The 576,716-nt window shown below is 38.8% G+C and overlaps 1 protein-coding gene and 2 pseudogenes across 1 annotated transcript; 1 reads left to right on the forward strand and 2 right to left on the reverse strand.

Annotated features, from left to right (window-relative positions):
* Nucleotides 1–28,318: 28,318 nt before the first annotated feature.
* Nucleotides 28,319–333,466, reverse strand: SUCLG2 (succinate-CoA ligase GDP-forming subunit beta). Its single transcript, XM_004457048.5, has 11 exons — nt 333,285–333,466; nt 258,918–259,059; nt 176,812–176,911; nt 175,944–176,034; nt 159,112–159,264; nt 156,930–157,019; nt 149,024–149,120; nt 139,871–140,032; nt 127,171–127,313; nt 50,069–50,189; nt 28,319–29,401 (listed from the first exon to the last, which is right to left on the reverse strand). The coding sequence occupies exons 1-11, from the start codon at nt 333,366–333,368 to the stop codon at nt 29,286–29,288; spliced, it is 1,299 nt and encodes a 432-aa protein (XP_004457105.1). The 5' UTR covers nt 333,369–333,466; the 3' UTR covers nt 28,319–29,285.
* A 62,636-nt stretch (nt 333,467–396,102) lies between these two features.
* On the forward strand, nt 396,103–429,664 carry LOC101447819 (WD repeat-containing protein 82 pseudogene; annotated as a pseudogene).
* Nucleotides 429,665–532,767: 103,103 nt separating this feature from the next.
* LOC101411197 (DET1 homolog) lies at nt 532,768–548,168 on the reverse strand (annotated as a pseudogene).
* Between the last annotated feature and the right edge of the window lie 28,548 nt (nt 548,169–576,716).

The raw sequence follows: 576,716 nt of genomic DNA on the forward strand, positions 1-576,716 counted from the left end.
CTATAATTATAGATGCATCTATTGTTTCACTTAGTTTTTCCAGCGTTTGTCTCACATATTTAGAGGCACCCTTGTTAGGAGCATAAATATTTATGATTGTTCGATCTTCTTGACAGATTTTCCCTTTCACTAAAATGTAGTATCCTTCTTTGTCTCTCACAATTGTTTCACCTTTAAAGTCTAATTTGTCTGATATTAATATAGCTACTCCTGCCTTTTTTTGGTTATTGTTTGCTTGTATGATTATTTTCCAGCCATTCACTTTCAATCTCCATGCGTCTCTGGGTCTAAGATGGTCTCTTGTAGACAGCATACAGATGGGTCATATTTCCTTATCCAATGTTCCAGTCTGAATCTTTTGATAGGTGAGTTTAATCCGTTGACATTCAGTGTTATTACTATCAAGGAATTATTTGTGTTAGTCATATTTTGATTGGATTTGTGTTTGTCATATTTTGTTTGTATTTTTTTCCCTTCTATTTTTTTCTTTTTTTTTGTTCTTATACTATCTTCCAACTCTGCCTGTCCTGTTTTTTCCTTTCTTCCTGCAGAACTCCCTTTAGAATTTCTTGAAGGGGAAGTTTCTTGTTGGTATACTCTTTCAGTTTCTGTTTATCTGCGAATATTTTGAGTTCTCCATCATGTTTGAATGCTAGTTTAGCTGGATAGAGTATTCTTGGTTGGAAATTTTTTTCCTTTAGTACTTTGATTATATCATACCACTGCCTTCTTGCCTCCATGGTTTCAGATGAGAAATCAGCACTTAATCTTATGGAGCTTCCCTTGTATGTGATGGTTTTCTTTTCTCTTGCTGCTTTTAGGATTTTCTCTTTGTCTTGAGCATTGGATAATTTGACAAGTATGTTTCTTGGGGTGGGCCTGTTGGGGTTTATGACTAGTGGAGTGCGCTGTGCTTCTTGGATATGTACATTTGTCTCTTTCAGTAGATTTGGGAAGTTTTCAGCCATTATCTCCTGCAACACTCCTTCTGACCCCTTTCCCTTCTCTTCTCCTTCTGGAATGCCTATAATACATATGTTTGAGCGTTTTGCATTGTCATTCATGTCCCTAAGTCCTAGCTGGATTTTTTCTATCTTTTTATCAACCCCTTCTACTATCTGTTTGATTTCTGATGTACTGTCTTCCACATCACTAATTCTCTGCTCTGCCTCTTCTAGTCTGCTGATATTTGCTGCAAGTGTATTTTTGATTTCTTGAACTGTGGTGTTCATTCCCATCATATCTGTTATCTTTTTGCATATGTCTGCAATTTCCCCTCCGAGTGTTTTCTTCATGTTGTTAACCTCTTTCATTACTTCATCAAATTTGTCGGTGATAAATGTTCTGAAATCTTTCATTGCTTGAGCGAAGTTCTGTTCCCCTTCCTGATTTTTAGTTTGTTGATTGGATTCAGCCATGTTTTCCTGAGTACTAGTTTGGTTTGTAGGTTTTTTTGTTGCTGTCTGGTCATCATTTTATCTTGACGGGTTTAATCAGTTCCTTAGCTTCTTTGTCTACTCTTAGAGATTAATTAGCTGTTGTTTTTGCATAGGTGTTATATCTTCTCTTTGTCACTTTGTTCTTCTTATTCTAATTTCTTGTTGCTGGTTACGTTCACTTTAAAGGAAAGTATTAGTGCCGGGGAAAGGTAATTGTGTAAGCAAGGAAAAAGTGTAAGGTAGTATTGGTGATATATGTTAACAAAGCAAGAATATGAGATCTGGGAGGATGGAGGTTAGATTCATGTAAAATTGTGTAGAGTTATAGCAGTAGGTAGAGTACCTATTATGAGGTAGCTGACTGAATATGGGAGGAATATGGTATGAGCTAAAAAGCTATTGTTTTCATGAGAGAGGGAAAGAGAAAAGAAAGGTAATAGTTTCAAGAGTGGATAACAGACAGAAAACAAAACAAGGGTATTAGGAATTAAGAGTTAGATACTTTGTGGATCAAAGAAAGGGAGATGGGAGGTGGAATATAGGAGAGACAGTAGATGATGGCGGATATCAAGATGTAGGCGAAAGGGGATAGTGTAGGTAGCCTAAATCAGTTCACTTAGAAATGAGGCAGTGGAGGATCAGAGAACCCAGCAAATGTGAGGTGTTCCCTGCAGCTCCTATTGTATAATTGAGTTAAAATAAAATAAGTAGAAAATGAGGGACAAGAGGGAGAGCAAAAACAGAAAAAGAAAAAATAAAAAATGAAAAAAAAAAAGAAAGAAGAGAAGAAAGGAAAAAAGAAAAAGGGGGGTGTGCAAAGGGTGGGGAACAGGTAGGGGTAAGAAAAAAACAGATATACATGAACCACAATTGCAACACCAACTACAACAACAACAACATAAAACCCTAAATACCTGAGTAAAAAAAAAAAAAAGACTTTGGGGGATACGCTGGGAGAAAAGACTAGGGGATAATGCACTATTAGCAATCAGGACATTAAAAAAGTAAAAAATAAGATAAAATGAAAATAAAAACAAAACAAAATGAAATGGTAAAGAAAAAAATGCAAACGTTGAAGGCTAGGGCATTCAAAGACCTCAGATGGACCTCAGGGTGTGGTGGATTGAGGGATGGAAAGTCTGAGATATTGAAAACTCAAGAGGTGTGAGTCTCTGGGGTGTGGGCCACCAGAGTTTAGGGGATTCAGACCTGGCAACCTCTAATCTGGTCATTCCCTCAAAATTGAACAAAGAAATCACCTGGAAATGGGAGTAAAGAGAAATAAAATCCTTTACTCCCCGCACATCAAAGGAACCAAAAGGTTGTAAATTAATTCTGTGTGAGTTCCCTTAGCTCCAGCCAAAAATCTTAAAAGCAATAAAAATAAGAAATGTAAAATGATGGAAAGCTTAACAACCATACCAAAAAAGTAAGAGTTATGAGTCAAATTAATGAACTTTATGTTTCTGTCTGTGTGCTGTAACTCTTCTTGTGTTTGTCTGTTTGTTCAATGTCAGTATATATATTTTCATATCTCCAGATCATAATATTATGTAAAATGGTAAACTTTAGCTAGAATAAAACTAGGATGTCAGATCAGTTGACTAAAAATGTGTAAATAGAAACCAAAATAAAAAGAGCTCATATGCCATCAATTAAAATCAAAGAATTCCTAAAAATGCTAAAGGTATAGAATTTTCTCTTGTTTTAATCTGTGCTTAACTCTGTGTTCAACTTTAAAATCTGCATTTAACTTTGTCAGTTTGCTTATGCCTAGAAAATCAGACTTGGAGCTCACCTGTTAAAAATTAAATAGTGGTACAAGATAACCTAAAAATAAATCTTTAGATGTCAATACTGTCTTGCTAGTGAATTTAATGCATAAATCCTGAGTGAAATTTATTTAATTGCTGAAAAAACAGAAAAACCTTGCAAAGTTGTTACTAGTAAAATTGTTTTAATTGCTTAGTTAATAAATAAAGGTGCCCAAATTGATTTTAAGTGAAAACTTTCTAGAAACTAAGAGTTAAGATCATTGTATAAATGTCTTTATATATAAAACAGAGAAAAATAATAACTGAAATTGTTAGGGTGGAGTGGATGTAGTCTAGATTTTGGCTGTTGTAATGATAATCTTAAACTAATTTACCTTTGTTTATGGCTACTTCAAATCTATCTTTTGCTTCCTATAGTAATGGTAAATATAACTTAAACTTATCTTTAATTATGGTTATTTTTTAACTAGCCTCACCTCGCCCTTAAACTTCAGCTATTGTGATAATAATTATAAACTGAGTTTGCCTTTGTTTATGGTGACTGTAAGTCTGGCCCCACCCCTTGCTCTGCTTATGGTTATGTCTTAACAACTTCTGCCCCTATGGCTCAGGAAAATCAAATTTGAAACATTGCTGTCTCCTGCTCTACTAGTATTAGTAACCCTGCTCTCTTGTGTGGCTCCAAGTGTGGACTAAGTTACTGCTTGGTGAAATTCTTAACCCTCAAGGTTGGATGTCCACTCTTCTGTCTTAACTGTCAGGGTTCCTAAAAGTAGCAATCCATTAAAGAAACTAGTTCCCCTGAGGCTTTGATAGCCTCAGTGAATATGCATATAATTAGCCTCGCTCATCCAAAGTCTGCTAAAGTCAAAGTAAAATATAAAGTTCTGAAGCAAAAGAAAATTGCATTAAAGCATTAGGGACATTTTGGTTATAAGCCATTAGTTAAGAAATAAAATTCTTGTGTAAAACTGCATGGTCATAGTGCAAATTAGAAAAAGCCTTCTGGAAAATCTTTCAGATGTTGTTTTACAGTTAAACTTGTTTTGTAAAAAAATGAAAGTTTTAAGTAACTAAGTTGTGTTTCCATGTCAAACTATTCATGTCTGCCTATTTACTCAATGTGTATCTTCATATATCAGAATGATAATATCAAATTAACAAATAATTCTTAAAAGAGCTCTATTCAAATTGTTAAAAATTAAATATGCAGTTATATATGTGATGAATATTCCTAGAGTCCAAATTAGGCTAAAGTCATACAGAAATCTAAATATATCAACTACTGAAAAGGGGAAAAGGATTTTCCTGAGCTCTTTAACCTATCCAGCCCCCAGAGCCTTCTCTTTACAAGAGCTCTGAGGCAGGGCCTAAGAGTAACAGATTAAAACTCTTCTAAACAGAAGGAATTAAGAATCAGTTTGTATTAAAAAGGGGTTTAGCCCTCTGTAAAACAATTTTTAAAAAATCCTTTGTATAAACTATAACAGTTTCAGTTTATTTAGCTTGGGTGTTATCTCTTTGGTTTATAAAATACCAAGTTAATAAATTAATATTACATGTATTAAATTTATAATATGATAAAAATTCTAAGTTCATATCTAATGAAATTAAGTTAAAGAAATATAAATATGCCCTCTCTTAAATGCATAAAGTAAAATCCATCGGTTGCTAATTACAATCTAAGGTAAATTAACCAGTCTATGTGGTTGTGATTAATTATAAAGAGTTTGTAAAAGCATCTTCTAAACTGAAGCATTTAACTGGCTAGTTCTAAAAAGCCATTATTAACTAAAAACCTAAATTAATGTTAACGCAGAGGGTAACTTCATACCAATAAAACCTGTTTGGAAGTCACCTCAATGAGAATATTCAAGTGGTAGTAATGAAAAATTACCTAAATTCCATTAGGAATCTTCAGTTTTCATTTTAAAAATAGAAAAAGTAGTTTTTCCTCTACTGCTAAAGTAAAATACCTACTATTCAATGTCTTCATGGTAAAAGTATAAAGTAAAAAAAAAAGTACTAAAAAATTCATTTAATATGTAACACATTGCATTGGAAATGTTTAAAAGGTATATAAAAATAAAAAAATTAACTTCAGCATTGTCAAACTTTCTTGTGCATTCAAACCAGGCCTTCCATACACTGCAGGTTTGCCTATCCATATGAGTTATTGACTAAGTTGGTCATTGACCCCTAAAACAATAAAAATATCTACTACATCTCTAGTTGTGCTCCTGAAGTGGATGGAAAGTATGTTGCAGTTTCAAACTCCTGCAGCAGGCAATGATGGCTCAATACAGCCAAATGTACAATGGATATCATCTCCAGACGGGTACTGTTTCATAGTGCCAAAAAGCACTATGCACCAGGCCAGTGGAATACTGGAACTCTCTAGGGTCAGTGGTGCTGCAGCTTTTATTCAGAACATGCCAAGTGGAGCAATGATCACCAGAATACTGTGAGTAAAACTTAAACACAATTGGCATTATGGCCTGCTCCCATGGAGAGATAACATGTAGAATATTACAAACCTACTAATTATAGCACAAAGAGAAACTTATGTATTAAATAGTACATTAATTAGTATTAAGTACTGTACCTATATACTATTCTAAATTTATGTCTGATGATTATGGTGATATTTCTATTAAATCATATGCAGAAAGACATTGAACATGTTAACAGTCATGGTAAACTTCATTCTATAAGTAGTTAATGAACATATCTATGAAATAAAGAAATGGCTACCTTGCCTGAAATCAGTGGAGCCAACAGGCCTTTTAATTTAAAAAGCCACTAAATTAGGTTGGGGGCAACCTTTCACAGTCTTCACCCCATACCAGGTGAAGGATGTGCTTAAAGCCAGGGGCCATCAGCGGTTTACAGGTAGCTGGTTAATTAATACCGGACTCAATTGCTGGATACCCTGAAGTGCAGATAAGGGTGTGTCAAACTCTCAACCCAGCCACCCTACTACCAGTAGAGGGCCCAAAGTCAGATCCTGAGGGGCCCCTTCTCCACTCCTACCTTAAAACTCCTACCCAGCTTAGCCAAATGGATTTTCAAAACCAGAGCCTAGCAAAAACAGTAAAAAAAAAAAAAAAAAAAACATTACCAGGAATTACTCAATTAAAGCCCAAAATGTAAAAAACTTTACTCTGTAGTTCTGATGACTCCCATACCTATTAAGGCTAAAAGAATGTTCAACTTGGTGCACTAATCCTGAGTGAAGCCAGTTGCCTAAGACAGTAAGAAAGTATCAGTTCACCAGAAGCACCTAATGAAAGGTACAAATGCCAGTTACTGGAGGGCCTGAAATACCTCTTCAAAAACAAACAAACAAAAAACTAAGTAGTGTCTGTGCCCTAACTCTAGCCCAAATGCCTTAAAACAACAACAACAACAACAACAACAACAAAAAAAACTTGTCTGTTTTCATCTCCTTTACCTTAACTAAAAAGCAATGATTCTTCCCATTCTACTGAAAAAAGAATACTGTTTCCCACCAACTTTGAAAAAATGCAGCCTTTGCAGGCACCTGACCTTTTCAACTTCTGTGGTCCAATATTCCCCTCGTAAAACCACATATTCTCAAAATTCTAATCAAGTTTATTTCTTCCAGAACAAACATCTTGTTAGCCATATGGAAACAACATCCAGCCTCACCCAGGATGACAGATCCAGCTTCCTCCAACTGAAATAGAATAGTAAGAGAGTTTATACCTTGTCAGGTAGAACCTACTGCTCCTAACCACAGGAAGTAGCTACAGAAAAAAGATCATCTCCCTGCAGCACCTCTTTAAGATTAAAGGTGTAAACTCTCTGAGGAAAAAAAATAAAGCAGGCTAGTTAGATAGAAAATCAATAGATGGATCTGAAACCTGGCAAAAAGTCCATGCAAACACCAATAACCCCCAAAGTAACAGCTGGAAGACCCTCCCCAAAATTCTGCCTCTGGGAGAAAGACTTCCTCTGGAAGCCTGAAAAAGCCCAGAATATTCCCCAAGAACTTTATCATTAGAGCCTCCTGGAAAATTAATGAAAAAAAAAAGCAATCAAGGCAGTGAGCAGCTGGCACTCCTGCCATGCTTTCATCATACTTCCCTGCTTCTTCCTCTTACTAATAGCTAGGGTACACACTTTAATAAATGATGCAGTAAGAACACAGACAGCCACCTACTTCATGACTCCAACAATAGTGATGCCAAAGCTTAACAAGTTAAGCAGGCATCAAAGGGGGGAATGATATGGGCTGTGTGTGTGGGCTGTGTGACCTGGGCTGTGTGTGTAAACTCACAAAACTTAACATTCCGGTATAAGCCATTTGTGCATGCAAACAGTAAGAACTACAACCGTGCCCCTTGTAACCACACCACCCAGTCCAGCCTGCCTAGTTCACAGAAGTCCCCAAGCCCCGGGAAACTGAAACCTAACCCTTCACGCCAAATGCTTCCTAACTCCACCCCCCATACTCTCTGTATAGAAGCAACCTACAAGACTGACTCAGGGCTGGGTTTTATTATGACCAGCCAGTCATAATAAATCTTCCTTCTCAGAGAATTCTCACATCCTGGCCTTCAATACTGTGAACACCAACTTCTCTCTGTTGCTATAACATATGGAAATCCCCTATATTTTTTAATGTAACATTTTATGTAATTTATGTATCTTTTAAAAACAAATTTAAAAAGATTTGTTTAAAGATGTTTCCTTTGAGTTATAATTGGATAAGAGGTGTTATCTGTCTTTTTTTTAACCATGAAGAAGTGTTGAATCTTATTACTCTTCCAGCATCTGTAAGATAATTATGTGATATTTCATATATCTGTTAATGTGATATATTTATTGATATTTAAATGTTAAACTACCTTTTCATTTTCAAAATAAATTCCACTTGGTTGTGATTAAAAAAAAAAAAAGTGAATTAACATGAGGTCTCAGTGTCCAGCTGCTGAAACAGGCAACTGGAAAGGGGGCAGTGGGGGGTAAAGAAGAGGGAGGGAGGGTAAAGCAAGAAAAACAAAAAATTAAAATACTGATATTTTTGCAAGTGAAATTTGTTTTACAAAGGCAATCTAATAATAACCTTAAAATAATCTTCAGGATATTTAAGGACAAAATAAAAGTATGCTGTTTTTTAAAATTATAAAAATAAATGAAAGGGAGAATCATAGATGAAAAAATAAATAAAGGAATAAAAGCCATTAAAGTAATAGATAATGATACACAGACTTGGGAGATAAGGAACAAAGATGAGCAAAAAAACTGATAGAATCTATAAGTAAATTTAATTAAGTACTGACTATTTTGGGTGTGTGTTAAGGAACATTGTGTTTAGACCTGAAGAACAAGTTGAGGGAAGGGAGCAGTTTGGTCCATTAATTGTATTAAGGAAGACACAAATAATAAAAGTAAAACAACTTTACATTTGTTTAAAAAATTATAATAGGTATGTAAACAAATATTAAGGGCTGCTACTAAAAATCCAGATTACAATGTTTGCCTTCCATGTTAGTTTCCTATGGCTTTATAACAAATCACTCTAAACTTAGTGACTTAAGACTACATAATTTATTGCTTTACAGTCTCCATGGGTCAGGAGTCTGAGCAGAGTTAGCTGGGTCCTCAACTGAGGAGCTCACAAGGCTGAAATCTAAGTGGCAGCCAAGCTGCTTCCTCATCTGGAGGCTTCACTAGGGAAAGATCCATTTCCAACCTCTCTCTCTTGTTGGCAGAATTCCTTGCTTTGTGGCTGTATGCCTGAGATTCTGGTTTTCTTGCTAGCTTTCAGCTGGGGACTGCTCTCAGCTCCTAGATCAGAGGTTCTTAACAAGGGGTCTGTGAGCTTGAATTGAAATTCAGAAAAATATTATTCTTGTGGGGACATGTTGGTGCGGGTATGGTATATTAATATTTACTAAATAATACACAATAGAGTATGGACTTAGTAAGGGGTCCATGGTTTTCACCTGACTGGCAAAGGGGTCCGCAGGGGGTTGGGGGGAAGGGTTAAGGACCCCTGTCCTAGAGCATGTTCTTGGGTCTTTGCCACAAGATCCCTCCCCAGGCAATTCACAATCTGACTTTTTCTTCAAGGTCAGAAGAGACTCTCTAATTTCTATACCTTTTTGTAAAGGGCTCACTTAAAATAAATAAATAAATAAATAAAGGGCCCACTTCATTGGATCAGGCCCTACAAAGATAATCTCCTTTTGATTAACCTAAAGTTGACTGATTAGAGACCTTAATTACAAGGGCAAAATGCCTTCATCTTTGCCATATCATGTCATCTAATTACTGGAGGGATGTTTTGTCGTATTCCCTTGACTGGCCCACACTCAAGGGGCAAGATTATATGGGACTTGTAAACTATAGGGAGGGACTCTTGGAGGCAGTTTTAGAGTTCTGCCTACCACAGCCTGTCCTCTGGTTCCCAACAATTCACACCCTCCCAAGTGAAAATTTCATTCCCCCTTCCCAAGGGTCCCAAAGTCTCATCCTATTACAGTGTCAGCTCCGAGTCCAACAAGGGGGGAAATCAACCAAACTGAGAGATGGGATGGGGGGAGAAGGAGAGAGAAATATGAGAAACAGAAAATGCCAAGTAAAGTTGCAGAAAGAAGTACAAATAAATCAATTATCACAACAAATACAAAAATTAAATTCACCACTTTAAAAATACAGAGTTATTCAAAACGAATAAAAGACAAAACCCAACTGTATGTTTCTTACAAAGGACCAATTAAAACAAAACCAGAAGGATTGAAAGTTAGTCAATGAAAAAGATATGCCAGTAAAATAGTAACCCCTTAAAATCTGGGGTTGTAATGTGTAAATCAGACAAAATAGAACTTAAACTCAAAAGCATTTCTGGGAATAGAGAAGAATGCCAACAATGATAATACAAGGAATAACTCCCCCAAAGATATAATAATCATAAACTTACACACATTTAACAACACTGCCATATGCATACACATACACATACACAAAGACAAATTGACAAATTGGCAAATCGCTCCTGGGAACTTTAAACATAACTCTATTAAAAATGGATAGACCAGAAAACGGACTTGGCCCAGTGGTTAGGGCGTCCGTCTACCACATGGGAGGTCTGCGGTTCAAACCCAGGGCCTCCTTGACTCGTGTGGAGCTGGCCCATGTGCAGTGCTGATACGCGCAAGGAGTGCCCTGCCACACAGGGGTGTCCCCCACGTACCACGCACAAGGAGTGCGCCCTGTAGGGAGAGCCACCCAGCGTGAGAGAAAGTGCAGCCTGCCGAGGAATGGCACTGCCCACACTTCCCGTGCTGCTGACACAACAGAAGCGGACAAAGAAACAAGACACAGCAAATAGATTCAGAGAACAGACAACTGGGGGAGAGGGGGGAATTAAATAAATAAATAAATCTTTAAAAAAAAAAATGGATAGACCAAGATGACAAAACTTATTAATGACAGAGAAGATTTAGACACAGAATTAATATCTTTGACCTAATGAAAATACATCGAACCCTGTACCAGTACATTCTTTTCAAATACAAATGGGCCATGTATAGTAATTAACTGTATTACAAAAAGTTTCAACAGATTTCAAGGTTTTAATATCATACATTGTTCTCTTTCATGAAACTAAACTAGAAATGAAGAATTAAAACATATATAAATCACCACATATTTAGAAACTTAAAATTCACTCAAATAATTCATGAGCCCAAAGGAAAATTACAGTGAGACAATTGTACAATATCAGGACAGAAAAACAATGATAAGGCCACATAATTAAAGCAGTAGGATGAGGATAAAAAAGTACCTAGAGTAAGTTTAAATGCATCTGTTCAAAATCAAGACTGACTAAAAATGAGTAAAGCATTTAATTAGATGAGCTAGAAAAAGATTTAAAAAATAAATAAATACAAAAAAACTAGAAAGAGAAAATAATAAACATTATCAAGAAATGAACAAAATAGAAAATGAAAATTCAATAGGGAAGATTAACAAAATCAAAAATTGGTTCTCTGAAAAACAGAACTCCCCAGCAAGACTAATAAAAACTAATAAAAATAAGAGAAGGCATAAATAGACAATAAGAAGAACAAAAATGGAATTGATGCATTACAGATATTAAAAACTTATTAATCTGTGATGGGCAAAGACCATACCAAAAACCAGAGAGGATCTACAACTGCAAGCAAGACAGTTCCATCCTTCTGCCCCATGGGATCTAAGCCCCCTCTCAGTCAGAAGCAGATGGGCATCACCATCCCCAAATCCTCAAGATCGAGGTATAAACAAATGTAAGAGGGAATGCAACTATGGACCAAAGTAGACCTATTATTATTCTAGTAATGGAAGAACTTGTAACATTGATATACAGACAGTGATCACCAGAGCTTCTGAGCAAAGGGAGAGGGAACAACAGATGTAACAGGGGCATTTTGGGAACACTGGGATCGTTCTGCGTGATATTGCAATGACAGATACAGGCTGTAGCAGTTTGATATAATTGATGAATTCCAAAAAGAAATATTGGATTATGCCTGTAATCTGATCTGTACCTGGGCATGACTGCATTATGATTAGGGATTTTGACTCTCTGCCCCTTGGTAGGTGGGGACTCACAGATAAAAGGCATGGGAAAGGACAGAGTTAGAGGCTTTTAATGTTGGAGTTTTGATTTTGGAGTTTGATGCTGAAGACTTATATTGGAGCCCTGGGAAGTCAGCATGCAGAGAAAAGAGAAGCCAGCTCCAGGAAGGAATGAACCCAGGAAGCCTGAACCCTCGCAGATGTCAGCAGCCATCTTGCTCCAAATAGACTTTGGTGAGGGAAGTAACGTATGTTTTATGGCCTGGTATCTGTAAGCTCTCACCCCACCTAAATACCCTTTATAAAAACCAACTAATTTCTGATATTTTGCATCAGCACTCCTTTGGCTGACTAATACACAGGCCACTATAAATTTTGTTAAAATGTATAAAATGATGTGGTGTAAAGTGTAAACCATTATGTAAGCTATAGACCAGGGCTAGTAGCAATGCTTCAATATGTGTTCATCAATTGTAACAAATACACCACACTAATGAAAGATGTTGTTAATGGGAGAAAGTGGGGTAGGGGAGGGGGTAGAAAACCTGGGGATCCCCTATATTTTCAAAGTAACATTTATACAATCTAAAGCTTCTTTACAAATAAAGAAAAAAAATCTAAAAATAACTTATTAATCTGAAAATTGAGGTAATTCCATCTCTCTTGTTAGTTGACATGACATTTCTTGTAGGACAATGAGACAAAAGGGGAATTCTGGTAGAAGCCTTCTAAGAAACTTTTCTAGATTCTTAGGAAGGGTCACAGATAAGGGACACCCCTTTTTGCCTTGTGACATTGTCTGAAGATGAGATGCTTGGTGTTGTGGCAGTCATATTAGGATCATGAGGGCAAAGACAAAAGAATCAGAAAATGACAAGGACATTATTTAATCCCTGAAGTAACCAGCCCCAGAACTTCTCTGCCTTTAGATTCTTATGTGAGGACATTGTTTAAACAGCCCTTATAAGAGTAATCTGTGACTTGGAGCTAAAAGTGTCCTAACAGGCATAGCATTCTATAACCAGTTTCTTTTATTTTAAACATCGGAATGCAATACAAAATTTCCACTTTTCTTCCCAACCAGAATGGAATAATCTGAGTGCCCTCCTCTTGTGGATGACAAATGTGCTTCAGGAGCCAGGGTTGGAAAGGCTTTGACGGGATGATGGCTGGTAGAATCTTCTGAACCATTTGCCTCTTTCTCATCAAAGTATTGAACAATAGGTGGGACTCATGAGCAATGTCACATCAGATGTCTAACAAGAAAGAACCAATGGCCCGCTCCTCATCAAATTAAGAAACCAAGATTTCTGGCAAATCTGAGAATAGTCTCTGATTAAATATTCTCTTCTTGTCCATTGCTCTTCAAATGTCTTAATCAAATAAGTACATTTCTTGTGCAAACATTGACCTAAATATACCCCTAAAATATTCTTGGGAATTCAACAGGTATAACCTATGCTGCTCAATTTTCCAAATATATTAGCAGGTAGCTGAACTTAAACATAAAATAAAAAAATTATGGTGCCGCACACACGGAGAGCTGACACAACAAGATGACTCGACTAATAGAAACATAGATTCCCGTGCTGCTGACAACAACAGAAGCAGACAAAGACAACGCAGCAAACAGACACAGAGAACAGACAACTGGGGTGAGGGGTGGGGAGGGGGAGAGAAATAACTAACTAAATAAATAAATCTTTAAAAAAAATTTTTGTGAGAATTTTCATTAATTTGTCAAAGTGATTTTAGTAACAGTAACCTAGCAAAATCAATCTTAAACATTTAAAAACTGCCAGTGGCACAATTTAGATTTTGGTGAGTGACATGATCTCAGAGACAGTTCATTCCCATTTGAGTTTTCTTTTTTTTTTTTACTTTAAGTATGTACACCTTTGTTTTCATAATAGTATCTGAGAATGTAGTCAGATTCCTTTAATGATTTTTCTTGCAACATATTTAGATATACTGGACTATGGGATCCAGACTACCCTGTTACTTCTATGCATTGATGAAACATATTATATTTATGGTTCTCCTTCCACTGGAGTATGCTTTAAAGACTGAACCTCTTCTTTTCAGACTCTCATTTGTTAGAGAGACATCTCCATGGTCCTCTCAAATTGCTGGCATTTGGACAAGGTAGCATGAAACAGATGAATTTTCTTATCCCCAGATAAAAGAAGAAACTACAGACAAGATTTTTTTTTAAATGTATAAAACAGAGAATAGAATCACTATAATAGAATCTAGACTAGAAGTCAGGATTCTTGGGTCTGATTGTTGAGTCTTAGACTAGTTCTGAGATGCTGAAAAAAATCACTCAAGAACCTCTTGGTATCTCTCAGGGCTGTACCTGTAAATGGTAATTAGACTTTTCTATTATAGAGCTTTCTACCATCTATTGTGATACAAAACTACCTTAAAGGAGCATTTGACAGCAGGTAATGCATGGAGTATAAATCACTTGGAGCTTCTCACAGGAATGCAAAATGTACTTTAAATGCAAAGTCTAGCAGTACAGGAAGAGAAACAGAAACATAGAAACTGTGAACCACGAACATGGCACTCACAGATGTCTTAAGATAGAAGTGTCTTAGTCTGCCAGGGTTACTATGACAAATACCACACATGGCTTTACATAACTGCTATTTATTGGCTCACAGTTTCAGAGGCTAGCAGTCCATGCTTTCTCCAAAGCCTGTAGAGTTCTGCCGATAACAACCCTCTGTCATGTGGCAATCTCCCTCTCTCTCTGTCTCCCTGGCTTCTCCTACCTCTGTGTCCAAATTCCTTTGCTTATAAGAATATTAGTATATTGGAATAAGGCCCGCCCTCATTCAGTTTGACCACACCTTAACTAAAAATAGCATCCAAAAAGGTCCTATTTACAAATGGGTTCACATCCAATGGACTGGGGATTAGGACTTGAATGTGTGTTTTTGGAGAGAGATGATTCAATCCCCAACAAGGGGTTATGTGGCATACTACTGTAACCTGGTGAAAAAGGAAAATGATACAACAAGATGGGATGTGTTATTCTCTAAGGCTGGGCTGAAAAGATAGATGAGGCATATTTGTACCACAGACTTGACAATGGGCAAAGTGGAACTTGGCAACTCTGGTCAGGCTTCCAAGTTCCAGCATGGTCTGGCCCCTGCCCACTTCTCTGTGCTAGGTAGATTAAATGAGTGGACCAATTCTTCAGCCTTTCCTATATTTATGCTGCCTTTTGCCATGGGATTGTAACTCCCGTCAAGAAGTAAAGTATATTTATGGTATTTTGGATTTCATTTTGGTCATGTGATTTGCTTTGACCAATGGAATATTAGTAGTTGTGATGCTGTGATGCAGAGGTCTAAAAAATGCTTGCATTTTTTTTTAAAGGAGGTACTGGGGGTGAAATTGGGACCTTGTACACATAAAGCAGGTGCTCAGCCACTGAGCTATACCCGCTCTGTGATATTTTGGTTTTGCTTTTGTTCCTCTGGGCTTATGATGAGAACATGCCCTGACAAGACTGCTGAAGGATGAGTCAGGTGGAAAAGAGTCAGGTTGCCCAGATGTCCTAGCCAAAGCCAACCTAGATCAACCATCAGCCAGCTAATTCCCAAAAATGTGAGTCAGCCAAACCAAAACAAGAAGAACTGCCTAGTTTTATTACCTTTGAAGAACTGATGGACTTATAACTTCTTGGACATAAGCAACAAACTGTTTCTTATCTGCAAATTTGTGTAGCTGCCTTTCCTACCTGGGATTGTCACAAGTCTGCATTATCTAAGCCTTTGTGTACTCCCTTAGAAACTGCACGTAAAGACTCAGACATAGATTTAAGAATTGCTGGATCTAATAGGTATCATTTCAATGTTTGTATGAGTCATGTGGCCCTACAATACTGGGAGAAAAGGCAAAACCTCAGGATTCAGTCAAGTTCAAAATTCGTAAGAGCTAGATGAAAGGCCTTTATTTGCAGAGCCAAAAAATGCCAAATACAATCAAGTGATGTCAGCAGCTGAGTAGGGGGTTGCAGACTTCCAAGAGTAGATCCAATTGTAACTATATGGACTACAAGGGCCACCAAACCATCCCCTTATTCAGGTTAAATAGTCCTTGTTTTCCCCTATGAAAAGGGCTCAGTGAGTCCCACCTGTGAAGCTGACAAGACTCTAGTCAGAATGTAGTCAGTGTCCAGGCCAAGGCCATTAGCTATTAGAAACTTCAGGGAGATTCAGAGTGAAGTGTAGAAATATTTAAGACACTGAAATGTACAATATTTTTGTATATGATATTTTATGTACTTGAAATGTTTAGATTGACAGATCAGCATTGTGTTCCTAGTTTAACATGTGTGATTGAGCACTTGATAAATTCTTGGGATTTTAAATTGAAATCTTACTAAGTATACAAACAATATCAGGATAGTTAAGTTAATTTAATGATTTTTTTTACTTTTAATTATATTGGTTAGATTTACAAGAATTAAGTGCTTGGTATGGCTTGTCATAAAATTGAAAACACTTGAAAAGAAAATGGAATATTGAATTTATACAGGCAGTTTGAATGCTTAAAGGAGTTTAAGTTTGAAAATAGATCTAAACATGAATTCCTTTAAAAGTGATTTGTGAAAATTAGATTTAGTTATAAATAGAATAAGAGCTAAAAGTTTAAGTAAGTTTTACAATTTATAAATTAATAAATTACTAACATTTAAAACAATGTGAAGTTCAGAAATTTTTTTCAGTGTATAAACTCTGCCCCAAAGACATTAAATCTTTCACATTGCATAAATGTTACATGAAAATATGGTCTGATTGTCATGTATGGGAAATTCTTGTCAGGTTTGTCTAGTATTTCATTTTCTACCACTTCTCCAAGTCCTTCCAAGTTCCAGTTAGTACCTCTATTCCCATCTGAATTATCCACTCCTTGAATAGAGTGGCTGTCTTTATTTAATCTGTTTTCTCCAAGAAGCTGCCATGTTGTTAGGAAAGAGCAGATGTTAAGTAAACATTTGTGTGAATTAAACTTAATTAGCTATATTTTTCCGGCCTTGTTTAAAATGGTGTATCCTGGCAGCATGATCCTGAAGAGGTTTGTGTTCAAGGCACACTTTCAAACCCTAGCATTTTAGATATCACATATCAGAGGTTGAAAAGACTCAGAAGAACCTGGTGACAGTTTGATATTATTTATGATTTCCAAAAAGAGATATTAATGCTGCTTATAAATTGGTCTGTTCCTCTGGGCATGATACCTTTTGATTGATTTAAATTCAAAGGCTTTATGTTTACTTCATTAGTCAAATCTAGGGCTTTGATTCGGCCATGTCATTAGCGTGTGCTGGGTTGAGTCCCTGCCCCCTTGGTGCGCTTTATAAATGGATGCTCAACTGAGAATAGGGAAGTGGATATGCAAGAAAAGAAGACGGGAGCTCCATAGACATGGAAGAGGATGCTGAGGCCCTGGGAAGAGAGAGGAGCCATTCGGGACCTTGCAAGGGTATCTATTTTACTCCAAATAGATATCCTTTATAAAAGCCAACAGATTTCTGATACTTTGCATCAGCCCCTTTGGCTGACAAATAGAATTTGGTACCAAGAAGTGGCGTTGTACTTTTGCACTTACCCAAACGCTGGAATGGTTTTATAAAAGGGTCAAGGGTATTTTTTGAGGGAATTGTGAGATGCTTGATGGAAAAGGCCTAGACTGCTCTGAACAGACTGTTGGTAGGAATATGGACACTAAAGAGACTTTTGATGAGGCCTTAGAAGGACATGATGAAACTATTATTGCAAACTGGAGGAAAGATGATCCTCTTGCAGAGAACCAAGCAAGATTGACTCCTGATGTTATAAGGAAGGCAGAATTTGAAAACTAAGAACTTGGACATTTAGCCAAGGAGATTTCCAAATTAATGTGGGAAATGCAGCCTGGCTTCTCCTTGCAGCTTATAGCAAAGGGTTAGAGGAAAGAGATAAGTTGATAACAGAATTGTTAGGAACAAGGCAAACAAAAACTGATTTCAAAAATTCTAAGCCTTTGGAAATCAAGGCCCCAGATGATAGAGCCCCATTTGAGGAATGAACTAAATTTGGAACTTGTAAGTCAGAATTGAAAATGCAGTTATCTAGGAAAGACTTGTGGAAAGCCTTACTGTCTGATGGCTTGGACTAGTGCTTCCTGCAGGCCAAACCAACAAGGTTTTTGAGAGAGTTGTATGAACAAAACTACTGTCAGCTTGGACTAAAAGGGACATGGAGGGGAGAGATGGAAGAGAAAATGGCTTTAAGAAGAAAACCATGGAATTGAGGTCTGGAAATAAGATATCTCCTTGTGCCAAGAGAGGAACCCCACATGTGCATAGAGAGAGGGTGAGTTTGCCTCAGCAGTTGAAGAGGGTGCATGTTCCAGCCAGCTGTTCAGGGAGAGTTTTGCTGCCCCAGCTACAGAGAGTGTGGAGCACATTCCCCAAGGGTTGCGGGGAGTAAGGTCAACACCTCACTGGTCTGAGAGGGGTGGACTTTTTTCTCATAGATTAGGGAAGTTCAGGTGGCCAACTCATTGCTCTGAGAGGGTTGGGCTCCTATGCCAGAGAGTAGGGAGAATATTGCCTCCACCTCACTGTACTAAGGGGGTTAGACTCCACACCAGAGATTGGGTAAAGTATGGCCCAATCACCCCAACTTTCTTGGAGGGTGAGGTCTGGAACTTGGTTACCACCCAGATGCTTGATGAGGGTAGAACCAAGAAAATGGGCATTGGGCAAGCCTGTGGAAAGGTTGGGCCCCCATGAGGTCGCAGGAAGAAAAAATCACTATCTTAAGAATGACTCTCAGACTTTGAAATCTAATGGAGTATGCCCTGAAGGTTTATGGAACTGTAGGGGATAAATGACTCATGTTTCCCTCCCAATTTCTCCTTATGTTAAAGCAAATGTTTATCCTTTGCCTGTCTCTTTGTATATTGAAAGCAGATAAATTGTTATAAGTTTCACAGGTTTACAGACAGACAGGACTTTGCCCCAAGACAAACTGTATTTCTATAAATAATTGATATGATTTTGTACTTAGCATTGCTAAATGAAAGGATTAAGGTGTTTCTAAAAAAAATAATGTGTTTATTTATTTATTTTTGGAATTCAGAGGGTGGAGTGTGGAGTTTGATATTATTTATAAATTCCAAAAGGACTAATACAAAACTGAAACACAACAGCCGTAATTGCAACATGAGCACTGGTCTGATGATAATTTAAGGCAGTCCCCTACAGCATTCTGTTGCTGCTTGTGAAGAGCTGTTGGCTGCCCTGAGCATGCCCTTTTATCTACTCAGGGGGAAAAGTTCTACCATGTTCCCTTTAACCAATGATGTTTCTTAGGTGCTGGCTTCTTCTTAAGACTTTGCCTCTTCCTAAGCAGCAGATTTTATTTCCACTAAATACCTCTACATAGATCAACAAACTGTTTGACATTCATCAGTGGAATGCAAAGTACCGCACTTTCAAATACTAGAATTTTGGACACCATGCACCAAAGGTTCAAGAAATTCAAAACAGGGAAACGGACTTTGGCCCAGTGGTTAGGGCGTCCGTCTACCACATGGGAGGTCCGTGGTTCAAGCCCCGGGCCTCCTTGACCCGTGTGGAGATGGCCATGCGCAGTGCTGATGCGCGCAAGGAGTGCCCTGCCACGCAGGGGTGTCCCCCGCGTAGGAGAGCCCCACGTGCAAGGAGTGCACCCATAAGGAGAGCCGCCCAGCGCGAAGGAGGGAGCAGCCTGCCGAGGAATGGCGCCGCCCACACTTCCCGTGCCGCTGATGACAACAGAAGCGGACAAAGAAACAAGACGCAGCAAAAAGACACAGAAAACAGACAACCGGGGGAGGGGAGGGGAATTAAATAAATAAAAATAAATCTTTAAAAAAAAAAAAAAGAAATTCAAAACAATGCAACTAGAAAAAGACCTTGAATAAAAGGGGAAATGGTAAAGACAAATGAGTTTTACGGCTAAGAGGCTTCAAAATGAGTAGGGAGGTCATCAGAGGGGTTGGCTAATGAAGTGAGATAGGAAATCTATAGATGGATCTAGAGCCTGGCAAGAAGTCCATGTGGACATCAATAACCCCAAGATGGCTGCTGGAAGACTCTCCCCAAGATTCTGTCACTCAGAAGAAGGCTTCCTCCAGAAGCCAGGAGAAGCCCCAGATATTCCCTAATGACTTTATCATTGGGCCCTCCTGGGAGACTGATGGGGGAAATAAGCAATTAGAACAGTAACCATCTGGAACTCTTTCCCTGCCATTAGCAAAAAGGTAGGATAATTAACAGCTCAAAAGCCGGGTGCAAGGCCTGAACGAGCTCTCTTGCTCTCTCTTGCTCTCTTGCCTCTGGACCCGGACTCCAGCTACCTTCTCCCCAGGTTGGATCACCACACAAGTAAAACCTGGGCATTTATAACCTATAATGGGAAATTGTAGCCTGTAAACCAGACCTCTTTATCACTTTTCAGCCGCTTCCTCTCTTCCTGGGACCTCTATTCTGTTATTTTCTCCCATTTCTCTTCCCTCCCAACCTGAATAAATTACTGGCCTAACTCACCTGGCATGCTCTTGAAATTCATTTCTGCAGCATAGCCAAGAACCTAAATGAAATCCGGTAACACTTGCGCATGTTTCAGCAGGAGCTGAGACAGCCAAAGCAGATACAACCCCAGGTAGTGGTGCTTCTGAGTGTTATGGTGACACACAGTTTCTATGGTCATGACAGATGGCTCTGGAGTTCAGTGTCTTGCCAGTGGGCCCTACTTTGGAACTTGTGCTCCTGAGTGTGATGGAGTTGGACTCAGAAGCGACCTCTCTACACATGCCTCTTCTGTCACTTTTACTGAGCCTGTGGTTGGCGCCGGGATTGGTGTATGCTCAGGAGACTTGAATCTCTGGACTGTCCATGTGCCAGCTGGGCCCTGAGCCTCAGCAGAGTTGCAACACCTACTCTCCGGTTTTTTGGACTTACCCAGGTCAGCTAACAGGGAGGTGAGGATGGTTAACCACCACACTAGGGAATCAAGAGAGTCTACAACTGCAAGGAGGAGAGTCCCATCCATCAGCCATGTGGGATCTAAGTCTCCTCTCGATTTACAGGTGGCATGGACATCACCATCCCAGGGTCCTCAGGATGGAGGAATAAAATATGAATCAGAGTGGACTTACTGGTATTCTACTATAGAATTATTGTGGCTCTAGCAATGGAAGAAACTCTATCATTGATGTGGAGACAGTGTTCATGGGAGTTACTGAAGGCAGGGAGAGGGAAAAAGAGGTGTGATATGGGGACATTCTTGGGACTTGGAGTTGCCCTGAATAAGATATTGCAAGGACAGTTGCAGGACATGCTGTGCAGCAGTGTTCCAAACATATTCATCAAATGCAATGAATGTGCCATACTGATGAAAGAGGTTGCTGATGTGGGAGGAGTTGGGGTGGGGTGGGGAGTGGGAGTATATGGGAACCTCTTATATTTTTTAATGTAACATTTTGTGTGATCTATATATCTTAAAAAAAAGATAATAAAAAATAAACTTAAAAAATTCAAAACAACATGAAACACACCATCAATAACTGTAATGTATATTGTAGAAAAAATAAGTTGTATATACTGAATAAAATTGGGTGGCATATCCATGAAATATATACTAGTTGAAAGCCAGGACCTACTTACTCCAACTCAAGGACGAAAACTAAAATGAGCATTTATTTTGCAACTCTAAAATGTAAAGTGAAGGAAATTAATTAGTGAGAATCACTAAGTTAAATGCAAAGGAAACAAAATTACCAGTTTGATCTACAATTACATATTAGTTTATATCCTTATGATCAATTTTCTAAGTGTATGTGTAAATATAAAAACACATGTATAAACTTCAAAAAATGATCTCATATATTGCTTTGTTCCTGCTTTTTGCAGCACTTTCCTAGTGCCTGATGATGTTGTGCATTTTCTCATGTGCACTGATGATTTTTATACCTTCTTTGAGAAAATCCTTTGATCAATTTTTAATGGGATTACTTGTGTTCATTGTTGAACTGTAAGAGTTCTTTATGTATTCTGTGTACAAGTCTCTTCTTTGATACATGGTTTGGAAAAATCTCCCATTAAGTGAGTCACCTTTTCACTTCTGAACCACACATTAAAAATTTTTTTGAAATCCAATTTACCTAGTTTTTGTTTTGTCAGTTGTGTTTTTAATGCAGGGCCTTCTAAAACTTTTTTTCAATGCTTAGGGCAAATTGTTATACTGTTTCAAGTGTGTGCCTGTTCAATATTAAAAGAGAGAACGAACTCCAAACAATAGCCTTCCAATCTGCCAGTCTTTCCCATTCTCTGCCTGATCTCTAAATAACTGCGACATCATGACTTTCCTTTAGAATTTTTTCCTAGCCAGAGTTAGAAGAGCTCCCAGTTAAATAAACATGTCCTCATGTTATTGCCTCTGAAAACACAAGAGAAGAACAAGAAAAAAATATTTTCCCAGGGTTGGCATATAAAATCTAATTAATTTTGGATTTGTGAGGTTTGGCATAAGGTACCTGGGAATTGCCCATGGCCTATATGCAATATCAAAATATGAGATAAGACTGCTGGACCTAAACCTCTCCAGAAAAAGAGTGAAGGCTTTTTCAATTAATGCTGTGATAATTCAGTCTCCAGTTTTCACCCCTCCTGCCCCTCTGCCTTTTGTCTTGTGGGTGATCATGATTTTGTATTTTGGGGAAGGTAGTGATAAGGCACTTGGGATCAAATCTCTAGAAAATGGTCCTCACTTATGCATTGTGCAAGCCCAGGGAGGTGCCGCTCAATTGCAGTCCATGCAACCTGCACAAACGTCAACACTTTGTTGCTCAAACTTGCATCCCGAGGCATGGAGTACAGTAAACAGGTAGCACATTTAAGAGCCTATCTTGGGAAGTGGACGTGGCTCAACTGAGAGAGCATCTGTGTACCATATGGAGGGTCCAGGGTTCGATACCCAGGGCCTCCTGACCCGTGTGGAACTGGCCCACGTGCAGAGCTGCCACGCACAAAAAGTGCCTTGTCACGCAGGGGTGCCCCCCATGTAGGGGAGCCCCACACACAAGGAGTGTGCCCCACAAGGAGAGCCACCCTGTGTGAGAAGAGCACAGCCAGCCCAGGAGTGATGCTGCACACACAGAGAGCTGATGCAGCAAGAAGATGCAACAAAAAAGAGATGCAGTTTCCTGGTGCCACCTGGGAATGCAAGCAGATGCAGAAGAACACACAGCGAATGGACAGAGAGCAGACAACAGGAGAGGAGAGAGAAATAAATAAAATAAATCTTAAAATAAGAAAAACCTGTTTTTTTTTTAAGAACCTATCTTAATAAATGTCTTTTCCTTCAATATTCTCTCAAATTATCCATGACTATAAGCAGCACAACTATAGTGACTTTGGGTCCTCACAGGCATAAACCAAAGAACAGTGGCTTTGGCTCAGATCAATTTCAGTTAGCCGCATACTAGTTGCATGCTCTTGCTCATGTTACTTAACTTCTCTGAAATACAATTTCCACATATGTGAGGTAGGAAAGATAGGTTCACAGAGTTGCTAAGAGGATTAAATGAAGTAATATAGGTAAAATTCCTGGCACACTATAAGTAGTTAATCAATGTGAGTTCCTTTGCAGTGAAAGGTATACATCCTAAAACTCATTAGATTCAGATGATAAAACTGCAATGTCCAATAGGGTAGCTACCAGCAACATGTTGCTATTAATTAATTGAAATTAAGTAGACTTAAAAAGTCAGTTCCTCAGTGCTCAAGAGCCACATTTAGCTTGTGGCTACATATTGGACAGTGTAGATATTTAACACTGCCATTATCACAGAAAAGTTCTATTGAGCCTTGATGTAATAGAGGTGATGAAATTAACCAAGAGCTGGAAATCTAAAAGTCTGGGTTTTTGCTAGCAACTCCGTAACTTTAGGTGAGAAACTTTGTCTCACTCTGTCCCTATTCCTCATTTGTAAAACGGAATAATGCCTTTGCAGGAATGTTGTGGGGATCATGTGCACTGTCACGTTTCTTTCTGTTTTCTCAGCATCTTCCCAGGAATCCAAGACCAAATAATACACAGCATAGTATCACAAGCAAGGACCACCGATGATGACTTGATGGGCACAGTCCTTTGGAAATTTTATATTCATAGCCATGATTTGATATTATTCCAAGGTCCCTGTAAGTAGTTAAGAACAGCATATGCTCAAAAGCACAATAAGCTATCTGTAGACAGTTCTTGTGGTGATGGAAAGATACAGTCGAATTAACATTGACTGTTTTCATTGGCAAGTGGCCTTTGTATTCTAGGAAGTTCTCAAAGCATTTAAAATGGAAGTTCAAAGATCATATTTTCTGCTTTTTCATTTCTGCTTGACTTTTTTTTCAAAATTTAAAATGGCCTATATCCATTATTGCAAGATCATGCAGAACAATTCCAATGCCCTAAAAATGCCCTATGTTCCAGCTATTCTCTTCTGCTTGACTTTAATGCCTGAATCTGCCTTTCCCAGGTTTGGAAACTATAATCTGTTGCTGTCATTTTGGGGCAATGTATTTTTAAAATTTTTAAACCACACAGAGGACAACACTATACCCCCTACCCAGATTTCCCACTTTTAACATCTTATTTCCTTCCTTCCCCCCCACCTCTCCCTTCCTTTCCTTCCTTTTTTCCTTCCATCCAACATCTATTTTCTGTACATTTGAGAGTATGTCGCACATATCACACTCCTTTAGTACTTAAAACTTGTCTATTTCCTAAGTTCAAGGATATTTACTTATGTAACCACATAGTACAGTTATCAAGTGCAAGAAATTTCACATATAAAGTGTATAGTCTATGTTCTAATATTTTCAATTGTCCCAATAATGTTTCTCCTCCATTATTAGATCTAGTCCTGGACCTTGTATTCCATTTAATTGTCATTGTCTCTTTAGTCTCTCTGTATAAAATTATGGTAACATCTATACAACATAAACCTTTCCAGTTTAACCATTCCCAGGCATGCGGATGGTTCAGAAGCATTATACTCATTCACAATGTTGTGCTTCCATCACTGCCATCTATTATCAAAACGTTTCCATCACCCCAAACAGAAACCCTGGACCCCTTCTGCATTAACTCCTCATTCCACACTCTACTCACATCACCCCCACCTCCTGCTCCTGGTAACTTGTACTCTACTTTCTCGATAAATTTGTTTATTCTAGATATTTAATATAAGTGGAACCATATCTTTCTTGTGTACATGATTTATTTCACTCAACATGATGTCTTCAAGGCTCATCCATGCTGTAGCAGGTGTCAGAACTTCATTCCCTTTTATGGCTGAATAATATTTATTCATATATATATACAAACACACATATATACAAACATATATACACACACATACACACATAAACACACATATATCGCATTTTGTTTATCCACTCATCTTTTGATAGTTGATGGACACTTGCGTTGTTTCCAGCTTTTATCTATTGGGAATAATACTGCTATGAACATTGATGTAAGAATATCTGAGTCTCTGCTTTCAATTCTTTTGGGTATATACTAGAAATGAGACTGCCATGTTTTATAGTAGTTCTGTGTTTAACTTTTCGAGGAACTACCAAACTTTTACCACAATGGCTGTGCCATTTTACATTCAGACCAACAGTGTACTAGGGTTGCTATTTCACCACACTTGTTAGTTTTTGTTTGTTTTTTTAACAGTAGCTAGTCTAGTAAGTATGAGGTAGTATGTCATTGTGGTTTAGATTTCAATTTCCCTAATGGCTAATGATGTTGAGCATCTTTTCGTGTGTGTACTAGCCATTTTATATCTTATTTGGAGAAATATCTATTCAAGTCCTTTGCCCATTTTTAAAAACTGTGCTGTTTATTTTTTTGTTGTTGAGTTATACAGGGTTTCCAAATATTTTCTCCTATTTGGTAGCTTATCTTTTCTTGATAATGTCCTTTGATGCACCAAAGTTTTAGATTTTGATGAAGTCCAAATTTTCTAGTTTTTCTTTTGTTGCTCATGCTATTGGTGTGTAATCTAAAAATCCATTGCTGAATTCAAGGTCATGAATGTATTTTCTTATGTTTTCTTCTAAGAATTTTACAGTTTTTGGCTCCTATATTTATATAAATTGATTCATTCTTAGTTAATTTTTGTATATGGTGTGAGGTAGGGGTCCATTTCTTTTCTATGTGGATATAGTTTTCTCAGCACTATTTGTTGAAGGGACCATTCTTTCTCCACTGAGTGGAGTTGGCACCCCTGTCAAATATCCCTTGTCCATACATATGCGGATGGGCAATGTAGCTTTTAGTTTATCTACAGCGGGGTTTGGCAAGTGTTTTCTGTAAAGGCCAGAGAGTAAGTAGTTTAGGGACATAAGATCTCTGTCACAATTATTCAATTCTGTCATAGCATAAAAGCAGTTATTAACATTATGTAAACAAATGGGTATGGCTGTGCTTCAATAAAACGTAATTTAGGAAAATCAGCCCTTGATCATAAGTTTGCCAGTTCCTGATAGAGAGGTATTATTTAGATAAGAATACATTTTCTTCACATTTTTATCACCACTATATGTTTTCTCATTTATTTTTATTTTTGAAAATATATTGTATCCTGCAATTGATCACAATTAGACTTTAAAAATTTAACTTAGAAATAATTTTTCTTATTTTTATTAAGGCCTTGTATAAAAAATATAATGCTTTTGTATGATTTTCTTTCTGAGAACAAAGGGAGAGGGATGGACACAACACATAAACTGTGAGAAAACTAATTAAAAATGATTCACCGATATAATAAGTTCATTTAAAAAGTTTCTGGTTCTTTTACTAATTCATGAGTTGAACTACAACTTAGAATACCAAAGTAAGCTTCAAGAGCCTCAACACAATTATTCCTTGAGTGGGCATTACTGCTCAAAACAAATATACTAAAGTCAAGTATTTAGATGAATCAAGTAGCATCTATACAAAAAGCCTTGTAAGTTATATTCATGAGTGAAAATAAATCCCCAAATCTAATATTCATTATGCTTTTGCGGTCATTCACTGACATGTACAGAATGGTGAAAATTTTGAGTTGCCTGACATGCATGCTCCCAGGTGAGGTTGAACAAGGAACTCTCTACATTCTTGTTTCAGCTTTTATACTAATAAACAAATGTCCTTCTTGTGATATGTTTAGTGACATGTTTTCATACTGTTGTGCTTCCTGATGATTTTGCTGTTTAGAATGATTCAAAGTATAGTGCTGAAGTGCTATTTAGCATTCCTGAGCACAAGAAAACTGCAATGTTACTTATGGTGAAAATACATGTACTAGATAAGCATCATCAAGTCATGAATTATAGTGTGACTGGCCATGAGTTCAATTTTAATCAATCAGTAATATATATTAAATAAGAGTCTTTAAACAGAAGAATAGATAAAACATGGTTATGTTGATCAGTTGATAAAAATATTGTAATCAGAGGCTCACAGGAACCTAACACTTTATTTCCCCTAAGATCAATGGTTCAGTACACACCAATTCAGTGTTGGTACGTCTAATTGCCAAAAATATACCTTACTTCTTTAATCATCGCTGCAATCAGCTCATAATACGTTGGCTCGAAGGGAAGGCAATGCAGAACTTTACAAAATAAAGGACAGAGAGAGACACACAAGAGAGGAGATAAAGATGGGACCAGGCGACTCACAGCTTCTGGAACTGAGAGCCTGGACTCTGGTTTCCACCTTGTATTTATTGGAAACTCCAGAGCAGCTGTTTGCTATCAGAACTGCGACATCATCTCTAATAGGGAACAACTGCAACATCTACAATAGAACAGGTAAAACTCTTTTTCCCACAAATCATACTAACTAGTTATTAGACTACCAAAAAAGCCAAACATATGTACAAGAACACTGTTATTATTGTACACTCATTGCATAACATTTAAGAAAGGACCTAAGACTAATCTACCAAATGGTTTCAATATGGATCGATAAAATAATGACTTTTAAATTTTTTCTCAGGTTAAATTTATGAGAACAATGGAAGCTGGTAAGAAACAAACAAGTTTGGTCCACACACATATGTACTTTGAGAGGAAAATTGTTAATGGTGGCATCTGAAGTTGGTTAGACAAGGGGAGTTTACAGCATTGTATTTCTTTTAGTACTATGTGGACTGAAATCACATTTTAACCTGTTAGATACCTGCAGTACTTACCTGGGTTTCTGGTTTGTATATAATTTTTATTCTTTTATTGAACAATCTCCCAACATAAATATGGTTATCCATTAAAGCTGAGTGGAACTGGAATAATCCTGGGACAGCTCAAATTTTGTAATTTTAGGGATAAGCCTATGGCAAGGGTAGTGTCTCAGTGAAACAAAAAATGTTTAAAGGAATAAAATTGACTAAAATGAGACATACAGATTTTAGAGCTTACAAAACATAGGATTTTATTCAAATTTGTGTACAGATAAAAATTTATCAAAAGTTAAACAAAAAGCTAATTCAAATTCTTCCCCAGTACAAAAATGGACATTATGGAAAAAACCACTTAACTTTCAATCACATCTTTCTACCACAAGCTGGTAGGTTGTTAAGAGGCAGGGGAGAAGGGAGAAGGGACTGATCATTCATAACTTGATCTTCGGTGTTGTCTCTTCACAAAATGACTAAATTAAAAAGATTTCCATAAAAATCAAAGTTCTTCAGCTTTGATATAAAAATGGAACTGTTAATTCCAAAGTCACAAATAAGGCTTCTGGCTTTATATTTTGTGTGAGGTAAACAGTATATATTCAATATTAAGGCAGATGGGTAAACTATACAGACATTAATGTGGGCCTTTCATTATACTAAATATTTTGGAATATTCATGAGTCTTCCAAACATGTGCTAGAATTAGAAATTTGTTTAAAAAAAAAGCAGCATCAGCTATTTGTTTCAGTGTCTTAGCTACACCTTTTGGTAATAGATATAATTTTGTTTCATGGACTGAAATTTTTTTTTATTATATGGGACTAAACGTCCACTAAAATTCTTATAAATGAGCCAGGGTCCAATTTAAAATTCTACATATATATGCACATTGTTTGGTCCTATAGATTGCTCCCCCAAATCAGCAAAACACTGCCTACTATGCAGGCTTATCATGACAGAAAATTATGAGGACACGGTCTTTTGGTAAAGACTATAAGTGAAATCAGATTATTTCGGCAGTCTAGATATCTTCTTCAAGAAAATTATAGACTTCAGATTTTTCATACAGTGATTTTTCCTTACCCTCCCCCCTCTTTTTTCCCAATGGAATAACCATTTCCTTCACAGTGATGAGAGAAACATCCCTTTTTTCTGGAAAATCTGACTTCTTTCCCCAAGGATCAGGAGGAGGGCATCACTTCTTGGCCACACTGGCCACAGCCTTCTTGGCTGCATCCTCCAAGTTGGCGGCCGAAGTAATAGGGAGTCCACTGTTGTCGAGTATGCGCTGAGCCTCCTCAACATTGGTTCCTAGAGAGAGGGATGATGAAAAACATTGAAATGCAACTGGAGATGACGCTCTGGGACATTCTGTACAACCTAAAATCATGGGATGCCTGGGCTCACCTGACACAAACACAACCTTAACAGTTTTTCAGTTTTATGTGATGCTGATCTAGATCTGCCACTTAGATATATCCAGATGACAAATTTATTTATTTTTTCCTCTTTTCAGCTTGGTTGTCTAGCATTAAAAAGATACTGACTGCATCTTTTCTTGTACTATGAAACTGAAATAATGAACTTCTTATAAGACTGTGCATAAAGAAACATTAAAGGCCACTTGATCAGCTAGTTTGAACAAGGGAAATCGTCTGAAATGGATTTGTCCCTTGATTGAATAGTCTGAGTATGGAATCGAAATAAAAAGCCTTGTGTGAAAAACAAGCCAGAGAAAGACAAATCAGGGTGTTGGGATGGTTTAGAATACTGTGGGTAAACATGGGAGGACACACAAGAGTAATCTGTAGTATCTACAGCTTGTCATCAGGAAATGAATTAAATATAAGCTCTGATTAATTCCAGTGAGAGGAAAGATCATGTGACAAGAGCTATCCAAAGCTGTGGTGAAGAAAAGAAGGAAATAAAATCTAGAAAAGAAGATGGAAGAGAGGCTTCACAAGAAACATGAATAGTTTTTACTGATAAAAGCTGAAATTTCTTCTGATAACCCAGTTAGGTAGATTTAATGTGGTTTTGGCCCATACTAGAAGTCACCTGCCTTAGGGACCTCTTGGATAGAAGTCTGAATGGTGACCTCATTTTGGGTGTACGTATAAAACCCTGAGAATTTGCCTCCCTGTGCTAGTGAATCTACTACCATTGAGACTCTCCAGTAGTCAATCTGTCCATTTCTGCTTCCTCCTCACTCTATGTAAGGAAAAGGGCAGAAACCCAGAAAATAGGCACCGCAGCCTCTGATGGCCTCTCTTGGCTATTCCTGGTGGATATGCAGCATTTGATGGCTGAGACACCTCATTCAAAGGTATGCTTTGGTGACTAACCCCCTAGAAGGAATGTGAAAGAATTTAAGAGTCTAATGAAATATGCCATCTTCCATCATTTCCTGTGCTTTTATCAAATTAGCATGATAGAGCCTATTTATAAAGAAAACTTTGAAAAATAGGCCTTGAAGGGTCTGCTTTACCACAGAGTACAAACAAGAAGAGGAACTTCTGTCAACATGTTTCATACAAACAGGCAGGACCGAGTCAAAGAGAACAGTTGGCTTGAAGAGGTGATGTAGCGCTGATTCTCCTGGGACCTTGAGTCCACCAAAGCAGATGTGTAAGAGATCTGGCACTGCCTCTTCTGCTCAGGGCTTATTTGTTGCTGCTCTACATAGGAGTCTGAGAAATGGCTTCTTTGGAAAGCATGAACTTGAAAGTTCTCCAGCCTCTCATCTTGGCTCTCATCTATTAGTTATGTGGTTTTGGGTATTTAAACCTCAACTTCTTTATCTCCACACATAATGCAGAATTAATATTCATTAAGCACTTACATATGCCATACATAATGCTAAATGACTCATATGAAATTCTTATAATAACTGCGTAGGTCCTATTGTCCCTATTTTACAAATGAGGCAACTGAGACACAGAGAAGTTAAATAACATTTCCATCACCAGACAGGTTGTAAGTGGCAGAGCTGGGACTTGAACTCAGTTCTCTCTAATTACACAACCTTAAATGCTCTAAAGCAGGAGTTCTTAACAAAGGGGCCATGAGCATGAATTGAAATTCAAAAAAATATTATTCTTATTGGTGTGGGTGTGATATATTTATTAAATAATATACAGTAAAATGTGAACTTAGTAAGGGTCCATGGTTTTCTCCTGACTGGCAAAGGGGTCTGTGGAACAAAAAAGGTTAAGAAAGGAATGCAGATAGTATAGGTTGCAATGAGGAACAAATCAAGTAATATATGTGAAAGCATCCGTGACAGGGCAGGCTGGCTCTCCCCCAATAACCATGCTCCCTTCTACAGTGGAGAGCTATTGCTGGGAAGTAGCTGCCCAGCCTGGCACCTACTTGGATCCAGGTGGGGTCATATGGCTGAGTTCTGACCAATAGAATATGAGTGACTATGATAAACGTGGCCATAAAAATGTCTAATATGACACTCCATACTCAGTTTTCCCCATCTATCTTTGAGAATGTTACTAGCCTGGGCACCCATGGAAAGTACCTTTTAAAGCTGGCAATAAGTCTAAAAACTCATTTTGAGCAAAGCACACAATCCAATCAGTCACTCAGACTCCATGTGAATAAGAATCTTCTATTATGTTAAGCCCCTGATATTTCCATATTCATCTGTTTTTTTTAAAAGATTTTTAAAAAATTTGTTTCTCTTCCCTTCCTGCCCTCCTCCCCTAGTTGTCTGCTCTCTGTCCATTTGCGCTGTGTTCTTCTGTGTCCACTTGTCAGCGGCACAGGGAATCTGTGTCTCTTTTTTGTTGCATCATCTTTGCTGCGTCAGCTCTCCATGTGTGCGCCTGGGAAGGCTGCACTTTCTTTTGCGCTGGGCAGCTCTCCTTACGGGACGCACTCCTTGCACACGGGGCTCTCCTATGCGGGGGACACCCCTGCGTGGCAGGGCACTCCTTGCATGTGGCAGCACTGCGTGTGGGCCAGCTTATCACACGGGTCAGGAGGGCCCTGGGTTTGAACCCTGGACCTCCCATGTGGTAGGCGGATGCTCTATCAGTTAAGCCAAATCTGCTTCCCCATATTCATCTGTTTTTACAGGTCATAATATCACTTGAACTAACGTCACTTTATAGAGGTTATGATAGGTAACCTTCTAAACTGGCTTCCAATTGATCCCCACCTCCTGTTATTCACACCCCCGTGTAATACTCTTTCCCTGAATATGGGTTAGATTCAGTGACTGGCTTCTAATGAATAGAAAATGGCAAAAAGTGATGGAAAATCACTTCCGAGATTAGGTTACAAGAGCTGACATCTGTCTTGTTCGCACACATTCTGACTCTTCATTTACTCACTCTGATGAAGCCAGCTGCCATGTTTGTGAACTATCCTAAGGAGAAGCCCTTGTGGTAAGTAAATGAGGGCGCAGCCTGTGGCCTCCAGTCAGTGAGGAACCAGGCCTTCCCTCCAACAACCCATGAGGAACTGCATTCTGCCAACAACCAGGGGAGCATGGAAGCAAATTCTTCCCCAGTCAAGGCTTGAGATGACTGTAGCCCTGGCTGATAGCTTGAGTGCAGCCTGTGAGAGTCCCTGAGCCAGAAGACACAGATAAGCCATGGCCAGATTCCTGGTCCAGAGAAACCATGAGACAACGAATGTTCTTGCTAAGCTCAGTTTCAGGGTAATTTGCTACACAGTAATAGATAACTAATAGAGATGTAAGGATTTATTATTTCTTTAATATGACCTTAGTGTGTATTTTGATTCATTCGGTAAAGTTTTAGTCAAGGTCCCAGAGGTTGAAAGGTAGGACAGTGGCAGGTGTTAGCTACCAGGCTAAGGAATTTAGACATTAATCTGCAGGCTTGACTTTCATGAAGTAGTGACATGGCGTGAAGCAAAAGCCCTTACTGACACAGAAGCAAATTGGTCCTTGGACCACAAGGTGAATACAAGTAGTTAATGTGTAAATTTCTATCTCCCTCAACAGAGACAGGGGCCAGAATTCGCTCCCAACTGTCCTCCAATCTGCCAAGGAAGAAATATAAGTGAAGATACAAAAAGCTCTTCTCCCTCTTCCCTTTCTCTTCAGAGTGCCCTCCAATCTCAACAAATAGCTCCCAAGACCTTCATGCATCACCTCAAGAAGCAGACTCATCTGCCTGAACATTCTTTATCATCTGACTCTATCTTTCCTCTCTGAGTCCTGCTGTTGGTATGCATCTTAGCTAGGACTGTCAACCTCTGTTGAACTGGATTGATACAGGATGCTGCAGTGGTAGTAGGAGTAATCATAGTCATGCTCATAACCACAATCAATAATGGCAGCTATCACTTGGCAAGTATCACATATTTTTCCAGGAATCTATTAGCTCCTTTATTGCTCAACAGCAACACTGAGATAGCAATTATTACCCTTATTTACAGGAGAGGAAACTGAGGCACATATAATTTAAAAGTCTTGTCTAAAGGCTAGCTAGCATTGCTAGCAATAGTTAGGAAGTGCTGGAATGAGGGTTCAACTTAATTTCTCACTGCTCTGAATGATTTGTGGAAATCATGCTTGAAACATCCATTGTGAACTGTATATAATGCCTTCTAATAATTTTATAAATATATACAATAATAAAATGAACAATAAAATTTCTGTTTTTGTGGTTTTATAAAGTTTTCTCACATGCCACTTTATTTGACCCTTACAATGATCTTGTTGTGAGTTAGGTGTTTACAAATCAGCTCTATTTTTCAGCCAAGAGCCCTGAGGCTCTGTGACTGGCAGAAGTCAGTCTCAAAATCCTTTGCTCTTCTCACTTCACATTAGCTCCTTGGTAACTCTAGTCTGTCATTTTACAATTTGCAGCACTTTCTCACGCATCATAAGATGTGAACCTCAGGACAACCATCTAGATGCTATACATTATTTAAGAGCAAGGATCAAGTCTGCTATTAGACAGGTTCAACCAGGATCTTTGCTCTGTCTAACTTCCCTCTGGCTACACCTGCCCTACTCATAGTCACCTACCCAAGGAGGGACCCTGAGGATGTTCTCTGTCCTGAGGCAGACACTAATTGGCCCCAAATGGGCACCTGATCCAAGGCAGGGTCCATCTACTGACTGCCCCAGTCATTAGCTTGTCCAATTCATTCACGTTCTTGCACAGGGATGGCAGATATGAAACAGAAATTACTTTCATAAAAAGGATTTGCCATCTGTGAGTAAGCAGGCAAGATAAAGGCAGGGCAAATATGCAGAGAGTTGTGGAATCAAGTGAACAGACAAACAGTGGAGTGATGCTCCTGAGATTAACCTTGATCTCAATCCTGCTCTTCCTGGGTCTAGCCTTATAATGTTCCCTGCCCACAGGGAGAACAGTTTCTTCAGTTTTACTTGCGCTCCCTTCCACACACATGGGTGAAATAAGCTCTTGACCAAAGACAGGATTTTAGAGAAATTAAATGGGTTGCTTTTCCTTGCAACCAAATAGCCCAGTTAAATCAGTGCCTCAATGAATACCCTCTTCAGAATATAACCTGCCATCAGGTATTCCAAGGGAAAAAGACTGATTTAGGAGTTCATGAACTTCCAGATGCATTCGTGAGGTGTCTGCCTAAATGACCATTCTTGGAGGATGCCTTCCTTGTCACCAACCCCCAAGGCCCAAATTAGAGCAGGGGCTTTATAATAAACTTCTAGAATACCTTGTACTTCCAAAATCATAACAGGATTACATACTACTGGGATTGCTCATGTTTGCCTTGTCCCCACCAAGCATAAGCTTCATGAGGGCTGACACTTTGTCAGACTTGCTCACTGGGTTATCTTCGGGGCTTAGCACATCTATCACACAGTATGTAGTTGTCAGCAGACTGAATAACTGGGTCATTCACATATACAAAATATGTTGAGGAGGTGAGGTGTGGGTGGATATGTCCATGATCACCTTACTGGCCCAACACCCCAAACTAACCCCTTTTGTATAGAGTTGGAATAGAAAGCCCTAACTGCCTAAGGGAGAAAAAAGGAATGATTATTTTTGAGCTCTCTTAGGGTTCTCTAGTGGCCTCTTTCTTTAAGAAGGGCCATGCAACAGCTGGCGTTGTTCACTGCCCTTGACTCCAAGCTGCTGCCACTCTCTCAGCTCTGTAGTGCCACATGGCCCAGGCGAGTGGAGGTTAGCTCAAGTTTACCAACCAGTGGGTAAGAAAAGGGGGCGTGGGGGGGTGGGGGGGTAGAGCTGCTATCTAGAAAAACACTGCCTTCCCTTCACCCAGCTGCTCCTTCAGTGCCATGGCAAAATGTCTAATTGCTTCCTAATTACATATCCACTAAAATGACCTTTAATTATACGTGCACTTATACTTTAATTATAGCCTTATTTATTAAGCATAAGCCAGGCAGGCTCAGAACCAAGGAGTTTTTGAAGGGATTCTCATATTCAAATATAAAGCTTGGGCAAAGGACTATGAGATGAGAAATAGGTCATGTACGGAGGCACTGTGACAAGATGAGAGAGAGAGAGAGAAATACAACACAGTCATGAGAAAGTCAGGGGCAGGAAAGAGAAAGAGACAAAATACACGGAGACAGAGAGAGGTCAAGGACTAGGAGATAGAAAGGGGCAGGGGAGAGATGAAGAGGGACAAGAGATGTACAAAGGGAAAAGGGGAGAGAGAGGTGAAAAGAAATAAGACTAGAGGCAGGAGAGAGGAACAAAGGAGATTAAATGAGATCAAGAGACACAGAAATGGAGAGACAGAGAGAGTGAGAGAACATGTGCATGTAAGAGAGATGAAAAGAGAGATTTATAAGGAATATTCCAGAGAGAGACACAGACACATGAAGAAGAGAGGGAAAGACAAAGAGCCAAGCGGAGAAGAGACTGAGGGGAAAAAGTGAACTGCCAAGTCCCTTTCACGCCAGCCCCACCCTGAGCCTGTCACCACCTCTCTTCCAAGTGCTCTACCTGGTTTTGCTTTGGGTGATGTGGCTGTGGACAAGTCAGGGAGAAGCGAAGCCAGGGCAGGCTCTGCTGCCGGTTGACAATGCGCTGGACAGAAATGAGGGCTTGCTGTTGAGGGAGCAGTGGAAGGGAAAGTAGGTAAATCAGAGAAGAGAAGAGGGGTTAAAGAGAAAAAATAGCAGCCACTGAAACCAGGGAACAGAGGAAGCCTTTGGCAAATGCTTGCTAGTTATAGATTTTTCTTTTCTTTTTTTTTTTTGAGTATTGGAAGTTAGTTTCTTTTCGATTCAGCAAGTGGCTGTATTCCCCACCCCCTTCCTTGCCTTTATTTCTAAATAGAAAGTATCACAGCTGCTTTACACACCAAGATGGAATTATGTGTTCCAAAGAGAGTGTTCATGGCTGTGTACTCAATTACAAATGGTGCTGCTGACATACTCTAATATTTATTAAATGCTGCATTGCTGTTGCCTTTTTTTCTTTTTAGTCCAATAGAAATAATTTATTTGGGAAATGGAGGAAAGAACAGAGCTTGCTGAGACGTGGGAGAGAAAGACGGAAATACACTCCAAGATTTGGTGTAGGCTCCTCTAGGCAGAGAGAGCCTGTTTTTTCCTTTTTGAAGGCACAGGGGACTGAACCCAGGACCTCTTATGTGGCTCGACCTGAGCTACATCTGCTCCCTATACACTGGTGTTTTTTGGTATTATTTTGTTTTTTTTTCTTATTTTTATTTTCTGGCTCCCTCATCTGTTTGCTCATTGTCTGCTTATTGTTTGTTTTCTCTAGAAGGCACCAGGAACCAAACCTGGGACCTCCCATGTGGGAGGTGGGTGCTCAAGTGCTTGAGCCACATCTGCTTCCCTGCATTGCTTTTTTCTTTCTTTCTTTTTTTAGGTCCTGGTACCAGGGATTGAACCTGGGGCCTCATATTGGGGAGGCCAGTGTGCTCAACCACTGAGCCACACTGGCTCCCCTGAATTGGCTCCCTCATCTATTTGCTTGTTGTTTATTTGTTGCTTTTCTTCATAGTCTTTTTTTTTGCTCATTGTCTGCTCACTGTTTTTGCTCGCTATCTGCTCACTGTTTTTGCTAGTTGTCTGTTTTCTTTAGGAGACACCAGGAACTGAGCCTGCTACCTCCCGTGTGGGAGGCGGGTGCTCAACTGCTTGAGCCACATCTGCTTCCCCCTGCATTGCTTTTTAATGAGGTTGCAGGACAGTTACTTTTAATCATCACCTCTACAGATAACTGATCACTCCTGCTGGTCAAACTTCAGGCACTTTTTAGTGTCTGCTTGTTGAAAGTCACTCGGGTAAATTGTTATCTACCTACTGCAGGCCTTAATAAATGGTAATATACAGAAAATCAAAGGGGTATGGGTTTAAAATAAAATCATGCTATACTGCCAGAAGATTCTGAATGAAAAAATAATTATAAAAATCTTTTACATTTTTTTACCACTGACTTCTTACCACTGGGTGGAGCGAGAGAGCTGTAAACAGAGATGCCAGGGTCATTTATCAAAATAATTTGCTCTTTGCTTTCATTCCAAGTGAGAAGATAATGGAAGTGGACAAAAATTACAGGATTGTGTTCAAAAGGTCCCCCTGCCCCACCCCAGTCAGCTTTTTCTCACAGGGCTGGGAAGAGAACCACTCTCTGGTCTGGAACAGTGCAAAAGCTGTCTTTATTAATTATTTTAATAAGAATGATAACAGGTTTTAAAAAATAAATAATACTTATTGGGTGCATACTAGGTGTAAAAAATGTTTGTTGAATACATGAGTTAAAGGTTTCGCTAGCATCATTTCACTTAATGCTCACTGCAACCCTAGAGTTGGCATCACTTCCCCATTTTACAGATGAGGAAACTGAGGCATTGGGAGGCTTACTAACTTGCCCAGTCCCCCAGCAAGTCAGAGGCCAGGATAGGCCTAGAACCCTGGTTTGTCCGAGGACAAAGTCCTTAGCAAGCATGCAGTCCTGTCTTTTAGTGCGAGAAGGAATCCTAGAGATCCTTTTGGATAAGTCTCTTGCTTTTACTCAAGGCAACAGAGGCCCAGAGATGTTAAATAAATTGTTCAGGCTAAACAGCCAGTGGGTGGCAGATATTTAAAGATGACCGACCTGGCATGCTGTCTAGTGTACTAAGTCAGGGCTTGCAAACTATGTCCCTCGGCCAAATCCAGTTTGCTGCCTGCTTTTGAATTGTCCATGAGCAAATAGATTTTACTTTTTTAAAGTTGGGGGGAAAACTCAGAAGAATAGTATTTCATGATACATGAAAATGACATGAAATTCAGATTTCTGTGCCCATAAATAAAGTTTTATTGGAACACAGCCATACTCATTCATTTACATATCGTGGATGACTGTTTTGGCGCTACAGTGGCGGAGCTAAGTAGTTGTGACAGAGACAGTCTGGCCTGCAGAGCCTAAAATATTTGATCCCTGCTGTAAGTAACTGAGTTTATTTTGGGGAGGAGAGAGGAGAGTAGTGGAAACAGCCAAATCCTAATTCCTCCTGAAATATTCCGTACCGATCCCCTTGATCCTCCTCCGTTATTCTCAAGCAACAACCAGATGGAGGAGGTCCGTTTTCTTGGTGACATGTGAATTTAGATAACACATCCCTTGTGTCTTATTGTACTGTTAGAAAGGGAACAGTCCATTGAGACTGAGCGGGAAAGCCCCTGCTGTGTCGGCAACCTCAGCTGCCTAGGATGACGTGCATCCAACACCCAGCGCCTTGCTGGGCACTCTGCAGGCAGCCAACGGCGACCAAATGGCTTTGGCGGAGTTCTGACAAGTGTCCAGATAATAATAATGACAGCTAACATTCATCGAGCCAGGCACTATTCTAAGTTACTTAAAACTCATCTGCTCCTTAACAACAACCCTATGCGTTTACCCTAATTTTTATTCTCATTTTATGGAAGAGAAAACAGAGGTGTTAAAGCTGGCTCTTGTGCCAGCTAGCTGAAGGACCCTGGGAGAGGGGCTGTGGGGCTTTGAGGTTTTAGATTCCTCCTTGGATGAGCGTCTTGTATCTAAGTCACTTGCATTCTTCACATTTCATAAAAATTAAGGATGACAAAATATCCAAGTGGGGCTGTATCATAGGCACAGTTATTGTCCTGGATATTTTCTTCTCCCAGGGGTGAAAAGAAATCCATGCCCAGGACGTGAGCATTAGTTATCTGTATGACGAGAACAGTTTAGGGGTCACCAATTTGAGAGGGCAGGAAGCTGATGGCCAGATCCCTCTCCACAACATTTCAAAGGACAGAGTGCATGTGCTCTTAATCAAGTGAGGCTTACAGCCGAGTCTAACATACATTCACTGAGGACTTATCCTTATGCCCTTGATTTTTTAACCTCTACAAAATGCAAACAATATATTAATATGAACCAAAGGAATGGGAGGCTTTAATGTAAAACTAGAATGGCATGAGCTTCTCTGATAAGATGAGCACATCACCACTCTGTACTCAAGCCTCATCGCTTGCTAGGAAGTGGGCAGTTCTTTTAAAGAAGGAATGTTTTATATATATACCTAAACCTCTGCATGTGGACTTTCCTTTCATCTCTTCCTTGAGTCTTTCAATCCATGGATTCTCTAATTAATGGGTGACTTAAGGACATTTCACACGTAATTTTGATGGTCTAAGACTTTTATGTCAGATGTGTTGATTTTAGAACACAATTGCTGCCTAGGAAGTGATATCACTGTGTACAGTTTTGTACTTTTGTGTGTGAAATGATTAAGTGGACTCCACTGCCAATATTTTCCTTGTGAAGAAGTCAGCTTCCAAAAGGTTAATTTTGCCTGCCAAATTCTTATTTGACTCTAATGGAACATTTCAGAGCTGTGGAGGGAGGAGATTTAGACACAGATAACAGGGAGTGTTCCTAGAATTCTAGCCCTTGCTATTGGCCTCTGTTATACATCAGGGTAAGCAAACTACTGCCCACTTGCCAAATCTATCCCACCGCCTGATTTTATAAAAAAAAAGATTTATTGGAACTCACTATGCCCATTCCTTTATGGACTATCCACGGCTGCATCTGTGCTACAATGGCAGAGCTGAGTAGCTGTGACAGAGAATAAATGGTCCTTTACAGAAAAAGTTTATTGACCCTGCTCTGTACCATCCAAGTTTCTGGAGATGTGTGCCTGGCTCTAATGTGCCAGGCAGAAGATAAGAACCTGGAAGTCATCTGGTGCTTTCCTGGCTTGCATTGCCCATTTCCTGCTTTTGATATGGTGGGCAACATTGCTAAGGGAGAAAATTCTACCTATTCTCCCTTTGAATCAAGAACAAATACTAGGCTCAAGTACCTCCATTTTCCTTTCTTCCATCTGTGGCAGACAACAATCTTTGATCGTAGAACTCTTTTCCATTGAGCTGGGATATAGGCTCAGACTCTTTATGGGCCCAGCACTTCAGGCAGCCACTGCCAATAAAAAGGTGGCACAACATGAAGGCTATTTGTACTACCTGTTGTAAAGCCTTCTTAGGGTATCTTTCTGTTCAGGTGCTGTGCCTGTGTCCCTGACAGTTTCAAGGTGGTGCTCTCTGGAGAGTCTTATTAATAGAATACACCTGTTACCTGTAAAATGATACTGACTAGATCTACCTGTATGTCCCCTACCTGAGAGCAATGTGTTCTGTCTCTTTGATGGATGATCAAATATGACTATGAAGTTTTACATGAGGAAACTAAGGTATAAGGAAATGAATCGACTGGTCATTCGGTAAATTCACATGGAGCCAATAGTGGCGTTCTCATGTTATAGGGCAGGACTCAGGCTATGCCAGTAATAGGGGCGTTCTCACTTTAAAGTCCCTTTCATTACAATTGCCTTACTCAGAGCTTCTGCTCAGGGAAACAACTTAGGGTTCTTCTTTCTGATGGGGCAACCCACTACCTAGACTGGGGTGGACACCTGATCAAAAGGCAGCCCCCTCCTTGGACAGACTAATGCCCTCTGATGTGCGTTAAGGGTTTGTTTCCCTCATGCAGAGAGACACTGATTAGCATAACATTCCTGGCCTCTCTCTTACCTATTAGCCACTCCTCCCTAGGGAGGTGAGTGGTGGAGAGACTTATCTGATGGGAATATATGAAAGGAAAAAGTTGGCATGCATAGCCAAATCCCTTCCTCTTCCCTTCCTTTTAGGGGTATGCTGCTCAGAGTAAGCCCAGGTTACCTGTAGCTTCTTAAGGTTTTTCCCTGGGGATGGGAGTCCTGCCCATGTCCAGCAGTACTTGTGTAAGGCTGCTTATTTCTGGGTTTCTGGTACACAATAAGGCAAACCCTTCGATCTATTCTTTGTCAGTAATGAAAGTGATATTTTGGGCTCCTTAGTCCTTTACCTTATTTCTCACCTGGATCAGAACCCAGATGGGGAAGAATCAGTTGGGGCCTCTCCAAGACCACAACAACACAGCCTGGATGGGCTGATAACAGAGTGATGGTTTTCAGCTAGGCCAACGAGACTGGTCATCTGTGGGGGCTGGACACTAGGGAAGACAGAGGGACCAGGCTGGCCAGGAGCATGAGGCCAAGGGTGCAGAGGCACCAAGAATGAATGTGAAGGCGTGAGAGAACCTTCTGAGACTGAGACTATGTAGGAGAGCTGGAAAGAAGAGTCAAGAGGCTTTCCAGGTTCAATTCCTTTAATGCCTTAGCAATAAACCTCCTTTTATTAACATGGCTGGAGAGTCTCAGATCATTACATCCCCAAATCCCGACATAATGCAGATGCCATCTTTCCTAAAGGAGCCTCGATTCTATGTTACAAGGACTACTTTCTTAAGGTGCTTTAGAAAGCTTTTTCTTGTGTAATACAGTGAACAGCCAACGTGGTATAAATTTCAATTATTTACATGGTCTAGTTAAGAGAGGAAAATGAAAACTCCGAATACCAAATATACTGGATTACGTGCTCATAAATTTATTACATCTAGAAACGCTTTCACTGGCGTTTCTAGACTTTAGGTTAGGTCCCGTGACCTTAGTATATGGTTTAAGTGTAACAAACATTTCAGCATTAAGAGATGTCTATCAACTTGGACAATGGAGAGGATTTTAGGCTTAATGACGGAACAGGAGTCCCTCCAATGTCTTACTTGGTTTAAATTGGAGACAATGAAGTAAATGCTAGGAGGATCTAGGACCGGGACTGCAAAAGGAGAAAAGGGAATTGCCCATAATTAAAGGGAGGAGAGGCAATAGACATGCAAGTGAAGTGAAACTGGTCCAAGAAAAGATATGTCCAAAGGGACAATGAGGAGGAAGGAGATGGAAAGAAGGTGAGTTGTTTCCTCGAGGCAGAAAGCAAGGTGAGGAATGGGGTGTGCAAACAGGGAGCAGAAAAGGCAATGAGAATCAAATAGAGTGAGAGTCAGGCACCAACAGAGAATCCGTCCTCTCCCTCGCCTCCAGGGAGCCGCCTTTCCAATGACAGCAGCAACAGAACTGAAAAGGGGGAAGAAGGGGGGAGGTGTTTCTCACCTTGCAAGGGAACAAGGATTGAGAAAGGAAAGAGAGGATGACAACTTGGGACAGGGTAGAAGTTGGAAACAAGCACTGAGAGAAAACCAACATCTGGAAATGTGCAAAGAGACCAGGAGATGTTGCCAGCAACAGAGCCAGCACCTCTGGCATTCACCAGCCCAGATCATTCTAAGACTCAGTTGGGGTTCCCTTACACTGTGTTTATTCTGGGGTTAAGCTGAAAACTAGGGCTCAAGCATTCTTAATGAAAACTTTTCCAAGCCTGTCACAGTTAATCTACCAAGGCTGCCTTTTAGATAAGAAATAAAGGAATAAGTCTACTCTCATCTCTTGCTTGGTCTTATACCCTAGCATGACTGAAAACTTGCAGAACAGCCTGGCTACAAGTGCATGGACCAAGCTGGAAGCTCTGTGGCTGTTTAAGCCTTTAATTCTCTTAGGATCCACCCTGCCTGCCCTTTAGCAGACCGAACCATCACAAAGCAGTTTTACTCTGCCCACGCTAAAAAGGACACTTGATTTGGATTCCTTTAGATGTAGCTCCAATTTGTCATTATCTCAGAGAGCAAGGGTGAGGAAGGGTTCAGAGAGGAGAGCTGCTGGCACCTTGGTCAACAAAGTAAAAGACATGGAAGGCAAAGCTTCTGAGTTAGAGAGGTTGACATTCTCAACTTCAGAGGGCTCAGATAACATTGGGGCAATGGTAAGGAGGAGGAAGGTAGGAAGGAGGAGGACTGGAAGAAACTCTAGTTTCTCAAGGGGTCTGTCAAAAAAGAAACAAAATATTTACATTGCTAAGCCAAACTTTTTGGCATTGGTGCAAAGGCCAAACTGAGAAGAGTTGGCTAAGAGAAATGGGATCCAGTCTAGAAAGTATTTAGGCACACTGTAATTATTATTATTTTAATGAGTTCAACTTGAAATCATAATGAGCACCTAAAAGAAAAGCCAATTCCTCTTCAGATATGTCTGTGACATAGAAGCTTGTTGTAGATTTAAATAGGACAATAAATAACCAGGAAAAATGAATACTCAAAAAATAAGTCAGTCCTTTTTATGATATGGCCCATTATGAAGTTCCCTAAGATGTTGGTAGTCTCTGGGCCAGAAAAGTAAAATCCAAAGCTCTGGTTAAACACATTTGTACAATGAATATACAAAACTGTCATTAGTAGATGCTTATACGTTTCTTCACTATATTATGAGTTGGGCTGAATCAACTATTTAGGTAATTTTTGTATATATTTCAAAAAGGGGGAAGAAAACAACTAATTTTGGATAATTTGTTCTTTATTCATGCCAGAAACAACTGTCTACAAAATCTAAACTTTCCCCAAATATGTGGTTGTTCAATTCACCCAAGAGTCTTTTAAATAAAAATAATCCTGCACCTCAGCTGCTGAGTTCTGTTCTGATAAGGCAAGCAAATACATGTAATTATAAAGTTACCATTTTCAAAGAGGAGAGTAATCCTTTTTTTACCCACCGGTAAAAGAGCTTGTAATTATTATACAGCTGAGAACAAAGATTTGTCCACAAAATCCCACTAAATCAAGCCTGATTGGATTGATTAAAATTTTTCTCATCAGGACATTTCTAATGCACTGTGTGTGGGCAAATGAGTCTTTGAAAGGTGGGCCACACACTGTTGACACTTACGGCAAAGATCCTGGATCTTCCAAATGCCCACATAACAACCAAGAGGGGCCACATTCTTTATTCACGTGAAATCAATGTTACTAACAAAACAGACTATCTTGATTTGGAAATGCCTGTCATCACAGTCACTAGAAATCTAACATTTATTCAGACTGTAACACAATGTGGTTGAGCACCTGAAACTCAGAAAGCACTTAATAATAAATGTTAGCAATAATAACTGTTTGTCACTGGAATCCAGACTCTGGTCATGTAGAAAATGTTTCTACCAAGCCCGGCTTCTCTGTGCCTCCTGGCTCTGTCACAGATGCGTGGGAAGATGGGCACTCCTCTGTCATCTCACTATCCCTGGCTAGATAAGGAGGTGTGTAATGGGAACATGAACCCGATTTTAGTATTAATCTGAATAATGATGACTTGGAAGCTTACATTAGCAAAAAGAGAAAAAATGTCATGTCAGGTCAACTAGAAACTACACTTGGAGATGTTCAAAATGTTCTTGCCTTTAGTACCACTTTATTTTTCCTCTGTCACCAGAGACAATGAAGAGTTTTCTGTGTAGATAAACAGATGGAAGAAAATCGTACTTTAAGGTTGGGTAAAATAAAACTAAATGTGGGGAGATGTGTGCAATGAGTGGAATTATGTTCCCACTGAAAGGAACGCAAATATAAAACTTAGATTGAAGAAAAGAGGAATTCCCCAGAGGTCCTTGTAGTTAACATGGTTTTTTGGAAGCACTGAGAACCTGATCTTCTGTGAGAAGACTTTTGTTTTTGGTTGGTTTCTCATTTTAACTAGCTGTACTGCAAAGGAACAACTTACAGTGCAGCAAGTCCTGAGTGTGGTCAACTAGGAGTTCAAAATGGGGGTGACTCGTGCATTTACCACACTCTCTCTTGAATCACCCTCTACCTGCCCACAGCTCCATCCACAGTCTCCTATGCAATTCAATCTACCACCATAGTGTCATCACAAATTTGGGTGACTATCATCAAAAAGGACATTTTCCTAGATCTCTATCTAGTTCTCACTTTTGACATTCCCAAGTTGATAAACTCTGCTATCAACCTCTTGGTCACTAGATTTAAAAACGTAAGCTTCCCTCTTTTATCTCTTTTCCTTTTCTAGTTCATCTGTGCGGCAATTTTGCCTGGATTTTGGAGTCTACCTAACAATATGGACTCTGGCTACTAACTTGTTTATATTGTTTTTTGTTTGCTTGCTATTTTTTAAAGATTTATTTCTCCCTCTCCCCCTCATTTGTGCTCACTGTCTGCTCTCTGTGCCTGTCCATCATTTTTAGGAGGCACCAGGAACTAAATCTAGAACCTCCCATGTGGGAAGCATGTGCCCAACTGTTTGAGCCATATCTGCTCCCTATATATTCTGCTTTATAGTCCTTTAGCCATAACACATGGCTGCAAAGCCATTACTCTCTCCATACAGCTTTCTAATACCTACCTAGGTCCCAAGTTTCCATCTTTACCACTGTTATCATCGCAATACCAACTCCCAGGTATGGAAGAGGCCTGATGACTTGTTTCTACTCTTTTTTCTCTTAGGTTCCCTTTTTGTCTCCAATGATTTAATTCTTATTTATCCTTCTAGGTTCAACTTGGAAATTCTCCTTTTACAAGGATTCCATGCTTGTGCACATCTCTAAATATATTATAGAGTAGTCAAAACTGGGTAAGCTTACGAAGCGATATGCCAGTGACAGCAGGCGGAGTCACAACAGGCACTCAGCTTAAGATACACATACTTTACGGGGATCTGCATTGCTGAGCCCATGAAGCACTGGAATGGTTTGCGTTTACTTCCCTTTGAGGGCCTTTATTAATAATACCATCTCCAAATTTTTGCACTTTGCTATCCATGATCAGTGCCAAGGGTACAGTTAGATAAAGCAGAATTCATCTTTCCCTTGTCTATTATGTGGACCTATACAACTTTCAGGTTGGTTTTATATTGGTGTGGGGTTTCTGGTTTCCCAGAAATCAGAAATGGATATCATGTCTCTGGTACTATGATGCTGGATGTGAGAGCCTGTATCTATCTAAGGATGCCAACTTCCACAAGAGGAAGAAAAGAACACCTATGAGAACTCTAGAAGAGAAATAGCAAAAGCTCTTGCCCCTTTTGCTCTCTTGATAAATGTTCCAGGTGCTAATTATAGGATAGGGGTTTTTATGGTGATAGGAGGGTAATGGCAAAGAAGGTCACCATAGATATTTTTAACCTACATCAACTTGGGGACTGTTTCCTCCTTGAGTTCATCTCGAGACAGCACATTCAATTCCCAATGACACTACTGGACATTGTAAGGTCATCAACATTCCTCAAAACAGGCTGATGGTTGTCTGGGATGCCATGATGGCTAGTGCTACTAAAATAGCAGCTGGTGCTATTAGGGCAAACACTTAAAATTGTATATATATTCTTATATTGTAATTTTTTGTTTTTGTTTCTCTAGTTATTGTTTTTAACTGAGATAATTTCTTATATTTCTGCACATCCTCTTTAATGTCTAAAGCTCAGCAACTATACAAAGTATTTGTTAATATATTAATAAGTTAAAAACCACAGAGGCATATAGCTTTTAAAGGCATTAAACTAAAAGTTGTGAATGCAACTGCCTAACAAATTTTGAAATTTCAAAGCTCTTCTTAGTTGCTCAGATAGACCTTTGAAACAGCCAGCAGAGATTATTAAAGGAGTTTATGAAGGAATGTGGCATTTTGCATTATTTCAACATGTACCATCCAGGTATTATTAGAGATCGCCTAATACTCCTGGAATATTAAACATAATGTGAAAGTGAGAGAAGTGCTTCTTTTAATCTTTTGAGAAAAATTAAAAGTGGGGTAACATTCTTTTCATATTCATGAAGAGCTTTTTCAGATTAGGGCTGGGAATACACAAGCAACGAATAATTATGGGCCTTGCTGACCACCAAGGCACATGGACGATCATCAGAAAGTTCCACGATAGCATGCACTCATTTCTGGTCACTGCCATGTGATAGATGCTAGCTAGTCTCATTTGCCTATAGGGATATGCTCTCCTTTAAAACATGAAGAAGTTGACTTTTAGAATCTCAGGGGCATTGGTCAGTTTGATCCTGAGAAGAGCCTGACACCAATATTTTAATCACAATTATACCAACACTAATAAACTGTTTACTTCTTGACCAAGTTCTTTTCAGGGCAGCTTTGCTAATTGCTTTTCTTTTATTGAAATTATTTCTATTGGGATCAACTATGTTTTATTCACACTGTTATGAAGATTTAATTTATTGATACATTTTAATGTCCATATTAAGTTTTGCCAAATAGAGCATCTATTTTGAATTTTCTTTTTTTAAAAAAATTTATTGTGTAACATACACAACACAAAATTTCGCATTTTAAACATTTCCACGTATACAATTCAGTGATATTAATTATATTCACAGTTTTGTGTTACCATCACCATCAACAATTATACCAAAGTGTGTGCATTATCTAAAGTAGAAACTCTGACCTATTAGGTATTAACTTCTTCCTCCCCACCACCTGTTAGTTGCTGGTAACCTGTTATCTACTTTATGAATTTGCTTATTCTAGGTATTTCATATAAATGAAACTATACAAAATTTGTCCTTTTGTGTTTGGCTTATTTCACTCAGCATAATGTCTTCAAGGTTCATTCATTTTGTCACATACATCAGAACTTCATTCCTTTTTATGGGTGAACAATATACCATCATTGTGTGTATATATACCACATTTTGTTTATTAATTTCTTGGTCGATGGGCACTTGGGTTACTCTGGTGAGCAATATCTGTTTAAATCCCTACTTTCAATTTGTTAAAAACATATACGTAGGAGGGGAATTGCTGAGTTACATGGTGGTTCTGTCTAACTTTCTGATCACCACCAAACTGTTTTCCACAGTGGCTGCACGGTTTTCTATTTTCTTTTGTGATCATTGTTTCTATTAGGTCCATGCTGTGTAGATCTGAGTTTGTGAGGCAGAGAATATCAGGGAGGGAGGGAGAAAGGAGAGTGGCAGAGAATGAGAGAAGAAAGAGATGCTAAAAAGAAGCAAACAGAGACAAAGAGGCTGCAGTCGTCTAGAGTACTGACTCCAAAAGATGGGGATACATAGCAGGGTCAAAATATCCCTGGAGGTTATTTTCAGGAGAAGAAGGTCTCTAGGGAAGTACAGCACCAGCACAGAGGTTGGGGAAATTACACTTTCCGAGGCACTATACTGTTGAAATATACTCAAGGGGACTGCTTGATTACTGCAATCTGAATTTGTTGATGATGTGGACAGGGTTTTGGATAGTCTTCACATTAAAAAGTCTGTTTTTATTTCTCTACAACAGTTTGGTTCTCCAAGTATGTTTCAAAGAACTCTGGGGTTTCCTGGGATATAACTATTTCAGAGTAATAATAAAATAACAATACCGTGCTGCCATTTGTACTGATGGAGCTAAAGCAATGGTGGGTAAAACTGTGGACTGACACCTTACCACACATCAAGGCAGTGGCATCAAACTGTACTAGCAGTCACTGTATTTTTCACCATCACACATCTCTATGCACGTTGTAAAGAAATTGCCAATTTCAAGTAAGAATATCCTTGGTGAACAGTAAAACTATTAATTTTGTTAAACTTCAACCCTTGAGTACATACATGTCTTTTTAATATTTTGTGTGACCAAATGGGAAACAGGCATTTATTTGTATTTATGCAGCACTTTTGCGGCATGATGAATTGCAATGGTTTTTCTGAGGAAATTCATTGGTGCAATGGTTTGAATAGTGAGCTAAACTACCTATTTTTTTCCATGGAACATAATTTTTACTTGAAAGTAAAATGTTCAAATTTTTTGTTTAGATTTGGTTATTTGGCAGTCATTTTCTTGAAAATGAATAAAGTGAATGTCAATTTAAGGAAAACTGACAGTTTTATGGCTAATGATAAATTTTGCACTTTCAAGTGAAAATTTGAAATTTGGGAAAACTTGTAAACTTGACAGCTTTCCAACACTTAAAGAGGCTCTTCTGATGAGATCTGTGGTGGTATTAACATACTGGATTTTTAAAAAATATTTTCATATGTTGAAATATGTCATCCTTAGAAGATGTGTGTAACCCAATATTTTCCAAATGATTAATTCATGATGTTATTAAAAAAAACAGGTAAATGGTCCATTTAATTTGCAAAACAGACCAGCAGATAATTCGGCCAGATATTAAAAGGATTTGTAAAAATGCTGAACAATGCTGTTATTCTTACTAAAATTTAAGAAGATAGTTATTTTTGCATAAAATATGATTTTTATGGTAATATATAATAGTTTTTAGTTTTATAAAATTAATAAATATAAAAAATGTTTCACATAGTTATACCAAGTACTAAACGATTAGTCAATTAAATTAATAAATATTGATACATAAAAGCCAAAATATACCCATCTGTTTGGGGTCCTCAATTTTAACAGGTAAAGTCCTAAGACCAAAAGTTTCAGAACTACTGCTCTCCCATGATGAACAATTCTTGAAGCAACATTTCTCAGTTATTTTTATCAGAGAACACTAATTTAATGGAATGATTCCTATAACGGGGCTTGAAAATTTGGAGAAACACAACACATGCCATTCTTGGGAGAGTTGTAATCTATATTAGCCTGTCAGAAGCTATCAGAATTAATGCTGTATTGCATTTGCTTCATCTTATTATCCAGTGCTCCTTTAGGTTATTTTGGGAAGTTGGTGAGCCCAGAACATGCTGGTTTTAGGTAAGGGGAAATGGCACAGTGCAAATCTATCATAACTTACCTTCAAGCCGGACCACGAGGGGTACTTTGAGTTCTAGCTCCCGGCAGGCTTTGGTGATGCCATTTGCAATGATGGCACAGTTCACAATTCCTCCAAAGATATTGACGAGGATGGCTTCAACCTGGAGCCAAAAACAGGAAGTTGTCCATCAAAACGCTAACAGTGGATATTCTGAAAATTACTGGCTAAAGAACGGAGACAATTTTTTAAAAATTCCTTGGGTGTTTTTTTCTTTTTCTTTTCTTTTTGACATAGAGCATAAACTATAAAACAAAAGCCTCAGTTAACATAAAGGTGAAATTTAGTACTGAATTAATAATTGTCAGTATGTAACATTACCATGTTAACCCCTATTATACCATCAACCACTCCCATGAACTCAAAATAAATTCAATCAGCATGTATTTGTCTATTTATTATATATTATCTTCTGATTTTTCTTTCAGTGTTCTTTTTACAAGTATTCATTTAAAATTTCATGCACTTTTATCTTTTCTCCCTATAGTTTATACTTAAATTTTTATCTGTCATGGTGCCTCATATAGTATTTCAAAACTAGAATTTATTATTTGTTGTTTTGTATTAATAAGCAAAGATTCAAACTTTGCTATGTATCCTTACTACCTCTTTGATTTGTTAGAACTATATACTCAAAAGTTAGATAGTTTAATTATCTTAGGTAACAACCTTCTTGATTAAAATAATAAAAAAATGGACCCCCTGAAAAAGAGATACAAGCTCATACCACATGAAAGGATATAAGAAAAGCCAAGCCACTGACTGGAATTTTCCAGAAATGCAAATTTAAACCTATCATCTTAACCTGTTTGTACATATTCCATATTCAAAGATGTGTGGGCTGAAAAAAATTGTACTTGTCCTGACTTGACAAATAGAAAGAAGAAAATCCTTTATAATTAATATGAAGAATGAGGTAATGAAGAGAATTCATTACCCAGATTAATTGATAAACCCCACATAAAATGGCTATTCATCAAGTTGGAGGCATCAAAATTCCAACAATGGAGTCACAATTAAATTATGCTGCTCTAATTGCAAAGCATATATGTATGTACTGCATGCCATTTTAAAATCCCATTATTTCAATATATAAATCAACTCCACAAAACATATGAGAAAAAAAACCATTTGTACAACACTTAACTATTTAGAATGTGCCATTACGTGAACTATTACTTTTATTTTAATCTTTACCAGAGCCCTGTTCAGTAAATATGGTGATGATTAGCTCGCTGTAGCTGATTAAGAAATTCAGAGAATTAACACTAAGTGTCTGAGCTCCCGTAGCTCACACACAGCAGTGACGGGGCTCAAGGTCACTTCCTCAGGTTGTCTACTGGTTCCACTCAAGGCAGCTGTTAAAGCTGGGACCTTGGGCAAGTTACATAAGCCCTCTTGAACAGAGTTTCTTCACCAATAAAATGGGTAAAATAATAGTTCCTGGATCCTATGGTTGCTGAAAGGCCTAAATGAGATGATATATGTATATCAGAAATGCTAAGCTCCTGTCTGTAAAAGTGCTTAATGGAGATTTGTACACGCATTTATTCAAGCAATGGTGAAGGTGGGACAGTATGTAGACAGCAAAGTAAGAAGTAAGGAAACCTCTTTCTGTAGACTGCAACTAGGTTGAATTTGAACATAATGGGAACACAGACTTATTGAACCTCAATAAACAGGTACTGTCGTAGGAATAAAATAAATAAACAATATTTTTCAACTCAATTAGAGATCTGAGGCTACTCCCCCAAAAGAACTCTCATATTACTATGCACGGCAGTGCCATTACTAAGCAGAAGCTTGCTTTTTAATGACAGCTATTAAATGCTGTTAACACTGAAGTTTGGTATAGAAGTAGTTTCCAAATAGCTGTGGGATAGTGAGGAACTTGCCAGAACAATGGAAGAAAAACACTCAAGAGCAATAATGACTCCACAGGGGCAAGGCAGAAACTCAGGAACTGCTGAGGCTCACTAAGGTTTGTGTAGAAAAACTAGGCTTTCTAGGAAAGTATACTTGGCACCTGTACATCTCTGTCTGTGTTACAACCTGATTTTTCAGGGGAAACATTCCTGCACAATCTTAGAGGACAAGTTCAAATGCCTCACCAAGTTAGAATGAATCGCTTTTTTAATCCATCTAAAACAGTGTGATCACTCTATAGAGCTACAGAGTAGTTGTATGTGATACAACTAACTTATGTGAATTAAAGGGGTGGGAGGAGGTGGGAAGATGCCCTTGATCCTATGATTCAATCTATTCAATGGATGCATGCCTGGAGCGGGTGTCAAAGACGAGCTGTCAATCTGGCGTTCCCTCAGTTGCTATCCGTTCCCATGAGTCTCTCCCACGTCACTTTCTCGTTGTGTTTCATCAGAGTTTGACATTTAAAGACACTCTTCAGATAACAACTTGTGCCTAAAATGAGCCACTCTCTTCTACTAGTGCTAAACCCAAGGAAAAGCCCTCTTTCCCAACACTAGAGGAGTAACTAGCTTTGTTACTTCCTGAGAAATGGATTGTTTTGTTGTCCAATGTAGTTTATTCTCTGCTCCCCATCCATCCCCTACTCCCAAATGCAACTTTCTTGTCTGTGTCACCTTTTTGCTCCTCCACAATAAGTACTATGCAATGTCCCCATCTTTTTTTCTAATCCGTAGGTAGCATAATTCAAGACACGGAGTAATTTAATAAATAGTGGTTTAATGAATGAATGACTATTGATAAACACTTAATGACTATCTCCTATGTACCAGGCACAGTTATGTGCTTGGGATCCAGAGATGAATAAGACATCATCACTGTCCTCAAGGAATTCAAAGCCTAGGATGAGAGGCAGACCAGTTACTGGCAATTGCAACACAGGGCATGTGGGTGACTCACAGAGATAAGACCAGGAGAGCGGCAGTGGCCTCAGACTGCTGGGAGAGAGGCACTTAGGAAGAGGTGATGTTCTAATCGACAAAGAGAAGGGACTGGCAGGATCTCAGTAGAAGGGAGCAGCCAAGAGGAAGGTAGAGGTGGTAACCTGACTCGGTTTACTGGGCACCCACAGGTTGAGTGGGAAAGGAGCCAGAGAAGAGGCTGGTGAGGCAGAGTGGTAGGTGCCAGCAGGCAGTGACGGGATCTCGGCTCTCGTGCTTATTCCTTTCTATTCTAGGGCTGGAAAAGAAGCCTCCTTTTGGGATAGAGGTGGTATGATAGGGGAGGGACACATGGACAGAGGGGGAGAGAGGGAGTGACAGAGGACGTGAGCAGAGAGAGGAGCGAGCCAGAATAGAAAGAAACAGAGAGGGAGATTGAGAGAGAATGCATGTGGGAACACACAAAGGGAGGGAGAACATGAAACAGACAGCAAGAGACAGCCAGCAGCGGGAGAGAAAGAGCTTGTAAGCAATGCTAAGAAGACAGGATTTCTCCAAGGAGAGTGAGGAAAGAGGTCCACAGGCTGCTTAGCTCAGGGGAAGGGTTGGTTAGGACTTGCCTGCCACAGACACTAAAAGGAAAATCACGGGGTGGGGCGGGTGTTGGCAGCAAGACCCCCTCACCCAGAGATTATGCCATTCTTTCCCACTCTAAAGTAATTTGCTGCAGTCATGCACTTTAATGGAAATCTGATTTAAGGTTTCACTCTGGGCCAATTTCTATAATTAACTACTGTTATCCACAATCTCAAACTGAGAATGAAATTAAGACAGTTTGAAAATGAAAGTCTCGTGGCATCATCATTATTATTTAGCATTTATAAAGCATGTCAAATTTTCAATGTGTGCTTCGGATGTTCATTCATTATTACAACCACTAATTGCTGCTCCATGACAATAGCAAAGGCAACTTTTAATAGTCTTTTTTTTTTTTCCTGGCAAATAATTTTTTTAAAGGCAGTTCGAGGGTTATTTAAGTATCCAGGGACTCTCCCAGAAGATTCCCAAGTATTTTTAGGAACAGAATTCTCATGCGAGAATTAGGAGGGTTGCTATTTACTATTTCACGAAAGCAAATATCATCAACCCAGGTGGTTAAGGAGCCAGACACAGTCCCCAGGTCCCCAGGCCCTGGGCAGCTGCTCCCAAGGCAAGGCCAGTGGCAGCCATTGGGAGCTGTGCAGGTGTACGGGCCGTCCAAATGTGGGGTCTTTAAATGTCCCTGTGTGTTTGACTTTGCAAAAAACTCCAATGACTGTAGATTTTGGTCCACAATTAAAAGCAAAGAATGAACATCAAAAGAACAGCTACAGTTTCTGCTATTTATCAAGCTTTCCACCTCCCCAAACAAACCAACAAAAACTAATACTAAAAAACAACACCCTCCCCCCTCCCCCCCCCAAAAAAAGAAATAAAATTTAAAAGTCCGTGCTAAAACCCTTTTTATTTTTTGGATAATTTCACATAAGTCCTCTGACTAAACTGCTCTGAATGGATCTGGTAATACAGGTCTCAGAGGCAGCATACAGGATAGGGGTAGAAGTTTTGTGGGAATTATGAATTCTTTGCCACTATCTATAAAATTTTGTTTGAATGTGTACTTTCCTGGGAAAAGTGCCCATAATCTCTAAGACTCACTATGTGGATAATGGTCACAATTATAACAATAACTAACATTTACTAAGCTTAGTAGGTGGGAGGCAGTATTCTAATGATTTTACATGTATTAACTAGTTTACTATGAGGATGACATGAGGTGGGTATGATTATTAGGTACATCTTATAGATACGGAAACTAAGGGTCTTGGAAATCTGGAAGAATCACCAGGCCCACAGCTTTATCTCTTGTCAAATGTCTTCTTCAGAGCCAGCAAACCCATTATGAGCCCCTACAATACGGATGGTGCTTGGTATTTTCTCATTCATCACCACAGCCAATCCTGCTGTAAATGTATGAGGTAGATACTACCTATCCCATTTAAAGGTGAGCAAACCTAGACTCAGAGGTAAAACTTGCACCAAATTATATAGCCAGCAGTTGCCTGGCTCAAACCTCAGTTCTTTTTCTTCAATATTATTCTGTCTCCTTTAACAAAGTGCAAATATTGTCTTGATTGCTCAATAAAAAGTGAGTCATTTATTCAATATATATTCTTGAGGGTTTTACTCTGCTAGGCACTCTTCTAACCGCTGATTACAGTCAGTGCATAAACCAGTGAGGAGGATTTAAAAAAAAAAGACACAGGGAAGCAGCTGTGGCTCAACCAGTTGGGCTCCCATCTACCATATGGGAGGCCCTGGGTTCGCGTCCTGGGGCCTCCTTGTGAAGGCAGGCTTGCCTGCACGCTGCAGAGAACCGCCTGCCTGCAAGCGCCGCTGAGAGCCGACTCAGCAAGGTGACCCAACAGAAAAGGAGACAAGTAAAAACACAGAAGAATGTGCAGCAAATGGACACAGAGAGCAGGCAACAAGCAAGTCATAAGGAGGGGTAAGGAGTAAATAAAAAAATAAATACAGACACACAGAAGAACGCACAGCAAACGGACACAGAGAGTAGACAACAAGCAAGCCACACGGCGAGCAAAGGGGGTAAAACAAAAACAAAAACAAAAAAACCCAGAAAACAAAATAGACATATTTTCTACATCGATATGTAAAATTACAAACCAGGCTGTAAATGGGAGGGAAACACTGGGTACTACAAGAATTGGGTCAGAGCACCTATTAGCCTAGATGGTCAGGGCAGGCCTCTGGGAGGCAGTGATAATTAAGTGAGGATTTGGATGGTCAGGAAGATGCCAGGCAGATTAAAAGGCAAAGGAGGAATATACAAAGACATGAGAACACCTTGGTGAAGGATGTGGGACAGACAAGAGCTTGGCGTGTTTGAAAAAGTAAACAGAAGCTGGATTACCCAGTATCTAGGGCTGAGAAGCAGAGTGAGGCGAAATGAGGTGGGCAGCTAGGCAGGGGCCAAATCACACAGAGCCTTACTCACCAAAAGCCAGGATACGGAGTTTGAGAAGCCTTAGATTTCAAGGCACCTACAGAGCTGCCAGAGAGACAGGGAAGGAGCTACCATTTATGACTATTCACAATGTATTTACATAAAACTTATAAGGTAGGCTTTATTATCTCTCTTTTATGAATGAACCAAGACTCAGAGTTTAAGGTCTCATAGCTAATATTAAGTAGTCACAGTTCAAGAAAGGTCCCACACATGCAGGGCAATCTTAGACACAGACTAAGGATCAGCAAACTTGTCATATTAGGGGCAAAGCAGTAAGTATCTTAGGTCGTGTGGGCCAGTCTCTGTTGAAATTAGCCAACTCTGCTGTGGCAGCATGAAAGCAGCCATGTACAATATATAAATAAATGAGCATGATTGTGTTCCAATAAAATTTCATTTCAAAACCAGTGTTGGGCCAGATTTGGTCTATAGGCCAGTTTGCCAAGCCCTGACATGATTTGGTTCACAGATTTTCTCAAATTCTCTGCCAGTCCACCACTGCCCCTCCTTCCTTGTATCATTTGATATTTCTTTGATAATGCTTTTTCAAATTCTAAAGCTGTTTCTTCTTTTGTTGCATCATTTTCTTGCCATCACTGACAACACTAAGGTATCCAGACTATAGCAGTGGCTGATTAAATAAATGTGTCCGTTTCAACTTAAACATCATTTCTTTTAAACAAAGTCTGTACCTTTAACAAGACCATAAAATGACTTGAGTGCATTTACTTTATTCTCTTTTCCTCCTTGACATTGGCTGGAAGTGAACGAATAGGAAGACTCTGGCAACAAGCTAGCCATTTTGCAGAGTAACAGTTTTTGCAAATGGTTAAGTACTATACTGCACCTAAAATATACTGTAGCATATACATTAAGCACAGTTTAAGTGTGACTATTGGGTTTTGTCTCTACTTTTTCCAATTCCACATGCTTATTTTAATCTCACTGTGGTGGGCCTTGGGCTGATAAAAATCAAGCAAGCACATTTATATTAGTCAAGATAATGAATTTTTTTTTAAAGCACAAGTTATTTTAATTCTGAGTGCTGTTGCTTTTGCTTAAGCAAGCATCTGTTTTTGTGGAATTTTCTCTTTTTTTTGGTTGTGTTTTTGTTTTCCTGCTAAATTCTAATCATGTCTTCTAATCCATTGGCAGCTGGCAAAGAAAAATAAATGGTGAAGGAAATTAGATGCAGCTTAGATAATTGATGTTTGTATGCCTGGCTTTAATAAAAATACTCTACTAAATTAGAGGGGAGTCTAAATGGATTCAGTCAATAAGGAAGTGATTCAGGTGAGGAATTCAATTTGGGGCTTTGTTGTAATCTTATAAATAAGCTAACAGATCAGTTCGATTGGGACCAGATTTGCCTTGTGCTGAAATCTGGGAGAGCTGATCTGTCTTACTTCTCTTTCTTTAGTTTGTTCTTGAAGTTTGAAATTATTGTTGTTGGTTTTTTTTTCTGGTACTAATTCAAGCACTTGGATCCTAGAGGGGTAAAGCAATTGGTGCATCCCTGAAATAGCTACATGGGATGTGGTAAAAACACTATTTCTTGAAAAACACCCTCCCACTCTGCCCTTCTAATTTCTTACAAGGAAAAAAAAAGAAATACTTTTAATGAATTCACAATCCAGCCTGAAAACCTCGGAATCAATAGGAAATTAATTCAAATATCTTTTTTTTAAAATTCAAATATCTTAAACATCACCCTTAATACCAAACAGCATGTTGGCTTTTTAAATTAATGTATTAAAATAAACCCAACCATTTTATTCTAACTTTGCCATTCTGATGACATGGAAATGACAAGAGGTGGATGAATCCTCTAGGAGCAAAAATTCTGATGGAGAGCCAAGTTTCCATTAAACTTGACCTCTGAGAACAACCAAGATGAACCTAGGGAAATGTGTCTAATTTGCCCTTGATCCAATTTCTTCTCCTGAATGCTTCACCCTCTAATTATCTTGCCACTAGAATAAGTAAAATTGTATGGAGATTAGCGCTTATCTAATGTTAGTGTTCCTAAGTGGTAGAATTATGCACCACAACCTCCCCTAATAAGTCAACAGAGACTCAAGGAGATTGACTCATGAGATGACTTGTTTCAGGTCACACTGGTTCTAAATGATGGAGCCAGTATTTGATCCCAAGTTGGTCTTACATCAGTGTCCATGCTCTTTCTACTCCTGTGGCTCTCTCTCTTTAACCAGTGACTCCCATGATAAATCAAGAGTCCTAGCTCCATTCTAGTCCAGTTTCCAAATCTGGAGGTCACGTTTCTGAATCCTGTGTTCGGGTGTCCAAGTATGTCTTGCTTTCAAATCTCATTGCTCAGTTAAATGGATCAGAGAGAGTCTATCTTTTATACTGGGTTTTTGGTTCTTTACAGCCTAAGAGGGCTTGCAATCCCCTGTCTCGGGCTGGGTGAGTAGTGATGATTTTAAGAATGGGTTGTGACCTTCAAAACCTAGTCTGGCTTAACTAGAATAGATGTCCCTATTCCTCTGCAAAGGATCAACAGGTTGGAAATTTGATCCCCAGTGAGTTTCCAAGAAAGGTGTTCAGAAGCTGGTGATTTTGTGATCAGGTCGCATAGGGGTCTAAGGTCCTTCTACCAAAGATGCCAGTCATTTCACTATTCGGGTCATATTTTTAGTACCTGGAATACAGAAAAGCATACATAATCAAGAATGGCAACCACGAATGCCCTGGCCAGTCTGACTGTATGATACAAACATATCTCCTGTTGCCAGGAAACAGCTTAAATCAGCGGTCAAGGTTAAATCACCTATTAATAGGTATTTGGCAGAAAGCAAAACCCAGAGGTGGGAATACTGGTTGGCATTACCAGCAGGCATGAGAGACCAAGGGTTAAGAGGAGTAAAGATTACAGAGAATTGGGGGTATGGTACAAACGTGTTTCTTTGAGCTGAGAATCAGAACCATCGCCATGATTATGAAAGGCTGCTTGGACATTTAGAGTGTTAATGCAGGGTGCTTTTTTGAGTGCCATGCTTTCAAAATAGCTCTCACAAGAATCAAATGTATAATCTGGCCACAAAGCCATTTGAGGCCAGGGCAGGGGTGGGGGGTGGGGTGAATCAAGGAGATTTTGGCCATATTATTTTATGGAGAGGTTAGCATCAAAAGGCACAAGACAAAAACAAACAAAAGCTGACATACAATTCTCGGTTAAGAAATGAGCTATTAGAGTTTACTGTTGAGAAATATTTTGGTTACGGCTTCCTTCCCACCTTAACAGATAATGGTTTTCAAGGCAAGATATTCATTGCTTATTATGTAATATCTATATTTTATTGGTAATGGGAGTTACATTGGTGCAGATTAAGAATATTTATTGATACATTCTTTCTGAACAGTATTTTGTCCAATCATCTCAGACTTATGCTTTCTTGATGAAAATGAATATGTAAACTCCAGTATTGTTAGTTAAATGATACTGAGTTAATATAGGCAATGCCCATAAAATTGGCAAATTTGTGAAAGACCCATTTATTAATCTAAAAAAGGATGTCTATCCATCTATTGTTACTATGTAAGAGTCTCCATAGGGTAACTGTCCCTACAGGAAAGAAAAAAAAAAATCCTTCTATGGATGATATTTTATCCTTTATTCATGACTGACATCAATTAAAAAAAAAAAACAGCTAAGCAGACAGAGCCAAAACTAAGAACCACACAAATTCACATTTCACACCACAGAGAAATGAGGACAAATTTAGTTAATGGCAAAACCCACTGTTTCCCTAAATAGCAAGCCTAATGTAAAAAGAAGGTGGAATATAATGATTCTGTGATGTGTCACACATCTGTTCAAACAAACCTATTTGATCATTTAGCTTTATGGAAAACAAAGGATTGAAGAAGATTCATTTCAAAACCACAATCAATAAATATCTGACTGGAAGAAGAACAACTATAAGCTTCCAGCTAAGATTTGAATAAGTTATAAGCTATTAATTGTACACTAAATTTCTTATTAAAATTTTTTTAAGTAAAATGATTTTAAAAACACATATATATGGTTCTAATCATAACCAATATCTGTGAGAATAAGTTTACTGTCAAATTTCACTTGAGAACCAGTTTCCAATTCATTTCCTAAAATCCCCACCCCTTCCATTCATTCCAGTAAAGCAGGCTCCAATCTTGAACCACACACCTAGAATCTTTTTTTTTTTTTTAATTATTTATTTATTTATTTTTTAAAATTACATTATGAAAAATATGAGGTCCCATTCAACCCCACCGCCCCCGCCCCCCACTCCCCCCACAGCAACACTCTCTCCCATCATCATGACACATCCATTGCACCTGATAAGTTCATCTCTGAGCATCACTGCACCCCATAGTCAATGGTCCACATCATAGCCCAGACTCTCTCACGTTCCATCCAGTGGGCCCTGGGGGGATCTATAATGTCCCATAATTGTCCGTGAAGCACTATCCAGGACAACTCCACGTCCCGAAAATGCCTCCACATCTCATCTCTTCCTCCCGTTCCCCACACCCAGCAGCCACCATGGCTACCCTTCCCACACCCATTCCACATTTTCTCTGTGGACATTGGATTGGTTGTGTCCATTGCACATCTATGTCAAGTGAGGGCTTAGATTCCATATGGGTACTGGATGCACTCCTCCCGCTTCCAGTTGTAGACACTCTAGGCTCCATGTTGTGGTGGTTGACCTTCTTCAACTCCATGTTAGCTGAGTGGAGTAAGTCCAATAAATCAAAGTGTAGGAGCTGAAGTCTGTTGAGGCTCTGGGCCTGGGTGTCATATTATCAGTCCACACCTAGAATCTTAGACCCTTAAATTACCACTGCTATAATATTCTCAGCATCAGAAACTTAAATTAAGCAAAAAAACTTCAGGAAAGTTACCCATTGAACCATTTTTAATTATAAAAATCCTCATCCCCATTTGAAGTAGCACTCCTTTGTAACGCCTGGGCAGACTAATGCCAGCCACCAGAAGGGAATCTCTAGAATTCATTCTCTGTCTACCAGCAGCATCAGATGTCACTGTCTCACACACACACATACACACACACACAAAAGCATCTTCAGCTGTAGACAATATTCTAAAATTACTGATATCACTGTCTGACCTTGCTGTAATCTGTTGTGTTGAAGTCTGATCCATTTATTTAGCTGTTCAGCAAATGTCAGTATACCATGTCTGCAGCAAATTAAAATCTACATTGGCAAAGCACTCCCACAGCCTGCTAAGAATGAAATTTAACAAAACTCTTTCCACCACAAAGTGTCTAGGTTATTGATTGGCCACACCTCTCTCCCACACGTTTAACCTTTTGTGGACCATGGTAGAGGTTTTAAGCTGTGAAGCCCCTTTTGTAAAAGGATTTCAGAATATTCTATTCCCTATGGCACATGTTCAACAGATAACTAAAAGGATCTTCTGTGTGCCTCTCCAGGCCCACCTACATTTCCCCCCCTGCACCTGGCCTTAGGAGGTGGACTCTAGGGACAACATCAATGGGCTCCATTAACCTTGGCCTCTGGGAACTTCCGGCAGGAGGAGAGGGAAGTTAGGTGTTTATTCCCCCAGCTCCCTTCCAGAGAGGTCGCTTTGGGTGGTAGTGGGACAATACAGAAGGTCTCTGATCCTCTCAAGGAATTCTTTCATTACAGAACTTTTTGCTTCTTCTGGTCAAGTAACCACCCCCTTCCCACCTCTTTTAGGTTAGGGATAGATGAGATTCCAGGCTGCTAGCCCAAGGTTCCTGCTCTTTCCCTTGTGGTTCCTATAACTTCAACCCATCCCCTCATAAGCAATCTCCTTGTAAATGAACATTTCTCCATATACAGTAAACTCAATGAGCCATCCAATTCCTGTTCAGACTGTCTGGTAACAACATCCTATTTGAACCAAGTTGGCTTGGTCTAGGGGAAACCCATTCACTGTGAAAACTAAACCTTCTAAAATTGGAAGGTTTGTTTATTTATTTTTGGTGCAGTTTTCTTCTCTCGACAATTTATCCAAGGTCATGAGTTAAAAAAATAAAATAACAGCAAAGTAAATCTGAACACTCAGCACAAGCCATTAAATGAGTATTATCAAACATTTTTTTTCCTCTGGTTCTCTTGGGAGATGGTTAACACTTAAGAATCTGAAATTATTGCTCATTAGCTGTCTAGATATACATCCAAGCTAAAGGCAGAAAAAGGATAACAAGCCAAATGCTTTATTATCCCGGGCCCTGTCCATTATAAAAGACAGATGATGGTTGTCAGGTGAAAATGAGCATCTCAGCACTGAGATGGCTTCATTTGGTTTATTAGGCACAAATAAAAACGAAGGAAGACCCATCTAGAAGGTGACTTGCAATTCTCACTTTCAGAGTAATGAAGATAGACTCAGTAAGTCTGACTGTCCCAGTCTGTCTAATGGAGGAATACAGGTAACATGGAGATAAACCAGAGAAGATGGTTAGTAAGGTAAAAAAAAAAAAAAAAAAATGTAGGTCTACAGCCTTGGACAAAGGTGATGTTTAAATTCCATGAAGTTCCAATGACACTGTTGCATGGAGTCACATTGCATTTATCTTTAAAGCTGCATTATTCTGTTATATAAGCAAATAAATTGTGTCATTGTGCTGTTAATGGTCAACAACAAATATGCCTAAAGGGAATATGTACCGGATGGCTTAACAACCAAGAAAAAACACAGGAAAGAAACAGAATCTCTCTGTTACTATTAATGCCTTAGCCTCCATGTAGCTTTTCCATATAGAAGTGAGCATTTGCCTTCTTGACAGGTTAGAGCAGGGGTTCTTAACCTTCTTTGTTCCACGGACCCCTTTGCCAGTCAAGTGAAAATCACGGACCCCTTCTGAGACTGTAGCAGCAGACAGTTTAATGACACTCAACATCGGTATGTCTTTAAATTAAATTTTAGGATAATTCAAAATTATGTTTTATAACTTTTCCATAATTTCAATACCTGATAACCTCACACAGTTCAACAGCTATTCAAATTGTCATTTTCGGCAAATATTTAGAAACTCAAGTTTTTCCATGGAGTCATAAAAAACATCTCTGACATCCTTACCAACCTTTTTGCAGGCAGTTGTCTACTGCACTCAGAACATGCTACAACAAATAAAAATCATACTAAGTCTAGACTATACTGTGCAGTATTTAATAAATATATCATACCCATACCAACATGTTCCCACAAAAATAATGTCTTTTTGAATTTTCCTTTCAAGCTCATGGACCCCCTGAAATCTTTCCACAGAACCCTTAGGGGTTTGTGGACCTCTGGTTAAGAACCCTTGAGTTAGAGCTTCCTTCCGCTTTCCTAAACCTATAACAGCCCTTTTATGTTAAAACATCTGGACAAAAATCCTTTTCTTTGCAGAAGCCTCCCTACTTCACCCACTTTGTGACATATGTCCCTCGGCATAGGTTTATTTCATGAAGGTGTATTTCCTACATGCTAGATCCAAAAGGTAGTCTGGAATCTATTTAATGCTTACTTATCTCCTACCAAAGAAGAAACTCCTTGGATTGACCAAAACACTTTATAAATGGTTTCAAGTGTCTCTTTATTTTCTTCTTTTTAAAAGATCAGCCTGAATATCATGTCCAGGATCTCACTTAGTGTTCTGGGTTGCTCAAGACTAGCTAAGGTCATCTCCCATTTCCTGTCTGCCCTGATGAAGTAATGTTTTCTGTTATACCCATCCCTGCCACACGGGGCTATCTGTAAAGGTTCCTTTCATACTCTGTCATCTTGCTACATTCAAAAGTTCTTACCAGCTAGCTGGGAGGTCTGTAATCTCTGCCCAGGTAGATTTGAGAACAGAAATTCTACCTAGTCATTTCAAATGGCTGTCTGTATAGATGCTTGTAGTACCTTAAAGGTGGGGAGAGCTACCTTTGGGAGACTGTGTTAAGTAATGGTACCTGCAGAAAGCTGAATTCCAATTGAGAGTGGGGCTGCCAAGTCAATGCCCTCAAAGACCAGACAGGTTAATAAATGAGTAAAGAGAGCTGGGATTAAGATAAGAGAAAACATTCTGATGTAATAGACAGGACATGTCTTGGTTGAAGGGGGCAGTGGGTACCTAATCCACCCAATTCCTGACCTGGGAGTATAGGGCCAGTGCTCCTAGATCTTTCCATTTTCCAACAACAGAACTCGTCATTCTTAAGAACACTGAGTTTACCAAACAAAACATATCTACGAACCAGCTTGTAGCATTCCACTGGTCAGATGACTCATCACCTGGGACAGTGCCTTCCAAATTAGTACACTTCTTTCCTGCTGCTGTTGCCTGCTTCCCCAACCCAGTTTTCTGATTTACCTCTTCCCCAAAGGATTTGAAAATCTCTACCTGTAATGAAATATTCCAGCTGAGAAACTGTTGCATACATGAATGAAGGGATACAGAATAAAGCTATAAAGGAAGAAAAAAAAAAAAAAATTGAAGAGGGGATCCAAAAGGGAATACTTAGGGTAAAGAAGAGAGAAAAGAAAAAAAGAAAAATTACAGAACATGAATCTGCATATGGTGGCAATAATACTAATGCTGACAGTAGTAGCTTATACTTATTGATCACTTGGGACCCCTCAGGGGCAGTTTGAGATTATTTTGTGAATCCCAAAAGAAAAAGATTATGTTTATAAACTGATCTATTCTTCTGGGTGTGACAGCCTTTGATTATACTGGATTCAGGTGAGAGATCTTGACTAAATTATCTGTTAAGATTAGGGCTTCGATTCAACGGCATCAGTAAGGTGTGAGTGAGGCTGAGTCCCCAACCCCTTGGTGGGCCTATGTAAACGGACACTTACTCAAGAAGACACACTGGGAGAGAGAGAACTCTTGTCATTTTTGATCCTGGGGCCCCAGGGAAAGATAAGTTATTTGTGGCTGACCTTGTGAAAAGAGACCAGAGCACCTGAGCAGGCCCAGAAAGAACCAAGTCCCAAGCGGGAGACTTACATAGGAACCCCTGAGAGACAAGCCCTATGTCAGCCTACAGCTGAGATTGGGAAGAAACTGGGCCGACGGAGCCCAGGAAGGAGAAGCCAGGCAGAGATCAGTGACCATCTTGCATCACATGTGACACTGACTTTGGTGAGAGCAAGCTTGAGTTGGACTTTTTAGGGCCTTGTAACTGTAAGCTTTTACCTCAAATAAATACCCTTTAAAAAAGCCAACAGATTTCTGGTACTTTGCCTCAGCACCTCTTCGGCAGACTAATATACCTAATATACCCTCCAAGTTCACACATCTGGTAAATGGTAGACCTAACCTGATTCCAGAGCTATTACACTATACAACTTGCCCTATGTTCTTTCACAACCTTAGTCATTCCAGTGATGTGATTTGGTTCAAGTCCTTGGCACAGCCTGACATGTTTTTTCTATCATCCAATTCCAACATTCTTTTTTTTTTTCTCTCCCCTTCCCCCCCCACCCTGGTTGTCTGTTCTCTGTGTCTACTTGCTGTGTCTTCTTTGCCAGTTTCTGTTGTTGTCAGCGGCACAGGAATTTGTGTTTCTTTTTGCTGCGTCATCTTGTTGTGTCAACTCTCCGTGTGGGTGGGGCCATTCCTGGGCAGGCTGCACTTTCTTTCGTGCTGGATGGCATTCCTTGCAGGGCGCACTCCTTGCGCTGGGGCTCCCCTATGTGGGGGGCACCCCTGCATGGCAGGGCACTCCTTCTGCGCATCAGCACTGTGCATGGGCCAGCTGCACATGGGTCAAGGAGGCCCGGGGGTTGAACCGCAGACCTCCCATGTGGTAGACGGACGCCCTAACCACTGGGCCAAGTCCACAGCCCCAACACATTCTTTAGACTTAGGACAAATCCTCTCATGAAGATCTCCTTCTATAGTGGTTTAAAATATGTCCACAAATTATTTAATGTTCCTCCCTTCAAGATGCGGAACTTAATTCTCCTCCCTTTGAATGTGGTCTGGACTTAGAGAGATTTGCTTCTAACACTAGAATATAGTGGAAGAGAAGGTGTGTGACTTCCCACATGAGGCCATAAAAGGCTCGTGGTTCCTCTTTACTTTCCTGGATCTTTCACTCTGGGGAACACTAACTGCCATATCATAATGACTCTCAAGCAGCCCTACGGAGAGTTTTACCTAGCAAAGAACTGAGGCATCTTGGAAGCCTTCAGGTGAAAGCAGACTAGCCAACTTCATAAAAGACAATGAAGCACAACCACCCTATAAACAAAATCCAGATGTCATTTATCAAATAATTAGAGGTCACAATGTTGGTTCACTGGTGGGCAGAAGGCACTCTTTCCTCTAAAAGTATAAGGAGACTTATGGAAAACATGATAAAATTGGGTTCTTTCAATAAAATACTTAACATTTGAATTTACAGCAAATTTCCATGTAAACATGGATATACTTTTACTATTTACTGATTGTATATTAGAAATAAACTTCAATCCTTTGTCATATTGATTTATCTTTTGTAATAAGATGACTTTCTTAAATTTCCTATGTGTAAATATTCCACTATGACGATATCACTTTGGAAAGTATTAGCTTTTTTGTTTGTTTTAATGAAGACTATGTCTGGGGAATATAAGAGAATTTGTAAATGAGAAGTGCTGTAGAATTAACATTATAATTCCATTTTTAAAATTTGCAAGGAACAGCCTACATTTGTTAAGTACACTGCTAAGTCTGGGCTATCAACAAAAAAGTTTACTCAATTTCATGATGAAATCTATTTTAAACCCCAACAATCCTGCTTGTGCCACTTAAAAAAGATTCTAAAAATTATTACAATATGTGGTTCAGTGTTACAGTAAGTGAGTTAAGGCAAGATCAATAGGAAACATAATTGTGACAGGTATTCACTAGAGGCCAGTGTAATTCAGCATGGAGCAGGAATTTATAATCAATCTCTGTGGAAAAACCAACATTATTTCTTCCACTTAAAAGTGAAGCTCTTGTGAACTGGAGAGAAAAAAAAATGATGAAGATAGCTTTTTTGATTCTCTGAAGAGGAAATTTCAAAGGCTAAGAAAGATGAGTTAAGAAAGGATGAGTCATGAAAAATAGGAGCAAAGAGAATTCTTGTCTTATGGGAAAAAGAAGTACTACCCAATAATGTTTGATGTTTCACCAATGTAAGGATAAATTTTTAAGATACTTGGTTTAATTGTAAGCTTTTCCATAAATGTTTCATTTGGCAATGACATTAGAAATAATTAAAGATCTAGAATAGCTAGAAAGTGCCATAGTAATCTTATTTTCAAAGCAATCATCATTGCTGGCTGCCTAGACAATGCCCGGGGTTTAAAAAAGGGGTAGAATAACTGTGTATTTGCAATTTCCTTGCCTTAAACAATTTTATTCAGAACAAGTACCACATTGTTCCTTCTCAAATATGGAATAATTCATATAAATTCACCTAGCACTATATTCATACTGTATAAATACATTTCTTAATAATGGTGCTACATGATGCTTACAATACTTTTTAACAAGGAACTGAACCAGTTTCTTAAAACTAAAATTAGAAGTAAATGAAAATCCAATTCTCTGGTACAGCTTAGACAATAATAGTTGGTAGGACCCTGAGCAGATTTTACTTGTAAGACTGAAGCTTGAGCTATTTAACACAAAACCCACAGTGTACTCCTCCTCTCCTCCAGTAGAGAAAGATGCCTTCTGTAATGTGGGCATGCCGAGGAGATTAATGAACCATAAAATTTTAGAGCAGGACAGGACTTTAGAGGTCAGCCGGCCTCAGCTTGAACCTTTTCAAAGTCAGGGAGCCACCTCCTTCTAAAGGTGGCCCATTCCATTGTTGAGGCAAGAATTGTTTTTAAAGTTATTCTTTAATCCATCCATTAAGGGACCTCATCCAACATGCGACAACCAAATGCTGTTCTGGGTCCTGAGGTCTAAAAGAGAAGGTGACATACAAAGGTAGCACAATGATCCTGACTTTGAGGTGCTGCAAAATTCTACCCAGTAAATTCTGGTTCTGATCTCTGACATGTAAGTACTGGCTCTATCACTTACCAGCTGTGTGAGTTATTTAACTTCTCTGGGCCTCAGTTTCTTTACCTGTAAAGTGGAGAGACTGACAGTACCTACACTGTAAGACTGGTACCAGGATTAAATGAGATAATTCAAGTAAAGTACTAAGACCAGTACCTAGAAAATGGCCAAGTACTCAGTAACTATTAGCTGTTATTACTAGGCACCATTTACTTGATAAATAAGGCATCCAGTCCTTATCAAACTTCTATAATGTATGGATTATTATCACTTCTTTTAGAGACAAGAAAACTGGGTCTCAGAGAGGTGAAGCTGCTTGCAAGGACAAGCATTTGGTTAGTGATTGGACTGGGATTTGAACATAGGTTTGTTTTAACTAATAATGCTTTGCCTGCTACACTGAATTGCTTTGAACATAAGATGACTTCCTATTTCATGAGCCAGTGCTGGCAAACTCTGAACAGGGCAACTATATATCCCCAATGCTCCCTTTCTCTGACCTACATATGGTTAGTCCCAAAAGTTAACCACAAGATCTCTCCCTTCCTAGTCATGGGAAAATAAGGGGTCCTGGTAGTGGTGGTGGTGATGGCAGGAGGGGGGTAAATTGAAATTTGAAGACCCTGAGCACTGCTTCTGGTGGGCCGCATTGCCTGAGGCTCAGAACTCTGCCTCCAGTGTTCCTATCCTGGCCAACTGCCCTCTGTGGAAGCAGGGCATCTGCTGCCTTTATTCCTCTAGGATAGGCAGAAATGGCTCCGACCGAATCTAATAAAGAGCAGTGAGAGAGAGCTCTTGCCTCAGAGAGAAAGAACAATCTCATTGGGAATAAAGACAGGCAGTTCAGTGTTATGGGAAACGTGTTCAGTGCTAATAACCCTCCTGAGTTTGCATCTTTAAAAAAGTTGTATGCTCTCTATGCTTGGTCATGGATTAAAAAAAAAAAAAGTTCTACAGCCAAGGCTAATGGCCAGGCACTGAGGCATGCCACCCAAGGGAGCCTTCCAGGGACTGGCTTCTTGATATTACAAAAGCATAACGAAGTCAGTCATCTTCCAAGAACAGGCACTCACTATGTGCCAAGCATTGTGCTGGGCCCAGGGTCTAAGTGGCTGATGAACTCAGTGCGATCCTGATGAAGTAGGCATTCTACTTAAACCAGTTAAGTTTACAAAGGTTTTCTATATATAGTCAGTATAGAGGAACAAATTAAAATAGCTTTTAGTCACACATTTTTAATTTTCTGAAGAGATTCCCCTTCTATATACCCCAACTAAGAACACCTGGTCAGGGGATATCTTGGTCTCTCTCACGATATATTTTCCCCCATCCAATTTATCTTTCAGAAAGGCATATTTCTGTTTTATTAAGAGCACAAAAACTTGGCCTCAAAATGACATGCGAACCCAACTGTCCTCTTGTCTGCCTCTGTCTCTAAGAAATGTAGCTAGGACCATGAATCATACATTAATAAAAAAGTATGCTCCTTGAGACCATGAACATCTTCTCTCAGATATGCCCTAATATAGCTGGTAAGGCCAGAGGAAACATAATTTAAATTAAGTATTAATGACTGTCTCTTTAAAGTTTCATATTTGGAGTATTTTCTCCTTCAAATGTTAATGACAAGAGAAATACATATTGAGTTGATTCCCAGTTTAAAACAATATGATTTGCAATTTCCTGCTCCATGTCAAAAAAGGGGCTCTCTAAAAAAATTTCAAACTGATTTATAATGGCTTTGACATAATCTGTATGAGCTATAGCATGAAGTGGCAATAAGAAGAAAAAGGAAAGAGGATGGTTACTGAGGTAGGAAAAATTTAGACTGAAAAGATGCATCATCAGATTAGACAAATCAAAATTTGCTGAATCATACAATGATTTCACAGAGGCATGCTTCTCTTTAAGATGCTTGAGAAAGGAGGAAGAAACTATCAAATACATTAAGTAGAAGCCAAGGATGGTTTGATGGCTTCATGAAGATAATCAACTGGTGAATATTAGGGTTCATGAGGAAGTTGTGTGCATTAAGATAAGCAACAACTTCTAATTAATTTGACTTATTATCATCAGCCAGAAACCAATTACTTCATCAGGCATGGAGTACATGCTTGCTGCCCTACGTTCAGAAGAAAAATGCAGTGGAATGGGAAAAGAGAAATGGAATTGAATTAGTGTGAGGTGACTTATGATCCAATGTAAGGCCAGGTATTTGCCACAATTGGGAATCTCACCCAGAACACAGGCAAGAAAATTGATTGACCTAAATATTTTCTGAGATTTTCTATTATAACACTGTAACATACCATAATGATATTCACTGAGGAAGGTGTCCAGAACAATGTTTTCTAAAATAATTAGAGTCTAGATAGACAATTTACCTAAAGTTTTCATCTCTGACTTCAGAACAGGTAAGGGAAAAGAGTAAAAAAGAAAAAGGGAGGAGTATTTTTATTAAACATGAAGGCGGGATAGGGTGGGAAATAGTAAAATATTTCCTTATTGTTGGTATGAGGTCCATGCACTCAAAAGTAAAACTACTGACATTTCTCTGTTAATTTTCTTTAATAAAATAGGATACATACACACACTCTAAAGAAGGAGCTTGTGTGTTTCAAAGAGAGTTAAAAAGAAATGACTATCAGCTTGTCTTTTTCCATTGATATAATCCTGCTTTCACCTTCAAGCAAACATGGGTTTCTCAATAACCATAACTCAGATGAATAAGTAACATCTAAGAACAGTTAACATTTTATGAAGGGCATTATTTTATATCAGTTTGTATGCTAAGAACATATAGGTATTAGGTAATTTCATCCCTACAACAAATTTAGAAGTTAACACTGGAGGACATGGCACTGAGAAACTGGCCCAAAGTACAACAGGTGCTTAATGTCTGAGCTGGAATTTCGATTTGAGGTCTACCTGACCAGGAAGCCCAAACTCCTACCTAGCATGGCACTGTGGCTGCTACTTTCAATAGATACCCTGTCCTGCTACAAGAGGGCACCCTAGATACCACAACTATGGCAAAATATGACCCCAGCCATGATAAGTGGAGTCCTTTTAATATTTCCCCAAATGATCCTCTTTGAAGAAAGCATGACATAGTACAATCTAAGCAAGGAAGCTATCATTAGGCTACCTTTCACTGGTAGCCAGTGTGGAAGACTTAGGGTGTATTCTTTTTTTTTTTTTTAATTTTTATTGTATTTTTTGGAAGATACATAGATGACAAAAAATGTTATGTTAAAAAATATAAGAGTTTTCCATATACCCCACCCATCATCCCTCACTCCCACTCCTCCCACATCAACAACCTCTTTCATCATTGTGGCATATTCATTGCATTTGGTGAATATATTTTAGAGCACTGATGCATGCATGGATTATAGTTTACATTGTAGTTTACACTCTCCTCCAGTACATTCAGTGGGTTACGGCAGGATATGTAATGCTGAGCATCTGTCCCTGCAATATCATTTAGGACGACTCCAAGTGCCCAAATGCCCCCATATCACTTCACTTCTTCCCTCTCTCTACCCTCAGTAACTACCATGGCCACTTTCTCGACATCAATGCTACAGTTTCTTCCATTACTAGTCACAATAGTTCTATAGTAGAATACCAGTAAGTTCGCTCTAATCCATATTTTATTCCTCCATCCTGTGGACCCTGGGATGGTGATGTCCACTCTACCTCTAGATCAAGAGGGAGCTTAGATCCCATATGGTTGGTGGATACGATTCTCCTGCTTGGAGTTGTAGGTACTCTCAGCTCTGAGGTGTGATGGTTGACCATCTTCACTTTCCTGCCAGCTGACCTAGGTAAGTTCAATGAACTGGAGAGTAGGAGTTGCAACTCTGCTGAGACTCAGGGCCTAGCTGGCACATGGCCAGTCCGGAGATTCAAGTCTCCTGAGTATACACCAACCCCAGCACCAACCATAGGTTCAGCAAAAGTGACAGAAGAGGCATGTGTAGAAAGGTCACATCTAAGTCCAACTCTATCACACTCAGGAACACAAACTCCACTGACAAGGCACTGAACTCCAGAGCCACCTGCCATGACCACAGAAACTGTGTGCTTCCGTAGCCCTCAAGAGCACCAGTACCTGGGGTTGTATCTCCTTTGGCTGTCTCTGGGATCCTGCTGAGGCGTGCATAGGCACGATCCCTCTGATGACCTCCTGAGTCTTTTTTGAGGACTCTTAGCCTTATAAACTCAATTATCTTTACCATTTTCCCCTTTTATTCAAGGTCTTTTTCTAGTTGCATCACCAGTTAGTGATTGGTAGTAATCCCTCGGAGCCAGGGAGGCTCATCCCCGGGAGCCATGTCCCACACTGGGGTGGGGGTGGGGGGAGGTAATGTATTTACATGCTAAGTGTGGCTTAGAGAGTGGCCACATTTGAGCAACATGGAGGCTCTCAGGAGGTAAATCTTAGACACCCTGAAACTCTAGGCCTCATTCAAATTTCAAGCACACAGGCTCCTAGGAAATAGTCATCAGTATCAAGGGCTCATCATTGGACCATCCTTCTTCACTGGTCTTTGCCCTTGCATTTGGGGGATTGTTGCTATTCCACTGGGGAATGTGACAGAGCTCCCCTGGCTAGGAACTCAACACTCCCTCAGTTGTTGTTTGTACCTATAACTACTATGAAAATACCAAATGAATATTTGAACATTTTTATATACCCTATATACTCTGCCCTGGGTTAGGTACAGGACCGTGGTAACATCTCTTCACCCCGTGGGCTTCAAATATGTAACGCACTTAGGAAAACATGGAAAAATTTCCTTGCTTAAATATTCTAAATGTATAATCAAGTAAAATGTGCCAATAATGAGATTCCTGAAGACCTGTGGGCCATCAGCACCAGGTTGCTACTTTTAATTCCATTATGGTATGTTTATATAAGCTTTTTAGTACTTCAGAAAGGAAAGACGACAAAGTAATATTCATTGGGAGAATGGGGTTTAGAAACTCAATGTTTTGCTACTTACCACTACATATCTAGGTCAAATTTGGCTTTATGGATAAATGAAGATTGGAAAAAAAGAATTGCAAATTGGAAGAGTTTAATTAGGGTATGAAGACACTGTCAGGAGAACTGAATTTCATCTTTTGACATAAACTGAACTGGAAAAATAATTAAAATAGGCTTTTTAAAAAGCCCATTTTGGGTTATGTTGAGGACCTGAAAATTTCAGTGAGAAGCACTTTCAAATCTTAGAACAAAAGCATCTAAGATTTGCATGTTTATCAGCTTGAATGTATGTATATTACTTTAAAGTAGGAAAAAGTTTACTCAAATGAGGCCAGTGAATGCAAAACAGGAGTGAGTAACTGTCAGCTCTACCTAACTCTCAGAGATTAAGTTTCACAACTTGTTTTTCACCTGAAATACCCTGGGGGAGCAATAAAATATTGCATAGATACTCAAAGAAAAAACATTCAACAAAAATTTTCTAAGGTTTTACAACTATGTTCACAGGAGGTCAGTGATCAGAAAGTCAGTCTCTGTCTTCATTGATTTCTTTAAAAAAATTATTGAAGAATATCATTCATACATGATAAATAATAAGTGTATAGTAAAGATTATGAACTTACAAAATAAACATACATAACATCACACAGGGGTCTCATACATTACCCCTCCACCAACTCTTTGCATTGGTGTGAAACATTTGTTACAAACTATGCAAGAGCATTGTCAAAATATTATTACCAACTATATTCTTTATCTTACATTTGGTGTATTTTTCCCCCAAATCATACTATTTTTTAAAAATATTTTTGTTACATATATTGTGAACTTGCAAAACAATCATACAGATGTGTAGATTTCCCATACAACTCCACACCCTGGTGGAACATTTGTTTCAGATTATGAGATAATATCATCAGACTATTACTACCAATCATGGTCCACAGCATACATTTGGCACACGTTTTCCATATACTTCCATTATCAACACAGTATAGCTTGGCATTAATGCAAGAATATTATAGTATTGCTGTTAACCACAGTCTATAGGTCACACCAATTGTAGTTTTCCCATGTTTCTCCATATTCCCATCACCCTGCAATAGTGATGTACATCTGCTCTAGCTAACAGAAGGACTCTCTTGCATTTGTACCCTTAACCACAATTCTCAACTGCCTCTGGGTTCAGCCTTCACTGATTTTATAATCCAATGGTGAACTTGTGGAGAGTGTGAAAAGGGTTTTCCAAAGGCATCGTTCAACTAAGAGTATCTCCTTACGTTAAACATTTAATAGTTATTTCACTACCTACTTAGAATGATGTCTAGGAGGAAATGGCTATGCACATTTGTGCCTCTTATTGAAGAGTGAGCAGTTGACAGATATAGTATATAGAGAGTTTACATTGAGTAAATTTCTTTGTCTACACCAAGAGGGTAGATAAACATCCATGATTTTCCAGAACATCCATCAGATCAGGCTGAGGCTTCCACTGGGATTCTTTACCAGAATGATCAGAGAATGGAAGTAGGGGGATGTGGCCAGCACCTTAGGAAGAGGAGGGTAGGTTTCTTGGGCTGGGCTGCCAGGGCTGATCTGGTCTTACTTGAGGATGGTTACTGGGTATACCCTAAAGGAATGATTTTACACAGCCTCCACCAGGCTAAGCTGATATGAGTAACCCAAGTCTAGACAATAGGGTTCCCTCCTCCTAGCATCCACTAATTTTATTTTGGCCCTTTCTATGGCTGCCTTTCAATTCTGTCTTTATTTCTCCCTTACCCCTTAGGACCCAAATACCCACAAATCATGCCGCCTTTGCCAGTATTTGCCTGGTTTTCTCTTATTTTTTTCCCCATGAAGGCTGGAGGCAGAAATTCCTTATTCCCTCTATTCTAAGAGAAAAGATTTTAGACATTTTAATATTTCTGAAGACAGAATCCATCTTAGAATGGATGTGTGCTTTTCCTAAAGTGTTTTATGTCCTGAAGTGCTGTTATTAAAACAGTGACAAATCTTAAAATATTGGGGTTTTGTTGTTTAGGTCCTGGTCAGCACTAGAACAAGCATGGGTTCTAACTGCACACCAGCATTTCCTCCTCTCCCTCCACTTCATGAAACTGCAAAAGGGCTTCAAGTGTTCGGCCAAATGCAACTGCAGAAATTGGTAGATACCTCAATTCTTTTTTTTGTGTACCCAATTTTCAAGTATTGCTTTAGCAGAACACAAAAGCAAATGATGCCTCACTCAAAAAATATCACTGAATGACATCTCTGAGAAACTCTTTTGTCACTGGCAAAAATAGTCTCATCCATCTGGAATAATCTTGTAATTTCCTTGAACATTTTTACATAATTCCCTCAATCTTTACACCATATAATGGGGAGGAAACTGGGTTCAGTGGGACGGGAGAAGAAGAGAACAAAGGGAGATACAAAGCCATATTTATTACTTTTTCTCACAAATATGATTATCTTCTAGACATCCATTTTTCTGTTCACATAGATTATTTTATCATACTTATCATTCTCCTTTGGATAGACTCCAGTTACCTGTAGGACTTTAGGTATCTAATCTTATTGTATCACCTCTGCTACAATGTAGCACCATTATGCTGCCTTAGAACTGCTGCCCTCTGCCCAGAGGACATACAGAGAAGGGTTTAAGCATGTGGACTAGGGTATAACATTGCCTGGGCTCAAATTCTAATTTACAAATGTGTTATCATGGGTAAATTATGAATGTCTTCTGAGCCTTTTTTCCTTGGCTGTAAAATAGATAACAATCCACAAAAAGTGTAAGAACCCAATGCCTGGTACCTAATTAAGAGCTCAATAACCACTGCTAATAACACCAGCACCCTTATCTCTACAAATGCTGCCTGATGGAGGATTCCAGATGAACACTCCTTCCGAGCATCAACAGATAGGGAAGTGACAACAGCTTTCCTTGGCCTCTATGATTTGGACCCTTCTTACCTAGCTGAAAATCTTGTTTACCATTCCCCTTTATTCCAACTTCAGCAATCTGTTCGCTGTTCTGTCCTGATTAATCATCCAGTCTATAAAAAGCCTTTTTCCTTCTTCTGTTCCACTCTTCGAAAGCTTCCCCTTTTGTTGGGGATTGAATTATGCCCCTAAAAAAGACATGTTCAAATCCTAATCCCCAACCCTAGAAACCTGTTTATGAATAGACGCTTTTAATATGTTATTATTAGTTAAGGTATGGACTCATTTGTGAGTAGGATCCTTGAAGAGCCTATTTAGATGAGGCCAAATTGAGTCAGGGTGGGTCTTAATCCAATATGGCTGAAGTTCTTATAAGCAAAGGAAATTAGACTGGAAGCAAAGCCAGAAGTCAGTGGAAACCAGAGGAGCAGACACAGGAGGGAGAAAGAGTGCCATGTGACTGAGGACCCCATGGATTGTAGCAAGCACCAGAATGCTAGAGACTCTGGGACAAAGCCTGGCCTGTCAAGACTTGATTTAAGACTTCTAGCCTCCAAAACTGTGAGCCAGTAAATTTCTGTTGTTTAAGTCAATGCACTGTGTGGAATCTATCATAGTAGACATGAAAAACTAAGACATCTACCATCAAGAATCAGCTGATTATACTCAGCTAATGTCTTCAACCTATAATTACCACACTTTCAGCCAGATAATCATTTAGCATCTAATTAAATGCTCTTCTAGTTTTAGATTCAATACCATGTATGATTACTTTGATTTATGGCTTCTTAATTGACTCATGAATTTGCCCTGTCTTTCTAATTACAGGAAAAGGAGTTTCTTATTTTTATTTGCTATTACCTTCTTGCATCTAGCATCATTCTTGGAACACAGAATAAAATCTAGTTAGTATCAGTGAGTTAACTCACTTACATTGTAAATGAGGTAATTATCCTAGAATTAATAGAGGGACCCTAGGAAAGTGAATTACATCTTCACTGGACATTATGGTACCACTCAACATTAGTCTTACTGAGTTTCCCAGCAATCTAAAATAAGAAATTTAGTCTCAAATCGAGACCTGTAAAATGGTACCATAAGCTCCACAGGAGTTTAATGTATACTCAGAGAGTGGTTCCAGCTCAGGAAGACTCTGCCTTCCTATATTTACTAAATGACTCACTTTAAATATGTAATTTACAATTCCTATGTGAAAGGTTCCATATTAGAATGTAGTAGGGAATGTTAAGGAGTTAAACTCCAGGAGATTAGATGAGAATGGATGATAGTCAAGTTTTAATATGTTAAAGTACTTTCTCCTGAACTAAAAAAATAAAATAAACAAATAAACATAACAAAATCCTATAGTCACTATTATTTAACTACTTACAAAACCCAATGTCATATTAGCACTTGAGTCATTAAAGATGGTTTAAATAATTTTTTAAAAAAGGGACAGCATATAAAAGACATATAAGGAAGGACATGTTGGCTAAAAGTTCACTCTGATTGTTACTCAAAATGCTATTAACGTCCTTTTGCACAAAAAGCTAAAACTCCTCATTTCAAACTCTAAAATTTAGACAGGGAATTGTCTGAAATTTACTTTGGCATTAACTAAGAAAATATTAAAATGAGATTGCAAAGAACATATTTAATATATTTAAGAAAACAAACTTTTCTCCAGCACCAAAATGTCTCATTTATTCAAAACATTTTTTCTATTAGTTAAAATAGGTGAAAAAAGATGTCCACATGACCAAGTATCTTTTGCCTACTTTAAACATATAAAAAGAATAAAACGACATTTTAAAAAAGTTAAAATTCACAGTGGGCTCTCTTCTTGCTTATTGGCCCCATTATGAGATTGAACAAAAAAGCTTTTATAAGCAAATATTAACAGATGGACAGAATAGGTTTTCTTTATGTTATAGTCTGATTATTAATGATGGTTCCAGTCACCTAAAATAATCATGGATATTTTATTGTTGTTCTTTTTTTTTTTTTTGAAGTAAATATCATTTTCCTTTAGAAGTAACCCAGCAATTCACATGTGAACCTGAATCTATTGCTTTAAAATCAGGTTTTAAAATAACTTCAAGGAAGAGAGGCCCATGACAGGAGAGTTAACAATAGAAACCAGGTCACCAATTCAAGACCCAGCCTTTCTTTGTTCACAAAGTCTTGGGCTTGGAAGTGCATCGTTTTCAAGGAAGTACCTGGCCAACACTATTTCTTTGGGTAAATTATATCCCTGGAACTAATGTGGTCAAATGAATTTTCCTACCAACTCTGTGGGAAAAGTCAGTTCAACCTTCAAACACAAATTAAATATAAGCAAATAATAAGCACGTAGGAGCCAGTCACTGGTGGCTGCTTGGGCACTGGAGGCTACTTCTGCTCTCTCTGGGTGGTAGCGTGAGGGTGACTGACCTTGTGAAGGGCAGGAGGGAATGATGGATGGTCTACTCAGGTCCCCTTTGTCCCAACAGCATTTTTCAGCTGTCAAAAAAGGAGCTGTAGCCAGGGCCAGATTTAACAATGGGAGACCACCTAGGGTCTAACAACCTATTCAACTATATATACCCTTGGCAGATGACAGTATCTTTACTTTCCAATTCAGTGAGGCTGGGTTGCTATCATTGTCTTACTGATTTATTAGATTTGTTTCAATAAACAAGCAGCAAGTAAATGATATAATAGACTGAGAGCTCCTCACAGTGATTGGTCTGAGTAATGCTGCATCCCAGCTGCCTAGGACAGTGCAATAGGCAATAAAACTAGTTTGCTGATCACCAAGGCCACCATAAAAATGGTCTAACTTCAAAAACAATACATGCAGTGGTGAAACTGGATAAACAGCTTGTGAAGAAAACTTTCTTAGGTAAGCAGTGAATGTTCCAGCTACACTATAATACTCACCTACTCCATATTTCTTACCTACCTTCATACCTCATTCCTTTCCTTATGCCTAGAATTTTCCTCTCCCTTATCTTCACCTAGTTAAATCCTGTGTATCCTTAAAGGCTTCATTTAATGGTTCTTCTTTTGACCCCTTTGGAAATAATTACCCACATTTATCCAACAGGGGGACTCCTGTGTATTAGGTTCTATGCCTCTGGATTTTATAATATGCCACTCCACTTCTATCCTTCTCTCTTTTATATCCCCAAGGCTTTTTCAGCAGACTATATGGAGAACACCTATCAAATAATCACATTATATGAGTCTCTCTCCAGTTTCTGAATTTCCTTAGGGCAAAAAGGAAACTTAGTCATCATTATAACCCTTTTCCTAGCAGCCCCTTCCCCCAACACTAAAGGCAGAGTTTTAAAAGGAAGAGAGGCTTGGTACACATTTACTGAATTGAATTAAATTGGAAGGAATACCTAATATCTCCTGAGTTTTCTTAGGGGATAGTTGGTCTGTCTATTGTCTGTCCTTTTCACTGTCCTTCTGGGGAAAATTTCTTCTAGTCATTTCCCCTAGTAAAAGTTCAAAAGAGCATTTCTGCAAAAGCTACTCATTTAAACATTATTTTATAATCATATTAAAAATCCTAAAGTTGGTTTCATATGGCTTCCTCAAAACCCTTATTTAATGAGTCTTAAAATATGTACCTGGAATGTTATTTGAAGTTTATTTCCTCATTCCATTACCAGTTGTGACCTAATCTGAGATTGGAGTTGGCTGAAGAGAATCAATTTTATTCAGGTAAAAGACATTTCAGATGGGAGGTATGATGCCCTCTCAATAATAAAAAGATGTTGAGGTAGAAGATAGGCAGAAAACAAAAGTTGGAATCAACCCAAATGCCCATCAACAGATGAGTGGATCAATAAAATGTGGTATATACACACAATGGAATACTACTCGGCTGTAAGAACAAATACACTACAAACACACGTGATAACATGGATGAATCTTGAGAACCTTATGTTGAGTGAAGCAACCCAGGCATTGAAGGACAAATACTACATGACCTCAATGATATGAAATAAGAAAGTTGCCTCAGAGAGCTAGAGACTGAACGATAGGCTTACAGGAAATAGGGAGGTGGAGGAAGGATGTGAGCCGACGTCTGCAGGGGTGGAATTTATGATGAGCTGGTGGTAAGTATGAACACAAAGAAGAGATAAAATGGGGGCAAGGGGTTGCCTTTGGGTGGGGCTTTGCGGGTTTGAGGGGGGCTCAGGATGGGCGGATGGGTAATATTGCCCAAAAGTGGGGGGAGGGAGGGGTAGCATACGAACATAGGAGAGTGTCAGGTGTTGGTTGAGAGTAAAATGCTGAGAAAATCGTATCAAAATATAATTAAGAGGGTTACTTGTTTAGGATGCTTGGAGGGGAAGGTCTGATGCGGGACAGGCTCCTGGGAAATGTCTGAATGATCATTTTCCCAGAGTGGGTGGTGGTACCATTGGGTAGAGACCCAAGTAGTGAGAGTGGGGGTGGACCCACATCCTGGGGAGGACTAATGTCATCAGATAGAGGGAACTGTATCTCTCGAGAGAAAGGGTGGCTCCCAGGGCATTGGGGCAGTTGAGCAAGTTGGGCCCTGAACACTGTTGCAAGTGTCTCTGGATGTGGCTCCTCGGGAAATGGAGGTTGGCTATCACTGTGGGCACCAAGGGGATGGGAAAATGGATGTTAAATGTGTGGAAGCAAAGTAAAGGTGGGGTAAGAGAGGAGTTTTGTGAGAGTGCACAGGGATGGATATAAAACATGTAATATTACACCATAAACATATAGGGGACGACAGACTAATAATGTAAACCATAATGTAAAACATAGGATAACTAAAAATTAAGAAAATTGTATATCCTAAAGCATGGACCACAATGAAAGCACGGATGTTGCCTTGTTTGAAAGCTATTGTCTCAGAGTCTGTACATCACTTTAAGTAAATATGATATGAATAAGTTATAAGAATATCACTGTGGAAGGGAAGAGGTTCTATGGTGGATGTGTGGGAGTACTGTATATTGTATATATGAATTGCTGTGGTCTAGGGCTCTTGTGAAGAGAAGCTCAATAAATAGGGAATAAAAAAAGAAAAAGATAGGATGTAGAATTTTTCCAAGTCAACAGGTATTCTGTATCTGACCTTTAAACCCATCGCCTTATCCCATTTTGCTAGTAAGGGATCCTGACATTATATTGGGCTTCAATTTTCGGGAGGTTTTGGATCACAGACTGGTTCGGCAGTGGCGGTGGAGGAATACTGGTATAGGACACTATTGACAGGTGATATATGGCTGACAGGGAGCTATACAGGGCATAAGTCCAGGGTGCATGATAATATTTGGATATACTCATAGTGGCAACAATTAAAAACTAAAGCTGGGGGGGCACTGGGTTCCTGGCTGGGGGTGCTCTGTCATGGCCCCTAGGGGAGCAGCGGCAGTCCCCCAGGTGCAGCGGTAAGGAACAGGAAGGAATGAAGGTCCAACAGTGAGAGCATGATACTAATGACTATGCTTGTGAGCCTATACGCCTGAAATAAGAACAAGGCCTAGAGCAGCAATGTGCCTGGGAATTTCCTCCTGACAGCCTTCATGTTACTCAAATGTGGCCAGTCTCGAAGCCAAACTCAGTATGTAAATTCAATGCATTCCCCCAGCGTGGGACATGAAACCCGGGGATGAGCCTCCCTGGCACCGAGGGATCACTACCAAGTACCAACTGATGATGCAACTGGAAAAGGACCTTGAATTGAAGGTTCAATGCGGATCAGCAGAATATCCCTGTCTACATATAATAACATGACTTTAAAATGCTGTTTGACCTAATGTAAGGGGGAAATGGAGAGGAGAAATGAGTTTATAGGGCTATGAGTCTCTAAAAAAGAGTCTGGAGGCTGTCAGAAGGATTGCCCTTAAGCACAACTGAGCAGAGTCTAAGAGACAGATAAAGTAGATACAACCCCAGGTATTGGTTCCTTTGAGGGCTAAAGAGACCCACGGGTTCTATGGTCATGGCAGATGGGGTTCACTGCCATATCAGATGGCCCTTCTTTGGAGCTGGTGTTTCTGCGTGATGGAGCTGGACTCAGATGGGATCTCTCTGCACAATACTTTCATGCTACTTTACTGGAATTGTAGTTGGTGTTGGGGTTTAAGATATATTTAGGGGATTTGAATCTCTGGACTGACAATATGATAGCCAGGCCCTGAGCCCCAACAGACTTCAGCTCCTACAATCTGATTTATTGGACTCAACCCACTCAGCTAAGATGGAGTTGAAGAAGGACAACCACCACACACCATGGAGTCTAGAGGGCCTACAACTGAAAGCAAGAGGATTGCATCCAGTATCCATGTGGAATCTGAGCCTCCTCTTGACATAGAGGTACAACGGACACAACCAATCCAAGGTCCACAGAGAAAAGGTAGCATCGGAGTGGGAAAAGTGGACATGGTGGCTGAGGGGTATGGGGAATGGCAGGAAGAGATGAGAGGTGTAGGCGCCTTTGGGACTTAGAGTTGCCCTGGATGGTGCTTCAGGGGCAATCACCGGACACTGTAAATCCTCCCAGGGCCAACTGGATGGAATCTGGGAGAGTATGGGCCATGATGTGGACCATGGACCATGAGGTGCAGAGATGCCCAGAGATGTACTTACCAAATGCAATGGATGTGTCATGATGATGGGAGTGAGGGTTGCTGGGAGGGGGGGGAGTGATGGGGTGGGGGTGGTGGGATTGAATGGGACCTCATATTTTTTTAATGTAATATTTTTACAAAATCAATTAAAAAAAAAAAAAGAAGATAGGCAGAAATATTTTGTCAGTTATAGAAAAGAGGAGACAGGCCCTGGTTCAAGTTATTGCATGAACTTTCTCTTTTTTTAGCAGCTATGTGGGAAAGAAAGGTTATTTCTTCCTAAGGAGAACCAGGAGGTGAGGTAGAGTCTGAGTAATGACAAAGAACTAACCATCCACTCTAGCTGATTAAGCAAACTGATCAAATTCCCAGAGGCAGATAGTTCCCCAGAGAATTAACAATACTATCACAAGATTAAATAAATTAAATTTAAAGTCTGAAGGCTAAACCAGCGTCACATTAGCCAGGGATTGTGAGGTGCAGGATTTAGCAAGAAGGGAACTAATGTACACAGTGATGCCTGGTTTAGTCTACCTCTATAAAAAATCTATAAAATACAGTTTTTTAACTGTCAACTGGCCAGTTTAACAAGTAGCTTTATTTCTGCTCACTAGGAAAAAATAAACAGTGCAAAGAAAAAGGTTTTCTATGTCTGTGGAAATTTGTGCCTAATTTAGCAGTAAGGGCTGATCCAAGAGGCCACCACAGACCTAGAGGTAGACAAAGTACATGGAGAGAAAGTAGTCAGAAATACTGATTGTGCAACTCCAAATTATTAAAGTGAGAGGAAAGGCTACACATGCAAACTGATTGAATGAAATAATCTCTAAAAATCTATTTAAAAGCAAAAAGGTATATACACATACATTTATAAATACATAAAGGATGATGATTAATAATTACAGCAGTCATACAGAATCATGAAATAGGAAATAGCTAAAACAAGCTCAATTTTAAAACACGGTACTTGGTAGAACACAGGAAGAGTTGTTAAAATTTTTTTCAACACTTGGGATAGGTTAAAGGGAAGGCCAGCAGGGATATTTTATACTGGTTGGGAAGAGGGGTAGATGGTAGTCAAATCTGAATACAAACCAAACTATTTCCTCCTTATCAATTCCTATACATATGTGGGTACTCATTCTCTGCCATATGGCAGGATGAGATGCAAAGGCTATCTTTATTTTTTTTCTTTCCAAATAAATAGGCGAGAAAACTATATCCAGGAAGAGGCAAGCCAAATCCAATCTCATATTTTATACAAGTTCTCAAATGTGGATTCTTTAAATGTCTCATCAGCTAGTTGTTAGGCAGATCCATCACAAGTAACTGATAAAAGTTAAATATATAAATCTGTGAATGATTTTCTTGTGCTTCCTGATAAAGAAGAAACGACTGATGAATAAGAAGACTCAAGGTCGACCCTATGATGATTTTACTCTTACTCCCTCACGAGTCTATGTATTTGCCTGTGGGAAAGAAAGCAAGCGACAGTAACCTCGCTCCTCCACTGGGTGGCGTAGCTACAGCTGACGAAGGCTGGAGGACCACTGTTCTCTATAATTCCAGCAAATCACAAGTGCACTTGCACAAGAGCAGTGTGCTACCTTGTAATATGATTTAGACCCAAACAATGTGCTTTCAGGATCTTTTAACCATTATTTTCCTTTCAAACAAAACACTGAGAGAATAGGTTTAGAAAACTATATCTAAATCCTTTGCTTCAAGTGCAGGCTGTTCTAGGCTGAAGCAGAAAATATGTATTATTAACATCAGCAGTTGTTAATGGTAGTCATGATAATATGTCACCTCCACTACACAAAGACAATTTTATTATTACTATTATTATTAAAGAAAGTTGTGGCCTTTATTCATAGACATTAGTAAAATCAGATAAGATGAAAATGCAAAATTACATCATAGCTCAAACTGCAGAAGCTTTTAATTTTCAGCAGGGAGCGTGAGTGCATGTGCATCATCTTATAGATTAAAAAGAGCACACGTTATTTTAGTCTATGTTATATCCATACAAAAGTGGCCCAAAGGCTGCAGGAATAGGAACACTAGTCAAAATAAAGAAAACATTCTTTTACTATGTGATTTCTTAAAAAGGAAAATTGGTCCTAAAAGTAATGCTATTTTTAAACTAACATAGAACAGACAGGAAAACATAAGCTCTTCTCAAATTATGATTTTTTCTCCTTTAAAATTCTTTTTTTCTCACTTAGGAACAAATATACTCATAGCCAAATGGAATTTGCACTGACCGTTTGATATAGCTTAATGTTTTCTTCCTCGTGCATTTTAGAGTGAAGCTCCATTATAAATATTATCTGCACTGTGATTGTGTGAGAAATAGTATCTCCCAAAATGGCCACTGAAAATGTATTTGCTGTCAGAAGAGATGCACAGTATGGTCTATTTTTTGAAAACTCAGAATTCTGGTAAATTTGTTTCTTGGGAAACCATTCCATTTAGTCTAACCAATTCAGAAAATAAAATATAAAATAAAATAAAAAGAATAAACACATCGCAAAAAGATATAATGAACCCAAATCTTAAAAAGTTTCAGGTTATATTAAAAAGAAAGGGTTTAAGAAGTGGAAAAAAAGACAATCTGGTTTTCTAAACGTGATGTTATTGCAAATAACAAATATACAAGAAAAGAAACAAAGCCTTGCTTTGTTTTGGTTCTTGCAGGGAAAAAATTATCTGGTCTCAAACAACCTGAAACAATTTAATGTTCCTGCTTGCCAGCCCTTCACTGGACACTTGTATCACAGTGACCTATAGCAGACCAAATGGAGAATCCCACAAGGAGATGGAATCAGTCATGATGGAAGGCACCAGCATGCTACAGAAAGGAGAAAAGGGAGGAGTAAACCAACATCAAGACAGCCAGACAGCAAAGAATCACTGAAATGCTATTTACAAAAATCCTCTTGACAAACAAGAACAACAATCCAAAATCTTTACATGCTGAAAGATGCAGATTTTGGAGGAATGAACTAGCAAAGATATGCTAATAAAGTCTGCTGCCTAAATTACGATAGCAGTCATACTAAATTGTCACTAAATTATCATCTGTAATAATACTAAGGATTTACATTATGCTTTTTGCATGTGCTACGTAAAAATTAAAGAGTGATCGGTATTTTTCAAAAAACACCTCATTTATATTTTAAACTATAAGTGATGTATGATCACTAGACAAATTTTAAATATTTCATAATCATGAATCCAGAAGTACAAATTCATGTTTATCTCCCTAAACAACCAAATATTTTCCAAATGCTATATGAGTTTAAATACCTACATTAATTTGTCCTTTTTCCTCTAATTTTCTTTATCTTTTATCCTTGTTTAATCCTTTTGTTTCTCCATTATAAAATAATGTATGATCATAACAGGGAATAGAAAAATGCAGAAAAGTAGAACAAATCACTCACAGTCCTAACACTCAAAGACATGCAGCATCATTATTTCCTGTATTTCCTTTCCAGTACGTTTCAAGAGTGGAGAGCAGACTGATTCCAGGTATAGTTGAAATCATATATACTATGTATAAAAATTTTACTTTCCATGATACTTTAAGTCATAAGTATTTTTGGAAATTATTCTTTCCATGATACTTTCCATGATACTTTAAGTCATAAGTATTGTTTCTATATTATTACAATATCTTAAAAAATGTCATGTGTTCTGACTGTGTAATATTTCATGAAGAGTGTATATAATCAATATTCAGCCAACTTTTCTATACTGGTGTATTTTGCTGTTCAGTACTGTACTAGTTATTTATTGGTGAACAACAAACATTTATTGTCTCACAAAGTTTCTAAAGGTCAGAAATTGCGAAGCAGACTTGGCCCAGTGGTTAGGGCGTTTGTCTACCACATGCGAGGTCCGCAGTTCAAACCCTGGGCCTCCTTGACCCGTGTGGCGCTGGCCCATGCTAAGTGCTGATGCGCGCAAGGAGTGCCGTTCCACGTTGGGGACACCCCATGCACAAGGAATGAGCCCCATACGGAGGGCCGCCCAGCGCGAAAGAAAGTGCAGTTTGCCCAGGAATGGTGCTGCACACACGGAGAGCTGACACAACAAGATGACGCAACAAAAAGAAACACAGATTCCTCTGCCGCTGACAACAGCAGAAACAGATGAAGAAGATGCAGCAAATAGACACAGAGAACAGACAACTGGGGCAGGGAGATGGGAAAGGGAGAGAAATAAATAAAAATAAATATTAAAAATAAAAATAAAAAATAAAGGGCAGGAATCCAGAAGCCACATAGCTGGGTGACTATTTCTCTGAAGACTGCCAGGTGCCGGCTGGGGTGGCAGTCATCTCACACTGTGAATGGGGGAGGACCTGCTTGTAAGCTCATCCACAAGGCTGTTGGCAAGATCCATGTCCAAGCTCACTTAAGTGTGGGCTGGTCCTTGTGGGTTGTTGGACAGATACATCAATTCCTCGCCACGTGGGCCTTTTTCCATGAGGCTACTCATAACACAGCAGCTTGCATCCTCAGAGTGAGGGATCCGAGAGAGTGAGTGAGAACGCGCACGCCCCCAAGATAGAAGCAAGAGAATATAACGTATTCTCAGGAGTGGCATTCTACTCCTTCCTCCATTTCTATCTGTTGGAAGTGAGTCACTAAATGTAGGTTATACTCAAGGGGAGGGGAATGCACAGAGCATGAAGTTCAGGAGGCGGGGACCACTGGGGGTCATCTTAGAGGCTGCCAACCACAAATACTCTCCTGTGTTAAACATCTTTTGCATCAGAGATTTTGGTATTATTTTCTTAAGACCATATCTTAGAAATTGTTTACAGGGCCAAATGGTTGTAATGATTTTTAAGATACATACATGATGGTCACCATCCTTGTATTTTAGAATGATAAACCTTACTTGGTAAAGCAGCTCATACTTTTAATAGCTGCTGAATCCTATTCACTAATAAATTATTACAGATATTCACATCCATATTCATAATGTTACCAGTCTATAACTTCTTTGGCTGTATAGTCTTGTTTATTATCAGATGGTTTCCTTACTTAAAAAATGAAAGGCTTTTATGATCTGACAGTTTATAAAACATGGATTTGGGTGGGGAGAGCTTCACACATCAGACAGTTTGGTTGAGGGCAAAGATCTTCAGGGATGACCATTCTCCACAGAAAGTCTATAGAGATTATTCCATTGATTCATTATCTTCTGCCCTTTAGGACCACAAAGGAAAAAACTGAAGTAATCTGGTGTTAGTGATGATCATGTTGATAATGAAAGATGATTATGATCATCATCATAATTAAATAATAGCTATTATTGGGCCCTTATCAGTTCTCTAATGAGCTCATTTCATACTCAGTTTCCCATTTTATGGATGAGAAACTGATGCATATATTATATGATGTTTTAAAGCTATGCCCACAAATACTTCACTACTCCATTTAAGAGATGGCACTTAATTCCCTTGCCCTTGAGTATGGGCTGGTCTTAGTGACTTGCTTCTAGTGAATACCAGACAGTAGAAGAGACACACTGTCATTTCTGAGATTAGGTTATGAAAAAGGCAGAAGCTTCCATCTTAAGTGTGCTCTCTTGCCATGTTATAAATGCCCCCATAAACAGGCACACAAAGTAAGACCTCTTGTAAACATCCATATGAGTGAGTGTGAAAGTAGATACTATAAATACTTCCGAGACAATAACCCTGACCAATAGCTTGAATATGGCCTCATGAGAGATCCCAAACCAGAACAACCCAGCTAACCTGCTCTATACTCCTAACTCTTAGAAACTGGGACATGTTTGTTATTTTGCTATATTTGGGAATATTTTGTTACACAGCAGTAGATAACTTACACATAAAATAATGTGTCCAAGAAGTGGTAGAATTCAATCTTGCAACCACTTCAATTACACCTGCTCTTAGGAAAGATGGAAAAGGCATGAAAGGTATTAAGGAAGGATGATTTCAGAATGGCTCCTCCCACTCTCAGAAGTAGACAGACAATCATACTGGCTTTTCATCTGCTCCTCTTGCCAAATCTTATGTAAAACTCCTGCTCTTTGTTTTACCTGACAGTATCTTGTTTTGAAATACCTGTAATACCTGTAAAATGGTCCAGGTTCTAGCTATCTTTCAAATCATGACTGAATTCCCTGTAACAGTGGTTCTCAAACTATGGTCCCCAGACCCACAGCATCAGTATCAGAGGGAAGTTTGTTAGAAATGAACATTCTGGGTCCCTACTCAAGGCTACTGAATAACAACTTCTGAAGTCAAGTCAAGAATCTGTGACTTAACAGGCTTTCTAGGTGATTGTTATGCACACTGGAGTTTGAGAATCTCTGCTCTTCATTTAAAACTAGTACGAAAGTGACAGTGGCCACTGTCTGGCTTTGCTTTGTGTCCACTGATATATTAGAGTGTTTTCAAGATGAGAGCAAAGGCTTCGGGGGGCCTTCAGTCTAATTAAAATGTTTAAAGAGATTTAATTGCATAATGCCACCCCATACAAAAGTAAAGATCTTTCCTACAAAGACTATGTGATGAATTGAATGCATTTTTTAATCGACTTCTTGGCAATAAGTATGAGTTTTCTCGTTTGTGAACTGTACTATACTAGTGCTAAACATATTTATTCACAATTTGACAAGAAATATTGTCCTGTAATGAATCATTTCCTAGTCTTAATTCAGAAAAAACAAAAATACAAACTCAAAACATATATTCCCTTCTCATTATAAAAGAGTCACATACATAAATAATAATTAGATCTGGTATCTACATAAGTACAGATATTTTTAGACAAAACAATGTCCAACCCAAAAAGGGTGTTGGTCATCTCCAAGATATTTCTCTTAAAAAAATTTATATATGTATTCTATATATATATAGAATATATACAAATATATATGTATTTATATATATGAGAAAATCACTATTCATTTGAACCAATTATATTATTAAAACCAGATTATTTATTAATTGCAGACTTTTGTTAATGAATTTATTAAGCTGCCAAGTTTTAAAAAATCATCTATGTGAGGAAAAAAATGGTTAAAGTTCAAAGATTATCATGAGTTTTTTTAAACAGTTTAAGAAAAAGAATACCTAGCAATTAGCTCATGAAAATACATTGTTCTCTGGTTCACTATTTTTATTTAATGTATATTCTCAAATGTGTACATGAACAGGAATCGCTCTCAACTGGGTAATATGCTAGAATTCAAGGTCTATAAAACTGAGTTAATTTTTAAAATTGTTTTACTTACTCACCTCTAGGATTTCTACCTCATTTCCCAAATGTAATAATATGAGAAGTGCCATAAAATACTGCAATTAAGCACAAAATTCACTATAAAGCTGAACTCCAACAATGAAAGCAAATGCTATCAAGTCCTCACAAAAAAGCAACTGTTTGAATATTTAAAAATATACATGATTTTCTAGTGTATAGTAGTGGTTTCCCCCCCATGTTTGCAACATCCATGGAGCAAGTAATACATGGCAGGCACTGGGATAGATATAGTTAGGTGCAAAAATCAGTAAACTGAATGTGCTTTCTTCTGTGGGTGGGAAGTGGGGAGGAATGTGAAGGGGGGAAGGAAGAGTACTTGCAGACTATAACACAATGTGCAAACAGAGCAAATATGAGCAAAAATATGAAAAGATTATACTTTGACTTCCACCATAGGAATGCTGGGTCATTCAACTATAGTCTGAATCAACATATTTGCTAACGGAGAAAAAAGGTCATAAATACTTGAGATAATTTGTTTTAAAAAATGGATACAAATTTAAGATATTCACAGAAATGTTACTTTTAGTAATTGCGGTAGTTTGAGATTATTTTATGAATCCCAGAAAGGAAAAGATTATATACGTAAACTAAGCTACTCCTCTGGGTGTGAAACCCTTTGACTGTATTAAATCCAGTTTGTTCTTTGATTAAATTACCTGTTAAGATTAGGGCTTTGATTCGACCACATCAGTAAGGCATGTCTTGGGTTGAACCCCTACCCCCTTGGTGAGTCTGATATAACTGGACACTCCCATAACAAGACACAAAGAGGAGAGAACTTTGACATTTTTATCTTGCACGTGACAGAAAGGAGAAAGCTCCAACGGCCAAAGCCCGGGGGAAAGATGGCCCATTTGCCCTGGGAAGAGAGACGAGACTGATACAGGAAGCCCTGAGAGACAAGCCCTGTGCCAGGTTACAGCAGAGATCTGAAAACCTACAGGTGAGATCGGGAAGAAGCTGGGCCCGGAAGCCTCAGAGGAAGAAGCAGCCCAGAGGGGAAGGCTGGAATCCAGCAGGGCTAACCTGCCAGCTTGCTTCAGCGTGTGGCAGCTGACTGTACTGAGAGTACTAGTACCACATGTGGTGCCCTGAGTTGGACTTTCCATGGCCTTGGGATTATAAGCTTTTACCCCAATAAATACCCTTTATAAATGCCAATATAAATATATTTATCAGAACTATACATAAATGTTCATAAAGATACATAGTTGACAATTGTACTTAATATAGTTATGTAATTGAATATCCTTTCCTTAGGAAATATACATGGAAGTATTAGGTACCCAAGGAACATGATGTATACAACCCACTCTGAAGTGGTTAGAAAATAGACAGACAGATAAATAGATGGATGGAAAGATAAAGCAAATGTGGCAAAATGTTAAAAGTTGATGGACCTGGGTATCTTGGCAGGATGTATGTTAGAGTTTTTTGTACAGGTTTTTTAAATTATCTTTACAAACGTCCTGTAAATTTGAAATTACTTAAAAATAAAAAGTTAAAAATAAAGACAATGGTGACATGGTCTCTGAGATGGTGATATATGGAAGGAGGAATCAGGAAGAGAGCATGAGGACCGAAGACCACAAATGCGGGGACCCAGGAGGGACTTTGCCTGCCCTTCCCCCGCCCTCCACGATATAATGCAGCAAAAGTCCAGCGATGCAAAAATAATCTCTAAGAGGTTACCTTCAACATTTTAGGCCTAGTGATTTTACATCAAGTTTTCCTAGCAGACACTGTCTTTCAGTTATCCTTGAATTCTTGAGCTACTTGGCATAATCAGCAACAAAAGGATTCTATTAAAATGACTGTTTTTGGTGGATATACATTTCTTTTTTTTTTTTTAAAAGATTTATTTTATTATTTATTTCTCTCCTCTTCCCTACCTCTGCCGGTTGTCTGCTCTCTGTGTCCATTCGCTGTGTGTTGTTCTGTGTCTGCTTGCATTCTCAGCGGCACCAGGAATCTGTGTCTCTTTTTGTTGCATCATCTTGCTGCGTCAGCTCTCCATTTGTTCAGCGCCACTCCTGGGCAGGCTGTGTTTTTATTACCTGGGGTGGCTCATTGTGGGGCACACTCCTTGTGTGTGGGGTTCCCCTATGTGGGGGACACCCCTGCATGGCACAGCACTCCTTGTGCGTGGCAGCACTGCGCATGGGCCAGCTCACCACACAGGTCAGGAGACCCTGGGTTTGAACCCTGGACCTTCTATATGGTAGGCGAATGCTCTATCAGTTAAGCCATGTCCGCTTCCCTGTACATTTATTTTTCAACCTCTTCCTTATACTTTTTGTTTCTGGGGATACTGCTATTATTACGTTAATTTAAATTGACGTCCAGATCTTTCAGAGTATCTGTGGTAGTTTGGAGCTGCATATATCCTGGAAATACATGTTCCTAAACTTAATTCATTACTGGGCATGTATGCCCATTTTAAGTAGGATCTTCTGATGAGGTTACTTCAGTTCAGGTATGGGCCAATTCAATCAGTATGGGTCTTAATCTTTATTACTGGAGTCTTTTATAAGTGGAATGGAATTCAGAATGAGAGAGAGAGAGAGCCACAGTAAGCAAGAAGCTGAAATTCAATGGGGCCTGGAAGAGAACAGAGAGGCCGGGAGAGGCTGTCATGTGCACTGCCATGGGACAGAGGAGCCAAGGGCCACCAGCTGTAGAACTCCAGTGGTCAGAAAGAAAGCACTGCGTAGATGATGCCTTGAGCTGTATATTCCCATTGTTTAAGCCAACCCATTGTGTGATACTCGCTTGAGCAGTCTAGGAAACCGAAAGTGTCCATAATTTAAGATTACTTTTGAAGTAACAGCTCATAGATTCATGGAGACTTACAGTTTGAAAAGACTTTAAAGATAGTATAGCTCATGATAGGTTGGTAAACTGGCTATGAGTAAGACGGAAAGGACTGATTTGTATTGATTACCAATTTCCAGAGTGTAAATACTCCCAGCATGATCAAATTCAAGTTTCCATTGGCTAACAACATGTTCACAAACTTCCTGAAGACTCAACACTCCTGATGGAGTCTACCCCTGTACTGAAAGGATGAAGATTCTGAGGACCAGAATAATGGAGCTGTTCAAGGTTGCAGGAAAAAATGCTAGTGTCTGGGCCAGAATTCAGGTTAACTGACTTGCTCTAACCCAGTTATGCTCAAACCATTAGAAGTTTCTGGAAAGAAACTTAGGTCCACTTTCACTACAGACCATTAAAAAAGAATCTCTGGGGTTCCCTACCTCAATAAAGAAAAACAAACCAAAAAACTACTCAGGTGCTTCTCATAAAACCAAGTGCAAGAACCCCTTGAGTGCTGCTCCCCCATCTTATGCTGGCTTGGAGGAGCCCTTCATTTCATTATGTAACTGGGGAGACAAACAAAATATATATTAATAAAAAGCCAAATTAAAATATCTTAAAATGTTATAAGGTTCATGTATATTCCATGCATAGTCATAAATTATACCTATTGGTATATTTTCTAAACTTCTGGGCCTGCTTTTACAAAAACAAGACTGATTTGTAATTAGTACATTGGTTTTATGCAAATAAGTGTTCCTCTATTGCTTATTAAAGGACTGATATAGATTACTTCTTGGGAAGCAGATGTGGTTCAACTGATAGAGTGTCCGCCTACCATATAGAGAGTCCAGGGTTCGATCCCCAGGGCCTCCTGACCCGTGTGGAAAGCTGGCCCACACACAGTGCTGCCGCATGCAAGGAGTGCCGTGCCACGCAGGGGCACCCCCGCGTAGGGGAGCCCCACGTGCGAGTGCGCACCGCAAGGAGAGCGGCCCTATGTGAAAAAAAAAAGCACAGCCTGCCCAGGAGTGGCACTGCACACACGGAGAGATGATGCAGCAAGACGACGCAACAAAAAAGAGGCGCAGTTTCCCAGTGCCGCCGGGATAATGCAAGCGGACACAAAAGAACACATAGCAAATGGACACAGGGAACAGAATATAGGGGAAGAAGAGAGAAATAAAGAAAAAAAGAAAAAAAAAAGATTACTTCTTTTAACAGATTAAAAATACTTTTTCTTCTCTTAGTTTATCAAACACTTTATTAAACCTTTTCTTATATGTAAAAAGGAGATAACTTTCAGTTAGTAGTTTAAATTAATGATTGTAAATTTTGCATCAAGTTTATTAAATAACTGCATATCCTGTTTAGCTCTTCATCTCGTCCTTTCTTCCTTACAAATATTTATGGAGTGCTTACTTAGTACAGACTACTAAATCTAACTCAAGGCTCTCTGGATCAGAGATAACAGCCAATAAATTCATTTAATTGTCATTCTGCAACTGAAATTTTATTCAGATCTGCATTTTTCAATTATAGGTCATTTAGTAGCTTTGCTTACAAGTCACAAATACCATTTTAATTTTGCGGATCTTGTGGATATATATGACTCTTCAAGCCAAATCAGCTGCATTATACAACTACATAATCTAGTGTATTTTATAGGAAGCTCCTGGAATTATTTCCTTCTCACCTGGAATCATAGATTAAGGTCTAGAGCAGACCTTCCTATTTACTTTCTGAACTCCTTTACATTCTTAAATTTATTATAACCCTGAACTCCCATCATCCGTTTCTTCTGCATTACCCTTCATCCTCAGCACAGTTCTCCTTACCTTGTCCCTGATAAAAAAAAGGACTTTATGTAACACTGGATTTGAAATGCTATGATGTTTGAATTATGTGAGCATTTTCTCCAGGGTAATAATGGGAAGAAAATGTTTAGTGTAACAGTACTTTTTTGCTTTTCTGGTTACCTGGCTACAAATCAGAAAGCAGAAAAAAAAATCTGTCAAAGAAGTTATTTTCAGGTGGTGGGAAACTCTTGATATACTTGCTGGAGGATCCACACTAACCAAAATGGCTCCCAAAACGCTTGAAAAGGTGTGTGTACATTGGTTACAAATGTGTCTATTTAATTTAAACACTATTCTATCTGCAAATGTTAGAAATATTTCTAATCTATAACAAAAGCTTCCTGCCCAGAATGCTATGATACACTTGGGCAAATCCCCAAGGTAATCACTTTCACACTATTTTAGTGATCAAACAAAACACCTTAAACATATCCAATACCACCTATTGTTCTTACATGAAACTTATCAAGAAAATTAGATGTTAAAGGCAACAACAGCCCTAGATGGAGATAAATTAGTTAAAAAAATTTCTAAGGCTTAAGCCGATGAAAATTTTTCTTTCCATTTCTATGATTTTTATAAGAATTTGACTTTAAATTGAACAAAAATAGCAAAAGAAACATACTGTATTATGAGTTATTTGAGAACAAGGACAGTACCTTATTTATATATGTCTAGCCCTTGGAACAGTACCTAGTATATACAGTAGATATTTGATAAATGGTAATAAAAACTAAATTTTGAAACTGGGGAAGAGGGGAGAAGCAAGCATGGGGTTGGTCTGGTGGATATTAAGGAATACTTTCTCACACTGTGTATAATGAAAAACTTTAAATATAATATATAGAAAAATATAGAAGTTAAAATAATTGTATAAAATACCTGTTGCCTGCACATAAGAACGTTTAATCTTTTGCTATATTTGCTTTACATCTTTTTATATCTGTATGTGTTGTTGCTCTTGAACCATTTCAAAATAAGTTGCCTATATCATGACACTTTGCCTCTGAATATTTTTGGCATACATCTCCTGAAAATAAGGGTATTCTCCTCCATAATCACAATGTCATTATCCTAGTTAAGAGAACAACCAATATTTTCCTGTTACCATCTATAACGTAGTCTGCAGTGAAATGTCCCCCTTATCCCAGGAATGTCTTACAGAATCGCATACCCAATCCAGGGTCCATTCAAGGTTCATGCCTTGCATTTCACTCTTAGGGTCTATTTAATCATGTTCATTCTTTCAGATTTACTTATTTCAAGTCCTTCATTTCCACGAATATCTGACTCCATTTACCTCTGAATTGTAGCAGGTATTTTGATATCCGAAAGCTGAAACTGAGCTTTGCACATCCTTAAATTAAGGACAACACTGCAGAGACCTCTGGCTCACGCTCCCGATCCTTCCCATAGCTAAAGGTCATTTGGGCCATCCTCCTGCAGGGAAGGTTTGCTTTGCCTTGGGCATACACTTGGGATTTGGAACATTAATCACTATAAGAGCGTTCATGTCTGCCTAGCCAACTAAGTTAAATCCCCTGACTGAAAAGGGATCCAGCTTTCTAGAGTTAAATTGGAGGAAATGGGAAGATTTAAAATTTCTTCTTGCTTTAAAGTGATACATTCTGGAAATGTACTTTTAGTAGGGAGAGTGGGTAGGAATTAACTTTCTAACTGAACAATTTCAATTTTAAATACACTATAATGTGCTCCAGGCGGAGAATGGATGCCGATGGGGTAGAGATGTAGTTAGGGAAAGTGGCAGAGGAAGTGAAAAAAAATAAAAGGTGGGGGAAACAAGATTCTCAAATGTGGGTCCTTGAAAGGGTGGGCCTTTCCCCATTTTTGTTCTACGACTCAGTGTTCTGATCCCACAGAGAACGCCAGGTACTTACCATACTGCTCTCACGCCTGCCCTGGGGAGATATGATGAAGGGGGCACTGTCTTGCTCAGTGCTCTTCAAATTAAAGGTTTCATTAACACTTTCTATTTTATTTTTTTAAAGTAATACTTCTACCACTGGAAGTAACATGACTGTTTAGGGCTGTTTCACTTCTGAGGCATTAATGGGTATAAGGCAGAGGCTACTGGGATATCCAATATCAATTCTTCATGTCTTGCTTAGCTGCAGAATCATAACAGGATGTGTCAAGTCTGACATTTTCCAGCTTCCCTTTCAGCTAGGTGGAATCAAGTGACTGCTTTCTGGCCACTGAAATGTAAGCCAAGGTATGGTTTTGGGAATTCTGCCACCCAGTCTGGCCATCATGTCACTCCTCCCAGTAACTAAATATCTTAGATTGAACTATAAGCACTCACTGCCCTCATTACCAATCAACAAATTGGGTCAAAAATACATGGCCTGAACGGTACACTTAAAAATGGTTAACATGGGGAATTTTCTGTTATATATATGTTACCACAATAAAAATTACATATATCTTCACCCCATTTTATACGAGGCTTAAAATACTGGCAGATCTTAGAGGGAATGAAGACAAAGGAAAATAGGCTTGTCTGAGGGAAACCAAGGCTCCTCAAATATTACTGAACAAGATGTTTGTCTGCTCAGTCCTGCCATAAACCGTCATTCAAAGGTTTTCTAGAATACTGGGTTGAGGATAGATAGGGGAGGGAGGATACAGCCGATAATAGGAACAGAGCTGCTATGCTGCCTATGGTATGTAAGGGCCCAGAAAAAAAGCATTCTCTACTGAAACAAAGGTATGGTAATCTCAGGCTTCATTAGAAACACAAGGAGGTGAAATCAATGTAAGCCAGACAAGAAAAAAGTCAGAATCAGCTAGGAAAAAATTGCAACGTCACGTTTCCAAGGGGAGAGTATAAATAATGCAAAGTTTAAAACATATTAGTAAAAATATATCATGGTATCTCTCAAAACAGCTTAACTTGGAATATTCTTGAAAACTTTCAGTTGTGAATATTTAAAAGGCAGATGCATACATTTGTTAGAGAGGGAAAAAATGTTTTGGGGCAAAACATGAAAATGAAAAGTCTGGAACAACACACCCAAAATATGAATGACCTGGATGACTCCAGGTTATTTTCCTTTTCCTCTTTATGTCTTTATGTATTCTTTGAAAAATTTAAATTGTGAATGTAAAATGTTTATAATTAGTAGGACAGAGTTTTGAAAACAGAAAGGTCAGGGTAGTTATATAATAATGCTGTATGACCATTAGACATGGAAAGTTTATCAAATCTAAGCATTTCACAATATTCCCTACAAATGATATAGTGAATTCTTCTTAATGAAGGCATGCTGCCTCCTAGTGGTAACTTTTGGATGCTGCTGGAAGTTGAGACCAAGGTACTGTAGACTAAAGTCTCCCTTTTCAAAGTGTGGTTCCCTGGGACAGTGACATCAAAATCACCTGGGATTTATTAGAAATGCAGAATCTCCTGCCCCAACCCAGGCCTGCCTGAATCAGAATCTGCATTTTAATATTATTTGATATTATTTATTTAAGAATAATTTAATCTTGTTAAATTCAGGTGATTCATATACACAATGAAGTTGGAAAAACTCTGAGTTAAGGAAGAGATTCTATCCCTTATTGAAAAAATTATTTTTCCTACCTATAATTTTATAGCAGATCTCCCAGGAAAACCATGGATAGTGATGTTAGAGATTTACAAGAGATAAAGAACAAAACTTATTTGTAAAACTTCTCTATGAACAATTTTCTATCTATATTTGGAACAACAAAAACAGAACAACCAAAAACTACTACTACTACTACTACTACAACTACTACTACTACTACTCAAAAGAGAACAACTATTGTCTGGAGCTCTTAAAATGCACCAGACACAGTGGTACATGCCTGTGGTATCTGTTATACTGGTGTCCACCAATGAAGCAGCCACATTAACATTTATACCCTGGTGTAGTGCCTTCCCCCTGAATTTTGGCTGGGCCTGTATCTTGCTTTAACCAGTAAAAGATGGCAGAATGGATATGGCAGGACAGCTTCTGCTTTTGCCTTCTTGGAAGCCCTTACGTGGCGTGTAAGAAGTCTGGTTACTCTGCTGGAAAGAGTATATAAAAGACCATATGTAGAGATCACATGGAGAGGGAGAGGTCCCGAGACAGCACAAGGATGGGAGAAGAACTCAGTTCTCCAGCATCACAGCTGAACGCAACTACTGGCCAGCCCACCAGTTGAATGCAGTCACACAAGTATCAACAAGAACAGAAGAGATGCTCAACTGATCCCAAACCCATTTGCAGAATTATAAGAAACCAAAATGGTTATGTTTTAAGCCACTAAGATTTAGGGTACACAGAAGAATAACCAAAACAGTGATTTATAGACATTTATCTTACTTCAATCTTGCAATAACCCTAAGAAATAGGCTCTAACAATATCTTCTTTCTACAGAAGAGTTGAGCTAATTTGAATTAAGTCCACATTCAGTAAGTGCAGGGGCTGGAGCTAGGGCTTCACTGTGTAAAAACACCACTGGATATTAGCCAACATGCATTAGATCAGTTTCTCTTCACAAGTATTTCCTACCACTAGGTTCACATCTCCTGATCTGTAAAACAAATTAAAAGTGAACTCACTGAGTGTCTAAGGTCCTATTCAACTCTGAAATTCTGACTATACTTACAGTAGAAGACCCAGGTTTGTTGCCTTTATATGGTGGTCTTAATTATATCACATACACACAAATGGAGGAACAAAGGTCAAAAAGACAAAAAAGCCCTAAGGACATCCCATCCAAGTTGTCTAGGAAATGAGAATCACAGGAAGAACTCCAAAGTCTAGAAGGTAAGGTTCAATGCAGATCAAGCATTTTAAATGCTGTTCCCTTCTAGAATGTCTTTAAACAACTCAGTCTGTCACACAGTCCTTAGAGACCTTCAATTAAAAATAATAATAAAAGGCCCATGTAAATTTAAAATTTACTGTCTTTTTTAGTCTGCCAATCTGTGTTTAGGAAAGTCTCACAACAAGAAAAACACATGGTTAATCACCTCTGAGACCCAATACAACAAAGCAGCCTAGAAAGAGGAAAGGCCTTTTTCATTATTTAAATTGTTATGTAACAATCAAGTTTAATCTAGTCTAATTTATTCACATGGAAGGTCAATTATCCAAATGCTCTTAATTCAGCCTGCACCTGATCTTGGTGGCCAATGGACCATTCAAAGGGCAGCTGTTTTGCGTGTGTATTTTAATATAAATTAGATATCGCATTTTTAGAGAATCCTCTTTTTCTACTGTTTAAGCTAACAGGATCTGCTTGACATAGGACATTTTGGTAGAGTGCATCTTCAGATTCTGGAAGGAAAAAAATATTTTCTATGGCCTTTCTCTAGTCAATGTAAATTAAAACCTACCAGATTCACAAAACAAACTGCTTGAAGGAAAACACCGCAACAGCTTTAAGGAAATATTGGAACCACCTCTAGAAAACCCTGTACTGGACAGCAGACCACGCGGCCCCGCATTTCCACTGGCAGTGAAGGAGCATGGACCACAAGATGAGCAACCGGACTGGAGTTCATATGCTGAAGGGAGGCAGGCAGCAAACCTACTTCACAAACGTATTGTTCCCTTCTCTAAAACTATTTTATCTTCAAAATAAGTCCAAAGTGCATGCCAAGGAATAGTATACATTTGCCTTTACCTTTGCTCTGAAGACTCTTGTTTGTTCATTTGCTCAACTAGCTTATTTGTGTAATACTGGCGGAGAAATTTACCAGGGAAGAACAAAAATATTGGAAGTACTCCATGTTAAATGAGAGAAACTATGCCAAAACTATCAGGAGAAAGTCTGGATCAGTCAGGAATTGTATTTGGATGCTAGGAACAAAGAAACACAGGAACTTAAAACTACAAAGATTTATTCTTTCATAGTCTAATGGTAGGTAGTCCAGGGCTGGCACATAAACTCCCTTAAGTCAACTGGAGCCTGAGATACCTTCAGCCTTTCTCCTCCGCCATGCAAGGCTACCATTCATAGGATATCTCTTGATGCAACATAGCTGCCAGAGCTCCTGCCATTGTAAAACCATTCCAAGAAGTTGGAAAGAACAGAAAAAAGGGCAAAAGGGATCCCAGCTGCTTTAGGTTCCTTTAAATAGTCTTGCCGGAAGTCCCACACTATACTTTTGCTTATATCTCAGTGGCTAGGAAGCATGATTCCACCTAGCTGAAAGGGAGGCTGAAAATGTCATACAAATGACATTCTGTTGCTTGATATTTGATATCCCAGTAGCCTCTGCCTTACACCAATTAATGTCTTGGGAGTGAGTCATCCCTGGTGGAGGTCTTATTACTTCCAGCACCAGAAGCTTAGCTATGTATGTAAGCAATGTAATTTCTTAAATTTGAAGAACTTCCATGTATAAGTTATAATTTGGGTCATACAATAATCATTTGATAGTAATAAAAATGACAATAGTAATTAATACTATTTTAAATTATTAATAGTAGTGCCTATAATTTTCTGAATATCAGGCTCAGTACCAAGTGCTTTATATACCTTATTTTAGTTGATCTTCACATCAACTTTGCAACGGTTTTGTTAACTGCATTTTATGGAGAAAGACATTGACCTTAGAGATGGGAAGTGGCTTTTCTAAGGCTATAAATCTCCAGGAAGAGACAGAGCAATTCCACCAAAGACCTCCTGAACACAATGGTACTAATCATTATCCTGATAAAGTCATGAATAGTCTTATTTTACAGTTGAGGAAACTATAGTTCAGAAAATTGGAGTGCTTTAATTTACTAAAACTATAAGGTACTGTAATTTTGAACCAATGGTAGGACTTTGCTTGTAAAAATGATTATTAACCTATTGCTCAACTGGAAGAATTAGAAAACCTGGCTTCTTGTCTTGGCTCTCTCTTAGCAGTGATTTTGATTTGATTGTAAAAGTAATACCATGGCTAATTGGAAGGAAAAATTTACACAGTACAAAAAAGACAAAAGACAGTAAAAATCACCCCAAATATCACTAATCAGAGATAATATAAAAATGTAAACATCTTGGTATTATTTTTTTTTATCAAGAAATGAAATAATGTTGGATTTAGGTGTTTGAGTGGACTGCAAGCTCTATATAATAAAAATGGGGAGGTTACTCAAAGGACAGCTACCTGATGTACACTTAGGGAAAAGCAAGTCCTTGTTTAGCTGCTGTAATTGCTTTAGAAGCTAAGGACAATCGCCAATTATCTCTGGACCCAAAGTCCTCATCTGTTAAAGAGGGGAAAAGAGGACTCAATTTTCTAAGTCTAAATTTTCTTTCAACTGTAAAGCACCTTCTATATTGTGTCATGACCCTACAAAAGCATGTTCAAGTCCTAACTCCCAACTGTATGGGTGTGCATGGATTTGTAAGTAAGACCTTTGAACATCCTAATTGGATGCAGATAAACTTAACTCAATAAGGCTAAAGTCCTAATAAGCAGAGGAAATCTGGACACAGGAGAAACCAGGGGAGTAACACAAGGAGACAGATCGCCATGTGATGGAGGCTTGCCAGAAAGCCATCGCCAGAACATTTCAGGCTTTGGAGAAAGCATGGCCTTGCCAATACCTCCATTTGGACTTCCAGGCTCCAAAACTGTAAGACAATAAATTCCTGTTGTTTAAGCTTACCTGTCTGTGGGAAAAGCAGCTATGGCAAGCTAAGACATGTACCTTGGTTCTTTCCTATAACTTAAGCTTAAAATGCTACTGCATGCATATAAATTAAAGCTTTCTCTTCCTCATCAAAGCAAGTGGACACTGAGGAAAGCTAATCAAATAGACACTACAATTCCCAACTGGAAATGCAATACTCTGATCTCAGTTAGCTAGAACACTGGCCAAATTTCATCATTGGAGTGTAGAGGAAGTTCAAGGGGAAGGAAAAGGGGTGAGGCCAAAACAGGAGGCTAAGTGAGCAGCAGAGAGAGTGGTCAAAGTAGAAACAGAAAGTTGTGCAGAGGGACTGTCAAAATCCAAATGGGGAATTATTGACAGCTTCAGGGCTGGCAGGCTCAGAGCCCACTCTGGCCAGTATATGAGCAGGATTCTTCAAAGATATGCTAGTAGCTATGGATTATTTCAGGAACTGCTACCTGCAACAGAAGGGCCCAAACTGAGAGCACGGACCACTCATGGAAATTTTTGTTTGATCTGCAGAAGGACCAAGAAATCAAACAAACCAAAAACCCATTTCTTAGGGACCTAGCAATAGTATAAAAACAATTAAATAGTAGACAGGCAGGTCGATGAAAGAACAATAAATACATTTTTTTTCTTTCAAAGTACTTGAGTAGCAGTACATGTGGCATACCAAAAAAGTTGAAGTAACTCATGGATGATGTGCTACTAGAAACACAACTGCTCTATACCATCACATGCATGGTGGTTGAGGACACACAATCAGTGTATTTACATGCCATCTTTGCCACTTAGAAACAAGGTACTTCACTCCTAAAAGCCTCAGTTTCTTCATCTGTAAAGCAGGCGTATAAGAGCACCAAGGCTGCAGGCGTATAAGTGCACTGAATGGAATGGGAAAATATACACAAAGTACCCGCAGCAGTCCTGGGCACAAAATGTGACCACAATATATGTTATCCTGACATAATTGGTATCATTGGAACAGCAACATCGAAAGCAAGTGGATTCAATGCTATATCCCGGGGCCTAAAACAGGGCATGGCACATAGTACTTGCTCAATGATTTGTTGAATCATCAGCAGTTGCTAACATGGGGTAGGACCAGTCCTAAGCTCATTACGTGGAAAACCTCTGTATGGCCCTTTGAAATTATTATTGCCTTAACATCCATTTTATAGGTGGGGAGGGGGGCCTAAAGTGACAGGGTTAAGAAATTTGCCTAACGTCTCACAGACACCAAGCTAGAGAGCCAGGGCTCAAGTCTCCTTTACCCAACACCCTGGTGCATTCTCTCACCCAGGCCATTAAAAAGCCTTACCTCTCCTGCAGAGACACATTCCATATAACTGCATGACTTAAAATTCTATAATAGAGACTATCCTTTCTTTTAATGGGATTTGAAGAAAATACCATTTTATGTCTCTTCCAAGCATCACAACGAAGAAAACTAAAACATGATCATTAACAAACTGCTCATGCTGTGTATGAGCTAAACTCCCCAAATAAGTCTTTCCAAGGTTTTGAGCATTAACAATGCACCAAAGCCAACTCACTTCTCATTTACTTTTGCCAGTTCCATAAATGTGCTTGAAATCTTAAGCACAGATTATATATATGTTTAAGTGACTCTGGGATTCTAGCAAGTGAAAACCTAACATATAATTAGGTCTCCATATAACTAAACAGAAGAAGCACAAAGTAAGATGGAGTTCTGAGGAGCAAGGGGTTTGTGCATTCATTTCAACATTGGATAATCATCTGTTACACGTCAGGCACTGGAAGAAAGAAATGAATCTGAAAAAAGAACCTTCCACTTAGCACAGGGCCTTTCAACCTTGGCATTGTCGTCATTTTGGGTCATTTGTTGTGGGACACCGACCTATGCTTTCGAGGATCTTTAACAGCATCTCAGGCCTCTTAAAAGTCATTAGTACCCTACCCCCTTGTATTAGTCAGCCAAAGGGGTGCTGATGCAAAATACCAGAAATCTGCTAGGGCATTATAAAGGGTATTTATTTGAGGTAGGAGCTTACAATTACCAGGCCATAGAGCATAAGTTACTTCCCTCACCAAAGTCTATTTCCACATGTTGGAGCAAGATGGCTGCCGAAGTCTGTGAGGGTTCAGGCTTTCTGGGTTCCTCTGGGCTCAGCTCCCCTGTTTCTTCCACAAGGTCAGCTGTAGACTATGCGTCTCTCTAGACTTTGTCTCTCTCCACAAGGTCAACTTTAGACTATCAGATGAACAGCTCTGTCTCTTTCCCCGGGGCTCCAACTTAAGAGTTAGGCATCAAACTCTAACATCAGAAACCCTCAACTCTGTCCTTTGTCATGCCCCACCAAGGGGTGGGGATTCAATGCCCTAATCCTAACTCAATCATGCCCAGGTACAGACCAGATTACAAATAGAATCCAATATCTATTTTTGGAATTCATAACCATATCAAATTGCTACACCCCTCAAATTGTGAAATCCAAAGATGTCTCTGGACATCTCCAAATGTCCTCTGGGGAACATTAGTTAAGACCCACTGGCTTGACAGTGTGACACAATTCACACAATCTAGGAAGATTCCAAGAAGGTGGTGATAACCGAAGCAGGCAGAGGAGCAGGGGAAGGAGCATTACAAGGACTAGGGTACTGAGGACAGATGGCAGAGTCTATGCCAGCAATGAAAGGTCAGATCATCTGGGGCCAGATAATGTGAGCTTCTGGGTCTCTGACTCAGGAGTTTAGAATTTGTAACAGAGAATGTAAAACAGGAGAGATTTTCCCTATCTTCAAATACTGTTACAAATGTTTAAATTTTTTAACACTTTCTATACAACAAAGAGAAGAGAAAATAAATCAGAGTTTATCATTTTTGAAGCAGATCATTTGTTGAAGAGGCTACCCTTTCCCTGTCCTCTCTCATGTCTTCATATTGGTGACTCGTTTATACTTAATTGATTTAAGTTTGGAAAACATTGCCATGATCAGGCTGATGGGTCACATGGAAAAGACCTTGGCTTTGGTACCCAAAGGTTATGCAGAGGCCAGAGCGCCATCTTGAAGTAAGGAGAAAAAGTCATCACTGTGAAAAGGTGAAGAAGAAAGGCTGTCTGCACACACCACTCCGAAGCAACCAAGTAACAGAGAGTGAAACAGCAAAGCGGGTATTAAAATAGCATGGGCGCCAGAAGGCTGGGGAAACTAATCTGCAAATACCCATACAATCGGGTACCACTGGAGGGGGAGGGCCATCCCTTCCTCAGCATTTGAGGCAGTTGTCTCCTGTGACACACACTGTTTTGTCTTCCTGAACATTTAACCTCTGGATTTGGGCAGCAGAGTCCAGCCCCAGGCCCGTTCCTTTTGGGAGTGCTCGAGTGGTTACTGAAAGTGACACTTTTCTAATTATTCTGTCAAGCATCAATCTCGGAAGTTCCTAGTTCCTCAGAGCTCTGACTGACAGGGCAATCAGTGCTTTACTTAAACCATAAGCAACAACTTATCTTGGCCAGTGTGAATGCCCTACGTGCAGGAAAAAAACAAACGAACAAAAAAACCCAGAAAATAATATAACTCCAAGAAGGAGCGAAGTCCTCCTGGGTGGGAAATTTTACAAAAAGTGTGTGCACACACCCTTCTTGGAAATAGTGCTTCTTTTACCTGGCATCCCTTGGAAATGGGGGACATTCCCAATACCAAGGAGTGTATTTCCAAATCTCAACCATTATGCCAAGGATTTATTCCCCACTCACTATGGCTGCTGGAAACTCAATCAAAAGGACAGAGCAAAAAAGCCAATCTTGAAGACCTCCCTAAGTCAGGTCAAGACAGACCAGGATTTCCATACAGGGAGCAGTACTCTGGGCACCCCAAATCCAAATCAAATACTTTCACGTTTCTTACCTGATGGGCTTCTAAATGGGGGGTGGGGGGTGGGGTGTTACCATCATATCCAGAAAAATTAGCCATCTTCATCAAATTCAGGCAAATTCCACTCATTTTCCTCTAAAAATTATCTCCATATATTTCACTTTTCTGCTTTAGTTTTGCCCTTAAAAATCATATTCCTTATGATTTCTGAGATAAAACGTAGGAGGAGAAATGAGATTGGCGAGATCAGGATTTCAACTGGTTTGAATGTGATGGGAAAGGTCTGTGAGAGCTGCCTTAAAACATGAGGCTGAGGCACAGAGTAGCATTAAAGATCATAGTGGAGGCTGCACAGCTCAACCCAATAGTATCCCTAGACCCCCATCACATCCCTTCACTGCACTATTTACCTTCACCTTTGAGAGGTGGAGTGGGCATTGCCACCCTGGGGTCCTCAGGATGGAGGAATAAAATATGGATCAGAGTGGATTTACACAATAGAATTATTGTGACTATAGCAATGGAAGAAATTATATTATTGATATAGACACACTGGCCACGGGAGTTGCTGGAGGTAATGAGAGGGAAAAGGAGGTGTGATACTGGGGCATTTTTGGGACTTGGAATTGTCTTGAATGATAGTGTAGGGACAGATACAGGACATTATATATCCTGCCATAACCCACTGATCGGAGTAGGAGGAAGTGTAAACTACAATGTAAACTATAATCCATGCTTTGTGGCAATGCTCCAAAATGGATTCATGATGTGCAATGAATGTACCACACTAATGAAAGAAGCTGATGTGGGAAAAGTGGGGGGTGTGGGCAGTGGGGCATATGGGAACCTTCTATATTCTTTAATTTAACATTTTGTGTAATCTATGTATCTTTTAAAAATAAATAAAAAATACGTTTAAAAAAATCTGAGATTAAAGGAGTTGGGGAAACCCTATGTTTGACAAATACTAAACAACTAAACATATTTCTTGGATAAAAAAAAATCAAAGTGGGCATACAGTGGGGACAAGGGTTACAGGATGACTGAAAGCAACCAGGATAAATCTGAAGAGAGGCTTGAAAAAATGACTACCTAAAATAGATTAAGCAGGGGAAGAAACAGGCACGAGAGAGCTGTCCGGCCATTGACACCAGGTTGCACTTCCTGTGGGCGGCTCCCAGACAATGACAAGACGAGGAGGGATACCACTGGCAGGCCCGTTTCTAGGAGACACAGGGCTCCTCTAATGGCTCAAGGACTCCCCTAATGGCTCAAGGACTCCCGGACAGCAGTGAAAACCTTCCTCAGATTGCACAGGAATCTAGGATGCTTCCCCACCCAACCTTCCTTCCTTCTGGGTCAGACCAGCATGGCAGTTGTAAGGCTCTCCGAGCTGCTCCCCTCTCCCTTCCATTTTCCTCACAGGCAATTCTCCTAATAAAATCCTTGCACATTTAGCCCATTTTTGGTGTCTAGCACCCAGTCAAACATATTCACTCTTACCTCATTCTGTTTTATTGCCTTAGCACTTACCAGTAAAGAAAATTATCTGGAGTGGCACCCAGCAACCCTTCCTCCACGTGGTTCTGAGGCATGTTCAAGTTTGAGAGTCAACAGCCTAATATCATAAACCTAATTATAGTTATAAGGGTCAGAACCCAGCCCCAGACCCAGGAATTCTGAGTTGCTTTACCAGCCAGTACTTTTTTTTTTTTTCAAACTTTTAATTGTGCAATATAGAAAACTGAAAAACACAAGAAGCAAAGAACACAAAAGTCATCCAGAATCATAAGCAGTTTAGTTTGACATAACCTTTAGGTCCTGTGTGTGTATAGACACAACGAAGCATACATTTTTATCTAGTCAAGATCTCACAGAATGTATCATGCTTTTTCATACATCATGAATATTTACCAATTCACAGCCCCAAAGCCATGAGATATTGTGATGACCAAGAATATATGACACCATCTCAGGGGGAAAAAAATGTATTCTTTTCTTGGGGACAAAAATTTCCTAAGACAAAAATAGCAACAGGCCTCTATAGATACTGGCAGAATTACAAATACTGTGCTCCCTTAATTATGCTCAATTTAAAGTGAGACATAAAGCAAGAGTACAGTAAGTATAATGCTTCTAAGAAAATTCATTATCAGATCTACATTGAATTATTAGCAAGAACATATGTTTCTATTGCATTAACGTTTTTCCTATGGTATAACCAAGAGATGCTCACACACTGATGTTAGCTTCAAATGGAAATATGAACACATCTGCATATACCCCTCCCTGCCCTTCTGCAGCCAATTTAATGAACAAGTCCTGGTGCATACTGCTCAGAGGTGATTTAACAATTCCATGTCAAAAATGCTTCTATTAATTAAAAAAAAAGATATTTATAAATTCATTAATTCACTAGCTCTACTTTTTATCATACTTTGTCACCTCAAGATATCTAAAAAGCTTAGATGTGAAGTAAAGTATGAACCCTATCTGCAATTAACACAGGTATTTTTAGCAAAAAATGTACTTATAGAACTATGGTTATAATCTACAACTGTCCTCTAGATATAGAGATTCTAGCAAGGAGCCCTTCCCTTTGCCCTTCCTCGTCTTCCTCACCCACCATTTCAAAGTGGACAGACAGCGGTCACTCCCAGAAGACAGTACATCCTAAAACTAACACAAGAACCTTTATATAGGGATTATTTTATTACCTCTATTTTTTACATAATTTGGACATTAGGTCTTGTCCTGTAATACACAGTAATAACTAAAATGCCTAGAGAACAATGGTCAGACAATCTGACCTTGTCTCACAACTCACAGGCAAAGAACCTTCCCTGGGCACTTTCTTCCCTGCTCCCACCACCACCCCATCAGCATCCTGCTCCAAGACATCTAGTTTAATCCCATTCTGCAAATAGTCATTCTTACATATTAACAGAAAACATATCTGAAGTATTGTTTTACACTTTCTACTTTAACATGTTGTATACTTCTAAACATCTAGAAAGACTAGCTGTTTCAAACAAGGACTTAAGCTTGTCCACAATACACACAGCAACACTGAATAAACCACACACATAATAAAGGATATAACCCAAAAATGTCTTCTAAAGAGGAACATTCCGCCTATAATCCTTCCCCTTCTGACCTCTATCAATTTAGTGGTTTGCATTTGCAATGCTTAGAGGGGATTTTTTTTTTTTTAACAATTTTGCTTTCACAAATTTAATTCCGTCGTTTTCAACAAAGTCTTCCCTATGAATTTTAACAAAAAAAGTACAAAATGCATTAGCTTACTAACTCTACTTCTGTAATACACTGGCAACCTCTTTAACATCTAGAAAGACTAGATGATATAACATTAGGACTAGTTTGTCCATTATATACACTATATACACAGAAAAGTAAAAGAAAATGCACAGAACACAGATGATGGTTTATCTTATCTAACTACAGACTTACTGACTTAGAGCACTCGGCACTTTCTTTTCCCTCCTCCCTGAAACAGCACATAATATGTACTGCTGTGGAGGTGCTGTAACCACTCCATTTCCAAAAGATCTTTCATATGAAATTTAAGAAAACAATATCTACAATGTTACTTCACTACCTCTACTTCTAACATACTTTGTGCACGTCTAAACATCTAGAAAGTCTAGATGTTTCAAATAAGGACTTAATTTGTCCACTATACAGTACTCTTAATAACGTGCACAGTCCTTAGGCCACATCTTTGTGGATGAATTCTGCTTTAAACTTTAAATTCAAATGCTGGTTGTATTTTTACATCCTTTTTAAAAATTGGATTTAATAAATGGACATTAGCTTAAGTTACTGGGAAAACTGAAGGCATATCTACAACACTGGTTTGATTGTGGCTGACTGCCTCTATGTATCTAGCTGGCTTTATAGCTTTTAGGCAGTAAAAATAAACTTCTCAATTTATACCCTTCTCTTGTGAGGGAACCTTAATCTGATGTTCTGCCATTACTAAAGTGGAAAAGCAGTAGCACTATCAAGATGGCATCTGGCAAGATGAAATGGCACTGAAGTTTGTCGCTATCGATTTCTATGTGGCAAAACCTGTGTCCGGTTCTCCTTTTTTTCCTTTCAGATCAAAGACTATGATCTCCAGGAAGAAATGCTAAAGGTTTCAGTGAATGGTGACTGCCCAGCCACAGCTCAAGCAAGTATGATAACGACAAATGGATTGATTGCAAGCAGGAAACTTATGGATGGTAAGATATGAAATATTATCCAGCTGAATATCCAAGATAAGGATAGAACATGCGTTACTGCTTACAAAAGGGAGGCAGCAGAAAGTTCCCTTTCTAACATGAATCCTTAACTATCTTTGGGTGGTAGGGGAGTTGTGCATTGAATCTAGCCCATTACAACATTCAGAAACAAGTGAGGATTTTGAAAAGGGAAAACTTAATTTGTTTTTAAGAAGTGAGAAAGGAAAAGTTTTGATAACAGATGGTGGTGATGGTAGCACAACATTGTGAATGTAATTAACAGCAATGAATTATATACTTGAATGTGGCTAAAAGGAGAAGTTTCAAGTTGTATATATAGTACTAGAATAAAAATTTTAAAAAACAACACAGAACTGTACAACACATTGAACTCTAATGTAAACCATGGACTATAGTTAATAGTTCAATTATAAAAATGTTCTTTCATCAATTATAACAAATGTACCACACTAATTCAAGGTGGCATATGGGAACTCTGTATTTTTATGCATAGTTTTTTCTGTAAACCTAAAACATCTCTAAGAAGAAATAAAATAAAAAGAATTGAGAAAGGGAACTTCCACAATGATGTAAATTCAGAAACCAAAGTCCTTCCTTACTAATTAATGACGCTGTCCTGCACAATTATCTTAGAATTTCTAAATGTTCTTCACAACTCTTGTTTCTTCTCTTAACTCTTGAAGGATATACAAATAAGATAAGAACTATCATCCTGAAGACAGCAACCACAGCCACTACTTTTATGGACTGAACACCAAGTTCCAGGACTGCTACACACTTCATGTCATTTAGCATCTAACACCACAAGCTATTAACTCCATTTTATAGATTAAACAAGTGAGCTATATGGAGGTCATTCAACTTGCCCAAGGTCACACAGCCAGGAACTAGCAGAGCCAGGACTCTCTGGACCTTGGTCACTGAAGTACAATCTCTTAGCTACCATATAATGAGCCTTCTGGCTGGAGTTATGTATTTCCACAAAAACTATAATGTGCACGATGAGAAACAGAACAATTTCTTGGCCACCAGTTTTCACTGACCTCTCCATATTTTCACGAGCCTGTTATCTGGTCTGATCTTACACATTAAAGCTGCATCACACACACATTTGATTTATATGAAACCAACCATACAGACACAAGGACAGAATGGCCAAGTGTTTGTTTATTTATCATGGGCATCCCCACTACCACTCCGTTCAAAGGACACAGGAGAGAATGCACTCTCATGTACCTCTCATCAGGTCAGCAACTCATCAAGCTAATGGGACGCTTGTATTTAAAGGTACTAAAATGCATAAGTAATTTAGGACATTTTCAAAGCTAATTTTGTTTATAAACATTTTTTTTCACTTTATGAACTCTCTTTAGAGCCTCCCTCTCACATAGGATGCAATTCCATTGTACAGTGGCTCCAGAGAGCTAGACACAGAGGAACTTAAAACAGGAATGAAAACTAGCTCATGTCCTGTTTCTTTTCTGGTCCATCCTCTAAGGGAAACATGAACACCAATAACATGGTACAACCACAGAGGTTGAAAAAGCAAGCAATAGTGTCTCAGCCTTGATATTTAACATGCAAATTAAAAGAAAAGCAAGCAAATCTCAAGTCCCAGATGGTCGTAAGCATAAAGATGACTTGTCAAATAGCTAGAGTCACACGCTGATTCTCTGACCACAGAGTAATCGGTAAAATAAACCAGGAGAAAGAGACATAATTATGAAATATTAAATTATAATTTTTAAGAAATGGTGACTTTTCATTCCTTCAAAATATGAAAGAAAAACTCAGCAAAGACCTTATCTCACATACCATCATGTATCAATTTTCTTAGCCAAACATAAAAGTTCATTCAATATTTCCATCTTGAGCCACTCTATTATCATGACATTTGTCAAATACTGATACTGAAAGATCTGACCACTTCCCTTTTCCCAAAATAGAACAAGGAACCCAACCCAAATACATGGAAGGTTGTTATTTTGTAACCAGAATAGACAAGAGACTGAATCACAGCAAAACACTTAAAATCAAGAGAGGGAAGAAAAGTACCCTAGAGAGATTAAATGCTTGGTGAGCAATAATAGGAAAGAAATCTCTTATTGAAAGAGGAAGCTGATGGTAACATAATACGGGTAAAAATGAATTAGATCTACTTCAGCAACTGAGCTCAAGATGAGGTAATTGCATGAAGTTTAAAGAAAGTCACTTGAAAATTATACAACTTGTTGTACACTACTTTTACAGAGAAGGGAAATAAACGTACTCTGTGAGGGAGTTAATTTACTTCAGAAAAATGCATTTATAAACCCAGTTGAAGAAATTTATCTATTAATTAGTATGTTATCCTTAATTCTCATTTGGGTGGAAAAAGTCACGTTAGCATTAATAAAGTTCTCTGAGTTTCATGGAAAGATTATGTGAAAGAAAGAAAAGAGAATAAAAATTTTCAAACACACCAGGATGTAAAATGTAGGAGGAAAAATAAAAATATGTTAACGGAGCTGAGCCTGAGATCATGTTACGGTGTGATGAGTGTATGGAAGTAAATTCTTGGTGGGGTAAGCACAGTCCTCAAAGTTACACTGAACAGGATTGCTGTCATTGACAGGAAAAAAAAAAAAAAAACGAATTTAAGGGGGGAAAAGGGAGAAGTGGGCTCACAGAAGGGAAGGATGCTAAAATAGCTTACAGAAGGAAGAGCTACAGAGCTACAGCAATGATTCTCAAATGTGAGCCAACAGATTGCTGGGCCCCACCCTTAGAAATTTTGAGTCAATAGGGCTGACATGGAGTCTAGGAATCTGCATTTCTAACAAGTTTTCAGGTGATGCTGATGCTTCTAGTCCAAGGACCACACTTTGAGAACTAATGAGTTATAGAAATCTAGGTTTCCAGAACTAGGAAGCTCTTTGACTAAGGGAGTCTCTAGCATACAATGATGCTTCTAGAGCTTATACAGTTCACTAAGTGATAGTGGTTATAACCTCCTAGGCTACATTGTTTTAGCTCTTGACTCCAGAGGCAGAGTTTTTTTAAATGAACTTTTCAAGAGAAAAACCTGGGGAGGTATCTGACTGGCCTGGGGGGCTTGCAACCACTTCTGAAAGAGACTACTATGTTAGGGGATGGACTAAAGCAATTGGTCTGCCCTGGGCACAACTGAGGGCAGGAGGGAGGAGAGGAACAAAGTGGGGACACAGGGGAAATGGAGCATCAAATCTGATGGCATCACCACGGACATGGGGAATGGGAGAAATATCTTCAAAGGGGTAAGAGAAAGAGGCATGGGAAAGCAAGAAGAACAAAGAACAATATGGTATCACAGTCTATGATAAATTTCACTTTGGTGTCAAAATTCACAGTGTACCAATTCCTTTATGACACTGTTACACACAAACATACCATCTTTATCTATAGAGAAGTGCTTCTCAATCTCTGGTGAAGGCCCGACTTCGTGTTTTTAATTCTCTGACAGTCACTAACTAATATTTTTGTAAAATACAAGAGTATAGATTAGAAAATTCATCTGCCACTTGGATATCATGACAAAAACAATTTGCAATAAAAGTCTCTAAACACTTTGTCTCAGTTTCTGTGCTTGTCACAGACCTATAAAATTTCATGCACTGGCACTGGTCCAGCATCACACTTGAGCATGACTAATTTAGACCAGGGGAGGCTCTCTGCTGCAGCTAGTCAGCTTGATGAGAAAATGAAAGAACGTGGCTGTGTTCCAGTAAAACTTTATTTACAAATGCAGGCAGTGAGCAGGATTTGGCCTAGGCTGGAAGTCTGCCTGGTCCTGCTCTAGACCAGTGCTTTTCAAAGAAACAGCCTGGGGATTCAGAAAAGCTAATTTTGAACAGTAGAGAGGGGCTCAGAGTCCACATTTCTAACATCCTTCAAGTGGATGTCAATATAGATGGGCTATAGCCCACATTCTGTAGAGTCAGGCTGCAGACTCAGTAGTGACCCCAGAGAATGGGATGTGACCTCAAGTGTAATAGGTGCTTTACACTGGAACTTTTATTGAGCTTTTAAGAGATGACAAAAAATGAGGCCCTGAAAGGGAAGATTACAGTCAGAAAAAATTGATAAGGACATCCCCATTGGAACCCATAACATCAAATACTGGATGGTTTCCCATCTCTCAATTAGACCAGAACTTGACATAAAGTAGGCGATCAAGAAATGTTTGTTGACTGCTGGCTGAATGCAGGAATACCAAGCTGTGCCCACTAGAAGGAAGCAGCAAGGATGTGGGGCTCTAAATTCTGTCCTGATCGCTTACCTAACTATGCATATTTTTGTTGTTAATAGATTGGCACAGCATTGTACAGGTAATACATTTAAGATTGTACCTGTAAAGAAAAATTGAACCATGGAATTTATTCTTTCAGTAAACTTTCGTCAAAAATTGAATCATGGAATTTATTCTTTCAGTAAACTCGTCATACTTTTTAACTTTTGTTTCTTTCTCCTTTCTAAATTTAAATATTAAATACCTCTTCTTTGGAATGCGGTCACCATTGTCAGCATTTTGATGAATTATTTAATAGTGTATGCAATGGAGAAGAAGTTCCATTGATAAAATGTAGTCACGTGTCACAGATCAGAGAACACAGAAAAAGATCACAAGTCATCATCTAAATACTGGTTGCAAACCTCGAATTGCATTTCCCGTCACACTTACTAGGCAAATGCCAGCATTCTTGGATCACAAACACAATGAAGATTCTAAGTTACTTATGTTTCAGAGAAATGTACTGTTTTGGATTAACGAGCAAGTGAAATCTAGAAGTTTAAGGGTTAAAGCTCCAAATGGATTTTCTCTTAGCTGCTTACAAACTTAAGGCCTTTGTGTATTTGAGCAGATACCTAAATGTTTGCTCAAAAATATTTTACTAGAGTTCTAACTGAGAAAAAGGAATGTGTCCAGAATGCTTACAGATAACAATTAATGAAAGAGTCCACAGATAAACTGGAAGAAAAATAATCAACTAGCATTTGTGCTGGCTGGCCCTTGGGATTGCTAGCACGTGTGTTCAAAGTGCTCCATTTCAGAAGCCCTCAAAAGTGGTAACAGTGCATTCCCAGGAGATGGTCCTGGATATGCAGATAGGATGCACATGGATGTTCAGAAAGAAGCTCGAAATGCAAAGAACCTCAGATTGCAGTACCGTCCATATTAGGATAAAGTTGCAACATAAATTACTCAAGTGGGCAATTTTTAAAAAAGATCTGTAATAAAGCAAACAACATTGCTTAGAACACTCTGGCAAAGAAGCAAAGTAAAACACAAGTGAAAGAAGAAAAGTTTCTATGGGGAATAGGCACTGGACAGATTCCTTCATTGACAGTATCCATGTCACTGTCCTCAAATCTGAATTCCAACTCTCCTGGGTAAAATGATCAGAGAAGTCTTTTGGGACAAACCTTTGGAAAATAACAAATCCTGGTTACTCTCAGGTCCCTTTCCATTTTTAATTTTCAAGCTAACAAGGATTATAACCTGATATATTAAATATTTACTTAATATTATGTATTATTTACTCATTGGCTTTATTGTCTATCTGTCCTCTGTAGAATGGCAGCTCCAGGAAAGCAAGACGTGATTTCACTTACCACTTTATCCTCATTGCCTAGACGAAAGCCTGGCATGTTATGAATAGTCAATAATTTTTAATCTGGCTGAGCTTTGGAATAGCTTAGTCATTCTAAGAGCTGGAGAACAGTCTTGACCTCATGTGGGACTCTTAAAGGAGGCTTCTCCCCATATTCCGGGAGACCCCTTCCCCACTGAGTCATTCTTACTGTGGGACTCATTCTCTCGCCTTGCACCCTGACTTGTTCCCATGGCTGACTTCCTGTCTCAGTTACCTGCCAGTACCTAGAACCTGACTTCTGCTTATGGGATCCTTGCATTGAATGGCATTTGGCCCCTGCTCTATAGCCAGGGAACTGTGGTCCTGGCTATTTGTTAAGAGAATTCCCTAAATGTTGACTAAATGACTAAATTTAGAGGAATTGCCTCCTTATGTCTGCGCTATATCTGTCTTTTACTAACATACTGCTTCACGCAAGTTCCCCTCCCCACTCCCTGTATGGCCAAATCTCGTCAGCACACACTTCCTCTAGCTGCTCCATGGGAGCTCATCCTACCCTCTGCCAATAAGTCCCTTCCTTCTTCCATTGCTTGCTGGACTTGGTGGACATGTCTAGTTCTAGGCTATCATCCCTACCAGGATGACACATTCCATTGCAGTCATGCCAGACACATGGCCCTGGCTTCTAGCTTGGGAATTCAATTATTTCAGAGGGGTAATTCATTAATTTATTATTCCTTTTTTTCCTGGTTGCAAACTATCAGCTATATGACTACATGGAAATAATGAAATGTGAACTGTCAAAATGAATTTGTGGTGAAAAGACATTTTTGGAGCACTTACACATTGGAATAATAGTTGAGCAAAAACAAAACCATGGCTGGGAGGAAAAAAAACTTTAGGGAAGTGTATCTTTAGCTATTTTTAAAGAATATGGAATACATTGGAAAGTCTACTGAAAAAGTAGTTGGAAAAGGGGAAGAGGGAGAAACTAGGCAGTTTTACAGGATTTAAAAAGAAAACAATAAAGGAGAAAAGAATTAAGTAGTGAAAAGTATAAATTATAAATTCAACATGGGATGAATTATAACTAAGGTGACACCTGATAGGGATTATAGAGACTAAAAATATGCCAATTTTAGAAATTCCATTTTCAGTGCCTTAGCCCTTTACAAAGACTGATTTTGGTACAAGGAAAAGTTGATGAGAATACATAGAGTAATCGACTGATATAAGATCTTTCAGTAAAATACCTCAATTGAGAATTCAGGCAAGAAAGAGTGGAATAGTAAAGGTGAGTTTATTTTCTTCCTGACAATTAGTCTCAGTCTTGTTTCCCTCTCACCACAGAGGACTAAACACATAAGGATGACTCTGAATTAAGGTGTCAGGAAAGAGTAGTAGGCCATCCCTGAAATTAGATGTTTCAGAATCCAGGCGCTTCAGAATGACTGCATCAAATATTGATGAATAACTCACCACTAATCCTGAGATAATTAAAGGAAACTTAAATTAGCAGCCCATGAAGGTAGTAAATATATAAAATGCTCAAGAGGTACCCAGCTTGACTCTGTATTAGGGTGATTTCCTTATTTTCTTGTTATAAAAAATCCATGTATACCACTAAGTTCTTCATGCTTGTTACTACTGAATTTATTTTTTTAAGATTTATTTTTATTTATTTATTTCTCTTCCTCATTGTTCGTGCTTACTGTCTGCTCTCCGTGTCTGTTCATTGTGTGCTCATTTTCTTTTTATGAGGCAGCAGGAACTGAACCCATAACCTCCCTAGTGGGAGGGAGGTGACCAAATGGCTTGAGCCATCTCTGCTACTGCTTGTTGTGTCTCTCATTGTGTTTTCCTCATTGTGTCTCTTCGTTATATCATCTTGTTGCATCAGCGCACCATGCCAGCTGTCACGTCAGCTCGCTTTCTTGCTCATCTTCTCCAGGAGGGAAACTGAGACCTCCCATGAAGTAGGCAGGTGCCCAACCTCTTGAGCCACATCCATTTCTCCTACTACTGAATTTAATTGTAACCTATACTGCACTCTAGTTTAAACAAATCTGATTTACAAAGTTCCTAGATTTTTGAAAGACCTTTTAAATAACAAGGTGCCTTTAAAATGCTGCCCATTAATAATACTGCTAATAAAAATGATGATCAGAGAGACCAGCTAACAATATGGGAAGATGTTTATCAGGTAACAGTGGATTGGGGGGGGGGGCATTAAAAGGAAGGGCATTCTAATTATAACCTTGCAAAGAAAATATGCATAGATAATGCTGCTAGAAGTTCTAACAAAATTCTAATAGTGGTTATGTAAGGGGAATAAATCAATGAAAAAAAATTTTATTCCATATTTTTAGTAGGAAATGTAAATTTATAAAAGTGAAAAAAATGATCAATTTTTTAATGTAAGGAAAACTTTCAAAAAAACCATAATGTGAAGTGACCTAAATTTATATGAAAATCATTTTCCATAACTGAAGAGTAAAAACCTAAATTAAAATTTCCTTAGTTATATTCACTTAATCAACATAAGTATAAAGGCAATATGTCTAAAAAGCCATTACTGGTATAGTCTGAAGGTTCCCATAATTGAAATCCTTCCTTTTAGGAAACAAATAAATACGAATTATGAAAGGAAAATACTTTATTTTACATTCAGATTACAGATATCTAACTGTCCCTTCTTAAAACAGAAACTGAGAGTATCTATACTGCTTAATTTCTAAAGAGGTATCCATAATTACCTAAAGTATTAGACTAAACACTATGAGAAAAAATGCATATTGAGTTACACTGAAATTCCTTAATACTTCTAAAATCATTCCTTGGAAAGAGCTAATGATCTTATTAATAATTAATAATAATACCACTACAAATGATAACATTCATCTTGCATTAAAAAGAATTGTCTCTTTTGCAAGAGGGAAGAGAAAGAGTACCAAGCTCTGACCTGAAATTGTACCCATAGTGGTGATTCATGAAACAATTTTAAAAGTCTTTATAAAATTTTCATGAGATTGCAGCAGTATTGTTTTTCTCAACTTTAAAATATTTCCTTTAATTGATTGAAATTGTAATTAGAAGAGAATAAGATATTTCCATTCATTACTCCCATACATATAATTAATTATTTTGTTAACACTAGATAAATTTCACACCACTTCCTAGATACCTACAATTGAGAAGCACTACATGATTATTATCTTACCTTTAGTCTAAAACAATGTCACTGTAGCCTGGACAGATTATGATAAATTCATATATTTGGAATAAAATCTCTGAAAAGATTAAGCATTTTTAAATGGTATTAAATTCCAGAGTGACAGGGCTTGAGTGTGTTCACACTTCAGTTAATATATATTTATTTGGATGATGGTATTCCTTGCTAACATATTAATATTAGTATTGTTATTGTTTTCAGACATAATATAATTTAAAATTTAATGTGAGCATTTGTTAAATTCACAGAAAATTTAGTGATGTTCAAATTCTCAGGAATTAAGGACTAACTATAACATTGTCAGTTCTAATTAGATTTCGTTAAAAGATACCAAGTTTGTTACCTCTTTTGTGTGCCCTGTCAGCCCCCTGTTCTAAGAGTAGCATACAACATGTATAAATGTCAATAAATGTAATTAACATATATTAAGTAGTCTCAGTACATTCCACATAATAATATTTCAGATGTATATATTCTACTATAATGGAATATAAAATTTTTACATAAACCAATTTAAAGACAGAAGACAGTATGGAGAAAAAAATGACAAGATATATAACAAGATTCATTCTTTTGATCTCAAACACACATACACACACACATTTTCTAAATCATGGTGAAAAAACAGTGATATAACTAACAATGGAAAACTGGGCAAAAGACATGAACAGGCAAGTCATAAAAAAGCAATCAAGAAATGCTGCATACATGAAAAAGAATCAAAATTCTACCTCTCACATTGGTTAAGAATAATAGTAATGATAGGCTATACAGCTGATGAGATTCCTCTACATTTCTTCAACTAGTACTAAAAGAATTAAATGGTAAATATGAAAACCTTAAAATCTGCAAACACCTTTACCAAACTCTGGTACTTCTAGGGGTTCATCTTATACGAATAATCTGAGCTGCATGTAAAACTAGGTGTATAAAGAGATTAACAGCAGCATTATTTTAAATTGGAAACAAACTTAATACCAAACAACAGAAGACTGCTTAAGTTCACTTGTATATTCACCCAGGAAAGCATTTTTTAGTTACTATAATGATACAGAAGTTATACAAAGTGAAGCAAAAAGGTACATTAAAGATGAAGAAAAATGGGATATAAAATAGTACCAATAACACAATTCTAATTTGGTCAAAATACTTTATATTCACTAAAACAATAATATATCTAGGCAATTTGAGTTATTTTTATACTTTTCTATGGTTTATGCTTCCCTAGCTAAACAATTTAATAATTAGGGAAAAGGGAATGCTATTTTATAAAATTCCCTAAAACAAAGACAAAAGCTATTTAGCATCCAACCACGAGTCAAGCCAATTACTTAGGCACACCCGTGCAGGCATGTTGCTCATTTGGGAAGAAGACACTCATTCCTTATTCTTTGGTGGCTGGGGAGGCAGTGGTGGGAAGTGGGGGGACAAGGGGCTTACTGTACTCTCAGTCTCCTGAATCTAGCAGAGCTCCTCTCCCCCTACTGCTCACCACTGTGAAGAAGAAAAAACAGAGACATCCCCCCAGCCAAAAAGCTTTTAACCTTAATCTGAATAATTTTTCTGAATTTACTCCCTACATCCAGTGATTCTGCTATCAGGCTTTATTTCAATTATAAAATAATGAACTATTACAGTAATATTATAATTTAGGCAAAGAAGGTACTATATCAATGCTAAAGGTAAAAAAAATATATGGGACGTAGTTCATCAAGCTTTTTTTTAACCCTATCTCCTTCATTAACAAGGAAACCTTGGTAATGTCATTTTACGAACTTGTAATCATTTGTTCATCTTTTGGGGCACTGAAGAAACAACTAAGTTTGTTTTTAGGATTAAATAAAACAAATGTGCCTGGCCAGGATTTATTAAAATAACACTTCCCATAATTTATTAAACTGCCTTTGTCTGTTTTATTTTTTGAAGTTGAAATAAAGTTTAAAAAGTAATAAAATAAAATACCTTAAAGATAATAATAATGTGAACTACAGGGTAAACTATTATCTATGTGGTGCAGCAGTGCTCCAAAATGTGTTCACCAAGTGCGATGAGGGTGCCACAATGATGGAGGAGGTTGTTGGTGTGGGAGGACTGGGGTGGGGGAGTGGGGAGTATACGGGAGCCTCATATTTTTTAATGTAACAATTTTTTGTGTGTGATGTATATATCTTCAAAAAAATACAATTTACAAAAATGATGGGGAGGGGGGTGGGGAGCGGGGTATATGGGAACCTCTTCTGTTTTTTATGTTTATTTTATGTTTTTTTAATGTAACGTTCTTTGTGATCTATTAACTTTAATAAAAAAATGTAAAAAATTAAAAAAAAATTTTTTTTCAAATGTCTTCATCACTCCCATCATAAAATTATCCTTGAGCTCCAGAGATCACTGATATTATTCTTCGACTTCATCTTGCTAGGAAATACACTATCTTCTAATTTTTAAATTCAACCACTTCTTTTCTCAATATAATAACATTAAAGAGAAGGGGAACAACTTAACTCTTTCAATTATATATTTCCAATCTACATGACATTATAATTCGATTAGTGTTCCATTTCTCTTTAACAGTCTACCTAGGCTTATCTATAGACGATTCATAATCAGTTACTAAGAACAATGGACTAATAACAAAATTTACTAAGACATCTCAAAGCTCGTTAAATTCTTCAAATCACTTACCATGAAACAAAATAAGACACAGTAAAACCTGAATTTTGACAAGAACAGCAGAGGGTAGAAACCTTTATTTTTTGTTTCTGGGACTTTGTCAACAAGGAACATGAAAACAGATGTAGAGTGCTCTATTAGGGATGCTTTTAAAATGAAGTAGCTATCAGACACACTGATTTTGTGTAAGATGGAACCAGCTGCTATTGCCAGGACTCAGTTATTACTGAGAAATATTGGCAGATAAAATGGGACGAGTGTGTGCTGGGCATGGAGAGCCAGACATTCTTTGAAATTCTGATCAACTGGACATCAGGAAAAGAAATGCAAAATCAACAATTATGAATCCATGATAGTGGGAAAATCACTGCGAGGGTAGGAAGAAAATTTAGCCCAGAAAAATGAGGACAGGTGGTTCTACATTTTCCAGCTAAGCACAATGGTTACAGCACATAGTGGCTATTCTAAATGAAAGGGGAAGCCAAGTGACAGGTTGTGAATCCATACAAATGAAATCATTTTTATTCCTCTCCAACTAGACTATCAGGTAGAGTATCACCATAAAGAATGGCTGCCTAGACTTTTAATACTCAGCTCTACATGAAAATAAAATTTGTTTTCAAATAGGCCCCTAAGAATAGAAATGCAGGGCAGACAGTCATTTCAAAAATAATGCTCATAATGTGTGAAGTATCAGGCATTATATTTCAATAAATCCCTGCAAGAGTTCTATTATCCCAGCAAGCAAATATTCCCTTGTAGATATGGTATTTCAGCAAATATATGTGGTATATAATGAACTAGGTTTTGCTTCATGCCTCTGATATGAGTGTTTATAGGAAAAAAAAAAAGATATTCTGCTTTGATTTTAAATACTCTCTAAAGGTAAAATACTTTTTAAAAAAAGTGAGGCATTTAGCACATATTTATCCCCAAACATATTCACTAAAGCTTAATGCATTTGTATAAACCTGATACTGAAAATAGGACATGTGGTTTTACTTCTCTGGCCTCAAATTCTAATGGTTTTGAAGTATATACCACAGAACTAAAAGAGTTGGCCTCTTTTCAGATTTACATCAAATGATATTTGATGGTTCATTCAAATCTGAAATTATGTTTTCTTGGTTATCTAAACACAGAATCACTGCAAGCTACTGAATCACTTACACACTTTATCAATTTCAAAACAGCATATGTAGTAACACTGGTGTCAGTGATCCTGCTTCAGATACCTCATTTTTCTAGATGCTCATTTAATTTTTACTGTTTTGATAACTTTAAATCTAAGCTCTGGAAATAATGATAGATTGAACACACACACACACACACACACACACACAAACCAACCAAAACTAAAGTTCTCATTATGCTTTAAAAATTTTGTCATGTATTTCCACATATGATATGATATGATCAGGTCATACTCAGAACAATGATTTGGGGTATTATTTTATTACCCACTCTACAGATGAGGTGATGAAAGATAGAGAGTATATCCAAATGGCTAATAAATGTATGAAAAGATGTTTAACCTCATTAGTCATGAGGGCAAGCACATTAAAACCATAATGAGATACAACAATTCATATATCAGAATGACTAAAATTGAAAAGACTGATGGCAGCAGATGTTGGTGAGGGTGTGAAGAAACTGGAACTCATATATTTCTGGTAAAAATGTAAATTGGTGCACTTGGAGAAGTGCGTGACACTAAAAATCCACGCTGAGTATACGCACAACCTAGGACCTGGAAATTCTGTCCTAGGTATATATTTCACAGACATGTGCTCTAAAAGGCATGCATTAGGATGTTCATAATAGTGAAAACTAAGGCTAGCAGAAATGTCTATCAAAGGAAGCATGGATACATAAATTGAGTCATACAATAAAATACTATGATAATTTAAGTTAGGATAGTGGTTATCTTTGGGTAATTATTGACCTTAAGTGGGAAATATAAGTATGTATATGTATTTAACTCATGTAATCAAGCAACACTATGAGGTACTATTATCTCCATTTCACAAATGAGGAAATGAGACACAGAGCAGTTAACATGGTAAAGATCCACAAGCAATAACTGGTAAAGATGGGATTTTAACTAAGGCAGGCTTGCCTCAATGCTCCTCTAAGAATTTCTCCATTCTTAAACTAATATTTAGTATTTATATGGCATATTTCTTCTTAGATATATAAAGAGCTTTGAAAATATGACTGTAAGTTGGATCCAAATGAAGTACAGTCAAATCAAGTGAGGTAACTTCACAAATGTCAATTGAATACAACTGCTTTTCAAAATCAGGCCTGCCTGCAGAGGGCAAGAAATTTGTTTTAACTTTGGCCAAAAGAGTTGAGATTATTGTTATTATTCATACCAACTTTCCTTTTATTCATTTACACAAGAAATTTTACACACTTCAGACACTGTACACATTTTCTACACCTTTGAAATTCTAAGGTAAGAATTAGAAAAAAGAGCCATAGCATAATTCAGGAAAACAAAACCCTATGAAAAATATTATATATGTTTTTCCTTTAAATGTCTTCAAATTCTTAACAGAGTACCATAAAGTCCTACTCTTACTCCCTATTTCATATCATTTCTTTCTCCCAGTCTTGAATCCTTTAAGCATAAATGTTAAAGATAAGATCAGATATATTTTATCAATAGCACAACAAACTATTACCCTCTTTTGTCCTAAGTCCAGATGGAAAATAAGAGAATTATAAAATATTTTGTGATACACTTCATGTGCATCTAGTTTAGTAAGTGAGCTATCAGAAAGACAAACAGTTTAGTTTGGCAGCAGAACTCCATTTTATATATATTGTAAACAAAAAAGGAACACATTCATTATAAAGTCACTCATGATAGGTTCAAATGAAAATTAGTGTTTTGAAAATCAGGCAAAATAAATACAAATTAAGTTGCAGCTTTACAGCTGATAAATTAAGAGTGAAAATACGTTAATCCATAATATTTTACTTGAATAATTCTGTTTATTACTTGATCAATAGAATTATCTTGTACATATGACAAACAAGTAGTTGTTAGTAGCAGTTGATTAAAGTTTAACAACAACAGGCTTTTTGTAATTCTGAATTTTTGTATTCAACTGACTAATCCTTGTATCTAACAAGAAAATCGATACCTTTGAAATAATTAGCTTTGGGCGCTTGGGAATCTCTACTTCTGGGCAGCTAGATGGGATTCTATTAATACTTGAAAGAATTATTGCCAGAAGTACAAGCATTTTCCCTGCAAAATAAAATCAACTCATCTATACTGTTTTTTAGCCTCTGTTCTCTGAAATTCATGAAACATGCCAGGATTGAAAATACATATTACATTTCTATCTTTTTAACCATCTCCGAAATTTCAATTTTGGAAAATATACTGTGAGATGAGCTATGCATTCATTTTCCTGATATAGCTTGAGAAAAATAAAATAACTCCCACAAAACTTTATCTATCCAAGAAGACAGCCAATCTCAAAAAAAAAAAAAAAAAATTAAAATACTCCAAGCATTTGAAAATATTCCATAGGGTAAAGTTAAAATTTTTGAACTGAATGTTAAAAAGATAAAATAAAAATGGCTCTGCAAGTGATTTTTCTTTCCTCTCTGGTATTTTGACAAAAAAATTGGGATCAGTCACTGAAAGATGTTTCAAAGAAAACCCAACAATTGTTTTCTCAATAGTTCACTGTTATTCTTAGTACTAACTTTTAGTAAATGCTTAAAAGTTCAGTATTTTATTACAGTGGTCAGTCCTCCGGGTATTTTGAGGGTCAAGTGTTTAAATCGCTATGTTTTTATGTACATGGTATTTACAGATTTTAATTGGTTTGTGAATCTCTGGGAAGAAAATGCTTCTTTCCTTAGAAAAGAGTAAAATGAAATAGTAAGTGAATTAATAAATGAATAGGGGGCCACTGATAATATTCCTACTTAACTAATGAGAGCAAGGTGCTTATATCAAAATAATCAACGGCAAGCACCTTCTTCATGGCTGAGTGACTTTGGACTTCAATGACTTTGCTGCTCCTGAACAGCCTTAGAAAACTGAAGATACATTGCTGGTAACAGCTTACCATTTATTTTGTGAATCAGAAGAAAAGAGTTGGTGAAAACGTAAGGGATCAACGATCTAAGTCATAATGAAAACAGACAAGCATACTAGTAACATAGAATGAAATTTTATGCATATGAACCAAAACAGGCTATTGCCAATATACTTAGGAGAAGCTTCCATATTAAGTTCAGACCACATTTCTTTAAAAAAAATATTATCTGGTATTGTTTTCATTTGTGACTTCCTTAGCAAAGGTTTTGATTTCCCATGCCTTCAGATACGTCAGGATCCAAAAGAATGTATTAGATAATCTAACAATATCCAGCTAATACTTCTCAAATAAAGTTTAATTTATCATCAAATCTACCTCACAGGACTGTTAAGAGAATTAAGTGAAAATCATGCTTATCAGACATTCAAAACATTTTAGTCTTTTCTACGTAAGAAGCATCTGCTAAATCTTGTTATTATAGACAATGAAGTACCTACAGTTGAAACAGATACACTGGCATTTAACTTGGCTACTAAGCTAACTGATTACATGTTTATTGAATGCCTACTATATACACACCTAGCATGGGTATGTTAGCAGATTGGGATATAAAACCTCCACATTCAAGAAATCTATATTCTAGCTAAGAAATGGTGCATATGCAGCAAAAGTGGAAACTATGAAACCTTGTACATGCTACTTAATAAAATGTCATAATAACCTGCAAGACTGATGAAAATTTTAAAGGCTACAGAAGGTCATAAGGTCCTTTCCCAGTGATATATGATACTCTAATTTTCTTCCTTCCCCATATTTTTGAGACTACTTTCAGCATCTCTGTTGGAGGAGTCTGAGGCTGAGTGCTCCCTAAGTCATATAAGCATAGGACGCACCACTTCAGTGTAACTCATCCACAAAATGTTTCATGCCAATGTTTCACTGTTTGGAGCGCTGCACCTTTTTAATTTACTCCTACCTGTCAGGATTTTGTAAGATCCTGGAGAGTGTTTATAAGCCTTGCACCCAAGATGAGTTAAATCATCTTGGATTCCAATGTACTATACATCAAGATTTGCATGCAGGGCTGCAAAGTACCCGTGTTACCTTATTAACTCTCAGCAGCAGGAAGAAGGCAATTCTTGATGGGAGTAAACACAATATTCTGCAATATCCCTACAAATGGAGTGGTTACCTTAGGATCAGCTGTGAGCAATTTGAATGCTTGATATACTTGAGCTTCCTTTACACCACCACCAAGATCCAAGAAGTTGGCTGGCTTCCCACCGTTAAGGGAAATGATGTCACAGGTAGCCATGGCGAGCCCAGCACCATTCACTATGAAACGCAAACGTAAAGAGGTGATCAATTTTGTAACACGACAGTGTACATAAACTTTTTCCCTCTCACGTATTGCTTGTCTTATTTCTGTTTGGAATTCTGTTTAACCAGATACGTTCATAGACTTTCAGGATAAAGAACCAGGACATATACAAACGAATAGTAAACCTAAAAGACTTGAATATGAGAAGAAGGATCTACTGAGAAGTTAAACAGATCTGGGAAATAAAAATAAGGAAAGAGGTTTAAGTAATAAACTTCACCTAGTAGAGGGGAGGGAGTTTCAGGTGCTGGCAAGTATAGAGTGTAATAAAATTGGGAAAGAACAAAAAAAGCTGTGTGAATTTGCTAGGGCCTATGTATTTTTAATTATCCTTTAAGAGACTCAAGTAAAGGATGTAATTCCTTTCATTTTTTTGCTTACTGGGCATATGCTCCTTTGAATGTGGCATCCCTCTAGAAGTGAATTTTGATGTCCTACCTTCAATAGGATTTTTACACTTAATGCAAACAAGCATGTTTATATAACATTATCTGCCTAAATTTGGAAAGCAAATGAAAAAATGACAGTGCCAAAAATAGTATTCTTACCCATTGTTCCTCTTTCACATTAATATTAAATATATTCACAAGCATCTTGATCATTAAAACTAGAATCAAAGTGTGTTAACATCTTAGGAGCTTTTCCTAAGACACGAAAGACTTTTTTTTTTAAGGAACTGGGTCTGGGGACTGAACCTGGGACCTCATAAGTGGGAGGCCAGCACTCAACCAATGGGCCATATCGGCTCTCCTGAGTTGGCTCCCTTGTCTGTTTGCTCATTGGTTTGTTCATTGTTGGCTTGTTGATTTTGTTCATTGTTTGGCTCTTTGTTTGCTCATTGTTCATTTGCTTGTTTTCTTTAGGAGGCACTGGGAACCAAACCCGGGACCTCCCATGTGGGAGGTGGGCGATCAACTGCTTGAGCCACAACTGCTCCCAAAGTTTTTTGACATAGAAATTTTTGTTTTCCAGAGCTAAGTTTAACTGGTCAACTGAACTTCCCGCCCCCCCCCCCCCAGATTTAAGGCTGCACAAACATTTAATTTTTTTTTTTAAGATTTTTAAAATTTATTTCTCTCCCCCACCCCCCATTGTCTGCTTTCTGTGTCCATTCACCGTGTGTTCTTTCTGTGTTTGCTTGTATTCTCATTAGGCAGCTCTAGGAACCAATCTTGGGACATTCCAGAGTGGGAGAGAGGTGATCCTTCTCTTGTGCCACATCAGCTTTCTGTTCTGCTATGTCTTCTCATTTTCTCTCTTCTCTGTCTCTTGTTGTGTCATCTTGTTGCACCAGCTCTTTGCGTCAGCTGGCACTCCCATGCGGGGTGGGATTCCCCTGAGGGAGGCAACACTCCTGCATGGAGTGTCACTCCCACGTGGGCTGCATGGGCCAGCTCGACGCATGTGCCAGCTTGCCTTTTTATGAGGAGGCCCTGGGCATCAAACCCTGAGCCTGGAGCCCAACTGCTTGAACCACATCCATTTCCCTAACTGTATGTTTTTTGCTTCTTATATTTAATTATATAGAATTCTTTTCCTAAAGTTAGAAGGCATATTTAAAATAAGAAAATAAAAAGGAAATCCATTGTTGTTGTAAATATAAGGCTACCTTTGAATTAAAAAAAAAAACAAAAGGAGGGGGGGAAGATGGCGTCTCAGTGAGTGCACCTTATAATCTCTCCTGCAAAGAAGCAGCTGAGTAGGGTTGGAATCTTGCTGGGCCAGGCTGTTTTGGGTGTTTGCAGGGCAGGAGGTGTCTGGACATCGATTTAGTGGGACAGAGATGGAGGAGATTCTTGTGAGAAGTGGAATTTTGGGTTTCTGACACAGAGGTCAGAGCTTCCAGCTAGAGCCCCTCCCCCTAGGGCTGGCGGCCCATCTGCGGTGGTCCCTGAATTGTCTGTAGTACAGTGGCACACCCAGCAAGCTGTTTCAGGGGCTTGCAGGGCGGGAGGTGTCTGGAAGCCGATTTGTTGAGACAGAGACGGAGGAGATTCTTGCGAGACGTGGAATTTTGGGTTTCTGACACAGAGGTCAGAGCTTCTGGCTGGAGCCCCTTCCCCTAGGGCTGGCGGCCCATCTGCGGTAATCCCTGAATTGTTTCTAGTACAGTGGCGCTCCCCAGTGGGCTGTTTCGGGGGCTTGCAGGGCGGGTGGTGACCTGAAGTCGATTTGGTGACAGAGTGACAGAAGAGACTCTTGTGAGAGGTGGAATTTTTGGTTTCTGACGCAGAGGTCAGAGTTTGCAGGCATGACCCCTCCCCCTAGAGCTGGCGCCCAGCTGCGGGGATCCCTGAAGGCTGTATTGCACTGTGATGCTCCCAGGCTTCCTGTTAACCAGATGCGTGGTTCCCAGGTCTGTGTCCCCTAAACCCTGGTGGCCCACACCCCAGAGACACACATCTCTTGAGTCTGCAATTTCAAAGACTTCCCATCCCTGAATCCACCATGCCCTGAGGTCCATCTGAGGTCCTTGCTTGTCCTAGTCCTCAGCGCTTGTGGGTTTTTTTTTCCTTTTTCTCTTTTGTCTTTTTTAATAGTCTTGGTTACTAATATTGCATTATCTCCTGGTCTTTTCTTCCATTGTATCCCCCAAGGTCCTTTTTCATTTATTTAGTTTTTTTTCTTTCTTTCTTCTTTTCTTTTTCTTGCTTGTTACCCTCTCTTTTCTTTGCCCACCCCCCTTTTTTTCTTCTTTTTTTTCTTTTCTCTCTTTTTCTTCTTATTTTATTTTATTTATACAATAGGTGCTGCAGGGAGTGCCTCACATTTGCTGTGTTTCCTCATCCTCCATTTCCTTGTTTCTGTATGAATTGATTTTGGACACCTACACTATCCCCTTTCCCCCACATCTTGCTATCCTCCATCATCTAATGTCTCTCTTACATTCCACCTCCCTTTCTTTGGTCCCCAAATTGTCTAACTTTTAATTTCTAAAACCTTTGTTCTGTTTTCTGTCTTTTATCCACTCTTGATATTATTGTATTTCTTTTCTCTTTCCCTCTCCCATGAAAACACTGGCTTTTTAATTTATACTATGTTCCTCCCCATATTCAGTTGACTATCTCATTATAGGTACTCTACTTACTATTATAACTCTACACAACTTACATGAGCCTAATATCCATTCTCCCAGATTTCATATTGTTGCTGTTAACATTTATTACCAATGTACTTTACACATTTTCTTTTCTTACACAATTTCCTTTCTCTGGCCCTAATACTTTCCTTCAAAGTGAACTTAGCCAGCAAAAAGAAATTAGAATAAGAAGAGCAAAGTGACAAAGAGAAGACATAACACTTATGCAAGAACAACAACTAATTAATCCCCAAGACTAGACAAAGAAGCTAAGGAACAGATAAAACCTGTTAAGATAAAATGATGACCAGATAGCAACAAAAAACTACAAACCAAACCAATAATCAGGAAAACATGGCTCAATCCAATGAAAAACTAAAAACCAGGAAGAGGAGCAGAATATCAGACAAGTAATTTAAGATCTCAGAACATACACAAGAGACCAACTTAATGAGGTAAAGGAAGAGTTTAACAATATGAAGAAAACACTTGGAGAGGAAATTGCAGACATACGCAAAAAGATAACAGATATGATGGGAATGAATAACACAGTTTAAGAAATAAAAAATAGACTCTCAGCAAATAGCAGCAGATTAGAAGAGGCAGAGGAGAGAATTAGCGACGTGGAAGACAGTACATTGGAAATCAAACAGATAGTAGAATTGATCGATAAAAAGACAGAAAAAATCCAGCTAGGACTTAGGGACCTGAATGACAATGAAAAACGCATAAACATATGAATTATAGGCATCCCAGAAGGAGAAGAGAAGGGAAAGGGGACAGAAGGGATGTTGCAGGAAATAATGGCTGAAAACTTTCCAAATCCAATGAGAGAGATGGATGTACATATCCAGGAAGCACAGCACACCCCAAACATCATAAACCCCAACAGGCCCACCCACCCCAAGACATATACTTGTCAAATTATCAAATGCTCAAGACAAAGAGAAAATTCTAAAAGCAGCAAGACAAAAGAGAACCATCACATACAAGAGAGGGTCCATAAGATTAAGTGCTGATTTCTCATCTGAAACCATGGAGGCAAGAAGGCAGTGGTATGATATAGTCAGGGTACTAAAAGAAAAAAATTTCCAACCAAGAATACTCTACCCAGCTAAACTAGCATTAAAAATGATGGAGAATTCAAAATATTCACAGATAAACATAAATTGAAAGAGTATGCCAACAAGAAACCTCCCCTTCATGAAATACTAAAGGGAGTTCTGCAGGAAGAAAGGAAAAAACAGGAGAGGCAGAGTGAGTTGGAGGAGAGTGTAAGAGCAACATAAAAGACAAAAAGAGAAGGAAAACAAACAAACAAAATATGACAAACACAAGTCCAAACAAAATATGGCTAACATCAATAATTCCTTGAAAGTAATAACACTGAATGTCAATGGATTAAACTCACCTATCAAAAGATTCAGACTGGGACATTGGATAAGGAAATATGACCCATCTATATGCTGTCTATAAGAAACACATCTTAGACCCAGGGATTCATGGAGGCTGAAAGTGAATGGTTGGAAAACAATCTTACAAGCAAACAATAACCAAAAAAAGGCAGGAGTAGCTATATTAATATCAGACAAAATAGACTTTAAATGTGAAACAATTGTGAGAGACAAAGAAGGATACTACATATTAGTGAAAGGGACAATCTCTCAAGAAGAACAAACAATCATAAATATTTATGCTCCTAACAAGGGTGCCTCCAAATATGTGAGGCAAACACTGGAAAAACTAAGTGAAAGAAGAGATGCCTCCACAATTATAGTGGAAGATTTTAATACACCACTATCAACTTTGGACAGAACATCTCAAAAGAGAATTAATAAAGAAACAACATATTTGAACAGTATATTAGAGGAGCTGGATCTAATAGACATATACACATCATTACACCTGAATACAGCAGGATATACATTTTTCTCAAGTGCATATGGATCTTCTCCAAGATAGACCATATGCTAGCCAACGAAGGAAGGCTCAATGAACTCAGAAAGATCAAAATCATACAAAATAATATCTCTGACCACAGTGGAGTCAAGCTGGAAATATGCAAGGGCCAGAGGCCCAGATTTCACACTGAGATATGGAAATTAAACAGCACACTCTTAGAAAAACAGTGGGTCAAAGAGGAAATTTCAAAAGAAATCAATACCTACTTTGAAACTAATGATAATGATAACACAACATACCAAAACTTATGGGATGCAGCAAAAGCAGTACTGAGAGGGCAATTTATAGGCATAAATTCATACATCAAAAAAGAAGAAAGAGCAAAAACTGAAGAACTAACTGTACATTTGGAGGAATTAGTAAAAAGACAACAAAGTAACCCCACAGGAAGAAGAAAAAAAGAAATAACAAAGATAAGAGCAGAACTAAATGAAATAGAAAATAAGAAAGCACTTGAAAAGATAAACAAGACCAAGAGCTGGTTCTTTGAGAAGATCAATAAAATTGACAAACCCTTAGTGAGACTAACAAAGGGAAAAAGAGAGAAGATGCAAATACACAAAATAAGAAATGAGAAAGGAGATATCACCACTGACCCACAGAAATAAAGACTATCATAAGAGGATACTTTGAAAAACTATATATCAACAAAAATGACAATTCAGAGGAAATGGACAAATTCCTAGAAACACATAAGCAGCCAATACTGATGAAAGAAGAAATTGATGATCTTTAACAAACCAATCACAAGTAAAGAGATAGAATCAGTCATTAAAAACCTCCCACCTAAGAAGAGCCCAGGGTCAGACAGCTTCACAGGTGAATTCTACAAAATATTCCGGAAAGAACTAACACCAAAACTGCTAAAACTCATCCAAAAAATCAAAACAGAAGGAACATTATCAAACTCAGTCTATGATGCCAAAATTACCCTAGTAACAATGCCAAACAAAGACACCACAAGAAAGAAAAATTACAGACCAATTTCTTTAATGAATCTAGACACAAAAATCCTCAACAAAATACTTGCTAACCGTATTCAACAACACATTAAAGGAATTATACACCATGACCAAGTGGGATTCATTCCAGGTATGCAAGGATGGTTCAACATAAGAAAATCAATCAATGTAATACACCATATAAACAGATTGAAGGAAAAATATCACATGATTATATCTATAGGTGCAAAAAAAGCATTTGACAAAATACAGCACCCTTTCTTGATAAAAACACTCCAAAAGATTGGAATACAAGGAAATTTTTTGAACATCATAAAGAGTATATATGAAAAACCCACAGCCAACATCATTTAAATGGTGAAATCCTAAAATCTTCCCTCTAAGATCAGGAACAAGACAAGGATGCCCACTCTCTATCCTTCTATTTAACATTGTCTTAGAAGTACTTGCTCGAGCACTGAGGCAAGAACCAGATATAAAAGGCATTCAAATTGGAAAGGAAGAAGTCAAAATTTCATTATTTGCAGGTGACATGATCCTATACATAGAAAACCCTGAGAGGACTACAACAAAGCTTCTAGAACTCATAAATGAGTTTAGTAAAGTCACATGTTATAAGATCAATGCGCAAAAATCAGTAGCATTTCTGTTCACCAATAATGAGCAAGCTCAGGAGGAAATCAAGAAATAAATATCATTTACAATAGTCAATAAAAGAATCAAACACCTAGGAATAAATTTAAGTAAAGTTGTAAAAAACTTACACACAGAGAACTACACAAGACTGTTGAAGGAAATCAAAGAAGACCTAAATAAATGAAAGAATATTCCCTGTTCATGGATAGGAAGACTAACTATTATTAAGATGTCTATCCTACCAAAACAAGTCTACACATTCAATGCAATCCTAATAAAAATCAACACAGCATTCTTTAAGGAACTAGATAAACTAACTAGGAAATTTATTTGGAAAGCAAAGAGGCCCCGAATAGCCAAAGACAGATTGAAAAAGAAAAATAAAATTGGAGGAATCACATTACCTGACTTCAAAACATACTACAAAGCTACAGTAGTGAAAACAGCATGGTATTGGCATAAGGAGAGACACACAGACCAATGAAATCGAATTGAGAGTTCTGATATAGATCCTCATATATATAGCCATATAATATTCAATAAAGCCACTAAACCCTCTCAACTGGGAGAGAATAGCCTATTTGACAAATGGTGCCTGGAGAACTGGATATCCATATGTAAAAGAATGAAAGAGGATTACCAACTCACACCTTATACAAAAAACAACTCAAGATGGATCAAAGACTTAAATATAACAGCCAAGACCATAAAGACTTTGGAAAGCAGTGTAGGGAAGCATATACAAAACCTTGTAATAGGAAATGGCTTCATGAAGTTCACACCAAAAGCATGAGCAGCAAAAGAACAAATCGATAAATTGGACTTCCTCAAAATTAAAGCCTTCTGCTCCTCAAAGGAGTTTGTCAAGAAAGTGAAAAGGGAGCCTACACAATGGGAGGAAATATTTGATAACCATATATTGGAGACTTATAACTTGCATATATAAAGAACTCCTATATCTTGAAAATAAAAAGTTAAACAACCATTTAAAAAATGGGAAAAAGATTTAAACAGACACTTCTCCAAAGAAAAAATACAAATGGCTAAAAAGCACATGAAAAAATGCTCCAAATCTCTAGCTATCATGGAAATGCAAATCAAAACTACAATGAGATACCATCTTACTCCCATAAGATTCGCAGTTGTGAAAAAAACATGACTACAAATGCTGGGGAGGATGTGGAGGAATGGGAACACTCATCCACTGCTGGTGGGAATGCAGAAGTATCCAACCATTCTGGAGGACAGTTTCACTGTTTCTCAAAAAACTAACCATAGATTTGCCATATGACCCAGCAATTCCACTGCTGGGTATATACCCAGCAGAACTGAAAACAAGGACAGAAACCGATATATGCACACCAATGTTCATAGCAGCATTGTTCACTATTGCCAAAAGTTGGAATCATCCCAAATGTTTATCAACAGATGAATGGATAAATAAAATGTGGTATATACATACAACGGAATACTACTTGGCTTTAAGAACAAATACACTACAAACACACGTGATAACATGGATGAATCTTGAGAACCTTATGTTCAGTGAAGCAACCCAGGCATTGAAGGACAAATACTGCATGACCTCAATGATATGAAATAAGTAAACCAAGCTGCCTCAGAGAGCTAGAGACTGGATGATAGGCTTACAGGAAATCAGGGGGTAGAGGAAGGATGTAAGCTGACATCTACATGGGTGAAATCTATGATAAGGTGGAGTTAAGTATGCGTACACGGAAGGGATAAAATGGGGGCATAGGGTTACCTTTGGGTGGGGCTTTGCAGGCTTGAGGGGGGCTAGGGATGAGATGATGGGCAATATTGCCCAAGAAATTGGGGGGGGGGGAGGGTGGGGCAACATACTAACATAGGAGATTGTCAGGTGTTCGTTGAGAGTATAATGCTGAGAAAACCTTTCCAAAAATATAATAAGGAACGTTACCTGTTTAAGATACTTAAAGGGGATAATCTGACACAGGACAGGTTCCTAGGGAATATGTGAAGGCTCATTTTGTCATAGTGGGTTATATCACTGGGTAGAGACCCATATAATGAGAGTGAAGGTGTACCCACATCCTGGGGAGGACTGATGCCATCAAATAGAGGGACCTGTATCTCTCAAGAGAAATGGTGGCTCCCAGGGCATTAGGGCAGTTGAGCACGTCAAGCCCTCAACACTGTTGCAAGTATCTCTGAACATGGCTCTTCAAGAAAATGAAGATTGACTGTCACTGTGTGCCCTAAGGGGAGTGGGAAATAGGTAGTGAATAGATGGAAACAATGTAACTGTGTGGGCGATAGAAGTGTTTCACAAGAGTACGCAAGGATGGATATAAGACATGTAAAATTACACCAAAAATACATAGGGGCTGATAGGGTAAAATGTAAATCATAATGTAAAACATAAGATAACTAAAAATTTAGAAAATTGTATAGTCTAAAATATAAACTACTACGTAAACACAAATGTTACCTTGTTTGAAAGCTATTGTCTCAATATTTGTGTATCAGTTTCAGTAAAAATGGTATGAATATATTAAAAGATTATTGCTGTGGGAGGGAAAAAGTTTTATGTTGGATATGTGGGAGTACTGTATATTGTATATATGAATTACTGTGATCTAAGAGTCTTGTGAAGATAGGCTTAATAAATAGAAAAAAGAAAAGAAAAAGATAGGATGTAGAATTTTTCCAAATTAATATGTATCCTATATCTAACCTTTAAGCTCATCGCTATATTCCATTTTACTATTAAGGGAATCTGGCAATATATTGGGTTTCACTTTTCAGGAAGTTTTGGATCACAGAGAGGTTCAACAATGGCAGCGGAGGAATACTAGTGTGGGATGTTATTGGCAGGGGACACATGGTTGACAGGGAGTTCTACAGGGCATATATCAAGGGTACATAAAATGTTTGGATTTTTCATAGTGGAAACTTTTAAAAACAACAACTGAGGGAGTGCTGAGATCCTAGCCAGGGGAGCTCTATCACAGTCCCTAAAGGAACAGCAACAATCCCACAAGTGCAATGGCAAAGACCAAAAAAGAATTAAGGTCCAACAATGAACCACTGATACTAATGACTATGCTTGTGAGCCTGTGCACCTGAAATAAGAATAAGGCCTAGAGTAGCAGTGTGCCTAAGAGTTACCTCCTGAAAGTCTCCATGTTGCTCAAATGTGGCCAGTCTCGAAGCCAAACTCAGCATGTAAATTCGTTGCCTTCCCCCAGCATGGGACATAACTCCTGGGGATGAGCCTCCCTGGTGCCGAGGGATTACTACCAAGTACCAGCTGATGACATAACTAGAAAATGACCTTGAACAAAAGGTTCAACTCGGATCAGCAGAATAACTCTGTCTACATATAATAACAGGAGTTAAAAATGCTTTTTGACCTAAATCAAAGGGGAAATGGAAAGGACAAATGAGTTTATATGGCTATGAGTCTCTAAAAAAGAGCCGGGAGGTTATCAGAGGGGTTGTCCTTATGCACACCGGAGCAGAGTCCCAGAGACAGATAAAGTAGATACAACCCCAGGTGTTGGTTCTTCTGAGGGCTACAGAGACCCACAGGTTTTATGGTCATGGCAGATGGAATTCACTGCCATGTCAGTTGGCCCTTCTTTGGAGTTGCTGTTTCTGTGTGATGGAGCTGGATTCAGATGTGATCTCTTTTTACAAGCCTTTCCTGTTACTTTACCAGAATTGTAGTTGGTGCTGGGGTTTAAGATATACCCAGGGGATCTGAATCTCTGGACTGACCATATAATAGCCAGGCCCTGAGCCTCAACAGACTTCAGCTCCTACACTCTGGTTTATTGGACTTACCCCACTCAGCTAACATGGAGTTGAAGAATGTCAACCACCACACCATGGAGCCAAGAATGCCTACAACTGAAAGCAAGAGGACTGCATCCAGCATCCATGTGGAATCTAAGCCCCCTCTTCACATAGATGTGGAATGGACACAAGTAATCCATGGTCCACAGGATGGAGGAATAGAATATGGATTAGAGTGGACTTACTGATATTCTATTCATGAACCATTGTGATTAGTAATCGAAGAAAATGTGGCATTGGTGTGGAGAAAGTGGCCATGGTGGCTGCTGGGTGTGGGGAATGGAAGGAAGAGATGAGATGTGGAGGCGTTTTCGGGACTTGGAGTTTTCCTCGGTGGTGCTACAGGGACAATTACCAGACAATGTATGTCCTCCCATGGCCCACTGGGTGGACTGTGAGAGAGTGTGGGCTATGATGTGGACCATTGACCATGAGGTGCAGCGATGCTCAGAGATGTATTCACCAAATGCAATGAATGTGTCATGATGATGGAGGAGAATGTTGCTATGCAGGGAGTAGTGGGGTGAAGGGTGGGGGTATATGGGGACCTCATATTTTTTGAATGTAATATTAAAAAAATGAATTTAAAGAAAAAAACAAAGCAAAACAAAAAATATAAAGTTAGAAAGAAAAAAAATGTCAAGCACAGCAGAAATTCTCAGGGTAAAGTAGCCTTTACTTTAAAAAAAATTTATTTTGAAAGAAGCTTTAGGTTATGTCAAGGTTACATAGAAAATATAGGGGAATTCCCATATACCCCACCCCTTCCCCTCCCCCCTTCACTTTTTCTGATCCTTGAATTCCCCAGACAATCCTATGGACTGTGACTAATTTAAGTCTGGGGTAAATAAATTGGAAATGGTTTATATAGGATGTTAAAAAAATTTAAAATGTGTTCATCACATCTTTCTATGCTTCTAGGCAGTCATGCCATGCACATTCCTACAGAAACTACAAAGTCTATATTTAATTTGTTCTAAACACACCATTTTATCTGTCCCCTTTCTAATACTTGCAAACACTGAGAGTGCATTAGTTTATCAGAATCAGAAGGAAGTGAGTGATCTAGTACATTACATTTATTGCTCCAATATAAAGCAAGGTCTTTTGTAACGTGATGTCACTTTCTATTGTATTGATCTGCGAACTGTTGGATAAGGTCTCTTTAGTTCTGAATATAATGATACCACTGGTTTAATGAACTACAAATCTTTTTTATTTTAATTTCTTTAAGATTAAAACCTCAGTTGTGCAATAAACTGGTTCAACCAGAAACACAGCCTCTTGCAATTGTCAAAAGAGTATAAAAATGTCAGCATTATATGCTGCGGACAATAACAGAAATTGTATTGCTTCTATAGACCTATTCTTATCTCAGTTGAATAAGCCATTTTCAAAAATTTAGATGAGAATGATGCAATCAATTGGTTTATCAACTGGCATAATGGATTAAGTAAACATTTTATCATTTGCTTACCTCAGAATCTGAACCTTTAGTACAATGATTAAAGTATATGTTCTCTTCGACTTCCTTCTGAGAAAACGATTTTATTTTAAATCCATGTTTCAAAATAGTTCCTAGAGCACTGACATAGACTCAAGTACCAAAGTGTCTTATTTTTACTATGCAAAGTTTAACTCAGATGGTTTAGACCCGTGGTTCCCAACCAGGGTGAGTCTGTCTCTCAGAAAACATGTGCAATGTCTAGAGGCATTTTGTCACCACGACTTGGGGTGAAGTGAGGCGTACCTGGAGTCTAGTGGGTAGTAGCCAAGCGTGATGCTGAACATCCTACAATACACGGCACAGCCCCCACAGCAAAGAATTATCCCATACAAATGTCAACAGAAACCCTACTTAAAACCAGTGATCACTGACTAAAATGAACTTTGGGAAGAAACTTAGGACTTTTTTCCCTAAGGATTTCTGGATACACGTTTACTTGCTATTAAGGAAATAACATTTTAGAAAACAGAGGTTCTACAACTCTAAAAGTTCGCAATTCTTTTGATATAACTATTTTCTTACCAAAGCAGGCAATGTTCCCATCCAGTCCTATGTATTTTAGATCATATCTGGCAGCTTCGTTTTCAATGGGTTCATTCTCTGACTTGTCATCCATGGCAAATATGTCCTTTTGTCGGAATTCTGCATTATCGTCAAAGTTTATCTTGGCGTCAAAACAAACAACTAAATAAAGAAAAAAGAACACATCTAAATATCTCTTGAGGATCTACAAATTAAGTTCTCCAGGATGGCAGACGCAGGAGAAAAAATGGTACGGTATTATTTTTATTCATGCTACAGGCAGAAGATGTTCTGGCTTTCCTGACCTTTAAACTTTAGGGCTACAAACAAAAAAGCAGGATCCCTGTTCTCAAGGGATCCATATTCCAGTAGAAAGAATAGTAATTTACACCTGTTGGTCTCTGTCAGTAAAATAACAACGGAAGTACTCCTCATCCATTAAAAGCTATATACTGGTATTGCTCACACAGCTTTAATTCACCATTTTTTATTTCATTCTTTGTCTTTAATATTTAACTGCTGATCATAACCTTTCTCTTTAATGCAAAGAGAGACTAGAAAACAATATTTAATCCTATTATTCTCCTTTGTACTTATTCTGAGACTGCAAAATGACACATTTATTTAATCAGTATCCTCACTAATATTTCCAAAAGATTTACTGGAAAGAAGACTGGGCCAAAATCAAAAGTTTTCTATTTGAGCAGGGGTGTCCCCCGCATAGGGGAGCCCCACGCCGCAAGGAGTGTGCCCCATAAGGAGAGCTGCCCAGCGCCAAAGATAGTGCAGCCTGCCTAAGAATAGCACCGCCCACACGGAGAAATGACACAACAAGATGATGCAGCAAAAAGAGACACAGATTCCTGTGCCGCAGAAGCGGACAAAGAAGACCCAGCAAATAGACACAGAGAACAGACAATCGGGGTGGGGGGGAAAGGGAGAGAAAGAAAGAAAGAAAGAAATCTTTAAAAAAAGAAGTTTTCTATTTGATTCTTAACTATCTCTGTACCTTCGATAAAATGAATTTTTCCATCTGGGCCTTGGTTTTCTTATTTGGTAAATGAAAACAACCAGCCCTTGTCGCTGATATACTTGCTTTGGGGTCTGCTAAAACTAAGATGGTTGCCTTGATTTTCACAGAACCATCTTATGGCTCTTGATCCAAAACAAAACACTGTGACACCAAGACTGGTCAGGATCCCAGAAGTATCAGCACTATTGCCTCCATCTTCTGCTCGATGGTAGATTTCTCCAACTATGTTAATGACCAACAGCCCTGGAACCAGTAAGACCCACTTGGTGACAGGGGTGGACCACAGAGTGCTTTCTTGACAGGACAGAGCCCGTGAGTACAGCCAGGCAGAGGTTGTGGGGGCAGAGAAGCATATCTGGGTGTCTGATTCTGACTCCTTTTATTGGTTCCCTCAGGGTAGAAATTAGTTGTCTGCAACTACACCCAATGGTAACATTCTTTTACTTTATTGGATGTTGATAGGCAGGACTCTCCAGCCAGGAATTTATAAATGTTCCCCATTCTCCTCCAGCATTGCTGCCATGCACTAACTCTTGAAATGGAAAAATCACCTCTGGCCTATCTCCCTCAAAAGCAATGGCCAGAGACTGTTAGTCACAGCTGCTTTATATGAAAAGAAACTATTCTGCATTACAGGATCATGAGGTTACAGGTCCTATGTAGTGATTTTTCCAAGGGTCTCCCTACCACAACACTCAAGTACCTTGTGATGGCTGGGAGTTATGTGCCTCCAAAAAACATGCTTTCAATCTTAATCCATTCCTGTGCATGTGAATTCACTGTAAATAAAATCTCTTCAGATGTTACTTGAGTTAAGGTGTGGCCCACGTGAATCAGGCTGTGCTTTAATCTGGATTACTGAGGTCCTTCATGAGCAGAAGGAAAGTCAGACAGAGAGAAGCCATGCTGAGCAGCCAAAAGCCAGAAGTCAAAGGACCCCAGCAGAGAAAGGAGAAGACAGAAGACACTGCCATGTGCCTTGACATGTGACAGAAGAGCCAAAGAACCCCAAGATCACTGGCCAGTCAGAAGATACCCATCCAGGGATGAAACTAGCCTTCTAGCCTCTGAAACAGTGAGGCAATAAATTCCTGCTGTTAAGCCAAATCATTGTATAGTATGTTTGTTTGAGCAGCTGGGAAACCAAAATACACCTTGATACAAACCTGTGACCTGTGCAGAGCTGGCATATTCACATCTAAGGATACTTGACATAAATAAAAGTCCAAACTACAGATCATTTAAAGAAGCACTGAACTGACAAGGGACAATCTTATAAAGAAGTTAATGTCTGCCTGAGTCCTTCATCTTGCCACAAAATGCCCAAACACTTTGACCGCACACTGTGAATACATGTACCAAATGAGTAATTACTTTTAGAATACTGAAATCTTAATGATGGAAACCTAAAATTGCCAAAGGAACTGGCCAATATTCTCTGCTCGCTGCCTTGGCATTTTCTCAGCAGTTAATGACCAGCTGAAAAATCAATAGGAAAGCAACTTCATTCTTGGTTTTCCACTAGTTTATAAATATATTTTAATGAATTTATTAGTAATTTTCGCCCTTCCATTACTCACTGGCAAGACTACTTGTAACTGACACCTTCATAATGAATGGGCAATGGCTATCAAATTGACTTCCTAAGTGAAGAGTTCCAAATAAAAGAATTCTTGGTAGAGATCAATAAACCAGTAAATCAAAATAGTTTCAAGCTGATCTTTGCCCCTTATAAAGACTACAGTTACAAGCTACTTGAGAAAGCACATAATTAATGGACATGTATGCAAAGTTCAGAAAGCAGTCCCAGCTAAATGCTTGCAAAGCCAGATTTTAAAAAGACGATTACCTGCAGCTATGAAATATGTGCCAAGTACAGAAAGTGAGTTCATTGTTTGCAGACCACCTTGAGAGAACTTTATAGTTAACCCAAGGCCTGAAAGCAGTGACTGTGGGATAAACAGTTGTTTATCTACAATGGCCCCTTGCCAACTGTATGGGAATTTAAAAACACTACATAAACAGGAGGTAAGCAAGGGAACTGAGGAATTAGGAATGGTGATCTAAAACCAAATTGCCATCATCGAGGCCTAAACTTTTTTGGGGGGAGGGGGGCGGAGGTAGGGGTAGGGAAATACTTTTAAGGAGGTATATGGACTCTCTCAGACACATTTTGGTTATACATGATAATATGAGTAAAAGCAGTCCAAATACACAAGTGATTCCCTGTCCTACTGCCTCGTTCTACAATGTTCCATCAACCTAAATGCTTTTCCTCATCTTGATCACGTGATGTACAAATTTGGCATCAAAAATCCCTAGGTATGGATTACAATTCTTGCCATTGACTAGCCAGGGGACTCTGGACATTGGACCTCTCTTAAGCCCCAGTGTCTATAAAATAGGATTATTTTCAACTGCTTGTTCCTGGTGGGAAGAGAGACTATGTAAAGTACGTAGCCTAAACAGCACTCACCACTGCCATCCTCCCACACATGCCCAGTGCTTTCTCATATGTGGAGCTTCCAACCCTTGAGACCGAGGCTACAGAATTCTTCTCTTCCTATCATGAAGTACTACCTGTCCTTTGTTTCATTTTCTTATAATCCCAGGCCTCTGTTTACAGTAAGCCTAAACTGAAGTCTACTAGACTTTGCATATGTACAGCAGACCAACGGTTTTCAATAAAAAGCCATCTTCTGAATACAAAAGGCTTTTCTCAAAGGAAGGATTTTCATAGTTGGCAGAGGTAAGTCTGCCTTTGCATTAGGGTCAGGGTGACTACAGATTGATACAAGCCAGTGAACCCCAAATGAGAAGCTAAGCCAGGAGTTAGTAAACTATGGCTCTCAGGCCAGCTCACTGCCTCCTTCTGTAAATAAAGCTTTACTGGAATGCAGTCATGCCTATTCATTTATGCATTGTCTAAGGCTGCTTTTCCAAGACAACAGGTAGGTTGAGCAGTTGCAATGGAGACTGTACAACCCACAAACCCTAAAATAGCGTTTGTGTTCTTTTGAAGAAAGTCTGTCAATCCCTGCTAAACCAAAATTCTCAGTCATTTGTATCCTGCTCTAACCAACTGACACAATAGTCACAGGTGTCATATTTGTTCCAGTGAAGGAGAAACTTAGGAAAGAGCATCTTAACAACATGAAAACAAAAAAACTTAACAAACAAAATAAACAAAAACCTAAAACTTACACAAAAGGAGTAGATGAATTCCTGAGTACTGACTGACTCTTAGATGCTTATTTACCCCTCATCAGACCCCAGGTTATTCCCTTTCAAACACACTTCTAGAACTGGTATGCTAAAAATGGACTGATGTCTATGTCAACAGCAGGGCAATATAGTAAACTTGCTTGCTCAAGCCTTAGCTTTGTCTTTTAGTAAAACAACAAACAACTATGGTAAAACCTATTTTTGTAGGGGCTGAGCTTGGTTCAGACATTAAGATTTTCAATGCCACATTAATGAAATCTCAATTCTATAGAAAATTCATCTTGAATAAAGGCCAATCTGTGCACAAAGTGGTTGAAAAAAACATACCTATTAATATTTATAAAACAATTTTCACCATCAAAAGCACATTGTTACATGCTTGATAGGTTATACAATTGAATTTTCTTTCTGAACAAATCAAAGAATGCTGCGGTACTTATATTCATAAGGAGTTTTTGTTGTTTTGTTTAGTGGTGTGAGATTTTGTGAGCTGCTAATTCAACAACCTTGATGGAGAACATGACTGGCAGTTAAAGGCCTCTGACCTAGAGTTTTAACAGAAGACTATGCCACAGAATTTAAAAAAAGAAAAATACATTTCAGAGGGGTGACTCACACATAAAAGAAACATAAAAACAGCAGGAAATAAGACTGTCATAATTAGTTTGAAAAATAATCTGTCTTCAAGCAATGTACTGTGTTTGATTTGTGATGAAAAACCATAATGTGCTATTGAAACGTGCCTTGCCAGGATGGCCTTAAAATGCTGATACTTTCAAATTAGTTCCACTTTCCATTAAATATTGCTGTTCCAAGAGTTTTATACTTTTTGGAACTTTTCTTTAGTTGCTGTGAAAAGAGAAAATAGATACGAGTTGGGGAGGGGAGGGACGAGAACTCAAAATATTCTTGAAAATAGAGTCATGTGTATGAAGAGAGAAACAGAGAAACACCCACTAACAACATGGGCACTTGCAAACACGAAGCAACAGGGTGGTTATTTAGGGAAATCAATCTGAAGAAAGAAAAGAATCTGATGTGCCAGTTAACTTTGGATCACCCTGCCTCAATTCTCAAGGAATCTTGGCCAGATAGTCAGTGTTTTAAATTTTATCTCATTCCTTTAGTCCAGTGAATGAATTTTGGATCCAACTAATTGAGAGCAGGAATCTTGGGACAACTGACACATTGGGTGAGATTTTTCTATGTTGAGGGAGCTATCCCGTTCATTGAAGGTTGTGTAGCAGTATCCCTGGCCTCTGCCCACTAGATGCCACTCCCAATTATAATAACCAGACATGCCTCCAGAAATGTCAAATGTCTCCTAGGAGGCAAAATGATCCTTCACCTCCCCAACTGAAAGCCAGTGCCTTAAGGACACCAGAGAATGGAGTCTTTGTATAGGCAGGCAGTGCTGGCTAAAGGTGGGAAGAAATGAAATATGATGCAAAAGCTCACCATTAATTGCAAAAGAAATGAATAAATGCATTAATTAATTAATTATTGCTAATGAAAGAAAACATTATTTCTTACTTGGCCACAGGTTTAATGGATTAACTGTGGCATTGCCATTACACATGTAAGAAAAATACATTAAAGTTCTCTTTAGTAACAGTTTACTTTCATTTTAATAAAATAAAAAAGTAGGTCATTCTAGTAGACATGGTTTGATTCAGTGTTGCGTTTTCTGTTGCCAAACTGCCTCCCTCCTCCACCATGTGAGTCTCTCTCAGTGATTGGTCTAGAGGTGGGCATGTGACCCAAGCAGGGCCACTCATTGAAAGGACTGCTATGGTTGCTGGAGGAGAATGATGGGCTCTGGGGACCTTCTTGGCTGCCAGCTCCAGAGACCCTGGGTGAGGAAGAAGCCAATTCACAGACAAGCAGAGCTAAGGGAAGGAACACCAGAGAATCTGATTCCTTTCCCTTCATGCCTGAAGCCAACCCACTCCTTAGATGCCCCTGTTAAAGGAGTCAAATAAATACACCTTCCTCCATTTTTTAATGAAGGGTAATGTAGGTGAGCAACCCATATAGTCCTAATAGTCCCTCATCTACATAACAGTCAGAAGAGCCAAATTATAGTCTTTGAATCAGATTATTGGCATATTGAAAAAATAGCTCTTTGACCATAGTTCTTTATTCATGTCAAAAATTCCCCACAGGAGGCCTAACAGCATAGATGTTATAAAGGTTACTGCCTCACCATGTAACCATGCAGCATCTGTTATATAAATATATGACCAATAACCTGAATTTTTTGAAAAATGCTGCTTAATGAACAATGGAAGACTAAATGAATCCTTTTACAAAGAGGCTGTGTGACGAGCAGGTTTAAAGTAAAAATTTGTGATGTAATGCTGAGTTCCTTATACTTCTAATTAAAAGAGTAATTATTAAATCAAAGTTTAATGTGAAAGGTCATATGTTCTGCTAGTACTGATATAAAAGGAATAATTTCAAGATTAAGATTATCAATATTGCAAAGGTAGAAATGACTAGTCTTATAGGTCCTAAATAAAGGATTGCTTTAGGGGATTGTGACAATGATGAAGACCAATTTGTGCATTTGGTCATTAATCACTATTTCCTAATTGGGTTTAATTTGGCTACTGCTCATTGGAGTTATAAACCAATACACTCATTTAATTGTGATTATAATTCAATAGCTAAACTTTTATGGTACAATGAACAAATTAATAGCTAATGATAATTTTGCTCTTAAAAATATCACAAAAGACTTAGGTTTTAATGAACTACATACAAAGAATGTATATTATGATGCTTCCGTCCAAACAAACACTCAGTAATTTTCCTTTATCTTCATCTTAATAATGAAGAGGAAAAATTTAGATGTCATGAAATTTTGCACCCACATCTAGGAAAAGGTTCCTTGCACCCCTGCTCTCTGCCACCAGATCACAGCCTGTGACTGACTAGTCCTCAAAGGGCTGAATGAATATAGTATTACAGTCTGATTTTTATCTTACTCCATGGTTGAATATCCATTTTTTAAAAATAGAAATAACCCTGTTGCTTGCAATACCATTTTAAAAATATATGCCCTTAAAATCTTTTATACTGAACTTCTTCTCTCTCATTTCTTGGATTTAATTTTCAGTCACTCAATGCAGCATGAATTTTGACTGGCATTCCCAAACAGGAGACTACTTTTAGGTCACTCTGATGAAAACAATTATTTAAAAGGGGGTGGAGGGAAAAGAAAGATATGAAGGCAGGTCACTGTAAGTCATTCTGGCATTTTGGAATCAACATGTTAACAGTCCTCATAAAGACATGGGTTCAAGCCCAGCTTCAGTAACTAGCTGGTCCCCCATGTGGAAGGCAGATTAATTTTTCTAGCCTCTATAAAACAGGCATAAGAACTCCGAAATTTGTAGGGTTGCATTAAAAGTAAAGAAGAATGCAAATAAAAGCTTAGCACAGCATCTGGCACATGAGCTTAAGAAATAGTCATCTTCCCCTTCCTTTCCCATCTCTAGAAAATACTGATGACTTTACAGCCACAAGTAATTTTTAAAATATTTATGAATAAATGTGATTATGTCTGGCCTAGCACAGATTTTTATCTGGCAGTCAATTGAACAAACCATGAAATATATTATTTCTAAGGCTTCTGAAACAAGAACTCTTTGCCTGCTCTAATCTGAAATCCATACCTTTCCTGGACTCCTCTTTTACTATCTAGAAAGAGGAATTGTATTTTATTACTGTTAGGGACTGGACTATTCGGTTGTCTGTCATTGGATGCTTACACATGCACCATCTATCCTCATTTTTATAAACACTCTATGAAATAGCTACCATTTTTACCACATTATTGAATTAAGAAAAACAGGGGGAAAAAAGAGCTCAGACTTAGGTAGGTTAAGTAACCTGCCCAGGCCTTTGGACAGAAAATGGCAGCTCCAGGTTTTGAACCGAGGCCTCTGGGTTTTAAGTTTTCTGAGTCTGACCAAAAAGTCTCTGAAATATGTTGAAAACAAAATATTGTATCATCCACCTTGGTACCACAGCTTGATAGTGTCTGTACATAGTAACTCACTCCATTTACCAATCCAGTGGGGAATCCATACTTACTGACTGCCTTCAACACATGAGGCCTCATCAGAGACACTGGGGGTAAAACATCATTAAAAGGACCAGGTTACCAAGCTTATATTCTGGTATCACACTCCCATATCCAACTACTAATCCCCCTCAATTACCCTCCCCTACGTTCACAATCTTTTGTTATTAAATTAATAAAAACTCATTGAATACTTGCTGTATGAAAGACATAATGTAATATGCTGATAAAGAAAAGGTGCTGAGATATACTCTATAGCTACCTGAGAGATAAGAGAAATCTCTCCACAAATGTCTCCTTCCTCCATTTTCAGCAGATGCTCAAGTGTAGAATAAGTGAAGAGTGAGACTCTGGGGCACAGGGGCTTCACCAGGATGAAGGAACACCAGCACGGGGCACAGGCTGACACTGCATACAGACTTAGATTTTTTCTAAAAAGCTTCAGAAAGTTCAGTTCCACAAATGCAGGGGCATTCATTACACCCAAGTTCAATGGTGCCCATTCCCACCCAAATCTTTATCACATGAGTAGCTGTGACAGGCCTGAAAAAATGAAAGGAAGTGGATGGATGTTTCTAAGTTAAACAAGTAGCCTCCTCTGAGGCTTGGCATTTGGCTGCAAATTAACCCGAGTACTAAAATGTTCAATTGCATCATGGGAGCATTTGAAACTTTGGCAGAAATTAAATTGCTGAAAGAAATTAATGGAAAGCTGCTGCTACAGTCTTTCGTGCAACTTAATTTATAGTTTGCATAAATAATTGTAATATTTTTTTTTTTTCACTCTCTCTTTTTTTGTTTTTACCTTGTCCTTCTGGAGTTTCACCAAAGGGATTCACTTCCACCTGAGTAGCATCAATTTTCAGGAAGAGATTATACAGCTTCTTAATTTGATCTGCAGCCTAAATGTGATCAAGAGAAAGGAATTACACCAAAGCAACAAAAGAAAATTTATTTGTTATATTAATGAGAACTTAAAATAGCAAGTTACATCTTTATTTTCAGTTAGGTTTTCTGAAGAGAGAAATGGAAAAGCATAATTATTTTAATTTCCACTGCTAGTCATTAGAGAAATTGCTCAACTTTCCTCCAGATACCAGAAGAAACCATTATGAAGAAAACAAAATATTTTCAGTAGACTAGAAACACTGTTAATCTTTTTGTAAATTATCAAGTCCCTGTTAGCCTAGCTTTGCTGCAATATGAGCTACAATCATTAATACAAACAAGTTTCACTTAAGTAAAAGGTAAATATGATTTGGAGTTTATAATGACTAGATTTTCCCTATTATGCTGGAATAAAATGGTTATTATATTCATCAATCCAAACCCGTAATCTGTGAAACAACAATTACTGAGTGTCTAATGGAAATTGTTGTAAGACAGGAAGATGAAAGTTCTCGACAGCGGAGTTACTGAACAGCAGAGTTCCAATTAAATACAGCTTATCCCAAAAGCACAAACCACAAAGGTCAAGAATATTGAAGGTTTCCCTGATGATGGGCCCTTGACTTCATTTTTCACACTCTGCTTGAAATTCACTGTCATTATTTCTTTCCAATCGACATTGATTAATCACCCATGTCACGGCAGGCTGAGTTCGTGTGAGCTGGGGCTAGGGATGACATGAGGGAGGCATGGCCCACTCTGGAAAGCTCATGACTATAATGAAGAAAGTCTGTGATGTAACAGAGCAATCACAGCTGAATGTGGGGGACCATTTTGTTTCCTGCCATGGTTCACCCTTTGCCACATTTTGCTGATTGTTCCAGGCCTGCATTATTTGCTATCAAATTCATTTCCGGCTTTCCCCACCTCTAATCCATGTATCAAGGGAGATAACTCTTAAGGGTTGAGTTTCCAAAGTTCCTGGGAAGCAGTGTTGGGAGAATGGAGGTGGGAGGAAGGGAAGAGATGCTGCCTTGGGAAGCATCTCCTCCTCTGGCTCCAGCACCCATCGAGACCCACTAGGTTGCCTTCTGCACCCTGGGGTCCAGGAACACCACTATTTCACTGTGTTCTAGGTGCCTAAGGATAGTAACTATTTCTTGTTGTTTGGCTCTAGTTGCCTCTCTGTCCAGTGTTCAGACTTCTCAGCCTTTGCAACACCTATGTAATCAAGCCCCTAAAATAAATCCCCACTGTGGGAAATACTGAGAGTGGTTTCTTTGTTCCAGATTTGACTGAAGAACTCATATAAATTTAGTTCATTATATGAATTGATTTTATGTATGTTTGTGAATTCCCTTAAATTCTAATTTGAAACCCAATGGATGGAACTAAATGTACATACATAATGAGTAAAACTGAACATTTTAAAAAATGAATTCTTTTCCCTGGCTAGACAATACATGGTACAAAATTTCCAAGGTACACCATGGCCTCCCTCTGAACCTTGACAGTATTGCCCAGTCAAAGTTACCCGTTACCCTTCCTACAGCAGCCACATTACCAGTTTGTGTTTCATCTGAGAAGTATTCTGGGTGTGTGGAAGCAGTACAGATGTTTTTCATCTTTTTTTTTTTTTTTAAGTATTTTAAATGGTTGCATAGTATCTGTATTATGCAGCCAAAGGGAAGCTGATGTAAAGTACCAGAAATCTGTTGGCTTTTATAAAGGGTATTTATTTGGAGTAGAAGCTTACAGTCACAAGGCCCTTAAGAGCCCAACTCAAGGTACCATAAGAGGTACTTTCTCGCCCAAAATCTGTCACCACATGTTTTTTTTTTTTTTTTTTCTCATATTCTTTTTTTTTTTTATTTTTTTTATTTTTTTTTTATTTTTTATTGACTTTGTAATAATATTACATTAAAAATATATATGTGAGGTCCCATTCAACCCCACCCCCCCCCCCCTCTCCCCCCCCCCAACAACACTCGTTCCCATCATCATGACACATCCATTGGATTTGGCAAGTACATCTTTGGGCACCTCTGCACCTCATATACATTGGTTCACATCATGGCCCATACTCTCCTCTATTCCATCAAGTGGGCCCTGTGAGGATTTACAACGTCCGGTGATTACCTCTGAAGCACCATCCAGGGCAGCTCCATGTCCCGAAGACGCCTCCACCTCTCATCTCTTCCTGCCTTTCCCCATACCCTTTGTCCATTATGTCCACTTTTCCCAATCCAGTGCCACCTCTTCTATGTGGACATTGGAATGGTTGTGTCACCACATGTTGACGCAAGATGCAGGGCCATGTCTGCAAGGGTTCAGGCTTCCTTCTGATTTCAGCTGTAGGCTGGAGGGCTCGTCATTCTCCCCAGGGCTGTTTCTTTCCGGGCTCAGGGGATCTGTTCTCTCCACAAGGTCAGCTGTAGACTATCGGGGCTCATCTCTCTTCCCGGGCTGTGTCTATGGAGCACTCTCTCTTCCTGCATTTCTGCTTCTGTGTCCTCCTTTTCCATGTGTTTATTTCTGTGTGAGTGTTTCATCCCTCCCAAGAGGGTGGGGACTCAATCCTGCATGCCCTAATGATGTAGTCAAATAAAAGCCCTAATCTTGATTTAGCAAAGTAAAAGTGAAACCTCTTAATCTAATAAACTCTAATATTCCCAAAGCAACAGACCAGTTTAAAACCACAATCAATTTCTATTTTTGGAATTCATAAACAATACCAAACTGTCACAATACCTTATTGTATGGATGTACTATAGTTTATATAACCTGTCACTTAAATAGTGGCCATTTTCTTAGTTTCTAAGGGTTTCATATTATTTCATGCATGTTATGTGGTTCATATTTGTGATTAAGCATTTACAGGATAAACTCACTAGAGTGACAGTTTAACTGTTTTAGGTAGAAGCTGTCTGTAATTTCCACTCCCACAAACCAGTACCCCAGACTTTAGTTCTCTGCTCATGACCATTAACCACCTGGATTTTTGCCAGTTTGTTAGGTGAAAAAAGGTATCTCAAGTATAATTTTAATTTCTCTTATCATGAGTGAGTTTGAACACCATGTATAAGCTTAAGAGCAATTTCAATTTCTTTTTCTGTGAATTTTGCCTATTTTTCTTATGTGATTTTGGTCTTGTTTTGTTTTTTCAATTGATTTATAGGAGGTGTTTTTACATAAAGGAAAGTAGCTTTTTATCTCATGAATTGCAAATATTTTCCCCCTTTGACCTTTATCCTTTGACCATGTTTTTGGTACTTCTGCCACATGGAAATTTGATAAAAATCATATCATTCTTTTCTTTTATGACAAATGGTTTTATGTCAGACTTAGAAAAGGCTAAGTTCTTCTTTGAGAGCACTTAAAAAAAACTTCCACTATTTTTTCAAGTACTCTTTTATGACTTCCCTTATTGAATGTTTACAACTTTTTTTTTAACCCAAATGGAATTTATTTCAAGAGTAATGGAGACAACTCACTGCTAAATACGCTTTATATTTGGGGGGGTTTCTAGGCCGTCAGGGTGAGCTGGCAGTGGGAGCGGTGTGAGTGAAGCACTGGACCACCCTGGACTGTGGCACCTGCTTCATTCACACGGCGTCTACAGGGAGCCAACATAACGCACTTTGGTTGAATTGATGATTAATTTAATAATAGACTGACTGCCCCTGGTCTGAGAGCCTTTTGAGAAGAAGGGTTATAAGTTACACAATAGAAGTGACTTTTAGGTGTTTGCAAATATATATATGATCTCATCCCAGTCACTTTAAAACTTCTTAAGTTTAAATCAACTTAGCTTATCACAAAGCCAGAGTTTCCACAACATTAATGGCACTGTAATTTTACAATAACAGCATTTTTAGGGGGTTCACCGTTATAATGTTTTATTGTTGTGCAAAGATAGACTATAAACATTTTTTGAATAGGGCTGAGGTGTGATTAGATCTGTATTATAAGATCTTACAGTGGATATGTATTATAAAAAACCTGTTATAAGATCTATAAGGGGGAGCAGATATGGCTCAAGTGTTTGAGTGTCTGCTTCCCACATGGGAGGTTCCGGGTTCAGTTTCCAGCACCTCCTAAAAAGAGAAGAAAAGGCAACAACAAGCAAACAAACAAAAAAAAACCAACTCAGGGAAGCCAATGTGGCTCAGTGATTGAGTGCTGGCTTCCCACATATGAGGTCCCAGGGGTCAATATCCCTAATACCTCAAAAAAAAAGTACAATCTATAAGGGAGAGCCAGCCTGGCCTGGAGACAGGATGTACCTTATCCCATGGACTATAAATTTAAAGGCTATAAGAGTTACAAGAACTAGGCAGGCAGAATGTAGCCAGGGATATTAGGGAATGGTGGGTCTTGGGGCAAAGTCGAGGCTAGCTCTACTGCTTTTTAAATGTGTTCAAAGTAAAACAAAGAAAATGAGCACATGTCAGAGAAAACATTCTGCTGGCTAACTTGCAGTCACAGCCAGTTTCTGCTACTGCCACCTGCTTTCTCAGTTCAAAATCACCCTTTACAAAAATAAAAACAAAATATAAAAAATAAAATAAAACTACCCTTTACAGAAAAGTTTTCTATGCTTCTTCAAAAATATTTCAACTGCTTAGAAGCAATTAAAAACATTTCTTATATTCTAGAAAATACTATTATTAACAGTCACATATGGTTCTCAAAGCTCGCCAGAGGTACAAACCACTTCCCAGAGTTTCAGGGGTCATGTATTGACTTAGCCCATCAGATCTTGTCATCAGCCTAAATCCTAGAGGCATACGTTGACAACTTGTGGAGCCTCTGTTTCAGAAATTAATAGTATAAATGATAATTAAGATACAATAGAGAAACTTGTAAAATTTTAGTCATATCAAGTTTTCCCATGGCGTTAGTTTTTTCAATAAATTCTTGCTGAAATGGATTTTACATTATATATTTGGTGGTTTTTAGTCAAGGTGATATTTATTATTTGTTAAGGCTAATTAATAAATCACATTTTAGAGGCAAGAGGCATGAGTCACAGGAAAGATAATAATTTTACAGATAATCATTTTATGTGTTGCTCATCCATGAGTGAGTTACCTCTAAAATGCCTCAACCACATCCCAGATGAAAATTAAGTAACTTTCAAAGCCACAGTGAATGTAATCAGCCCCTAAAATACCATTTCTTTATCAAAGGACCAGAGAGTGATAATTATTTAAATATGTTTTCTATTCTCAGGACCCTCCTCTGCTCACTCTCCTCTGGCTCTCGGGGATATTTCTTCCATCCCCATGCCTTAAGGAACCATCATGAGGCAGAATTTCCCAAATCTACAAGTCCAACCCACAGCTTTCCTTGAGCTCAGTGTCACAGATTCTACTTTGTGGCATCCCTAGGAGATCAAATTTCAATACCTCTATAACTGAGACCAACATTCCTCTCTCCTTCCCATTCCCTCATCAGCCTCTCTTCCTCAATACACTATATTGGTGGGTGCTGCCCAGGCTGACCACTGTGGTCTGAGAGCCTTTTGAGAACAAGGGCTATTTCTCATCCTCGCTCTTTTTCCAGGGCCTAACAGAGTGAGCAGCTTGCCGTCCAGGTTCACTCCACGCTTGCTGAGTGAATAATGGATTAAAGACTTAGACATGATTGGCAATGAAAAAAGAAAAAATGAATTAAAAATTTCTTTCCTTTTTTTTTTTCTTTCCTTTTAATGTAATTCCACTTCTCTTGATAAATTAAAATAATGTAACAATAATATAACACCTTAATGACCCCTGAGTACTTGAATGTTAACCTTCATTCCACAGGTAACTTTTTAAGACCTGGAGTGTTTGAAGAACTGGGAAATGATTATTAAGCCATTGAAGGCTATAAATAACTCTTAATTTTCTCATAATTTGGAGAGGGAAAAGTGCCTGGCTTATAATGTGCATAATACTATTACTGCCTTCTCTAGAACTTTTAATTATGTTAACCTCCTGAGCTTCCAAAAATCATGTGGTCAGCAGATTGCTCCCTACTCCAGATTCATTCTTCTGCCATTTATAGTCAACTATCACTGACCCCCTTAGGAACTTTTTCAAAGTGGATGTCCTAGATGTACTTGTTTCACTTATTCATTTATATGACAAATGTTTGTTGAGCAGCTAATACATACACAAGTACTTTGTAAGTTGCTGGCAACACAGCAATGAACAAGATGGACAAAGCTCTGCTGTGGTGCAAATTAGGACCTAGAGAGGTGTCTATAAATAAAGAAGAGAACTACAGATGGACTTGCAAAGTGATATGGAGGAAATAAACAAGGTTACTAAACACACTGTGAACTGACTATAGGGCAGTGTAACTAGAACAAGTCATTGTATGGGAGCCTGGCTCTCGGTACTGCCACCCCTACACAAGAAGCAGATTAATAAATGTCAAAGGAATTACTAGTATAGTTAGTAGCCTCTTGGCTCAGGAGGTGAAACCAACCTCCTCAGTACATACCCAGGAACCCTCCAGTATCTTCTCCTTTCAATACATAGCTGCTCTGACATCTTTTGGCCAGTCTCAGAAATGGCAATTCATTCCTCTAATTGTCCACAGAATCCTGGCCCTTTCTACCTCCTAATGAAGTTTGGTCTCATTGAGCGTGTCCCATTCTGCCATCTAAAATCTTTACACTCCAAGGAAAACTTTCCTCCCATTTTCAAATAAGTGAAACATGCATACTTTTTAATTTAAACATACATATATCTTTTAAGTCAGCCTGCTTCACCCTTGACTTGCTTTTATTTTCATCTTCAAACTGCTACAGATGGAGCTGAGCAAAATAAAAAGGCCTGAAAGAGTACAAAATCTACCATTTCCTGGAATAATGCTGCCCAACCAATTAGAGGAGATAACCAATAACCATCCTGGAACCCAGGCTAGGGGAACAAACACAACACACACACATGTGCAAGTTCTACACGTACAAGTTCAAGTAATAGGATTACTCTCTGAGCCACAGGAGAGGGAAAAAATAGGCAGTAAGTCCTCTGATTTAAGTGGGAGAGAAGCCAGAATTCCTATGAGACATAGAGTGAGGCTCCACGGAAAGGGCCAAATGCAGTGCAAGAGAGAAGAGCTTGGAGGTAAATTTTTATTTCTTTGAAGCTAATGGACATCATTACTAAATTGGCATGTTTTAGACTGTTCCAGTGAAATATCACCATACCATTAATATTCACCATAAATTCCCACTGACTATGAAAGAGCAGCACTTAATTAAGTAATGTGTATTATTATTAATAATAAAAACTAAGCTTTATGGAGTACCATAATAAACTTTTGCACACCATCACACTCAATTATCACAATAACCTTCTTGGTTAGGAGCTGTCACCATTCCCACTTTATAGGTGAGGAAACTAAAGTTCAGATGGGTTAAATCACACATGTATTAGGTGGTAGTACCTGGATTCAAACCAGATCTGCCTGACTCTATAGTCTGTGCTTTTAACAGCAACATTACCTCTTATAATTCATGGGCTAGAGCTGCAATGCTACAGGAAAAATAAAAAGACAAACAAACCTATCCAAGTGTATGTGTGTACATATACACTCTCTGTCTCACACTCACATATACGCCCTGATACAAAAATAAACACACATCATAAACATTCTTTTATGGAACACCCAGAAAATATTTTTCATCATAAACAATTGGAGGGAAAAATTACAAAACAATAAATAATCCTGGTTCCTAGTAATCACAAACATTAGAGGCAATTAAGCAAGTTACCAAATATTTTCTAAAACAAGTCAGACACACCATCCTCCAATTGCTCATGTACCTGATTTTTCAAAGGCCCAAGGAAGCCTAGATTTTCTGCCATCCGCTGAGCTTGGCTGTCCTTTATCCCATCAAAAATGTCAATTTTCTCCTAATAAAAATGAATCAAATAAACAAAATTAAGACAGCCAAGTGTGAAGATTTACAACCTCAAAAGAAAATGCTTAGTATATATTTGTAAATGAGTAATTAAAGTATGGCACCTTTCCAGAGATCTCTGAGCAGGACTACCACAGCTGCCTATAGGGTATGTTTTAATTAGCAGACCATCTATGAAACAGCCCTTCCAAAACTATATAATTCTTCAGGGTGGCATGCTGACAAGACAATCTGATGCCAGTTTTCACTTTTAATTACTATACAGATGGCATTGATGAATATTTAGTCAGTTAATTTTTATGACATCTTTTGGAAGGCTTCCAAAGTAAGGTTTTCCTGCCTAATATTCCTGTGAAGTTTAGAGCTTGTCAAGCATAGGTTAAATATTACCTTATGATTTAAACACTACATTGATGATGATAATTACTAATACCACCTTCGCTCTACAAACTGCCTTTCTTCCAAAGACAACGAGCACAGTCCACATACATTACTTTATATATTTTCCTAACAAACAAGTGGAATAGCTTATTTTAAACGGCGTTAATTTTGAAAATGGCTAAGTATTACTGATAAGCCAGTGTGTGAACATGAAGTCTCAATTTAAATTCCAAGGTAGTTACATTATATATATAACACTGGTGAAAATATTTTAAAACCAGTTGCAAAGGTATGAGTATATTATCTAGACAAAGAGATTCAAGAAAGGGAAAAAAAAATCACTTTTTAAAAGAAATGTTTCTGCTAGAAATTTTGAATGGAAATTTTTTGACACTAAGAACCCAGAATTAAAAATTATAGTTCTAATATAAGTTAATTCTGATTATTTGGGGTTTTACATGCCGTACTACACAGTAAATTCTTCTAAATGTCTCTTTGGGTAAAAATGAAATAATTTTCTAGTGTGTATATATACTTATGAAATTGCTTATTTGAGGGAATATAATGAATATTTAGTTTTATGAAATATCGCCAAATTGCAATCAAAAGGATTTTACTAATTCATACTCCCACAGGCAGTCTAAAAGAGTTCCTATTTTTCCACTTCTTGCCAACTGCTTGGGATTATGCAAACCTGATAAGTATCCAATGATATTTCATTGTTCTTTTACTCTACATATCCCTGATAGTTTGAGAGGTGAAAGTGCTGTGCTCGCATGTCTTTACTGACCATTTGTGTTTCCTCTTTTGTGAATGGCATTTTCATATGTCATGCCCACTTGCCTACTTGTTTTTTCATATTGAACTGTAGGAATTCTTTGTAAATTATTGCTATAATTAATTGCCAGCTTTCTTCATTGTAAATAACTACTCCAAATCTGTGATTTGTATTTCAACTGGCATATCTTGAAAATCTTTAATAAAATCAAATTTACTAATTAAAAAAACAAGAATTATAGTTCCAAAGACTATGGGTTTTTCTTCTTACAGCAATTCTGAGGCAAATTAAGAAACACTTTATACACATCACTCCATTTAATTCTCACAGTTCTATTGGTGTAAATTACCCCATTTCCATTTTACCGGTTTAATAAATGAGGCTTCGAGACATTAAGGAACTTGTTGTTAGGATCTGGACTTATACCTCTTTGACTAGAAGCTAATCTTAATATCAAAATAAGGAACAAAGTATCAAGGATGGAAACGAATTAACAGAATCTGGACCTTAAAAAAAATTCTATTTTATACCAATAGTATGGAGAAACATCAATGTAGCCACTTGTTCAAATCTGAACTCTAAGCAGAGAATTTCTGAATTATAGCTGCTGTTAAATAGGGCAGAGTTAAACCAAGAGGAAATGGAAATATCACAGTCCTCTCCCATTGGTTAATTCTTGGGACAGGATAGATCAAAAGGAACAAGGGAAGAAGAGGAGGCAGGGAAGGTAAAAGGAATGAATCAAGCAATTCGATCACGAATTCCTTGGCCCTACCCAATCTTCAGCTGTACATCTCATAAGAAAAAGGTCTCGACAGTCTCATACCTTAAAGTCTAGAAACCAATTTATTGCTCCCAGTCTCAGACTCCACAGCTTTTATAATAGCAATCAATTAACACAGCACAACCAATAATTTGACCATACCTTAAAAATAAGTTCTGGAGAAGAAGCCGCCACCTCCTCAATGTCAACGCCTCCCTGGGGACTGCCCACCAGCACCGGGCCATTGCAGGACCGATCCATCAGAATCGCCAAGTAGGTTTCTCTGGAAATGTCCAAGGCTTCAGCAACCATCACCTACCACATTAGGGGGAAAGTCAAATTAATTCAGTATCAAACTGGTTTACACTTGGAAATCTCTACAAACTTGCTACACATATCAAATGGATTCATTTTCAGGCTCATACCACCCTGCAAGTTAGCTTCCAAAGATTTGAGAGTTCTGCTCTTGTGGTGCACAGCACCCATTTTCACCTCCTTAATTGATCCTGCTAAATTGTAAAAGTGACAGGTATTTGGTTTGCCTCAAGGAACCTTCCCACTTTAATCTTTTTTTTTTTCTTCCTTGAGAAATTCTGTCACTTAAGAAAAACTCCAGGGAAGCAGCTGCTATTTTAATTTGAGACATTAACAGTACATATATATTACTACCCTAATTTTTCTCAGATTTCACGGGTAGAAAACCAAGTTTGACTGCCAAAGAAGGATTCTTTTTACAGTATGTCTGATGCTTCCTATGTTTGCATACTCTGTTCTCTTGAATCACTGTATTTTGTTTCATTTTGTACTTCCTTTACAAATTATAAACATAATACCTGCTTTTTCAAAAATAAGGCAAATTACACCAAAAGGTAAAAACTAGAAAGTGAAAGCAATCCCCTTAGCACACACACAAACACACCCACAAGCTCCTGTAGTCAAGAAGACCGCTAGTCTTTATGGAATATCTGTGACAATTAGGAAAAGACACCTGTTCCTCTGGGAGGTTATGGCCATGTGCCACCACCATGGCTGGTCAGGATGGACTTCATTCCCTATTCACTACCTCAAGCAGGTTCCTTTTTACTCTGCACATCTTCATCAACTGAACATAACAGCCCTGCCAGGAAAAACACCACAGCAAACCTTTTTGTTGTTTTTTTTAAGATTTATTTATTTATTTCTCTCCCCTCTCCCCCCACCCTGGTTGTCTGTTCTCTGCGTCTATTTGCTGCATCTTCTTTGTCTGCTTCTGTTGTTGTCAGCGGCATGGGAATATGTGATTCTTTTTTTGTTGCGTCATCTTGTTGTGTCAGCTCTCCATGTGTGCAGCACCATTCCTGGGCAGGCTGCACTTTGTTTCACGCTGGGTGGCTTTCCTTACGGGGCACACTCCTTGCACGTGGGGCTCCCCTATGCAGGAGACACCCCTGCGCGGCATGGCACTCCTTGTGCACATCAGCACTGCACATGGGCCAGCTCCACACGGGTCAAGGAGGCCCGGGGTTTGAACTACAGACCTCCCATGTGGTAGACGGACGCCCTATCCACTGGGTCAAGTCCACTGCCACAGCAAACGTTTTAATCCTTTTCCCACCCATCTGCAAGCACTACAGTAATGGAATCATTCTACAAAGGGAAGCATATTATTCCCACTGGAATAGAATGCCTTTTGGTCTTTTTATTAATGAGAACACTATAATTTAGACTCTTTCCAAGGTCTTCTCTCTTCATTATGTCTGCACAGAGCTTATATGTCAACATTTATTTAACCACGTCCCTACTGACAAACATTTACAGGGACTTCGATTTTTCTGAACTGTTACTTCAGGAATATTTTTGCATATAGAGCATTGTTCATTTGCTTTCTTATCCCTGTAGAAAAGGTACCTAGAAGTAAAATGGCTGGGTATTAGACAAATAGTATTTAAAATTTTGATACATAGCACCAATTTGCCCTCCAGAGAGGTTATGCCAATTTAGCTCCCAAAAAGAGAGGTAAAAAATGTCTTAGATGATTAAAAAAAAAAAAAAACAGAAAAAAAACCCACTCTCATAAATAGTAATAAAATCGAAAATAATAAAAGCATTTAGGTTGCTTTTTCAAAGCATTCAGTGATTGGTTTCACAGAAAGCTATGTATTAAATAGTATAGTGGGAAGCGGCTATGGCTCAAGCAATTGAGCTCCCATTTACTATATGGAGGACCAGGGTTCAATCCCTGGGACCTCCTGGTAAAAAAAGAAAAAAGGCACCGCAGGCCTGCATGATGAGGCATAGGCTCCCTACGACAAAGCAACGCACCAAAAAGACAATGATGCAATTAGATAGAAAAATAAAAATAAATAAATAGTATTAGATTTTGGCTACCCAGATGGCACAAAATGCTAAGTCTTAGGTCACACGATATGGGATAAATATATGATGATTTAAAAAGCTATTATGTAATGGATATAGAATCCCCTCTTGAGGAGTCTTTCAAATCTTTATGGATATTATCACCAGTTAGAAATAAAATACCTTATAAGGGGCTTCATACTGATTGTTTTATCATGAATGGTGGCTCATGAGAACATAAAAATATAAAAAAGCATTATCATAGAACCATTCCGACTTCAAACTGGTAGCTCCTTCCAACAAGGCAGGTCAATGAAGTTCAAATGACTAATGAATACCTAATTACTCTCTCAGCCCTCAGGTTTCCTGAACATAGTCAACTCTCAGCTGACTGAGTAGTGGAAGAATATTTGAAGCACAAATATTCAACGCTATTCTTTCCTCATTTAATAATAACTAACAGTTTATACAAACAACATGAAGTATAGCTTTCTAAGGACCAATATTAATTCAAACACTTAAAGAAATTAACACAATCACTTGTCCTGAAAATTTCTCTGAGAGAGAGAGCTCTTTTAAGGAATTTGGTCAGCATAGAATACACACTGAGGAACATGTTTTGTTTGTGCTTTCAGGTCTCTGGCATAATTCCTGTTCACTTTCTAATGTAGAATTGGTCTAGAGAAAAAGATTTAAAGATTTTTAGGAGTTATTCTTAGAGGCCCACAATATTATAACTTTTTAGGATGTCATTCAAAAGTCCTATTCTTAATCTTCTAAAATGATAACAGACGTGCTGTTTTCCGGCCAATTTCTCTTTGTAAAGACCAGCTGCTGTCTCAAACATCTCCTTCTTAGTAGAAATAATGTATCGCTCTTTAAGAAAATATCCCCAGGAAAATTATCAGTAGATAATTCAAGAAATTTTACATAAAGACATTTTCTTAAAGAAAAAAAAACCTGTTCTTATGCCATGTGGAAGCAAGGATGTCAGAATATTTCAGGAACTGTTATAGAGAGAATCTAAATGGACTCCATGCACACTCACCCATGGCAAGCTCAGTTAGACACATTTCTTTTTTTTTACTATGTCTTTTTTTTATTAGAGAAGTTGAAGGTTTACCAAAAAATCATGCACAAAGAACAGAGGTGCTGCATTATGACAATGCCTCATGCATATGTACTGTCAGCTTCACTCATCCTCATCTACCCTGGATTTTTATTTCGGTATGAAATCCTTGCCGTCTTTGTTAACTTTTCCTTCTTCTAGTGTTGGTGTTCCCTTTAGCATTCAAGTATTTTTTTCTTTTTAATACAATAAACTTTATTTTTAAAGAGGTTTTAGATTACAGAAAAGTTATAAGGGATTCCCACATATCTACCTCCCTCTCCCACATCATTTCCTATTTTCTTTTAAATGTAGCAGTACAATTTATTATGATGTATCTATAAAATCCACTCATTTAAAAATGCACATTTAAAAAATGACTCATCTGTGGTAAGGACTAACCTACCAACAGTGATAATCTAAAAAATAAAACCATCATTGTGATGTTTATCAGTACTGCACACATCTAACAAATACTGAAGGAGGCAACTACTACTGTTATAACTTCTTTAAAGCCAAAAACTTAAGCACAAATCAGAATTAGGAGAAACCTCACAATGTTGACATTTGCATGCATTTTTGGCTGAACTTTCAAAGATTCCACATATAGCAAAACCACAACTTTGAATCAAAATGAATATTGAAAACCTTAAAGCCTTGTGACAAACGTACTCCACAGAAGAAAGGAAAACAGAGTGAAGAGTAACATCAGTATATTTCTAGGAAAGAAAGTAATCATTTATTTCCTTTATCATAAAACAAAACTCAGTGAGTCAACATTTTGCTAACACTGAAAAAGTTATTTACTATTCAAGAATTTGCTTTTCAAGTTGTATCTTTAAAATGTATCCATCCAATTCATATATTTGGATTAGATTAAATTTACACATCAAAAACATTTTGCTCACAATTCTAATCTTAAGTATAAACCATAACTTATCAAAGCACAGTCCAAATACTATACAAAAATATCGTTTGGCCCTGTTTCTCCAGAATAAATGTCCCAATGTCTATAAGTTTAAATGATATTCAAAAAAGACATTCAAATAACTCATGCTATTGCATTTTCCTTTATCGGGCCATTTGGTGTTGGTGCACCATCTTCCTTCTCAGTTATAGTCTCTATAGTCCCAGAAGCAGATACAATATCCATTGTTTTATTTGTTGAAGCTGTTCTTCTGTTTCTCAGCAACAACTACACAAACAGCAACAATCTCATCACTTTCAAAGTCATAGTCAGGAATTGACTTTGATGCAAAATCCATTACTTCTGCTGATGATCCAGTTTTTAATCCTCTGGCCATTTTCTGCTGTTCCTGGAGTGTTCCTGTCCAAGAAATATCTTCTTCTCATATTTCTGAGTTCATTGGATAGATCTGAAAGGCTACTTGAAAACTTCTAATTGCTTCATCCATTTTGTCCTTTGGCTCTCTCTTGTTACATTGTTCTACTGTCTGTCTTCTTATCCTTTAGTTTACCCTTCCTAATAATCTTCATTTTTAAACTCTTCCAAATCTCTCCAAATCTCTCACCCTTGTTTTGTCCTTTCAGGTTGCAGTATCCCCTTCAGTATCTCTTGGAAATCTCGTCTTTTGGTAACATATTCTATCAGTTTTTGCTTGTCTGTGAAGATTTTGAACTCACCCTCATTTTTGAAGGACAGTTTTGGCAGATACAGAATTTTTGGCTGGCAGTTTTTCTCTTAAATACATTACATCACTTTCTTTTCTCCTCCATGGTTTTCTGATGAGAAGTTGGCACTTAAGTTTCCCTTGTATGTGATAATGGTTTGCAAGAGTGCTGCTTTCAGAATCCTCTCTTTACTCTGATATTTGTCAGTCTGAATAGTAGGTGTCCTGGGGGTAGGTCTACTCAGATTTATTGTTTGGGGTATGTTGTCTTTCTTGGATATTGATATTTATGCCCTTCATAAGGGTTGGGAAGTTCTAAGTTATTATTTCCTCAAATATTCTTTCTGCCCCTTTTCCATTTTCTTCTCCTTCTGGGACACCAATAATATGAGTGTGTGTTTTGAATTGTCATTCAATTCTCCTGAGACTCCATTCCATTTTTTTTCATTCTCTTCTTTTTCTGTTCTCCTATCTTTCCCACCTCAGATGTTCTGTCTTTGAAATCACTAATTTTGTCTTCAAGCAATTCAAATCTACTTTTACATGCCTCTAATGTATTTTCAATCTCATCCATTGTGTCTTTCATTCCCATAAAGTCTGTTACTTTTCTTTGCAGGCTTTCAAACTGTTCTTAATGCTCTCCCAGTGTCTTAATATCCCTTATTTCTTTAGTCATATTTTCTTTAAATTCTTTGATGTGATTTAGGAGAGCTGTCTGATTATCACTGATTAATTGTATTAAATCTTGTATCTTTTTTAGGATATTTGAGTTGTTCTTCTGTCTGGGCCATCTCTTCCTGTCTCCTAGTGTGGTTTGTAATTTTTGGCTGATGTCTAGGCATCTGGATATGTTGGTGTATTTCCTCTGATGGCTAATTTCTCTCTTGCCTATTGTTTTTTTTTTTTTCTTTGTTTCCACAACTCTTCTTTGGTATTTGGTTCAGCTTATTATCAGTCTTTAAAATTGCCCAGGTTAAGTTTTCAAAATCTAGCCAGGTACTCAGTAGTGAGATGCAGATTTTCTTCCAGGGGCTGGATATAGAGAGCACAAGCAGCTTTTGTCCATGCAGTTTCCAGACCAATCAGCAGAGGGCATTAGTCAGTGCCCCATTCCAGGGTGGCCTTTCTGCCTGGGATTTTCTGTGATCTCCAGATCAGAGATTCAAACAGGTTCTACAGGCTGAATTCACTGAAGAAAAGCACCCCGACATCCCTTCCCTTTTCCCTGGAAACAGCTGACAGATAGGAAGATGTCTGCTCCCCTTTCAGTCGGCTACAATGAGCCAGGGGTTATATCCCAGCTTACTATCTTGGGGGTGGGAGAGGGGAGACCTTCCTGGCTGCCACGGGCCTTAGTAACTCACTTTTGTCTTTTCAGCTTCTTCGTCTCCCTGTCCTTCACCCTCCTCGGAGTTGTGTAGCAGTGTCCTGGTTTGCTGACCCCCAAAGCATGTCCTTCAGAGAGCTTTTGATTTTTTTCTCCATTGTTTTTTATGAGTGCATTCAGCTCTACCTGTCAGTCTGTCATCATCTTCCCACAATCCAGTTAAGACATATTTTGAAAAGCTTTATCTGTGAGTTACACAAATCAACTCATCTGTTCTGTGAAGTGTTCTTGTATAAAGAGCTTAACTTCCTTTCCCCTATTTGACCACTGAACAAGCTTTCATAATATCAGTGCAATTCAAACTGTGGTCTGTGGATGAGTACCAGTGGTCAAACTATTTGTAAAAGTCTTGTTGAAGAGGTAAGATTAAAAGTGTACTCTCATTATTTGAACTTAGCACAGCAGTAATCATGCCTAGCCCAGAATCACAGACCACAAGATGAGAGTTGTTCACTCATGTTCCACTACTAGCCCAAGGAACACACAACTCATTGATGTGTATTAAGAAAAAAATAAGAATCCAACCTGTAGTTTTCTTAAATTAAACTTAAAAATCACAAGTTTCTATAATCCAGACCAGAGAATTCTGCTTCTGAGAAGATGGAGTAGATGTGCATTTCCTTATCTCCTGCTAAGTACAAATAAACTTCTTAGACTAAACATTTAAGACTTTTAAATGGAGAGATAAGACCATAAACCAGGGAAGATATAAATTCCTAGATAAGGAACTACCCCCCAACACTCCCATAGGTGCACCTTCAAGTGCAGGTCCACACTCCTAAGCAGAAGAGGTGTTTTAGAACGACTCCAGCTGCGTATCAGTAACTTCAAAGAACCATGTTTACAGTCATGAAAACCTTGACTTGGCTCTGTGCCTTTCTTGTTCTGGCTCATACAACCCACTCTAACTCTCTGGGTGGTATGGGGTGCTACTCTGAAAGCCCTGCAGCTGCCCAGGACCAGCTCCTGGATTGTAAGTTCCCTAATAAAACTGTTACAGTTTTGCTATATAAAGTGACCTGCTTTGGTTTTTGGTCTTAAGTGCTCATCAAACTTTGGCAGAACCTATTCTGTAGGCTCACAGCCAGACAAAAGTAAACTAGCTAAGGAGCTTGAGATCCAAGGAACAACACAATGCTGAGTTCCCTGGTTGTTCTTTCTGCCTCATGGCTCAGACTGGATGCTGGAAAATCCAGCACCCCAGAAATGCCAATGGGCACAGACAAAGAAACCTCCAGGCCCATATGATTTCACTAGAGAACTCTACCAGTTTTTTTTTTTTTAAACCTATTTTTCACAGGACTTTTTTTGTAGTTTAGTTTAGTTTTACAAGCATGAACTTTCGTTTGTTTGTTTTTACATTTCTCTCCCCCTTTGTTGTTGTTTGCACTCCCTGCCTGCTCTCTGTGTCCATTCACTGTGTGTTCTTCTGTGTCTGCTTGTCTTTTTCCTTCTCATCTTTCTCTTTAGGAGGCACCGGGAACCATTCCTGCTCCAGTGTGGGAGAGAGGCACTCAATTTCTTGAGCCACCTCATCTCCCTGGTCTGCTGCATCTCTCACTGTCTCTCCTCTGTGTCTCCTTTTGTTGTGTCATCTTGCTGGGTCAGCTTTCCACAGCACGGGCCATCAGCTCTCCGTAGCACAGGCCGTCAGCTCTCTGTGGTGTGGGCCAGCTTGCCTTCACCAGGAGGCCCTGGGAATCAAACCCAGGCCCTCCCATATGGTAGACGGGAGCCCAATTGCCTGAGCCACATCCGTTTCCCTCTACCAGATATTTAAAGAAGAATTAACACTAACTTTAATCTCTTTCAGAAAACAGAAGAGGAAGAACACTTTCCAATTCATTTTATGAAATTATTATTTTCCTGATACCAAAACTAGACAAAGACAAGTTTTAAAAAAGAGAAAATTATGCACTAATATCCCTTCTGAATATACATGCAAAAATCTTTAACAAAATACTGACAAAGAGAATATATTGATAACCAAGTGGGGTTTATTCCAGGGAAACAAAGTTGTTTCAATATTTGAAAATTAAGTATCCCACCATATAAAAAGGCTAAAGAAGAAAGATCACATGATTCTATCAATGCAGAAAAAAGCATGTGACAATTGTGGGTAGTTTGAATCTGTTGTGGACCCCAGAAAATCATGTTCTTAAATTGGCCCATTCCTATGGGTGTGAGTTGATTAGATTAGATTCCGTTACAGGGTATTTGATCAGATTACTCCAGTAAGGTATAGCCCAGAGAAAGTTTTAATCCTTTTCCTGGCATCCTTTATGAACTGGAATTGGCAGAGCCATAGACACAGAGAGAAATCCACAGAAGCTGAGAAAGAAGACTCTGGAAGTCTGAAGCCGAAAGCAACAAGGCTTGGAGAAGGGAGAGAGGGTGCCATATGTCTGATCACCCACAGCTGCAGCTCAGGGAGAAAGCATCTCCTGATGATGCGTTGATTTGGACATGTTAATGACCTCAGAACTGTAAGCTTGCAACCTAATAAATCCCCATAGTAAAAGCCAAACCATTTCTGGTATATTGCCTTGGCAGCCGTTAGCAAACTAAGACCACAATATTCGACATCATGAAAAATCTCAGAAAAATAGTTAAGGAGTACGTCCTCAATTTAATAAAAAGCATCTACAAAAAAATCTATAGCCAACATTATATTTAATGTTTAAAGACGTGATATCAGAAATAAAGTAAGGATGCTTGCTCTCCCAAGTCTTATTCAACATAGTACTGGAAGTTCTACCTGGCAAAATAAGAAAAGAAAGAGGCACACATATTGGAAAGGAAGAAAAATAACTGTTTCTGTTTGTAGATGGCATGATGAACTATGTAGAAAATTCCAAGGGATCTACACACACATAGACACATAGACACACACACACACACACACACTCTAGAATTTTTAGAACTTACAGATATGTCAGCAAGGTCCAAGATACACAATAAACATAAAAAATAAATTGAATTTACATATTAGTAATGAACGTATGGACAGAGAAATTAAGAATCAAATACAAATTGTAATTGTTAAAAATCACAAAGTATTTAAGAGTAAAGCTAAAAAATATGGACCACACTTGCATGCTATAAACTACACAATGCTGAAGAAAGAAATAAAACTAGATCTAAATAAATGAAGAAATATAACATATTCATGGAAGATCCAATATAGTAAAAGTGATAGAATTTCCAGTTTAATACAATTCCTGTCAAAATCAACAAGAGAAATTTATTTTAAGGATTTATTTATTTTTATTTCATTCCCCTCCCCCCCACCCCCACCCCGGTTGTCTGTTCTCTGTGTCTATTTGCTGCATCTTCTTTGTCCGCTTCTGTTGTTGTCACCGCACGGAAATCTGTTTCTTTAGTTGTGTCATCTTGTTGTGTCAGCTCTCCGTGTGTCCAGCGCCATTCTTAGGCAGGCTGCACTTTCTTTCACGCTGGGCACCTCTCCTTATGGGGTGCGCTCCTTGCGTGTGGGGCTTCCCTACGCGGGGACACCCCTGCGTGTCAGGGCACTCCTTGCGCGCATCAGCACTGCGCATGGGCCAGCTCCACATGGATCAAGGAGGCCCGGGGTTTGAACCCCGGACCTCCCATGTCATAGACAGATGCCCTAACCACTGGGTCAAGTCCGCTTCCCAACAAGAGATTTTTTGTTGATAAAAATATTACCTTAAAATTTACATGGAAAGGCAAAGGAACTAGGGAAGGTAAAAATGTTTTGCAAACGGGAGTATACAGAAACCTCTTATATTTTTTAATGTAACATTTTTTGAGATGTGTATGTCTTCAAAAAAAATACAATTTACAAAAATGATGTGGGTGGTTATATGGGAACCTCTTACGTTTTTTAATGTAATGTTCTTTGTGATCTATTAACTTTAATTTTTAAAAAAGTGTTAAAAAATGTTTTGAAAACAGAAAATAAAGTGAGAGGAATTAGTTTCCCACTTGGGATAAGCATATAGATCAATGGAACAGAATACAGAAGCCAGAAATAGATCCACAAATGTGCCCAAATAGTATTTGACAAATGTGCAAGAGCATTTCAGTGGAGAAAAGACAGCCTTTTCAACAACTAGTACTGGAGTAAGTTGACAGTCACAGGCAAAAAAACTAAACAAAAATAAACCTCAATTAACTCTCAATACATATACCAAAACTAATTCAAAATTAATTAGAGACTTAACTGTAAAACATAAAACTATAGAAGTTTAGAATAAAGCAAATCAGAAAACTTATGATAGTGCTAGGGGAAAAAATTCTTAAGACTTGGTGCCAAAAGCACAACCAATGAAAGGAAATATTGATATATTGGACTTCATCAAATTCAAACATTTTTGCTCTGTAAAAGATCCTGTAAGAAGGTGAAGTGACAAGCTGGCGGCTAGAAAAAATATTTATAAATCACACATCCAACAAAGGACTATATCATAACTGGAATAACTCTTAAAATGTAATAGTTTAACCAATTACTAAATGGAGAAGCAACTAGAAAGAGACCTTGAATAAAAGGGTCAACTCAGATCAGCAGAATATCTCAGCCTACATGTTGGATTAAGTGTTAAAAACTGCCCTTTGACGTTGAATAAAAGGGGGAAATGGCAAAGACAAATGAGTTGATATGGCTAAGAGTCTTCCAAAGAGAGTAGGGAGGTCATCAGAGGGGTCGCACTTACGCACACCTCAGCAGGACCCCAGAAAAAGCCAAAGTAGATATATCCCTAGGTACTGGTTCTCCTGAAAGCTATGGAGATCCACAGGGTATATAGTCATGGCAGATGGATTTGGAGCTCTGTGCCATGTCAGAGGGCCCTACTTTGGAATTTGTGGTCCTGAGTATGATGGAGCTGGACTCAGATATGACCTTTCTACACATGCCTCTACTGTCACTTTTACTGAACCTGTGTTGGTGCTAGGGATGGTCCATACTCAAGAGACTTGAATCTCTGGACTGCCCATGTGCCAGTGGGCCCTGAGCCTCAGTAGAGTGGCAACTCCTACTCTCTGGTTCGTTGGTCTTACCCAGGTCAGGAAACAGGGAGGTGAAGATGGTCAACCACCACACCAGGGAATCAAGAGTGCCTACAACTGTAAGCAGAGGAATTGCATCCATCATCTATGTGGAATCTAAGCCCCCTCTTGATCGAGAGGTGGAGAAGACATCATCATCCCAGGGTCCACAGAATGGAGGAATAAAATATTGACTAGAGTGGACTTACTGATATTCTACTACAAAACTATCGTGATGAGTTAGAAGAAATTTTAGCATCAAGGTGGAGAAAGTGGCCACAGTAGCTGCTGAGAGCAGGGAGAGGGTAGAAGAGATGTGATGTGGGGGCATTTTTGGGATTTTGAGTTGTCCTAAATGATATTGCAGGGTCAGATGCTGGACTTTATATATCCTGCCATAACCCACTGAATGTACTAGGGGAGAGCGTGAACTACAGGGTAAACCATTATCTGTGTAGTGCAGCAGTGCCCCAAAATGTGTTCACTGAGTGTGATGAGTGTGTCACAATGATGAGCGAGGTTGTGGTGTGGGAGGAGTGGGGAGGGGGTATACAGGAACCTCTTATATTTTTCAGTGTAACGTTTTTTTTTGTGATGCATATATCTTCAAAAAAATACAATTTACAAAAGTGTGGTGGGGGTGGGGAATGGGATATATGGGAACCTCTTACGTTTTTTGTTTTTTTTATGTTTTTTATTGTAGCATTCCTTGTGATCTATTAACTTTAATTTTAAATAAAGAAAAAAATGTAATAGTTTAAAAAAAAAAAGTCAAACAATCCAATTAGAAACAGCAAAAACCATGAAGAGACATGTCACCAGAGGATCTACAGATGGCAATTAAGCACAGGAGGAGACAGTATCACCATCAGCCATTAGGGAAATGCAAATGAAAGCACAATGATATATCACTACACACCTACCAGAATGGCTAAAATAAAAAGGAGTGATAACACCAAATCCTGGAGAGGACGCAGAGGAATTGGATCACTCCTACATTGCTGCGAGGAATGTAAAATGATACAGTCATTCTGGAAAACAGATTGGCAGTTTCTTTAAAAAGAAAAACAAAACTAATCTAACTACTATATGACCCACCACTTATACTTTTGGGCATTTCTCCCAAAGAAATGAACACTTATGTTCACACCAAAACCTGTCTACAAATGTTTATGGTAGCTTTATTCATAATAGCCTAAAACTGGAAGCAACCCAGAAGCCCTTCAGTGGGTGATGGTTAAACAAACTGTGGTCAGCTATGCCATGGAATACGACTCAGTCTAACAAGAAATGGACCACTGATACATGTAACCACCTGGACGGCTATCCAGAGAACTATGCTGAATGATAAAAGCCAATCTGAAAAGGGTACATACTATGAGTCCACTTACATAATCTTCTGGAAATGACAGAATTATGCAACTGGAGAACAGATAAGTGTTGCAAGGGGTTAAGGAGCGAATGGGATAGATGGGAACCAGGTAGAGCCATAAAACAGCAACATGAGGGATCCTTGTAAAAGAAATGTTTTGCATCGTGGTGGCATCAATATCCTAGTTGTACTATTATACTATAGTTTTGCAATATGTTACTTTTGGGAGAAACTGGGCACAAGAAGTCTCTGTGTTATTTCTTATGTGACTTTATAATTATCTCAAAATAAAATGTTTACATTTAAAAATTAGTTTCTGTAATCCTAATGACAATCCTAATAAAAGCTATAATAATAGTTAACAGGTGTCAAATACTTACTATATTAGGCACTAACGCTGTGCATATGTTAACTGATTTAGTCTATAACAATCCTTTCAGGCAGATGTGATGGTAAGTCTGTGTGTCAACTTGGCTAGAGTATCCAGTTACTCAAGCAAACACTAATTTAGGTGCCATTTTGTGGATGGGGTTAACATCTACAATCAATTGACTTCAAGGAAAGGAGATTAAACCTCAATAATGCAGGTAGGCCTCATCCAATCAATTGAGAGCCCTTAAATACAAAACTGAGGTTTCCATGAGGAAAAAGAAATTCTGCCTCATGACTGCAAAATTAGCTCCTAGCCAAGAGTTTCCAGCCGGCTAGCCTGACGTACATATTTCAGATGTGCCAGGCCCCATAATCGCATGAGCCAGTTCCTTGTAATAAAGCACTCTTGTGCCCTCTCTCTCTCCTTCTCTAGAGAACCTTGGCTAATACAGCAGGTAATTGATATTCTGCCCATTCAAAGTGAGGCATGGGCTATTAAATGGTAGAATACCAGTAATACTATACTAAAAGGAAAAAAAAAAATTCCACTTGAAAACTCTACTGATTTCTCCCAGAACTCAGTACCATGCCTGGCACCAAAAAAGTTCAATAAATACTTGCTGAGTGACTAATGCAGATTCTCACACTTACAAGCCCTGTATATCATTAAGTTTATCCTTGCTCTACCTGTGAGGTAAAGACTAAATGATAATACCACATCCTGACTTCTGCTCAGTCCTTGATCTTCTGCAGCCGTGATAGATCAAAGAAGATGCAGTGAAACCAGAATATTCTGGGCAATGGAAAACCTGGCCGGCTAAGTCCTTTGAAGGGCTCTGAAAAGAGAAGGTCATCATGATGCCTAAGGCCCTTTCCACATATCAAAGAATTCAGGATGTTTCCTGTTGCATTATCTGCAAAACACTCAAATGTCCATCAATGAAGCTTAGTTAAATACTAATCAAGGTACACTCACTCACTGGAACATTATGCCACTGTCAAAAAGAGATGGAAAATGTATGGACTATAGTTAGTAGTAATACTTTGACGATGCTCTTGCATAGTCTGCAACAAATGCTTCACAACAACGCAAGGTGTTAGTGGAGGGGTGATGTATGGGATACTTGTATGATGTTATGCATGCTTATTTTGTAAGTTCACAACTTTTACTATACTCTTACTGTTTATGTACGTTATTGTACAAATTACATACTTCAATAAATTATATACTTATAAAGTGATAGAACCATATGTGCTGACATGGAAAAATATCCAAGAGCCTATAAACGAAAAATGCAAGTTCCTTAAAACTATGTAGAATATTTTCTTTTTTTTTCTTCTCCTCCCCCTCCCCTACCCTACTGTTTTCGCTGTCTGTGTCCATTTGCGGTGTGATCTTCTGTATCTATTTCTCTTTTTGGATTCTCTTCTCTTCTTTCTCCTCTAGGATTCAATCCTGGGGAACTCTGATGTGGAGAGAGGTTCCCTGTCAATTGCACCACCTCAGTTCCTGGTTTCTGCTTTGCTTCACCTTGACTCTTCCCTTCGTCTCTCTTTTGTTGCCTCATCATCTTGCTGCATGATTCACTTGAGTGGGCACAGGCTCATCATGTGGGCACTGGACTTGCTGCACGGGCACTCAGCTCACCACATGGGCATTGGCTCGCCGCGCGGGTACTGGCTCACCACCTGTGTACTCATGTGGGTACTCAGCTCACCAGGCAAGCACTCACTCACTGTGCGGGCACTGGCTCACCATGCGGGCACTTACATGGGCACTTGGCTCACCACGTGAGCACTCAGCTTGCCATGTGGGCACTTGGCTCACTGCATGGACACTTGGCTCACCACGCAGGCACTGGCTCACCATGCAGGCATGCTTTCTCTTCTTTTTTTTAACCAGGAGGCCCCAGGGATTGAACCCAGGTCCTCTCATATGGTAGGTGGAGGCCCTATCACTTGAGCCACATCCACTTCCCTATAATATGTTCTTGTTATAGAAATGTGGTAATATACATTTGACACAGAAAAGGGATTTAAACAATATATGACAATTATTTTTGGGTGGTGAGAAACAGGGGACTTTTACTTTCTAGTTTTCACCTTTCTGTACTGTTGGAATTTTTTTACACGTGTTAATCACTTTTGCAATTAGAAAAAAAATTTCTTTTGTAGTTCCCTGGCAATAACTCAATTTACAAGCATGCACTTATCTCCAGTATCAGGTACCTATCTACAAAACAATTTTATTCTGTTACTATTCAGTAAGAATCTGTTTTATGTATGTGTTTTTATTTACTTTTAAAAAGTATCACAAACTCTTTTATCTAAAAATCCATGTGTCCACATAAAACAAAGAATTCTCACAAACAAAAATATTAATCATGAAGCTAGCTTCCTCTGTGAATGAATTCTGAGTAAATTAAACAGGTGAAGTCTCCTAACTAGATTTTAAAGGGAAATAAAAAGTACTGTGCCAGGCCGACCAAGAACAGAATTAAACTCTTGAGTTTTAAATACTTCTTGCCTGTCCCCGAGAGGCTTGGGAAAGGAAAATAACCACAGCCTGTTTTGTTTGTTTGTTTGTTCCCTTAACATTTATAAAATCTTTGTGTTCTTAGGGTGACAAGAGCCAGTGACCCTTCAGTATTCCAATCTTCCTCCAGCTCAGTGTCCTTTTCTGGGCCTATTTAAACCCTCTCATGGTACACTAGGAATCTGCTTGTGCTTATTTCAGCTGACGTCAATTTTCTACAAAAATCTTTGAAAGGTAAAATCTGAATGAACTGTGCCTCAGTGTCCCCAAGCATGGCCCGCTAGCAGAGATCATCGATCCGTGATGCCAACTCTTTGAGTTATGCCTCTGTGATAATGGGGCCCCCCAGGGTCGGCTTCCCGGGTGTGTGACCCGTGCAGTCACGCAGGTCCTGTGCTCAGAAGGGCCCCATGCTTGGTTTATTGCTCTGCTGCAGATGTCTTGAAATTTGAACAAGGGGCTCTGTGTTGTTCTTTTGCCCTGGGCCGTGAAAACCACGCAGCCAGCCGTGGTTTCTTGTGGCAAGGGCGCCGTATGGTAAGACGTGAACAGACGGGCAAGGAGGGAGAGTTAGGTTCTTGCCTCAGCTCTACTACTCACTACTTCATGACTGAGGCAGGCCACTTTGCTTTTCTGGGCTTCATTTCCTGTGTGTGTGTGCGTGTGCATGCACACATGCATATCTGTGTCTGTGTGTGTGGACTAGTCACACTCGGGTGCCCCAGCAGACCTAACTAAAACAACATATGCAGAGCAATAACGGTAACTCAAAATAAAATTGATCACCTAATGTATAGGTGCAGTTAGAGAAACCACCACCATAACAAATAATTTACATACACAGGGCAGAAGTGGGGGCAATGATGCTGCCAACAGACGGGAATATCTTTCACTGAGTATAAGAGCTGGACTGTTACATTAAGTCCTTTTCAGTGTTGGACAGAAGAAATTTGTGTTCTGAAAGGAAAAGCTACTGCTTTGGTCACCCACCCCCACCCACTTTTACTAAATGCAGATGATAATATATAATATTAATATTACAGAATCCTTTTTATTCCTCCTCAAAGCCACACCAAATACTAAACAGCTCATAAGAGGTTTAACAAAGTGGCACCTTGTCAAACAGAAGTGCTTCATTAGATTCTGTCAAAACTGAACTATGATTCTTCTTTTTTTATTTGTTTAAAATATATACAGAAAATGACCCAAAGTATTCATGTTACCTTATTAACTTTCACACCTTCTTTGGGAGTTTGTTTTGTTGCTAGATTATACCCAATCATCTGTTTAGCCAGCTGTCCCACAACTTCAGGGCTAAGCGAGAGAAAACAGAAAAGAACAAAATCATGTCCATGTTGAAATTCATTTTAAAGTAGAGCCAATATATAATTATTTTCATGCTGCACTTCCACCCTCACTTAGTCAGGCCTTTCTACTCATATACTATGTCTAACACTGAGAGGGAGAGAGAGAGAGATGGGGCGGGGGGGGAGAGAAAAAGAGAGAAAGAGAGATGTTTGCTTACCTCAGCTATCCTATCCCCCAAATAAGTTAGAGCCATAGTAAAGAGACAATGTTGAAATACAAGGGAGGGGAGTAAGGACCAAAGTAAATAATGAAAAGGTATGTGAGAAATGTGACAAGAATGAGGAGGACAGGAAAGTGTTCAGTGCTGGAGAGTGGGAGATAACGGTGAAAAAACAGCCTTAGATAAAGGAAAGCTTGCTCTGTCAGAAGCTACCGCTGATATCACTGTTAAGGAGGAACCAGTGTAAATTCTTGACTAGGGGAGTGATCTTATGGAAGTAGCCTTTAATTTGCAAGCTTACCACTGCCACCATTTATGATGACTTACTGTCTAGGAGAGAAGGACTACCAAGCTTTCACCAGTTAGTGAAGAAAAATCCTTTTATGGCTGGAGGACTAACAGGCATTGCTAGAGCCCTCTACCTGTAATATCAGTTCCCTCTACTCACTGCTCCTGCTCCTACCCCCACCCCAACTCCCTCTCTCAGGGCCTCTTTCACTCAGGAGCAAAAGCTTTCATAATTACTTGCCCCAAAGGCAAGAAATTAAAACCTCTAGACTTACTCTTTTGTTAAATGAACGCCTCCTTTCAACCCACTATCGAAGATACCTTTTCCTCTTCCTCCAGCTAAGATCTGGGCTTTTAAAACAATTTCTTTTGCATCTGAAAAAGAAAATATCCAGAGTTGGCAGTTGATTTTATACTCCTTTAAAAAAAATGCAACAAGAAAAGTGGCAATGACATAACTTCAAAAGTGACTTATAAAAGCTCTCTCAAATCAACTTTGAAAATAAAGGCAATGAAGAACTTCAAAAAACATCTAAGTGCCTAAATACAAAGCTTGTTAACTAAGGACATTCAAATGCTTCCAATGCTTTAATGAGCTAATAATCAACCATTCCAAGGGAAAGGAAGGAATGCTCTTTTGAGTTTGTCACAAGAACGATGCTATATAAATCCAGTTCAGAGTATTAATTTTACCATGTATGATACTCCTATGTGGCAAAAACACCAATCTGACAGTCAGAGGAACTAACAACCTGTCAGCCATCAGAGATTTCAAAGATTGGATTATGGGGAAAGATTGTAAAGACAAGATGCAAAGGCAATATGTAGTAACTGCATGCTTGGAAAACAACATCTTTCTGAGCAGTTCCATATATCGACAGGTTTGGATAAGGGAGGAGGAAACGGATTAAAACTAAAAGCAGGGGGAAGCGGACTTGGCCCAATGGATTGGGCATCTGCGTACCACATGGGAGGTCCGCAGTTCAAACTCCAGGCCTCCTAGACCCATGTGGAGTTGGCCCATGCACAGTGCTGATGTGTGCAAGGAGTGCCCTGCCATGCAGGGGTGTCCCCCGCATAGGGGAGCCCCTCACACAAGGAGTGCGCCTTGAAGGAGAGCCGCCCAGTGCAAAAGAAAGTGCAGCCTGCCCAAGAATGGCGCCACACACACAGAGAGCTGATGCAGCAAGATGACACAACAAAAAGAAACTAGAGATTCCTGGTGCCACTGATAAGGATAGAAGCAGTCACAGAAGAACATGCAGCAAATGGACACAGAGAGCAGACAACTGGGGAGGGGAGGGAAGGGAGAGAAAAAAAGAAATCTTAAAAAAAAAAACAACAACAAAAACTAAAAACAGGGATTGTGGGAAGATGGTGTCAGATTAGACAGATAAGGCTCAGCTCTTTTACAAAAACAACAGAGAAAGAGCCAAAAGCTGCCCGAGGGACCTGCTTTGGTGGTCAGCACCAGGACAGTGCTTTACAACTCCGACAAGAGTGAGGGAAAGAAAGACAAAGAAGCTGAAACAATGAACTGTGAGTTACTAAATCTCCTGACTGCTGGGAAGGGCTCCTTTCCCCAACTCCAGGATTTCTAGCAGTGATAAAACCCCTGGCTCATTTCAGCTGACTGAAAGGGGAACTGATGCTTTCCTCCCTATCATCTGTTACAAGGAAGGGGAGTCAGGGGGCTTTTCTTAGTGAATTCGGCCAGCAGAGCTGCCTTTGAATCTAGGCTCTGCCAGATGAAAACAAAGGAAAACCCAGAGAGATACACCTCTGGGAAAAGGTGTACCAACAAGTGCCATCTCCTGACAGTTCTGGAAATTACATGAACAAAACCTGCTTTTAGAGCTCTCTTTATCCCATTCTGGGAGAAAGTCTGTACCTAGTTAGTCCCTGGCATGATTCTGATAACTTAAGCTGGTGAATTTAAAAGATTGAGAATAAGTTGAACCAAATATCAAAGAAGAGCTGTAAAAAAATAATAATGGGCAAGAAAGAGAAATTGGCCTTTAGAGTAAATTCACCACCATACCAGATGCCTATATGACAGCAAAAAATTACAAGTCAAACTAGAAAAAGGAAGAGATGGCCCAGCCAAAGGAACAAACCAAATACCCTGAAGAGTTAAAGATTTAAGACAATTAATCAATGATAATCAAACAACTCTCCTAAGTCAATTTAAAGAATTGAAAGAAAATATAACTAAAGAGATAAAGGATATTAAGAAAACACTGGATGAGCATAAAGAACAATTTGAAGTCTGCGAAGAAAAGTAACAGATTTTATTGGAATGAAAGACACAATAGATGAGACTGAAAATATATTAGAGGCACATAAGAGCAGATCTGAATTGCTTGAAGACAAAATTAGTGATTTTGAAGACAGAACATCTGAACTGGACAAGACAGGAGATCAGAAAAAGAAGAGAATTGAAAAAATGGAACAGGGTCTTGAGGAATTGAATGACAACATGAAATGGAAAACATAGGTATTATTGGTGTATCAGCAGGAGAAAAAAATGGAAAAGGGTCAGAAAGAATATTTGAGGAAATAATGACTGAAAATTTCCCTATCCATATCAAAGACATAAATATTAATATCCAAGAAGGAAAATGCACCCGAAACAGAATGAACAAGAACAGACCTACCCTGAAACACCTACTATTCAGAATGACAAATATCAGAGATAAAGAGAAGATTGTGAAAGCAGCAACAGAAAAGAAAAGCATCACATTCAAGGGAAACTCAACAAGATTAAGTGCCATCCTTTCATCAGTAACCACGGAGGAGAGAAGAAAATGGTACGATGTAACTAAGGTATTCAAAGAGAAAAACTGCCAGCCAAAAATTCTGTATCCAGCAAAGCTGTCCTTCTAAAACTTTCATGCTAATGTGCTGGAGTTGCAGTTAGTGTTGGGGTTTAAGATATATCTAGGGGATTTGAATCTCTGGACTGACAATGTGATAGCCAGGTCCTGAGCCTCAAAAGACTCCAGCACCTACAATCTGATTTATTGGACTCACCACAATCAGCTAAGATGGAGTTGAAGAAGGACAACCACCACACCATGGAGCCTAGAGTGATTACAACTGAAAGTGGGAGGATTGCATCCAGCATCCATGTGGAATCTGAGCCTCCTCTTGACATAGAGGTGCAATGGACACAACCAATCCAATGTCCACATAGAAAAGGTGGCACTGGATTGGGAAAAGTGGACATGGTGACTGATGGGTATGGGGAAAGGCAGGAAGAGATGAGAGGTGGAGGCGTCTTTGGGACATGGAGCTGCCCTGGATGGTGCTTCAGGGGCAATCACCGGACATTGTAAATCCTCACAGGGCCCACTGGATGGAATGGGGGAGAGTATGGGCCATGATGTGGACCATTGACCATGAGGTGCAGAGGTGCCCAAAGATGTACTTACCAAATGCAATGGATGTGTCATGATGATGGGAATGAGTGTTGCTGGGGGGGAGAGGTAGGGTGGGGGTGGTGGGGTTGAATGGGACCTCATATATATATATTTTTAATGTAATATTATTACAAAGTCAATAAAAAAATAAAATAAAATAAAATGAAGGGAAGTTCAAAGTCTTCACAGAAAAACAAGAAGTTATAGAAACATGTTACCAAAATACCAGAATTATAAGAGATAATAAAGGTAATGCTGCAGCCTGAAATGAAAATAAAATAAGGGTGAGAGACTTGGAGAATAGTGTAGAAACAAAGATCGTTAGAAAAGGTAAAAAAGACAGAATACAGTATGATATGACAACAAAAAGCTAAAGGTCAAAATGGATGAAGTCAGTCAGTCCTTTATGGTTATAACATTGAATGTTAATGGCTTGAACTCCCCAAAGAAAAGACACAGACTGGGAAGCGGATTTGGTCCAACAGATAGGGCATCCGCCTATCACATGGGAGGTCCAAGGTTCACACCCAGGGTCTCCTTGACCCGTGTGGCGCTGGCCCATGTGCAGTGCTGATGCGCGCAAGGAGTGCTGTGCCATGCAGGAATGTCCCCCGCGTAGGGAGCCCCACACGCAAGGAGTGCGCCCCGTAAGGAGAGCCTCCCAGTGCGAAAGAAAGTGCAGCCTGCCCAGGAATGGCACCACACACACAGAGCTGATGCACCAAGATGATGCAACAAAAAGAGACACAGATTCCGGGTGCTGCTGACAAGAATACAAGCGGACACGAAGGAAAACACAGCGAATGGACATTGAAAGCAGACAACTGGGGAGGAGGGCAAAGGGAAGGGGAGAGAAAAAAAAAAAAAAAAAAAAAAAGACAGACTGATAGACTGGATTAAAAAAAAAGCCATCTACATGTTGTCTACAAGAGACTCACCTCAGACATAAAGATACAATCAGGTTAAAAGTGAAAGGCTGGAAAAAGATATTCTATGCAAATAGTAACCAAAAAGGAACTGGAGTAGCAATACTAATAACAGACAAAACAGATTTTAAATGTAAAACTGTTAGAAAGGATGAAGAAGGTCATTATATAGTAATAAAAGGGGCAATTCAGCAAGAAGAAATAACTATGTTAAATATTAATGCACCTAACCTGAGTACCCCAAGATACACGAGGCACATACTGGAAAGCTGAAGGGAGAAACACATATCTCTACAATAATAGAGACTTCAATACACCACTCCCAGTATTGGATACTACATCTAGACTGAGGCTAAATAAAGAAACAGAGAACTTGAATAATATGATAAATGAACTAGACATAACAGACATCTACAGAGCATTGTATCCCAAAACAGCAGGGTATACGTTCTTTTCAAGTGCTCATGGATCCTTCTCCAAGACAGACCATATGCTGGGTGACAAGACAAGTCTCAATAAATTTAAAAAGACTGAAATTATACAAAACACTTTCTCTGATCATAATGGAATAAAGCTGACAATCAATAATGGGCAGAAAAAGGAAAAATTCATAAATATATGGAGATTAAACAACACGCTCTTAAGCAATTAGTGGGTCAAAGAAGAAATTGCAAGAGAATTCAGTAAATATCTTGAGATGAATGAAAATGAGAATACAACATTTTAAAACTTACAGAATGCCACAAAGGCAGTGCTAAGAGGGAAAGGAACAGCCTTCAATGCTTACATTAAAAAAGAAGAAAGACCTAAAATTGATTATCTAACTGCACACCCGAAGGAACTAGAAAAAGAACAGCAAACTAATCCCAAACCAAGCAGAAGGAAAGAAATAGTAAAGATCAGAGCAGAAATAAATGAAATTGAGAAAAGACAGTAGAGAGAATCAACAAAAACAAAAGTTGGTTCTTTGAGTAGATCAACAAAACTGACAAACTGTTAGCTAGACTCACAAAGAAAAAAAGAGAGAAGACGCAAATAAATAAAAGCATAAATGAGAGAGAGGACATTACCACTGACCCTGTAGAAATGAGAGATCAAAAGAGGATACTATGAATAACTGCATACCAAACCACTAAAAAAAGTAGACAAGATAGACAAATTGCCGGAAACACACAGATCACCAACACTGACCCTAGAAGAAATAGAAGACCTCAACAAACCAGTCACAAGTGAAGAGATTGAAACAGTCATCAAAAACCTCCCAAGATGAAAAGCCTGGGACTAGATGGCTTCAGAGGTAAATTCAACCAATCATTCAAAGATGAATTAGTATCGATCTTGCTCAAACTCTTCCAAAAAAATTGAACTGGAAAGAATGCTACTAAACTCATTGAAGCCAACATCACCACAACTAGATAAAGATGCTACAAGAAAAAAAAAAAAAAAAAGAAAAGAAAATTACAGACCAATATCTCTAATGAATATATATGCAAAAATTCTCAACAAAATACTTAGAAACATAATCCAAAAGCACATTAAAAGAATTATACACCACAATCAAGTGGGTTTTATCGAAGGTACGCAAGGGTGGCTCAACACAAGAAAATTAATTAGTGTAATAAACCACATTGATAAATTGAAGAAAAACCACATGACCCTCTCGATTGATGCAGAAAAGGCTTTTGACAAAATACAGCACCCTTTCTTGATAAAAATATTCCAAATGATAGGAATAGAAGGAAGCTTTCTCAATCTGGTAAAGTGCAAATATGAAAACCTACAGCAAGCATTGTACTCAATGATGAAAGACTGAAAGCTTTCTCACTGGGATCAGGAACAAGACAAGGATGCCCACTGTCACCATTTTTATTCAGGTTCTAGCTAAATCATTTAGACTAGAAAAAGAAATAAAAGGCACCCATATAGGAAAGGAAAAAGTAAAATTTCTATTTCCTGATGACAAGATCCTATATCTAGAAAATCCTGAAAAATCAACAATAAAACTACTAGAAGTAAAAGACAATTTCAGCAAAGTGGCATATAAGGTTAACAGGTAAAAATCAATAGAATTTCTATATACTACCAGTGTGCAGTCTGAGGAGGAAATCAGAAAAAAAATTCCATTCATAATAGCGACTAAAATAATCAAATATTTAGGAATAAATTTAACCAAGGACATAAAGGAACTATATTCAGAAAAATACAAAACACTGCTAAAAGAAACTGAAGAAGACTTAAATAAATGGAAGGATATTCCATGTTCATGGATTGGAAGACTAAATATTTTTATGATGTCAATTTTACCCAAACTGATTTACAGATCCAATTCAATCCCAATAAAAATCCCAACAGCCTTTTGCATGGAAATCAAAAAGCCAATAATCAAATTATTTGGAAGGGTAAAGAACTCTAAATATCAAAAAATGTCTTCAAACTTGGAGTACTCTCAATTCCTGACTTTAAAGCTTATTATTTAACTACAATGGTAAAAACAGCATGATACTGGCATAAAGACAGACAGATTGACCGATAGAACAGAATCAAGAACTCAGGAATTGACCCTTACATCTACAGTAAAGTGATTTTTGACAAGGCTGTTAAGCCCACCCAGCTAGGCCAAAACAGTCTATTCAAACAATGGTGCTGGGAGAACAGGATAGCCATATTCAAAAGAAAGAAAGCAGACCCCTGTATCTCACAACTTATACAAAAATTAACTCAAAATGGATAAAGGACTCAAATTAAAACAATAATCATAAAACTCTGAGGAAAATGTAGGAAAACATCTTCAAGATCTTGAAGGTTTCTTAAACCTTATACCCAGAGCATGAGCAAGAAAAGGAAAAATAGATAACTGGGACTTCCTCAAAATTCAACACTTCCGCACCTCAAACAACTTTGTCAAAGGATGAAAAGGCAGCCGACTCTAAGGGAGAAAATATTTGGCAATCACATATCTGAGAAGGGTTTAATATTCATTATTCATGATATATAAAGAGATCATACAACTCAACAATAAAAAAGACAAAGTACCCAATTAAAAATGGGCAAGAGACTTGAAAAGACAATTGTATAAAGAAATACAAATGGCAAAGAAACACATGAAAAAATGTTCAACATCACTAGCAATTAGGTAATTGCAAATCCAAACTACAATGAGATATAATTTCACACCTATCAGCCTGGCAACTATTAAAAAGTCAGAAAACTGTAAATGTTGGAGAGGACATGGAGAGATAGGAATGCTTATTCACTGTTGGTGGGAATGTAGAATGATACAGCCACTGTGGAGGATTGTTTGGCAGTTCCTAAGAAAGTTGAATATTTGACTTACCATGGGATCAGGTAATACCATTGTTAGGTATATAACCAGAAGAACTGAGAGCAGTGACAAGAATAGATATCTGCACAGCAATATTCATGCAGCATTATTCACAATAACCAAAAGTTGGAAACAACCCAGGTGTGTCCATCAACTGATGAATGGATAAACAAATTGTAGTGTATGCACACAATGGGATATTATACAGTAGTAAGAAGAAATGAAGTCATATGACTTCATGGAACATATGACAATATATGACAACATGGAAGAACCTGGAGGACATTATGTTGAGTGAAGCAAGCCAGACACAAAAGGACAAATACTGTGTAACTGTCCTATTATGAACTAAATATATTGTATAAAATATAAATACATTCTGTGAAATATGAATATGGGTAGAATTGCATATATAAGACCATTTTTCTTTGAAGAAAAATAAATATAAGTTGAAGCTTAACAAATGTAAGTTAATACTACAAAATGTTAATATCAGACAAAAAAACACAAAACTCAGTGAAGGAGACCAGACACAGAGTACTACTTATTGTATGATTCCATTTATATGAAATATAAATATAAATCAATTTATAAAGATGAAACGAGATTAGTAGTTATGTAGTTCTGAGGAAATAATGCTAAGAAGGGATGTGGAGTCTTTCTTTTTGGACTAATGAAATTGCTCTAACATTTTTGAGATGATAAATGTACAACATTATGATTATACTAAAAGCCACTGATTAGACACTTTGGGTAGAATAGCCAGAAACAGCAGCTATGTACAGCGGTGCAAGCATAAAGAGATTGAGAGATGAGGAATTTTCTTGTTTGTTTGTCTGCTTTTTATTATTATTACTGAAATAATGAAAATGTTCTAATAATGATTTAAGTGATGAATGCACAAGTATGTGATTATACCAAATACCAATGATTATACACTTTGGATGAACTGTATGGTTTATTAACATGTATCATTAAAATTTAGTTGTTAATAAAAGAAAAAAGAAAAAAAACCCTAAAAGCAAATAATATGTTTACAATATGGCAGGATAACAAAATGTCCCAGTAGAAAGTGGTTGTGGAATCTTTGTTCCTAAGCACACTCAAGAAAGGAAAGAAAGATCTGTCTTTTCTTGACCTTTTGGACCAGAGCCATAAATTCAAATATCTTGATGAACTTAGCAGGAACTTGGGTGTGAGAAGTAGTCCAGAGAGAAGGCAGCCTCTAGCAAACAGAAGAACAGCCCTCCAGCCACAGACGGATGGATGGATGGATGATGGATGGATGGATGGATGGATGGATGGATGGATGGATGGATGGATGGATGGATGAATGGATGGACAGATGGAAAGGAAGGAAGGAGAAAGAGAAGGAGGGAAGCCACAAATCAAATATGTTTAATAAATCAAACAATACACATCTTAGCCACAGCTGACATCCTTTGTGACTTATCTTCCCATAAAGTTGAGAACTAAATTAATATCTATAAGGCAGTAATAGTTTTCTGGTTCAGCACCCCAGATTTGGAATCTGCAGATCCAGGTTTCAAAACTGCTTTCATCCCTCACCTACCTGCATGACACTGAGCAAATTAATTAATGTCCCTGACCCTCAGTTTACTCAATTATAAAAAGGTGATAATGAGGGTTACTTGAAGAATTAAAGACACCAATTCTTGTGAATATTTTATCCCAGGATCTAAAAAACTCATATTATTAATAAAAACTATTGTTACCACCCATAATTTCAATTATTATCTGTGTATATTGTAAGGAATCAAAAGGATCCTTTCCACTGGGGCGGAGATGTAACAAAACTATTATGTGCTGGTATCTGCCACCACTCACATAAGTAGGAGCTCCATTAAGTGTTGAGTGTTTAAGCTACTGCTGTCGAGGTGGTGGTAGTTATCTGTAGGCAAACAGGCAGGTGTTCAAACAGAGAAAGCCAGAGGTTTTATGGGAAGGAAATGGAGAGTCACAGATTTTACACTCTGAAGGCATGGGATCACCCCAATTGTAGTAGTTACAGAATTAAGGTTAACTGTCTTTATTTGCTGGCCTTCCTGTCTCCTATATTTACTCCTTCTATTTACAGAAGTAAAACTAGGGCTCACTTCCCTCTCAGAAGCAAGCACAGCCCCTTCTTTGCTGCTTTCTACACTCTCCAAGAGTAGTTTCTGGTCTGGAGGTGAACCATCACAACACGAGTCAAACCCTACCTTATAAGAAAGTGCAGGCCTTCAAATTAAGTGGAAGGCTAGTCATAATCACTGCTCGTTATAAGAAACTCACCAGGAAAAGAAAAAATAATAATAATAAAGTGAATTCATTGCATATTTAGGCTACTGCATGATAAGCAAGGACTTTGTAGTTTACAGAACTGGGTTAAAAACTCCAACAGCACTTTCTTTGAAGAGACCGAGATTCAGAAAGATAAAAGTAGCATGTTCATCTACAAAATGGTACCAATATAGGAATCTCCAGTGTTGTGATGGTGTGAAGAATACATGAAACATAGTAGGTAAAGTACTTAGCTCAAGGCCTGACACATTTTTTTAAAAGTCAGAAAATAATAGCTAGCGTCATTATCATTATTTTCAGCAGTTACCAAAAACTGGGATATAGGAAAGAATTTTCCTATTTCTCTTTTGAAGACATAAAGTGGAAAAAACTTTTGCCTTCTATTCAAATTTTTAATTGTGGTTATATTAAATTCTTTAAAAAGGATAACCAGCATTCCTCAACTACTATCATTTTTCATATCTTTCTCATTCAGAAGAATGAGATGCCTTCCTCTCACAGCTTTCCAGCAGCAACATCTAAAAGTCAGACAGAATTCCTAATTGGGCATTGTTAATTGGCACTACACAGGCTTGATTAGATCAGCTTTAGTCACTAACCATCAAAACCAGAAAACAGTTGTATCCTCATTGATGTGTTGTCAATTACACCTATCATCAATGCACCACGTGCCAAAGGACTCCCTGCTACCCAGCTGGTGGCTGAACAGTCTAGCAGCTTAGGAAACTCTGAAGCCATATATTGGGGCAAACAGGAAAAGGGAAAGGAAAAGACTTGATCCAATCTATAGACATCTTCTGCAGCTCATACTCCAGGCCATTAAAATAATCAATAAGTTCATTAGAATCATCTCTTCTGGTTAGATCTCAAGTGCTAACTCAATACAGCAGAACAGCAGCCCGGAATAAAGCATGTTTTTCTCATCTCGAGGGAAACATGCATGAAGCACTTTAATTCAGTGGTTATTTACTCAAGACCCTGAAAAGTAAGGGGCCAAATTCTACCGAACAGTAACTAGTCTTTTCATTCGGTATTTACCAAGTTGATTCACACTTAATGTCACTGTTTACATTTTATTTTAAGATCTGCTTTCTCCAAAAGCTCACTCAAATTTCTGCATTACCTCCTATCTCTATTCCCAAACACAATTACAAAAAAAAATCCCACACAAGAAATGCAATTTTTGTCTGAATATTTAAGATGATTTAACTGTACTCTCAGGACAACAGGCTAAAAGAAGAGGAAAAAGTCAACAACTCTCATCATTTTTGTATGGGAATAGTTTGCACCTAAACAAGGATAACCCTATCAATTGAGCTTTGAGCTAGTAGCTGGTATACTCATTTTAGGAGAAAAAGTTCTAAAAGAGACTGATTTGATCAACTTAAAAATATGAAAGGCTCTCATATACAATATCACTTAAAACAATATTTATGGCCATTTAGAAAGCTTAAACAAAACCCCACCCCCATGGATTTGCTTACTCCACTAGTTGCATTAAAATAATGTTTTCTCAAACAAATGTTTCCTTTTCTTTCTTTCTGTTTTTTTTAAGGAGGTATGGGAAGTAGGCACTCAATCACTTGAGCTTCATCTGCTCCCCTCCCTTTCATTCTTTACCACAACTGTTTATATACCAATTTTAAAAGTTTCCCTGTAGTACCCATGCTGAGAAATATATGTTTTTGGAAGCATTATTAAATCTGAAAGAAAGAAGTTAAATTCATTAAGGAAATACACTCCAAATAGAATATGTAAGAAGCATATTAAACTAGGCAAGCTTTGTACAACTGGTTCACTTCAATTTTTATAGATGGCATTGTGAAAATATAGTTAATAACTGATTTTTAGCTAGCATTGCTCTCTTCCAAAATACAATACTTCTCTAAATGCAAAATGAAATGCTATGTACACTGATAATGCAGTAGACTGACTACTACAATGATCATCTATTTTAAGTCAGTAACTTTGGACTTGTTTGGGAGAACTATGATTTCTATGGTTCACTGACTGGAACAAAAATGCCATTGTGTAATCTCTAGCATAGTGATCACCTTTCATGAGGTTTGATAGAATTACTAACTAAGAAAGCTAAAATGCACTTCAGATTTACCTATTCCTGGAAGGGAAAGGAGGAGGCAAGGAGGTTCACCTTACAGAAGATGAACCTTTAGGAAGAACATACAATTACCAGGAGATAAATCAGAAGCCTAAGTGCCAATTTCCTAAACGAAATCAGCTAACGTTTATGTTTTCATTATGAACCTAGCAAACTCAAAATTGAGAATCACCCATCTTCAATTTTTACTGTAAAATCTCCTTATAAATTAATTTATATTAATATTTCCTCAAATTGCAACTAGGCCACTAGGAATAAGATGATACTGCGATGACTCTTTCCATATGTCCAATGGCATCACTGTAGGTGAAAACAATTACTGCAACTTTCAACCTGTCTGGCATGGGTTTGTCAACTTTGTGAAAGACAATTTCAGCCATATCTGGGATCAGAATAAACCATTTCACTTTTGGTCACATCCTCTTGACTGAAACAGGATTGGAGCTACTGACAGGATTGGAGAACCACTTAGTTCTCCACCACACTACCCCCGTCCAAGATTTAAATTGCACATATTGGAAATAGCAATTTTCAAATTCAAATAGAAGAGGGAAACAGGATTATATATCTAGGACAGAGATTTTGTTATGAAAATAGGAAACTGTCCACGAAGACTTTATCTCACAGTAAGAAATCCTTTACTGATAAAGCTTTGATGTAAATTTTAAATCTTAAATTTCCTATTCAATATTGTATCTAATTATTTCCACATTATCAAAAATAACTCTTTTGCTTGCTGTTGGGGCACGATAATGCCACTTTTGAACAGCATATAGGTTATAAAGTAGTAATATTATCTTAACACAAAACAAACCTATGTTCTCAAGGGAATGATTATAATTTTAGTCCCTATAAAAATTACTAAATTTTGATAAGTCATTGTTGGTTCATACTGCTATACTCATAAAAATGTATATTTATTAATACATTATAGGCCTCATTAAAATCTATAACAGTACATCAGTCCACCCTTCTGATCTTGTCAGTGCTGTTACTAATTGCTTTCAGAACATTACTACACACCTCATTAGTGAAAGCATTTTTAAAGCTAGATAAAAATTACCTCGAGAAAGGCTCCATCCAGTTGTAATAGCTTACTCTTCTCAGTAAAAGATAGTTTTGCTCTTTGCATGTAGTTTAATACTAACAAACCAACCTCATATTGTGTCAATTAGATTGAAAGACACATTTCTATAAGAAAAGGACAGGGCTTTCTAACACTGATAGCAAAAATACCCATGTGTCCTTACTCAAGCACTTGTACCTCATCAATGAATTTCCAACATGATATAATTGCAACCAAAGGATATTAAACAAATTACTTCTGCAAAGGAAGCCATTTGAAAAAAATGACAACTTTTCAGAAGAAAACCATTTTCTCCTGGAGAAATTTCCAAAAGAATTTTCTCTTGTGTTTTACACAGGTTGCAGGATGGATTCATGCTACACATTGATAGTAAAAATACCTGTATAACATTTGCAATTTCAGCAGATCCTGGAAACAGTCATGGGAGATAAAAGCACTTATGAACACCAACAGCATTTTTACCGTGTTTTGTTGTACATTTGAAGAGAAGGAAGGATAAAAGAAAGCTACTTAAACAAACTCATTTTTTTTTTCTGATTTTCAAGCCAAAGAGGTGTTTCAGTTCTATTAGGGAAGCAGAACCACTATGAGTTATGGATAAGGGATTTATTACAGGAATTAGACCTTACACAATTGTAGGAGGAGTTAAGAAAGGGAGGCTCTTAAAGGGATTGAAGGGTCACAGAAACCACCAACCAGCTGATCAGAGAAACTGGCACATCCAGACCTGCATGGCAAAGGAAGAACTATAGGAAAGGACATGAGGCTTTTGTTGCCAAGCATCTCATGATGGGCTTCAATCTGTGTTGATCAACAGTGTCAGCAGCCAGGACAAAGAGCTGGACGTGGCGCTGAGAAGAGTGAGGACGAGCTGGACCCTGCCAGCATCTCTGCACCTGTCTGTCATCACATCTCTCACAATGAACTTCAGAGAGTAATGGCTGCATTCCAAATTTCATGCAAATTCTTCTTTCGGGCAACCCTAGCCTGAAAATATATAGGGGACGGTATTCTGGGAAACACAGCTCCAGCTTAATTACGTTGATATGGAGGAAACCACTGCAGATTTGAGACATCTCAGGGCAGAGCCCTCTATGGTTGCAGATTCAGAATTACCTACCCTGAAATTTTTGAGTGGTTTGAGACCCCACTCCCGGGCACTGTTTAGTTACAGACAATTGAAGTTGCCTGATAAGAGAGGCATAAAAAAGGATCTCTCTCTCTTTTTTTTTTTAAGAGGTACCAGGGATTGAATCTGGGACCTCATACATGCCAGGAAGGTGCTCAATCACTAAGCTATACCCGCTCCACTCTTTTTTTATCTTAACCAGTAATGAACAAGGGGAAGAAAAGGTGTCAACATCCAGAAAGGCATCAATGTGAGTGGGTGTGCTCTCTCATATGCACTCAAGCAGTCTTTATTCAGAGGCAACTAAAATGCCTTTCAAATTAGAAATGCAGGTAATCTTCACATTGTCTAGCTGCATCCATATTTAAAAATGTTCTTTCTTTTTTTAACCAATATTGATAATATTCTGAGCTTTCCTACCTTGTTGATTAGTAATCTTATCTTTTTTCATATTTTCTCTTATATAAATCAATCCCTCTCTCAAACCCTCCATTGGTAAGATGGTGTTCTCATATACAATCAAGTTACTTGCAATCTCAGCAAACTACTACCTCGAGTCCCTTCTAGACTACAAACATTGGCGTCCTTCTCCCTCCTCACAATCAAGGAAGATCCTTCAGCTTCTATGTGTGCTTCCTTCCAGAGAGGGTCCTAAAGCAGTGGTGGAGCCCCTGGTGATTCATCTTTTTTTTTTTTTTTTATAGCAGAGTCTCCATTCCAGAGGACATAAGCTCTCCAAGGAAGAGTCGTGCTCCATCAGGTACAGCCTCAAACTAAAGCTGAAACCTCTGTGCCCTCAGAGCTCTAGCCTCTGCTCCCATTCATGTTCTTTTCCCCATGCACAGCAATCATCTCAGGAATCCCTCACCTCTCTCACCATTTCCATTTTTAGAGAGTCCCATTCTCCAGACCAGCCCATATATGTCTGATTTCCCAATAGTAGGCTGAGCTTAAAATCCATCTCACTGATTACTGAGACCAATAATGTAAACCAAGGAATAAAGCTGGTCACCTCTTCCATGTTCCTGAAAAATTCACAACAGTTAAGAAGGACCTAGAATGTTCTAGGATAACAAGGAGGTTCATCTGCTCAATGCTCACAGAAAACCTTTGGTAGAGAAACTCAACTTCTATGAAAATTGACCATAGATGTAAGGATTTTAATTGCAATGTAATTTTAATAGTGAAACATATGAAACAATCTAAATGTCCACCAATATTTGGATATTTGGGATTGGCAGAATAAATTTTATATATCCATATAATGAAATAGTAAATACTACATAGTCACTAACAATGATTAAATATGTTTACGTACGGACATGGAAATGCTCCAGGAACACTATAAGCTTTTACAATACCTTAATGATTAATGTTTTTTTTAAAGAATACTTACATTTGTGAATAGCTGCATATCTATATGAACAATAACCAAACTACTAACTGAGGTTTTCATAAGGTAGAGTGACATCATGGATAGAGCTTTCTATTATTTTCATATTTTTAGTATTGATTTAAATTTCTTTTTTGGCAACAATCATATGTTATCAGAAAAAATAAATTAAAAAATAAGAGTTTAGAAAGTGAGATCAATGTAGGCAGTTATTCCTAGTAGTCTATCTTGAAAATTTAAATGTCCCATATATAAGCTTTTATTAATATAATTTTATTATAAAGGGTCACAGATGCCTGTATTTGAAGGGACCTTCAGAACACAGCTTCAGGAAACACATGCAATATCTAATAACATGACCTCCTAAAGTGTCATGCAAGAACACTGAGAGTAGGAGAAAAATGTTTTGCACTTTTAAAACATCTAAAGCACACTTTCCATGTGGGAAGTAACTGACCAAAAAAAAAAAAAAAAGTCACCATTTTCCAGAAACTTGAAATCAAATTGATGAAATAGACACATACACAAGATACAAAAAAAAAAAAAAAATTAATGCTATAGTAAACATAAAAACAAAGTGCAATGACATACATGACATTACACCTTTGTCACACATTCCGTACTTAAAATCTGCTAGAATTCCAAACACAGGAAATACAGAGATCTGAACAACAGCTTGATGATGTTGCCACAAAAAGGAACCCAGGCAGTTTTTGTTTTTCCATTTTAAAGTATTAAAGTAGTTAATGACACACTAGAGTTAAGTAGAAGCCAGGAATGACCTACCATGAGAGAGATGAAAGACCTCAGAACCACTTTACCATGATACACACATCTACTAGGGTCCAGCACAATTTGTTATGTCGCTTTCAAATTGCACTGAGTTTTAAATTGCAGTGTCTTGGTCTTTTATTGCCTGTCCTGATCCATTCATTGTGTCTGAAATCTAAGTCTATTGCTTGAATGTTAAACACAGAGGGGACTTTGGATTGCATCCTGGAGGATGAAACTGTGCAATTTCAGTAAACTGGGATAAGTGTATAGTTCAGTTGACTTTCAAGAGCTGTGAAGGCCTGGGGAATGGTTACTTTTTACTTTTACTCTATGCCAGCTTTTTTAGTTGGCTCCCACCCTCCTTCTTTTCCTTCCAACCTCCTTTCCTTGTAATGCTGCCAACGTTATTTAATTTGCATGTTCAAATACATCTGAGATAACTAACTTCAGTTTCAACAACGAGAAAGTTCAGGGCTGATGGCAAATCTCACCTTCTATCACACCCTGCCTCAGAACCACTGCCAAATAAAGACGTATACTTGTAAATCCCTGTGAAATGGAGCATGCACTATCAACCTATTTTACACCTGACTTTGAAGCCACAAAACCTGCACCTATATTCCTGGATTGTATTCAAAACAGCTTTTCTGTTTATCTTTGAAGCAACCAGGCTAGTGTAGTCCTTTTCGGGGATTTTCTACATTTTTTTTTAAATGCCTGGTTTGAACTAAAATTCACACACCCGAAAGTCAGGTCAAGTGTTATAAGCAGGAAACTAGGAAATTAATAAATGTGTATTACTTATTTCCTTGAGTTTAGAACTGCAACACTTAATCAAAAGCTAGGATCCATATACGGTAAACCTAAAAGAAAACCTGGGTAGCTTTTAAGTAGTTCTCCAATGGAATCAGTGTGGCAGAGAAATCAAGCCCTGTTTCATATTGATGAATTTAACAGTCCTATATAAGAATACCCTCTGAAATCCCAACAATTACAAGAAATGTATGCTCAAGATTCACATTTCATAATCACAGCTAGAAAGCCTACATCTAAGTCTACTCCTCCTACCCCCTGAAAGCTCATTCTCCTTTCACAGTGTGGCCAGTATTTGTTTTTACCTGACAAACTCTCCCTCAACACCATAGTTTTTTTACTGTTTCCACCTTAATTTCTTCAAGCATATCAGATACCCAGAAGCAAACAGCACAGCCTTAAAATTACTTGAAATATCCTCCTTCCACTTCCCCCAAATGCTGATGTCCTCAAACCCAAGCTGCAGCCTCTTCCAGATTTCTGACCCTTTCTCTTTGCCTCCCAGCACGAGGTTGGAGCAGCCTGTCCGAATGCATAAACATGATTTGACTGGGGGCAAGGAGAGTTCTTGCTACTCTAGAACAATTTCCTAAGACACCTGTCAAGAAAAGCTAAAAACAGGATAATCCTCAAAAAGGAGAGGTCCTAGACTTATGCAGAGGAGGCAATTTTTTTCAATCAACTAAATTAACATTGACTAGGCAATGCTGCAGAGTAGAACAAAGCAGATGCCTGCTCTCCTCTGAAGGGCCTTCTGGTTCAAAGGAGATGCCACACAAAGGGGGATCCACAGAGCCAGGGAGGGGTTCTGTCAATCTTAATGAAGCCACTCTTCAGCTTTGCTAATCAAGTCCCTCACGCCTTCTTTACTGTGGAAGGGCACAAAAGCGTGAGGTGGGATGAGACTGACTGATTCCCCTGAAAAGGACCAAGCGAGGGCTGCAAGCAGCAGTGGGCCTCAGCACATGGCCATTTGCTTATGATCATCACTTCCTCAGCACTGTAAGATAATACTCACTGTGTTCCGTAGGAGCTTACTATGGAATAAGCTTTGTGCTCAATGTCTACAGTATCCCCCTTTAACAAACCACCCAACTGGGGTGAATTAAGTGTGTTTCCCAGCGTCACATGGTTAGCATGCAGAGGAAGGAGTGTGACCCAGAAGGACCATTCCAGAGACTGAGCTTTTTAGCCCCCTCAAAGCCTCACTGCTACTCATTACATTTTATTATGAAGATTTTCAATCACACAGAAAAGCAGAATGACTAGTATAGAAAACATCCATAATACTACCACTCAGATTGTACAACTAATAACATTCTGCCTTATTTTGCCTTATTTGCTTTCTCTCAACCCATCTTATTTTTCATGCATTTCAAAGAAAGTTGTAGATATCAGTACAGTTATCCTTAAACTCTTCAGCAGGCATATGGGTAAGTCGAGCTCAATATTTGCTTACAGTTTATTTTTGAAGAGGTAAAATTTACATACAGTGAAATCCTTAAATCAAAAGTGTAGCATTCAATGAGTTTCGACAAAAGCATATATAGTGTAACTCAAATCCCAGTCAAGAAATAGATACTAATGGTTACACTTTTGAGCCTATGCACCTGCAATAAGAACAAGGCCTAGAGTAGCATTGTGCCTGGGGGTTTCCTCCTGACAGCCTTCATGTTACTCAAATGTGGCCACTCTCATAGCCAAACTCAGCGTGTAGATGCGATGCATTCCCCCCAGCATGGGACACGACACCCGGGGATGAGCCTCCCTGGCACCGAGGGATCACTACCACATACCAGCTGAAGAAGCAACTAGAAAATGACCTTGAATTAAAGATTCAATGCGGAACAGCAGAATATACCTGTCTACATATAATAACATGACTTCGGGAAGCTGTTTGACCTAATGTAAGGGGGAAATGGAAAGGAGAAATGAGATTATAAGGCTGTGAGTCTCTAAAAAAGAGTCTGGAGGTTGTCAGAAGGAATACCCCTATGTACAACTGAACAGAGTCTAAGAGACAGATAAGGTCGATACAACCCCAGGTACTGGCTCTTTTGAGGGATAAAGAGACCCACGGGTTCTATGGTCATGGCAGAAGGGGTTCACTGCCATGACAGATAGCCCTTCTTTGGAGCTGGTGTTTCTGCTTGATGGAATTGGACTCAGAGGGGATCTCTTTTCACAAGACTTGCATGCTACTTTATTGGAATTGTAGTTGGTGCTGGGTTTAAGATATATGTAGGGGATTTGAATCTCTGGACTGATAATATGACACCCAGGCCCAGAGCCTCAACAGACTTCAGCTCCTACACTTTGATTTATTGGACTTACTCCACTCAGCTAACATGGAGTTGAAGAAGGTCAACCACCACAACATGGAGCCTAGAGTGTCTACAACTGGAAGCGGGAGGAGTGCATCCAGTACCCATGTGGAATCTAAGCCCTCACTTGACATAGATGTGCAATGGACACAACCAATCCAATGTCCACAGAGAAAATGTGGAATGGGTGTGGGAATGGTAGCCATGGTGGCTGCTGGGTGTGGGGAACGGGAGGAAGAGATGAGATGTGGAGGCGTTTTCGGGACGTGGAGTTGTCCTGGATAGTGCGTCACGGACAATTATGGGACATTGTAGATCCCCCCAGGGCCCACTGGATGGAACGTGAGAGAGTCTGGGCTATGATGTGGACCATTGACTATGGGGTGCAGTGATGCTCAGAGATGAACTTACCAGGTGCAATGGATGTGTCATGATGATGGGAGAGAGTGTTGCTGTGGGGGGAGTGGGGAGCGGGGGCGGTGGGGTTGAATGGGACCTCATATTTTTCATAATGTAATTTTAAAAAATAATAATAAATAATTAAAAAAAAAAAAGAAATAGCATTATTGCTTCTGAGAACATAATACAAGCATATCCTTGGGACAAAGTATCTAAACAGAACAGTTTTGACAATGAGGATTCTATACCTCTCACACATTTAACTGAAACTAAGTATAACGAAGCCCAATGCTGGTAAGAAGGTGACTACTGGAGGGTGTGCAAAAATGGAAACAGCTTCCCCCACCCCCGCCACCTCCAAATCAGAATCCTGAGAACCATTCCTAAGTCAACGGTGTGCAAAGTACTGATTTCAAAAGAAAATGTTTACTATGTCCATATGTAACTTTTTGAAAACAACTATTGTAAAACATGATTTTTTACAAAAGCAGTATTTTGTAACCTTGGGGGAAACTATTGATAATATCTGCACCAAAGGTGTTTCTTCCCACCACACATGTCCTGGCACTTTTGTATGGCTACTCCGTTTTGAACAGGGCATTGAATTTCCCTAGGGATACTTGCAACCTCCAGAAAAGCCAGGATGATGCTTGGAGGAAAGGTCCACTGCCCAAGTGATGGAGTGATGAAAATGACTAGCTTTAACCAAAAGCTTTTCTATGCTGTCAATGTCACTGTCATCTGCCTAAAGTTTAACATCTTGGAATTCCTGACTTTTGATAAGCCTGCAGGATTTTTGAAAGAAAACTATCAGAAAGCATTCAGAAGATAAAAGCCAAAACATAACTTTGTTAAATTAGAGATTTCTTTTTGCAAAATTTAGAAAATACAGATATAAATGCCTTTTTAAAAAGTCTTAAGTGATAGAAATCACACATTAACCGCAGATATCTATAGGGAATGGGGTTCAAATAATTTTTACTTCCTTCTTTATATTTTTGAGATTACCTGAAAGTTTTACAATGGCTGTTTATGCCTTTTATAAACATAGGAAAACGATTTGCAGATTTAAATAAAATACATGTTTATCTGAGCTGATAAGATGTTAACAATATACTGATAAGTGGGGCAAAAGCTTGCCATAACTCAAAATATACCATTAACTATATGTACATAAATACATGTAATATGTATATTTAGGATAAGGCTGGAAAGAAATAGTCCAAAATATTAACTCTGTTTATTTCATAGGGAAAGATGATTATAGTAAAATTTTTTCTTCTCTGAAAATTTGCTGCGAGATATTATTTCTGTAAATAAGGGGAAAGCAACAGTTCTCTCTATAATTTATTATACATTAGACCAGAGGTTCTTAACAAGGGGTCCATGAGCTTGAAATAAAAAAAAACATTATTCTTCTGGGACGTGTTGGGGCGAGTATGATGTATTTACTAAATAATACACAGTACAGTGTGGACTTAGTAAAGGGCCTGGTTTTCACTTGACTGGAACAAAAAAGGTTAAGAACCCCTGCATTAGATAAAATCAGGTGCTCGAGTGTACACAGAATGCTGCCAATCAGCTATTTTAGGCTTAACACAACTTCTTAATTTCACAGGAGGTATGACTTAAATTGGAGGAACAGGAACAAAAGGCGGCCACTTTTCAAATTAGCAGCTAATTCTCTTAAAGGCAGCCAAGGATTTACTTGGGTCTGGGGGCACATGTATCTACATTTGCCAGAAATGGTAAGATTTGTCCCTGTGAGACTCAGGACAAGTCACTGCACCTCTCTGGATCCCTTTCCGTGTGACAGAAAGGGGTGGAGCGCCCTCTGGAGGTGCCCTTCAGCAACAACATGCTAATATGTACATGAGGAATTAAATGTTAAAGCCATGTCCTGCTCATGTATACAGATTTACCATCCTTCTTAGGTTCCTCTAAAGAAGCAAAAGTACTGGAGATGGTTACAATGTAGCAGTTAAATTCATGAGCCCTGAGCCAGAAAGCTTTGGGTTAGAACTCAGACTTTGCCCCGTACTAGCTAATTAAGTGACCTTGGCCAGGGCACAGAGCTTCAAAAGTCTCATATACAAAATGAAGCTGAAAAATACCATGCTTACCTTTCAGAGTTGCTGTGAGAATTAAATGAGGGGAAAAAGGCATGTAAAATATTTAAAGCAATGCCTGGAACATCGAAAATATCAAGTAAATAGTAGATGATGATAACAATGAATATACTGTCCATTGGGCAAAATAATTTTTATAATAAAAAGAAATCTATTAATACTGACTTTTACAAGTGTTCAGAATATATTATGTTTTATATTTTTTCCAGTCATTCATAAACGATAAATAAAATGTGCTCATGGTTGCTAAGAACATACCAGTTTACATCAAATTTAAAAATGTTAGATGCGTTCAAGAGCAGCCCAAATTCTATACCCATTTAGCACTGCCCTGCCATCCCCAGATGAATGATCACTTTTGTAAGGAAAATGAACATCTCTGGATCCCAGATTCTGCCACAAACGCACACCAAGTTTATATTTACGTTATGATGGTTTGTTTTGGTACCAAAGCCTGCAGGCTTCCTTTCTTTCTTGCCCATTTCCCTTTTGAAATCCATGGCTGTCGCCTGGCACAAACGGCCCTGGCCCATCCGCCAAGCTTCTTGGCAGAGAACACATCACTTGACTCCATGTGGAGCTGCTTAATTTGGGGCCTCATTAGCAGAACGAGGCTTATACCAGCAAAGGGCGTCCCTCCTCCAAAGCTACGCTGGGATCTCTCCAGCCTGCCTGAGGAGGGAAAATGAGCTGGGAGGCAAGCTAAACACCAAAGCTTGGATGGCATTTCGTACATCAGAACACAGAAATACAAGCGTGTGGAGGATGAGGCACTATATCTAGCATTAGATTTCTTCCTTTAAAATCTGGTTCTGGGGAGTGGGTATAGCTCAGTGGTCGAGTGCGTCCTTCCCATGTACAAGGTCCCAGGTTCATTCCCCGGTACCTCCTAAAAAATAATAATAAATGTAAAAGTAAATAAAATCTGGTTCTACTCGTTTACTTAGATGCATAAAATTGTAAAAGTCATTTAACCACTCTAAACCTTTGTTTCTTCATCTGTAAAATGGTGACAATACTACTAAATACCTCAAGGGTTTGGTGTAGGACACAACCTATGTAACGTCTTCCTCGTACAATGCCTGGCAACATAGTAGGTGATGGATTAATGTGAACATCTATTGTTTGTCATGCCTTAAGCCCTCTGATTTGGCTGCAAAGAGGTTGTGAGCTAATCCATCAGCCTCATCATCTTCCTCTAACAAATGCCATTGTTGTTTGAGCCCCTCCTAGGCGACAGGAAAGATACTGAGTGCTTTATGTCTATTATCTCTAATCCTCCCAATATGTCTCAAAATTTAGAAATTATTTCCCCATCTTACAAATGAAAATACTTGTGCTCAAAGGACATTAAGTGATTTGTTGAGGGGACTGACCTCTAGCCCAGGCTTCTTCTATTACTCCTTCCATCCAGACCAGGAGGAGGGACATGATATTGTATCGTGGCCCAGGGCAGCTGCTCATCTGCTGAGGGCTGGCAGTCCCCCACCTTGCCATGTTGACCGAGGCAACGTCACCAGAACTGGGCTGTGGCATCCCACCTGGCATCCACTTCCTGCCAGGACTGTCACCTTGCCCAACACAGATCTTCAGTGACGGCCACTGTTGATGCACTTTGGAGACTAAGGGGGGTTTTTCTGCAAAGACGAGTCTATGTTGGGTAGTATTTTCTATAGTAATGTGACAAGTTTTTAAAAAGTCATTTTTTTAATAAGCCTTTGAGTTTAACTTGCAATTCTTATTCTACTCCTAAATTTAAAATTTGAATATCCACATTCAAGGGGGTTTTTGAATAAGGTTCACATATCTTAAGTTGGACACACTAAAATCCCCTTAAGCAGTAAGTATAATTTAAATTTAACATCTCTTAAACATTTTAACCTGCATTTACAAATTTATTATGTACATTTTCTTTTCTTAGGCTCTACAATTGCCTGATCCAACAAACAAAACCTTCCCAAGTACTAAACTTTACCAGTAGTTCCCTAAAAAATGAAAATTAAAGACACAAGGAAATGTAAAAGCATTACAAAATTGTTTATAATCTTTGTCAAAATGTTTCAACAGAAGAATCACAAGAGTAACATCAATTACTCAATTAAACATATTAAAGTGGAATCAGTGTCTACTATGTTAGTTACCTACATACATCCAAATTCCCTTGAACATTACAAGCACATCAACCACAAAATGTATACAGATAATAATTGATAAAAAAAATCATATGAGTTTCAGGATCTGTATACCAAATTCTAAAGTAAACCTTCCTTGGGCTAAAAGAAACATAACCTTTTAGGAAACACCTTTTAAAGTCCATGTCATAGGTACCCAGGATAGGAATGATTATTCATGTACTTCTCATAGAGTGGAACTATTTTTAAAGGTTGCTGGGACAAATGGGAGCCCCTAAACAGAGTGGTCTTTAAGCTTGCATCCCTGGGTTTTAATTCTGCTGAATTCCATCTGATATGAGTGGATAGAAGTTAGCTACCCTCTCTGTAAGACTAAAGCTATTACCTTCACTTACTGGTTTATGTTGGAGTCATGCTTTTTTTTTTTAAGCTTTTAAGAAATTTCAATGGCTTTCTTATAGCTTAAATAACTACAATGACTTTCCATGAGCTTTTTTTTACACTTTTCTGTATTTCTTTCAAATTTTCTATACATTTTTGTCACTTAATTTAGGAAGACTATATTCAGCTCCCTACTATTCCGCAACAGATTGGCTGCTGGCTTCCTTGAAGAACTTCTTTACTACATGACTGAATCTAGCAGGGGCATCAGGAACAAATTTTTAAAATAAATGTAAATAAATTTTTTAAAGCCTAATTTTAAAATAAAATAGATTGACATTTATTTTCCTCCCATGTAAAGTCCAGAGGTGAGTCGTTTGGGGCTGGTGTCACAATCCCACAATCATCATGTCCGTCAACATATCACTTCCACTTCATGATCAGACCAGCTGCCACTGGCCATAACTCAGTCATGAGTCCACATCAGCTACACAGGAGGCTGAACTATAATCTTTCTCCCAGGCATTCACATACTTGGTGAAAAATAGAGGGGTGCCTGGCACCTAAAGACAAGGGAGGCAGAAGAGAAGGGGGTGTCACTAAGGTATTGCTGGATTTCCCGCTGGAGCTGGAGGACTTGGGCAGTAAGGAAGGTGGGGAGTGCCTCCCAGAGACAAGTCAGTGGAATACCTGACAGCACCCCAGGGGCAGAAGACACAGCATAGTTGGGAAACTGATTATAATGTGATTGAAGAAATAAGTATATAAAAAGGAGAGTGAGAACCAGGTTTCTCACTGTCGGAGGAAGTATTTCCTAATATGGAAGGCTAGAAAGAACCTGGGATTTAGCATGGGAACTAGATGTATAAACATAATTTAAACACTTTTTAAAAACATACGCAGACAAAGAAATGGTTATAGATATGTATGTATGCATATGAATTAGTATATTTCACATGTTTTTAAGTATCTGTATGTATGTACACATAAATACACATTGTGTGTGTCTGTGTGTGTGTGTGAAAGTAATGATGTCAACAATAACAAGCACAACCAAGTGTCCAAATCTTTGTTTCTAAATAGTGTGTCTACTAAAAAGAACCAGGGTTTCTCAGAGAAATTTATTTTGGTCTCAGGACTGGGACAAAAAAAGAAGTTGAAATTGGAATACCTTAAGCCAGAAAAGTAGGGAAATGCTTAAAGAAATGATAAAGTCATGTCAAAAAGACTTAGTAAAGAAAAATAACCCATTAAATAAAATACAAGTCATGGCTCCTTGCTGATATTAATTAATTAGCTAATTAAGCAAGAAGCAGAAGGAAAAGTTCCTCCTTATAGTAGAATCCAACTAATAAAAGTAGAATCAATGATGGAAATGAGAATCACCAATTGGCAACCTTATAGAGAGGTGAGTTGATTCAGGTGGAAGTTGTAAATGACAGCCAAGGCTGGTGAGTGAAGATTAGATGAGAAACATGATAATGGTGTAATTTCAGAATACCTTTCCATGAAATTCTAATCAATTACAAAGATAAAATGACAAGCCTAAGGTGGAAACCTTGCAGACACCAATTTCTACAGCAAGAATGCAGGAACTGGGAAGCAAATGTGGTTCAAGTGATAGAGTTTCCTCCTACCATTTGGGAGGAACCGGGTTCAATCCCTGGGGTCTCCTGGTGAAAAAGAAGAGAAAGCGTGCCTGCATGGCAAGCCAGCACCTGTGTGGTGAGGTGAGTGCACGCGTGGATTTCCGCATGGTGAGCCAAGTGCCTGCATGGTGAGCTAAGCGCCTATGCAAGTGCCCGCGTGGCAAGCCAGTGCCTGCATGGCGAGCTGAGTGCCCATGCAGTAAGCCAGTGCCCGCTCAAGTGAGTCATGCAGCAAGATGATGATGTAACAAAAAGAAAGACAAAGGGGAGAGTCAAGGTGAAGTGCAGCAGAGACCAGGAACTGAGGTGGTACAACTGACAGGGAACTTCGCTTCGCATCAGAGGTCCCCAGGATCGAATCCCGGTGAGTTCTAGAGGAGAAAGCTGTGAAGAGAAGACAAAAAGAGAAACAGATACAGAAGATCACACAGCGAATGGGCACAGACAGCAAAAACAGCAGGACAGGGGAGGAGGAAGGGGAAACAAGGAACTTTAAAAAAAAAAAAAAAAGAATGCAGGAACAAAATCTGGCCATGAGAAGACACTGGGTGGACCCAGATTAAGCAGCATCCTACAGAATAAAAGGCTAAACTCTTAAACTACCAATGAATTTAAATACAGGGAGAGAACAAGCCAATATTCCAGAGTGGAGGAGAATGAATAGAAATGAAAACTAAATGCAACATATGTTCATGAATGGGATCCTGAGTCAGAAAAGAAAAAGAGTCACTGATGGGACAGTTGGTGAAATGTGAATGGGGACTGTGGATTGAATGACAGTGATAAATCAACATTGATTTCCCGACATGGAGGGCTGGTGATGACATAAGAGAGTGTCCTTGTTTGAGGGAAAAACACACCAGAAGGTTTAGGGGTGATGAGGCATCATGTCTATAGCTTGCTCTCCAATATGAACAGTTGGGAAATTCGGGTGAAAGGGATATGGAAGTTGTCTGTATTGTACTTGGAATTCGTCCATAAGTCTTTATTTCAAAGTAAAGTAATAAGCAAATTCTAAAAATCAGGACTCTACTGTTTAGGAAGAAGGAGAGCCCTCATGCTGGAAGATAGCTAGTGGTCTCTTTTGCACAGGACACAATCTTATCTGCATATTTTTCTTGGCTTTCTACAGCTCTATAATTATAATCTTTCTTCCCATTGTCTCTGCCTTAGTTGTTTGCCATCATACCATTCTCTTTCGCTCTGTCCCATCCATGTCATTCCTCTCTGCCTTATATGCAAACTAGTCAGTTACTATGGATAATACGCTTTGTGCCAGAAACAAGAAGATCTAAGACTGCCCTGAAACAGAAATTGAACAAGAAGAACAAGATGGACATAATGCACCCAAGGAAATCGGAGAACAAATGTAATATCCAGGCAGTACGAGGCACATGTGACTGTATGAACTATAGAAGAGAAAACAGAACTGAGAGCATATAAGGCATGACCATCTCACCCATCTTTCTACCAAGTGCAAAGCAATTCATGTCTAGCACAAAGGCCAGGACTGGACTGGTAGTAACCCAAAAAGTCTGGTCAATGAGTCTCCTATCAGAATTCTAGACATGTTTCTTACAGGTGTAACATATGTTTGCAGACCTGTCTCTCACTGGAAGAAGAATAAAGAGACTAGGAAAGGTTTGGCAAAGATTCCTTCCTTAAAGTTATGGAATTCTGTCTTTAATGACCTGGTCATCAGGCTGAACATTTTGAGAAATACTAATAAAACAAATAATATAGCCATTTATAACAGGGTTGCTAGAGTCACAGCTGCATATGATGAATAGCGATTGTTCCTGCTGTCTATAATGAAGAGGACATCCAGCAGGTAATACTTTTTGACCCTTCTCAATTCAAATTTATATTCCATAAACATTTATTGAATTCTTACCATTCTATGCCTTGAACACCAAGTTGAGTGAAACAGCCAGGGCCCAGTGTCAGGTAGAAACAGATGTGTAAACAACAAATTTCATTAAAAGCACGTATGACATCTTTTTATTCACTAATCTAGACTTAAAAGTACTAGACCTTGGATTATATTTTTATTTTAATTTGCTTTATTCTATTTTAAATTTGGGGACCAAATCGGGGAAATGGAACACTCCCTGACTGCTTACTTTATCATTTAAATATTATAACTATATGTGTACATCACTGAAGTCAGTAGTTTCCATGGTCCAGGGCTGAGCTGTACAAGAATAACCTGTAGGGCTTATTAAAAAATCCTGACCTAATGAATCAAAATCCCAGGAATCAGACTCCCAGTTCAGTGTTTTAAAAGTTTCACAGCAGATTGTGATGTACAACTAGGCTTGGGAATCTTTGATTTAAGTAACTGTCACTAATCCTACCTAGAGTAACCTTAGCACACTAATGCCACTTTGCAAAATAAAAATCATTCCCTTGGCTATGAAGCCCACAAGACTGCTGATTGATTCATTTGAATATGATTAAACTGCTTTCCTCTACCCAGGGTTTGTAGATGGCAAGGAGCTAAAATGTTTGCTGCGACATCCATTATTAATGCTATTCCTTTCCAAAACCTGTCCCTTTGACCTCTGTTTATCCCTCCTTGTCTCCTATATGAGTTTATAGTTACTTATTATTATGTGCAATTACATCATGCTGAGTGTGAGGACACTCCACAAGCTGTTGGCTATATTATCTTAATAATAGATTTCAGGGTGTGATTTCCAATTAATTTCATTTTCCATATGCACATGGAAGCTCCATGGGAAGCCAAAATTATAGAGTAGCCATATGGCACCTCATAAGTAACAATTAAAACTAATTTTCTATTCTTTGACACACACACACACAAATTCACATGGTTCAAATGCCACAGAGAAAATTGAAACTTCAACAGCATCTGTAGCTTTCTAGAAAGAAGATGCTCCACTCTCCATATGTGTGATGTTGCTATTTCTGCTTCTTGCTGACATTCATCAGATGAGGCCTGAGGTCTCACCTGGCTTTTCACATGTTTGTTTCCTTCCAGCTGTTATCTTGGAAGGATGTCTTACAGCAGTCCTGAGAAAGTGCTGGGGTTTTGTATCAGTGAGTTGACTTGAAAAAGGATAGTTCAGTTTCCTTATTTCTGATAAAAGAACTTTCCAACTGGCCCAGCAGTGGATGAAACACTGCTGCAACCTGCCCAAGCCAAGGGGAAAAATAAGTAATCCATAAAACAGGTGATGTTTGTCAAGTAGTAGAGGCCACTGTACTAGGCTGGGAAGGGCTGGGAAATGAGATGCTCCCTCTGGAAACTCAGGCTAGTGTGATAATTGGATGGATGGTCCTCTTACACTTAGAGGGTATAATTTTGTCAATTCTCAAGAGTCCAATTTTGGCAGCTGGGAGGCTTTAAAAATTAAACAAAACATATTGAGACCTTACTCAAGATAAACAGTGTGGTAGAAAATATCCTTGATTTTGTTAGTCTTTCACATTTTCAACTGTGCACTTAACAAGTTTTTATGTGGGAGCAAATAATATCACACTGTAAATTTACTCTAATGAATATCTTTGCTGAAAATGTGACTAAACCTCATTTGACATTTTAAGATGAATCCTCTCTATGGATAAAGTGTGGGGGCAGAAGGGAATAACGGGGGTGGGATACAAGAGCCTAGGGGTCTTTTTAGATTCTGATATAAATGAGTGGAAAATCCCCCCAAGTCTTTTTGTTTGGGATGGGGGTGCTAGCAGAGGTAAAACTTTGTGCAATTATCAAAAATTTAATAACCACACGAAAGGAAACTCAGTTCAGGTCATTCAAGTAAAGGACAAGAGCTATGGGTGGGAGCAGTGGCTGTTGCACCCATTTGTGACTTTGGGCAAGATCTTATTCTCAAAGTTGTTTTTTCTCTCCTGAACAACCCAGGCAGTAACAGTACCTTCCTGGCAGGGCTATGAAGAATGTTAATAGGTAAAGCTCTGGAAGCACAAAGCATAGTGCTCAGCACATAAAAAATATGTGCAATACCCAATCTTCTCCTTACCACTCCCTCACTTCGAGAGAATACTGGCCCTTCAGAGTGCACCGTAGCCTCAGGTGATCACAGACCCCTGTGCCAGTCAGGTGACAACCACCATACTGTGTATTATTTAATAAATATATCACACTCACTCTAACATGTCCCCACAAGAATAATGTTCTTTTTTTAAATTTTCAATTCAAGCTCACGGACCCCCTGAAATCTTTCCGTGGACTCCTTGGGGACCCCTGGTTAAGAACCACTGAAGTAGCTCCTACATACATGGATCATCAAACAAGGTCCATGTCCTTGCCACATTCCAGGAATGGTAAATTCCTATCTTCCCTCAAGTAGCAAATCCTGGGTAATCCTCTCTTTCTGCCCAGCTGGTGAGATGTTGTAAGTAGTAGTAGGCAATTAGACAAGTCAAGGTCCCCTTCCTTTCTTTTTTTCCCTTTTTGCCTAAACACTCTCACACTCTCATAAACCAAAGAGGAAAGCAGCACAACAAAAACAAGCTCAGTCAGTTAATGTTAACATAGTTGCATACTTTGCTTGTCTTGAATGTTAGGCTTCAGACTCTACCAGATGCTTAAAGAAAATAAAAAAATAAAACCTCTTGGATAGTGAACTTTTTTCCTATAAGGAGTAATGCAACACTGTGTCATTTAGTGTTTTATTCAATCTATCTTATTACCAGAAGCATTTTTTTTTAAGAGGCACTGAGGATTGAACCCAGGACCTTGTACATGGGAAGCAAGGACTCAACCACTGAACTACACTCACTTCCCAAGAGGCTATTTTTATCTTGTTTTAATGACTCCTACAAACTCCACTGAGCAATACTATATTAAGCATTGTGCTTATTATCTTTTGATATAAAGGGTTAATAAAAAAAACTGAACATTGCAATTATTGACTTCCATGATTGTAGACATTGATGAACACCAAGAAAGTGAAGCCAGCTCTTTGATATCTTTTGCTTTCTTGAACTAATTTTCAACTAAACATTGCCAACAATAAGACAATGCTATATGTGGCATTTCACACTAGGCAAGCAGTAAAATTTTCAACAACTATAGAAACAAATACCCTCTTGTCTGACAAAGAAGAGCACAAAGCCTAACAGGTGCAGCCTCCTACCTGCTCTGTAACTGAACATACAAACAAAAATGAGCTGGAAGATTAACTGTATCTTCATATTCTAGCAAAAATAAATATTTGGAAAACCAAATGTTTGGTTAAATACTTAGCCGTCCCAACTTTCAATCATCACTCACTCCTAGTTTCTCTGTCTAGATCTCTTTTTCCCACCCTCTTCCCATTTTCTCTATTCAAGTGACAAAGAAATCCCTGGAGAGTTTCACTTTTCAGTGGCACACACTCAAAATTCAGATGAAATAACTATGAATATCATGTGCATCCTCGGTTTCTGTAATCTAGTACTTGAAAGTTTAAAATACAAAGAGATGCACACATTTCTCATATTTATGTGAAGCACTCTCACATAAAAATCTAGTGGTTGCTAGTTTGCTAAGATATCACCTTAAAGGGGTTTTAAAAGCCCAATATATCATTTTTAAAGGTTGTTTCTCTATGTATTAGCCAGTCATCCATGTGGCCTTCAGATCACAAAGGTAGATGCACAGTAGGACCAAACCAACGTTTGGTTTCCACTAAGTTTTTGTTCCCTCCTCTACTCCCCCATCCCCACTTCTCATGGGAAGTGTGAACAGAGGAGGGAGAGCCTCAAGAGCCACTGAAGACATCTGAAGCCATCAACCGACCTTTCACAACCCTCCCTTGGGGTAGATAAGTAGAGGAGGAACATTTTCAATGTTAACTCTTGTTTAGGCAATCTTTAGTAATGGTGGTTTTATTCCATGCTTGGGGAACTTGACCTGAAGAGCTCAAGTTCCCCAATATAGATCATGTTTGACAAAACATTCCCCCAAATATATGTAATAAAGAGGCAGTATAATGGTGAATGTTAAAGGGCATGCCAAGTTACACAAACTTTCTATACACAATTTCCTTACATGTAAGATAAAGGGCAGCAACTTTTACCTCATAGGCTGCTGAAGCATTAAAATGACTTGATTTTTATAAACTATATAAATTTATACTATATATATATGATTTATATAAACTATAACCCTTGGCACATATTAAGAGCTCAGTATGTGGCCTTTCTACTATTAACACTATTAACATTATTCTTATTAAGGCTAAAATACTTTGATCCATGCAAACAAAAGTGGTCCAAACATGTACAAACATATACATGAAAAATGCATTCATATATTTTAACATTATAATTTCTAAAATGCGTAATTTATATATTTATACTTCACTAGTTATTGTATTTATTAAATTTAAAAATATGTTTTAATATAATTTATGCCTTATATTTTATAATTTACATAAATTTATATTTTATTTTAATGATTTTTATTTTATTGTGGTTTATTACATATAATTTATAATATTCATAATGTATAAAATGAATTGTGTTTTGTATATTCTCTGAAAATCTCACAATACCATTAAGAGTGACTGGAAACTATGGAAAATGACAATGGGTTCTCCCAAAGCTAGGGTCAGAAATTGCTGTCACAGGGAATAGAATCTTTGGAATTCTAACTCCTTAAAAGAGCAGTGTGGTATAGTAGGGAGAGCCAAGCCTTGAATTCTTATTTGTTGAGCAAGACCCCTCATCTGTAAAATGCCCATCAGTTCCTGTTTCCCTGAATTACAAGTCCTCAGCCACCTCAGAATAATATTTTTAGGCCTTTAATAAGGCAGCAGAGCAAATGGGGTTAGTGGAGATGTTTAAGTAAATATAGTACATACATAAACTGGAATGCTATGCAACTATTAAAAAAAGAATGAAGAAGGGAGCGGATGTGGCTTAGGCAGTTGGGCGCCTGCCTTGCACATGAGCCTATGAGGTAAAAGTTGCTGCCCTTTATCTTACATGTAAGGAAATTGTGTATAGAAAATTTGTGTAACTTGGCATGCCCTTTAACATTCACCATTATACTGCCTCTTTATTACATATATTTGGGGGAATCTTTTGTCAAACATGATCTATATTGGGGGACTTGAGCTCTTCAGGTCAAGTCCCCCAAGCATGGAATAAAACCACCATTACTAAAGATTGCCTAAACAAGAGTTAACATTGAAAATTTTCCTCTTCCACTTATCTACCCCAGGTTCAGTTTCCCATGCCTCCTGAAGAAGACAAACAAATAATGAACAGACAACGAGCAAACATCAAGCAAAAACAATGAGCAGACAATAAGCAAAAACCAAGAGCAAGACAATAAGCAAAACAACAAGCAAAAAACCCGCAAATGAATAGGTAGTGGATGTGGCTCAAGCAGGCGGGTCCCCGCCTCTCACATGGGAGGTCCCAGGTTTGGTTCCTGGTGCCTCCTAAAGAAGAAACAAACAGACAATGAACAGAGAATAAGCAAAAAAGCAATGAGCAGACAACGAGCATAAACAACGAGCAAACAGAAAAGGGAGCCAAGAGGGGCAGAGGGAGAATGAAGAAGTTTTCTACATACTCATCTCTAAGAGATACCGTTCACTGAAAAAAAGGAAAGGTACAGAATAGAACGTACAATTACACTACATTTTAAGGTAGCCAAACCACATGAAAGTTCATAAGGGGCATGTATTTGAAGTATTGGCAGATGCTAAAAAAGAGGAAAAGTACTAGCTGTCCCAAAAGTTTTCCTTTGCCAATTAAGAATTATCTGTGAAGAAATAACAGTAGAGGCACCTTCAAAGGAGGAAAATTTCAAGATTATAATTTTTGCTTCTAGAAAAATCAAGTATATCTGCAATAGCAACATAATTTTACCAACCTAACATACCCTTTCTTTTGTACACAGAGCAGATAGCCACCATGGAAAAAAACAGTCTCCCTAACATCCACAGTGCTGAATCTAGGAACACAAACCTTGTTGAGCTGATTTCTAGGGCTCACTGGCTTTTACTTCTTTCTGTTAGTATTAACTCTGGTCTTTATTTCATATTTGAACTTGATTTAGATTTTCAGCAACCTGCAGCAGTCTACTGAAACAGGGAAGGAATTATGTTGGTGTGACATGCTACATTAGTGTGACTGAGTTGAAGCCAAACACACAATTACAATCTCTACATTCACTATAACAGAATAGAGTAACTAAATGAAATCCTCTCCTGGGGATACTCCACATCCATGTTTTAACCATCTGTGTTTCAGGAGCTACACACAATAGTTATAGCTTGAAATCCTGGTAATCCAGTGCAAAGGTGTCATAATTTTTAAAAAAAAAAAGATCAACACGCGCACACCCTGCTATCTGTAATCGCAGAACAACATTTTTCCTTTTCGGTGAAAATACAATGTACCTCGCTATAAACCTTACCCATAAAAGAATTTTGGCATGAATGTGCTGTGTGTCAGGCACTGGGAAAAAAAAAAAAACTCTATTGCATAGAGTAGTTATCATTTTAATCAATGTACTGTGGCATGGCATGATGGCTTGTGGTCATCTGTGTGAAAACCAGTTATTTTATTATTTCAATCTTACTCCAACCCTGAAACACAATATTGCCTATTAAAATACAGAAGTGCCCACGTTTAAAAAAAATAAAACCCATTTCATTGGACACTGGCTCAAGTACAAATCACTTAAAATTAGCACACAAACAAATCCCTTCATAAGCTATCGGCGTGAGAAATGCCTGAGAAGCTTTCCTGACTCCCCAGGTAAAGTCTGTAACTCCCCTTGTTCCCACATGCATGCAAATCAATACTACTGGATTTATCACATTGTACTATTATGTGTTATTGTTACCCTCCATAACATATGAGCAGCTCGTGTGCAGGGACCATGCCTCATTCATGACCTGACACCAGCACTCTCCCAGTGCTGCTATGCTGCAGCCACTCAGAACCCGTCTGCTGAGCGCACTAGGAAGAGAGGGGGAACCTAACACCACAAAGCAGCTGTCACTCAAAGGACTCCAAAGGTTCCACAAGTACACTCACAGCTTAAATTGGAAATGCCCTAAAATTCCGGCACAGCTTATCTGTCTACCATTATCTGAAAATCATTACTTCCTCCTCTCTCTTATCTTTGATTTACTGAGGCACATACTATTCCAGTTACTGCAGTATCAACCTGAATCAATCAGACAGAGAGGGCACGGTCTAGTAGAAGAAATTACAAACCAGTCCACTTAAGACAAGATTCTGCATGCAAAAGGCAAGGATTTTCAGTAAGATGCTCAAGCATCATCAGGTGGCTGATGTGCCTTTTTTACGAACCTTTGGTTCTTGGAAGATGGTCTAGTATATCTTTGGCCTATAAAGATATGTCTTTACTTCAGGTTGCAGATTTAGAGTGACGAAATCAATCTAATAATCCTATAGGAGGAAAATGGTTAAATTACTTTATAATTAACTGATGGACTTTTATACAATCTTTAGAATTACAGTTGGGGGAATATTTAATGATACAGAAAAATTCTCATGTACCATATAAATATAAAAAATTAGAATACAATCTTACATAATGTATGATCTCAATTTTGCAAACTAAGGCTATAAAAATAAATATACATTTACATTTATATTTCACATAAAAAATATCTTGAAGAAGAGATACTAAATTTCTTACTGGAGACAAATAGATGAATTTTACTACATTTTCACTTTCTTTGTTATAATTCCTCCTGGTTTTATTACACATATTACATATTTTATTATATATTATTTATAGAAATTCTGAAAATAGTATTTTAAAAAGGGGGAGGATACATTCTTAATAGATTTTATGGCAGATTTTGAAAACCAGCAAGTCCTCTACTGTCTTCTAAAACACTTTTCCCAATCTTTTCAACCACATCTTACTGGCTTACCAAATTAAAGATGTGCCATTAGTACCTCTCCACAGTGAACAAAATAAACTTATAAGAAAGTTAAAACATGGGAAGCAGATTTGGCTCAATTGATAAAGCGTCCGCCTACCACATAGGAGGTCCAGGGTTCAAACCCAGGGCCTCCTAGCCTCTGTGGTGAGCTGGCCCATGCGCAGTGCTGATGCATGCAAGGAGGCCGTGCCACACAGAGGTGTCCCCTGCGTAGGGGAGCCCCACACATAAGGAGTACGCCCCGCAAGGAGTGCCGCTCCAAGTGAAAAAAGCGCAGACTGCCCAGGAGTGGTACCGCACATGTGGAGAGCTGACGCAGCAAGATGACGCAACGAAAAGAGACACAGATTTCCAGTGCCACTGAAAACAACGCAGGCAGACACAGAAGAATACAGAGTGAATGGACATAGAGAGCAGACAATGGGGGAGGGAGAAATAAATAAAAACAACAAAATCTTAAAAAAAAAAAAAAAGTTAATAACTATAGGATTTTAAAGATATGTAAATTTATAGAATTTTTGAAGATTAACCATTTCCTTTATAATTATGGATTTCTTCTGGTCTCAAAACTGCAATATATTTAGCAACCTTTGGAGAGGAAGGAAAAATAAAATTAATGGAACTTAACAAAAGACTTTTAAATACAAGGCAATGCTGCAATTTAATATGGCAGAACTGTATTTCCTATATCAGGACCTTAAAGAATAAAAAGGGTAATTTGAAAACATTATGGTAACCTTTGATTTCCTCTTCAGGCACTCATAAAAGAAAACTTTAGTCTCTTTTTAATTGATTCCATTTGGAAAGTTGCTTTTTAAAATGCACCAGAGAAAGGGAGCCTAAGTCAAGTTCCACACCTTGCCCTCTGTTTAGACTGTCAAATTTTTTCTTTGATCTTTCTTTGCACTTGAAGAATCTAAAACTGATTTTCCCAGATGAACCCAAAGTTGGAGAGGGACAATGTTTTATTAAAAGATTCACTTGCCCAGCACAAACACTTTCTTTATTTATATACAAAGAAATTCTGTCTTTTTGTTCTTGTGAAAATGTTTTCAGAAACTATGACTCTGGAAAGTTAATTCAATTGAGAAAGAGAAAGAGAGAAAAGAAAACACAATGATGACAACCCTAATAGCCGCCTCAACAAACAATAAAGACATACGTTGATCAGCTCTCTTAAGAATAGCTGCACAAATTAAATTCCACCAAAATGTAAAACAAGGGCACCTTGGAGCCCAATCTTCCATGACTTTTGTTGTGCCTAAGAGAAATACCATTACAGCAAAAGAACGGTGGAAAATGAGTTGCTGAACTTGTTACAATTTGAGAAAACTTCATTGTTGGGTTTAAATCTGCTAAAGAAAAGAATATTCAAGTAACATGAAAGAATTCAAAATGATCCCTCAAGTGAAAAAAAGGGGGGAGGGGGCATGGTTTTCAGCCAAATGGCAAGACTCTGGTAGCTGGAAGACTCAGCTGACTGCAGCTATGAAGAGAAAGCATCAAATAGATTTTAAGGTAAGGAAAGGGTGATAATGTGAAAAAAAGTAAAAATAATATGATTCTTCAATTCCACATAAGACTGAGATTTCAAAGCAATCCAGAAAGAGAAATGAAAGAGAAAAAAACAAAAGCTTATGCTTGTCCTAAAAAAACTTAAGTGACTTTCTGAACACAAACTATGAATTGTTAAAATTATCTTGCTTCATTCTTCCTAGTGCAGCAAGCTTTTAAAAATAAATGTTGAAAGCTCTCAGAAAAATTCAAGTTATTTCAGAAATACATTCCTAAATCTGATCTAATGTGTTTGTGGAGGTTAAAACTACACTGGAAACATATTTAGGAAAGATGACAAGATTGTTGAGCTTTTCAATTATGATCCCCAATCCCATTTGGAATCCTGAAATTCTCAAATTCACCAAGACAAATGCATTAATTCCCCCATTTCTTGGCATTAATTCAATCACTTCTTACAAGGTGCCCAAATACCAAAATATCCTTGAGGAGATCTCAAAATATCCTTGATTCCAGATCAAAATTTCTAAACTGTTAGAACATAATTTCTCTAGCACTTAAACAGAATTTGTCATTTATGAGCTTGATACAGTTATTTGCATAGATTTCTGACTCCCCATCTAGACTGCAATCTCCATGCACAAGAGGATCAAGCAGGACTTAACATTTCTCCTTCACATAAATACTTCTAATTATATTTACTCCCCAGCTTAATAGCTTTTGGTGGTTACCAAGAGCCTACAGAATGGAGATCAACTTAGGCAAATCATCTCTTAAATATCTGGTTGCCAAAAGCCTTTATACGCCCATCGCCTACCACCATCCCTGCCGTTCACACCATTCTGCAGACACACTCAACTGTTAGCAGAGGAGGTAACTTGCCCTGTTCCTTCAATTACAAGTGTACAGTAGCTCCTTTCCTCAGGGATGGAACCTCAGACATCATCATTTCAGTAACCTTTCCTCTACCGACCTAAAACAGAGTTAATCATGATTTTTTTCCATCAGTGTACCATAACATAATCCTACTTTGCCTGGTAATTACAATGGCTTGAAATCCGGGGGAATTTTGTCCCCCACAGGACTTCTGGCAATCTTGGGAGACATTTTTGGGTTTCTTATCTGGGGGGGAGTTACTGGCATCTCGTGGGTGGAGACCAAGGGTGCTGCTAAACATTCCACAATACACAGGCTAGGCCCCCACTACAAAGAATTATCTGATCCAAAACGTTAGTAGTATCAAGCTTGAGAAATTTCATATTAGATCCTGGGCAGTTACTGAGTGAATCCTCACATCTGACAGGATAACTTTGTAACTAGTAAGAAAACAGTCATGAATTCCAAGGACCAAGGACTAAAGAGCCGCCTCCACAATCTTTTCTGTTTGACCTAAGGCAAGTGCCCAACCTTTGACCCTCAATTTTATCATCTGTAAAATGAAACTAGTAACAAGATTTAGTCCAAAAGATTATTTAATGAATAAATGACATATTAAAATGACTTAGCAAAGTACAAGAACCAAAGTAAGCATGGGTTAAATGTTCACTCTTAGTATGCCACTTAACATTTTTCTAAAGAAAACTTTTTGCATGGACTGGAATGCTGGTAAAAGTAGCTTCACAAATCACTTTTTCTTGACTTGGTACAGAGCAGATATACGAGTCCTTGATATAAAAACGCTGATCTACTACTAAATTAAACATTTCTTTCTATGTAAAATTTATTTTTTCCTTCTAATACCATTTTTTCCTCTTTTCTTCTATAATCAACACTCATGGTTGGTGGTGTAGGAGGAGTGGGGTGTGGGGGTGGGGGTATACGGTGAACCTCATATTTTTTAAAGTAACATTTTTTTGTGATATATATTTTCAAAATAATACAGTTTACAAAAATGATGGGGTGGGGAGTGGGATATGTGGGAACTGCTTATGTTTTTTATGTTTTTTAAAATGTTTTTTAATGTAATGTTCTTTGTGATCTATTAACTTTAATAAAGGAAGTGTAAAAAAAAAACCAAAACACTCATGGTTGGCATTTCTGTATGTCCACTTTCCACAAAGAAAGTTTAGGGAAGCAGACAGGGCTCAACTGATAGAGCATCTGTCTACCATATGGAAGGTCCAGGGTTCAATCCCCAGGGCCTCCTGACCCACGTGGTAAGATGTTCCACGTGCAGTGCTGCCACACGCAAGGAGTGCCGTGCTACGCAGGGGCACCCCCATGTAGGGGCGTCCCACGTGCAAGGAGTGCGCCCCGCAACGAGAGTCGCCCCGTGTGAAAAAAGCACAGCCTGCCCAGGAATGGTGGCCCACACATGGAGAGCTGGCGCAGCAAGACGATGCAACAAAAAAGAGAAGCAGTTTCCCAGTGCCGCTGGATAATGAAAGCGGACACAGAAGAATACACAGTGAATGGACACAGAACAGACAACAGGGAGGAAGAGGAGAGAAACAAATAAATAATTAATAAATAAATAAAATCTTAAAAAAAAAAAGGAACAAAGTTCATATTATACATGAGAATTATACATAAGTAATGTCAAATAAAAATAATCAAGTAATCCAGAGATGAGCTTCACAGGCAGGAAGCTAAATACAACTTCCTATTAAACTCAACCAATAGAGAAGTCAGTCACTCCCATGTGACCACCTCCCAGGAAATTACAAAATGCCCCATAATGAAGATTGTTCAGGTCACAGACCTGTACATGTTTTATCTAAGAACTGAAAAGGTTTAATCTATTCCTTATAATTCTTCCACTACATTCTATTCTAAAGTGAGTTCCTCAAGGAAGAGGCCCTCTCAGGTCCCAAAACCTATCACACCTGGCACGCTACATATATTAATTCATATCACTTGGATAAATGGGAGAACAGGTGGAAAGGAGGCCAAATGGATGAAAAAAATTAAAAGAATATGGAAGAACAAATAAAATAATGAATAAATGAACAATTAAAATGGTCCCCTAAGAGCAGAGATAAGGCAAGAACGTCTGCTTCTACGGATTCTACTCAACATAGTCCTTGAACTTTGAACCAATGCAATCAGACAAGAAAAAGAAATAGAAGTCCTCCAGACTGGAAAAGAAAGTAAGTATCTTTATTCACAGCATATTTGATTCCTATATAAAAAAATCTCAAGAAATCAATAAAATACATTATCATAGCTAATAAATAAGTAAAGCAAGCTCATGGGACACAAGATCAAGTATACAAAATTAAACTCTATCTATATACAAACAACGAACAATCTGAAAATGAAATTATGAATTCAATTCCATTGACAATACCATCAAAATAATAAAGTTCTTAAAAATACATTTAATAAAAAAGCATTTTGAAGAGAAATGTGAAACTTATACACTGAAAACTGTAAAACATTGCTTAAAGACTCAAAATTGTTAAGTCTTCCCCCAGATCAATTCTCTAAAAATTAATCAACAGAATCAACACAGGGAGCAGATGTGGCTCAAGCAGCTGATTGCCTGCCTTCCACATGGGAGGTCCCAGGTTTGGTTCCCAGTGCCTCCTAAAGATAACAAGCAAAAACAATGAGCAATGAGGAAAAAAAGAAAACAACAAAAAAGGAGCAGACAACAAGAAAATCAACAAGCAGACAATAAGCACAAAAAAAAACAAAAAACAATGAGAAGACAAGGAGCAGACAACAAGCAAAAAGAATAGAAAAACAACAAACAAAACAGATGACGGAGCCAACTCAGGGAAGCCAATGTGGCTCAAGGGTTGAGCACCAGCCTCCCACATACAAGGTCCCTAGTCAAAAAAAAAAAAAAGAATCAGCACAAACTCTTATCTAAATTCCAGCTGTTTTTTGCAGAAATTGACAAGAATATCCTAAATTTACACAGAAATGAAGAATACCTAAAAGGGTCAAAAGAATTCTGTGAAAAAGAAGCAGGAAGACTTTCACTTTCTAATTTTAAAGTTTATTTTAAAGCTACAGTTATGACAGTGTTGTACCAGTATGTATTAGATTTTATTGTTATTATAAGAAATTATCATGCTTAGCAGCATACACAACAAAAATGTTTTATTTTATATCTTTGTAGGTCAGAAGTGCAACATGGGTCACACCAGGCTAAAACTGAGGTATTGGCAGGGCTGCACTCCTTTTTTAAGGCTCTAGGGAAGTTGTGTCTCCTTGTTCATTTCTGTTATTAGCAGAATTCACTTTCTGGGTTTGAGATACTGAGACTGCCATTTCCTTGTTGACTATTAACTTAGAGCTGTTCCCAGCTTCCAGAAGACACCACATTCCTTGACTGGTGGACCCCTTCCTCCATCTTCAAAGACAGTAATAGTGAGTTTAGTCCCTCATATGCTTACGATTTCTCCTCCACCCTTCTCATGCGTCTGACCTACTTGGGAAAGGGTCTCTACTTTTTTATTGTGATTAGATTGGCCCAACCCAGCCATGCAGGATACTCTTCTCGTGTTAGAGTGACTATCCCTTAATCACAAGTACTGCGGATTAGGTCAGGGACAACTTTGGGGAGCCATTATTTGGCCCACTATTTGGCCTAAGAATAGCTACATACATCAGTGGAACCGAACTAAGAGCCCAGAAATGATTCTTGTATTTTATACTCAATTGATTTTTGACACAGACTTACATGTAAGAACTAAACATTAAACTATAAAGCCTTTAGAATATAGAAGAAAATCTTGGAGACCTTCAGTTTGATCAAGATTTCTTAAACATGACACTAAAAGCACAGTCCATAAAAGAAAAAAATAAATAAACTAAACCTCATTAAAATTAAAACTTGCACTTCAAAATGTACCATTAGAAAAATGTAAAGACAAGTGACAGACTAGGAGAAACTATTTGCAAAATACATACCCAGTAAAGAAGTTGTCTCCAGAACTGACACATAGCTTTTAAAACCCAAAATAAGACAAAAAAACACAACAAAATGGGCAAAAGATATGAGCAGACATTTCACCAAAAAAAAAAAAATATATATATATATATGAATGGCAAACAAGTACTGAAAGGTTGTTCAACATCATTAATTAGTAGAGAAACACAAAACCACAATGAGATATAATTCCATATTCACTAGAATGGCTATAATCAAAGAAACAGTAAATAACAAATGTTGGTGAGGACATAGAGAAACAGGTACCCTTGTACACTGCTTTGAGAATGTAAAATTGTGTGGCTACTTTGAAAAATAGTTTAGCAGTTTCTCAAATAGACATGGAGTTACCATATGACCCGACAATTCCAATCCTATGGAAATGAAAACATATATCCATATAAAGACTTGCATGTGAATATCCATATCATCATTATTTAAAATAGCCCCATACTGGAAGCAATAATCTAAATGTCCACCAACTGGTGAACAGACAGCCAAACTGTGGTATATCTACACAAAGGAATACTATTCAACAATACAAAGGCACAAGCTACTGACATGTTATCACAGATGAATCTTAAAAACATTATGTTAAAGATGTCAGACACAAAAGGCCACAGATTATAGATTCCATTTATATGAAATGCCCAGAAAAGGCACACTTAGAGAGACAGTAAGTAAATTAGTATTTGGCTAAGGCTGGGGGTAGAAATAGAGATTAACTATAAATGGGCAGGAAAGATTACACTGGGAGAATGAAAGTGTTGTAAAACTGATTTATGGTGATGGTTGCAACAGTCAGTACATTTACCAAAATGATATATAAAATGTACCTCAATAAAACTGTTTAAAAAAAGGAAGGAAGGGAGGAAGGGAATCAGCTAGGAAGCCCAAGAAAAACATCCCAGTATGAAGAATCTTAGTAAATTATCAAAATCATGCTACTAACATTAAACCTAAAAATAAAAAACTCAATGTCATCCAGACGGACTTGAAGAAAATGAACAAGAAGTCAACTGTCAAGTGGATTCTGGGCAGCTGTTCTCTAGGTCCACAAAGGACTGAACTAGAGAACTGAGCATCAGCCATCAGGACACATGCTTCACACGAAACAATCAACACCCATGAGGAAGACCCGCCAGGTGCTTCACCTCCACTGACCGCTGAGGCCTTTCTTCCCTGGCTTTCCACATAACTGTAGCCGATTGGGTAAGCTGGAAAAGACGTGTTTCCTTACTATTCCAAAGTCTATGTGGACATGATTGTAACTATACACGTAAGTGATGATTACTCATTCACCAGACAGCACAGTGGCAAACAGGACAGAATTCCTCAACACACATCTCAAGACATCATAGATGAAGTCTTATATCCAACACAGTCTCATTCAAGGGTGCTGTACATTTATAACTCAGGGGCTCTCTTTAAAGGGAGAGAAAAAATATATTATGATATGGTTTGCACAGGACAAAACACAAACATATTTCATTTGGACCTGTAAATAATCTGTGCAATTTTTAATAGGAAAAAAAAAAGTAGACTCAGGAATTTTCCTGATTCAGAATTGAGTTTTAAGAAGTATTTCTCATTCAAAAATGTGTTGAAACAGTCTCCTCCTTAAATAGCAAATAGATGGATTTAGATAAACACATGTAAATTCCCAGAGCAATCGTGAGGAGCTGCAACAGTTTGGGAAAATGTCAAGAACACCCTCTGCTTGAGAAAACTGCTCTATGTAAGATGGAGATTATCTCAAGGAAAATAAAAACCTTCTCTAAGAAACTTACTGAGTGCCACATTTACTCCACCTGTTGATTTTAGAGAATTCTGGCTGAAAGTTATTTTCATCTTGCCAACTGAAGAAAAATATTTCAGCCAATTGGCTCAGGCAGAGAAAAGCATCTAAATTGAGAAGACACTTGATTCACTTGACTACACAAGGTTCACTTGATACATAGCTCTAGCATGCCCAATTCTCACTAAGAATTGACAACCAATTTGCTCAAATCATTTGGTACTACTGATACCAAAACAGTGATGGGGCAGCAGGGGGAGCTCAAAATGGTTTCACCATCTGAGTGTGAATAACTTAAAAGTTGACCTGGCCTGCCTGGACAGTTCAAGTAAAGAATTAAGTTCAATTAGGGCAGTTAATAGTAAATTTTACTTTGTATAAAAATAAGCTGTGGGATCTAGTGGGTCCTGCATCCTGGCTCCCCCTCCCTAAGGGAAACTCAGCCCATAGCAAGTAGCCCCCTGTAAGAGACCTCTCACAGGGAAACAGTGTACAGGTGGTATCTTAGACTGTAATTCTCTCCAGGCTGTACAGTTCCTTCCTACAATAACATCACCAAACCCCAATCATGTGCTTCATGTGACCCAAGCAGAAAGTCTGTTATATAATGTCTTTGTTCTGAGCTCCTAGATATTGCCCCCCATCTCCCCGCCTCTCCACAGAGCACTACCTTCATTATCCGGTCTGCTGCCACCAGAGACCCTCTCCTGTCCATAATTCCCAATAAAGTTTATGTTGACTCCATGCCAGGTGTGTTCTTTGATCTTGTGGCCGTTCCAACCCATGCCCTTCAGGAACTGCGTTAGAGCATAAGGTACTGGAAAAAGACTTACAAATCCACTTAGGAGAAAATTAAAGAGTCATAACAGACTTTACAGTGAGCATAAAATAAAGTAATACTTTGCTGAATCACCAAAAGTCATGCTGAACTCACAAATAACAGGACTTTTAAGATACAAGGTATACTCTCCAATATAAAATAATTTCTCAGTTATAAGTTTGTTTGGTTAATAAGTGTAAGTAGAATCATGAACTAGAAAAAAATGAATTGGACTGTATTAGTCAGCCAAAGAGATGCTGATGCAAAATACCAGAAGCCTGTTGGCTTTTACAAAGGGTATTTTTTTGGGGTAGGAGCTTACAGAAACCAGGCCCTAAAGCATAGGTTACTTCCTTCACCAAAGTCAATTTTCACGTGTTGGAGAAAGATGGCTGTCAATGTCTGCCAGAGTTAAGCTTCCTGGGTTCCTCTCTTCCCAGGTCTTGCTTCTTTTTGGGCTCAGAGTTCTTCTCTTCCCAGGGCTTACTTCTTTCTAGGCTCAGGGTTCCTGTCTTCCCGGGGCTTGCTTCTCTTTCCTCTGTGTGCTTAGTTCCCAGGGCTCCAGCTTGAGACTTCAGTATCAAACTCCAATATCAAAATTCCAACATTAAAAAACCTCCAATTCTGTCCTTTGCCATGTCTTTTATCTGTGAGTCCCTACCCACCAAGGGGTGGGGACTCAACGCTCTAATGACATGGCCCAATCAGAGCTCTAATCATAATTTAATCATGCCCAGGTACAGATCAGTTTACAAACATAATCCATTATCTATTTTTGGAATTCATAACTGTATCAAACTGCTACAGACTGACATAAAAAGAAAATTTTATTTTAACGTTTAAATGTCAATTTTTCATAGCCACCAAATGCTAAAAAAAAAAGAATTTCTAGTTGTTACAAAGCAAAGACTTAAAGCCAGTGATATTAACATATTAACCTGTGGAGACCTAACAAAAACTAAGGGAAAAAAAAACAACTCTGGGAGAAATTTGACAGCCTAAGAACGGTATCAGAGCCTCTATCTTAAGTGGACATTTCTCTTTAGGAAATGCCAAGAATGTCAAAAGGGAGGACAAGGAGCTCTTCAATGTTCCATAAAGTGTAAGACAAGTAGAGGGGACCAGGTGCAACTCTAACTCTAAAGGGGCATTCACATTACAGTCTAGATCAGCCATTATGCCAGATATTTCACATGCACTGTTCTCATTCATTTTTATCTTACTGAGTAATGGAATCAATTCCCCATTTGCCCTTAGTTCTTCTCTTTAGTTCTTTTACCTCGAGGAAGGGAAGGGTTCTTGCCATGATCAAATTTGCATTTCAGAACCATCAACTCAAGGGAAGAGAGCTCCATGAAAGTGGATGGGGTGGGATGAAAACCATCTGGTTATTTTTTAACTTCCTTTTCCTCTGTGTTTGTAAGCAAGGGTTAAGAATTAACAAATAACTGCAATGACTAAATCATTATATAGATGCCTTTCTACTTCCGATAAATTATAAAGTAAGCCAAGAGTGATATCTGAAATTACTACAACTGGCTAGAACTACTTCACATTTTGTATACGGTTATTTCCAACTAAAAACCTTGCCATTGTGATTATTATTCCAGGCAGATCTTACCTTATATATGGTTACTTCCACCTGCTATTATGATCATTATTCCAGATGTATCTTACCTTTGTATATGAACATTTCTTTTGAAAGGGTAACCACACCACCCTCCTCTGTTTAAAATCCCTATGAAAAAAACTTGTAGCTGATCTTCCCTTTTGGTATCCCCTCTCCCAGATACCTAGATCTCTGATAATGATTGTAACCTTGTGACTCACCAAGATTTGGCATCTACCCCCATCCTGTTGAGCCCCTTCAGGTTTATTAATGAAAGTACCTGAGCCAGCCCCACACCAATTACTTACCTGGATAAACTGCTAAATATGGATATTATAAATTATCAGGATTACTGCAGTTCTGGGAGGGGATGTGGGGCCATTAGACCACTGTGCTCCATTGCTGGTGCGAACAAATACACTCTTCCTATCTTTGAAATCCGTGTCTCAAGAATTTGTCTTTAAAATGCATTGGGAGGTATATTAGTCAGCTAAAGGGGTGCTGATGCAAAATACCAGATATTGGTTTTTATAAAGGGTATTTATTTGGGGTAGGAGTTTACAGATACCAGGACATAAAGCATAAGTTATTTCCCTCACCAAAGTCTATTTGGAGCAAGATGGCTGCTGACGTCTTTGATGGTTCAAGCTTCCTGGGTTCCTGCATTCCTGGGGCTTGATTTTCTCTGGGTTCAAGGTTCCTTTCTTCCTGGGGCTGGCTTCTCTTTCCTCTGTGAGCTTACTTTCTGGGTTCCAGCTTAAGTCTTCAGCATCAAGCTCCAACATCAAAACTCCAACATCAGTAATCCTCATCTCTGTTCTTTGCCATGCCTTTTATCTGTGAGTCCCCACCCATCAAGGAGTGGGGAACCAACGTTCTAATCATAACTCAATCATGCCCAGGTACAGATCAGATTACAAGCATAACCCAATATCTATTTTTGGAATTCATAACCATATCAAATTGCTACAGGAGGAAAAGAATATACTTTTGCTCTGTATTATATATCTGATTTAATTATCAAATAATATTTTCCATTCTTACCACTTTAAAAATTACAAGTCTACTTCTGATTAAGAATCTTTTAATTCATAGTAAGATGATTAATCATAAATTGCATGTTGAATAAATAATAAATTCAATAATACAATTAAGGCAGAGTAATATATAGTATTATTTAAAAGGCTATTTCTGAGTCCAGGAAATAAAGAAATTGTGTCACATAATCAAGAATAAGGGCTTGCGCTAGCTGAAATTATCCAGTTATTTGATATTAAGACAAAATAATGATGAAAATTTATGTTTTCAAAATGGTTTAGACTGGGATACCTAAAAAACAAGACCACATTAAAAAATGTGTATACCAATTCTTTACTTGAGGTTGGAATTCCAGGGAAGGCAGGATGAGGGGGAAAGGGCAGTAGAACAGGGAAAGAGGGAAAGGAATGCAAAGTGGTCTTTTAAAAAGGAGGCCACAGCCCCACCAAAGAACATAGCTGACTGCTGGGTCATGAAGGACGAGATGTCCGGACAGGCCATAGAAACTCCATGTCTAGAAACAGTCCATTAGGGGAAAGAGAAAAAAGATAGGGAGGAAAGAAAGGACAAGGGACACATCTGCAGGCTTTTTCCTGCAGGCTTTTTCTGTATCCTTTCTCTCACGGGTCAAAGTTGACCAAGGAATAGTATAACCGAGGGTTAAAAATTAACAAATAATTATGATTACTAAACCATTATATAGATGCCTTTATATTATAAATCAGCAAAAGGTTAATACCTGAAATTACTGAAGCTAGCTAGAGTGGTCCCACCCCTGTTTAGACTTAACCCCACCCTTGCTTACCTTTGTGATAATTTCAGATTGACCTTAACTTTTGTTTGGCTCATCCTTGTGTATGCTTACTATTGAGATGGTAACCACTCTACTCCCTGTTTAATATTCATATGGAGAACCTTGTGTCTGACTTCTACTCTGTACTTAACTATCTCAGAACTTTGATCTCTGAAAATGATTGTAACTTTTTAACTCCTCCTGGTTTGGGGTTCACCTCCAGCTTGTTCAACTCCTTTATGTTTATAAATGAAGGAACCTGTGTCTAGCTTCACCTCAATTATTCATTAGCACCCTGATGTTATAAAATGTTAAAATTTCTGCAGATCTGGGAGGCAGTTTTTGGGCCATCTAAGGAGACTGACCTCCTTTGCCTATGCAACCAAATAAACTCTTTCTCTCTTTGAAATCCTGGTGTCTCAGCAAATGGCATTAAAGACACATCAGGAGAAAAGATCCTTCTCTTGTTCAGTATCAACAGTGGGAAGACCCAGAGCTTGGGCCTCAGAGATGGCAAAGGGTGCCTAACCAGGTCAGCACCATTGAAGCAGGCTAACAAGATAGGGAATTAATAGATGGATCTGGAACCTGGCAGAGAACTCACGTGGACATGAGCAACCCCAAGATGGCTGCTGGAAGACACTTCCCCAAGATTCTGCCATCTCCCTCTCTCTCTCTCTCTGCCCTCTTTATCACTTTTCAGCCTCTTCCTCTCTACCTGGGACCCCTGCTCTGATATTTCTCCCATTTCTCGTTCCTTTCTACCTAAATAAATAACTGGCCTAACTCACCCGACGTGCTCTTGAAATTCATTTCTCCAGCATAGTCAAAGAACCTAAATGAAATCTGGTAACACCATGAGGGAGGCACGGGAGGCAAAACAGACTCAGCCCAGGAGCATCTGGAAAACCAGGAAAGACCTATAAATTGCATTTTATACAAAATAGTTTCTGAAATTTTATAACATATTCAAAGGCTAAAATTTATGTTGTAAAAGCCCAAGATCTCTTCAAATATAAAGGAATTAGAAATCACAAGGTTATGTGCAATATCAGAACTTATAATTCAAATAAGTTTGAAAATAAAATTGTTTCACTCTCAAATTTAAAATTTCCTTCCTCATTAATAGATTCTTGTACAATTGAGTTTTCAGTAGGGTCCAAGTTCACAATTTTTAAATCACAGCAAAATGAAGTAATTACAAGATTAAGAGTACAAGAATTAAGAATGTCAAGTGGCAAAAATTTAAGTGAGTAATAAGTTCTCTATACCTTATTTAATTAATGCCAAGTGCTCGCAGGACTTTGTTTTTCTAAGATGAAACTTGAAATTGGATGAGACTAACATAGTAATCATAGTCTAATTACATGTCCTTCAGAACTACAGGTTTTATTTCCTATCATTTAACAAAAAGAAAAATAAAAAATCTTATCATTCACAATGTCGATAGTATAAAATCATGATAAAGAAACAAATATTTTAATAAGTTTGTTGCACTAAGTACAAACCAAGAAATCTCCCAAGGTGACCCTTCTGACCTGGTTTCTCTTTCTGCCTAATAGGAAAAGACTGTTTGGGAAGCATAGTGCTATTGCAGGTTAGATATAATTTTCCTCAATATAGCACTTAAAGGCTTTCAAACAAAAAAATGTGTTGTTAGAAAAGTAATGTTTGAACAGAGTATTGGGAAATGGAATCCATGTCAACTGCCAACCAAATTACAATGCCATCCCCTAAAATGATTTAGTACTGTTTTTAAAACACTTGGTTTTAGGAAAGTAAACAAAAACTACAATGATACAAAGCATGACATTAAGCTGCCAGGTAAAATGATGGCAATTATTTTAAGATAAATAAACAATAGATAAAGATTAAGAGAAATAATTCATGTATAAGCAGCACAGTATCAGGTGAGTGGAAAAGCACTAAATGTGCTGCTTTGTTCCCTTTACTAGGATGTGGCAGTCTGGACCAGAAAGTTTCTTCTCAGAGTGTAACAAATAGAAAACACTGAATTTTTTTAATCTGAAGACCAAGATTTAAATGTCAAGTCTATAATTTACTTAGGATCCTTGTCTCGGTGTACTTATCTTCAAAATATGTACTTGTCAGAATGCATGAATTCAAAGGAAGGTGTTTAATATGAAGCCTGGCACATAAAAGACCCTGAACAGAAGTGAACTTTCCTCCTCCTTCCACCTACCCTCAGGTACTTTCACCCGCTCATGTACTTTGGCTTAAGGCTCCCAAACCAGCCACTTCCCAAGAGGGAAACACATAAACTATCCCTGGCCAGGGCAGTATCAATCAAGTCCCTTCCCTAATCATAAGGTCAGCTTGCCAACTTTTTCCTATTCACTCTAACTTAATCTTCTATTTCCTACAGAGCTTCTCAATTAACTACTGTCTGAACCTTAGACGTCCTCTGCTTGACCCACCGCCTGATATTTGCGGCCTGCTGATTGTCTGCATCCCTGGATTTGGTCCATAGTTTCCATGGATACTAGTTTCTTCCTTGAAGACAATAAAACCTTACATTTTCCTATTCTTTTTTTTTTTTTGGAGGTACTGGGGACTGAACCCAGGACATCGTAGGCACTCAACCGCTGAGCTATATCTGCTCCCATGTTTTTTTTAAAGGTTCTTATATACATGACATCTCATTTAATCTTCACTACTCCCTGTGCAGTAGTTAGGTTATTTTAGGAATTATACAGATGAATAAAGAGCATTCAGAAATAGTATGAATTTCCCAAGTCAAAAAGGAGCCCAAAGGAGCAAAGATGGTAAAAAAATTGTGATCTCATCACTCCAAAATCCATGTTTTCTTTTGTTTTTATGCCCTATAGACACATCAACTGCCAAAATAAAAGCCAATGAATATCCAACGCAAATGAATTACACGTGGACCTTTAAAGTGAGCAGAGATGACAGGAAAACAGAGTACACTTCAATACATAAAAAGAATCTGGGTAAAAAGCCCAGCAGAATACTGCTTGAGGGAAGTAAGCAGAACAACATAGGAGAGTGATAACTCCTGGAGTTTGAGAATAGTCACTTGGAAAAAGCCCAAAGACAGAGGATAGGGACATTCAGAAGGCAAAAATAATGGGGAAATTTCTTTCACTGAAGAAGCCATTGAAGATCTATTTGCATACAACTTTGCACCAATGGCTTTGTGGGCTGACAAGAAGATAAAACTATCTGTGCCCACAAGGAACCTACAGCCTTGACTGATGGGCATAATATAAAGATCTACAATACATAGCATATGGATGGATCTCAAATAATGTAATATCAATTCTACCACATGATACCACTTGCTGTTAGGTCTCTATCAGAGTTAGTAGTGGTCTCCAAAAAAATCATGAATGCACTGACAAAAATTCAAAATAAAGGACAACACACAGCTTCAGAGAAGATGGGGGAAACAGTCATATTCACTTTGACTAAGCGTGTAAATTGACACAAACTGTTACAAACAGTATAAAAAGACTTTCAAAAGTCATGTAGTGAACAACCAGGAATTCTATTTATAGAAATATATCATATGGCACTAATCACCTAAGGGAACAAAACAGAGGTATAGACTAAAGATGTCTATGGCAGTGTTTTTTTTACAATTGTGTGTGTGTGGGGGTGGCAGGGTATGTAATCATCTTAAATGTCTAAGAAAATGGTACTAGTGAAGTATAGGCAATAACGAATTCACACACATTTATGATTTGGAGCTCTACTCACAGACAAGTAAAGATGGCCGTGATGTCTTTAGTGACATGGGTATATAAGTATAGTACATTATGAGCCAAATGTTGTGACTGTGTATATGCACTCACACATTCATACTTAGTCAGGAAGGCTGTGATTCAAACTGACAACAGTGGTTATCTCTGGGTAGGATGATGCCAGGTGATCATTATTTTCTTCTTCATACTTTATTGTCTGGAAAATATTGCAACAAGCCTTTTTGTAATTGAGGAAAACTGCTACAATAATGATAATAATAATAATGTAAAAGATAATGAAAGATAAATACACTCTCACAAAGGATGCATTCATTTTTCCACCCAATATTTGCCAACTACCTCCTCAACCCACTGCAGGAGACAAAGCTCTGAATCCAGAAACAAAGCCTGAGACCTCTGACCTCCAGCAGAGATGGTCCCTTGATTAACTACTGGTATTATCTACACTTCCAGGGTGAGGATGCTATCAGTGGGTCACGAAATGTAGAGCATGTTCATCTTCCAAAACCTTCCACTGGTCAGTTTTGAACACAATTGAGATGATCATTATACAATGTCAATCATAATTTCACAACTGAGTTGTCAGGGAAAAAATACATATCTACTATGCTTGGAAATGTCAAGTGTAACCCAATAAATGTCAAATAAAATTGAATTGTTTGCAGGAACCTATGGGTGTGTGAACAGGAAGCCTGGGCAAGACCTTCTGCAAGTTGGAGCCCCTGTATTTGATTGAGTTTGTGCTCCTGAAATCAAGGTTTTTCCTCTCCGTGGTAGCCTACACAAAAAGTCATGCCAACTTCCACTGAAGAGGACTTTATCCTTTAAATACTTGGATGTCTAGTCACTTTTCTGATAAACACATTTCTCACACACTTATTTCTGTGCACTGATGCAGGAGGAGTTACCAAGGCAAGGAAGCCAACGGCAGTTAACATACTTTTAACACTTTCCCATGGTAAGTCTTTTCTCAAAGGCAAACTCTCAAGGGCCAAATTAATGAGGCCCAAGACCAAGAGTGCTTAGTACTTGGATGTTTACACTGCCAAGGATCTTGGCAACTAGATGTAGTACAAGCAGGCCTGTGGTCAACATAACATACTCTGCTACATTTGCTTAGCAAAAGGGTTGGGAGATCTGTTCATGACAAGTGACTTTCTCTATACACTTATTTTTCTAGTTTTAATTTCATTTATATACAAGTATGTGCGTGTGTATATATATATATATATATACACAGATATACATTATAGATACATATTTTATATAAATATTTCCCTCTTCTATACTGAAATTAAGAAGACTTTGTAGTACTAGTAAAAACCCAGTATAGCTTAAATATAAGAGCATTGTACTGAAGTAATCGAGGGTTAAGAATTAACAAATAATTATGATTACTAAATCATACAGATGCCTTTTTACTTCCAGTAAATTATAAAACAGCCAAAGGTTGACATTCGAAATAACTGAAACTGGCTAAACTTATCTCATCCTTCGTATATGATCATTTCCAACTAAAAACCTATCAGTGTGATGATTATTCCAGACAGATCTTATCTTCATATGAACATTTCTATTGAAATTGTGTCCACTCCACCTTCCTCTGTTTGATATCCATTTGGAAAACCTTGTAGCTGACTTTTATTTTTGGGATCCCCTCTCCCAGATACCTTGATGTCTGATAATGATTGTAACTCACTATGATCTGGTAGCCACTCTCATCCTGCTGAGCCCCTTAATGCTTATTGATGAAAGAACTTGTGCAAACTCCACCCCAATTATTCATTAGCATCCTGATGTTATAAAACATTAGTACTTCTGCAAATGGGTGAGGCTGATTTGAGATTGTACATTGCTGGTCTCCTACCAGTGAACAAACCCTCTTTTCCCTCCTAGCCTAGTTCAATGTGTCTATTTTTCCATACCAATCAAAATGAACCAGCCAAGGACCACCCTGGCTCCTCTTCAACTTACTTTACAATGTATATCTTTTGAATTTTTAATTATATGTATTACCTTTTCCAATATAAAAGAGAAAACTGGAAAAAAAGGAATCTATTAGATTTTATTTGAAAGTAAAATGAAACTTTTAAAACAAAAATATACGTGTCTCCATAAACTTGTTAAAAAAATTTTTTTAAAGATAACACTGCAAAATCATTCCCCATTTCACACAAATTAAAAATCAGTGTCCCCCCAAATCCCTCTTCCACCTCTCTGACATTATTTCCTGCTGCTCTCTCTCGATCTTCTTCCTACCATCCTAGTTTCCTTGGTTTTCCTCATCTCCCAGCCTCACTCCTACCTCAAGGCCTTTTCAATTCATCCTACCAACCTAAGTAGCCTATTACCACTTTGGATCCACCTCTCCCTTGAATCAGTGCTGAATCGGCATGGTCTTGACCATGGAAAGAACATGAGGAGGACAGTCAATGCTTCCCTCTGTTCCCACTTGGCTCTCCTGTGGGTAAGGGAGCATATAATGAAAAATGATCACGCTGCAAAAATCAGTACAAGTAGAGTACTGTGATACTTAGAGAGCAGGCTACGGACATTCTTTGAAACAGGGCTACTCCATCATCTGTCTCCAGCTGCCCCTGGATGTCAATAAGCTGCTGGAATATAATAGCTGACTACAACAGGAATCCACAAATCACTGCTATGCTGAAATGTTTTCTCCCTGCTTGCCACTCTCACTTCCTTGTCCAATAAGAGTCATGGCTTATTTCAATTATTTTCATGATAGATTTCATTCAACATGTGTAAAATAATGCCAACATCAACCATCATATATTTTAAACTAGCAAAAAGTCACCTCCACTTTAGCGAATAGCTTGTGCTGTTAAATAAACTGCAAAGTACTTCAAAAGAAGCAATTATTCTCCTTTTTAAACCAGGCTTTTTTTTCTTTTTGTAATGAATATCCTAAATCTCCTCTCAATAATTTCCACAGAGGCTACTGCTACTGACAATCAAGAAAGGTTTTTTCTTACTACTGCCAAATCTCCCACCTACGGATTCATGACACAAAATGCTCAGAATTCAGGGAGAATAACACAAATTAACCTCAGAAAGCTATTGTACAGCTTCTCAACAAGCCCCTAAAACAACCTACATTGCATTGGACGAAATCCTCATTTTACAAATCAAGGGCTTTATTTTTTTTTAAAAAGAAAGGAAAAAAGCTATTAAAGAGATTCATTGATTTCAAGAGATCAGAAGCAAGCAAGCTCTGTAGCAGAGACCAGTATACCCATTTCAGTCCACAGGTAGTCAATCAATCTACCCTGCCCAATTGGTATGATGTCCATGTCTCCATGGGAATTTTTTTAATGAGTATTTTAAGTAAAGAAGATATGATATCACTGGCTTCTAACTTCCATATGCTCTGTTAGATGACCTTTCAAATGTTCTGGAATATGTTCTGGAGGATTTTGTTTTTAGTCTGAAGGCAGCACAGGATAGTAAGTAGTTCAGAGAGCAGTAGATTCAAATCCCAACTTTGACATTCACTAGGTTCAAGGTCACATACCTAGTATGCAACAAGAGATTTGAACCAAGGAAGTCTAGCTCCAGGGTCTTTGAACTTAACCCCTACCCTAAGCTCCCTCCTATTTACCATTTTCACTACTGCTCTTTCATTAACAGCCACAGCAGCAGCAGCACTATTGAGAGCCAAATTATAAAACATAATAACTTTTTAATTTATCAAGCGTCGACCTCCAGAAAGCCACACTCAGTCACACTACAGTCATTCATTTTTCTAACGATGTGCCAGTGAAATAGGGGGAAAATGTCATAAACCTCATTTCATAGATTGGAGAACTGAGCTAAAAATGATAAGTTCCCTCGCATCACTTGGTGACTGAGAGGCAGAGAACTAATGGTGATCTGGTCTATTCACCCAGCGTTATCACTCATCTTAAAAATATTTAAGCTTCCCAAATGAAAAGAGGTAGAACTGTTTGCAGCGTTCTGTCTACCTGGAGAAAAACAAGGCCAAGCTTGCTAAGCACATTGGAATAAATAAAGTATTAAGACACGCAAAGACATGAGTAAGGGCATCTCATAAAGAATTCCCAGGCTGCGTCTGCAGTCAGCATAATAACTGTGGCATTTCTTATCTTTCTGTATTCAGACTGGGTAATTCGGTGAACCTTAAAAGTGACGAATGTGAAGAAGAACTGACATCTCTTCTAAGATTGAGAAGATGCCAGAATGGCATGAGAATGTGCAGTGACAGCTGGACTAGAGAAGAGTTTATATAGAGGGGAGGGAGACGGAAGAATAGGTGGAACCTGGGGCATTTCTGGGGCACTGAAATTGTTCTGCATGACATTGCAATGACAGATACAGGCCATTACACATTTTGTTAAAACCTATGAAATTGTGCAGTGCAAAGTGTAAACTATAATGTAAACTGTTGGTTCTCTAATATGTGTTCCTCAATTGTTAACAAAAGTATCACACGAACGAAAGATGTTGTTAATGAGAAACAGTATCGGAGGGGGAGGGAGTAGGGTATATGGGAATCTTCTATATTTTCGATGTAACATTTACATAATCTAAAGCCTCTTTAAAAGTAAACAGGGGAGCAGGTGTAGCTCAGTGGTTTGAGTACCTCTTCCCATGTATGAGGTCCTGGGTTCAATCCCCAGTGCCTCCTAAAAATAAATATATAAGTACATAAATTAAAAGGTAGATTACTATTACCATTTATTTTTAAATTTAAATTTTATATGGAAAAAAAAACAGAACCAACATGAGATGGCTCTGAAAGAAAAATAAAGAAACCCTTTCTTAATTGAACAGTTAACAAAATCTGGCAAAAATCAAAATGAATGACTGTCAACTATCCCCTAAGGCTTTAGTCCCTATTCTATCATGGTAAGTATTTTTTATAATTATTTCAAGACATACAAGGGAAAAGAATCCTAAAGACTCTACCAGACCTTTAAGCAGGCTCTAAAAAACTTCAGCGCTTTTTTCGTATTTTCTGGAAACTCTGCTACATGAACGTTTGCCAACATTTCACTAAAAAAAAAAACCCTCTTAAAATTAATAAATTACCTGTCAAATCCCATAAAAACAGATGGTCACTTGGAGACAAGTAAAGATGCTATCATTCTGTTTTACACAGCTGTTCAGACTAGGGAAAGATCATTTCATTTTCCATAACATACAATAAACCCTGTCTAAAATATCTAATTTTATGCAGAAAAATGAAAATTTCATGCAGTTTCTTCCATGTTACACATCTGCTTATTGTTGAGAAAACATTTTTAATAGTAAAAATCATAATAAATAAAAACTAAAATTGGTCTTTTATGCTTTCTCTTAACAAGCATCATGTAACTCCTAAGTCTTTTGCTATGAAACAATTTTTAATTGCTGTGTGCTCCTAAACTGAGGTACTCTCACATGCTATTTAACACAATTAAGAATTTATTAGTGATCTCTTATCAATAAGAAAGTGCACACAATGAAGTATCTGATGACACAATTGTTTCTTGCTGTTAGTCTTTTCAAGAAGGTATTTTCGTAATTTTATCAGAAATCTAACACATGAAACAATAAATCAACACAACATTAGTGCTGCACATCTGAAATGAGATTTTGATTTGTTAGTCTCCTACACATTACTTACATTACTATAAATCACGTGAAGATGAAGACATTTGGCACTTAAGAATAGTTCTGAAATAACTAACACCAAGAGCATGCCTGTGTTTATGTTCAGAGCGCTCTTGGTCCCATATTTTTTAAGCATAAGACATGAAACTTGATAGCTAAATATATAGCCACTTTTTTTCACATTATTTGCCAGGAACACCAAAGCTTAAGTCTTCAAAAAGTTCACAAAATATGTCTGTGACATTCAACTATTAAAAGAGATCAGGTGATGCAACTGGAAAATGACCTTATATGGAAGGTTCAATGCGGATCAGCAGAATATCCATGTCTACATAAAATACCATGACTTTAAAATGCTGTTTGACCTAAAGTAAGGGGGAAATGGAAAGGAGAAATGAGTTTATATGGCTACGAGTTTCTAAAAAAGAGTCTGGAGGCTGGCAGAAGGTTTGCCCTCATGCACAACTGAGCAGAGTCAGAGAGACAGATAAAGCAGATACAACCCCCAGATATTGGTTCCTTTGAGGGCTAAAGAGACCCGCGGGAGTTATGGTCATGGCCGATGGGGTTAACTACCAGGTCAGATGGCCCCTCTTTGGAAATGGTGTTTATGTGTGATGAATCTGGACTCAGATGGGATCTCCCTTCATAAGACTTTCATGCCAATGTGCTGGAGGTGCAGTTAATGTTGGGGTTTAAGATATATTTAGGGGATTTGAATCTCTGGACTGACAATGTGATAGCCAGATCCTGAGCCTCAACAGACTCCAGCACCTACAATCTGATTTATTGGACTTACCACACTCAGCTAAGATGGAGTTGAAGAAGGACAACCACCACACCATGGAGCCTAGAGTGATTACAACTGAAAATGGGAGGATTGCATCCAGCATCCAGGTGGAATCTGACCCTCCTCTTGACATAGAGGTGCAATGGACACAACCAATGTCCACATGGAAGAGGTGGCATGGGAATGGGAAAAGTGGACATAGTGGACGAAGGGTATGGGGAAAGGCAGGAAGAGATGAGAGGTGGAGGCGTCTTTGGAACATGGAGCGGCCCTGGATGGTACTTCAGAGGCAATCACCGGACATTGTAAATCCTCACAGGGCCCACTGGATGGAATGGAGGAGAGTATGGGCTATGATGTGAACCTATGTATATGAGGTGCAGAGGTGCCCAAAGATGTACTTACAAAATCCAATGGATGTGTCATGATGATGGGAACGAGTGTTGTTGGGGGGGGGAGAGGGGGGGGTGGGGGGATGGGGTTGAATGGGACCTCACATATATATTTTAAATGTAATATTATTACAAAGTCAATAAAAAATAAAAAAATTTAAAAAAAAAAAAGAGATCAGGGATTTGTATGATAGGGGAATTAATTTAATATTGGCAAAATAATTAAAATTGACAGGCCTCTTTCAGTTAAGTAGTGAATTTCATCAGGAATTTTTACTATCACTCCCTGTTTAAAGTCTTTCAATGGATCCCCACTAGAACAAACTCCTTACGGAGCCTAGAAGGCCCCATTGACCTCTTAAACCTGCTCGGCTTTCTGACTTCCACTTCCCGACCAACTGCACCCAGGCCTCCATGACCATCCTTCTGCCTCTTGAACCCACCAACCTAATGGCCATTACCCATGTTCTCTGCCAGCTTGGAATTCTCTTCCCTTAGGGTGTTCAGTATTTACACTGCAAATGTCACTTCTACAGAGAAACCTTCCCTGACCAACTGCTCAGCCCTATCCTTCAATCACTACCTCACTATCTACTTTTAATTTCTTTATGACATTGATAACCTTCTGAAATTACTTTGTAATTGTTTACAAGTTTGTCTCCTCCAACCAGAATCTCCAGCATCAAGTACCTGCATGTGATTCTTACTGAATGAAGGAACAAACTTCTGTTATTCACTAAACTAATAATGTGATTGAAGTGGCCAGACAGTCCATTTGAATACAACTTGTATCTTGGATACCCCACAATCATGGAATGAGATGAGTCTGTGAAGCCAAGGGGATGTGTCCAGAGACTATATCTTCCTTACTATGCACATTCCACCAGAAGCCTTTGCCCCAGCGGGCCACTGACTGTCTCCAAGGTCTACGGGGGTCTCTTCTCAAGATCTGGCATTCCAAGGGAAGAATATGGTGCCTCCATGTGGCTCTCTGCTGGAAGGATGCATGGATCTGGACACATGTGCACATGAAGCACCTTGCAATACAGGATGGAGCTGGAGGTGAGAAGAGGAACCACAGGCTGGGGTTCAGCAACCCCTGTGGTGCATTCTCGCACAGAACGCTGGGAGGCCTGAGAATGCTAAAATTCAAACCAGACATTCCAAGTCGTGATGAAGATATATTTGTCAATGCAGAAAAATAAGACATATTTTATTCTATTTTAGACACATGTGAGTCTATTTGATAGACTGGTGGCTTGATTTACAACTTTATGTTTTAAACATATAGCATGTAGGCCTCTATTTATATTTGCCTCATATTGTTAATTAGGGCAGGGCCTATCTGCCAATTTGAGATCCTGATCAAGTCCCATGAACTCTTGAGCCTGTTTCCTCATTTGAGAAAGAGAATGCATTCTCCTCCCACCCATACCCTGTATTATATGAAAAACAAATGAAAAAATACATAAAAACCTAAGAAAAGTACAAATTAAAAATATTTCTTCTGAGTTCTTTCCTACCTGCTTACCTATATATTCCATCAAGTGAGGACCGTGACAATTTCTAAAACTATACTGAGGTGTTTGAGAAAATTCTGAGGTAGACAGGGTTTCACTTTTCATTTTTCCAGGGTATTAGTATTTATTAAATGATATTGTTATACTGCAAAGTGTCACATCTTTCCAGATGGGAAAGATATCAGACTGCCCAAGAGATCAAACATTAAAAGAAAGATAGAAGGGGCAGCTGCTGCCACCTGCCACAGACAGACCTTAGCCTGGGATTTGGTCACTTTGGCTCCTTGTCCATTGTGTCCATGGTCCCTCCTGGAGCCAGGGCAGCTCCCACGTGGTGCGAGGGCTACAGGGGATGATGAAGGCTGTGCATTGCCTAATCTGCCTCCTGGTCTTGCCTTCCTGCTGGTGCTGCGGCCAGCGCTGCACAGGCCCCTGGCAATGTTGCTGCAAGCAGCTGAGCCCACGCTGGGCCCTGGATCGTGGGCCCTGCCACTGCTGCCACAGCCCTGCTGCAAGGCTGCACCCTGGCTGAGGCCTCAGGGCACCAAGAGCAGCAATGGCAGGAGCTCTCCCGGTGGAGGGCCTTCACATACAATCTTTCATATGATCGTCCCAATATCCTCGAGTTACCATCATTCCCATTTCATAAAGGAAGAAACGGTCCAAATAGGCCAAAAGACTTATTCAGGGTCACAGGGTTTTCAGTGGAATTGCCCACGAGTCAATTGCTACTAATTTAACATTAATTCAGTACTCCACATGATTTGGGAATAAGCCCTCCTCCTTATTCAAGATATCAAACTGATGCATGAAGGAAAAGCATTGGCAATATCTAATTATAATCACACCATTGCCCACCCCAAGTCCTATAAAAGAAAAAAGAAACAGATGACTGAATACCAAAGCCACAGCTCAAATGCAGATCTTTCAGAACTTTTGAATCCTATTCAAATATACTTTCCACCACACCATGTACAATGACACCCAAGAGACTGTATAGGAAACTAGTGATGTCGATATAAATGTAAACTATAAATCCTGATGTGTTCAATCCTTAGAAAATCAGATTTAAGGAAATATACCCATTTCCCAATACCTGTGGTTTCTTTGCTCATTATAGAAGCAATCTGATGTGGTAAGCTGGGATACCAGTACTGGCATCAGAAAAAGTTCCTTTGTTAGTGACAATCATTTTTCCAGTATGATGTGTTTCTGTTACTATAGGACTAGGTCTATATACAGCTCCCTCCATATATTTATTCCATCAATTTCTACAGTGTGGTTTCAAAGAGAAATATTATATGGTGTATCTATAATATATATTTGCAAGTACTGATTTATTATTATATTGTGGCAATAATAGTTAAAATTTGCTATTCTAATCCACAGGTTATTCAGATCCCCATATTTTCTCAGCAAATGACATACTGAATTGGTCTAACACATTCTCAAGTCCTTTCTTTATCTACCATACCTCACATATCAGCAAGCCCTATCAATTCTCCCTTCACAGTATCTCCCAGTGATGTCCATTCCCCTCCATCTCTTGTCATCATGCTAATCCAAGCCACCATCTCCTCTCACTTAGATGTCCACAAGAATAGCCTAACTCTTCCTCACTTCTCCTCCTGACCTGACAATTCATTTATCACAGGACTGTTTGCCTGGTACTTTCTCAGTTTCAGTACTAAAAGTTCCATGTCCTGGTAAACCTCTCATTCCTGGGGAAACAACACACCCTAGTGTATGTTTGACTTTTAATAAGATAAAAAAGACCATGTCATTGCTTGTGATCAAACGAGTCAGTGGTCCCAATTTTTCACACTTCCCTGGATCCATACTCTTTGCCACATGATCTTGCAGTTCATCCCACTAGAGGTCTTGGTTCCTTGACTTTGGGCTCAACTAAAGGGATTGTTAGCAGATGTGATGAAAGCAGAGAAGCTTGAAACACACTTGCTTGCTCTTGTGCACTTCGGCCATCCATCTCACTGTAAAGAATATGTCCCTGCCAGCCCACTAATCCAAGGAGGATGAGAGACACTTGGAGCAGGCCTGGACCCAGTATGCAACTTGCAGCCAAGCCCAATCAGCCCTCGTTGGAGTCAGCCAATATGCAGACACTTGAGCAAGAACAAATGAGTCTTTAACTTTAGAGATGGTCTGTTACCTGAAGGAGTTTCTGCCCACATTAGCTTTATCAAAACATTTCAGTACCTCCCTATTTCACTTAGAATAAAATCCAAAATACTTACCTAAGCCTATAAAGCCCTAGATGATCCGGGTTCTCACCTACTTCCCAGACCTCACCACACTGTCTGCTCTCTCTAAACTTCAATATCACTGGTCCACTTTCTGTTTCTCAAATTGATCAAGCTGTCTCCAATTCAGGGTCTCTGTTCCTCCTGTCACCTCTGTTTGGAACAATTCCCTTCTCGTTCTTCTCACAGCTGGCACCCTCTCATCCTTACAGGTCAGCTTAAAATCACCTCCTCAGAGAGGTCTTCTTTGACCATTCTAAATGCTCTATGAATTTACCACAGAACTGTTTATTTCGGTCCTAACACTTCTTACAGTCTGTAAATTATCTGTCAATTTCTTTGCTAATACTCTGTAGTCCCATCCAGCTCAAATATTTCAAATATTTTCTGAATTAAGATATGAGCACAATAATGCAATTAAGATTTCTTCAGGTATCGACTGAATGGAACCTGAGTTCAGAAAATCTATTAATCTGGTACCCACCTGGTCTGAAGTATATAAAATTATTCACTTATTATTGAAGACAGAAAATGAAAATTGATAAGATAATAGAGCTGTAGATAATGTTTTTCAATCATTGATAGGGTGTGAAATGAAAAGTTCAAGAAGTCAATGACAAAAATTAGCAAGGCATAAAAGTTACTAAAAAACAGAATTATACTATCACTCTTACCAAATAAAATAGCACCTCAATAACAGATTCCATTACCATTACCACCACTACCACCAAAACTACTTTGCCTAAGTCAAAAGAAGCTGAACAAATAAAAAGTTGTTTGGCCTAGTATGAAATTATAAGCCTTTAGCTACAGAAGTAGCCTTTAGCTACAGAAGTTAGGTGCAAGGAAAAGTATCATTCTTTATCATTAGTTATAGTTTCATACTATCAGCCAAGTGGAAAATTTGAGCCATCCACCTTCTTCAGGGACTGTGATGTCCACAAAAGACCCCTTTAAACTCCAAACACTGTGAAGTTAAAAGGTACTGAATCGTGACAGTGGATGCGTTTCTATATTGAGACTATCTCTGCAATGTGAAACACAACAGATCCAGTTCTTTCCCATGTTCAGCTAATGGGTGCTGCTTGCAGTATTCACAGCAGGAAAGGAGGAGATGCCAGCACTTCTGAGAGTTTTGACTGATAAAATCAACCCAGAAGGGGAACAGGCAGGATGTCAGCGTGGCCTCAGGCAGGGAAGAAGGGAGGACTTCAGACGTAGCCTGCTAGCCTGCGCAGTGCAGGGTGTTTGGGACTAGGCTTCATGGAGCAACAGGGTCTGAAGAGATGGATCAGATTCCTGGGTGAAGACAATGTCCTGTGCAGGATCTCGATGCCATGACACTCAGAGGGGCTCCCTTTTGCATGGAATTAGTGAAGTCCCACGGTGTTGTTCCTGGGGTATGCGTTCAGGGTTCAGCCCACCCAGACCTCTTAGAGGATTCTTCTGTAAATGAGGGATGAGGATAATGATGTGTCTCAGAAAGGGCTTGTGAGGATTCAATGAGGCAGTGTGGGCAAAAGGTCTAGCACAGCATTTATAAAACATACACTAAGTTCTCAAGAAATGTTAGCCATTGTATTTTCCACTGCAGAGCACAAAGCACTCAGCAAATATTTGCTGAGTGTATGAGTAAATGAAAGCTAAAATCTATTGTTTGTAATGTCTTCTTCGGCTGTAAAAGGGGAAAAGTGTGTAAAGTTAAAAAGAAGATGAATTGTCTTGTAAGGCATCAGGATAGCAGATATAAAGATTTCCATCATGAGGAAAACATTTCATTGTGCAAATGTGCCCACTGGCATTCTGGTTTGAATAGCATTCTCTTAAGTTTGGTTGGAGAATGTCTAAACCCCTTAGTCTGAAATCTGGGGAGGATAGCCAAAAGTTTCCTGCCATGGAAGAGTCTGGGTTTTACTCAAACTAGTGTCTACTGGATACTATCTCAGTAGGCAACCATCTACACATCCTCAGGCAGATGCCTCTCTCTTTCCCACAAGACTATAAGAAACTACCTTGATAGACAAATGGTAAAATGACAAAATTATGATTTCTCTCTTTAAAGCTAGTATGCCAATTTCTTCTAATCATTTTGAGAGATCATTTTCATTAAACCCAAAAAGAAAAAAAATTAGGCCACAGCTTCCAGGGTCAGAGCAAAGTCTGTTCATTAAATGTATTCAAATTAACAGCAAGTCAAAAAGGGAGTGTAATTTTCTTCTCTTCCAAGAAGCCTTCCCTGACCATCATCACCCATAATTGGATATGTGCCCCCTTTTCCTCTGTACTCTGTATGTCCACAGCATCTGAGCATGCCTCCGTCATCACAAAGAAGATCGTTTCTCTATGGGTTTATATAACAGTCTCTCTACTAGGCAGCGAACATCTTGGAAGTACCAACCATTCTTCGTCATCACTGTGCCCAACCAAGTTCAGTGTCTGTCTCATTTAAGGTACGCAACAATTTTGAAATGAATTAATATCAAACAGAAAAAAGATGACTTAATTAATAGATATTTTTGAGCCCTCCCTTTGTTTCCATATAGTCCCTTCTCTTATTTTCTCACAGTAAACAAACACAAAACTCTGGCAAGCATGAAAAGCTATTGTCTAATACTGTAGGATATTTTTTTTCCAGGAAGAATAGGGTAAGATGAAATTAGCATATTTGGGGTACTTTTCAACTGAAATCAGTACACATCCAAAGACCCTATAACTAAAAGTAGAGCTGGTTAATATAAATAAAATAGAAAGTCACTACAGACCAGGTATTTCCCTTAACATGACCTATTAGATCCAAAAAGGAATCTTACAGCCATCTTTGTCTATGTAGATTCATTCCTGACCATGACAGCATTTTGACCAAGGCTGTTTTGTGGCATTAGGCAAGAGGACAAGCCTGAAGAGAACCTTGGACCAAAACCAGCCACAATGCAGCCAGGAAGCAAAGCCAGCAAGTTGATGTCTCCTTTCAGATTTTCTAGCTTCCCACCATTACTGACAGATCTGCTGCTCCCTAAGTTTTTCTACCTCTTCTATACAAAACCAGGCTTAAGGAAATAACCAATGGCATTAGAGAAAATTCACTGAGTGCACTCATTAGCAAAGCCCTGCTTGGCAACTTTTAACTAGATGGAAAGGATCCTTGTTATAATGTTTGTTCTCTTACTGATTTTTCCCATTCAGTCACCATTTAAGGAACCCCTACTATGTTCAAGGTACCAAGAATGCAAAGATAAATGGGAAACCATCTTTGGTTCTGCAGTGGAAAAATCAAGCCTTGTCCTATCCACCTAGCAGTTACTGCTAACAGTTCCAGGAAGGCCCTTTCTTCTCCTTTTCAATTTTTATTTAAAAGTTGCATGAATTAATTGGATAATCCTTAAAGCAACCACATTCCTTCCTACAAAGTAGGCTTTATGTTTAGGACGTTTGCTATCAAGGAGTCATTCTTAATGTACTCTTTGAGTTAGGTGACCACATGTTTTATAGTTTAAACCAAGGTAACTTTAAGAGTAACAGATTGCTATTAATAATTCTGAAATAATAGCTGTATTAAGACTCTCCCAGACAAACTAATAGGGATTGGTCATGTAGGCTTAGAGTCACTTATGGAAACTTTAAATGCTAGATGAATCTTGAAATCACTGGTCCTAGTTTAAGGAAATTCATATAATCTACTTCTCATATGGAAAGTACTGCATGAGTGGTCTGCCCACAACTGTGTCATAAGGAAGGTGCTTCCTCTTTCTGGATACAGATACCATAGGTTAAACTACATCCCCCACTCCATCCTGAGTACACCAAAATGTGGAGTGCACCACTTCCAGGAATAGCAGAAACCACAACAATATAATGACAGCATCTATTGATGCATCCTATGAGCCAGACACTGAGTTAAATCCAGGATCACTCCTTCCACCAGCCTTATGTATAGGCACTACTGAAATCCATATTTTACAGATGAGGAAATGCAACCCTAGACAGATTTAAAAACAGCATGTGGGGTAGAATTAGGTTTCAAACCAAGGAAGTCAACTCCAGAGCCCATCTCTTTAACTATCACCCCTGAGTGCCTCCCAGAAGACATAACTGGAGAAATGCTGTTTAAGTTGAGCATGATGGATGGGTGATAACAGCATGATAACAATTACAGCTACCCATTATGGAGGCTTCAGAATATACAACTCTACTAAACTTTATACAGGCATGACCTTATCTCATCATCCTGGCTTCTCTAGGAAGTACTATTACTGGGTCCATTTCACAGATGGAGAAACTGAGCATTCTGGAGGTTAAGTAACTTGTCCTGGGTCACATAGCTAGGATGTGGCAGATTTGGGATTTGATTCCAAGGCCAACTCCAGAGCCACTTCCACTGAGTGAGAAAGCATTCCAAGAAGAAAAGAACATGGGGAAAGGAGAGGGGAAACTACTGATGTGGCTGCACACTGGGAAACAGGCACAAATGGGAAAGAGAGAGGAAAGGCTGACTGTGGCTATGTCATGCACAACTAGCTTTGTACCACAGTGAGTTTAAACTGATATGAGTCAAGGAGGAAGAGTAGTAAGAAATTTAGAGCAAGAGGACTGTCATGAAGGGATTTAGATTTTCTCATGTTTGTGATGGTAATGTACAAGTTATTTATAAAGAAAATATATATTTATGTAAAGTTGTATTTCAAAGCTACTTTGAGCACCTGAAAATTGTGGAAACAGTATGATATTTGCATATCAAATACTTTCAGTGCTGTTATGATCCCCCTACATCCCATCTGAAATGACTTGTATAGTCATTCAAATATAAGCCTGAAGACAAAAAAATCCAATACATGGTTCACATTTAATTTGAGAGAAACAACAGACTCCCAAATTTTGTTTAATTTTGAATAAAATAAAAAATATATATACCTAATTGAGATGAATTGTTTATTCATTCAGTTTTCACCCTAAGGTAGATCAAGCAATATATATTTTTAAAACTTCTCAATACATTTGCTGATATTTTTATAGGGAACCTAGAAAACTCAAGTGGAGCCTTGGTACTATTTATGAACATCTGTTAAACACTGCCTACTCCTGCAACAACCACAATGGGGAATAGTAGAGCATCCTAAAAGCCTTACTCCTTCAGTAATATTTATTCTATTGCAATGTAAAGAATGAATATTTTTCATTTTCTTTCAGAATTATTCAACTTTTGACTTCCTATATCACCATCTCCCCTAGGAAATATCAACCAACACTATACAAGTAATAATATTCACTATACAATCATCTGACGAGCTATATACTAAATACAGTTTAATGCTTGGATGTTGTTGCAAAAGCACTGAGTATTTTTATTTGTTATCTTCTGTTGATGTTTCTAATAGCTGTTATTACATTCCTTTTATGACAGCTTGAAACATTCAGTACAACCAAAAAGAGGGGGAAGGAAAAAAGAAAAGGAAATTGGTGAGTGTCTAGTTTGTATACAGTAAGTGCTGTTTGTCTTTTTTATCTGAGTCATTCCTTGAAGTATTTATTATTATCTCCAATTTTATAGTCAAGTAAATTGTGGCTTAGAGTAATCAGTCAAAGTAGAACTGGGATAAGAGCTCTGCTCTGTCTGTAAAGCACATGCTTTTTTTAATCCATGAAGCAAGGAGACAAATTTTCCCAAAATTCTAAACACTAATTATAATTAGTCAGCCAAAGGGGTGCTGATGCAAAGTACCAGAAATCTGTTGGTTTTTGCTGTTGTTGGCTTCCATAAAGGGTATTTATTTGGGGTAAATGCTTATAGTTACAAGGCACTAAAGAATCCAACTCAAGGTTACTTCCTAGCCAAAGTCTGTTGCCATGAGTTGAAGCAAGATGGTGAGTGACCTCTGCCTGGTCTCTACTTCTTCCTCGTAAGGCTCCATTCTCTTTGGCTGCAAACTATCAAGCAAATGGCTGCTCTTTCCCTGGGGCTCCAGGATCAAAACCGGCAAAGCTCTCTCTTCCATGTCTATGGAGCTCTTGTGTCTTCTTGTGTGTGTCTCTTGAGTGAGTGTCCATTTATATAGTCCACCAAGGAGACAGACTTAAACTGAGTTACCCTACTGATGTGGTCGAATTAAAAACCATAATCTTAACATAATTTACTCAAAGATATCTCAGCTGAATCTAATACAATCAAAGGGTATCATGCCCAGAGGAACATATTAGTTTACAAACATAATCTCTTTTTGGAATTCATAAATAGTCTTAAACTGCCACTTTACCTATAGCAGAGATTGCTACATTTCTTCTTCCTAAGCACACATTGAGACTGTATTTCCCAGGTGCCTCCCTTGCAGTTAAATGTGTACATGTGATGAGTTCTAGCCAATAGAATGGGAGCTGGAAATAATGTGGTGCATGCAAATCTCCACATACTCCTCCATGCTCTTTTGCCTTTTTGAGTGCCTGGACTAGACACAACCCCCAGGTCATCTTTGGGAGCCATGAATTGAAGGTGGCAGAGTGAAAGAATGGAAGGAGCATGGGACATTGAGTCACTACTTAAAAGCAGACCTAGAACACCACATTGAACTTCTATGTTAATAAGAAATAAAGTTTCATGTTTTATTGTATGTTGCTTGTTGTATTGTAGTAATGATTTATTTTATTTTATTTATGTTAATGTTTTATTGTAGTAAACCACTGTGTTCCAGGAGCTAGTGTTACCTGATATACCATTAAAAAATTTATAAATATATATGTAAATGTAAAGATATATATAAATAATCCAATTATAATAGGTAATAGCATAGGAAGTAGCAGAGTCAATCTAGGGGTATCCATATAATTAAAACGATATTTTTAAAAATATTGAAAATTTACATAATGTTCATGTTATAAATGTGAAATTTTTAGAGTAGGATGTAAAACTTTATGCATAATATTTCTCCAAATTTATAAATTCATTCTCTCTCATGCATATTTATGTAACTATGTACACATATGCTGAATACATAAATGAATAAATGCATTCAGAGGAAAATAAGGAGGGAAATATGTTCATTTCAGCGCTGGTTATGTCTGGATAATGGGATTAGAGAATTTTCTATGTCTTCCTTGCACCATTCTGTATTTTCCAAGATCAAAATAATAAGCATATTCCTTTGATAATAAGAAGATATTTATCTGTTTAAGTTTGCTTTTTCCTAAAAAAAAATAAAAATCTTGGGGAAAAAAAATCCCACTCACAAGAGTGGAATAAAGAATAAAACACCTAGAAATAAATTTAACCAAGCTAGTGAAGGACTTATACACTAAAAACTTTAAAACATTGATGAAAGAAATAAAAGAAGACTTAAACAAATGGCAAAACATCCCATGTTCATGGATAGGAAGACTTATCAAAATATCAATAAATAGGGGAAGCAGATTTGGCTCAACGGATAGAGTGTCTGTCTACCACATGGGAGGTCCAAGGTTCAAACCCAGAGTCTCCTGAACCACGTGATGAGCTGGCCCATGCGCAGTGCTGATGTGTGCAAGGAGCGCTGTGCCACTCAGGAGTGTCCCCCATGTAGGGGAGCCCCACACGCAAGGAGTGTGCCCTGTAAGGAGAGCCGCCCAGCACAAAAAAAGTGCAGCCTGACCAAGAGTGGCACTGCACACACGGAGAGCTGACACAGCAAGATGATGCAACAAAGAGACAGATTCCAGGTGCTGCTGACAAGAATACAAGCAGACACAGAAGAACACACAGCAAATGGACACAGAGAGCAGACAACTGGGGGAGATGGAGGGTAGGGAAAGGGGAGAGAAATAAATAAAAAATTAAAAAAATAAAATTCAATAAATATACCAAAGCTATTTAGAGCTTCAATACAATACCTATCAAAATCCCAGCAGCATTTTTTCCAGAAATGGAAAAGCCAATCCTCAAATTCATGTGGAATTGCAAGGGGCTTCAAATAACCTAAGGAATATTGCAAAGGAAGAACAAAATTGGAAGTCTCACACTTCCTGACTTCAAAACTTACTAAGAAGTCACAGTAGTCAAAAGTGTGAGGTATTGGCACAAAAACAGACATATAGACCAGTGGATAAAACTGAGAATAAAGAAATAAACATGCACATCTTTGGCTACCAGATTTTGACAAACTGACAATCTGAAGTTCTTTCGTGAGTCCCAGAAAGAGAAGGATTATGTTTTGAACTCATGTTGAACCTCTTCCCTATTTCTGGGTCTGATATAAATGGAGACACAGGAAATGGGAGGGCTGCCATATTTGATCCTGCATTTGATAGAAAGGACTCCAAATTTGCCCACAGCTGAGCTCAAGGAGAGAAGCCCTGTGGCACTTTGGTATTGTTTATGAATTCCAAAAATAGATACTGGATTATGTTTATAAACTGGTCTGTTCCTCTAGGCATATTAGATTGTATTAGATTCAGAAGTTTCACTTTTATTTGATTAAATTATGATTAAGGCTTTGATTTGGCCACATCGGTAGGATATTGAGTCCCTACCCCCTTGGTGGTGGTAACTCACAGAGAAAACAACATAGCAGAGGAGAGAAATGGAATTTTGATGCTGGAGCCCTAGGGAGAGAGTCAAGCTGTTTGCCTGATAATTTGCAGCTGAAGAGACCACAGCCCTGAATGCTGAGAAAGCCCAGAAAGAAACAAGCCCTGGAGAAAGAGACAAGCCTTATGCTAGCCTACAGCTGAGAACATAAGGAGCTGGGACCATGGAGCCTTAGGAGGAAGAGGAAGGCTGAACCCTCACAAAGGCCAGCAGCTATATTGCTCCAACATGTGGCAAGAGACTTTGGTGAGGGAAATAACATACTTTATTGTCTTGTGACTGTAAGCCTCTACCCCAAATAAAAATCGTGAACTCACAGCTGAACTCAGGAAGAAAATGGAACAGCTGGGACTGAGAGAGGAAGACTTGTAAGAGAGAAGCTGCCCATAGCTGAGCTCCAGGAGATGGCAGATTCTGGAGGGGAAGGCAAAGATCTCAGCAGGGACTGGCAGCCATCTTGCTTTACCACATGGCAGACCTCTGAGAAAGCATTTCTGCTGATGCCTTGATTCAGACATATCATGACCTTGGAACTGTAACATTTTAAACCCCAAAAATTTCCCATTATAAAAGCCAACCCATTTTCTGGCACTTTGCGTTGGCAGCCCTTTGGCAAACTAATACAAGTACCAAGTACATAACTGGGAAAAAAAAAAAAAAACAAGTCTCTTCAACAAATGGCACTGGGGAAACTGGATATTCATATGCAAAAGAATGGACTTAGAACCTTACCTGACATCATAAACACAAAGTAACTCTAAATGGATCAAGGACCTAAAGAGCTAAAACCATAAACTCCTAGAAGAAAATATATGGGGGAACCTCCACAACTTAGGATTTGGTAGTGATTTCTTAAGATACGACAGCAAAATCATAAGCAACAAATGAAAAAATAGGTAAAATGCACTTGGCCAAAATTAAATATTTTTAGTATATCAAAGGACACTATCAAGAAAGTGAAAAGACAATCTTCAGAATGGGAGAAAATAATTGCAAAACGTATGTATTTAAATCCAGAATATATAAAGCACTGTTACAACTCAACAACAAATACATAAATAACCCGGTCAAAGAAAAAATGGGCAAAGAATCTGAATAGATGTTTCTTTAAATAAGATTTACAAATGGCCAAAAAGCACATGAAAATATATTTAACATCATGAGTCATTAGGGAAATGCAAATTAAAACCAAAATAACATAACACTTCACACATTAGGATGTTTTTTATTAAAAAATCAGAAAATAATGAGTGTTTGTGAAGATACAGAGAAATAATATCCCTTATAATTTGTTGGTGGCATTATAGAATGGTGCAGCTACAGTGGAAATCAGTTTGGTAGCTCATCGGAAATTTGAAACATGACCCAACAATCCTACTTTTTGGAATATACCCAAAAGTTTTGAAAGCAGAGACTAGAATAAGAATTTGTACACCAATGTTCATACCAGCATTATGCACAACAGGCAAAAGGTAGAAGCAATCCAAGTGCCCATCAATGGATGAATAGATAAACGAAATGTGGTATATCCATACAATGGAATATTTTTTTTAATTATTTATTTATTTTTAAAAATTACATTAAAAAAATATGAGGTCCCATTTAACCCCACCGCCCCCACCCCCCACTCCCCCCACAGCAACACTTGCTCCCATCATCGTGACACATCCATTGCACCTGGTAAGAACATCTCTGAGCATCACTGCACCCCATAGTCAATGATCCACATCATAGCCCACACTCTCCCACGTTCCATCCAGTGGGCCCTGGGGGGATCTACAATGTCCCGTAGTTGTCCGTGAAACACCACCCAGGACAACTCGACGTCCAGTAACCGGCTCCACCTCTCATCTCTTCCTCCCATTCCCCAAACCCAGCAGCCACCATGGCTACCCTTCCCACACCCATTCCACATTTTCTCTGTGGACATTGGATTGGTTGTGTCCATTGCACATCTATGTCAAGTGGGGGCTTAGATTCCACATGGATACTGGATGCACTCCTCCTGCTTTCAGTTGTAGACACTCTAGGCTCCATGGTGTGGTGGTTGACCTTCTTCAACTCCATGTTAGCTGAGTGGGGTAAGTCCAATAAATCAAAGTGTAGGAGCTGAAGTCTGTTGAGGCTCTGGGCCTGGGTGTCATATTATCAGTCCAGAGATTCAAATCCCCTAAATATATCTTAAACCCCAGCACCTATTACAATTCCTATAAAGTAGCATGGAAGTCTTGTGAAAAGAGATCCCCTCTGAGTCCAATTCCATCACGCAGAAACACAGGCTCCAAAGAAGGGCCATCTGCCATGACAGTGAACCCCATCTGCCATGACCATAGAACCCGTGGGTCTCTTTATCCCTCAAAAGAACCAATACCTGGGGTTGTATCTACTTTGTCTGTCTCTCAGACTCTGCTCAGTTGTGCACAAGGGGATTCCTTCTGACAACCTCCAGACTCTTTTTTAGAGACTCACAGCCTTATAATCTCATTTCTCCTTTCCATTTCCCCCTTACATTAGGTCAATCAGCATTTTGAAGTCATGTTATTATATGTAGACAGGGATATTCTGCTGATCTGTATTGAACCTTTAATTGAAGGTCATTTTCTAGTTGTATCTTCAGCTGGTATGTGGTAGTGGTCCCTCGGTGCCAGGGAGGCTCATCCCTGGGTGTCATGTCCCTCGCTGGGGGGAATGCACTGCATCTACATGATGAATTTGGCTGTGAGAGTGGCCACATTTGAGTAACATGAAGGCTGTTAGGAGGAAACTCCCAGGCACAGTGCTACTCTAGGACTTGTTCTTATTGCAGGTGTACAGGCTCAAAAGCATAGCCATTCATACAATGGAATATTATGTGGCTATAAGAAGGAATTAAGTTTCATGCATGCTGCAACATGGATGAACCCTGAAGACATCAGGTTGAATGAAATAAGCCACACACAAAAAGACAAATATTGTAGAACCTCACCTACATGAACTACCTAAAGAAGCAAATGTCATAGAGACAGATGATGGTTGAATAGATTACCAGAGGGAAGTGGACTTGGCTCAATGGATAGAGTGTCTGCCTATCACATGGGAGGTCCATGGTTCAAACCCAGGGCCTCCTTGACCCATGTGGAGCTGGCCCACATGCAGTGCTGATGCGTACAAGGAGTGCTGTGCCATGCAGGAGTGTCCCCCGTGTAGGGGAGCCCCATGCGCAAGGAGTGTGCCCCATAATGAGGGCTGCCCAGCGTGAAAGAAAGTTCAGTCTGTCCAGGAGTGGCGTCCGCACACATGGGGGCTGACACAGCAAGATGACGCAACAAAAAGAGACACAGATTCCCGATACCACTGACAAGAATGCAAGTGGACACAGAAGAACATACAGTGAATGGACACAGAGAACAGACTGGGATGGGGGGGGGGAAAGGGAGAGAAATAAATAAAAATAAATCTTTAAAAAAAAAAATAGATTACCAGAGGTCATGGGGATGGGGCATGAAGAGAGAGTTACAGATTAATTGGTAGATGGTTTCTATCTGAGATGATAAAAAAGTAAAGATAATGGATATTGGTGACTGTAGCACAATATTATGAATATAATGATACTGAATTGTACACTTGAATGTGGTTAAAACAGGAAACCCTGTGCTATATATTTGTTACTAAAATTAAAAGTTGTGTTTGTTTTTATTTTGTTTTGAGATACAAGGGGCTGGGGATTGAACCCAGGACCTTGTATGTGGGAAGCCGGCGCTCAGCTACTGAGCCACACTGGACCCACTGAGTTGGTTTTTCATTTGTTTTGCTTGTTTGTTTGTTTGTTTGTTTGTTTTTTAGGTGGCACTGGGAATTAAAAGTTTTTAAAAAAATCCAGATTGAGGAAAAGTAAGGCGCTAGCTCCTGTGCCCACTAACCCCAGGTGATGTTTTTCTGCATTTCTCATTTCCAACCCTACAAGGTGCCCTAGGGACCATTCAGAACTACCAAACAATACATTGGGGTTAATCAAAGACTCCAGGGAAAGATAAATCACTAAATCACAGGAAAGTCCTGGAAAATGAAACCATGTGGCATCATAACATCCATAAGACAACATAACATCCATAATTTATTAACACATTAATAAATGACTCCATTAATGACATTGAAAAGAAAGTGAAATTATGTTAGTTGCTGTGGATACACAATCATGAACATGCAGACAGATCTGCTGATATTCTGTATCAGTCTTTTAAGGAAAGCTTCTTCCTTCAGTTTAAATGAGGATTACATGAGATAATACCTGCAAAATGCTTAGGACAATGTCAGCAACATGGCAAGCACCCAAAGGTTAAATGCCACTACTATTACTTTTATTGGTTAAAAGTAAGAAGAGGGCGGCAGACTTGGCCCAGTGGTTAGGGCGTCAGTCTACCACATGGGAGGTCCGCGGTTCAAACCCCAGTCCTCCTTTACCCGTGTGGAGCTGGCCCATGCGCAGTGCTGATGCGCGCAAGGAGTGCCATGCCATGCAGGGGTGTCCCCCGCATAGGTGAGCCCCACGCGCAAGGAGAGCGCCCCGTAAGGAGAGCTGCCCAGCGCGAAAGAAAGTGCAGCCTGCCCAGGAATGGTGCCGCACACACGGAGAGCTGACACAACATGACACAAGAAAAAGAAACACAGATTCCCATGCCGCTGACAACAACAGAAGCCGACAAAGACGACGCAGCAAATAGACACAGGGAACAGACAACCAGGGTGGGGGGGAAGGGGAGAGAAACAAATAAATATATAAATCTTAAAAAAAAAAAAAAAAGTAAGAATTAGTCCTTGCCTTATTATATAATACTACCAAAAATCAAGTTGAGATACCCTGCCTTTCTGTTCTCATTTCTGTTTCTAAGGAAACTGTGAACACAAGCTATATCTGCGCTTCCATAAAGCCTACCTGCCCACAACCTGCCTTGATCTCCCCCTTATTCTGCATGTCTCCTGCTGCTTCTATTTAGTAAAGATCATCAGACAATTAGGAGAAAAGATACTCTAACACAAAGAAATTCTAAGGAGACAACCAGAGAAGTCCATTTATATATTCAGACTCAGGGAGAAAAAAATGTTTTATAAAAGGGTGAGCAGTGGGGATCTAATGCAAAGATATATACAAAAGGCTATACTTTGTTGAATGGAATCCTTTTTATCAATATAGTTAGGGGAAAGCATGAACTTCAATTCAAATGCTCCTTTAAGTAGTATTAGCAAGTGAAAATTTCCCAGGATAATATTTATTGAGCACTTACTGTACCTAAGCAGTTCCTATGACGATGAGTCAGGGTTCTTAGCTACAAGCAACAGAAACTAACCCTAGTAGAAATAAGCATAAAGTAAACTACAGAAAAGATACTGATGACTCCCATAATTACCAAATGGCTTGAGAATCAGGCTCAGTTAATGGAAAAGGGTCAAATCATACCACAGGAACCATTCATCTGGCAAGGACAGCACTGTTTTTCCTAGAAAGCTGATATTGCTTTCATGCCTGAGAGACTAATTTTGCCATTTATCCTTGCTTCTTTCCACTACTGATTCCAGTTTCAAAATAACAAGGAGCTGATAGGTTGGTAAGATGAAGATTTACTACACAACGGTCAATGTTATCCTTGCCTTCATTATTAGACAGTGATGACCATCACCTCAACACAAAGGATACAGGTTCTTTATGCAGGATCCTAACCATGTAATGTGATACGACAAAGCCATGACAATCAAGGAGGCCTACCATGTATTTAATTGCTTGTAGGATTAATAGTATACATGTCAGTCAGTATTCGATGAGTAGCAGTTCCCTTTTTGCATAAAATACAATTCCTTGAAGGTATTAGTCATTCACCAGGCTTTAGGATGAGATTATATAGAAAGAAAAGAGTAAGTTATCATATTGATGGATGGAAACATACTGTAGCTGAAAGCAACCTGAAGCTAGCCAAATTCAATAAAAACTCTTTATCTCCATTTTAGGATGCATGTCATTAGCTCAGAGAAGATTAATTTATCCATTCATATTTCAATTTTCTTTTCTGGCAAAAAATGAAAGTGTGACTTTTTTGAAATATAATCTTCTTGCTTAATCAAATGTTGAGATTTTCACATCAACATGAATGGAATAGTTAACAAACTGTGGATTCCCAAAACTAAAAGATAGAAGTCCTAGGTAAGTCTCATCTATGTTTACATGCAAGCACTCTTTTAAGACTAGCCTGTTGAGTCATATAAGAGACACATTTTATTCATCTTTAAAATAAACTCAAAAGGCAACATAAAGATTAGAAATGTACAGAGGTAGGTGTTCCATAATTATCTGATGATTTTATACCTTAATTTAAATCCATAAGAGAATATAATTAATAAGCCTCCAGAAACAAGTATAGGCAAGGGAAGAAACAACTCCTTTCTCAATGCTTGACTACAAAAGATAACTTGTGCAAACTGCTGCAAAAGTATCATCCACATATTAAAAAACTTAATTCACCAAACCAAATTTTGTTTCTTTATTAGACATAAACCCATTTTCTGTGCAGTGGGCTTCATCATCATGAACTGTGTTTCAGAAACAAAAAGTTTGCATTACCCATTTATAAAAATGTTCAAATTAACACATTTTCCATAACTATAAGGCAAAATGTTCTATTACCGAAAGAGATACAACAAAATGAATCATTAAGAAAATATCTGCAGATTACACAGTTTCTATAAATTGCATCTTAGAACCTGCCACATCTACTTTTAATTCAATCTTCTAATTTTATTAATATGCATTTCCCATCCTAAAAATGCTGACCCACACTTAAAATTCTCCCAAGAATATCATCATCAAGTTAGCAAAGAGGAAAAAAAAAAGCTTGGGGAGAAGATTAAATCTAATCTAGCTGAGTTCAAATCCCATCTTTGTCATTTATTAGTTGTACAACTTGGCAAGTTTTTTAACCTCATCTTGCCTGTTGTCCTGCTTGTAAAATGACAATGCTGTGCTAAAAATGGCAGGACCTGGCAACTAATTATATATGATAGACCCAGGAGGTGTTAAAGATGATCTGGAGGTATTTCAGCAGCATGAGTAGGAGGAGATAAGAGGAAGAGAAGGTGTGGAGGAAACAAGAGATGACAAGTTCCATTTGGGCAAGGAGATCCTGGGACACCCATGAACAGATGCTCAACAGACACCTAGGAATGAGGGTTCTGATACAAAAAAGCATATCTGTGAGCTAATGACATAGAGATTATACAGAAATCATAGATACAGCTAATACCAACATTTATTTTCAAAACATTTGATAAAATGTCATTTTATTTCAAAACACATTGAAATATCATTAAAGTAGAAAGCTAAGCAAATACAACTCAATCATTTATAAACTCTTCAAATTAAAATATGAACTCTTCTAACACGATTGACAGGATACTGATTATCATATGTCCCTGATCTGTCTGTGAATTTGAATCATGACAGCAATGAGCCATCTGGAATTAAACGTCACCGATCATGATTATGACGATGATGATAGCAATTAAATCTCATATAGCACTTAGAGCATGTCAGGTAAATTATCCTGTTATGCAATTTTTTTGTCCATCATAACATCACAATTATAAGATAGAGGTCCCATAATTCAGGACAATCAGGAAGATTCATGTGCAATTCAGCTTCACCTTTACCCTCAAATCCATCTGACAAAATTCGAATTTTGCTCTTGGTTCTTGTCAACCTTTTAGTGACAAGACTGTAAATAATGAAGTTTCGCCAGATTTATCTTGTTTTATTCTCTCTGGCAACCTCAGTGACATGTACAATTGCTTCTATATTTATTTTCAACTCATTTCAGTTTTAACTTAATAGACTTGGTCTGATACCCTCTTCCAATATTATACATTCCCCTCTGATCAAAAAACTGTGAAACCAGAGATCCGCCTTCTACAAAAACGACTCACTGTAAGGAAAGGAAGGACTGCCCATTCATTTACCATATGAGATGGTCAGATTAATTCCCTAAAATTTCTTTTGTGCTAAGCAGGATGACAGAGAGAGGGTCCCTTGGCCATGCCATCTAAAGGAGCATGAAAGGTATACATGGGGACAGGCACACACAACCATGGCCTTTTAATACCTTTATCCAGTGTGACTTTCTAGAAACTACTCCTCAATAGCCAAAACTGTCTTTTTCTTTTTCACTTTGTTATTCTAACTTTATTATTAATACATTTAAACTTGCTTTATTGCCTGACTCTTTCCTTCTCACACCCAGACTCCAGCATGTAAATGCTACCTTACTAATTCCTCCAGAGCAAATATCTTTCTTATAAGCATTGTGTATGAACCCCATCAAAAGGGGCAGCTAAATAAATGCTTATAAAACAAACACATGACTAAAAATTCCATAATTCAGTTAAGACTGAAAGGTAAGTCCTCTCTACTGTGCTATGCCTAAGGTAGGGGCAATCAGCTACTTCCAGAATTCCCTGAACTCACACCTGGGACACCAGTGCTTCAGAGCATTTAAGAAAAGAACGAGGAAAATGAAATCAAAGACCAACTTGAATTGTCATTTCTTTGCTCTTATTTCCCAATCCCCAAACCACAGGAATATAAAACAAAATGATCCTCTCTTGTGAAAAGGTTAGATAGCATGCTAACTTTGTCCTAGTCTATTACTACAGTTCACTGAGGACCTCTCATCCAGGTTTAGTTTTCTTTCACCATAGAAACCAACTTTGATAGGCTGTCATTTCTTAAAATATAAGCGCACATGGCTCTCAATTTCTACATTTACCATCTGAAAAGTAACTATGAATTAATTTCCTTTTAGAATGTAAATTTAAAGAAGAAAGAAGGCGTGTCTTTCTTCCACAGCTTTGTCCATACAGGGCCAAATGCATGGTTGACACCAAATAAATACTTGTTGAAAAAAGAACAAATATACATTTCAACTAACGTAGCAAAGAAAGGATCTAGTGTATTAGAATCTCGGACAACTTTGAATAGGAGATAAAAGAACAACTTAATAACTGAAATACCTAAGCACGAACTCTTCTTTTTTTTTTTAGGAGTTCCTAGAGATCAAATCCAGGACCTCATACATGACAGGCAGGTGCTCAACCATGTGTGCTATATCTGCTCTGAAACTCTTTTTAAAAGAGAATAAAAAATTGCTGGCATCTATACTGTAGTCTAAACTTTTCTCATGCTGCCTAGTTGAAGAAGGCTAGCAGATTCTCTATTTCGGTAGTAAACAACTGCTTCCAATGTCACAGATGAAGAACATACATGCAAATCCTCCCAGTATCCACATCTACATTGTCCAATATGGAAGCCACTAGTCACAAGCGACTACTGAACAACACCTCAATTGGCCTCAATTGACTTGAGATGTGCTGCTGGAGGTATAAAATATATACTGGATTTGCAAAGGCTTAGGACAAATAAAGGATGTAAAAGAGCCCACTGATGCATTTTCGGGACTTGGAGTTGTCCTGAATGATATTGCAGGGACAAAGGAAGGACATTATATATTCTGCCATAACGCACTGAATGGACTGGGGGAGAGTGTAAACTACAGTGTGACCTATAATCCATGCTGTATAGCAGTGCTCCAAAATGTACTCATCAAATGCAATGAATTTACCACACTAAAGAAAGAAGTTGTTGATGTGGGAAAAGTGGGGGTGTGGGGAGATGGGCATATGGGAATTCCCTATATTTTTTAATGTAACATTTGTGTGATCTATGTATCTTTTAAAAATAAAAAAACATTTAAAAAAGAGCCCATTGATAAGTTAGAAATATTAATTACATATGAAAATTATTATATTTTGGATATAATGAGATAAAAAGTATTTTAAAAATTAATTTTACCTGTTTCTTTTGGATTTTCTTAATGTAACTATTAGAAAATTTAAAAATACAAAATTTAAGTTTAAAAATGCAATGGAAACAGACATTTCCATTAGACAGCACTGATCCAGACTGAAAATAACCATCTGTAAAATGTTCATAGAAAAACAAACAGCAGGACCCGTTCCTAATTCCACATTTTATACCTAAGGAAATTGGTTAGATTTTTTACCATGTAACAGGTAGTTGACATGTACAATCTCCCTTAAGGGCTCACAACAACAGTATTGGGAAATAAACACCATTATTCTTGATCTACAGATAAGGAAACTGAGGCACAGAGTGGAGAAGGCACTTATGCAAAGTTACAGAACTGGTAAAAGGGACAGCAAAACACTGAACCAAAGTTGGCATGGCTTCAAAATGCAAGCTTTTCTATCAGTTATCCTCCAATCACTCAGCAGGAACTCCTTCCATGTTCTAAGGAGTTATTAATGTGGGGAAAGGTGGGAGGGGTGGGGAGTGGGGCATTTGGGAATCCCTTATATTTTTTGTGTAACATTTTGGGTAATCTAAGTATCTTTTAAAAAAATTAAAAACATATTAAAAAAGAAAAAAAAAAAAGGATGCCAAGTCTCTTGCCTGAGTTATCCCTCAAGGGGCCTTTCTTTAACACTCAAGCCCCTTCAACCACAGTTCTTCCAGCCACTGAACCATAGTGAGAACTATGCTAAATGGTGACTAAACCAACTCAAAAAAATTAACCATGGAGTGACATCTCGTAAGCTGATATCAAACGTAAAAGAATAAAACTGTCCTAATTAATTGGGCTGTTTTTTTTATTCAGAGTTCCCCTCTGTATCTTTCAGTGTTACATAACCCACAACAACAGCATTTAACTAGTGGGAAACTGCTACATGTGCATTCACTAATTTGGGAATGCGCATTTCACCTGTTATGAATTGGCTTACTTAGTCTCTTAGCAGCTTCCAGAGCCTCATTCGCAGTGTCTGCCACAAAGAATCTTTGAACTTTCACTCCGTTGTCAGACATCAGTTTTTTGCTCTGGTATTCCTGCAGGTTGAGCCATCTTCTAGAGGTTAACTGAACTGCCTAAAGAAATTGAGGAAGAGGGGAATAGTATTTATTAACAACCGAACAAATAACATTCTTATATGGCCAGTCCTGTAGGTACCCTTAACTGGCATCAGTAACACAGATTTCAGAGAGGCAAAAAACACACATATAAATTCTTCATGCTTAATTATTTTTTAAACTGTTAAGGACATTTAAAAATGGTAAGGACAACAACCCAGAAATGAATGCACAGTTTTAAAAAATGGTAAAAACTGAATGAGGCCTGCAGTCTAGTTGACAGTAATGTAACTGTCAATTTCCTAGTTTCCATACTGTACTGCCACCACAGGGAAAGATGTGTCAAGGGTACAAGGGATTCTTGGCAATATTTTTGCAGTGTGAGTCTACAAGTATTTCAAAATAAAAAGTTATTTTAAAAAAGTGTTAACTCTATTATACAGTTTAAGCCTGATACTTGCCCTCCAAAATTAACCTCATAGCATCATTTTAATAGCTGGATGCAAATCATTAATCATTATAAAGTATCTCAGGGAAATTGTCTTAAATCTTGGAGATCAGAGGGCTACAAACTAATCTGTTTCTTTAACCTAGTTTTTCATGGAGCCCAGGTAGTCATTATGAATTTGATAAGATTACTTTTCTTATGCCAAAGCTGAGTGCAGGAACCTGAAAGAGTCACCACTAATTAAACTTGTTCCTAAACGGCAACTTGTGTGTTATGGTAACACTGTTTAACTACCAAATAGAAGTGGTTTACCAAAATGCACTATCAATTGGCTTTCATCTGTGTCAAAAGGAAAGAGTCAAAGGGCAGAAAGATATGAACAAATAAATTCTTTTTTTAATATTTTATACAATAATATGAACAGCATTCCCTATCAAACCATAAGCCCCACTCATAAAAAGAAAACAAAAAAACAGAAAAAAATTAATACACTTAGTTTTGACTTGCTTCCATCCATGGGCCATGATGCAAAGGAACCACAACTCACAAGAGGTAAGATGAGGATACCATTAATGCACAAAACATACTAAAAAATAGATCACAGGACTGGTGTATGTGGACAATCACTTGCTATCCCTCTAAGCAGGCTCCAGCAAACAGCCATATTTTATGTCTATACAAAATTAAGGTCTACAGAGCTTTACCAAATGGGACCGTTAGCTTTGGGGATCTCTAATGTGTCCGTAAAATGTTGTTTTCTCCTGGAAAACATTGTACTCATGAAGGAGAACTTGTGGAAAAATGGGGATTCTAAAGAGGACCTAGAACCTTTCAAGTAGGTTCTACTCAAGGGCACAAGTGTGTCTTAAACTTCTTTAAAGTTTTATGAAAACTGTGTTTGAGCTTGTCATATGAGAGATACTTAAAAAATACTGGTTAAATGGCCAAAGAAGTAAACTCTGCCTTCCATCCCCAATACAATTTTCCATTTCCAGAAACTGAGTGTCTCTAAAGACAATAAGTAAGTTAGTCCTTAAGACCTGAAATAAATAAAATATAATCACAAACTTGTAAAAACTCCAAATTTCACTACAATCTACCTAGAGATATCTGTTCTGTTCTTTATAAATACTGATAATGATGTTTTTAATATTTTATTAAATTTTAAGGCTATTTTTAAAAGTTGGCTACACTTCATCTTTAAACAAATAATACTGAGTTAAAAATAAATTACCAGACCAGCAATGTTCACGTCATTTACTATATATTATTTGCTAACTTGTAAATCTTACTTACTTCTGACTTTTTAAAGTATTTGAGACATTAGCAGTTTGAAAAACCAAAATATCATAAATGAACATAGTTGTCATAGTCTGAATAGTCTTAATAGAATGCCACATAAAATACCAAGAAATATACACATTTAAAGCATTTAGTAAAAACCTCCTAATGAAAGAAAAGAGTGAACATTAGATACATGACATTTTCTGGGACCACTTTTATGAGGCAAATGGGAAGAATCAATAAATTAAGTTTATGTTGACATACTAATGTAAAGCGATTAACTGAAAAAGAAAAAAAAATACAGTTTGAAAAGAACATTTGAGAGAGACTAAATACAGTCAGAGTACAGTCGCGGTCAGTTTCTTTTCATTAGTCACTTGCCATATTAATTTTAGATGTTAATGCAATCTGCTGCAAACTAATTGCAATTGATCCACAGGCCAGTATCATAGATATATAATACATACTGACTGTTTCTACTTTGATTCAAATGAAAGCCTGCTTAAAGGAGGTTGCTGTTAAGACAGCAAGCATAGTTCCAAAGTCAATGCTGACAAAAGGAACTATTACTCCACATCGCCAATTTTTGTTAAGTGTAGGGTCTAAAGCTTCATTAAGTCTGCTTCACTTATTACACATATGTGGTAAGTCTAGAAAAGAAGAACCTAAAGTTTATTTTTGTATTTCCAGGGGGGAAAAAGGAGAGGAGAAACTTGCTAAGTTAACAGATAGTATAAAGAATGCTCAAAATGGAATAAATTGCTTAATAATAATATATTTTATCTACTATTAATTGAGCATTTGCCATGTGCTAGGCATTATATTAAGGACCTGTGCTATTTAATGATCAAAACAATCAAGAAAAGTCAAGTATTATTATCTCCCTTTGTGGCTGTCATCAGTACAAGTCAACAAATATTGCCAACCTTCCTCCATCTAGGCATTTCCTTGCCCTAGCTGAAGTTAGGTGAGGCCATATAACTGCTTCTGGCCAGTAAGATGTGAGTAAATATAATGTATGACACATTTGGTCCAACATTTAACTGCCATGCCTTCTACCCCAACCAAGTTTTCTTTTTCTCTTGCCATGGGGAGTGGCAATACACTACTCAAGATGACAGCTGATGTATTACCCTGGGGCCAGAGTTAGGAAGCCACATCCCCAGGTGGCTCACTCTGCAACTATAATGAGAGTGAAAAATAAACATTTGTGATTCTTTAGCCACTGAGATGCTGGGGATGATTTGTTACTGCTGTAGAACCTAGCCTGTCCTGACTGAGAAACCATCTTATCCAATTAGGAAATTAAGGCTGAAGGTTAAGTCACTTGCCCAACACACAGGCTACTGTAAAGCAGCAGCAGAACTTCTGTGATCAACAGTGTAACACAGCTTGCTCCCTGTTTTAGTTTGAAATATGGCCCCACATTCCCAGAGAACTCTTTTTTTTGTTGTTGTCTTTTTTTTAAAGATACACAGATCATAAAAAATGTTACATTAAAAAATATAAAAGGTTCCCATAGACCCCACACCCCACCCCGCCCCCACTCCCTCCACAGCAACAACCTCTTTCATCATTGTGCACATTCCTTGCATTTGGTGAATACATTTTGGAGCACTGTGGCACTGCATGGATTATAGTTTACACTGTAGTTTGGTGATAAAGGCTAAGACCAAGATGAGTAAGTACATCTACATCCCTGTCTTCAAATGGCCAAAAGTCCTCCAGGAATAGGACACTCATGAAATGTTGAACAGTCACATATTAAAAAGAATGTAACTGCTCAAATCTTTGGGAAGAAAGGAAGAGAAGATATGAGTAAGTGTGGTCCTAAAATAAATGAATGATAAGAGAACTTTATTTCAACTGCTAGGACAGGCTACCTTTTAAGACCCTAGTATAGTATCTTCACTGCATTAGAAGTCTGGAATCTCCCAGGGAATCCATAAAGTTCAGAACATGAGTAATGGCAGGGAGTTTAAAGGTCATCTCACTCAGTGGCTTTCGAATTGTTTCTGCTAGTTATTTGCCTGCTTGCAAATGGTAAGATCCATTCCCCAACCTTGCTCTACTCTGCTGTTCCACATTTCCCAGGCTCCTTTGTCAACCAGCTTCTGCCTAAATTGGAGGTACTGTACAGATACTGGACAGTGGCAGGAAGGAAGATATGAGGCTTTGCCTTCCCCTTTCTGAGTCAGGCAGCCTCTCTGGCAATGACTACATCTCCTCTGAAGCTTCAGGTCCCTCCTTTCGGCCCTTCCTTTCATAATTCCAGCTCCCACTACCTCCCTGCCATGATTCCAGTACCCTCAGCTGGCCCTCAGGTCTGATTAATACCAACTCCATCCACCCCTAAGACTGGTAGAAGAGCCCTGCTGCTGTCAGTCTCTGGATTGCCTCAGACAGCCCATTTGCTTTCTAACAGCCTTGTACTAATATTTTCCACCTAATGTTAAATCCTCTCTTTTAAAGGAACTGATGTTATCCCCCATCTTCCTGGTTAGACCTGACTGACTTACTGCTCCACGATCCCAAATGTGCCCTTCAAGCTCAGACAGGGAAGGAGGATAGTGAGCTGATAGAGGGGACACCAGGACTCGACTCTGAGGCAGTTTCCCAGTCATTTACATTTTTCACATATCTGGGAGCAAACGTATAAAAGGACTGGGGGCTCTACTTCCTCATTTTACAGTGGGGAACCGTAAAGCCTAAGGAGGGAAGGTGAGCCAGAGGCAGGACAAGAACTGTTCTAATTCCTATTTTCTTCGCCCTGTTTCATGGGGAGTAGGGGACAGTGCCCATCTTAGGAACAGCATCATGCTCTGAAACCACCTAGGATAGGCTGTCCCACAGGTAGCATTCCACTGGGACTTGCACACTGACCTTTCCATTGTTCCCTTCCCATACCATGTTTAAAGACCAAGCAGACATTTCTAAGCTTGGAAGAGAAGGGAAAAATACAACTTAAAATAAAAGTAGCACAGAAAGATTTAAGGGCCTATGGGAATAATGGAGCAGAGGTAGAAGAAAAAGAATGAAAAATGAGGCAAAGGACAAAAAGAACCAAGAGATAAAAAACAATGACTAAGCGGGTGAAAATTCACAAGAAAACTCAAAGCACAAAATTAGACAGCTACACAGAAAAAAAATGACACGACCGAGAAATCATCCTTCGCCCCATAGTTTTAAAATTAGAGGTGCAGAGACTACTGAAATAGCACTGCAGGAAAATAAATCAATTAAAGGGAGCATAGAAAGAAATGTCACTGAACAGGGTGCCCTCCAAAGGCAAAGTGTGTGAGCCACATTCGCCCACTGGCTCTCGGCATTGCCTCCCTCGTCTTTCTTTCAGCCCGCCTTTCCACAGTAGTGTTGCTTCACCAGAAAGAGCCAAAGACTCACTATTCATCAGGAAAATGCAAATTGGGACAAAAATGAGAAGCCATTCTGCCAAAAGGAATAAAGATACCTTTGGGTTGAAAAAAAAAATTATTGGTGAAGGTGCAGCAACATGGGCTTTCCCGCACATAGGCATGCAAATTTAACAATGGTGCTACCACCTTCAAAGGCAAATTGGCAGCACATATAAAAACTAAAAACACTCATATCCTATGACCTATAAATTCCACTTCTTGGGTATCTATCCAAGCAACATTCACACAATTATCAGAGATATATATAAGGATCTTCTGCATAGTGTTGCACATAATTAAAAAAACAGGCGGAGTTAGAAATGATCTAAATGACCATCAAATACAAGTCTGGCTAAACAAACTATAATACAATCAAATTATGGAACTATAGGAAACGTTTAAAAGAAGGTAGTTGCTCTGTCTGTGGCAACAAAGTATGGCCCAATATCCACGAGCTCCTTGCATTTCTGGACCCCCACAGTTCTCAATTTTCTTGTAGCTAGTTCTGGCTGTGTGCCAAAACATTTAAGGACCCATACATGAATCTCCAGCTCCTTCTTCCTTAGCTGCAATGACCTGGAAGCCACAAATTGAAGCGGTGGAGCTACAGGGCTGGAGTAGCCTGAATTGAGTTACTACATGGATGAGGGCTGCCCTGGAGTCACCTGACCCACTGAATGAGAAATAAATCCTGGATGTGTTAACTGCTGAGATCATGGGAATAACTTCCTATAGCAGCACTGACTAGTCTAGCCTGATACATGTCTGCATAAACTAACATGGCATGTTCTCTAAGACACATTACAGAAAGAAAACAGCAAGTTTTGGAACAACATACATAGTAGAATAGCATTTATATTTTAGACATACGCGTCCACTCACAAAGCGAAATTCTATGTCTTTTAAGGATAAAAGATATCTATAGGTAAATGTATAGGAAAAAAAAACAGAGTTTACCTGACACCAGTAAATTTGGGGAGAACAGCCAGGAAGGTGGTAGTCAACGGGATCTTAAACCTAATCTATGATATTTAAAAAAATTTTTTAAATGAATTCATTTATTATTTGTGTAATGAAAATCAATCTCCTTAAAAATAGCATCCAGAGGAAGTAATGAAACCTAGGCCTTAACTCAACAATGTAGCCCTGGGTCTCTACTAACTTGTCTGGAAAATGAAGAGCTTGCTCCCTTCCTTTAATGCAGCAGGATTCTACAAATGCAGTATGAAAATCCAGGTGGGGGAGCTAGAGCTTGCTTGCATTCTCAATTACATAGAACTTACCACCTAATATAAAATCCTGCTGTCAGATATGAAGAGGCTCTTAAACCTCATTTCGAGCTCTCAACAGTGATGACGACAGTAGAATACAAACAAGGAATTAGCTGTAAAAGCAGAGAAAATATATTTCATTCTCATTACAGGCATGGCAACAGAGGCAGATGCTCAGTGGGCTGTGGCAGGCCAAAAGATGGTATGGGGTTTTTATATTTTAGCTTTTGCCAATGTTATTCTGTATGCAAATAAGCACCCATAAATCTACCTTAGCCACATTACCTAGGAAATACCGGGCATCAAATAAACATGTTGGTACAAATGAAAAGAAAGATATAACTCAAAATGTGTCTGAACATAAGAATCATAAAAGACCCACTTGCTTAAAACAGGCTTTGTTGAAAAAGCCACTTTAACCATGTTGCCCTGTAAAAGAAATTAAGTGGGATCCTGTTTGTAATAATAATAATAGAAGAAGAATACTTTTCTATTTAGGCCTCAATAACAAAATGATGGTATATCAACTCTTCCTTTGGAATGAAAACAAATTGAAGAAACAGATAAAAGCAATCATCATGATTTGAAGCCTAAGTCTATTGGAAAGGAAAAATAATAATGCTAGGTGTAGAAGTAAGAGCAGGAATGCTGTTATATTCTACTCTGTGTCAGGGTGGAAGTACTTAGTTTTCATTTCGAATTACCTTTGAAAATATAACAACTCTTTTGCTCAGAACTGGAATGTTTCGGATGACTCTCCATTTTGATTAATCCTACTTTAAACATTGTAAAGAAAGTAATTAACCAATTAATTAGCCCCCCAGGGTTGAGTTCTCAAACTCTAGATGGGATGCTCCGGTTCCCCCCACCAATGGATGACATAAAGAGCAGCTGAGTTTCCTCATTTATAAATTGGAGGACACTGACAGAACCTACATAAAGGTTATTGTGAGCCTTAAATGAGCTGACATGTGCAAATCAACTGGTACAGTACCCAGCACATCATGAATACTCAAAAGAAGATAAGTTATTATTATTTAATGCAGAAATATAAAACGGTAAAGGGAATAGTGAACACAAGTAGATATGCAGCAATAATTAGAATTTTTAAAAAATAGTAGGTGATCACATTCAAAAAACAAAAGTGCTCACAGTGTCCTACTGTTCATTTTAAACGCATTTGGGAACGTATTTTTTTTTTAAAGATTTATTTATTTATTTATTTAATTCCCCCCCCTCCTCCGGTTGTCTGTTCTCTGTGGCAAATTTGTCTCTGCTTCTGTTGTCGTCAGCGGCACGGGAAGTGTGGGCCGCGCCATTCCTGGGCAGGCTGCACTTTCTTTCGCGCTGGGCAGCTCTCCCTATGGGGCGCACTCCTTGCGCGTGGCGCTCCCCTACGCGGGGACACCCCTGCGTGGCACAGCACTCCTTGCGCGCATCAGCACTGCGCATGGGCCAGCTCCACACGGATCAAGGAGGCCTGGGGTTTGAACCGCAGACCTCCCATGTGGTAGACGGACGCCCTAACCACTGGGCCAAGTCCTTTCCCTGGGAACGTATTTTTAATCTAATCGTGGAATCTCTTATACTTGAATCACTCAGCAACCAACAGAAAAAGAGCAGTAATTCACAAGAGAAAGGATCAGAAAGTTCTCCCATTTGGTAAGCACCTTAAAAATATGCTATTTGTGCTAAGAGAAGTTTACTTCTCATCTCAGTTGAGCTATCATATCTCCATCTCACAGATGAGGAGGTTTGAAGGTAACAGCAGTAAAGTAACTTTTCTAAGGCCACAGGTGGCAAAGAGAGAGACCATGATTTGAATCCAAGTCCACCTTCCTGAAAAAAGAACCCATTAGGTGAGACAGTGTAGCTCAGTGGTTGAGCAGCAGCTCCCCACATACAAAATCCTGGGTTCAATCCCCAGCCCCAATACCTGGAAAAAAAAACAGCAAAAACCCCAAACCATTAGTTTTCTAGTGTTAAAACTGACTTTTGCCAATCTGTGAAGCTCTTGCCAATAAAAACAGAGGTTGCAATTACCACTGACAAAAATGATACTGCCGTTCTTAACTTAAAAATATTATTTTCCATTTAAAGAACAGGAAAATAAGACAGCCGACAAATTGGGAACAATAGTGACAATGATGTGGCACCTTAAAAAACAATGTTGATGGGATATGAATTTTAATTAGAGTACATGACTACAGAAGAAAAGTACTTTAAAGTTTACTGATCGACAAATAAATTTTTAAAAGTTTACTGATCAAAAGAAACAATATTTGAGTTCACCTTTACAAGGAAAGTGAGTGAGACAAAGAGCCCAAGGCCATTTCTGCTCCTCTTACAGATGCATCTCTGAAAGTACCATACCTTTCTCTAAAGCCCCCAAGAGTAAGATGAACAGCATCTATTAAAATCATCATCATCATCATCATCTGTCCTACCAGATAAGAATTGCAAGTTGAGCTTTCAGACTATGCAGAAAACAAAGTATAGCAGACTCCTATTATAGAGTTAAATTTTCATGAGGTTCCTTGGGAAGTAAGAATAATGTTCATTATATAGCTTCCAAAAGAGGATATATGTATCTCTGGTTTTCAATTGAGTACCTTAACCCCAGAATATGTTCTAAAAAAAACCATTGACCCTCTGAAGAAGAAAAGCATGCCCAAACAAGTGAGTTAAAAGGAAGCACTGATCAGGATGGAAATGACCAATTTCCAAAAGCAAGTGAAGTCTTGTATTTTTTTAAGGCAAACCAAACAATACTAGCTAAAATTTTATGAGTGCCTTGAAGTTCCAGAAACTGTGCTATATACTTGGTATGTATTACCTTATTTAATTCTCACAATAATCCTATGAGAGAAGAAACTGGCAGAACCCAGTTTCACAGATGATTTACTTGCTCAGGGTGACAGAGATGGTTACAGACAAAGTCTTACTTCAAATCCAGGCGTGCTGTGCCCTTCAATGAGACAGTGGTAAATCACCTCTTAATGCACAAAAGTGGGACCCGAGCTATGAAATCAACTGGGGCAGGAAGAGAAGCAGGAGGCTCTGGTTTGTGAATTTCATTCCAGGCAGGTACAGAGCTATATGCTGAATACAAGTTTATGGAGGAAATAGGAAGCTCTGAGTGACAGAGAGGCTGCTGAATGGGTTTCACTAAGTCAGAAGAATTAAGACTCTCAAAGATACTGCCTCATCCTTTTTATCCTAGGTTCAGCAGAAGAGCAGCATACTTTTTTCTTAAGGACCAAAGAAATAGAAAACTCTTTTAAGTAAGGACAAATGCCCAAAGGAGAGTTCACTCCATAACTCCATACTGCTGCTCTATCAGCAGCAAGAAAGAAAATGAGGGGAAAAATACAACCTTGATAAACATTAGCATATTAGCACAGCAGCAGAAACAAATGCATAAAAGCCTCTGAAACTTCTGAGCAGCTTCATTTCAAACTGCTTGCCTGTTCCCTGCTGGAGAGTATGCCAGCTTGATTATGTTGCAGGGAAAAATCACCTTAATTTTACACACTGTGAACAGAAGTGGGCAAGATTTATTTATACAGAGAAAGAAAACAAATTAAGGTAGCCTAAACATATACCTGCATTGAACTCCTACCAAGGAAACTGACAGAACCTATAGTGTGTTCATTCATTTAGCAATTTTTCACTGTGTACCTATAATGTGGGTGCCCTGTGCTTGGTATTCAGGATCTATTGGTTGTTTGCCATCACGGAGCTTGTGTCCTAGAAGGGGAGGTAGAGAAAAAAGAAGCAGATACATAAATGAGGAGTGTTAATTATATGGAACTATGAAGGAAATTATATGATGAATTATGGAGGCCAACTTTAGACTGAGATGTCACCTTGGAAGAAATGATATTAGTACAAAAACCTGAAATAAAAAGGAGGTAGCTGTGTAGAGAAACTGTAAGGAGAAGCATACCAGGCAGAGAGCCCTGCACAGGCCAAGGCTGCAAGGCAGGGAAACGGCTGGTATGAGCGGGAACTAAGAGGGTATGGTAAGAGAAGAAGGTGGAAAGGTGAGCAATACCAGATCACGCAGGTGCAAGTCAGCTTCAATCATGAGTTTTGATTTTATTCCCTCAAAAACTTTTAAGCTGGGAAATGACCAGATCCAATTCCCATTTTAGAAAAGTCACTCTCCTTTTTAAAGAATCAATTAGGGAAGCGGATGTGCCTCAAGCGACTGAGCTCCCACCTATCATATGGGAGGTCCCTGGTTCGGTTCCCAGTGCCTCCTAAAGATAGTGAGCTGGAGCAAGGGCAGGCACAGCAAGCTGATGCAACAAGATGATGTAACAAGAGACATAAGAAGAAAGAACAGAATGAGAGACACAACAAAGCAGAGGCAGAGGTTCCCAGTACTTCCTAAAGAAGAGAGCAAGATGACGCAACAGGCAGGCATAGCAAGCTGATGCAACAAGAGACACAGGGAGGAAAAATATAATGAGAGACGCAACAAAGCAGGGAGTGGAGGTGGCTTAAGCAATTAGGTGCCTTCCTCCCACATTGGATGTCCCGGGTTCAGCTACCAGTGCTTCCTAAAGAAACAAGGAAAACGAACAGACGCAGCAAATGCAAAACAATGAGCGGGTGGTGAGAAATAATAATAAAAAAAAAATCAGTTAGTAGGTAGGAGAGAGATGCAGTAAAGCAGACCAGGGGTTTGCAAAATTTCTTTAGAAAGGGCCAGATAGTAAACATTTTAGGCTCTGGCCAAATAGTCTCTGTTGTAACTATGCAACTCTGTCTTCGAGTACAAAAGTAGCCATAGATAATATATAAAAGAATGGGTAGGGCTGTGTTCCCATAAAGCTTTATTTACAAAAAAGGGATTTGCCCAGCAGTCTATAGTTTGCAGACTCCCTCAACTGGATAATAGAGAAGAATGATGGAGATGGAGAGAAATGAAAGGGATTCGGGATATAGCCTGGCAATGAAACAAAGCTATTTGACAGATTAGATGTGGTGTTTAAGGTGAAAGGAGAAATCTAGGATCAGACACACATTATACAATGTTAGTACATATGAGCATGGTGAATTTATGTGCCTGTTAAGTAAAAAAAAAAAAAAAGCATTCCTTTAGAAATAATTTTTACCTTGGATTTTTGCCCAATCTGGTCTTTGCATTACACTTAATTATTTAGAGCTACCAGGTCTTTGATCTTATAACTTTCTTCCATTATTTAATATTAATCCCAGCAGGCAACAGACAAAACTGCCCTGCTGCTACCCCATCCTGCTATTTTGCCAGTCTGCAGCTTCTCTCCAAGGAGAAAAAACATGGCTTCCTTGATAAAGAGACACCTTGCAGGAATAACAAAAAATAAAAAATAAAAAACCAAGGATTAATAATATTTGGCATATCCAATGGATTACTATAAAATGGTTCCAATGAATGAACCAGTTCTTAAAATATATCAGTATAGATATATTTCCAAAGCAAAACAGAGAGGAAAAAAAGAGATTACAAGACAACAGGGACACAGAAGACTACACATTTAAACAGGAAATAATGATAATTTTAAATAATTTTATGGAGCCATATAAGTCAAAAGTTTAGAAGGTGACATGCCAAGTTTAGGACAGTGACTATGTTGGAAAGTCAGAAAGGGGCATGGGTTTGGAATAGGGCACCAAGAGGCTTCAGCTTTATCAGTTATAGGTTTTTTTGTTGTTGTTTTTAAGATCTATTTTATTTATTTCTTTTCCTCTTCCCCTCCTCCCCCTTTGTCTGCTCTCTGTGTCCATTTACCGTGCATTCTTCTGTGTCCACTTGCATTCTCGGCAGCACCGGAAATCTGTCTCTTTTTGTTGCATCATCTTGTTGCATCAGCTCTCCATATGTGCTGCACCACTCCTGGGCGGGCAGCACTTTTTTGAGCAAGACAGCTCTCCTTGCAGGGTGCACTCCTTGCATGTGGGGCTCCCCTACGTGAGCGACACCCCTGCGTGGCACGGCACTCATTTCACGTGGCAGCACTGCACGTGTGACAGCTCACCACACAAGCCAGGAGGCCCTGAGTTTGAACCCTGGACTTCGTATATGGTAGGCGGATGCTCTATATGGTAGTTGAGCCATGTCTGCTTCCCTATTAGTTATGTTTTATGTGTTTTACTTTCAAATGATCTGAACAAACATGAGAAAATAGAAACATCTGAAACTTCTTCACTTGGACCCAGAGATGTGATAATATTCTCAATATTCTCCATTTTTCTAAATAAAAATAGTTACATACTTAATGTAATTAATTTATAATTACATTTAATACCATGAAGATGGAATTATTCTTCTATGAAGCAAAAGGGAGCAAGCTAGAAAAAATAATTTTAATAAGAAAAAAAATTTTTTAAAGACATGTAAAGAACCTAAGATCACATTGAGTAAACAGCTGTCATTACACCTGAGAAACCGAGGCTTAGAGGAGTTAAAACACGCTTTGCCAACAGCATTCCCTCAACAAGCAAGCCTTAAATATCCGTCCAAGTGCTCAGGCACTGCCCTTCCAGCCTGGCAACACACATCTTTGTAGAACAGGTGAGCTCATGGAAGGAGGGAAGTACAACTGTCTAAAAGGTTCTGCCAAGTGGCTTGGTCCTATGTCAGATTCACGATCATAAAAATCAAGTTTCTATCGACTTCTGGCATGAATGAGTAGCTCCACGAGTTATTCCAGAAAATGAAGTCATAGTTTCAAATAAATAGTCATCTCCTCCACTCCCACAGTATGTGCAGGAGCAAAAGGGAGTTTGGAGTTCTGAAGAATCACGTTCATGTGAAGCACTCACTCAAAAACAAATTCAAGATGGTGCAATAATACAAGAGCCCTGGGCTCATTCCTTAAATTTCTGGTGAGGGAAAACAATCTTTTTCAGTTTATCTTAGCCACACATTTTACACATTTTTATTTGCCATGAGAGGTTATTTATAATACTCAGGTAAAGGGAAACACTAGGTATTTTTCTTTAAGCAAGTTGATCAAGAAAGGTGTTTTTCAGGGTCTCCACTTTGAATGATTCTGGGACATTAAATGAGTAAAACAGTGATATTAGTAAAATAGAACACCAACCCTCCAGGGTTGCTGGGAAGATGTGAATAGATAAAGTATATGATGGTGCTATGAAAACCCTAAGGATCCTACATACATGTTCAGCATCACCAGTATGACGAGCATGTATCAGATACTGCTCATTCTCAGGGCCCTACCACTTTCCTCCACCAGTTCCCTTCAATTCCCAATTTGTTAACTCTCCATAAATTACTACCAAAAGTCCCTTCCAATAAATTCAGTTGAAAGCTGGCAGAGGCAGACTTTATTTCAATCAAACCTTTCAAGCTCCTTCTAACAATCTAATATTGCTTAATAGTTTAGGATGCATTTGATTTTAATGGGGTTTACCTCTTCACAATAGACTTCTCATCTTCTCTTTTATAAAGGGAGTTTTTAGCAACCTAGCTAACTCAATCTCACAGGTTCACCTGTCACTAGCATGCCAAAGAAATGAACTGGAGTAGTAAATAAGCAACCTTTGCTGTGGAAATTCCCAAGATCATCCCTGTGATATTCTGAAATGTCCTCTAAGTAGAATGATAATTGGTGTTAGCATGGTTTGAAATCCACTATTTGTGTTTAGAAAGAAATTTCTTTCTTGTTTATGAATAAAATATTACTGCTGTGGAAGTCTAGATCTTAGTTGTTTTTTCTTATTAAAAAAAATGACAGCATTGGAGATAAGGTCTCTATTTCTCATGTTTCCATTTTCAAATTTGCCTGTTATGGGAGAAATTACAATCTCATGTAATAAAAGCCATTGCCCTCCCTAACATACAACATTATATGTGCTAGATATGAGAAAAACACATGACAAATCTTTCAATACGTTAGTCCACTCTCCTATACAAAATTTTGAGTTTCTTTAGTCAGAGAGGGGAAGGAAGAATCACCTAAATTCTGCTTTTATCTGTATGAATAACCCATAGAAGTTAAATTCAAGGCAAGTTTTTAGACAACTGGATAACATGAAAATGAAACTTCAAAATAATCCCTGAAAGGAGACTGAATGCCATAATGTAGGAAGGATGACATTCACTTACCTTCAGGAAACTTTTGAAAGAAATACATGTCATTCATGTGAAAAGTACACGGTGATGACAGAGACTGCAGAACAGCCCAGAGACAAGGCTCCTTGCAAGACAGACAATTTGACCCAGTATATAAGCAGTAATTGAACTGTATTCTAATCACAGAATACCCTTTTAAAATTGGGGGATTAAAAAAAACCCTTAGAAATATCAAGTAATTTTAATCCTAATAATGTTACTTGCAGGCACCTACAGTAAAATGTTATATATCATTATTACGCTCTAACAACTGGGTCTTGATGAAACGCTAAAAGAGAACAAGAGACACAAAAAATTAAATATGAGTGTTAAAATACACAAGATGATGTATTGTTGGGTAGTTCATGAGGACAGTTTCAGGAATTGATTCTAAGATGTGGGATTCAGATGATGAGGCTGAAGACTCAGTCGCTCATCTTGGACAGCCACTTACTGGCAGGAGAACTTTCACCTTGTGAGATGGCTAATTTGTGTCAACTTGGCTAGATTATGATGTCCAGTTCTTTGCTCAAGCACTGGCCTCCTTATTAATGCTAAGGTGTTGCAAGATGGGATTTGAATGCATAATCAGTCAACTGCATCTACAAAACACAAAGGAGATTATTCCCCTCAGCAATGTGGCATCTCCTTATCCAATCAGTTGGCGATCTTAAAAGCAGAAGTGAGGAGTTCAGAGGTCAAAAGAGGAATTGGGACTCTACTTCAGTATTGGCTGTAGCCAGAATGTCCAGCTGGCCAGCTTCCCCTGTGGAATTCCTACAAAGGACTTCAGCATCACCTTCATCAGTTTCTAGCTTGTGGCCTGCCCTACAGAGCTCAGACTTCCCAGCCCCCAAGGTCACATGAACCAATTCCTTATAATAAATCTCATATACATACACATATCCTGTTAATTCTGTTTCTCTGAAGAACACTGCCTAATACGTCTTGGTTCCTTATGTTAAATAAAAACATCAAACACCACTACCTTACAAAGTTACTGAGAAACTGAAATGAGAGATTTCTGTGAAATCTCTTTTCACTCTGATCTGGGATCAAGAAGCAATCTCAGGGAAGCAGATTTGGCTCAACTGATAGAGCATCCGCCTACCACATGGGAGGTCAAGGGTTCAAAGCCAGAGTCTCCTTGACCCATGTGAAGCTGGAGTGCAGTGCCAAGCAGCGGTGTCTCCCGCATAGGTGAGCCCCACACGCAAAGAGTGCGCCCCATAAGGAGAGCCGCCCTGCGCAGGCTGCCCAGGAGTGGCACCGCACACATGGAAAGCTGATACAGCAAGACGACAGAACAAAAAGAGACAGATTCTCGGTGCCGCTGACAAGATTGCAAGCTGACACAGAAGAACACACGACGAATGGACACAGAGAGCAGACAATGGGGGCAGGGAAGAGGAGAGAAACAAACAAACAAATAAATAAATCTTAAAAAAAAAAAAAAAAAGCAATCCCAGAGAAGACAAGAAATGTCACCACAGTGGGATATGGTTCCCTCACTTTCCACCTAGCCAGATCCTGCCAGCATCCAAAAGGCAATGCAAGGAGAAACAGCCTACACAACTCTCCCCACAGTCCCACTGGCTTGTACTCTTCTCCTGGTTTCTCCTTGTAAGTGCAATTGGGGGTGGGGAGGGCAGTTACCTCAAAATCAATCTCTGCAGATCAGGGCTGCTACTTTGAGGCACCAGACTTGCAGCTACTCACCATCCCAAGACAGGGAAACACCTCAAGGAAGGGCTGCCCCATCTACCATGAGAATGAAGGCCATTCTCAGCAACCAGACAGTCGACACTTCAGAAAATGTGATAATGCTGAAGGGATTGCAGAGTTATTGTGAAGGGCCCTGGGGGAACCCTGCAGAGGGACTCCAAGCACATCAGTACTCAGTCTCCTTGGAAAGGAAAGAGTTAGTTCTTGAAGGAAACGGCATTCAACTTGTATCTCATTCAGCAAGCCACAACAGTTAAAAACAGGGATATAAGAAAAGTCGGGGGTGGTATCTATGTCTCTATAAAAGGAACAGTTCAGCAGGCTGATGAGTAAGATCTAAGACTTGTCCAGCAATGGAAACAAGATGCCGGACCTTTTTTTTTTGATATTTATTCATCTGTTAAAATAAAGGACTGCCACATGCTGTAAAAGTGGCCTAAGGCCTTGAAAACAATCCCCCTCCCATAAAAAATCCATTGAGTACAAAGTAGCACCTGCTCTATTGAGGGGTGCGGAGTGGGTAAGACATCATGCTAATCACAATAAGGGCACAGACTGATAAACTCAAAAAATTCATCTGGGTGGTGGTGGGGGGAGGTGTGGGTGGGTGGGTGGCAAATGTGATGCCCTTAGCAGACCAGAAATTTGGAAGATTCCCTGAGGGATGTCAGGCAGAGAATTAGGCACCCCCCCCCACCCCCGCCACAAAACGGCACAGGTCAGAACTGCACAAAAAAAAGTAGGACTAGCTCTGGTTATCTTCCAAGCTTGGAGGCAGGGAAGTGGAGCAGGGACAGAGGCACCCATCAGAGTAATAAGTATCAGGTATGAGAGTGTATGCTCCTAAAGAAAATCAGTATGTGCAGGGCAAATGGGCGCAAGAGATGAGACAGTGCCCTGGGTGGCTACTGATACGTAGGGAGTATGGACAGCCCAAAAGCCCAGTTACTGGCACATACCACCTGCCTATACATTCTTCCCTCTCTTGCAGAAAATAATGGAAGGGTGTTCTAAGCACAGGAGTCTGACACAAACTAGAGAGCATCTCAAAGATACACAAACCAAGCTCAAAAGCAAGAACAATGGGGGCCAACACTGAAATAGAAGCACCAACCATAACAAACAGAACTAAGACCTGAGGGAAAAAAGCTTATGGAGGAAAGAGCACAAGATTTTAAACAAGTACAATTCATATCATCAGAGAGATGTGAGAATATGTTATATCCATCAAAAAAATTTTAACTAGAAATCTTGAAAATTTAAAATAGATCATTGAAAAAAAAAAAAGAAAGAAAGAAACCCAAAAGAGATAGGCTAAAATCAGGGGGCATACAGCCAGAAAACAATTTAGTAAGCTGGAAATTGGAGAGATGCTACAAGAAACAAAAAAGGGGGAGGGGAGGGCAGGGGAGGAGAATAGAAGAAATTAATGATCAAATAAATATTTGAGACATACATAATTTTATTTTCCTTACTTAATGATTCTCAACATGTTATTTTATTAAAGGTTCTGAAAAATCTAACCACTAAAAAAATTAACTATATTTCACACAGTTTTTCTCAAACCAATTATGTTTTAAATCCCATGGAACTATCTGAGAAATGCCACAGACTGCTAAAGAGACAAATACAGAACAAACCATAATACCACATGAAGGAAATAGCTGCTATTTTGCCTTTGTATGGAAGCATCTCTGTTTAGGGTATTTCACACTCATCATTTCATTTGATCTGTACGACCTTCTTTGGAGTCAGTATAATAAATCAAGAGGAAAAGAAGAGAACCCAAATTAGGCCACATCAGTGACATGTCAGTTACTCAGCTATACTTTCTCTAGAATCTCACTGGTATGTGGGGTTGGGACTCTGCCAATTACTTTCTCCTTTGCTAGCTGGCTTCCCAAAAGATTCTGCCAATATGGGGCACCAGAAGACAGACCAGAAGGCTGGAGGATGGAGAAGGTAACTGCTGCTTTTTGTGTGTCTGTCATTCCTTCATCACAGCCCTTGGCCGTAGCATTTTCCTCTAGCAGTAACAGTTGGTTCCAGGTTGCAGCTTTTGCTGGCACCCCCAGACCAGCCTCTGAGGCATTGCCACCAGCCAGACAGTGTCCCCTGTTTACTGGGCTGGAGATCTCAGTTGCAGGAGCCTTCCTCCAACTTTCTAGGTTCTTGTAGAATCCCGTTATTGCAGGAGTGGTGGCTGTGTCCTACAGTTACAATCTGTTTTATTCAGAAGTCCCCAAATTCCTTTTTGTCCTTTAAGTCTTCCCATACCACTTTAATCAATTCTCTATGTTAAATGATCTCACTTAAAATAACTAGGGTGGTTTCTGTATCCCTGACTAGATACCAAATGGTAAAAGGAGAAATAAAGAAGGTATGAAACAAAGAAATTTAGTAAATGCTTTGTCTTGTTTCATGCTATTTCATATGTTAGGTAAGAATATACATAAAAGCTAGAATGTCAACTCCATAGGAAAAACCCTTGTTTTGTTCACTGCTCAATGCCCAAAGCCTAGACCACTGCATGATCCAAAGTAGGTACTCAATTCCGTTTTTATTGAATGAATCCATGTATGAATGTACTAGAGGGAGAAAAGTCGTTACTCCTAAACTCTCTAAGGAAGGCTGCTATTTGCAGTTGGAAGGAATATTTAGATAAGCTTATTGAGGTGGGTGGATGACACCCAGAGGGCACATTTAAGTAATCACAGATGGTCACTAAACTTCTGTCTAAGAGAAGGGAGTCTAGCTGACTGCAGGGCTTTTGCTGCAGGGATATGCTAGTCTGGGGACAGAGGGAATCTGTTCCATATAATGAAGAAGATGCTTCTCAGTGCAGGGGAAAAGGCGGAGAGTGGGAAGAGAGAACCAGGGCGGAAAGACTTTCTGGTGAGAAAGTCTGAGGTAGGGTGTTGTGTGGCGTGACATGCCTTCACGTTTCCACACCAAAACCTTCAGCATAATCTGCTCACTAATGCTTTGTTGTCAGAGCATTCTTTCCACTGACTATGAGATGATGAAACCCCTTTGAGTTGAGCACTGGCAAAAATAGACATCACATGCTAGGAAAGTCAACTTTATGTGAGTTACAATCTTCTCTTATCCTGCCCCTGCCCCCTTCTCATCCCACAAAAGATCAAGTATGTGATACATGAAATGCATTTTGTGCTTGTAAAAAAAGGATTCAGAGTATACATTAGAAATATCTAAGGCACTACACTACATTTACTATGAAAGGAATGAAACTGATTTTAAAAGCACATATGAAATATCACTCCTAATTATATTAACATATTTCAAAGGAAATATTAAAATAAGTTCTAACTGCACTGTAATGCATATATTATTTGTAGGCGATATAAATGCTTTAGTCACAAGCATATTAAGGATAGAACTAGAGAAACATAATTCAAATTGGAGACTATGGTAGATGGAAGTAGAAAGATAACATACTGATGGCCAAAGACATTAAACATAATCATTAAAATAAAAAGATAGTTACATCAATGCTACAATTATTTAGTATGTACCTACTGTATAAATGGTTTAAATGTGGTTTTGCAGGAGTGTATAAGGCTAAATGCCCATTCATTTCATAAGCCTTTCTTGAACTCCAATGTATTATGATAGTTACTTAACATATAAAGATAAATAGCAAAGTCTTTGCTCTCAAGGCATTTGTGTGTCCAGTGGCAAGGATACAAGACATAAGGCACTTGTACCAGTCCTTCCCCAATCTCAGCCTGTGCCAGACATCACTAATCAATCACCTCCTTTTTCCCAAAGAATGGCCTCATTCTGAGTGTCCCATGTAGACATCATCAACCAGAGTACGAACATAAGGTGAAACTTTCTTGCCATCTCAGCCTAGAATAAATCTTAATCAACTCTCCTGAACTAACATGTATTACAAAGCTCTAGATCAGCAAGTTTTGTTGGAATACAGTCACACCCATTTGTTTATGCATTATCTCTGGGTGCTTTCACACTATAACAGCAGAGTTAAGTAGTCACAACAAAGATATATACGGCCACAATGCCTAAAATACCCATTCTCTGGCCCATTAATAAAAAAGTGCCAACCCTTGATAGGGATAAAGTAGACTCCAAAGGAGAAAACTGCAGCCTAATGCCCTCCTACACCTATACTGACAGCCCCACAGGAGAGTCTTGTGCCTCCCTAGCTAAGTGAAATCATCCAAGTAGCCCTCCAGTGTAAACACACTAAGACATTTTCTTTATTAAGTAAAAACAACCTGTGGATTTCGATCAGCCTCTGACACTAGAAATGCCTACTAGTCCAAATGTTCTTCCTCACTGGCTCAGCACACATGGTTTGGATCATGGGAGAAAAGGATGCAGAACTGGTCTGCTTCCAGAAGCATGGACCACAAGGGTAGGTTAGGGAAGGTTCTGTTATGCTATTTTATCTCCCAACCAAGAAAATACTAAACAGCCCATGGATCAAATCGTATGATTCCATGACAGGAAATAAGCACTGAAAACTTCACCCAGGGGCTGTCAAATTCAAGTTTTGAGCAAGTGTTCAGCAGATCACCACACTTGCCCAGTGTACTTGGAAATAAGAAACTTTACTATACAGTTCCTTCCCTAAAATTACAAAAACAAAAGTGGCAACGAGATCCTGCCTTTGAAGCATATACTGCAGTACCTCACAGAGCAAGCATTCAATAATCATTTTTCGATTATAATTATTACATCACCATCATCATCTCTACATTCAAGCAAAGAACCCATTTGCCTTCTCCCCAATATCTGAATAAGGAACTAACCTGTACAAAGATATTTAGTAATCTTTCATATTGAAATACAAATCTGAGCTTGTCAAATTTTCTTTTTTACTGTCCTCTTCACATTATAACACCAAGTGTAAAAAAGTGAATGTAGGGAAGCGGACTTGGCCCAATGGATAGGGCATCCACCTACCACATGGGAGGTCCGCGGTTCAAACCCCGGGCCTCCTTGACCCGTGTGGAGCTGGCCCACGCACAGTGCTGATGCGCAAGGAATGCCATGCCACGCAGGGTGTCCCCCATGTAGGAGAGCCCCACACGCAAGGAGTGCGCCCCGTAAGGAGAGCCATCCAGCGTGAAAGAAAGTGCAGCCTGCCCAAGAATGGCACCACACACATGGAGAGCTGACGCAACAAGATGACGCAACAAAAAGAAACACAAATTCCAGGTGCCGCTGATAAGGATAGAAGCGGTCATAGAAGAACACACAGCGAATGGACAGAGAGAGCAGACAACTGGGAGGGGAAAAGGGAGAGAAATAAATAAAATAAATAAATAAATAAATAAATCTTTAAAAAAAAAAAGAGTGAATATACAGGTACTGTAATTTTAAATTAATGTGCTTTACCCACAAACCAAAAGCAAGAAAAAATTAATAATGAAAAATAAAACATTTTTAAGGTTATTTAAAAGGACACAATTATTTTTTCCTGGCTATTTCACAGACTGATTCAGGTAAAATTTCTCTAATTCCATGCTAGACGAAGTACTTACTAGCAAAATGTATCCATTAAATATTTATTATATCAATATTCATAAACATTGTAGTATGACTGCAATCAGTTTCTATAATAAAGTCATTTACACAGAGGTCAAATCTTTAAAACACAGAAAAAGCAAACTGAATTTTACATGCTTTCAAAAACCAACTTCTAAACCAAAATCTATGGTTAATATACCCTGACTTCTTCATTCCATGTTTGATTTCCTCATGTTCTGTAGCCTCCAAAATAATGTAACAGGTATAACTCCAATAATTTGCTCCTCAAGTCTACAAGAAGTTAAATATCCCATAATAAAATGCCAGAAAAACATACCTCGTTATAGTATATATAAATTAAAGAACAATGTGTCCTATCAATGTCTGTTCAATAAATTTACCTGGTAATAGTTAAGTCTAAACTTCATTAGGCAGGTCCAGAAAAATAATCTTTTATTGAGCAGTTGTTTAATGTACTGCATAAGCTCAGAAGTGGCTTCAGAGGAAAAGCCATATAAACATAGTTCTCACCCAGTAGTTCCACTCTGCAAGGGTGGAACCCTCTCCAGTCATTCTCCAACACCTTCACATATGTTTTCTTCTTCTTTTTTTTTTAGTGTTTTTTAAAAATGTTTCATACATTTTTATATTTTATCCAGGATATCATTGTTTTAAATGTCAAGTTAGTCCAATACATGTCACTCTATCATTACTGGAATAAAGTGGACAGTTTAAAACTGTAGTCTTCAGATGGAAACAAACGTGCAGACGCGATCTGAACAATATCGAACAGAGGGGAAACATAACACCTCCAGCCTGGATGTCCTCCATGTACTACCTAAGCCTAATGCCGTCTCTGCTCCCACAGCCTAACAGTCAAAAACTTCCTCATAACCAGACATCACGGTGCTGAGTATATCATAAAAGAGGCAGAAATTACTCTTTCCTTTGCCACTTCTCGTCTAGAACCAATACCATCATCAAGGTTAAGCCAAGAGTCTGTAGGACTCTCTGAGCAGATTACAAGAATTCCAGTCCAAACAAAGTACAATATAAATTCGCTTATAAATAGCTTAATTTCATCTTTTCATTCTGATTAACTACATTCAATAATTTGCTTCCTGACACAAATAAAGAATTCAGCAGTATTTTAGTCACAAGCGTAAACAATTACTGAGGCTAACTCATCTGAGATAAGTTAACTGTTCACTCAGTATTTATCCCTCTAAAAGGTTCAACCTTTGGGCTTAAGCTAGTGTTTCTTAACCTTATCTCGGCAGAGTTCATGCCAATAAACGTGACAGGACACAGTGACAGAGAAATGATATTTTTCATAGCAATCTTGCTTAGGAATCTCTTGGAACAGAGTCCAGATAGTACCTATTTCCCAATTTGAACCACAATTTTGGGGCTGTGAACATGTATATGTACAGGTTAAAACCCATACTTCTCTTGGTCCCGGGTTCTACCACTTAGTGTATATAAAACCCTTCTGTGCCTTATTTTCCTCAACCATAAAATGGGGATAATAAATAGACCAGTACCTATCATGTAGTTAGAGCTAAGTGAATATTAGCTATTACTATTTTATTATTTGTTTATTTTTTTACCTCTTTTTTTTTAAAGATACATAGATCACACAAATGTTACATTAAAAAATATAAGAGGGGAAGCGGCTGTGGCTCAATCAGTTGGGCTCCCATCTACCACATGGGAGGCCCTGGGTTCGCGTCCTGGAGCCTCCTTGTGAAGGCAGGCTCGCCCACACGCTGCAGAGTACCGCCTGGCCTGCAAGCAGTGCAGAGCGCCGCCCAGCCCCCAGACGCAGCAGAGAGCCGACTCAGCTAAGGTGATGCAACAAAAAAAAGGAGAAGAGAAAAAAAAAAAACACAGAAGAGTGCGCAGTGAATGGACACAGCGAACAGACAGCAAGCAAGCCACAGGGGGGAAGGGGAAATAAAAAATAAATAAAAATAAAATATATAAGCGGTTCCCATATACCCCACTCCCCACCACCCCCCACATACTCTTTCACCCACATCAACAACCTCTTTCATCAGTTTGGCACATTCATTGCATTTGATGAATACATTTTGGGGCACTGTTATACAGCATGGATATTATTATTTATTATTACTGTAGTTTTTCTAATATTCACCGTCACTTCTAGCATCATTCTAAAGAGCTAGTAAAGCAACATAAGGTAACTCATGCCATTAAATTCCATGAAGGACATGGATAATTACAACACACTTGTAATTGTGCAAAAGAAGCAGAAATGGTTCCAGAAACCATCATCCTTAAAAATCTACCAAACTCTGGCACTGGCCAAGGCTTTGCCCTGTTTGTAAATTTTTTAGACCATTTGCCTGACTTTTTCTAAGCCAAACCACTGTGAACTTAGCATACAAAACTCAGACAGGAAACTGAACAGTGGGAAAAGAGTATATTTACATTGTGTATCTCAGACATAAGTGAAAATAGCTGAGTTCTCAGTAAAGAGTGATTCACGGGTGACACATATTCAGACTCAAACTGCAAACTCTGCCTCTTGGGCGGCAGCTCAAATTTCAATACAGTTCTTTTTTCCCTTAACTGGGCCACTTGCAGTCAGTCTCATGCATGTGTTGCTCAGTAGATACTGTCTCTTTGAGGCAGAGTTTATACACAGAATCCGCGGATTCCCTTCTCTGACTCCTTTCCAAAAGACTCTGCTCACTTTCCAGAATCTGTGGTTGTCCCGAATACTGCCCTCTCGTTCTTTGGGCCAGGAAGATGGCAGCTTTTCTATTCAAGTTTTAGCCACCACTGTGGCCTGTCCCCAAGACAAAAGCTGTAAAAACTGGAAACTTACTGCATGTATACCCCTTCCAAGTTTTGACTCCCCTCCAGAATCTCCCTGCTTTTGTTTACTCTCCTGATCCTTCAAGCAGTTGATTTTTGTATTTTGCCCAGATGATGTACTTATTAGCTATGCTAAATTCAGTCTGTTAAGAGCTTACATGGCCATGAGAATAACAAGACATATTCAATGACACAGTCATAAGGCATTCAACCAGGAATGTTCTAGCCCAAATAGGATAGCAGAGATAGTCCCTTGAAGTTGATATTCTTACATGAGGAAAGGGCCCTCATCTTAGGAGAGGGAGTCACTTCCAACCACAAACCAAAAAAAGAGGGCCAAGACTGGCCAAGGAATGAGGCTAGTAGTTTGTACTGAGATGCACAAACTGTGAAGGCAAGTTGAAAGATTTGACAACACATAAGAAGTAAAGTAACACAGAGGACTAGTAAAGGAGAAGATCTTAATCCAATTAGGTAAGAAAATAAGAGTCCAATGCAGAAATTAAAAACAAAAAAATCAGCTGATAATGCAACTTATACTCAAGAGGTCCCAGAGTTACTATGCTCATTGAGAAAGGATGTAAGAGTCCAAATCTAAGACAGCCAACTTCAGGACCAAGGATGGCAAAAAGCCTGCTGACTCTGACCAGCTAGGAATGGCTGCTTGGATTGTTATATGAACAAAGTCCATGAGGCTTTGCCTGGGCTCACCAGCAGTGTCACAATTCATTACTGATGTCTGCCACAGGAAGAGAGAGGGCCAACATAGTTCTGCACAGTCATAAGCCAGAGTCAAGAATAAGGCTATAGAACTTGGGAAAAATGAGATGGGCTAGATTCATCAACACCATCATTATTAATAATTCTGAGTATCTTCAATATGCCCAGATGATGTTTAGGGTAATTCAAATTTAAGTGAAATTAAAAAAGGAATATCAGACAAGACTAAAAAAAAAAAAAAAATGTGCCTTGAATCTTAATAAGCCCACAGTACATGAACTGCTTCTAATTAGATTCAGGAATATGACTCCTTTTGAAACCAACCAAGAGAAAACACTTATTCAGAAGATTTCAATGAAAAATTAATAACCACTTGGTTCCACTTTATCATGCACAGACTTCAACGGTGGTTTTTAAAAAACGAAAGTACAGTCTGTCTTGAGAAATTATTCTTGTGAGTCCTTCAAGAGCTAGGACATTTTAATCAATAAGGCGTAAGGGCAATTTACTGACTTACATAAATGAACAAAACATTTACAACTCAAAATGACTGAAGTCTGTCGCTGAAATCGTTAAGGGTTCATGTAACAATAATACCAAATTAACAAAGAAAAAAGAAAACACACTCTGCCCTCCAACATGATCTTAATGTTCTAGTTAACCAATGCTTTATCTGGGTATTGGTGGGCAAGCTTTTTAGAAGCCATTTAGCCTTATGCCTTTCTTTTTTTGGAAAGATGTGACTTGTCCAAGGTAAATGATTACAGAAGGGGAGCATCTATGTTCCTGATTTCTGGTCCAAGTAGCTTTCCCCTGTATATTATTATATGACTTCCCAAGGAAGACAAATATGCAGGGTAATCATGAGTGTAAGTTTCACAAATAAATGAGTACAACAAAAATCAGCAGTGTGGTCACCCATCGGTAGAAGAAGCAAGCACAGTGTGATTTTCTGGGGTGCTTATAACTTTCCTATGTTGGTTCTGTTAAGCTGAATACATACGTCATATGGATTTTTCAATGTATTATATTTCACAATTTTAAAAAAGCTTTTTTTAAAAAATGTGAGCTTCACAGTCCCATAGCCCTAAATCCAAATCTGGATTCTTAATATTTATAAGCTGGGTGAACTTGATCAAACTATTTAACCTCTCTAAGCTTCAGTTTCCTCTTTTGTAAAATGAGGATAATAATAGTACACACGTCACAGGATTGTTAAAAGTTCAAGGAGAAAATACAGTTACAGCACTTACCATGGTGTCTGGCACTTAGTAAGTACTTTAATAAGGGACCTATTGGAGTTGTGCTGTCCCTGCAAAGGCTCAGAAATTGTCCCCTGCATCGTTTCCAAGCTGACATACATCAACACATTCCAGTGTTGTTTTCCATTTGTAGTTTTACTTGGTATTTCTCACCACGGGGCAGCACGCAGCTGGCTGCAAACTCAATCCTCTTAGTTTGGCTAGAAGCTCCATTCACGAAGAGATGCTCTTACACTTAAAGGCTGGGCATGATGGGCCCATAAAGAAACCCAACAAGTAGACACTTGAACATAATCTAAGATCACCGGCCATCCCAAAGTTTAATTCCAACAAGAAACTGAGACAGAGAAAGTGTAACCAGAAGCCTTTATAACAAGCAGGGAGGGATATTCAGGGAATCTGTGTGGAATAAGAGAAATCATGGAGAATTTGGACTCTGACAGACCTAGGGACCAAATTCTGCCACTCACCAGCAATGTAGCTGTTGTGGACATTGTAAGTAACTCCCCAGTATCTTTTCTCAACCCTCCAGCAGTCTCAGTCAATCATGGGAATGTCCACCCCTTGCCAATGTCTGGCTCAGCAGTGAGCATGGGAACTAATCCCTCAGTGACAGCAAGGAAGCCTGTTGAGAGGATTATTGGAAGAACTTTCTTTCCCCCAGGAGAATAACAAGAAGAGATGGTCTTCATTCTTCCTCCAGATAGTGTCTCTGCCCAAAAATGCTAAAAACCATCTTGTTTCTAAACTGAAGGGAAAATCAATCCTGAGCAAAGATTCTCAATCTGCAATAACACAGATGAGCCACTGAATCCCTGAACCTAGAACACACTCTATATGGGATTCTTTATTACTTTATAACGCATTCTATTTGCATAATATGTTATAATATACTGTAATATATTATAGTCTATAAATAATTTATTATTTTAGCCAGTTACTAGCCAGAGTTTGTTACTTGTAGCCAAAAGCATTCTAACTGAAAATAACTTTGGATTCTGTGGTTTTCAGGTTTTTTCATCCAGAAAATTGGCTTACTGATATGGAATAGGACAATGCCTACTAGCTACTAAGTATCGAGTAAGTGGGCCCTATTTACTTATTTTTTTCTTGCTTGAGCACTGTCTCTAAAGGGAAATACAATTATCTTTTCTTTTTTTTCATTTTTAAAGAAGCTTTAGATTGCATAAATATTACATAAAAAATATACAGGATTCCCGTACACCCCACCCCCTCCAACACTTGCCCACATTAACAACATCTTTGATTAGTGTGGTACATTTGTTGCAATTGATGAACACATATGGACACACTATAGTAACCAAGGACTGCAGTTAAGATTATGGTTTACACTGTACCCTACATAGTTTTATAGGTTTTGACAAAATGTATAACGGCCAATATCCATCACTGCAATGTTATGGAAGACAATTCCAATGTCCTAAACACGCCCCCATGTTGCACCTATTCTTCCCTCAGAATCTCTAGTGGCCATTGCCTTTTTATCAGTAATACAAGTTCCTCCACTGCTAGAATAAAAATGTCTACTTTAGTCCATAGTTGCTTTCCCCCTTTATGTTTGTTCATTCCTCAATCTTGAATATTTTGGGATTATGATGCCTACCCTGTCTCCAATTGAGAGGGGGCTTAGATCTCATGGAGCAGATGGATGGAACTGTATTGCTTACAGTTGCAGATGCTCTCTGCTTCCTGGGATGGGCGTTGTCCATCATCATCCTTTCCTTAGTTGTCCTGGGTGAGTCCAAAGGCCTGGGTGAGCAGGTGTTGCAACTCTGCTGAGATTCAGGCCTCAACTGGCAAATAAGCAGACTAAAGACTTAAGTCTCTGGGACATATATTTAACAGGTATAGTGCTAATTATAGGTTCAAAGAAAAGGGGTGGAAGAGCCATGTGTAGGGAAATTATAAATGAGTATAACTCTGTTACATTGGGGAGCATATATGCCAAAGTAAGGCTACGGGCTCCTTTAAAAAAAATAGAGTTCTCACAAAAAAGTTTAAAAATATTTCTTTTCCTTTAGCTAGAACTAAAATAGACCCTACAGACCACTACCTTTGTGATTCTAAAATATTAACATGGAAGAGTTTTGTGGGAGGCTTGTTAAAATGCAGTTTCCTGGGCTTTATTCACACATTATATTCAAGGGGATCCATTTTTAACAAGTGTCCCAAGTTATCCTGATGCAGTTGGTCTAAGGATCACACTGAATCTTTCCATATGACTCTCAAACAGCCGTCTAGTCTTCATGGTACCACACCCATTTTTTTTTTTTTTTTTAATAATACCAGGGGTCAGGGATTGAACCTGGGACCTTACACGTGGGAAGCCAGGGCTCAATCACTGAGCCACATCAGCCCCCCTGAGTTGGTTTTTTCATTTGTTTTGCTTGTTGTTTGTTTTTGTGTGTTTTTTAAGAGGCACCAGGAACCGAACCTGGGACCTCTCATGTGGGACACAGGCACTCAACCTCTTGAGCCATGTCCACTCCTCTCCACCCCCACTTTTGCCCTGCAATGGCCTATTCTTCATACACAACCAAAGAGGTGTTTTGAAAACTGAAGACTAATCACATGACCTCCTTTCTCCAAACCTTCCATTGGCAAAAATAAACAAATAAATCATAAAATGTAGTTGAGTAATACAGCATGAAACAACCTTCAGTCCTCCTTCCCAGTGCCAATTATTTTTAATACAGTAAGATACATACACCAGATTACAAGAATTCAACCTAATGAAGAATTTCATTTACTATATACACTTCAGCTTACAGGGCATTTACTTGCAGTTCCAAAGATCAGTTTTTGAACAGCTAAAAGTGGGAAACAGGAAACATCATGCAAGCATCCTTGTATCAATATATCTGGTGTAAGTGTGGGCCTGGTCTACTAGTACATTATACTCATTATTTTGTATATTGTTCCATTGTTTTCATTTTTTCTTCTGCATACTTTATGCTTTTTTTTATGGGGTTTGCATTGAAGTTTCATATATAAACAATGAGCATCAAATGAATAGTTGGTGAATAGAATATTGAATGTACTCTATGTAAAGCTAGCAAAAAACTGAAGGAAAAAAAGGGCATGGAATAGGGTAAATAATAAAAGGAAACTGACTTATGTCAAGTTATGATAATTTATGTTAACTTCTGAAGAACAGGATTTAATGCTGTTTAGCATAAATTGGTGTTAATTTTAGAGTTCAGCCATGCATTCAAAAATTTCCGATTGAAATTCATAGTTACTAAATGTTCAATTTATAAGAATTCACAATTTGCCCTCAGAGATTTTCATGGACAAATTTCTTGAGGCAGAGGAATACAATAATGTTTGCTTTTTTGGCAGATGAAAAAATGAACAATCTTTGTTGTATCAGAGCAACATAATTTGAATCAGAAGCTATTTCCCTTCTAACAAACTGAAACTTTTTTTTCCCCAAGGTACTGGAAAATACACATTCTTAGACTGCACCTCCGGTTTCCTCATCTCTAAAAGGAGATTAGTATTTTGTGGGGAATGAGTTAATATATACAAAATGCACAGAATAGTGTGTAGCATATAAAAAGATATCAATAAATGGTAGCCATTATTAACCTTGTCATTGTTGTTAACCATTGCAGGTGAGGGCATAAATTTGTACAGCCTTTTTATTGAGCAACCTAACAGAATGCCTTAAGAATTTGATTAGCAAACAGAAATTTAGGTTTAAAATATTTATTCACAGTGTTAAAACCCTGATCATTAGGGACAATGCAAATGCCCATTAACAAGGAAATGATAAAGTAAATTATGACATCTCTGTGAGTGCAGCCTCCTTGTCCTCCAAGCTCTTTGGCATCAGATATAATATACGCAAAAATTTTAATGCATAGAGAGGAACTGATTTAATTTCAAGTGGGAAAAAATAACAAACAGAATTATATAATTAATATGATTCTTTTATTTAAAAGAAGATGTAAAAACTAACAAAAAGAACCACATTACTCTTTACAATAGAGGACAGGAGATGACAGGTGATCTTTGTGACTTTTTAATATTGTTTTTTGTAGGTTCCAAGTTTTCTACAATAAGCTCAAGCTAAATTTTCTTAAACAGAAATGAAATTAGAAAAGATGTAATAACTATTTAGATCAGATATCTAAAGTATCTAATATCTATAGATTTTTTCCCCTTAAGATTATGTTTTTATTCCAGACATTTTAGGTCAGCAACTTGGAACTCTCAAAATATTACTTAATCTTCAATAACAGTTTAAAGGACTTCCTCTTCTCAAATTCCTAGCAGAAGTGAAGTTTTGATAAAAAGCCAATTGCTACCTGTCAGCCTAGAAGACATTCTATTTAAGATGCTTAATAAAACCTTTAACAGACTAGCAATAGAAAAAGTCAGAATTGTAGGGCAAAGAGACATAAAATAGATAATGACAAAGTAAGAAGTACTAAAACAATAATCAAAAGGGTGTAGTAGAAATAATTAGGTTTCTTACTAAATAAATGAAATATTTTAGGAAAGATTACATTTCAGTTCTTCTTTAAATAGTGTATCTTAAGAGTCATCCATTCCTTCATTTCTATAGCCACGATAAGCTCAGGAAACTAAATACTTCAGAGCTAGGATTAGAAACAAACAAGAGTTCAAATGTCATGTCCCCAACATTGCAGACCTCACATCTGACACAAAAGCTTCTCCAATTATTCCCATGTTTATCTGCAATACTGCCATTTACTACAATTAAAAAATTCGAATGCACTGAAGAGCATGCCAATAAATGTAGACAATATAGAAAAGAAGGCCCAACTAGAGGTATAGCACAAAGTCCCTCACCCCTGAAAATTAAGAACAGGTATCAAACCATCAACTTGTAACTTCTCCTTCATAATCTATTACAAATCACACTGATTAAAGAATTCTTTAGGTAAAAAGGTGAAGCAATTGATTTTTCATGTGGGGGAGGGAGAGGTGGGGGGAATGACTGGAAGCAATATTCAATTATTCTCTCAAATTTTTATCAGTTATTCATGGGCACTTTTTCATTAAATGAGAAATAAATTTATTCTCTCAACTTTTCAAGTTCTGATGATGCTACCCAGATGCCAAAAATTTCTCCTTGATTAATTAAAGTTATTAATTACTGATTTTTAACTTCTGGGAAGATGACAGACTAGAAAGACACTGAACTTTCCTTCAGAAAAACAGCTGGAGGACAGGCTGAAACAACCTGGAAAAAGATCTTCTAGGGTTTAGGACACCAGGCAAAGCTGCACACCGCCCAGAGGAGAGAGGGCAAAGGAGGGGAATCACGACGACAGAGCTGTGTGCTGAAAACAGCAGCGGCTGCTGCTGCGGGCTCCCTCGCCCACACTGAAGACACATGAGCATTCTCAGGCCTCTGGGCCTGCGGATGTAGTCAAAAGGGGCTCCAGGGATCCACCACCCCAGAAAGAGGGGGAGGGAGGGACACAGCCTAAGGCTGACCCAGCTTCTGACCCACAAATGTGGTCTGCTGGGTCCCACCAGCCCTTCCAGGCCGGGTGGGACCACACTGTGGTGTGCCCTGGGAGCCAGCAGAGGACTGGAGAAATCCGACCATCTCAGTCTCCTTCTCTTCTGGCAGGGACTGACCGTTGAGTTTGTACCTCTCCAGGAAAGAGGAATGAGAGGGACACTTGCTAAGGCTGACTCAGCTTTTGACTCACATATTTGGTCCCCTGTGTCCCAGGAGCCCTTCCAGGCCAGGTGGGGCCAGGTCATTGTTTGCCTTGGGAGCCCTCAAGGAGCTAAAGAGATACGACCCTCCCAATCTCCTCTACTAGCCAGGACTGATTGTTGAGGACTCAGAGGGGACTGGAAATATTCCCTACCTGGGAAAAGGGAGGGGACTGCCAGAGAAGGCTGAAGAACTGTCTCTGAAAAGGGCTCTTACAGGGCTCTTAGCCTCCAGGCAGGAAGCTCTATCACACTGATCTGGTTTGTGTTGCAATACACACACACTCTGACCAGGCATTGATCTGAGAGCTGCCAAAAAGTACCCTCTGCTGGCAGGCCAAGGAAGCGTATGTGAAAAAATTGAGGGACTTTTCCCAGCCTTTATAGCCTCTCTCCCCAAGGAGGTAGGAAGCAGGTCTGCAGCCAGTTACTGGGTCCCAAGCCCAGTTTTGAGCAAATAGCAGGGACAATCCTAACAATACAGGTCAAGCCAAGAATCAAAGAGCAGTGGTAACACACAGCCTCCCACCACTAAATCCCTACAAAAGAGAAAGAAATTGAGCATCTGAGTAAACTACATCCTAATCAGATGCCTAGACAGCAGCAAAAAATTACAAGCCATACTAAGAAAATGGAAGATATGGCCCAAGAAAAAGAATATATCAAAGCCCCAGAAGAGACACAGGATTGAGAGACCTAATTAGCGAGATGCGTACAAATTTCCAAAATGAAATTAATGAGTTGAAAGACAATATGGCTAAAGAGATAAACGACATCAAGAAGACACTAAGTGAGCACAAAGAATTTTAAATACTGATCAGAGAAGTAATTAATTACTCATCAGAAACAGACAATTCTCTGCCTTCAATTAACTGTAATTCTCTGTTAACCAAAAATTCTATGTATTCATCTTCAGAAAAAAACATTTAGTAGGTGCAGGCCACATGATAGATGCTGGAGATAGAAAGATGAAAGAAACTGGTCTTGGGGTTGGGGGCAGGTGGGAGGAATCAGTGGAAAATACAGAAAATGATTACAAGGAATACCATTTGAGTTGAATCTTGAAGGTAATAAGGTGAGATGTTAGAAAAATGCATTCCCAGCAGAGGAAATACAATGTGCAAAAGCACAAGTACATCTGTGTGGTTAGAACATGGGGATGTGTATTTGAACGTGAGTCCAAATGTAGAACTAGAAAAGAGAGTGACGCCGGACAGTGGGTTGAAAGAGAAACGTGAAGGTTGCGCACATATGTACAACCTGGTACCAAGATTCCTCTCTAAGACATCCTCTGAATGATCAAGAGAGAATATCATCAGAATGGATTTGTGTTCCAAATTGGTACATTCTGTGTGGTATTTATCCTAAGTCCTTTAGCTTGATATTTACGAAAACATACCAGATGATCCAGTGTTCACACAAGGAAAACAATGCTCTGAGAGTTTAAGTAATTGGCCTAACAACACAGAGCTGGCAGGATTGGGGCCACCAGGATTTGAACCCAGGAGTCTACACTGAGAGCCTATGTTTTGAAAGCACCAAACTATATATGCTGCCTCACGATTTTAGCTACAATATTTGTTCCTAAAACTGGAAGAAAATATGGTGTTTTAAAACACCAATTTGGAGGGCGGGAGGGAGCATGAGAGTGGGAGGGAATGCAAGAGTGGGAGCCACAGCAGGCTGGTAGTGCCCGCCTTCTGGGGCCTGGATTCGTGCCTGTCCTCAGAGGCAGCGAGGAGACTCTACTGTTTACTGTGAGACAGGCCGCTAGGAGCAGGGAACCCCACCCTGCAGTCCCCTCACCATCCCAGGAGTGCGAGTGCAATCTGGACACAGGGCTCGTCAAGTTCATGCCAGCTGAATAAAAAGCGTCTGCACAGCTCTCTGCCAAAGACCCACACGGACCCCAGGGCTGGGAGAGTAGCGACGGAATCCTGCAGGAGAAGGTTGTTTCAGGAACCTACAAAGCAGGCGTCTGGTCATCGATCCGGAGGGACTGCAGCAAAATTAGTGCTTGCTCAAGGTAAAACCACGGGTTTCTAACACTGAACTTGGAAGCTGTGGGAAGGTAAACCCCCTCCCCCCAGGTTGCTAAGGGCCGCAGCACTCCAAGAACTGCCAGTCATGGGGCAGTGTTCCCAAGCCTCATGTTTTCCAAACGCGTGAACCCCAAGCCCGTGTTCCCTGAATCCCCAAAACCCACATTTCACAGACCTACTTTCCCCGAGTCCACATTCTCCTGGGCCTCTGTTTCCCGAGTCCAGTACTCCTGGAAATCCAGCACTGCCCTAGCCCTCCAGTCTCGGACTAACTCTGGGGGTGGGAGGGTTTAGGTGGGAGAGGCAAAGGACCCAAGGAGTTCAGGTTCAATTGTCTGGTCCCCCACTTTTTATTGAGTTTGAAGGAGCATATCAGCTGACGTGGGGAGAGCCTAGGAAGAGAGGAGAGGCGAATCTGCTGAGAGAGCCTGATTTACCTAAACACCCTGGGATAGGAAACTTGGTCTGGGAGAAGGTAGAGTCAGAAAATTAACTAGTCCCTCTGTAGCACACCTAAGGGAGAGGGACAGCAGGTTGTGCTTCGCAGGCTTACAAAAGCATATTTAGGGTTCCTGGCAAGGGGTGGGTGCTCTTTAACAAAAAAGAAGAGACATTATTTTCTGAGGTGAGTTGGTTCACCAGGGAACCATTTGAATCTCCAACGGGAGCCCTTGCACAGCCTTCCTGCTGCCCTGGGAGAGAGGGAAGTGAAGAAGGGAGAAAGGGGGAAGGTCAGATGCCTAAGCAGTTTATTCAACTGCAAAGAGGATTCCTTGCCTGAGGTCTTGTCTGGTCTTTTTTTGCTGGTTTCTTTTCTTGTTTTTCCTTCCTCTTTATCTCCCCACAGCCGTTTTTTCTTTCTTTCTTTCTTTCTTTTTTCCTTTCTCTTTTTCTTGTTTACTTTTTTCTTTCTTTCTTTTTCCCTTTTCTTCTTTTTTCTTTTTTTATATTAGGTGCTGCAGGCAACATTTCTTATTTGCTGTGCTTTCTCGTCCTCAATTTCCTTTTTCCTGTGTGTACTAATTTTAGGTAACAATGCTATCCTTTTTCCTTTACATCTTTCTATCCTCCATCATTTACTTTTCTCTTACATGCCACCTCTCTTTGTTTAGCCCCCAATATTTCTGACGTTTTATCTCTAATACCTCTATTCTGATTTCTATCCTTTATTCACTCTTTATATTATTGTCTTTTCTTTTCTCTTTCCCTCTCTCCTGATCACACTGGCCTTTTAATTCATACTATTCATACTATTCCTCCCCGTATTCAGTTTACTATCTCATTACAGGTACTCTACCTTTTTACTGTTATAACTCTACACAGCTTACATGAGTTCAATATCTAATCTTCTAGACCTCACATGGTTCTTCTGCTAACATTCACTATCAATACTACTATTAAATTTTTATTTTCTTACCCCTTTTGCTTTCTCTGGCACTAATACTTTCCTTCAAGGGAACTTAGCCAACAACAAGGAAATAGAATAAGAACAAAGTGACAAAGAGAAGACTTAACACGCACACAAAAACAACAACAAATTAAACCCCAAGATGAAGAAGCTAATCAACTGCATAAACCCAACAAGATAAAATGATGACCAGACAGTCACAAAAAACTACAGACTATACCAGTAATAAGGACAACATGGCCCAATCCAATGAACAAAGTAAAATCCAGAAAGAGAAGAGGAAAATCAAACAACTAATTAAAGCTCTCAAAACATGTATCATGGACCAATTTAATGCAGTGAATTAAGAGATTAAGTATATTAAGAAAACACATGGAGAGCATACAGAAGAAATTGTAATCATATGCAAAAAGATAACAGATATGATGGGAATCAACAGCACAATCCAAGAAATTAAAAATACACTCTCAGCAAGCAAATAACAGCATATTTAAAGAGGCAGAGGAAAGAATTAGTGATGTGGAAGACAGTACATCTGACATCAAACAGATAGTAGAAATGATCGATAAAATGACTGAAAAAATCCAGCAGGGGCCTGAATGACAATGCAAAAAGCACAAACATATACATTATAGGCATCCCAGAAGGAAAAGAGAAGAGAAAGGGGACAGAAGGGGTTTGGGAAGAAATAATGGCTGAAAACTTCCCAAACCTGAGGGAGATGCATGTACATGTCCAGGAAGCACAGTGCACCCCAAACAGCATAAATCTCGACAGAGCTTCCACAAGATATATACTTGTCAAATGGTCCACTGCACAAGACAAAGAGAAAATACTAAGAGCAGCAAGAGAAAAGAGAACCATCACATACAAGCGAGGCACCATAAGATTAAATGCTGATTTCTCATCTGAAACCATGGAGGCAAGAAGGCAGTGGAATGACATAGTCAAGGTACTAAAAGAAAAGAATTTCCAACCAAGAATACTCTATCCAGCAAAGCTAGCATTCAAAAATGATGGAGAGTTCAAAATATTCACAGATAAAAGGAAATTAAGAGAGTATGCCACAAGAAACCTGCCCTTCAAAAAATACTAAAGGGAATTCTGCAGAAGGAAAAGGAAAAAACAGGAGAGACAGAGTTGAAGGAGAGTGTAAGATCAACTAAAATGACAAAAAGAGAAAAAAAATCAAACAATATATGGCAAACACAATTCCAAAGACAATATGGCTAATACACGTAATTCCTTGAAAGTAATAATACTGAATGTCAATGGATTAAACTTACCTGTTAAGAGACACAGATCAGAAGACTGGATAAGGAAATATGACCCATCTATATGCTGTCTAAAAGAAAACATCTTAGACCCAGGATGAAGGAGATTGAAAGTAAATAGGTGAAAAACAATCTGATAGGCAAACAACTACCAAAAAAGGGCAGGTGTAGCTAGCTATATTAATATCAGACAAAATAGACTTCAAACACAAAATTATTGTGAGAGACAAAGATGGACACTACATATTAGTGAAAAATATAATCTCTCAAAAATAAAGAACAATAAAAAACATTTATGCACCTAACTAGGGCACCTCCAAATACATGAGGCAAACACTGGAGAAACTAAGTGAAGGAATAAATGCCTCTACAATTATAGTGGGGAACTTTAATACACCACTATCACCATTGGACAGAACATCTCAAAAGAGAATCAATAAAGAAACAAAGACTTTAAACAATATATTAGAGGATCTGGACCTAATAGACATATACAGAATATTATACCAAAATACAGCAGGATATACATTCTTCTCAAGTGCACATGGATCATTCTCCAAGATAGACCACATGCTAGGCCAAAAAGAAAGTCTCAATGAATTCAGAAAGATTGAAATCATACAAATAATCTCTCTAACAAGAGTGGAATGAAGCTGGAAATCTGCAAGGGCCAGAGACACAGATATGGTACCAAGATATGGAAATTAAACAACACACTCTTTAAAAAAGTGGTCAAGGAGGAAATCTCAACAGAAATCAATAACTACCTTGAAACTAATGAAAATGATAGCACAAAACATCAAAACTTATGGGATGCAGCAAAAGCTGTACTGAGAGGGAAATTCATATCCATAAATTCACACATCAAAAAAACAGAAAGTGCTAAAACTGAAGAACTAACCACAATTGGAGGAATTAGTAAAAAAAAACAACAAACTAACCTGAAAGAAAGAAGAAATAACAAAGATCAGAGCAGAACTAAATGAAACAGAAAATAAGAAAGTGCTCCAAAAAATGAACAAAACAAAGAGCTGGTTCTTTGAGAAGATCAATAAAATTGACAAACCCTTAGCTAGACTAACAAAGAAAAATAAAGAGAAGATGAAAATATACAAAATAAGAAATGAGAAAGGGGATATCATCACAGACCCCAATGAAATAAAGACTATCATAAGAGGATACTTTGAAAAAGTATATTCCAATAAGAGCGACAATTTAGAGGAAAAGGACAAATTCCTAGAAACACTTAAGTAGCCTACACTGACGAAAGAAGAAATCGATGATCTCAACAAACCAAACACAAGTAAAGAGATAGAATCAGTCATTAAAAACCTCCCAACTAATAAGAGACCTGGGCCAGATGGCTTCACAGATAAATTCTAGCAAACATTCTGGAAAGAACTAACACCAATCTTGTTTAAATTCTTCGAAAAAATTGAAATAGAAGGAACACTGCCTAACTCATTTTATGATGCCAACATAACCCTAAGACCAAAGCCAAACAAAGACACCACAAGAAAGGAAAATTACAGACCAATCAGTCTAATGAATTTAGATGCAAAAATCCTGAACAAAATACTTGCTAACCGTATTCAACAACACATTAAATGAGTTATACACCATGACCAAGTGGGTTTCATTCCAGGTATGCAAAGATGGTTCAACATAAGAAAATCAATTAATGTAATACACCACATAAACAGAATGAAGGAAAAAAATCACATGATCATATCTTTAGATGCAGAGAAAGCATTTGACAAAATATAGCACAGTTTCTTGATAAAAACACTGCAAAAGATAGGAATAGAAGGAAACTTTCTGAACATGCTGAAGGGTATATATGAAAAACCCATAGCTAACATAATTTATAATGGTGAAATCCTAAAATCTTTCTCTCTAAGATCAGGAACAAGACAAGGATTCCCACTATCACCCCTTTTATTTAACATTGTGTTAGAAGTACTTGCTCAAGAACTGAGGCAAGAACCAGATATAAAAGGGATCCAAATAGGAAAAGAAGTCAAAATTTCACTTTTTGCAGATGACATGAACCTTTACATAGAAAACCCTAAGAAGTTTACAACAAAGCTTCTAGAACTTATAAATGAGTTCAGTAAAGTCGCAGGTTATAAGATCAATGTGCAAAAATCAGTAGCATTTCTGTACAACAATACTGAGCAATCTGAGGAGGAAATCAAGAAACAAATACCATTTACAATAATAAATTAAAAAATCAAATACCTAGGAATAAATTTAACTAAAAATGTAAAAGATTTATACACAGAAAACCATATAACAATGTTCGAGTAAATCAAAGAAGACCTAAATACATGGAAGAATATTCCCTGATCATGGATAGGAAGACTAAATATTGTTAAGATGACTATCCTACCAAAACTGATGTACAATTCAATGCAATCCCAATAAAAATCCACACAGCATTTTTTAATGAACTAGAGAAACTAACTATGAAATATATTTGGAAAGGAAAGAGGCCCCGAATAACCAAAGACATATTGAAAAAGAAAAACGAAATTGGAGGGATCACACTCCCTGACTTTAAAACATACTGCAAAGCTACAGTAGTGAAACAGCATGGTATTGGCACAAGGATAGATACACTGACCAATGGAACCGAATTGAGAGTTCTGATATAGATCCTCATATATACAGTCATCTGATATTCAACAAGGCCACCAAGCAAACTAAACTGGGAGAGAAAGGCCTCCTCAACAAATGGTGCCTAGAGAATTGGATATCCACATGCAAAAGAAGGAAAGAAGATTACCAACTCACACCTTATATAAAAATCAACTCAAGATCAATCAGGGACCTAAATGTAGGAGCCAAGACCACAAAGACCTTGGAAAACAATGTAGGAAAGCATCTACAGGATGCCTTGTAATAGGAAGTGGCTTCATGAACTTCACACCAAAAGCACAAGCAGCAAAAGAACAAATAGATAAATGGGACTTCCTCAAAATTAAAGCACTTTGCACCTCAAAGGAGTTTGTCAAGAAAGTGAAAGAGAGCCTACACAATGGGAGAAAATATTTGGTAACCATATATCTGATAGGAGACTTATAACCTGCATATACAAAAAACTCCTATATCTCGAAAATAAAAAGACAAACAACCCATTTAAAATATGGGAGAAAGATTTGAACAGATGCTTCTCCAAAGAAGAAATACAAATGGCCAAAAAGCACATGAAAAAAAATGCTCAAAATCACTAGCTATTAAGGAAATGCAAATCAAAACAACAATGAGATACCATCTTACTCCCATAAGACTGGCAGCTATTAAAAAAACAGAAGACTACAAATGCTGGAGATGATATGGAGGAATGGGAACACTCATCCACTGCTAGTGGGAATGCAGAAGGATCCAGCCATTCTGGAGGACAGTTTGGCAGTTTCTCAAAATGTTAGCTATAGATTTGCCACATGACCCAGCAATTCCACTGCTGGGTATATACCCAGTAGAACTGAAAATAAGGACACAGACCGATATATGTACACCAATGTTCATAGTAGCATTATGCACTATTGCCAAAAGATGGAATCAACCCAAATGCCCATCAACGGATGAATAGATAAATAAAATGTGGTATATACATACAATGGAATACTACTCAGCTTTAAGAAGGAATATAGTACAAACACATGTGATCACATGGATAAATCTTGAGCACCTTATGTTGAGTGAAGCAAGCCAGGCATTGAAAGACAAATACTACATGACCTCTCTGATATGAAACAAGCAAACCAAGCTGTCTCAGAGAGCTAGAGACTGGAAGATAGGCTTAAAGGAATTTGGGGTGGAGAGGAAGGTTGTGAGCTGATGCCTGTATGGGTGAAATCTATGATAAGCTGCAGGTAAGTATTTGTACAGGGAGGGGATAAGATGGGGGCATAGGGATACCTGTGGGTGGGGCTTTGCGGGCTTGAGAGTGGCTAGGGTGGGAGGGTGGGACAGATGGCCCAAGGAATTGTGGGGAGGGATGGGGAGAACAGTTCAGTATGGGAGACTGTCAGGTATATGATTGAAACTATAATGTAGAAAAACTCTTTAGAAAATATAATAAAGAAGGATTATGTGTTTAAGGTGTTTAAGGGGGGGGGACATCTAGGAGGGCTCATTTTGTCATAGTGTGTTATATCATTGGGTGGAGACCCACAAAATGAGTGTAAAGGTATCCCCACATCCTGGGGAGACCTGATGTTCTCAAACAGAGGGAACTGTGTCTCTTGCAAGAATCAGGGGCTCCCAATCGGTTAGAGCAGTCTAGTATGTCAAGCCCTCAGCATTGTTGCAAGTATCTGTAAATCTGGTCCCTCATGTAGTGAAGACTGATTGTCACTGTGGGCCCTGAGGGGAGGGGGAGAAAGGTAAAGAATAGATGGAAGCAGGACAACTGGGGGGGCAATGGAATTGCTCCACAAGATCATGCAATGATGGATATAAGACATTTTAACTTACACCAAAAGTGTATAAAAGTCTATAAGCTAAAATGTAAACCATAATATAAACCAAAACAGAACCATGTTTATAAGCTATGTTTCAAAATCTGTATATCAGTTGCAGCAAATATAACATGAACATGTAAAAAGATCATTGCTGGGGAAAGGGGAAAAGGGTTTGATGTTGGATATATGGGAGTCCCCTACATTGCATGTGTGAATTACTGGGGATGAGTTTCCCTGGCACCAAGGGATGACTACCAATCACTAGCTGGTGATGCAAATAGAAAGAGACCTTGAATAAAAGGGTCAACTCAGACCAGCAGAATATCTCAGTGTACATGTAGGTTCATGTGTTAAAAACTGCTTTTTGACCTTGAGTAAAAGGGGGAAATGGCAAAGACAAATGAGTTTATATGGCTAAGAGGCTTCAAAAGAGAGTTGGGAGGTAATCAGAGGGGTCACACTTATACACACCTCAGCAGGACCCCAGAAAAAGCCAAAGTAGATACAACCTTAGGTACTGGTTCTTCTGAAGGTTATGGAGACCCACAGGGTATATGGTCATGGCAGATGGATTTGGAGTTCTGAGCCATGTCAAAGGGCCCTACTTTGGAATTTATGCTCCTGCGTGTGATGGAGCTAGACTCAGATGTGACCTTTCTACACATGTCTCTTCTGTCACTTTTACTGAACCTGTGGTTAGTGCTACGGATGGTGTATACTCAGGGGATTTGAATCTCTGAACTGCCCATGTGCCAGCTGGGCCCTGAGCCTCAGCAGAGTTGTGACTCCTACTCTGTGGTTTGTTGGACTTACCCAGGTCAGCTAACAGGGAAGTGAAGATGGTCAACCACCACACCAGGGAATCAAAAGTGCCAATAACTGCAAGCAGAGGAATTGCATCCATCACCCATGCGGAATCTAAGCCCCCTCTTGATCTAGAGGTGGAGAAGACATCATCATCCCAGGATCCACAGAATGGAGGAGTAAAATATGGATTAGAGTGGACTTACTAATACTCTACTATAAAAATATTGTGACTAGTATAGAAATTGTAGCATTGAGGTAGAGAAAGTGGCCATAGTAGTTGCTGAGGGCAGGGTGAGGGAAGAAGAGATGTGATGTGGGGGCATTTTTGGGACTTGGAGTTGTCCTAAATGATATTGCAGGATCAGATGCTGGACTTTATATATCCTGCCATAACCCAATGAATGTACTGGGAGAGAATGTGAACTACAGGGTAAACTATTATTGATGTGGTGCAGCAGTGTTCCAAAATGTTGACCAAATGTGATGAGTGTGCCACAATGAGGTTGTTGGTGTGGGAGGAGTGGGGGTGGGGGTGTACAGGAACCTCTTTTTTTTTTAATGTAACATTTTTTGAGATGTATATAGCTTCAAAAAATACAGTTTACAAAAATGATGGTGGTGGGGGAGTGGGGAGTGGGTTATATGGGAACCTCATGTTTTTAATGTAACATTCTTTGTGTTCTAGTAACTTTAATAAAAAAAAGTGTAAAAAAATAAAAATAAACAATTTGATTCAGTCTAACAGCTATACAAGTGTAAAAAAACAACAAAAAACAAATTTCTGTTCTCCATGACTATAAACAAGTTTTCATTGTCCACATAAAACCAGCCCTAGTTTCTATGTTAAGATTGAATCATTTCTAAAGTTCATTACAGCCCTAAGATTCTATAAGCCACCCTTGAAGCAGAATTATAATCTACTTGTGGGATTCATGAGAGTCAATGAAAACTTAAACTGCTATCAATTTCTTTCCCAACAGACCCACAGAAAGGAAGCTAAGAGAAACAAATCCATTTTCATCATTCATCCAAACCACTTCAGCGTTTTTTTATTTGATCAACATGCTATAAATGTTATTGAGATTATCACTGATGGGTACATTCTCCAGGTTCCTGTGGTCCATTACACTTCCAAACTGCAGGAAGAAAGCTTCTCAACAGAAAATACATAAACTGATTTCACCAAAATAACATATTTTGAAAGTAATATCCTTTTTAAAGCAGGTGGACTGAAGAGCTCAATCAGGGTTTGTTAAACCAAGGGTGAAGGAAATATTAAGTCAAATGTTCAATAACTTTTCCCAGATTCTCAAATAGTTTCTTAACTCGGAAAAGCTTAAAAACCAAGTGATGCCATGTAGAGAACCAAACCACTGAATTTACATCAAAAACAAAATACGTCCAAAGTCCCAAAGAAAGCTGCCCACCTGGAGGTAAGAGGTGGAGGCGCCTGGAGTGCAGCTCAGAATGCCATCCAAGTCCAGCTTTGCCCAAGGCAGCACAACTGGTCTCCCACAATAACTTCTCTGTAATTCAGTTGCTTTACCTTACAAGAGATGATGTCAACACTCCTAACAGTTCTAAATTCCTAGAATTCCATCAGAAGAATTAAAATCAATTAAATGGAGGAAGGACAGGCTTTTCAACAAATGTTGCTGCAGCAACTGGATATCCATAGGCAAGAAAAATGAACCTAAACCTGAACCTCACACCTTACACAAAAAGAACTCAAAATGGTCCAGAGATTTCAATGTAAAATGATGAAATAAATAAAAAACTCTTAGAAGATAACATAAGAGAAAATCTTCTGGACTTTATATGTGGTGAAAAGTTTTAGATGCCACTGAAAATACGACCCATCAAAGAAAAAAATGGATATATCAGACTTACCAAAATTTAAAGCTTTTGCTCTGTAAAAGACTTTGTTAAAAGGATGAAAAGACAGCCAGAAAAGAATATTTGCAAACCTCATATCTGACAAAAGACTACTATCTGGAATAAGTATTTTTTTTAAAACTTCCAAAACTTTATATATATATAAAAAAAAAATCCAGTTGGAAAATGGGCAAAAGACACGGGAAGCCATTTCAATTTGATGGCAAATAAAGGCATAAAAAGATGTTCAACAACACTAGTCATTAGAAAATGCAAATTAAGACCATGATGAGATACTGCCACACAACTATCACAATAGAAAATAGTGATACCAGCAAATGCTGGTGAGGACATGAAGAAACTGAATCTCCAAGCTGATGGGAATGAAAATGGAACAATCTGAAAAATGGTTTGGCAGGTTTTCAAAAATCTAAACATACACTTATCAGCCAACCTGCCAATTGCATCCCTGGGAATTTATCCCAGAGAAACAAAAACATACATCCACACAAAATCCTGTACATAATTGTTCAGAGCAATCTTATTGGTAATAACCAAAAACTGAAAACAACCAAAATTGCCCTCAATAGGTAAATGGTTCACCTGAGATATATCCATACCATGGAATACTACTCAGCATTAAAAAGGAATTAACTACTGAAACATGCAACTCAGATCTCAAGGGCATTATGATGAGTAAAAATAACCTATCTCAAATGGTCAACATATTGTTTGACTCCATTGATATAACATACGACAAAATTATAGGAATGGAGAGTAGTAGGACAGTGATTGCCAGGGATTAGGGATGGGGCTGAGGGGATGGTGAGGATTCTATAAAGCAGTAGCAGTAGAGACCTTTGAGCAGATGGATTCTTTCTGCTTGATTGCGGTGGTGGTTACAAAAATCTACACACAATGAAATGCCATAGAACTATACACACATTGTATCAATTCAGATTCCTGATTTTGACAGAAGGCTATAATCATGTACATTGAAACCACCCAGGGGCTTCTCTGTACTATCTTTGCAACTTTCTGTGAATCTATAATTATTTCATAAACATTCCAAAAAAAATTTTTTAACTCTCTGCATAACTTTCCAGTGTTGAGTTAAAATGACACATAAACTCCATATTACCAGTTACTCAAAATTGGGCCATTCTTTTTTTTTCTTTATCACCCCCCCCCCCCCGACTGCGCTTGCTTGCTGTCTGCTCTCTGTGTCCATTCACTGCGCATTCTCCTGTGTCTGCTTGTCTCCCTTCATTGTGTCATCTTGCTGCACCAGCTCTCCGCATGCACCGGCCAGCTTGCTTTCACAAGGAGGCCCTGGAAATCAAACCCAGGGCCTCCTATATGGTAGACAGGGGCCCAATCACTTGAGTCATATTCACTTCCCAAAATTGAGTCATTCTTGATTCTTTTTCTCTTCTTCTCATTCTCCACATATACTTCATCAGGGAATTCTTTGGCACTGCTTTCTAAACGTCTCCAGAATCTGACCATTTCTCACCATTTACATTCCTGATCGAATCTATCTTCATCTCTCCCTTGGAATGTTTGGATTGTTGTCTGGTCTCCCTGCTCTCACCCAGTCTATTCTTTACACAGAAGAGGATCTATTTAGACCCCACTAAAACCTAAGTCTGGCCATGTTGTCTCTCTGGTCAAACCCACCAATGAATTTGCATAACCAAGTAAAAATTAATGTCCTTAAATTTGCCTATAGGTTCTACAAGAGCTCAAACACCCTCAATCTTGCCCAGCTTCCCAAGCATATCCCCTCCCTCTTCCCCCTACTTAATCCATTCAAGATACACTTGTTACTTAAACATGCCAGGCACATGTCCCCATCTCGGGACCTCTGCATTTGCTATTGCCTCTTCTTGGAACACTCTCCCCCCAGATTTCTCTTTGGCTCATTCTCTCATTTCCTTCAGGTATTTGCTCAAATGACACCTTATCAATGACTATTTCCCTGACATCCCTAAGTAAAAATGCAACCTATTATCCACACCCACTTTCTCTCCTTTCTATCTTTTCTCAATAACACATACTGTCATCTAACATGCTATTTATGTTCTTTATTTACTGTCTCTCTTTCCCCACTAAAAAGATGGTAGGGATTTTTATCTGTTTTGTTCTCAGTTGTACCCCTGATGCCTAAAAATATTCCAAAGACACAGTAGGTATTGCAATATCACTTGCTGAAGGAATTACCTAAAGATGGTAGGTTTGGGGCACTGCCTGATGTAGTTGTTTCCCAAACTTCAAGTCACACACATAACAACTGCCTTAATTTTTGCTACAGTTGCTTACCATAAATACAGTTATTTACTTGATTCATTATTTTTTTTTTTTTTTACATTTTACTATGTTTTACTGAAATGCCTAAGTAAGATTTGGAATGCTAGTTATATATTTTTTTCCAAATATGCGAAATGTGTAACTATTAACATCTAAAATGTTTACCTAGGTACCAGCTCAAATCCTCCCTGGTGTCACCAGGAGACTGGTTACCACAGTGAGGCAAACACTGGCCTCTTGAGGAAGGCTCTGATTTGGCAGAGCAGGTTCTCTTTCCCACTCCACAACAGTCTCTTACTGGTCTTCTCTGGGGCTCTGGGGTTCATCACATTCTGGGTAACTGGGGATCACAATAGGGTTAAATTTGGTTAACCCTAATTCACTGGTGAGAATGGTCGTCAAATAACATTGTTCCTCCAGCCCTATCTGGAAAAATACAGTTCCCTTTGACCCTTCTCTTCACAATCTCAGAGCAAAAGATCCTAATGATTCCTTATCTACAGGAGCCTTTCACAGTTCATTCCTCAGCTCTATTTTGATTCTTACATCAACCCTTTAAGTTGCACTTACTATTTCCATTCTACAACTGAGGAAACTGAGGTTCAGGGAGGTAGTGATTAGCTCAGAGACACACAATTTGTGATGTGAGCGATATTTATTGAGTTCAAGTAGGAGAGGCATCAATAGCAAAAAAGCCAAAACATGAAGTAGCTTAGCACTACAAAAGTGTCCTTGCTAAAGTAAAAGTTCTGAGGGGGTGAAGAGTAGTCAAGGTAGCTCTCCATGGGGCTGTCCAGGGACACTGGTGACAGAATGGCTCTGCCATTTTGATGACAGCCTTTAGGCACCTTGGTTATCGTTACCTCCAAGAGAATGGGAAAAGAGCAGAAAGGGGACCATGCAGGAGTTCGTTATAAACTGGACTGGCCTACAGCACTTCAACTCATATTCCATTAGCCTACAGTTAAGTCACACAACCGTGTGAAACTATAAGACAGGCTGGAAAGGGCAGTACAGCCAGATGTTCAGAGAAAAGGAGAGACAGTTCTGGTTAACAGGTAATTGTTTCTGAAATGAGTGTTTTCTTTGTGGCAGAGCTCCTTTTTATGTGCTTTTCATTAATATATATTAGGAAATACACATATCTATCGATAATTTATTAAACCCATAATTTCATAGATATTACTGTGTAAGGTGAGGCTTAAAAACAGATTTAAATTTTTAAAAGTAGATTTAAAATTCTAAAAAAATAAGTGAATAATTTAAAGAAAAATGTTAAGTAAATAATACATTAAGTAAACTTCACAAAAATCCAAAGGACATTATTCTACCCTAGTTGAGGAAACCAAGACACACATGGGTTAAACAACTGTCCAATGGCAGAACCAATATAGCAGCCCAATGCTTTCAAGGCCAGTTTCTCCCATTATATAGCACTGCTGTTAAGAAAGGATAACAAATTTAACGTCCAAGTGGTGATGGGACTTTGTACAACTTTGTACTAAAAATCACTAAATTGTAAGTGTTTAAAAAAAGGTAAAAAAGTAAGAGGGCAGCGGACTTGGCCCAGTGGTTAGGGCATCCGTCTACCACATGGGAGGTCCACGGTTCAAACCCTGGGCCTCCTTGACCCGTGTGGAGCTGGCCCACATGCAGCGCTGATGCGCACAAGGAGTGCCGTGCCACGCAGGGGTGTCCCCCACAGAGGGGAGCCCCACACGCAAGGAGCCCCGTAAAGAGAGCCACCCAGTGCGAAAGAAAGTGCAGCCTGCCCAGGAATGGTGCCGCACACACGGAGAGCTGACACAACAAGATGACACAACCAAAAGAAATACAGATTCCCGTGCTGCTGACAACAGAAGCGGACAAAGAAGACACAGCAAATAGACACAGAGAACAGACAACCAGGGTGGGGGTGGAAGGGGAGAGAAATAAATAAATAAATCTTTAAAAAAAAAATGTAAAAGAAAAAGTCAAAGGAAGAGGCAAAGAAAACTTAAGAGATATATCCTCTAGGCTCCAGGAAGCAATTCAGAGCAAAATATGTGAGGTGGACTGTTACAGCATAAAGCAAAGGGAACTCCTAATAGTATCTTTATTTCAGCTACTCTTGCTCTGCCTAAAGCTGTAAACATAAAGATAAGTTAACACAACAACGATGCTTTCTTTCACCATAGCCTGAAGAAATTATTAAAATATTTAAAAAATGAACAGAGACTTCTGGGAAGATGGGAGAACTCTCTCAGAAAAGCAATGAAGGAAGGGCAAAAAGCTGTCCAAGGGAACTGCTTTGGAGATCTACAGGCCAGGAGAGTGCAGTACATCATCTCCAGGAGGACGACGGACAGAGACGGATAGGCTGAAAGGAAAACCATGCGTTCTAATACCGCAGAGCCAGGAATGGCACTCATCCCCCACCCTAAAGGTGAACAGCCTGGATAAAAACAGCGGTTCACTGCTGAAAGAACAGACATCTTCATCCCTGGGAAACGGGAGGGTGTGTCAGAGGGTGGAGAGTGGTTTCTCTTCATCGAGTTTGGCCAGCAGAGCTGGCTTTGAATCTTGGCTCAGGCCAGACAAACAGGGAAGAGAAGGCTGAAAGAAACATCTCCATGAAAAGGTTTGCCAGATGAGCACCATCTGCTGGCCAGTCAGGAAACTGCAAGGAGAAAAACTACTTTTAGGTCCATCCTAAGTCCCAACTCCTGGGAGAAAATCTATGCCCCATTAGTGAGTCTCTGGCCCAATTTTGATAAGTTAAGTTGGGAATTTTTAAAGACTTAGAATAAGTTGAACAAAAAAATCAAAGGAAAGCCATGAAAAAAAGAAAAACCCACTACGCAAGAGACAGAAATTGACTGTCAGAGTAAATTGACCAACATATTCAGGTGCCTAGACATCAGCAAAAAATTACAAGCCATACTAGGAAACAGGAAGAGATTGCCCAGACAAAGGAACAAACCAAATATCCTGATGAGATACATAATTTAAGACCAATAATTAATGATAATCACATAAGTCTTCTAAATCAATTCAAAGAATTGAAGGAAAATATGACTAAAGAGATAAAGGATATTAAGAAGACGTTGGAAGAGCATAAAGAACAACTTGAAAACCTGCAAAGAAAAGTAACAGAGGTTATGGGAAAGAAAGACACAATGGATGAGATTAAAAATGCATTAGATTTTTGTTGTAACATTTATGTAATCTAATGCTTCTTCAAACATAAAATAAATATTTTTAAAATACACTACAGACACATAACAGAAGATTTGAATTGATAGAATTACTGGTATAAAGTACAAATATTTGAACTTGAAAAGACAGGAGAACAGAAAGAATAGAAAAAAATGGAACAGGGTCTCAGAGAAGTGAATGACAACATGAAGTGCACAAACAAGCATATTACTGCTATCCCAGAAGAAGAAAAGAATGGAAAAGGAGCAGAAAGAATATCTAAGGAAATAATGACCAAAAACTTTTCAACCCTTATGAAAGACAGAAGACATGATAGCAAGGTCATTAACTGACATTCGCACACCATGTTCATAGCAGCATTATTCAAAATTGCTAAAATATGAAACCAGCCTAAGTATCCATCAACCTATGAATGGGTAAACAAAATGTGGTATATACTACAATGGAATAATAATCAGCTGTAAGAAGAAATAAAATCAGGATACATACGACAACATGGATGTACCTTGAGGATATTATGTTGAATATAGTAAGCCAGCCACAAAAGGGCAAACATTGTATGGTCTTACTAATATGAACTAAATACTATGAGTAAACTCACAAAGATAAAGTCTAGGGTATAGGTTACTAGAGGATAGAATATGGGTTGAGAATGGTAGTTGATGCATAATGTATATAGCATTATTAATAAGGTTTACTGTAAAAGTATAAAAATGAGTAGAGTTGATGGTGACATACTATAAGGAGTATAACTAACACTGCTGATTTATACATGTGATTGTGGATGAAAGGGGTAGTCTGGACATAAATGTCAATTGAAAGGAAGCTAGAGATAATCTAATAATGGATAACAATGATTTTGGTGGTAGATGAAGATTGTGGTTAATCGTATAAATATAAGAATGTTCTTTTATGAAGTGCCAAGACTATCATGATATATGGGAAAATTATAACTAATGTAACTTATGGATGATAGTAAAAAGTAATAGTGGGGAAGTAGATGCGGCTCATGTGACTGGGCTCCTGCCTACCATAAGGGAATTCACTGGTTTGGATCCCAGTGCCTCCTAAAGAAAACAGCAAGCTGATACTACAGGCAGGTGCAGCAAGCTGACACAAAAAGAGACACAAAAAGAAAAAGCATAATGAGAGACACAACAAAGCAGGGAGCAGAGGTTCCCAGTGCCTGCTAAAGAAGACAGCAAGCTGATGCAACAAGATGATGCAACAAGAGACACAGGGAGGAACATAGACGGAGACACAACAAAGCAGGGAGTGGAGGTGGCTCCAATGATGGCACCTCCCTCCCACATCAGAGGTCCTGGGTTCGGCTCCCAGTGCCTCCTAATGAAACAAGGAAGACAAACAGACACAGCAAGTGAAAAAACAACAAAAGGGTGGGGAGAAATAAATAAAATAAATCTTAAAAAAAATAATAATAATAGTATGATGTTTTTGCAGCAATGGCAAAGAAGATCTATCAAGTCTAAGGGACAACAACAGAGGGTGCAGGAGGGTATGGGATTTTTCCTTCTGGAGTAAAGAAAACATTCTGAAATTGACTGAGGTGATGACAGCATAACTCTGTGATGAAAATGAGAACCAATAAGTATACACTTTAAATGGACTGTACAAAGCATGGGACTGTAGAACACAGGGAATCCAATGATGGAAGATGAACTGTGGTTAACAGAACAAATATGAAAAAGTTCTCTCAGGAACTGTAACAAGTATACAATAAAAAGGGTGTTAATAATCAGGTGGGATGGGGAAAAAACACACTAAATATAAGATAATGGGCTATAGTTAGTAGTAATATTTTGATGATGCTCTTTCATAGTTTGTAGCAAATGTTTTAGAACAATGAAAGGTTTTTGTGTTGGAGTGATGTATGGGAGCCCTGTATGGCGACACACGTTTGTTTTGTAACTTCACAACTTTTACTCTACGTTTATTATTTTATGTAATGTGCATGTACGAATGACATACTTCAATAAAATCTTAGAAAAAAAATGAACATGATTCTTATTGCGACAATCTCTGAATGAACCAAAAGTAGCCACCCAATCGAAAAAAATGCACACACAAAAAAATCAAATTCATTTCTTCAACATCTTCAGTAAAACAAGGATAGAAATGCCATCTTCATGAAACTGGGAGTCCAGACAAAAATGAAATTAGAGAATGTAAAACTGCTAGTTAAAAGATAAGCATTCTAGAAAAGAACACAAACCATCAGGGCTTTATTTCAAGCCCAGACAAAACTCAACATTCAGTTCCTTTTAATCTTCTATTTTAACCACAATATGTACTTTCCAAGTCATTTTAATATCAGCAGTTTAAAAGGGATGCTGAGATATGTGATTAAGTATTTACCATCTCCAAAGCATTTTACTGAAGACAGCCATTATCCAGTGTTTAAAACTATGATATACTTTTCTATGTTGGGAGAAATGGGAGTCTGGCAATGTTTTTCTGACCAGACATGAAAAGAAATGTTAATGGTAATAACTTCCAGAACTGGTATTTGCAAATTCAGAACAGCAGTCGGTGAAGATAAAGATTAACTTTTGCAATAAGAAGAAAAATGGAAAAGAAGGGAAATCTGCTCTATAACCCGCAATCATCAGCAAAGTATCTTTGAAATTCAACCACATCTACATTTCTTTTCAAGGGACTAGGAAGATTACAGAAGATCCTAACTGGAATGATTTTGAGTTATGCTAGGAGAATTAATCACCCAGTACTCTAAGATAAGCATACATTTCCGTAACATGTTAGTGTCACTTCCTCCTAAGTTCTATTTCTGAAGGATGGTTATATACAAACACACACAAATACATGGTAGGAAAACAAAATTCATGTATATACACCTGGCTTATGTGTCAGCTTAGATCTGGAAGAGACTTGTACCAGATGCTATCAGTGCTCCCCCACACGCCCTGGACCCCGCCACCATTTTTACACACAGACTCCCCGGGTGCTCACTCCCAACAGCCAGCCCCTGTGGCTCTCTATCATGGGGCTGCCGGAGCCCATTTGCCTTTGGGCATGAAGAACCAGAAATGCCCAGAAATGTACATCCCTGTGTGAAGAAACACCCCAACACGTTTATCCCTAATGAGAACAACTCTGAGGTGTGAGTTACACTGACTCCAAAGCTGCCCTGTTGAATTAAGGAAAAGTTACCCTCCTGGGGGTACAGCTTCACATCTCACTCTTGTTCAGCCTCCTTCTCAGTTCCCCTTCCTGCTTTTCCTGGGAATACCTCCCAAAAAAATCACTTTCACTACAATCCTGTTACGAGGATCTGCTTCCAAGCAACAAAAACTAAGGGAAGCCTTGGAGTTACTTTGGTCCAATGTTCCCCAAATGAAATCGCTCATGCACAATTCTTGCTACCTCCAGAGAACATTAATCCTATCACTAATATCTATATGTTCCTTTTTTGAACTTAAGGAAATTTATTTTAAAAACATATTTCTTATCACTACACACTGTTTGGGAAAGTTGAAGGTAACACTAACACAACTTTTTAAAAATGTAATTCAATTTTGTCTGGTCCAGGTAAAAGGTTCTGAGCTAAACATTTTAAAAGCATTCTGCACATGAACGACAGGTTCTCCCTGACAAAATCCTCAGGTTTGAAAGCTATTTAAAAGAGAGTAATTTTCTCACTATGTGGTTCATCGGTATTTGATGTACTGCATCCCTGTATTACCTAAAGGTCGAGTACAGCATTTGGTATACACCCCCACACTCAGGGAAGCACAGCTTTAGTGGCCACGTAAAACCTAGCACACAGCACAATGCCTGGGACATAATGGATGTACAATAAATGTTAAGAAGAATTTAAGAAGGAAACTGAATGGAAGCCCAGGTACTGGTTCTCCTGAGGGCTACAGAGACCCAAGGGTTCTACGGTCATGGCAAATGGCTCTGGAGTTCAGTGCCATGTCAGTGGGCCCTGCTTTGGAGTTTGTATTCCTGAGTGTGATGGAGTTGGACTCAGATATGACCTTTCTACACATGCCTCTTCTGTTACTTTTACTGGACCTCTGGTTGGCGCTGGGGTTGGTGTATACTCAGGAGAACTGAATCTCTCAACTGTCCATGTGACAGCCAGGCCCTGAGCCTCAGGAGACTTGTAACTCCTACCATCTGGTTTATTGGACTTCCTGGCCAGCTAACAGGAAGGTGAGGAAGGTCAACCACCATACTAGGGAGCCAAGAGTGCCTACAACTGCAAGCAGGAGAATTGCATCCATCATCCATGTGGAATCTAAGCCCCTCTTGATATAGAGGGGGAGTGGACATAACCATCCCAGGGCCCACAGGATGTTGACTAGAGTGGATTTACTGATATTCTATATGGAACTATTGTGATTAGTAATGGAAGAAATTGTAGCATTGATGTGGAGAAAGTAGCCATGGTAGCTGCTGAGGGTAGGGAGAGGGAAGAAGAGATATGATATGGGGGCATTTTCAGGACTTGGAGTTGTCCTGGGTAGTACTACAGGGACAGATGCTGGACATGGTATGTCCTGCCATGGCCCACTGGGTGGACTGGGGGAGAGTGTAAACTACAATGTAAACCACTATCCATGTGGTGCAGCAGTGCTCCAAAATGTATTCACCAAATGCAATGAATGTGCCACGAAGATGAAAGAGGTTGATGTGGGAGGAGCGGGGTGAGGGGGTGGGGGGTATATAGGGACCTCATATTTTTTGAATGTAACATTTAAAAAAATAGAGAAGGAAACTGAGCCTGAGAAAGGTTGAAAGTCCTATATAAAGCCACATAGTTTATCAGTGGGCCAGAAACAAACACAATTGAACCTTTTCTCAGCCATCTGTCAGGATCTAGAAGGGAGATGTGATCTGCAAAACTTTCCATTGACTTTACCTGGATTACTTCATCTATGACAGTAATTACACAACTGTACAGATTACTACCCTCTACCTTCTTATAAAGGCTGTTTTCCCCATTCTCTCAAAACACTTTGAAAATTCCATGGACCATTCTTACTGGCTGATTCCCATCCACTATTTGCCCACTAACATAAGTATGCTTTCTTTTTACCATTCTCTTTTTTCCAACTACTGCTATTACTTCTTTTTTCTTTCATTATAACTCTCAGAATTGATTTCACCTTTATGTTCATTATAATCAGCTTTTGATTGCATGCTAATTATTCTTAAATTTCAATTTTTATACTACTAAAGAAAAACTGTTCTTGGTATTATGTTTCTGATTACAAAATCAGCTGGATTAAGTTATTAACTGTTTTTCAAAAGGTCTGCAGCAAATGTATTAAAATGTAGCTTTCTTTGTTTAACCTTGGATGTGCTGACTGTATTCAGTCAGAATACAGAGAATGTTTAAGAACTGGGTGAGATCAAAAAATAATGAGGCTTGGTGTTTCTGATGTAAGCAAATGAAAAATGTCATAATTGACACATGTGAATGAGTAAGGCTCTGTTTCTCCATTTATACCAATTTATTTTTGCTGTTCAAAATATTTCTAGAACTATTATTTGGGAAGTACCATCATAACCTGTGCCCCATTCCTTGGAATATTCTTCTAAATAGCAACTCTTCTTCCTTTAGGTTGATTTGACTTTCAGAACTGGTCAGAAGCTTCTCAAATACATGACTGGTGAGTAAAGGAGATGGCAACAATGTTTTGGTTCAAAAACAATTACATAAAGCATAAAGTGAGGAGACTATGGTTCGTGAGCTAGCTCTTCAGGCAGCTAAATAAAGAAGGTATGCACCTCTAGGATAAGCTCAGAGACTCCAAAAGCATCTAGGGTGAAAAGCAAGGGCTCAAGTGGTCACATAATTTCAGGTGTTTTTGAACAGAAAGTTCAGTCACATCTTTCCATCTCAATGTAGGGAGGTCCAGAGGCACCTTCTGGAGGTCTTCAGGGTGGAAACTACTTTCATGATAATAATAATATGACACTTACCAATCTCATTCTCTCACAGCTATAGAGAATACAAAAAGCTCATTGATGGGGGTTCAGATTATGCATTACAACTAACTTTTAAGAAGCCAACACTAATCAAGTTTAGATGTAGTATTAGAGAAGATTATCCACAATTATCTGACATACCTATTAAATTACGCCTTCATTGGGCAAGTACATATTTGTGTGATGCTGGATTCTCTGTATATACTTCTACAAAAACAGTATTTCACAACAAACTGAAGGCCAGAGCATATATAAGAATCAAGCCATCTTCCATTAGGCCAGACATTAAAGAGATTTGCCCAACTGCAAATCAGGCCATCCTTACTAAATTTTTATGTATTATTTTTCATCAAACTATGTTATGTTAACAAGTAATGGGATTATTGTTATTTTCAAATGAATTAATAAATACTTTTTAAATTTTCTGTTTTAATTTCTATCACAATAAAACCGATAGACAAAACCCACAAAAACATAAGTTTTTTGTGGTTCTCAATAATTTTTAAGAGTGTAAGGGGGATCCAGGCACAAAAAGTTTGAGAACTGTTGCAGGAAATAAAAACAATTCCATAGGCTTAAGATAGATACACCAGCGTTCTAACCCCTAACAGAAGCTTAGAACAACCAGCAAGAACTGGCAGGCACATCTTTCTCAACACTCCAGAAATCAGTTAAGGGACTATAATAACCCGGCAAATGCCAAATCAAGAAAAAGGCTGCTCAAAAGCATAGGCTCTTGGGGTACCCTGGCTGGCTTCTCATATGCTCGGCACAGAGCTGGCCCACACTTCCGGTGCACATCCCTGGTCCTGGATCTGGAGGGAGCAGAGTAACCCTCGTGCACACACCGGAGCATGTAAACAGAGCCCAGTCTGCCTGGTGGTGGCCTAAGGGACTCACTGTCCCTGAACTTTCCCTGCCTGTAGGACGTGGCTCACCAAGCTCTCCTACAGAGTGCTGTCGAGGAGCAGTCAAGTTGTGCCGTGTGAGGCAAAGGAACACTACTGGATGTAGGGCATTCAGTGCAGTGTTCACAGCACAAGGAAGCTGTTCTCCAGGGAAGAGGGGACATTCAGAACCCTGAAAACAAGGGAATTCCCAGGGCCAAATGCTCAAGCCTAAGACAAGAAGCATTCACAGAAAGGATCAGAGACGTCCCTACACCTTGGCCGGGAGCTATTCTCTAAGCTAATTCTATGTTGAGCCCTGAAGATGACCACAGGCATAGTTCACTGGCAAAGACCTGGAAGGGTGTGTTCCTTTTCCCTCCTTCTTTTTCTTTTTCTTTTTCTTTTTTTGTTAGCTCCCGCTATTCAAGTAAATCTCTGCTATAATACTAGCTGGATACAAGCTTAAGGAGCAGACACCTCAAAGTCTAAATTGCAGAAATATCAAAAGATCAAAATGTCCAGGTTTCAACTGAAGGTCACAAGGCACAAAGAAACAGGAAGTGATGGCCCAACCAAGGAGAGTAGAGCATTAGAATAACCACCCATGTGGAAGATTAAACCTAGGACATTTCAGAAAAAAATTTTCTTTTAAAGGTACAAAATACACTCAAGGAACTAAAGGGAAACAGGACAAAGAACAAAAGGAAATCAGAAAAATGATAGGTAAACACAGAGGATATAAATAGAAGCTGAAATTTTGAAAAGGAACCAGAGCTGAAGAGCACAATAACAGAAATGAAAAATTCCCTTGAGGTATTGAACAGCAGACTGGAACTGGCAGAAGAAAGAAATCAGAGAACGTCAAAACAATACAAGAGAAACCATGCAGTCTGAGGAACAGAAAGAATAAAGAAAACCTAGGTGAACAGAGCCCGAGGAACCTGTGGACACATCAAGCATACCAATATACACATTATGGGAGCCCCAGAAGGAGAAGAGAGAAGGGCCAAGAGAATATTCTAAGAAATGGGCTGTAAACTTCCCAAGTCTTACAAAAGACATAAATATACTCATCCAAGATGTTCAGCAAACTCCCAAACAGGATAAACCTAAACAGACTGATGCTGTGGCATATTACAAACTGTCAAATGCCAAAGATAAAGAGAGAATTCTGAAAGCCCCAAGATAGCAGCAATGTGTCACATACAAAGGAGCCTCAATAAGATTAAGTGCCAATTTCTCACTATAAACCACGGAGGCTGTGGGTTGACATATTTAAAGTGCTGAAAGCAAAAAATTGCCAACCAAGAATTCTATATCTGGCAAAACTGTCTTTTAAAAATGAGGGAAAGATTAAGATATTTCCAGATAAACAAATCTGAAAGAGTCAGTAACCACTAGTCTGGCCCTACAAGAGATGTTAAGGAGAGTTAATTCTGCCCATTGAAAGGAAAGGACACTATGAAGTTGCATAAAGAAATAAAGATCTCCAGTGAGGGTAATGACATGTTTGAATATAAATGCCAGTACTATTGTATTTTTGGTTTGTAACTCCAGTATCTTTTTTAAAATTTCCTACAATATTTAAAGGCAAATGCTCAAAATGAGAAATCAATGGTTTTGAACTCATAATGTATAAACATACAATTTGTGACAAGGAATACATAAAGTTGGGGGCAAAGTGGGGTACAGGAACACAGATTGCATAATACTGAAGTTAAGGTGGTATCAAAGCAAATGAGATTGTTATAGCTTTGGGGTGTTAAATTTAAGCTCCATGGTATATATAAAGAAAATACTGGAGAATACTCAAGCTCTTAGAGACAGAAATTAAAGTACATGTTGCCATGGGCAGAGGCAGGGGGAGTAGGAAGTTAATATATAACGAGTGTAGGGTTTCTGTCCGGGGAGATGGAAAAGTTTTAGTAATGGAAGGTGGTGAGGATACCGCAATACTGTGAAATGATTAATCCCATTGAATAGTATGCTTAGGAGTGGTTGAGATGGGAAAGTTTATGTTGTATATATGTTCCTAGAGTTTAAAATGAAAAAGAAAGAGTAACTAAAGGAGGAGTTCTTAACCAGGGGGTCCACAGACCAGAGGGTATCTGAGTTTAAGTTGAAAAAACTCAACTTATTATCTTTATTTTCTCTGACCTCTAACTGAAATCTAGCATCTCCTTCACTTATGCATGTATGCAATAAATTACAATAGTATTCATTTCATATCACTTTACAGTTGTTGCATATCTCGAAAAAATTGTTTATGTTCATGCATATTTGAAATTACGGTAGTTGTTAGACCCAATGCAAGTTGAGTGTCATAAAACTATCTGCCGCTACATTGTGAAATGGGGTCCATGGTTTTTACCTGTCTGACAAAGGTGTCCATGAAACAAAAAAGGTTAAGAACCCCTGAAGTAAAGAGACAATGACAATTAAATGCACAGTTCTGAATGGGATCTAGCAAGGGAAGAGAAAAGGTATAGGGACATTATTGAATCATATGAAAAAATTGGAACATAGACTGTAAGCTTTACGTCAATGTTAAATTTCTTGAACTTGATAACTGCATTCAAGATGGTTATATAGGTGAAGACCACTGTTCTTAAGAACATGGCAGTGTTACGTGTTGAAGAAGCATGATGCATACAACCTACACTCAAATACTCAGAAAATGGACTGATGGACAGACACAGATGGACGAATAGATAGATACAGACACAGAATAATAAGAGAGCAAATGTGCCAAAATGTTAAAACCTGCTGGATCTGGGGGAAGTGGATGTGACTCAAGCAATTGGGCTCCTGCCTACCATACAGGAGGTCCAAGGTTCGATACCCAGGGCTTCCTGGTGAAGACAAGCTGGCCCATGTAGTGAACTGGCCCATGCTGAGTGCTGGCCCACACCAAGTGCTGCACCATGCAGGAGTGCTGCCCTGTATAGGATTGCTGACCCATGTGGACAGCTGGTACAGCAAGATGACGCAACAAAAAGAGACAAAGAGGAGAGATAATAAGAAGACCTGGTTGCTGAGGTGGTACAAGAGAATGATTGCCTCTCTCCCACTCTGGAAGGTCCCAGGATCAGTTCCCAGAGCCACCAAATGAGAATACAAGCAGGCACAAAAGAACACACAGTGAATGGACAGAGAGAGCAGACAATGGAGGGAGGGGGAAGAAATAGATAGATAGATAGATAGATAGATAGATAGATAGATAGATAGATAGATAGATAGATAGCTGGATCTAGGTATCTAGGGGGATGGGTATGTTGGAGTTCTCCATATTGGTTTGCATTATTTTTAAACTGTCTTGTAAATTTGAAAGCATTTCGAAATAAAACCTTATAAAAAACACCATAAATACAAAGCAAAATTCTCATAACCAAGCTAGGTGCAATGAAGATAACATCATGAAGATGAATGAACCTAAAGAAAGCACAGTCCCATCATCCATCAGTATAGTTTCTCAATATTGTGGTTTATTTTCTTGAGTCTTTTTTTCTCATGTTACATGCACAAAAAATTTCCCCCAAATTTAGAACTTACTGTATTTATAGTTTTGTATCCAACTTTTTCACTTAATGTTTTATCACTAAACTGTTTTAAGTTCTGTATGAGCAGACAACAAAGACAATTTTGTTTAGCCCAGTACCGAGCAAAGGGTCTGCTACTTAGGAAGCAGACGGATGAAGAATTAATGAAATTCCTCATGCTAATCAATGTCTCCATAAGACAGTTAATGACTCTGTAATATCCCATTGTCTGGAATATTAATGACCTCAAGTTAATCTTGGTATGATCTCTAGTGAGCCAACCTTAGTCAAGGACAGTAGGAGCACAGTGGCTAAGAACCCAGGCTATGGATGAACCCTGAAGACAACATGTTAGTGAAATAAGCCAGAAGCAAAGGACTAGTGTTGTATGGTCTCGCTTATATGAAATACATAGAATAAGAAAATTCATAAGAGACAGAAAGTAGATTTGAGTTTACCAGGGAAATGGGGAGTTACTGCTAAAGGGACACAGAGTTTCTGGTGATGAAAATGTTTTGGTAATGGATGTTGTTAATGGTGATGGCAGCACAATATTGGATATGTAATGAAGGCCACTGAATTGTCCACTTAAAACTGGTTAAAATGGAAAATTTGAGTTGTACATATGTGGGGGGAGGGGGGAAGGGAGGGAGGGAGGAACTTGGGCTCTGCACTCGGCATTCTAGCTCCACTTCCAGAGCCGTCCTGCATGGCCAAACAGCTTGCACACTGCCCAACGGGGCACCATTCACACAGACAAAGTAAGTGGAATCCCAAGGAGTTATGCTGCTAACAGCTGTGATGACAGGAAAGTTGCTTGAACTCTGAACCAGTTTGCTCCTCTTTAAAAATAACTTAGCAATGGCAATGATGATGCCCACCTCCTAGGGTTATCATGAGGTTTCAATGATAATCCACGTCATATAACACCAGGCTTGGTTTCCCAGATATGCTTCATAAATGTCAACCATCTGTTTTGACATGTGCCCAACATCAGGGTATCTAAACAGACACCACTAATAGCTGTTGTGTAAGTGAGGCCAAGGTACAGCTGTGTTCCCAGGTGGCCCTAGGAAGCCCTCTCTTTGCACCAGTCACATCTCACTGTAATTGCCCGTTTCTCATCATTCTCCCCACCAGACCAGACTTCCTTGAAGGCAACAACTACCCAAATCCCCAAGCTTCCTACAGCCCACCATCTCCTGGGCCTAATAGTGCATATGGTTTGCATTTAACAAATACCCATTGAAAGAAAAGATGAACATGAATATTTAACAGAATTTTCTTAACAATAACAGTATTTCTTAATAGACATTCTAACTGGAAAAAAGAAACTGAAAATGTAGCCCAATGTATACCTGAGATAACACTTCTACTCAGGTGAACACTATGGTTTTAGTACCTTCAAAAGCTTTGAAAAGCAAAAACAAGGTTTCAGAAACATAAAAGGCATTTGCTGATCTAAAATTTGAAATTAAAAAAGCAGTTCCTTTGCCACCTCGCCCAAAACTCAAAATTCAATCACAAAAACACTGTTTTGAGTTAATAATTAATTTTACTTAAATTATAACAATGTTGCTTTTTTAAAATTTCAAAGTTCCAGAAAGGGAAGCATTTTTGACCAAAAATAAAGGTTCTAAAGTATTGGGTCTGGGGGAGAAGGGAATAGATTCATCCTATAGCACAGAACAAAATATCATCTGAGAAAGGAATACTATAACGCGTGGATTTCTATAAATGTAACATTACTGATACCCTACCAATATTAAGAGAAATGAATTGTCATCACTAAATGTACTCACTTGGGACCCTTTAATGGAAAAGGAAATTTAATGTTTTTCTACTCATCTTTATATAAAGTTTAACTTTGTATTTCCCCTATATTAAAATTGTTTTATATAAAATACAGCCATAAAATCTATTTTATATCACTCATAAAAGTCTCACCATAAATTCACAGTAAGCAAAAACGAAAGCACACAATACACTCGCAACATGTTACCAATGGCAAAGAAAAATGGTGCATCTTCCAATGGTACATATTACCATTGTCAGATACTTAAATTTGATGAAATTTGGAAATTTCTCTATGCTTCAGCTTCCTCATCTGGAAAATGGGAGAAGTGATAGTACTTATGTCCCAGAGTTGTTCTGAGGATTAACTGAGTGCAGCAGTTTGATATGGTTCATGAATTCCAAAAATAGATATTGTATTATATTTCTAAACTGGCCTGTAACTGGGTACAGTTAAATTATGATTAGGGCTTTGATTGGACTGCATCATTAGGGCATTGAGTCCCCACAGATAAAAGACATGGCAAAGGACAGAGTTGGAGTTTTTTGATGTTGGAGTTCTTATGTTGGTGTCTTGAGCTTAGCTCTGGGAAGTAAGTACACAGGAGAGCCTGGTTGTGAGGAAAGAGAAGCAAGCCCTGGGAAGAGAGAAACCCAGGAAGCCTGAACCCTGGCAGATGTCCGCAGCCATCTTGCTCCAATACATGGCAAAAGACTCTGGTGAGGAAAGTGACTTATGCTTTATGACCTGGTAACTGTGAACTTCTACCCCAAATAAATACCCTTTATAAAAGCCAGCAGATTTCTGGTATTTTACATCAGCACCCCTTTGGTTGATGAATACACTGAGGTCACATCTACAATCTAAGCCTGTGCTCTAAATGATGGATAAGTGTTAGTTATTTGTCTTGTCATTATTATCATTAAATTAGGTATTTATTTTCTTTAAAAGCCTCCTTCAGGGGAAGAAGGCATGACTCAACTGATAGAGCATCCATCTACCATACAGAGGGTCCAGGGTTCAATCCCTAGGGCCTCCTGACCCATGTGGTAAACTGGCCCATGCACAGTGCTGCCACATGCAAGGAGTGCCATGCCACACAGGGGCCCCCCCCGTAGGGGTGCCCCACGTGCAAGGAGTGCGCCCCACAAGGAGAGCCACCCCACATGAGAAAAGCACAGCCCACTCAGGAGTGGCGCCACACACATGGAGAGCTGATGCAGTGAGATGACACAACAAAAGAGACGCAGTTTCCCAGTGCCACCAGATAACGCAAACAGACACAGAACACAGAGCGAATGGACAGAGAGAGCAGACAAAGGGGGGTGGGGGAAGGGGAGAGAAATAAATAAAATAAATCTTAAAAAAAAAAAAAAAAGCCTCCTTCAGTGTTTTCCCTGCCTTCCTCCTAAATCTTCGTCAACCCCATGACTTGCAGAACAGATAAAGTGCTACTTTTTCCAAAAAGGGAAGCAGAAGGGTCGCGGTGGGTAAATGAGATGGAAGTAGGTAGAGGGGCTCCCTAGGGTGCCTGTTATATGCTCAGAAGTGGAGGAACAAGGTAAAATCTATTGGCAAAAGGACCCTCTTGTACCCACAGCACTGACTGGGAGTGGAGACCCACATGTTACATCTTTCAGAAAATGCTAAGTTTTCCCCATTATCGATGGAGATCTCTTCCCCTTTTTATAAGGAAAATCTTTATCCTTGGCTTTCTGTCATAATATTCTGCTTGCTATTCTCTAACTGCTGTAGAGACAGTGTGTTACACTGTCTGGGCTTGGAAGGACTTAATAACTTATCTTTGAAAAGAAGCGGGTGGGATCACATTTAATATTCACTTTCAATCCAGCTGCAGGGTTTACGTAGGCCTTTAATAAGTAATACAAAGAAATCTGAGTTAATATTTTTGAACCAGGGAATAAACTACTGAGGAGTGTTTCTTTGTTAAAATTCTAAGATATTTTATAAAAAGTGATGTATCATTAAAATTGAAAACCAAAAATAAAGGAAAAAGGTAAATGGACTGAGTTTTTAGCTTTTTTATAATTAACATGAAAAAATCCATGTATTTGGCTAATTAGATGAAAAACAGGTAAATTTTGTGATGATGAAACTTTAAAAAGATTACTCTCACTAGTTTAAAAATCAGGCAGGATTGAGTGGCTGAATGTTGAGTAGGATAGTTTGCAATGGAGATGGAAGACCTCTGACCGGTCCTTGGGGAGGCTGGACCTAAGAGCGCTCTAAGATTAGAGGACCAAATCCAAAAGTCCATGGAAGTTCTACAAGGTGTTGCTTTCAATAAACCCTTTTTCCCCCTGCAAAAAGCCTAAATAAGTCTCTTTCTTTCAACCAACAGCCAATAGTAAGCAAATGGGTCCTACACACAAGACTGGGAGCATGGGAGAAAATAACCTAAACCAGCTCACATCATTCCAGCCGGGCCTGGAATGCCCTTAACATTGGGTAAGACCGGCCTGTGGCGTGGGAAATCTCTTCACTGCGCCTAAGTTTGGACTCCTGTGCTTTAAAGGCTGGCACATTTATGGGTCTTTCTATTTCTCTTCTTTCATTTGCCTGTCCAGAGAACACCTAGGTATAGGGAAAGAGTAAGTACATGGTTCCATGAACAAAGATAAGCGAGGACATTTTATAAGTAGAGTAGCTCCTCATACCCTCTCTGCTCAGGAATAGGAAACAGCAGCTTTTATTACCTTTTTGTTGGATGGCAGAGGCCAGGAGGCCAGGAATGGGAAGTTGAAGGGAATTCACGGGTCTAGTCCAGCTGATTTCCTTAATAACCCTCAATCTTTCTCTCCTATCCCCACTGCCACCATGTGATCCATTTCAGTTCAGTGATGATACATCTCATTTTCCAAGGACAGTTCTGGTTTCCACTGGATCTACCTATGAAACTATTCACAGTGCTCACTTTACTCTCAAAAGTGACACAATTGGGGGGGCGGGGAGGAGCCTAACTAAGATGGTGGAGTAAAATGCTTCAGCCCTCCTACAAAAGCTTTGCACAACCAGCAAGAACCAGCAGATAAATCTTTCTCAAAGCTCCAGAAAACAGTTAAAGGATTGTATTTACAGGGCAAGCACCAAATCAAGAAAAATGCTACTTAAAAGCTTTTGGACCTCATAGCACCCTGGCAGGCGCTCCCCCACTGCCTCATCAGCTCTGCACAGAGCCGGCCCACGGTCCCAGTGCAGATCCCAGGTCCCAGTTCTGTGGGGATCAGGGAACCCTCATGCACATCCTGGGAGGATACATGTCTGGCCCAATCTGTCTGGTGGCGACCCAAGGAACTCACCATGCCAGAACTTGCCCTGCATGTGGAAGGTGGCAAGAGCGCTGCGGGAGAGTGGTCACATCATGCTGCATGGGGCAAAGGACTGCTGGCTGTAGGATATAAGCATCTAATGCCTGGGACCCAGGACCCAAGGAAACTGTTTCCCAAGCAAAAACCATATCCAGCTTTCAAAGATGTTAAATGTGAAAAAGAAATAAGGGCATCATGATAAAATGTCTAAAACTGTCACAAGTGATTATCAAGCTAATAAGAGCTGAAGGCAAAATATGAACCTAAACAGTCTGATTCTAGTCCTGGTTTATGCCTATTTTCTTGGCATATTACTAATAACACTGAGCCTGTGCAAAAGTCTCCTAAATGATCTCCATCCCTGTCTTCCTCCAATCCTCTCCATACCATACCCAGAAAGAGGACCTAAAGGCATTAAGTTACTCTTGCAATCCTCCATCTAAAATCCTTCAGTGGCTCCCTTTTGCCTTCAACACAAGCCTTAACTCCCATTACCTGACTCTCAAGGACCAGTAGAATTGTGCCCATGCCTACCTCTCTAGCCTCATCTCTCACCACTCCAACTCTACAGGGCAGTTCTCCTGAACTTCCTCAGTTCAAGTCACAAGACTGGAACTAAGAGCCCAGAAATGGAAAGGGACAAGCATGTGGAACAATCAGAGGGATAGAGAAGGAGATGCCAAACCCTTCGACCACAGGACCCAAACTTTCACAAACCTAATCTTGTACTTTGCTATGACTCCAAAATCAATTTCCACATTACACAAAAAGCCCTGCAAATTGCAAAGCAAAATAAATTTTAGAGGTAAATGTTAGAAATCTGTGCCTTCACTACAAACGACTAGGTGTTATTCTTTTGGAATTTCTAGAAAGGGGCAAAAACTGGCACTGGTTCAGTACACTTATCAAACTCTGAACTCAAAATTCCAGGAAACTCCCTATTCTATTACAATGCTCCAAAGTCCACATTTCAAAGGCAATGACATTTCACAATTTCTCCAGCACTCCTGACAACCCGAGAGTAGTGCTGTGCTCTGTACAAGACAGTGAAGGGCATGTTCAAGTTGACACATGTTGATGACTGTGGTCTACTCCTTCTCTGAATTGATGCACATGAGGTCCAGAAGCCATTGCTAAGTTAACACTCAAGCTAATAGATAGATATTTCTGGAATGGGCAACTGAGCTCCCCTGTGACTCTCTGTCACCTTGGGTCTCAGCAGAGATTCCTCCCATCTGAGGACGAGGGGACAGATCAATCTGGGCTCAAACCCCCGCTCTTAGATGTGTGACCTTGACCAGTCTATCACCTTTCTGAGACATGGCACCCCCATAGGGATTCTGGGGAATGATCACTTCTGCCTCGCATGGTTGTTGCAAATATTAAGTGAAATAAAATAAATGGCAGCACCAAGCCAATGCCAAACCCTGAGATGGGACATGAAAAAATTTTTATTGACTCCAGAAAATTACATCAGCCTAAACATCTAAAAAACAAACAAACAAACAAAAATCAATTAAATTTAGCTTCTAATTCACTGCAAGGGAAATAATCATCATGTTTTATGTATCATTTCATTTACTCTTTCTAATCATCTATGGGAATTAACCCCTTTGCAGAGAGCAGTAAATTGAGGCTTAGTCAAGTTCAATAAATTGTCCAGATTGCAAAGTAAGACAATGAAGACATTAAAAAAATAAATAAAGACATGGCTGAGACAGAATTTGAAGTATGTCTGATTCCAGAGCTCATGCCCTTTATTCCCCCCACCCACTCCCAACTACTCTGTTTCCTAGACCTGGAAGCCAGAGAAGAAAGGCACTGGAAAAGAGCTCAGAGGATACAAGTGTGCATTAGTATGCCTCAGTCAGAGCAAGTCCGAACGTCCAAAGACGCCTGTCACGCATGGGCAAAGAGATGGAAAAGGTAAGCAAGTAGCCTAACGGAGGTAGATCCAGACGGGATGCTTCAGCATTGCGAAAGAGTGGTTCAACAGCATGAGCGGTTTATCAGCAGAAAGCAGGAGACTCGCCCTGGTGCTGGGATTTGAGGCAAGGTACCTGACCCCTCTACGCTTCTGTTCCCTTTTCTGAAACATGGAGACAGCACAATCGGCCCTGCAGTGATGTTGCTATGGGTTAAAGAAACAATGTGCCAGGGTCTATCACATACTAAATGCGCAATGAATTGCCCTGTTATTACGAAAGCCTTTCACAACTGGATTTTCCACAGCTCTTTCCTTCCTCCCTCACTTGCTTAAATGATAGGCATCCTCCTTCAACTTCTGTTATTCACCTACCACTCTCTTCTCCCTTCACCCCACTCTAATGGCTGGTTAATTTAGACCACAAATACCTATTCAGACCAGCTGAGGAAAACATCTTTGCCTTCCTGGAGCTTGCACTGTTACAGCTGGGGGAGAGGGAAAAAGACACCAGGTGGAGTTAAGTGTCCTAAGGGGACAGAGAAAAGCCCCAGGACAGCAGTCAGGCAACATAATTAGGAAAAGACCTGTCCAAAGAACTAACCATGAAGCAGAGCTGAAAGAAGGGAGAAAATTCAGGATGAGATCAAAGGAAACAATGTTTCAGACAGAGGCAATAGCCAATGCCCCATGTAAAAGACAAAGCACATAGCCCTTCTGCAGCACCCCCTGTGCAGTAGTGTAATCACAGTATAATTACTGACTTACACGCCAATTTTGCCACCAGACAGTGAGCCCCTTGATGGTAGGGGCTGTATTTTTTCTTTCTGCACTCAATCAGTCATATAACACTCGTTTCTTTAGTGCATCTATGTGTTCGACATATTCCTAAGTAATGGGTTTAGAGTGAAGAACTAAATCAATATGGTCTCTGCCTTCAGGGAGATTATAAAAATAGTACTGGGCACACAGCAAACGCTGCTCAGAAAATATTTGCTAAATAAACAAGATTTACATGATCTTCAGTTATGTCATTTTATATCCTATCTAGTGCTGGGCTTCCTACAGTCCTGTCTTTCATTCCTTCCTGCTGAAATGATCCCCATCATCCCTCATTTCCTCCAGTTACTTACCCACCTCTCCCTCCTCCATACTCAACTATTCACAAAGACTCCTCATGCCCCCTCTCGCCTCTGCAGACCGTGCACTCCACCTGAATGCCCTCCGCACACCTTCTTCGCCAGACTAACACCCAGTATTATTTCCCAAAATTTCATTAAAATTGATTTTATTATCTGTCCTAACTTGTACACATCTCTGCAGTTGCTTCAGGTAAAACTTTTCCACCAAGTAAGAGAAAGTGATGTATCAAGAGGCAATTCCAAATTGAGTAGTAAAGAGAGTTGAAGGACAAATGATCTGAGGTTACTTATGTAATTTCTTTTCCTCCCAAAAATACGACTTATTTCAGTGACATTCTGGGCTCTGTGCCTGTAGTACTGGGCCAGGCTACAAGGACAGCAAAGTCCTCTCCACTGTGGGTCTATGTACTCAATCACTTGCCTGTACATGAATTATTTCATTTACAGTAAACAAACCAATTTGGGACATGAGCTATCACTTAAAGGTCCTCTCCACACAGAAGGTCAATAGTTTAGTATCTAAATTATTTGAGATGGAGTCTCTAGTCTAAGAGCAGAAATTGCAGCTGTATTTCATTTAAAAAAAGAAAAAAGAAAAAAAAAGTCAGGTATTTATTCTTCTAGGAAGAAAGCAGTATAGGTAAGTCACAACTTACGATGCTGCCTTCACAACCTCATTTAGCTGATAAGAACTTGCACATAACCTTTAGTCCTTCACGTCTAAAAGCCAGGCATCTGTCTTTCTCCTCCCACTTCCTAACAGAAGAGAAAATTCAGCTGGAGCCATTCATTTTGAAGTATACAACAACAGGGGCCTGGGTTTAAGCAGTTTCCTTTGACAATATATATTCCTCTCCAACTTTTCTGGACAGATCTGGGATTCTCGGAGGTCCACACAACTATGACTAGAGCAGGGCCTGCAAAGCACCTTTTCAGACACTCCCTATACTTTTGTTACAAGAGAACAGCTCAGTGAACTCTGCCCAGGCACAATGAAAGGGGAAATGTCTTAAAAGGCAACAGTATTGGGCTCAGAAGTACTATTAACCATTTCAAACTCAGAACGCTCAGCCAAGATTTCCCCTAAGACAACCGATGGGGCTCATGTGCCTTTTCTCTGCACACTGGAGGGCTGTGTCTTGCTTTCTTATGCTGCCATGTACCCACAGCATTCCGTTTAGGCTATGATTCTTGGATGCGGTAAGATGGCCCCTCCGTCTACAGTCCTATGAAAAGATTCACACGATATACACAAGTGTATGAGGTATGCTCCCCTTAAAAGTTGTAGAGCCGGCCTAGATTTAAAACTAAGGAGTACAGAAAGTAAATGCCTGTACTTGGGCTGCAACTAGGTCCGGGATTCAGACCTCACTCTTTTTCACTACCAGTATAACCATAGGCAAGTCACTTAACCACATTAAGCCATTAAAAACTCTTTACTAAAAAATAAAAGAAAAATAAAGGAAAAAAAAAGAAAAAACTCTTTACTAGATCCTACACATCTCTACATGATCTAGCCTGTACCTAGCTCTTGGACCTTGTCCACTGCAACTCTCCACTTCTTTTGCTCTGCTTGGACATGCTGAGCCCATCCCCACCTCAGGGCCTTTGCACTTGCTGTTTACTCAGCCTAATACACCCATCCCCCGAGGTCTCACAGGCTGGCCACTTTTCATCATTCAACTCTCAGCTCAAAAGTCAGAGCTGGGAAGTGGCTGTGGCTCCATCAGCTGGGCTCCCGTCTACCATATGGGAGGCCCTGGGTTCATGTTCGGGAGCCTCCTGTGAAGGCAGGCTCACCCGCAGGCACCGCAGAGCGCAGATTCAGCAAGGTGACGCCACAGAAAAAAGGGAGACAAGCAAAAGCACAGAAGGGCGCGAAGCGAATGGACACAGAAAGCAAGCAAGCCGCAAAGGGGGAAGGGAAATAAAATAAATAAAGACAGACACAGAAGAACAGCCAATGGACACAGAGAGCAGACAGCACGCAAAAAAGCCATAAGTGGGGAGGCAATTAAAAAAAAAAAATCAGAGCCACCTCCAGGATACCATAACTGTAATGTTGAGTATGTGAATGCATAGAGTATAATTCCATTTACATAGAGTAGCAAAAGTTACAGAACTAGTATATGGTGTTATAAGTTAGGGATCAGGTTACCCTTGGGGGCTAAGGGGACAATGACAGGGAAGAGTACCGGGGGCTTCTGGGTTGCACCTAAATGATTCAATTCTTAGTCACAATCTGGTTACATGGGTGTGATTAGTGAAAATTCATCAAGCTCTTTACTTGTGATACATATATTTTCCAGTATGTGTGTTATATTAAAACAAACCAAAAGGACACCTTGTCAAATAGGTTTCCCTTGATCATCCAATCTATATCCGGCCTCCTGCTACACTACTCATTCTCCATCCTATGACCGCCTTTATTTTCTTCACAGCATTTATCCTGGCTGAACTCATCCCCTCCCCATTAAAACTGAGTGTCATGTGGCCAAGGACTCTAATTGCCAAATCCCCAGTGCTTGGAAGAGTCCTGCCAGATGCTACGGGCTGAATAAAAAAATATGTAAAATAATGGCTAAAGGGACACTTCAAGGATATAACATCATTCAAAAGTCAAAATAATGAAAACAGGAAAAGAGGTAATAGAAAAACTTCACTTCATGGCAGATGGAGTTCAGTACCATGTTAGTTGGCCCTACTTTGGAATTTGTATTCTTGAGTGTGATGGAGTTGGACTCAGATGTGATCTTTGTTCACAAGTCTCTCCTGTTACTTTTACCGGACCTGTGGTTGGCGCTGGGGTTTAGTGTATACTCAGGGGACCTGAATCTCTGGACCGTCCATGTGATAGCCAGGCCCTGAGCCTTAGGGGACTTGCAACTCCTACCCTCTGGTTTATTGGACTTACCCCAGCCAGCTAACAGGGAGGTGAAGAAGGTCAACCACCACACAGGGAGCCAAGAGTACCTACAACTGCAAGCAGGAGAATTGCATCCATCATCCAAGTGGAATCTAAGCACCCTCTTGATATAGAGGTGGAGTGGACATAACCATCCCAGGGCCCACAGAATGGAGGAATAGACTATGGATTAGAATGGACTTACTGATATTCTAGTATGGAACTATTGTGATTAGTAATGGAAGTAAATGTAGCATTGATGTAGAGAAAGTGGCCGTGGTAGCAGCTGAGGGTAGGGAGTGGGAAGAGATGTGATGTGGGGGCATTTTCAGGACTTGGAGTTGTCCTGGATGGTACTGCAGGGACAGTTATTGGACACTGTATATCCTCCCATGGCCCACCGGGTAGACTGGGGGAGAGTGTAAACTATAATGTGGACCATTGACCATGTGGTGCAGCAGTGCTCAGAGATGTATTCACCAAGTGCAGTGAATGTCCCATGATGATGGAGGAGGTTGTTGTTATGGGAGGAGTGGGGTGAGGGGGTGGGGGGGATATATGGGGACCTCATATTTTTTGAATGTGAGATTTAAAAAAAATATGGACAAAAAAAACAAAAAAAAAAAATACAAAAAACAAACCAAAAAAAAAACTTTACTAATATTAAGAATTAGGAAGATGTGTCAAATGTTAAATTTAACCACAGAGAGGAGGGGAGATAAAGTGTCCTTCTCTGGGTATCACTATGAGACTGTTCAAGTTACTTTTCAAAGCAGAGACTGCCTTTTATCTCTGTATAACAGGTGCAAATAAGGCCTGGCACAGAATAGGCCTAGGCCAATAGTGGCAACAGATTTCTGAGACACTGAGTTAGGATTCTTAAATTATTCCCAAGTTTGGTGGAAAGAGTGGGCCATATTCAATTGTAATGTCTGTCATGGGCAAGGAGCTAGGTGGGTATAGTATCAAATTCAACTTACACTGAGCAGATACTAAGATACACTCAAGAATTTGAAAATACGGTTCCTTCCAAGTTACAAGCAACACCCACCATTTTTATTGCCAATTCTAAGATGCTTATAAAGAAAAAATGAACATACAAATATGTCAGCAGCGCTAAGGACCTGGTTGTTACACAGTCACTGGTGATATGTAGACTGACACATTAACAAAGCATATTTTCAAAAGGAAAGCCTATACTCAGCAAGGAACATTCTGGTGTGATGGGAATGATCAAGAAACCTCTATTCTGGAATCAGCTCTGCCACAACTCCTCTCTATTAACCTGAACAAGCTATTCATCTTTGGGCCTCAATTTTCCTACCTGTAAAACCAGTTCATTGAACTAGATGCTTGCTAATGCCCAGTTCCAGTTTTTGGGCATTGTATACTATTCCCATCTTAAGAAAATTATTCTTAGCTCCTAAGCCTTGTGTTCATAGGATTACAAATTATCCGTAAGTATGTAAGTCAAAGTAACCACATGGAATCAGGTAATAGATTCAACTAGTAGCATGACTTCTTGTCAAAACAAGGATATCTATCCCCACCCAGATTCTCTCCAGGGTTGTATCAAGGCTCCTAATTTATGCTTAGGCAAGAAGCCTTATACTTCAGCTAAACATTACATTTTAGATTTCTCTGTGATTATTTCCTTATCTTGAGTTTTCACAGCCCTGGGCACGATGTTTCTCATCAATTTAAGTCTATACTCATACTTAGCACTGTAGTTCTTGTTTTTTTGTAACACTTAAATAATGAATAGGATTTACCACCTGGAGGTATTCTCCTAACTCTATTACAATAGTTATTAGTGATTTTAATTAGACAAAACGGCCATTCTTTTTGCTACCCCACCATATTGTCAAGGATATTACAGTAATAAGTATTAGCACGTTTTAAATTTACATTAACAAAAAACAGAGAATGGGGAAGCCAGGAAATGAGAGAGGAAAAAAACTTCACAGATGTCACAATCAAAGCTTAGAGTAACTCAAATCATTAGTGCTTTTTAAAAATGTTTCTTAAAAGCTATACTATGCTTATGTTGGGTAAAATTTCACAAGTGATAATCTGCCTCTCATTAATTAAAAATAAGAGTCAAGGACATTGCTCTGCTGTGGCTAAACCCTAGACTGTCTGTCTTTAAAAGGAGAGAGGAATAACATCGTCAGAGAGTAAGAAGCAGAGTGTTTGAGTGATTTCTCAAAAGTTACCACTGACTTCATCACCTACTCAAAGGTCTTCGGACTCCTGCAAAGCTTGCCACCTACAGAAGGTAAACTGTGCTAGGAGCAAAGTTCAAACATTCAGCTGCACTCTTGGGCCCCTTAGGTTTTATTCTCCATTAACAAAAAATCATTGGACAGCGCCAATGATTTCAACGCGTTTTCGTGATAAGGATTGATTTTTTTTTTCATTGAAAGGAGGAGGAAGAGACCTTTCCACTTTTCTCCTTGAACCATGGATTTTTCACCAAATCTGGCAGCTTTCCCACCCTACCCACTCCCAAATCTGAGGCAGCTTGCAGAAAGTTCATTCCAGGAGGTGAGCGGCTGGGATAGGTTTTGAGGCAGTCTTGCCAAACGGTCTAGGAAATGCGTTCAGACCCAGAGACGTTCAAAGGCTGAATTAGTAAGGCAGATAATAATGCCTCCTTCACCACGCGGTCCGGAAAACTTTTCTTGAACGCTGAGCCCCAGGCACCGTCACCCTGCGCTCGGAGAACCGAGAACCGACGCCGGCGACTCTGGAGAGTTGGGTCATTCACAGTCTAGGGTACCCCGGCTGTCGTCCCCCCTCAGCTTTTTGCATCCCCCTCCCCCCTCCCGAGCGGGGCTTCGGGTGCTCCCGTGCACCCTGGGCGCAGCCCCGCGGGTCGCGTCCCGAGGTGGGGCGCCCCAGGGGCCACCCACGCGAGGCCAGGAGAGGAAGAGGAGGAGGTCCAGGAGAGCCCGGGCCGGGCTGGCGCCTCGGCCAGCGCCCTTCCCGCGGCTCCTGCCCTGAGGCCCCGCTCACCTGGGACCTGGCCACCAGGAGGGGGGGCCGGAACACCAAGTCTCGCAGAAGTTTCCCCGACTGCACCGCCACGGCCGACGCCATCTTAAGCAGGAAGCCGCGGGGGGGAGTCGGCCTGAGCGCCGGCGGTGGGAGGGGAAGGAGGAGGAGACGGCGGGGCCGGCCTCGGGGCGAGGCCGCCCCTGTGCGCCCGAGGGCGCCGTGGCACCCGGCGCACCAGCCCCTGGGCTCTCCAGCGCCCCGCGCGTCCCGCTTTCTCCCCAGCCTGTAGGCGCTGCTTGAGAGTTCCAAGCCATGGGATCCCCTCTATTCCGTCCCCAAGTTTGCACTCAGGTTCTAGAAGACCTAGTGGCCCTCAGTGTCTTCATCTGCATATTCACATTTTGCCTTCTCTAGCAGCAGCAGACACACAAGGGAGAAATAAATAACCATTTACATTTTTCCTGCAGTGCATAGCATTGGGCCAAGCTTAGAGGAGGTGCTCAATAAATACATGTGAAGCGAACTACACTTACGGAGTACCTCCTAAAACTTCTATTTTCCACCTCTTTCTTTCCAAATATGAAGCTCTTTGAGGTCTGAGAACCTGGACTCTACCACAGCCTTCTGCACTGTGCTTGACCGGGATAAGTACAGAGTTTCCAAGGACTGGCTTGGGTTCAAATCCCACCTCATCTGAATTGCAATATGGCCTTCTCACACAGTACCTATGGCCATAGGCAATACCTCTGTCAAAAGCATAGGTAGGGGAGCGTGTAGCCCGTTGGTTGAGTGCCTGCTTCCCATGTACAAGGTCCCGGGTTCAATCCCTTATAGCTCCTTTTAAAAAAATTAAGGTAAATTTTTTTTAAAAGCCTAAGTGCCATCTGGTAGCAGATTGAAGCAAGGAGGGAGGCATCAGACAAACTGAACTCAAGTCTTGACTCAGCAATTTAAAAGCTTCATGAGGTGGGCAAATTTCTCAGAAGCCTCAATTCCTTTATCTGTGAACAGGGGATTATGATAGGATTTATTTTGTCAATGAGATGCTTTGTCAAGTGTGAGAGATCCCAGTGGCTGCTAGCTACCAGGCTGTCACTGCTTGATTAAGAAATCTTTTTTGCGTTTGTTTCCCCATTAGTAAAATGAAAGTCAGGTATGCTAGCATCTTATTTGAGCTCAGAGATAACGATGTAATACTTCTCATAAACTTTGCATACATTTGAATTATTAAGTTCTAAAACACTGTGTTCGAACTTTGGGTTAAACTACCTTGGTTACACTGTTTTTTATTCAGTTAATCATTCCAGGAAGGAAAATAAAAACATCAGTAGGCATACACGCCTTCTCTTCCATCTAAACGGTGCATGTTAATGTGAAATAATGTGCTTATTTTCATACCCACACTGATTACTCCAGGGGCCCTGATTTGCCAAAGAGGCAACAGGGATAGTGCATCTAGCAGTTCCACTGGCTATTTATCGTTACCTTTTCATTTAAGCATAAAAACCATTTGACAGATACAAACTTATTATAACCAGCTGAGCTGAATAGAATTTTTTGAGAAACAACCCTAATTTTCATGAATAACATATTTGAGATCATGCTGCTGCATGTCAGGAATGAAAATAACTAGTACTATGATGAAATAAAGGGCATTTGTGGATTTGTTTGGTTATTTCTTTTTTAATGGATAACAAATTTCTTAAAATTTACAGGGAAAGAAACTTTGGCCTCTCATTATATACATAGGTAAAATCCCTGTTGCTGCTTGTGACAACCATTTTATTCAATGCTTCAATTGTATTATTTGCCAGTGTCACGGAAAGAACTTCCATTGTGCCAAAGTTATTTTTCCCTCTTCAATAGTGCATTAAAATGATTAATTTTGGTGACATTTCTCAGCAGCTTATTTAAATTATAAGGTATGCAGAAGAAAAGGGATGTAAAACTGAAAGTTTTTCCTCTAACAAAACAGCAGTGGGCTCAAGAGAAACTCTTCTTACTATATGGTGGAGAGAATTCAGGGGAGGCAAGTGTAGAGCCAGGAGTAAAAGTTCCGGACAGGTCAGAGTCAGGATGAAAAAGGAAGAAAAGCAAGGAGCATCATAAACCCAGGGAAGGCACAATCAGGGACAAGACCAGTTGAAAAGAGTAAGGTGGGAAACAAGATGTAATGGTACAAACAAGGGAAGGGCAACGGCATGATGTTTGTAAGAAGTTTGTAGATGAAGAAGATGGTAAAACCTGAATAAGGAACATTTACACAAAGGATAGTGGAGGGACACGGGCTGAAAGGAAAAATAAGGCACCAGATTGATTATGAGAAAGAAGTTTCCTGCAGAAAGAAAACCTAGATTCTCACTGCAAATGGAATCCATGGAATTCAGTACCTTAAATATTACTGCCATCCTCCTTTTAAACCCTAAAATAAAAATTAAAGTAGCAATCCAGTTCAGATATCCTGCGTCATTAAAAGGTAAGCACCTGGGAAGTGGATGTGACTCAACCCGTTGGGCACCTGCCTACCACATCAGAGGTCCCAGGTTTGGATTCCAGTGCCTTCTGGAGAAGGTGAGCAAACAATGAACAGACAGACGAGAGAACTATGTGGGGGAAGGAAGGGGTAAAAGAATTAAAGTAAGTAAATCTTTAAAATAAAAATTCTAAAAAGCACCCACAGAAGTGAACCATGTGAAATAGTTAAGGTATTAAAAAAAAAAAGGGAAGCAGCCTTGGCCCAATGGCTAGGGCATCCTCCTACCACATGGGAGGTCCACAGTTCAAACCCTGGGCCTCCTTGACCTGTGGGGAGCTGGCCCACGCACAGTGCTGATGCACGCAAGGAGTGCCCTGCCACGCAGGGGTGTCCCCCGCGTAGGGGAGCTCCACGCGCAAGGATTGCACCCCATAAGGAGAGCCACCCAGCGTGAAAGACAGTACAACCTGCCCAGGAATGGTGCCACACACACGGAGAGCTGACGCAGCAAGTGATGCAACAAAAAGAAACACAGATTCCCGGTGCCATGGATAAGGATAGAAGCGGTCACTGAAGAACACACAGTGAGTGAATGGACACAGAGAACAGCCAACTGGGGGGGAGGGGGGAGAAATAAATAAAAAAATAAATCTTTAAAAAAAGAAAAAGCCCTTTGGAAGCCGTACCCTCCAGAGTTTCTGATTCAGTAGATCTGTCTTGTGACCCCAAGCGATCTCCATTTTTACAAGTAACTTCCCAGCTCCACCCATCTTTGTTGTAGCTAGGACTTTCTCATGGCCTGAGAGAAAGAAAAGCAACTATCCAATTACCCTCTTTATCTCTCATTTTCTCTTCCCTTCCTTACCCCACTCCTAAACCCTCCTAAATCTAATTTACTATATGATAGCAGAGAGTGTGGAATGAGCCTTCAAAAGCAGTCTCCATGCTGTTCCCTCTCCAAAACCTCCTTCCTTCCCCCTTGTCCCCTTACACACCTCTCAACCCTGAGTTTCAGCCACCTCCTTCAGGGAGCCTCCCTGAAGGCCAGGCTGGAGGTTATTTCACTGGTTATCACAGGGTAGTTAGTGCATTTGCTGAAAATCTTCAACAAGGAGACTGTGTCTTCTTCACTGTTACTGCCCTGCCCCCAGCACAAGGCCTGGAGAACAGGCAGTGCTCAACCAGAAGTGGCTGAATGGATAAATAAGTGAAGATGAAACTAAGGCAGAAATGATACCGATAAAAGTCTAAGATTCACGAATGTCTCGAAGCCTGCCAGTACTTCCCAATAAAAAATGAGTTTGAGGCCTGTATTAGCCAAAGGACTACTGATGCAAAATACCAGAATTTGTTGGTTTTTATAAAGAGTATTTATTTGGGGTAGGAGGTTACAGATACCAGGTCATAAAGCATAATTTACTTCCCTCACCAAAGTCTATTTTCAAATGTAGGAACAATATGGCTGCTGACGTCTGCGAGGGTTCAGGCTTCCTGGGTTGCTCTCTTCCCAGGTCTTGCTTATTTCTGGGCTCAGGGTTCCTCTCTTTCTGGGGCTTGGTTCTCTTTCCTTCATGTGCTTACTTCTCAGGGCTCCAGCTTAAGACTTCAGCATCAAACTTCAACATCAAAACTCCAATATTAAGAACCCTTAACTCTGTCCTTTGCCATGCCTTTTATCTCAATGCCCTAAGGACTTGGCCCAATCAAAGCCCTAATCATAACTTAATCACACCCAGGTACACACCAGATTATAAACATAATCCAATATCAATTTTTGGAATTCATAACCATATCAAACTGCTACAGTTATAGACCTCTGAAACTTAGAAAACTATTTATCTGTTTCCAATACACAAATGGACAAAGGATAAATATTTCATTACAATAAGGAGAAATTGGGAGAGAAACATGAGTCCTGGGTTCTCTACAGTTCAGTGAACCTGCAGGTTATCCTCCATTTGATTTCCGTCTGAGAGTCATTCTTAAAATTATGGTTTCTGGGAAACGGATGTGGCTCAACTGATAGAGCATCTGTCTACCATGTGGAGGGTCCAGGGTTCAATCCCCAGGACCTCTTGACCCATGTGGTAAGCTGGATCACACGCAGTACTGCTGCACACAAGAAGTGCTCTGGCATGCAGGGGCACCCCCGCATAGGGGTGCCCCATGCACAAGGAGTGCACCCCGCAAAGAGAACCGCCCCACATGAAAAAAGTGCAGCCTGCTCAGGAGTGGCGCCACACACACAGAGAGCTGACCCAGCAAAATGACACACACAAAAAAAGAGAGACACAGTTTCCCAGTGCTGCTGGATAATGCAAGTGGACACAGAAGAACACACAGTGAATGGACACAGAGAGTAGGCAATGGGTAAGGGTTGGGGGGGCAAGGGAAGAGAAATAAATAAAATAAATCTTAAAAAAAAACATGGTTTCTTCTCCTTGGGGCCTTATGAGAACCCACCCTTTCCACAGGCTTGCCCAATGGCCATTTTCTTGGTTCCACTCTCATCAATCATATGGGTGTCAACCAAGCTCCAGACCTCTCCCTCCAAGAGTGTTGGGTGCTTACCACACCTTACCCAATCTTTGAGTTAAAGTCTTAACCTCTGTAGCAGTTTGATATGGTTATGAATTCCAAAAATAGATATTGGATTATGTTTGTAATCTGGTCTGTACCTGGGAGTGATTGAGTTATGACTTGGGCTTTGATTGGGCCAAGTCCTTAGGTGGGGACTGAAGGATAAAAGGCATGGTGAAGGACAATTTGGAGGGTTTTTAATGTTGGAGTTTTGATGCTGGAGTTTGATGCTGAAGCCTTAAGCTGGAGCCCCAGGAAGTAAGCTCACAGAGGAAAGAGAAGCAAGCCACAAGAAGAGGAACCCTGAGCCCAGGAAGTAGCAAGCCCTGGAAAGAGAGGAAACCTGAACCCAGAGAGAAGCCTGGGGAAGGGAGGAACCCAGGAAGCCTGACCCTCGCAGACATCGGCAGCCATCTTGCTCCAACACATGAAAATAGACTTTGGAAGGGAAGTAACTTATGCTTTATAGCCTGGTATCTATAGGCTCCTACCCCAAATAAATACCCTTTATAAAAACCAACAAATTTCTGGTTTCTATTTTCACATGTTGGAACAAGATGGCTGCCAAAGTCTGCAAGGGTTCAGGCTTCCTGGGTTCCTCTTTTCCCAGGTCTTGCTTCTTTCTGGGCTCAGGTTCCTCTCTTTCTGGAGCTTGCTTCTCTTCCCTCTGTGTGCTTACTTCTCGGGGCTCCAGCTTAAGACTTCAGCATCAACTGCAACATCAAAACTCCAACATTAAGAACCCTCAATTTGTCCATTGCCATGCCTTTTATCCCCATGCCCTTTGGGGGGTGGGGACTCAATTCCCTAATGACGTAGCCCAATCAAAGCCCTAATTATAACTTAATCACACCCAGGTTCAGACCAGATTACAAACATAATCTAATATCTATTTTTGGAGTTCATAACCATATCAAACTGCAACAAGGCCCAAGCAGGGAAATAACCTGTCTGTGTCTTATATGACACCATTACTTTTTGTACAGTGTTCCTCAGAGGTGCTGATGCCTTTGAGAGCATTGGTCTTTCTCTCTGTCTCTCTCTCACTCACTTGCTCTCACTCTAACCCTCACTCTCTCTCATCTATATTTATTAAACACTATGTGCCTGTCACTTTCTGAAACTTTGCAATAATTATCTTACTTAATCCTCACCAGAGCCCTAATTTACAGGTGTCCATACTGAGTTTTAAAATGGAGAGTAAGTTGCTTGAGGTAATGAAAGGAGGACGCAGACCCTGGGATTGGCTCCAGCACAGCACTGTCCACTAGAACTTTCTACAATAATAGAAATATTCTGTGGCTGCACTATTCACTATGGTAGCCATAAACTGCATGTGGTTATTGAACACTTGGAATGGGGCTAGTGTAACTGAAGAAGTGAATTAAAAAAATTTTTTTTGTGGTACTGGGGCCAGGAATTGAATCCAGGACCTTGTAAATGGGAAGCCAGTGCTCAACCACTGAGCCACATCAGCTCCCCTGAGTTGCTTTTTTGTTTGTTTGCTTGTTTTGGGGGGTGTTTTTTAGAGGCAGCAGGAACCAAACCCAGGACCTCCCATGTAGGAAGCAGGCGCTCAACTGTTTGAGCCACATCCACTCCCTGAATTTAAAATTTTTAATGAGTTTAAATTTAATTTGGAATAGTTGCACGTGGCTAGTGGCTACCAAATTGGTTAGCACAGATCTAGGCTAACTAACTGTGCAAGCTCTGCACCATCAATCTTTTTTAGTTGGATTTCTTCCATAGAAGTTCCTAAGACAAGGATTTGGATAGAGATAGCTTCTTTAAGAGGTGATCTCAGGCAGCAGATAGGGAGTCAAGTGAGACAGGAAAAGTGGGAAACCATTAAAAGCTGCATTTGAGAGCTGTGGCAATGGGGATTCATTTAAGCAGCAGCCTCTGAGATGCTATTGTAGAACACCCCTCAGAACTGCCCCTTAGAGGGATGAGGAAGCATTCATATTCACCCATCAATATCCTGGTTATTGTATGAGGGCTGCTTCTGGCCACCCTGTCCTTCCAGCGGCCTCTCTGTGAGACAGTCACAATCCTGTGACAGGATAAAGCTAAAGCCGTAGAGTAGAGAAATGCAGGTGCTCGAGGCAGGGACTCTCCTCCGAAGCTTCAGGTGACTTCCAGCGTGAATCAAGGAGAGGTGGGGTTAGGTGAAACTAAACTGCCTCTCACTTGAAACCAACCAGCTTCACGCATGTTAGTGTTTTATATGGGGTGGAAAGAAGGGCGCTCGAGATTGTGTTGGAAATGAATGTTCTGCTCTTTGATAAAAATGGTTGAAAGCTATAGTTTTTAACTGTGCTCTTGCCTGTTTTCCTGACTAGCTCAATTACTGAATTTTACCCAGTTCTGTATCATTTCTAGCACAGCATGGATGCTCTAAACATCACTGCAGTCTGGGCTCCATAATGTAACTGTAAAATAGATGACCCTGGACTTTCTCAGTGGAGACATGACAAGATTCAAGGATTACAGAAAACGTTTGTTGTTTGATTTTTATTTGATATATATAAAACGTTTAGAGGCAGCACAAGAATCATGGAGAAACTACATGTGGTTTTAAAATAAAAAATAGATTTTATAGCAGAAGTAGATAGGAATGGCACATACTATGATTTCTGCTCCTCTGATAATAATTTTTTTGAGCTCCTGAAAAAGCAAATATGTAATTATGATAGAAGTAAATTGACCGAAAGCAAAGTCAAAGAGGCAGATCAGCTTCTAAAGGGGATACAATGGCTTCTGCAAAGGAAGCAGTGTAAAGAGTTCTGGCCTCTACCTGGATCAGGCTGCTGGTACCTACGACCTTGATCTGAATGTGGAGATCTCTTGATATTGCGTGCAAAAAGATTGTTATCAAAGTTCTTTCAGAGACAATGGTGGCCCATAAAGGCGAAGAAGAGTTAGCTACCACAGGGAAGAGCCTACCTATAAAGATCTTGGAGCTACAAACTTCCACAAAATTCCACTCCAAAATTATCTTTAAAAAATAGGAATAACCTCAAATCAAAGTTAAGAGTTTCCAGAAGAGTAAACAAGAAAAAAAATCGTTCCACTCTCTTAGTGTCCGAGGACTGCTGAAACAAAGTTCAACAAACTGGGTGACTTAAAACAACAGAAACGTATCGTCTTGCAATTCTGGAGGCTACAAGTTCAAATCAAGGTGTCAAAAAGGCCATGCTTCCTCTGAAGTCTGTAGGGTTGAGGAGGTGGCTTGCCAGCAATACATGGTGTACTCTGGCTTGAGGCATAATTCAATCTCTGCCTCTGTAACATAGCTGTTTTCTCTGTGTCTGCATCCAATTCTCTCTTAATTATAATGACACCAGTCATATTGAATTAAGGCCCACCCTAATCCAGTTTGGCCTCATCTTAACAACATTTTCAAAGATCCCATTTTAAATAGGATCATATTTACAAAACCAAGGGTTAGGATTTGAGTATATATTTTTGGGCACACAGTTCAATCCATAATATCAGCTTCCTTGATTTCACTGAAGAAATGCAAAATAAAACAAAAGATATTAATAATATTGTCTAGTAAAATTGTACATGTTTTAGAACTACTTATGCCCTGACAATTCTACTCCTAGTAATTGAAGCAGGAACTCAATCAGATATTTATATACCCAGGGTGGGTCTTGATCCTCCTGCTGTAGTCCTTTATGAATGGAGGACTGAAAGCAGAGACACACGGAGAGAAGGAACCCAGAAACCCAGGGAAACCCAGCCAGGGAAAGAGGAAACCACAAATGGAGCAGCCAGAAGCTGAAGCAAGGAGACCCCAAAGAGAAGCAGATGCCTTCATGTGCCTTGCCATATGATAGGAGTCCAGGATCACCAGCAGCCGAACCTTGGTGAGACAGCATCTCTGATGATGCCTTGATTTGGACATTTTCACAGCCTCAAACTGTAAATTTGTAACCTAATAAATTCCTATTATAAAAGCCAACCCATTTCTGGTACATTGCTCCCAGCTGCCTTTAGCAAACTAAAACAGTAGGTGTTCATTAAGTAAATGTTGAAAGAATGAAGGGGTAAGTTGCTACTATTAATATATATATTCACATTGTTTCCTGGTCTCATCTTGTCTTTTCCTTTTGTTTTCTTTTGTTTTGTTTGTTTGTTTGTTTGTTTGGTATGACAAATAATGCTTCAATGAATATACCTAACTTCTGCAACTAAATCAGACACAAATATTTTTGAAAACTATTTAATGGCAAGGGGAAATACTATTGATATATTGAATTTAAAAACAGTAAAACCTATAAAATGTTATAGTACTCTAAATTTTGTTTTTTAAAAATGTGTGTCTGTATGTATATAACCATAAATAATTCGAAGGATAAAAGGTAGGACTGGGTTGATTTTTAAAAAATTGTTTTCTGTTTTCCAAACTTTTTACAACTAGCAAATGTTAATTGATAGTAAGGGGGGCAAAAACAATAATTTATTATTTAAGGAATTCAAAGATTCTTTTCATATCCTTATTCCCATGTCCTATTTAGAATCATTTAATGTTTGTGATTACTATAAGTTAAATTCAAATTCTTCCACCTGGTGCCTAAGGCTGTAAAGCCTTTAAATATATATTTTCAACTTACCTACTATAGCTTTCCTGCATGGATAGTTTGCTTGGTCAGACTGCTATACTATTCTCCCAGTAAAAGCCTTATGCTTTCCACCTTGGCACCTTTATTCTCAGTTTATGTCCTGCCCAGAAGATCATCCTTTCCTCCACATTCCTGTAGTCCACCGGGGTAGTGTCCAGCTCTTTCCAGTAGCTTTCCCAAGTCCTTCCTATAGCCACATCCTCCTTCTTTCTCTTCCCATAGCATCTACTGTGAGGATGGCAAGACTTGTTGCCTTTAAGAGACAAAGCAAGACACATAAATGAATAAAGTTAACCAAACAAGGAAATAAGGAGTGATGGGGATTATAAATATATGTCCCATCTAAAGGCAATCAAATGGGAAAAAATAAATAAACCAAGGGCAAACAAAACAAAGGCAAAGCTGCTAACAAAGTTTGTGCTACATATCTAGAGTTTATACTCTGGTCATATAAATTGCCTGATATTTCTCTTAAAGTCTGTGAGGTTCAGAGATGCAGAGAGGGTGGGAGGAGAAGAGAGAGAACTGAGGTTCAAGAATAGGACAGGAGGTAGGTTGAGGATGAAGGATGGGTTAGAGGCTCTGGAATTAAATAGAAGGAATGGTGTAGGGTTTGGTAATGGAGTAAGGATGCCTTTGGTATGTCACATAGTAATTTTTAAAATGAAATTCTGTGTTGTTGTTTTTTAAGTACATCAAAAAATTCCTAGTGTCAAAATGACTTCAATATAACAGCCCAAACAAAATATCTTGCTTCATCACTACAGCTGGGGCAAAGTTCTACTCAGTAAAAACAGCAGGAGATATGGCTCAAATGATAGAGCGTCTGGCTACCATATGGGGAGGACCTGGGTTCAATCCCTGGGGCATCCCAGTGAAAAAGACGAGAAAGCATGCCTGCGTGGCAAACCAGTGCCAGTGCGAGCGCCCACATGGTGAGCCAGTGCCCCACACAAGTGAGTCACGCAGCAAAGTGATGACGCATCAAAAGAGAGAGAAGGGGAGAATCGAGGTGAAGCACAGTAGAAACCAGGAACTGAGATGGCGCAATTGACAGGGAACCTCTCTCCCCATCAGAGGTCTCCAGGATCAAATCCCGGTGAATCCTAGAGGAGAGAAAATGAGGAGAGAAGACAACACAGACAGCAAAAACAGCAGGGTGGGAGGAGGGGAAGGGGAGAATTAAATAAATAAATAAATCTTAAAAACAAAAAAACAAAACAGCAGTGGTTATGTTGTCTTGGGTCTGTATTACGTGCGGGCACCAGGTGAAGTACTTTTACTAGGAGTACTTCATTTAATTCTCAGAACAGCCCTAAGAGGTAAATGCTTTTGCCCTGTTAAAGGTTAGAAGAGGAGAGTGACTGGCCTTAGGTCACCTGGCTAGGAGGTGGCAGCACTGACCTTGGAACCCAGAGTCCATTCCAGAGTTTCTGCCCTTAATCACTGTGGTATGCAGCTCAGAAGTGGCAAAAAAAAAAAAAAAGACTATGTTTGATAGCAGAGGTAGGAATCAGGGTTTCTTAACCTTAGCACTACTGACATTTGGGGCCAAATAATTCTCTTTTTTTGGGGGGTGGCATCTGTCCTATGCATTGTAGGATGATTAGCAGCATACTTGTCTTCCACACTCTAGAGGCCAGTAGCAACCCCCACCTCCTCAGTTGTGACTATCTGTCTCCAGATATTACCAAATGATCCCCCTGGGGGCATAAATTCACTCTTGTTTGAGAATCAGTGTTGTAAATATTTGCCCTTAGAGCAGAAATCATTTAATACTTAAAATTGTTATTTCCTTTTTCCTTTTTCCTTTTTTTTTTTGGACTTTAATAATCCCAAATATATCTCCTTCCCACCAAAAATCCAGCTAGAACAACAAAGATTATTGAATTAAATGTTGTACTTTTTATATATCTCATCTTTAAGTAGGTTAATTAAAAAAATAATAACAAGAGGGGAAAAAATTATCAGGCAATCATTAAATAAATTAAAATAGTAATTCTCATGCCATTAGTTTGATGTTAGCCAAGCTGAGGAAATACTATTCTAATATTCTGCATGAAATAGCAAATTTCATTTTGAAAATTCTCCAAGCAGTTAATGGTCCTGCTATCCATCTGATTTAGTAAGGGTTCAGAGCATCTGTGAGCTAAACATTCTCAGGAAGTCATTTTTATACCATCAGCATTAGTCAATGCCATTAAGATCAATTTTTTTCCTTGATAAAATGAGTTCTTATGTTATTTTTCAGTGTCCCAGGGAAATATGTAATTTTTAAAGGAAGAAACCTAAGATTAACCACCAACTTCCCCCTATGTGATTTTTAAATAAAGATTTATTTTTATTTATTTATTCCCCATCCCCCTCTCCTCACCTCCCCCCCCCCCCCCCCCCATTGTTTGCTTTTGCTGTCTGCTGGTTGTGTGCTTGTCTTCTTTTTAGGAAGCACCAGGAACCAAACCCAGGAACTTCTATGTGGGAGGGAGGCACCTAATTGCTTGAAGCACCTCTGCTCCCAGTTAATTGTGTCTCTTATTGTGTTTCTTTGTTGTGTCTTTTCATTCGGTCACCATGCTAGCTCACCGCACCAGCCCATTACATCAGCTCACCGATCTGCTCGTCTTCTTTAGGAGGCACTCTGAACCAAACCCTGGACCTCTCATGTCCAATTGCTTGAGCCATATCCACTCCCACCCCATATGATTTTATATCATCAGTCTATACAAGGAATGAGGCTCATATTCTAAAGAAAATCCTTCCAAATTATTAAAAACAAGTGCCACGAGAGTATGGAAAATGTTTTAAAAGTATTTGATTATAAATCAAAGTACAATTTGTATTTCTAAGCCAGAAACCAACCACCTAACCACCCACACACAGAAACAACACACAAGACCCAAAAACAACGATTTCTGTTTGTGCTCTAATTCTGAATCGCTATGACTTAATTGGATAAGCGTGATTTCTTTGTTTAATCCAATTGTTATAACTTGTCCTTCAGGTCACTTCACATGGTTATAGCAAAAAGTCCTAGTTCTACAACTTACTGGGTCAAGACACCGTAGGGTTCAACCATGGCAGGGGAGGAACACTGCTATGGGGTGTTATTGATGGGGAACACATGATTGGAAGGGAGTTCTCCAGGGCTTGTATATAGGGTATATAAAATTTTCGGATATTCATGGGGTATCGTCATAGTAGGTAGAGTTACAAATGACAACTGAGTGAGTGCTGAGTTCCTAGTCAGGGGAGCTCTGTCACATTCCCCAATGGAACAGCAACAATCCCCAAGTGCAAGGGCAAAGACCAGTGAAGAAGAATGATCCAATGATGAGCCCTTGATCCTGATGACTATGCTTATGAATCTGTGTGCTTGAAATTTCAACCAGGCCTGGAGCTGCAGGGTGCCTAAGAGTTACCTCCTGAGAGCCTCCATGTTGCTCAAATGTGGCCACTCTCTAAGGCAAACTCAGCATGAAAATGCATTACCTTTCCCCCAGTGTGGGACATGACTCCCAGGGATGAGCCTCCCTAATGCCAAGGGATTGCTACCAATCACCAGCTGGTGATACTACTAGAAAAAGACCTCGAATAAAAGGGGGAAATGGTAAAGACAAATGAGTTTATATGGCTAAGAGACTTCAAAATGAGTCAGGAGCTCATCAGAGGAGTCACGCTTACACATGTCTCAGCAATATCCCAGAGACAGCCAAAGTAGATACAACCCCAGTACTGGTGCTCCTGAGGGCTATGGAGACACACAGGTTCTATGGTCATGGCAGATGGCTCTGGAGCCCAGTGCCCTGTCAGTGGGCCCTACTTTGGAATTTGTGCTCCCGAGTGTGATGGAGTTGGACTCAGATGTGACCTTTCTACATATGCCTCTTCTGTCACTTTTACTGAAACTGGTTGGTGCTGGGGTTGGTGTATGCTCAGGAAACTTGAATCTCTGGACTGTCCATATGCTAGCTGGGTCCTGAGCCTCAGCAGAGTTGCAACACCCACTCTCCAGTTCGTTGGACTTACCCAGGTCAGCTAACAGGGAACTGAAGATAGCCAACCACCACACCAGGGTATCAAGAGTGCCTACAACTGCAAGCAGGAGACTCACATCCATCATCCATGTGGGATCTAAGCTCCCTTTCGATTTAGAGGTGGAGTGGACATTGCCATCCCAGGGTTCACAGGATGGAGGAATAAAATTTGGATTAGAGTGGATTTATTGATATTCTACTATAGAACTATTGTGACTCTAGCAATGGAAAAAATTGTATCATCGATGTGGAGACAATGGTCATGGTAGTTGCTGAGGGTAGGGAGAGGGAAGAAAAGATGAGATATGGGGGCATTTTCGGAACTTGGAGTTGTCATAAATGATATTGCAGGGACAGATACTGGACATTATATATCTTGCCATAACCCACTGAGTGGACTGGAGGAGAGTATAAACTATAATCCATGCGATACAGCAGTGCTCCAAAATGTATTCACCAAATGCAATGAATGTGCCACAATGATGAAAGATGTTGTTGATGCGGGAGGAGTGGGGGGTAGGGTGGAGTGTGGTGTATATGAGAACCTCTTATATTTTTTAATGTAAAAATTTTTTTTGATCTATGTATCTTTAAAAAGAAGGCAATTAAAAAAAAAATAGACCCCTTAGGTTGCCAGTAACCAAAACTGAAGCCAAACTTACTATGTAATGAAAGAGATTTATGTGTTGACATATATAGTTACCATTCTAGGCCCAAGCATCATCAGGAGGTTCTCTCTCCATCTCTGGTCTGAGTTTGTCTCAATTTGATTTTCTTTTTTCAAAATAGTCTTTCACAAGATGAGGAACCTGGGCATAAGAAACTCCAGTGCCACATCCTTACAGCCTCTTGATTACAAAGGGAAGAGGCCCTCATCACCTGGCTCAGGTTCTAAAAATACCTAAAAGACCCTGTCGAGGCCAGTTGGTGCTGCAGTTTCATTTTCGGACAAACTCTCTGTGGCCAGAGAGGCGACTGCCATGCTGTTTTCAGTCTGACTGAAGAACAAGTGTTTTTTTAATCAAGGAAGTTCTCACAGTAGAAAATGGTAAGGGAATGGAGGAAACAGGGTAAGGAAGGGAAAACAAGCAATCAAAGCTGTAATTTCAGGTGAAGTGCCAGCTTCAGCCTGATCTCCTGAGGAACTCTGAAGCAAAAATTGCTGTCAGAGTTTGTCCCCATCACATGGCAAGATAGCTGGGCTTTGCACCTCTGCACCAGTCTTAGCTAGAGGTTGCCCTGAGGGAATATAATCTCCTTGGCACTTTCAGTTCTGACTCTCTAGGCCAGGCAGCCCTAGTAGCCCAAGGGCAATCCTCTGTGCACAAAGTGCACAGAAGCTGGGGAACAGGGCACACAGCTCTGGTAGAAGGGATCTGAGAGGGGCACGTCATGTCTGCTACATATGCCCATGCCTGAGTGGCCAAAGTGTTGGATCTCTATGACTGACAACACCAACAAGAATCACATTTGGGAGCCAGCAAAAAGTAATTTCTCAAAAGACAGAATATCCTGATACCCAAGGAAGGAAGAGGTGTCGGGTAGACAAAATCATGAATGTGTATTCTACATGGCTTCAACTAATTTGGACTCATCAAATTTGGCCCTAACCAGGTTAACTCAAGGACAGATAAACACATACCTAGAAAAGGAAAAATACATTTATTGAGAATTTACTCTGATATTAACATTGTTTTTAACAGCTTTATTAAGGTTTAATTAAAATACCATAAATGGCACGTATATATAGTACACAACTTGACATTTTGACATATGTAATAACTCATGAAGCATCACTACAATCAGAATAATGACATATACTTAGCACCCTAGCACTAATTATAAATTCATATAGATGGACAGAAGAGCCATGTGTAGGGAAACCACAATTGAGTCCAACTCTGTCACACTGGGGAGCATAAATTCCAAAGTAGGGCCCACTGGCAAGGCACCAAACTCCCAAGCTATCTGCCCTGACTACAGTGTCTGGATATCTCCAGAGCCCTTAGGAGCCCTACTATTTGAGGTAGTACTTTGGTAGTCAATGAGATCCTGCTGAGATGTGAATAAGTGTGACCTCTAGAATGACCTCCTGACTCACTTGGAAGTCTGGTTGGCCATATAAACTCATTTGTCTTTACCATTTCTCTCTTTTATTCAAGGTCTTTTTCTAGTTGCATTATCAGCTGGTGCTTGGTAGTAATCCCTAGGTGCCAGGGAGGCTCATCCCCAGGAGTCATGTCCCATGCTGGGGGAAAGGTAATGCATTTATGTGCTGAGTTTGGCTTAGAAAATGGCCATATTTGAGCAACATGGTGGCTCTCAGGAGGTAACTCTTTTTTTGTTTAAATGTATTTTTTATTCATTTTTAAAAGATACATAGATCACACAAAATGTTACATTAAAAAAAAATAGGGGATTCCCATATGCTCCACTCCCCAAACCCTCACTTTTCCCACATCAACAACTTCTTTCATTATATGGTACTTTCATTGTAATTGATGAACACATTTTGGAGCACTGCTACACAGCATGGATTATAGTTTACATTGTAGTTTACACCCTAGGAGGTAACTCTTAGGCACCCTAAACATAAGGGTAAGTTGCAATTTCAAGAGAAAAAGACTCATAAGTATAGTCATCAGTTTCAAGGGCCTATCAATGGACTATCCTTCTTCACTGGTCATTGCCCTGGTACTTGGGGGATTGTTGCTGTTCCAGTAAAGAATGTGTCAGAGCTTCCTAGGGTGAGAATTCAGTATTCTTTCAGTTGTGTGAATCTGTACCTACTGTGGCAATGCCCCATGAACATTTGAACATATTTATATACCTTATATGTATACCCAGGTGAACTTCCTCTCATGTATCTCCCATCACTGACACCCCACACAAATGCTCCTCCCTTGCCATAGTTGAAATCTTCTGTGATCCAAAACTGATAAAAATGAAGCCAAGTATATTGCCAAATTCAATTAATAGGAAAATGGGATGGTAATGATAGGTATAAATACAAGAAATAAAATGCATAATCATTTAGAAAAACCAAAACTAAAATAAAGTAAAATAAATTGGAGTATTAACAAAATGAAAAATATTTTTAAAATTGTTTTTAATGTTTTGCCGTTCATCGCTGTAATAACTGTTGTCCTGTATGTACAGTGGCAATTTCTTCCATTTCTTCCTCAGTGTCTTACTTTTTTTTCATTATGTCTTCAAACAAGTTATAGGTCACAATAAAGTCACATACAGAATCTAGGGGACTCGCATATATCCAACATCCTCCCCTTTTCCCCCTTCCCTGTTAATGATCTTTTTACGTGTGGATGTGGTATTATTGATCTCACCTGTTGTGTCTTTCATTCCCATGAGCTCTGTTACTTTTCTGTTCAGGATTTCAAATTCTTCTTCACACTCACTCATTGTTTTCTTGATGTTGTTTATCTCTTTAGCTATATTGTCTTTCAACTCATTAATTTGATTTTGGAAATTTGTGTGCATCTCACTAATTAGTTCTCTCAAATCCTGTGTCTCTTCTGGGGCTTTGATATATTCCTTTTCTTGGGCCATGTCTTCCATTTTATTAGTTTGGCTCATAATTTTTTGCTACTGTATAGGCATCTGATTAGGATGTAGTTTACTCAGATGCTCAATTTCTTTCTCTTTTGTAGGGATTTAGTGGTAGGAGGCTGTGTGTTACCACTGCTCTTTGATTCTTGGCTTTACTTGGCTCTTTAGGATTGTCCCTGCTAGTTGCTCAAAACTGGGCACTGATCCCAGCAAATGGTTGCAGACCTGCTTCCTAGGGCTTTGGAGTGGGAGGCTATAAGGGCCAGAAGAAGCCTCTCTTACTTATAATTTTATCACATGCACTTCCTTGATCTTTGGCAGCCTTCTCAGTTCAATTCCTGGTCAGAGTGTGTGTGTTGCAACATAGACCAGATCAATGTGATAGAGCTACCTGTCTAGAGTAAGAGCCTTGTAATTTCAGCTTTCTCAGAGACAGTTTTCCAGCCTTTTCTGGCAGCCCCCTCCATTTTCCCAGGTAGGAAATATTTCCAGTCCCCGCTGAGTCCTCAACAATCAGTCCTGGCTAGTAGAGGAGATTGGGAGGGTTGTATCTTTTTAGCTCCTTGCCAGCTCCCAAGGCAAACAATGGCCTGGCCCCACCTGGCCTGGAAAGGCTCCTGGGACAGTGGACCAAATTTGTAGGTCAAATCTGAGTCAGCCTTAGGCTGTGTCCCTCTCTCTCCCCTTCCCTGTGGAGGTGCATTCTCAACAATCAGCCCTGCTAGAAGAGAGGGAGATTGAGAGGGTCAGATTCCTCAGATCTGTGCTGGCTCCCAGGGCAAACCATGGTGTGGTCCCACCTGGCTGGAAGGCCAGATCAAATTTGTGGGTCAGAAGCTGAGTCAGCCTTAGGCCGTGTCCCTCTGTCTCCCCTTTCCTGGGGTGGTGGATCCCTGGAGTCCCCTTTGTCTATAGCTGCAGGCCCAGGGGCCTGAGTGTTCTGAAGTGTCTTTAGGGTGGGGGAGGGAGCTGGTAGCAGCAGCCACTGGTTTCAACTCACAGTTCTGTGGTGGCGATTCCCGTCCTCTGGGCAGTGTCCAGCCTTTGCCTGTCCTAGAAGATCTTTTTTCTAGGCTGTTTTAGCCTGTCTTCCAGCTATTTTTCTGGAGGAGAAGAGAGTCCCATGACTTTCTAGTCTGCCATCTTCCTGGAAGAGTCTCCTCTTTCTTCTTACACGTAATGAAAAAAAAGAACTCATTAGCATGTTTTTTTTTTTAGCAAGTATTCAAGCTTTTGTCATTTTCACCTTCCTACACCAAATAATTCGTCCATTTCCCTATTGAGCCAAACAAATGATAATTTAAGAAATCATCTCTAAGTCTGTGCACTGTTGAGATGCCTTGTAATTTCAGAGTAAAAAGGGAAATGATATAAGTAGGAATTTCAGCAGATTTCTCAAGGGCAGAACCCCACATCTTACCTCTAGGAACATTTTTCATTTCCTTTAGTACCTTAAACTTCTAAGCTGCTTTTGATTTTCATTTTTTAACTTGTGTATGTCCAATCTTTATATAGAATGGAAACTGAAAGAATCTACCAAACCAGCCCTGAATTAAATCTGGATGTCCAAGTGCAAAATTCTAAATCCACTCAACCCAGAGCATATACACTCTAATCCTGTAGACCTAAGGTCTTCAGATAAAAGAAAGATGCCTAAAATTACAGGTTGAAAGATTGTACCTATATTAGATAAGTTTTCTAAGGTACTGAGAGCAGAGGTGCTAGAGAGCCATGGGGAAGTTGAGTCTAGTCTTGCTTATGAAGAATGTAGCAGACCCTTTCGGAGCTCTGCCCATATGCACTCACTTATATATGCAGAAGGCCACTTACTGAAAACACTTTGATTCTCTCTGCCAAAGGACATTTCTCTGCCTGTGAGAGCAGGCTTGGCCAGCATGCAGGGCAGGCCAGAAACAAATGAAGGATAATGCTCCCAGAAGCAATCTTCAACCAATAATCCTGAGTTGGTGGATAAATTGCCCAGCTCCCACTGCACTTGGGTGGGATAACTCTAAAGTTGTTTTACTTCATCTCCCATCCTTCCCCAGTGGGATTGTGCCCTAGTTATCTGCAGCTGTCATTCTTTATTGGCTTCCTTCCCCTCCTTTACTCCCTTCCCAGCTCCTCTACTTTTGGTTTCTGGAATCACTTCCTAAACTTTTTGTATGGAAATCCATTTCTTAGAGGCTACTGCTGGGGGAAGCCAACTTAAGACAAGTATTAACCAGAAAAGTAATAATAGCAACCACTGTTGTCTGCCTACATGATATTGGGTTAAGTGTTTTATATACATTAACTCATGCAATCTCCATAATGAATGTCAGAGGTAAGTACTTTTGTTCTCATTTGACTATTGAAGAAATTGAGTCTTTGAAAATTTAAGAAATGAACCCAAGTTCACACAGTAAATGGCAGTCAGGTCGCCACAACTCTGAGGTAAACCTAAACCCTATGTTTTTATATACTGCCACAACTCTCAGAAGACCCCTCTTGGAGTTGTGGAGTACCCAATCAACACAACCTCAAATACTGGCCCTGAGAAGTGCCAACATCTTTTTCTTGTATTTTTTAAAGCTCCCAGGACAGGACTAGATATGTTGTAGCTTCCAATAAAAACTAGTTAAATTGTCAGAATTCATTTCTTTGTTTGTGACTCTTGTGAAACGTTGACATGAAATTTAAAATGAGCATTAGCTCTCCTAGCTGTGTTTGCAGAAGTAATATCAAAATGATATCGTATTTATGTTTCTGCGAGAATAATGCCTACCATTTTGGTCTCAGTGATGGTGTACTGATGAAATTACTGAGTGAACATTCTCATTCTGTGCCTCTCATTATTTAGGAAGGAAACTCAAGGAGTTCCCATTATATATTTTTTAATATGGTGAAACACGCACACACACACATGCACACACCATTTTCCTTGCTCTTGAATACATGCAATTTATCTATCAGAGCTGGTTACATTTCTTATTCATTTGCTTTTATTCCTTTCCCAACCATATGCCAGAGAGAAGGAATTTTAATCACTGAAGGAGCATTTGTATAATACAAGTGATGTCTTCAATTCCTTCAGCAAAGAGCATGAATAAATGCTCTGTATATTTTTAATGCATTGCCCCAAATATGAGTTTCAATTTGCACAGAAGTTTCAATAAATTGTTTTGTGTCCCTAAAGACCTACAGATGCCTCATAGGATACATTACTAAGGATTCCATTTAGAAAGAATTCTGTTTATGAGTAATATATTCTCTGCACTTTTTCTCCCTCTGTTAATAGCTAATGACATTGTGTAATACAATTATGCTGTTTTTCTTTTCCTTTTAATAAGCAGTCCAATGTGAACTTCAGTCTAAAGTTTTCTGAGTTTTTCAGAATTTAGCACCAACTTTTCATCCAAGGATTTAAAAGTACAACACACAATAAAAAATTGAGATCAAATGGCGGTTTAATCTTGTATAATAATTAGCACTGCAAATGAGTAACACTGCACAGTTTTTTATTTTATCTTTACAATATTGATGTGAGGTGGATACTATTATACTAACTTTTTAAGAAGATTTATTTTATTTATTTTTCCTCCCCACCCTGCCTGCATTGTTTCCGCTCACTGTCTGCTCTCTGTGTCTGTTTGTTGTGTGCTCTCTGTCTCTGCTTATCTTCTTTTTGGGAGGCATAGGGAACCGAAATTGGGACCTCCCATGTGGGAGGGAGATGTCCAATTGCTTGAGCCACATCTGCTCCCTGCTTGTTGTGTCTCTTATTGTGTTTCCTCATTGTGTCTCCTTGTAGTATCATCTTGGTGCGTCACCTTGTTATATCATCTTGCTGCATCAGCTCACCATGCTGGCCCATCACGTCAGTTTGGTGTCTTGCATGTCTTCTTTAGGAACTGCTGGGAACTGAACCTGGGACCTCCCCTGTGGTAGCAGGTGCCCAACTGCTTGAATCACATCTGCTTCCTGATATGCTCATTTAATAGATAAGTAACCTGAGCCTCAGAAAGGGTAAGTACTTTGTTGAAGGTCACACAAGTATTAGAATGTTTATTACCTGTAAGTTTTGTCATTACCTTTGTATGTAACCTGTCCTATTTAAATGTACCATATAGACATTGTCCTGCATGTTAGCCTAAATGTCAAATATTTTGTCTCTAAAGTATGGTATGTGTTCCAAAGGTGTTCAGTAATTTGTGCTTCACATTATGTGGTTGAAAGCTCAGTCATATTGATACTGAGCATAAGTGGGTTATTTTCTCCCAATGCATCTTTAAAGCCAATTCTTGAGATACTGGGGTTTCAAAGAGAGAGTTCATTTGGTTGCACAAGCAAAGGAGGTCAGTCGTCATAGACTGCCCCAAAACTGCCTCCCTGATTTGCTGAAATTCTAATATTTTATAACATCAGGTTGCTAATGAATAATTGGGGTGGAGCTGGATACAGGTTCCTTCATTAATGAACATTAAGGGGCTGACAGGCAAGGACAGGGATAAGGTAGCAAACCAGGGTCAGTCACAAGGACTTTGGATAGTGGTATACAGAACAAAGGTCAGTTACAAGATCTTTTATATGACTATTTAACAGAGGGGGGGCGGAGAGGTTACCATCCCAATATAGAGCCTAATCTATAAACAAAGGTAATTACCATCAGGAAGGTAAGCATACACAAGAGCCAGGTTAAGTCTAGAGTAGTGATAAACAGGGGTGTGACCACTCTAGCTAGCTTCAGTAATTTCAGTTATCAACTTTTTGCTATTTTATAATATAAAGGCATCTATATAATGATTTAACAATCATAATTGTTTCTTAATTCTTACTTCTCAGTTAAAATATTAATTTGCTTGAGTTAAAGGAAGCGGTAAAAGAAAAAAAGGGGTGGTAGTTAACGTTTTTTGTGACATCTCAAACAATCAGTCTCAACTAATTCAACTTAGACAGTGGGAACAGATTTTTTCATGTATTAGTTATGGTTTAGGAATGCCCTGAAACTCTTTGCATACATATACTAATAACTCATTTCTGGATTCATTGTTCTCTGATAGTATGGATGAAAGACAATTTTACAACAGAAATTATTATGAATAGAATAAATGTATTCTTTACCTTAAATTTACACTTTCTACTTTTCAGTTTAAGGATATTAAGGTTCAAGTCTGATATCTAAAATAATTATAAACATCAATAGAGTTTCATTTTTTTCCAAAGATTTATTTTATTTATTTATTTTTCCCCACCCCCTCATTGTTTGCACTGCCTATGTCTGTTTATTTTCTTTGTTTCTTTAGGAGGCACCAGGAACTGAACCTGGGACCTCTGATGTGGGAGGGAGGAGCCTAATTACTTAAGCCACCTCCATTTCCTGCTTTCTTGTGTCTCTCATTATGCTTTTGCTCTTGTGTCTTTTGTTGCCTCATCTTGTCATGTGAGCTCATTGCATCTGCCTCTTGTGCCAACTTGTTGTCCTTCTTGTCCTCCCTTTAGGAGGCACTGGGAACTTCTGCTCCCTGCTTTTTTTGTGCCTCTCATTATGTTTTTCTACTTGTGTCTCTTGTTGTGTCATCTTGTTGTGTCGGCTTGTTCTGCCTGCCCGTTGTCAGCTCATTGTCTTCTTTAGGAGGCTCTGGGAACTGAAAGTGCCTCCTATGTGATAAGCTGTGCCCAATTGCTTGAGTCACATGTGCTTCCCTCATTTTCCAACTGTTTACAAAATTGCACATAAAAAAGGAGAGAGAAGGGACCCAACATGCTTTTTACCTTATTGAACCTCTAACCTGTGGCAGACATGTTCCAAAGTGTTGTTTACTTTCATTTCATTGTGGTAACAGCCCTGACTGATATTCCACATCCATTTTACCAAAACTCTGAGAGATCAAAGAATTTGTCCAAGTTAAAGCAACTGGGATTGGAAAGCTGGAGATTTGAATCCTGGACTGTCCAGGCTTTTTCCATTCTATTGTATCCCAAAATATGGAAGACAGATAACATTAATTTTAAGGATGATGGGGAAAAAAAGGTTTTCACATAGGCAAATTAATTTGAGAAACAGAAGGTAAACCAAAGTTCACCAAGTTTCTTTACTGTAGAATTTCTCAGAACTGGTAGCATGATAATTCACAAATTCAGTCTCTGAGAGGGTGATTGTGGTGGGAGAATTCTAAGATGGCTCCAGAGATCTCCACCCCCACCTCAGTGTACACATTCTGAACAATCTCTTCCCCTTGAGGGACGGTGGGATCTGTAGAGTGATAGGTTATCACTCTGATGATTAAGCTACCTTATATGCAAATGTGAAGGATCACAAATCAGTTGATATTACGTTGATTAAAAAGGAGATTACCCTGGGTAGACCTGACTTAATTAGGTGAAAACCCTTAAAAGAGGACTGGCCTCCTTGGCTGACTTTGAAGAACAGACAACTATGTTGTGACTGTCTGTGGAGAGGGGTGGCTCCAGGAGCTAAGGGTCTCAGTCCTACAGCCACAAGGAACTGAATTCTGCCAACAGCAACACGCATTTGGAAGAGAACCCTGATACCAGTAAAGAACAAAGCTCAGACAACATCTTGGTTTCATGCTTATGAAACTCTGAGCAGAGGACCCAGTTAAGCCAACTTGGAATCTGTAGAATTCATAGAATCTGTGAGGTAATGAGTGGGTGTTGGTTTAAGCCACTGTGCTTGTGGTAATGATACCTAGCAATAGTAGTTTCTTGCCCTACACACTTCAAAGACCAATTCCTGAGACACCAGAGATTCAAAGAGAAAAAGCATATTATTTGCTAGCACATAGAAAGGCACTCAAACCGCCTAAAGGTCTAAAAGCCTGACTTTGGATTTAGGGTTTTTATGGATTTCAAACAGGGGAGGTTGGAGTCATTACCATTTCAATAGAAATAACCGTAAACAGAAGTGAGGTCAGTCTAGAATAATCATCACACTAGCAGGTCCTAGTTTGAAATGACCATATACCAAGGATGAGGTTGGTCTAGCCAGCTTCAGTAATTTCAGGTATTAAATTTGGCTAGTCTGTTATATACTGGAGAATAAAAAAGCATCTAACAGGCAGACTAAAACAGGGACTAGAGGGAAAATGTGCCCAGGAAAGCACTGAGGAGATAAGGACAAAACAGTCAGTTCTGTGTAAAACTCCTGTACCTGATAGGGGAAAGTCCTGCCAACAAGGGAGGAGACAACCACCTAAGGCCAAATACCTGAAGACTATAGATAAGGAGAAGCCCATTTGTACCCCCCTCCCCTGACCCTCACTCAGGCCAGCAGACACTCAGAACCAATGAAAATGTGTTTCCAATCCTTCTTCTGCAGAGCGGAACCAATGAAAATGTTGTAACTCACTAGCCTGCATTTACATGGAGGAAGGAAGGGGGATGGGAGTGGCAGGCTTCAAATAGGATGCAGAAGGGACATGGGGGGGAGGCCAGCCTCAAAAAGGGCCGCAACCCCGGCCCTAGCGCATCTCGCCCCTGAGCATGCCCACACTCAAGTATCTAGTGTACTCCCGCCTTCTACCCTATGGCGCGTCTTGCATCTTTTGCGATGTAGCCAAGAACCTGGAAACCCACCACTGATAACATCTATATAATGGTTCAGTAATCATAACCATTTGTTAATTCTTAACTCTTCATGACAGTAATATGCTAAGCAGCATAAAAATGAATATAGTAATATAACACATAATTGCCAAGAAAATAATTTTTTTGGCAAAGTAGCTTATGGGATTGGTGTTCCATAAAATCAACTTTTGGAGTGTTTTTAACGACATTTTTCTCTTTCAGACAAAGGGTAATGGTTAGAAGACAGCATTTGTTGACAGGTCCTTACACCACTTAGGAGGAGAAGAATGCATGCTCCTTGGGTGGGCCTGCACTCAGCATGGGATGAGGTAGAAACTGATGAATTGGCAAGACCAAGTCAGGTAAGAAGCAAGATGGCAAACTTTAGCTGGGTTCACAATGACAGGGTGGTGGGGAGCAGAAAGAGTGGGTGGGTTACTCAGACAGGGCTTCACCTTATCCCTGGGAGTCATGGCAGTCCAAGACAACTCCCTTCTTAGCTTGACTGATACTGATATTCAAACCATCAATGCCCCAGAGTCAATCACTGATGCTATCCAAAAACGCTATGGAAGGAAATCAATATGCCAACAGTTTACAATAAGCACAACAGATACACAGGCTTTTTAGTGGGTCTGGCCACTCCCTTTTGTAGGGAAACAGCATTTAGTGATGGTTTAGATGTGGGGATTAAGGGAGAAGGGCATGTCCAAGATGCCTCATAGATTTGTGGCTTGCTAACAGGATGGACAGTTGGTAGTGGCCATCATTGAGAAAGAAGCTCAGGTTTAGTGGAGAAAGGTCTTAATTTCAACGGGAGATGCATTTGAAATGCCCAAAAAAGATGTCAAAATGGCAGTTAAATATGTGGTCACCTATGGGCTAGAAATATACATCAGTGAGCCATCTGCCAAAAAGTTATAATTGAAGCTAAACTCATGGATGAGATTATACAGAGAGATAAAATGAGATATTCTAGGAATCATGAGAAATTCCTAGAATTAATGGCCTGGTAATAGGGGATGAGTCTGAAAAGGTGACAAGAACTTTTTGTAAAAGCTTCATGAGAAGATAGAATTTTAACTCCTAGTGGAAGGATAATTAAGCTTCTGACACTAAAAATCTGTAGGAAGGACTCCAGGAATGGAAGGACCATAATGAGCTAAATCCTTCAGGACAAAATGAGCAGGACAGATATAAGGAAGAGCAAGTTACAAAGTTTGTTGAGGCAGAAAGGAAGAAAGAGCTGGAAAAAAGAATTCTTGTCATAGGAAGCGCACTATAGAAAGTCAGCATATTCACGCAGCAGATGGGTGGTTTTTAACCTTGGGAGACTGAGTGTCAGGGCTCTGGAGAGCCTGCCCACACCTCAACAATACAGCACTTTTGCTTTTAACCTTTTAATAAGTGGCTGAAATAGTATTTTGAGATATAAACCTTTATTATTTTTAAATCCATTGATAGGAATAAGATCAAATAGGAGTCGGCTCTGTGTTCATTGCCTATTTTGTTTTTCCAAGGTTGGGGCCAGGGATTGGAAACTCAAATGCCTGGAAGGATCAGGCAGGTCGTATAAATAAGGCAAGCATTTTGGGTGCAGGAGAACCAAGGATTGATGGGGTCTGTGGTAAACTGCTCAGCATTTTTCTAAAGGATTACAATCTCAACTTAAACAGAAAACACTGTGGAAAGTTTATCGATGAACTATGGTCAGCCCTAGGGCTACTTATTTGTGACCTCTGCACTAAGCTTTGGAGGAATTGGGGAGGAGAGAGTGGCAGAAAATTAAAATGTACAAAATTTACAGATGTATCCCAAATGTCCTGAAAAAGCAAGGGATAGATTACTGTTTCCCCTCCATGCCTCCTGAGATCAGAGGGAGGGGAAGGGAGGGACAAAGAGAGGGGTCCGAGGGTCCTTTATTCCCAGCAGGGCTGCCTGGGTGGTAGCCAGCCTCAGAAGGATGGTTGTAAAGGGTATACAGGCAGGCAGGCAGACATGGAAGCAGCAGTCAGCCTTCGCATGGGAAGGTTGCCAGGTGGACATGGGCAGCAGGTAGCTCAGCAGCCACTTCCAGGACCCAGCTCTCTATCCCTCAACCTTTTGGCTCTGTTTGGGATCCTAGGACTATGACTCAACCTGGGACTCTGAGGGAGGTCATAGGATAGACTGAGGTTCTCTTTCCTTTCTAGAAAAATGAGGGACATTCATAAATTAAGCTGTTATTTTTAAAATAATTAAAGTCTGAAGGCTAAGATTCATGTCTGTTATGTGATTTCTGAGTTCCACAGAATTGTTTGGAAACAAAATAGGCTTATTGTCCAGGGTGACCAACCATCCTGATCTGCCTGGGACTGAAAGAGTTCCTGGGAAGCATGACTTCAATGCTAAAACCAGGAAAGTTCCAAGCAAAATGTGACAAATTAGTCACTCTATGGTTGCCCATGAAATGGTCTCAAATTACTGCCCAGGACAAGGGTAGGTTTTTGAAAAAGATGTGTTTTGGGGAGTTAAATCGAGTGAGTGGGGAGAAAAAGGAGGCTCTGAGAGTGGTTCAGGTTGTAGTGGCTATGGTAAGAGATAGTGGAGATCTGAATTAGGAAAGAGGCTGTTTGAATATAGAGGACTGGCAAGAGTTAGATGACACTGTAGCCATAATGTCTCTGTTTTAACATGGATCCAAGGTTGTGTTGGTCATAATCACATTTCCAATTACCCAAATGCTGGAATAAATGCCTTTATAAGCTTCATAACCCCACCTCCCATATTTTTTGTTTATTTATTGCCACTCTGTAGACTTGCTATTGCCATATGCACATTGAATTTATAAAGTACCACATTAGTCTGGAACATTCTATTTTTTTTTTAATAGCACAAACATTTCCAGATGTATTCCTGGGATTTATGCATTAATATCACCAGTTGGATGGTGTGTTTGATATTATTTCAGTAGATAAGAAATCCTTGAAGGAGGCTTGATAATAACAGTGAACAAAGATTGCCATTCCTCTCCCTATTTTACAAATCTCATTCTATTATTTTCAGGTGAAATGTAATCCAGAACATATTTATTTTATTCCCTGCTTACATTGTTCTCACAGTAACTTTAGTCAGTAGGAAAAAAAAGTTAACTGAGATGGGGAAAATTCAATAGCAATGTACAGTAGGCTCTAAAGAATATAGACTGTCGTTCACCACCATTTGGCTGTCTGATGGTTGATTGCTTTCTGAAAGCTCTAAGAACAGGTGATCAATATGCTGCAAAAGTCTGTTTTAGCACTGTGGGAATTTTTACCACACTGTAGTGCTATGTGGGTGTCTAGAATAGATTAATCTTGCAAATAATTAAAAAAAAGCCTTCAACATTTTTAATCATCTGGCCCCACCTACCTTTTCTATGTCATCTTCTGTTCCCCACTTAGACTCCTGCCTCAATATCAATACCATTGGCTGAATGTGTCCAAATATTTACCTCCTAGGATGTTCAGTTCTCCTGCTTCTGAGTATTCTACTCTTCTAGGTAAAGACCTGATAATTCTTCATAACCAAATTCAAATACCATGTCAAATGTGTGGCTTTTCCTCATCTGGTTCTTTCTTACCAGCACTCACTCACTCATTCATTTGACTAATTTTTATTAAGCCCCATGCCAGGCACTGTCCAGAGAGTGACAAAGAAGGTGGATATGGCTTCGCCTTCATGAAGCTGATGGCATGGGGAAGTCCAGAAGCATTAATGACTGCCTTCCCTGGGTTCCACACTGTTGCTTTTGGGTCTTTATATTCATTCATGTCTCTATTTTATATCAAGGGTATTTCCCTTGTCATCATAAGCAAGTCAGTGTCTTGTTCATCTTTGCATTGCCACAATCCCATCAGTATCTCTGATGGGGTAGACACTCATTAGATCTGTGTGATATAGGATCTGATTTTCTATGTGGCAACTCAAGATGTATCACATAAATACGTAAAATAATTGTATGGTTTTAAAAAAATTTTCCAGTATGGACCACTTCCTTCTTTCTAAGTAGCATTTCAGGTTCATACCAGAAAAATAAGCAAACAGACTTGTCCATTCAAGGTAACTTGATTTCTTCTGGTTTAAATCACCCCAGGACTTAAATTCAGTTTACTCTAGATCCACACTGTCCAATACATGAGGCTTTTGACCATTCGAAACGTGCCTAGTCTGGTTGAGAGGTGCTATAAATGAAATTCAGTGAAATATACACAGAATTTCCAAGATGTGAAATGTCTGATTAATACTTTTTTATTTTCATTACATATTGAAATGATAATATTTTGGATCTACTGAGGTAAATAAAATATATTATTAAAATTGACTTTAGCTGTTTCCTTTTATTTTTCTAATGTGGCTACTAGAAAATTCTTAATTTCATAGTGGCTTGCATTATATTTCTATTGGACAGTGCTTTTATAGATTCTTGCCCTTCCACTGCTCTGGTCATTCTTCTTGGGCAATCCTTTTGGGGTACACCTATGTCATCCTGGCTTAATGCTGGCTTTAACTGGATCTAGCTTTATTCACCTGGTACCCTTGGTGTCTTCAGGCAGTGTATTTGTTGGCAAAAGGGATGCCAATGTCAAGTACTAGAAATCTGTTGGATTTTATAAAGGGTATTTATTTGGGGTAAAAGTGGAAAGTCCAACTCAGGGCTGCATAAGAGTTGCTTTCTCACCAAAGTCAGCTACTATTGATCCTGGTGTGTTGCCACATGGTAAAGCAAGAAGGCAGGTGATCTCTGCCTGGTCTCTCCTTCCCATCTAGGCTTCCTCTTCCTCTTGAGCTCTGTGGGACCAGACTCTTGAGGCTTCGTGCTTCAGTGATCCTATAGTCCTCTCTCTGCTCTCCTGCATTGTTTCTTTCCCGGCCTTCTATATCAGTCTCGGCTGTTCTGGTCTCTTCCCAATTCCAGCTGTAAGCTGTCAGGCAAGATGGTTCATCTCTCCCTGGGGCCTCAGCTGTTTAAGCCGTCTCCTTTCTGTCACATGGCAGGATAAAAATGACAGAGCTCTCTCTTGCTGTGACTGTGTGAGAGTCCATTTATATTAGACCCAGCAAGGGGGCAGGGGCTCAACCAAAGTCACACCCACTGACATTCGAATCAAAAAGCCCTAAATCAGTTTTAACAGGTAATCTAATCCAAGACCCCACAACTGAATTTAATACAATCAAAGCAGGTATCACATCCAGAGGAAAAGATTAGTTTGCAAACATAAACTTTCTCTTTTTGGGATTCATAACTAATGTCAAATTGCCACAGGTGGTATCTGCCACCAGTGCGACCTGTGCGGGTGAACTGAGAACCTGAGGGGAGGCAATGGGAGCTGAAGAAAGACACACAGAGACAAAGACAAGTATAGAGGGGAACAGGTGGGCCAGGGCTAGATGATGGCAAAGCCAAGGCCCCAAGCTGGCACCACAAGCTTTATTTAAAGCAGTTAACTAGGTCATTGTTCTCAGAGCAGGGGCCTTCAAGTGTGAAGTTCTTTGAGGAGGGTTTTTCTTTGAGTTCCTTCTTATCAGGACATCAGCTTCTTTCTGCTTACTTGCAGGTACAGATATGTTTGACCACACCCTCGCCTCTCTGTGCACATTGATCCTCCCTAGCAATGTGGATTGAGGCCAACACATTACTTCAGGGACCCCTACAGTATCCTCTAGGCATGGCTGGAAAAACACAAGAGTCTAGATTCCTTTTTTTCATTTAAAGATTTATTTTATTTATTTATTCCTCCCCACCCTCTCGTTGTTTGCATTTGCTGTGTCTGTTTGTTGTGTGCTGGTCTTCTTTTTTTTTAGGAGGCACTGAGAACCAAACCTGGGACTTCCCAGGTGGGAAGGAGGTGCCTAATTGCTTTGAGCCACCTCTGCTCCCTCCTTTCAATATGTTTTCCTCCTTGTATCTCTTGTTGCATCATCTTGTTGTGTCAGCTCGCTGCACCTGCCTGTTACATTAGCTCACTATCTTGCTTTTCTTCTTTAGGAGGCACCAGGAACTGAAACTGGGACCTACTTTGTGGCAGATAGGAACTCAATCAGTTGAGCCACATCCATTTCCCCAAGGGTCTGGATTCTTGCCCTCTTTTTCTTGTCTCCACCAAGTTCCTTCTATCAGCTTGTCTTAATCAGCTATGCAAACTAATACAGCATAGCCAGTATTTGCTATGACAAGTACTACACATTGGTTGATTTAACAACAGGAATTTATTGTCTCAAGGTTTTGGGGCCTAGAAGTCCAAAATCAAGGCATTGGGAGGACCATGCTTTCTCTCCCAAAGCCTGGAGTGTTCTGGTGCTGATTTGCTGAAATTCTGGGACTTCAGAATTTCTCCAAAGTCTCTGCCTCCTGTCTTAATGGTGGTCTCTCTCTCCTTGTGTCTGCTCTTCTGAATGCCACTGACTTCTGGCTTCTGACTCTTGTTTACAAGGCCTCTAGGAATAAGGATTAAAGCCTACCCTGATTCAGTTGGGCCACACCTAAATAGGATTTTAGAAGATCCTATTCACAAATGAGTTCACTCTTTAGTGGATGATACATCTTCAAAGTGTACTATTTACAAATACGTTCATACCCACAGAAAATGGATTAAAATGAAGAGCATGTCTTTATTTGGGTACATAATTAATATAGCAAATGCAATCAGCCTCTGTCTCTTGGTTTAATCTTCACTACAGAAGGGTTGCACCTTACTTCCAAAAAGCAAAAAATATATTTTGATATTCAAAATTATCGTTCCCTCCTTATTTGTTTATTGATTGAACGAAAAATTCAAAACATTGAGCCATAGCTGGACTTCATCTTATGGAAAGTGAAAATTTATTCTTCATGTCATTATCCCAAAGCAGAGATGGAAACCATGTTTTAGCATGGTCTCTTTCACTTGAAATGCTAGAGGATTTTTCAGGTAGAGGATGTTGCACAAAAACATGCACTTGCTTGAAAACAGCCTATTGGATATATATTATTTTGCAGAAGCACAATAACTCACTGAGTAAGCCTAGTCATTTATAATTTCCCCAGCATTTTAAATCTCAAGCCATGGAATTCTGAGTTTTCATCTGTGAAAGGACAGAGGGAAGGGTTCTTTTGAGGATTACTGGTTCCACATTTCATGCCATTTTGGGCTCCAGTTCACATTTTTATTGAACTATTTAGTGTGAAATATTTCCTTCTTTAGATATTCCACCATTATTATTAATAGATTGTAGTTGCACATAGACTATCCTTATCAAAGCTACTTGGATCTTTCAAAATATTGCTATGCAAATTCTCTATTCTATTTCATAAAATATCAAATGACTGTCTGTGGATACTTTCTCCACCCTTTTAATTCCTAGTTGGTAGTACTCATAAGTGAGCTGGGTTTTTTCCCCTCTGTTATTCATTCCATTTTCTCCCCTGGCAAATGTGACTATTGTTATTTTCCTCAAATGAGTTTAAATTGTGAATTACATCAGTTCATCACAGCCAAACTTCTTTTTAATTGCAGATTTCAAATGTCCCCCCTCTAAATTAAAATAAAATGCACAAAGTGCTGCCAACTGTTTTCTCAGCTCTTCCAAAATGGAGTCTATCCAAAATAATGTGGAGCATTCTAATAGATCGAGCCACATTAAGACACATAAATTTAAAATCACTTACAACTTTTTTTGCTGTTTGGGGGAAATGTTAACATTTTAGTCCTGGAGGTTGCTTGGGAGGACAAGTGTATATCTGTTGATTACCAATTGCATTTCTTTGAAGTCAAGATTGAATTTTGCCAATTTTCAATAGTCAGTTACTAGAAAATTTGTCAGATTAGATATTGGATGCCACATTGCTTACAAGAAAGGACAGAGCCATAGGGGATGGCAATTTTACCAGCTGTTTGACCCTGGGTTCATCTCTTAACTTCTGTGAAATTCAGCCTCCTCATTTGTAATCTATGAATGATAGTATGTGTCTTGCAGGAAATGGGGGAAAATGATAAATAACAACTTTAAAGTGTCTGATTCAAGTTGGCTCTCAACAGTGAAGCTATTGTGAGGATTCATAAAGCAGCCACATCTGACACAATGTCAGGCTCTCAAAACTTTTAGATTTAATAAATCAAAATAATTTCAGAAAGTTTTTTTTTGTGTGAGAACAGAAAGTTGTCAAATTTTATTTTTGATTTTCTAAATAAAGGAAATAAAGGAGAAAGCAAAATAAACTATCATTTCCTCCCATTATTTTATTTAAAAGAGAAGACTTATAGCAACAACAACAACGAAGAAAGAAAGGCATAATCCAAGAAAATAAAACTACCCATTAAATGAAAAAAATATAGCTTCATATAAAAAGTCCTTACTTTTTCTCATTTCATTATGAATGATAAAACATTCATCAGAATCAGACATTGATTGGACTGAGGAGTTTGCAGGAAAGGGCCGGAATACCTATTTTTGGTTGTTGATATGTTTGCCCAAATCCATGTTTCTTTCTTTCAGCTGGATCCTCTTGTTTACAGAATGATCAACATATCAGAGCCATACTTATTAAGGAGATGTGATGATGGTGAGCCTATTTTCCCATTGGGACTGAGTTTAAATTCTGCTTTCTCAAATGCATCCCTGTCAGGCTGTTGTGCTTTCTGATCTATTTTCAGAGGCTCTGCAACTGACCTGAAAACATGCACGGTTGCTTGTTCACTGATGTTCCCATCTGTACAGCTCTGCTTGTATTCTGTCATTTAACAAGCCTCATTTTATCAACTTTCATTTTCCCATCTCATTTTCAGAATGTCACAGATGAACTCCCTGGAAATTTTATTATCTTTGGCTTTGTGTATGATTTCTATAGACATGGTGATGGTCCCAGGCTTTTATTTCTCCTTCACGGCTGGCAATGATTCCTTAATTTTTAAGGCTGAGAATCCTACTAAGTTGGACATTTGATTTAACATATGTATTGACAAAAGGAGTGTGTATTCTGTAACCATGGAAAAACACATGGGATTGTCTCTATAAGAGTGGAAAACTTGACTTGAGAAGACTGTCATATTTTTACAGAATTAGAATTTTGAATTCAAAGATAGTCTTCTTGATAATATACAGAACAAGATCTTTCATTTCAGATGGGAAAATGAAGGTTCAGGGAGGGAAAAGCCCTGTCTATGCTCACAAAGAGACCCTGGATAGATTACTACAAAGTTATAATGTAAAGGATATTACATTTGTGATTAAGCTTATAAAGAATGTTTAATATTCTAGAATTACTCAACTAGTATTGTACTTTGGGCTATGGGATATGACACCTATAATATAAAAAGTCCCTTCAATGTGTGATGGACCTGAAATTAGGATATTAATTGCCCCAAATGTAAGATCACAGTTACAGAACAGAGTCAAGAAGAGAAAGGGTCAATCAAGTATAAAGTTTACATTTGACCCTGAACCCAACTTCAGGCTAGACACAATGCACATACCAGGGTTCAGTGCCTAGGGAGGCAGTACCCAGTAATGGCTAAAGACCTGAGCTTTGTTGAGAAAAAACAGAATTCGAGACTTGATTCCAAAACTTATTATCTAAACGAACTTTAGCAGTTATTTACCTCTTTAATCTTTAGTTTCCTAATCTCTAAAATAATGACTTTAACCTCAGGGGAAACACTGTGATGATAAACAAGTAGGGTGCAATTTCTCATGGAAATAAGTTTAAATCTTGAAGGTCACACCTCTGAGCAATATTTGCATGAACAGGTTATTAACAGAGCTTCGGAAGGTCAAATTTAGGTGATCAGAGAAGACAAAATTATAGAGAGAATTGTGTGAAAAATTTGAACAAGATAAAATAGATAATGAAACCACACAGGATGGTTTGTGGCATTACATTCAAAGGAACATGGTATATAATAGAGGTCAGCAAACTACTACCTGTGAGCCTGATTCCTGATTTTGTAAAGAAGTTTTATTAGAACATGGACACACCCATTCATTTACATATAGTTCATGGCTGCTTTTGTGCTACAATAGCAGAGTCAAATAGTCCTGACAGACATTGTATGACCCTTAAAGTCTGAAATATTTTCTATTCAGATCTTATAGAAAATGTTTGCCAACCTCTGGCATATAATGATGTGGCTCTGGGTTAATTTTTTTTCCCACAGGGGATGTAGCAAAGTCAGTAAGCAGTCTCTATTTCCTTAGCATTCACTGCAGTCCCTAGCTCAGCATTCTGCACACATTAAATAAGTCATACATTCTATGTAGTGATTTTACTATCCTTTCCCTACGACATTAGTAAAATAAATCATTACATTAAAGGTGGTCAATGTACCTTCTAACATGGACATTGTGAAGAGCTAATTAATCTCCTAACACCTTTATCCCAATACAAGATTCTTGGTTTATCTCAATGGTTCTCAAACATAAGTGTGCATCAGAACCACCTAGAAATCTGGTGAAAATACAGATAATGGGTCCTGAGAATTTGTATTTCAAATAAATTCCTAGGTGTACTAGTCAGCCAAAGGGGTGCTGATGTAAAGTACCAGAAATCTGTCAGCTTTTATAAAGGGTATTTATTTGGAGGAGAAGCTTACAGTCACAAGGCCATAAAGAATAAGCTACTTCCTACCAAAGTCTGTTGCCACGTGTTGGAGCAAGGTGGCTACTGGTCTCTGTGAGGGTTCAGCCTTCCTCTTCCTCTTAAGGCTCCATGGTCCCAACTTCTTCCCACCTCAGCTATAGGCTGGCATAAAGCTTGTCTCTCTTCCTGGGGCTTGTCTCTTTTTGGGCTTCATTGCTCTGCTCTCTCCACAAGGCCAATTGTAAATTATCAGGTAAACAGCTGGGTTCTCTTTCTGGGATTCCAGCATCAAAACTAAGTTCTCTCCTCTGCTGTGTCTTTTTCTGTGTGAGCGTCCATCCACCAAAGGAGTGGGGACTCCACGCCCTACTGATGTGGCTGAACCAAAGCCCTAATCTTAATTTAGCTAAGTAAATGTAACCTTTGAATTTAATGCAATTAAAGGTACTGTGCCCAGAGGAACAGACCAGTTTACAAACATAATCTATATTTCTTTTTTGGAATTCATCAATAATATCAAACTGCCACATGAGGAGATGCTGATGCTGCTAGTCCAGGGACACATTTTGATGACCACATACATCTAAACTCTTCACAGGTTGATTAGACTGTACTCTCCACAAGGGTCTGGATATATATATTTTTTTCATTTTAAAATATGCATATTCTATTACAGGGTCTGGCCCAACCTTACTCAGCATTCAACATATTTGCCAAATGGATGAATAAAAAGTCATTACATGCTTAGGAACAGTTAGGAGCTCAGGAGTCCTTAGAAAAAAATATACAACCTGCATCACTCAAAAAAAGGAGCCTCGGTAAGGTCTCAGAATCTTTTAGATTTTGAATCCCAATACTCTTAAGAATTATCTCCTGTTTTCAGTTAGTTAGGATCAGAAGTAAATGGATATCAGTTTGTGAGGTTTCCATAGATTCATAGCCAACCTCTGAGTTCTATTTCAACATGAGGCCAGGACCAAATTGATTGGAAGCCCTCTTTCCCTCTGTCCCTAGTGGTTCTTCGTTTTAGGAACCATGATTTCTTAAGAAAATGTCACTGGAAGGGGGAAGGAAAAGAAAAGAAAAAGGAATCTGGCTGTGGAAAGTCTGAATAGCTCAATAGATAATTTGGTTAAATGTTTAATTCAAGAATGCTCTCACCTAAAACCAATTCTCTGTGAGATATTTATAGAGAATACATGGATAATATTTAACATTGTTCAAGGAACGCATTTATAATTTAATAAGTTTCTTTTATTGCCCTCAGCCTGGTCTTCTTCAAGCAGAATGCTCTTGGGCTTAGAAAAAAGATCAAGATAATGGGACATACATGGTGTTTCTTCAGAAAGCTCAAAATTTACTCAGTGATTTTGGAGGAGAATGTTAAGCAGCTTAACTAGTAAGTAATTTAAACATACTTTAATTAAAATATGTTATAGGACCAAGAAGAAGTCACAAGAAACTCCAGGGTTCTGTTCCCCTACATAATCTTTGAACAACTAGCAAAACTGGTAGGGCAATCTACTTCAGAGTTCTGGAAACCAGTTAAAAGGTTGTAGTAATTGGATGAATCAAGAAAACACAACTTAAAAAGTGGTAAGAAAAGATCATGACACCCTTGCTCTCCCCTCCTGTGCCCTTCCAGGCTCAATATATAGCTGGCCTATATTCTTAGTGCATTCCCTGGCCCCTTTCCAGAGGGAGCAGAGTAACCCCTATGCATATACTGAAGTGCATGTATGTCTGTGCCAATGTATCTGGAGACAGCTTAGAAGGCTGGACCAGGACACAGATCTCTGGATTGCCATCTCAAAACTTGCTCTTTATGCAGAAGCAGCTTATGTATATCTACAATCAGTGTAAGAAACAATTAAATCAAAGTGGCCTGAGGCAAAGGATTACCTGCTTTAAGACATGTTGTAGAGACCCTGGAGAGGGGAATTCTATTTCTTAGGGAGAAGAGGGAACAGTCAGATCCCTAAAAACAGGAGAATATCTAAAGTCATGAGTGCATGCTCAGGACACGAGATGCATGCTCAGAAAAGACAGGAGAGAATTTTGTACTTGTATCTCAAGCTGATCTTCTTGGCAGGAGGGCTAAGCTCTGAAGGAGAGCACAGTCAATACAGGGCCTATTCGCAAAGATTGTGAAAGGTATTTTTGTGATGGGTTTTTTTTTTTTTTTTAGTTCCTGGCACTCAAGAAAATCACTGGTGTATCATCAACTGAATAAAAACTTAAGGAATAAACAACTCAGGGACTAAATTCCAGAATTAGGACATTAAAATATTAAAATATAGAGTGTGTAATAAAAGATTCCAAGTCCAACAAAGAAACAGGAAATGATAACCCAGCCAAAGGAACAAGATAAAACATTAGAAACCATCAACTAAGAATATCAGACTTACCAAGGAATTAAAAAAAAAAAAAAAAAAGAACTAAAAGAAAGCATTGAGAAAGAATTAAAGAATATCAGATAAATGATATACAAACAAAGCAAGAACATTAATAAAGAGAGATAAAGTATAATTAGGAAGCAAACAGAAATACTAGATTTGAAGATCAGTTCAAAAGCTGATGGGAGCTGGCAGAAGAAAGAATCAGTGACCTCAAAGACAAGTCAATTGAAATGATTTAGGCTTAGCTGTGGAAAGAAAAAAGAATGAAAAAACAAAACCCCAAAAGAACAGTGCCTAAAAGACATATGGGTCACTATCAAGTATACTAATATACACATTATGGAAGTCCCAGGAAGAAAAGAATGAGAGAAAGGGGTAGAATGAATATTTGAAGAAATATTGACAGAAAACTTCCAAAATCTAATGAAAGTCTTGAGTATACACATTCAAGAAACCCAGCAAACCCCAATCAGGTTGTCCACACCCAGAGACAGTATAATCAAACTTTTGTAGGCCAAACACAAAGAAAGAATCCTAAAAGCTGCAAGAGAGAAGTAATGTTTCATGTGCTAGAGAGCCCCAATAACATTAGGTGCTGATTTCTCATTAGAAGCTGTAGAGCAAGAAGGCAGTGGGATTAAATATTTAAAATGCTGAATGAAAATATTTGTCATACAAGGATTTTATATATGACAAGAATTTATTTCAAAAATAAGGAAGAGATTAGGACATTCCTAGATAGTTAAAACTAGAGGAAATGCATCATTAGTAGACCTGCCCTACAAGCAATCCTAAAGGTATATCTTCAAATTGAAAGGAAAGGACCTAGACAGTAGATCAAAATGACATAAACAAATACAGAGCCCTGGTAAATGTAATCACATAGGTGATTATAAATGCCAGAGCTATTATTTTGTATTGGTGGTATAACTCCACTTTTTACTTCTTATGGGTTATAAAATGCAAATGCATAAAAATAATGATAAAACTGTTATTTGGTATGCAAAATGTATAAAGATATAATCCATGGTAAGAGCAAAAAAGGTGGGGGGACAGAGGAGTGTAAGAATATAGTTTATGTATGCTATGGAAGTTAAGTTGGTATCAAATCAAATGAGGTTGTTATAGATTTATGATGTTAAATTTAAGTCCATGAAACCACAAAGAAAAGATCTGAAAAACATACACATAAGCAGATAAGAAGGAACTCAAAATGATTCACTATAAAATACCAAATACAATGAAAGCAGGCAGAAATGGAAGAATTGAGTGAAAAAAAGTTTAAGACTTAGAAATATCAGAAAAAAATATAACTTACATCAAACAGTTACAAGGGACAAAGGGGTCAATTCAATAAGAAGACATAGAAATTATAAATATATATGCACAGAAGAGACTCCAAATTTAAGAATAAATTATTGACAGATTTGAAGGGATAAATGGTGGTTCTATATTAGTATTTGGAGACTTCAGTACACCATTTTCAAGAATTGATAGAATGTCCAGATGGAAGATCAATAATTAAAAAAAAAAGACTAAATGATACCAAATAGTCCTAACAGATATATATAAAGCATTTACCTAACAACAGCAGAATACACATTCTTCTTTAGTGCATGTGGATCATTCTCCAGGATAGAACACATGTTAGGTAACAAAAAAGTCTCAACAAATTTTAAAATATTGAAATTATACAATGTATCTTCTCTGACCAAAATGGAATGAAGCTAGACATCAATGAATGAAGGAGATCTGGAAAATTCACAAATACATTGAATTTAAATAACACTCTTTTAAACAACCAATTATTCAAAGAAGAAACCACAAGGGCAATTAGGAAAGATCTTGAGGTAAATGAAAACCAAAAAAACCCATGTACTAAAATTTATGGGATGCAGCAAAGGTAGTGCTGAGGCAAATCAATGAAGAGGACACAAATAACTAAAATCAGAATGAAAGAGGTAACATTACTACCTACCCCACAGATATAAAAAAAGATTTAAGAGGATACTATGCCAACAAATTAGATAACCTAGATGAAACGGACAAATTCCTGGAAGTACACAAACCATCTATCTACATTGACTCAAAAAGAAGATGTCAGCACACTAATAACAAATAATGGAATTGAATCAGTAACAAAAAATCTCCCAAAAAGAAAAATTCAAGACAAGATGACTTTACTGGTGAATTTTACCAGTCAAAGAAGAATTAATACCAATCCTGGTCAAACTCTACCAAACAATTGAACAGGAGGGAACACTTCCTAACTCATTTTATGAAGCCAGCAGCACCCTAATACCAAAGCCAGATAAAGATATCACAGCAAAAGTCTTAAAAAAAAAAACCTATGAAACAAATCCAATGGCACATTAAAAGAATCATACCCCATTATCAAGTGGGACTTGTCTCAGAAATGCAAAGCTGGTTCAACATAAGTGTGGCAGTTGAAACTTCTATGGAAGTTTCTGTGGCCTAGAGAAGGGATGCTGCCATGTGTCTGATCATCCACAACTGCAGCTCAGGGTAAAAGGATCTCCTGATAATGCCTTTATTTAGGCACTTTCACAGCCTTAGTACTGTGAGTCAATAACCTAATAAATCTCCACTGTAAAAGCCAATCCATTTCTGGTATACTGCTCTCCACATTTTTTTCCTGCACCTGAGGTGGCTCCCTTGTCTCTTTGCTTATTGTTTTTGCTTATTGTTTGCTCATTGTTTGTTTTGTTTTCTTTAGGAGGCAGCAGGAACCGAACTTGGGACCTCCCATGTGGGAGGCAGGCACTCAACTGCTTGAGGCACATCTGCTTCCCCCGACAGCTTTTAACAAACTAAAACAGAATTTGTGAAGTGTATGCTTCTATGCAAATATCAGAAATGTTAAAAGGGCTTTTAAAATGGGTAATGGGAAGATTTTGGGTGAATTGTGAGCTGTTTGACAGAAAAGGCCTAGACTGCTTTGAGGTGACTGTTGGTAAAATTATGAATGCTAACGATACTTCTGATGGGGCCTTAGACAGACATGGTGAATGTGTCATTGCAAACTGGAAGAAAGGTGATCCTTGTATTAAAGTGGCAGAGGCAAAATTAACTCCTGATGTTAAGTGGAAGGCAAAATTTGAAAGTGCTGAGATTGGGTATTTAGCCGAAGAGATTTCCGAAACTAAATGTGGAATGTGTGGCATGGCTTCTCCTTGCAGCTTACAGTAAAATGCAAGAGAAAAGGGATAAGTTGAGAACTGAACTCCTAGACAAAGAAAATAGTGCCCCATGTGAGGATTTAACTGAATGGAAACAGTCAGTTACCCAGTATAAGTCAGGGTTGGAAATGCACCTATCCAGGAAGGCTCTGTGCAAAGTCTTACTCTCTGACATCTTGGACACCTGTTTCTTGCATGTGAAACTAACAAGTTTGTTGTTGTTGTTGCTGTTGTTTTTGTAGTATGACATATGTATGAATGGAACCACTGCCAGCTTGAACTAAAGTGACAGTATCACTAAAGTAAAAAGACAATTGACAGAATGGGGAAAATATTTGGAAATCATTTGTGGTAGGGGGCAGTCCTAGCACAGCCTGCTGCCTTTCCCTGGGCCCACAGATTTGTGCTTTGACCAGGTGTGTCAGCCTGGTGGGATAAAACACAAACTTAGTAGATAAGGAGACTGCTGGTACCTTCCTTCCCCTAGTGTTCCAAGCATATGTAAACATTCACTGGAGAGAGTTTGACTCTGGTGGGCATATTTTACAACATCCAGCTCATACCGATGTGGTATATCTATTCCTGCAGGGAGATAGTGGGCTTCCTTCACTATGGCAGCACCTGAACATGAGAGACTGCTGCTCCACATAGAACACCTTCTGGGATTGCAACCTGCTGGCTAGGGAAAGAGATGCACACTGACCTTGCTCTGTCTCTTCTCTATGTGAGTGAAGGTCTTCCCAACAAAACCTTTCTATGAGAGCCTGTGTGAGTCATGCTTTTGCTGGTGACTTCAACATTTGTATGGGAGTGAATTGACATCTGTTTAGGTGTCTCTTCTGACCAACAATTTGGCATAGTTGGCAGGATCATCAAAGCCTGGTGGAGGGTTTTGGGTCATCAGTTCAGGTGTGCCAGGGTAGTGCTGGCTCCTGGGGGCAGGGTGGGATGACTGGGTGACTGATATGCTGGCCTCCCTTTGGTCACATGGGGACAAGTGGGATGTAAGCAGTTGTTCTATTAATAGAGATGAATTGGTGTGGTAGATAAGGGCAGAGATGAGGAAAGGGGATTCCAAGAGAGCAGGGAAACTATATCCTGGCTCCTGGCCACCTGTGCACACCACCATCACTTGCTGAACCCCTCTTTGTCTCAAGGGTCACAAATGACTCCAGAGAAGAGTATGGGGTACTGTGCAGGGAACTGGACTGTTTGTGGAACCCAAGATTAGACTTGTTTTCACTACTGATGTAAAACAAACATTTTGAAAGCCTAACTGTTGAAATAAGGTCTTTCTTCTGGAGTGAAATACATAAGTTAAAAGACAGATATGGGCAGAAGCCATGGGAGGGTGCTATGGCTTGGTTTGTGTGACTGTTTCATGATGGAGCATTGCAGACTTAGATGTCTAGGGCCATGCTCTCCTACAATACATTTTAGCCCACATCCAACGGGACACCTGACAAGCTAGAGATATAGTCCAGCCCATGCTGCCTTTAGTCTGGATTGCTGGGAGTATGAGAGTGTTTTTCCCAACTGCGGGAGACTTCCCAGAAAGTAAGTCCCCACAGAAAACTGTTTATATGTCTCTAACCACCCTGAGGTGGGAGGCAATAGACTTGGCTATATGATGCTGCCCTGGGGCAGGGCATGGTACTATCTTGGATGGCATTAGAGGCATTGATTAACATGCTCCTTCCCAAAGGAAGAGCTCTTGTGCCTTTTGTTTTCTCCCAGGATGATGGAGGGAGTAGGGGGGGAGTTGAAGAAATGCCACACCTTAACTTCCTGCATTGGGGTGAAAAAAGCTGAGAGGTGTCAGCTGTCCTGGACAGTGGGGAGAGGAGCAAGAGGAAGGCCAAAGGGTCATAATGAGAATGCAAAAAGCAATGGGGTAAAGACAAAGAAAAGTATGGCAATGGGCAATGCGGAGAAGCTGGAAGAATTGGGTGGAAAGTGCTTGAAAGGAAAAGTCTAGATTGCTTTGAAGAGAGTAGAAATATGGATGTTAAAGGAACTTTTGATAAAGACTTAGAAGGAAATGATGAATGTGTTTTGGGAAATTGGAAGAAAGATTATCCTTTGAATAAATTGGCAGAGAACTTGGAAAAATTGTGTTCTGATGTTGGATTGAAAGTAAAATTTGTAAATGATGAAATTGAATATTTAGCTTTGGATATTTCTAAGCTAAATATGGAAGGTGCAGACTGATGTCTCCTTGCAGTTTATAGTAAAATGTGAGAGGAAAGGGATAAGCTAAGAATTAAAGTCCTAAGCACAACGGAACCAGCAAGTGATGATTAGAAAATCCTCAGCCTATCCGGATATGAGACCAGGGCCAGAAGCTGCCCTAGCAGGGACTGAGTGGAGCTTTCAGGAAGTGACTACCCAGAGAACAGACATCCATGTGAGGATTTAAACTGAAATTCTTTGTTAAAGTAGGATCCAGTCAGAAGCTGTAAGTCCATAGATCCCAGAAAAGAAAGAAGACACTGCCACATGCATTGCCATGTGATAAAAAAGCCAAGAACAAAGGATTACCTGCAGCCAGCCCCAGAATGCCACAGTTTTTGGGGAGAAAACATGGCCCGGCTGACACCTCAATTTTGGACTTCTCCTAGTCTCAAAAGTGTGAGTCAGTGGACTCCTGTTGCTTAAGCCAAACAACTGTATGGTATTTATTTTAGCAGCTAGGAACCTAAAGCAATGTTATCAACTTGAATAAAAGTCCGTATGAATTTTCAAGTTTAAAAAATCAAGATCCTGCACAACTATGTGACTGTACTAAATACCTTTGTTTATGTACTTTGGATGGATTGTATGCTTTATTAATATGCATCAATAAAATTGGTTTGTTAAAAAAAATTAAGACTTAAAAGAAATTTGACCTTGCTATGGTCACATTTGGGCTACACCTGCCTCTTTTCTCTCATGTCCCAGGAGTAGCAGCTTACTTATCTCCATGAATCATAGCATTTTAAAGTAAAGTTCAAGAAGAATTTTGGCCTTATGCCAAAAGAGAGGCAAATACTGGGAATTTCAGCCTTCCTGACAATATTTTAGGCCTTTTTAAAATAGCATAGGCCTTTCTCTTCAAATAGATTTGGCCCTGATCCTGAGTTGTATGCTACTGAGGCATATTTATATTGATTCCATCTTGATCAAATTAATACCACAGCCAGACATCCATCTGGTGTGTATCTTCAAGCCTTTGACAAACAGATTAAAAATCTATTGGGAAGAAAAAATTAACCCTCGTCTCCAATCTTTCCATTCCATAAACCCTGCTATTTGATAAAAAACAGGGGTTAGCAAACTTTTTCTTTAAGGGTTAGATAGTAAATATTTTAGGGTTCATGGGCAAAGAGGCAGAATTTAGGCCATTTATATACACATATATTTATTTATATTTGTATATTTTTAAATGGTTCAAGGGCAACCATTTAAAATCATTCCTAGTTTAGGATCAATAAAAAAACAGACCGCTGGCTATATTGGACTGTGAATTGCTGAACCCTGAATTAGACATAAATGAAGACAGGAGGGAGACCTTGAGGTAGAAGAGGTATAAATATAAACTCTGGGAGTAGGAAAGAGAAGTTGAGAAGGTGAAACTTAAATATAAACCCATTTTCTTCTTCACCTGGGCCTGCCCTAAGACATTGACATCTAGTTACTCAGTACTGCAATAAACATGACAGAATGTAGCTAATTTCTGGTTTAACTCACAGCTCATCTGTTACTAGTCTAACTAAGTATACTGATAAAACAAACAGCTTTGCTTCTTAGTGAGTATGAGGAAATTGCACTCTCCATGATAACAAAGGTAGCTGGTTCTTTGGAGCAGTTTGCAGTCTGTTATCATTCTGAAAGTTGTCTGGTACACCCCAGAAACCATTACCCAAACTGAACCATCCTACCTCTGATCCTATCTGTGCCTGGAGTCCATAGACTCACTATGGGTTTGGCTCTCTCTCAATTTACCCTCCTTCCGTGTTTGGAAATACACGTTGCATAGGCACGAGCTCGGCTGGCAGCCTGGTGGAGGAGACACTTTGTTCAAAGGCTCTGCCTCTAGTGTTGCCAATTTTGGTGAAAAAAATTAAAATCCCTCCATGGAATTCCTTGTGGTATGTCCTCAAGTACAGATTCTATTATTTTGACATTGCTGTCTTTATCAACATCATCGTGGGTCAGGTTCCCAGGAAGTAAACTCTGAGGCAGAGATTAATACATAGGAAGTTTACTGGGTACTGCTCTTGGGATCAATACCTGTGAGGAGGTGAAGAAAGCAGAATTGGACAGACAGAGAATTTGAACTGCAATGCTGTTTCATCTCAAGTCTCAACCAATCTCTCTGGGTACGGAGGGCCCTACATTTTTGTCCTGAATTGGAACAAGAAAGGCTGAGAATTGTGGGAAAGGGTTAAGTTTAGTTTTCACAAAGGGAAAACCAGAGCAGCTCTGCTGTTCGAGGAGGGAGGGTAGGGATTCTAGCGGCTTTGGCGTGCCAAGAATTTGAAAAGTGGCGCCCAAACAAGGGAGGGCCAATGGTGCGTGCTGGGGGCGGGGCCAGTAGTGAAAGCCGCGCCAAATTTGAAAGGGTGCCAGGCAGGAAAGCAGCGCTGAGCAGGCCCAGACCACCCCAAGTGTAGGGAAGGCGGGAGCGGGAATCAGGGGAACTGGGTAAGTTAGTTAGATCTCTAGGATAGGGTAACCCCTGAAGTACCCAATCAGTGGGGAACAGGAGCGGGACCATGTGTTAGGTTTAGGTTATAAATATCACTGTTTCTTGTTTGGCCCACCGGCCATTTTATCCAGGTCGAGGCCTGTTCTTGTAAGATTGTTAATAAAATTATTTTCTCCTCCATAATCAGGTGATCTTTTGTTCTCTTACAAGTGCAGCTTTCTTTCTAACAGAATTTATACCCTTTCATAGATTAGTCATTAGAGGATGATCTCCCCTTGCCCCTTCCACTTCCACAGGGCATACCCTTGGGCCAAGCAATTCTCTTCAGCTGGTGACAATCTTCAGAAAGGACCTGAGCTGTGAGCTGTCAGTAGCCAACCCTATCAGCAGCTGGAGGAGTGACTGCTTCAGTCCTATGAGGGTATATTTGAGAGACTTACCGCAGCATCCACCACTGGCCTCAACATTTTTTCCAATTAATTTTTTTTCCATAAATATTTCAACATGTATCTCTAAGAGATGTGGACACATTAAAAAATATAGCCATAATACCATTATCATACCTAATTTCAATTATTAATAATTGAATTGAATTCATATAAAAATATGCAGTCTGTTCAATGTTTGTTTCCAATTATTATAACCATACATAATTAATTAATTGACAATTTGTTTGATTCTGGGTTCAAGTGAAGTCCATAAATTGCAATTGATCTCTTTTTTGTTTTCTACTGTTCATGGTTTTTTTGGTGTTTCAGATGGTATGATGCTTGGATAGTTGCATTGTTTATATGTAGTTTTTTTTTAAACATTACATGGCAATGTACACCACTTTGATACATTTGGTACACAAAATAAGATCCTTTAGAATAGTTATGCAGAAGACATGCGTGTTGGATTTACATATTGGAGTCCAGGATGTGACTGACTAGGGAGAAAGAAGTTGGACTAGGAATGTTGGGTGAAGGAACGAGAAGGAATATAACACACAGTAACCATACCTTCTGATTTGAAAGGCAACTGCAGCATGTACAACGTTGACCCTGGTGCCTCAGAAGTGAACAATTTTATACTAACCAGTTGTGGGAATACACAATATAGGTATTATCTCCAGCATCAGGTTACAGCTTCAAGGTTTTGTGAACTGTTCTTATGTCTAACTTTAAGAAATTGATGTTGTTTCTAGGTCATCTTAATATTACTGCTTTGATGCCAGATCACATAAAAAGAACAGCATGCACAACCCCCAACTGAAATCTTGTTGTAGCTGAGACAGTGAAGTAGTACATTAGAAGACTGTTTTATTTTTTATTTCACTTCTCTCCGCCCCCTCCCCCCCCATTGTCTGCTCTCTGTGTCCATTCTCTGTGTGTTCTTCTGTGTCCACTTGTATTCTTATCAGTGGCACCGGGAGTCTGTGTCTCTTTTAGTTGCATCATCTTGCTGCATCAGCTCTCTGTGTGTATGTGTGGCACCACTCCTGGAAGGCTGCGCTCTTTTCATGCTGGGTGGCTCTCCTTACGGGGTGCACTCCTTGCGCGTGGGGCTCCCCTACACAGGGGATACCCCTGCGTGGCACAGCACTTCTTACGTGTATCAGCAGTGCGTGTAGGCCAGTTCACCACACTGGTCACAAGGCCCTGGGTTTGAACCCTGGACCTGCCATGTGGTAGGCAGATGCTCTATCAGTTTAGCCAAATCAGCTTCCCTAGAAGACTTTTAAATTGCAGCTTTTTTGGATTTTCCAAAGTGTGTCTGCACTCTTCTTCAAACAGGCCTTTTCTCCAGAAGGCAGAGTCACCTTGACAATGTCTGAGATTCCATTCTCTCACAACATGCAAAGAACACTAACGAAGATGTCATCTTTTATTCCATAGAGGCCCTTAATCATGATGGAAATTGGATCTACCTGCCTAAATTCTTCATTATACTTTCTATCAAATCTTCCACAGACAGCCCAGTGCAAATTTTTTCAAGGAGACACCAGCAACATTCACTCTCTTTTATTTGGGTACACTAGAGTCTCCAGACTCCCCACAGACCCAACCATGACAGCTTGATGGGTGAACTCATAGCCACTCCCCCATTAGGTAACAGAACTGGGCTGAATCCAGATTGCAACCACTTCCAATAACATGGTTTTTGAGAAAGCCATTTATTTTCCAAGTCACATAGGTCAAGATGTCTACTGGATTGGAAACAACAAGCAACTTGCAGGTCAGGTGATATTTTACAACATTAAGAATGATGAATTTAAAGATGTTCACATTACACTGGACCAAATGCCCCAGTTTGATAATAATCAGCTTTGAGTTTGCAGTTACATTGTAGTCTTTGCCAGAGACAATTTTTGGTGTTCTAAAGAAAAGTGTGCCTTGTTGGAGATCCATAATCTTTCCTTTCAGTTTGTCTTCCGTGGAATCCACGATCCACCTGCCAATTCCTTCATTAAGATACTGATAACACAGGCATGCCAATAGCACCAGCCCCAACAACTATAATATTACTCTGAGGGGTCTGTTTTTCCTTAAGAAGACTCAGAATCAGCTGATCTTTGAGAGTTGTCATCTTATATTGGAATGGAAAGGAACTAAGACTACTTGTTTAGTGGTGTCTGTGGCACATGGTGGTTGGATCCAGACATGGCAGTTTCAACTCTGGGACCTCAATTGATGTTATATGTTAAAGCATCTTAAACATGTAATTTTTTTCACTTATTTTTTTTCCTTGCAATTTATTTTTCTTTTTAAAATCCTTTTTCTTTGCAATTTATTTTTTGAGGAAATCTGGTTCTTTGTCCTGTAGAGGCTCCCACAGAAAATCTTTATTTTTAAAGAATCGTTTACGACTATGAAAGTAATAAATGTGCATTGTAGACAGTTTAAAAATATCTAAAAGTATAAAGAGGAAAGTCTTTTTAGACCTCTTGAAACCTCTCCAACCAGTTAGTACTGTAAATGTGTTGGTAAATTCCCTTACAGCAGCATTTCCTAAAGTTTTTTTACATGAGATATTATTCCCATGATATGTCCTCCTCTAACAGTCTATTATTATATTAGTTTTCTATTGCTACTGTAACAAATTACCAAGATTTCATGGCTTAAAACAATACCTGTTTATTATCTTGCAGTTCTGTAGGTCAGAAGTACAGTGGGCTTTGCTGAGTGTACTACTTATAGTCTCACAAGGTTGAAATTGAGGTGTTGGCTGGTCTGGGTTCTTAACTGGAGGATTTTGGGGGAGAATCTACTTCCAAGGTGGTTCAGTTTGTTAATAGAATTCAGCTCTATGTGGCTTTAGGACTGAAGATCTTATATCCTTGCTGGCTGTTGGCTAAGTGTTGTTATAAGATTTTAGAAGCCACCAGCAGTCCTGATTCATCCTTTCTTTATTCAAAATTCTTTCTCTGAATCTCCCTGACTTTTCTTCCTGCTTCATCTCTCCTACCTCCACCTGGAGAATGTTCTCTGCTTTTAAGGGCTTGCATGATAACACTGAATCCACAGATAATCCAGGATAATCTTATTTTAAGGACTGTAATTAATTACATCTGCCAAGTCCCTTTTGCCAGGTAAGGTAATATAATTATAAGTTCCAGGTATTAGGACTTGAAAAACTTTTGGGATGAGGGTACATCCTGCCTACCAAATGATCAAGGAAGTTTGGGGAATGACAGTTTAGGTGACACTAAAGCGGTGTTCTTTTCTGTTGACTTTAGGGGAGAATATGTTTCTTTTCTGTCCACATTCCCTGGCTCAGGAATATTGTGCTATATTCAAAATAAGCTACCTGTATTTCTGCTCATCATTCTGTAGTCACATTTTCCTGAGGAAAGTTTCTTTGATTTTTTTAAAGACTACTATCATTAGATTGGACCTACCCAAACAATCCCCATGTCAAGACTCTAAAGTGAATGACATTTTGGCATGTTACATATCACAGATTCTTAGAATTGATATGTAAACTTTTTGGGGGGTCTATTATTCTGCTGACCACACTGATTTTGTGAGCCAATCAGTTCACAGAAACTCAATGATTTTTCCAACTTTGCTTTTCAATTTTTAAAAACAGTAAAAGAAGTGAAGTCATCAAAATGGCAACATAAGACATCCCTGGAAAAGTCTCCCCTCAGAATCACCTAATAAAAGGACAAATCCAACTTTCTTGGAGCTCTGGAATATGACAGAGATTGGAAAAGGACTCCATCAACACTGAATTGAAGAAAAATAAAAGAAAATGCCAAAATCAGGTAGGTGATTTACATCCCAACCACACCAGTCCAGACTCCTCCTGCTCAATCAGCTACACATAGCTTAGGAGTCATTCAGAGGCAGCATGGCCTGGGTCCCTCCTGCTGTGGATGCATATCATAGAGCCACACACAGGAGAGAATTAGAACCTCACACATATCCAGCTACAGTGACGCAAGTCCCCAGAGACCTAGGGCAGAACACAAGTGACTGAGAAGTGCCACATACTAAAGTACCTAAAAGTAAAAAAGAAACTGCAGCAGAATTGTTGACAAGAAGTGCACACATTTAATCCAGTCTCCTTTTGCTAGACCAACTAAATGCAAAATGGGCCTGGATTGACCTCATCTGGCTCCCTGGGGCAAGATACCCTAATGAGGAAGAAACGGGAGAAAGAAAAGCCTCAGAGAAAAAAAAAATGTGGAGAAACTGAAATGTGATAAGATAGGATAGATACCAGAAGTGAAAAGTGTAATTAAAAGGGGGCACTGAGGGAGAAAGAGAATTTAAACAAGTTATAGATACTGGGGAGAAAAAATTCTGCATAAGAACAAACTTAAGTAATTAAGAGTCCCAGAAAAGTAACAGAGGAAAGGAAGCTTTCTCCTGGAAGTGAAATAATTGCACTCTTAAAAATTGTGCTACATATCCAGGGCAAGAATTTTTTTTTAGCAGAAGAGATAACAAAATCTGAGTAGTTCAACATGGACTACTCCAAAGATCCAGAATATGTTGGACCAACTATCAAAGAAAAGCCTTGACACAAAGCCAATCAACAATAAAACCCTACTCAAGGGGGAGAGACTGACTTTTAGTGTTAACACATCAAACTCATACAAAATTACATAATAGCAAAAAATTACAGAAGATATTACAGGAAGATATGCAAAATAGAAAATATAGGAAAATATGTAAAGAACTACAGGAAGACATGACTCAGTCAAGGGAAGAAGTTAAGATGTCAGTGGAGACACAATTTGAAACTACTAATCTAAGCTATTCAAAACATCTCCTAAATCAGTTCAAAGAGATGAAGGAAAATATGGATAGAAATAAACTATAGTGAATAGAAGGCTAAAGGATATTAGGAAGACAATGTGTTAGCATAAAAAGAATAGAAAAGTTTAAAAAGAAACAAATTATGGGGATGAAAGGCACAATAATAGAGATTAAAGATACATGAGAGGCTTACAATAGCAGATTTTAGCAGGAAGAAGAAAATCAGTGAACTAGAAGACAGGACAATCAAAATTATACAGTAAAAAAATAGAAAATAATAGAAAAAAATTAAGCAGAGTTGTAGGAATTTAAGTGACAGTGCAAAGTGTACAAATATGCATGTCATGTGTGTCCCAGAAGGAGAAGAGAAGGGAAAAGGGGAAGAAAGAATGTTTGAGGAAATAATGGTTAAAAATTTTCTGAATCTTATGAAAGCCTAAAATATACATGTCCAAGAAGTACAGGATATTCCAACCAGCATAAACCCTAAAGACCTACTCTGAGACATCTATTAATCAGAATGTTAAATGCCAGAGATAAAAGAGAGGATTCTGAAAGCAACAAGAGAAAAGCAATTCATCACATATGAGTTTGTGATGTAACTGCTGATTTCTCATCAGAAACCATGAAGGCAAGAAGGCAGTGGTATGATATATATATGTTATTAAAGAGAAAAATTGCCAGCCAAAATTCTTTATATTGTAAAACTGTCCTTCAAAAATGAGGAAGTTTATAATATACACTGATAAAAAGAAATGGAGAGAATTTGTCAACAAAAGACCCACCTTACAAGACTAACTAAAGGGAGTACTGCAGGATGAAAGGAAGAGATGAGAAAGAGTAGCTTGGAGTACTGTGAAGAAATGAAGATCTTCAGTAAAGGTAACTAAAAGGGTAGATGCAAAACCCAATAGTTCATTATCATAAATATATATAACTCTATTCTTTATTTTTAAAAAATTTTAAAGATTTATTTATTTCTCCGCTTCCCCCCCCGCCCATTGTTGCTCTGTTTCCATTCACTGTGTGTTCTTCTGTGTCCACTTCGATTGTAAGGTAGCACCAGGAAACTGCATCTCTTTTTTGTTGCATCATCTTGCTGCATCAGCTCTCCATGTGTGTGGTGCCACTCCTGGGTAGCCTGAGTTTTTTTCACATAGGGTGGCTCTCCTTGCGGGGAACACTCCTTGCATGTGGCGCTCCCCTACATGGGGGCGCCCCTGCGTGGCACAGCACTCCTTGTGCATGGGCTGGCTTTACCACACAGGTCAGGAGGCCCTGGGTACCAAACCCTGGACTCCCCATATGGTAGGTGGATGCTCTATCAGTTGAGCCATGTCTGCTCCCCTAACTCTACTCTTTAATTCCCATAAGATTCAGCATATAATTGAACAGGAAAAAGTTGTATTTTCTAATAATGGGCATGCAAAATATAAAGAGCTAAATTGGGAGAAAAACAACATAAAGAGGGAAACAGAGGGAAATGGGAGCAGAGAAACTGTATGTTATTGAAAGTAAGTTGGGGTGGCAGACTTGGCGCAGTGATTAGGGTGTCCGTCTACCACATGGGAGGTCTGCAGTTCAAACCCAGGGCCTCCTTGACCCGTGTGGAGCTGGCCCATGCACAGTGCTGATGCACAGAGTACTGTGCCACGCAGGGGTGTCCCCTGCATAGGGGAGCCCCACGCACAAGGAGTACGCCTCGTAAGGAGAGCCACCCAGTGCAAAAGAAAGTGCAGACTACCCAAGAATGGTGCCGCACATATGGAGAGCTGATGCAGCAAGATGACTCAACAAAAAGAAACACAGATTCCCGTGCCACTGATGACAACAGAAGCTGACAAAGAAGAACATGCAGTCAATAGACACAGAGAACAGACAACTGGGGCAGGGGCAGGGGGAGAAATAAATAAATAAATATTTAAAAACCAAAAAAAAACCTATGGAATGCAATGAAGGCAGTTCTGAGAGAGAAATTTATAGCCCTTAATGCTTATATTAAAAAGAAGAGGGAGGAGCAGATGTGGCTCAAGCAATTGGGTGTCTACCTCCCACATGGGAAATCCTGGGTTTGGTTCCCGATGTTTCTTAAAGAAGATGAGCAGATCCTGCAACCACAGCAATGAGCAGACACTGCAACCAGCAGATGCTGAAACTGGCAGATACTGCAACTGCTGCAACAAGCAGATGCCACAATGAACAGATGCTGCAACAAACAAATGCCACAACACGCAGGGAGCAGAAGTGGCTCAAGTGGTTGGGCACTCCCTCCCATGGGAAGTCTTGAGTTTGGTTCCCAGTGCCTCCTGAAAAAAGATGAGCAACCATGAGCAGACAGATGAAGGAGCCATTGGGGGAGGGGGGAGGAGGAAGGGGAATCAAAATTTTAAAATTACAAAAAAAGACGAGGGAGGTGATATGGCTCAGTGGTTGAGTGCTGGCTTCCCACATACTAGGTCCCAGGTTCAATCCCTGGCCCCAGCACCTCAAAAAGAACCATACAGAAAAAACAAAAACAAAAATAAACAACAACAAAAAACAAAACAAAAAAGAAGAAAGAGCTAAAATCAAAGACCTAACTGTACACCTGGAGGAACTAGAAAAGAAACATCAAAATCTAAAACAAGCATAAGGAAAGAAATGAGAAAGATGAGAGCAGAAAACAGAAAAAAATGAAATGGAGAATAAAATACTACAGAGGGGAGCAGATATAGCTCATGTGGTTGAGCGTCTGTTTCCCATGTATGACCCCTGGTACCTCTTAAAAACAAAACACTCAAATAAATGAAAAAAACAACTCTCATTGGGGAGCAGATGTGGCTCAGTGTTTGAGTGCCCACTTTCCATGTATGAGGTCCTGGGTTTAATCCCTGGTACCTCTTTTTAAAAAAATACAATAGAAAGCATTAATACAACCAAAAGTTGGTTCTTTGAAAAGTTCAATAAAATTGACAAACAATTAGATAGATTGTTAAAGAAAAAAAAGACAGAAGACAAAAAAATAAATAAAATGATAAATGAGGGGGCATTACTCTGGTTCCCATTGAAATAAAAAGGATCATAAGAAGATACAATGACCAACTGCATGACAACAAATTAAACAATCTAGATAAAATGGAAAAATTCCTAGAAACACACAAGTTTCACTGACACTAGGGGGTGTAGCTCAGTGGTAGAGCATTTGACTGTACTGACACTAGAAGAAACAGCAGATCTGAGCAGACCAATTACAAATAAAGAGATTGATTCAGCTATCAAAAACCTCCCAACAAAAAAGCCCAGAACCAGATGGCTCCACAGTGAATTCTACCAAACATTCAAAAAGAATTAAAACCAATTATATGCAAATTCTTTGTAGAAGTTTGATATTGTTTATGAATTCCAAAAATAGATATTGAATTGTTTGTAAACTGGTCTGTTCCTCTGGGTGTATTAGATTGTATTAACTTCAGAAGTTTCACCTTTACTTGATTAAATTATGATTAAGGCTTTGATTGGGCCAAGGGTGCAGGGACTCACAGAGAAAACATATGGCAGAGGAGAGAGTTGGAGTGTTGATGATGGAGCCATGGGAAGTAAACACACAGGAGAACACAGAGGAATAAAGACAGTTTCATAGAAATGGCAGAGGCCCCAGGAAGAGAGAGACTGTGATAGTCTACATCTAACTCATGGAGAGAACAGAGCAGCTGAGCCTGATGAGAAACGAGCCCCGGAGAGAATGAGACTTATCATAGCCTACAGTTGATATCAGAAGAAGCTGAGACCACAGAGCCTTAGGAGGAAGAAGAGTGAATCCTTGCAGAGACTGGCAGCCAACTTGCTCCAATATGTGGCAACAGACTTTGATGAGGGATGTAACCTATACTTTATGACCTTGTAACCATAAGCTTCTACCCTAAATAAAGACCCTTTATAAATGCCAATGGATTTCTGGTACTTTGCATCAGCACCCCTTTAAATGACTAATATACTCTTCAAAAAAAAATTGAATAGGTGGTAACAGGACCTAGAATTCATTCTATGAGGCCAACATTACTGTAATACCAAAGCCAGAAAAAGATACTATAAGAAAATTATAGACCGATTTCTCTTATATATATATAGATGCAAAAATCCTCAACAAAATACTTGCAAATCAAATCCAAATGCACATTAAAAGAATTATACACCATAATTAAGTGGGATTTATCCTAGTTCTGCAAGGGTGGTTAAACAAGAATATCAATTAATGTAATATACCACATTAAAAAAACAAAGGGACAAAAACCACATGATCATCTCTATTGATGCAGAAAAGGCATTGGACCAAATCTAACATCCTGTTTTGATTAAGAACACTTAGAAAAATAGGAATAGAAAAAAACTCCTCAACATGACAAAGAGCATACATGAAAAACCCACTGCTAACATCACACTTAATAATGAAAATCTGGAAGTTTTTCTCTAAGAACTGGAACAAGTCAAGGATGTCCACTGACACCACTGTTATTCAATACTGAACTGGAAGTTAAAGTCAGAGCATTTAGGCTAGAAGAAGAAATAAAAGGCGTATAGATTGGAAAGGAAGAAATGAAACTTTCATTATTTGCAGATGTAATGAGTCTATATGTAGAAAGTCCCAAAAAACTACAGTGAAGCAATTAGAGCTAATGAACAAATTCAGCAGTGATGGGGTCCAAGATCAACATACAAAAATCAGTAGTGTTTCTATACCCTCATTACAAGCAATCTGAGGAGGAAATGAAGAAAAAAATTCCATTTAAAATAGCAACAAAAAGAAACAAATACCCAGGAATAAATTTAACCAAGGATTTAATGGACTTATACAGGGAAAACCAAAATATTTTGCCAAAAGAAATAACAAAAGATCTAAATAAATGGAAAGATATTCCATTATCATTGATTAGAAGACTAGTGTTAAGATGTCAATTCTACTCAAAATGTTTTACAGATTCAATGCAATCCCAATCAAATTGCCAGCAGCCTAATTTGCAGAAATAGAAAAGGTGATCATCAAATTTATTTGTAAGGGTAAGGGGCCCAATATAGCCAAAATTGTCAGGAAAAAGAACGACACTGGAGAACTCACACTTCCTGACTTTAAAACTGATTACAAAGCTACAGAGGTCAAAATAGCACATGGTTACTAGCACAAGGATAGATATTAATATACAGACCATTAGAATCAAATTGAGAGTTCAGAAATAGACCTTTACCTCTATGGACAATTGATTTTTGACAAAGCTGCCAAGGGGATTCAATTGGGAAAGAATAGTTCTCTTCAAATTGTGCTGGGAGAGCAAGATATCCATATACAAAGGAATGAAGGAGCACCCTTATTCACACTATTTTTAAAAACTTAACTAAAAAATGGATCAAAAACCTAAATGCAAGAACCAGAACTATAAAAATCCTAAAAGAAAATGTAGAGAAGCATCTTCAGGACCTTGCATTAGGCAATGGTTTCTTTGACTTTACACCCAAAGCACAAGCAATGAAAGAAAAACAGGTAAAATGGATCTCATCAAAATTAAAAGCTTTGGTGCATAAAGGACTTTATTATGAAAGTGATAAGACAAGGTACTCAATGGGAGAAAATATTTGGAAACCACATATCAGGTAAGGTTTTAAAATCCTCACTATATAAAGAAACCCTACAGGAAATGGACTTTGGCCCAGTGGTTAGGGCGTCCGTCTACCACATGGGAGGTCCGCGGTTCAAGCCCCGGGCCTCCTTGACCCGTGTGGAGCTGGCCCATGCGCAGTGCTGATGCACGCAAGGAGTGCCCTGCCACACAGGGGTGTCCCCCGCGTAGGGGAGCCCCACACGCAAGGAGTGCACCCATAAGGAGAGCCGCCCAGCGCGAAGGAGGGAGCAGCCTGCCCAGGAATGGAGCCGCCCACACTTCCTGTGCTGCTGACATCAACAGAGGCGGACAAAGAAACAAGACGCAGCAAAAAGACACAGAAAACAGACAACCAGGGGAGGGGAGGGGAATTAAATAAATAAAAAAAAATCTTTAAAAAAAAAAAAAAAAAAAGAAACCCTGCAACTCAACAATAAAAAACAAACAACCCAATTAAAAAATGGGTAAAAGACTTGAATTTCTCCAAAGAGGATATATACAAGACTAAAAAAACACATGAAAAGATGCTCAACATTATTAGCCATTGGAAAAATGCAAACCAAAACCACATTGAGACAAAACAAAACAAAACAAAGATTAAAAAAAGAAATAAACCCCACATTGAGATACAATTTTACACTCACTAGAATGGCTACTATTAAAAAAAAAGAAATTTACAAGTGTTGGAGAAGTTGTGGAGAAATAGGAACACTCACTCATTGCTGGTGGGAATGTAAAATGGTGCAGCTCTGTGGAAGACAGTTTGGCAGTTCTTCAGAAGCTAAGTACAGAATTACCATATGCCTTGGCAATCCTACTACTAGGTGTGCATACTCAAGAGAATTGAAATCAGGGACTTGAACAGATATTCACACACAGATGTTCACCACAGCATTATTCACAATTGCCAAAAGTTGGAAGTAATCCAAGTGTGTCCATTGACTGATGAATGGATAAACAAAATGTTTTATATACACACAATGGAATATTAGTCAGCATTAAAAAGTTCCTTGAATCTGGAAGACATCATGTTGAGTGAAATAAGCCAGAAACAAAAGGACAAATATTGTATGATCTCACTGATATGAAATAATTAGAATAAGCAAGTTCATGGAGTCAGAATCTAGAATATATATTACCAGGGGCTAGCTTGGGAGTAGGGAATGGAGAGTTTATGCTTAAATTATACAAAATTTCTAATTTGGTTGATTATAAAGTATTGATAGTGGGTGATGGTGTTGGTAGCACAACATTGTGATTGTAATTAATAGCACTGAATTATATCTATGAATGTGGTTAATAGGGGAAATTTTAGTTTATATATATATGTTAATAGAATATTAAAATGTTCTTTCATGAGTTATAACGAATATACCACACTATTGTAAGCTGTTAATAATAGGGTAGCATATGGGAAGTCTGTATTTCATGTATTTTATGCATGATATTTCTGTGAACCTACAACTTCTCTAAGAAAAACAATTGTTAATTAAAAAACTGGTAAGAAAAAAACAATACTAGAAAACTCAGTAGCATAATCAATTAGCTAACATGGATATGTATATAATAGATAACCTTGAAATGAAAATATTTGTTAAAGACTAGTTTTCTCTTTCAGTTTAATGAAACAAAACCCAACCCACACAGGTTAGAAAATAAGCTGTACACTATGCAGAGATCCATTAGCATGTGTTTTTTATTGCTATTTATCTCTTGACCAATGTGCACTCTGACAGTAGTTCGTTTGTCTTCTCTTTTTTAGATGACAATTTCTTTGTGCTCTTTGCCTTCTCATCACAATTATTTTTCATACACTTGTTTGTTGGAGGTGCATTTTCAGATGTTCTGTCTGAACATTACCAGGGCAAAAGTACACAGTACAGAAACACAGAGCCTGGATGTATTTTCTACCCCAAGCTCACTGTCCTAAAGAACAGAACAACATTTCAGCCTTGAAATTCTTCCCAAGCAGTGGTACAAAGGGGAAAGGGGCAGAATTGCATTTTTGTAAGAACTAATTTTCTAAAAACTCAGTAGTTTCTTTAAGAGCACTGTTGGTTAGAGACTCTACCCTCCATTCAAGGTCACTATAAATAGAAAAAGAACGGAAGGAAGTACATTCTGAGAACACAGTCTGACCAACTAAGGTGGTGAATGAACTTGTGGAAAGGATAGGTGTAGAAGCTTTAACTGCCCAGATAGCCTGGGGGTGGGTGAAGGAAAAGGATAGAAGAATTGTCTTCAAGTATCCAATGGATTGTGTGGCAGTTTGAGATTATTTATGAACCCCCAAAAAGATGAGGATTATCTTTGTAAACTGTTCTGTTCCTCTGGGTTCCTCTGCCTTTGATTGTATTCGATTCAGCTGAGATGTCTTTGATTAAATTATGTTAAAATTAGGACTTTGATTAGACCATGTCAGTAGGGTATAACTCAGGTTAAGTCCCTGCCCCCTTGGTGTACTGATATAAATGGGCACTCATTTAAGAAGACATAGAAGAAGATACACAGGGAGAGAGAGAGAGCTCCATAGACACAGCAGAGGAGAAAACTTTGTTCTTGCAGCTCCAGAAGAGAGATGAGCCATTCCCCTGATAGTTTGCAGTTGGGCCTGGAAAGAAACAAGCCGTATGCCAGCTTGTAGTTGAGGGAGAAGAAGGCTAAACCCTCGCAGAGATTGTCCACTATCTTGCTCCAACACATGGCAACTGACTTGGGTGCAAAAATACCTCTTATGGTACCTTGAGTTGGCCTCTTTCGGGCCTTGCAACTGTAAGCTTTTACCCTATTTAAATACCCTTTGTAAAAACTAACAGATTCCTGGTGCTTTACATCAGCACACCTTTGACTGACTAATACAGATTATAACATGGAAGAGGGCTTACACTGGTTTTGGAGAATGTAAAGCAAGAATTCTCAGTGGACAGCATTCCTTAGCATCACTTTGGAGATTCTGAATGTAGATTCCTAACATCCACCCCCTTGACGTTCTGACACAGTAGGTGGGAGATGGAACAATATAGTTGAATTTTAAACAAAGTAACACAGCTGACTCTGATGCAGGTGTTTCAGGGACTGTATTCCTTTGTTTATTCCTTTATTCAACAGATTTATTGAGTATTTACAATATGCCAGATACTGTAATAAAGTGTGAGGATACAGCTGTGAATAAAATACACTAAGTTCCTGTCCTCAAGGGGCTTATATCTTAGAGGGGGGTGAAGAAAATGAACAAATAAGATAGGAAAACACATAGCATGTCAGATGAAGGTAAGTGAAATGGAGAATATAAAAGTAAGAAGTGACTTAGGAGAGCTACGTAGGGGATTGAGATTGATTTTTAAATAGGTGACATTAAAGCAAAGTAATGAAGGAAGAGCGATAACAAGCCATGAGGCTTCTGTCTCAGGCAAAGACTAACTTAGGCAATGTACAAAAGGATTTATGTAGGCATGTACCTTTTGTGATTAAGGAATAGTAAGATGCCATCGAGACCTTGCAGACTGAGCTGGGAAGTGAGTAGTGAGGCTTTCTGTGAAGTACCCTGTTTATGCAGCAGGGCTATGGGAAGGGCAGACTCCTTTGGAAAAGTAATGGATATATTTACTCCAAGAAGAAAGAACTTTGAGCTGTCTTGGGCAAGTTGCTTTCAAGTATGTTGGCATGTCCATTGCAGGGAGAATTAAAAATTCTGGTCAGGGGTTAAAACAAACAATGGTTTTCAAACTGGCTATGCATCAGATTCACCCAGGGAGGTAGAAATGGACACCTACTCTTTTTACCTGCCAGCATCCTTGCCCTCTACTCTTCTAATAGCACTTTCTCTTTTCTTTGGGGAACTACCTTTCTATTATTTGCATGCTTAATGGGAATGGTAATTGAAGTATCCGTCATTCCCTGACCAAGAAGGAGGGGTATGACCAAGTTAGGTCAGCTGTTTTCTTTCTCACTGGAATTTAATCTTAAGTACAGTGACACATGCATGGATAGCATTAGAAGCCAATTTTTTTCTGACTATGGCCTGTGGAAAAAACTTCCTTTAATGTTTGTTACCTGGATCCCTGGAGTCCTTACAAGGCCTGAGTTTTTCAGTATTTCCTTTGAATCTATCAGCCACATCATAATCTTCCAAATATTTATTTTTTGCTTTAGTAAGTTTTGTACAAAGCAAACAAAAACCATCCTCTGATATAGAAATTCATAAAAATACATATTCCTGGGCCTTATTCCAATTCCACTGAATAAAAATATAAAGGGACAAAAATTCTAGGATTCTGAATTTTGAAAAGGCTTTTTAGGTAATGTTGATTCTACTTTGGTCCTCAAAAAGGCAGTGTGGAAACTTGACTAAATGAGGGTTTAGATAGATCCCTGTTTCTGAATTTCTGTGTCTCCCAGCTGATCTGGAGAGGAGCTTTCCAATTTGGATGCTGGTTCTCTTCCTCTTCTCCCCTCCAGTGGTGATTCTACTCCCCTCAATTGTATTAACTCCTGGAAACTCAAGTCAAGTGAACAGTTAAACTGTCCAGGTCCCTATGTTAAGAACTATGTGTAGATGAGAGTCAAGAGCCTGGACTACAGGAGTCCCCACTCTGCCATGACCTAGCTCTGCGACATTGGCTAACTCACTTCTCCTTTCTTCACCTCCATTTACTCATAGAGAGGGTATATTTTCCTACTGACCCTCAGGAAGCCCCACGGCAGCAGAGGGGCGGTATATGATAGTGTATGTGCGTGTTTATTTATTTTTAATTCATTTTGTATAGTTCCCCACTCTCAATGTAAGCACCATGAAGGCAGGGACATTTTCTAGATTGTCTGTCTGTGTATTTCCTGTTTCTAGAATGGTATGTGGCCCTTGGTAGGGTATCAGAAAGTAATTTTAGAAGTAATCTATTTTTAAAAACATGTTGAATCTCCATTGAAGCTTTACCAGGTTTCTGTTGATAAATATAAGCTTGGAAACCTCACAACTATAGCAGTATTTTCTAAACTCCAGGCTACATCAGAATTACCTGAGGAACTTAAAATGCAGGTACCTGACCTTGTCCCTGAAGATTTTTATTCAGCCAGCCCAGAGATTTGTATGCTGTCTTTGTAACAATAATAGTAATATTGTTGTTGTAGCAATTATTATTTTAAGTGTGTATTGTTTAAAAGTACTTGACTAGATGACTGCTGAAGTTTCTCCCCACTCAATCTATAATCCTAGTAGTTGCTTTTGGTGAGAAAAACAATGCCAAGCCTCCATCTAAGCCACCCTGAGATTCCCTGCATTCAGAGTTTGGTACTCTTCACAAGGAGTTGCTGATATTGCCTGGAAGGATTTTGCTTTCTTGCTTTAGGGCTGGGGGAAAAAACCCTGAAATAATTTCACTGTTTTGTGATAAAAGAAAAAAGGCAAGCAGAATGGAGACTCCATATCCCTCTTGGGGTTCTAGGATTTCTGGGGCATAGTAGGAGTCTTGTTTGTTAAGATATCTTAGATGTGCTTCCACTTTGTGGCACACATTGTGGATTAGGCAGGAAGAAGATTGACAAATTTTCTGTTTTTACAGAGTTTATAATCTAGGACATGGAGTTTATAATCTAGGAGGGGAGGCAAATAATTATTTAAATGACTATAATGAGAATTCCTTGCTTGGGAATATGGCAAATTAAAGGAATGAATTAAGTATTTATCCCACATTTCTTGTATGAACTGTATTTTAGGTTAACCAAAAAGCCCACACTGATAAGGGAAAGTTCTTCATTATGAAAGAATTGTCACTAATGAAAGGGAAAGGAGTGGCAGAATTCATAAAACATAATTTTCTTACCCTTAAATTATTAAGTAAGGCAGTCCATGATCATTAGTGAATAAAACCGTTAAAAGGAAAGCTCATGGGTAGCTTGACAATGGAGGCATCAGGCTGTTACCACCTGAACCCTTTTGCGACAGTTTGAAGCTTTTTGTGGATCCCATTCCTGTGCATGTAAACCTATTGTAGGTGGGAACTCTAGATTAAATCACTGCAGTTAAGGGCCTTTGATTAGATTGCATGACATGGGGTAGGTCTTAATCCTCTTACTGGAGTCATTATGAAACAGAAGACACAGAGAAAAAGCCACAGAAGCTGAGGGAAAGAACCCAGGAGTTCAGAGAGGAACCTGGACAAGAGGAAGCCACAGACAAAGCAGCCAGAAACTGAAGCAAGGAGACTTGAAGAGAAGCAGATGCCTCCATGTGCCTTGCGACATGGAAGGAGTCCAAGATCACCAGAAGCTGACCTACGGTGAGAAAGCATCTCTGATGCTGCCTTGGTTTGGATACTTTCACAGCCTCAGGACTGTAAGCTCTTAATATAATACATTCCCATTGTAAAAGCCAACCCATTTCTTGTGTACTGCTCCCAGCAGTTTTTAGCATACTAAAATACCTTATCTCAGAATGTCTAAGGTTGGGACAACCAAATCTTGTGTATTGTACTAGTTTCCTGTAGCTGATAGAATAACTTGCCATAAAGTTGGCAGCTTCATACAACAGAAATCTATTCTCTAACAGGCTTGAAGTCCGAGATCTGGCAGGGCTGCCCTTCAGTGGCCACTCTAGGAGAGAATTCATACCTTCTCTTCCAGCTTCTGGAATTCATGGGCTTGTGGTCACATCACTTTAATCTCTGCTTTCATTTCCCATCGCCTTCTCTGTGTGATTTCCCCCTATGTGTCTGTGTATCTGTCTCACTCTGCCTTTTTCTTATAAAAATACATGTGATTGCTTTTAGGGTCCATTGGGATAACCCAGGATAATTACCTTTCTCAAGATCCTTGACTTGATCATATCTCTTGCCATATAAATAATTTTCACTTTTTGCCATAAAAGGTAATATAGGTTCCAGGGATTGGGATGTGTACAGGTCTTTTTAGGGGTCACCATTAAGCCCACTACATGTGTTTTCTTTTGGGATGCTATGAAGTAGATGGCATCACTTATGGTATTTTTTTTGCCATAAATTGTATCTGAATTTAATCTAGCATTTAGAGCTCATGATGATTTACAAGAAATATTGGTGATAGAGAAACAAGTGAAATGACTCTGTAACATGACAAAACCAACCTGTGGAGCATTCTTCAGGATGACTGACGTGTTTTACATCAATCAATGGTGAGAAAAAATGTGAGAGAGGACTGTTCTAAATAAAAACAGATTTAAAGACATAACAACCAAGTATGATTTGTGGACCTTGTTTGATCCTAATTAGAACAAACCAGTTCTAAAAAGACATCTTCGAGACAATTGTGGGAATTTTATTTTGGCCTGGCTATTAAATGATACCAAGGATTTGGAATGAATTCCATTAGCTGTAGTTGTGTGAGGCACCTTTTGTGCCCTGAATCATGTTCTCTTAATCCTACATTTCCAATCCACCTGCTGTTGTTGTACCCAGAGTTGTGCAGGTAAAACCTGGTAGCACCTCCTCTAAACTGCACCACAAATCTCTCACTTTCTGCCCTGATCTTCTCTGCTGCTTGCTGTGGGACACCTGTGGGAAACTTCCCAGACTTTATCTGAAGCATTCCACTGCCAACCTGGGAGTGTAAGAGAGTTAACACAGCAAGACACTGATCATGAGGTGTGGGAACCAGTCGATAGCACTCACTCAAAGGACAATCTGAGTCACATTCTACTTGGCTCCCTGGAAGGTCCTCAGTGGAGTCAGGCCCGGATGTCCACAGGGCTGATCCTCTGATACTGCATCCTTGAACGGACTTCTTTCCTTCCCTGCTCCACTTGTCTCAGTTCTGTACTCCTTTTTGGGATCGCTTCATAAAATAACAAACTGCATGCAAGCCTTTGTTTTAGGCTCTGCTTCTCAGGGTAGGGGGAAGAGGGGAATAAGGCTGAGGCAGCTATTATGAAAGAAATTGATCCTTTTTAAGACATGCATATTAAAGTATTTAGAAATGAAATGATACGGTTTACTTTAAATAGTTTACCAATATGAAAGAGTGAGAAGGGAAGTGATAGATGAAGCAAAAATGTGGTAAAATCATGATGATTGTTAAATCTGAGTGTTAAGTGTATGGTAGAATATTCTTGAGTATTTAAAACACTTTTATAACAAGAAGTTTGAAAAGTTAAAATTCTTACAAGGACAGTGAGGGAGAAGACCACAGTGCCCTGAGAGTGTGTAAGAGAGGACCTAGCCTAGGCAGAGGAGCAGAAAAGACTTTTGGAAGAAGTGACTTTTAAGTTTGAGCTTCGAAGACTAAATGTATTTCCCTGCTCCTTTCCTTCATGGCGTTTAAGGTCCCTTGGGGAATCTAACTACAGTTCGAGGATCACATCTGGAATCTTGCATAGAACATTGGGTACAAAGCCTGCCACACATGCCCTTCTTTTTTTTTTTTATTGACTTTGTAATAATATTACATTAAAAATATATATATATATGAGGTCCCATTCAACCCCACCACCCCCACCCCACCTCTCCCCCCCCCCCCCCCCCAGCAACACTCATTCCCATCATCATGACACATCCATTGCATTTGGTAAGTACATCTCTGGGCACCTCTGCACCTCATGGTCAATGGTCCACATCATGGCCCATACTCTCCCCCATTCCATCCAGTGGGCCCTGTGAGGATTTACAATGTCTGGTGATTGCCCCTGAAGCACCATCCAGGGCTGCTCCATGTCCCAAAGACGCCTCCACCTCTCATCTCTTCCTGCCTTTCCCCATACCCATCAGCCACCATGTCCACTTTTCCCAATCCAATACCACCTTTTCTATGTGGACATTGGATTGGTTGTGTCCATTGCACCTCTATGTCAAGAGGAGGCTCAGATTCCACAACACATGCCCTTCTAAGCTACCTCTCTTTTAGCACTTAAAGCTTTAGAGTGCCTTATTTCTCCCTGTTGAATTCCCGCTGTAGGTAGTAAATCATTCCTTGTGAAATATATCCGTTCACCTGTAGACACCTACTGTGTTTCCAAGTGACTCTTTAAAACCTGACGGTTTCTCTTCTTCATTGTGAATGGTAGTGAGAAAATAGGAGGGCTATTTCAGGATCATACAGAGTCACGTGAACCACCTGGTAAACTTGAATGAATAACTGCTTTCCTTGGCTATCTGTGACACCTGAATCTTAGATCTGTTTGATACCACTGGATTCAAGCAGGCTCTCTGTGCTGTCATTCTGTGTTGTGAATGAAGCTTTGGGGGAAAACATTTTCCCTGTATAGCACATTAATTCCTGCTCTATGTTCCACAGACAAAGGTGGATTCCACAGCTATATAGTATACAGGATTAGCAATGTGGTTGGCAGGATTAGGAGAATGCGTTTTGCCTCTACTTTCAGTAAATAGCTAGTCAAATCATTCTTTTTAATTTCTTCTATTTTGTAATGCCTTATTTATAAAAGTTTTCTCTACTAAGTCTGGCATTTAATTCCCAGGCATAAAGGAATTGGCACCAATTGATACACTGATATGTATCAATGAAATTATGTGATATTTCCCTGCATGTTTAGCTTGTTTTGTGTGTTATAGAGTGTTTTCCTTTCCTTTCCTTTCCTTTTCTTCCCTTCCCTTTCATTTTCTTTATTTGTTTCATTCTTTATTTCTACTCTCCCTCCTTTCTTCCTCTTCTCCATCCTTTCCTTTCTTTCTTACTTGTAACAAATTCTTTTTGAAGGATAGCTTGGAAGTTCAATAGACTTGGTTCAAATCCTGGTTTAACCACCTACTATGTGTGTGACCTTGGGTAAGTTCCTTGATTTCTAAGCCCAGACTTCCCCACCCATAAAATGGTCATGATAATAGTGCACTTCAGCAATGAAGAAGTGGTTACTTAATTGTTTCCTGGGCTAAATCTCTGTTAAATGGGAAGCCCTCAAAATTGTTTGCTATTAGTATTACTTATTATCTTAATTGGATCCAGCAATATACTCTGATCAATTTGATTGACACAACTGTGGAGTTTATGATGGTGCTACTTAGACAACACAAATATGCAGGTGAATAGTAGAGCATGCATTTATGTGTACACCTAGTTGTTTTTGAGGTAAGCACTTTTTTAAAAATTCAATTTAATTTTTTAGTTATCTTTTTAAAAAAGTTAATAGCTCCCACAAAGCATTACATTTAAAAACATAAGAGGTTCCCATATACCCCCCACACCCTGCTCCTCCCACATCAACAACCTCTTTCATCATCGTGGCATATTCATTGCATTTGGTGAATATATTTTGGAGCACTGCTGCACCACATGGATAATAGTTTACATTGTAGTTCACACTCTCCCCCAGTCCATTCAGTGGGTTATGGCAGGATATAAAATGTCCAGCATCTGTCCCTGCAATATCATTTAGGACAACTCTAAGTCCTAAAAATGCCCCCACATCACATCCCTTCTTCCCTTTCACTGCTCTCAGCAACTACGTGGCCACTTTTTCCACATCAATGCTGCAATTTCTTCCATTACTAGTCACAATAGTTCTATAGTAGAATATCAGTGTTCTACTGATACTCTGCTATTCTAATAGCTTCTTTTTCCTTCTTCTTCTTTATTTTCTTTTAAATGTTATATTAAAAAAATATGAGGTCCCTATACACCCCCCACCCCCCCACCCCACTCCTCCCACATCAACAACCTCTTCCATCATTGTGGCACATTCACTGCACCTGGTGAATACCTTTTGAAGCATTGCTGCACCACATGGACAGTGGTCTACATTGTAGTTTACACTCTCCCCCATTCCACCCAGTGGGCCATGGCAGGACACACAATGTCCAGCATCCAAAGTAAGCACTTTTTACACTACTTGGCTTAATGTTATAGACCAAATGATCAATTGGTCAGGATTCTTTTCTTTCTCTTTTTAGAAAGGAGTCTCAGAGTTCCTAATAAATGCAGTTATTATATCTATATCTGTGTTTATCTGAAAGGAATCCCTAATTATCTGATATGCAGAACTTGTTACTATACATGCCTAGTTCTTGCACTCTAGGAGTTTGAATCCTAAGAAAGGAGAATAATTGAGTCAGTTATACTGGTAATTGAATATAATTTAATACGTATTTCAGTTACCTGCCTATTTCTGGAGAAATCTGGCTCAAAATAATGTTTTTATAAATCTTCACTTAGTTAATAAAAAAGCAAATTCCACAGTTTGGACAAATTCCACAGTTTCACATAGTTGCTACTTACCTGAGTGTATAGATGAATTATTGTTCCTTGCACAGAAAGAGTGAATGAGAAAATTAAGAATCACAGAATTATCTGATTCTGGCCTAAACCTCTTCCTTTTTAAAAAATGTATTTTTATTTTAAAATGATACTTAGATTACATAAATGTCACATGAAAAATATAGGGGATTCCTGTGTGCCCCACTCCCACACCTCCCACATTTTCCCACATTAACAACACCCTTCATTAGTGAGGTACTTTCATAGCAATTGATGAACCCATTTTGGAGCATTGCCACTAAGCGTGGATTCAAGTTTACATTGTAGTTTATACTCTCTCCTACACAATTCTGTAGGCTATGGCAAGATATATAATGGCCTGCATCTGTTGTTGCAATGTCATTCAGGATAATTCCCAAGTCCCAAAATGCCCTGTATTATACCTGCTTTTCCCTCTTCCTGTCCTCAGAACCTCCAGTGGTCACTGCCTCCATATCAATGATATAATTTTTTTTCATTTTTAGAATCACAGTAAGTCTATAGTAGAATACCAGTAAGTCTATTTTGTCCATAGTTTATTCCCCAATCCTGAGGATTCTGGGATGGTAATGTCCATTCCACCTCTAATTGGAGAAGGCTGCGATCTCACTGGGCCGATGGATGAAGCTCTCTTGCTTGTAGTTGTAGACTCTCTCGGTTCCTTGGTGTGGTAGTTGTCCATCATCACCTCTTTGTCAGTTGTCCTGGGAAGACCAGTGAACTGGAGAGTAGGTGTTGCAACTCTGATGAGATTCAGGGCCCAGCTTGCACATGGACAGCCCAAAGATTTAAGTCTCTTGGATGTATACCTACCAACTCTAGTACTAATTATAGGTTCAAATAGTAGGACAGAAGAACCATGTGTAGGGAAACCACAACTGAGTTCAACTATGTCGCAATGGGGAGTATACATTCCAATATAGGGCCCACTGGCAAGGCACCAAATTCCTGAGCTATCTACTTTGCCTATAGTGTCTGGATGTCTTCAGAGTCCTCAGAAGCCCTGCTATTTGGGGTAGTATCTACTTTGGCAGTCAATGAGATCCTGCTAAGATGTGTATAAGTGTAACCTCTGGAATGACCTCCCAACTCACTTTGAAGTCTCTTAGCCATATAAACTCATTTGTCTTTATCTTTTATCCCTTTTGGTCAAGGTCTTTTTCCAGTTGCATTGCTAGTTGGTGCTTGGTAATAATCCCTCAGTTCAAAGTAGGCCCATCCTGAGAAGTCATGTCGCATGCTGAGGGGGAGGTAATGTATTTATATGCTGAGTTCGGCTTAGAGAGAGAGACCACATTTGAGTAAAAAGGAGGTTCTGAGGAGGCAACTCTTAGGCACTCTGTAATACTAGGCTAAGTTTCAATTTCAAGAGTAAAGGTTCATATGTACAGTCATCAATATCAAGTGCCCGTCAGTGGACCATCCTTCACTAGTCACTGCCCCTGTACGCAGGGAATTCTTGTTGCTCCATTAGAGAATGTGGTAGAGCTACCTGGGATGGGAATTTGATATTCATTCAGTTATTGTGTGAATCTCCACCGACCTTGACAATGTCCCATGAACATTTGAACACATTTCTAGTCCTTATATGCCCAAGTGAGCTTCCTTCTGTGTATCCCCCTATTACTGGCACCTCACACCAATGATCCTCCTCTGCCACAGTTTTTACCCTTCTGTGATCCAAAACTTCTTCAAAAGTGAAGCCAATAAAATTAATAAGAAAATGAATTAAAAATGATAATACTAAAAATAAGAAATAAAATACACTTAAAAATAAATAAAAATTTGGTATAATAAAAAATTATGAAAAAATAAAAAAAATTTTTTGACGTTTTGCCTTTCATCACCATGATATTTGTTGTTCTTTTTGTGACATTTTCTTCTGTTTATTGACCCAGTGTCTTACTTTTTTCATTTTGTCTCAAAGAAGTTTTAGGTTAGAGGAAAGTCATGTACTGAATACAGAGGACTCTCATATATCCAACATCCTCCTCCTTTTCCCCCTTCCCCTATTAAAAAAATTTTATATGTGGATGGTACATTTGTTAAAACTGATGTACATATACTGAAACATAGCTATGAACCATGGTCAATTGTTTACATTATGGTTCATATTTTGGACCATACTCTTTTAAACTTTGATGCAATTCATCATGGCCTGTATCCAGCAAGATCATGTAGAACACTTCCATATCCCCCAAAATGCCCCTCGTTCCATCTATTCTATTCCTTCCTCCCCCTCCCCTTGGGACCCATGTCAACCAGCATGCTTCACTCGTCGAAGGTCAAGATTCATAGTTACTTGCAACAATACTGAAACCTTGACACATTGGTCTGTCCTCCCCTGTTAGGCACTGCCAACATTCTTGAGAGATTCCCACCCGTCTATTTGAGAACATAGTGGGTCTCACCAGGATAGGAGTCCACTACCTTGCTGCTCATTATGTGAGTCTCCAACCACTGATATAACATACTATGGCAAGATTAACACTCAACCACTCCCTAGAAGCCTGCCCCAGGTGTGTCCCCCACATCCAACACCCCAAACCAGCAACCCTCACTTCTCATATTGCCAAAAGAGCATCCCAAACATTGTAGTTTCAACCATGTGCCCACCAATCCCCTGTGTTCACCTGCTCCCAATGCCAACCCTCCCCCCATTTCCATGGACAGTCTAACCCACCCTCCCCACCCCATACTCCTGACAAACCAGCACCGTCCAACCTAACAGTATCATTACACCACTGTCATGTCCTTCCACTGTACAACTACACACTTCCACCTTATCATAGATTTTGCCCATATGGACATTGGCTCACAATCATTTTCTCCCTTTCTATTTCCTGTAAATCTATCTTCCATACTCTAGCTCTGTGAGTCTGTTCATTTTGCTTAGTTCATATCAATAAGGTCATGTAAGATTTGTCCTTCATTGCCAGGCTTGCTTCACTCATCATAAGGTCCTCAAGATGCATCCATGTTATCCTGTGTGTTAATACTATATTGCTTCTTTTTTTCCCCTTATTTTCTTTTAAATGTTACATTAAAAAAATATGAGGTCCCCATATACCCCCTCACCCCACCCATCCCACCCCTCCCACATCAATAACCTCTTCCATCATTGCAGCACATCCACTGCACCTGGCGAATACATTCTGGAGCACCGCTGTACCGCATGGACAGTGGTCCTCATTGTAGTCCACACTCTCCCCCAGTCCACCCAGTGGGCCACGATAGGACATACAACATCCAGCATCTGTCCCTGCAGCACCACCTAGGACAACTCCAAATTCTAAAAATGCCCCCACATCATATCTCTTCTTCTGTCTCCCTACCATCAGCAGCTACCGTGGCCACCCTCTCCACATCACTACTACAATTTCTTTCCTTACTAATCACAATAGTTCCCCAGCAGAACACCAGTAAGTCCACTCTAATCCATACTCTATTCCTCCATCCTGTGGACCCTGAGATGGTTATGTCCAGTCCCCCTCTACATCAAGAGGGGGCTTAGATTCCACATGGATGATGGATGCAATTCTCCTGCCTGCAGCTGTAGGCACTCTTGGCTCCCTGGTGTGGTGGTTGACCTTCTTCACCTCCCTGTCAGCTGGCCAGGATAAGTCCAAGAAACCAGAGGGTAGGAGCCACAAGTCTGCTGAGGCCCAGAGCCTGGCTGTCACATGGACAGTTCAAAGATTCAGGTCCCCTGAGTATACACCAACCCAAACGCCAACCATAGGTCCAATAAAGGTAACAGAAGAAGCATGTGTAGAAAGGTCATATCGAGTCCAACTCCATCACACGCAGGAACACAAACTCCAGAGTAAGGCCAACTGACAGGGCACTGAACTCCAGAGCCATCTGCCATGACCATAGAACCTGTGGGTCTCTGCAGCCCTCAGGAGAACCAGCACCTGGGTTTCCATCTATCTTGGCTGTCTCTGGTACCCTGCTGAGGTGTGCATAAGCATTACCCCTCTGATGACCTCCCGACTCTTTTTTGGAGACTCATAGCTATATAAACTCACTTGTCCTTTCCATTTCCCACTTTTATCCAAAGTAAAAAAGCAGTTTTAATACCTGATATTACATGTAGACTGAGATATTCTGCCAGTCTGAGTTGACCTCTTTATTCAAGGTCTTTTTCTATTACATCATCAGTTGGTGCTTGGTAGTAATCCCTCGGTGCCAGGGAGTCTCATCCCCAGGAGTCATGTCCCATGCTGGGGGGGAAGGCAGTGCATCTACATGCTGAGTTTGGCTTAGAGAGTGGCCACATTTGAGCAACATGGAGGCTCTCAGGAGGTAACTCTTAGGCACCTCACAGCTCTAGGCCTGGTTCATATTTCAGGCACACAAGCTTATAATTTGAGCCATCCGTATCAAGAGCTCGTCATTGGACCATCCATCTTTGTTGGTCTTTGCCATTGCACTTGGGGGATTTTTGCTGTTCCATTGGGGAATGTGATAGAGCTCCCCTGGTCAGGAACTCAGCACTCTCTCATCTGTTGTTTCCAACTGAAACCACTATGAAAATATCCAAACCTTTCTATGTACCCTGTATACATGCCCTGGAGAACTCCCTCCCAACCATGTGCCCCCCCACCAATAACACCCCACACAAGTGCTCCTCCCCTGCCATAGTTGAACCATTCTGTAGCCCAAAACTTCTTCAAAAAGGAAGCCCAATATATTGCCAGGTTCCATTAATAGTAAAATGGAATATAGTGATGGGTTTAAAAGTTAGATATAGAACACATAGTAATTCAGAAAAATCAAAGGAAAAATAAATTGGGGCATCCAAAAAATGAAAAAATGAAAAAGCTTTGTTTTTGACATTTTGCCTTTCATCACTGTTATAGGTGTTGCCCTGTATGTACAGTGGCAAGGCAATTTCTTCCATTTCTTCCTTAGTGTCTACCTCCTTTCTTTTTTCCTAATTATTAAGTTTGTCTTTACATAAGTTTTAGATCACAGTAATTCACATATACAATATATGGTACTCCCACATATCCAACATTAAACCCTTTGTCCTTCCCCAACAATGATCTTTTTACATGTTCATATTATATTTTTGTAGCTAATGTACAGATATTGAAACAATAGCTTTCAAACATTGTTCCATTTGGGTTTACATTATGATTTATATTTTAGACTATAAAATTTTCTAAATTTTTAGTTACCTTATGTTTTACATTATGGTTTACATTTTAGCCTATTGACTTTTATACATTTTTGGTGTAATTTAACATGTCTTATATCCATCATTGCATGATCTTGTGTAACACTTCCATTGCCCCACTGTTACACTGATTCCAGGTATTCAACACCTCTTTCCCCCTCCCCTCAGGGCCCACCATGACAATCAATTCATTACTTGATGGGCCATATTCAGAGATACTTGCAAAAATGTTGAGCGCTTGGCATACTTGACTGCCCTAACCCACTGGGAGCCACCAATTCTCTTGAGAGATACAATTCCCTCTGTTTGAGAACATCAATCCTCCCCAGGATGTGGGTATACCATCACTGTCATTGTATGAGTCTCTACCTAGTGATATAACCCACTATGACAAAATGATTACTCACACACTCCCTAGAAGCTTGCCCTGTGCCAGACGCCCCTCGCCCCCCCCCGCCCCAAGCATCTTAAACAGGTAATTTTCCATATTATATTTTCTAAAGAGTTTTCTCTGCATTATACTTTGAACGACATGCCTGTCAATCTCCTATGTTCAAATGTTCTCCCCACACTCCCCCCAATTTCGTGGGCCATCTGACCCATCCCTAGCCCCCCTCAAGCCCTACCTAAAGTAATCTCTATGTCCCCATTTTATCCTTTCCCTGTACAAATACTTACCTCCAGCTTATCATAGATTTCACCCAAGTAGGTGTCAGCTCACAACCTTCCTCTACCCCCCAACTTCCTTTAAGTTTATCATTCACTCTCTAGCTCTCTGAGACAGGCTTTGTTTACTTGTTTCATATCAGAGAGGTCATGTAGTATTTGTCCTTCAATGCCTGGGTTGCTTCACTTAACATAAGGTTCTCAAGATTCATCCATGTTATCACATGTGTTTGTACTGTATTTGTTCTTATAGATGAGTAGTATTCCATTGTATGTATATACCACATTTTATTTATCCATTCGTCTGTTGATGGGCTTTTGGGTTGAGTCACTGTCTCTCCAAATAGACATCCATACACCGTCCGCCCTGCTAGCCCCAAGACAGCCCACTCCGGCAAGACTTCAATCCCACTCGGCTGCCTCTTTGCAGGAGACAACGTAAGGTGCACTCACTCAGATGCCACATTGCCCCCCTTGTATTGCTTCTTAAAGCTGGGTAATATTCCATTTTATGTATATACCACAATTTGTTTACACATTCATCTGTTGAAGGACATGGGTCGATTTCAACTTTTGGCAATAGTGAATAATGTGGCTGTGAACATTGGTGTGCATATATCTGTTCATGTCTTTACTTTCAGTTCTTCTGGATATATACACAGCAGTTACATTGCTGGATCATATGGCACTTCTATAGTTAGTTTTCTGAGGAACCATCAGACTGTTCTTCACGGTGGTTGCACCATTCTACATTCCCATCAGCTGTGCATGAGGTTTCCCATTCCTCCACATCCTCTCCAACACTTGTAGTCCTTTTTTTTTTAATATCTGCCAGTCTAATGGGTGTAAGATGATATCTCATTATAGTTTTGATTTGTACTTCCCTAATAGCTAGTGATGTTGAGCATCTTTTCATTTGCTTTTCAGCCATTTGTATTTCTTCTTTGGAGAAGTGTTTATTCAAATCACTTATACATTTTAAAAATAATGTATTTATTTATACATTAAATAAATGTATTTATTTTCAAGGTGTAGGGTTTCTTTATATATGCTGGACCTTAGGCCCCTATCAGATATATGGTTACCAAATATTTTCTCCCATTGAGTAGGCTGACTTTTCACTTTCTTGACAAACTACTTTGAAGTACAAAAGTTTTTAATTTTGAGGAAGTCACTTTTATCTATTTTTTCTTTCATTGCTTATCCTTTGGGTGTAAATTTCATGAAACCATTTCATAATACAAGGTCCTGTAGATGCTACCCTACATTATCTTCCAAGGTCTTTATGGTCTTGGGTCTTATATTTAGATCTTTGATCTATATTGAGTTAATTTTTACGTAAGGTGTGAGATGGTGTTCCTCTCTCATTCTTTTTTTTTTTTAATGGATACCTATAAAATTTTTTTTGAGTCATACAATATATTACATAATATATTTGGTTCATAGTAACACAATCATACAGTATTTGTCCTTTTGTGTCTGGCTTGTGTTCCTCAACACAATGTCCTCTACGTTCATCCATGTTGTCATATACTTTATGACTTCATTTCTTCTTACTGTTGCATAATATTCCATTGTGCGAATACACCACAGTTTGTTTATCCATTCATTGGTTGATGGACACCTGGGTTCTTTCCGACTTTTGTCAATCATGTATAATGCCGCTATGGATATAGATGTGCAGGCATCTATTCATGTCACTACTCTCAGTTCTTCTGGATATATACCCAGTAGTGATATTGCAGGATCACGTGGCAAGTCTATATTCAACTTCTTTAGGAACTGCCAAACAGTCCTCCACAGTGGCCATACCATTCTGCATTCCCACCAACAGTGAATAAGTGTTCCTATCTCTCTACATCCTCTTCAACACTTGTAGTTCTCTGTCTTAATAGTGGCCGTTCTGATAGGTGTGAAATGGTACCTCTTTATAGTTTTGGTTTGCATTTCCGTAATCATTATTTATGATGAGCATTTCTTCATGTGTTTTTTTTTGCCCTTTGTATTTCTTCTTTAGACAAATGTCTATTCAAATCTTTTCCCCATTTAGAAATAAAGTCTTTTATTATTATAGTCTTTTTATTATTGAGTTGTAACATCTCTTTATATTTCCTGGATATTAAACCATTATTGGAGGGAAGTGGATGTGGCTCAAACAATTGGGCTCCCATCTACCATATAGGAGGTCCAGGGTTGGATGTCCAGGGCCTCCTGGTGAAGGCAAACTGGCCCATGTGATAAGCTGGCCCATGTGGAGTGCTGGCCTGCACAGAGTACTGCTTTGTGCAGGAGTGCTGTGCCTTGCAAGAGTGTTGGCCCACTTGGAAAGCTGGTGAAGCAATATGATGCAACAAAAAGAGACACAGAGGAGAGACAATAAAAGACAAAGGAGATCAGGGAGCTGAGGTGGCACAAGAGATTGATTGCCTTTCTTCCACTCTGGAAGGCCCCAGGATTAGTACCCAGAGCCACCTAATGAGAATACAAGCAGACACAGAAGAACACACAATGAATGGACACAGAAAGCAGACAAAGGGGGGTGAGGGGTGAGAAATAAACAAACAAATAAATAAATAAATAAATAAATCTTTTAAAAAAACAAACCCTTATTGGATATATGATTTCCAAATATTTTCACCCATTGAGTCAGCTGCCTTTTCACCCTTTTGACAAAGTCCTGTGAGGTACATAAGTATTTTTTTTGTGGAGGTCCCATTTATCTATTTTTTTCTTTTGTTGCACATGCTTTGGGCATAAGGTCCAAGAATCCACCTCCTACTACAAGGTCTTGAAAATGTTTCCCTACATTTTCTCCTAGGAGTTTATAGTCCTGGCTTTTATATTTAGGTCTTTGATCTATTTTGAGTTGATTCTTGTATAGGGAGTAAGGTAGGGGTTGTCTTTCATTCTTTTGGTTATAGATATCCAGTTGTCCCAGCACCATTTGTTGAAAAGAGACAGTTTTGTTCTGTTAACATTAACTTGGTAGGTTTGTCAAAAACCAGTTGAGGGAAGCAGACTTGGCCCAATGGATAGGGCATCCGCCTACCACATGGGAGTTCCGCGGTTCAAACCCCAGACCTCCTTGACCCATGCGGAGCTGGCCCATGCGCAGTGCTGATGTGTGCAAGGAGTGCCCTGCCACACAGGGGTGTCCCCTGCATAGGGGAGCCCCAAGTGCAACAAGTGAGCCCTATAAGGAGAGCTGCCCAGAGCAAAAGAAAGTGCAGCCTGCCCAAGAATGGCGCCACACACACAGAGAGCTGACGCAGCAAGATGACGCAACAAAAAGAAACAGATTCCTGGTGCCGCTGATAAGGACAGAAGTGGTCACAGAAGAACACACAGTGAATGGACACAGAGCAGACAACTGGCGAGAACGAGGAGAGAAATAAATAAAAAATAAATCTTTAAAAGGAAAAAAAAAACAAAAAAAAGATCAGTTGGCTGTATAAGTGAGAGAGTTTATTTCTGGATTTCTCAACTCTATTCCGAAGATCAATGTGTCTATCTTTATGTCAGAACAATGATGTTTTGACCACTGTAGCTTTGCAATATGTTTCAAGGTCAGGCAGTGGGATTCTTCCCACGTCACTCTTCCTTTTTAGAATGCATTTGGCTATTCAGGTGCACTTTCCTTTCCAAATGAATTTGGTAATTGCCATTTCTAATTCTGTGACATAGGCTATTGGAATTTTTATTGGTATTGCCTTGAATCTATAAATTAGTTTGGGTAAGATTTACATTTTTATGCTATTTATTCTTCCAATTCATGAACATGGAATGTAGTTCCATTTGTTTAGGTTTTTAAAATTTTCTTTTCCCATTGTTTTGTAGTTTTCTGCATAGAGGTCCTGTACTTCTTTGGTTAAATTAATTCCTAGATATTTGAGTCTTTTTGTTTCTATTGAAAATATAATTTTTTCCCTGATTTCCTCCTCAGATTGTTCTGTATTAGTGTAGAAAAACATTATTAATATTTGCATGTTGATCTTGTATCTTGCCACTTTGCTGTACTCATTTATTAGTTCAAGCAGCTTTTTTGTGGATACTTCACAATTTTCTATGTACAAGATCATGTCATCCACAAACAGTGAGTTTTACTTTTTCTTTTCCTATTTGGATGCTTTAAATTTCTTTTTACTTGTCTAATTGCCCTAGCTAGAACTTCTAGTACAATATTGAATAACAAGTGGTGACATCGGGCATACTTGTCTCGTTCCCAATCTTACAGAGAAAGCTTTCAACTTTTTCCTGTTAGTACAATGTTGGCTATGGGTTTTTCATATATGCCTTTTATCATATTGAGGAACTTTCCTTCTATTCCTTTATCTTTGGAAGTGTTTTTGCCAAGGATTTTGTCAAAAGCCTTTTCTGTGTTGATTGAGATTATCATACTTTTTTTCCCTTCAGTCTGTTTGTGTGGTGTATTACATCGATTGATTTTCTTATGTTGAATCATGCTTGCATACCAGGGATGAAGCCTACTTGGTCATAGTGTATAATTCATTCAATGTGTTGTTGAATATGATTAGCAAGTATTTTGTTAAGGATTTTAGCATCTAGACTTATTAGAGAGATTGGTCTATGGTTTCCTTTTTAGTGGCATCTTTGTTTGGCTTTGGTATTAGGGTGATGTTGGCATCATAGACTAAGTTAGGCAATGTTCCCTCCACTTTTCATATTTTTATATTTAATTATTATGCCCCCCCCACCCCCCGCCCCATTGTCTGTTCTTTGTGTCCATTCACTGGGTGTTCTTCTGTGTTTGCTTGTCTTCTCTTTAGGTGGCACCAGGGACCAATCCTGGGAACTTCTGGAGTGGGAGAGAGGAGCTCAATATCTTGTGCCACCTCAGCTCCATGGTCTGCTGCATCTCTTACTGTCTCTCTTCTGTGTCTCTTTTTCATTGTGTCATCTTGCTGTGCCAGCTCTTTGCTCAGGCCAGCTCTGCACTCAGGTCAGCTTGTCATGCAGGCCAGCTTGCTTTTACCAGGAGGCCCTGGAAATCAAATGCTGGACCTCCCATATAGTAACAGGAACCCAATTGCTTGAGCCACATCTGCTTCCCTCTACTTCTTTTTTCGGAAGGGTTTAACCAGGATTGGTGTTAGTTCTTTCTGGAATGTTTGGTAGAATTCACCTATGAAGCCATCTGGTCCTGGGCTCTTCTTAGCTGGGAGGATTTGATGACTAATTCTATCTTGTTACTTGTGAGTGGTCTGTTGAGTTCATCAATTTCCTCTTTTGACAATGTAGGCTGCATATGTTTTTCTAGGAATTTGTTCTTTTCCTTTAAATTAGCCTTCTTGTTGGCATATAATTTTTCAAAGTATCCTGTTATGACACTCTTTGCTTCTGTGGTGTCAGTGGTGATATCCCCTTCCTCATTTCTTATTTTATATATTTGAATCTCCTCTCTTTTTTTCTTTGTTGTCTAGTTAAGGGTTTGTCCATTTTATTAATCTTTTCAAGGAACAAGCTTTTGGCTTTGTTGATTTTTTTCTAGTGCTTTTTTATTTTCAATTTCATTTAGTTCTATTTTAATTTTTGTTATTTATTTTTTTATATTTCCTTTGGGGTTAGTTTTTTGTTCTTTTTCTAATTCCTCCAGGTGTGCAGTTAGGTTTTTGATTTTAACTCTTTTTTCTTCTTTTAATATAGAAATTTATGGCTATGACTTTCCCTCTTAGTATGGCTTTTGCTGCATCCCATAGGTTTTTATATATTGTGTTGTCATTTTCATTCATTTCAAGGTAGTTACTAATTTCTTTTGCAATTTCCTCCTTAATCCACTGTTTGTCTAAGAGTGTGTTGTTTAACTTTCATATCTTTTTGTCTAATCTGGTTCTCTGCCCCTTACTGATTTCCAGCTTCATTCCATTGTGGTCAGAGAAATTACTTTGTATAATTTCAATCTTTCTGAATTCATTGAGAGTTGTACAACCATCTCCCTCAATAGGTTTGGGAAGTTTTTCAGCCATATTTCTTCCAACACTCCTTCTGTCCTTTTTCCCTTCTCTTCTCCCTCTGGGATGCCTATAATGCATATGGTTGTATGTTTTTGTTGTAAATCAAATCCCTAAGTCCCTGCTGAATTTTTTCTATCTTTTTATCTATCCATTCTACTATCTGTTTGATTTCAGATGTACTGTCTTCCACATTGCTGATTCATTCCTCTGCCTGTTCAAATCTGCTGTTATGTCCTTCCAGTGTATTTTTTATTTCTTGTGCCATTCATCACCATCATATCTGTTATCTTTAAATGTATGTTTACAATTTTTTCAGTATGTTCTCCCAGTGTCTTCTTAATATCCTTAATCTCTTCCTTCATTTCATTAAGTTGATTCATGATATTTGTTTTGATATTTCTGATTAGTTGTTCCATGTTTTGCATTTCCTACTCATTTTTAGTTTGTTTCCTGGACTGGACCATGTCTTTGTGTTTCTTAGTATGGCTTGTAATTTTTTTTCCTGTCTTGGTATCTGTTCTTGATGAGTTTATTCAGGTGATAAGCTTCTCTCTTTATTCTATGGTTCTTGTTTTTTTTTAAGATTTATTATTTATTTTGTATTTATTTCTCCCCTTCCTCCCCCCCACAGTTGTCTGCTCTCTGTGTCCATTTGCTGTGTGTTCTTTTATGTCCTCTTCTTTTCTTGTCAGTGGCATGGGAATCTGTGTCTCTTTTTGTTGCATCATCTTGCTGCATCAGCTCTCTGTGTGTGCAGTGCCACTCCTGGGAAGACTGGACTTTCTTTCACACTGGGTAGCTCTCCTTACAGGGTGCACTCCTTGCATGTGGGGCTCCCCTGTGCGAGGGATACCCTTGCATGGCACAGCACTCCTTGTGCACATCAGCACTGCACGTGGACCAGCTCCACGTGGGTCAAGGAGGCCTGGGGTTTGAACCGTGGATTTCCCATATGTTTGGTGGATGCCCTATCCATTGAGCCAAGTCTGCTTCCCCATTGTATGGTTTTATTTTGTTGTTGTTTTTGTGCGTGTGGTACAGTTTTACTTTGACACTTCATTGCTCTTATTCTGTTTTCTTTTTCTTGTCTATGTTCTGATTAATTGTTTTGGCTTCATTGCGTCTCTGACCTTCACTCTCCTGGGAGTTATAAATCAGTATCCTGGTTTGCTGTACCACAAAGCAGGTCCCCAAGGCAGCTTCTTGCTCTTTCTCCATTGTTTTAGTGAGATCTGAGCCTTATCTGCCCAACCCATCCAACCATGTTCCCACCCATCCTAAACCTCTTCTTGATCAATAACAGTATCTTATTACAATCTGTAGTTTGAAATGTGTGTACCCTATTGCTGCATGCCACTGTAATCACAGTGTAAAATATTCACACAAGCCTTATCTTCTGGATACTTTTGATCCAAACAATCATTATTTGCTTTACTTTTTCATATAGCCATCTAATATAATGTAGCAGTTAAGAATGGGGAACTTACAACTGAGGAGACACCTCCCCTGTCCCTTACTATCTGTGTGATCTTTCTGAGCTTCACTTTCTCACCCATAAAATGGGAATATCGATGGTAATACCTGCATAGATTCATCATGAAGAATAACCCAGAAAGTGTTTTGCATAAGAGCTTGATACAGAACAAGAAGTTATTACTATTCATTCATTTATTACATTTGTTAAAAGCTTACATGCTTTTTTGAATACTTTCTATGTATATGCCAGGTGCTAGAGATGGGAAGGTGAACTCCTTCAAGGAGTTAAAAAACATGGTATAAATATTTTTGTATAGCAAGGCAGGATTATGGTAAAAAATAATTAATGGCTGAAGTTTCTCAATCATATAGTAGCAGCGATATATGTCAATTGTATAGTTGAACAAGGGATTTTAATTTGGTCCTATGTATACTCAAAATTTATTTCAAATCTGACAGTTTCATTTCCTGTTAGGTGCCTGGTGCCTCAATTCATTCCAAAGAATTATCTTTCAACCAACACTTTGCAAAAATTGTATGTTAGTTCATTATTAAATAACCTAACACAATTAGAGCCCAACATTGCTGATGTGTTCAATTTCAAAACCTCTAGCCTTTTGAATATAGCACAGAATAATTTATAATTCAACTTCACTGGATTTTTCAAATTTGATTTCATGCTATTTTAGCTGACTAGGAATTTAGAGAGCCTCAAGGTGCTAGGAAAATATAAGCAACTGAAAAAAGAAAAAGAATGTATTCTGACAACTTTACCAAAGAGCAATCACATTTGAAATTTAATAGAAACTGGGCAGTCATATAATGTTATGATACCATGTAATATCAAATTGATGCTTGCATAAACTGGGTTTGTTAATTATTACAGCCTATTACTTCTGTGTAGAAGTCAAACAGGTGGTGGGAAAGGTGATTATAAACCAAAGACTCAGAGGGTTGTATGCCAGCTTTACTGAAAAATATTTGCTGGCTTCAGGGCAAAGTAATGCAAGCCCCCTGGGATTAACAGAATCCTTACCTCATCAGCAATAAGGGTAGAATGAGCCCTTTAGGTTCTTTCCTGGCAAAGGAGAAAATAATGGAAAATTATCCTGGTACCTTGCTGTTGTAGTTTCCTAGGCTTCTGAAGCAAATATCATGAAATGGTTTGGGTTAAACAATGGGAATTTGTTCACTCATGATTTTGAGGCTGGTACCTTGCTGTTGTAGTTTCCTAGGCTTCTGAAGCAAATATCATGAAATGGGTTGGATTAAACAATGGTACTTTGTTTACTCATGATTTTGAGGCTGGAGAGATGTCCAAATCAAGGCATAATTAAGGCAAGGCTTTCTCCCTGAAGGATGTGGCTTCCTGGGCTGGCTGTCACATGGTAAGGCACATGGCAGAGTCTCCTCATCTCTTCCTTCTCTCTCCCAGTTTCCATTTCAGCTTACTTCCTGTGGCTTTCCTCTCTCTGTTTGAATTTCATTCTGCTTATATAGGACTTCAGTAATAGGATTAAGATTCATTCTGATTGAGATGGGTCACACCTTAATTGAAAGAGCCTCATCAAAAGGTCCTACTTAAAATGGGGTCACACCCACAGGAGTCATACATTTAAGAACATGTTTTTCTGGAGTACACACAGCTTCAAATCACCACACTTGCACTTAAAGCTCAAAACCAAAATGGTTTGACAAATCTAGTGAAAACATAGTTTCAGTGAAATATAATATGGGATGTTTAAATATAAATTCACCTGATAAGCCGAGAAATTTACAGAATTGACCCATGAAAATCATGTGGGTTAAAGAAGAGAAACCATATACTACTGGAATTTTCCTGTTGGAGAAAACAATAAGTGAATATTTCCCCAGTGCAGGTTTATGTAAGTTTCTTTGCTTCCACCTTTACTTCAGTTACTCAAATCTTTTTCACTATTTTTAATGAATTGCTCCATCTTCATTTATTAGCCAGTTAATCTGAACAGTCTAGTATTAACATACATGTCCAGGCTAATTTTCCAGCTTTTTCAATTCCACTCATTCTTCTTTTCTGGCTCTCTAGGTCTTCCTGCTTTCCCCTGGTCACATCTCATTGTTTTAAGTTTCCACAATTTGGTATTTACTATTCACCTTTATTCTGTATTATCTATGTGATAAAGCCCTGCCCATCCTTCAAAACACATTTCTAATGTTCTCTCCTCTATGAGGCCTCAGCTGCCTTCCACAGACTACTCTCGCCTTCAATGTTTATATTATCCTAAAATTATTCCTTTTTGTGTGGCTGCCAAATTGGACCGTGAACTTCAAGTGAGATAGGACTAGATCTCATTCATTTTTGAATCTTCAGGGCCCAGCACAGGCCTGTCACATAGTAGGTATGTCATAGATGTTTGTTGGATGCAGAACATCATAAATGGTGGTTAGTGCCTTGCCCGAAGACATTTGGCCAAGGCACAGGGCAACTAAAATCTGGCTTTCCCTGGTATGTTCCCTGATATGGGGCTGTAGCCATCCTAAGGAGGGCATCTATTTTGTGATTTTCTATCAAGGAGGGCCACTTTTGGAAGTTTCCATAGAGGCATGCTGTGGACTAATAGCAGATCTGGTTGGATGGATGGAAATAAACAAGTGAATGAAGTTCTCCATAATCTCCTAAAACTATTAAAAATAAAAACTGCAAGATGCTTTTTTGGACTAAAACCACCTAGTCTAGTTAACAAAACTCATCAAATGCAACAGTAATTTTTCGTCTCTTTAGTCTAGTCAATGTGTTGACTAACTGTAAAGGATAAATCCTAGTATCTGCATCTTAGATTGCATTGACAATTCTATTGTCAATGGCACTGAGTGGTATTATTTTGAATGTAAGCGTTTATGACCATGATTTTGTGTGTGGGTACTGCCGACCTTTTTCTCTCCACTGATTAGTGGCACTGTTTGGTCATCCTATAGGGATGCTGAAATGTGTCTACACAGTGTTCATGAACTGTTATGTAAGCATCTTTGTGCTCAGTAAAAGTATGGTCCTAAGATAGTAACATGAAAGCCACTACAATAAAAAATAAATTTAAAAATTTCCAGGCAAAAGATAGACTTTTTAGTTGATTGAAAAAATATTTTGACTAGAGTGGCTTTGTCTCACCATATTGGAAATGCTAAATGCTATAATGTAACACCCCATTAAATATCATTAGCAAATCAGATGGGAATGATAAATATGCTCTCATTCATTCATTCAAAAATATTTATATTTCTCTAGGCCTTAATTTTTTTAATTAAAAAATATTTATTTTCTTTGAGGTGCCAGGGTGAGGAATCAAACCCAGGACCTGATATGTGGGAAGCCAGTGCTCAACCACTGAGCTACATTGGCCGCCTTAACTTTATTTTTAAAGAAGTTTTAGATTACATAAAAGTTATATCAAAAATATAGGGGATTCCCAAAAACCCACACCTCCCTTCTCACATTTTATTAATAATATCTAACATTAGTTTTGTACATTTGTTACAGCTGATAAACAAATATTGAAGGATTGCTACTAACTGTGGTCTGTAGTTTACATTATGGTTTACATTTTGCACTGTGCAATTTTATAGGTTTTATCAAAATGTATAATGGCCTGTATCCATCATTGTAATGTCATGTAGAAGTACTCCAATGCCCTAAAAATGCCCAATGTTCTACCTATTCTTGCTTCTCCTCACCTGAACCTTTGGTAACAACTATCTTTACATCAGTGTTACAAGTTCTTCTGTTACTACAATGTTATTAAGTCTACTTTGGTCCATGGTTGCATTCTCCTCTTAAGTTTGTTCATTCTTCAATCTTGAGGATTTGGGGATGGTGATGTCTGCTCTGCTTCAGATAGAGAGGGGGCTTAGATCTTATGGGGCAGATGGAAGGAATTGTTTTGTTTGCAGTTGTAAATACTTTTTGCTTTTTTGGGATGTAGGCTGTCCATCATCATCATTTTGTTAGTTTCCTGGGCGAGTCCGATGAACTGGAGAGTAGGTGTCGGCTGCAACTCTGCTGAGATTCAGGACTCAATTGGCATATGAAAAGACTGAAGATTTAAGTCTCTGAGACATATATTTATTGGGCATAGTGCTAATTATAGGTTCAAATAAAAGGAGTAGAAGAATCATGTGTAGGGAAATTATAAATGAGTCTAACTGTTACATAAGGGAGATAGATTATCATACATTCCAAGGAAAGGCACACCAACAGGGATCTGATTTCATGGGGTTGTGTGCTTTGTCTAGGGCTTAATTTAATGCTTAACTATATATTACATCTAGTACTCTACGTAGACACTCAATAAATACCTGTTGACTTGACATTATTCATGTATACCTTACCATTCTTCATCAATATTTGTGAAGCACTATGTTAAGTCCTAAGGATACGTTAATGATCAATACAGATACAACCTCAGCCCTCTTGATGCATAAAACAATTTACCCATTTTATAGTTTTCCTCTGAATGATAGTAAACCTATTCTTAAACATTCCAGTGAAGGAGGTGTTAAATGAGTGGTTCTAAATCCTGGCCACACTTTAGAAACACCTAAGATGCTTTTTGAAAATACCCAGACCTGGGCCCTAACCCAGACCAATTAAATCAAAATCAATGAGCAAGGGGCCCAGGCATAGTTAATTTTTTAAAAATAAAATTTTATTGAAGTTTATCATTCTACATGAAAATACAAGTGACAAGCCAAGCTTGCATATCATCATACAGGGTCTTCATATATCACCCCACCACCAGCACCTTGCAGTGTTGTGAAATATTTGTCACAAACTATGAAAGAGCATCATCGAAATATTACTGCTAACTATAGCCCATATCTTACATTTGGAGTATTTCCCCCACAGCCCACCCTGCCCACCCTGTTATTAATATCCTATATTATCATTATATATTTATAGTTCTTGAGAGAATGTTCTCATATTTGTTTTGTTAACTTCAGTTCATCTTCCACTGAAGGATTTCCTGTGTCATATAGTCCCAAGGCATAGGTAATTTTTTTTTTTTTTTTTTTTTTTTTGAGGTACTGGGAGCCAAGGATTGAAACTGGGACCTTGTACGTGGGAAGCCGGCATTCAACCACTCAACCACTGGACCACATCGGTCCCCGAGTTCTTCGCTTTTTTTTAGGAGGCACCAGTGACCAAACTGGGGACTCCCATGTGAGACATCCGCTCCCCCATAGTTAATGTTTTAAAGTAGCCAGGCTTGAGACTAGTAAATGAAACCTATCTTTCAGTGGATCACCATCCTTTTATCTGCAATTTTTCTTTATGAGCTAACAAATTTTTTAAATTTCCTTTACCTCCTGATAATGGGCCAGCCCAACCTCCGAACCTAGGTCTGATGTTATCTCTCTACTCCCTCCAAAGTAGGTTTATCTTTATTAAGAGTAAAAGTGTTGACTCTTGACAGAGTCTTATAGGCTGACCCCATGATGAATAATCAATACACAATAACTTCCTCTCTCCAAGCAGAGCTCAGGGTCGACGGTAGCTGATTCCGGTTGTTCGATAAAGTACTCAAAGACACTTGTTTCAGTGGCTCTTCAAATTTTGTGTAATCATTTGATTTGCTCCAACAGCATTCAAGTCTTGCCTCTTTATTGTTTTAGCAAATTCAATTTACAATTACTTTTAATAGGAAAAGCCTAAGAGATTCAGTTTAATGCCTTATTAGCTGTAAAATAAACCGCTGTTTCAACTGCCTGGTGTGAGGAGCAGTGAAAATGTTTCTGTTTCTTGTCTAAACATCCTCTCTGAGTTTCTGATCAGTGACAGCTTCTTCATTTGCAGGGCTGTCTTCACAATATCTGTCCTGTAGGCTCCTAATCATTGTGCACAAATTCGATTTACATTTCCCACCAGTGTCAGGGATTCTTGCTGGTAAAAACAGGATACTTTAAAAACAGATTACTTCCAGCAATGAATTTTGTTCATCAAGTATGGGTCCATGCAAAAGACAATTTCCAAATCTCCTAATGAAGCAGATCTTGTTTTTAAATCAAGGGACAAAATGACCATTGCTGCAGGCTGATCTTATTGGGGGGAGAGGGGAGAATTTATTGCTGTATTGTTTGAATCATTTATCATAAAGTATTTAGGTATCTCTGGGAAACTAGATTTTAAAAATGAAAAAAAATCTTCACTACTTGAACTATAATAGACCTTCTTACAAGGTCCTACAATGTCTTGCCAGCATCACCTTCTTCGACTTCATCTTTGGCCCTCACCTCTAGTTCACAGTGCTCCAGCCCCTGGCCTTACTCTGCCCAGCTAGCATGCCAACCTTGATCCCACATCGTGGCATTTACATTTATTGATAGACTGATATTATCTCACATTTTTGCCGGGCTAGTTCCTTCTCATCATCCAAGTTTCTGATTATTACCAAATCAGAGAAACCTTCTCTGACTTCCTTCTTCCCTTCTTCCCCCTTCAGTCACACTTTATCCCTTTATCCTGCTCTATTTTTATCACCATACTCACCTCTTAGTACGTGATATTATTATTAGTTTTGTCTATTTTTAATTGCCAATCAGTCTCCCCCTCTTCTCACCCTCAAACACTAGAACGTAAACTCCACAGAAGAAGGGACCTTTGCAAATGATTGTCTCTTTTTCCCCTGCAGTGACTGGCACATAGTTGGCAATCAAAATAGATATTAGATGAACAAATTACTGAAACAGTGCTCTGTTTATTAAATATTGCAGTGTAACAAACTATCCCAAAACTAAGTAGCTAAAAACAAACCATTTCTCTTTTCTCTGGCTTCTGTGGGTGTTTGGGCAGTTCCTCTGTTCTGGGTGGGGGGGCGGGTTGGGGGGGCGGAGGGGGCTTGGCTGGGGCAGCTGAGGTGGCTGGGACTCTTTACACATAGTCTTTCATTCTAAGCTTCTTCAGTCCTTGTGATCATGGGGGTCAAGAGAGGGCATCGCTGCTGCAAGGCTTCTTAATTTAAGGCCTATGCTTTGGAACTCACACGAAGTCACCCATGCCAGTTTCATTTAGTTAAAGAAAATCATGAGGTTAGCCCAAATCCAAAGAGCAGAGAAACAGAATGTACCTCCTAATGGGAAGAGTGGTCAAAGGGTGTGGGCACAGGTAGGTGTGATTCATTGAGCAGTCATTAATATAATGATCTTCCCCAATCCCCAAATGATATATTTTTATGCAAATGGTCCATATGACCTATGTATGAATGTAAGCTTTTGGGACATAGGGTTTATCTCTTATACACTTATATTTCCAACAGTTTCCCTTCTTCTGCTTCTCATAATACTCTGCACACCACAGACACTCCATAAATGCCTCATTATTTTTTGCTGCCACTGTTCTAATTGCACTGCTGTATTTAATATAACTTTTAGTTTTACACTCATATCAGTGGATGTGCAAGGATTCTCCAAAGACCTTAGGTACATCATTTCAAGAAAATGGGAGTAGATTCTGGAATAAATTATATTGATTTTAATTCAGACATTTAAATTTGTTTTGTTTATTGCTTTTACAATGAAAGGATTGATCGCGACAAGGCAAACAGAGCAAAAATAGATTCACTTTATGGAACTCACAGTGACCTGATTACAAAACATGGTAGTTAGGAGAAAAATAATCTTACTTCCTATTTCATTATGAATATTTTTCCTTTAAAAAATTTATTGGTTTAATATAGTAAGTAAAGAAGACGATGGATTTTATTTTGTGTTGTGCAGAATGGTTTGGGGGCAGTTAGGAAACACATTTCTTAGAATATTTCTTATTCATGATTGCAAAGCTTATTTTGATCAAGAAAGTACCTCGCACTGTTAAATACTTTCTAGGTTGGATGAGCAACAATCTAATGGTCAATCAGACAATTCATAATAAATGCCATTTTGGAACTTTATTTCCTGAAATAAATGTTGAAATGTTATTAGTATTCGAATAAATCTGTGAGAGTTTGAGGCTGGATGAACCCCAGAAAATCATATTCTTAAATCTAATCCATTCCGTGGGTATAAACCTATCGCAAGTGGAATCTTTTGATTAGGTTACTGCAGTTAAGGGCATTTGATTAGGTTACTAAAGTAAAGTGTGGGCCAGGATGGGTCTTAATCCTCTTGCTGCAATCCCTTTCCTTTATAAATGGGACAAATAGAGACAGAGTCAGAGAGAAAGTCAGGGGAAGCCATAAGCTGAAGGCAAGAAACCAGAAAGAGAACAGAGAGATCAGCAGAGGCTGCCATGTGCCTTGCCATGTGAGAAAGGCGACGAGCTGCTGGTATTCAGGGAGAAAGCATCACCTGGTGATGCCTTGACTTGGACATTTTTCCCAGCTTCAAACTATAACCTTGCAACCTAATCCCCATTGTAAAAGCCAACCCATTTCTGGTGCACTGCATTTTGGCAGACTAGCAAACTAAAATTCTTTTCTTAACATAAAAAGAACACTCACCTTTGATTTGGAAAGTTTCTAACAATACAGAAAGGACCAGATGGGAAAGTAAAAATTACCTGATCTCCTGCAATCTCCTCTTGACTATTGGTAATTAAGATATAAAACCTAGAATTTAATTAAGGTTTCAACTCTCCCTATTTGAACTCAGGAGACAAATAAATTTGGGTGCATTTTATGGTAACCCCTTCACTATCCAAATTGCTGCTACTCTCAATCCAAAATCAGGGACCAAATAGATTTGAACAGCACATAATCCCTTGTAATCTGATTTTGCTTTGCAAATCCTCTCTGGCCAATAACCAATTTTGATAGCAAGGGATACTTGCATATATGTTATCTATGCTATATAAAGAAATGGAGATCCTCCTGATCCAATGGTTCATACTGCATGTAAGTTACTTTTACACTTAAAAATATATGGTGGGGAAGCGGACTTGGCCCAGTGGTTAGGGCATCTGTCTACCACATGGGAGGTCCGCGGTTCAAACCCCAGGCCTCCTTGACCCTTGTGGAGCTGGCCCACGTGCAGTGCTGATGCGTGCAAGGAGTGCCCTGCCACACAGGGGTGTCCCCGCATAGGGAGCCCCATGCACAAGGAGTGCGTCCCATAAGGAGAGCTGCCCAGCAAAGAAGCAAGTGCAGCCTGCCCAAGAATGGTGCTGCACACACAGAGAGTTGACGCAGCAAGATGACGCAACAAAAAGAAACACAGATTCCCGTGCCACTGACAACAACAGAAGCGGACAAAAAAGAACATGCAGCAAATAGACACAGAGAACAGACAGCTGGGGCAGGGTGGGGGGGAAGGGGAAATAAATAAATAAATAAATAAATACATCTTTTAGAAAAATATATTGTGGGGACGCAAATGTGGCTTAAGAAATTGGACACCTGCCTACCACACAGGAGGTCCTGGGTTCTCTTCCTGATGCCTCTTAAAAAGACAACCAAGAGCTGACACAATGGGCTGGCATGGTAAGCTGATGCAACAAGATGACATAATGAGGTGACATAATGAGATGATGCGACGAGATCACACAATGAGTAGACGCAATGAGTAGACACAACAAGCAGGGAGTGGAGATGGCTCAAGTGATTGGGTGCCTCTCTCCCACATGGGAGGTCCTGGGTTCAGTTCCTGCTATCTCCTAAAAAGAAGGTGAGCAGACATAGAGAGCATACAATGAACAGACACAGAGAGCAGACAGCAGCACAAACAATGAGGGGGGAGGGAGAAATAAATAAAAAGAAAATGAACCTTAAAAAAAAAAAATATATATATATATATATATATATATATAGTGAAGGGAAGATTGCAGCTGGGGAGCATAGTTTGTCAGTCTTTGTGAATCCACCCCCCCCCCCCCAGAAACAAAATAGAACAACTAGAAAGAAAAAGCAAAAACCTGTGGAAAGTATTTAGCACAAAACCAAGTCACCAGATCTCTTCCAAATGCCACATTCAGTCCATGAAGAGAAGTGTTTGGAGACAATTAATACATATGATGTGATAAGTGCTCAATGCCAAGCACTATCTGGCTGGAGTGGAGGGTTCCTATGATGACTTCAGAGGGCACCAAAGAATATTTTCAACAAAAAATGCCAGGCCAGCTGCTTAGGGGCAACCTTCACAGAGTTTATTTTTTTTGCATTACCCACATTCTTCTAGTATTTAGTTTACTCTTATTCAAACATCTTTTCACTTGGCAAGATTTGTTGTTGTGTGGCTGGCATGATATTAGCTGCACATATCTGATATTCTGTAATTCCAAGAGTTGCTTTTTACTTTTGGAAGATCAGTGACCAAATAGGGGATCTTGTCATTCATCTACACCATATTGGACATCAATGACTAACTACTGAGTTAATCCTTAATAGTAGGTCCAAAATGTGAGTTAGAATTCATTCTTTGACTCCTCCACAACTGTGGCTCTTTAAAAACATTTTTTTTCAACAAAGGGCACCATATGCACAAATTGGGGCACCATATGTACAAATAGTTGCAAGTTTTAGATAGTAGATGTTTAGATGCAAAACTATGATAGTTAAACCCATTATTCTTATGTTCTGACCCTTGCTATACTCCAACCTATATGTTAGATAGAGTTTAAAAGACTAAATTAAACTGGGAAGAGGATGTAGTTCAAGTGATTGAGCTCCCGCCTATCACACTGGTGCCTCCTAAAGAAGACAGCGTGCTGGAGTGATGGGAAGGTGCAGCAGGCTGACACAACAAGAGACACAAGAGAAAGAACATAATGAGAGACACAACAAAGCAGGGAGCAGAGGTGGCTCAAATGATTAGGTACCTCTGTCCCACATCAGACATCCCAGATTCAGTTTCTGGTGCCTCCAAAAGAAAAAAGGAAGACAACAGACACAGCAAGTGCAAAAAATGAGGGGGTGGGGAGAAAGAAATAAAATTAATCTTAAAAGAAAAGACTACTAAAGAGTTACAAAAACTTTTATTTCTTTATAATATAAACAATGCATGTTAGTTATAGAAAAATCCTTATTTGGTAAGGGAAAAAAATCACCCATGCTTTTAATTTTGGAAATAAATGCTGTTTATTGTTTTGGTATACATACTTCCAGATTTTTTCTGTGTAATTTCTTTTAGAAAATGAGATCATGCTTGATATATGTATTTTGTAATCTGACTTTTTCTTTGAACAATTTCAATAAATATTTCTCTACAGCTTTGTTTTAAATAAACATATAGGATTTTATTGTATGAGTGTAACATCATAAATTAATCAGTCACTATTACTATTAGGTAATTTGACTGTTTCCAAATTTTTGCTCTCATAAAAATGCTGCAATAAAAAGATGCACATTTATTTTGGCTAACTTATCTGATTGCTTAATTAAGTAATTCACGGACATAGAATTCAAGGAAGAAAAATATGTGCATTTTTAATGCTTTCAATCAAATTACTAATAGTCCTTCAAACTGTGCCACTTTGTATCTTACTAGTGTTAAGTAAAATGAAATGCTAGCCTACACAGGGTGTTGCCAGGAAGGACCCCTTTCCAAAAAGAGATTTTTCAGAAGAAAAAAGAATTGACCTGCAAAGGCTTTCTGAGAAAGTGGAAGGCACCCTACAGGGTTGCAGATAAGCAACACCTGGTGACAGACTAGTTTTGTTCTGGTAGCTGTAGCTCTCCGGAACAGACAAGCATAGGATACTAATGTATATCTGTTCCCTACTTTGTAAAATACCCCTATGTAAAGTCGAAACTTCATGTCAGCCAGTCAGAACATTTCCTCACTTGCTTTTGCATTTACCCTACATAAGTTCTACCTTTCCATCTCCTTGGTGGAGTGTCCTTCTATTTCCTGAATGGGATGCTGCCCAATCATGAATAGTCTAATAAAGTTGTGAGATCTAAATTTAATGTTACAAAGTTTTTCTTTTAACACTGGCCGTGTATAATGGTACCCTGCTACTCACGTATTTGTAAGTAATGGATTTTTGCCATTGTTTTAATTTTCATTTTTGACTATTAGTGAGACTGAACATTTTTGTTGTTTTATGTTTATTACTTATTAATAGACCCAAAGAGGAGTTAATAAATTAAGAAAAGACAACTTAATTGAATTAGGCTGTGAAGTATTTATTGACTGATGTCTAACCTAGTGATTTAGTGTTTTAATAAAGGAATTTTAAAATAAACTTTGGTTTGAATTCAGTAGCCCTCTATGTACTGAAAAGATAAATATTCGACACATTGCTAGGTGAAGAAAGTACACTGTAGAACAATCTATATACTAGGAATCTATTAATATATTTTTAAAAGATCTAAATAAAACCAAAAAAAAATTTTTCCATAGTTAAAGTGCATTTATTTAAAATTTTAAATTTATTATACATTTTTATTTATTTAAATTCAAAACATACAGAATGCTATCAGATTCCCTCCCACCTCTGCCCTAGCCTCAAGCTACCCAGTTCACTTCTGTATTAGTCAGCCAAAGGGGTGCTGATGCAAAATACCAGAAATAAGTTGGTTTTTATAAAGGGTATTTATTTGGGGTAGGAGCTTACAGATACCAGTTCATAAAGCATGAATTACTTCCCTCACCAAAGTCTATTTGGAGCAAGATGGCTGCTGACATCTGTGAGGGTTCAGACTTCATGGGTTCCCACGTTCCTGGGGCTTATTTTTTCTCTGGGTTCAAGGTTCCCTTCTTCCTGGGGCTGGCTTCTCTTTCCTCTGTGAGCTTACTTCCCAGGGCTCCAGCTTAAATCTTTAGTATCAAACTCCAACATCAGAAAACCTTGCATCAAAAGCTCCAACTCTGTCCTTTGCCTTGCCTTTTATCTGTGAGTCCCCATGCCCTAATGACTTGGCCCAATCAAAGCCCTCCTAATCATAACTAAATCATGACCAGGATCAGATTACAAGCATAATTCAATATTTCTTTTTGGAATTCATCAATGAAATCAAACTACCACACCTTTCATGGAGATATTTTATGTATTTTCATAAAATGGAAGCATATAATACAATGTTCCATACCTTGCTTTTTTCACTTGACCATGTAACTTTCAGACTTTGCTGTATCTATACATAAAGATTTCCAGACCTGTCTTTTGAGCCCAGAGAATTCTATTATATGGATGTACCATTTACCAGACTCCTAGTAATTAAGGTATATTAAGTTTTACTCCAATCTCTTGCTAGTGTTAAAAATGCTATACATATATGGTAAAAAAGTGTCTGAAAGCTTTAACAACAAATGAAGGCAACCCTGTGGAGTAGATGTGGGGAAAACATGTGTTTATTTGATGCACATTTTTGATCTTTTAAATTTCTTTCTCAAGTACTTTTATGAATTTTTCAAAATGAATTCAAAAGTCAAATAGATTTAAAAAATAATACCAGAATTAGTGCAAGAATTATGATTTGGACAGAAAGATAAATTTGGGAAAATTTTCTCACTTCTAAAACCAATTCCCCTTGCCTCAGGGGTGGGAAGGGGCATTATTCAGAATAAATATTAGCTCATAGAGAAGAAAAAAATAGTTTTTGTCCTTAAGGCCCTCTCCTCTGGAAAGAAAGAAAGCTTAGAACTTGATTCTGTTCTTTTTACTGTCAAATTACTCAGCTGGGATGCAGGATGACTGGAAGGTGAGTGGGCTTGGATTTTTAATAACTAAAAGAATTATACAAGGTAGACATTTAATATCTATGTAACACTCTGTCTAAAGGCATATTCGTAAATCAATAAGTGTTACTTTCCCATGAAAATAAAAATTAATATTTTAAAAATGATTTACCTCATTACATGTTGACATCTGGACTTTTCACTGGATCTTCATATTTCACATTGCAATGCTTGATCAGATTGAATATTGAACATCAGAAAGAGTATGAACATTTATGAAAAATGGTATAATTTATTTTGTGAAACCAATTCCAAATACATGGAAACACGGAGCTTGAATTAATTCATCAAGAATATCAATAAGCTGATAAAGCAGGGGCATTTTCATTTCAATCATAATCTTTAAACTATATCACAGAAAAATTACTCATTAAAGGAACCATATGTGTGATTAATGGGGTGGTAGTGGTACTAATTACTCATTAGAATGCAAGGTCTAAGATACCCCAGGACTTGAAAAAAATTAGTGATTTTCATTAAAAATGTTGGCTAGGTCCCAAAGACTCAATGGGTCTGTATTCTGAGCTACAAGGACATGGATTTGATTTAAAATAGAAGGGAAAACTCGCCTTCTGCCTGTTGCTCCAAGATTGCGGACAGAAAGAGCCGCCGTGAGGAGAAACAGTTTGCAAGGCCACGCAGGGCGGGCAGGAGAGCATCGCGAGCAGTAGGAGAAGGCTGTCCGACGGTCAGCTGTCTTCTAGCTCACTGCAAAGGTGGTGCCCTCTCCGCCCAGGGTGGCCCGTCGTCGGCCCACCCACCAGTCTGCTGCCCCAGGTCCCCGCCCTGACCCTGCTGTGGCCACCACCTCTTCCCCTCGCCACGGTCTTCCGCGAAAACTAGAAAAAGATTGGCTGCTTTGCCTTCAGCCCCAAAGGCGAGATAGCCATATGGAGCTGTGATAATGACTCCATCGTGCTCTGTGACAGCCAGGAGGGCAGACCAAAGAGAACCTGTACAGTAAGAAATATGGCGTGGACCTCGTATGGTACACACATGCAGCAAGCATGGTTTACGGCTCTAACTAGTTACCTGTCCTTGTATATATAACAAGGAATACATCCCATGTGTTCCCAGACATAGCAAAAGGGTGGTGGACTTGCCTATGTTACCTGCGGATGACACTTTCATTGCTGGGTCCCTTGATAAGACCATTGGACCCTGAGATCTCTGGTCTCCTGCCTGTCAGGGCCTCATGCATATACAAGGCAAGCTAGTTTGTTCTTTTGATCCAGAAAGGTTAATTTTTGCTGCAGGTGTCAATTCTGAAATGGTCAAACTTTATGACCCTGGTTCTTTTGATAAGGGGTCATTTGCAAACTTTAAGATGCATTATGATCAGACTTGGGAGTGGAAAGGGCTGAAGTTCAGCAGTGAGGGCAAGCTCAACCTCATCTCCACTGATGGCAGCTTCATCCCTCTCATTCATGCATTCAAGGGAGTACATTTGTTCCAGACTTCCAGGTTGTCATGACTGGTTCAGAGGATGGCAAGATCCATGTTTGGAATGAAGAGAGTGGTATAAAAGTAATAATGTTGGATGGCAGACACCAGGTCCCATCACCTGTTTGCAGTTCAACCACAAGTTCATGACCAGTCCATGTTCCAACATGGCTTTCTGGCTGCTTACCATTGTCGACTGACCCCAGGGCTGCTCAGCTGTATCTGATTAGCAGGAAAGACTCAGAGGCGCTGAGATAATAGTGGGGTTGGATCATTTGACTGAGCTAGGATGCGTCCTTTTTACATGTCCTTCCCAAGGATATTGCTGTGCAACAGCTCAAAAGAAAAAAATTCCTTAGTTGTGTTTTTTCAAAAGGACTCTTGGTGCAGCTGTCTTAACTGCAACTCAGATTTTCCACTGTCATTGCGCTGAGCTCCTCATCTGGAGTGACCAGGCTCATGATTACAAAGTACAGTGGGGCTTTCAAAATGCCTCAGTTCTGAATGTATGTGCTGCTGAGGAGCTGGTGAAGTAGTTAATTCTGCACATCCCTTCTACCACCCCCCAAAATGCATGGAAAGCCATAGTTCTGGTTTCGAGTTGCTCAGGCCACTCAGTGCCCCTAGCCCTTGCCCTGCATGTCTTGTTATTGGATCTCCCTGTGTCACTGTGACATTATTCCACAACTACAAACATCTACAGAAATAAGTCTTCATATATATCTTGGGGAGAAAGTAACAGATAAAGAAGTACCTTGCTTGCAAAGAAGTCATGCAGTTGTCCTGTGGAGGTGGGTTTTCTGGATAGGCCTCATATCCCTGAGTACTGGGTGGAAAAAGGCCCAAGAACCTGAAAGGGGTAGCAGGTGAGTTCCCAGGGCTGGGAGGTTTAGAAACAGCCTAGTGCAGTTTCCTGTCATCAAAAAAAAGCCTGCAGTGCTCCTGGGTGCCCAAGAGGCTTTTGGTTGTGTACAAAATGAGGTGGGAACCTATTTTTGTACACTAGGTACATTACGCTTTCCAGTGGGCCAGTATTGTGGAATGAGTCTGACTTGTTTACACATGCCTTCCCTGCCCACCACAAATTGTGCACATAGTCTCTGGATAATACCACCCTTTTTCCCCAGCTCCGTAACCAAGAGCTGGATATAGGCCTGTGTTATATGTTATATTTAGCCTTTTTATGTACTACCTTTGATTGCAGTATAAGTCTTCACATGTAAGTCTTTCTGTTTGTATTTTAGCATAATGTGAGTGTACCTCCATTTAAATATCTGTGTGTCTATTTATATAGTTTAAGGATGGTATGAAACTTGGTTTCCTTATAATCATCTGCAGTTTCCCAGATGTCAGTCAAAGGAGTCCTGTGACCCAGATGAAAGACAGCATCCTTGCTAACAGTGTTTGCCGCAAGTGTTAATGGGTCTTACCCATTGCCTTTTTCCCTTAAGGAGTCTGAATGAAGCCAAGGTTCGAAGGTTTGCTGTTGCTGTTTCCATGACAGCTTAATGAGGGTCTTAGGATAACTCCCCTGTGTTTCTCCAACTGCACTGTGAGGCCCTCTCTGCAGTATATTAGCCCCTCTTTTGCATGTGTATATGCGTGACAATCACTCTTGCATCCCTTTTTGTCTGGTTTGCGGCATTTGGGGACAAGATATTGGAACTAGAGTATTTTCAGTTTGTCTCAGATGCCTTTGACAATTACAGGTCACCCCCTTAAAAAAATGAAAGGGAAAGTATTTTAGGAAGGTCTAAGTTGTTACTAATGTAATGTAGCCCCTCTATTTTATATATTTATTTGGTGAAAAGTCCCTACCTTCAGAAAAATAACCAGGTTCTCTTTTGCCTACATGTATTTTAAGAGTTAAAATTTAGGGATGTGTTTTTTTGTAAAAAATAGAATGCTTAATCATGTACACACAAAGCCTTCCCCAGTTCCCATGGCTAATAGTATGGGTGCTGTTTTATAATGGTGGCAGGTGTGGCCATTGAAACAATAACCAAACTTTAAAATTCATTCATTAAATTGAGCATCGGATTAGCAGCATTAATCATCATTAGAAGAAAGATAGTGTATATAAGGATGGCTTTCTTACATGTTAAAAATATTTTCTCCATCATTACCCCTGAGCTCTGCAGTTTGGAGTAAAGATAGAGATTGGGTACAATAAAATCTGCTGTTTATGTATAGACAAATACTCTCAAACAAATCTGAAAAATAAGAAACAATTGTAAGTAAGATTATTTTGTTTTAGGAGCCACAATCATGCTAGAATTCCAAATATATCTTGATTTTCATAAACTAACAATAACAACACAAAACCCCACCCTGTGAAACTCCTTAATTTCAATCAAGCACCATATCAAGAAGTGCTGAATCCCAGTGGTGTTTGCTTTTGACCCTGGATACAGAAAGGAGAGCTTGATGCTTAATTCTTCATTAAAAAATAAAAAAAAAATCAAGAAGGATTTTAAATATATCAAAGAATATACTTCAAAACATTGCAACACCAAGGTAACATTTTGAGACATGAGAGAATATTATCTTATGAGTGATAAATCTGGTAAAATTTTTTGCTGTGTAAAAAAAAGAATTTAGCAGTTTTACAGCTTGCCAGATGTGACAGTGGAGGTGGTAGGAAAGGGCAGTGAAAGCCCCACCACCAATTAAGAAAAAAGAAGTAACAAAATGATGTAAAGAAAATATGGAACATTAATTTGGATCTTTCACTATCCATAAATCTAATTAAATATCTCCTTTTAAGCAAGATGATTAAACATAACAGTTGGGTATTTAACAGGCCAGAATACATTCTCTTAAATAGGTTCATTGTAATTTTATTTTCTTTATATTTTAGAGGAGTTGACTAACATAATTTGTCATTCTATAGTGACAGTGGGTCAAGATTTCATTAATAAAGAAAAACTGAAGTAATTATTCTTATACTTGAGGTAGTCAGCAGTTGACTCCTCAGTCGACCTCCAGGAAGATCTATTGGTCCCACAAAGCTAAGTTTATTAAATCTACTGCAGAAAGGAAGAATGTCCCCTTGTTAGTCTTTGTACTGCCTGAAAGTAGAGAAAATAGGGGAGAATATTTATTGGGTTTAGGCTTTGGTTGGGTGATTTTAAGGTGGAAACTGGCTGTGATTGGGCAAGGTCTATGTCATCATATGTCACCTCTGGATTGCTGGGCAGAGTACCATGAGGGTCTTGAAGCAGGCTTGATGTGAAAGGTGTTAGTCTTGCTAAGTAAACTATTTTAATTGGTTTATACTCTTTTTTTCCAGGGCATGTACTTCGAGGAGCAAGCCTCTAAGTCATTTTTGTTTGCTCTTAGTATTGTTTAATACAGAGAAATTATGTCCTATGCCATAATTGTTTAACATGGGTCAGGAAAGAACGCTCCTTGGGTCTCAGTATTGTTTAACACGGGGAGAGGGAATTATGCTGGGTGATAGGCAGTCTCTAAGATGGTGGTCAAGAATCCCTGCCTGCTAGTATTCATATCCTTACATAATTCTCTCCTCTTGAGAGTGGGCTGTCTTACTTCTTTACTTCTGATGAATAGAATAGGGAAAAATGGTACAATATCACTTCTGAGATGAGGTTAAAAAAACATGACTTCTATTTTACTGATCTTTTTCTCCCTTTCTTGCAGCCCTTGCTCTGGGCAAGCAAGCTGTTGTGTGATGAGAAGTCCCATCGAGAGGTCCATGTGGCAAGGAACTGAGCTCTCGAGTCCACAGACAACAAGGGTATGCCACTTGCCAACAGTCATGCGGGTGACTTTTGGTAGTGGATCCTCCCTCACTCATGGTGTGAGATGTCTGCTGTCCCAGCCCACACCTTGACTGTAGCCTGATGAGAGACCCCGAGGCTAAGGCAACTAACTAAGTTGTTCCTGGATTCCTGACCATTAGAAACTATGAGAAAATAAACAGGTAGTATTTTAATTTGCTAAGTTTTGGGAAATTTTCTTATGCAGCAATAGATAATTAACATTGGCATCCAATTTTGAGATAAATGCATATACTTTCTCATGAAATTTCTACTTATTTCCCAATGTAGAGATTTATTTATTGGTTATATTTACTAATTCTACAAAGTGATACTGAGACTTGAGAGCCATGCAATAGATATTATGCTCATTATGACTCTTTCATCATTTTGTTCTATAAAAACTGGCCATTTTCATCCTAAAGAGGGGCAGCTGAAAGAAGTGATGTGGAATTAATGCTTCCTTGATGAGCACAATGGGTTAGTCCCTCGAAAGGAGCCACTCTCTTACCTAAGGAGCATTCCTCTGCCACCTTGCCTCTTTGGCATTTGGCAGGCCTGAAGTCTACTTGAGAAGAGCAGATGTTTGCCTGGGGCTGTGTCAGAGGCAGCGTTTCCCAAGCCTTGGCCTCAAAGGAGCCTGGCTGGAGGCTGTGTTGCAGAGAGAGCCGGCTTGCTGCAGTGCTTTGGTCCTTCACACCAGCCTCAGAACAGCTGTTTGAAGAGGTCAGTTTTCTCCTCTTATTACCAGTCCAGGGAAAAAAAAATCAGTTCTTGGGAGGCAGACATCATTTTGGGATTTTCTCATTGTTTAAACTTAAAAGAAAAATATGTCCAGGGTATTATTCTGAGAAACTTATAAAGGGACACAGGGTCATGAACTTTGGCAAGGAAAACTGGAGTGCAAACGCCAGACTAGACATGACTTCCTTGACTCCAGGAAAATTTGAGAAGGGAGAGTTAACAGTCCTGGACATTTTCAAGATACCACTTTCTCCTTGCCACTGCTAACAAAGCTAATAAATTCAGCAGTCCTTGATGGGGGTGAGAGAAGGCTAGAGCAGCCAGGTTTCACTGTGTTCTGCAGGTTTCCCAGTAGGCTTTGGCTTTAAGTAAGGATTCAAACAGCGTGGTGGCTAAATTCCCTTTTTTCTGAATATTCAGTGTGTTTTGGATGATACACATCTACTTTGTTTGCTTTTCAGGTTGCGGATTTTATAAGCTCTTTTCCATTTCTTTTTTTTTTCTCTTCTCTACCAACTTTAGTATCAATCACTTACCTGTCTGCCCCCAAATATGCAATATTGACAGATGAAGATAAACTAATGGTCAAAGTGACATTTGGTGACTATTCATGGATAATATGCATAGAGCAGGTACTATGCAAATAGCTTTGCCATGCATTAGCCTGTCTGTCCTCACAATAGCTACATCCTTCAGGAGAGAATAATTTCATTGTCACCCCTTATTGACTGTGTGACCTTGGTTTTATTACTCTCGGAGCCTCTCTTTCCTTATTTGCAGTCTCTTATGCCAACTCGAAAGAGCTTAACTGATACACAGTCCTCACCAAGAGCCTTCCCCAATTCTCTAATTGGTAAGAGCCCATACACAGGAATGGGCCGTGCTAGTGTCTACTCAGGTGCCCCAACTGTCTGAAATCCTGAAATGCTCTGTTTGGGGTTTGAGGCATCAAAGGACTTAGTCTGAATCATTACATAAGAGGAGAAAGGCGTTGAGTCTTCATTAGCCTCTAGAACCCTAGCTTAGATGAAACTCCCAGGCAATCCAGAAATTCTAACCAATTTCTCCAAGAGGCCAGATTCAGGAGAAGGGGTTTCAAGGGTGGGGGTTGGGGATAAATGATTGGAAGGGGGCTGGGGGATGAATTTAGAGCCTTAGATTTGGAATAGGCTAGAGCTTTGTGAGTGAAGTTTGGTAATGGGAGGCACCTGGACAGCCAGAGTTTTAATTGGAAAGGCTCAAATTAATTAGACATTGAAATCACCAGGGGATCTTTCAAAACATACCGAAGCTGATTCCTACCCTCAGGCATTTTCATTTAATTGTTTGGGGAATCAGGATTTTAAACAATTCAGCAATCAATCTGAATATACAGCAAGGTTTGAGAACCACTGAAGTACAAGTTAAAGGTTTGAAGTTTGGATTTGGACAGATCTTCATTCAAAGCCTAGCTTTACCACTAGACTCTATACTATAGCTTTGGATAAGTTATTTGACGTTGCTGATCCAGTTTTCTGTAAAATGTAGAAAATAATAGTACCTGGCAGAGTTATTCATGTTAAACACATGCTTGGTACAGTACCTAGCACACAGTAAGCACTCTGAAAATATTAGCTGGTATTATTCCTGCCAGCTGTTTCAGTGTTGTGAGGAGGTTTGATGGGGAAAGGGGAGGTGTGTGTGCGGAACAACGCAGCATGGAGCGAAGGAAAACCGGACTTCCTTCCTAATCTTGCTTCCTGCTCGCCCTGCTTCCAGGAATCAGGCAGTGGGAATACTCCAGAAAGCTTGTAGTTTTTACCCCCCTGGGGTTCTGCTTGCAAGGTCTCATCAATCAACCCATTTGACTTACTACCATTATGTGCCATTTTGAGTTTTGTGTTAAAGGAATAGGTTTGTCATAGTTGTTCTAATTAAGGGGAAATCAGATAATATATATTACACATGTATTTTTATGGCAGGTCATTTAGGAAACAGGCTTAATTTCTAATACTTTAACAAAGGAAGAGAGGGGTGGTCTCAGGCTTACATTTTTAGTATGTTTGACGTCAGACTTATGGATCCAGATATTTCAAATCTCTGCTGAAAACAGCTGAGAATATACTCAGTCATCAGGCTGTAATGTGCAGGTAGATACTATATGCATATTTTAGATTCATGTTGTCTTTTACTCCATTTGTAACCAGAGGTAAGTCATCTCACACATACTCCTACTGCTGGTGATAGATGGCTGCATTCATGCTAATGAACAGGGTCAATTTTTTTTTTCTTTAAATTGACCTTTTAAAATTTTTGAGATAATTGTAGATTCACCTGCAGTTTTTAGACATACCATGTACCTGTTACCCACTTTGCCCCAATGGTAACATGTTGTAAAATTGTAATACTATATCACAAACAATATTACATTGACATTGTTAGTCAAGGTTCAAAATATTTCCTTCCCAAGGCTCCCTCATGTTATCCTCTTATAGCCACACCCACTTCCCTCCAGGCCCCATCTGCTCCTTAACTTCTTTTTTTTTTTAAAGATTTATTTCTTTAATTTCTCTCCCCTTCCCCCCCAACCCCCAGGTCCCCAACCCCCACCTCCAATTGTCTGCTCTCTGTGTCCATTTGCTGCATGTTCTTCTTTGTCCGCTTTTGTTGTTGTCAGTGGCTTGGGAATCTGTTTCTCTTTGTTGCATCATTTTGTGTGCCAGCTCTCCGTGTGTACGGCGCCACTCCTGGGCAGGCTGAACTTTCTTTCACATTGGGCGGCTCTCCTTATGAGGCGCACTCCTTGCATGTGGGGCTCCCCTTTGCGGGGACACCCCTGCATGGCATGGCACTCCTTGTGCGCATCAGCACTGCACGTGGGCCAGCTCCACATGGGTCAAGGAGGCCTGGGGTTTGAACTGTGGACCTCCCATGTGGTAGGCGGATGCCCTATCCACTGGGCCAAGTCTGCTCCCTCCTTAACTTCTAACAACCACTAATTTTGTCATTTCCGAATCTTTGGGATTGGCTTTCTTTCACTCAGCATGATTCTCTGGAGATTCATTCAGGTGTTGCATGTATTAATAGCTCATTTCTTTTATTGTTGAGTGACATTCCATGATATACACCATACCATTTATTTGTTTGTTGAGCCATTCAATCATTGAAGGACATCTGGATTGTTTCCAGTTTGGGGTTGCTACAAGTAAACTGCTGTAAACAATTATGTATGGTTTTTGGTGTGAACATTTGTTTTCATTTTTCTGGGAGAGCAAACATTGGGTTGTATAGTAATTAACTGAATGTTCAGTTTTCTAAGAAACTGCCAAACTGTTCTCCAGAGTGGCTGTACCATTTTACATTCCCATAAGCAGTGTATGAGAGATCTAGTTTCCCTATATCCTCACCAGCTTTTGGTGTTGCTGCTATTTTTTACTTTAGTCATTCAGATAGGTGTGGAGAACTGTATCATTGTGGTTTTAATTTGCATTTTCCTAATAGTTAATGATGATGGACGTCTTTTTATTGCTCTTTGTTTTATTTATTTATTTTGCCATCTCTAATATCCCCTTTGGTAGAATGTCTCTTCCTGTCTTTTGCCTATTTTCTTATTGGACTATTGGTTAAGGATGCATTTTGAGAGTTCTTTACATATTCTAGATATGAGCCCTCTGTCAGATATGTGATTTGCAAATACTCTTCAAGGTAGTGGCTTGTCTCGTCACCCTCTCTTTGAGATCTTTCCCAGAGCAAAAGTTTTTCCTTTTGATGAAGTCCAGTTTATCACTTATTCCTCTTACGGATTGTTCTTTTTGTGTCAAGCCTAAAAACTTTTTGTTTAGTTCTATATCTCAATATTCTCCTATTATTTTTAAAATGATTTGTGGTTTAATATCTAATTCTGAGATCCATTTTTACTTAGTTGTATAAAGTGTGAGATGTCAAAGATTTATGTATATTTTTTGCATGTTTGTGTCCAGTTGCACCAGCATCATTTGTTGAAAAGGCTATACCTCTTCTAATGATTTAGTTTTATATCTTTGAAAAATTCATATGGACATATTTCTGTGTTCTGTTTCTGTTCCATGTATCTATATATTGGTATATCCACAATTGATTATTGTAGCTCTATAATAAATCTTGAACCAACTAATTCCTCCTACTTTATACTTTATCTTGTTTTGGCTATACTAGTTCTTTTGACTTTTCATAAAAATATTTGTTCTGTCCCTGATTTCAATTCTTTTGAGTGTATACCTAGAAGTGGGATTGCCAGGTCATATGGTAATTCTATATTTAACTTTCAGAGGAACTGCCAAACTGTTTTCCATAGCAGCTGCATCATTTTACATTTTCACCAACAATATATGAGTGCTCCTATTTCTCCACATCCTCTCCCAACACTTGCTATTTCTATTTTTTAAACAGTAGTGATTCTAGTGGTTATGGAATGGTATCTCACTGTTATTTTGATCTGTGTTTTCCTAATGGCTAATAATGTTGACTATCTTTTCATGTGCTTAGTGGCCTCTTGGATATCTTCTTTGGTGAAATGTCTATTCATGTCTTTTGCCTATTTTTCAGTTGGGTTGTTTGTCTTTTTTATTATTGAATTATAGGATTTCTGGTTATTATATATTCTGGTTATTATACCCTTATTGGATAGATAGTTTGGAAATATTTTCTTTGATTCTGGAGGTTGTCTTTTAACTTTGTTGATGAAATCCTTTGAGGCACAAAAGTTTTAAATTTTGATGAGGTCTCATTTATCTACTTTTTCTTTTGTTGCTTGTACTTTTGGTGTAAAGTTTAAGAAACCATTGCCTAACACAAGTTCCTAAAGATGTTTCCTCATGTTTTCTTTTAGGAGTTTTATAGTTTTTGCTCTTATATTTAGGTCTTCTATATATTTTGAGTTGATTTTTATATATGATATGAGGTCAGTGTCCACCATGCATTCTTTTGCATACAGAAATCCAGCTTTCCCAGCACCTTTGAAGGAGAGAGTTGTCTTTCCCCATTGAGTGGACTTGACACCCTTCTCAAAAATCAATTGGTCACAGGCATGCTTCTGAACTCTCAGTTTGATTCCATTTATCTACATATCTATTCCTTGTGCTAGAGTCATGCTATTTTGACCACAGTAGCTTGTAATCAGTTTTAAAGCCAGGAAGTGTGAGTCTTTCAATTTTGTTCTTTTTCAGGATGGTTTTGGCTATTCAGGACCCCTAACCTTTCCATTTTGAGTTGACTTGTATATGGTATGAGATCGGGGTCACCTTTGTTCTATTGCAAATGGAGATCAAATTTTCCTAGCCCATTTGTTGAAGAGACTATTCTTTCCCAATTTAGTGTTCTTTGCCACCTTTTCAAAACAGGTAGAGAATTTCTGGCATTTTTTGAGAATTTTTGCATCTGTAATAATGAAGGATCCATATTCATGAGGGGTATTGACCTATAATTTTCTTTTCTTGTGAAATCTTTATCTTGTTTTAGTTTTAAGGTGATGCTGACCTTGTAGATGAGTTAGGAAGTGTTCCCTCCTCCTCAAGTTTTGAAAGAGTTTGAGTAGAATTGGTGTTAATTCTTCTTGGAATGTTTGTTAAAATTCACCAGAAAGCCACCTGGTCCTGAACTTTTCTTTGTGGTAAGGTGTTTGATAACTGACTCAATCTCTACTTGTTTTAGGATTGTTGAGATTTTCTATTTCTTTTGAGTCAGTTTATGTTACTTGTTTATAGGAGTTGGCACAATTCATCTAGATTATCTAAGTTGTTGGGTGCAATTGTTCATAGTATTATTTTATAATCTTTTAACAAATTTTTTCTATAAGGTGAGTAGTAACGACTATGATTTCTCTTCTAATTTTAGTTATTTGGATCTTTTCTCTTTTTAACTATGATTTGCTGATTTTATCAATTACCAAAGAGTCAACTTTTTGGTTTCTTTTATTCTGTACTTTTTCTATTCTCTTTCTCATTTATTTCTACTCAAAACTTTATTCACTTCCTCCTCCTAGTTCTGGGTTTAGTTTTCTTTATCTAGTTCCTCAAGGTATAATGTTAGGTTATTGATTTGAGATTGTTCTTATTCTTTACAGTAATTTTATAGCCCTAAATATCCTCTGAGCACTGCCTTTACTGCATCCCATAAATTTTGTTATAAGTTGTTTTTATTTTCATTCACCTCTAAGTATTTTCTGATTTTCCTTGTTTTTTAGTCTTTGGACCCATTAGTTATTTAGGACTGTGTTGTTTGATTTCTACATATTTGTGGATTTTACAGCATCCTTTCTATTGTTTTTTTAGCTTCATTACACTGTAGTTGGAGAAGTAATCTGTATAATTTCACTTAACTTATATCTAATACCTGAAGAGAAGGCACAAGTGTAAGTACAGCATGAGGTCAGGAGAGAATGAATCCCATGACCTTCAAGGCAGTCCTTACTAGTGTTGGTTTAGTTACCTCTCTGAGTTGGGGATAGGATTCTAAAGGTTTGGATTTATTTCAGATCTCTTTCAGAATATTTCTAAAATTTTTTATTTATCTCATTTATTTAAAATTGCCTTTGTCAAAGTATGAGCCTTGAAGACACCTTTTCAAAAAAGAACATATTCAGTTTTATTTCTACAGCATTGTTTAGTCATGAACATCATGGCAATATGAAACCCATTTGTGAATATAATTGATTCTAGTAAAGTTAAAGGCTAAATACATTTGGGGGCTAGCCTGGAAACTTAACAATCTTTTAAAACTAATTTTTAAATGGAAAATTGGGTTTCATGTTCCACACAAATGGTTTATGGATTAAGCTTTGAAATTCAATACATTTACATGCATATACTTGTTAGTAATCTATTGGATGCATCAATAAACTTTAATTACATGGAATCATTGTGATTAACTTAGTCTTCCTCTTGTACTCCATTGACAAGGTAACTTCCTAGAGCAAAGTCACAATAGATTTGATCATATGTACAGGGTTAGGTCATCTATGTTTATTTATATAGATGACCTGGAGATGACCCATGCCTTAAACAGAACTCCAACTCCTCTTGAGTATAGAAGGAAGGTTATGAAAGCACTCCTGAATTCAATGAATTTATCAAGAAATCCTGTTTCTATAAAGATAAAAAGATATTAATAATTCTTAAGGTAGGCAAAATCTTCTTTCAGCTGCTGGCCCTTGGAGAAGCCCTTTAAAGAATGTAATTCTCGGGAAGCGGACTTGGCTCAGTGGTTAGGGCGTCTGTCTACCACATGGGAGGTCCACAGTTCAAACCCCGGGCCTCCTTGACCTGTGTGGAGCTGGCCCATGCGCAGTGCTGATGAGCGCAAGGAGTGCCCTGCCACACAGGGGTGTCCCCCGCGTAGGGGAGCCCCACGCGCAAGGAGTGCACCCTGTAAGGAGAGCCTTCGAGTGCGAAAGAAAGTGCAGCCTGCCCAGGAATGGTGCCACACACGGAGAGCTGACACAGCAAGATAACGCAACAAAACGAAACACAGATTCCCGTGCAGCTGACACCAACAGAAGTGGCAAAGAAGAAGATGCAGCAAATAGACACAGAGAACAGACAACCGGGGCAGAGGGGAGAGAAATAAATAAAAAAATCTTAAAAAAAAAAAAAATAAATAAAGAATATAATTCTCAAAAGAGAACTTCCCAAGGGTGTAGAATTGTATTGGTTAACCTTGCTTGCTTACTTTTGGATTTCTGACTTACAGGACTGATGGCAATGATAATAAAGCACAGTCCGGTCTTTGGGGAAGAATCTACTTGTTCATTCGTTCGTTCATTCAGTGCACACAGGTACAGGATTCATAAAAGGAGGGACCAATCAGGCCATTGGACCCCAATTCTTAAGTGTAAAAGAACCTTGCATTTTGACATCTGCTCAGTTACAAATGTACAATCTGAATCTAAAAGCTGCCTGATTCAAAGGGGGCCTCTCAGAGCACTTTCTTTTATTTTTTATGGTGAAAGTATATAGAAATAAATAAGGTGAGACCTCCAGGAATTTCTAGTCCAGTGGTGGAGGATGATGTGTAAAAAATTCATTACAATACAAGTCAAGGACAAATAGCTACTATACTGGAGGTATAAACTTTTGACTATGGAAGTACTGATGAGAGATATAACCCTGTAGTTTTGACCTTTTCTGCAAACATGACAGCCTTTGAGTCCTACCACCTCTGCCTTCACCTCTTTGGTGAATATTTTCTATATAGTACTAACCATGGTGAATTCCCTAGGCCCAGAGACCGAGAAATTTTCTTGGTTCACTGTGCCCCTGGGCCAAACGAAAGCATAATCATTTTGTTTATTAAGTAGTTAAGCCCAAATAATTTTTTTAAAGATTTATATATTTATTTATTTATTTCTCAGCCATACCCCTTCCCCCACCCAGTTGTCTGCTCTCTGTGTCCATTCACTCTGTGTTCTTCTGTGTCTGCTTATATTCTTATCAGTGGCACCAGGAATCTGTGTCTCTTTTTGTTGTGCCATCTTGCTGCATCAGCTCTCCATGTGTGCAGCACCATTCCTGGGCAGGCTGCACTTTTTTTCACGCAGAGTGGCTCTCCTTACGGGGCGCACTTCTTGTGTGTGGGGCTCCCCTATGCGGAGGACACCCCTGCCTGGCTCGGTACTCCTTGAATGCATCAGCACTGCGCATGGACCAGCTCATCACGTGGGTCAGGAGGCCCTGGGTTTGAACCCTGGACCTCCCATGTGGTAGGCAGATGCCCTATGATTTGAGCCAAATCTGCTTCCAAGCCCAAACAATTAAAAATATATATATATTTATGTTCTAACAACTTAGTAGCCATTTGAATAAAAACATGAATTGAATGAAAAATATTTTTATTTCATTCTTAAATAATTATTGCCTGGTGGGATATGTGTGCCTGTTGCACATTTGCAAAACTTCTCAAACCTTGGAATCATATTGGACACTGCCACCTTGATTTCCTGTTCCACATTGATTTTTACACCAAACTGACTTTCTATCATTGTAACTGCTGAAATACCAGCCTTGCAAAGGTATGATGATATCGAAAGGAATGTAGCTGAAGCCCATATTGAATCTGTGAACTACCATTAATTAGTAACTCATGTAGTGTTGACAGATCCAGAGTATCACTGTATTTCCCTCAAAAATTGGAAATACCCTGTAGTGTTCCTGTGAGTTTGCTACAGCACCCTGGTGCACAGTTTGGGAACCCCGACCCTGGCTATAATTTCTCTATTCACACTGGCACAAGAGCCTTCCTCCTAGTGACATCCATAGCCTCAATCCCCAAATATTCTATTTAGGTTTGGCCAGGAACTGGAACATTCCACTGAGTTAAAAATATGGACTCATAAAATTGCCGATAAACCAAATAAGCATCAGTTATATTGAACAGGACTGCACCCATGGGGTATGAACTTTCAGATCCTGAGATGATAACATAAGTTGACATTACTTGTATTTTTATTTTTCATTATTCAGAAGCACTTCAGAGTCTAGAGGCCCTCACTATGGACATTTGTTAACATGATTCTAGTGAGTTCAGTGGGACCAAATTATATATTTATGTCCTCAGAATGCCAGGTTTGTATTAGCTATGCTGTACAATATGTTATTTCTCTAATTCTAGTAATCTAGTATTATTTCTGAGCTGCAGACAACCTTGGAATAACTGTGTTTTCTGGCAGTAGTGAAGGAAAATGAGGTATAGATTTATAAAAACTAGAAATCCTGGTTGTGGTGGTTTGAAACTATATATAGCCCAGAAAATCAGGTTCTTAAAGGTAAACCCTTCCTGTGGGTGTAAGCCTATTGTAAGTAGGACCTTTTGATAAGGTTATTTCAGCTAAAACATGTCCCAGCATGGGTCTTAATCCTTTTACAGCAGGCCTTTTTAAGAGAATGTAGTTCAAACAAGGAGACAAAAAGCAAGGAAAGCAAGAAGCTAAAGTCAATGAAACTGAGACAAGAAGGGAGAGTCCAGTAGACACTGCCATGTACCTTACCATGTGACAGAGAAATCCAGGATTGCCAGTAGCCAGTCTTCAGGAAGAAAGCATTGACTGATGATGCCTTGATTTGGACATTTTTCAGCCTCAAAACTGTAAGCTTGTAAGCTCATAAATTCTCGTTGTTAAAGCCAATGAATTTTATGGTATCTGCTTTGAGCAACTTAGCAAACTTAAACAGTGGTGAAAATAGGGACCCAATAGACCTGTCAGTTTTTCTTCAGGCTATGAATATCTAAACAGGTGAATATTTAAAAAATATTTGACAGATCTGCTTTTTATTTTTATTAAGTCTTGTTGCTCTGTGGTTCTCTACCAATGACATGTGTGGCATTAATTGATTTAGGGGAAGAACAGATACCAACCAGAACAAAGAGATCATTGTTGGGATCTATGCTTCAGAGAGACTATTCTGGAGTCCCTAGAGCAGTGGGTGGTTTTCAAGCATCTCATGTATCAGAATCACCAGGAGGGCTTGTGGAAAATAAATATATTCCTGGGCCCCATTCCCAGGTTTTCTGATTCAGTAGGGCCAGAAAGGAGCCCAGGAATTTGCATTTCTAACAAGTTCCCGAATGATATTGATCCTGCTGATCCTGGGACCAAACTTTGGGAACAACTGCTTTAAAGAGACAAAAGTCTTAAAAGCCAAGTTCACTGAGAGGGGGAGGATTTATGAATGTCAGAACTTCCATTTACATGAAGCAAAGCTTGGAGTTCTAGAACTTGGGTTTTTCTGTAAGTAGTTATAAATAGAGATTTCCGTACAGGATAAGTCCCTTCTGCAGCTGGTGAGAGGTGGTGAAGGAGTAAATAATAAAGAGAATATTTTCATTCTTTTTCTTTTCCAACCACCTAAGAGTCCAATTTAGATAGTAAGAAGTAGCAATACCCAATTAATTTGGAGGAATTCAATCAACAGCCAAGCTGGTGCCCATTTTCTTGCCTTGGGAGGTGTGTGGTTAATTTTATGTGTCAACTTGACTAGGTTGTAGTGCCCAGTTATTTAATCAAACACAGTCTAGATATTGCTCTGAAGGTATTTTCTGGATGTAGTAGCCGTCTAAAATCAGTTGACTATATGTAAAGGAGATTATATTAAATAATGTAGGCAGACTTCAATCAGTTGAAGACCTTGAATCTCTAGGAAAGCTTGAGGTGGACAACCTGAAACAGGGCAGGATTTGGCAGCTGATGAAGTCTTAGAGGGTCAGCCAGTAGAGGAACTGAGCTCCCAGGAGGCATGTTGGTATTGCTCACACTGAAAGAGCTTACTCACCACAGACTCCTCAGGAGCATATGCTCTGATGGCAGAACCTAGGGCACAAAAAGACCAGGAGAACAGCGCAACACTACACGTGAGATCCCTGGGAGCCTGTGGGAAAAATCACCATCAGTAGCAGGCATCACTCCTATTGCCCAGATTCAGAGGTACTCAGGGACAAAAAGGAGGATAGGGACCAAGCATCTAATCCCGAACACTCAGTATGATGTATGTGGTTGTTCTAAACTGGAAGAGCCCATGCTGTCATTCATTAGCCACTTAAAGTGTGTCTTTCAAAGGGAAAAGGATGGCAGATAAAGAAAGCAACAGAAGTACTTGGGAAGGGTGGGATAAGGATTATGTACCTGGCTGCATTTTGACCCTATCGTCTATGTATTCTAGGGCTGATAAAATTCAGAGGAGTCCCATCAAATTATACAAATAATGTGCTTTTCAAATATTTACTGAAATGTCATACTGTATTTATTTGTACCTTTTATTTTTACCAATATTATAACAAATGTCCCCTAGAAGTTCTCTATGATACTTGTAACTGAGATTTTGAAGCACACTGGACTTTTAGGTTGTCTCTGTCATAGCTGGGATTGTGCATAGAATCTAGACAGTGTCAATTCCTAGGCCTTAGTGTTACTGGGGAAATGCTGGTGAACTGATGAGGGGCATTGAGAGAAATCTGTTTGAGAACCCAAGGAACCTCCTATGAGGAAGCTAATTTTATAGGAGGGAAGTGGACAATATGTAATTGTTCCTTTAATAAAACAATTATTGTTTGAGGGAGGAGTAAGGATGGCATAGTGACTATTATATTCATCTATCCCTCTTTCAACCTTTAGATGTATGTTTACATTTTCAGATAAAACCTCAAAGAACTGTTAAAACTCCATAACATGGGTCCTGGGAACCCATGATCAGAGCTTGGGGACAGGTGTTCCTTCTTGTTGGCCTTCAGAGTACCAGGAACATTGTTCTGTGGATGCCTGTGGTGGCCATGGAGAATGGTGGTGCATGGGGGAGATATTTGATAGAATCTGATGTCCCAGGGTGCAGGGAAGTATAGTAGCAGGACCTGGTAGATCAGACTTATATGTGAGTACATTTGAGACACCTAAGGTCTCCAAGAAAAACAAGGGAGGCATTTTGTAAGGATTGGGAGTTCTGAAATGAACAGGTGAGGATAAAAGCCAGGGTAATTTGTCACAATACTAAGAATCACTAATTCAAATATTTTAGTTTGAAATTTTCTTCATTATTTTTGAAAGAAAATTTAAAAACATTAAATATTGAAAAAATGCATATTTATCACTCAATACTGGCTATAAAATTTGTTGGTCCTAGTACAAAATGAAAATACAGGCCATTTGTTCAAAAATTCAGAAATCCTGGTCCTGCATCAATTAAGATGGTAGATTGAGATGCTTCAGGACTCTGATTGCCATAGTAGATTTGAAAAACCAGCAAGATCAAGCAGAAGTATCTTTCTCAAAGATCCAGAAAATAGTTAAAGGATTGCAATAACAGGGCAAGTGACAAATCAAGCAAAAGGCACTTAAAAGCTATAAGAGCTCATGTCACCCTGGATGTTCCCTTTTCCACCCCTTACCTGCTTGGCATGGAGTTGGGTCCTCTCTCCCAATGTAGATTCCTGGTCCCAGTTCCAAAGTGAGCAGAGTAGCCCTTGTATACTGTTTTAGTTTGCTAAACACTGCCATTGCAAAATATCAGAATTGAGTTGGCTTTTATAATGGGAATTTATTAGGGTAAAATCTTACAGCTCTGAGATTGTGAAAATGTCCAAATCAAGGCATCATCAAAGGGAAGCGGACTTGGGCCAGTGGTTAGGGCATCCATCTACCACATGGGAGGTCCACACAGCATGAAAAAAAGTGCAGCCTGCCCAGGAATGGTGCTGCACACATGGAGAGCTGAGAAAACAAGATGATGCAACAAAAAGAAACAGATTCCCATGCCGCTGACAACAGAAGTGGACAAAGAAGAACACACAGCAAATAGACACAGAGAACAGACAACTGGGGCAGGGGGGGAAGGGGAGAGAAATAAAATAAATAACTAAATCTTTAAAAAACAAAAAGGCATCATCAGAGATTCTCTGTCTCACTAAAGGTCAGCTGCTGGCAGATCCTGGCCTCCTGCCATGTGGCAAGGCAAAATGGTGGCTGATCTCTGCTTTCTCTTCCAGGCTCATTTTCTCCTCAAGGTCAGCTGTGGGCAATCAGGCATATGATTTGTCTCTCCTTGGCCTAAGTCTCTTCAAGTTCAGGCTGCTCTGCTAACTCCAGCCTCTGGCATCTCTCTTAGCCTCTTAGAGTTTCTCTGTACTTGAATGTGATCCTGGAATCCTCTGTCACATGGCAGGGTAAAGTGGCAGCTGTATCTCTGAATGTTTCACCTGTTTATAAAAGACTCTAGCAAGATGACCAAGACCTACCCTGGGTCATGCCTCACTGAAGTACTCCAATTAAAGAGCCCCCAAATCTCATCAAGGGCCCTTAATTGAAGCTATCTAATCAAAAGGTCCCTTGACTGAATCTAATGAAAAGGTCTGACCACATACAATAGATTTATAGGTATGTGAATGGATGAGCTTAAGAACATAATTTTCTGGGTTCCACAAAAGAATCATACATTAAAAAATGTATGTCTGGCTCAGTCTGTCTGGTGGTGGCCTGAGGGACTTCCTGTCCCGGAATTTGCCCCTGCATATAGAAGGCAGCTCACTGAGCCTTCCTTCAGAATGCTATGGGAGAGTAGTCAAGTGGTACTGCCTGGGGCAAGGGATTGCTGGCTGGGGGACATACAGTGCAGTGCCTGAGACTGTGAGGAAACTCTTTCCTAGAGAAGAGGGGAGGTTTGGAATGGTGTAAGTAGGAGAATTTCTAAGGGTACATGTGCATGCCCAAGACAAGATTCCTGTGCAGAAAGGATCGGGTGGCCCCTATGCTTTGGCCTGGAGCTATTCTCCAATCTCATTGTATAGATAAACCTGAAGGAGAGTGTTTGCACAGGTCAATCTGCAAAGACTGGGAAAGGTGCTATCTTTTTCTCCTCCTCATTCTACTACTGTTGCTACTCCTCCTCATCTTCCTCCTACTATTATTATTACTACTACTTTTACTCTGACCTCTCCCTCACTTGTTCTTTTTCTTTGCTTCTGAAAGCTCAGTTGTAACACTAACTGGATACAAGCTTAAGAAACAGATGTCTCAGAGTCTAAAATCCAGCGATAATACATTAAAATATCAAAATGTCCAGGTTTCAACAAAAGAGTACAAAGCATACAAAGAAATAGGAAGTGGTGGCCCAGGCACAGGAGAAGATCAAAGCATGGCACTGAAGACCGCAATAACAAAAATTAAAAATTCCCTAGAGAGCTTCAATGGCAAATTGGAACTGGCAGAAGAAATAATCAGTGAATTTGATGTTAAGACAATTGAAATCAACCAGTCTGAGGAGCAGAAAGAGGAAATAATGAAAAAAATTTAACAGGCCTGAGGAACTTGTGGGACACCATCAAGCATACCAATATATGTATTATGGGAGTCCCAGGAGAAGAAAGAAGGGACAGAGAGAATATTCAAGGAAATAATGGCTAAAAATTTCCCAAATTTAACAAAAGACATGAATATATACACTCAAGATGCTTGTTGAACTCCAAACAGGATAAACCCAAATAGACCCACACTGTGCCATATTATAATCAAACTTATCAAATGTCAAAGATAGAGAATTCTGAATATCACAAGAGAGAAGGAACATGCCATGTACAAGAGAGCCTTGATAAAATTAAGTGCCTATTTCTCATGAGAAACCATGGAAAGAAGACTGCAGTGGGGTGACCTATTTAAAATGTGGAAAGCAAAAAATTGCTACCAAGAATTCTGTATATGGCAAAACTCTTTAAAAAATGAAGAAGGAATTAAGATATCCTCAGATAAACAAAAGCTGTGGGACTTTGTCACTATTAGATCGGCACTACAAGAAATTCTGAAGAGAGTTCTGCAGGTTGAAAGGAAAGTACACTAGACAGATGTCTGAAGCCACATGAAGAAACAAAGATCACTGGTAGAGATAATGAAATGGCTTAACATAAAAACCAATACTATTGTGTTTTTGGTTTGTAATTCCACTTTTTACTTCCTATGAGATCTAAAAGACATGCATAAAATGTAATGATGAATCAACGGTTTTGAACTCATGATGTATAAATATGTAATTTGTAACACAAACTACATAAAGCGGGGGGGATGGAGGAATATGGGAACATAATTTATATATAGTGCTGAAGTTGTTAAATTGATACCAAAGCAAACAAGATTGTTCCAGATTTAGGATATTAAATTTAAGCCTCATGGTAACCACAAAGAAAATGTCAGAGAATATGCAAACTCACAGAGACAATGTAGAGTACAGGTTACCAGGGATGGGAAACCAGGGCAATGGGGAATTAATGCAAAATGAATGTAGGGTTTCTGTTTGAGGTGAAGGGAAATTTATACTAATGGATGGTGGTGAGAATACTGTGACATTGTGAACATGAGTAATACCACTGAATGGTATGCTTGAGAAGGGTTGGGATGGGAAGATTTATGTTATATATATGTTTCCACAATTAAAAAAAAAGAAACTGAAGAAATAACCTCAATTAAATGCAATAGGATCTAAGAATGGAGGAGAAAAGGCTCTAAAGGACTTTATCGGGACATCAGAAAAAAATTTGAAATATAGAATGTAAGCTTTATTGCGGTCACCCCTCAGGCTGAGGTGTGGTTTGCTGGCCTGGCGAGGGGAGTGGCCGCAGCAGGCCAAGCCGCTGCCCCCATAAGAGGGTGGCTGGTCGGACTTACCGCCACCCCTGAAGGAAGCTCGGCATGGGCGCAGAGTGCCCTCGGGTCTCCCCTTCTCGGCAGCCATGCTTCCGTGGCCGCCCCTCCTCCCGGATGGCGCCACCCGATGCCTGTGGGGCGGCACCCTTCTTCTTCTTTCTCCCTGCGCAGGCGCAGGGCGGAAAATTCCAGTCTGCCCTTTTCCCCTCCCCCGACAGCAGCAACAGCCAGGCGTGGGCGGAAAAATCCAGTCTGCCCTTTTCCCTTCCCCCGACAGCAGCAACAGCCAGGCGTGGGTGGAAAAATCCAGTCTGCCCTCCACCCCAGCAACAGCAGCCACCAATCCCTAAACTCTGCCCCTTCCCCCAGCAACAGCGACAGCCAATCCCTAACCACCACCCCTCCCCCGTCCAGTACCGCCCACTGACCTTTCGCCGGCAACCAATCAGAACAGGGCGTGGCTTCGACCAATCAGCCTTCCCCAGCCCCTATAAAACTGTTGCCTCTCCCTCAATAAAGTGGACTTGCGTGTTTACCTTGTCTCCGCGGTAGTTCTTCTGCCATGCGCCCTCCAGTCCTGAGAGCCCCCGACAAGGGCCTGGCCTCCCTTGTCCCCAGTTCATCGCCTGCTTCTCCAGGCGACCCCTTCGTCGCCGGCTTCTCCGGGCGACCCCTTCGTCGCCGGCTTCTCCGGGTGACCCCGTCAGCCGAACCGCGCAACCCCTTGTGAGACCGATCCCTCGTCTGCTGCCGGACCGACCCCTCGTCCCAAGCAGGACCGACCCCTCGTCCCAAGCAGGACCAACCCCTCGTCCAGAGCTGGACCGACCCCTCGTCCGCAGCCAGACCCCACCTCTACCGACCGAGCAAGCTGCCGCAGTTGGCGCCCAACGTGGGGCAAGGCAACTCCACCACAGCCTCACTCCATAACCTGGCAGCCCCCCCCTCCTCTCTTCTCACCTTGGGACTTCTCTCGTGCAACATTGCTGCTACCTGAGCCTTGGCTACCTCATACGATCCACGGCGGTCTGGGAGAATCGCTGGATGGCTTTCTCCTTCCATGTCGGGGGCTTATACCGACCCGCTATGATTAAGAGGAGCCTTGGATTTCTCGGAAGCACGCGCTTGCACGTCTTGAAGTAACCCTACCATAGCCCTATGCTCTCCTCTCTTCTCACCCCTATCTTTTCACTCTGCATTGCTGCTCCTGAACCTTGGTGACCTCATATGATCCACGGCGGTCTGGGAGAATTGCTGGATGGCTTTCTCCTTCCATGTCGGGGGCTTATACCGACCCGCTATGATTAAGAGGCGCCAATAAAACTCTCAGGAGCGCGTGCCTGAGCACCTCCACCCCTGCCTTCACCTCTGCCTCCTCCCCTCTGCGCTTGCTCCCCTTTGCCTTACTCCACTGCTCGTCGTCCCGCCCTCCCCTCGTCGGGGCCTTCTCTTGGCCCGTGACCACCGTCGGAGTCCCATCGGCTCCAACCCCTCGTCTCACCGCGCACCTCGGCTCCCATCGCCGCGCTCTCAAGGTAAGGGCCCCTTTTCTTATCGGCTCCAAAAGGCCATTAGCAATGGGTAACATCCTATCTGCTAAGCAAGCCCCACAAGTTCGGGCCCTCGCCGGTCTCCTAGACACTCACCGGTGTAAGATCTCTTTCAAACAGCTTCAAGTATATTCAAGATATTCAAGTATCTTCTTCCCTTTAATTCGTGGCTTACCACGTGTCAGCTTTGGGACCCGGACACCTATACTCGCCTTATAGATAGGGTCACTTTTGCTGTGGAGCAGGAAGGTAAAAGATTCCCTCCTGGCTTATTACAGGCAACATGAAGTCCAGAAGAAATCTTGAAGGGTATAATCTATGATATGCTATATAAAAAAGGATTTAAAAGCAGCTATACCAAGAAAGTAAGAATTATGAGTCAACTGTAAATAAATTATATATTTCTGTTAATGTGTTGTAATTGTTCTGTGTTTGTCTGTCTGTTCGTTCAATGTCAACATATATTGTGATACCTCCGGATGGTAAATATAAATTACTAGAAATCTTTAAAAGAGCTCTATTCAAATGGCCAAAAATTAAATAAGTGCTTATATTAATACTTAAGTTTATTATATTAATACATAAGTTTAAATGTTAATAAGATATCTACAATTAAAAAAAATTGTAAGTCTTAATTAACAAAATTAACTGTACGTCTTCATAAAAAGTTGTTCTTCTCTAGATTAAAATGAATAACTTATTTTTCTTCACAGGATAATATAAAGAATGTAAAACTTATATGAATATTAAAAAGGTTAAAAGTTTGTAAAAATGCTAACGGAAATGTAATAAGTTTTGCAAAAAGACGTATTTTGTCCTAAAGTAAGATGGCTAATTTTTCATAAACTCTTGAAACTTAATTTGCATGCGGCAAGTGTAAAAGGTATTGTGATAACTTTACGTGGGGGAATGTGTTCTGTAAAGATAAAATTTATCTTCAATAGTTTACATTAAGTTATTAAATGGCTAATTCCAAAAGGTCATTCTTAAATATATATATATAAAACTGAATTGATGATAATAATAATAAAAGGTAATTTTATAACAGGAAAGATTAACAGCAACCAAGCTCCCCTGCCAACTTGCTTTTAGGAAACGGTTTCTAATATTGCATGCTACTAAGTATTTAAAGAAAAGTTATTCTTAAGGAAACAGAAGATGATTTTGTCTTTGCAGCCATTATCTATTTAGCAACACCCCTCGCTATCGGCCTAGCCACTGTTGCACCGGACGATTGGAACCTTAAACAAAGACTCCTCCTCACTGTCATCTTCCTATCTATCGTTATTATATTTACTGCCCTCATTCTCCTTTGTTTATAAAGCAGTCTCCTACAAACCACAAAGCTTCTGTCTTAAACATACCATTCTCAAACCTATCCTCTAAATGATCTTCTCACTTCCCCCACAGCCTTTAATACTTTATTTCTTCCTCATAACCTTTGCTTTCTTGATAATATTTTCCGCCATCTGTCTAGCCGCTACCGCCCCAGAAGATTGGAACCTCGGCCAACGAATTCTACTCTCCATCGCCTTTCTGTTTATTATCCTCTTTTATGCTTTACTCCTTATCTTCCTCCCATAATGACTTCACCAAGCCTCCTCTTGTCCAAAATCGTCACCCTTCTTTTCCTCACACTCCCCATTGCACTCACCAACCCCAGCCATCAGCCTTTTAATTGGACAGTAAGCCTCTGGCAGGAAAAAGTAATCCTCTCCTACAATGTCTTCACTGCCAAGGAGAGATCAACTACCTGCAACGCGCTGTCATCCTGGACTTTTAACAACAGATGGATCTTATAGCCGCTGAGATCAACAAGAATTGGACATTGGCCACCCTTGCTTGCAACGGCAAGATACCACCCCCTAAATTGTACATTTGTATCCCCGTCATACTCACCTCCCTCTTCAGCCCCGCTTCCCTCATTGTTTGCTGCCTCTTGGGCCTCGGCTACTTGTTGCTGCTGCCATCCTGGCCCTTATTTGAAAGAAGGGGGAAATGCGGTCACCCCTCGGGCTGAGGTGTGGTTTGCTGGCCTGGCAAGGGGAGTGGCCGCGGCAGGCCAAGCCGCTGCCCCCATAATAGGGTGGCTGGTCGGACTCACCGCCATCCCTGAAGGAAGCTCGGCATGGGCGCAGAGTGCCCTCGGGTCTCCCCTTCTCGGCAGCCATGCTTCCGTGGCCGCCCCTCCTCCCGGATGGCGCCACTCGATGCCTGTGGGGCGGCACCCTTCTTCTTCTTTCTCCCTGCGCAGGCGCAGGGCGGAAAATTCCAGTCTGCCCTTTTCCCTTCCCCCGACAGCAGCAACAGCCAGGCGTGGGTAGAAAAATCCAGTCTGCCCTCCACCCCAGCAACAGCAGCCACCAATCCCTAAACCCTGCCCCTTCCCCCAGCAACAGCGACAGCCAATCCCTAACCACCACCCCTCCCCCGTCCAGTACCGCCCACTGACCTTTCGCCGGCAACCAATCAGAACAGGGCGTGGCTTTGACCAATCAGCCTTCCGCAGCCCCTATAAAACTGTTGCCTCTCCCTCAATAAAGTGGACTTGCGTGTTTACCTTGTCTCCGCGGTAGTTCTTCTGCCGTGTGCCCTCCAGTCCTGAGAGCCCCCAACAAGGGCCTGGCCTCCCTTGTCCCCAGTTCGTCGCCTGCTTCTCCGGGCGACCCCTTCGTCGCCGGCTTCTCCGGGCGACCCCGTCAGCCGAACCGCGCAACCCCTTGTGAGACCGATCCCTCGTCTGCTGCCGGACCGACCCCTCGTCCCAAGTGGGACCGACCCCTCGTCCCAAGCAGGACCGACCCCTCGTCCAGAGCTGGACCGACCCCTCGTCCGCAGCCAGACCCCACCTCTACCGACCGAGCAAGCCGCCGCACTTTATATCAATGTTAAATTTCTTGAGCTTGATATTTGGACTGAAAATGATTGTAAAAGTGAATATCCTTGTTATTAGGAAATATTATGTGTTCAAGGAGTATAATGTGTACAATCTGCTCTTAAATGTTCAGAAAATAGATTGGTAGATAAATAGATAGGCAGATGGAAAAATACTAGATGAAAGATAGATAAAATGATAACGCAGAAGTGGCAAAATGTTAAAATGGTAGATGTGGGTAACTGGGGGTATGGAGGGTATGTTGGAGTTCTCAGTAGGGGGTTTGTATTAATTTTGAAACTGTCTTGTATGTTTTAATTCATTTAAAAATAAAAAGTTAAAAATATTGAGAATTCCAAGGTGGCCACAGCAGATTATTGACTAAGTCTGAAGCCCTTCTGCACATGGGACTCTGTGTGACTGCACAAATCACAGGTCCATGAAGGGGGCCCTTTTTCACTTAACAGTCAGAATCTATAGATTTATAAAAATAAAATAGAGCAAAGCCGTAATCCATCTCTCACCATTCTTCCATCTTGAACTTTATGTTCCTGCCAAATTAAAGTTAGAATTCTCTGGAAATGCCTTAGGTAAGGGTCCCTAGAAATGGACCCTGAAAGGTGTATTCACTTCCAAGTTATTTATTAAGGAAATGTTCCCCAGCGGCCAGTGAGAGACTGGAGGAAGCAGGCCAGGCAGGCAAGAGTGCATCTCAATCTCAGACAAGGTCTGCTTAGGGAAGACTTCCACCTGATCTCTCCACAGGACTCTGGGGTCTTAAGTACCACCTCAGAGCTGTCCCAACCCAAGGTAAGGGAGCTGGGCTGGGAAACTCTAAAGACTAATGGGCATTAGCTAACAGCTTCTGGGTGTGTGTGTCAAAGAAGAGATACAGGTGCTGGACACTGAAAGGCAGGGAGAGGTAATGCCCGTTTTTCTTTCATGTTATCCCCTAAAATAGTTCATCTCTTAGAACAGGGGTTTTTAACAAAGGGTCAATGAGCTTGAATTTAAATTCAAATAAACATTCTTGTGGGGACGTGTTGGTGTGTGTGTGATATATTTATTAAATAATACACAGTATAGTGCAGACTTAGTAAGGGGCCCATGGTTTTCACCTGACTGGCAAAGGCGTCTGTAGAACAAAAAAGGTTAAGAACCTTTGTCTTAGAAGCTTTTCTTCCCTGATTCCCTGATGCCCCCACTTTGGGTTAGGTGACGTTCCATTGTGCTATTGCAGTTATGCAATTTCATCAAAGCATTGCAAGCTTCTTGAGGAAGATGTCCACTATCTTGTGCATTTTGGACCTCTAAGACCTTTTAGGTACCTAGTGAGTATTTGTTGAATGGATAAAGAAATGAAGGTACTTCAATGAATGCCACATCATCAGCTCCAGTGACTTTTTGCTTTCTTCCAGAACACTTTGGGCTGGTCAAGGGGGCACAGTCTTAAACTTCTCTGCCAGGATGTCTCAGTACTCATCTTGTTACTATTTTTTCCTGTGTTTAATTTTCTTTCTTACTTCAGAACCCAAGGTACAGCCACACTAACAGTTGCACATACATGAACATGGAATTTATCACTGACCTAAAATATCACCATATTGCCAAATGAATCAGCACTTTACAAAGCACAGAATCTCACTCTTTTCTAATGAACAGAAGATGCATCCAAGACATTTAATTGTTAAGCATCTTCTTTTTGTTACCCACTGAGAACAAAAGCTATGTTCTTTTTACAAACCTGTAATGTCACTCTTTCCTATTTGGATATGACAGATGCCCTCTCAGGAACTAAACTCATTTCTGCACAATGTACTTGAGACTTGAAGAAGTAAACCACAATTTATCTCCCCTAAATAGCACTCGTTGGTTCAGAGCAGGAGGTAGATAACCTCAGTCTGAACTTTGCCTATGGATGTTTATCTGCAGTCTCCAAGTAATATGGATTTATTCTGGTAATATACAGACCATTTTGTAGATAATGTCGAGAGCAAACATTTTATTACTGATTTCTTGTAAATTACACATGGCTGTGTTTTAATGGATTTTCTCTCCAAACTTCAGTCTCACAACACGAGTAGTTATAACAGATTTTTATTATGAACTTGAATATTGACTTTTTAATTATGTGCTGGTTAACATAACAAATAAGGCTGTCATTTCCACTAAGGGAGCATTAGGGATGGAGGGTGTCTTTTGACATCCCTCCTGCCTTCCCATCCCAGTATTACTTGTTTAACGTCACCCATGTCAGGCATAAAATCATAAAATTCCACATTACTTTAAGAAGACTTGGGAGCAGTTTTTAATTATGTTTATCGCATAGGATACGTGGCTTACAGTAATGATAGTTAAAGGGAACCTTAACAACTTATTCAAGGGTAAAAAGGGCTGTCTGAACAGAGATGTGAGGCATTATCTGTCAGTACAAGCAATTAAAGCCAAAAATGCAATTAAAGCCAAAGAAGTTAGACACTCAGTGAACTTCCTGGCCACAAGGCTATCCGGAGAAACAAGTCATTAAAAAATTCAAGAACTAAATTCGGCTCTTTCTGACACATTTCAGTTCTTGGAGCTGGCCTTTTGGAAGACTCAGCATCTGAGAAGAGTGACCAAAGGGTCCTGCAGATCTGAAGTCAGGATGCAGAATGGTGAAGCCCTCTCCCCCACTGCTCTCATCCTGGCACTCACTGATCTCATCCTCAGAGATGATAAGAGGAGGAGGAGGATTTCTATTGGGTGTGTATATTTTTAGATTCTGTTTCTAAGGATGAGGAGGGTTAAATGCTTTCAAATTTCTTTCTTGGCCATTCAGGCAAGAAAATAGGTCAAGAGCTCAGTAAGACCAAGGAGATCAGTGGTTTATTTCTGTATGGCAGTTAGCATTCTTTTCAACCCTTTCTCCCAAGAATATCTTGAAATGTAGTGGTGACACTAACTAGCGATTAACTGAATCATGGTTAATGTAGCCCATTTAGACTTTAATGGATGCCAGTTGTTTAATAACTTGATAGGAGAGGTGAATGAACATATCCATCTCTGAGAATTATATAGTTGGCATCAAATCAAAGTTAATGTATTTTATTTAAAACTATGGAAAACCTGAGGTGAAAGGGACCTCAGAAACCAAATACAATCCTTTTTATTTCTTTTTTTACTGATGGAGTAACTGAATATTTTGTTTATTATAGCCATCTGGATAGTAGTGTAAGAACTGGGGATTGAAGCAAATGAATGGTATTTCCATTACCTGACTCTTCTCTGGGATGCCAATTCTTTCTGTAACTTGTCTTAAGGAAAAGTCTAAGTATTGTTTTGTTTTGTTTTTTTTCTTTTTCTTTGCCTTTGTCTGTTATCCATACAGCCAGAAAAACTGGCAGGCTTTTTAGCTCAGTCTTTGAACAATAGATGCTACTCTAATGTCTTTCACCATATTAACATTTTCCCCCAAATTTTCCCATCATTTCTGGTGCCACCATGTCAGCTTTGCAAATCAGAGAATAGTGAATAGCTTATGCTAATTATTTTTTAAAAATTATCATTATAGAAAACAGTAATTTTGTCAGTTTTATAAAATGACACCTTTACAGACCCCAGCCAAACAAACAGGAAGTTGTTGCTGGAAAACATCAACTATATGAAGAATCAATGGCTTCCTTCATATTTTGTAATTCAGCTGTTCCCTGACTTGTTGGTTGTAAGGGATTGAAATCCTCACAGTACAGTAGAAAGTTGGGAAGTCCCTGGGAAATAGTAACTTTGAGTGAGAATATATATGTAGAGAGAGAGCACGAGAGAGAAAGAGAAAGGGGTCGAGGGGGGAGGGAGGAGGGAGAGAGGGAGGGAGAGAGGCACATGAGAGTGAATGAGAGGGAGGGAGAGAGAGAGAGAGAGAACATAAAAATGAGGCATTTTTCTAACACGGAAGAGAGTTAAGGTTGTTTCAGTGTTTTTGAGGAAAGAGACATCTGTCCAGTAGAATTTCAGTTGCTCATGCCTATTATTAGGAAATCTTTCCATCCTGATAATGGGATCAACCCTTAATAAGGAAAATAAGAACCCAGCAAACTGCTACTTGAGGAAGCTGGTGTATTTCAGAGTCTTAAGGAGCTTATTGTTAAGCAAAGTATAAAATGTACAATAAACTTTAGATATAAAAGACTTTTTTGGCCATAAAATTTTATTTTACTGCTGTCCTTTATGACTAAACACGTTCAAGATCAGTAAAGTATTAAAATACTCAAGATGACAACATGAAGCCTAATTCCAGAAATATAGCAGTGGGAATGAATGACAAGGACCAGACAAAGAATACCTATATTGTTACCTGCATAAAGTCCATAATTTCGGTATGTGCTTAATTAAAAAGGCTGCAGAGAGTAGAGTGAGAATCCTTAATTGATCATTCCATTACTCTCCAAATGTAAACACCAGTTGATACTTAGAGTGACAACTTTGAGTTAGAAACTTCTTGCTATAGTGCATCCAAGGCAGGTACTTCCATCTTACTTAAACACAGAGTCAGAATGCTGGAAAAATTTTCCTGAAGTTTTGTTTTCATATATGATATATACAAACACAGTATACCTAGAAATACAGGGACACACACATACACATACATACATGTTTATATACCATTGAGAAATATGCCTTCAAATAGAAAATTTTTTAGAATTCACAGTGCCTGCTTGCTAAAAATACCTCTAAAACCATGAACCCACAAAGTGTGACTGATGAAAGCTTCCCTATGTTTCCTTCTCAGGCTAGTAGTAACATTCACTGAGCACTTAGTAAGTGCCAGGCACTCTGCTGAACACTTTTTATATTGTTGTAAATTATACTCTCATAATCTTCAAAACAATACAGTTGACATCAAATCAGATTATTTTATTTTATTTAAAACTTTGGAAAACCTGGGCTGGAAGGGACCTCATTTTATCCTTGTATGTTAGTAATTTTCACAACCATCTTCTTTTTAAGACCCAGAGAGTATAAGTGATTTCTCTGGGCGTATTTTCTGCCTTACCATGGCTGTATCTCACAACTGAATGGATCTTTGCAACCTCCACCCTGTGGTCCCCATCCTATTCCTAAAATGTCCCCTGTTCCCTAAACACTCTATCAGTGCTTAACTCATGGTTCTCCACTGGGGGAAGTTTGCCCTCCCAGGGATATTTAGCAATATCTGGAGACAATTGTAATTGTCACAACTTGGAAGGTTGTCCTACAGACATATAGTGGGTATTGGTGCTGCTAAACATCCTACAATGCACAGGACAGGCCCCCACAGCAAAGAATTATCCAGCCCAAGATGTTAATAGTGTAGAGTTTGAGAAACCCTGCCTTAGCTCAATACCCCACCCTCTCTTGTCTAAACATAAATAGCCTCCTAATTAGTTTCTCCATCTTTCAGTTTTTTCCTCATTCACACTGCTACAATGTTTTTCTCTTTAAACAGATAAAATCATGTGTCAAGCAGTTTTTCTCTTTCTTTGTGCCAAACAGTTCTAGACCATTTGGACTTGGGAAAGTAATTTAATTTCTCTGGATCTCAGCTTCATTACCTATAAAGGTAAAATAAAGGTAAGATAAAGGAAAAATAATAACACTGATATCAATAAAGTTCTTGTGAGGATTTTAGCACTTTGTGGCTGGCACAAGTTAAGTACTCAACAAATATTATCCATCATTAAAAAACAAAACAAAACAAAACTTTGAAGACTTTTTACTGCCTGCAGAACAAGGACCCAGCTTCTCAACATGACATTCCCTTCATTTCATCATCCAGTCCCAGTCTACCCCATCAGCCTCTTCTCTGGACTGCTGCTTCAATGCCCTGTACCCCAGTTATGCAGGAGTATTTGTCACTCTCCAGATTCTTGCTGTCTTGGAGGTCTTGTGCCTTTGCCCATGTGCCACCCTCAGAGGTCCGTCTCCAGCTCCTTCACCTAGAAGCATTTTCTGCCTTCTTAAGGACTCTGGTCAATGTCACCTTTTCTCTGAAGCATTCTTTAATAGCTAGAAGGATTTTCTGACCCTTTCCCTTACATTGTCACAGCAATTTGGTTATACCATCCATCTGCATGTGCATCTGTCCATACATCCATCAGCTATAATGCACAGTGATTAAGAACACAGGCTCTGGAACCAGATTTTCTTGCTTCAAAATAAGGTTCCAAAATCAAATTTAGGGTACTGTGGACAAGTTACCTGGCTTCATGAACCTTAATTTGTTTGCTACTAATATAAGTATAATAATATACAATTAATAAGGTTATTGTGATTTTTGACTGATACGATGTGTGTAAAGCATTTAGCATATTGCCTGTTATGCACAGCATTAAATAACTGTTAGCTCTCACCCAACCTGTATTTGTTGAACACTTACTCTGTGACAGGCCCTATTCACATATGCCTTACATTATAATAGGTTGTGTGTGTGCCAGCCCTCTCATTACCTGGGGAACTGGTTGAGGAAAGGGTCATTTTTCTTTAAATCTCTTCACACAAGCACTTGATATATAGGTCATTGTATCATAGATGTTCAACAAATATATTGAAGCAAATTGAATGTGGGTACCTACAAAAATTCCATTTCTATTAATATCCTAGACTGTGTTTTATAAAGTCCCTGCTGGCCAGTATTTCTCTCTTAAGATACTACGTATCTACTGATGTGAGAAGTATGGCCAATCAAAGAGAGTCTGCTATTCTCCAGCAGTGATTGACCCCCTCCATTTCCAACCCACCTTTTAAGCTGGCCTCTCTGGGCATAATACAATCAAAAGAAATCTCTTTTGTGATTATAATAATGGCCTTCAGCCTTCTCCATTACCTGGAGCCTGGAGAGATGATGGCAGTGACACATTCCTGTAGAAGGAATTCAGTGACTGCTTAATTTTCCATGTGGATTTTGAATGCTTTGTATTTCGCTAAAATCCAGATTACATTCTTCTCACTGAGTGGTCCAATCTGATTAATATAATACAGTCTTCTCTGTTGCCAAACATTGCCAAAGGCAAGGTATTACTTAGGTAATCCCACCTACCCCCAACTTGCACTCACATAAATGCAAAATAAATAGATCTGTACAGTCATTATCAAGCTAAAGCATCACTTAGAAATGTACTTATATTGTGAAAAATGGCCAAATAAGAGTTGCTGGCTGTCTGTAGCCCTGTAATAGAAGTCAGATAAATTGGAGCCCAGAAGTCTGACATTTCAAAAGTCTGAGAATATGTTGCATTTTTTTCTGATATGCCATTTTTGTAATTCTCTCAGCTATTTTCTTTTAGAAAGAAGCAATTCTTCTATGCCCAGGCAGTTCAATTAGAGCATTGTAAAGTTGTCAGAATGACTTCAACATAAGTGCCCCTGAGCAATAGGTATAATTTTGGAAGGGAACACATTCTGCTTTTACCACCCTGGTGTGGGCAATGGTGTTAACTAACTTGGAAAAAGAATGCATCATCTGTACCTTCTCACCTAGGCGAACCTGCCCAACAACTAGAAACACACTGTCTTGCCTCAAAGCAGTTTCTCTGTTTTGGTTTGGTAAGCACAATTGCCCCCTTATTTAGCCAACAGCACCCTGATTTTCCTATCAGGGTCTAAGTATTAAGCTGCTCTACCTTTAGGGTGGTGTAGAACATATTCACAAATCTGACACTCCTCCAGTCAAGAGCTGGTGTCTAATTCTTATCCCCTTATATATAGGTTGGCCTTGATGACTTACTTCTAATAAATGGAATGCAACAGAAATGACACTGTGCGATTTGTTTTCTGTAAAGGCCAGATGGTAAATATTTTCAGCTTCACAGGCCATGAATATGCTCACTATCACAACTACTCACCTCTGCTGTTCTATCATGGAAGCAGACATTGAAGATAGGCAAACAAATCTGCATGCTGTGTTCCAATAAAACTTTATTTATAAAAACAGACAGAGGGCCAGATTTGCTCTGAGGGCCATTGTTTGCCACCCTGTAGGCTAGACCATGACAGGTGTTCTCTGTTTCTTGGAGCTACCCTGTCTGGCCAGCCTGAAGCTGCTATGATGGAGAGATCATGAGGAAAGACTTCTTAGAAAGAGATGCCCAAGGAACCCAGATGTTCAAGTCTTTCCAGCCCATGTGGCAGATATATGGGGAGGAAGCCTTTGAGTTGACTCCAAACCAGTCCAAGCCAGCATCTGACTGCAACGGCACTGAGAGACCCTCAGTGAGCACAGCTCAGCTGAGTCTGGTCAACCCCCAGAAATGAGAGAGATGCTGCTGCTGCTGCTGCTTCCAAGATAATAGCTCTGGGAGGATTCACGAGCTCAGTTTAGTCTGTTGATATGTTCCAACACACTGTCCCTATTGCTGTGTACAGGGATTGACTCAGGTCTCAGTGGGATCCAGTGAGATTCAATTCTTTGATCTTTAAGGTATTAGAGACAGCATTCTTCTGCTGTGTTATTAACCAGATAGGAGATAAGCCTTGCACTCCTAGTGGACATCTTGATACCACATGGGAAGAGCCTGCCCAATGTAGAAGAAAGCAGAGCAGAAAAAGGAGGTATTCCTGATGGCATCATTTGTGTACCTGCATGGAGCTATTCCTCAGGGCTCCCCCTGGACTTTTCAGTTACTAGAACAAATTATTTTTAACTTTGAATTACAGTATTACATACATTAACTAATAAGAAATATAGTTTTAATAAATTTTATTATTTATCCATGAATTTTAATAAAATGAACACACCCAGGTAACCAGCACCCAGATCGCAAAAACAAAGAATACAGTGATTCCAACCCTTTGCCCCTTTCCTCCTTTCAATAACTACTTCCCCAAAATAACTACTGTCTTGAATTTTAGCAGCATATATTAGTTTTCCTCTTTTTCTGCTTTGTACAAATGTAATCATACAGTAAGTGCTCTTTTGTGTCTGTCTTCTTTCATCCAACTTTATGCTTACGAGATTTCTCCATGTTTTTGTGTGTAGATTTAAGTTATTCATTCTCACTGCTGTGCAACTTCAATTGTATGATACCAATTTATCTTGTTTACTGTTGGTGAACATTTCTAGCTTTTGTCTGTCATGAACAGTGCTGCCACGAACATTCCTGAACATGTCTTTTGGTGAACATATGCATACATTTCTGTTGGGTATATAACTCAGAGTGGATCATAGGGAAAAACATGTGTTAGGCTTTAGTTGACACTGCCAAATAATTTTCCCGAGTGGTTCTTTCTCCAGCAATGTCTGAGATTTCTAATTACTCCACTTTCTTGTCAATGCTCAGTATTTTCCATTTTATTCATTTTAATTATTAGGGTTGGGCGGTATAATATAACATTGTGGTTTTGATTTGCATTTCCCTGATGGCTCAGGAAGATAAGCACCTTTTATTTCTATTAGTTGGAAATTTCAATACTTCTTTTTGTAAATTGTCCATGTCTTTTGCACATTTTCTTATTAGACTGCCTATCTTTTCCTCACTGATTTTAAAAAGGATTTTATTGTAGATATATATAAATATGTTTATAATATAAAATTTACCACTTTAATCATTTTTAAGTGCACTACTCAGTAGTATTAATTATAACTGCAAGGTGATACTACCATTACCATCATCCATTACCAAAACTTTTTCATCACCCCAAACAGAAACTCTGTAACCCTTACAAAATAGTTTCTCATCTGCCCTCCCACACTGGGTAAAACTGTGATCTATTTTTTGTCTCTATGATATTGAATATTCTAGATATTTCGTATAAGTAGAATCATACAATATTTATCTTTCTGTACCTGGCTTATTTCACTTAGCATAATGTTTTTAAGATTCACCTATGTTGTCGCATGTATCAGAACTCCATTCCTTCCAATAATCAAACAACATTCCATTGTATATTTATTCCACATTTTGTTTATCCATTCATCTGTTGATGGACACTTGGGTTTCTCGTTCATTTTTTTTTTAAAGATTTATTTTATTTATTTATTTCTCCCTAACCTGTCGTTTGCATTTGCTGTGTGTGTTCATTGTATGCTGGTTTTCCTTTTAGAGGCACTGGAAACTGTACACGGGACCTCCTGTGTGGGAGGGAGTCACCTAATTGCTTGAGCCACTTCTGCTCCATGCTTTGTTCCATATTTCATTATGTTTTCCCTCCTTGTGTCTCTTATTGTGTCATATTGTTGCACCAGCCTGTGACATCAGCTCACTGCCTTGCTCGTCTTCTTTAGGAGACACTGGGAACCGAACTGGGACTTCCCATGTGGTAGGTGAGAGCTCAATGGCTTGAGCCACATCTGCTTCTCTCATTCATTTTAAAGAGTTCTTATGTATTCTAAATGCGTATCTTCTTTTTGGAAATATATGTGTGCTGATACATTTTTAATGTTTGTTTGAATTGGGCTTCTGTCACTTAACACTGTGGCTTTTAAAAGAATGTGGCTTGATGGAAATACTCAGGTTGGATACCAGGTTAATAGTCTTCTCATGATCCACAACAGGGATGGTAAAGGCCCACAGCACATGGTGTGGTTGAATGATGGTTGAGAATTCCTCCAGTTCTTCAAAGTAATTTTTTTATTAACAACAATGTTGTCAGACATGAGCAAAGAGTGGCAGATCCTGTCCCCTTCTCTACTAAAAGGCATTAGAGAGGAAGGGATATTTAATTTGAAATGGGCTGCATGCCTGAATTCCTTGCATTGTCTATCTTCTCTATTTGCCTTTTAAAATAGGTTGCACTATATTGCACTGCATTGCCATTCATTGCTTCAGTGTCTACTGACATCTCTGATGATCCACAGGTTTGTTCTTAATGACTTTTCAACAACCTGCACAAAGAAACCTATACATCACTGATTCCAATTGTGGAAAAGCAGGCAGTGGGCTTTTAGGCTCTTGGATTCTTCAGGGAATTGCCTAATCTTATCAGAAACTCAAATTCTTCCTTTCTTCCATGCTATTAGCAGCAAGATATAAATCAAACCCAACACTTACAGTCAGCTTGGAAAAATGTCTTTTCCATTCTCTTCTGAAATCCCCCCACATTTCCGGGTAAAACATGTAAATGGGGATGTTTGAGCCTTTTTCTTTCCACATACCCTTGACATTAATTCACCCTTGAAGTTCATGCTGATAGGGGAGTTCATTATCAATTTTTAAAAATGTATCTAGGAGCCTGGGAAGAAATAGAAATTGACAAACCAGTTAAAATGGCAAATCTAAAATAAATACACATCAATAAGTAAGACCACATCCATCTCATGCTTATTAATATATTTGGATTGTTATAAGTCATATGCTAAGAGGCTAAGAGATCAGGCAATGCACAGGCAATATTTTAATAACCACTTTACTGACTTGCAAATAGATCCTATAACAATAATACAAACATTAGCTGGTGATTAGAAATAGTTAACTTTGAATTTTCTGGCCATAAAAGTAAATCAGTGAGAGAGCACTGTAGGATCCAATTCAAGTCTACTTCTCAACATGTTCCCACTAAATCTTAAGATCAATTAGAATGAGTTTTGCCATGGGATATGACTGGTATCTTGGAAGAAGTGAGGCTCAAAGGATTTAGAGATAGACATCTACCCTTCCCTATCCATATTCCCCAACAAATAGACTAGTAAAATGTTTCCGAAGATTGATGCATCCTATGGAGAGTGACGTTGCTCAAGTGGTTATGCTGGCATTGTTCGCAGTCACTCAGGTGTGGTGAAGTGCCTTGCCTTTACCTCAGTAAAAGGGAAACAAGATGATTAGATTGCAAAGCACATCAATTTTGATATCTGATCATGCATAGATAGTTCATGACCTGCCTCCTAAGGACAGTAGTCAACTGTTTTGCATCAGTAATTTGATATGCAGTTATTTTCGAGATGTCACCCTCTTATATCATTCCTTGCTGTTCTAAACATCCACCTTTCCACAGTCATTATGACCTGTAACTCAGTGGGCTTGGTTACATGTTTGATTTAATTAAGAGTTTCTCAGGACTAAGAACCAGAAGGGTTGACCAGTTTAAAATACTGGCTGTGGACAAATTAGAAGAATGTTTGCTAAATTTTAAGCACTTAAAATTGGATTGCCAATATAGATTCAGTATAATAGGGTTTGAAAGCAACTGCCACATCTAAAGTTGGATGGAAATTCCTGGAGTAGTTTTCACAAACCTGGTATCACTCAAATTTATAATTAAGGGATGAATTCAAAATCAATACTTCCTGGGGAAATGAGAAAAGTGAAGCTGCAAAGTAGCAATGAAAAATTCAGAGGCTAATAATACTGACAAAAATGATAGCATCATTGCCATCTATACAGTTGTACAAATGTTGCTTTATGTCAATTTTACCTGCAGACTAATTCTAAAAGGTTAGATTGAAGAAATAATATTAAATCTATTCAAGAAAGGCATTACTAAGTGATTTGACTAAATGATTTTTAACAAGAGTTAGACCTAGAATTAGGATCTCTGATTTCTTAGTTTATTTATATTGAAGTTTAAACATGTCAAAACAAAAGCAAATACTCCAGAAAACTGATAGAGGTTTTAGGAAACAAAAGATATTATTATTATTTGCTTTATTTATTGTTGATAATAATATCATTTATAGTCACTATTTTGTTCTTACTCAATACACTGTGCTAGGAGCTCCATATAAATACGCAGTAGTCCTATAAAGGAATAATTATTATTCCAGATAAAATTCAGTATATGTAGGTGATTTGCCAAAAGTTACATATGGTGATCATATGAAACCAATAACCAAACAACAACAAAAATGCTCCAGAAGCTAGGGTCCAAGTCTTGGTTTTTAATACCATTCTCCAATGAAAGAAGATAGAGGGCCTTAGAGAAATGCTGATTCTCTTACTGCAGCAAGAAATACACAAAATACATAAGGGCCTGGAGCAACTTGTAGGGCTAGGAAGTAAAGAACTACTAAAGAAACTAACAAACAAGAATCCCACAATGATAAATATGTCAATGAGACACAGCAGTCAACTGAAAGAGCTCCCAAAGGCTGAAACGGGAGCAATAATGAAGAGTAAGTACTGTCATATTATAACTCAGAGTATGAAATAAATATTCATGAGTCCATACTGATATTAATAAATTATTAAAGAAATAAAAAGAGGGGAACAGACAAATCTCTTGTACAGAAAAAATCAAAATACTTTATGTAGGTACTCTATTCTCAAGGAGGTAGAACATAACTCCCATTCTTTTAAGTGTGGGATACTCAGAGTGACTTCCTTCCAAAGAGTTTAATATAGACTGAGGAAAAGAGTAATTTTACAGTGGATAAATCTGACAAGTACCAAACACTGACTCAGTCAAATGATCAAGGTTAATATTATCAGTGTTAATATGCTGTATCATATAACATGCTGTATCATGTACCCTTAATATGATGAGATGAGAATGGTCTTCTCTGAAACCCATAGCCTCAGTCAATCATGAGAAAACAGATGAATTATAATAGAGGGCCATCCTAAAATACACAACCAGTGCTTTAAAACAAGCAAAATCTGAGAAACTTTTAAAGTTGAAAGCCTAATGAAATATGACAACTAACTGTAATATCATATCCTAGATGGGATACTGGAATAGAAAAAGAACATTTGGACAAAACTAAAGAAATCTGAATAGAGTATAGACTTTAGCTAACAATAATGTATCATTATTAGTTCATTACTGTATGAATGTAATAAACATAATAGATGAAACTGGGTAGGTGTGGGGTGTGTAGAAACTCTACTATCCTGGCAAATTTTCTGTTAATCTAAATCACTTCCAAAATAAAAAGGTTATTTAAAAAAAACTACAAACATTGAAAAAGTGCAAAAAGCAAACCAGAGAAAGGTTAATTGATTCACTAATTAATCAATGCATCTCATCACTTTATTTGTTCATTCATTGATATTCTTCTGTGTCTATTTTGAGGAAACTAAGTGCTAGACTGTAAGGAATCCATATCTCTCAAATGGGCACCTTCTCTAGTCAGTAGCTAGCATACCTCTGTGAAGTAGTAGATCATGTTGGATTGTCCAAAATTCTAGGACAGTACAGTAGGCTGGTGCTACTTGGTAGAATCCAGAAAAGAAAAGAGAGGAATATTAGAGCAGAAGTTAGCTATTCGAAGATCAATGTGGATGGAGAATTTTCCATCATTGGATTCTGACTTTGGATTATATTGTACAGACTGGTTCATGGAAAATGGCATTGATGGCTTTATTTTTTTGTTTTGTTTTGTTTTTACCACATGACCTATTATTGGTTGTCTATGGCATTATGATTTTGTTATAGTGGCAGATAATTAGACTATGTTAGGAAGTTCACCTTTTTTGGTCTGTAACAGTTGAGTATTGAATTGATCAAAGTAGTTTATCTCATTTCATAAATTCTACACCTTAGAAGAAAAGATTGAATTATTCACATGGTCATTTTGCCTTCTGTCAGGAGTAAATTATGATTGTCAAATTCATGTTCCACTGAAAAATATGTTGAACACAAAAAAGAAGTTTTCAAAGCGTTTAGACACTTTTGTAGTGACCACTGCAATGTTGATGAAGGCTAACTGAAAATACGTCCTCAGCTTAATGACTTAATGGTTGTTCCCCAAGCCTGCAGATATAACACATGGCCTAAATCTGTGTTTTCTGAAAATATTACATTGTCTTCTTGAGGATTTCAGCAAGGAAATGATCTCCAGTGTAAAATCTATATGAGAAGTATGGAACTCTCTACAAGGAATATTGGATTATTGCACTCTGTAGCTTTGAAAACCATCTTTCTTGGACGGTAGCACAAAACTTCAATATACTTACATGAATTATAGATGACACCCAGTACTCTTGTTAAAGTAGCTACAGAATGCTTTTCTAAGACAGACCCTTCAGCCTATGCATATTATTATGCATCTGTCACACCAAAGATTTGCCTTTGGAAATACTTTAGTATTCTCGACATTTTTCAGTAAATTGAATATATTACTTGAAAACTGATTTTCTTTTCTTTGTTTCTTTTTTTTTTTTAAATTCTCAGAATCATACAGACATGTATTTAACCTGGAAATGAAGTCATAGCTTTTAAACAATTAGCCCCAAAGAGGAATTGATTTCAAAGAAAGGCTGTCTGTGAAGAGGTGGGAGACAAAACCAACATTGATTCTGGAGTACAGCTCCTTAATAGTTCAGACTTTCAGGTGCCTTGAAGTGAACATCTTACTGCCAGTTGAGGAAAAGGGAAATACACTGATCAGGGATCTCACATCAACACTTGCCCTTTCAATGAAACAACACTGTCTTAATTCAGATATTTTACATATCTTTTTATTGATATTCTCTCTAAATAATGCACATATTTCTGGCATGGACCTGTATACCATTAAATATTTTAAAAACTCAAATAAATTAAAAATTAATAAACAGTTGGGTTTTAGGAGGTCCCTGTCATTTAAACACCAATAGAATAAAATCAGACTTCTTGAATATTCAAAATGAAGATTATTTAGTGGAGGAAGTGAAATTTAATGTTGTTAATTCATATTCATTTTCACTCTGGCAAAAAGTACATTTTTAATGCCTTAAAATGGTTTTCTTAATTATATGTTGATAGAGTTTGCAAGGAAGGCAAACAAATAAATATGCCTTATATTTGGTCATATAGATATACAATGACCTTTATTGAAAGATAAAGTATTAATAGAAGGTACATTAGGTTTATAGTCTTACCATCCTATATTATTTTGGAATGAAATTGTAAAGTGAAATTAGAGCTTGGAAGTCTGCAGAGGCAGTGGGTACAGAGGATCTGAACAAGGTGTAGTCTCTTCTCTCTGGTTGACTTAGTTGTCTGATTGAAAGAGAGTCACTTAGCTTCTTGAACTACAGCATTCTCATTTTAATAAATGAGAAATTTTTTATAGAATTTTTTTTTTTTGTGAATCATAGAATTTTAAAATAATGGAATTGAAAGAGACTGACTGTATTTCCAGAGTTACCTTTAGTAAGCCTTACTAAAGATCAAAGCTTTGTGGTTAGTATCAGAAATATACAAAACTGATTTTGAAGAGAATCAAGAGTACTCTAAATTACATGAAGTTCTAGTTCAAGCTATGACATATAAAGAACTTGGAAGTCATTACTCTCATTCTTACAATATGAGAAAAGATAAACTGAAAATCAATGACTTTTCTTAAACCCATCAAAGACCTGAGGTCCCAGGCAATCCACCCCAAATCTGGAGAGGCAGGTGAGTACAGGAAATAATAGCTAGATCAACTTACCTGGAACAAAAGCCTCTGGAGTCATAAACTGAAAAAAACAATTAAGTGGTAAATTTAACGAATTCCTGGAGTCTGTGTATAGATGTAAACAATCTCTCAAGAATAAGAAAATTTTAGGGAACCAGTCTTGGGGTGAGGTATAACATTTTCATTAGTTACACTTCTAGGAACCCCAGTGTATTAGTCAGCCAAAGGGGTACTGGATGCAAAATACCAGAAATTGGTTGGCTTTTATAAATGGTATTTATTTTGGGGTAGAAGCTTACAGTTACCAGGCCATAAAGCATAAGTTACTTCCCTCACCAAAGTCTATTTCCATGTGTTGGGGCAAGATGGCTGCTGACGTCTACGAGGGTTCAGGCTTCTTGGGTTCCTCTCTTACCGGGACTCTGTTTCTTTCTGGACTCAGTTGTTCTGTTCTCTCCACAAGGCCAGCTGTAGACTATCAGGTGAATGGCTCTGTTTCCCCCTCCCCCCAGGCTTCTGCCATGTCTAAGGAACCATCTCTGTTCCTCTGTGTTCTTCTGCGTGTTCACCTCCTAGGCTCCAGCTCAAAACTCCAACTCTGTCCTCTGCCATGTCTTTTCTCTGTGAGTTCCTGCCTACCAAGGTGTGTGTGTGTGGGGAGACTCAACATACTACTGATGTGGCCCAAAGTCCTAATCATAATTTAATCAATTAAAAGTGATACCTCTGACAGACCAGTTTACAAACATAATTCAATAACTATTTTTGGAATTCATAAACAATGCCAAACTGCTATACCCACCAAGTTCTAAGGGTGAAGATCCTAGAAAAATTAATTGTTTTGGGGAGGAAGAGAGGAAAAGTAACCATTCTGAAATGCACCCAGAGCATTCTCAATAACAAAGGATTATTCCCCAAAGGAAACAAGACCCAACTATGTTGTCTACAAGAAACCCCCTTTAAATTTAAAAACACAGGGAGATTAAAAATTAAAGGTTGGAGAATGATATACCATGCTAACACTAGTCAAAAGAGGGCTGGGGTAGCTGTATTAATTTCTGACAAAGTGGACCTCAAAACAAGAAAGATTATCAGGCATAAGGAAAGGTGTTACATATGATAAAGGGGTAAGATCTCTAAGAAGACAAACATTCCTTAATGTATACATATCTAACAATAGCATATTGAAATACATGGGGCAAAAAAAAAAAAAAAAGATAGCACTGTAAGAAGAAATAGGCAAATCCACTATTACATTTGGAGATTACAATGCCCTTTTACAATAACTGATAGATCCAGCAGGCAGCAAATCAGTAATAGAGTTGAACTGAACAGCAACACCAATCAATTGGATCTAACTGCCATTTATAGAATACTTCATCCAATAACAACAAAATATACATTATTCTGAGGTTCACATGGAACATTCAATTTAAAAGAACAGAAGTCATACAAAGTATGCTTTCAAATTAAAGTGGAATTAAACTAGAAAGTAATAACAGAAAGCTGAAAAATACCCAAGTATTTGGAGATTAGACAACATTCTTTTAAATAACACATAGGTCAGAGAAGAAGTCTCAAGAAATTAAACTATTTTGAACTAAATAAAAATGAAAATACAATTTATCAAAGTTTGTAGGATGCAGGGAAAGAAGGGCTTAGAGGGAAATTTATAGCATTAAAGCACATATTAGAAAAGGAGAAAGATCTAAAGTCAATACTTGAAACTTTACTTTTGGGAACTAGAGAAATAAGAGCAATTTAAACCTAAAGCAAGGGGAAGAAAAAAAATAATAAATATTAGAGCAGAAATCAATGAAATTGAAAACGGGAAATAAATATATAAAATCAATTAAACCAAAAGACTGTTCTTTGAAATTATCAATAAAATTGATAAATTTCTATTAAGGCTGACCAAGAAAATAAGGGCAAAATACAAATGACTAAGATCAGAAATGAAAGAGGGGTCATCACTACTGCTCTCATGGACATGAAAAAGAAGAGAAGAAAAAAGAGAACCAAAACAAACAAAAAAATAGAAAAATAAAGAATAGAAGAATATTATAAATAACTCTAGATCTGTAATTTGATCATTTAGATGAAATGGATCAAGTCCTTGAAAGACACAAATTACCAAAACACATAATTACAAATAAATGATCTGAATAGACCTATATCTATTAATGAACTTGAATCAAAATTACCTTTCAAAAAATAAAAAAAGAAAGCACCAAACCCACATGATTTCACTGGTAAATTCTAACAAAAACTTAAGGAAGAAATCATACCAAATCTCTTCCAGAAAATAGAAGTAGAGGAAATACTTCCTAACTTATTCTATAAGGCTTAGTATCATACCAGATAAAGATGCTCCCAGAAGGAAAATTACAGCCCAATCAATCTCAAACTTAGATGTAGAAATCCTCAACAATGTATTAGCAAGTCAATACCAATAATGTACAAAAATAACTATGCACCACAACCAGAGGGATTTATTCCAGGCATGCAAGGCTAGTTCAGTATTCAAAAATCAAAACGAATTAATGTGATCCACTACATTAATAGACTAAAGAAGGAAAATAATATGTTATCAATAGATGCAGAAAAAGCATTGGACACAAACCAATACCCATTCATGATAAAAGTTCTTAGCAAAGTAGGAACAGAGGGAACTTTTAAAATTTGATCAAGAGCACTTTTAAAATTTGATCAAGAGCATCTGTGAAAAACATCTACAGCTAACATCATAATGGTAAGAAACAGAATGCTTTCCTTTTAAAAACAGGAAGAAGGTGAGGATGTCCCTTCTCAGCACTCTTATTCAATGTTGTACTGGAAGACCTTAGGTAGTACAGTAAAGCAAGAAAAGGAAATAAAAGGTATATAGATTGAAAATAAAAAAATTAAACTATCTTTGTTTATAGATTGTTTGATTGTTTATATAGAAAATCTCAAAGAATTGACCAAAATACCTCCTAGAACCAATAAGTGATTTTAACAAGGTCACAGGATTCAAGGTGAATATACAGAAGTCAATTGCAATTGGAATTTGAAATTAAAAAACAAAATACCATGTACATTGACAGCAACAAAAATACTGAGTTCAAATCTCACAAAACATGGACAGAACAGTACCTATATGTGGAAAACTGAAAACCTGATGAAAGAAAGAAAAGTAGGATCTAAATAAATGGAGAGATATTCCATGTTTATAGAATGGAAAACTCAATATTGTTTAGATATCAGCTCTTCTCAGATTTATTCTAAAGATTCAACACAATCTCAATCAATATCCAGCAAGTTATTTTGTAGATATTGACAAAACATTTCTAAAGTTTACGTGGAAAGGCAAAAGACCCGATAGACATCACAGTACTGAAGAAGAGGAGTGAGGGTGGAAAACTAACAGGACTCAGTTCCAAGACTTACTATAAAGCTACAGTAATCAATGTACAGTGGTAATGGTAGAAGAAGAGATACATAGATATATGGAACAGAATAGAAATGCACTCCACAAATACAGCCAACTGATTTTTGACAAAGGAGCAAAGGCAATTCAAATGATCCTGGAAAAAGTGAAGGTCCATTTACAAAAGAATGAATCAAGACACAGACCTTGCACTTTTCACAAACATGAACTTTAAATGGCTCATAAACCTAAATCGAAACTGTAAAACTTCCAGAAGACAACATAGGATAAAGTCTAGGTGATCTTGGGTTTGGCAATGAAGTTTTAGATACAATATCAAAAGCATGATTCATGAAAGAAAAACTTGTTAAGTTGGTCTGTAAGAAACTGTTAAGAGGATGAAAACACTGGGAGAATATATTTGCAAAATGTATCTGTTAAAGAACTTTAAAATATACAAAGGTATATGAAAAACTACCTGTACAAGATGTAAACAGATACCTCACCAAATAAGATATACAAAGGACAAATAAGCATATGAAAAGACGCTCAACATAATTTGCCATTAGAGAACTGATAATTAAAACAACAGAGAGATAATCTCACACACCTATTAGAATGGATAAAATCTCTAAAACTGACAATACCAAATGCTGGTGAGGATGAAGAGTAACAGGAACTCTTGTTCATTGCTGGTAGAATGCAAAATGATAGACAGTTTGGTAAGTTCTTATAAAACTAACCATGTCCCACCATATAATCCAACAACAGTATTCACATTCCTAGGTATTTACCAGTTGAGCTGAAAATTTATGTCCACCCAAAAATCTGCAAGCAAAATTTTTTAGCAGCTTCATTCATACTTGCCCCAAACTGATAGCAACCAGTATGTCCTTCAATTGGTGAATGGATAAACAAACTATTACATCCATACAATGGAATATTATCCATTGATAAAAAGTAAATGATCCACAAAAAGACATGAAGGAAACTTAAATGCATATTTTACATGAAAGGGGCCAGTCTGAAGAAGCTATATAAAATATGGTTCTAATTATTTGCTTTCCGGAAAAGGCAAAACTAGAGAGAGAGTTAAAAATTCAGTGGTTGCCAGAGGTTCAGAGGAGGGGAAAAGGGATGAACAAGTGAAACACAGTATTTTTAGGATGGTGAAACTGATCTGTGCAGTATTGTGATGGAGTATATGTGATATCATGTATTTGACAAATCCATTGAACTTTAAAGAATGAACTGTGATGTATATGAAAATCATTTAGGAGTTTGGGAGGTCCCAGAAAAGAAGGCAGATTATGACATGAGAACCTGTTTAAAAAATTTTAAAACAATCCCACTGAAGGGGTGGGGGAAAAGGTGCTAACTTAAGTAACGTTGGAAATGAATGTAGTCTATAAGATTAATGGCAAAACTAACTGTATATAAGCACTACACTCTAGGTGTTAAAGTAGTTTCTTACTGAGGTATGGGTTTACCAATTCTGATTCTGTATACTGATATATGTATACTGGAATTTAATAATTAAATAAATGGATGGCTGGTGGTGGGAACCAGGTTTCTCACACTAGGGCTGGTAGTTTACAGGGAAACAATGGGAGTAGGCTAGAATGACTCAGGTGGTAATGGATAAGAATCGGAGATATCAGTAAGATAACCTACTTAACATATTGTAGATACAGGATGGTTACATATAGAAATATTTACTGATATGAGTAGAGATATGAATTAGTATACACATATATTTCTTTCTTGTGTCTGCTGAAGAGGCCTAAGAGAAACAACACCCCATTAGTAATGAGTATACTTAGTGACCAGATCTTGGTTTCTAATGCCATTTTCATTAAAGGACCCAGAGTTGCTTGAAGAAATGGCTAATTTTAAGACTGTGGCAGAAACTATATACGATGGGAACTTAGAGCATCTTGTAGGACAAGAAAGTGAGGAGTTGCTCAAAATATATGTCTACCACAGTGATTGGGGTATGGCAAAGGAACAAACAGAGCTCCCAATGGCCAAACCTGAAATAATTTGAGTAAAAAATAAATAAAATAGTATAGAATTATAAAGCAAAGTATAAAGTAAATATCCATGAGTCCATACTAATATAAATAAATTATTAAATAAACTAATATATGGGGAGAAAAGACAAATCTCTATTCAGAAGAATTTCAGATACTCCACCCTAAACTCCTCCCTAAAGTTTGTGGAACATAACTCCCTACTTCTTAAAACTGGGATGCACGTAGTGACTTCCTTCCAAATAAAGAAAGGGGAGGAAAAGAATAACTTTACATTGGAGAAACGTGACAAACACTACTTCAGCCAGATGTCCACAGTCAATACCAATAGGCCTAAATCATGTGGAGAGCATGTACCCTTGATAAGATGTTATGAAAATGGCATATCACCTCTGTGATCTTCCTCCCTAAAGCCCACAAGCTTAGTTTAACTGAGAGAAAAACATCAGGCATATTCCAATAAAATAGCATCCTATAGTATTCACAATCAATTCTCCTCAAAACTGTTAAGATCATTCAGACAAAGAAATTCTGAGAAGCATTCATGGCCTAGTGGAGCCTAAGGAGACATGACAAAAAAATGTAATGTTGTTTTGGATAGAATTTTGGAACAGGAAAAGGGCATTAGGTAAAAAATAAAGGAAATCTGAATCAAGTATGGACTTTAGTTAATAAAAATATATCATATTAGTCCATTAAGTATAACAAATATATCATATTAATTAATGTAATTGATTTTTATCAATATGGGAAACTAGGTAGGGGTGGGTCATATGGGAACTTTGCAGTACTTGCTCAATTTTTCTGCAAATCTGAAACTGTTTTGAAAAATAGTGTTAATAAAAATGTAATACATTATTGTTAAGAACATTTGCATGCAGCGGACTTGGCCCAGTGTTTAGGGCATCCATCTACCACATGGGAGGTCCGTGGTTCAAACCCCGGGCCTCCTTGACCCGTGTGGAGCTGGCCCATGCGCAGTGCTGATGCGCGCAAGGAGTGCCGTGCCATGCAGGGGTGTCCCCTGCGTAGGGGAGCCCCACGCTCAAGGAGTGCACCCCATAAGGAGAGCCGCCCAGCATGAAAGAAAGTGCAGCCTGCCCAGGAATGGTGCCACACACAAGGAAAGTTGACACAACAAGATGGTGCAACAAAAAGAAACACAAATTCCCATGCCGCTGACAGCAGCAGAAGCGGACAAAGAAAGTTTAAATCCTATTCTGATAAAGTATAAATACATCATATAAATTGTTTAATTTCCATATATTTTCTTACCTATAAAGTACATTATTAAAAGTACCAACCTCTTTTTTTTTTGTATTGCCTAAGAAAATCAGTGTAAAGATCTTAGCACCAAGCTTAGCATACTTTAATATTAGTTGTTGATTCTATTAAAACACTTGAGGATATAAAACAGTATAGGAGATTAATAATATTTTACATTTGCACAGAACCCTAAGGCTTTTAACATGTTTGATGCATGCAAAAGCACTTTAAAAACTCTCATGTTCTTTGCAAATGTAAGATATTAATATTTTAATTAGCTTTCTTAAGCTCACTCCAACCTTACAATGGTTCTGTGTAGTCTGCAAGGAAATGACTTATCACAGCTTTATAGTTGAGGGAATTGAGATTCAGAGATTTTACCAGTTGGGTACATCAGCTAGGCCCAAGAATGCCACCTTGGGCCAATTGTTTAACCTCTCTGAGCGTCAGCTTTTTCATTTGTAAATTAGGATTATCACCATTTACCTCTAGGGGGTTATTGAGGTGAGTTACAAGAGATAATGCAACTATCTATGTAACTTTGAGACCATGGATGGGGAGAATATAAAAAGGTTGTAGAAGCAGATAAGATCATTTTAAACTAGGAACAGTAGAGAAAACTTGAAGGAATAGGTGGCATTTGAGTAAGACTTGAGAAGGAGTAGAATTAGTGTCGCATGCATTTTTTTTCTGGAATCTGCAGTTTTCACTTGGATTACAGAATGTATTTCGTCCTTTCACTATTATTAGTGACATCATTGCTTTATTAACAAAGGTAAGTGAGACGTAGAGTCTGTGGAGCGAGGGGCCATATGGTATATTGTGGGAAAACGGGCTCAGGCACCAAAGGAACCTTCAGCAAATGACCACTTTACTACTTACACGTCACAAAGGGGCCAAAAGAGCAGGGGAAGAGAGCCCTTCATGGCTGGTCTCCCAGGGAGACCAGACTGCTTGGGTCAGTGTCAATCAACAGCAGCTCTGCACCCTTCACTTTGTGTCAGAGGGGAGAGACAAACCTGCAGAAATCTGCCTAAAGTGAATGAGGGTGGGCTTAATTCAATATGTCTGAACTTCTTATAAGCAAAGGAAACTGGATCCAGATGTAGAACCCAGAATTAGAAGAAAACAGAGAGAAAGAGATTGTCAGGCTTTGAAGGGTTGCCAGAAAGCTATCCCTAGAACAAAACAGACTTTAAAGAGTGCAGGCACTCTTTAAAGTCCAAAGACTTACAACCTCCCAAACCATGAGCCAATAAATTCCAGTTGTTTGCGTCAACCTATTCTGTGGTATTTGTCATAGCAGCCCATCAAACTAAGACACACACTTACCTACCTTTACGGTCTGTTCAAGTTCTTCCCCAAGGTTCCAGTTGCTCTTGTTGATTTGGTTATGAAGTAGAATAGGTTTGGAGCTCCTCAACCGTATTTTCTCCAAAAGGATGATATATAATTATTGCGGTAACATATACATAGCATAACATTTCCTATATTAACCATTTTTAAGTGTACAAGTCAGTGGCATTATTACATTAGCGATGTATTTCTATCACTACCCTCCATTACCAAAACTTTATCACCCCAAACAGATTCTCTCAACCCATTAAGCAATAACTCCCCATTCTCCGTCCTTTAAGTTCCTGGTAACATCTAATCTAGTGTCTGTATCTATGAGTTTTCTTATTCTAGATATTTAATGTAAGTGAAATCATACAATATTTATCCTTTTGTGTCTTTCTTACTTCACTCAACATAATGATTTCAAGATTCATCCATGTTATAGCATGTATCAATATTTCATTCCTTTCTATGGCAGGATGATATTCCATTGTTTATATATACCACATTTTGTTTATCCAAACATCTGTTAACAGACACTTGAATTGCTAAGTGCTTTTTTTTTGAGGTATTGGGGCCTGAGAATCGAACCTCGCACCTTGTATGTAGGAAGCCAGCGCTCAACCACTCAGCCACATGGGCTTCCCTGAGTTGGTTTTCTCATTCGTTTTGCTTATTGTTTGTTAGCTTTTTGTTTTTAGGAGGCACTGGGAACCAAACCTAGGGTCTCCCATGTGGGAAGCAGGTGCTCAACTGCTTGAGTCACATCCCCTCCCAGACCATCCCTCAGGGTAATTCCATGGAGCTAAGGAAATGTACCTTTTTCCACCTTTTTGCTAGGACATACTCTGCTATTTAGACTGGGATTCCCTTCCTAAATTGTTCTGATTCTACTTACAAAGACTGTGTGGGCTGTTTTCTGAGTCTCTTCTCCCAAGCACAGACCATGCCTTCCATATGGATACTTCTAACCCCAAGTAGTGTTTAAGGGGCAGTTATTTTCAGGAGGTGCTGATGGGGTTTGGAAATGAAGGCCCTTCACAGCATGAGATGGAGCTGCAAGTGTGGAAGAATGGAAAGCTTGTTGTTGGGTAGAGGCTAGAGGACGGCTCTGCCTTTGCTACCTCTTTCTACCTCAGTTTTCATAGTTTTGAGAGTTCTAAATTCAAGCCTGGTCTTCCAGGCCTTTATGTTGACTTATTTGTTTAATGTAGGAAGAGAGCATATTTATTTAACAGTTTCTCAGTGTCCTTTAAATCTAGTGTGTATAAATATTTATACATACAATCTGTGGGCCTCCATTTGTAGTCTTCCTCTGTGCCCTGCCTATGTTAAGAGCTGGCTTGATTATAGCAGAAATAGAATAACCATGTTAAGAGAGTGGGGACTAGAAGCATGTATATCCCATCTGGTCTGAATGAGCTTCTTACCTAAGCAGTAATGTATGATGGATTGAAAGGGCATGGTAAAAGGAAATTGAAATAGTTATTACCAATGATTTGTGAAACACTGCAGAGGATGCTATTATCATCATTGCTATTATGATGATGATGATAACTATCCCTTCTTCCCTCCCCACAACTCCCCTCATTCTGGTAACAATAGGGCTACAATTCCCTGGCCATGGGAGTATACACATGACCTACTCTGGGCTAATAGCCCTTCATAGAACTTTTTGATTGGAAGTGGCAAGGTAGCCTTTCCTTGGCCCATGGATACTGAGTTGTAAGGAAGTGACTGCAGATCTGCAAGGCTGTGTTCACTCCCATAGGAAGGCCCTGATATAACAAGGCCAACAAAAGAGAACTGAAATAATGAATGGAGCAATGGAGAGACCCAAATGCCAACCTAACACTAACTGATAAGTTACCAATTGTCTAAATTAAGTTTGTGGTGGGTTTCTTTCACTTCAACCAGATTTCTGACTAGTACAAGTACGTGCCATAAGTAGAATCTTGTGAAGATCATTGTACTATGAACAGAAGTTCTTCTCCATTATTTTCACTCATTGATCATATAGAGAAGTGGTTCTCATTGAGGGTGATTTTGCGCTCCCCATGAACATTTGCTAATGTCTGAAGACAATTTTGCTTGTCATAACTGGTGTAGTGGCATGGAACTAAGGAAAACATGTTCTTAATCCATTCTGTGGGTATGAACTCACTGTAAATAGGACCTTTTGATGAGATTGATTCAATTAATATATATTCTAACTGAACAAGAATGGGTCTTAATCCTATTACTGGAGTCCTTTATAAGCAGAACGAAATTCAGAAATGCAGAAAGAAAACCACAAAGGAAGAAGCTGGAAATTAATGAAATCCAGAGAAGCCATGAGAGGTTGCTTTGTGCATTGTCATATGCCAAAAGCTAAGGACGAAGAATTGCCAGCAGCCAGCCTTAGAAGACCACAGTCTTTTGGAAGAAAGTATCTCCTTGAAGATGTCTTGATTTTGGACTTCAGGGTTATGCTATTGGCTTCAAAACTGTGAGCCAATAAATTCCCATTGTTTAAGGCAACCCACTGCAAGGTATTTATTTTAGTAATCAGAAAAGTAAATCAACTGAGGAGGGGGACATGGGAGGACGGAGGCCTGGGATACTGCTTCGCATCCTGTAATGCACAGGACCGACTCCACAACAAAGAATTATCTGACCCCAAATATCAATAGTTCTGAAGTTGAAAAATCCTGACATAGAAGGAAAAAAAAATTAGGAGGGAGATAGCGGAGCTGTGTTCTAATCATATTTCTGTCCTTGATCCCTATGTGTCCTTGGGCAATACGTTTAACATTTTGGGCAGGAGTTCTTGCCTATGTATAATGAAGAAGGTGAAATAAATGATTGTTAGGGTTTCCTCTCCTTCCCAGCACTTACTGTATTCTATTATCTTAGACAAAACTATGGTTTGTTTTTTCCTCCTTGCCCTCTTTTTCTATCAGCAGAGCCTCCTTTATTAATTTTCATTCCCTGTAGTATTTCTTACTGCCCTAGACCTTTTCTTCAAACAGTGCTATGCAAACCAATTTTGCCATATACAAAGCTATCTCTAAGGAATGTACATAAAACAAATTCAAGAGCTTTAAACTCAGAGTGACATTTAAGGATAGAAGGAGCCAGATAAAAAGATAAATTTCTGATTTGCCCAAAAATGAATTCTCTGAATCTGCATTTCTAAAGTCTAGTGGAAGTGGTCGCTGCAGTCATTATGCATGATAAAGTGAAAGTCCCACAGCCAGGAGAATTTATTTGAAATCTCTCCTTGTTTCTGTGAGGTCCAAAATATTTTCCCTTTCTTTGATGATGAACTTTCCCAGGAATCTCTTTCATTTGTGACTTACATATTTATGATGACAACCTCTCTGTTCCAAGTCCCCTGAAAGTGAGGACACAGTGACAGATTCTACTGCTGGATAATGTTAGTGGGGTGGGTAGGGTGGGTGTTGAAAGGTTATTCTCAATTATGTCAGCAGAAAACCTTGAGCAGCCAGAGTGCTCTTTATATTCATTTACATTTGAAAAAGAGATGTGATCATCATAAGGCTACAATATATTATGAAATAAATTTCAAAGTAAGAACAATAAAGGAAGGATCGCAAAATCCAGATGGAAATGTTAAGAAGTATGTCTCCTGATTATCTGTACTGTGCATAGTTCTCTGCCAATAACAGTGGAGGAATAAATAAAGGGGGCTAGAACATGGTTCTTACTCTTGAGCTTTTAATTTTCTAAAGAATACCAGCCAGGGAAGCAGACGTGGCTCAAATGATAGAGCATCCATCTACCATATGGAGGGTCCAGGGTTCTATCGCCAGGACCTTCTGACCCATGTGGTGAACTGGCCCTCATGCAGTGCTGCCATGCACAAGGAGTGCTGTGCCACGCAGGGATGCTCCCACGTAGGGGAGCCCCACTCGCAAGGAATACACCCCACAAGGAGAGCCACCCTGCATGGAAAAAGTGCAGCCCACCCAGGAGTGGTGCCGCACACACAGAGAGCTGACATAGTGAGATGATGCAACAAAAAAAAGACAGTTTCCCAGTGCTGCTAGATAATGCAAAGTGGACACAGAAGAACACACAGTGAATGGACACAGAGCAGACAGTGGAGGGAAGGGAAGAGAAATAAATAAAATAAATCTTTAAAAAAAGAAAGAATACCAGCCAGATAGGGAACAATTGACCAAAAATGAATAGTGTTGAGTAGGGGAATTCATGAATTCAGTGAAGGAGTTGTCTATTGTGAAAAAGAAGAGGAAGAAGAGAGGAAGACTTTGGATGATAGTTGAAGGAAGAGAACTTTATCAGATTTTGTAACCAATATTTCCTATTTAGGGAGCTGCCTTATTCATTCACTTCAATTTTTTTTTCTCATAAATCTTTTCAATGAATAGTTATTGAGTACCTTTTATGTGCTAGGCAATGTTCTTGGTACTGGTAAACAAAATAGACATTTAATAGAGGAGATTAATTTAAAAAATAATATGTTGATGGTCTTAAGTTCTACAGGAAAAAAACAGGGAGCATGTGTGGAAGGGACATTTGAGCAAACACCTAGATGTGGTGTGGGAGTTAGTCACATGGATATTTTAGGGAAGAGTTTCTCAGATAGAGGAAACAGATACTCTGTTCCTGAGGTCCTGAGGTCAGGGACTTGAGTGACATGTTTGAATAACAGCCAAGACACCAGTGAGGTGGGAGCTGCAAAATGAAGGGAGGAGAGAGTAGAAGATAAAAGGTCAAAGGAGTAGAGAGGGAGTCAAGTCATATCATGTAGGACAAGGAAGGCATTGGCAAGAATTTTGATTTCTACCATGATTGTATTTGGAAGCCATTAGAGGATTTTGATTATAAGTCATGTTCTGACTTATGTTTTAAAATTATCCCTCTGGTTGCTGTGTTGAAAATAAACTATAGGGAAACAAGGAGGTTATAGAAACAGAAAAATAATTTACAAAACTCTTAGAATAATCTAGGTGAAAAATTGTGGTCTCAGTGGAGTTGATGAAAAGTAGGTGACTTCTTGATATATTGTGAAGGCAGAATCAACAGGATTTGTTGATAGATTGGACATGAAATGTGAAAGAAAGAGCAATCAAGGATGACTCCAAGATCAGTGTACTTGAATATGATTTCAAAAAGTCAAATATGGGCACAATTCAATAAATAGATATACATACTTATCTAAATATTCAGATACCAGAGTTCATATACTGATTTTTCTTTGCCATGCTGTTTGGAGACAAGGCATAAACACTTCGGCTGATTTACTTACAGTGGTTACTACATCTGTTTGTGACCCATCCAGAGTTTGTTAGAATATGGATATTTTTGTTTTTCTTTGTTTTGTCTTTATAAGTACTCTGTCTTTTGTGAGAGTTTAGAAGTTGAGGAAATCTTTGCCTCTCTCTCTTTCTATATCTTTAGTTAAACTTTTCATTTTGAAATACTGATAGATTCCCATGCCGTTTTAAGAAATAGTACAGAAAGATCCTAGTTCTCTTCCCTCTGTTTCTCTCAATGGTAGCATCTTGCAAACTATGGTACCATATAATAGTCAAGGCATTGACGTTGACACAGTCAAGATACAAAACATTTCCATCACTACAAAGTTGTCTGGTGTTGCCCTTTACTAACTGCACCTACTTCTCCCCGTACTCCTGTCCTTAACCCTTGGCAACCACAGCTTTTCTACTCTCTGTTGTTTATATAACACTTGGAACACTTCAGTCATTTGAAGAAAAAAAATAGTGACATTGGAGTATGTTTAGAGAAGGATTCAGGATGATAAAGGATCACAAATGGATGACAGATGAGATGAAAAATAACAGAAAATGTAAAATAAAATCAAACTGAAATCCAAAAAATATGTAGCTCTCTTTAAGTTTCTGAAGGGCTACCATGTGTGAGAGGGCTTCTGTAGACCAACGGCTAAAGCTACCTTAAAAGAGATTCAAGTTCAACTTTAGGAAGAACTTTTTGGCATTGAGAACAACTGTTTTTGATTACCTCAAGTGGAGGTAAATTCACTTGTGGTTCAAGTAAATATAGGTTAAGCAATCCCTAGGTAGTAATTCAAGAATTTTCTAGGGTTTTAAACCTTAAATTCCCTTTCAACTCTGACATTATATAATGTTTCAAAAAATTTTTTTTAATAGCTTCTTTAGTTTCTTTTTAATTGAAAAAGTTTTGAGGTAGTTGTAGATTAACATGCAGTTGTAAGACATAATAGAGAAAGTTCCCAGATACATTTTGCCCAGTTTGCCCCAAAGGTAGCATTTTACAAAATTATAGTGAAATATAACAACCCGGATATTGACATTGACACAATTCAGCAAGGCTTATTCAGATTTTCCTAGTTTTATGTGTACTCCCGTGTGTGTGTGTGTAGGCATTACATTCTCTACAATTTTATCAGATGTGTTGGTTCTTGTAATCACCCCCACAGTCAAGATACTGAACAGTTCCATCACCACAATGATCCCTGTGTTGCCCCTTCATAACCAAACAAACCAGCCTTCCTGCCCTCCTTCCCAAGTTCCTAACCCCCGACAACTATAAATCTGTCTTCCACTTTGAAAATTTTTATTTCAAAATGTTACATAAGTAGAATCAAAGATCTGTACCCTTCTGGGACTAGCTTTTTTTCACTCAGCATAATTCCCTGGAGAGTTTTCTAATTTGTTGCTTGTCTCAATAGTTCCTTTTATTGTGGTATGGATGTACCACAGTTTAACCATTCAGCAGTTGAAGGACATTGGGGCTGATTCCAGTTTTTGGCTATTACAAACAAAGCTGCTGTGGGTATTTGCGTACAGGTTTTGGTATGAACATAAGTTTTCATTTCTCTGGGATAAATGCTTAGGGGTGCAATTGTTGGGTTGTATGGTAGTTGCATGTTCAGTTTTTAAGAAACTGCCAACTTCTTTTCCAGAGTGACTGTACTATTTTACATTCTCAGTCTCTCATTTTTAATATCATGGTTTACCTTCTGTTCATGAAATTCTAATTGGGTTTAATGAACCACAATGTGGGAAGGATTTTAGAAACCTTGCTGAGACACAAAATGTAAAGTAGGTTCTGTACTAATTTGGAGAAGAGAAAATCCTACTTAACTAACCCCCTATATATAATAAGGTCATAAGAGAGGCTATATAATAATACAGAGAGTATAATTCCTTAGGATTTTCAGAAAAGCCTTTGTTTAAATTTTGCATGACCCAGCACTGCTTAAAACCAAAGCCATAGGGATTAAGTGGAAAATATAAAGAATCAAGGATCTAATTCACTGTGAACTGCACAGCCCACTTTATGCCTTGATTCTTGTGTACTTATAGCTGTGTATGGCAAACTCCATCTTGAGTTACTAGAAGCTCTCCTTGAAGTTTTTAGCTTTCCCAGACCTGCCTTTATGTCCTAAAACTACCAATATTGTCAGAATGTGATGGACTGCAAGGGAAGATGAGGATGTTGGAAAAGAAAGTATCACACCAACAGATACCACCAGAGGGTGTCTTTGGAGTTAAGGATAAACTTTAGTCATGGCTTCATCCTGAGGACAAATAAGCACATATTATTAATACTATTATTACTAATAATATGTATATAGCTACCATTTTTTGAGTGTCTACTATGTACTATGTAAATTATTTACATTATATACACGTCTAAAAATAAGCCTGCAAAGGGGTATTTTTCACCTCTAATTTATAAGTAAAGGTGTTTAGGTCCTCAGAGGTTAATTACATGCATTTATTAGACTAGTCCATGAAACTGATCGAAAAGGTCTTATAAATTCTATGCTGATTTCTTTCCAGGCTGCCAATACTCTAGGGACCTTCAGTCCCATTTTTCACCTATTCCTAATGATTTCTCTATCCACTGTGATTCAGTAAAGACTAGCAAACAGATGCTGGGGGAGGGGAAAAAATTGGGGGAGGCATGAATGGTAGAGGTAGAGTGGCTTAGGATACAAAAATATAATGATTACAGTTGTTATAAAAACATTATTATTAAGCTAACATATATGATCTTCTGCTATTTGTCAGGTTCTCTGCTAAGGGTTTTATATATAATATTCTTGATTCTATAGAGCAACCTAATAGGATATATGCTATTCTTTTGCTATTAAAACAGCTGTGTAAATAGATGAGGAAAGAAGCTTGGGGAGGTGATGTAATTTTCCATAAAGTCACACACCTAGAAGGGGCCATTCTAGGATTTAAATAGTAATCTTCCTGACCCAAAATCCTTGCTCAGCCTGTCTGCCTGCTTTTCCAGTTTTCTGTATCAATGTAAGTACACACACACACACAGAGGCATGCAAAAACAAATAAAATGTGTATCTTTCCAAATATTAGAGACAATACAGACTCTTGGTTTTTAGTTGTTTTAAAGTTTTAAAAAATATGACTCTCTAAGCTTTTTTTGGTTTGATCTTAGAGTATATAAAGTGCATAAAAACTTAACTTTTCTTGATGTTGTTAAGATGAACAATTTACAATATCGTGACTTCCTGTAGCAACATAAATAAATTCAATTTGAAAGTTTTTATGATTCTTAAGCCTGAAGAAAGTCTTTGGATTATTGTCTTCAATAATTAATTGAATATTGAGGAAAAATGCCAGTATACTATCATGATCATTGGCATGGTTTGTTCATGCTCATTAAGGCCTCCTCAGTTTCAACCATTTCCTTTTCAACTTATTTGGTACCTTTTACTTGTGATTGGTGGTATGATTTTCTTTACCTACCATGTAGGAGCTCTGTGCTGTCTTGCTCTCTATTCTTCATAGTAGAAATGCAAATATTTTTGAATGATGAATGCATGAATGGTTAGATCTTTTCCATTCCACATTATTGCCCCTCTTTTTTTTTTTTTTACATTGACCCTCTTGACATCAGTTGTCCTTAGTGTTTTTATCATTTCTGATTCTCCAGTCATAACTCCCAAGAATAGCTGGCTAAAATGATGACTCTGTGTTTGCAATCAAACATTCTCTTTAGTTCAGATCCACAACATTAGTGAATATATCTTCTAGGACAGGAACTTGTTATGTGCTGAGGGCAAGGAAATGGCTGAGATATTGCTTGAATTTCAAGGATTTCCCCATGTGGTGGAGGACACATTAGAGTGTTAAAAGGGCAACAAGCAAAGCCTATGCAAGGAACAGAGAAAACCTGTCACAGCAGATGATTAATTATTAGAGGCTATTCTAATTGCTTCATATCAGTGATCTCATACAGTATTTGTCCTTTTGTGCTGACTGACTTCATGCAATGTGATGTTTTCCAAAGTTTGTCCATGTTTTTGCAGGTATCAGGACTTCATTCCTTTTTAAGGGTGAAAAATATTTCATTGTGTGTATATAACACATTTTGTTAATCCATTCATCAGTTGATGGACACTTGGGTTGCATCCATCTTTTGGCAATTGTGAGTAATTCTGCTATGAACATCATTGTGCAAATATCTGTTTGAGTCCTGCTTTCACTTATTTGGTTATATACTTAGAACTGGGATTGCCGGTCACATCATAATTCTAGACTTAGCTTACTGAGGAATTGGCAAATTGCCATCCACAGTGTCTACACCATTTTGCATATCCATCTACAATGGACGAGTGTACTTATTTCTCCATATCCTCTCCAAAACTTGTAATTCTCTATTTCTGTCTTAAATAGTATCTATTCTAGTGGATGTGAAATGGTATCTTACTGTGGTTTTGATTTGCATTTCCCTAATAGCTAATGACATTGAGGATATTCTTAATGTCTTTTATGGCTATTCATATATTTTCTTTGGAGAAATGTCTGTTCTAGTCTTTTGCGCATTTTTAAATAGTGGTTTTTGGCTTTTTGCAATTGAATTGTAGAATTTCCTTATATATTCTGGATATTAAAACCTTATTGGATATTTGGTTTTTAATATTTTCTCCATTCTGTAGGTTGTCTTTTTTTACTTTCATTATAAAGTATTTGATACATAAAAGTTTTTTAATTTTGATGAAGTCCTATTTATCTGTTTTTTTCTTTTGTTGCTCATGCTTTTGGTATAAAGTCTAAAAAACCATTGCCTAACACAAGATCCTGAAGATATTTCAGTATATTTTCTTCTAGGAGTTTGACAGTCCTGACTCTTATATTTAGGTTGTTGATCCATTTTGAGTTGATTTTTATATGTGGTGTGAAGTAGGGGTCCATCTTCACTCTTTCACTTATGGACATTCAGTTTTCCCAGTACCATTTGTTGAAGAACTGTTCTTTCCCAATTGTGTGGACTTGGCACCCTTGTAAAACTCAGTTGGCCATTGTGGATGGAATATTTTTCTTGATTTCTTCTTCAGATTGCTCATTATTAGTGTATAGACACATGTAATAGTTAGGCTAATGTGTCAACTCTCCCAGGTAATTGTGCCCAGTTGTTTGGCCAAGCAAGCATTGGGCTAGTTGTAATAAAAGGACATTTATGGACTTTAGTCATCAGTGAGCTTACTGCATAGACGGCTGATTACATCTCCGATCAACCAGGGAGATTGCCATCAGCAATGAGTGATGTTTTATCTAGACAGTTGAATGCCTTAAAAAAGAAAGTAATTTCAGCATTCAGAGAGAATTTCCCAGTTCATTTTTGAACAGCCAGCATCTTCTGAAAACTCATCAAGGACCTTCATTGGACTTTCATTAGTCCCTGGTTTGCAGCCTGCCTGTGGAATCTGGACTTCTGCATCCCCATGGTCACATGAGAGAATTTTATAAAATCTCATACTACTTGCAGATATCTCCTGTTGATTTTGTTTCCCTAGAAGACCCTGAATAATACACTTTGGTATCAGAAGGGGTGGTTCTTGAGGAATATAATCGTAAACCTGGGATGTCTGAGGTGGTTCTGGGAGTTTTGCAGTTGGCTCTCTCATTGGTCTCAAGGCTACTAATGACTTCCTTTCCAAAAATCAAGAGGCCACTTATAATCCATGGCGTGAGTTGGCAATGGAGATATGCAAAATATCATCACTGGATTCCCCTATCTCCATGTTTATAAGAGGCAAGGATCTGGGTGAGAGTGTTTTCAATACCTTAACAGAGTTTTGTGGAGTCAAAAGGTACAGTGATGTTGGCTGGCTCCTCCTAGATACTCTGGATAGTTACAAAAGAAAGGGATGAGCTGAAGTCTTTAAATTTGCAATTTAAACACCACATGAATGATGTGAAAGTTTCTATTTGTGCTCTGAATGAAAGTCCTATGCCCTGTAGCCACAGCCCTGAGAAATCTGAAAAACAAACTCAGACTCTCATGATATGAGTAGCAGAGTTACAAAGGAAACTAAAATCTCAGCCTTGCAGGATATCTGTGGTTAAAGTGAACGCATTGATCGGAAAGGAGTAGAATCCGGAGGATTGGGATGGAGACATATGAGATGATGATAATATCAGTGGAAACATTGGAACCCTAAATTCTGCTGATATTTTACCAGATAAACCTGTGATGGCCTGCCCTGTGGAGACCACACCTTGTCAACTTTGTGTCACCCAGCCTCCATTCTGCCCCAGGGAGTTCATACCTCCTTCCAGCCCTGAGGTGGGTACCAGCCAAACAAAGCCTGCCATGCCCAGCCTCTGGCCTGCCCCTGCAGTCTGGACCTCCTCCCAGCCCTGAGGCAGCTACCAGCCAAACTCCAGCTTGTGCTGCCTAACCTCAACCCTCTAGTGTAGCAGTTTGGATTGTTTATGAATTCCAAAAATAGATATTGGATTATGTTTGTAAACTGGTCTGTTCCTCTGAGCGTATTCCCTTTTGATTGTATTAAGTTCAGAGGTTTCACTTTTACTTGATTATATTATGATCAAGGCTTTGATTCAGCCACATCAGTAGGACATTGAGTCCCTACCCAGTAAGAGGGGACTCACAGAGAAAATAACATGGAAGAAGAGAGAGTTGTTGTTTTGATGCTGGAGCCTGAGGAAATAAATATGACAGAGAAGCAGATATATGAGGAAAGAGAGAAGGCTCCATTAGACACAGCACAGGCCCTGGGAAGAGAGTGAGCCTGACAGTCTATAACTGATCTTGTGAAGAGAGCAGAACAATTGAGCCCGGAAAGAAATGAGCCCTGGGGAGACAGACAAGCCTTATGCTGAGAACTGAAGGAGCCGGGACCACAGAGCCTTAGAAGGAAGTGGAAGGCTGAGCTCACAGAGACCTCCAGTGATCTTGCTCCAACATGTGGCAACAGACTTTGGCTCCGGAAGTAACTTACCCTTTATGGCCTTGTGACTGTAAGCTTCTACCCCAAATAAATACCCTTTATAAAAGCCAAAAGATTCCTGGTACTTTGCATCAGCACCCCTTTGGCTGACTAATGCAACACACTATTGATTTTTGCTTGTTGAACTTGTATGCTGACACTTTGTTGAATTTATTTATCAGTTCTAATAGCTTTGCTGTAGATTTTTCAGGGTTTTCTTTATAAAGGATCATAACATCTGCAAATACACAAAGTTTTACTCTTTTCCAATTTTATTTCTTTTTATATCTTTCTCTTGTCTAGTTGTTCTGGCTAGCTTTTCCAGTATAATGTTGAACAGCAGTGGGGGCAGTGTGCATCCTTGTCTTGTTCCTGATCTTAGGGGGAAAGCTTTCAGTCTTTCACCATTCAGTATGTTAGTGGTGGATTTTTCATATATTCTCTTTATTCTGTTGAGGAAGTTTCCTTCTATTCCTAGTTTATTAAGTGTTTTTATTAAAATGTCCTGCTGGATTTTGTCAAAGGCCTTTTCTGTGTCAATTAAGATGATTATGTTCTGTTCCATTATGTTTCATATTACATTATTTGATTTTCTTATGTTGAACCACCTTTGCATAGCTGGGATGTATCTCACTGACTTATAGTGCAATTCTCTTAATGTGCTGATGGATTCAGTTTGATAGTCTTTCACTGAGGATTTTTGCATCCCATGTTCCTAAGTGATATTGGCCTGTGTTTTTCATTACTTGTGGTATCTTCTTTATCTGGTTTTGGCATGAGGATGATGGTATGAGTTAGGCAGTCTTCCCTCCTCTTCATTTTTTTTTTTTTTTTCTTGAAGAGTTTGAGCAGAATGGTGTTAATTCTTATTGGGATGTTTGATAAAATACCCTTCTGAAGTCAGCTGGCCCTGGGCCTTTCTTTTTCGGGAGGTTTTTGATGACTGATTCAAAATCTTTACTAAGTATTAATTTGTTGAGTCCTTCTATTTCTTTTTGAGTCAGTGTAGGTAGTTTATGTATTTCTAGGAATTTGTCCATTTCATCCAGGTTATCTAATTTGTTGGCCTACAGTTGTTCATAGCATCATCTTTTTGTTTTCGTGGGCTCAGTAATAATTCTCCTCTTTCATTTCTGATCTTATTTATTTGTGTCTTCTCTTTTTTTCTTTGTCAGTCTGGCTAAAGCTCTGTTGCTTTTACCGAATCTTTCAAAGGATCAACTTTTAGTTCTGCTGAGTCTCTATTTTTTAATACTTTATGATCTCCACTCTAATGTTTGCTCTTTTCTTCCTTATGCTTACTTTGGGTTTAATAACTCTTCTTTTCCTAGATCCTCCCATTATGAGTTTAGGTCTCTGATTTGAGATCTTCCTTCTTTTTTAATGTAAACATTTAGAGCTATAAATTTCTTTCTCAGCTCTGCTTTTACTGCATCTCATAAGTTTTGGTATGTTTTGTTTTTATTTTCATTCACCTCAAAATATTTCCTTATTTCCCATGTGATTTCTTCTTTGTCCCATTGATTGTTTAATTTTCATTTACTTTTGAATTTTCCATTTCTCCTTCTGTTATTGATGTCTGTTTTCATTCCATTGTGGTCAGAAAAGAGATATGATTTTAATATTTTTTAATATATCAAGACTCATTTTGTGTCATAATGTATCATCTATCCTGGATAATGCTCCATGAGCACAAGAGAAGGATGTATATTCTGCTGCTATTCGATAAAGTATTATATATATATGTATTAGATCTAGTTGGTTTAGCATATCATTCAAGCCTTTTATTTCCTTATTGATCTTGCATCTAGATGTTCTATCCATTATTGGAAGTGGCATATTAAAGTCTTCTTCTGTTAATGTAGAAACATCTATTTTTCTCTTTAAATCTGTCAATAATTCCTTCATATATTTTGCCATTAAGTGCATATATATTTATAAGTGTTAACTTCTTGTTGATTGATTGACCCCTTTATCAGTATACAATGACCTTCTTTTTTCCTTTTAATGGTTTTTGACTTAAAGTATATTTTATCTGATATTAGTATAGCTATCCTAGCTCTCTTATTTTATTTATTTTTTACTATTTGAATAGTATGTTTTTTCCATCCTTTCACTTTAACCTACTTAAGTCTGTTAATTTAAGATAAGTTTCTTCTAAACAGCATGTAGCTAGATACGGGTTTTAAAAATCCATTTTGCCAGTCTCTACCTTTTGACTGAAGAGTTTAATTTGTTTGCATTTAATATAACTAATGTAGAACCTTTTTCTGCCATTTTGCTATTTTTGTCTTGGTATTAAAAATTTTTTTGTCCCTTAATTCTTCTGGTAATGTTTTCTACTTTTTTTTTTTTTTTGGCTAGACCAGTAAAAATAATTTATTTGGAAAATGGGGGAGAGGACAGAGCTTGCTGAGAAATGGGAGAGAAAGACAGAAATACACACCAAAATTTGGTGCAGGTTCCTATAGACAGAGAGAGCCTTCCTGTTTTATATTTCTTTGTTTTTTTTCCTGTTTTATATTTCTTTGTTTTTTTGTATTGTACCATTTGAGTAACTTATTATTTATTTACAAATATGTTTTTCCTAGGTTTTCTTTATATCTAATATGGGGTTAAAATTTAACACCCTAAATCTATAACAGTCATAATTCATTTAATATGAACTTAATTTCATTGCACACATACACACTGTCCTTTACCTCTCATCCTCCCACATTTTTTGTACTTGTTACAAATTATATATTTATATATTGTATGTCCAAAACCATAGATTTTTTTGTTACTTTTTATTCATTTCCATTTTAACTTCTGTGAGAAATACAATACAATTATATTGGCTTTTATAGTTACCCATAGTTTACCTTTATTGAAGGTCTTTATTTCTTTTGCTGCTTGATTCAGTGTGAAGAGCTTCCTTTAGCATTGCTGTATAGCAGGTCTAATGCTGATGATCTCCCTCACATTTTATTTGTCTGGATTCCTTAATCTCTCCCTCATTTTAGAAAGAAAGTCTTCCTAGACATAGAATTTTTGTTGGCAATGTTTTTCTTTCAACATTTTAAATATTTTGTGTTACTGCCTTTTTGCCCCCATGCTTTCTGATGAGAAAATTGGCATTTAATCTTATTGGATTCTCTTGTCCATAATTCTTTGCTTTTCTCTTGCAGCATTCAGAATTCTCTTCTTGTCCTTGACATTTGACAGTTAGATTATTATATGTCTGGGAATGATTCCCTTTGACTTTATCCTGATTGGGGTTTATTGGAATTCTTGAATGTACATATTCCTTGTTTTCATTAAATTTGGGACGTTTTCTGCCTGAATTTCTTTAAATATTCCATCTGAACCTTTCTCTCTTTGTTCACCTTTAGAGACTCCAATTATGCTTATATTTGTGTGCTTGATGATGTCCACAGGTTTCTTAAGCTCTGTTTGCTCTTTTTTATTCTATTTTTTTTTCTTTCTCCTCCTCAGTCTGAATCATTTCAATTGTTTTGTGTTTGATATCATGGATTTTTTTCTGCCTGCTCCAGTCTGCTATTGAAACCCTGTAGGAAATTTTTCATTGCAATTTTTATGGTCTTCAACTCCGGTAATTCTGTTTTGTTCCTATTGAGAATCTCAAAAAGATTTTAATGTTCATCCATAGTCTTCTTTATATCCTTTAGTTCTTTCTCGGTGTTTTCCTTTATTGCCTTGAGCACATTGAGGATCATTTTTTTAAAAAAATGTCTTTGTTCAATATGTTCAATGTCTAGTCCTCTTTATTGATGGTTTCTGGATTTTAATGTTGTTCCTGTGGTGGGCAATCATTTCTTGCTTCCTTTTTGTCTTGTTACACACTGAACATTTTAAATTAAAATATGGAATTTTAATTTAAAATATTAAATCTGGGATTTACTCCTTGAGCTGTCTGTTCCTTAAGTTTGTATCTAAATATTTTGAAAATCCCATCTACTCCCTCTGAAATAGACCTTTACCCTCTTCTGGTTGCTCTACTGTGTGATTCACTGCAGGTCCCTTGCCCCAGGCCACCTTATTCTGTTTCCCACACTGCTGTAGCTGTCTGCCAGCTGCTTCTCTGTCTTCAGGACAAACTCCGAGATGGATAGTGTGAAACAAATTTCCAAGCTCAGTCTTTCAGATTTCCACCTGATAAAATGACACTGGCATACAGGCTCCCTGGCATTCCCATGGAAGTTACTCTGCTCCTTGGTAACAGGGCCAGGGACCCACCACAATGGGAGCACAGACTGTCTCCACCTCACAGTGGAGAGGGGTTGCGAGGGGCCAGCAGGCTCACTAGGTGCTTTTCCTATAAATTTTGAAGCTTTGTTTTCTTTCTTTTTTTCCCCACTTCATGAAATCATCTATTTACTATTATTACAAGTGCCTATTCATCGCTGGGAATATCCCTTGTTTAGAAATGTGTTTTTTTAAAATTATTTTTTATTTTTAAAGGTTCTTAGATTATACAATGTCATATAAAAAATATAGGGGATTTCCATATGCCCCACTCCCCACACCTCTCACATTTTCCCACATTAGCAACATCCTTCATTAGTGAGGTATATTCATTGCAATTGATGAACACATTTTGGAGCATTGCCACTAAGCATGGATTAAAGTTTACATTGTAGTTTACATTCTCTCCTGCACAATTTTGTAAGTTAGGGCAAGATGTGTAATATCCTGTATCTTTTGTCGTAATGTCATTCAGGACAATTCCCAAGTCCTGAAAATGCCACTGTATTACATTAGTTTTTCCCTCTCCCTGCCCTCAGAACCTCCAGTGGTTACTGCCCCCACATCAATGATATAATTTCTTTCATTGCTAGAATTACAATAAGTCTATAGTAGAATACCACTAAGTCTACTTTAGTCCACAGTTCATTCCCCAATCCTGCAAATTCTGGGATGATTATGCCCACCATCTCTAATTGAGGGGGTCTTTGATCCTATGGGGCAGATGGATGGGACTCCCTTGCTTGCAGTTGTAGACTCTTTCAGTTCCTTGGATGGCTGATGTCCATCATCATCTCCTTGTTAGTTGTCCTGGGTGAGTCCAGTGAATTGGAGAGTAGGTGTTGCAACTCTGTTGATATTTAGGGTCCAGCTGGCACATGGACAGCTCAAAGATTTGTCTCTTGAACATACACCTACCAACTCTAGTACTAATGATACGTTCAAATAGAAGGACAGAAAAGTCATATGCAGAGAAACCACACTGAGTCCAGTTCTCACTGGGGAGCATAAATTCCAATGTAGAGCCCACAGGCAAGGCACCAAACTCCTGAGTTGTCTGTACTGCTTACAGTGTCTGGATGTCTCCAGAGTCCTCAGGAGCCCTGCTATTTGGGATAGTACCTACTTGGGCAGTCAAAGACATTCTGATGACATATGCATAAATGTAACCTCTGGAATGACCTCCCAACTCAATTTGAAGTCTCTTAACCATATAAACTCATTTGTCTTTACCTTTTCCCCTTTTTGGTCAAGGTCTTTTTCCAGTTGTATTGTTAGTTGGTGCTTGGTAGTAATTCTTTGGTTTGAGGGAGGCTCATTCCTGGGGTCATGTCCAATGCTGGGGGGAAGGTAGTATATTTATATGCTGAGTTTGGCTTAGAGAGAGGCCACATTTGAGCAACAAGGAGGTTCCCAGGAGGCAACTCTTAAGAACTTTATAATACTAGGCTAAGTTTTAATTTCAAGAATGAAGGTTCAAGCCTATCATCCAGTCTCTAGCTCTCTGAGGCAGCTTGGTTTACTTATTTCATATCACTGAGGTCATGTAGTATTTGTCCTTCAATGCCTGGGTTGCTTCACTCAACATAAGGTTCTCAAGATTCATCCATGTTATCAAGTGTGTTTGTAGTGTATTCGTTCTTAAAGCTGAGTAGTATTCCATTGTATGTATATACCACATTTTATTTATCCATTCATCTGTTGATGGGCATTTGGGTTGATTCCAACTTTTGGCAACAGTGAACAATGCTGCTAAGAACATTGGTGTGCATATATCAGTTTGTGTCCTTGTTTTCAGTTCTCCTGGGTATATAACCAGCAGTGGAATTGCTGGGTCATATGGCAAATCTATGGCTAGTTTTTTGAGAAACTGCCAAACTGTCCTCCAGAATGGTTGGACCCCTCTGCATTCCCACCAGCAGTGGATGAGTGTTCCCATTCCTCTACATCCTCTCCAGCATTTGTAGTCTTCTGTTTTTTTCATAGCTGCTAGTCTTATGGAAGTAAGATGGTATCTCATTGTAGTTTTGATTTGCATTTCCCTAATAGGTAGAGATTTGGAGCATTTTTTCATGTGCTTTTTAGCCATTTGTATTTCTTCTTAGGAGAAGTATCTGTTTAAATCTTTTTCCCATTTTTTAAAATGGGTTGTTTGTTTTTTTATTTTTGAGGTATAGGATTTCTTTATATATACAGGTTATAAGTCTCCTATCAGATATATGGGTACCAAATATTTTCTCCCATTGTGTAGGCTCCTTTTTCACTTTCTTGACAAATTCCTGTGAGGTGCAAAAGGCTTTAATTTTGAGGAAGTCCCATTTATCTATTTGTTCTTTTGCTGCTCTTGTTTTTGGTGTGAACTTCATGAAGCCATTTCCTATTACAAGGTCCTGTAGATGCTTCCCTACACTGCTTTCCAAAGTCTTTATGGTCTTGGCTCTTATATTTAGGTCTTTGATCCATCTTGAGTTGATTTTTGTATAAGGTGTGGGTTGGTAATCCTTTTTCCTTCTTTTGCATATGGATATCCAGTTCTCCAGGCACAATTTGTCCTCCCATAACCCACTGGGTGGACTGTGGGAGAGTGTGGGCTATGGTGTGGACCATCGACCATGAGGTGCAGTGGTGCTCAGAGATGTATTCACCAAATGCAATGAATGTCTCATGATGATGGAGGAGATTCTTGTTATGAGAAGAGGAGTGGGGTGAGGAGGGTGGGGGGTATATAGGGACCTCATATTTTTTGAATGTAACATTAAAAAATCAAATAAAGACAAAAAATTATATATAAAAAAAGAGTAAATGTTCACTCACTAGTCATTGCCCCTGTACTTGGGGGAGTCTTGCTGATCCATTAGAGAATGAGGCAGAGCTCCCCAGGGTGGGAATTTGATGTTCCTTCAGTTATTGTGTGAATCTCCATCCACTGAGAGAGTGCTCCATGAATATTTGAACACATTTCTTTTTTTTTTTTTTTTTGGTAGTGCTCTTTATTTTTTATTATCTTTTTAAAAGATACACAAATAACACAAAATATTGCATTAAAAATCTAAGAGGTTTCCATATTCCCCACTCCCCATACACCCCACTCCTTCCACATCAACATCTTCTTTCATTAGTGTCATACATTCATTGCATTTGATGAGTATATTTTGGAACATTGCTATACAGCAAGGATTATAGTTTATGTTATAGTTTACACTCTCTCCCAGTCCATTCAGTGGGTTATGGCAGGAAATATAATGTCCTGCATCTGTCCCTGCAATATCATTGAGGACAACTCCAAGTCCCGAAAATGCCCAATATCACACCTCTTTTTCCCTCTCCCTGCCTTCAGCAACTCCTGTGGCCACTGTCTCCACATCAATGATATAATTTCTTCCATTGCTAGAGACACAATAATTCTATAGTAGTATACCAATAAGTCCACTGTAATCCACATTTTATTCCTCCACCCTGAGGATGCTGGGATGGCGATGTCCACTCTAAATTGAGAGGGAGCTTAGATCTCAAATGGCTGATGGGTGGAATTCTCATTCTTGCAACTGTAGACTCTCTTGGTTCCCTGGTGTGGTGGTTGACCATCCTCACTTTCCTGTTACCTGACCTGGGTAAGTCCAATGAGCTGAACAGTAAGTGTTGCAACTCTGCTGAGGCTCAGGGCCCAGCTGGCACATAGACAGTCCAGAGATTCAAGTCTCCTGAGCATACACCAACCCCCAGCACCAACCACAGGTTCAGTAAAAGTGACAGAAGAGACATGGGTGGAGAAGTCACATCTGAGTCCAACTCCATCACACTCAGGAGCACAAATTCCGAAGAAGGGCCCACTGGCAAGGCACTGAATCCAGAGTCATCTGACATGACTGTAGGACCTGGGTGTCTCCATAGCCCTCAGGAGCACCACTACCTGGGGTTGTATCTAGTTTGGCTGTCTTTGAGATCTTGCTGAGACGTGTGTAAGTGTGATCTCTCTGATGACCTCCCAACTAATTTTGAAGTCTCTTAGCTGTATAAACTCATTTGTCTTTACCATTTCCCTCTTTTATTCAAGGTTTTTTTCTGGTTGCATTACCAGCTGGTGCTTGGTATAATCCCTTGGCCCCAGGGAGGCTCATCCCTGGGATTCATGTCCCATGCTAGGGGGAAGGTAATGCATTTACATGCTGAGTTTGATTTAGAGAGTGGCCACATTTGAGCAACATGGAGGTTCTCAGGATGTTAACTCTTAGGCATCCTGTAGCTCGAGGCCTAGTTGAAATTTCAAGCACACAGGCTTATAAGCATAGTCATCAGGATCAAAGACCCGTCACTGGACCAATCTCATTCACTAGTCATTGCCCCTGTACTTGGGGGAGTCTTGAAGATCCATTAGGGAATGCGGCAGAGCTCCCCAGCATGGGAATTTGATATCCCTTTAGTTACTGTGTGAATCTCTACCCCTGTATTATTCAGCCAAAGGGGTCCTGATGCAAAATTCCAGAAATTGGTTGGTTTTTATAAAGTGTATTTATTTGGGGTAGGAGCTTACAGATACCAGGCAATAAAGCATAAGTTACTCCCCTCACCAAAGTCTATTTTCATGTGTTGGAGCAAGATGGTTGCTGAAGTCTGTGAGGGTTCAGGCTTCCTGGGGTCTTCCCTTCTAGGATCTTGCTTCTCTCTGGGCTCAGAGTTCCTCTCTTCCCAGGGCTTGCTTCTTTCTGGGCTCAGGCTTCCTCTCTTCCTGGGTTTGCTTCTCTTTCCTCTGTGAGCTTACTTTCTGGGGCTCCAGTTTAAGGCTTCAGCATCAAACTCCAACATCAAAACCCCTCAACTCTGTTCCTTTGCTATGCCTTTTATCTGCCATGCCCTAACGACATGGCCCAATCAAAGCCCTAATCATAACTTAATCATGCCCAGGTACAGACCAGAGTACAAACATAATTGAATATCTATTTTTGGGATTCATAAAACCATATCAAACTGCTACAATCCCCTATGTCAATATCCAATGAACATTCAAACATATCTTTATACCCTATAGCATGCCCTGCAGAACTCCCTGCCCACCCCTGCATCCTCCATGAATGACACCCCACATCAGTTCATTTGAACACATTTCTATGCCTTGTGTGTATGCCTAGGTGAGCTTCCTTTCATGTATCTCCCATCACTGATACCTTGCACCAATGATGTTCCCCTGCCACAGTTGTAACCCTTCTGTGATCCAAAACTTTTAAAAAAATTAAGCCAATAAAATAGCCAAATACAATTAATAAGGAAATGAAATAATGATAGTTTTAAAAGCAAGAAATAAAATACAAAAAAATTAAAAATTTGGGCTAATAAAAATAATTGAAAAATATTAAATTTGTTGACAGTTTGCCTTTCATCACTGTAAGGTCTATTGTCTTATGTGTACAGTGATGTTTTCTTTTATTTCCCCAGTGTCTTAATTTTTTTTCTTCATTTTGTCCTCAAAGAAGTTTTAGGTTATAGAAAAGTCATGTACTGAATACAGGGGACTACCATATATCCAACATCTTCTCCCTTTTCTCCCTTCCCCTATTAATAAAATTTTATATGTGGATGGTACATTTGTTACAATTGATGTACAAGTATTGAAACATAGCTACCAACCATGGTCAATGGTTAATATAATGGTTTACATTTTGGACCATACACTTTTATAAACTTTGATGCAATTCACCATGGCCTCAGGGTTTCTGAGTTTGGAGTTTTGATGTTGGAGTTTGATGCTGAAGACTTAAGCTGGATGTTGATCTAGAGAGACTACAGCAGAATTAGTGCTTGCTCAAGGTAGAACTGCGGGTTTCTAACACTGAACTCAGAAGCCATGGGAAGGTAAATCCCTTCCCTCTGGGACTGAGGGCATAGCGCTCCCAGAGAGCTGCTGGTCATGTGGCAGAATTCCCAAACCCTGTGTTCCCCAAATGCATGAACCCCAAGCCCGTGTTCCCTGAATCCCCACAATCCACATTTCACACACCTACATACCCCAAGTCCACATTCTCCCAGGGCTCTGTTTCCTGAGCCCAGCACTCCTGGAAATCCAGCATTGCCCTACCCCTCCAGTCATGGACTAACTCCAGGAGTGGGAAGGTTTAGGTGGGAGGGGCAGGGGGGCCCAAGGAGTACAGGTTCAATTTTCTGGTACCCCCCTTTTATTGAGTTTGGAGGAGCATATCAGCTGACTAGGGGAGAGCTAGGAAGAGAGGAGAGGTGAATCTGCTGAGAGAGCCCATTTTACCTAAATGCCTGGGATAGGAAACTTGGTTGGGGGAAGGTGGAGTCAGAAAATTAACTAGCCCCCCTGTAGCACACCTAAGGGGTAGGGACAGTAGGATGTACTTTGCAGGCTTCCAATAGCATATTTAGGGTTCCTGGCTGGGGGTGGGTGCTCTCCCTCAAGAAATTAAGAGACATTATTGGTTCACCAGGGACCCATTTGAATTTCCTACAGTAGTCCTCATTCAGCCTTCCTGCTGCCCTGGGAAAGAGGGAAGTGAGGAAGGGAGAAAGGGGGAATTGGAAGGTCAGACTCCTAAGCAGTTTATTCAGTTGCAAAGAGGATTCCTTGCCTGAGACCTTATCTGGTCTTTTTTGTTGGTTTGTTTTCTTGTTTTTCTTTCCTTTTTATTCCCACCCCCCCACCACCATGGCCTTTTTTTTTTTTCTTCCTTTTTTCCCTTTCTCTTTTTCTTGCTTGCTTTTTAAACTTTTTCTTTTTCCTTTTCTTTTTCTTCTTTTTCCTTTTTTTATATTAGGTGCTGCAGGCAACATTTCTTATTTGCTGTGATTCCTCATCTTCAATTTCCTCTTTTCTGCGTGTACTGTTTTTTGCCTACCAATGCTATTCCCTTTCCTTTACATCATTCTATCTTCCATCATTTATTGTTTCTCTGACATTCAATCTCTCTTTGTTTAGCCCCCAATAGAATCTGTTTTCTTTTATTCTTTCCCTCTCTCCTGACCACACTGGTCTTTTAATTCATACTATATTCCTTTCCATATTCAGTTTACTATCTCATTATAGGTACTCCACTTTTTTACTGTTATAACCCCACACAGCTTACATGAGTTTAGTATCCATTCTCCTAGATCTTACATGGTTCTTCTGCTAACATTCAATATCAATACTACTGTTATCTTTTTCTCCTCTTACCCCTTTTGCTTTCTCTGGCCCAAATATTTTCCTTCAGCGGACCTTAGCCAACAACAAGGAAATAGAATAAGAAGAACCAAGTGGAAAGGGAAGACTTAATATGCATGCAGAAACAACAAATTGAATCCTGACATGAAAAAACTAATCAACTGAATAAACCCATCAAGATATAATGATGACCAGACAGTAATAAAAAACTACAGACCATACCAATAATCAGGAAAACATGGCCCAGTCCAATGAACAAACTAAAAACCAGGAAGAGAAGTGGAACACTGAACAAATAATTAAAGCTCTCAAAACATGTATCATGGACCATTTCAATGAAGTGAAGGAAGAGATTAAGCATATTAAGAAAATACTTGGAGAGCATACAGAAGAAACTGTAATCATGTACAAAAAGATAATGGATATGATGGGGATCAACAGCACAATCCAAGAAATCAAAAATACACTCTCAGCAAATAACAGATTTGAAGAGGCAGAGGAAAGAATTACAGATGTGGAAGACAGTACATCTGAAATCAGATAGTAGAATTGATAGATAAAAAGATAGAAAAAATCCAGTAGGGACTTAGGGACTTGAATGACAATGCAAAATGCACAAACATATGCTTCATACATATCCCAGAAGGAGAAGAGAAGGGAAAGGGGTCAGAAGAGGTGTTGGAGGAAATAATGGCTGAAAACTTCCCAACCTATTGAGGGAGATTCACATACATGTCGAGAAAGCACAACACACCCAAACAGCATAAATCTGAACAGGTCTACCCCAAGATATATATTTGTCAAATTATCCAATGCACTAGACAAAAAGAAAATACTAAAAGCAGCAAGAGAAAAGAGAATCATCACATACAATGGAGGCTCCATAAGATTAAGTGCTGATTTCTCATCTGAAACCATGGAGGCAAGAAGGCAGGGGTATGACATAGTCAAGGTACAAAAAGAAAAGAATTTCCAACCAAGAATACTCTGTCCAGCAAAGCTAGCATTCAAAAATAATGGAAAGTTCAACATAGTCACAGATAAACAGAAACTTAGAGAGTATGCCAACAAGAAACATGCCCTTCAGGAAATACTAAAGGGAGTTCTGCAGAGGAAAGAAAGAAACAGGAGAGACAGACTTGGAGGAAAGTGTAAGATAAACTAAAATGACAAAAAGAGAAAAAAAATCAAACAACATATGACAAACATAAATCCAAAGAAAATATGACTAATATAAGTAATTCCTTGAAATCATAACACTGAATGTTAATGGATTAAACTCACCTATTAAGAGACACAGATTGGAAGATTGGACAAGGAAATATGACCCATCTATATGCCTCTACAATTATAATGGGGGACTTTAACATACCACTATCACCATTGGACAGAACATCTCAAAGGAGAATCAATAAAGATACAAAGACTTTGAACAATATATTAGAGGATCTGAACCTAATAGACATATGCAGAACATTACACCCAAATACAGCAGGATATACATTCTTAAATGCACATGGATCATTCTCCAAGATAGACCACATGCTGGGCCACAAAGAAAGTCTCAATGAATTCAGGAAGACTGAAATCATACAACATAATTTCTCTGACTACAGTGGAATGAAGTTGAAAATCTGCAAGGGCCAGAGACCCAGATTTGGCACCAAGATATGGAAGCTAAACTACACACTCTTAGAAAAACAGTGGGTCAAGGAGGAAATCTCAACCGAAATCAATAACTACCTTGAAACTAATGAAAATGATAACACAAAATATCAAAACTTATGGGATACAGCAAAAACTGAACTGAGAAGGAAATTCATAGCCATACATTCATACAACAACAACAACAAAACCAGAAAGAGCTAAAATTGAAGAACTAACTGCAGAATTGGAGGAATTTTTAGTAAAAAAACTACAAATTAACCCCAAAGAAAGAAGAAAGAAAGAAATAACAAAGATCAGAGCAGAGCTAAATGAAATAGAACCTAAGAAAGTGCTTGAAAAAATTAACAAAACAAAGAGCAGGTTCTTTGAGAAGATCAATAAAATTGACAAACCCTTAGCTAGACTAACAAGGAAAAAAAGATAGAAGATGCAAATACACAAAATAAGAAATAAGAAGGGGATATCATCACTGACCCCAATGAAATAAAGACTATCATAAGAGAATACTTTGAAAAACTGTATTCCAACAGGAATGACAATATAGAGGAAATGGACAAATTCCTAGAAACACATAAGCAGCTTACATTGACGAAAGAAGAAATTGATTATCTCAACAAGCCAATCACAAGTAAAGAGATAGAATCAGTCCTTCAAAACCTCCCAACTAAGAAGAGCCCTGGTCAAGATGGCTTTACAGGTGATTTCTACCAAACATCTGGAAAGAACTAACACCAATCTTGCTTAAACTATTCCAAAAAATCAAAATAGAAGGAACATTGCCTAACTCATTTTATGATGCCAACATACCAAAGCCAAACAAAGACACCACAAGAAAGGAAAATTACAGATCAATCTCTCTAATGAATCTAGATGTGAAAATCTTCAACAAAATACTTTCTAATCATATTCAACAACACATTAAATGAATTATACACCGTGACCAAGTGGGTTTCATTCCTGGTATGCAAGGATGGTTCAACATAAGAAAATCAATTTAATGTAATACACCACATAAATGGATTGAAGGAAAAAAATCACATAATCACATCTATAGATGCAGAGAAAGCATTTGACAAAATATAGCACCCTTTCTTGATAAAATACTGCAAAAGATAGGAATAGAAGGAAACTTTCTGAACATGCTAAAGGGTATATATGAGAAACCCAGAGTTAACATCATTTACAATGGTAAAATCCTAAAATCTTTCCCTCTAAAATCAGGAACAAAACAAAGATGCCCACTACCATCCCTTCTATTTAACATTGTGTTAAAGTATTTGGTTGTCCATTTGAGGCAAGACCCAGATATAAAAGGGATCCAAATAGGAAAGGAAGAAGTCAAAATTTCACTATTTGCAGATGACATGATCCTATACGTAGAAAGCCCTGAGAAGTCTACAACGAAGCTTCTAGTACTTACAAACGAGTTCAGTAAAGTCACAGGGTATAAGATCAATGCACAAAAATCAGTAGCATTTCTGTACACCAAATGATAAGCAATCTGAGGAGAAAATCAGGAAACAAATACCATTTATAGTAGTAAATTAAAAAATCAAATACCTAGGAATACACTTAATTAAAGAAATAATAGACTTATACACAGAAAACTACACAACACTGTTAAAGGAAATCAAAGAAACCCTAAATACATGGAAGAATATTCCCTGTTCATGGATAGGAAGACTAAATATTGTTAAGATGTCTATCCTACCAAAACTGATCTACACTTTCAATGTAATCCCAATAAAAATCAGCCCAGCATTTCTTGATGAACTAGAAAAACTAATTATGAAATTTATTTGGAAAGGAAAGAGACCCTTAATAGCCAAAGACATATTGAAAATGAAAAATGAAACTGGAGGAATCACACTACCAGACTTCAAAAATGCTACAAAGCTACAGTAGTGAAAACAGCATGGTATTGGCACAAGGATAGACACACTGACCAGTGGAACCAAATTGAAAGTTCTGATATAGATCCTCATGTATACACTCACCTTATATTCGACAAGGCTACTGAGCCCACTCAACTGGGAGAGAATGGCCTCTTCAACAAATGGTACCTAGAGAATTGGATATCCATATGCAAAAGAAGGAAGAGGATTACCATCTTACACCATATACAAAAATCAACTGAAAATGGATGAAAGACCTAAATGTAAGAGCCAAGACCATAAAGACCTTGGAAAACAATGTAGGGAAGCATCTACAGGATGCCTTGTAATAGGAAATGGCTTCATGAACTTCACACCCAAAGCACAAGCAGCAAAAGAACAAATAGATAAATGGGACTTCCTTAAAATTAAAGCCTTTTGCACTTCAAAGGAGTTTGTCAAGAAAGTGAAGATAGAGCCTACACAATAGGAGAAAATATTTGGTAACCATATATCTGATATGAGACTTATAACCTGCATATATAAAGAACTCCTATACTTCAAAAATAAAAAAAACAAACAACCCATTTAAAAAATGGGAAAAGATTTGAACAGACACTTCTCCCAAGAAGAAATACAAATGGCTAAAAAGCACATGAAAAGTTGCTGAAAATCTCTAGCAATTAGGGAAATGCAAATCAAAACTACAGTGAGATACCATCTTACTACCATAAGACTGGCAACTATCAAAAAACAGAAGTCTACAACTGCTGGAGAGGATGTGGAGAAATGGGAACAGTCATCCACTGCTGGTTGGAGTGCAGAAGGATACAACCATTCTGGAGGACAGTTTGACAGTTTCTCAAAAAGTTAGCTATAGATTTGCCATATGACCCAGCAATTCCACTGCTGGGTATATACCCAGAAGAATGGAAGATAAGAACACAAACGGATGTACACACACCAGTGTTCATAGCAGCATTATCCTCTATTGCCAAAAGTTGGAATCAACCCAAATGCCCATCAACAGATGAATGGATAAATAAAATGTGGTATATACATATAATGGAATACTAATCATCTATAAGAAGGAATGCAGTATAAGCACATGTGGTAACATGGATGAATCTTGACGACCTTATGTTGAGTGAAGCAAGCCAGGCATTGAAGCACAAATACTACATGACCTCTCTGATATGAAACAAGGAAATGGAACTGTCTCAGAGAGCTAGAGACAGGAAGATAGGCTTAAAGGAGTTTGGGGGAGAGAGGAAGGTTGAGAGCTGTCGCCTACATGTGTGAAGTCTATGATAAGATGGAGGTAAGTATTTGTACAGGGAAGGGATAAGATAAGGGCATAGGGATAACTTTGGGTAGGGCTTAGTGGGCTTGAGGGGGACTAGGGTTGGGAGGATGGGTCAGATGGCCCAAGAAATTGGGGAGAGGGCTGGGGAGAACAGTTGAATATGGGAGAATGTCAGGTATATGTTCAAATCTATAATGTTGAGAAAACTCTTTAGAAAATATAATAAGGAAGGATTACATATATAAGGTGCTTAGGGCGGGCATCTGGTACAGGGACAATCTTTAGGGAGTGTGTGAGTGTCATTTTGTCATTGTGTGTTATATCGTTGGGTGGAGACCCATACAATGAGTGTGAAGATGTACCCACATCCTGGGGAGACTCGATGTTCCCAAATAGAGGGACATGTGTCTCTTGAGAGAATCAGCGACTCCCAATTAGTTAGGGCAGTCTAGTATATCAAGTCCTCAGCATTGTTACAGTATCTGTAAGTCTTGTCCCTCAAGTAGTAAATATTGATTGTGACTGTGGGCCCTGAGGGGAAGGGGAGAGAGGTATAGAATAGATGGAAGCAGGGCAACTGGGGGTTGGGGGGGCAATGGAAGTGCTCCACAAGATCATGCAATGATGGATAGAGGACATGTTAACTTACACCAAAATGTATAGAAGTCAATAAGCTAAAATGTAAACTATAATGTAAAACATAAGGAAGCTAAAAATTTAAGAATTTGTGCAGTCTAAAATATAAACCATAAAGTAAACCAAAATTGAACCATGTTTGATAGCTATATTTCAAAATCTATACATCAGCTGCAGCAAATATAACATGAACATGTAAAAAGATCATTGCTGGGGAAAGGGGAAAAGGGTTTCATGTTAAATATATAAGAGTCTCCTATATTGTGTATGTGAGTTACTGTGATCTAAAACTTTTTTGAAGACAAAATTAAAAATGAGAAAAAAAAAAGGAAAAGATATAGACACTGAGGAAGAAATAAAAGAAAGTGCCTTGCCACTGTACATACAGAGCAACACCTATTACAGGGATGAAAGGCAAAATGTTTGAAACAAAGCTTTATAATATTTTTCATTTTATTAATACACCAATTTATTTTTACTTTATTTCAGTATTTCTAAATTATTATGTATTCTATTTCTAAACTTTAAATCCATCACTATATTTCAATTTCCTATTAATTGAATTTGGCAATATATTAGGTTCATTGTGAAGAAGTTCTGGAGCACAGAAAGGTTGAACTATGTCAGGGGAGGAACACTGGTGTGGGGTATTATTGATGGGGGGCACATGAGTGGGTGGAGTTCTCCAGGGCATGTATATAGGGGACATAAAAATGTTCTGATATATGTTGGGTATTTTTATAGTAGTTACAGTTACAAATGTCAACTGAGGGAGTGCTGAGTTCCTATCCAGGAGAGCCCTTTCACATTCCCCAGTGGAGAACAATAATCCCCCAAGTGCAATGGCAAAGACCAACAAGGAAGGATGGTCCAATAATGAGCACTTGATACTGATGACTATTCTTATGAGCCTGTGTGCCTGAAATATGCACTAGGCCTAGAGCTGCAGGGTGCCTAAGAGTTACCATCTGAGAGCCTCCATGTTGCTCAAATGTGGCTACTCTTTAAGCCAAACTTAACATGTAAATGCATTACCTTCCCCCCAGCGTGGGACATGACTCCTGGGGATGAGCCTTCCTAGCGCTGAGGGATTACTCCCAATCAGTAACTGGTGATGCAACCAGAAAGAGATCCTGAATAAAAGGGTCAACAGCAGAATATCTCAGTTTACATGTTGGATCAAGTGTTAAAAACTACTTTTTGACACTGAATAAAAGGGGGAAATGGCAAAGACATATGAGTTGATATGGCTAAGAGTCTTCCAAAAAGAGATGGGAGGTCATCAGAGAGGTCACACTTATGCACACCTCAACAGGACCCCAGAGAGGGCCAAAGTAGATACAACCATAGGTTCTGGTTCTCCTGAAGGCTATGGAGATCCACAGGGTATATGGTCATGGCAGATGGATTTGGAGTTCTGTGCCATGTCAGAGGACCCTACTTTGGAATTTGTCCTCCTGAGTGGATGGAGCTGGACTCAGATGGACCTTTCTACACATGCCTCTTCTGTCACTTTTACTGAACCTGTGGTTGGTGCTAGGGATGGTGCATACTCAGGGGACTTGATTCTCTGGACTGCCCATGTGCCAGCTGGGCCCTGAGCCTCAGCAGAGTTGTGACTCCTACTCTCTGGTTCATTGGACTTACGCAGGTCAGCTAACAGGGAGGTGAATATAGTCAACCACAACACCAGGGAACCAAGAGTGCCAACAACTGGAAGCAGAGGAATTGCTTCCATCATCCATGTGGAATCTAAGCACCCTCTTGATTTAGAGGTGGAGTGGATATCACCATCCCAGGGTCCACAGAATGGAGGAATAAAATATGGGTTAGAGTAGACTTACTGATTTCTACTATGAAACTGTTGTGACTAGTAATAGAAGCAATTGTAGCATTGAGATGGAGAAAGTGGCCACATAGTTGCTGAGGGCAGGAAGAGGGAAGAAGAGATGTGATGTGGAATCATTTTTTGGGCTTTGAGTTGTTCTTAATGATATTGCAGAGTCAGATGCTGGACTTTATATATCCTGCCACAACCCACTGAATGTACTAGGGGAGAGTGTGAGCTACAGGGTCAACTATTATCTATGTGGTGCAGCAGTGCTCCAAAATGTGTTCACTGAGTGCAATGAGTGTGTTACAATGATGGAGGAGGTTGTTAGTGTGGGAGGAGTGGGGTCGGGGGTGGGGGTATACGGGAACCTCTTATCTTTTTTAATGTAACATTTTTTTTGTGATGTATATATATTGAAAAAAATACAATTTACAAAAATGATGGGGTGAGGGGTGGTGAATGGGGTTATGGGAATCTCATGTTTTTTAAAAATGTTTTTTAATGTAACATTCTTTGTGATCTATTAACTTTAATTTAAAAAGTGTAAAAAAAAAGACTTAAGCTGGAGCCCCGGGAAATCAGCAAGCAGAGGAAAAGCCAGTCCCAGGAAGAAAGGAACCTTGAACCCAGAGGAAATCAAGCCCCAGGAATGTAAGAGCCCAGGAAGTCTGAATGATGCAGCCATCTTGCACCAAACAAACTTTGGTGAGGGAAGTAACTTATGCTTTGTGGCCTGGTATCTGTGAACGCCTACCCCAAATAAATACCCTTTATAAAAACCAAAAAAATATCCAACATGGCCTGTATCCATCATAGCAAGATCATGTAGAACACTTCCATCTCCCCCATAATGCCCCCTGCTCCATCTATTCTATTCTTCCGTCCCCCTTCCCTTGGGACCCATGGCAACCACCAGGCTTAACTCCTTGAAGGACAAGATTCATAGTTACTTGCAGCAACACTGAATACTTGACACACTGGTCTGCCCTCCCCTATTAGGCACCTCCCATGCACTCGAGAGACTCCTGCCCCTCTATTTGAGAACATAGTGGGCCTCCCCAGGATGGGAGTCTACCACCTTACTGCTCATTATATGGGTCTCCACACACTGATATAACACACTATAGCAAGATGAACACTCACACACTCCCTAGAAGCCTGCCCCAGGTGTGACATGTCCTGATTGTCCCCCATATTCAACACCCAAACTGGCAACCCTCACTTGCAATATCACCAAAAGATTATTCCTAACATTGTAGTTTTAACCATGTACCCACAAAACCCCAGTGTTCACCCGCTCCCTTCCCCCAGTTTCATGAACAGTCCAACCCACCCTCCCCACCCCATTCGCCTGACAAACCAGCACCACCCAACCCAACAGTATCATTAAACCACTGTCATGTCCCTTCACTGTACAACTACACACTTCCACCTTATCATAGCTTTTGCCCATGTGGGTATTGGCTCACAACCATTTTCCTCCCATTTCCTATAAACCTATCTTCCAAACTTTAGCTCTGTGAGTCTACTCAGTTTGCTTAATTTGTATCAGTGAGGTCATGTAAGATTTGTCCTTCAGTGCCTGGCTTGGTTCCCTCAACCTAATGTCTTCAAGATTCATCCATGCTTTCCCATGTGTTAATACTGTATTCCTTCTTAAAGTTGAGTAATATTCCAGTGTTTGTATATACCACAATTTGTTTATCCATTCATGTTGAAGGGCATTTGGATTGATTCCAACTTTTGGCAATAGTGAATAATGCCATTATGAACACTGCTGTGCATATGTCTGTTTGTGTCCCTGCTTTCAGTTCTTCTGAGTATATACCCAGCAGTGGAATTGCTGGATTGTATGGCAGTTCTATAGTTAGTTTTCTGAGGAACTGCCAAACTGTCCTCCACAGTGGCTGCACCATTCTACATTCCCACTGGCAGAGGATGAGGGTTCCCATTCCTCCACATCCTCTCCTACACTTTTAGTCCTCTTTTTTTTTTTTAAATAGCCATCAGCCTAATGGGTGTAAGATGATATCTCATTGTAGTTTTGATTTGTATTCCCCTAATAGCTAGTGATATTGAGCATCTTTTCATGTACTTTTTAGCCATTTGTATGTCTTCTTTGGAGAAATGTCAATTCAAATCACTTGCCCATTTTTAAATGGGTTGTTTGTCTTTTTATTTTCAAGGTGTAGGATTTCTTTATATATGCTGGATATTAGGCCTTATCATATATTTTTTTTAACACATATTATCTCCTTTTGAGTAGGCTGCCTTTTCTCTTTCTTGACAAACTCCATTGAGGTGCAAAAATTTTAATTTTGTGGAGGTCTCATTTATCTTTTCTTTCATTGCTCATGCTTTGGGTGTAAATTTCATGAAACCATTTCCTAATACAAGATCTTGTAGATGGTTTCCTCCATTATCTTCCAAGTTCTTTATGGTCTTGGCTCTTATATTTAGATCTTTGATCCATCTTGAGTTAATTTTTGTGTTAGTGTGAAATAGTGTTCCTCTGTCATTCTTTTGGGTATGGATCTCCAGTTCTCCAAGCACCATTTGTTGAAGAGGCTATTCTCTCCTAGTCGAATGGGCCTGGTGGCCTTGTTGAATGTCAGTTGACTGTATATGCAAGGATCTACGTCAGAACTCTGTTTGGTTTAGTATGTTTATCCTTTTTCCAGTACCAGGCAGTTTTGACCACTGTAGCTTTGTCAGGTAGTGTGAATTTTCCTTTTTCAATATGTCTTTGGCTATTCAGGGCTTCTTGCCCTTCCAAATAAATTTCAGTTAGTTTTTCCAACTCAGTAAAAAATGCTGTGGTGATTTTTATTGGGATTGCATTAAATTTGTAGATTAGTTTTGTAGGATAGACATCTTAATGATGTTTTGTCTTCTTTTCCATGAACAGGGAATAGTCTTCCATTTATTAAGTCTTCTTTGATTAACAGTGTTGTGTTGTTTTCTGCATATAAGTCATTTACATCTTTTGTTAAGTTTATTCCTAGGTATTGTTCTTTTAGTTGCTTTTGAAATTTTTTTTATCTTGATTTCTTCCTCAGATTGCTCATTATTAGTGTACAGAAATGCTACGGCGCTTGGAGCCGGGCGGGGCCGGTGCAGGCCCCGGCTGCGGGCCGCGGTAGCGCTTGGAGCCGGGCGGGGCCGGTGCAGGCCCCGGCTGCGGGCCGAGGTAGCGCTTGGAGCCGGGCGGGGCCGGTGCAGGCCCCGGCTGCGGGCCGAGGTGGCGCTTGGAGCCGGGCGGGGCCGGTGCAGGCCCCGGCTGCGGGCCGCGGTGGCGCTTGGAGCCGGGCGGGGCCGGTGGAGGCCCCGGCTGCGGGCCGAGGTAGCGCTTGGAGCCGGGCGGGGCCGGTGCAGGCCCCGGCTGCGGGCCGAGGTAGCGCTTGGAGCCGGGCGGGGCCGGTGCAGGCCCCGGCTGCGGGCCGCGGTAGCGCTTGGAGCCGGGCGGGGCCGGTGCAGGCCCCGGCTGCGGGCCGCGGAAGCGCTTGGAGCCGGGCGGGGCCGGTGCAGGCCCCGGCTGCGGGCCGCGGTAGCGCTTGGAGCCGGGCGGGGCCGGTTCAGGCCCCGGCTGCGGGCCGCGGTAGCGTTTGGAGCCGGGCGGGCCCGGGTCAGGCCGCAGCGGGTACGGAGCCGGGCAGGGCCGGTCCAGGCCGCGGTGGCGGGAGGTGGATGCCGGAGCCTGCTGGGCCGCTGTAGCGAGCGGAGCTGGGCGGAGCCAGGCCAGGCCAAGGCGGCGTGAGGAGCCGGGCAGAGCCGGTCCAAGCCTCCGCGGCGGGCGGAGCCGGGCCTGCGGAGGGGTTTCTGTTTTTTTTTGTTTTTTTTTGTTTGTTTGTTTGTTTGTTTTTTTTAATTTTACTTAAATTTTTTTTTTTTTTTTTTTTTTTTTTTTTTTGAGCATCTGCAGTACTGGGGAGTTCGTGGGCCCTGGGCGGCCTATTGGGGGTTTGTGGGAAGGGAGGTGCTTGCAGACCCATTTGGGCAGACAGACGGGGGGGTTTTAGGGCAAAGCGGGGGGAAGTTGTTGTTTTAGATAGTGTTGCAATTGTGACACGTGTGTACCTGTATCTCTCTTCTCCCTATCCGTTCCCCACCGTTTGCCCATCCTCTTTTTCTTTCTTCCTTTCTTCTTGCCTTTCTTTTTTCTCTATTATAATTAGTTTGTTTTTTTTTGTTTGTTTGTTTTTTTTTCGGTTTTCTCTTTCCCTCTTGTCCCTCATCTTCCACTTATTTTTACTTTAATTCAAGTATACAATAGGTGCTACAGGGAACACCTCACATTTGCTGGGTTTTCCCATTCTCCACTGCCTCATTTCTGTGTGAACTGATTTAGGCTACCTACACTATCCCCCTTCCCCTGCATCTTGATATCCACTATCATCTACTGTCTCTCCTATATTCCACACCCCACCTCCCGTTCTTTGATCCACAAAGTGTCTAACTCTTAATTTCTAATACCTTTGTTCTGTTTTCTGTCTATTATCCACTCTTGAAACTATTACCTTTCTTTTCTTTTTCCCTCTCTCATGAAAACAATAGCTGTGTAGTTCATACCATATTCCTCCCAAATTCAGTCATCAACTTCATAAAAGGTACTCTACCTACAGCTATAACTCTATACAATCTACATGAATCTAACCTCCATCCTTCCAGATCTCATATTCCTGCTTTATTAACATACATCACCAAAACAACTTTACACTTTTCCCTTGCTTACACAATTGCCTTTCCCCAACACTAATACTTTCCTCTAAAGTGAACTTAACCAACAACAAGTAACTAGAATAAGAAGAAAAAAGTGACAAAGAGAAGATATAACACCTGTGCAAAAATAACAACTAATTAACCTCCAAGAGCAGACAAAGAAGCTAAGGAACTGATTAAATTTGTCAAAATAAAGAGATGACCAGAAAGCAACAAAAATCTACGAACCAAACCAATAATCAGGAAAACATGGCTGAATCCAATCAACAAACCAATAATCACGAAGGGGAGCAAAACTTGGCACAAGCAATGAAAGATCTCAGAACATTTATCACCGACAAATTTGATGCAGTAATGAAAGAGGTTAACAACATGAAGACATCACTTGGAGGGGAAATTGCAGACATACGCAAAAACATAACAGATATGATGGGAATGAACACCACAGTTCAAGAAATCAAAAATACACTTGCAGCAAATATTAGCAGACTAGAAGAGACAGAGCAGAGAATTAGTGATGTGGAAGACAGTACATCAGAAATCAAACAGATAGTAGAAGGGGTCAATAAGAAGATAGAAAAAATCCAATTAGGATTTAGGGACCTGAATGACAATGCAAAACGCTCAAACATACGTATTATAGGCATTCCAGAAGGTGAAGAGAAGGGAAAGGGGTCAGAAAGAGTGTTGCAGGAAATAATGACTGAAAACTTCCCAAATCTACTGAAAGAGACAGATGTACATATCCAAGAAGCACAGCGCACTCCACAAGTCATAAACCCCAACAGGCCCACCCCAAGACATATACTTGTCAAATTATCCAATGCTCAAGACAAAGAGAAGATCCTAAAAGCAGCAAGAGAAAAGAAAACCATCACATACAAGGGAAGCTCAATTAGATTAAGTGCTGATTTCTCTTCTGAAACCATGGAGGCAAGAAGACAGTGGTATGATATAGTCAAGGTACTAAAGGAAAAAAACTTCCAACCAAGAATACTCTATCCAGCTAAACTAGCATTCAAACATGATGGAGAGTTCAAAATATTCGCAGACAAACAGAAACTGAAAGAGTATACCAACAAGAAACCTCCCCTTCAAGAAATTCTAAAGGGAGTTCTGCAGGAAGAAAGGAAAAAACAGGAAAGGCAAAGTTGGAGGAGAGTATAAGACCAACAACAACAACAAAAAAGACAAAAAAAAAATATACAAACAAAATATGACAAACACAAATCCAATCAAAATATGGCTAACACAAATAATTCCTTGATAGTAATAACACTGAATGTCAATGGATTAAACTCACCTATCAAAAGAATCAGACTGGGACACTGGATAAGGAAATATGACCCATCCATATGCTGTCTACAAGAGACACATCTTAGACCCAGAGACGCATGGAGATTGAAAGTGAAAGGCTGGAAAACAATCATACAAGCTAACAATAACCAAAAAAAGGCAGGAGTAGCTATATTAATATCAGACAAAATAGACTTTAAATGTGAAACAATTGTGAGAGACAAAGAAGGATACTACATTTTAGTCAAAGGGAAAATCTGTCAAGAAGATCGAACAATCATAAATATCTATGCCCCTAACAAGGGTGCCTCTAAATACGTCAGGCAAACGCTGGAAAAACTAAGTGAAAGAATAGATACATCTACAATTATAGTGGGGGATTTTAATACACCACTATCAACTCTGGACAGAACATCTCAAAAGAGAATCACCAAAGACACAAAACATCTGAATAGTATATTAGAGGAGCTCGATCTAATAGACATATATAGATCGCTACACCCAAACACAGCAGGATATACATTTTTCTCAAGCGCACATGGATCATTCTCCAAGATAGATCATATGCTAGGCCACAAAGAAAGGCTGAACGAATTCAGAAAGATTGAAATCATACAAAACATTATCTCTGACCACAGTGGAGTCAAGCTGGAGATTTGCAAGGGAAAGAAGCCCAGATTTCACACCACGATTTGGAAATTAAACAACACACTCTTAGAAAAACAGTGGGTCAAAGAGGAAATCTCAAAAGAAATCAATGACTACCTTGAAACAAATGATAATGATAACACAACATACCAAAATTTATGGGATGCAGCAAAAGCAGTACTGAGAGGGAAGTTTATAGCCATAAATTCATATATCAAAAAAGAAGAAAGAGCAAAAATTGAAGAACTAACTGCACATTTGAAGGAATTAGAAAAACAACAACAAAGTAACCCAACAGGAAGAAGAAGGAAGGAAATAACAAAGATAAGAGCAGAACTAAATGAAATAGAAAATAAGAAAGCACTTGAACAGATAAACAAGACCAAGAGCTGGTTTTTTGAGAAGATTAACAAAATTGACAAACCTTTAGCAACACTAACAAAGAAAAAAAGAGAGAAGATGCAAATACACAAAATAAGAAATGAGAAAGGCGATATCACCACTGACCCCACAGAAATAAAGACTATCATAAGAGGATATTTTGAAAAACTATATTCCAACAAAAATGACAATCTAGAGGAAATGGACAAATTCCTAGAAACACATAAACAGCCCATATTGACAAAAGAAGAAATTGATGATCTTAACAAACCAATCACAAGCAAAGAGATAGAATCAGTTATTAAAAATCTCCCAACTAAGAAGAGCCCAGGGCCAGATGGCTTCACAGGTGAATTCTATAAAACATTCCGGAAAGAACTGACACCAATCCTGCTGAAACTATTCCAAACCATCGAAACAGAAAGAACATTACCCAACTCCTTCTATGATGCCAACATTACCCTAGTACCAAAGCCAAACAAAGACATCACAAGAAAGGAAAATTACAGACCAATTTCTCTAATGAACCTAGACGCAAAAATACTTAACAAAATACTTGCTAATCGTATTCAACAACACATTAAACGAATTATACACCACGACCAAGTGGGATTCATCCCAGGTATGCAAGGATGGTTCAACATAAGAAAATCAATCAACGTAATACACCATATAAACAGATTGAAGGAAAAAAATCACATGATTATATCTATTGATGCAGAAAAAGCATTTGACAAAATACAGCACCCTTTCTTGATAAAAACACTCCAAATGATTGGAATACAAGGAAATTTTTTGAACATGATAAAGAGTATATATGAAAAACCTAAAGCCAATATTGTTTACAATGGAGAAATCCTAGACTCCTTCCCTCTAAACTCAGGAACAAGACAAGGATGCCCACTGTCGCCGCTCCTATTTAACATTGTCTTAGAAGTACTTGCTCGAGCACTGAGGCAAGAACCAGAAATAAAAGGCATTCAAATTGGAAAGGAAGAAGTCAAAATTTCATTATTTGCAGATGACATGATCCTATACATAGAAAACCCTGAGAGATCTACAACGAAGATTCTAGAACTCATAAATGAGTTTAGTAAAGTCGCAGGTTATAAGATCAATGCGCAAAAATCAGTAGCATTTCTGTACACCAATAATGAGCAAGATCAGGAGGAAATCAAGAAACAAATACCATTCACAATAGTAAATAAAAAAATCAAATACTTAGGAATAAATTTAACTAAAGAGGTAAAGAACTTATACACTGAGAACTATACAAGATTGTTCAAGGAAATCAAAGAAGACCTAAATAAATGGAAGACTATTCCTTGTTCATGGATAGGAAGACTGAACATTATTAAGATGTCTATCCTACCAAAATTGATCTACACATTCAATGCAATCCCAATAAAAATCAATGCAGCCTTCTTTAAGGAACTAGAAAAACTAACTATGAAATTTATTTGGAAAGGAAAGAGACCCCGAATAGCCAAAGACATACTGAAAAAGAAAAACGAAATTGGAGGAATCACACTACCTGACTTCAAAACATACTATAAAGCTACGGTGGTGAAAACAGCATGGTATTGGCATAAGGAGAGACATATAGACCAATGGAATCGAATTGAAAGCTCTGATATAGAACCTCACATATACAACCACATAATATTCGATAAAGCCACCAAACCCTCTCAACTGGGAGAGAGTGGCCTATTCAACAAATGGTGTCTGGAGAACTGGATAGCCATATGTAGAAGAATGAAAGAGGATTACCATCTCACACCTTATACAAAGATCAACTCAAGATGGATCAAAGACCTAAATATAAAAGTCAAGACCATAAAAACCTTAGAAAGCAGTGTAGGGAAACATCTACAGGACCTTGTAATAGGTAATGGATTTATGAATATCTCACCAAAAGCACGAGCAGCAAAAGAACTAATAGATAAATGGGACTTCCTCAAAATTAAAGCCTTCTGCACCTCAAAGGAGTTTGTCAAGAAAGTAAAAAGGGAGCCCACACAGTGGGAGAAAATATTTGGCAATCATATATCTGATAAGAAACTTATAACTTGCATATATAAAGAACTCCTACATCTTGAAAATAAAAAGATAAACAATCCATTTAAAAAATGGGAAAAAGACTTAAACAGACACTTCTCCGAAGAAGAAATACAAATGGCAAGAAAGCACATGAAAAAATGTTCCAAATCTCTAGCTATCAGGGAAATGCAAATCAAAACCACAATGAGATACCATCTTACACCCATAAGATTGGCAGCTATGAAAAAAACAGAAGAATACAAGTGCTGGAGAGGATGTGAAGGAAGGGGAACACTCATCCACTGCTGGTGGGAATGCAGAAGGATCCAACCATTCTGGAGAACAGTATGGCGGTTTCTCAAAAAACTAGCCATAGATTTGCCATATGACCCAGCAATACCACTGCTGGGAATATACCCAGCAGAACTGAAAACAAGAACACAAACCAATATATGTACACCAATGTTCATAGCAGCATTGTTCACTATTGCCAAAAGTTGGAATCAACCCAAATGCCCATCAACAGACGAGTGGATCAATAAAATGTGGTATATACACACAATGGAATACTACTCGGCTGTAAGAACAAACACACTACAAACACATGTGATAACATGGATGAATCTTGAGAACCTTATGTTGAGTGAAGCAACCCAGACATTGAAGGACAAATACTACATGACCTCAATGATATGAAATAAACAAGCTGCCCTAGATAGCAAGAGACTGAACGATAGGCTTGCAGGAAATCGGAGGGTGGAGGAAGGATATGAGCCGATGTCTGCAGGGGTGGAATTTAAGACGAGATGGTGCTAAGATGGAGGTGAAGAAGGACAACCACCACACCATGGAGCCTAGAGTGATTACAACTGAAAATGGGAGGATTGCATCCAGCATCCAGGTGGAATCTGAGCCTCCTCTTGACATAAAGGTGCAATGGACACAACCAATCCAGTGCCCACATAGAAGAGGTGGCATTGGATTGGGAAAAGTGGACATAATGGACAAAGGGTATGGGGAAAGGCAGGAAGAGATGAGAGGTGGAGGCATCTTCGGGACATGGAGCTGCCCTGGATGGTGCTTCAGAGGTAATCACCGGACATTGTAAATCCTCACAGGGCCTACATGATGGAATAGAGGAGAGTATGGGACATGATGTGAACCAATGTATATGAGGTGCAGAGGTGCCCAAAGATGTACTTACCAAATCCAATGGATGTGTCATGATGATGGGAACGAGTGTTGTTGGGGGGGGGGGAGAGGGGGGGTGGGGGGGTGGGGTTGAATGGGACCACACATATATATTTCTAATGTAATATTATTACAAAGTCAATAAAAAATAAAAAAATTAAAAAAAAAAAAAAAAAAAAAAGAAATGCTACGGATTTTTGCACGTCGATCTTATAACCCGTGACTTTACTGAACTCATTTATAAGCTCTAGAAGCTTTGTTGTAGGTTTCTCAGGGCTTTCTGTGGATAGGATCATGTCATTTACAAATAGTGAAATTTTGAATTCTTCTTTTTCAACTTGGATGCCTTTTACATCTTTTTCTTGTCTCAGTGCTTGAGCAAGTACTTCTAACACAGTGTTAAATAGAAACAGTAAAAGTGGGCCTCCTTGTCTTGTTTCTGATCTTAAAGGGAAAGTTTTGGGATTTTACCATTGAATTTGATGTTAGCTGAGGGTTTTTCATATATACCCTTTATCATGTTGAGGAAGTTTCCTTCTATTCCTATCTTTTATAGTATTTTTATCAGGGAAGTTTGCTGTATATTGTCAAATGCTTTTTTCTCCATCTGTAGAGATGATCATCTTGGTTTTTTTTTCCTTTGATCTGCTAATGTGGTGTGTTACATTAATTAATTTTCTTATGTTGAACCATCCTTGCATACCAGGGATGAAATCCACTTGCTCATGTTGTATAATTCATTTCATGTGTTGTTGAATATAGTTAGCAAGTATTTTTTTGAGGATTTTAGCATTCAGGTTCATTGGAGAGATTGGCCTGTAGTTTTCCTTTCTTGTGGTGTCTTTTTTGGCTTTGATTTTAGGGTGATGTTGGCATCATAGAATGAGTTAAGCAATGTTCCCTCTACTTCTATTTTTTTGGAAGAGTTTAAGCAGGATTGGTAAAAGTTCTTTCCAGATTGTTTGGTAAAATTTACCTGTGAAGCCATCTGTTCCTGGGCTCTTTTTAATTGGGAGGCTTTTGATGACTAATTCTTTCTTGTTACTTGTTTATTAATTTCTTATTTTGACAGTGTAGGCTGCTTGTGTGATTATTCATCCATCTCCTCCAAATTATCCATCTTTTTGGCATATAATTTTCAAAGTATTCTTTTACAATACTCTTTGTTTCTGTGGCATCAGTGGTGATATCCCCTTCCTTGTTTCTTATATTATGTATTTGCATCTTCTCTGTTTTTTTTCCTTTGTTAGTCTATGTAAGGGATTGCCAATTTTATTGATCTTCTCAAAGACCCAGCTTTTGGTATTATTTTTTCTAGTACTTTCTTATTTTCTATTTCATTAATTTCTGCTCTAATCTTTGTTATTTCCTTCTTTTTACTTCCTCTGGGGTTAATTTGTTGCTATTTTTCTAATTCCTCCAGGTATGCAGTTTAGTCTCTGACTTTAGCTCTTGTTTTTTAATATAGGCATTTATGGCTATGAATTTCCCTCTCAGTATTTCTTTTGCTGCATCCCATATGTTTTGGTACATTGCATTGTAATTTTCATTCATTTCAAGGTAGTTACTCATTTCTTTTGAGAATTCCTCTTTAGCCCACTGTTTGTCTAAGAGTGTGTTGTTTAACTTCCATATCTTTCTGCCTAATCTCATTCTCTGTCCCTTACTGATTTCCAACTTCACTCCCTTGATAAATTATTTTGTATGATCTTGATGTTTCTGAATACATTGAGAGTTTTTTTCTGGACTAATGTGTTGTCTTCCTGGAAAATGACCTATGTGCACTTGGGAAGAATGTATATCCCATTTTATTTGGGTGTAATGTTCTGTATATGTCTATTAGGTCCAGGTCCTCTGATATAGTATTCAAAAAGTCTTTATTTCTTTATTGATTCTCTTTGAAATGTTCTGTCTAATGGTGATAATGGTGTTTTAAATTCCCTCAGTATAATTGTTAGGCATCTATTTCTCCACTTAATTTTTCCAGTTTTTGCCTCATGTATTTTGAGGCACCCTGGTTAGATGCATAAATGTTTATGATTGTTCTTTCTTCTTGGTAGATTACCACTTTTATTACTATATAGCTTCCTTCTTTGTCTCTTACAATAATTTTGCATTTAAAGTCAGTTTTTTTCTGATTTTAGTATACCTGCTCCCACCCTCTCTTGGTTATTGTTTGCTTGTAAAGCTGTTTTCCAACCATTCACTTTCAGCCTCTTTGCATCCTGGGTTTAAGGTTGGTTTCTTATAGACAACATTTAGATGGGTCATATTTCCTTATCCACTCTGCCTATCTGTGTCTCTTGACTGCTGAATTTAATCCATTAACATTCAATGTTATTACTGTAAAGGAATTACCTACATTAACTATATTTGCTTTAGGTTTATGTATGCCGTATGTTGTTTTATTTTATTTTTTCTCTTTTTGTTCTTACACTTTTCTCCAACTCCCTTTCTCCTTTTTTTTCCTTTCAACCTGCAGAACTCCTTCTAGTATTTCTTGAAGTGCAGGTTTTGACATACTCTTTTAATTTCTGTTTATATGTGAATATTTTGAACTCCCCCTCATTTTTGAATCTCAGCTTTGCTGCACAGAGAATTCTTGGCTGGAAGGTGTTTTTTTTTTTTTTTTTTTTTTCTTTTAGCACCTAAACTATATCATACCACTGCTTTCTTGTCTCCATGGTTTCAGATGAGAAATCAGCACTTAATCTTATCAAGCTTCCCTTGTATGTGATGGTTCTCTTTTTTCATGCTGCTTTCAGTATTCTCTTTGTCTTGAGCATTAGATAATTTGAGAAGTGTATGTCTTGGAGTAGGACTGTTAGGATTTATGCTGTTGGGGTGTGCTGCTCTTCCTGGACATGTACATCCATCTCCCTCATTAGGGTTGGTTAGTTTTAAGCCATTATTTCCTCCAACACTCCTTCTGTCTCCTTTCCCTTCTCTTTTCCCTCTGTGATGCCTATAATGCATGTGTTTGTATGTTTTGTGTTGCTATTCAAATCCTTAAGTCCCTGATTATTTTTTTCCATCTTTTTATCTACCTGTTCTACTATCTGATTTCAGATGTACTGTCTTCCACATTGCTGATTCTTCCCTCTGCCTATTCAAATCTGTTGTGTGCTTCCAGTGTATTTTTGATTTCTTGGGTTGTGCCATTCATCACTATCATATCTGTTATCTTTTCATGTATACCTACAATTTCTTCAGTATGTTCTTTCAGTGTCTCTTAATATCCTTAATCTCTTTCATCATTTCATTAAGTTGATTCATGATATTTGTTTGGATATCTCTGATTAGTTACTCCATGTTCTGCATCTCCCCCTGGTTTTTAGTTTGTACATTGGGCTGGGCCATGTCTTCATGTTTCTTAGTATGGCTTTTAACTTTTTGTTGGTGTCTAGGCATCTGTTTATCTTGATGGGTTTATTCAGTTGATTAGCCTCTCTCTATATTCTATGATTTTATTTTGTTGTTGTTTTTTGCGTGTGGTAAGGTTTCACTTTGACACTTTGTTCCTCTTATTCTATTTCCTTGTTGTTGTTTATGTTCTCTTGAAAGAAAAAAGATAAGGACCAGAGAAAAGGAAAGAGATGGGAAGAGTAAAAGAATAATAGTAAAAGGTAGAAGACCTAGGAAATTGAAATACTAACCTGAGTAAGAAGCATAGAGGAATAATATTAGAAAAGTAGAATAGAAAAAATGAAACAAGAAACAGAATAGAGAAAAAAATATATGAATGAATTAAAAGGCTAGAGTAGTGAGAAAAGGGGAAAAGAAAAGAGAAAAGGGAGAAAGAAAAAGAAAGTAAAAAAGGGAAAGTAGAGAAAAACAGAGAAAAACAAAGAAAATTGGAGACCAAATAAAAGAGGTGGAAGGAAAGAATAAATTCAGAAAACAGAAGATATAAAGATGAAGGAGAGAAAAGAAATAGTAGTAAATCAGTTAACAAAAGAAGAAAAAAACCAATCAAGCAGAGAAACGAAGGGGAACCACAACAAGCAAGAAATAAGACAGCAGTGACATTTAAAAGAGACAGAAGAAGAAAAAAGAAATAAAAAACAAAAACAAAAATAAACACCGTAAAACAGCCTTCTCTCTTAGATCCTTAAGAATCTTCTCAGACTGCTGGTCTTCAATTATTCACCCTGCAGCCTGTCCTCTGTGTGTTTTGAACCAGGTTTTAGTGAGTAAAATATGGGAAATAAAAAAAAAAAAAGGAACCTTTTTTTTTTTTTTTTTAATAAGAGATCTAAGAAAAGCTATTACAAAAAGAATGTCTATATTTTCCTGTCATAAACTTTCAGCTAAATGCTTGATAACCTGGTGGGTCACTTTTCAAGAAAGAACAGGGCATTGAAGCAGGTACCTTGTATGTGCTAGGCAGGAAATCTTCCGCTGAGCTATTCTGCGTCCTTTGGTCCATTAGCCTTTCAGAAACCTATCTGCCCCTTTTCCTTGGGGCAGGTCAGATTCCCTGCAGTCCACAGGGAGCCCTGCTTACCAGCAGCCTGTCTCTGCCTCCTCTCTGAGGTAATTCCTGGGTGGTTGGGCATGACAGCCTGCCTGAGGAGACCCCCCTCTCCTCTCCCTGTGGAGTCAGGGTCCCTTCCGATATACAAGGGGGCCCAGCTGGCTAAACTCCCCCCAAGAAATCACTCTCTACCCTCCCAGACCCTTCTTCCTCTTAGGAAATCTGCTGTCCCTCCCGTTTGGAGCAGGGGGCCAAGGGTTGCACCTAGGCTGTCCTCCCTGAGGGCCAAGGTATGTGTGCTGCTTCCAGCGCCCGAGGCAAGCAACTCACGATTTTCCGCTGGCTTCCCCTCAGTCCAGTACCCTCCTAGATGACTCAGAGCACCTTCCCGTGGAGTAGACATCTGCTCTACTCTCAGTTAGATACACTTCGCCAGGAGTTTTACCCTTGCTTAATATCTCCCGGCTAGGGTTTTGGCTTCTTCGTCTCTCTGACCCTCACTCTTTGGGGAGTTGTGAAGCACTGTCCTTGTTCGCTGAACCCAAAAGCAGGTCCCCAAGGCAACCTCTGGCTCTTTCTCTGTTGTTTTAGTGAGAGCTGAGCCTTATCTGTCTAACCCGTGGGCCACGTTCCGACCGAAGCTACATTTTCTTGATTCGGCACTAGCCCAGCTACTGCAGCCCTTTAACTGTTTCTGTAGTTTTGAGGAAGGATGCTATCCTTGAAATTCCTCTGCTACTTTTTTCCTGAGGGGTGTTGGAATAATGGCTGCCCTCAGAGCCAGCTCCCAGTAATCTGATATAACTGATTCAAAGCAGTGATCAATGATCCGACCTCACCCCCTGGGAGTTTGGTGTACAGTCTTTATATCTTACCCCTGCACCAGCAAGCTGCACCCTGAGCCCACGTAGAAGTCTTCGTTGCTGCCTGCTAGGAGCCTGGCAGTTGGGGGATGGTAGCTGCTTCAGGAATGGTGAAATTCCCTGGTATTTACCACAGTTTACCGACCTCTTCCTCGCGCGTTTGCCTGGATGTTGCAGTGTTCCATTAGACTCTGGAGTTTCAGTATAGTTGACTCAGACAGCTCCTGCCAGTTGAATAGTTGTTTTGGTGGAAGGACTGATTCCTGGAACTTCCTACTCTGCCATCTTCCCACAATCCTCTTTGAACTGAATTGTAAAAAGATAAATGTGATCCTTTTAGATAAGTGAGCAAATGCTTTAATATAAAATAAAAAACGTTTTTTCATTGATTCAGATCTGAATTTGTTGAAAATGTATGTTAATTTTGAATAGCTAATAATATATTTAGGACTGGGAGTCTCACTTCCACAGTATGTCATGGTGAGGATTGGTTGATACAAATAACTCCTTTTATAAACAATGTCTGCCTATCTTTCTCTAGTTCCTTGATGATTTTGGAGTGCAGAATGGACTTTTGTGGAGTATATGAACAAAACTATTTTATGAAAATATTTTAAATCATGGGGTTACATGTAAACTTTATCAATTCAAGGCCCTCCATTTATTATTTTAAAAATTCCTCCCCCCCTTCTGAGATGGCTCCTTTGTCTGTTTGCTCGTGGTTTATTATCATTGTTTGTGCTTATTGTCTGCTCGTTGTTTTTTGTTCATTGTCTGATCACTGTTTTTTGCTCATTGTCTGTTCATTCTTTAGGAGGCACTTGGCACTGAACCCAGAACCTCCCATGTGGGAGGCAGGCACTCATTTGTTTGAGCCACATCCACTCCCTCCTTGTTTTGCTTGTTGTCTGCTCATTGTTTATCTTCTTTAGGAGGCACCAGGAATCAAAATCTGGAACCTCCCATGTGGGAAGCATGCTTGAGCATGTGCTCAACTGCTTGAGCCACATCCACTCCTTAAAAATTTTTATTGTGGAAATACATATACAATACCAAATTTCCCATTTTAACTACATTTATGTGTACAAGTCAGTGATATTGATTATATTCACAATTTTGTGCTGCCATTACCACCATCCATTATTAAAACTTTTTAAAAAAAATCATCCTGAACAGAAATTGTACTCATTAAACAATAACTCCATTCTGTCCCCCTCCAGCTCTTGGTAACATCTATTCTACTTTCTGTCTCTATGAATTTACTTATTCTAGGTATTTTATATGATCAAATGTATAATATTTGTACTTTTGTATCTGATTTATTTCCCTTGATATGATGTCTTCAAGGTTCATCCATGTTGTAACATATATTCGAACTTCATTCCTTTTTATCACTGAATATATTCCATTATATGGATATACTACATTTTATTTATTCATTCACGTGTCAAGGGGCACATTAATCACCTTTTGGCTATTGTGAATAATGCTACTATCAACATTCAAGAACAATTATCTGTTTGAGTCCGTTTTCAATTTGTTTGGGTCTATACCTAGGAGTGGCATACTGGATCATATGGTAATTCTATGTTTAACATTTTGAGGAATTGCCAAAATGTTTTCTACAGCAGATGCATCATTTTGCTTTCCTACAACAATGTATGGGGGTTCCTATTCCTTCACATCCTTGTCAACACTTGTTATTTTCTGTTTTTTAAATAATAGCTATCCAAGTGGTATGAAGTGATATCCCCTTGTAGTTTTGATTTGTATTTTCTGACACTAAGTTGTTTTTTTTTTTTTTTTTTTTTACTGTGGGTACAATGTGTATTTGAGATGCACAAGTTTAAAAAGCTGAAGAAGTTTGTTGAAAAGTTTTAGAAGTTCTACGGATTGCTATAGCCTTGACTAGAGTAGGTACCTTGTACTCTGCTCAGCAGTCATGCCATTAAGTTGAAGTGCTAAAGGAGGAATGGAATGCAAGTGCTTTCCCAAGAACTGTGGGACTGATTAAAATAGATATAATCGCACATGCCAGAACTAATGGTGGAAGGCATTTCTTGGAGTGCTGTGTTCAGAAAGATTCTGAGACAGCTTTGTGATCGGTATGTGTGTGTGTGTGTGTGTGGGAGGAGGGAGGTGAGCTCTGTGTTGCTTTTATGCTGTACCTCAATCAGGAAAACTATTGGACCCTCAGAATGACTTAGGAAGCTAGATCACCTCATTTTAAAATAATTACATACCTGCCCTGGATACCCACAAGGAATCAAGATTGTACTTTCAGCAAATTATTGGGGGATGATTTAACATTTTCACAAGTGCAACCCTTAATTTCATAACATAATGGTGTTGTTACAGTAAATTACATATGGTGTTTAATAACCATTTTATATTTTTACCTGACTCTCTATTATCCATCCTTTATAACAGGGAAACCTTTTAATTTAGTGAGATATCCATGGAAACAGCCACCATACCTTGCACTGACACTGCCCTTTCGGAACTTCTCTCCAACAGAGAAGGCACTCAATAAATATGTGTTAAGTGAAAAAAATAAATCCCAAAGTCCTATGGCTGGGGGAATAAAAGAAGGCTAAAAAAGTGAAAGAATTAAAATTCTTGGGTTGAGTTTATCTGGCATAAATGACATGTAGATTGTGAGAAGTAGTTCACTGTTTTATTGCCACTTCTTGGGGAAGGCCTGTGTAATTCTTTAGATGCTTTCCTCCCTGTGACTTATGCTGTCATCTTAGATCCACAGTAATGCAAGTTTACAGCATTTCATATCAACATATATCCTCTTTCCACTGTGGTTGCAATCCTCCTCTTTTGCTACTTTCCCAGGGGAGGGGGTTCATCCCTAAATGGCATCACATAGGGGAACACTATAAATGGTATTGCTCCAGATAAATAATGTCCATAATGTAGTCATCTGGATATGCACTGCAGTCAGTTTGTACATGTTTTGCCTCCTCAGGGGTATTTGACTGGTGACCTCGAGGAAGATATGGTGTGCTTAAGCCTGGAACTACAGAGGCCCCAAATTTGCAAAATGCACTGTACCTATTCATCAAAATGCCCTCCTCCTACTTGATTCTAATTAGAAAAAATATATTTTATTGATTATAGAAGATAATGAGAGTTCACTATATTGCCAGACACCATGTAGGTTTTTTTTTATTCTCCCCCCTTGTTGCTTGCTTGCTGTCTGCTCTCTGTGTCCATTTGCTGTGTGTTCTTCTGTGTCTGTATTTATCCCCACCCCCCTCACCCCCCCCCCCCCCCCACAGCTTGCTTGTTGTCTGCTCTCTGTGTCCATTTGCTCTGCACTCTTCTGTGTTTTTTTACTGGTCTCCCTTTTTTTAAATTTTTTTTGCTGCATCACCATGCTGAACCAGCTCTCCGTGGCGCTTGCATGCTGGCTGTACTCCTTGGCACCTGGGCCAGTGGCTCTCTGCAGTGTGTGGGTGAGCCTGCCTTCACAAGGAGGCCCCGGGACATGAACCCAGGGCCTCCCATATGGTAGCTGGGTGCCCAACTGATTGAGCCATAGCTGCTTCCCCATGTATGTTTTTTATATGCAAAATTACGTTAAATCCTTCCCAAACCCTATCAGGTAACTACTATTATTGTCTCTAGTTTTATTCAAAGAAATTGAGACTTAAGGAGGATAAATAGTTAGTCAGAGATTACACAGATAATAAGTGTTAGGGCTAAGTGTCAGCTACAGACAGTCCAATGCCAATATTTGTACCATTTGCACCCTTAATCACAGTACAACTAAGCCTCCTGTAAGGAAAGTGTGGTTAACATTTTCCTACTTGTTTGGCTGATTTAATGGTCATTCCTGGTAGCCAGTTACCTAGGAAGGTGTGTCAACCTTCTAGAGCAAACGTGGGGACTTTAGTTTATAACTTGAACAACTTCACTACATGTCAGAGAGAGTGCCAGAGAAATAGGACACTGGTTTATTTCCCTATTTTTTTCCCAACCTTTTATTCTGGCCTTAAAAGTGCTTGGTTGTAACTAATAAATGTTATTAGGTGAATAAATGTTCACCCAGTATACCATTTTTGACGTAAATAATGTAATGTCCAAACAATGCAGAAGCTGCCTTAAATAAAACATGTGAAAGCAGGTCTTCTTTGAAGTAATTTGAAAAATATCAATAATGTCAGTTTAACAGCAAAACATGTTATCTGCCCTTTTCATTTTACTGCCTATGTTAGAAAAGTAAAAATGTGCCCTTTTATCATATAAAGTATATTTCCCACCACAATTGTACTGTTATCCTAGGAGCCATACTTTTAATTTTTTAATAAAATTTTGTTGAAGTATATCATACATTCATGCAAATACATAAACAGTAAGTATATAGTAAAAGTTATGAACTTACAAAACAAACATGCATGTTATCATATAGGGCTCCCATACATCACCCTCCACCTATGACTTGCATTGTTCTGAAACATTTGTTACAAACCGTGAACTAACAATAGCCTATACTTTACATTTGGTGTATCTCCCCCCAACCTACCTGATTACTAACACCATGTATTAATATTATATATTTGTTATAGTTCATGAAAGAAAATTCTCATATTTTTTTCTGTTAACCACAGTCCTCCTTCAACCACTGGATTCCCTGTGTTATACAGTCCCATGCTTTGTACAATCCATTGAAAGTGCGCACTCAGTGATTCCCATTTTCACCACAGAGTTAAGCTGTCATCACCTCAATCAATTTTAGAACATTTTCATTACTTCCAAAGGAAAAATCCATATCCCTTATACTACCCTACCATCCCTTAGAATTGATATAATAACTTCTTTGCCATTGCTGCAAAAATAATGCAATATTACTGTCAACTGTAATCTGTAAATTACATTGGTCGTAATCTTCCCATGGATCACCATATTCACATCACTTTGTAAAAAAAGAGCTTTCTTATATTTATACTGTTAACACAGTCTTCATCCACCACCAATATTACTGTTATACAGTCCCTAGATTATTCTCTAGCTTCTTTTCAATTGACATTTACATCCACAGACTACCCCTTTCAGCCACAATCATGTTTATGAATCAGTAGTGTTAGTTATACTCACTATAAGGTGTTACCATCAACTCTATTCATTTTTACACTTAAGCACTTGAAAAGAAGGTCTATCCTGTTGTTTTGGGGTGTAATGCTCTATAAAAGTCTAGTTCAATTATTATGTTATTCAAACTCTCTGTTTCTTTACTTATCCTCTGTCCAGATGTTCTATCCAATGCTGAGAGTGTTATTGAAGTCTCCAACTATTTTAGAGATGTGTGTTTCTCCCTTCAATTTTGCCGATGTGTGCTTCATGCATCTAGGGGCATGCAGGTTAGCTTCATAAATATTTATTGTAGTTATTTCTTCTTGGTGAATTTCCACTTTTATTAATATATAATGACCTTCTTCATCCATTATAAGAGTTTTGCATTTAAAATATATTTTGTCCGATATTAGTATCGCTGTTGCAGAACTTTTTTCCCATTATTTGTGTGGAATCTCTTTCTCCAACCTTTCACTTTCAACCTGGTTGTGTCCTTACATTTGTGGTGAGTCTCTCGTAGACTGCATATAGAATGCTTATATTTTAAAAAATCCATTCTGTTAGTTCATGTTTTTTGATTGGGGAATTCAACCCATTAACTTTCAATGTTATGACTGTAAAAGGATTTCTTATTTCAACTAGTTTATCCTTTGGTCTTCTTTAGTCTTATCTTACTATTGTCTGTCTTTTTATCCTTTAAGTTATAAGTAATCTTAATTTCTACCCTCTTCTCCAAGTCTCTCACCCTGTTTTTCCCTGTCAGGCTGTAGCACTCTCTTTAGTATCTCTTATAAATCTGGTCTTTTGGTAACATACTCCCTCAGTTTTTGATTGTCTGTGAAGACTTTAAACTCACACACATTTTTGAAGGGCATTTTTCCCAGATAAAGAATTCTTGACTGGCAGTGTTTCTTTTTCAGTACTTTAAACACATCATACTACTTTCTTCTCTCCTCCATGGTTTCTGATGAGAGATTGACACTTAGTCTTATTGAGGTTCCCTTGTATGTGATACATTGCTTTTCTCTTGTTGCTTTCAGAATCCTTTCTTTATCTCTGGGATTTGTTGTTCTGAATAATGTGTGTATTGGAATACATCTATTCAGATTTATTCTGTTTGATTTTTGTTGTCCTTCTTGGATATTGATACCTATGTCTTTCATAAGGGTTGGGAACTTTTTAGTCATTATTTCCTCAAATAGTCTTTCTGCTCCTTTTCCATTCTCTACTCCTTCTGGAACACAAGTAATGCATATGTTTGTGTATTTCATCTTGCCGTTTAATTCATGAGACTCTCTTCCATTTTTTCCCATTCTTTTCTCTTTCTGTTCTCCTGTTTTTTCACACTCAGATGCTTGTCTTCCATGTCACTAGTTCTGTTTCCATCAATTCAAATCTGCTGTTATACGCCTCTAATGTATTTTTAATCTTGCTGTGTCTTTCATCCACATAATCTCTGTTACTTTTCTTTGCAGGCTTTCAAAGTGTTCCTTATGCTCAGCTAGTGTTTTCTTAATATCCTTTTTCTCTTTAGTCCTGTTTTCCTTCAACTCCTTAAATTGATTTAGGAGATTTGTGTGTTTATCACTGATTAGTTGTCTTCAATCCTGTGTCTCATCAGGATTTTTGGTTTGTTCCTTTGCTTGGGCCATGTTTTCCTGTTTCTTTGTATGGCTTGTAATTTTTTGTTGCTGTCTTTCCATTTGAATATGTTGGTGAATTTACTCTGACAGTCAATTTCTCTTTCTTGCCCAGTGGTTTTGTTTCATGGCTCTTCTTTTATTTTATTTTTTCATTTAAGAAAATACCAAGGGCTTTATTTATTTGTTATTTTTCTTATTAAGATAGCCCTTACTCTCATGAGTGAACAAGATTTACCTGTTTCAGGCTGCAAATCACAATGCCAAAGCAGTGTCATGAAAGGGGTACAGGTCTAATGTTATCATCTTCAGAGCAAAAAAATGCAAAATAAAACAAAAACTAACTGGAATTAATTAGTGCTGGGCATTCCCACAGAGAAAAGGTAAAAGGACTTTAAATCAATCAGCAGTTGGATTATAGACAATTAAAGAATGCAGTGAGGCTAAGCCACCCTCTCTCCTCTCCTCTGGCTCTCTCTTATTTGAGGTATACCAGTTGGGAACCAGGGGAATGCTGCTGGTAGTCAGAGACTTTGCTTTGGAGTCTTCTGAGATAAGAAATCGTGAAAGTCTTGGAAGACCAGAGAAGCTGGCTTTGATGACATGCCTACCTGCAGCAGTGTCACATATGGAAGTTGACAACATAGTCCTCTGCATGGAAATGGCGAAAGGCTCAAAAGGATGAAAGGTGAAGGCAAGAAGCCACTGTGTGGCTAATGGGGTGGCCCAGAAGGCCTGCCTGGATCTCAAACTTCAGCAGACCAGAGTCCCAGGCGTAGAACCCTCTGAAGCCAATCTCTGGGTACAAGTGGAGAAAGTCACAATGAAATGATGTTTGGGGAAAAGACAGAGAACCCAGGCATCTTCTACCCCTCAGTGTGCTGTGGCAGTGATGAGTACCTGAAAGGATGATGTCCACAAGTCTTGCACTGCTCCATGACTGACACCCACTTGTCATCATAGCTGAAGAGAGACAAATCAAGGTAGGGGCTACCACTGTAAGACTGGGCACTGATGAGGAGCTGGCCCAGCAGCTGGCATACTGCCTCTGTGTGCCCTTCATATTTGGCATTTACAATAATGTCTTTGAAGCGGCATTGTATCTGCCTTGCAAAATTGTTGTTGGAAGCTGAGCAGGGAAACTGGACTTCACTCTATAGGATAACATTACAGAAGAGGTCACAAAAGTTCTCAGAGTTCCAAAAGCTCATCTGATGTATTCTCAAACACAGCAATCACCTCTGTTGTCACCATATTGTACACAACAAAGAAAGAAGCCTGTGATGGGTCTGTGACCCACAGTGTCACTACATCCTCTCTTGTATACTTGATAAACAGATGGTTTTCACCCAGAAGCTACATCTTCCACATGCATAGCTGCTGCAGTTGATCAAGATACTGGAAGAAGCGCCTGTTGGCCATTGCACTGCCATCCTTCTCTGCCTGGTGTCACAAGTATACCAGAAGCTGATGTTTCAGGGAGTTGATGAAAGGATCCCTAAAGAGGTTGGCCATACCTGTCTGAGTGTCCCACTGTATCTCGGGGAAAATAGCTGACACAGTGAGCAAGTCATCTTCATAGCAAAAGCGGCCAATGGCCTGCATATCAATGAACATGCCTTCGGGAATTACCTGGAAGACATGGATGGTCTGCTGCTGCACTGACAAGATGGCCAAGATGTTCTTGTACAAGTACAGTCCTTGGTTGTGTGACAGAACCACTTTGTCATACTTGAAAGTGTGAGTATCACATAAGTGGCCAGTGTGAAGGTCAATGATATGGAGGGAATAGTCCTCTAGAGGGCACCGTGGGTTGGGGGTCACTGACTCACTATTCCCATACACCTCATAGAAAGGAGGGTGAGGCTCATCCAGGCGGTAGGCAGCAGAGCCCACGATGACGCAGCAGCAGTCGTTGGTGAAGTGGCTACATTCTCGGTTCAGGTGCTCACCATTGGCTGCCACGTTGGTAATGTGGCAAGACAAAAAATGCGTTCAAAGAGCCGGCCCTGTATGTTGACTGACCACTGGTCATTACCACTGGACAAGATCTCCTCCTCGTATCCTTGCAGTAGGTGCTCTGTCGCCTGGCAGCCCTGGTAGTCACAGATTTCAAGAGACGTCTGGTCTGAAGAAAAAGCAATAAAGTAACGTCCATCAGGTGAGAATTTACGTAAGAAACAAGGAGGCTTCTCGACATTGACAACTGTGAAGTTGGGGGAAGACAGTCTGGTGGAACACTCAGAACTGATGCCAGTGGGTACCTGCCTTGCCTGAACTGATCCGCCGGCGTTCCAAGCGGTGAATGACATTTTGGTTTTGGGTTCTCCGAGGTGTGATGGCGGGAACATATGATGATCCATTATCACATGTCTGTCGGTCTGGACTCAACGGGCCAGGACGAGCGGGTGCCCAGCCAGCTCGGTGCGCTTCTCCCCTGACCCCACCATGCCTCCGGGACCGACTTCCGTAGCCGCAGACCCCGCTTCCGCCAGCCACCGGAAGTGTGGAGCCTTCTTTTATTCTTGGTTCACCCTTTTCTACATCTTTAAAACTGCCCCGCTTAACTTGTAAAAATATGACCAGGGACTCTCTAAGGGGCACAGATTCACTCCAAGTAGACTGGAATTAGAAATTTGTAAAAGCTGTTTTTCTCCTTTCAGTTTCCCAGCTGGCCAGGAGATTGTGTTTGTGGGGAATCTTTCCACGGAGGCGTCTCTCTCAACCTCCACTTGCTTGTGATTCTGGTCTGGCCAGAGCCAAGATTCAAACCCATTCTTCTGGCCAGATTCACTGAAGAGAAACCACTCTCCACCCTCTGCGTACGCTTCCCTTCCCAGAGTGGAAGATACCTGTTCCCCTCTCATTTGGTTTCAGTGAGCCCTGGGTTTTGTGCAGGCTGTTTGCCTTGACAGTGGTGGATGGGTGCTGTTCCCAGCTGTGAGAGTTAGCAACTCATGTTTTTTTGTTCCATCTCTTTTATCTCTCTGTCCCCTGCATTCCTGGAGGATGCACAGCACTATTCTGCTCTGCAGGTCCCCAAAGCAACTCCCTCAGACAGCTTTTTTTGCCCTTCCTCCATTGTTTTTGTGAGAGAGTTGATTGCTGCCTACCTACTCTGATGCCATCATCCTCATAGTACCCCCATATATTTAATTTCTGAAATGAGCAAACAAACATCTGTATCATGTTTAAAGAAGGACGTATGGTTTAATAGATAACTTTGGCTTTATAATCAGATTACTTTTGGTTGAATCTTAGTCTGGACACTTTGGATAACACATTTACCTTCTTTGAAGGTCTGTTTTCCATTTTATTAAGTAGGGATAATTACACCTAATTTGGAAAGTTGCTTTGAGTGTTAAATGAAATAATAAATGCTATTAATTTAGCAAGCAATCTTAAATTGCATCAGGGTACAAAAAGGAAACAGATTTACTTTTATTATTTTTTCTTGAAAAAACAATCTTAGATTCCTTTATCCTTACATCTTTTTCAGTTGGAACCCATCACTGTAGGTAGCTTTCAGTGATAAGAACAGTCTCACTCTGATAATGTGTTAGTTTGGATTTTCCCCCAAAATGACTTTGGAGCAAGAATTTTGGTGCAGTTGATATATCTGGGGGTGGTTCCAGGTAATACAAATGAAGAAATGGGGAAAGAAAGACAGAAAAATAAAAAGCCAATAAAGTATGTGTTACAAGTATGCTACTACTGTAAGTAACTGTGGCTCATTCTTTCTAGGGAGTCTCTAAAATACCATGTGGAACATGCCTTTGAATGTTCCCATTAGAAGAAAGGGAGTGTCATAAATGCTGTTGGTTCCTTTCCTGGACCACTTCTCACAGCTCCCACACCCCATAGTTCTATGGAGAATTTTCCTTGATTAAACACACTCTCCCACTCCAGTTGCCAATACTCAATTACAGACTTCTACATGGGGATACAAAAGGCCAGACCGTTGTCTTAAGAGGGAACAATTCTGCTGTTTAGTTTCTACTACAGAGTACCTCTCCATCCTTGAACCAGATTGAGACTAGACTTACCTGGGAACACATCCTAGCATGGATTCTTCCCTTTCCCTATCCTGTTTCATTCACTCCTTTACAGGTTTCTCCTGAGAGCTATTCATCATAAATCTTGTGCATCTGAATCCCTGTCTCAATCTCTTAATCTTCTAGGGAACCTGATGTAAGATAGGAACATTGGGACAATTATTCAACAATGCTCATCTCTCAGTGGTTGAGTGTGTGGTGACACTGACCTTCTGTGTCCCATTCCACAGCTGGCTTCTGATGGGGTTGCCTTGTTTCCCTCAGGGAGTGCTCGTGGATGGGGCCCATCAGCATGATTTGATCCAGTATACTGGTGTATACTAGTTTCCTAGGGCTACTGTAACAAAGTACCATGAACTCGATGGTTTAAAACAACAGAAACCTGTTCCCTTACAGTTCTGGAGGCCAGAAGTCCAAAAGCAAGGTGTTGGCTGGACCATGCCCTCTCTGAAAACTCTTGGGGAGGAATTCTTGTTTGCTTTCCTAGCTTCTGGTGGTGGCCAGCAATCCTTGGTATTCCAAGTTTTGATCTGCATCACTGCAGTCTCTGCTTTTCTTCACGTAGTCTTCTCCCCTGTGTGCCTCTGTTTCAATGTCTGTTCTCTTCTTATAAGGATATTGGATATATTGGATTAAAACCTCACCCGAAATCCAGTATGACCTCATTAGATAATTATATCTGAAAAGACACCATTTCCAAATAAAGTCACATTCTGCAGTTCCTGGAAGGACAGACTTTTTTGGGGGTGAGGGGAGGGACGAGCAGACACTATTCAACCTAGTACATGACACGTGGGAATCTTGCAATGCTGGTTACATGCAATGGAGGCTTCTCCATCTGCAGTCCTTCTTTTTCTGAGTTTGACTCCAGCCATCCTCCCATCTTCAGAAAACTTCAGGCAGGAAGAAAATATCAACTTCTAGTTTGACATATACTCCCAAATGTAGGAGACACATGTAAAACTCCCCCAAGAATTCTGTCAATGATTTCTGTACAGGGTAGGGTGGGAGTTGGGCAGGGGGAAGGCTGAGATGTTTTGTAGACTTGCAAGCTGTCTGCCAGATAATCAGACCTTAGTCTCCTCTTTTGACACATCTTGGACTTGTTTACTTACAAACCCACTTGATTGTCTTGTGGGACAGCCACTGGGCCAACAACTGTCCTGATGCAATCAATATCCCTTAATGTGCTCTACTCTTCTTACTTGGGGTGAATGAGATGATGCAGGTGAGTGTTAAAGGACCAGTTTGGCCACATTCTTTTTTAAATAAGCCATTTTGCATTCCCTCTTGGGACTTCAGGACTTTAGCTGATATCCAGAAGTCACAGAAAAACTTCTGCTTAATATCCTTTTACGTATCTAAAGTAATACTTAAACACTCGCTAATTGGTAGCTACTATTTAAATTATAAAATTAGTTTCTGGCATCTTTGAAAAGCCATTGCAACTTAGTGTTTATTGTAGCACAAGTTTGTTAACAACGTGACTCAGCACATTTAATGAACAGATCATGGGCCTGCTGGGCAGGACACCTGGGACATCTTGGTCGCAGCTCTGTGACCTTTGTGAAATCACTTCACCTTACGAGACTTACTCCACAGCCACCAAATAGGACTAATAAAATCTGCTTTGCATATCCCAAGGGTTCTTATGTAAGTATGAAGTGAAGGAAAATAGGCAAAGCATATTTAAAAGTATAAAATAATGAAAGGTGATAATTAATAAAATATCCCACTTTTAAGGGAATAATCCAAAAGGCTGCTTTCCCTTTAGATACTCATGAGAATCCAACAAGCTGCTGTGGCTGAGACCTGACTCATTTTTCAGCAAACAGATGCCATGCTAAATGATGACAAAGTGATAAACATATGTAAATATTTCATATGGAAGTGAAGTCAATACGGACAAATGCAAAAGATGCCGTTCCAAGACTGGGAAAGCCGGGCTGTGCACAGTCACAGCAGAAAAAGGCGCGGGTGTCGGAGTGGATCTTAAGCTAAAACAAGCCCTGTGTTGTTATTTAAAAACTTACCAGAAACTATTAATAGTCTTGTACCATGCATAATTTTGCCATTTGACTCAGACTTCATCATGTATTGGGTGAGTATATTGTATAGAGAAAGATGCCCTAACTTAAAAATTCCTGCTCCTTGTGATATTAGACGTAGACTTACCTTTTCAGGTCTTTAGCTGGTCAAGTTAGAATAGTTATCTTTACCTAGTCACAGAATGATTACAGATGATAGGAGACTTTGTTTTCGGACGTGTTCTGAAAAGCATAGATAAACTGACAAGGCATAAGTTTATATTAACAGATGACAAAAAAGGATGGAAAATCCTGGAAGAAAGTCAGAAAATGGCCTGGAGATGAAGATGCCAGAAGGCATTTGTGGTGGTTTGGAGCTGTATGTACCCTAGAAAGACATGTTCTTAAATCTAATCCATTCCTGTGGGTGTGACCCTTTGTGAGGCTACTTCAGTTAACCCTAATCCTGGAGTCCTTTATAACTGAACGAATTTCAGACCAAGAGAGAGAGCCACAGATAGAGCTGCCAGAAGCTGAACATCAGCTGCACCTGGAAGAAGAGGGAAAGACCAGGAGAGGCCACCACGTGCCTGCCATGTGACAAACTGAGGACCAGGAATTGCTGGCAGCTAGCCCCAGAAAGCCACAGTTTTCAGGGAGAAAGTATTGCCTTGATGATTCCTTGATTTGGACATTCTCCCAGTCTCAAAACTGAGTGAATAAATTCCCATTGTTTAAGCTCAACCATTTCATGGTATTTGTCTAAGTGGCCTAGAAAATTAAAACAGCATCCTATTTTATCACATCACCAGGGACTGTCCAAAAATAGCACATCTCTTAATTTAATAGAGAAAGAGGCAGACAGACAGAGACTGAGATTGAAGGGGCTCAGTGGGATCTAACAAAGATCAGTCTCAGCAATGGACTAGATGACCTTGGAGAGTGCAGGCTGCAGCTTTTGAAAACATGCTTTGTGTGGTTTGAATGTTCAATTGCCCATTATCAGTGAGTGTTATAAGACAATATCTCTCTAGTGTTGCCTTTACAAATAGTCCATGGTTAACACACGAAATAGGCCATTTAAATAGAAACCCATGACAAGGCAAACCATTTCTTAAAAGCAGAAAAGCTCTTTATTATGGAATAGTTCAAACATATATAAAGTAAAAGAATCAAATGTTGAACATCGATATATCCCTTGTTCATGTTCAACATTATTACTGTTCTGGAAAGTCCATTTCTTTTCTAAAAAATATAACCTTTTCTAATTTAAAAATTTTTATGTGGCAATATTTTCAAATCAGAGTAAGAATAGTATTGTACAAAAAGAATAATTTCAAAAAAGAATGTAAAGATAATCCATAGACTCTTTACCCAGATTTACCTATGGTTAATATTTTACTCCTTTTGTGTCTTAGCTTGCTTAGGTTGTTATGCCAATTACCACACAGTGGGTTGGCTTAAGCAACAAGAATTTATGGGCTCATGGTTTCAGAGGCTAGAAGTCCAACAGCAAGGTATTGGCAGGGCTTGCTTTCAGTCTGTAGCATTCCTGCAATTCTCTTTCATGAGGCAATCTCTTTGGGTCTGCTCCCCTGATTTCTGCTTACTGTTCACTTCTACTGACTGAATACAGAATTTCCTCTGCTCTAGGAGTACTCCAATCATATGGATGAAGACCCAGCCTGATTCAATTTGGCCCCATCTAAATAGGATCTTTTGATGATCCTATTCACAAATGAACCTTCACCTCAACTTAAAAGTCCTGTTTACAAATGGGTTCACACCCCCAAGAACATGGAGTGTGGATTAATATCTGAACATATCTTTATTGGACACATGATTCAGTCCCCAACACTTTGTTTTATAATTGACATATGTCTTCTCTTTCTTTCTCTAACATTTGACTTTTCTGAACCATTTGAAGAATAATTGTACTCATCATGGCCATTTACCCCAAAATATTTTACGGTATGTTTCCTAAGAATATTTTCTTATATAACTGTAGCACATTTGTCAATTTCTTACATTTACATTGACACAGTTTTATCATACTCATATTTTATTAGTTGACCCCAAAATGGCTTTGATAGCATTTTTCTTCCTCTATTACTGTATCCAGTCTAGGGTCATGTTTTACATTTAGTTATCCTCTCTCTCTACCTCTTTTAATATGGAAACTTCCTTGCTTTTATACAATGTTGATGTTTTTGAGAAATAGTGTTTCTTTGTTTTTATAGAATGTTACATATTTGGGCTTTGTGTAATGTTTCCTCATGACTAGATTCAGGTTATGCATTCTAACCGGAACACTGCCTAGGAGACGCTATGAACTTCTCAGGGTGTCACATCTGGAGGTAGAGCAGCCTTCTGCCCCTAACTGGCAATGCTAATTTTGAAAACTTGGTCAAGGTATTGTTGCTTTCTCCACTGTATAACAAATATTCCTTTTCTTGTGGCATATAAACTATCTGTAGCAGGTCCCTTAAGAACATGCAAATATTCTGTTCCTCTCAAAAATTTCTCCTAGATTTTAGCACCCCTTGATTAATCTTGCCTGGTCCAATATTTACTATGATGTTGCAAAATATTGATTTCACAGTCCAGCACTACTTCCACATTTATTAACCAGCACATTAGATGCTACTGTAAGAGTCCTTCCTTTTATCCTATTTATTTATTGATTGATGCATTTATTATTAGTATACAGTAATGAATTCTTTGTTTTCCACAATGGCTTTTAATTTATTACTATAGTAAATTATTTTGGTGTCCAGATTGCCCCAGATGTGGGTAGAAGAAGCATGCTCAAGTTGGCTTCTTTGTCCTTCTAACATGCCCCCATCAATTTTTTGAGCATTTACTGGATGACAGAATAAGGAGTCCCTTGTTCTTTTTGTACCTGCTCATCCCAGTTCTGGTATCAGCCATTGATTCCTGTAGCAGTTTAATATAGTTATGAATTCCAAAAATTGATATTGGATTATATTTTTTAACTGGTCTGTACCTGGGCATGATTAAATTGTGATTAGGGCTTTGACTGGGTCACATCAGTAGAGTATGCCAGATAAAAGATATGGCAAAGGACAGAGTTGGAGGTTTTTGATGTTGGAGTTTTGATGTTGGAGTTTGATGCTGAAGCCTTAAGCTGGAGCCCTGAGAAGTAAGCACACCGAGGAAACAGAAGCAAGTCCTGGGGAAGAGAGGAACCCAGGAAGCCTGAACCCTGGTCGATGTTGGCAGCCATCTTGCTCCAACATATGAAAATAGACTTTGGTAAGGGAAGTAATTTATGCTTTATGGCCTGGTATCTGTAAGTGCCTACCCCAGATAATTACCCTATATAAAAACCAACAGACTTCTGGTATTTTGCATCAGCACCCCTTAGGCTGACTAATACAGTTATTTTTAGTGGGGAGTGGTATTAGAGACAAAACTCTAAGCATTAGGTATGCTCACTGCTACTGAACTGTTGTGCTTTAGTACTTTCAATGCACAGAACTAGGAAATATATGTATATATACACACATTTATATATATATACACATGTACACATGTATATTCATATGCATATATATGAATATATAAATGTGTACGTATATATATAATATATATTAGAAATCATTAATTTATACTACCACATGCATACATCTGTATATAAATGTATATACATGTGTACATGTTTATATCATATATATCTGAGAAATCATGTGTGCATGTGTATGTATATAAATATGTATTTATGTATAATATATATATATTAGAAATCATGAATTTATACCATCACCTCTAAGTTCCAGCCCATGTCCACAGGGTTCTTTCTTGCCTTCCCTTCTTTCATATGTTTATATGTATCTTTTTCCTCAGTGAGAACCCTGGCTCCCAAATTTACCCATTTGGTCAATCCTATAATACTCTACTCTAGTTTCAGAATTGTTTACCTGTACCACTATGAAAAACTTACTGAAAAGTGTTTATAATTTGTTTGCAGGAAACAGACTTGGCCCAATGGATAGGGTGTCCACCTACCACATGGGAGGTCCACAGTTCAAACCCCAGGCCTCCTTGACCCATGTGGAGCTGACCCATGTGCAGTGCTGATATGCGCAAGGAGTACCCTGCCACTCAGGGTGTCCCCCACGTAGGGGAGCTCCACGCGCAAGGAGTGCACCCCTTAAGGAGAGTCGCCCAGTGCGAAAGAAAGTGCAGCCTGCCCAAGAATGGTGCCCCACACACAGAAAGCTGACATGACAAGATGATGCAACAAAAAAGAAACACAGATTCCCAGTGCCACTGATAAGGATAGAAGTGGTCACAGAAGAACACACAGCAAATGGACACAGAAGGCAGACAACTGGAGGCGGGGGGATGGGAGAGAAATAAAAAATAAATCTTAAAAAAATTTTTGTTTGCAATTCTTATCTTAACCCCACCCAACCCTGCCCCAAATTCAGTGGTATAGTCAAATAGTGTGTTCATATGTACTTGGATTAGTACATTTTTCATTTTTTGTTTCACATCGGGGTGGTGTAAATTTGAAATGCAGTTGAATTCATATGGTTCAGTTGCTTTCTGTTTTATTTCCTTCCTCCTTCCATCCCTATTGATTTAATTTTTTAATATTTAGAAAGTATAATGCTTCAGAAAGGCAAAACTATATATCTCCTCTATTCCCAGTCCTGCTATTAGAATATATATGAGCAAAAATTAACACATTAAAGACAATGATATAATTGCCTATAGGGGAAATGGAGGGAATGGAGATAAAGTGGGAATTTATTAATCAATTGGTTGATTGAGATCTTACCTTGAACCATGGATAAGTGACGATGATAGACTGAGGGCATAACTGACCATACCTTCAAGTAGTGAGGTTAAAATAAAATTTCCCTAAGCCATTATAACATAAAGGAGCATTTTCCAAGGTATGTTCTGCAGGACACTAGTCTCATGAGTTATTCAATGAAACAAAAAAGGTATTCCTGGTCAAATAAGTTTGGGTAACAATTACATAGGTAATCTCCTTCTTGGAAGTCTTTCTGTCAAGAAATTGACTTTGTGTGGCACAGTACCTTCCTTTATTGGGCTCCCTTAATCAGATATTGTAAGTCAGGAGGACAGACACATAAAGAGACATCAACTCATTCTAGGACATGTGTCAGGGTCACCAAGAGAAACGCGATTCCCACAGCACGGGATGGAACAATGTTTTACTCACGTAGAGAAGAGACAGAACATGGTCATCTTCACTAGTGGGCATAGGTTCTCCATAGCCAGTGGGTCTCCTGACTGATGGAAGGAAATGCTCTACACAGCACGCCTTTCTTGTGTGGAGAGATACCACTGCCTCCCCACCAGGCACAGATAACCACTTGAGTGTGAGCTGGGTGCCATAAAATATGCTCACTTTAATCAGACTGTCTCCAGTGAAGAGTTATATATGTTCAGTACAATAGGGGAAGGAACATACTGGCAGTCTTTTTATCTACAAGGGGAATGTGTTTTATGCCACCAAGCTGATACACCTGGTCCTGAACACAGGATGTATTTGTATATTCCAGGAAAAGGGAACAGGCTGCTTTAGGACTGTCCCTTACTGTGAATATTTACTGCAAGCATCTTTCAGAATAAGTATTCAGGGGGACAAATAATTTAAGGAAATTTGGGTCCACACATCCATTCAACAAATATTTATTGATGACCTACTTTGTGAGCTATTTTTGGTGTTGTGGATAGACAGCAAATGAAACAAATGAAGTACCTGTCCTTGTGGAACTTATGTTTTAGCAGAGTTGGGGTTGGGAGGTGAGGCATACAGTAATCTATTAAAGAAATACCATATCCAGTGGTGACATATGGTATCTGATACCATATCCATGTAAGAGAGACAAAACCTACCAATTTCCTTTCCTCCTTGACACATCAAAATGCTGACCTAAAAGAAAAGAATGGAAGAGTAAAGGCTTTATTCAACTTGCATGCTAAGTATCATCTGAATACATCTGAACATAAACCAAAAATCAGGGGTGATAAAATTAAAACAAAATCAAGAGAAAAATCTTGAGTTTTTAATCACATTCCCATGTTGATAAAATATTTATGAGCTCTCTTATAATTAATTAGAATAAACTATGTAACACTGCAGGAAACAAATTGAAAATTTAATAAAGTAAGTTCGCTTCCAATTTCTTTTGAAGAAAGAAGCTAATTATATTTAGTTCTGTAATTATAACTTTAATTAAAATATAATGCAAAATATTCCATAAAGTGAAAACAGTGCTGAGTAATAAAATGGAGACTTTAAGACAATTTTCTCTTTAAATGAAAATTTATAATTTAAAATGAAGCCTCTAGTATACAGTTTTCCAAAACATCATCCTTTCAGTATAATTTTATTTTCACATCCATCTTATACAGACTAATTAATGTTTATTTACTGTTTTAAACCTATTCCTTTCTGTTTGTTGTATACTAAAATCTCCTTTTCATTTGTTTTAGCTGTCTTTCAGAGGTTGTTTCAAGTGACACTCCTATTTCCCACTTGCATATCATAATTTACAGCACATCGCTTTTGAGTTAGAACATGGATCAAAACTTTCATTGACTTAAAACTCGAAAGCTCAGATGTTCTTAGAAGTATATTCACATATCATTCCCCTTCACCTGGATGGCATGGAGATGATTTGATTGCTCCAGGCAGATATCCAGGTAGAAGGAAATTTAGATTCTCTAAAATGAAATTAGGAAGGAGATGAAATAACCTTCTGGTGGTGTTTTTAATAATCATTTGCTCTCAAACACTTCTCAGAGGAATAGAATTGAGTAATAGTTTTGCCCAGATGTTAGACTTAAATCTCAAAGTATACTAGAATTTGGAGCCATTTACCATGATGTTAAAGTCCTATCCAATTCTTCTAAGGGACTTTTAGACTGCTCTTTAATTTTATTTAAGAGTAGTTACCGTTGTTACAAGTGATGAAAGATTACTAAAATAGGACAATTAACTATTGTCCATAGTGAACACTAGGTGATTTTCCCCCATATACTACTTTTTTTTTGTCTTTATTTTTTTAAATGTTACATTAAAAAAATATGAGGACCCCATATACCCCCCACCTCCTCACTCCACTCCTTCCCCCATAACAACAACCTCCTCCATCATCATGAGAAATTCATTGCACTTGGTGGATACATCTCTGAGCACCTCAAGGTCAATGGTCCACATCATAGCCCACACTCTCCCACAGTCTACCCAGTGGGCCATGGGAGGACATACAATGTCTGGTAACTGTCCCTGTAGCACCACGCAGGACAACTCCAACCCCCGAAAATGCACCCACATCACAACTCTTCCTCCCACTCCCTACCCCCAGCAGGCACCATGGCCACTTTCTCCACACCAATGCCACATTTTCTTCGATTACTAATCACAATAGTTCATGAATAGAATATCAGTAAGTCCACTCTAATCCATACTTTATTCCTCCATCCTGTGGACCTTAGAGTGGTTGTGTCCACTCCACATCTATATCAAGAGGGGGCTTAGATTCTACATGGATGCTGGATGCAATTCTCCTGCTTTCAGTTGTAGGCACTCTTGGCTCCCTGGTATGGTGGTTGACCTTCTTCACCTCCATGTTAGCTGAGTGGGGTAAGTCCAATAAACCAGAGTGTAGGAGTTGCAAGTCTGTTGAGGCTCAGGGCCTGGCTATCACATGGTCAGTCCAGAGATTCAGGTCCCCTGGGTATACATTAAACCCCAGCACCAACTATAGTTCTGGTAAAAGTAAAAGTACCAGAACAAGTACTTTGTGGACAAAGATCACATCTGAGTCCAGTTCCATCACACAAAAACAAACTCCAAAATAGGGTCAACTGACATGGCACTGAACTCCATCTGCCATGACCATAGCACCTATGGGTCTCTGTAGCCCTCAGAAGAACCAATACCTGGGGTTGTATCTACTTTATCTGTCTCTGGGACTCTGCTCAGGTGTGCATAAGGGCGACCCCTCTGATAACCTCCCGGCTCTTTTTGGAGACTCATAGCCATATAAACTCATTTGTCCTTTCCATTTCCCCCTTTTATTCAGGTCAAAAAGCATTTTTAACTCCTGGCATTATATGTAGACTGAGATACTCTGCTGGTCCGAGTTGACCCTTTTATTCAAAGTCATTTTCTAGTTACATCATCGGCTGGTACTTGGTAGTAATCCCTCGGTGACTGGGAGGCTCATCCCCAAGAGTCATGTCCCACGCTGGGGGGAAGGCAATGCATTTACATGCCGAGTTTGGCTTTGAGACTGGCCACATTTGAGCAACACGGAGGAGAAAACTCTTAGGCACCTGCAGCTCTAGGCCCTGTTCTTATTTCAGGTGCACAGACTTACAGGCATAGTCATTATTATCAAGGGCTCATTGTTGGACCTTCCTTCTTTTTTGGTCTTTGCCATTGCACTTGGGGGATTGTTGTTGTTCCTTTAGGGATGGTGATAGAGCTCCCCTGGCTAGGAACTCAGTACTCCCTCAGTTGTTGTTTTTAATTGTAACCACTATGAAAATATCCAAACATTTTTATGTACCCTGGATATAGGCCCTTGATAACTCCCTGCCAAACATATGTCCCCTGTCAATAATATCCCACACCAGTATTCCTCCACTGCCATTGTTGAACCTCTCTGTAATCCAAAACTTCTTCAAAAATGAAGCCCAATATATTGCCAGGTTCCATTAATAGTAAAATGGAATATAATATAGTGAATGAATTTAAAGGCTAGATATACAATACATATTAATTTAGAAAAATTAAGGTAAAAATAAAATGGAGTATCAAAAAATTTAAAAATGCAAAAGCTTTTTGATGTTTTGCCTTCCATCACTGCAATAAATGTTGCCCTGTATGCAAATTGGCAAGGAAACTTCTTCCATCTTTTCCTCAGTGTCTACGTCCTTTCTTTTTCTTTTTGTCCCTAATTATTAAGCTTATCTTCACAAAAGTTTTAGATTACAGTAATTCATATATACAATAAATAGTACTCCCACATATCCAACATAAAACCCTTTTCCCTTCCACAGCAATAATCTTTTTACATATTGATACTATATTTACTGAAACTGTTTACAGCTATTGAGACAATAGCTTTCAAACAAGGTAACATTTGGGTTTACATTGTGGTTTATATTTTAAACTATACAATTTTCTAAATTTTTAGTTATCTTATGTTTTACATTATGATTTACATTTTAGTCTATCAGCCCCTATATATTTTTGGTGTAATTTAACATGTCTTATATCCATCCTTGCATAATCTGTTGGAACCCTTCAATTGCCCACACAGTTACATTGATTCCATCTATTCAATACCTCTTTCCCCCTCCCCTTAGGGATCACAGTGACAGTCAATCTTCATTGCGTGAAGGGCCATGTTCAGAGATACTTGCAACAGTGTTGAGGGCTTGACATGCTCAACTGCCCTAATGCATTGGGAGTCACTATTTCTCTTGAGAGGTACAATTCCCTCTATTTGAGAACATCAGTCCCCCACAGGATGTGGGTATACCTTCACTCTCATTATATGGATCTCTATCCAATGATATAACCCACTATGGCAAAATGAGCACTCACACACTCCCTAGGAGCCTGTCCTATGTCAGATTATCCCTTTAAGTATCTTAAACAGGTAACCTTCTTTATTATATTTTAGAAAAAGTTTTCTCAGCATTATACTCTCAAGCAAATACCTGACAAACTCCTATGTTCGTATGTTGCCCCACCCTCCCCCCAATTTCTTGGGTAATATTTCCCATCCTCCCATTTCTAGCCCCCCATAAGCCCACAAAGCCCCACCCAAAGGTAACCCTATTCCCCCATTTTATGCCTTCCTTGTACAAATACTTACCTCCAGCTTATCGTAGATTACACGCATGTAGGTGTCAGCTTACATCCTTCCACTACCTCCCAATTTCCTTTAAGCCTATCATCCAGTCTCTAGCTCTCTGACGCAGCTTGGTTTACTTATTTCATATCATTGAGGTCATGTAGTATTTGTCCTTCAATGCCTGTGTTGCTTCACTCAACATAAGGTTCTCAAGATTCATCCATGTTATCACGTGTGTTTGTAGTGTATTCGTTCTTAAAGATGAGTAGTATTCCATTGTATGTATATACCACATTTTATTTATCCATTCATCTGTTGATGGGCATTTGGGTTGATTAATGCTGCTATGAACATTGGTGTGCATATATCAGTTTGTGCCCTTGTTTTCAGTTCTACTGGGTATATACCCAGCAGTGGAATTGCTGGGTCATATGGCAAATCTATAGCTAGTTTTTTGAGAAACCGCCAAACTATCCTCCAGAATGGCTGGAACCATCTGCATTCCCACCAGCAATGGATGAGTGTTCCCATTCCTCTACATCCTCTCCAGCATTTGTAGTCTTCTCTTTTTTTCATAGCTGCCAATCTTATGGAAGTAAGATGGTATCTCATTGTAGTTTTGATTTGCATTTCCCTAATAGCTAGAGATTTGGAGTATTTTTTTCATGTGCTTTTTAGCCATTTGTATTTCTTCTTTGGAGAAGTGCCTGTTTAAATCTTTTTCCCATTTTTTAAATAGGTTGTTTGTCTTTTTATTTTCAAGATATAGGAGTTCTTTATATATGCAAGTTATAAGTCTCCTATCAGATATATGGTTACCAAATATTTTCTCCCATTGTGTAGTCTCTATTTTCACCATCTTGACAAACTCCTTTGAGGTACAAAAGGCTTTAATTTTGAGAAAGTCCCATTTATCTATTTGTTCTTCTGCTGCTCGTGCTTTTGGTGTGAATCATGAAGCCATTTCCTATTACAAGGTCCTGTAGATGCTTCCCTACACTGCTTTCCAAAGTCTTTATGGTCTTGGCTCTTACATTTAAGTCTTTGATCCATCTTGAGTTGATTTTTGTATAAGGTGTGAGTTGGTAATTCTCTTTCATTCTTTTACATATGGATATCCGGTTCTCCAGGTACCATTTGTTGAATAGGCCATTCTCTCCCAGTTGAGAGGGTCTGGTGGCTTTATTGAATATTATATGACTATATATATGAAGGTCTATATCAGAACTCTCAATTCAGTTCCATTGGTCTGTGTGTCTCTCCTTGTGCCAATACCATGCTGTTTTCACTACTGTAGCTTTGTAGTATGTTTTGAAGTCAGGTAGTGTGATTCCTCCAATTTCATTTTTCTTTTTCAATATGTCTTTGGTTATTCAGGGCCTCTTTCCTTTCCAAATAAATTTCATAGCTAGTTTTTCTAGTTCCTTAAAGAATGCTTTGTTATTTTTATTGGGATTGCATTGAATGTGTAGATCAGTTTTGGTAGGATAGACACCTTAATAATATTTAGTCTTCCTATCCATGAACAGGCAATATTCTTCCATTTATTTAGGTCTTCTTTGATTTCCTTGAACAGTGTTGTGTAGTTCTCTGTGTATAAGTTTTTTACATTATTTATTCCTAGGTATTTGATTTTTTAATTTAATATTGTAAATTGTATTCATTTCTTGATTTCCTCCTGAGCTTGCTCTTTATTGGTGTACAGAAATGCTACTGATTTTTGTGCATCGATCTTATAGCCTGTGACTTTACTAAACTCATTTATGAGTTCTAGAAGCTTTGTTGTGGACCTCTTGGAGTTTTCTATGTATAGGATCATGTCATCTGCAATAATGAAATTTTGACTTCTTCCTTTCCAATTCAAATGCCTTTTATATCTGGTTTTTGCCTCAGTGCTTGAGCAAGTACTTCTAAGACAATGTTAAGTAGAAGAGGTGATAGTGGGCATCCTTGTCTTGTTCCTGGTCTTAGAGGGAAAGATTTTATGATTTCACCATTGTAAATGATGTTGGCTGTGCGTTTTTCATATATACTCTTTATATGTTCAGAAAATTTCCTTGTATTCCAAACTTTTGCTGTGTTTTTATCAAGAAAGGGTGCTATATTTTGTCAAATGCTTTTCTTGCATCTATAGATATAACCATGTGATTTTTTCCCTTCAATCTGTTTATATGGTGTATTACATTGATTGATTTTCTTATGTTGAACCATCCTTGCATACCTGGAATGAATCCCACTTGGTCATGGTGTATATAATTCATTTAATGTGTTGTTGAATATGGTTAGCAAGTATTTTGTTGAGGATTTTTGCATCTAGGTTCATTAGAAAATTGGTGTGTAATTTCCCTTTCTTGTGATGTCTTTGTTTCGCTTTGGTACTAGGGTATTGTTGGTATCATAGAATGAGTTAAGCAATGTTCCTTCTGTTTCAATTTTTTTGAAGAGTTTAAGCAAGATTGATGTTAGTTCTTTCCAGAATGTTTTGTTGTATTCACCTGTGAAGCCATCTGGCCCTGGGCTCTTCTTAGTTGGGAGGTTTTTAATGACTGATTCTATCTCTTTACTTGTAATTGGTTTGTTGAGATCATCAATTTCTTCTTTCATCAACATAGGGTCCTTATGTGCTTCTAGGAATTTGTCCATTTCCTCTGAATTGTCATTTTTGTTGGAATATAGTTTTTCAAAGTAATCTCTTATGATAGTCTTTATTTCTGTGGGGTTGGCGATATCTCCTTTGTCATTTCTTATTTTGTGTATTTGCATCTTCTCTTGTTTTTTCTTTGTTAGTCTAGCTAAGGGTTTGTCAATTTCATTTATCTTCTCAAAGAGCCAGCTCTTGGTTTTGTTTATCTTTTCAAGTGCTTTCTTATTTTCTATTTCTTTTAGTTTTGCTCTTATCTTTGTTATTTCTTTCTTTCTTCTTCCTGTGGAGTTACTTTGTTTTTTGTTTTTTTTTTTACTAATCCCTCTAAATGTGCAGTTAGTTCTTCAATTTTTGCTCTTTCTTCTTTTTTGATGTATGAATTTATGGCTTTCAATTTCCCTCTCAGTACTGCTTTTGCTGCGTCCCATAAGTTTTGGTATGTTGTGTTACCATTTTCATTAGTTTCAAGGTAGTTATTAATTTCTTTTGAGATTTCCTCTTTGACCCACTGTTTTTCTAATAGTGTGCTGTTTAATTTCCATATCTTGGTGTGTAATCTGGGCCTCTGGCCCTTGCATATTTCCAGCTTCACTCCACTGTGGTCAGAGATATTATTTTGTATGATTTCGATCTTTCTAAATTCATTTTGCCTTTCTTTGTGACCTAGTATATGGTCTATCTTGGAGAATGATCCATGTGCACTTGAGAAAAATGTATATCATGCTGTATTTGGGTGTAATGATCTGTTTATGTCTATTAGGTCCAGCTCCTCTAATATACTGTTCAAAGTTTTTGTTTCTTTATTGATTCTCTTTTGAGATATTCTGTCCAAAGTTGATAGTGGTGTATTAATGTCTCCCACTATAATTGTAGAGGCATCTATTCTTTCACTTAGTTTTTCTAGTGTTTGCCTCACATATTTGGAATGCCCTTGTTAGAAGCATAAGTATTTATGATTGTTTGTTCTTCCTGAAAGATTGTCCCTTTCACTAATATGTAGTATCCATCTTTGTCTCTAAGAATCATTTTGCATTTAAAGTCTATTTTGTCTGATATTAATATAGCTACTCTTTCCTTTTTTTGTTATTGTTTGCTTGTAAGATTGTTTTCCAGCCATTCACTTTCAACCACCTTGAATCTCTGGGTCTAAGGCATGTTTTTGAATGACAGCATATAAATGGGTTGTATTTCCTTATCCCATCCTCCAGTCTGAATCTTTTGACAGGTGAGTTTATTCCATTGACAGTCAGTGTTATTACTTTCAAGGAATTATTTTTGTTAGCCAGATTTTGTTTGGGCTTGTGTTTGTCATATTTTCTTTGTTTTTTTCCTTCTCTTTTTGTCTTTTTTGTTGCTCTTACACTCTCCTCCAACTCTGCCTCTCCTGTTTTTTTCTTTCTTCCTGCAGAACTCCCTTTAGTGTTTCTTGAAGGGCAGGGTTCTTGTTGGCATACTCTTTCAATTTCTGTTTATCTGTGAATATTTTGAACTCTCCATCATTTTTGAATGCTAGTTTAGCTGGGTAGAGTATTCTTGGTTGGAAATTTTTTTCTTTTAGTACCTTGACAATATCATACCACTGCTTTCTTGCCTCCATGATTTCAGATGAGAAATCAGCACTTAATCTTATGGAGCCTCCATTGTATGTGATGGTTCTCTTTTCTCTTGCTGCTTTTAGAATTTTCTCTTTGTCTTGAGCATTGAATAATTTGACAAGTATATGTCTGAGGTAGGCCTGTTGGGATTTATGGTGTTTGGGGTACGTTGGCTTCCTGGACATGTATATCCATCTCTCTCAGTAGATTTGCGAAGTTTTCAGCCATTATTTCCTCCAACACCCCGTCTGTCCCCCTTCCCTTCTCTTCTCCTTCTGGGATGCCTGTAATACGTATGTTTGTGCATTTTGCATTGTCATTCAGGTCCCTAAGTCCCAGCTGGATTTTTTCTATCTTTTTATTGATCATTTCTACTCTCTGTTTGATTTCAGATGTACTGTCTTCCACATCATTAATTCTTTCCTCTGCCTTTTCTAATCTGCTGCTATTTGCTGAGAGTGTATTTTTGATTTATTGAAATGTGGTGTTCATCACATATCTGTTATCTTTTTGTGTATGTCTGTGATTTTCTCTCCAAGTGTTTTCCTCATATTGTTAATCTCTTCCTTTACTTCATTAAGTTGGTCTCTAATATATGTTTTGAGATCTTTAATTACTTGTCCAATGTTCTGTTCCTCTTCCTGGTTTTTAGTTTGTTCATTGGATTCAGCCATGTTTTCCTGATTATTGGTTTGGTTTGTAGTTTTTTGTTGCTGTCTGGTCATCATTTTTCTTAATGGGTTTAATCAGTTCCTTAGCTTCTTTGTCTTGTCTTGGGGGTTAATTAGTTGTTGTTCGTGCATAAGTGTTATGTCTTCTCTTTATCACTTTGTTCTTCTTACTCTATTTTCTTGTTGCTGGCTAAGTTCACTTTGAAGGAAAATATTAGGGCCAGGGAAAGCAAAATGAGTAAGAAAAGAAAATGTATAAAGTAGTATTGGTAATAAATGATAACAGAGCAACAATGTGAGATCTAGGAGAATGGATGTTAAACTCATGTAAATTGTGTAGTGCTATAGCAGTAAGTAGAGTACCTATAATGAGATAGTCAACTGAATATGGGGAGAAATATAGTATAAATTAAAAAGCCAGTGTTTTCATGAGAGAGGGAAAGAGAAAAAAAGACAATAATGTCAAGAGTGGATAAAAGACAGAAAACAGAACAAAGGTATTAGAAATAAAAAGTCAGACAATTTGGGGGCCAAAGAAAGGGAGGTGGAATGTAAGAGAAACAATAGATGATGTAGGATAGAAAGATGTGGGGAAAAGGGGATAGTGTAGGTGGCCAAAATCAATACACACAGAAAAGAGGAAATGGAGGATGAGGAAACACAGCAAATTGTGATGCGTTCCCTGCAGCACCTATTATATAAAGAAAATAAAATGAAAAAGGAAAAGAGAGTAAAGAAAAAAAAAGAGAAGAGAGAAAGGGGGGGGCAAAAATAAAAGGGAAACAAGCAAGAAAAATTAAAAGAGAAAAAAAACTAAATAAAGGAAAAAGGACCTTGGGAAATAAAATGGGAGAAAAGACCAGGAGACCATGCAATTTTAGCAACCATGACAAAAAAAAAAAAAAAAAAAGAACCGTTTCCAGTTAGGAATCCTCTTTGCAGTTAAATAAAATGCTTAGGTATCTGACCTTCCCCCTTTCTCCCTTCCTCACTTCTCTCTATCTCATGGCAGCAGGAAAGCTGCCTGAGAGGTCTGGTAGGAGATCCAAGTGGGTCCTTGTTGAACCAACTCAACACAGAAGACTATGACTCTTTATTTCCAGCACGAGAGCACCTACACCTCACCAGAAACCCCAAATATGCTATTGGAAGCTTGAATAGCACATCCTATATCCTACAGCCCCTCCCCCTTAGGTGTGCAAAGGGAGGTCTAACTGATTTTCTGACTCCACCTTCTCCCAGACCAAGTTTCCTATCCCAGGACATTTAGGGAAATTGGGTTTCCTCTGCAGATTCACCTCTCCTTTCTTCCCAGACTCTCTGCAGGTCAGCTGGTATACTCCTCCAAGCTCAGGGAGAAAAAAACAAAACACAAAATGCAGAGGGCTAGGGTAATCATGGACCTCAGATGGACTTCAGGACATGGTGGATTTGGGAATGGGAAGTCCATGATATAGCAGACTCAATGTGTGTGTCTCTGGAGCATGGACTACCAGGGTTTAGGGGATACAGACCTGGGAACCACGTATCCGGTTAACACAGGGTTTGGGAACACTGCAGCACAACAAAAATTTCAGGGGTCACCATGGCCGGGCTGCGAGCCCTAGGTGGAGGGGTCCCACTCACAACTTCTGACCTCTATGTCAGAAACCCAAAATTCCACCTCTCACAAGAATCTCTTCTGTCATTGTCTCACCAAATTGACATCCAGATACCTCCTGCCCTGCAAACCCCTGAAACAACCTGCTCAGCATTTGGGAACACCTCAGCACAACAAAGATTTCAGGAATTGCTGTGGCTGGGCCACCAGCCCCAGAGGGAAGGGTCCCACCCACAACCTCTAACCTCCATGCAAGAGACCCAAAATTCTACCTCTTGCAAGAATCTCTTCTGTCACTGTCTCACCAAATTGATGTCCAGACACCTCCTGCCCTGCAAGCACCTGAAACAGCCCAGTCCAGCAGGACTCTGACCCTACTCAGTCGCTTCTTTGCAGGAGAGATTATGAGGTACACTCACTCAGATGCCATCTTCTATACTACCTTTTATAAACACCTTGTATTAGTGTCATACATTTGTTACAATCCATGAAAGAACATTCTTGTATCATTAACTAAAGTCCGTCTCTATAATAAGCTTCACTGTATTATATAGTCCTGTTTTACCTTTTAATTTTTACTTGAGTAACATATGTGACTTAAAGTTTTTCCTTTTAGCCACATTCACGTATATAATTCAGTGGTGTTAATTACACTCACAATAATGTGCTATGAGAAGCACCACCCATATACAAACCTTTGCAATGAAACTAAGTAGAAATTTTATACAAATTAATCACTAAATACCCATTCTCCAATCTATCCCCTGGTAATTTATATTCTAGATTCTTACTCCGTGAGTTTGCTTATTTTAATTAGTTCATATCACTGAGATCGTATAGTATTTGTTCTTTTGTGTCTGGCTTATTTCACTCAACATCATGTCTTCAAGGTTCGTCCATGTTATTGCATACGTCAGAATTTCCCTTCTTTTTATGGCTGAATAATATTTCATTGTATTACTACATTTTGTTTATCCATTCATCAGCTGGTAGATACTTGGGTTTTTCCATCTTTTGGCACTTGTGAATAATGCCTCTATGAACAACAGTGTGTAAATATCTGTTCATGTCCTTGCTTTCAATTTTCCTGAATATATATCTAATAACAGGATTGCTAGAGCATATGGTGATTATATACTTACCTTTGTGAGGAAATACCTAAACGTTTCCCACAGCAGTTATACTGTTTTATATTCCCATCAGCAATGAATGAGCATTCCTGTTTCCACATCCTCTCCAAAACTTTAGGTGTCTGCTTTTTTAATAGTAGCCACTGTGGTTTTGATTTACATTTCCCTACTGGCTACTGATGTTGAGCATCCTTTCAGATTTTCTCCCATTGAGTAAGTTGTCTTTTCACTTTTGTGGTAAAGTCCTTTGAGGCACAAAAGTTTTTACCCTTCCAAATAAATTTGATAATTGGCTTTTCCATTTATGCAAAGTAAACTTTTGCAATTTTGATTGAGATTGCATTGAGTATTTAAATCGTTTGGGTAGAATTCACATCTTAAGATACTTAGTCTTCCAATCCATGAACACAGAATATCCTTCCATTTATTTAGGTCTCCTTTGATTTCTTTTAGCAATGTTTTGTAGATTTCTTGTACAAAGCCCTAACATCCTCAGTTAGATTTTTTCCTAGATACTTGATTATTTTGTTATTGTGAATAGAAACTTTTACTTGATTTCTTCTTCTGATTGTTCATTGTGCATAGAAACACAACCAATTTTTTTCTTTTTTTCCTTTATTTTCTTTTAAATGTTACATTAAAAAAATATGAGGTCCCCATATATCCCCCACTCCCCACCCCACTCCTTCCACATCAACAACCTCTTCCATCATTGTGGCACATTCACTGCACCTGGTGAATACATTTTGGAGCACTGCTGCACCACATGGGTGGTGGTCTACATTCTCCCCCATTCCACCCAGTGGGCCATGGCAAGACACACAATGTCCAGCATCTGTCCCTGAAGCACCACCCAGGACAACTCCAAATCCTGCAAATGCGCCCACATCATATCTCTTCTTCCCTCTCCCTACCATCAGCAGCTACTGTGACCACTTTTTCCACATCAGTATTACAGTTTCTTCCTTTATTAATTACAACCAATTTTTGAGTGTTGATCTTGTATCCCACAACTATGCTGAATTCATATATTAACACTTAGAGCTTGGTTATGGATTTTTCAGAATTTTATATATACAGGGTTATATCAATTGCTAAAAGAGCAAGTTTTACTTTTTACTTTCCAATTTGGATGTCTTTTATTCCTTTTTCATGCTTAATTGCGCTGGCAGGAAATTGCTGAACAATGTTGAATAGCAGTTGTGATGTGGACATTTTTATCTTGTTCCAGAAATTAGAGGGAAAGCTTCAGTCTTTCACCATTCAGTATGATGTTAGCTGTGGATTTTTTCATATACAGCCTGTATCTTGTTGAGGAAGATTCCTTCTATTTCTATTTTTCTAAGTGTTTTTTTTTTTTAATCAAGAAAGGATGTTGGATTTTGTCAAATGCCTTTTCTGCATCAATCAAAATGATCACGTGATTTTCCTCTTTAGTTTTATTAATTGGTTTACATTAATTGGTTTTCTTACATTGATACATCCTTATATACCTGGATAAAACACACTTGATCATAATGCATAATTCTGTTAATATGATTTTGGATTCAGTTTACAAGTATTTTGTTGTATTCAGAGAAATTGGTCTGTAATTTTCTCTTCTTGTAATGTCTTTATCTGGTTTTGGTATTAAGATGATATTGGCCTCATATAATGTGTTACATCATCCCTCCTGTTCAATGTTTTGGAAGCGTTTGAGCAGGACTGTTATTAATTCTTCTTGGAATAATTGGCAGAATGCCCCTGTGAAGCTATCTGGTCCTGGGCTTTTGGGGGGGGGGGGGATTTTGGTGACTGATTCAATCTTTTTACTTGTAATTGTTCTGTCCAGATCTTCTTTTTCTTCTAGAGTCATGTAGGTTGTTAATATGCTTCTAGGAATTTGTACATTTCACCAAGGTTGCCTAATTGGTTGGCATACAGTTGTTCATGGTATCCTCTTATGATCCTTTTTATTTCAGTCAGATCAGTAGCAATGTCCCCCTCTCATATCTGATTTTATATGTTTATGTCTTTTCTCTTTCTTTCTTTGGGTCAGCCTAGCTAATGGTTTGCCAATTTTATTGATCTTTTCAAAGAACCAAATTTTGGTTATGGTAATGCTTTCTATTGTTTTATTTTTAATTTTCTATTTTATTTATTTCTACTCACATCTCTGTTATTTCTTTCCTTCTGTTTGCTTTGGATTTAATTTCCTGTTCTTTTTCTATTTCCTCCAGGTATGCAGTTAGGTCTCCAATTTTAGCTCTTTCTTCATTTTTAATATAAGTGTTTAGGATTATAAGTTTCCCTTTCAGCACTGTCTTTATTGCATCCCATAAGTTTTGATATGTCGTGTCCTTGTTTTCATTTACCTCAAGATTTCCCTTGCAATATCTTCTTTAAAACATGAAAGTTTAGTAGTGTGTTGTTGAACTTCATATATTTGTGGATATTCTTGTTCTCTGCCTGTTCTCGATTTCCACCTTCAATCCATTATGGTTAGTGAAGATGTTTTGTATAATTTCAATCTTTTTGAAAAATTTTGGGACATGTTTTGTCATCCAACATGTGTTCTATCCTGGAGAATGATCCATGTACCCTTGAGAATAATGTATATTCTGCTTATTTGGGGTTCAATGCTTTGTATATGTCTGTTAGGTCTAGTTCATTTATCATATTATTCAGTCCTGTTTCCTTATTGATCTTCTGTCTAGGTTTTCTATTGATAAGAGTGTTGAATTCTCCAACTATTATTGTAGAGGTGTCTATTTCTTCCTTCAGTTTTTCCAGTGTCTGCTTCATGTATTTTGGGGCACCATGATTATGTGCATAAATATTTATGACTGTTATTTTTTCTTGATTGATTGCCCCTTTTATTAATATACAGTGTCCATCTTTGTTTCTCAGAATACCTTTTGTCTTAAACTCCATTTTGTCTGACATTAGCTACTTCAGCTCTTTTTTTGGTTATTTTTTGCCTGGAATATATTTTTCTAACCTTTCACTTTCAACCTATTTGTGTCTTTAGGTCTCTGGTGTATCTCTTATAAATAATATATTTTTGGATTATGCTTTTTATTGTTTATGCAAATCTTTGTCTCTGATTGGGGAGTTTAATGCATTAACATAAACATTATTACCATAAAGAGTGTAATTACTTCAGCCATTTCAATCCTTTGGTTTTTATATGTCTTTTTTTTTTTTTTTTTTTTGCCTGCCTTTTCTTAATTGCACCCTCCTTTTCTGTATTGTTGAACCTTTGTGATGTATCTGACTAATCTCTTTCTCATTTCTGTTTCTGTGTATTTTTTTGTTTTGTTTTGTTTTTTACAGTTCTTTTTTTTAATAGATTATTTATTTATTTTTAAAAATTACATTAAAAAAATATGAAGTTCCATTCAACCCCACCGCCCCCACCCCCAACTCCCCCCACAGCAACACTCTCTCCCATCTTTGTGACTCATCCATTGCACCTGGTAAATACATCTCTGAGTATCACTGCACCCCTAGTCAGTGGTCCACATCATAGCCCACACTCTCCCACGTTCCATCCAGTGGGCCCTGGGGGGATCTACAATGTCCCGTAATTGTCCATGAAGCACCGCCCAGGACATCTCCTCGTCCCGAAAACGCCTCCACATCTCGTCTCTTCCTCCCATTCCCCAAACCCAGCAGCCACCATGGCTACCCTTCCCACACCCGTTCCACATTTTCTCTGTGAACATTGGGTTGGTTGTGTCCATAAAGCCTTTCTTTGTAGTTACCCTGTTGTTTGTATTACACCACCTATATCTGTAATTTATTAAGTTGAAAAAGATACAAACTTAGGTTCAATAGAATACACATTGTCTGCTCCCATATCCTTCTGATTCCCATCTTATGTTGCTTTTGTCCCATTTAAAATTTTTATGTCTATTATCAGGAAATATGCCTTTTTCTTATTCAATTATATTCTGACTCTTATATAAATTAAAGTATAGAGTTGTGTATTGAAGGTAGAGTGTTACTTGGTTTTGAATTTACCTTTTTAGTTAACCTATGGATAATCTTAATTTATTCACATTACTCCAAGCCACACTCTCCTTTCTTTTCCTTTTAATCTGCCAAACTCCCTTTAGTAATTCTAGTAGGGCAGGTCTTTTGCTGACAAGCTCTCTTCATTTCTGTTTATCTGTGAATACTTTAACCTCTCCATTATTTCTGAAGGATAGTTATGTATGATAAATAATTTTTTAAAAAATTATTTCTCTCCCCTCCCCCTGTTGTCTGCTTTCTGTGTCCACTCACTGTGTGTTCCTTTTTTGTCCACTTGCATTCTTGTCAGTGGCACCAGGAATCTTTTTTCTGTTGTGTCATCTTGCTGCATCAGTTGTCCATGTGTGTGGCACCACTCCTGAGGAGGCTGCACTCACTTTTTTTGCATGGGGTGGCTCTCCTTGAGGGGTGCACTCTTTGCATTCAGGGCTCCCCTATACAGGAAACACCCCTGTGTGGCATTACACTCCTTGCACACATCAGCACTTTGTGTGGGTCAGCTCACCACACGGGTCAGGGGGCCCTGGATTTGAACCCTAGACCTCCTATGTGGTAGGCAGATGCTCTATCAGTTGAGCCAAATCCGCTTCCCTGATAAAGACTTTCTGAGTGGCATTTTTTCCTTTTTGGTACCTTAAATATATTATACCATTGCTTTCTTACCTCCATGGTTTCTGATGTGAGATCAGCACTTAGTCTTATTGAGGGTCATTTGTATGTGACAAATTGCTTTTTTCATGCTTCTTTCAGAATTATCTTTATCTTTGGCATCTGGCATTCCGAGTAGTATATTCCTTGGGGGTAGATCTATTAGGATTTATTCTGTTTGGGACACATTGCCCTTCTTGGATATGTATATTTATGTATTTCATAGGAGTGGGGAAATTTTCAGTGATTATTTCCTCCAATATTCTTTCTTCCTCTTTTCCCTTCTTTTCTCCTTCTGGCACACCCATATGATCTACGTTTGCGTGCTTCATAGTGTCACTCAAATCCCTGAAACACTTTTTTTTTTTCCCTATTCTTCTATCTGTTCTTCTGACTGTATGATTTTGATTGTTCTGCATTCTTATCTTTCTTCTGTCTATTCTCTTTTGTCTCTACTGTACTTTTATTCTCTATTTTTGTGCCTTTCATTCCCATAATTTCTGTTTTTTTTTATGCTTTCAAATTCCTCTCAATGCTCACACATTTTCTTCTTAATATCCCTTATCTCTTTATGCATATTTTCTTCATCTCATTGACTTGATTTAGGAGATTTATGTTAACTTCTTTGATAAATTGTTGCAAATTCTGTGTCTCCTCTGAAGTTTTAATTTGCTTTCTTGACTGAGCCATATCTTTTTGCTTCTTAGTATGGTTTGTAATTTTTTGTTTATTTGTGGGCATCTGATTATCCTGATGAGATAACTCTGAGAGTTAGTTTCTCACTCTTCTCTGGGGTTTTGTTGTTATTTAGTTTTGTGTTAAGGCTCTTTCTTGATGCTTGGACCTTTCAAATAGCCCAAGTTCTGATCAGATTTTCTCAGCTCTTCTTTTCTGATTCTTGCCCTGGATATATGGCACAATTTTTAAGAATTCATTTTTCATGTAATTGGTTCATCTCCAGGAGAATGCTTCTTTTCCTCTATTCCTTCTCTGGGAATATTCAACTGTTCTGCTTCATTTTGTGCAGATTTTGCCCCAACTCCTATAATATGTTTAAATTCTCTCCTTCGTTCAGTGCCCTGTTTTCCTTTCATCTTTCAGTTCTGGGACCCTCCTGCTTTTTTGTTTTTCTCCATGAGACTTTTCTGTCTCTGGTTTCTTCCCTGTTAATGTATCCTGCCCCAGAAGGCCAGATGTGGTAAATTCAGAGAGGTGGGTCACTCCAGAAAAGTCGGTTTTGTGTTTAGATGGTTTAGATGACAGTAAGATGACTGAATGAATGTGCTATTTGGGCAGATGGTATTGTACCCTTGGTTTCTCTCTTTTTATTCCTTTTCTACCCTAAGAGCCCCTTTATACACAGTAATTCTCAGCAGCTTGTGTTCCACCCTAGGTCTCTATAGACTTGAGTCCTGTGCCTGGTTATGTGGGAGTATTTTAGTTTGCTAGGCTGCTAAAATGCAATATACCAGAAATGGGTTGGCTTTTACAATGGGGAATTTATTAACTTACAAGTTTACAGTTTTGAGGATGTTAAAATGTCCAAATCAAGGCATCATCAGATGATGCTCTCTTTCTGAAGTCTGGCTGCTGGTGATATTGGACTCTTTGGCATGGCAAGTCACATGGTGGTGTTTGCTGGTTTCCTTCTTCTCTTCTATATTTTGTTGCTTTTGGCTTCTGGCTTCAGGGGCCAGAAGCTCTTCTCTCCTTATAATCATCCCATGTATGATTGTGAACCATTTGGTGTATATATTTTCATAACTTTTGCTGGAAGTAGGTATTGGATTTTTTTTAACCAAATGGCATCAAACTAGACACAATATTCTGTGCATTTAAAAAAAAATAGGTCTTGTAAAAGCTTGCACTTCTGGAGAGCCTGTCTGCTCTTAGAGAGCATGGAAATTAGCAAAGGCATTGCAGGGGTTGCTAAAACTTTGGCCATTAGAGTTCCACAACGTGAGCAAGAAACCTCTAATGCAGTGGTTGGTGGGAAGCAGGTAAGAAAAAGGAAGAGAAAGAGTGGGAGCAGGTGGTTTCCTCCTCTCCCCAGGGGACATTTGGCAAAGCTTAGAGATATTTTTTGGTTGTCATACTTGGGGCAGTAGAGCTTCTAGCATCTAGTGGGCAGAGGCAAGGGATGCTGCTAAATGTCCTACAATGCACAAGGCAGTGCACCCCAACAAAGAATTATTGGGGCTGAAATGTCAATAGTGCTAGAACTGAGAAGCCCTAGAATAAATGAAAGTTTACATTCATGGGAAATTCTGCTGGCAAAGATAGTATAGTCCCTCATCTCCCATTTGTATAATGTGTTTCAGTTTATAATGTAGTTTCTTAAATATTTGTGACTTATGGCAACTTACCCCTCTAAGTCTCATCATCACATGGGCCTAATTGCATCTGCCATGTGTGAGTATTATAGGAATTTAATGAGATGATGTATCTAACACTGACTCACTCAAGGCTGATATGCAGAAGTGTCAGTATCCATCTGTGTGATTCAGGGCTCCATCATGTACAGAGAAGCCAGTCTATGTATTCCAGGTCTAAAGGGATTTAATTTAGGGGAAAGGAGATTTATAAAATTGTTGGAAGGCCTGAGGGAGCAAAGACCAGGAAAGCTGTTTCCACTCATCTTAGTCTGCAGCTTTGAACTGGTTCTGATGCTCACTGAAGGCTGCTATGAGTCTCAGGAACTTCAGGAACCCCTTCTGACCATCTCATCCTGCCATACTGGGAGGAGCAAGCCTCCAGAAGATGCATCCCATGAGCTCAGGCACCTACAGCACTGAAGCAGACACCTAGAAGCTGCTGTAAACCTCACAACTGCTGTAGTGCCTCCGTAAAATAATCATCTGCTTTTCTCCTCTTATTGCCAGATCTTGTTCAAGAAGTTTTCCCTGGCAGAATCCCACCTGGAAACATTTCTAGAGGAGGATTCTGTGAACTGTAGTTCCCAACTTTTTCTCTGCAAAGCAGAGGATGCACAGTAGGGGGTGGCAATATTGTTGAGGCCAAGCAACAGACGATTTGGCATGCTGTTTGTTATTACTATTGTATCTGCAATTCTTCAAAGTGGGTATTATCCTCACTTTTAGATGAGAAAATTGCCAGTCAGAGAGGTGACATGATTCTTCTTTAAGACCAGTTTTTGCAGACCTGGACTCCAAATTCAATGCTTCTTATACTACACCATCTTTCACTTGGTTTAGTTCAAAAAAGTTCTAACCAATGTGGAATCATTAAAGGTAAATGAAAGCTCTATTTTCTCAGATATCTTTCTCCCAGAAATCTAATTTTTAAAAAATTATTCAATGGATTAAGATATCCAGTTCCTCTGTTAAAGTAACAATCAAGATGAGTAGCCATAAAACTCTTTGATTAACACCTTAACCCAAATATCTTTTTGTCAAATTAGAGTATAAGCTCAAAGAGATCCTATTGACCTCTACCTGGTTTCCTTATAAAACACAGGTTCTTAAATGTTTTTGTTCCATGGACCCCTTTGCCAGCCAGGTAAAAACCACAGACCCCTTACTAAGTCCATACTACACTGTGTTTTATTTAATAAATATATCACACCTGTGCTAACATGCTCCAGCAAGAATAATGCTTTTTTAAAAATTTTCAATTCAAGCTCATGTATCCCCTATATTTTTGTCTATGACCCCTGATTAAGAACCCCTGCTATAGAACAACATAAACAGAAAGACAGTAAACTTTGGAGCCTGGATGTTGTGATTTGCTTTCTAAATTACTTTGGCAAGTTATAAGCTTTCCTGAGCACTGGTATTCTCATAATTAGAATGGAAATGCCACCATCCACGTCAGAGGTTTGATATGAAAATTAAATAGGATCATATTAAGACAGCATAGAGAAAGTACCTTATTTCTTTCCATGTTCATATTAAAAAATACTTGAGGCACACCACTGTTAGGTCCTATGCTAAGCACTCTGAGGAGAGATGAGGCTGGCCTTCACAGGGCTTATAATTTAGTGTCAGTGGGAGGAAGACATCATATACAAGCAAACAAATTACTGAATAGTAGAGTACAGATCCTCACAGTTGCAATAGAAAATAAACAGGGTGATGGGCTATAGGGGAGGTGTGTGTAGGAAAGGCATTTTGCATGGATTAACCCACCCCTGAGGAAGTAGATATTTGATCTGAGACCTGAGATATTAAATTAAAATTTTCAGCAAATAATTGTTGAAAACCTATTATGTGCCAGGCACTGTTCTATGCACTGGAGGTAAAGCAATGAACAAATCAGACAGCCTGTGAGCTCAGTGAACTAGGGAAGGGTTAAAGATAATAAACAAAATAAGTAATTATATAGGATTTCAATGGGTGATACATTCTTTGGAGAAAAGTGGTATAAGGCACATACCACTGCTAAGGAGACATCTGAGCAGACACTGAAGGGAGTGAGAGAGGAGCCATGAAAACACATGAGGTGAAGAGCTTTGTAGGCAGGTGGAAGTGACAGTAGATAGAAGAGAGAGGAAGTCCGATGACTAAACTCTCCAGCACTGCATCGTTTACAGCACTGCAATGTTTACAGATGTCCCCATCCCATAGTGAGGTAGGAGGGAGTCAGGGAAAGGAAGTGCTTCAAGAAAGAGGGCATAGCCAGTTGGGTTAAATGTTCTGAATGGCTCAAGTAAAATGAGAGCTGAGAATCCTGTGGATTTAGCATAGTGAAGTCATTGGCAACTTTAGCATGAGCAGTTTTGACAGAGCTGAAAACTTGTTTTTTTGAGGAGTCTAAGTAAAGTGGGCAATAACTAGAAGAGTTGTATGGTTAAGAGAGAGTAGACTGCTAATCAAAACAGAGGGTAGACTGTTAATCAGAAGTCATCAGAACTTCAAAGTGCAAGGGTGCATCAGAACTACCTGGAAGTCTTATTTAAACAGAATGACTGGACCCTACTCAAATTCCAAGGGTGGGTCTCCTTCTCTAGAGTTTCTGATTCAGTAGATCTGGGGAAAGGCCTGAGAATTTGCATTTCCCTCAAGATCTCAGCTGCTGCAGATGCTGCTAGTCCTGGGAACACCATGAGCCCCACTGTTCATGCACTGAGTCCTTTGCTGACCTTCCTGTCTAAAATAACACTCCATCCACCTATCTCCTTCTGCCACTCTCTCACTATGTGAAACTACCTTACTTATTCCTTATTTATATCTTCATTGGTAAACAGTGTTTGTAGGAAGCGAGGCCTATCTGGCCTGTTCATCATTGTTTTCCCTCATGTAATACAGTGCTTGGCACACATTTGGAACAAAAAACTATTTTTCAATGGATAAATGAACAAAAGAAAAGTTCTGACAGTGATAAGTATTGCTTTGTATAGGGGTTTGTGATGCCTGATGTTCCTTTGGTACTATTCTTAAAAAAAAAGTCTTTTCATCAAATGGTAAGTCAAAATATGAAAAGTTAAATTCCAATCTTCCAGACCCCCTGAGGGATGTGAGCTGGTTATTTACATTTCAAAATTCATGGTAACCAGCCCAGAGATCCCTAGTATGACTATTATGGTGCTTCCAACATGATCAGGTAAATTTTGAAGAAACTCAGAAAGCAATGGATGGTTTTATCATTAACTATTTACATCTATGCCCCCAACTCTTACCATTTTAGAAACCTCACTTTTTTAAGAAAAAGTAAAATCAAGCTTTGGTCTTCAATGCACTAATTAGCCTACAAGCCAATGCATTTGTAGCAGACCTCACCTCATGCATAAGGATATTTAAGGTTCATTCATTTGGAAGAATTTAACTGTCAATCCAAATCTCTTTTTAAAAAAAGCAAAAACCAAACCAGAGCTGCCAGGTTCCTGTTAAAGTTTTTTCAAGGATGTTAAATGAAAACACCTCTGCTTGATATTCATCATTTGGCAATGACCGTTTCATCACTCTGACAACATGAATAAAAGATATTACTCTTAGTCATTAGCAACTTGGTCAGGGAAAAGGAGAGAAATTGGACGTTTAAGAACATTTTACTTTTCTGTCATTTCAGACTAAATGACACTTTTAAATGATGGCTAGTCAAACCTACAGAATCTATTAGTAACTTGAAAATAAGTGTGAAGGGATACCAAAACCCAAAGGAATCTTAAACTTGTATTTATCAGGCTTGTCACATCATTGCTACTGGTAATAAAAGCATTTTTGTTTTATGTTGTATCGTCTACAGAGAATAATATTTTTTTGCACCAGAGTAAGAAGTGATATTGCAACATTCATCACATTTTTTTTTTAATATATAAAGTAGTCTAAAAGGTTGAAAAATTGACGTTCATTGTTTTACGGCTAATTTAAAAGTCTGGTGCATTTATAGAAGTTTTCCTGGTTGTTTTTTCATAAAGTTTCAGTATTGAATAGTCATTCAATTTTCAGAACACTACCTTACTTGGCTTTCATGGATTTTGTTGGATTCTCAGAAGTAAATATTCACATTTTAATTGTAGCACTTGCTTCTGACCAATTTATTGGTGCATCTATTTTCCTATAATCACTCAACTCTTGGTCCTGTTGTATGCCAGCAACTAAAGAAACAAAGAATTGCCTTCTTTCAAGTTTCAGGAGATTTAATCAGAGCCCACATTTTCACTCCTTTTTCTTCCCCCTCAAAGTCTCTAAAGCACTGATCCAATGGAAGAAAACTTAATCCAGGAGGAGAAAGAGAAACCAAGACTCCAAGGCATGGTTGGAATGGATTGCCACATTTATATATACATTGATTTTTACAAGCCTTCATTCAGAAACAAAATACCTTACTGTGTGATCAATTCACACAGAGTTCCCCTTTCAGATAAACTAAAAACAAAGTGAATCCAAAGATGTAGCTCTCTCTTTCAGCTAGAGTTCTGAAACATCTCTTAAGAAGCAAACATGAATTTGTCCTCCCTTATTTGATGGACAGCTGTGACAACAGTTGAGTTCTCTAAAGCCATTGGGAATTTGCACAGTGAAGGAAGTACAATTTGTCTTGGAAATTCAGATGTAAGACAAATGCTACATTGGAGAGGTAAGAGATTCTAACTTCCACTTCTGAACGTTAGAGCAGGATATGAGAGATATGATAGCATGACTTACATTTCTGAGGGCCTGGGGGAACTGCAGATCTATATGTTTCTCTTCCTGATTGTCACAATCATTCAAGCTAGTGCAATATTTCCCAGAGCATGGCACATATATTTCCTGGTAAAATGCAGATTGATTTAAAGAGGTACATGAACAAATGCATTTTATTTGAGTGGTTAGGGATTCATTTTTATCTGTGTTAAAAATACTGCTAGACTGCTTGAGAACAAAGCTGTAACCATTACAAACAAAAAGCCTGCCAAGACCCTGGTCACGAGGTCCCATTTGAAGCTCCTAGGCCCTAAAGAAGCCCTGGATAACGCCAAACAGAAAGTCCTCCCTATTGGTTCCCAGAAAGCGAACAGATGAAGATAAAAGGTAACCTAGCAGGACAGCAAACAGCTGAGATTCCTCCTTAATATGGGCAGAGGGGAGGAGGAAAGACCTTAAAAAACCCACCCTAGGGCCCCACATTGGGCATCTCACCCTGCAGCACGCCTGCACCCGTGCCTGCGGTGTTTACTATCTCCTTTCTTGCTTCTTATAAACTCTTTACTGGCCTCATTAAAAAAAAATTTGAACTCTTTGAGTACATGTGTAATATTCTTAAGGGAAAATGAAGAGAAAGAGTCAATTTAAAATAAAGTAAAAGAAAAATTTGAAGAAAATAATTGTGTGGGGTATGCAAGGTAAACCAAAACCTATGAAGTGTGAATAACTGACGGATACTGCTAGGGAATACTTATTTTTCTTCTTCTCAGGACCCTGGTATTTAGAGCAAAGGGTGAGAGGAGGAAGAGATGGAGAGGAAGAGAGAGAGAGAGAGAGAGAGAGAGAGAGAAAATTGGCTCTGATCTATTGGAGAGCTATAGCTATAGGCAATTCATCAGAAGGGAAACAAGAGACACATTAAAGATTGTATTCTGAAAACACTGAAAACAATTACGAAAGTATAGAGAATAATACAATGACCATCCAGTATGCCTATCACCCAGCTCCAACAATTGTCAACTCATAGCCTATCTAGTTTCATCTGGTTGCCCACCCATTTCCCCTCATCTTCCCAGATTATTTTGAAGCAAGTTTCTGACATCAAATATTTTCAGCTATAAATATTTCTGGCATGCTTTTTTTTTTTTTTTAAAAGAAGCTGCAGTGTGATTCATGCATTAAGTAGATAACTTTAGTTCCTGAATATTATCAAATATTCAGTCAATATTCAAATACCTCTGAGTGTCTCATGAATTTATTTATGTATTTATTTTTTACAGTTTGCTTGAGTCAATTTCCAAATAAGAGCCACACATTGTATTAGTTGGTGTGTCTCAAGTCTCTTTCTTCTTAACTTTTTATTGTAATAATGTATATACTACCCAAAACTTTCCATTTAAACTACTTTCAAGTATCTAATTCAATGATATTAATTACATTCACAATGTTGTGCTATTACCACATCCATTACAGTAACTTTTTCATCATAGCAAGTAGAAACTCTGTACCTAGTAAGTAATAACTCGCCATTCCCTTCCCTTTCCTGACCCTTGGTAACCTCTAATCTATTATTTGTCTTCATGGATTTGCTTTTAATCCAAAGATTATCTGAATCTCTTCTTCCTTGATATTTGTTGGTTGATTTAATGTAATTTCTTAGATCTGAATTTTGCTGTTTGCATCTCATGGTATCATTTAACCTGTTTTTCTATCTCTTTTATTTCCTGTAAATTGGTTATTAACATAATGAACTTGATTAGATTCAATTTTGACTTTTTTTTTTTGGCAAGAATACTTCATTGGTGGTATTGTGTAACTCTATAATAGCCTTATTTGTGGAGTTAATGACCTTTGATGCTTATTTCCCCAAATGTTATTTTGTCAGGTGTTAAAAAATGATGATATCCTAATTCTATCATTCCTTCTGCAATTATTAGCTAGAATACTTTTATAAAGGGAAATGAACTAATTGGTTCACCTGAAACTATTTGACATCTCATTAACTATTTGGTTCCCTAGAAATCCAGTCAATATAAGAAAGAGACGATAGATCTTTGATTCTTTCCCTTCACATACTAGTTTTTAAAAATAGTGAGGCTGCTTCCCTGGCAAAGGTAAGCAACAATGCAAGATTTGGCACAGTCAGATTCTTGCTGGCAAACTGAATTGTCACTTGAGTCAATTACCAGTTATATTACACTAATGTGCTCTTGATTTTTGCTTTCTATTTTAATGGAAATAAAAGGCAACTTTTAACCATTTGCAGAACCATTAATATTGTGGCTTACATTTCTTAATTTACTAAGTGTCAGACACCCATGTGTCTCCAGGAGCCTGGCATGAAGCATACAAGAGTGAAGTGGGTGAGGCGAGCAGTTATTCAGCTCTGGCTACCACCACTTGTAGGAAGGTGGGTGTTAGCAGAGAGAGCATGGCCAGATCTTCAAGAGAAACTGGTAACCTGAATTTTGTATGGTCACCTGACCTTTAAAGGGTGTTAAGTAATGGAAAATTTTAAACATTTTTCATTGCATAGGCCAAACAAAACACATCTGCTAATGTATACAGCCTATGACCCACTAGCACATTATTTCTCTGTAGGTGATTTAATACCCGTTTTCATTGCTGGTCAGTTAGATTGTTTTCTGTCTTTTGCTGTAGGAGATTGAGAGGGCCTGTGTTCCCCTCCTCATGCCCCAGTCTCCCTACCAACTCTAGATTGTTACCAGTACCTTACAAAGAGCTAACCTAGCCCTAGTGCCTCACTTTATTGACTGGAAGAAGAGAAGTGTTTTAGTTTGCTAGGCTGCTTCACGTCAATAACATGAAATGGGCTGGCTTAAACAATCAGATTTTATTAGCTTACAGTTTTGAGGCCATGAAAATGTCCAAGTCAAGGCATCATCACAATGATGCTATCTTCCCAAAGACAAGCTGCCAGTGATCCTTTTCCTCTGCCACATGGCAAGGCACCCCTTCTGTTCTGGATTTGTTTTTTTTTTTAAGATTTATTTTTTATTTTTATTTATTTCTCTCCCCACTCCCCCTCAGTTGTCTGTCTCTGTGTCCATTCACTGTGTGTTCTTCTGTGACTGCTTCTATCCTTATCAGCGACACCGGGAATCTGTGTTTCTTTTTTTTGTTGCATCATCATCTTGTGTCAGCTCTCCATGTGTGCAGCACCATTCTTGGGCAGGCTGCACTTTCTTTTGTGCTGAGCAGCTCTCACTACGGGGCGCACTCCTTGTGTGTGGGGCTCCCCCACGCGGGGGACACCCCTGCATGGCAGGGCACTCCTTGCGCGCATCAGCACTGCGCATGGGCCAGCTCCACACAGGTCAAGTAGGCCCGGGGTTTGAACCGCGGACCTCCCATGTGGTAGGTGGACGCCCTATCCATTGGGCCAAGTCCGCTTCCCTCAGGGGTTTGTTTTAACATCTTGCTTCCTGTAGCATTTTTCTTTTCTGTCTGCATTTCATTCTTCTATAAAGGACTCCTGTAATAGGATTAAGACCCATCATGGGCCACACTTTAACTGAAGTAGCCTCATCAAAAGGTCCTACTTAAAATGGGTTTACATCCACAGGAATGGATTAGATTTAAGAACATGTTTTTCTGGGGTGTATACAGCTAGATCCCCCCCCCCCCCCCAAGAAGTATCTTGCCGAAAGTCAATGGGCTTTTTCTATGAGTTAAAACTAGAACCCAGCTCTGAAGCCTACGCTGTGAGGCTTTCACTGTGTGCTACTGTCTTTTGTTAGCAAAGGAATAGTTGTCCTACTGAATACCCCCTCCTACTAGAAATACCTACTTTCCCTTGAGACCTCGCAAGGTCTGACTTGTCCTATTGTTTGGAAGCAGAGAAGGGATGAGGCAACTAACATTGACTCAGAACTTGCAATGTTCTAGATGCATTGTATTTGTTACCTTAAATAACCATCACACAAAATCTCCAAGATGTAAGTATGGTTATCTTTTTTAACAGATGGAAAAACTGAGGCTGAGAGATGTAAGTAGCTTTCTCTGTAGTACACAGCTACTAAGTGACAGACACAGGTCTCGGTGACCTTCAAGCCTATGTCTTTTCCATAATTCCATATTGCCTCCTATCTCTAAACTCCCAGTGACACCCAATGCCATTTTCTTAATTGCCACAACACCATAACTTAAGCCAGATGGCTTAGGTAGCTAGTGCTGCTTTCCTAGAGGACAGCCAGGACCAGAAACAGCATGTTTCCTGGAGGATCTTCCTACTCCCCTCCTCTAATCATCTCTACTATTCTCTTTCCTCCTATTCAAATTGCCTTTCTAGACTTCATTGATTAGCCAGGACAAATTCAAGGTATAAGTTAGGGTTCTAGCAGGAAACAGGTAATATATTCAAATGGGGTAACTGAGGAGAGTTTTAAGAGGGGAAAGTTACATAGGTATGTGCAGAATTAAGAGAAATAAACAAATGGCAGTGAACCACCCCAGGGTTAGTGGCAGCAGGGAGCAGCTACTGCTGCCAGAACACTAGCTGTGGCCTTGAAAGGAGAACGCTGCCACTGCCAGTTTACAGCCTGGCCGCCAGGGAGCCAGGAGAATAAGCTCCTTGATGTCTGCCTCTTCCACCTTCTGGTCTCCTGCCAGTGCCTTCCGTTGGTCAATCTTATTTGGAATCTGGGTTGATACAGTCCAAAGGCTTCAGCCTGCTGGGGGGAGGTAGGGGGAAAAGGCTGAGAAAGGTAGGAAATGGAAAGGGAGGGGCAAACAAAGAATGTCCAGAATATTCTCCTAGCTTAGCCATAGGCTGCTGCTGATTAAGAAGACAGGAACCCTGTGCTGAAGGGCACCTCTGTTAGAAAAGATCAGAATGCCTCCCTCTTGTTCCCAGCTTCACTGCTGTCTCCCTGGCTGGAGTCCCAGCCAGCTTGTATCCAGACATACCTTCAGCTCTGTACTGGCAGACGTGAGAGTCTCCACCATCTGGGTCAGGCAACTGGGTTTTTCAAGTTCACGCTATAGTATCCTGAGTAGAAAGCTGTATTCTTTACCAAGAAAAACTTTACTATTGACATCTGTACTTTTCTACCCTTACAGTGGCCTGACGTGTTTTTGTTTTACTTTCTCGCTTTCTCTAGCCCTGATCTTTCTCTTAACCCGCTAGAAGCATTTCTCCCCAAACCCTCTACTTCCAGGCCCAGAGTGCCAGCAACTCAAGTTATTTTCATTTTATGAATATGCATATACAAAATCCAAGATATTTTTTGAGAGAAATTGCAAGTTTGATGTGTAGGATATGGGTTGCTATTTCTGCCAATGAATAGAAGCCTTGTTAAATTATACCAAGGGCAAATTGATCTTTGTTCTCTCAGAAAGCATTTTGCTTTTTGGGGGAGCAGAACTACTTTTCAGTGTGCTAACTGTTGGTCTGGTTACTTGAAAAAATGTTTTTCCATTTTCTGAACAACCAGAAAAATTTGGGTTTTGCTTTCCTCCAAAATACCTAGAGATGCTGATGTATAACCTATTTCATACAACATATAGGTTAAGTACTTTGCTTCTGAAATCTTACTTTCTCCCTCTGACCACCTCAGGACCAGTATTTTGCTAGTTACGGTTTGACACTTTTTGGGTTCCTGATAGCATTTTTTTTTCTCATATTGGCTTGAAATTTTACAATAATGCACAAAAGAGTATGTAGTTTGTTTCTACCTATCTGTAAGATGCAAGGTGGTACAGATGGGAGCAAATGAAAAAGAGACCAAGAGTGGGGAATCTTAGCACTGCTATCACTATAAAAATGTAAAGCTTATGCCAGTTGAACTTTCTGGCAATTGACTAAGGTTTATCAATGTTAAGTTATTTATATGGCTGCAGTGTACGCTTTCTACTGAAACCCTTCACATTAGCAGGTGGAACATCCTTAACTGCAACTTTCCTTTGCTCTCTTTTCTTGGTGCAAGAAGTAGTATGCACAAAGCTTACGAGCACAGGCTCTGGAGTCAGCTACAGACAGGGCTGGGTCTGTGTCTTGGTTCTGCCACCAGCTAGCATGCTTTCCGGGTTAAGTTCTATTCTCAGATCGTTCACCTGTAAAATCAGGAAAATAATAGTTCCACTGCATAGAGACCCTGTGATTATTAAATTAACCGATGCGTGAAGCACATTTATTACTATGCCTGGAATACAGTAAGTGCTCAATAAGGGTTAGCTATTATTTCACTTAGCTCTGAAAACAGGGTACTTGGGAAGAGCAACCTATATAGACTTATTCCCCTGCATAGAAACATTGTTTAAAAGTTAACAGAAATTGCAACTAAACTTGTGTTTTTAGTATTCTCTGCCTCCATGATCTAGTTTTGTGTCAATCATTGAATTCTTGGGGTCTTCTTTTAGTGAGTACTGCATTCTAAAATGTTCTTTCTTTTTTAAAAGCCACCCATACATTGAAGTTGGTTGATGGCTGAAGCCCCTGAGTCTCTCCATCCAAAATAGTCAAGCACCCTATCCTTTCGTGCATTGGCACATTTTACCTTTTCTCATTGTCCCAACATCATTATTCCACATGCATTTAAAATATGATTGGCTCACTTTTAACCTTAAATTATTTGTTCTCCTTTTATCTTAGTGCTCATCTCACATATTTTTCTGCTCCCTTTTCCCTAACTACATTCTAATAATCTTTCTATGTTGTGTGACACAGTTTCTACAGAAGCTGAATGTTAATTCTTACCTTAATTGCTAAATGCACTTCATAGGTTTTAGTAAGATCATTGGTGATAGGTTTTTTCTTTTTAATTTCTAGTCCATTGGTACACTGAAAATATCCTTTAAAAATGAATTAAAATCCAAAATTTTCTTAACCTAAAAACTTCAATATATATTTTCAAAAGAATGCTATATTTATAAAAGACATGTTAAATATAAAGGATAATAATACAAAGAATACTGGTGAACCACCACTCAGTTTATGGGGAAAAAATTACCTTTGCCTTGAAAATCTCCTAACCGTCCATTCCTGAAACCATCCCTTTCTCTTCCTTTCAGAGGTAATAATCTCTACTGAATTTATTTATCTTTTGATTTTGCTTGTATTCCAAAGAATACAATGATATAATAATTAATTTTTTCATTTTACTATGGATAGACATTTGAGTTCTTTCCATTTTTAAAAATTATACTTTTGTTTTGAGCAAATTGTTGATTTACATGCAGTTTTAAGAAATACTACAGAGAGATCCTCTGTAATCCCCAGTTTTGCCAATGGTAATATTTTTCAAAACTACAATAAAATATTATAACCAGGATATTGACAGTGATAGGAAAGACAGAGAACATTTTCATCATCACAGGATCCTTCATGTTGCCCTTTTGTGATCTAAACCACTTCCCTCCAGCCCCTACCCTCCAGGCCATCACTAATCTGTTTTCCATTTCTATAATTTTGACATTTCAAAAATGTTATGTAAATGAAATCATACATGACGTAGTCTTTGGGAATTGACTTTTTTTCCTCACTCAGCATAGTCTTCTGGTGATTCGTCCATTGTTTGTTTATTTTTATTGCTGCCTTGTATTCTATGATAAGGACACAGCACAGTTAGTTTATCTGTTGAAGGACAACCAAGTTGTTTCTAGTTTGGGGTTATTATGAATAAAGCTGCTATAAACATTTAGGTCCATTTTGGTGAACATGTTAGTTTTCATTGCTCTGTCATAAATGCCCAGGAGTGCAATTGTGGGGTTGTATAGTAGATGCTTTTTTAATTGTCTAAGAAACTGCTAAACATTGACCTAGAATGGTTATACCATTTTAAATTCCTACCAGCAATATATAAGTGATCCAGTTTATCTCCATCCTCATCAGCTGTTGATGTTGTCACTATTTTTGTTAGCCATTCTGATAGGTATACAGTTGTATCAGATGGCAATTTTACTTTGCGTTTCCTGAATGGCTCAAGGTGGTAAACATCTTTTCATGTGCTTATTTGCTATTTATATATCCTCATTGGTGAAATGTCTGTTTATGTCTTTTGCTCATGTTCTATTTTGATTGTTTGCTTTTTAAATGTTGAGTTTTAAGAGTTCTTTATATATTCTGGATATTAGTCCTTTTTTGGAGAAGTGGTTTGTATATATTTTTTCCCAGGCTTTTCATCTTAACAGGGTCATTTGCAGAGAAAAAAAATAATTTTGATGAATTCCACTTTATCAATTGTTCCTTTTATGGGTCATGCTTTTAGTGTCAAGTTTAAGGACTCTTTGCCAAGGCTTAGATACCAAGGATTTTCTTTTGTTTCTTTTTTTTCCCCTTAATGTTTTATTGTTTTAGGTTAGTCTGTTACTGATTTTGAGTTAGTTTTTTTTAATAAGACTTAGTTTTTTTTTAATAGACGTAGATTGAGGCTTGCTTTTTCACCTGTGGATGTTCAGTTGCCCCCAGCATCATTTGTTGAAAAGGTTATCTTCCTTCCATTGGATTGCTTTTGTATCTCTATCAAAACAGTTGGGCATATTGTGTTGGTCTGATTCTGTGCTCCCTGTCCTCTCCATTTACATATGTGTCTTTTCCTCCACCAATACAGCACACACTCTTGATTACTTTAAGTCTCAAAATTGAATAGAATGATTATTCCTACCTCATTCTTCTGTTTCAAAATTGTTTTACCTCTTCCAACTTCTTTGCCTTTACTTATAAATTTTAGATCAGTGTTGTTTATATCTACAGAACATTTTTTTTTTTTTTAAATAGGAATTGTGTTAAACCTGTATGTCAACTTGGGAAGCATCTTCGCTGAATTGAGTCTTATAATCCATCAATACCATATGTCCATTTATTTAGATCTTTGCTCTCTTTCATCAACATTATGTAGTTTTTAGTATACAAGTCCTGTTAGGTTTTGTGAAGATTACATCTGTCTTTTTTTTATTTCTTGTAGTTGTAAATGGTATTGTCTTTTTAATTTTGTGTTAATTGAGAGTATATAAATATTCAGCTGATTTCTGTATATTTATCTTGCATTTTGCAAACTTGCTGAACTCATTTATTACTTCATATGCTTTCTTGTAGAATCCTTGGAATTTATGTAGACAGTTACAACATCTGTAAATATGGGCAGTTTTATTTCTTCCTCTTTGATTTCAGTGACTTTTATTTCCTTTTCTTGCTTTGTTGCACTGGCTAAAACTTCTAGCACTATGCTGAATAAGAGTGGAGGAAG

This window comes from Dasypus novemcinctus, chromosome 26, assembly GCF_030445035.2.
Source record: "Dasypus novemcinctus isolate mDasNov1 chromosome 26, mDasNov1.1.hap2, whole genome shotgun sequence".
NCBI classification, from domain to species: domain Eukaryota; kingdom Metazoa; phylum Chordata; class Mammalia; order Cingulata; family Dasypodidae; genus Dasypus; species Dasypus novemcinctus.

Bases quoted from the DNA above. Each gene is read 5' to 3' on its own strand.
- SUCLG2 (XM_004457048.5), bottom strand. From the start codon at position 333,368: ATGGCGTCGGCCGTGGCGGTGCAGTCGGGGAAACTTCTGCGAGACTTG. The intron at 149,121-156,929 runs GTACATGAGCAA...GATCACATTTAG, and splicing joins TTGGGCCTTTGAAAAATCAG to GCTGCAGATCAAATTAAGAA. The intron at 29,402-50,068 runs GTAAGTTATGAT...CCCTCTCTCTAG, and splicing joins CCTCGTGGTCCGGCTTGAAG to GAACCAATGTTGAGGAGGCT.